Source organism: Dermacentor andersoni, chromosome 10, assembly GCF_023375885.2.
Source record: "Dermacentor andersoni chromosome 10, qqDerAnde1_hic_scaffold, whole genome shotgun sequence".
Classification (NCBI taxonomy): Eukaryota; Metazoa; Arthropoda; class Arachnida; order Ixodida; family Ixodidae; genus Dermacentor; species Dermacentor andersoni.
Window position 1 is genome coordinate 131,701,846 of NC_092823.1, and position 572,581 is coordinate 132,274,426.

General features: G+C 44.3%; 13 protein-coding genes, 1 long non-coding RNA gene and 1 pseudogene across 35 annotated transcripts in view; 9 read left to right on the forward strand and 6 right to left on the reverse strand.

Moving 5' to 3' along the window:
* Positions 1–18,741: 18,741 nt before the first annotated feature.
* LOC126545075 (uncharacterized) lies at positions 18,742–134,728 on the forward strand. The gene is made up of 3 exons (XM_050192765.3): positions 18,742–19,589; positions 128,354–128,514; positions 132,549–134,728. Exons 1-3 carry the CDS (start codon positions 19,145–19,147, stop codon positions 133,014–133,016), a joined length of 1,074 nt encoding a protein of 357 aa, XP_050048722.1. The 5' UTR covers positions 18,742–19,144; the 3' UTR covers positions 133,017–134,728.
* Positions 134,729–174,899: 40,171 nt separating this feature from the next.
* LOC126545073 (uncharacterized) lies at positions 174,900–211,791 on the reverse strand. Of its 2 annotated transcripts, XM_050192760.3 has the most exons (10): positions 211,607–211,791; positions 208,898–208,979; positions 205,922–206,050; positions 204,206–204,266; positions 204,048–204,110; positions 201,034–201,079; positions 196,698–196,788; positions 196,531–196,603; positions 181,796–181,968; positions 174,900–180,366 (listed from the first exon to the last, which is right to left on the reverse strand). In XM_050192760.3, exons 1-10 carry the CDS (start codon positions 211,750–211,752, stop codon positions 178,237–178,239), a joined length of 2,994 nt encoding a protein of 997 aa, XP_050048717.1. In that variant the 5' UTR covers positions 211,753–211,791; the 3' UTR covers positions 174,900–178,236. The 2 variants fall into 2 exon arrangements, with proteins under 2 accessions (XP_050048717.1, XP_054934180.1); XM_055078205.2 differs by lacking the exons at positions 201,034–201,079; positions 204,048–204,110; positions 204,206–204,266; ... (1 more) ...; positions 208,898–208,979; positions 211,607–211,791 and adding an exon at positions 200,859–201,006.
* A 5,124-nt stretch (positions 211,792–216,915) lies between these two features.
* Positions 216,916–232,329, reverse strand: Rpt2 (26S proteasome regulatory subunit Rpt2). 3 transcript variants are annotated; one of them, XM_050192762.1, is made up of 10 exons: positions 232,303–232,329; positions 231,150–231,215; positions 227,134–227,230; positions 225,275–225,414; positions 223,801–223,929; positions 221,781–221,942; positions 220,895–221,089; positions 218,446–218,546; positions 217,571–217,877; positions 216,916–217,114 (listed from the first exon to the last, which is right to left on the reverse strand). In XM_050192762.1, exons 1-10 carry the CDS (start codon positions 232,312–232,314, stop codon positions 216,980–216,982), a joined length of 1,344 nt encoding a protein of 447 aa, XP_050048719.1. In that variant the 5' UTR covers positions 232,315–232,329; the 3' UTR covers positions 216,916–216,979. The 3 variants fall into 3 exon arrangements, with proteins under 3 accessions (XP_050048719.1, XP_050048720.1, XP_050048721.1); XM_050192763.3 differs by lacking the exon at positions 232,303–232,329 and adding an exon at positions 231,612–231,634; XM_050192764.2 differs by lacking the exon at positions 232,303–232,329 and adding an exon at positions 231,572–231,590.
* A 134-nt stretch (positions 232,330–232,463) lies between these two features.
* Positions 232,464–242,948, forward strand: LOC126545077 (mitochondrial glutamate carrier 1-like). The gene is made up of 8 exons (XM_050192768.3): positions 232,464–232,595; positions 234,986–235,120; positions 235,201–235,256; positions 236,140–236,233; positions 236,882–236,997; positions 237,801–238,137; positions 238,576–238,713; positions 240,758–242,948. The coding sequence occupies exons 1-8, from the start codon at positions 232,567–232,569 to the stop codon at positions 240,771–240,773; spliced, it is 921 nt and encodes a 306-aa protein (XP_050048725.1). The 5' UTR covers positions 232,464–232,566; the 3' UTR covers positions 240,774–242,948.
* Positions 242,949–245,592: 2,644 nt separating this feature from the next.
* Positions 245,593–246,443, reverse strand: LOC126545079 (LYR motif-containing protein 1-like). The gene is made up of 3 exons (XM_050192770.3): positions 246,175–246,443; positions 246,048–246,108; positions 245,593–245,862 (listed from the first exon to the last, which is right to left on the reverse strand). Exons 1-3 carry the CDS (start codon positions 246,331–246,333, stop codon positions 245,696–245,698), a joined length of 387 nt encoding a protein of 128 aa, XP_050048727.1. The 5' UTR covers positions 246,334–246,443; the 3' UTR covers positions 245,593–245,695.
* Positions 246,444–246,598: 155 nt separating this feature from the next.
* Positions 246,599–249,928, forward strand: Pex12 (peroxisomal biogenesis factor 12). The gene has a single exon (XM_050192766.3). The coding sequence runs from the start codon at positions 246,685–246,687 to the stop codon at positions 247,690–247,692; it is 1,008 nt and encodes a 335-aa protein (XP_050048723.2). The 5' UTR covers positions 246,599–246,684; the 3' UTR covers positions 247,693–249,928.
* A 118-nt stretch (positions 249,929–250,046) lies between these two features.
* LOC126545080 (RNA polymerase II-associated protein 1) lies at positions 250,047–288,994 on the reverse strand. 2 transcript variants are annotated; one of them, XM_050192771.3, is made up of 28 exons: positions 288,412–288,994; positions 286,708–286,785; positions 285,243–285,471; positions 283,976–284,134; positions 283,372–283,488; positions 282,550–282,674; positions 281,429–281,539; positions 280,922–281,023; positions 279,973–280,137; positions 279,243–279,368; positions 278,378–278,512; positions 276,353–276,422; positions 275,309–275,415; positions 273,822–273,877; positions 273,466–273,567; positions 270,790–271,015; positions 270,436–270,578; positions 269,259–269,469; positions 268,750–268,905; positions 267,423–267,553; positions 266,939–267,121; positions 264,340–264,438; positions 259,777–259,907; positions 258,348–258,489; positions 256,074–256,239; positions 253,354–253,438; positions 250,873–251,006; positions 250,047–250,314 (listed from the first exon to the last, which is right to left on the reverse strand). In XM_050192771.3, the coding sequence occupies exons 1-28, from the start codon at positions 288,703–288,705 to the stop codon at positions 250,213–250,215; spliced, it is 3,885 nt and encodes a 1,294-aa protein (XP_050048728.2). In that variant the 5' UTR covers positions 288,706–288,994; the 3' UTR covers positions 250,047–250,212. The 2 variants fall into 2 exon arrangements, with proteins under 2 accessions (XP_050048728.2, XP_050048729.1); XM_050192772.3 differs by having other exon boundaries at positions 283,372–283,515.
* A 224-nt stretch (positions 288,995–289,218) lies between these two features.
* On the forward strand, positions 289,219–296,009 carry LOC126545082 (uncharacterized). Of its 2 annotated transcripts, none has more exons than XM_050192778.2 (3): positions 289,219–289,435; positions 291,653–291,816; positions 294,530–296,009. In XM_050192778.2, the coding sequence occupies exons 1-3, from the start codon at positions 289,368–289,370 to the stop codon at positions 294,949–294,951; spliced, it is 654 nt and encodes a 217-aa protein (XP_050048735.1). In that variant the 5' UTR covers positions 289,219–289,367; the 3' UTR covers positions 294,952–296,009. The 2 variants fall into 2 exon arrangements, with proteins under 2 accessions (XP_050048735.1, XP_054934183.1); XM_055078208.1 differs by having other exon boundaries at positions 289,219–289,414.
* Positions 296,010–296,781: 772 nt separating this feature from the next.
* On the forward strand, positions 296,782–330,794 carry ArfGAP3 (ADP-ribosylation factor GTPase activating protein 3). Of its 2 annotated transcripts, XM_050192777.2 has the most exons (10): positions 296,782–296,893; positions 301,924–302,115; positions 305,477–305,608; positions 308,328–308,603; positions 310,658–310,843; positions 312,792–313,108; positions 315,358–315,478; positions 322,434–322,652; positions 330,473–330,493; positions 330,602–330,794. In XM_050192777.2, exons 1-9 carry the CDS (start codon positions 296,819–296,821, stop codon positions 330,479–330,481), a joined length of 1,527 nt encoding a protein of 508 aa, XP_050048734.1. In that variant the 5' UTR covers positions 296,782–296,818; the 3' UTR covers positions 330,482–330,493; positions 330,602–330,794. The 2 variants fall into 2 exon arrangements, with proteins under 2 accessions (XP_050048734.1, XP_050048732.1); XM_050192775.2 differs by lacking the exon at positions 330,473–330,493.
* A 1,135-nt stretch (positions 330,795–331,929) lies between these two features.
* On the forward strand, positions 331,930–375,403 carry whd (carnitine O-palmitoyltransferase whd). Of its 6 annotated transcripts, XR_011890682.1 has the most exons (13): positions 331,930–332,562; positions 334,975–335,434; positions 349,803–350,032; positions 350,997–351,284; positions 356,197–356,526; positions 359,080–359,289; positions 360,475–360,559; positions 362,730–362,893; positions 365,491–365,679; positions 366,432–366,573; positions 366,663–366,800; positions 368,779–368,815; positions 368,909–368,949. XR_011890682.1 is itself a non-coding variant. In XM_055078207.2 (11 exons), exons 1-11 carry the CDS (start codon positions 332,270–332,272, stop codon positions 374,846–374,848), a joined length of 2,622 nt encoding a protein of 873 aa, XP_054934182.2. In that variant the 5' UTR covers positions 331,939–332,269; the 3' UTR covers positions 374,849–375,403. The 6 variants fall into 6 exon arrangements, 4 of the variants coding, with proteins under 4 accessions (XP_054934182.2, XP_050048738.1, XP_050048737.1 ...); XR_011890681.1 differs by having other exon boundaries at positions 366,432–366,800; XM_055078207.2 differs by lacking the exons at positions 366,432–366,573; positions 366,663–366,800; positions 368,779–368,815 and adding an exon at positions 374,783–375,403 and having other exon boundaries at positions 331,939–332,562; positions 368,909–369,215.
* A 325-nt stretch (positions 375,404–375,728) lies between these two features.
* On the forward strand, positions 375,729–485,189 carry mv (lysosomal-trafficking regulator mauve). 4 transcript variants are annotated; one of them, XM_055078203.2, is made up of 54 exons: positions 375,729–376,195; positions 376,765–376,874; positions 379,353–379,432; positions 379,932–380,085; positions 380,677–380,761; positions 381,770–383,868; positions 389,910–390,068; positions 391,291–391,456; positions 392,203–392,363; positions 393,009–393,093; positions 396,199–396,308; positions 396,830–396,955; positions 397,038–397,200; positions 398,019–398,284; positions 399,008–399,197; positions 403,475–403,671; positions 404,687–404,784; positions 405,835–405,973; positions 411,670–411,858; positions 412,426–412,692; positions 413,231–413,459; positions 414,864–415,001; positions 416,730–417,104; positions 418,704–418,846; positions 420,780–420,946; positions 422,654–422,783; positions 425,070–425,179; positions 426,745–426,822; positions 427,490–427,587; positions 428,244–428,336; positions 429,795–430,025; positions 431,131–431,225; positions 437,926–438,045; positions 441,170–441,301; positions 443,333–443,580; positions 444,459–444,656; positions 446,963–447,102; positions 450,269–450,374; positions 450,451–450,512; positions 450,606–450,652; positions 451,229–451,381; positions 453,461–453,705; positions 454,892–455,103; positions 455,664–455,804; positions 458,026–458,243; positions 459,086–459,269; positions 467,469–467,663; positions 470,580–470,719; positions 473,127–473,225; positions 475,004–475,137; positions 477,382–477,482; positions 479,634–479,790; positions 481,359–481,430; positions 484,984–485,189. In XM_055078203.2, the coding sequence occupies exons 2-54, from the start codon at positions 376,788–376,790 to the stop codon at positions 485,096–485,098; spliced, it is 9,927 nt and encodes a 3,308-aa protein (XP_054934178.1). In that variant the 5' UTR covers positions 375,729–376,195; positions 376,765–376,787; the 3' UTR covers positions 485,099–485,189. The 4 variants fall into 4 exon arrangements, with proteins under 4 accessions (XP_054934178.1, XP_054934177.1, XP_050048739.1 ...); XM_055078202.2 differs by lacking the exon at positions 375,729–376,195 and having other exon boundaries at positions 376,365–376,874; XM_050192782.3 differs by lacking the exon at positions 375,729–376,195 and having other exon boundaries at positions 376,365–376,874; positions 437,926–437,994.
* Positions 485,190–489,452: 4,263 nt separating this feature from the next.
* LOC126545085 (venom metalloproteinase BumaMPs1-like) lies at positions 489,453–527,610 on the reverse strand. Of its 3 annotated transcripts, XM_055078212.2 has the most exons (14): positions 527,484–527,607; positions 522,223–522,398; positions 522,055–522,147; positions 520,949–521,072; positions 520,850–520,873; positions 519,792–519,931; positions 502,553–502,630; positions 502,364–502,488; positions 502,151–502,200; positions 501,386–501,494; positions 499,409–499,585; positions 498,679–498,823; positions 498,473–498,580; positions 494,157–494,716 (listed from the first exon to the last, which is right to left on the reverse strand). In XM_055078212.2, exons 1-14 carry the CDS (start codon positions 527,545–527,547, stop codon positions 494,639–494,641), a joined length of 1,491 nt encoding a protein of 496 aa, XP_054934187.1. In that variant the 5' UTR covers positions 527,548–527,607; the 3' UTR covers positions 494,157–494,638. The 3 variants fall into 3 exon arrangements, with proteins under 3 accessions (XP_054934186.1, XP_054934187.1, XP_054934185.1); XM_055078211.1 differs by lacking the exons at positions 494,157–494,716; positions 501,386–501,494 and adding an exon at positions 489,453–489,541 and having other exon boundaries at positions 502,151–502,488; positions 527,484–527,608; XM_055078210.1 differs by lacking the exon at positions 501,386–501,494 and having other exon boundaries at positions 502,151–502,488; positions 527,484–527,610.
* LOC126545086 (uncharacterized) lies at positions 505,148–508,307 on the reverse strand. Of its 5 annotated transcripts, none has more exons than XR_008615146.1 (6): positions 507,494–507,508; positions 507,293–507,357; positions 507,131–507,222; positions 506,899–507,057; positions 506,182–506,341; positions 505,148–505,362 (listed from the first exon to the last, which is right to left on the reverse strand). It is a non-coding gene; the product is annotated as an uncharacterized lncRNA (long non-coding RNA). The 5 variants fall into 5 exon arrangements; XR_008615145.1 differs by having other exon boundaries at positions 506,899–507,004; positions 507,286–507,357; XR_008615144.1 differs by having other exon boundaries at positions 507,286–507,357.
* Positions 527,144–527,322, forward strand: LOC126546493 (U2 spliceosomal RNA; annotated as a pseudogene).
* Positions 527,611–568,470: 40,860 nt separating the features above from the next.
* The window catches only part of LOC126545088 (uncharacterized), a 4,485-nt gene continuing 374 nt past the window's right edge, over positions 568,471–572,581 (forward strand). The window contains exons 1-3 of one of the 2 annotated variants that reach the window (XM_050192789.3): positions 568,471–569,949; positions 571,843–571,911; positions 572,027–572,116. In XM_050192789.3, coding sequence (XP_050048746.1) covers positions 568,993–569,949; positions 571,843–571,911; positions 572,027–572,116 — 1,116 coding nt within the window. In that variant the 5' untranslated portion in view covers positions 568,471–568,992. The remainder of the gene's footprint in view (positions 569,950–571,842; positions 571,912–572,026; positions 572,117–572,581) is intronic. The other variant, XM_055061147.2, reaches the window with a different exon arrangement.

Here is a 572,581-nt window from a genome sequence, read left to right on the forward strand (position 1 = left end):
ATTGGCGGGTAGCGCTAACAGCTTCTCTGTAAAACGAGGTATTGAAGATCAATATTAACTGCAACAGTCTACCGAATTCTGCTTTTTCAAGAAGTCAACAATAATATCAGAGTCGGGTACTAGAAATAGATGTGCGTTGCATAACTCAAAGAGGTGCTTATGTAAGAAGTTTGAAACAGCTCGCTGCCACGTACCTCGATCCGTAACACTATAGCATGGAAAGGCGTGCTTTCTTCATGCGTCTTAATGGTAAAAAAAAAAGTTCAAGTCAATATTTTGTTAACTTTTTTGACAGCAGACCTTCACAATTGAGGTGATTCAACAGGCTAAAAACCACATCTTTTACATCCCCCCAGCTGACGTTTCACACGTTTATAACAGTTCTTTCCTTTCCTGCCAACGTGCTCTTTTTCTGAAAACATGCTTTCAGGCATGACAATCAAATAGCCTTCTTTTCTTTTCTGAAATCACAGTGCACAGCTGATTATCAGGGAGGACGTTCACCGCAGATACAAGTGTTCTCGATTTAACTAGAACGTCTGCGCGGCGTTGTCCCTTTCAGAAGACAACAGCTGTCCTGATTCTCTTTCTATTTGTATAACGGGTGTTTCTCTTTATAGAACCAAAATTTTGAAAAAGTGCCTGTGCAGATAGTACATTTCTAACCATGGATCTCAATTACTCGACCGAGAACTGATGACCACCTCTTCGAGTAATTTAGATCAAGGGTTAGAAGTGTGCTGTCGCAGGCAATTACTAAAAATTTTGGACTTTCTAAAGAAACACCGTGTATAGTGTTTATTGCATCCATGAAATAATAAGAAAGAACATATAGAACTTTGTGTGCTTACATCACATTACTTGCGGAATAACTCAGCTCGCTGTTAAAATTCCATCATCATTTTCTATTTTTCCAGAGTTTACAGCGGCAACATTACCTCCTCCTGCCGACCAAGTGCTCTCCAGGGCTGTCACCAGTTTGATAACTGCGCCTTTTTTCTACTTTGTTTTAGACGGTGGTAGGCAGTGTCACCCGTAGTTGGGGTTTCAAAAGGCATTCGCACGACATTTTCAAGTTTGCATCATTTTTTTGCGTTAAGTAAATTTCCTCAACCTCGAAACCCTATAGCAGGGCCACAAGCAACTCGACCACCAGGAGAGGCCAAAGTCGACTTCACTGGGAGCTACACTGGCCGCATTAGATTTAGCGGGAAACGTTGCATCTTTTGCTTGACAAAAGGCACTTCATTTGGTGTTATCCAATGGAAACATACTGGGAAAGCGGATGTTGGATCCAATAACGGACGCTGCGCCACGCAAAAAAAATGTAGTCTTGGCGTTAGTAACGTGATGAATACCTTCGGTTTTCATGCGCCTTTCTTATCTGCTTCCAACAAGTGATCCTAGCTATGCATCCACACACATTTTATTGCTTTAACCACTCTCACGCTGCGAACGCAGTTCATGTTGTGCATTATGTTCCGTGACAAAATTGACGTTCTTTTTTTTTTGTAATCCTATGGCCATGCTCCGAATGCAGCACCAACACATCATAGAAGCCTAAGCTCGACCACGCGCCGCTGAATATCTGCTCGCGGGCCTTATGTTGCGCAGCCCGGCCAAAGAAGAAATTCTGAAAAGGTTCAGAGCTCACCTAAGCAACTTACTATAATGTTTCTGCAATCCAGGCCCCTATTCACAAACCCTCTTGTTCAAGTATACTCTTCGCCATTGGTCGCCCGACTTCGCTAACGATGTGTCTAGCACCATGATCACCTAGAATTTTCTTTTCCGAACAATGACAGCGTAAGAGGGTTCAGTGAATACGGAGCCAGTTTCGGTTTCGCTTTCCAGGATGTGTGTGTGTCACGATGTAATGACAAAGAAGGTAGCCAAGTGGCACCATAACATTATAATATGGCGTTTTGCACACTTGCTCTGGCTCGCTCGGTCGCCTGATATGTGTTACTATATTCGTTGCGCGACCCTGTAAGGAAGCACAGCAGGCGATCGAGCGAACCATGCAGAGGGAGTGCCGAAACATTACGATGTTCTGCTCACAGGTGACTCACTTGTGCGTCGTGACGTCATACGTACACCTCCTACGAAACGCAACACAAGCTGGTCTCGTATTCATAAACACGTCGTATATGGTAGAAGTGCTCGCCAGAGAAAATCCTAGCTTGACTCGGGACTCGTGCAAACTACTGACTAACGGGATTTTGCATATATGTATTTCGTCTTCGTGCCGCGATCATATTTTCTCATCATTTTTATTTTCCGCTCTTTTTTCCCTCTTTTACCTGTGAAGAGTAACAGGCCATGACCATACCTACTCAGGCCAATCTCTCTGCCTTTCCATTATAAAGTGTCTATTCTCTTTGAAGTGCGGTGGCTCAGTGGCTACAGTGCGTTGTGCCACACGAAGTCGCGGTTTGCATTCTGGTGAGGACGGGATGCAAAAATGCTCATAATACCGTGCTCTGGATGCACGTTAAAGAAACCCAGTTGGTCAGAGTTAATCCGGAGTCCGCTACTGCGGCGTCCATCATAAGCCACTGTGTAATTTCGGGACGTTAAACCACGAACTAATTCATTCTTTGAAGTATACCTTATTGTATACATTCTACCTTCTGATTGGCTGCATACAACTTCACACGTACGAAAGTATACCTTGAACATCGACGTATTGTCAAAAGGAAGCCATATTGAAGCACAAAAAATGTCGGCTACAATTTAGCAGAATGCAAGAAAGCATTTCTGATGGACAACTTCCACAGCAGTGCATGGTTTTAGCGAGATGGCTCAGTGAGCCGCGCTTGGGTGCGGGAAGCTGTCCCGCAGCAATCGATGCCGTCGTCGCCGGCGCTAGATGGTGCTGTGAGCGCGAGCCCCCACTGGTGGGCTGCTCCGGGGCTCGGCTTAGAGCTTGGCTCGCGGCTCGGCTCTGGCGCCTTGTAAACTGGACCCGGGCGCTCCGCCGTCGCCGCCGCTCAGAGGAAGTCCTCGAGCCGGGAACGATCCGATTAGCTTCGATTCTGAGCCGTTCGCGCGCTCTCCGCTGCAGACGAAACAACTGGAGAACACATTGCATCAGAAGATGGGGTCTTCGATCTAGTGGAGCTCGTCTGCAGCCTTCTGCTTCACTTGAAAGGGAGTTTCGCTATCGATTCTGAAAACTGGCCGGCAGACTCACGCGCTGGCGACTGACTGCGTGCCGCTTGAGTATATAGGCGACCCGGTTCGATGTGTGAGACGCCGCTGATTGTTTGACTGAATTTTGCTGTGCTATAAAGTGGCTCGAAGTGACTCGTCTTCTTTCTTTCGTCTGTTCGATAACTTCAATACGAGAATGCGCCTGCCAAACGAGCGCCACAAGGTTACATTACATAGTGAGCTTCAGCCAAAATCCTTTTTCACATGAGAAGTATACACAGTAATACGGCTATCTTCGGCTTTAACATGCTCTGTTTCGCCGTATGGAAAGATTAATTGTGCGTTTAGGTGTCATTTCCGCGTGGTAATGCTGCATATAGCAGAAGCGCCTTATTTTTCCATGCTAAAGTCATTCGCTATATGGTCATATTTTCTGTTGCGTACCACCTTTGCTTTTATGTTGAGTCACATGTCTTCTTTCGTCGTATTTTGCGGTTTAGCATAGCGAGAACAGTGGCGTTCTTATCGTTCTTATAAAGCATTGAATTGATTGTGCACATGTGCAAGCGGGACAGTGCATATGTTGCACTGTCATGTTCATTTAAAACATGTCGATGTATGCCTATGTTGCAGGCGGAGAAACGCACCGGCGGAGAAGCGAAGGGTATAGTCATCCGTTTTCGTGTTTTAGATAGTGTACGTTAACAGCTTCAATGAACACGGGCCATGATAAAAAAAAAATGTTATCTCACCCCGTCTCTCTCTCTCTCTCTCTCTGCGTGCGTGCGTGTGTTTGCGCTGTATATTTCTGTCCAGTTTAGGTTAGAGTTATACCCACAGATGTGAGGGACTCCCGGGACGCTTGCTGGTGCTGCGAAGAAACAAAACAAGGTATGCAGCATTTGACAAGGCAGCATTGCGATAACTTGGACGCCTGCGTCAGCGTAAAAAAAAAAATAAGTAAGAAACAACAAAACAAACTGCCCACTCATCGTGCGTGGAACCCAAGAGGAAGAAAGATTAAGAGGGAGGGACATAGCTGCGACGCTGATTAGCATATAACTGCTAAATGATAACAAACTGTTCCAATCATGTCGGCAGTCGGTCGCTGTAACTTGGCCAGGGACTGAACCCCCTCTCCCCTTTCCCTCACCAAAGTGCCTGACTAATGACGGCAGTCGGGGGAACGTTCGCTAATTGCTAATGAGCTAAGCCTAACGGGTGCTCATTTGCATCAGCGCGACATTAACGACGCCGAGGAAGCGTCCCGTACCCGGCGCATGAGCGCGCGCTAATGCGTCGGCAGCAAGCGAAGTGCGCTTTGCCTGCCTTCCGAGCGAATGTGCGGGTAAGCGCACCTCGCAGAGCTGCTCCCGGTGCGACGATTAGCCGGCTCGTTACAACGCCGGTGGCAGTGCAGTGATCATATACGGCGACGATCACTGCGGGCTCGCGCGTTCAAGGCTATTCAATCTGCAGCATGTAGTTCAGTTGCTGCCCGTAGGTGCAGACGTGTTAAATATTACCCCACTACTAAATAAGACTGGTTTAAAACGACACTATCGGCAAATATTCAGTCAATGTGGTAGATATTAACGCTCCGAGGTGTCCGAAGCGTCGCTTTTATGCCACGAACTGGAAATATCTGGGTGAATAGAAATGGAGGGGGGCGGGGGGGGGGGGACTGAAACTTAAATGGCAGAAACTACCGGGGCCACGGATGACAGGTTACCCCCGTCGCCCAAGAAAGTATATAAAATCAGTGTGTTATCTCTGTATTAACCTGTGGGGCGAAAATAACAGAATGACATAGAACTTGACAGGAAGTTAAGGGTCGCGCACTGAGCGATGAAATGAAGGAACAAAGACGTAACGTGTAGAGAGACACGAATACCATCGCATATATAGAATAAAAGAACAGGTGTGAGTGGATGATATAACTAAGGTGTGGAATATGGCAGGCCTTGTAAAGCGCAGAGCAGATGAGCGACTTCCTCTTCGAACAACATAAAGAAGGACAGGGGAAGGAAAATACCGTCCCTTGCCGCAGGGCTTTAGTTTCAGTAATGGGTTTATGAAATCTGCAGACACAGTATGGCGCTGGTGTCAGCTTATGCAAGATAGGAGTTACTATAGTTCGCTGGGAGTTGCCTTCGCCCCGCAGTTGACGTAAATAGAGTCATATTTATAGTCTATATAGAGTTATATATAGAGTTGAAAACATATCCTTTCGGACCACGGCATTTGTGAATATAGTTGTTCGAGACACGGCAGTTACGAGAACAAGGTTTCGACGCAGTGCTTCAGAATTCAGAGCACAGTGGCTTGAAGAACAATACTTCGAAGCGTGGCAGTTCTAAGTGTAACCGTTCGACGAACAGCAGTTCCAAAAACAGTTTCAACAGTGACTTGGACGCGACACAGCGCTTTGGAGCATATTGTTTGTGGCAGGAAAGTTAGGAGCATAAATAGTGGCTGGTTCACGGCAGCTAAGAGAACCGGCCTTCTGAGAATGACAGCTCCGAGTACATGTTTGTTCGAAATATAGTGGTACTGAGCATGGCACGCCTCTTCGGAACATATCGTTCGGGACATGAGAGTTTGGAGCACGTGGCTGGGAACATAGTGACTCAGAGCATGGCATAGCCTGCCTTTCGCATAGCATATATCATAGCATAGCTTTTCGAGAGGGTTTGAGACAGTGATTCGGAGCATGGCACACCTCTGCGGAGCATATCGTTTGAGGCACGAGAGTTCGAAATCGGAGCGCAGTAGTCGGCAGCACAGTAGTTCGAGGCATACCGGGTGTTCCAGCCAACACATTCATATTTTTTTTAACTGCCTGTAAAAGGTTGCACAATTCTAGTCCAGGAGCTAGTCAACTCGAAGAGGCGGATATCACTTGCACAAAAAATTGAAATACATAATTGACTAATTAACGCAAATTCATTAGTGAAGTTCTTAACTTAAGTTACCTTACGGCTCATATTGGGATTTACAAATTTTAGCCGGGGATTTCGCAAAGCGGATCCACTTGGAACGAATACTCAGGATGACGTCAGTTTTGAGATATTAATTCCCGAGCTCTGCGGAGAAATGCGTTGACGTTCCAGTTGGTTTTATGCTTCAATGCATAAAATTACGTTTTCTTAAGAAAGTAAGCGAAACGACAGTGCATTCTTACTGCAAGTTTGACGGCGTATATCTCGTAAATGATGTCATTTACACAATTATTTTCTAGTGGCCTTGGAGTCTCACCTGCTAGAATTTGTCAATTGCAATATGTACCATAAGGTAATAAGTGAGAAACTTCATTAGTGAACTATTGTTAAATAGTCGATAATATATTTCAATTTCTTGTGCAAGTAATGTTCGCCTCTTCTGTTAGACCATGCTAATGGACTAGAATTGCGCTATCTGCCACAGGCAACTTTAAAAATTTTTTGAAATTATTTGCTGAAACATCCTGTATATATTGTCGTTCGAGGCATGGAAGTTCGAAGAAGACGGGGTCGAAACAGCGGTTTAGAGCATGGCACAGCTTTTAGGACCATAGCCTTTGGGGCATAACAGTATTGAAGCTATAGTCGTTGATCATAGTGGCTAAGTGGAAACATGGCAGTTATGAACACAGAAACCATAGGAGCATAAATCTCTTCCAAGGATAAGGATCCGTAGTTTGGCAGTTCGGGGCATTGGGATTCTGGAAATAGCAGTTCGAACATAGTGTTTCAGAACATAGTAGCACTTTAATTCATCAGCATTACGACAGCGCGGTGAAATACTGAAGAACCAAAGATTACTTATAAGCATGTGCTTAAACTCGTGACAGAGAACTCGTACACATCGCCTTGTTACTTTTGCTGATGAATGAGAATGCTGAGAACTACGCAGATGGAAAATACACGGATAGAAAGAAACATGAAAAATAGCGTGTCTTCGTTGTTCTTTTTTTCCTAAAGTTGGCCCAATGGCATAAACTATTAAATATATAAATGTAGGCCGATTTCGGCGATTTACATCAATAGTGCTCGATGGTTGGTCCCATAGAGCCGAGAATCATAGTCCAGTGATCTCGTGGGATGAAGGCCCACTGTTTGCAGGTAGCCCGTCGGATCTGGTTTAGACCATGGCATGTCCACAACAGGTGTTTGATTGTAGCAGTGGACGCTCGAGCTGAGCAATATAGAAAGGTATCCACAGTTGATCCATGGAGGTGTTGTGGCAAGGCATGAGTGACCGATGGGGTGAGGGCAGCCCCCACACGGAGTCTCCGCAACGCCACCTCCTCCTGGCGGGCAAGGCTGCCTGGGAGGTTCGAAGCACACGGTGGAATTGAATATCGTGAGGTGCGGCGGAGAAAATCACCCTGGGGGTCACTTTGGAAAAGTGTTTCCAAAGTTGGTGGCAGCCCACAGCGGGTAGCAGTTTCAGCTTGTATGCGAGCAGAAATAGTGTCCCGTGGAATCCACTGTATCCGAAGCTGACCGGGAATCTGTGTAGCCATGCGGACGTGTATTTCGTCTGCGAAAGGGTGAGACATTGTATACCTTTCGAATTTCCTTTATGGCCGAGGTGGAGTCTGTGCGTGTTATTATGTTTGATGTCAGCAACACGGAAGTAGCTGCCACGAAACTTGTTGCGTCTCGTAGGACCAAGAGTTCAGCACTGACCGATGAGACGGTACACATAATTGGCACTTATGGTTGGGTTCCCTGGCGCCACGGCGGATGTAACCACTTGTTCGTCCGTGCAGCTCGCATCGGTATAGGCCACCAGTGAGCCTCTCGGGAGTACGGCATCTGCTTCTTCCGTCTGGCGCCGGAAGGTAGCCGATGGAAAAACTCTTCGTCCGCCTCCGAAATCCTGTCTTTATTCTTGCGAGTACGGCTATTGTATCGTATACATTTTAGGCGAATTGTATTAACCGTACCCGCTTATTAAAGTGCGTGCCTGTTGACTCCAATTTAATTATGTTTGAATAGTAAATTTATTGAACCGAATCGAAGTTGAATATTGGAATGCCGATTACCTTACTTCTTATGCTAAGAGAAACACGGAGAGCAAAGACAATAAAAATACGATGTATTTCCTTCAATACGCGCAGGGCTGTTGAAAAGATCAATTTAACTGGGCTACTTGTAAATGAGTAAACAATAGAATTATACGATAGCTTTTGGTTGCCTTAAATAGAGCACACAATACGCCAGTGGGCCCTGTGCATGGTGGCGTTTCTGTGCTAGACAGGCTCTGAAAGGGACTACTCGGACTATAGTAATTGTTGAAAAATAAATTTGTTCTCTCTCTCCAACAAACGTGCTAGCCTTGTTTTCTGACCATAATCGAATGTACGAGGAAATTGGCTATCATACTCTTTAATAGAACACTTCGATTACAAGTCGCAAAATCTGATTCGTATTAGAAGTTTCGAATATTTGCGCGCTCCTATACTCAAATTACAGCACGAAATAAAACAAAGTACGAAAAGAATCAACGTGCCCAAGTTGAGGCAGCACTTGACACAGCGTCATCACCCAACCTACCGCGCCGAGTAACGACCAGCTGACGTCACTCGCCTTTAATTGGGCTCTTTTATTTTTCTTCCTTTATCGACGCGGCGATAAAAGAGTATATATCTTCGCCCACGTCCCTTTCCTAATCGCGTCAGAAGGCTCGGCGATCTGTGTGTTCAAGAGTGCCAACCGCAACAATCAGCCGACGAGACCCGGCGCGGTGATGGTCGTTTGTTGCGCGTTCACTCTCCTCGCTTCCATTCTCGCGTTCTTGCTTTTCTTCGCTCCCTCGCCCATTTGCCTCTTCCATCTCTTTCTCTCCGCTCCGCATGCCGTAACCGTTAATCGCCGCCATCTTGGAAGCGAGGCGGGTATTATCGTTCGGCCGCGACTGAAAGGACGAAGCTCCGCCCTCCCTCAGCGCCCCACCCGCTCTGTAGTGACGTCACGTGCAAGCCCCGCCCTACCTTTTTTTCTCTCTCTCACTCTGGAGGAGAACGGATTCCGGTCGATGACGCCACGCAGGCCACACGTCTCCGGCGTGCCCGCTACCCACCTACTACGCACTCACCCAACTCCCTCTCCGCAATACCGGCCTCGCTGGCATCGCTCTTCCGAGCACTCCGCGGCGGCGGATCCAGCCGGGCTGGTGGAAAAGGAGCGTCCTCCGCGAAAGCAGCGCCGTCCTTTCTCCGTCGTCATCACCGCATTCCGAGGTCGTTTTCCGAGGCTATTTATGTGGACGTGATGCCGCGCTAAGCAGAACGAATTCGCCGAAGTGGAGGTAAAAAAGAAAACGGGCCGACTTTTACTGCGGGCCATCCGCTGTCTCCGCATCGGATTCCTCCTGTGCCTTAGCTCTTCCCTCCCCCCCTATTCCCGGCTCTCGTGCCATCTTACGCTTATTGTTTCGGCATGGGCGCTGTTCTGTATCGGAGCGCAAGCGTGCTTTTAATGACGTCGACAGCAGTCGAAATGAATGCACCCGCTCTCTCGTTATCTCTCCGCCTCGGCTGCCGTTCTCTCTCTCCCTCCTTTTGCCATTTCTCCGCGACGTGCAGCTTTTTCTTTTGACCTCGGTGATTTATCGGTGGGTGAAGGAGACGGGGGAAGGAAAGCGCCGAGGATTCGTATACTGTACACTGGCGAGGAGGTACGGCAGCGACGCGCTCTTGAATCTTGTTGATCGTTTCTGGGCGCATACAATATATCAGCATCTAACGCAGAGCGAGGAACAGTGAGGCGCTTTCTCTCGGTGAGACGCGAAATTGCGTCGTTTTCCCGAAATCGATATTTTCGTTGCACTCGCGGTGCGTTCGCTCATCGCAATTTCCGTTATTGCGCGCTTAGTCTCTAATGCGGGCAAAACGTTTTTTCAGCTCTTCCTGCGTTTCTTCCGAGGGAAAATGATCGCGCCGAAATGCCGCAAAGTGATATTAGTCGTTATGAACAAAATAAAACAATTAAAGAATGGAGGGTGAATATCGAGTCATTGTTTTCTTAGCTTTCTTTCAGCGGGAATGCCGCGAAGAGACGACATGGGTATTCGGCTGAAGTATAAATTTAATAGATGACAAACGCGTTGAATTATACATATTCTAAAATTGTGTGCTTCATAATTGAATAATATTTGAAGTTTAGATTATTTATGATTTCATTATATGTATTTACGAACGTATATTATTTTAGATTTAACAACATTTAGCTCCTGTATAACTGTTGGCACAAATGTAATTTGCTGCATATGGCGACTTTATTATTTCCTAACCAATCCATAAAGATAACATTGGTGCGACCGCGAAATATTTTCTTGCAAGTCAACAGACAGACAATAAGGTTCCTTTTCTTTTTTTTTCTTTTTTTTAGATGTAGAAACATCTAGAGGTAGGCTACGTCAGAGCCGGCTACACAAAAATTCCTAAATTTGTTACTCAAGAAGCAATAAAAGAAACGAAACTAAGGTTTCGTGTATGCAGCGGGAGCAGACGGAGACATCCGAAAATCACTGATGTCATAGATCCCGTGACCGCGAGGTCAAAGAATGAAAGATTTCCTCGCCAGGGCCGTTTACCTGACCACAGTTAGGTTGAGCTTCGCCACCATTCTTAATGTGAATCTCAGCACTACCTTTCGTCATATGGAACCTATACGAACGATACCAATTGGTACTGTGGCTTGTTTCTGCACTGGATTGGGCTTTTGCTGCAGAACAGAATCAGAATTTATTATTAGTGGTTATAATGCTTGAATCAGCACTAAAACCGCGCCAGAGAACACAAGGGACCAGACAAAGAAGAAGGACACATGCCCAGCGCCCTGTGTACGTGTCGTTCTTCGTCTATAGTCCTTTGTGCTCTCTGGCACTGTTTTACTACGCATATGAGCCAACTAGTCCTAAAATACGTCTTGAATCAGTGTAAATTTATGTTGAATTTAAGTGTAAATGTTACTTTATATATATATATAAATGCTACATATCTTCATTTCGCGAAAACAGATTCCGGCCCACAAGTTCTCCTTTTTCCCGAAAACAATAACTGTCTGGAATTCACTAACTGAAGAGCTTTTCACGTGTGGAAACTTTAAAAAGGCCAACAACTATATATTTTAACCTCTAATAGAGAGTTTTTGGCATTTTCATTGTGAGCCTTTTGGAGGTACCATATCTGTATATATATTTGGAAGTGTTTTATATGCATGCATCGTAACATATATGTACAATGCTGTTTGTACAATGTATTGTATTCCTTCTCTGAATTTGCCCTTCCAGCTTGGACCAAAAATGTCTGCAGTATCATGTAACTAAAAATATTTTCTTATTGTACAACGAGAGAACTAGTTATTTCGGTGGAATGGGGTCTGTTTCCCAAGAACCACTAAATTTAGGAAGAGCACTAGATCCTATGCCTTCTCCTAGAAAGCAATGGCAAGCTTTGAAATTTCTTTTTATATTCCTTGAAGACATCGGCTTAAGTGACAAGTTCTGGCATGACAAGATCCAACACGCCAAGCTCTAACACCCATCATTTTTGTCTCACCAGGAAATAATGTGATCACACTTTTCTTGTTTTTTTTTTCCTTTCTTTTTGCCCTCATCCTGCTAGAATCTTTTTGTCCCGGATCCCCTTCCATATATATAGTAGCATGTAGCGCTTACTTATACGCCGGCAGGATTCTTCGTATTTCAATAAAAGCTTTCCCTCTCTCTCTCTCTCACTTAATCTTCCTCAGCCTTACTCACTCCTTTCTAACGTTTATTAATGAAGACACTCTAGAATACTCAACTTCGGAATAGCTTATCTTATAATAGCATAGTTAACTACAAAATTTGACGCAATCAATTTGACCTGTAATATCATGTATATACGGAAAAGCCCTTCGGTATAGTGTTCACGTTAACATATAGCGTCAGACCTTAATGAAGACGCATCAGATCATTGTTAACGTGACATGTTGAAAATTACATTGATTTGTAAGTGTATGTTTCTTCGTCACAAAAATTAGTTTTTACTGTCTACAGAAAGTCCGGTGTTTCTCTGTTAAGTTGATATCTGTTGTCGACTTACGGTCGTACGCATTTTTGCAAACAGTCCACTCAGAAGCGGAAATCTATAAGCTTCAAGAGTAACGCACTCCTTTTCGGTGGTGGTCTAGGTCCTAGAGCGTGCGGGCGTACGCCGAGGATCTCAAAGTTGCGGTCGGCCAGGAAACGTCAGATGAAATTGGGAAGCCGTTTTTTCCGGATACGCCTCTCGGAGGGCCTCAATGACAACTTGGCGAGACACCGTGCCAACGGCTTGTCTTAAATCAATGTCGTGATGGTCCGAGTGGTTCGACATCTTGCGCAGGTTGATGGCGCCCCCTTCACAGTTTACGCCGATGACCTAACAATTAATATGGGTAGACGCGAAAGTCCACCGCCCCACCTATCGACCGATCGCAAGCTCCAGGAAGAAATAACGTGGTTCGAGCGGACTCGCGTTCCCACTGCAATGCAGCTGTCCACTGCCTTCCCGTGTGTTCGTATAAATAAGCCATACCATGTGTCCCAGCTAACGTCAGCCAAACTGTTCAAAGACATGAACAGGGACAAATACACGATGCAAGATATGGTAATACATTATAAGGCATACGGCGTTCGGTCGTCAGAAGTCTGTGGACCGAATTCTGTTCTTTTTAAAATCGTATGTTGCGCCATATTTTTTTAATATATTTTTTTTAATTAGCTCGGCTGGTTAGCTGGGACACCCTATATAGAAAATTTTTAGGGCTTTTTTGGGCCTGCCAGTTTACATATATATTTTAAGGGTTTCGACGTCCGCGACTGTCATTAAAGCGAAAAAAAAATACGAGTGGGCAATGCCATCGCAGCATTACCGTAAACTTATCCAGGCTTCCATAAACCGATAAAGAATGTTCGAGCGCTGTTCCACAAACGGTCGGAGTGAGACTACTGGGGCTGAATTCACAAAGCTTTTCATGTGTAAGGGAATCTTATTTGCCATTGGCTGGCCGCCTCCGCCATTGATAAGTCCAGCATCAGGATTGGCTGAAATTCTGCCTTATAACCCAACAATTATAGCGTTAAAGCTTTTTTCGAAAACGTGCCTTGTTACTCAGGCAGTGGCATAAAATGTACCTTGAACTGTGCACTTTTCGCACTTTTTCTTGCAAGAGAAGCCACCTTGTGGCACGCTAGATACGCAATTGTCGTTGATATCATCATCATTATCATCATCATGTCCAACTACAACATTCCCTCTAAACAGCCCAAGCATCTGCTGTGGCAGCCTTAATGTCGCTTCGCCATGGAAGTCCTGTTAGACGACGCATTGCTTTCGTATTTGCCCACTGCGTGTGTTGCCCTTTAGAAAGTTTTTTTTTTTTTTTTGCTTCTTTCCCGGGCTTTGGCGTTCGCCGCCGTTTCCTCGCCGGATATTTTGTGGGTATATCGACAACATGGGCAACTGGGTACGTGTTGGATGTTGTCTGATCTATAGTAGACAACTTGGGTCACTGAGTATGTACGATTGGGTATGGGCTCGAACATACCTAAGTGTCCATTATTGGTCAGTCCCCTCTAATGGGTGTGCCATTTTGGCATAAGAAATATGAAGCCTTAAATGGGCTTAGGTATGCATCGTATATGCTTCTCTGTACCACGCATCTGTCATCAACAATCTTTCCTCGAAAAGCGTCGCCTTCTTCATCGGGACACAGACAGCTGCAAGAGCTACAGGCGACGACGAAGCTGCACTCCTGTCATCCAATATGTTGTTGGTACCTCGCTAACTCAAACAAGCTTCACCTCATTTAGATTCCCACATCGAGTTGGATCTGCGTGTCGTTCCTTCTTTTTTTTTTTTTTTTTTTCGTAATGTCAGTGCTTCCTATTTACTTGGCGCAACATCTGCGCAGTTTTGTATGCTTCATTTTTTTTCCTAGAATACAGATATTGGGAGTTCGCAAAACGCACCCTTTGATTTTCTTCGCGACATGTGAAAGGGGCCTAAGGGATGTGTAGACATCCCTGCCATGAAATTAATTCGTAACTTCCGCAATAAAAGTTTAATTATTACGAGTGAAATACATAAGACGCCTGGGAAGCTAAGAAGAATAAAAAGCGTCTGATTGCCTGCCCTACACACAGCTAAATGGTAGGTGTGTGCGAATAGTGATTATTGAGACCGAATTGAATACTGCCAGAAGCAAATCAAATCGAATCGAATATCGATTACTTTTCGAATAGTTTTCTAATAATGAATAGCCGCTATCACAACTAATATAAAGCGATGCTCACAACCTAGTGTTCTTAAACTTAGCAAGTTTCTATCATTGCACAGTACGTTATAAAGCGTTTTTCTATTAAAAGCACAAACGGCTTAGGAGCAAACAAGTATTTCAATAACCTTTCAAGAATTTTTTTTCCAAGGGCAGGCCTCTTCAGAGAGTGCGAATGATCGCTCTACAGCCTGGAAAGTATGGCTACATCAGTGGCGTAGCCTGATCCACTACGCAAGTTTTCATGTTCTATGTATATATACTGTGCCTGCGTGTACCGTAATGTACCGTACTTTCGCTCTGTTCTTATGTTTACTTGTGCGCAGTTGATGTCTTGAAATATTCGAAAATTATTTGAAAAGTATTCGCATTTACGAATACTGACTATTCGATTCATTATACTAATGTTTCGAATATTCGCACACCCCTAGTAAATGGAAATAGATTATAGAAAGATGGGAGACATGTACGACGGGAAGGTAAGGTGAGGTGTTCTGGTGTGTTCCCATGTAAAGCGCAGATTGCCAAGGTACTTGCAATATTTAAAAAAGGAGATAAGACACAAATGCGTAATTATATATCAATTTCAACATTACCCATATTTTCGAAAGGATTAGAGAAAATTATTGCCTATCGTATAACAGTGTTTACTAAAAAAAAAGAGATCGAATTCTAGTTGCCAGTATGCTTTCCGAAAACATTTATCTGCCGAAATTGCCCTTCTTGAACAAAAATAATTCATTCTCAATAACCTGGAAGAACGTTTTCTTAAATCCTAGGAGTACCTATAAATTACAGTAAGGCATTTGACAGCATAAAACATGCTCTACTGTTGCAAAATTAACTTATTACGGTATGCGGGGCATAGCTTTCGACCTAATCGCATCGTACTTGAAACACAGGAAACAGCAAGTGCAACTTGACGCTGTAACCCATGTCAGGCCAGTCAAGGTTGGCGTTCCACAAGGAAGTACCTTGGGGCCCCTTCTGTTTGATTTTTACGTAAATTACTTAATGTCGATCCTAACACAAAATATGTTATGTATGCTGACGACACAACTTTACTATTTAAATCAAAGGATGCACATAGCCTCATAACGACAGCAAACCTCGTTCTAAGGAAAGTCGATGAATGGTCTGTTGAAAACGGTCTTGAAATTAATCCTAAAAAAGTAAAGCAGTGTTGTTTCAAGCTAAAAATAAGAAAGCTACAGCAGAAACAGATTTACTTATAGGGGGCTGCGGAACTGAAATCATAAAAACAATAAAAACGCTAGGTGTCATCTACGATGAGAATATGACGTGGAACGCCCATTACAACTTCCTGGCTGGAAAACTTTCCCAAGTTGTAGGCGCAGTGTACTGCCTTAAGTATCTTCCACGCAAAATAAATATACGAATTTACAATGCTTTGCTCTCAAGTCATTTAAATTACTGCTGTCTGGTATGGGGTACGGCCTCCAAAACTAATATACACTGTCTCTCTATCTTGCAAAGAAAAATAATACGCTTGATATGCAATAAGCCTTAAATGCCCCTACTCAGCCAGTGTTCAGAAGGCTTAATTTACTTACAGAAGGTTTAATTTACTTAGAATTCAAAATCTCTTTCAGAACCGTTTGGCACTGACGTATCGCAAGGAACTCAATCACGTGGTTAACGGTATCCAAGATACAGCTCGTCTACATAAACATGTTGCATCCTATGACACAAGGGCACCTGAACAATGGAGCATTCCGCATTCAAGAACGAATTATGGTAAGCAAATGCTTCGACATATACTTCCAACTTTACTAAACAACTTCGCCTTACAAAAAAAAAAAATTGTTGTTCTCTCATCATTGAGTTTTCTAAACTACTCCCCGTCAGACTAATTTTTGTTATGGTTTATTGCGTTTGTGCATATGCTCTACTGTATATGACCTATTTCTTTTTCCTTTTTCTGAGTATGTACTGTACTGTACAGAGCACTATGTTCACGTTTCTTTCTTTTCTTTCTTTTCTAAAAATTGTTTTAGCCTAATCTATCATGCTAATGTTTAAATTTAATATTTTCCTTGTGCACACAGACTACTTGTTTTTGTAATTATCAAAATGTAATGCTTCCCGATTGTATACATATATTTCTGTAAGTTGACGCGCATACCCACCTGTGTAACCACATGTGGGCGCCCGCTGGCTCCTGTTGCCTTTCACGGGTCTTGGGGCTCTTCATGTTGCCTGCGCGCAACTTTTTGCCCACAACCCCGCCATAGAATTCGTCTTATGGGAAATGAAGTCATTCATAACGCGGACAAATGCGCCGACTTCGCCATGCCATTTGTTTTAAAAAGTAAGAAAAGTGCTTATTTTGCCTTGTGTGTCAGGAATGAGATTGATGTCCGAACAACGTCTCGACGGACAGTGGGTAATTGTCTTGTTGCCCCACTGTATAATTGGAAAGTAATTGTCCCTACATATTCACATATCTTACGGACTATGGTTTATTCACCACTGCGAACATTAAAATTATTTTACAAACAATGTAAAAAAAAGCAATCAAGGTCTTCACCAGTTTGAGCCATAATTCCGAGGGCGCATTGGCTAATAACGTCAGCACTTCGCTAATAATTTTAAATGATCTACCTCACGTCACCATTAATTATTAGCCAAATAAATCCAAACATTGAATTATGAACTGTATAAATAATTTACGTATGAATCTCAGTAATATGTTAACATGGTACTGTGCTAAGCAATCAAAAACTTTACTATTAGCGTGTCAATAATTTTTTATGTACGTGTGCTAAATTTCTGCCTTTTTTTGCCTCGGATATATATATATATCGTTACCCACCTGCGGCAAGTTGTTTTTCATCCACTTTCATTTCCAATAATTTCTCGCTTCTTTATTTCGTTTTTTAAGCACAAGTAATTTCCTCTATGTTGTCTTTGGTGTCAGTGTCTGTTGGCTTTTTATGATATATATATATATATATACGCTCTGAATTCTTTCTTAGCAGCCGCTGACAACGCATGCGACATTCTGTGAGCCATTCCAACAAGTTTTGAATTAGTGCTTTGTTAAATACAACTCCTACGTTCCGACAACACCTGAAATATGGAAACATGGATGTTTCGTGAAAATTAGTCCACCCATTCTTCTGCATGCGTACAGTGAGTTACCTAAGCATATCTTTATCATAGCTTGGGACGGAATGCAAAGACGCTCGTGCGTGATTTCGGTGTATATTTAAAACGTCAGACATGTGATCCGACTGCACTTGGCTCCACCCTTTACAGCGGTTATTAACAGAACCCACTATCCTGTGTATAGGATACCATATATTGGGCTGCAACGCTAAAAAGTGTCTGATTTTATTTATAGTACGATCTCCGCGGGAACTATTTACTTACCACCTTGCCTTTTATCACACTAGGCAAACACGTGTACTGTTCGTCTGATTTGAGGCAAAGTGGGGCTAACTATATGTCTTACAAGTACACCGTCTTGGCATGCCTTGCTGATGCGGTGATTGGACTCGCATGCGTTATACTTCAAAGAGACGATAAGTTCAAAATTGCCCTCACATGATCCTACGCTAAAGAAAGATCCAACCCTGTATTGAATACGGGAAAAAAATATAGTAACTGTACTTGCCACGAGTAACAGCCTTATTTTCATGAGTAACTGTGGCACCGCAGACATTTTCACTCTCTGCTGACCAGATCTCGGATATTAACACGCTATCACGCCTCTTTCCATTCACTGCATCCTCCGCTAAACTACGGTGTAAACCGGATCACGCGCGGCCAGCATAGGGAAAGGGATTAGCTGAGCCAGCCATCTGCCGACCACACATTTGCCGCAATCGCGTGGTTCGCCCTGCACGTAATACGCGGAACTGTGCCGGCAGCAGCAATACCGCAATGCGAGTCCAATTGGGAGCACTCGTCGCGCCAAATCCTCCCAACAGTGTCAGCAGTGGCAGTGCCAGGGTGCCGGCCGCAATCGAATCGCCGAACAGAGCTGCCTGCCTGCGCCGGAGTAAGCCGCGGGCGAGTGAGAGGGTCGGTGGAGTTGCGAGGGAAAGCGAGCGCCCCGCGCCGGACGAAAAAAAAGAAAGAGCGAAGAGCGCGCGCGATTTCCCCTTCGCCTCTGCGCCCGAACCCCGCCTTCCGAAACCCAGCGCCGCTCTCCAACAGCGCCATCCGCAACGCATTAGGCCTAGCGGTTAGGCCTAGCGCCGCCCCCTTCCGCCGCTACACGCGCTCACCCGGCTTCTGCTGCTTCCGCGGCCAGCGTCGGCGCTATCGCGGAATCGGCCCGTTCGTCCTTCCCCGCCCGAAGCGGCGTCTTCCCCCGTTCTCCCTTCCTCCGGCGCCGTTCGCGGCAGCGAAACGCGGGTCGAGACCGCGTCGAAATCTCTCCGCGCGCTTGCAACTGTAGTTTAAGCAGTGTAGCGAGTGCAGTTGCCGTGTAACCCTTCGGTAGATAGAGAGTGAGGGATTGCATACATCGCACCCAAGAACCGAAAGCGGAGGACGTCATCCACAGACCCCGACGACAGGCATCGGGCCCGTCGAACGGCCGTCGCGGGGGCGTCTGCTCGGGGACGCAGACCGGCGAACTTGTGTGCATTGTAGAAGAACCCGCGCATTGCAACTGTGCCCGTATAAGCGCAGAGGATTCTTAGATCAGAAACGGCAGCAACATGGCAGACACGACCGTGGCTGCTGCGGCAGCGGCCGCGGCCGCAGCGTCGACTGCCAAGTCCTTCTGCATCGAAGCCCTGCTCGCGCGAGACTCGGGCCGAGCGACTCCGGCGTCCAAGTCGCCCGGCAGTTGCTCCGAAGGAGACGCCGCTAGCCCGCCGCCGCCCAACGTTCCGGCCTCGGTGGCGGCCGTGGTTGCCTCGCAGGCTGCCGGAAGACTCTTCGGAGCTTTTCCGGGCTACCATCCCGCGCTTCAGGGGGGACATCCGCTGTACGGACTGCAGGCCGCCGGTGGGGGTCTGCCCGCCGGTGCCCTGCCCGGACTGTTACCCGGAAGTGCGTTTCACCCGACATTGGCAGAACACGGCATCAAGTCACATGTGTCCTTAGACTGGTTGGCCAGGACTGCGGGCTTTTACCAGCGACCGGGTGATGTCATGTCAGGTCAGTTTCGGTGTTCCTTCTGCTCACACTTTTTTTCGGAAGCTTAGACGACCGCACGTTCTTTTCCGCAAACCGTTCGAATTAAGTGACACCGAAAGCCACAGTCATAAGCCTGATGATATTCCGCGGGTAAATAGCAGAACACTGACAACGTTATTTTATCTACGTCTGGTATACAAAACTTACAGCAGGCTTATAAAAGGAGCTTGAATATTCATCCAAAACTGGATTGCGCCTGGAATTACGACTTTCAGGACGCGTCCCATTCAAGATTTAAACATTTCCCGCCATAGATATGTATATATACCAATAGTACAGCTTGTTTCATGGGGTATCTACTTAATCGCGAGTATTCAAAATTTGCGCAATACCCTTGTGTATATTTATATAACCACATCCAGCTGAAACCAACATGTTCAACGGCTTTTCCACGGTTAAGACGCTTTATAGAATGCGCTTCAAGTGCGATGTGCACCTGGCTCCAAACTTGTCACTGTACACGCTACCTCTATATTTCACGCGAGCTAACTTTGCAGAGTTCAGCATGCACTCTGAAGAAGCACCGCTGTGCATGAATGGTTAGGCTTTGAGAAGAAACTGTGAATGTATTGAACACGAACTACCCAATACTTCAGATATACGTTGAGATGTGCAGTCGCGATCAACTATATAGACTGAAACAACAGCTGCCTTGACAAAAAAGAAAGCAGTTTGTTTAACAGCCTATAGACATACTGCCTAATATCAATCACTGCAATGGACGCGTTTTGCATTCGAACTATGCATGCAGTGCTTGTACCAATTGCATGCTGCGTAGCCGTGCCACAAGAAATGTATATATATAGGATATTCAGCTTCTGTCGCCTTCCACGAGCTTTTGTTCGTAATAAATATCCTTGAGCCCGTTTTGTAAGGCAATATCTTGGAAATCTCACATATCAGTCATGCTTGTTATGCGCAAGTATATCCTTCGAACCCAAAAGAAAAACAAGCCAGCGGGCTATACGATACTTATTCCGCCATGTAATTGTACGTAGCTCAAAGGGCCAAAAGACGAGGCAGGCGCCAGAAAGGGCACGAAATATGCGCATCGAAATATAAGCGCTGAAAAGAGCATGAAAAACACTGATCATGTCGACACATCTCCAATCTTTTTCTTGTCTACATATTTTTTTTTTGTCTCCTTAAATTACATGTGCAATGCATTACGACGAAACACTTCGTTTCATAAGCCCAGACCATCCAAAATTGGTCGATTTACGCACATAGAAAAGCAACATTTACTAATCACAATAGCATCTATACATCGACAGTGCATGGTTTACACAGTCCATACACTTTTAGTCAATACCAGTTTTAAAGAAACGCATATAACGCGGGAAGTTGATCAAAATTTCGACGCTTATAAATGACTCACTCCAAGCGGCCTATTGCGTCTGCGGCCTATTTTATGCGCCCCGCATTTAAGCAGCACCATTTGTTGCAGAAAAGAGCCGCTTGGAAAATGTTACGCATAAAGCCGAATCTTTATACGGTATTTTAGATCAAAACTGTGTGGCTTTCACGAAGTTCCATACACATAGCTCAGAGCTACATCATAGGAAATTGGTAACACTCAACATACAAACACACATTACGCAAACATGTACACACTGGGAATCGAACCCCTGTGCACCACGTGACAACCTAACACTGTAACCACTACACCACATCGCTACGCTGGCACGTAGGATCCGCATAGCTATTTGTGCACACATCATTTGTGCTTCCGAGCCTGCCGTTTTATGTCGATTGGTCACCGTCGGCGATCGTGTGTGGTATACATATTTCGTGTAACTGTTGTCGCAGCTTATGTGATTGGTGACAATAAAGTTGTATTTAAGTAAGTAGCAGTATACGACTCCCGCTTTCAACAACTGTCATGTGCGGCGGAAAGGCTAAAAGGGGTAACATAACCGAGCATGGGAAATGCGCGAAAACAAACTGCATTAACAGCATCAGTTTTTTCTTACCACCTGAAGTATCTTTAGCAGAATGTCCACTTCATCTGTGTGCACAATCTGAAAGCTTGCTGTATGTTCATGCAGGCATGTTCATGCAGAGTTAGACACAGAACATATTTTTCAAAGGAGAATGACTTATTTACAATACAATAAAGTATGCAGCATAGTTTGACTGTACGTTCTTAACACAGAATGTGGACTTATATGCCAAGCTCTGACAGCAAAAAGTAAAAGACAAACTACAACAGGGAAGACAAAAGCAGATAAGCAGTGTTCATGCCTACGCCTTTTAAAATGTAAAACAAGCATAACGCATGAACTTTCATGGACTTCATTCGGTTGTGACCAACAAAAGTTGGGCCTCTCAGTTCATTGCTTTCCCGTTCATTAAAAAAAAGTTGTTTCAAACCAAAATTATTTAAAATAGCAGACAAGTACAATATAAGGAATTGAACACACATACGTCCCAAACTTAGTGTAAGGTAACATTTTCTATAGATAGGTTATATAATGAGAAACTTAGACAGCAAAGTGCTCGCAGCTAATGAAAATATAGCTATCTATGACTAGCTTGAAAAAAGAAAGAATGAAAGTACTCCAAGAAAATGTACGTATTTCAATTGAACTCTTGTGGGAGCCAAGCAATATAAAATTTTTTATAGTCCTGCAGAGCACACTCCGGATACATGTCGCAGTGTTTGGGCAAATGCAGGGAGATGCAAGTGAAGTTCTTTATGTATGCATTGCCAATAAGACAAAAAAGAAGCCTTTTCAAATTTGTATTTCACATTGACATAATTGCTTCGTCATCACAAACACGTCAGATATCCTTCGTATTTGTTCAGCATCATTTGTCCTGTTGACTCCTGGACCTCTAGTCGATCGTCATGCGTGGAAGGAAAAAGAAATCCCACTCAATGTTAGGCAATTCCAGAAACTATTTCACCTTGGCCCCGTTAGGTCTATGTTTTGTTCACTAGTTGTCCGAGGCCAATATAGTAGTGATCTTGAACTAAACAGGTCTCTATGTTAACCGTAAACTTCTGAGGCTGTGAGACAACGATCCGAGATCTCTTATGTGACTGCCCTCATTGTGGTGTGGCTAGAAAACCAAACTCGACTGCACTTATTTGCACCTTGTTGGGGGAGAGAACCGGGGCCGATACTGTGCTCAACACCCTTGCGTTGCCTTGGTACTTAACATGCGGGCTGTTGTGCGCTGCATCGCATTGATGTGCGCACATTCTTTTTTTTTAATTTTAACTATCGGCTCTCCTGTTTCCTTTCATTCCCTTTATACCCTTTCATCAGCACCGAGTAGTTCGCTTGTTAAAAAAAATTATGAGGTTTTACGTGCCAAAACTACTTTCTGATTATGAGGCACGCCGGAGGACTCCGAAAATTTCGACCACACACCTGGGGATCTTAACGTGCACCTAAATCTAAGTACACGGGGGTTTTCGCATTTCGCCCCCATCGAAATGCGACCTCGTGCTCAGCAGCCCAACACCATAGCCACTGAGCAACCACGGCGGGTTCAGTAATTCGCTTGTATTTATGCTGGCTAACCTGCCTATCTTCCTATCTTTCTTCCTCCTTCCTCCAAGGGCATGTGTCCGCATTATAAAACTAATCAGATGCGAAAGCTGCGAAGACGACAACGGACAATCTAGTCAAACGCAACATGGCCAACATGTGCCTGCTGAACGTTTTGAAGTCCTGCCCGCATCAAGCTGCGGAGTTTTCTTAAGCGGATTAAACGACTAATAGAGACAGGCTACCCACAACTTGTGCCAGTTTCCATAGCAGAAAAAATCCTGAAGAAGTTGTGAACTCGCGAACTGGCCCAGGAGCCACCTCGCGAAAAAGAAAAGGTAGCCGTCATACCTTACATGCACTGCATGTCGCATAATTTGAAAAATTATTGCCGAGCGAGCTAATGTAAAGGTGGCGTTTTCTACCCCGTGCAAGTTTTCAAGGATATGCAGAATGACGAACCCTTTTTCTGCAAGGCACCGGCCTGTGTCACAAATCACAAAAAGAAGTACATCGATAGTCAGGGAGGAGTCGTTTATGAAATTCCTTTGTCATGTGGTAGAAAGTACGTGGGACAAACCGAGGAATGCATGAATGATAGTTCAATGCAACATCAAAACAATGTTAGAAATGGGAAAGAGGGCCACCTGGCAGTTCATTGTAGAGATTGAAAATGTTAAGCCGAATTTTCATGCCTGCTAGGAGCCGCGATAAATGGGTTGCATTAGTAATTGAGGCCAAAAGGATCATTGAGACAGGTGATAGGTGCATGAGTGTTGCATCAATCTTATTATCGCAAAAAGAACTACTTTACCTGAACGTGAATGTGCACAGATGAACTGTGACAGAGCTCCTTGTACAAAATAATGGCGTTTATTTTTCCTGATTGAACATTGTTGGAAGTAAATAAGGCCCTTGGTGTGTGTGCTTATCTTTTCGTTTGTCATCTTTGCGCCTTTCATATCAGATACTGCCCAACCAACGCGCCCACTTTTCCATCTTAACATTATAAAAATTGGTGGCGATGATTTACTACAGAAAGCAGAGCATTCTGTTTCACACACTTCACATGTTCGTAACTCATAAGAGTTTATGAGCATGCGAATGTGTCCGACCTTTCAAGTTACAGCACTCTGAAATTTCACTGCCATTATTAGCACCAAAGTCCATCCCTACTTAATCTGAATACAATGAGTACATGCATAGTGTAAGCAAAGTATTCAAGCCATGGCAGTAGACGAATACACATAATGCTCTGAGCAAGCAATTAAAGTGAGCAAAAGTGCAATCAGTTGCGTTCTCCATGCATATTCTGCACAAACACATTTCACATATACTTGTCCTCTTCAAAGTCAACTCAATGTGCTTGGGCTGATGCTTTATTTCACAGTCATATTTTTTCACACTTGCAGGTAATAACGAATGGTCCCACATTGTCAGCTGGCGCTCAGCGGCACTCATTTATGCCCCTTACACTTACTTACGTTCACTTACGCACTTACGTTCATTTACAGTCCCCTAAACTCAGTGGCTTCCCACTCTTGTAAAAACAGCGGAAATGAGCGAAAGGACTCTTCAATGTGTGACTTACTGTAATGATAGTGCAGAGCGTGCAAGTGCTTAAATGTCATCCACGTGTGAGCAATATTGTATGTCTGTTTCTACGCCCCACCCCACTTTTGTGCTGGCAAAATATCAGCTTTTTCATTGTTTGCTTTATTATAAGCGTATGATCTTTGCACACTGCAATGAACAGCCATTCTGGGCCTGATTGTCGCTTACCGTTGCTGTGGTCCACCATATAGTTGCACTGGAGAGCAGGGTGTTCTGCTTTCTTGGGTGACGTTGTTATTTCTGTCCACCTTTCCTGCTGTAATCCTGTATAGAAAAAAAATAAGTTAAGTGAGAATAAAAAGAAATTGCGGAAATTTGTTAATATGAGAAACAAAAGCTCTAAGGAAAGGTCTTATTAAGGCCTAATTTGGGACTAGTGGGTAGCTCACACCCGAAAATCAACACTACATAGCAATCACTAGACATAAGCGTAAGTTCCAACGTATGTCTTTTTTATTATTTCATAGTTTTTTAGCAATGCAGCGCTGCTTTCTGACATTATGAAAGGACGAAAGCACAGAAATTCAGATTTCTCAGTCTGCAATAAAACTTGAAACTGCTAGCTCGACTTGAGATATCTCGGCGTTAAAATTTTGCCAGTGGCATAGTAACGCTCTCTTAACGTTTCTACGCGCTTTTTGGCGCCAAATTTGCAGTGCTGCACGTAAACGTTGCGTTTGCTCATTGGCCGCATACAGCCGTGAGCAGCGGGTCGGCCGCGTTTTGTCACGCATGATCTCGCTTGAAAGAAAGCTTATATGCGGTGGCCTGGGATGAACCGAGAACGTAGCGCCTATAGGGAAGACGCTATGCAGGACTTGATGAAGAGTGTACACACAAAATGTTTACACGTGTGCAGAATAACCTTAACAATGCGTATATCACTTGTTCCCAATCAGCATGCATTTTATTCTGTAAGCGTGTTAAATTATAGAACGATCTCTATAGGCAATAATTAGAGCAAGCTTATCCAATAGACCAGTCACGGCGGGTATTTGTATTGTGTTCGGGCTTCTTATTGGATGCATCAGATTTGCCAACACTAAGATGAATAAATTGCCGTGTCAGTTTCTAGATTTTGTACCTCCTTGTTAATACATATTTACAAAATTCTTGAAGTGATAATAATCATCATCATCAGCAGCAGCAGCAGCATCATCATATTTATGTCCACTGCAGGACGAAGGCCTCTCCCTGCGATCTCCAATTACCCCTGTCCTGCGCCAAGCAATTCCAACTAGCACCCGCAAATTTCCTAATTTCGTCGCACCACCTAGTCTTCTGCCGTCCTCTGCTGCGCTTCCCTTCTCTTGGTACCCCTTCTGTCACCCTAATGGTACAACGATCATCTAATCTGCGCATTACATGACCTGCCCACTGCCATTTTTTTTCTCTTAATGTATATTAGAATAACGTCTATATCCGTTTGCTCTCTGATCCAAACCGCTCTCTTTCGGTCTTTTAAAGTTACGTCCAGCATTATTCATTCCATCGCCCTTCGCGCGGTCCTTAACTTAAGCTTCTTTGTCAGTCTCCAAGTCTCTGCGCTGTATGTCAGCACCGGTAAAATGCACTGATTGTATACATTGCTCTTCAATTATAACGGTAAGCTCCCAGTCAGGAGCTCACGATGTCTGCCGTATGCGATCCAACCCATTTTTATTCTTCTGTGAATTTCCTTCTCATGGTCAGGGTTCCCTGTGATTAGTTGACCTAGGTAAACGTACTCCTTCACAGACTCTAGAGGCTGACTTGCGATCTTGAACTCTTGTTCCCTTGCCCGGTTATTTATCATTATCTTTGTCTTCTGCATATTAATCTTCAGCCCCACTCTCACACTCTCCCTGTTAAGGTTCTCAATCATTTGTTGTAACTCGTGTAGAAATTGTTGCCAAAGCCTGCACTTACGAATTAAGAAGCTATTAAGCTCCCTAACAAGTAATTATGTTCAAATGTTTAGCTTAATAGCATTTTTTTAGGTAGTGTGTGCAGACTGTGCAGAGAAGTGTTGGGATAGGCACAGTGCTGCCAATGTGGTTATCCCAAGTCATACAAAGAATGTGGTGAACAACTCTCTTTCTAATTATGTGCATTAGACGCACCATTTCTACGCACGGTGATCCAAAATATACCTCAAGTAACCATTTTTATGTAGAAAGCAGATTAGCAATAACAGTTCGCTTCTGACAGTGAGATATGTATCAGAAAGAGATGCTCACTAAGCCGTCATTGGAAGTGAATGTCTCCTTTTAAGTGCGTACGGCTAATACACTTCTCACAGCTATAAATTATAGCCGCTAACAATTTAGATACGCGCGTGCTTCTATATGCTCCAACGCAGGCACGCACCGAAGATTTTTTTTCGGTTTTGGGGGGAGGGGGGCAACCCGAAGCAACTTTTCTATGCAAATAAAGGGGGGGGGGGGGCGGGGGTATCTTTACTAGTATAAATGGGAATAACGCCCGCCATTCGCCCTTTTTCATTTTTTTTTTTTTTCATCAGCCTAGTTACGCCCACTGCAGGGCAAAGGCCTCTCCCATACTTCTCCAACTGCCCCGGTCATGTACTAATTGTGGCCATGTTGTCCCTGCAAACGTCTTAATGTCATCTGCCCACCTAACTTTCTGCCGCCCCCTGCTACGCTTCCCTTCTCTTGGAATCCAGTCCGTAGCTCTTAGTGACCATCGGTTATCTTCCCTCCTCATTACATGTCCGGCCCATGCCCATTTCTTTTTCTTGATTTCAACTAAGATGTCGTTTACCCGCGTTTGTTGCCTCACCCAATCTGCTCTTTTCTTATCCCTTAACGTTACACCCATCATTCTTCTTTCCATAGCTCGTTGCGTCGTTCTCAATTTCAGCAGAACCCTTTTCGTAAGCCTCCAGGTTTCTGCCCCATATGTGAGTACTGGTAACACACAGCTGTTGTACACTTTCCTTTTGAGGGATAGTGGCAACCTACTGTTCATGATTTGAGAATGCCTGCCAAACGCACCCCAACCCATTCTTATTCTTCTGGTTATTTCAGTCTCATGATCCGGATCCGTGGTCACTACCTGCCCTAAGTAGATGTATTCCCTTGCCACTTCCAGTGTTTCGCTACCTATCGTAAACTGCTGTTCTCTTCCGAGACTGTTAAACAGTACTTTTGTTTTCTGCAGATTAATTTTCAGACCCACCCTTCTGCTTTGTCTCTCCAGGTCAGTGAGCATGCATTGCAATTGGTCTCCTGAGTTACTAAGCAAGGCAATATCATCAGCAAATCGCAAGTTGCTAAGGTATTCTCCATCAACTTTTATCCCCAATTCTTCCCACTCCAGGCCTCTGAATACCTCCTGTAAACATGCTGTGAATAGCATTGGAGATATCGTATCTCCCTGTCTGACGCCTTTCTTTATAGGGATTTTGTTGCTTTCTTTGTGAAGGACTACGGTGGCTGTAGAGCCGCTATAGATATCTTCCAGTATTTTTACATATGGCTCATCTACACCCTGATTCCGTAATGCCTCCATGACTGCTGAGGTTTCGACTGAATCAAACGCTTTCTCGTAATCAATGAAAGCTATATATAAGGGTTGGTTATATTCTGCACATTTCTCTATCACTTGATTGATAGTGTGAATATGGTCTATTGTTGAGTAGCCTTTACGGAATCCTGCCTGGTCCTTTGGTTGACAGAAGTCTAAGGTGTTCCTGATTCTATTTGCGATTACCTTAGTAAATACTTTGTAGGCAACGGACAGTAAGCTGATCGGTCTATAATTTTTCAAGTCTTTGGCGTCCCCTTTCTTATGGATTAGGATTATGTTAGCGTTCTTCCAAGATTCCGGTACGCTCGAGGTTATGAGGCATTGCGTATACAGGGTGGCCAGTTTCTCTAGAACAATCTGACCACCATCCTTCAACAAATCTGCTGTTACCTGATCCTCCCCAGCTGCCTTCCCCCTTTGCATAGCTCCTAAGGCTTTCTTTACTTCTTCTGGCGTTACCTGTGGGATTTCGAATTCCTCTAGGCTATTCTCTCTTCCACTATCGTCGTGGGTGCCACTGGTACTGTACAAATCTCTATAGAACTCCTCAGCCACTTGAACTATCTCGTCCATATTAGTAACGATATTGCCGGCTTTGTCTCTTAACGCACACATCTGATTCTTGCCTATTCCTAGTTTCTTCTTCACTGTTTTTAGGCTTCCTCCTTTCCTGAGAGCCTGTTCAATTCTATCCATATTATAGTTCCTGATGTCCGCTGTCTTACGCTTGTTGATTAACTTAGAAAGTTCTGCCAGTTCTATTCTAGCTGTAGGATTAGAGGCTTTCATATATTGGCGTTTCTTGATCAGATCTTTCGTCTCCTGCGATAGCTTACTGGTTTCCTGTCTAACGGCGTTACCACCGACTTCTATTGCGCACTCCTTGATGATGCCCATGAGATTGTCGTTCATTGCTTCAACACTAAGGTCCTCTTCCTGAGTTAAAGCCGAATACCTGTTCTGTAGTTTGATCCGGAATTCCTCTAGTTTCCCTCTTACCGCTAACTCATTGATTGGCTTCTTGTGTACCAGTTTCTTTCGTTCCCTCCTCAAGTCTAGGCTAATTCGAGTTCTTACCATCCTGTGGTCACTGCAGCGTACCTTGCTGAGCACGTCTACATCTTGAATGATGCCAGGGTTCGCGCAGAGTATGAAGTCGATTTCATTTCTAGTCTCACCATTCGGGCTCCTCCACGTCCACTTTCGGCTAACCCGCTTGCGGAAAAAGGTATTCATTATACGCATATTATTCTGTTCTGCAAACTCTACTAATAATTCTCCTCTGCTATTCCTAGAGCCTATGCCATATTCCCCCACTGACTTGTCTCCAGCCTGCTTCTTGCCTACCCTGGCATTGAAGTCGCCCATCAGTATAGTGTATTTTGTTTTGACTTTACCCATCGCCGATTCTACGTCTTCATAAAAGCTTTCGACTTCCTGGTCATCATGACTAGATGTAGGAGCGTACACCTGTACAACTTTCATTTTGCACCTCTTATTAAGTTTCACAACAAGACATGCCACCCTCTCGTTAATGCTATAGAATTCCTGTATGTTACCAGCTATTTCCTTATTAATCAGGAATCCGACTCCTAGTTCTCGTCTCTCCGCTAAGCCCCGGTAACACAGTACATGCCCGCTTTTTAGCACTGTATATGCTTCTTTTGTCCTCCTAACCTCACTGAGCCCTATTATATCCCATTTACTACCCTCTAATTCCTCCAATAACACTGCTAGACTCGCCTCACTAGATAGCGTTCTAACGTTAAACGTTGCCAGGTTCAGATTCCAATGGCGGCCTGTCCGGAGCCAGGTATTCTTAGCACCCTCTGCAGCGTCACAGATCTGACCGCCGCCGTGGTCAGTTGCTTCGCGGCTGCTGGGGACTGAGGGCCGGGGTTCGATTGTTGTATTCATATAGGAGGTTGTGGCCAAGTACTGCACCAGGGTGGCCAATCCTGCTCTGGTGAGAGAGTGCGTTACCGGTTCTGGTCACCGGGATCAGGCCGCACTCCAGGCCTGTTTGTGCAATTTTCTCAACACACGGTTTTTTTTTGTATTTTCCGGTGGAGAATAGCGCGGCACCGGGATTTGAATCACGGTCCTCTTGCACTGGAGACGGATACTCTACCGTCCCCGTAGGAGTTAAATTAAAAATTAAGTTATGGGGTTTTACGTGACAAAACCACTTTCTGATTATGCACGCCGTAGTGGAGGACTCCGAAAATTTCGACCACCTGGGGTTCTTTAACGTGCACTTAATTCTAAGTACACGGGTGTTTTCGCATTTCGCCCCCATCGAAATGCGGCCGCCGTGGTCGGGGTCCGATCCCGCGACCTCGTGCTCAGCAGTCTAACACCATAACCACTGAGCAACCACGGCGGGTCCCGCAGGAGTTGTACGCCTCATTTAACCTACAGTGGTGCCCTACTTGGTCAGTCAAGGTGGACAAATCTGAGCTCGGTTATACCGCATGGATGGCACTCGGCTAGAGAACCTGGTATTTATGACCTGCACATGTGAGGCCATACATATTTGAAGATATATATCTATTTTTTTTTTTTTTAGGAGGGTTCCCGTACAGTGATAAAATAAAGGAAAAGACATTAAAAGAAAGAAAAAAAAAAGAAAGAAAAAGGGGCGGAAAAAAAAAAAAAAGGAACATAACAGGTGATTTGAACTCGTGACCCTTCGATGTTGCCCGGAAAGATAGCTCAGTCGGTTGGTTCGTCAGGCCCCAGGCTAGTTTCAAGCGCCACAGCTCCTCCTCCGAGCCTCACACTTACGTGGAAAGAGACTCATGTTGTCCGCGATAGTCGGTTTTTGCTGATTCCGAGTAGTTGGAAGGCATACTTTCTAGGAAAAATGGCCGTTTAAGGAGAAGAGCGAACTCGAGCGGCTTTAGAGGCTAGGAAAACTGCCTTAAAATATTTAGACTTGAGGGAAAGCTTCGTTAACAAACTATAACACGGCAATCAGCACTCGAATACGACGAGAGAAATTACTGAGACGTGGAAAATTCCCTTGAAAAAAATCTGGTTTGCTAGACAAATGCTCGTATGTATTGAACTTCTTAAAAGATGAGGGGTGAAATATGCGCTCACCGAGAGGGCATCTTCAGCACGAGACATCCACAAGGCACCTTACAGAGATGTGGAGAGCTTCGCGGCCGGAACGAAGCATCCCTTCTCCGCCGGCCAAGAGGGGGAAACGTGCTTTCCGATCGCTCAAGGTTGCGCGGACAACGCATAGCTCTAGCGTCTAGGAAAAGCTTAACCAGGTGCGATGGCGGCACGCATAGCGTGGGAAGCTAGCCGCCAGAATAACTATACCAAGGACTGCTGCTGATGAGGGCGAAGTACCTTCGTGTAATTATAATAACCCTAATAAGACTACTTTCGAAAAAAAAAAAAAAAAGAAAAAAAAAAAAAAAGGAAACGGCACAGAGGGCTATACTACGAGAGCTATGACTGATAGTTTTCTATATATATATATATATATATATATATATATATATATATATATATATATATATATATATATATATATATATATATATATATATATATTCATCTCATCTATGGGATCGCATTCGCGCGCTGTTTCTGGTAGAGAAACGGAATGCGATATAAGCGTGCGTAGCCATGATACGCACACGACAAACTGCCTTAAAATATTTAGACTTGAGGGAAAGCTTCGTTAGCAAACGATAGCACGGCAATCAGCACTCGAATATAATTTTAACCCTAATACTAATTGTAAATATTCATCTCATCTATGGGATCTGATGCGCGCGCTGTTGCTTTGTTTCTGCGTGTAGTAGTTGAGAGAGCCAGTTTAAGGGCGGAGAAGAAGAAAGAAGAGAAAAGCAAAAACTGCAGCGCCGTGGTTTTAAAGCGCACCCGTGGTAGAGAAACGGAATGCGATATAAGCGTGCGTAGCCACGATACGCACACGACAAACTGCCTTAATATATTTAGACTTGAGGGAAAGCTTCGTTAGCAAACGATAGCACGGCAATCAGCACTCGAATATAATTTTAACCCTAATACTAATTGTAAATATTCATCTCATCTATGGGATCTGATGCGCGCGCTGTTGCTTTGTCTCTGCGTGTAGTAGTTGAGAGAGCCAGTTTAAGGGCCGAGTAGTTGGAAGGCATACTTTCTAGGAAAAATGGCCGTTTAAGGAGAAGAGCGAACTCGAGCGGCTTTAGAGGCTAGGAAAACTGCCTTAAAATATTTAGACTTGAGGGAAAGCTTCGTTAACAAACTATAACACGGCAATCAGCACTCGAATACGACGAGAGAAATTACTGAGACGTGGAAAATTCCCTTGAAAAAAATCTGGTTTGCTAGACAAATGCTCGTATGTATTGAACTTCTTAAAAGATGAGGGGTGAAATATGCGCTCACCGAGAGGGCATCTTCAGCACGAGACATCCACAAGGCACCTTACAGAGATGTGGAGAGCTTCGCGGCCGGAACGAAGCATCCCTTCTCCGCCGGCCAAGAGGGGGAAACGTGCTTTCCGATCGCTCAAGGTTGCGCGGACAACGCATAGCTCTAGCGTCTAGGAAAAGCTTAACCAGGTGCGATGGCGGCACGCATAGCGTGGGAAGCTAGCCGCCAGAATAACTATACCAAGGACTGCTGCTGATGAGGGCGAAGTACCTTCGTGTAATTATAATAACCCTAATAAGACTACTTTCGAAAAAAAAAAAAAAAAAAAAGAAAAAAAAAAAAAAAAAAGGAAACGGCACAGAGGGCTATACTACGAGAGCTATGACTGATAGTTTTCTATATATATATATATATATATATATATATATATATATATATATATATATATATATATATATATATATATATATATATATATATATATTCATCTCATCTATGGGATCGCATTCGCGCGCTGTTTCTGGTAGAGAAACGGAATGCGATATAAGCGTGCGTAGCCATGATACGCACACGACAAACTGCCTTAAAATATTTAGACTTGAGGGAAAGCTTCGTTAGCAAACGATAGCACGGCAATCAGCACTCGAATATAATTTTAACCCTAATACTAATTGTAAATATTCATCTCATCTGTGGGATCTGATGCGCGCGCTGTTGCTTTGTTTCTGCGTGTAGTAGTTGAGAGAGCCAGTTTAAGGGCGGAGAAGAAGAAAGAAGAGAAAAGCAAAAACTGCAGCGCCGTGGTTTTAAAGCGCACCCGTGGTAGAGAAACGGAATGCGATATAAGCGTGCGTAGCCACGATACGCACACGACAAACTGCCTTAATATATTTAGACTTGAGGGAAAGCTTCGTTAGCAAACGATAGCACGGCAATCAGCACTCGAATATAATTTTAACCCTAATACTAATTGTAAATATTCATCTCATCTATGGGATCTGATGCGCGCGCTGTTGCTTTGTCTCTGCGTGTAGTAGTTGAGAGAGCCAGTTTAAGGGCCGAGTAGTTGGAAGGCATACTTTCTAGGAAAAATGGCCGTTTAAGGAGAAGAGCGAACTCGAGCGGCTTTAGAGGCTAGGAAAACTGCCTTAAAATATTTAGACTTGAGGGAAAGCTTCGTTAACAAACTATAACACGGCAATCAGCACTCGAATACGACGAGAGAAATTACTGAGACGTGGAAAATTCCCTTGAAAAAAATCTGGTTTGCTAGACAAATGCTCGTATGTATTGAACTTCTTAAAAGATGAGGGGTGAAATATGCGCTCACCGAGAGGGCATCTTCAGCACGAGACATCCACAAGGCACCTTACAGAGATGTGGAGAGCTTCGCGGCCGGAACGAAGCATCCCTTCTCCGCCGGCCAAGAGGGGGAAACGTGCTTTCCGATCGCTCAAGGTTGCGCGGACAACGCATAGCTCTAGCGTCTAGGAAAAGCTTAACCAGGTGCGATGGCGGCACGCATAGCGTGGGAAGCTAGCCGCCAGAATAACTATACCAAGGACTGCTGCTGATGAGGGCGAAGTACCTTCGTGTAATTATAATAACCCTAATAAGACTACTTTCGAAAAAAAAAAAAAAAAAGAAAAAAAAAAAAAAAAAAAAAAAAAAAAAAGGAAACGGCACAGAGGGCTATACTACGAGAGCTATGACTGATAGTTTTCTATATATATATATATATATATATATATATATATATATATATATATATATATATATATATATATATATATATATATATATTCATCTCATCTATGGGATCGCATTCGCGCGCTGTTTCTGGTAGAGAAACGGAATGCGATATAAGCGTGCGTAGCCATGATACGCACACGACAAACTGCCTTAAAATATTTAGACTTGAGGGAAAGCTTCGTTAGCAAACGATAGCACGGCAATCAGCACTCGAATATAATTTTAACCCTAATACTAATTGTAAATATTCATCTCATCTATGGGATCTGATGCGCGCGCTGTTGCTTTGTTTCTGCGTGTAGTAGTTGAGAGAGCCAGTTTAAGGGCGGAGAAGAAGAAAGAAGAGAAAAGCAAAAACTGCAGCGCCGTGGTTTTAAAGCGCACCCGTGGTAGAGAAACGGAATGCGATATAAGCGTGCGTAGCCACGATACGCACACGACAAACTGCCTTAATATATTTAGACTTGAGGGAAAGCTTCGTTAGCAAACGATAGCACGGCAATCAGCACTCGAATATAATTTTAACCCTAATACTAATTGTAAATATTCATCTCATCTATGGGATCTGATGCGCGCGCTGTTGCTTTGTCTCTGCGTGTAGTAGTTGAGAGAGCCAGTTTAAGGGCCGAGTAGTTGGAAGGCATACTTTCTAGGAAAAATGGCCGTTTAAGGAGAAGAGCGAACTCGAGCGGCTTTAGAGGCTAGGAAAACTGCCTTAAAATATTTAGACTTGAGGGAAAGCTTCGTTAACAAACTATAACACGGCAATCAGCACTCGAATACGACGAGAGAAATTACTGAGACGTGGAAAATTCCCTTGAAAAAAATCTGGTTTGCTAGACAAATGCTCGTATGTATTGAACTTCTTAAAAGATGAGGGGTGAAATATGCGCTCACCGAGAGGGCATCTTCAGCACGAGACATCCACAAGGCACCTTACAGAGATGTGGAGAGCTTCGCGGCCGGAACGAAGCATCCCTTCTCCGCCGGCCAAGAGGGGGAAACGTGCTTTCCGATCGCTCAAGGTTGCGCGGACAACGCATAGCTCTAGCGTCTAGGAAAAGCTTAACCAGGTGCGATGGCGGCACGCATAGCGTGGGAAGCTAGCCGCCAGAATAACTATACCAAGGACTGCTGCTGATGAGGGCGAAGTACCTTCGTGTAATTATAATAACCCTAATAAGACTACTTTCGAAAAAAAAAAAAAAGAAAAAAAAAAAAAAAAGGAAACGGCACAGAGGGCTATACTACGAGAGCTATGACTGATAGTTTTCTATATATATATATATATATATATATATATATATATATATATATATATATATATATATATATATATATATATATATATTCATCTCATCTATGGGATCGCATTCGCGCGCTGTTTCTGGTAGAGAAACGGAATGCGATATAAGCGTGCGTAGCCATGATACGCACACGACAAACTGCCTTAAAATATTTAGACTTGAGGGAAAGCTTCGTTAGCAAACGATAGCACGGCAATCAGCACTCGAATATAATTTTAACCCTAATACTAATTGTAAATATTCATCTCATCTATGGGATCTGATGCGCGCGCTGTTGCTTTGTTTCTGCGTGTAGTAGTTGAGAGAGCCAGTTTAAGGGCGGAGAAGAAGAAAGAAGAGAAAAGCAAAAACTGCAGCGCCGTGGTTTTAAAGCGCACCCGTGGTAGAGAAACGGAATGCGATATAAGCGTGCGTAGCCACGATACGCACACGACAAACTGCCTTAATATATTTAGACTTGAGGGAAAGCTTCGTTAGCAAACGATAGCACGGCAATCAGCACTCGAATATAATTTTAACCCTAATACTAATTGTAAATATTCATCTCATCTATGGGATCTGATGCGCGCGCTGTTGCTTTGTCTCTGCGTGTAGTAGTTGAGAGAGCCAGTTTAAGGGCCGAGTAGTTGGAAGGCATACTTTCTAGGAAAAATGGCCGTTTAAGGAGAAGAGCGAACTCGAGCGGCTTTAGAGGCTAGGAAAACTGCCTTAAAATATTTAGACTTGAGGGAAAGCTTCGTTAACAAACTATAACACGGCAATCAGCACTCGAATACGACGAGAGAAATTACTGAGACGTGGAAAATTCCCTTGAAAAAAATCTGGTTTGCTAGACAAATGCTCGTATGTATTGAACTTCTTAAAAGATGAGGGGTGAAATATGCGCTCACCGAGAGGGCATCTTCAGCACGAGACATCCACAAGGCACCTTACAGAGATGTGGAGAGCTTCGCGGCCGGAACGAAGCATCCCTTCTCCGCCGGCCAAGAGGGGGAAACGTGCTTTCCGATCGCTCAAGGTTGCGCGGACAACGCATAGCTCTAGCGTCTAGGAAAAGCTTAACCAGGTGCGATGGCGGCACGCATAGCGTGGGAAGCTAGCCGCCAGAATAACTATACCAAGGACTGCTGCTGATGAGGGCGAAGTACCTTCGTGTAATTATAATAACCCTAATAAGACTACTTTCGAAAAAAAAAAAAAAAAGAAAAAAAAAAAAAAAGGAAACGGCACAGAGGGCTATACTACGAGAGCTATGACTGATAGTTTTCTATATATATATATATATATATATATATATATATATATATATATATATATATATATATATATATATATATATATATATATATATATATATATATATATATATTCATCTCATCTATGGGATCGCATTCGCGCGCTGTTTCTGGTAGAGAAACGGAATGCGATATAAGCGTGCGTAGCCATGATACGCACACGACAAACTGCCTTAAAATATTTAGACTTGAGGGAAAGCTTCGTTAGCAAACGATAGCACGGCAATCAGCACTCGAATATAATTTTAACCCTAATACTAATTGTAAATATTCATCTCATCTATGGGATCTGATGCGCGCGCTGTTGCTTTGTTTCTGCGTGTAGTAGTTGAGAGAGCCAGTTTAAGGGCGGAGAAGAAGAAAGAAGAGAAAAGCAAAAACTGCAGCGCCGTGGTTTTAAAGCGCACCCGTGGTAGAGAAACGGAATGCGATATAAGCGTGCGTAGCCACGATACGCACACGACAAACTGCCTTAATATATTTAGACTTGAGGGAAAGCTTCGTTAGCAAACGATAGCACGGCAATCAGCACTCGAATATAATTTTAACCCTAATACTAATTGTAAATATTCATCTCATCTATGGGATCTGATGCGCGCGCTGTTGCTTTGTCTCTGCGTGTAGTAGTTGAGAGAGCCAGTTTAAGGGCCGAGTAGTTGGAAGGCATACTTTCTAGGAAAAATGGCCGTTTAAGGAGAAGAGCGAACTCGAGCGGCTTTAGAGGCTAGGAAAACTGCCTTAAAATATTTAGACTTGAGGGAAAGCTTCGTTAACAAACTATAACACGGCAATCAGCACTCGAATACGACGAGAGAAATTACTGAGACGTGGAAAATTCCCTTGAAAAAAATCTGGTTTGCTAGACAAATGCTCGTATGTATTGAACTTCTTAAAAGATGAGGGGTGAAATATGCGCTCACCGAGAGGGCATCTTCAGCACGAGACATCCACAAGGCACCTTACAGAGATGTGGAGAGCTTCGCGGCCGGAACGAAGCATCCCTTCTCCGCCGGCCAAGAGGGGGAAACGTGCTTTCCGATCGCTCAAGGTTGCGCGGACAACGCATAGCTCTAGCGTCTAGGAAAAGCTTAACCAGGTGCGATGGCGGCACGCATAGCGTGGGAAGCTAGCCGCCAGAATAACTATACCAAGGACTGCTGCTGATGAGGGCGAAGTACCTTCGTGTAATTATAATAACCCTAATAAGACTACTTTCGAAAAAAAAAAAAAAAAAAAAGAAAAAAAAAAAAAAAAAAAAAAAAGGAAACGGCACAGAGGGCTATACTACGAGAGCTATGACTGATAGTTTTCTATATATATATATATATATATATATATATATATATATATATATATATATATATATATATATATATATATATATATATATATATATTCATCTCATCTATGGGATCGCATTCGCGCGCTGTTTCTGGTAGAGAAACGGAATGCGATATAAGCGTGCGTAGCCATGATACGCACACGACAAACTGCCTTAAAATATTTAGACTTGAGGGAAAGCTTCGTTAGCAAACGATAGCACGGCAATCAGCACTCGAATATAATTTTAACCCTAATACTAATTGTAAATATTCATCTCATCTGTGGGATCTGATGCGCGCGCTGTTGCTTTGTTTCTGCGTGTAGTAGTTGAGAGAGCCAGTTTAAGGGCGGAGAAGAAGAAAGAAGAGAAAAGCAAAAACTGCAGCGCCGTGGTTTTAAAGCGCACCCGTGGTAGAGAAACGGAATGCGATATAAGCGTGCGTAGCCACGATACGCACACGACAAACTGCCTTAATATATTTAGACTTGAGGGAAAGCTTCGTTAGCAAACGATAGCACGGCAATCAGCACTCGAATATAATTTTAACCCTAATACTAATTGTAAATATTCATCTCATCTATGGGATCTGATGCGCGCGCTGTTGCTTTGTCTCTGCGTGTAGTAGTTGAGAGAGCCAGTTTAAGGGCCGAGTAGTTGGAAGGCATACTTTCTAGGAAAAATGGCCGTTTAAGGAGAAGAGCGAACTCGAGCGGCTTTAGAGGCTAGGAAAACTGCCTTAAAATATTTAGACTTGAGGGAAAGCTTCGTTAACAAACTATAACACGGCAATCAGCACTCGAATACGACGAGAGAAATTACTGAGACGTGGAAAATTCCCTTGAAAAAAATCTGGTTTGCTAGACAAATGCTCGTATGTATTGAACTTCTTAAAAGATGAGGGGTGAAATATGCGCTCACCGAGAGGGCATCTTCAGCACGAGACATCCACAAGGCACCTTACAGAGATGTGGAGAGCTTCGCGGCCGGAACGAAGCATCCCTTCTCCGCCGGCCAAGAGGGGGAAACGTGCTTTCCGATCGCTCAAGGTTGCGCGGACAACGCATAGCTCTAGCGTCTAGGAAAAGCTTAACCAGGTGCGATGGCGGCACGCATAGCGTGGGAAGCTAGCCGCCAGAATAACTATACCAAGGACTGCTGCTGATGAGGGCGAAGTACCTTCGTGTAATTATAATAACCCTAATAAGACTACTTTCGAAAAAAAAAAAAAAAAGAAAAAAAAAAAAAAAAAAAAAAAAAAAAAAGGAAACGGCACAGAGGGCTATACTACGAGAGCTATGACTGATAGTTTTCTATATATATATATATATATATATATATATATATATATATATATATATATATATATATATATATATATATATATATATATATTCATCTCATCTATGGGATCGCATTCGCGCGCTGTTTCTGGTAGAGAAACGATGCGATATAAGCGTGCGTAGCCATGATACGCACACGACAAACTGCCTTAAAATATTTAGACTTGAGGGAAAGCTTCGTTAGCAAACGATAGCACGGCAATCAGCACTCGAATATAATTTTAACCCTAATACTAATTGTAAATATTCATCTCATCTATGGGATCTGATGCGCGCGCTGTTGCTTTGTTTCTGCGTGTAGTAGTTGAGAGAGCCAGTTTAAGGGCGGAGAAGAAGAAAGAAGAGAAAAGCAAAAACTGCAGCGCCGTGGTTTTAAAGCGCACCCGTGGTAGAGAAACGGAATGCGATATAAGCGTGCGTAGCCACGATACGCACACGACAAACTGCCTTAATATATTTAGACTTGAGGGAAAGCTTCGTTAGCAAACGATAGCACGGCAATCAGCACTCGAATATAATTTTAACCCTAATACTAATTGTAAATATTCATCTCATCTATGGGATCTGATGCGCGCGCTGTTGCTTTGTCTCTGCGTGTAGTAGTTGAGAGAGCCAGTTTAAGGGCCGAGTAGTTGGAAGGCATACTTTCTAGGAAAAATGGCCGTTTAAGGAGAAGAGCGAACTCGAGCGGCTTTAGAGGCTAGGAAAACTGCCTTAAAATATTTAGACTTGAGGGAAAGCTTCGTTAACAAACTATAACACGGCAATCAGCACTCGAATACGACGAGAGAAATTACTGAGACGTGGAAAATTCCCTTGAAAAAAATCTGGTTTGCTAGACAAATGCTCGTATGTATTGAACTTCTTAAAAGATGAGGGGTGAAATATGCGCTCACCGAGAGGGCATCTTCAGCACGAGACATCCACAAGGCACCTTACAGAGATGTGGAGAGCTTCGCGGCCGGAACGAAGCATCCCTTCTCCGCCGGCCAAGAGGGGGAAACGTGCTTTCCGATCGCTCAAGGTTGCGCGGACAACGCATAGCTCTAGCGTCTAGGAAAAGCTTAACCAGGTGCGATGGCGGCACGCATAGCGTGGGAAGCTAGCCGCCAGAATAACTATACCAAGGACTGCTGCTGATGAGGGCGAAGTACCTTCGTGTAATTATAATAACCCTAATAAGACTACTTTCGAAAAAAAAAAAAAAGAAAAAAAAAAAAAAAGGAAACGGCACAGAGGGCTATACTACGAGAGCTATGACTGATAGTTTTCTATATATATATATATATATATATATATATATATATATATATATATATATATATATATATATATATATATATATATATATATTCATCTCATCTATGGGATCGCATTCGCGCGCTGTTTCTGGTAGAGAAACGGAATGCGATATAAGCGTGCGTAGCCATGATACGCACACGACAAACTGCCTTAAAATATTTAGACTTGAGGGAAAGCTTCGTTAGCAAACGATAGCACGGCAATCAGCACTCGAATATAATTTTAACCCTAATACTAATTGTAAATATTCATCTCATCTATGGGATCTGATGCGCGCGCTGTTGCTTTGTTTCTGCGTGTAGTAGTTGAGAGAGCCAGTTTAAGGGCGGAGAAGAAGAAAGAAGAGAAAAGCAAAAACTGCAGCGCCGTGGTTTTAAAGCGCACCCGTGGTAGAGAAACGGAATGCGATATAAGCGTGCGTAGCCACGATACGCACACGACAAACTGCCTTAATATATTTAGACTTGAGGGAAAGCTTCGTTAGCAAACGATAGCACGGCAATCAGCACTCGAATATAATTTTAACCCTAATACTAATTGTAAATATTCATCTCATCTATGGGATCTGATGCGCGCGCTGTTGCTTTGTCTCTGCGTGTAGTAGTTGAGAGAGCCAGTTTAAGGGCCGAGTAGTTGGAAGGCATACTTTCTAGGAAAAATGGCCGTTTAAGGAGAAGAGCGAACTCGAGCGGCTTTAGAGGCTAGGAAAACTGCCTTAAAATATTTAGACTTGAGGGAAAGCTTCGTTAACAAACTATAACACGGCAATCAGCACTCGAATACGACGAGAGAAATTACTGAGACGTGGAAAATTCCCTTGAAAAAAATCTGGTTTGCTAGACAAATGCTCGTATGTATTGAACTTCTTAAAAGATGAGGGGTGAAATATGCGCTCACCGAGAGGGCATCTTCAGCACGAGACATCCACAAGGCACCTTACAGAGATGTGGAGAGCTTCGCGGCCGGAACGAAGCATCCCTTCTCCGCCGGCCAAGAGGGGGAAACGTGCTTTCCGATCGCTCAAGGTTGCGCGGACAACGCATAGCTCTAGCGTCTAGGAAAAGCTTAACCAGGTGCGATGGCGGCACGCATAGCGTGGGAAGCTAGCCGCCAGAATAACTATACCAAGGACTGCTGCTGATGAGGGCGAAGTACCTTCGTGTAATTATAATAACCCTAATAAGACTACTTTCGAAAAAAAAAGAAAAAGAAAAAAAAAAAAAAAGGAAACGGCACAGAGGGCTATACTACGAGAGCTATGACTGATAGTTTTCTATATATATATATATATATATATATATATATATATATATATATATATATATATATATATATATATATATATATATATATATATATATTCATCTCATCTATGGGATCGCATTCGCGCGCTGTTTCTGGTAGAGAAACGGAATGCGATATAAGCGTGCGTAGCCATGATACGCACACGACAAACTGCCTTAAAATATTTAGACTTGAGGGAAAGCTTCGTTAGCAAACGATAGCACGGCAATCAGCACTCGAATATAATTTTAACCCTAATACTAATTGTAAATATTCATCTCATCTATGGGATCTGATGCGCGCGCTGTTGCTTTGTTTCTGCGTGTAGTAGTTGAGAGAGCCAGTTTAAGGGCGGAGAAGAAGAAAGAAGAGAAAAGCAAAAACTGCAGCGCCGTGGTTTTAAAGCGCACCCGTGGTAGAGAAACGGAATGCGATATAAGCGTGCGTAGCCACGATACGCACACGACAAACTGCCTTAATATATTTAGACTTGAGGGAAAGCTTCGTTAGCAAACGATAGCACGGCAATCAGCACTCGAATATAATTTTAACCCTAATACTAATTGTAAATATTCATCTCATCTATGGGATCTGATGCGCGCGCTGTTGCTTTGTCTCTGCGTGTAGTAGTTGAGAGAGCCAGTTTAAGGGCCGAGTAGTTGGAAGGCATACTTTCTAGGAAAAATGGCCGTTTAAGGAGAAGAGCGAACTCGAGCGGCTTTAGAGGCTAGGAAAACTGCCTTAAAATATTTAGACTTGAGGGAAAGCTTCGTTAACAAACTATAACACGGCAATCAGCACTCGAATACGACGAGAGAAATTACTGAGACGTGGAAAATTCCCTTGAAAAAAATCTGGTTTGCTAGACAAATGCTCGTATGTATTGAACTTCTTAAAAGATGAGGGGTGAAATATGCGCTCACCGAGAGGGCATCTTCAGCACGAGACATCCACAAGGCACCTTACAGAGATGTGGAGAGCTTCGCGGCCGGAACGAAGCATCCCTTCTCCGCCGGCCAAGAGGGGGAAACGTGCTTTCCGATCGCTCAAGGTTGCGCGGACAACGCATAGCTCTAGCGTCTAGGAAAAGCTTAACCAGGTGCGATGGCGGCACGCATAGCGTGGGAAGCTAGCCGCCAGAATAACTATACCAAGGACTGCTGCTGATGAGGGCGAAGTACCTCGTGTAATTATAATAACCCTAATAAGACTACTTTCGAAAAAAAAAAAAAAAAAAAGAAAAAAAGAAAAAAAAAAAAAAAAAAGGGAAACGGCACAGAGGGCTATACTACGAGAGCTGATGACTGATAGTTTTTCTATATATATATATATACTATATATATATATATATATATATATATATATATATATATATATATATATATTATATATATATATATATATTCATCTCATCTATGGGATCGCATTCGCGCGCCTGTTTCTGGTAGAGAAACGGAATGCGATATAAGCGTGCGTAGCCATGATACGCACACGACAAACTGCCTTAAAATATTTAGACTTGAGGGAAAGCTTCGTTAGCAAACGATAGCACGGCAATCAGCACTCGAATATAATTTTAACCCTAATACTAATTGTAAATATTCATCTCATCTATGGGATCTTGATGCGCGCGCTGTTGCTTTGTTTCTGCGTGTAGTAGTTGAGAGAGCCAGTTTAAGGGCGGAGAAGAAGAAAGAAGAGAAAAGCAAAAAACTGCAGCGCCGTGGTTTTAAAGCGCACCCGTGGTAGAGAAACGGAATGCGATATAAGCGTGCGTAGCCACGATACGCACACGACAAACTGCCTTAATATATTTAGACTTGAGGGAAAGCTTCGTTAGCAAACGATAGCACGGCAATCAGCACTCGAATATAATTTTAACCCCTAATACTAATTGTAAATATTCATCTCATCTATGGGATCTGATGCGCGCGCTGTTGCTTTGTCTCTGCGTCGTGTAGTAGTTGAGAGAGCCAGTTTAAGGGCCGAGTAGTTGGAAGGCATACTTTCTAGGAAAAATGGCCCGTTTAAGGAGAAGAGCGAACTCGAGCGGCTTTAGAGGCTAGGAAAACTGCCTTAAAATATTTAGACTTGAGGGAAAGCTTCGTTAACAAACTATAACACGGCAATCAGCACCTCGAATACGACGAGAGAAAATACTGAGACGTGGAAAATTCCCTTGAAAAAATCTGGTTTGCTAGACAAATGCTCGTATGTATTGAACTTCTTAAAAGATGAGGGGTGAAATATGCGCTCACCGAGAGGGCATCTTCAGCACGAGACATCCACAAGGCACCTTACAGAGATGTGGAGAGCTTCGCGGCCGGAACGAAGCATCCCTTCTCCGCCGGCCAAGAGGGGGAAACGTGGCTTTCCGATCGCTCAAGGTTGCGCGGACAACGCATAGCTCTAGCGTCTAGGAAAAGCTTAACCAGGTGCGATGGCGGCACGCATAGCGTGGGAAGCTAGCCGCCAGAATAACTATACCAAGGACTGCTGCTGATGAGGGCGAAGTACCTTCGTGTAATTAATAATAACCCTAATAAGACTACTTTCGAAAAAAAAAAAAAAGAAAAAAAAAAAAAAAAAAAAAAAAAAAAAAAGGAAACGGCACAGAGGGCTATACTACGAGAGCTATGACTGATAGTTTTCTATATATATATATATATATATATATATATATATATATATATATATATATATATATATATATATATATCATATATATATATATTCATCTCATCTATGGGATCGCATTCGCGCGCTGTTTCTGGTAGAGAAACGGAATGCGATATAAGCGTGCGTAGCCATGATACGCACACGACAAACTGCCTTAAAATATTTAGACTTGAGGGAAAGCTTCGTTAGCAAACGATAGCACGGCAATCAGCACTCGAATATAATTTTAACCCTAATACTAATTGTAAATATTCATCTCATCTATGGGATCTGATGCGCGCGCTGTTGCTTTGTTTCTGCGTGTAGTAGTTGAGAGAGCCATCTGTCTCGCGTGTGTAAGCAAAAACTGCAGCGCCGTGGTTTTAAAGCGCACCCGTGGTAGAGAAACGGAATGCGATATAAGCGTGCGTAGCCACGATACGCACACGACAAACTGCCTTAATATATTTAGACTTGAGGGAAAGCTTCGTTAGCAAACGATAGCACGGCAATCAGCACTCGAATATAATTTTAACCCTAATACTAATTGTAAATATTCATCTCATCTATGGGATCTGATGCGCGCGCTGTTGCTTTGTCTCTGCGTGTAGTAGTTGAGAGAGCCAGTTTAAGGGCCGAGTAGTTGGAAGGCATACTTTCTAGGAAAAATGGCCGTTCAAGGAGAAGAGCGAACTCGAGCGGCTTTAGAGGCTAGGAAAACTGCCTTAAAATATTTAGACTTGAGGGAAAGCTTCGTTAACAAACTATAACACGGCAATCAGCACTCGAATACGACGAGAGAAATTACTGAGACGTGGAAAATTCCCTTGAAAAAAATCTGGTTTGCTAGACAAATGCTCGTATGTATTGAACTTCTTAAAAGATGAGGGGTGAAATATGCGCTCACCGAGAGGGCATCTTCAGCACGAGACATCCACAAGGCACCTTACAGAGATGTGGAGAGCTTCGCGGCCGGAACGAAGCATCCCTTCTCCGCCGGCCAAGAGGGGGAAACGTGCTTTCCGATCGCTCAAGGTTGCGCGGACAACGCATAGCTCTAGCGTCTAGGAAAAGCTTAACCAGGTGCGATGGCGGCACGCATAGCGTGGGAAGCTAGCCGCCAGAATAACTATACCAAGGACTGCTGCTGATGAGGGCGAAGTACCTTCGTGTAATTATAATAACCCTAATAAGACTACTTTCGAAAAAAAAAAAAAAAAAAAGAAAAAAAAAAAAAAGGAAACGGCACAGAGGGCTATACTACGAGAGCTATGACTGATAGTTTTCTATATATATATATATATATATATATATATATATATATATATATATATATATATATATATATATATATATATATATATATATATTCATCTCATCTATGGGATCGCATTCGCGCGCTGTTTCTGGTAGAGAAACGGAATGCGATATAAGCGTGCGTAGCCATGATACGCACACGACAAACTGCCTTAAAATATTTAGACTTGAGGGAAAGCTTCGTTAGCAAACGATAGCACGGCAATCAGCACTCGAATATAATTTTAACCCTAATACTAATTGTAAATATTCATCTCATCTATGGGATCTGATGCGCGCGCTGTTGCTTTGTTTCTGCGTGTAGTAGTTGAGAGAGCCAGTTTAAGGGCGGAGAAGAAGAAAGAAGAGAAAAGCAAAAACTGCAGCGCCGTGGTTTTAAAGCGCACCCGTGGTAGAGAAACGGAATGCGATATAAGCGTGCGTAGCCACGATACGCACACGACAAACTGCCTTAATATATTTAGACTTGAGGGAAAGCTTCGTTAGCAAACGATAGCACGGCAATCAGCACTCGAATATAATTTTAACCCTAATACTAATTGTAAATATTCATCTCATCTATGGGATCTGATGCGCGCGCTGTTGCTTTGTCTCTGCGTGTAGTAGTTGAGAGAGCCAGTTTAAGGGCCGAGTAGTTGGAAGGCATACTTTCTAGGAAAAATGGCCGTTCAAGGAGAAGAGCGAACTCGAGCGGCTTTAGAGGCTAGGAAAACTGCCTTAAAATATTTAGACTTGAGGGAAAGCTTCGTTAACAAACTATAACACGGCAATCAGCACTCGAATACGACGAGAGAAATTACTGAGACGTGGAAAATTCCCTTGAAAAAAATCTGGTTTGCTAGACAAATGCTCGTATGTATTGAACTTCTTAAAAGATGAGGGGTGAAATATGCGCTCACCGAGAGGGCATCTTCAGCACGAGACATCCACAAGGCACCTTACAGAGATGTGGAGAGCTTCGCGGCCGGAACGAAGCATCCCTTCTCCGCCGGCCAAGAGGGGGAAACGTGCTTTCCGATCGCTCAAGGTTGCGCGGACAACGCATAGCTCTAGCGTCTAGGAAAAGCTTAACCAGGTGCGATGGCGGCACGCATAGCGTGGGAAGCTAGCCGCCAGAATAACTATACCAAGGACTGCTGCTGATGAGGGCGAAGTACCTTCGTGTAATTATAATAACCCTAATAAGACTACTTTCGAAAAAAAAAAAAAAAGAAAAAAAAAAAAAAAAGGAAACGGCACAGAGGGCTATACTACGAGAGCTATGACTGATAGTTTTCTATATATATATATATATATATATATATATTCATCTCATCTATGGGATCGCATTCGCGCGCTGTTTCTGGTAGAGAAACGGAATGCGATATAAGCGTGCGTAGCCATGATACGCACACGACAAACTGCCTTAAAATATTTAGACTTGAGGGAAAGCTTCGTTAGCAAACGATAGCACGGCAATCAGCACTCGAATATAATTTTAACCCTAATACTAATTGTAAATATTCATCTCATCTATGGGATCTGATGCGCGCGCTGTTGCTTTGTTTCTGCGTGTAGTAGTTGAGAGAGCCAGTTTAAGGGCGGAGAAGAAGAAAGAAGAGAAAAGCAAAAACTGCAGCGCCGTGGTTTTAAAGCGCACCCGTGGTAGAGAAACGGAATGCGATATAAGCGTGCGTAGCCACGATACGCACACGACAAACTGCCTTAATATATTTAGACTTGAGGGAAAGCTTCGTTAGCAAACGATAGCACGGCAATCAGCACTCGAATATAATTTTAACCCTAATACTAATTGTAAATATTCATCTCATCTATGGGATCTGATGCGCGCGCTGTTGCTTTGTCTCTGCGTGTAGTAGTTGAGAGAGCCAGTTTAAGGGCCGAGTAGTTGGAAGGCATACTTTCTAGGAAAAATGGCCGTTCAAGGAGAAGAGCGAACTCGAGCGGCTTTAGAGGCTAGGAAAACTGCCTTAAAATATTTAGACTTGAGGGAAAGCTTCGTTAACAAACTATAACACGGCAATCAGCACTCGAATACGACGAGAGAAATTACTGAGACGTGGAAAATTCCCTTGAAAAAAATCTGGTTTGCTAGACAAATGCTCGTATGTATTGAACTTCTTAAAAGATGAGGGGTGAAATATGCGCTCACCGAGAGGGCATCTTCAGCACGAGACATCCACAAGGCACCTTACAGAGATGTGGAGAGCTTCGCGGCCGGAACGAAGCATCCCTTCTCCGCCGGCCAAGAGGGGGAAACGTGCTTTCCGATCGCTCAAGGTTGCGCGGACAACGCATAGCTCTAGCGTCTAGGAAAAGCTTAACCAGGTGCGATGGCGGCACGCATAGCGTGGGAAGCTAGCCGCCAGAATAACTATACCAAGGACTGCTGCTGATGAGGGCGAAGTACCTTCGTGTAATTATAATAACCCTAATAAGACTACTTTCGAAAAAAAAAAAAAAAAAAGAAAAAAAAAAAAAGGAAACGGCACAGAGGGCTATACTACGAGAGCTATGACTGATAGTTTTCTATATATATATATATATATATATATATATATATATATATATTCATCTCATCTATGGGATCGCATTCGCGCGCTGTTTCTGGTAGAGAAACGGAATGCGATATAAGCGTGCGTAGCCATGATACGCACACGACAAACTGCCTTAAAATATTTAGACTTGAGGGAAAGCTTCGTTAGCAAACGATAGCACGGCAATCAGCACTCGAATATAATTTTAACCCTAATACTAATTGTAAATATTCATCTCATCTATGGGATCTGATGCGCGCGCTGTTGCTTTGTTTCTGCGTGTAGTAGTTGAGAGAGCCAGTTTAAGGGCGGAGAAGAAGAAAGAAGAGAAAAGCAAAAACTGCAGCGCCGTGGTTTTAGTTTTTGCTTTTCTCTTCTTTCTTCTTCTCCGCCCTTAACTCGTAAACCCGCAAAAGAGAAATGAAATAAGGTGTATCTCACAGGCACGCCGGTGAGATACACCTCTCCTTTACTTTGCAAACAAGGAACCACATCAAATGGACTCGCGCAGGAAAGAAGCGCCGGACGAACACTGCCAAGAACAAGTAAACAAACCAAAATGTAAAATGAAGATGTATAGTTGAGTTTTTCTGAATCATCTCTGAAAGAATTGCAGAGAAATATATATTTGCGAAACAATCACAGTTCTTTTGGATGCATCGTTTACTGCTCTACCAACTTAAGTGTCAAAAAGGACTCGTGTTGTTATTTGGGAAGTTGCGTAACGATGCGTGGCCGCCAGTCCCTTACAACCGCGTAGAGCGCTGGACGATGCGGTTCTATATAGACGTACTGCGCCCACCGCGGAAGGTTAGGAAAACGCCCACACAAGCACAGCAGATAAGTGTCTACGTTAGGCGACTCGACTGGTAACTGTTGAAGCGTCACTCAAAACACACGGAATCACTGTCCATATCTGGTGGCGTTTTCTCTACTTCCTTTTTAAATAAAAAAGGTGTAGATCCATAAATATTTTCACAAGCAACGGTTAAATTTGCCAATTATCGCTTTTCCTTCCTGTTTGACTGTTGCCTCGGCTCTCTCCCTTAGTAGATCGCTTAATTTCTCAACTGCCTGTGACTCTTGTTTCCAGTTGCCAATTTTGCACCAAAAGAGCTGGACAATTAGGGAAAAGCCAGACGAGGTAACGGGTGACAGTCACATGCCTTGTGGGTGGAACGTTTATTGCAGGATCTGATGATGGACGCTGTTTCGCAATATTTTATTTTCCACCTTATCTGACCCATGTCGCGGATATATGGTTCTGAGAATCTGCCAGCATCGCGGCGGGCCGTCGCTCGAAAAAGTAATGAAGCGAAAGGAAAAATTAACGCAATCCGCGTTTTCTCCGGCCTCAACTCGTTCTACGAGCATACAAACCAGCTGACTACGAACTGAATCCCTTTCCTGGTCCCTGGTCCATTCTAAACAAAGAAGGTTTAACTAACGAAGCAAGAACGATGTGCATGACCATTGCAGTTGATTGTGACAACTAAACACATCCTGAGTTAAACGAGCGGGCACCGAATCGAGGAGAAAACTCGCCTTCACACCCCATGAGATGCCGATAACTGCAGTCATCCAAGAGGAGTGAAAAAGGCAGCGAAATGGTGACCGCCAAATAGTTGTCAAGTATCAAGGTTGATTCGGTGGCGCTTTAGTAATTTGTAAGGAGTGGTAGCATGGGCGGGGGGGTGGGGGGTGGCATGATATTAATTTCGGGGGGGGGGGGTGCCCCCCTTCCCCTGGGTACGTGTCTTCTCCGACGTTGCACCCCGGTGTGGTCAACGTCACTTTATTATATGGCCGCTTCTGCCGATTGGAAAACAAACTAGCATCATCAGCACGAAAGTGAAAAGCTATGCCCCTGCAAACGATATCGTTTACGTACATAATAAACAGCAGTGGGCCCCAAAATACTTCCTAATGGCGCGCCAAAAGTGATAAAACGAATCGCTATCGTGATTTCTTAATTACCGCGAGAATGACTATATGACATTTTGAGCGCTAAGCCTGCGCTTCATCGTCGTCATCTGCTTATGCTTGTCATCGTCCCTTTCCGCTTTGTTCTCCGGGAATGCTACTTCGGGCATTGTTAAGTTCCGCCATATTGTTCAATTAGCCATCTTGTCATTTTTGATTGGCGCGCAGAGCTGGCTGCTACGTCCCCGCTGAATGGTTCGAAATGCCGCCATTACATAATTTCACAATATGGCGGAATTTGACGATGCCCACAATACGCACCCCGGGTCTCTCGCGGCGGCTGTGGAATAAGAGCATCACATCAACCGACCTCTTACGTACAAATGTCCCCTTTAATGTGCCCCGAGTGCCATAAAAACCGAGTTCAAATAGTAATATATTGTCTTCTCTGGTCAAATGTATTTCAGCTTTTCGAAACCTATATATCTATTTGCGTTCACCGCCGCCAAGTACAAGCTTTTTATAGACAGTAGAAGCCCTGTCTTAGGAAAGAAGACTTCCCATTTAAACTTCATGACACGGAGTATGCATATCTGGTATTGATGACCGAAGAGACATAAAGTCAGCGTATGCAGTTTTGTTTTTCGGTGACCTAAAGAAAGTACGGAATGAATTTAATTCCGACGATAAACTCAGTCTTTTTTTATTAGTAGTAAAAGTAACGTATGCGGTGTGTGTGCATGTGGTGTGTCTTCCTTTTTCTTCGTGCAGTATCTTCCTTGCGCTCTAAGTTTTCTAATAATGCAATACCAACTACCCACCTTTCTATCCTACTACACTTTGTTGGGCTTCGACGAAGTTCTGTTAATATACTGAAGCCGCCATAATGGAGCTCAGAGAGCCCTTCAATGGCGCACACATAACAATTCCCGTATTTCTGACATTGTCAGTGTGCTATTCATTGAGATTCGGTACTGAACAGCGTGAACGAGCGCGCAGAAGAGGTCCGCCTTGTCCACTATATTCGTATGCGTGAAACGTATACAGAGAAATATGCCGTTTGGCCATTCAAAAGCATTTATCGGTTTCGTGCAGCTTACTCATGCCTTTTTCATATCTCTAGGACGTTTATTGTTATTGACAACATTGGTCAACACTTGACAGAAGAACACTTCTTTTTCTCCATTTGCCGTGGTGGAAGTACACACCTTCGAGAGCAGAAACTGACATTGAAACAGTGCAGTGAGCTGTAGAAAATCAGTGTTGGTGCTGACGGTGATACCATACATATACATCATGTTTGAAGGCGTGAAGGACCCCATCGAGCTCAACCTTTATCCAGGGGTAATTTCAAGATTCCTTGTAAAGACTGTGACCCAACCTACGTCGGTGAATCGGGTAATTTTAGTTAGCGAAAGAAGCAGCACCAGTACGGCGTAGCAAACGCAAACACGTACGGCATCGAATGCGCTGGCCGAGCATCACGAGAAGACAGATCGCATCATCAACTGGGACACAGCAGCTATCACCGCAAGGGGAAAAAGTCCTTATCTACACGCTTACTGCTTGAATCATTCAACATCCTGACAACACGACACGCGATCAACAGGACAGGGAGGCAATCTACCAGATAACTACCCACGCTCATTGCGCCATCTTCCCAATAAATAAACAACGACTGTGCATGTTCGTTGTTATTGCGAACAAGGAGCCCATAGGGGCCTCGAAACGTCAACCTTTGTTTCTCTTTATTTTTTTTTGGTATTGGCGCGTGTTTATTTCTGCTTTAGTATACGTATCCCCCTCGTCGGATGGTATTCCGTCGAACTCTCGACTATACATAGTAAAACAGAGTCGTGAAAATGACCCTGACCTTCGTAACTTTTTCCTGGCATTTTCAGTTTTTTGAACATTTTTGAGCACATTCGTGCGAACACTACATGGTAGGCTAGCAGGTGACCAGTAGCTTATTTTCTACTGTGCATGTTTTTTTCGTATGATAGCTGGGGTACGAAATTTAAGGTTATTCTTAATGTAACATGTTCCAAGTAACCAGCATGTCATTTATAGATGCTCTTTCCCCCCAGCCAGTGTCGGGATGCTGTCGCAAATGTCAATACATTTTTACTGAAGAAAAAGAATGCAAATGTTCACCGAAACGTAACTGTCATTGCGAGAATTTAACTCGGAGCTTGCTCAAATTGAAGTTGTCAAGCAACAGATCATTTGTTTACATGGTGGGTTCACCAAAGCTCTGTGTGCATAAGTTTGCAATAATAGATTGTTTCCGACACGTTACCAAGTTGGCCGTACAAAGCAGCAAATACACACAGCATCGTGCAATTTACGCCCAGGGCACAAAAGATAAAGGACACATAATAAAAAATAAACCTTGAACAATTAGGTTAGTCTCCTGATTTCCCTTTTTTTTTAGTACGCGTCGCACTGTTATCATGATTTTTATATATTAATAAACTGCTCAATGCTAATGCTGAATTAACAAATTGTGAATGCTGATACATTCACAAGAACTTGCATTTTTCCTCGTAATGCTCCCATTGCAAACATTTCTGAAACTGCATTCGCGTTTCATGCAAGTAGTCTGCAACATTGACTTTTTTTGTAGTCTACATTTGTACATAAAATATGAACATTTTAAGTTTTATTTTGTGTTATCAGCAATGCACTTTATAGCGCACTGGCAATTGTGTAAGCGTACCCGACGTGGTGGCGTAGTCAGAAGTCAGAAGTGGTTTTATTTAGGCATTAAACGAATTACATGCATTTAATTACATGCCCTTGGTGTGGCGTATGCTAAGCCTTAGGTGGCGGCATCAAATCCCTGCCGCGGCGGCCACATTTCCATGTGGGCGAAATGTGAAATCACCCTTGTACCGTGCATTAGGTGCACGTTAAAGAACCTCAGGGGGACAAGATTACTCGGGAGTCCCTTACAACGGCGAGCCTAATGATCATGCCGTTGTTTTGGGTGCGTAATACCCCGGATTTCAGTATTAAATGTGTAAGCTTACCACCGTGAGGAAAGACAGGTAGATTAACCAGTGTAAGTATACCGGCTGGTTACCCTGTGCTGGGTAAAGTAGCAAAGAGAATGAGAGGTGATAGAACAAACGAATAAAAAAAAAAAGAGATGAGCTTCTAAGAATGGCCGATAGGCTCTCGTCAACTTTTTGCGTCGGTTTAGAATTGCGGCTGTAATGTAATTGCAAATTCTTTTTCTCCCGCCAGCCCATGTTTTGCAGAAAACTGAGACCTTTTAATAATTTCAAAATGTAACCGACTGAGTGCGTTATAAACCAAAGAACTAATATCAACTTCAGACTTTAGAAAAAATATTTTCTGTTCAATAACTATAGTGGTATCGCTTACCGCAATTATTACGTTTTTATTAATTCAAAAGCCATAGGCCACAAACTGCACGGGATAATTCACCTGTGTATGCATGGCTATGGGTGTGAATGTTTGCGCTCGTTCTCCAGACAGCGTTCCAACTAATGTCGAAAGCACTCTTTCAAGGAGTCACTGAGCTGAATGCGTTGGTGTCCTTGCAACCTTGACGCGATTGGAACGTGCCATTATATTCACTTTGCACGACATCAAAGGTGTCATTTTTTGTTAGTGCCTTATTATTTCTGCTGTCGCAACGAAAATCAGTGTGCTTTTTGGAAAATGTGATTCTCAAGAACAGATTTAATTGCATCAGGCCGAATGTATGTGGCTCCAGTTGCTTTGACTCGAAATTGTTCAGTATGCTCAGTACGCTGATTTCTTGGTCTACAAAGAAAATATTCTTCGAATGAAAACCTACAATGTCACGGTTTAGTCCTAATATATATACGTTTGCCATATCTCATGATATGTTGAATTTTAGCGAACGACTAAACGAACATGGGATCATTCGCTTCATTTAGCGATGCTTTGAAAGTCTTTGAATTCAGAGTTGCTAGCCGGTTTACATTTAACAAGTACCGTCATTGTTATTTTGCCCACCGTGTTCTATACAGTTGCTGGCCTTCCCTTTCTGGAATCTAAACCTACCCATGAAAAACTAAACTAATTATTTAAATTATATACCACCAAGTAACAATGGACCTCACTAATTATTTATTAATTATATCTAATCAGTATTGTCTTCACCGCTGTATTTTGTTCATTCCTTTTCTGATTGTACGGAATGTCTGCTTCCAAGAATAGCTTTTTTTCTTTCCTATAGATATTTCACAATGGGAACTGGTGCCATATGCTGCGGGTAGGGCACCCGATGTAGAAATTTTCCTGTAGATAATGTCACCCATTTGATATTTTCTGACTCTTCACCGTGACCATAATTCCCTCACTGTAACATATGTGTAAGCTAAGTTTCTTTTTTCTGTTATTATGCGATATTTTCACTTCTGCATGAATATTGAGTTCATTGTAACAGCTTTATGCCATCCACCCCCGTAATCGCACAACATAGGGCTGACAGTATTAGTGGACAAATGAATGAATGAAGTGCACTTGCATGGTTACTCTCTGTTTACTGCATATGAATGACGTTCGTAATAATAATATTCGGTATTATAAAGCAGAGCGAGAGGTTCCTCTGGAATAATTGGTGCCAAGCTTTCCGTTTCGTGCTTCTTACTGACGGACATGTTTTGATGTTAAACAGACGTGTAACGTTATTGTTTAGGTTAGAAAATATGCTTTAGTTGTAGAGCATGACCTGTATCCCCAACGTTCTTGCCTAAGTCTTCTCCATGCCCGGTTTTGTAAAGCCTGCCAGGCACTCATGATAGCTATTGGCGGGACGAATAAATGTTTGCTGCAGTAACATAGGGTTTCAATGATGATGCACGAAGCGAAGTTTCGCCAAGAGAAACCTAGTTGTCAGTATGTGTGTGTGTGCGTGTGTGTTTTATTTTAGACCGTACATATTTTCCATTCACTCATGTTTTTGTTTGCCGGTGATTTATGCTGAAGATTATAATCTATAGAGCTTAATACAGGTAGATTTATCTCCAAGATATGTAATTTACATCATGACTGTTTCATCTAATCACCGGTTTTTCTGCAGCGACCACATTCAGCTGAGCCCTCAAAATATCAACAAAACGACCCTAAAGACTAGAATAAATGAAAATTTAGTAAGTCTCAGGGAGAAACGAAGCCTCAACGTCATTTTCGAAGGTCACGTTTTAGAACGCCGGTAACCTGCTGCCAACATAGACTCACGGCTAGTTTGTTTTTCTTTTTTTTTTTTACATGCATGCACATTATAACATGGCATGGCGCTATGTATTTATTTAAAATTTTTCACGCCAATAGGCATATTGAAATACATATGCAGGTTAAATTTACGGTACTTTTTCTTACGCATGCGTATTTTATTGTTACGTGGCAGTCGGGCTAGGCATTTCCGCTACGCTGAACTTTATGCCTGAAACTTCTTCCTTAAACGGGAAAAACTTAACAGAAAGCCAATGTAACGTTTGTGATATGCTGGAGTGAATATTCGGTTAGAAATAGTCCTGAAATCATTTTATGAATTACATACTAAAGTAATTTATTCTTTACTCATGTAACATTTCATTATCTTTGCCATGAATGTACTTTCTATGGTTTGAAATAAAGGCTATCGAGTCGTTCTAATGTTCCTTAATATGGAGTGTTGCTTGAGCTTTGTGGGATAAACATAGTAAGCAAACGGCACGTCACTATGCCTCCCGCCACTTACTGTGTCGTTGGCGCGTGAAACAATTAAACACCCTATCTTCAGTTCGGACGAAATTCCAGTCATGCCATGCGAATCAGAATGCGAAATCATATCGCTGCAAACGGCTTAGTTCAATAGGGCTCTAGCTTGGCATCCCGGCGGAGACAGGTCAGTGCATCGTGCCGCATTTTTTTTTTTTTTTTTTTGTTCAGACGCTGCTACTTTTTATCCGCCAGACCAGTTAACTTTCCTCCTCAATTTATCTGGGCAATTCGCCTATAGTGACGCATGCTCACTCTCAAGCGCCCGTCTAGTCCGGTTGTCTTCGAACAGCGCATTAGCGCCTTGGTGGCCTTGTGCATACTATGGTCTGCGGCCAGGGTCCTGGGAACTTTCCTTCCGAGAACGGTGAGTGAACTTTCATCTGCGAATGCGCGCACAATTACTCTCCTCCTTGTTCTCTCCTTGCTCCTTCTTACCTTTCTGTCTCCCTTTCCCCTTCCCCGCGTGTAGGGTAGCCAACCGAGCGAGACCTTGGTTAACCTGCCTGCCTTTCTATCTTATCTCTCGCTCTCATCTCTTGCCTATAATGTCTCCTTCTGTATATCTTGGTTAGCATGTGTGTGTTATAACTGCTCTGCATGGTTGTAGCGTGTACGGACGCCCAAAAAGGCCAGACAGGTGTTTTTCGATTAAGTTATGGGATTTTACGTGCCACGATCTGATGATGAGGGAGGCCGTAGCGGCCGACTCTGGTTTAATTTCGGTCACCTGGGGTCCTTTAACGTGCACCCAAATCTAATCACACGGGTGCGTTTGCATTCCGCCGCCATCGAAATGTGGCCGCCGTGGCCGGGATTTGAGCGCGCGACCTCGTGCTTAGCAGCACGACACCAAAGCCACTAAGCAACCACGGCGGGTTGTTTTTCGATTCGTCCAGCGGTTTTCGCTTCTAACTGGGCACACCGCACGAGTTTCACGTTATTGGCTGCGTCATGCATACGCATTCGGAGTGCTTCAAGTGTATATGGCAATTATCTAAGAGATCGCTACGTAAGCTACGAAGAAGTGTTGACAGCAAACAGGAAATTCCGGTGCCTCGATTGCCGCCAAGCTAAGTGAGAGATAAGCGCTTCTGCTGGGAAAGGTGCTTTCTTGCATTGGGTGTGTTTATAAAACTCGCTTCGGAGCCGCGCCGAGGCTTCTATTTAAGGTGATGTAGATGATACACAGCAAAGGCGCGCTTCCATTAGAGCGCCTGCTATCAGCTTCCAACATCCGTTCATCAAAGTACAGCGATAGGCGTCGTAAGTGCCTGGAAAGTGTCACTTAAAAAGAATCGAAGATTGACGTTGAGCGAAAAAGGTAACATATACCAAAGGTGCACGATACGACTGTGAAGAGCATTCCGGTGTTGTCCGTACTAAATAGTATTGCCATGGGAATGATAACGTAATCACGTTGGGATAGAACCGCGGCAAAGCGTGCCTATAGTGTAAGGTACAGTACAGGTACAGGTACAGGCTGGTGTCAACGTGAGATTATTCTTGCCCGGATGCAATGCAGCAAATGCAGAGAAAAATGAACATGAACGTGCCACATGTTTATGCGGGTTTGTTTTTCTTCTCTCTAGCGTCCAACTCCCTCCTAAAATTTTGGAGAATAAAATAGGATTCTGATTTGCCTAACTTTAAAAGGAATGGTGACACATATTTTCAAAGTTGCAGAGACGGTATACCATGCATTCGCTTCTTGCACGTAAAATAGTCCCACTTAGCAAATGCAAAGGTTGGGAAACACTTATCAGCTATTTTATTTGATAATAAAGTTGCGTCATGTATACGTATTCGTGACGTCATGACACTGAGGAATATTTGCTAACGTAATGGGGCAATAAGTTTGTAGGTATAGTGGTGTTGCTCAAAAAAGAAATAATGCTGATCTAACGCACACGATGGAATCTACGTGAACCGAATGTTTGGTGAAGCGGTAAGTGAAATGCTAAATGCTGTACAATTAAATGCGACGCGTACAAACGTATTTGTTCTCAACGGGTGCAATGTATGTGCTTGTGCATTTCTTTGTTCACGGGCTATGTAGAAATGTAAAAGCCATTTCAGGGGAATGCACATTGCGAGCCATCGAGGCAGTGATGTCAGGAAAACGAAGGCGTGCTGTATGACGCTATTGTCGAAGGAAGAATGGTGAGAAGAGCTTTGTATTAGGGGTGCAGTCAGGCCTCATGTATACATACATTTAACGTATTCTGCGCCCCCTGCATTGTAGTGGCACGTACCCAGTAGCGCATACTCCCCCCCCCCCCCCCCCCCCCCAGTGGTACATTCGCAATAATCTAAGGACGTTGTGCTAGCTGAAGTATAAGAAATTCAATAAAATCCAGGACGCCGTTGAATATCATGCGCTATTCCACTAAGATATCTGTGTGCTTTATGGATACTTTTAGGCTGACGTGATATGTTCAGCTGTTACGTCTTGTATTATTGTTTTATTCCGCAAGACAGAGGTACGTTCCCTGGTGCTACTTCGTCGGTGAACATTCAGTGCTATCTAATATAAACCGGGCGCGTACACAGGAAGGACACGCGGGTGAAATAGAGAAAGAAAACTTTGCTCTAAAAGCCTTCTGTATAGCCTTAATAGGCAGACGTGGGCATATACAACGCTGAACCATGCACTGCACCATCACTTATACCGGCTGTCCCAGTGAACTTGGACCACGATTTAAAGAAAACCAAGAGCTGTACAGAAATCATACCGACTGCATAGTAGCGGCAACCGTGTGTACTTACAGCCAGTACTTCTTTCATCACGAAGTATTAATTAATTGCTTTTAGTTTGTGAACTTCTTAATTATTGTTTGAATGACAAATATGTCAATTACCAACTGTAGGGCACCTTAAATAACCACTGAATCAAGCATTTATTTCGGGCTGAAGTGTGCCTGGTTGTCTTCCAAGAAAAAACAAAAGCCCGCGAAATACGAAATACATCGTTAGGTTGGATAGTTGGGCGTGTTGGTTAACCATGATCTGAAGTGAAGGCGCTAAAGTGACGGAGGCCAAAGAAGAAACACACATACACACAGGGCGCACTTCCAACAATGTTTAATCAGGAAAAAACGCCACTGATTTATACTAGGAGCGCAATCACAGTTTCTCAGGGCGCATTCGCGTTCAGGTACAGCAGTTCTTTGCGTGACAGTGATATGGATGCAACACTTACGCAGTTATCAGCTGCTTCAATGATTCTTTTGGCCTCAATTATTGATCTAACCCATTTGTCACGGCTTCTGGCAACCACAGCGCAGGCGTGGAAGTCTGGCTTACATTTGCAATTTCTACAATGAATTGCCAGATGGCCCTCCCTCCCATTGTTCACTTTCTTATTGTGTTGCCTCAGCCTGTCATTCAGGCACTGCTCTGTTTGGCCCACGTACTTTTTACCACAATCTAAAGGAATCTCATAAACAACTCCTGCCTGACAATCTACGTATTTGTTATCGTGTTTAGTAGCACAAGCCGGTGCCTTGCGGGAATAAGGGTTGGTCATTCTACAGAGCTTAGAGAGCTTGCACGGGGCAGAAAACACGACATTTACGTTGGCTCGCTTTGCAATCTTTTTCACATTATGCGACATGCGGTGTATGTAGGGTATGACAGCAACTTTTTCTTTTTCACGGGGTGGCTCCTGGTCCGGTTGGCGGATTCGCGACTTCTTCAGGATTGTTTCCACTACGGACACTAAAACAGGTTGCGGGTAGCCTGCCTCTTCCAGGCGGTCAATCTGCTTAAGAAAACTCGCCGCAGCTCGATGTGGACAGGACTTCTTAAAAACATTCAGCAGGCACATGTTAGCAATGCTGCGTTTAACTAGCTTAGAGTGAGAGGAACTAAAAGGCAGCAGAGGTTTAGTAGCCCGAGGTTCATACTGCCAACAGACGTGGTTACTTGCTAAAAATAATCTAAGATCTAAAAACCTGATGGAGGAATCTACCGAAAGTTCGTGAGTCACTTCAATGGGGGATAAAGTCTGCCTGAAGGTTGTCAATGTTTGACTAACGACCAAGTCGGCGTCACTGCAATTTTTATCTACCAAAATTAGGAAGTCGTCAACAAATCTAAAAACTTTGACTACGCTACTACCCTCGAGACTGCTAGAAATGGTTCTGCCAGCACGAGCTAAAGATAAGTCACTCAGGATCGGAGTGGCGTTTCAAGTGGCATGGACGTTCTTCTACGGGACCAGTGTGACCCCGGTCGTCCCGCAATTAATCGTCTGGCGTCTTATTTGAAGACGAACGCCTACTGCATACTCTCGTCGGACAAAGAAGGCGGCTTTGCCATCTTTCCACGAGAGACTTACAAGGTGAAGGCGTTGGAAGCCTTAAATTCTGTTTTTCATTGTCACCACAACGTATCGCTCAATAAGTTGAAATGTGAAGCGAAGGAGCTGTGCGAAAAAAATGAACCTGTCAAAATTAGCTAGGGACATTAGGAATAGCAAAGTGAGCACTCTTGAGGTCTTCTTCAGCGCCAAGACCAATAAAGATAACTGCCCTCTAAGGGTAATTGTGTCGGAGCGCAATACGTGGCAGAAATGTTTAGCTGCGTTTCTGTTAGAAAGGCTGAAGCTTCTAACAGTAGACGACCCTTACCTGGTAAAGGACTCTGCACAAGTAGTCGAGTACTTGTCAAGACAGACAAAAGCAGAATTAGCCGCCTTTTCTGTAGATCTGAAAGATCTATATTATAGCATGCCAAAAGCAGAATTGCTTCAGTGCGTCCAGGAAGGCATCGATAGTTTCGGCTCCCGGGCTTTTCAGAACGAAGCTGGTAATCCGGAAGACAAATTCTTAGCTATTCTAGAACATTACCTGGCTTCCACCTATATTGAATGGGACAGTCGTTTGTACCTGCAAAAGAGCGGCGTCTGCATAGGGTCGTGTTTAGCTCCGATCCTGAGTGACTTATTTTTAGCTCGTGCTGGCAGAACCATTTCTAGCAGTCTCGAGGGTAGTAGCGTAGTCAAAGTTTTTAGATTTGTTGACGACTTCCTAATTTTGGTAGGTAAAAATTGCAGTGACGCCGACTTGGTCGTTAGTCAAACATTGACAACCTTCAGGCAGACTTTATCCCCCATTGAAGTGACTCACGAACTTTCGGTAGATTCCTCCATCAGGTTTTTAGATCTTAGATTGTTTTTAGCAAGTAACCACCTCTGTTGGCAGTATGAACCTCGGGCTACTAAACCTCTGCTGCCTTTTAGTTCCTCTCACTCTAAGCTAGTTAAACGCAGCATTGCTAACATGTGCCTGCTGAATGTTTTTAAGAAGTCCTGTTCACATCGAGCTGCGGCGAGTTTTCTTAAGCAGATTGACCGCCTTGAAGAGGCAGGCTACCCGCAACCTGTTTTAGTGTCCGTAGCGGAAACAATCCTGAAGAAGTCGCGAATCCGCCAACCGGACCAGGAGCCACCCCGTGAAAAAGAAAAAGTTGCTGTCATACCCTACATACACCGCATGTCGCATAACTTGAAAAAGATTGCAAAGCGAGCCAACGTAAATGTCGTGTTTTCTGCCCCGTGCAAGCTCTCTAAGCTCTGTAGAATGACCAACCCTTATTCCCGCAAGGCACCGGCTTGTGCTACTAAACACGATAACAAATACGTAGATTGTCAGGCAGGAGTTGTTTATGAGATTCCTTTAGATTGTGGTAAAAAGTACGTGGGCCAAACAGAGCAGTGCCTGAATGACAGGCTGAGGCAACACAATAAGAAAGTGAACAATGGGAGGGAGGGCCATCTGGCAATTCATTGTAGAAATTGCAAATGTAAGCCAGACTTCCACGCCTGCGCTGTGGTTGCCAGAAGCCGTGACAAATGGGTTAGATCAATAATTGAGGCCAAAAGAATCATTGAAGCAGCTGATAACTGCGTAAGTGTTGCATCCATATCACTGTCACGCAAAGAACTGCTGTACCTGAACGCGAATGCGCCCTGAGAAACTGTGATTGCGCTCCTAGTATAAATCAGTGGCGTTTTTTCCTGATTAAACATTGTTGGAAGTGCGCCCTGTGTGTATGTGTGTTTCTTCTTTGTCCTCCGCATTTTAGCGCCTTCACTTCAGATCACGAAATACATGCTCGCTCGCGCGCCGCTACTGAAGCACTGTAGCGCCTCCAAGCAACCTTTGAAAGATATACGGCTGCATTCATTTATCGCTGCATCGTACAATGCTTCGTCATGCAGGATGGCTCGAGAGGTTTTGCGACCTAACTAGCGAGGTGCGATAAGCGTTAGCGTCTGCGGACGCAAGAATGTTGCGCTCGATCGTGAAGCATTCGGGATAGCTTTAACCTTCGCGTATCGTGAAACAGAGCTACAAAAGAAATTCAACCAATGTTTAAAAAGAAACAGTGTGCAACAGAGCACCAGAACAGAAAAAGACAACTCTCGGAACAACATAAAAGTGCTACTCAGGAGCTTATTTCAATAAAAAGTAAACCAAAAGCAGGCAAGGCGTCTCAGCCGCCCACAAAGAAACATCCAAAGGTGCAACTGGTTTAGCCATTTACCCTTTCTGTCCCTTAAACTCGGGAAAAGAGGCAAAATAAAGCAGTTTTTTACCTATTTCTACCTTTGACCCAAGCTATTTTTTATGTAAGGATGGGGTGACATCATGAACGTGCGTCAAACAGCCGCGTTTTACGCAAGTTATGAGCGGTTATTTTCCACTGTCACTTATAGCACGTGCTCAAACAGGTCACCGTCTGAAGCAATACAGTACTTTCTTCTATTGAACACTTGTGCTGTTGCAGCTTTGACCAACGACGTTGGGATCTCGACGCAGACTCTGCTCATTTTTGCCTTTAGGGTGTCCGGTGTGGTAGTTTCGCTGCTATACACGCGATATTTCACGCAGCCGCAAAAGAAGTCCAGCGGTGTCATGCCCGGCGACCTTGCAGGCCAGGGTACAGGTCCGTGCCTACCAATCCACTGTCCAGGAAAATGCTTGTCGAGCCATGCTCGAGACTGACTAGTACGCGCAGAAGCACCATCATATTGAAACCAGATGTTCCGAAGGTGTGCAAGTGGAACGTAGGAATGAATGAATGAATGAATGAATGAATGAATGAATGAATGAATGAATGAATGAATGAATGAATGAATGAAAAACTTTATTTTCACAAAGGAGGTATACCGACGACGGTGTAGCTCTCAGTCCAGGGCCCCTGTGGCCTTTGTCATCTTGCTAGCTCTGTCGATCAGCTTGAGCTGTTCTTCAGGCTTCGAGCAGGACAGCGCAGCCTCCCACTGCTCCGGTGTACGGACGTCGTTCACGGGGTCCTGGAGGATGTCGTTGACGTTACGTTGCGTTGTCAGTGTGTTGTCAAAAAAGATGGGTCCGGTGATGTTCCCATCAAAAATGCCGCACCACACATTAAACGACCACTGGTATTAGTGTCTTGTTTGTGCCAGCCATGGCGGGTATTCCTATCGCTCCAGTAGTGCGCGTTGTGAAGATTAACTTGTGCGTTTCTCGAGAAATTAGCGTCATCCGTCCAAAGCACGCGAGTGAGAAAGTCTGGTTCTTCACATTTTGTGAAAATCCAATTGACAAAGTCAAGTCTGTTTTCACAATCTCGGTCTTGTCTTCAAGTTTTTAGTTGTCTCCCTACAAAACACGAGAGTAACGACATTCCTCTCTTTTTAAGAAATACGTATGCAGAGGGTTTTCAACAAGGTAGCAATTTCAAGGGAACAGTGCGACATCGTATTAGGGTGTATACTACTCGTTTGTGGAACACAAAACATGCTCTGTCTCATGTGATCGTGTCGAAGTTGTTTTTCAAGCGAATCTTGTATAGGCTCAAAGATTTCGGTGGCGATATGGTCACGCCAAAACCCAGTTGCTGCCAGAGCAGCGCAGCTGCGGAAAAGGGCGGTTTGATGACTTGGCAGCCACGCCGGCGCCGGAGCGTGAGTCAATAGCTAAGATGCCAGCTGCATAGGCACGCGCTCACGCCTTGCGCGCAACCAATCAGAGCCGTTTCGCTTCCATCGGTGAGGGAAAAGGTTTCGCGCGCGCTTCGTTTCCGTTCAGTTCAGTCTCGAAAAGCGGACGGGGTAGCCACGCGTTGTGCGTTCCCCCGAGGAACGGGCAGCGTTCGACGAGCGGCGGCGAGAACTCGCCCGTGCAAAGGCTCGCTGTAAGCGCACCGATCCAGACGTTAGAGCTGCCCGAGTCCAGGCAATCCGACAGCAAATAGAAGATCTCGAGCTGAGGGAGTGGGTGGCCGAAGCAATCTGGCACCGTTACCAGTGGGTTACATAACCGTGACGGAGGTCAGGTGCACGCAAGACAAGCTTCGCTTACGCCCATTTTTGGTAGGGTAAGGTTTGGTATTTATTTCTCTCTTTCTTGTTTCTTTCTTTGTCCCGCTCGTTTTACACCAACCTGCAAATTAGTTCAAGTGCTGAGTATCAATCTTATTCGTATATAGGAACTTGTTGCTGTACAACGCTATGATAGTTACTTCAATACCTTTCATGCTTTATCTTCCCGCTTAACACTCGATAATCTATAACGGCACGCCGGCATCTCAGCTTCGTATTATGACACTTATACGATATGGTGAAGGGAGCAAGATAACTTAATGAGAAGTGGAGAGGTTACGTGAGTCAAACGCGTGGTATTCCATTCCAGATGAATAAAAATAATAAACACAAGTTTAGAACGAGGAAAATAATAAGAAAGACAAATAAAGAAACTGAAAATACCCCATAACCCAGCAGTTACTCAGAATTGTTTTCTATTAGGCTGCCGAACGTGTAGTCACTAGTGATTAAATCCCGACATTTTTTTACAAACGCAGATCAGTAACCTCAATGCTTGCAGCAAGCGTATTCCAAAATTAGCGACAATTCCTCTTTGCTAAACATTCCCGGAAACGGTGCATTGCGCGATGAAGAAGTGCTTATTAGAAAACTTAGCGTGCAAGAAAGACACTGAACGTAGAAAAGGCCCGGGCTGTCTCCAGGCTGGCCAAAGACGAAGAACAATATAGGTGTGTTGCGAAATGCGTTGTCATACTCTCAAATGAAACTCGGAGCAATAAGTGTAAATTGTGTATTGGCCCTTTGGAGAAATTTAGTTCCGAAAACAAACTCGGAATTCTCACTTCTGATAAAGAAGGTTTTTTGTTGCTATTAATGGGGGTGCCTTCACTGAAAAAGCCATGGAAGTTCTGGGGAGGAATTTTAAGCCAGTTTCGGTGAAAAGCAAGGAGGTAAAAACGAGAGCGAAGCTTTTGTTAAATGGCTTCACTTAGAAAAGCTTGGCTCGAACGTTGAGAAAGCGAAAGGTGTAGAGCTAGACATATATTTCGCTATTAAAACGCACAAACCAGAAATGCCGTTTAGGGTAATTGTATTGGCAAAGGACACCTAGTTGGCAGTTAGCCGTGTCAAAGTATCTCCAGAAGCACCTTTCTGCGTTAATTATAACAGACCCTTTTCATGCCAACAACTGTGGCGTTATAGCGGAGTACTTTAGCAGCAATGACCTTGCTGGCTTCACGCACAAGTTGTTAAACAGCATTGAAAATTTTATTGAATGCAACTATGAACTTGCCTTTAGGAATAGATGTGGTATTTCGGTTGATACATTTTTAGAAGTTTTGACCTTTTACTTAAAATCTGTCTTTGTGATTTGGCTCGGCAAACTGTATATGCAGAAATCAGGCGTTTATATAGGTTCCTGCGTGGCGCCGATATTAAGTTCTATATTTCCTTGCGAAGTAGATAGGGCTGTAAACACCCGCCATGGTTGCTCAGTGGCTATATATGGTGTTGGGCTGCTGAGCACGAGGTCGCGGGATCGAATTCCGGCCACGGCGGCCGCATTTCTATGGGGAGATTTAGGTGCACGTTGAAGATCCCCAGGTGGTCGAAATTTCCGGAGTCCTCCACTACGGCGTGCCTCATAATCATAAAGTGGTTTTGGCACGTAAAACGTCATAATTTAATTTTTAGGGCTGTAAACGCCAAGCTTCAGTGGAGTATATCAATATTCAGATATGTGGACGATTATACGATTTTTGTTCACAAATTACGGCGCGTCGCGGAAAAAAAATTAAGATATGGGGTTTTACGTGCCAAAACCACGATCTGATTCTGAGGCACACCAGAGTGGGGGACTCGGGAGATTTGGACCTCCTGGGGTTTTTTAACGTGCACCCAAACCTAAGCACACGAACATTTCGCCCTCATCGAAATGCGGCCGCCGTGGCCAAGATTCGATCAGGCGGCCTCGTGCTTAGCAGCCCAACACCGTAGCCACTGAGCAACCCCGGCGACTGCGTCACAGAAGTCGAGACATTATTGACTGCTTTGAAGATGAAGGGTTGGGTCTAAAATTCACTTCTGATCTGCCGTGCATTGGTAGTTTACTGTTCCTTGACGTGTGCATGAATTTCGTGGCGGATCATGTTTGCTGGCAATACAACCCACGATCTGCAAGACCGGTTTTAGATTTCGCGCCAGGGCGCTCAAAAATTGAAAAACACTAAATTGTTTTTCGTGCCTACACGCGGCCTTGAAAAAAAAATAAGAACTTGCGTGCACAAGCTGAGCACGAGTTTCCGAATGCAAGTGGAACACCTTAAGGCCACTGGCCTTCTATGCACACACCTCATCACATCAGTTTGAGAAAAACTCGTGCGCATTGCAAAGCAAGAAATATGTGGGCGTCGTCCGTCTGTGCAAAATGAAGGAAATTGGCAGTTATTCCCTGTAGTATACATGGCACAAAAAATGTGTCAAAGCGGTATGGCGTTCGGATGGTATTTTATGCACCGCACAAGCTTAGCCGCATTTGTTCCACTGTGCACAGAAGAGCACAGGCCACATAATTGGGTAATAGCAAATGCAGCCAGAAGCATGTTAAGCGTTTTCTCGACTGTGTTTCAAGAGTAGTTCGAAAACACGGTCATTTTGTTCCGTCACCCCGACCAAACCACACGAGAAATCTCGGAAGCCTGTCATATCACCCAGAAAGCCGCAGTGTGTGTAAGCTAACAATCGTTATTACTGCATGACAGAGAATTCAGTTTTATCAATCGATGTTGAACACGTGCCTTGGATGTATGCTTGCTGTTTACCTCGTCTTGACATGCGCGATGCGTCCGTTTTATTGCGATAGCAATTATATGGACACTTCAGGTGCATTTTGCCGTTGCCGTGATGTTCCGTATAAATTTAGCCCAAGGGCGATAACACCGTCGCCATGCGTCGTACACTGCATGTGCGAGTGAAAGTGCGCAATGGAAGCCCGACGATCGCGGCTCACTCTGGCGCGCGCTAAAGAAGAGCAAACGCGCCGTCTTCCGTCGCGCGAAAGGCCGTGGGGGGATGGGTGGGGAGGCAGCGTTGTGCTCCGGCATCAACTGCGCATTTGGCGACCGGGCGCTAGGGGGACTGACGATCGCGGTGAAACTGCGACCTTTTTTTTTTAAATATGTATATGTTTCCATACGGGTACTAAAAATTTGTTGTGTGGCAATGGACGTGGTTGCGTTTCTGTCGTACGTGCAGTCTTTCTTGCGCTGTAAGACTTCTAATAATGCATTACCAACTAGCCCACCTATCCATCCTATTGCAAGAAGGAGTGCTTGCCTCAGCTGCGGTTGTCTGTTTCTTGTCTTGTTTTTATTTTTCTTGTTTAATATATTTGTCTTCCGTTCGAAAACACACTATTCCAATCTTATCGCGCCCACAAGCTCTGACTGATTTATAATTGGCTCGTGTCTTTCAGCACGCATATGATCTGTAATTGTCCGCTCGACTATAACTATATAAAACAAGTCTCCACCCGAATGCGAGCACGGCTTCATACCCTTTGCATACTGTCGCGAACTCTCACAGTGCTCGCGACAACTCATTTAGTTCTCGCTTATCACTTCAACGACCGCACTGTTTGCCGAGTCGAGATACACCGAGCGACTCTATTGTTTCCCGTACCAATCACGTAGACAAATTTGTTCACACGCTCGCCAACAATGAGATGGTCTGGCATCGCACATTTGCAGATGAACATAAGAGTGTCAGCTCACCGAACACTCTAGTGCACAAAGAGCGGTCGATTACGACAAAATGTGCATTCTGCACATCAGCTTATACATGAGTTGCCACATCGGTGCAACCACTCGCGCACGGATACGCTATGTATCTGTGTGAAACAAAAAAAGAATAGGAGGACACTAATTAAGCTTCGTCTTCATGAGTGGAACGCGATAGCATTCCAAGAACCTTGGTTGCTTTCCACGCTTGCCGGCAACTGCAACTTATGTAACCGTAATGTTCGCTATGTAACCGTAATGTTCTGCTACATAAAAGTGTTTTTCCGAGCGTGAAAGAAGCCCGCGAGTACACGCAAAGTGCCTCGAGCGGCCGGTCGCTGCATATATTTGCGGGCTTCTTTCACGCTTAGAAAAACAATTTTATGTACAGCACGTATCGAGCAACAGAAAGCTGTATCGAAAGTTTTTCATGTCGCTCTACAATTTTCTCATTGACACTTCTCCCTTGATTGAACTATTTCAAAGGCTGCGTAATTAATTAAGACTAATTATCTAATGAGACAGTATGAAAAGATAATCTGAGTATCTCCAAGCGGCCGCGAACAACACTACCTTGATTCTGTCCAGCTACGTGGTAGGTGCATATTTTTAATGTTTGGCTCAAGTTACGTGGGAAACCCTGTATGTCGATCCCCTGTGCCGCCAGATGCCACAGAAGCAATTTGAGAGGAAGGCACCGAAGCCCGACCCTAAAATTTTAATAAAGACATGTTTTCTAATTCTGCCCATTCAATACCCTGTTTAGTCTCAATGACGACGATAATTCATTCACATCCCTTTTGAAACAGTGCGGCGGCAAATAGTCACCCAGCCCTGTTCAAGCTAATAAGGTAATCTATACACGTTTCTCAGTATTGAATTTTGCCTTTTCTCTTTTCCTTAAAACCTGTATATTTAGCTTGTGCAGTTGCGTGTGCCTGTAACGTATGCGGTCTTATCAATGTCTTCTCTGATTTTTTTCCACCAATATTCTAAACGTCTCTTGCGCCTCTCCAACTGCTGTCCAGTTAGTCCCTCCACTTTGAGTTCCAGCGTTTCTGGAAGGTGGACGTTCCTCACGGGTCTCGCTGGGTGAACACCTTCGCATTCCATTAGGACGTGCCGAGTGGTCTCCGAATCTTTGCTGGAGTTTACACATGCCTCATCTCGTTGCGAATATGCGCTCCACTATGTTTCTTGTACTTTGGCAACCAGCTCTGACCTCAAATAGCAAGGCACTTCGCTTTTTGTTATCGTACACATTTTCCCTTCTAATTTATTTCTTGCCTTTCCTGTAAATCGCCATGGTGCTCTTTTCTTCCGCCATTTACATGCAATCTGCTGTCTCTGTTTATCTCGCTTTTTTTTTCTGGAAGGTAAATGGCAGCGACAACCCTCGACAAAAGTAGTCACTAAGCTTCATAATCATCCACAGCAATTCTTGAGAAGTGTGGCGTCTGTATCACTCGAGGGGTGACGCTGAGCTCGACTGGCTGTGGAGGAAGAGCTTCGAGCCGATGATCCTTTGAGAATGCGGGGGGGGCGTTGCGTGATAGTGCATATGATTCGGCAGAACACTGCCACGAGCGCTTCGTGGTGCAGTACACGTGTGCGCAAAACTGATACAGTGTATACACGTGTTGCGCAACAAAAAAAAAAGATTGCAGCAGAGATGTTTCTTTGCAAAGGAGGCAGCGATGATCGTGAGAGGACACAAAAAGAGTGTAAAGGGTGCACGACAGACGACGGCGATATCGAGTGCGTGGGAGCGAAGTACGGAGAGTGGGAAGAGGGGGGGGGGGGTTGTCCAGCTTGAATGAGACTTCATAGCCGCGCGCCTTATCGTTAATAGGCGCCCGGAACACACGCATTATCGCCTCCAGTACGCTCGCCTTTCAGGTTGCCCCGCATAGAATGAACTCCTCTTGCAACGCGCGCACAGACGGTCCGTTTGAGCAGGCGCCGAGTTGACATTACGCGGTCAGCGCAACGACATACGCCTCTCTTGTGAGCGCCAGTTTATCGCAAGCTCGTCGCGGACGGCTTATCCGGCGCCGGCCACTCAGCCTCGCGGGTCGTGCACGAAGGCGCGGACGTGCCGGGAAGCACGGCGGCGACCTGTGGGACTAAATTAGGCCAGAAGAATCCGCTTGAATCCTTCTTGCACTGTGCGGAGTTTGTGCAGCACAATGGACCCGGAGACAGGAGAGGAACACAGAAACGACATGGCTGCCATGGGTGTTTTTTCAAGCTGCACTTGCAGCTTTTCTTCCCTGTCTCCCCCAATCTGTTGGAAATAAAGATATATTCAATATTCAATATTTCACTTCCCCATCCCCCTCTTCACGTGCAGCGTTGCAAGCTGAACAGTCTAGTTAACATGCCTGGCATTGTTCACGCAATTATCTCTCTATCTATTTAGCGTCTGGCTTTTCGTCTGCTTTTCTGTATAGACATTCGACAGTCTGGTTAACCTCCCTGCCTTCCTCTCATTTGCATCTCTCTCTCTCTGCAAAGAGCCCTTCCTGAAGATTATGCACAACAATCGAGCTACGGAAATTGGCTTGTGAACAGTTTTTATGTATAGACGTTGCTTATATGTCCTATGACTTATCATCATCAGCCTATTTCGTGTCCACTGCCCGGCCGTAATCATCGTCGTCATCATCTCCTATAAGAATATTATCAACACAGAGGCCCTGGAGAAGAAAATTAAGCCTCATCCTCGAAACGCTGGCTCTAGGCTGAGACATCGCTTTTTCGACGACTCTTGATCACCTTGAACAGTCGCCTAATAACAAATCAGAAATGCTTGCTTTCACCAGTATGTTGTTATCATGACTGATTATAGTGCTTTACTCATAATAACTGGTTTGAAAATTTAAACGATGACCAAGCTCTCGGCAGCTTCCCAAGGAAACCAGGCCTGTATAAAATAGGGTGCAACTGACGATCTTGAGTATACTGAAGCAACGTGGATGTCTGGGGAAGTACCGTCTGATTGCCCTTTTGCTTACCTTCTTACTGCGACAAATGATAAAAGCTCGTAACTCTTTTTGCTGTGCCCGCCCATTCCTTTCATTACGCTTTCAACGTCAGGCCCATCGCGTCAGCTTCAGCATTACGCTAACTTTGCATACCGAAGAAAACGCTAAACCTTGCGCACTTCACATAAAATTCGAGTTCACGCATCCCTGCGGTAATTTGCACTTGGGAGTTGGGGCGCCGCTAACCAGTTTCCTTTGTTTTTCTTTATTAACTGTGCTCTCACGCAGATTTCCCGCTCGGCAATTTACGCGAGGCTTCGGGCCCCGGACAGACTCTGTGGTGGCGTCTGGCGTGTATTTTGGAGGCCGCAACGATTTACGCCACACAGTAGCGAGCGAGGACATCGTTCTGTAGAATAGAAAAGAAGTTGTTTTTGATAAGATGGAGGCGCGTCCGCTGTGATAACCTGCTGTTGTCGCAGTAAATAGGTTCAGGGCCGGAGAAATCAATGTTATCCACCGATTTCTCTATTTCTCTTGCTCAAAACGAGAGAGAAAGAAGGCTTGAAATGTAGAGCCACCGGGTACATGCACTCAGCTTGTTGGAAGTTAGCACATGTATTTGTCGTTCGTTCATTCTAAGTTTTTCTACTTTTGTTGGGCGCTAAACTAAGACCTTACTGGGGCATACAGTGATACGATGCATTCCACCTCTTATTTTACTATTCGCGTTCCTCAAAAATAAGTCCAATGATTGCCACTTGAAGTACAGCTATCTTTGTTTATGTGAAATGCAGCCCACCACGTTAGAACATGCATGTCCCATATCACGTATTCGCTTATTCACAGCGATGCCGGCTAAGAACAGCCGCATGCACCGACGAAGACAGGAGCTCCTGTTCATGTGTGCTCGTAAAGATGAGGCCACGGACATAGAGGGGCCATGTAAGCAGCATCGCACTCGAACGTGTTGTGAAAGAAAAACAAGCCCCTTTTCGCAGCTATCTGTGCGAAGGCGCGCACTCGAAGTGCATCGAGCCGCATGTCACATCAAACTGTCACCTGTGGTAATAGCAACAAGCATCGCCTCGAAGTCGCTCATATTTCCAAACATAGCATGAAGATGCGCCCAGCATTTTAATGTTCATGAATTTTCGCCCGGATTTTCCACAAACCTTTTCTCAATATTTGTGGCGGAACTTACTTAATGACTGACACGCGATTAAATCTTTTTGTTCTTTTCAGATTGGTAATAATCATTTTCTAATCTTTTCACACTAATGTGATCTTCCACGTGAAGCTAATCACCATTTGATATACTCAAATAAATCTGGTTCCACAACCTAATGCGCAACATGAATCTTGTAAACACCATTAAATCTCGCACACTGCTACACTTGTATTTGTTCTGAAATAGCTTAGCTCACAGCTACTTAGTTTACCTGCCTTCATAAATTGCCAATATTGCCAACACGAGGCAGAAACAGAAGGACGGGACACCGCTGCCTGTCAACTGTGTTAAAGCAAAGCTCTCTTTGCCTACTTTTCCGGGTTTCGTGTAGGTGGCTGCCTGGCTGCTGTGTGCTATAGGGTCGATCACTATTTCGGCGGATATATTTGTATATGTAATGTTAGAGTTATACGAAATTATCAGTGAAGTGCCAGGCTTATGCAATCTTTGTAAGTTATCCGCGTATGAAAATAATAATTTTAATGTTCGTTATATTACCTTCCTACACAAAACCTAAACGTATAATGTCAGCTCTCGTGCTTCGCGAAAGCACACCAACCTGTTAATGAAATGGAGAATTAAGTTTAACAGATTATTTCATTTACTTTATTTTCTTTGCTTTAGCGACGCGGTACGTGCCAGTGGGTGCATGGCCGTTCTTGGCCAATCCTCCAGGACTGGTATGGCGGTAGCTACGATTCCTGCATAAAACCTGAACACTTCATGTCCGCTCACATTTATGACTGAAGCACACCGATTTTACATGGGATAGTTAAGTATATTTCACCGATTCTTTGATTTTGTTGTTTTTCTATTTAGCCATTTGGTATGTGTCACTGGGCGTAGCCGTTCTTGTCCAATCCTCCAAAACGGCCATGGCCCACTCTGACACAAGAGGCACAGAATCCGTAAGTGTTGCTTGGTACATGCCGTACTTTTCTGTGCATACACCTGTCATCGCTATTCTTCCCTCGACAAGCATCATCACTTCGTCGTTGTCGAACATTTCTGCGTAAACGTGCCACGTTGTGCATCCGCCTGAATTGAAGTTTGCGTTTCGGCATAGGCTTTGAGCGATGCAGTGCGTAGGCATAAACATTGCAAAACAGTAAAGTGACATTTGTGTTCGATAAACAAAAACATTCCATGATATTATTCGTTACATAGTATGAAAGTAAACACATTTTTACGCATCGTATTTAGTTGCGAAGCATTTAACAGCTTTACTAAAGCTTCGCTTCATATATATTTTCCACCATGTGCGTTGGATCTGCATACTTTTTCTTCTTTATTCGCAGTGAAGCGTGTGCACTCAGGGCCAAGAGTTTATGGGCCTAGCATGACGCTAAAGCACCAGAACTTCGTCGAATTTACCGCGCACATTCACAAACCGAGTGATTCACTAGGATCCCCCAGCGACAGCATTTAGTTGTGGCTCTACTCCGTTTAAAGCTGCATACATTGGCCATGACGAAATTCAGCGTTTTTCCTGTGGTCGCATTTCACACACTTCTGTTCCCGAATGTACATATTACAAAAAAAAAGGGGGGGGGGGGGGGGGTGCGGGAGTGTCTTAGGAGTGAGTCAGCACATTTCTTGCTAGTCAGGGGCGATAGTGCTGGCCAGCATCTTTTGCACGTTGCACGAACCTTTTTTTTTCTTTCTTTGCTGCTCAAAAACACAAACTATGTGTGGACTCGCATCTCTGTCTCTTGTTCCGTAATGTTGTTGACAGTTTACCATGGATCCGTATAAAATGGCTCACATTTACATGCTTTTCACTTGCCTTTCTTCTGAAATGATATATTAGTTGTTGTTCATGAACAGCTTATAGGGCCATCAGGAAGGCATTAGGTAAGGGACGACCGCGGTTACATGAACACAAAGCAAGCGTTATTCAAAACAACAAAAAAGGGCATCAGCGCAACAAAAGCACGTCAGAACAGTCAATACGAAAATTGAAATGAAGTGAAATCTAAAAACACGAGAAATTTGGAGGACACTTAAGCTTGGCCTTTAAGTATGTAACGCAATAGCATTCAAAGATCCCCGACTGCTTCTCACGTTTCCCTGCAGCTGCAGCTTATGCAACCGTAATGTTTACCGGGGAAACAATGGCGGCGAACGATATGCACAAAGGCGAGCTTTTTGGTAGAAACGCGGTCCCTTGCGTGCATCGATCCCGGAGATAGTGCACACCTGCGCCAAAAAATTACATCATTTTCAGGTTTTAGATATTGTTTCTCACTTTTATTATTTCACTCAGAGAAGATTTACCATAAAATGCATGCGCTGTCGGCGTTTTGTTTCGTGACATTTGCTTCTGGGCTGTGATTCTCAAAATTCCGAGGAATAGCTTTGTCAAGAATGTAAGACAAGGTGTGAGCAACTTTAGCGATAGAATGGCGTGGCAATATAACTCGCATATAGCGCATGCCGTATAGCAAGACATGGCATAAACATATACCTAAATATATACGGCAATTTTAGCTCACAGGACGCCAACGCCGGCTACGAGGCCGACACCGGATTTCAAGCAGTGTCGGCTTAACGCTTTCGCGTTAAAATATGCGCGGAAAGATGCGTGTAAATATTACGCGATCATTGTATAACAGGGCAAGCGTATACACGCAAAAGCGAAGGAAGACATATCACCTGGTAAGTCACCAATCTGGTGATTGTTGAAATTATTGATAACGCTGTTTTCTTGCTTCGTATTTCTAAGCGCACGTTTCGGGAAATGTCAGAAGCGGGCCGCCATTGCGGCGATAATCGCTTGCCCTCCGGACGACTGTCGTCTGCTCCGTGCGTGACGCACCCGCCGTGCGTTCGTGCTTGCGCGCATGGAGTCGACCACTTAGCGCTTGTAATTGCACAGGCTCCCCGAGCACAGAGATTGCGTCTCTCGGAACAGTCTTCGAGTGTATACACTCTCCACTGGCCACAGTTGTCGACAAGGTGCCAAAGATAGCACGCGGCTTCGCGGTGTTTGCAGAAAGTGTCCTCTTCTCCATCCCACGACCCCACCGGGGAATTTGTACTATACTCTTTGTGTATAGGCTGCGCACTTGTCGGGTATGCAGCGCTCGAAAACACTTCCGCCGTGGTGAGGAACGAAGAATAGACTTTATGGGGAACCTAGAATGTAGCAGTGTTGCAGTGAAAAAATAAGAAAAGAAAGTTGTTGCTGCGGTATCCGAGCCGCGTATAGAGCTGGCCATGCCCAAAGTAGCCTAATATACCGCCCAATAGCAAGCGCGTCGACTGACAACCGCAATACCTTGTCCGACTGCGTCTGCTCAAACATGGCAGCATGCGGTTTTTTTTTTACTACTTCAACATATGACATATCTACACGTGGTTATGACGACATGATACGTCATTGGAACCGAAACCAGAACTAGGTATACTACACAACAGTCGTCTTTATAAAAAAAATTTAATGGTCTCGTTTGCCACAAAGCCGTCTTTTCCCTGAGAAGTTATTCCAATACTAAAAAAAGTACGCGGCGAGAATAGTCACAAATATTAAAACAGAGATATAGTTATGTGGCGATGCACACAGACAGCGATGAGAAGATTTCATATGAGAGGATAAAGAGGAAACAAGGTTATTAATGAAACAATAAACAGATGCAATCACGTAGAACATTTACATTGGCACAGTCGACAGGATCGCTTTGCGAAACAGTCCGAAATGCCAGCTGCAGTGACAGAAGTATTGAGTAGCTATCAAGGTACACTTTGCCCTCTTAACAGCAGCACAGAGATCAAAGAGGTCTATACGGGTTCTATAATATTGGGCAGAAAAGGGCCCGAATCAAAAGCTTCATTCGCCAGTTCAATATGTCGTGATCAATACAGCTAAGGAGCAACGACTGTTGAAGATCTTGTATTATTGAGGACCGAGTGGTAGAGTCGAAGTGGTACACGTGAGAAATCTTCTGTCATGTTGAGAAAGCAAACGCAATGACAGCCGGTCTGGAAAGTGTGAAGATATGCATTGCCAGTGATGGGCAGATTACAGGAAAGAAGATAAGGAGAAAGTTATAGTAATAATTCAACATCAAACCGATTCAGTTACGTCGTCTAACAAGAATTATTACAAGTGTGTCTAAACTTTGGCATATGGTTAGTTCAGCGATGTTTGGTGATGTCGCTGGCGTATTTTGCACGGGAGTCTGTCTCTTCAAAGATTTACTACTGGTTCTCTAGTCCGGAGAATAATTATTTTATTGTATAATTTGCATTCTAAAGTTAGGCATCCTGTCGCAGAAATATTGCGCGGCTTCAGTTCTGTTCGCCTACGGACTGTCGGTCTGCCGGTACAATTGCGTGACGTCACGCTTCTAAACATGCAAGAATCCTGCTATGAGGATGATGATAACCAAGCTCGGATAAGCCATATATCAGACGTTTTCCTGTTCTTAATTACTATACTGGGCCTAATAAACGTAGTTGCACTTTAATCTCCACCTCTCCTCTCGATGCATTAAATGCATTGATAGATATGTAGATCGTATAGATAGCGTCCCTTTTGAGACAGGGTCATGCATAGTGCCGCAATTAAAACTCGTTCTGTTTTTCCACTGCCTCTTTCCTTGATCCTTGAGAGCGCCAGTTCACACTTCATGGTAACAAGGCACATTAATCCTTGAAAACTTCTGGTTAACAACTTAAATGAGAACAATGCCTAATGCTTGATTCACTTTGTATTTTCCATTCATTTGTACCGCAAATCTTCTAGCCGCTTTTTACTATCGTCCACCGTCGATCCATATACGCTTCCCCCATTTTGGCAAACAATTTCGTCCACATTTAACTCCGGTTGGATAATCTGACGTACCAAATATCTTCAACGGTTTCTATGCTGCTTCCACACGCTATGGATAAATCGTGCCATCTGGAGTGTGAGGCGTACCGCCACTGTTCGACTGCAGTAAACATTGCACTTTTATGACGCTGATTTGATTCCTGCGATGAGAAGTCGCTTGAGAAACGCTCCTCTACTCTAATAAGTTCGACCTCTCGAGTTACGTAACAAAGACCGTTCGATTCGCATTCGAAATACCGAACGTTCGGATACGCGTGACTCGGGTGTTAACTGTACTTCAGCTACTTCTGTCACCTTTGGAGAGAACGTTGGCAAAAAAATTATCTACAACTTCATTCCTCCTCATATGTCTCGTAATATCGCTCAATGTACCCGATGCGCAACGCATCGGCCAAGCCCGTAATGAGCCTATTTACGTGCTCTTATACGCAGAGAATGTGCAAGCCTGTAAGTGGGAAAGGAAAATGTGCCATAAAAAAGTAGCAAAAGAGAAAAGTTCTTTCGCGAGAAAGAAGCGTATGAAGCGAGAAAAAGGCCCACCCCGAAAGTGATCGGCCAACGGGAGGAAATTACCACACACATCGGGAGGATAAAAACCTCTGAAGACCGAAGGGGCGAAGCGCACGAAAGTGAGAGTACGATAGACCGTGTTTTTCAGGCGCCGCCTTGCTCGCTCAGTCTGTCCATCTCTTCCACGAGCGCGAAAGAATGAAGATGAAAACAAAACAAGCAAGTCTCGTCGCCGCCAGGAAAGTCGTTCATCCATTTCACACTTTGTGCGCGCTTTGTTCCACGCTCCCGAGCTCGTCGCTCGCGTCTGCGATCACGTTTTCTCTATCCAGGGAGCAAGAAGGGAGAGAAAGGTGCAGCAGGGAAAGGAGGAAAAGCGTTTTGGGGATGAAACGCGGGACACGGGGAAACCGGGGGGAGGAGGAAGAGGAGGAGGCGACGACGAAGACTGGCGTTTCGACCTCCTCAGGAAAGTGTGGAGGGGGTGGGGGGCAGCGGGAAAAGCGTCTCGTCTCACCGCCAAACGCGCTACACTGGCGTCAATACATGGATCGTACAGGATCGATGGGAGGTCCCCTTTTTTCGCGATGGAAAACGTTCGTTTCCCTTCCCTTTTCCTTTTCTTTCCTCGAGGTTCCCTTGATCTTTGGATGTTTTTGCGCGTCTTCTATATCTTCCTCACCTCCGAGGCCGCGCTCCCGGTTCCCCTCGGAAGCTTCCCCCACCTCCCTTCCTGTCCTCCCGTCGCCATGGAAACGCCGCTCTTGCCAAGATGGTGACCGATCCCTCGTCGGTCCCTGCCGCCCTTTCGCTGCTGCCAATTCCGTCGTTCTCTCTCGTTTCCGGCGCCTGCTATACCCTAGATTAACTCGGGAAAAGAAGGAAATAAAGTGGGGAATCGGAAAGGAAAAACGAGCTAATAGAGCAAGTGCAGTAGGGTCACGAAGGCGGCAAGCAACATCAGCATCAGCAAACGGCGGAAAACCTATCCGGAATGGCTCCTTTCGCCTCACTTTTCTCTTTTTGAGAAAGAGAGAGGGAGGGAGAAAAGGGAACAAAAGGGAGTGCGAAACGTGACGTTAGAAATCGGGAAATATCGGGAAACGTCTATAAATAACAAGACAGATTAGGCGCGCCATCCGAGCTCGGCGGCGTCCAAAGGCAGAGGAAGAAGGGAGGGGGAAAGGTGAGGGCGAGAAAGCAGCTCGAACCGACGATTAGCAGATTGCACGAAGGGCCCGTTCCACGCGCCGAGAGAAAACGGTCGCGGTCGACGTTTGCAGGCTCCGCGGCACCGATCGAATTCAGGCCGAGCGAAAAGGCCGCACACTTTGTCGCTGTCGCCTCGCAGATTTCGCTTACGCGCGATACCAATTACTCAACCGGTACAACTCGATTACCGGCGGTCAAAGCTCACACCTAATGAAGCTACGCCGGAGCTTGGACGAAATCAGCACGTTCGCAGCGAACGGGCTGATCAATGTCTGACGCTTATGCGAGCGGCTTCTTGCGTTATCAAATCAATGCTTGATCGACGCTTACACGAATCAGGTGTTCTCTACATGATTTGCAGAATTTGCTAAGGAACTTGCGTAAAAAAGGAATATCTTATATCTCTTTGTTTGCCGTCGCACCCCGGGACCCAGCAACTCATTTTGGTACATTTCGTGATCTGTATAATATGCACAATCTTCTTTTAGGCGTTTCTTTCCTCTCTTGTTTGCTGCACCACAAGCAAGTGACTCAGTGCAATTGCTTTTGTTTATCGATGCACACGCGTTTGTTCGTGATATACCGGTTTGCATGCTGCCACGCATTTCTGAATTATGCTAGAATCTTGTTGCTTTCTTGCGCTTTGTTACGTTAGGGCATGTTTGTCTCATTTATTATATTTCTGAATTATCTCTTAATGGGCCCAGTGTGGTGACAATCAAACTGGCGGCGATGCATTTTAAAGCAGCAAAGCATTTAGTGGATGAAATTGTGCCCACTAAACGAAGATACAACTTAGTCGCGGTGATGGTACAAGCCACGCGGTCGTAAACCATCTATTGGGACTTCCGCGGTGGCTATGGTGTTCCACAGCGGAGCACGAGATCGCGAGTTCAATTTTCAGCCGTGGCGACCACATTGAAACTCTTGCGTGTCAAGTATTGGGTTGCGCGTGGGAAAAGCCCTTGACAATGAACGTTACTCCGGAGATCTCCTCTACGGCCTCTGCCACAGCCAACGTCTCGCTTTGGAACTATCTAAGCGCCATCACTCATAATGGTAACTGCCCTCTGGTGGACTGGCGTGCTAACATCCGGACCCTTTACGCACTTTGTGGCACCACGCCCCATGAAGCTCTTGATAGCGGTTAGCGCGCCGAGCTTCCAGTCACACCTGGGTCCAACGACGTCGGTTCGATTCCCCCTACCACCCCCTAAAAAGATATGGTTAGGGTCCTTCTTTTTCGGAGCCTATGCTTTCTAATTTGGGAAATTAAAATCGGGTGTTATTTTTGAAGATGAAATCCATGGAAAAATCGGGATTTTTGTTGTCTGGTAGCACAAAGTTGATAAATATCCTGGCAACCTTAACAAACGGTCAACACAGGATATATATCTTCTTTTGAACACGAACGCTTTATTTCAGTAAGTGAAATGACTGACACGAACTTATACTGAAAGGCTGTTCGTAAGTGATGTGACAAACTTATTTTTGCCAATTTTTGTTGGCAGGCGTTATTAGCACCATTTAAACAAACCATGTGGAGGCGCGCTTGGCGATACTCGCGTGATTATACTTCTCCACACTTTTTTTTAACAAAGGAAAAATATAACCGATAGTGTGAGCACGGGCATGCTTTGCCAGAGGTGTGATGCTTGCAATTACGAGCCCTTGTTCGCGTACACCATTCGCATTTTGATCATTTCTCTGCCCATCCTAGACCTGTGAAGGAGCATTGAACGTACCTCGGTCGGGAAAACGTTTTTTTTTTCAACATCAAAACTTCAACCAGGATGGCGTTCGAAATACAGAGTAACGTCAGCGCCGAGTTCGCTCGGTTGTGACCGGTATAGTGGGCGGTGGTGTCCTGCCAGTGGGCCAGCGCCTGAGTGCCGTTCTCGGGCTTCGTTCCAGCAGATGTTCTTTAAACTCATCCTTTAAAGAATGAACTTCGGGGCGAACTTCGAGGGAAACTTCGGGGAGAAGTCAAGTTCAAGCCGATTTTTGTAAAACTTATTCGGGGTGCAAAAAATCGAAGATTCACCTGAAAACGAAGTGCCCCAAGTAGTGAATTGCGGGCGTTCGATCCAACTTGTAATATTTGCCTTTTAAACGAATATAGTTTTTTTTTTCTGTTCCCCCTACTAAGCGCGGATGGCAGCCAGGCCAAGAAAACAGGGCTGATACCGAAGTAAATATAATCAAAGGTTGTGAAACAGTGAGCCGATTCTTACACCTGACCACGATATGTCTTCGCAAGGCTTTAAATGTGGCTTCAAACGTGGGCCGATCACGGAGGCATTGCAGCATCACAGCACTTACACACCTAATAGCATCAGTCAATAGAGCTCACCCGTAAGTGCCCCCAGCAATAGCATACTTCGGCAGGTCGACATGTAAGCTGTAGCTTGCCTTTGGTAATCACCCTCCGATGGTCCTTGCCCAATTTTTACTGCTCTTAAATAAAATGCAAAAACGTCCTTGCCCCGCGCATTTGTCAAAATGCGCGGTCAAAATTAATCCAAAGTCGCCCACTAAGGCTTGCCTCATAATCAAATCGTGGTTCTGGCACGTAAAACCCCAGAAATCAGTCTCTAATCTTAAATGAACGAGTTCTACAACTCTGTGGCAAAAAAAAAAGAAACGAAAAGATAAGAAAGCACAGCTCCTATCTTTCTAACTCCTTTTCTCCCGCACACCTGCACGGTTACATTCTTATCATTTTTTCAACAATAAAGATGCTTTCGTTTTCCACACCTCATCTCCTCCTACATATGCACAATCGTGTCACTTCTGTGGCAACCTACACGTGACGGCTGAGCGCCCCCGAAACCGAACTTCGTAACCCGTGAGGCAAACCACCGAAAAGATTGCGTCGCGAGGCGTATAACTGGCCTCAAATAGCCGCACGTGGCTTTCCAGATTGCCGCAATGTACACAAGGCACTAAACGCGAGACGGTGAGTAACCTGTTCGCGACAATTGTTCCTCGCCGTTAGTTAACCGCCAGCACAATAGGGGCGTCGCCGTGGTGAAACCTCAAAGCAAGGGTCATCTTTGCGTCAATTGAATTGTACGAGGAGAGAGGGCGTGTCCGGGAGAGCGGAGCAGACGGGCGATCCGGACCACCGCGTCGCGCTTAATGCTACAAAACGAGATTAGCGCGAATCTGTTAACTCTGTCCCCGCTGCGATCGCGCTTGTGTGTATTTATACACACATACATCAACCCCTGCGGACATGTGGGGGATGCGCTGTCCTCACTTAGTGGATAGACGCTATATCGGCAAGGGCGGCACAGCCGGGGACTGGGATTAGCTCACGGCGAGCGCACAAGGGATCCGCGGGAGCGCCACGGGGTTTCCCCGGGAACAATCCTCTCGATGGCGGGAAGGAAGAGAGAGAAAAAAAAGGCCTGGCCAATTAGTCGAATCGAAAAGCGTCAGTGGGGTCGGCGTGTCGAGGGAGACCCCCGCTACGCGACGCCAGCGGCAAAAGGCGAACGACAGCTCGCGGCAACTACTGAAAGTTAAGCGAGTGCCACGCCACCGTGCGGTGGGTAAACGCTGAAACGCGCTGCCGCTTGGACTTAGCCACCTCCCCACCCCCCCTCCCTTAGGAAGATGGAGCCGAGGTGGTGGAGGGGCAGGGTTTGCGAGCGGGACGTGTGGTGTGGGTTACTGAGCAGGGTCTGGGGCGCGCCTAATGAATTTGCGGCGGGTTTTTACTCCCTGTAGTCACCGCCGCTCGACCCTTTCCTTCGGCCCTCTTTCCTAGTCGCGTCCACTTACTCTCCCTCTCCAACCCTGCGTCCCTCGTCTGTGGCCCTCGCTTACACTTTGGAATTCATGAACGAAGAGTGGCGCCCAACGTGGGGGTGGTAAAGGGCGCCCCCTCGCAGCAGGGGTATAGTTAGCAGCGCCCACTCCTCCGCCAGGAGAGGGTGCCCCGGGTGTCTGGCAGCGTCCCCTATCCCCTCGACCGCATTCACCCTTCGCTGTTAGCCGCTTATTTAACTATTTAATAGGAAAAGAGAAGCTGGGCGGGCCTACCTATAGACCACCGTTGCTCACGCTCTGGCACTCTCTCGCCACGCGGTGACGGCGCGGCGGGTGCCGTGACGAAACCTCGCTTCGGGTTTATGGCACAGGTAGGGGAAAACAGCAGAAGTGCTCAGTCCGCGTGCGCCTCTTTTCCCCCCTCCCTGCTCCCCACCCACCCAAAATTTCATCGACCTGACAGATGGGCCATGTAAACGGGCCCGTTATGCCGAGCGTGATTGCCGACACGCGACTCGAGCGAGCTCTTTTATGCTTCTGTCATCGCTCGGCGTTTACGAGCGCGGTGCTGGAGCTTGTGGTGAAGCATAGACGGGAGAGTAGAGAGGGGGGGGGTGGGGGAGATGAGCGCTGAAGCCTTGGTCGAGGGTGCGTGCGGACGTCTGTCGGTACGGTATTTAGGCCAGCTTCGTTCGAGTGAGTAAAAAAAAAAAAAAGGTCGCCGCGAACAGGCGGCTAATGATGCGCTTGGGTGCGTACTGTTCACACCTGCGCGTGGCCCACAGGAATGAGATGAACGCGGCCCGCAGTAAACTGCGGAGTGGCGAATGACGGTGATCACGGGTGTGTCCCCCAATTCGTTCCAGAAGGCGAAGCTGTCTAACCTGGCTACTTTCCTAATTTCCGAAACAAGGACGTGCCTCGGCATTGTTCGCCCTCCGCGGCCCGATTGGTGCCTCCGGGAAAAACTGAATGATTATTGTGAACAATCTTGGTTTAAAAAAAAAACCTATTGCCTTTTCTGTCACATCATCGTGAGTCCTGGAGGTAAAACGTGCTTACGTGCGACCCCGACGATAGCGGTGATTGGTGGCAGTCTAACCAGCGATGATTAATTTCACGAAGCATTAATTCCGAAGTTGTGCAAGTTCTAGCCTCTCACTTTAAAAGATATGTGAGTACGCTACTTGAGGGGCAGCTGACTAAATTAAGACCTGCCTTTAATTAAGATTTGCCTGCGCAGCTGACTAACCCAACAACGGCCAACGGGGTCACGCGTTAATCTAGGTTACCACAGCCATAAATACCAGAGGAAGCGGACCAACTCCAGTCAAGAGAGGACGCCATCAACGTCGCACCCCCACACGTATGACCTCTTATTACCACCCTATACAAGGCGACGGCGCAAATGCAGAACAGCGAACCAAGAAACGGGTGACGAGGACAAGCAGGTCAAGCGCTGACTGCCAACTGGTAAGGTTTGAAAGTATAGAAGCTCAACTTTTTTGGCGGAGACAGTGCTTGTCCTTGTCTGCTTTCCGCGGTTTATGTCCTCGTTAGAAATCAGCGTCTCGTTGTCGCGATGGTGAAGAAGACATGTTCAAAGGCGAGAGTTAACAAGGCAACTCGTTATTGGTCGGGCATATCCACACACAGAAAAAAAGAAAGTACCACTCGGAGCGCAACGATAGCGGCGAGCACAATCGTCGGAACCTAATTTACAAGTCGAGTGTGTCGGCTATTTACACATCCACTCACTGCACATTCCAGCGTGATCGCTGGCGCTCGTGTACGTTTCAGGATGGACGCCACTGTTCGCATCGCGCACGTAATCTGATTAGGGAATATTATTTCACTATAGTATCCACGAAAACATTCGACAAAGTTCAGATACGTGTATGCGCGTCTTGTCCAGAACGATAACTCTAACAGTTGTTAGCCGGTGAAAAACAATAACCGAAAAATATAAACAGTGTACGCCATCAACACCTTGAGTATTGCATAATTAACTAGCCTAATCCTTAACCTTACTAAATGGTGCGATTTATTGCGAAAGGCACATCTACACTGTAAAATATTTTACACCCTCAAGAGTGAATAAGAGTGTAGCTCTATAACTCACACGCTTGCTGGGTGTAAGGGTTTGAGTTGTAGACTGAATTCCACCCTTATTTCCTTTTAAGGGTATAAATTATTTTACATTGTATAACTTGCAACACCTCCCCCCCCCCCCACCCCCCAAAAGAAAAGCCGAACAAGAGAACGCACAGTTCGCTCTACCCTTCCAAATATTTCTCTCGAAGGACTGGTAGTCGACCATGCGCGCATTCACTCTCTTTTCCCTATGCGTTGTACAGTGATTTCCAGCAGCCATCACCACACACGCTTGCCGCACTTACCAAGACTGATCGCTTGCTCACAGATGCGCTGTCATCCGGCGTCACTTGCGCAGCCTCGATAATTTTTTTGTGCGGTCATCACAACGCTTGCCTCTGACTTGTGAGCTCGAAATGGGGGTTGCACCAACAGGTACGACAGTGTTGTGACAGGAAGCTCTCTTTATCACCGCGCACACCATCGATAAACAGTGGGGTGATCTCACATGCATAATTATCGACGCTGCGCAGATCACACGGGATGGTAACTTGTGTGTCAGCAAGCTATCGGTCGCGCTTTTTGAAAAGGAATTAAGGTTCTTGGGAAGCACGGGCATGCGTGCGGAGGGGCTGGTAACGATGAGTGAATTTTGGTTTATATTGTTCGACTTCGCTTACTGAAAAAAATTGGCGCTGCTATAAACGACACCATGGAACTTTGCTGTCGGTGCTTGTCATATTTGCTTGTTTCTTTCTCTAGTACTTTGCTCTTGCAATGTTATCCTCGTACAAAGGAAAATTACCAACTCGACCAATCCCGTCATGCTTATCCCTTATCACCACCCCAACATTCTGTATATGGGTCTCGGATAGAAGGCCGTAATCGAATAAATGTTTCTCTCGCTCTCTCACTTCGATTCGACGATCGCAACCGGAATGACATTCAATGAAGGCAAACATCACAGCGTATCTGACCTAGCTATCCCGCCCACTTTTTTTCTGGTTTAGTTGTTAATACCTGTTAGATCTGAGCACGAGGTCGCGGGATCGAATCCCGGCCACGGCGGTCGCATTCCGATGGGACGAAATGCGAAAACACCCGTGTACTTAGATTTAGGTGCACGTTAAAGAACTCCAGGTGGTCGAAATTTCCGGAGTCCCCCACTACGGCGTGCCTCATAATCAGAAAGTGGTTTTGGCACGTAAAACCCCATAATTTAATTTCTTTTTACCTGTTAGATATATATTGTAGTTGAAGTCGAACTACTGTAAAACAGAAGAACGCTGGCCTAAAGGAAGGCTGCGTCCAACTTGACCTCACCGTATCCGCCTGCACGCAGTTAGCGCATACGTCATGCCCGCCTCCTCTCCGTTCCTTTCAAGTGATCGAGTCGACGCCACACGCGGGCGAGTGAATCGCGGCGAAATCGCTTACGCGCATGCAGCGTTGCTCAAGCCCTTTTCTGGCTTTCGAAAGCAAGACAAGCGCGGCCCAAGACGCCGCGTCGAAAGTGGAGCGTCTCGAACAGCAGCAGCAACAAGAACAGCGAAAGACGCGTGCATTCCTCTGTGAGGGCGCATCTCGCATCACGGCCGTATTACGCATGCATGTATTCGCGCTTGGGTTTCGCGCGGTTTCGGGAACAGAGAATGAAAGAAGGAAAACAGGGAGAGTGAAGGCTAACCGACACTCGTCCCATGCGACGAAGGCTGCCCTAGGGAGAGCCCCAGAGAAGGAAGACAACTGGGTGGAAGGAAGGCGGGAGAAAGAGTGGCCGTTCATCTCGCAGGCGAAGCTCGGTCCAAAGGCGTTACTTTCGTCTCGCCGGCTTCTTTTGTTTTTGAGTTATGTGTCTCGGTAGGCTGAGTTGTTTTCCCGCATCCAGAACGATGCGCAACGGAGAATGCGAGGCGCGTTTGCCTTCCCGCTCGTCTCGGCGGCGGCATTCTTGTCGCCGCAGCCGACGCTTGTTGATTCGTCCTCTGGGGCGCGTCGAGGAAAGCTTTTCCCGTGATTCCCTGACTTTACCGTTTTCCCGTGACTCGCGGCGCACGGGGCCCGCGTTGTATACAGGAGCTGTCCGTCTGTTGCGAGTCGAATGGGACGCGCAGACGGGGTGGCGTATATCTCGCCGAGCGAGACAAGCTCGAAAGAGGCACGGAGGCACGGAAAGAATGAAACAATAAAAAAGAGCCAACGTCAAAACATTGCTGATGGTCTTTAGCATTGCCATTTGTTGGGCGTGTTGGTAAACTGACTTGGAAAGCACAGTTAGCGGCAGCGAACAAGGAAAGAAGGGAGACGACACCACAATGCGCATTGTGGTGTCGTCTCCCTTGTGTCCCTGTTCGCTGGCGCTAAATATGCTTTCCGAAGGTTTTGAACGAAAAAAAAGACACGCAGATCTAAATGACGCAAAGCTTGTTTTGAGTTAAGGAGGTCGCAGCAGTAGCGGATGGCACGTGTTGGGCCTCGTCGCCTGCAGCTATTAGAGGTCTGTGCTTGTCGAGAAAAGAGCGTTGATGAAAGGTGCGTGCGCAGAGAGCCACGGCACTTACCTAAATACAGTGAAAGGGACCCTGTAACAGGGGCCCTTTCAGCACGGTGAATAAATCGTGCCAGATGCGAGATAATGCTTCTGCCTACACCTGTTCCAAATATTGCTCAATTCCATGCAGTGGGGATCACACAATGCCTCTGTAAAGATCGGCCAAGCTTACCTGCGGTTCCGTAAAGGTTCTGCCGTGTGTCCCACGTAACTTGATGCAAAGTTTGAAAGATATGCAAATGGGGGGGCGGGGGGGGGGGGTCTCGTAGCTGGGCAGAACCAATTAAGGTCAGGTTGTTTGCACTCACTTTGAGATTCTGGTATAACTTTCTGCATTCCGTCTAATTGCATAATTAGTCTTAATCAATTAATCAGCTTCTCAAATATTGTATTTAAATGAAAAGTGTCGATGAGAAAATTGTACGGCGACACGAAAAACACCCGATGCAGCTTTCTGTTGCGCAATACGTGCTAGATAAAATTGTTTTTCCAGGCCATGAGAGAAGCCCGCGAATACACGCAAAGTGCCTCGAGCCAGTCGCGGGCAATTTTTCGTGTATCGGCGGGCGTCTTTCATGCCTGGAAAAACACTTTTCTGTAGTACGTATTGAGCAACAGAAAGCTGTTTCGGGAGTATTTCATGTCGCTCTACACTTTTCTCATTGGCACTTTTCATCGAATTATGATATTTGAGAAACTGATTAATTATTTAAGACGAATTATGTAATTATGCGGAATGTAAAAAATAATCTGAGTATCTCCATATAACGGCAAACAACCTTACCGTGGCTCTGTCCAGCTACGTGGCATTTGCATATTTTTAATGTTTGACTCAAGTTACGTGGGACACCCCATATAGTACAGGGACGTGCATATTTCGCTTAAAATGAAAATGTTAGAAAAACAGATTTTGCGCTTACCGCTGCATTCTTCTTGCTCACGTTTCGCAGAAAGATCGCATTCTGAAGTTTACGTGGTTCAGTGTAACACTTGGCGCAGTTAATTGCCTGGTTTTTTCAGAAAAAAAATCAAAGTTGCCTTCGTTTATGAGGATGCAAGCTGCTGCCACAACGGCGCAAGCATAAATTTCTGTCGCCGCCTTTCGGCAGCTGCAGAAAGTAGCCGCGCAGGGAGGGTTGCTGAGACAAGCGGGTAGTCGAGGACGGCAGAAAATTAGGTGGGGTGATGAAATTCGGAAATTTGCAGGCGCAACTTGGAATTAGCTAGCGCAAGACAGGGGTAATTTGAGATCGCTCGGAGAGGTCTTCGTTTTGCAGTGGACATAAAAGTAGTAAAGGTGGACATAAAAGGATAATATTAAACACTTTAACTTTCATATTAAATGTTTTGACGTGTTCAATTCATTGCGAATAAGATGACATGACTCGGTAGCAAAGGAACACCTGTTGAAGTGTGTCACCCGGGCCAAGCTGCTTAATAAGAGGGCCACGAGATACGACGATGAGACAAACGGCATTTTCGTCTTGCGCACGCTGGCGAATTTTTCGGTTATTGTTGATTAGCTTAACAGCGAAAATTAATTGCCTAAATTTATAATTACTTGCATAATTGCATAATCTCATAGGTCAAATTGTGCATCGCATTCGAGAACATTATATTCCACATAGTCGAGGTTTCGACGAAAATTCGTCTGGTCAGGCATTGAAATGATAAAGGTTAGCAGTCACTGACCAAGTCCAGCGAAAAGAAAGACGTTTCGGAACTCTCCTACTGACTACTCGTTTCTGACTACTCGTCTTGTCCGCCTCATTGTGAACAAGGAACCCGTACGGGTTCCGAAACGTCTTTCTTTTCGTTTGACTTGGTCAGTGACTGCTAACCTTTTTCACTTCAATGCCTGACCAGACCAGACGAATTTTCGTCGAAACCTTGACTACGTATAATACTACAGGAGTGCTTACGGACAAGACGTAGTTACTAAAATACGGAGCTATGTCTCACTGGTGTCAGGACTACTCGTCTTATCCGCCTCATTGGGAACACGGAACTCGCACGGGTTCCCAAATGTCTTTCTTTTCATTTGGCTTGTCAGTGACTGCTAACCTTTTTCACATCACATTCCACAGCTCCGGCTCGCTAGATTTTTCCAATTTATTTTCCCGGCGTTTCAAAGTTGCATCGCACAAGGCGAAAGAGAGTGAGAAGTAAAAGCGAACCCACGCGTTTCTCGTGCGTGGTAATAGCGCTTTCAAAAAGGGGTTTTAAAATATCAACGCTACTCAATGGCTGACTGCGAAAAAAACCACTGTCCATTAAACACACTGGTGGCCAAATTGTGGACTATAGTAGGATAAATAAGTGACGCAAAGAACCACTTATTGCTCTGCTACATGTAGAGGCATCCACAAGAAGTTCCAACGCACAAACTAAATTGCACAATATCTCTGTATGCACTCTGCACAAGAAAAGCACACACAGCCACAAGTTATCACAAATAGGTCAATTACCTACCACAGCAGGAACTGTCTGAGGTTTAGCTCAATGAGAAAAAAAAGAAACATATCGCACTGAGAGGCCGAAAACACTACAATTTCAAATTACAAAACAGCGAATTGCCGTTTAAATCTAGCTAGAAAATAGGCACGACACAAACAAAAGAAAGGTAATTGTACTGCAGCAGGCAGAAGTTGGCCGAGGAAATCACATCAGCAAACTGCAATAAAATACCCGCAGTGCAATTTAACACAACGAAATGTGGAGAGTACAAGGTATGGAAAATTACTGTTCAAAAAAGGTTAGAGCGTTTCGGTTTTTTGCCCTCTGTTCTTTTCTAATATTTAGATGATCATTCCTTTGTTTGCACAAGTTGTTCAGCATTAGGTTTGCTGCACAGTTTGCAACCAGTGCGACAAGGAGCTCGTAGGCGTGCCAAATTTCACATGTATCTATGTCCTCAAGCCTCGGCAGAAAGTCTAAAGTCAGTTCCCGAACGACACTCCTTTGGTTAGGCCCATGGAGAAACTGTGTGCAGGCACTTTTTGTCACAAGCTTTGTAACTACAACCTCCGTGTACATGACTACTGTAATCACAAGGGCAGAAGGAAATTTGAGGCCACCTCGGTCAAGTTGTGCGAATGGGTGTCTTCATCCATTTCGGTCTCATTTCCTGTAACAACCAAGTGCTCTCGGCAGCTTTCACACTTTATAAATTTCCTTGTAGCATGCGCACGTTACCCACCAACATGACCAATAACTGGCATTTGTGCTCTGAGCGTGACAAGTTCATCGTTGCTAACATGAACACTAAAGGAGGTGGCTACACTTTGACACTGTTTATTTCTTCGATGCCTCTGAGGTCATCAGTGCTCATCCTTGGGAGGGCATTTTGAAGGCGATTCCTGCCTTCTGTTTCACAGAGTTGTCGAACAGATATGTGGTACTCCCCACCAGCCATCTGCCAGTACTGTCCAAAACGACTCTCGAGAGGATCCGTTTGGACTTTCCCTAATAGGACGTACTTGAAGTGAAGCTCACTTGTGCAGTACTTTACCAATTCCAACAAGGATTGAGCAGAGAGCCTTAGGGCACTCAATGTCTCCTTGGTAAGGACTCCAGTGTCGCGCCCATAAAATTCCCAGACGTCTAGCCATGTAATGAAAGCACTTAGAAAAGCTGCTTTTGGGTCCCCTGTATGGTATGACATGGGTTCTTCGTAAACATTACGATGATGGAAGCCTTTATTCGGTGTTTTTATGTTGACACTACTCCACCAGAGAAGAATGATTTTGATGAACTCTGCTGTTGCTGGCGCATGCTGAAAATTGGCTTCACCACTGCGAGCTGACAGGGCTGTCGCTACGTGCGGATTAAAAATCTGCAGTACCAGCTTAACATTCTACCGTTCCAAGTTGCTTGCATTAAGTGCTTTTGACGTCAAGCCATACCCAGACTTTAGAAGCAGAGATGAGTCCTCTTTATGCAAATCTCTCAAATGCCTAAATGAGGCAGTCATTTTGAATTCAGAACGAACATCATTGCTTAAAAGCTCGAAGCGAAGGTAGAAAAAGCAAGTGCCTGCATTTTTCTGGTTCAGCCAATTATTTCTTATGCACTTAAAGAGATGCACAGCATCTACCACGTAAAATAGCGGTCTATCTGGGTCTGCCGGATGTGGGTAAACAACACGAAGAATCGGCTTTGGCAGAAACATCTTCATTGCCTTCCTGTTTAGTGAGTTACTGTCACAGACAACAGATATGATCCTGCACCCAATCTCTTCTAAGCGTAAGGTTACCTTCTTCAGTATGGCATAAAGCTGGTCGCCCTGTGTGGTTTTTACCGGAAGAATGTGTGCTACCTCCTTGAATGAGCCCAGCAGACTTTGAACCATAACTACGTGTACTGATGTGGTTGCCTCGTTGGAATTCACCGCAGCACCACATATGCTCCCACCCTTGTAATAAAAACAAGGCTTGTTATGTATTTTGTCAAGCTTCAACGTCACGGTGTGTTCATGTGGCTGCAGATCTTTAAATCTCTGGGAAGCGTACTGAAGGAAAGTTTCATCGCAAGAAGAAATTTCTGGGCGCATTTGAACAGATGAGCACACTTTCCTGATAGTGCTAGGATGGGGCAAGGTTAGTGTACTTGTTCTTCTCAAAAACTTATAGGCATGCGGCGATGTTGTGTGGGAAATGCAATCAAACACCATTACCTTTGTGCTGTACTGAATACGCTCTGCAGAAAGCAGTAGTAGCTGTTGATTTATAAACTTTACAGCCCCTTTGTTGTCCTCATTAGTGCTTCCTTCCAATATGTCCAGAAGGGAATGTATTGTAAGCGACAGGTGGCGAGAACTACAGTGCTCCTCAGACAGCATGCACAGGTTGTCCAAAATTTCCAACAAGAAGCTTACTTTGCGAACTGAGTCCGATTCAACAGCGTTACCAAGGTTCTTGATCGCGGAGCCTTGATAGCAGGCAGACACTTGAAGGTTTTCGAACACCGTCAATGACGCCTTCAACCAAGCTTCACGATCGTCGGTGATGTTCAAAAACATCGTGCACTTTTCTTTATGGATCACAGTCCACCTCACCGACACTGACGCCACTTGCAAGCGCGCCTTGAGTTCCTCGAGGAGCTAAAAATGGCCTCTCTCCTGCTCCGCTTCATGTGAAGCCAGTGACTCTTTGATAGCACGGGTTAGTTGGGAAGCTTCTAGTCGGCTCCTCTTGGCATCAGGTCCTTCCCTCGTGCTGTTATCTGGTGCTGAAAGGTACGAAGGACAGCCGGAAAAAACTGTACGCACAGATCCACAGCGCAACCGCGGTACTGGCAGTGCAACTGTAAGAACGTTTCCTGTTCTTGGATCCGTGTATGAAGTCGTGCTCTCGATGCATGAAGCGTGGAAATGATCCGCGCAAACCTGCAGCAACGTACAAACGTCTCGTAAACGCCTAAGAAGCCACTTATTAAGATAGCCTAATGCTCTCCCCTTTGTGTGAGCGCGTTTACAGCCCATGTGGGCACAATAAGTCTATCTGGGCTTCGGAAATATCACAGTAAAAGTGCTTAACAAGTTCGAGCAACTAGGAGCACACAACAGGATCATCTAGAATTCTTACTTTAGTGTGCGAAGTGGGCGCGAAGTCCCTTCTAGGAATGGTGCGCAGCCACTTCTTGAAAGTGTCGTCGTCTTTAGGCAAAGAAAACGCTTGTATCCTCTTCCCCGTATCGTAGTTGCCAGTGCACCCCGGCACATAACACTTATTTGGCATTTTAGCACCCACTGCACATCGCGCACGGAAACAACATTGCTGAAAAACAACAAAGGGAAACGATAAACGCCGCTCCAACCAACCGGTCCGCGCGCTTCCAGGAGCAAGAATGAACGAGGCTAAATTCATGTCGCTGACGCTGCGGCTTCTGGAAATGTCAGCCTGCCGGATATGACGTCAACATTTTGGGCGCAGGCCTGAAAGCTGTTCAGGGGGTAATGAACCATGAGGCGGAAAGTGGAGGCAGAGGGTATGGCGAAAGCGTGAGAAGAAAAACGTATTGCCGCGCAAGACGTGTCCTGCAACCATCGCTACGAGAGGCGACAGGGTACCGCGCGTTGTATGTTCACTTCTTTCTCTTTCTTCGGTCCCCGTTTTTCACCGGCTAACAAATGTTAAACGTTATCCCTCGACGCACGGCACGCCTGCATTTATCAGAAGTTTCTCGAGTGCTATCAATAGTTCTATCCGTTGGCTGTTGTCACCCAAGCTTCTTGTAATCTGATTGTACGCGCGACGCGAATATGTAGTACTCTCTGGAAGCTACGCGGGCGCCAGCGATTACACTGGAACCTTCGACGAGTCATGTACAAAAGCCGACGCGCTTGACCCGCACATAAGATTTTCGACGATCACCGAAAATGCTAGCCGTTATCGTTGTGCTTGAGTGTTACTTGTAACGCTGGGCACAGGTTCGCCCGTGAATTATTTGATTATTATTATTGCTTTGGTTTACTCGTATTGGTTATCGCCGCCCTAAACCGGTGCGCAATGTTCAGCAGACAGGGTGACGCGGATTAAGAACTATTTATTTACTTATTTATTTATTTATTTATTTATTTATACATACGGCAGCGCAATAAGCGCCATAGCAGGAGTGGGTTAACAGAGGGAAATTATACACCGCAAGATGCGATACAACATTGAGGGTGATGTGCTAAGACCATCCATTTTGATGGTTGATACAAACCTTTTGATCAGCATGAGCGAACAGACCCAGGTAAGGAATTCCAGTCTTCTTTGGGACAAGGGAAAATGTTGAATTTAAACGTAATAGTGTGTGCAAAGTAGGACATCATGTTTAAGTTGTGGTGTCGTCTTGTCGATGACTTCGGCGCGACGAGACGATAGTTGTTTTTTGGAAAATCTAACCGAAGAGGTGACGGTGCTGTGCAAAAAAATCTAATGATGCTATGCGGCGGCGTGAATAGAGCGAAGTTAAATTCAAGGAACGAAGTGCTGAAGAGGGTGAAAAGTCACGATCATAACACTCACATATAAATCTTGCAGCATTTTTCTGAATTGCTTCTAGCCTGGTAATCTCACACTGCTTATAAGGGTTCCAAACGACATATGCGTAGCCAACAACAGGACGGATTAGTGATTTATATAATAGTAGCCTAGTATTTTTTTGGAGAGTCGGATAGTGTAACACGTAGGTAACCTAATTTATTAGTGCTTACAAATGTAATCAACGTGAATAATGTTGAGGATTGGGCGAGCTGGCATTCTAGAACTGGTGCAGCGCAACATGCAAAGGAAGAAACAAGCCGAGCCGGCCAGATAAAGACACAGAGCGCTGTTCCTTTATCTAGCTGGCTCGGCTTGTTTCTTCCTTTGTATGTTGCGCTGTACCAGTTCTACAACGTGATTAGACCATAACATGTCATGCGTAAAAATGACACCGAGATACTTATACTGAAGATACCCTAGACACAGCGCGGTTATTGAAGGAATAATGAAAAAGAGAGAGAATATTTTTTACGGAAGGACATAAGCACGGTTTTATCAAAGTTAATGTTCATTTGACAGGTGTTACAACAAGTGAAAATCCAAGTAATTGACTCCTGGAGGTGGTAATTATCATTAAAACAGTTAATTACTTTATATAAAACACAATCGACAGCCTGAAGACGAATGTTAGAGGAGATGTTAACAGGCATATCATTTATGTAGATTAAGACGAGCAGTGGCCGAAGGACGAAGCCTTGGGGCACTCCATATCTCACATCAACAGCAGTAGAGTCGGTCGAGCTGTAAGATACAAACTGGGACCGAAGTGAAAGAAAGTTTGAAATCCAGTTAACTAGTTGAGGATTATTTAGTACAGCGTTAAGTATAGCAAGGAGTTTAGAATGCAATACTGTGTCAAATGCTTTAGAGAAGTCTATAAAGATGGCGTCAACTTTGGCCTCAATTAAGGATGGCCTCCAGTTTTTTCTCGACGATTTCGTCCTGGCATTTGCCGAACGATCTGTTAACGACAACTGGTGCATGTTTAAAGAAAAACTGCATGATTTAATCGAACTGCACGTCCCTCGTAAAATAATCACGACTAATCGTAGGTCCCCATGGTTCACTTGTTCCTTAAAACGCCTCGGGAACAGAAAAAGGCGGTTATATGTCAGGGCTCGGTCGTCCGGAAGATCGGAGCATTGGTCAGCTCTAAGAGCCGCAGTTGGCACTTATAAAAAATCGTTAAAAGATGCTAAACAACATTTCTTTAATGTCACACTGCCATCATTTCTTTTAACTGATACTAAAAAATTCTGGAACGTTGTTAATGGGTCAGATCAGCCATCAATCTCTCTCGTGGATTCTCAATCAAATCCCATCCCTAACAGTGATAGTGCTAATGTACTTAACGAGACTTTTGCTAATGCATTTTCTGTCCCTTTTAGCACATCACCACCGGACTATACTCCCGATATCATATTTCCTATGGATCCCATTCGTTTTGACTTTGAAGGCATTATAAGTATCATAGATCGTTTAAAGTTATCCTCTTCATGTGGTCCCGATAATATCAGCACTAGAGAGAAAATAATGCAGAGAAAGGCAGGGAGGTTAACCAGAGGTAGTTCCGGTTGGCTACCCTGCGCAGGGGGAAGGGTTAAGAGGGATAAAAAAAGAAACAGAGTGGAAGGGGGAGATAGAAAGAAAGGGAGACAAGCACGAACAAAGCGCGTACACTACAGAACGGTAGGGGGCGGCATTCTTAGAGTCTGTCGTGAAGCCCCGTAGACCGCAAGAACGTTAATAGCGCGAGTAAGGCCTTCAACGCGGATGTTCTTTCGGAGCATTGGCCTAAAGCTTTTAGTTCTGAAAGTGGACGATTGTCCAGCTGGTCCAGTACCCTGCACATCACTTGTCTCTCAGCACTGTATCGCGGGCAGACACAGATAATGTGTGCGAGCGTCTCGTCGATGTTACTTGTGTCGCACGTGGGGCTGTTGGCCATTCCTATGAGGAAAGCATAGGCGTTTGTAAAGGCAACGCCTAGCCACAGACGGTAAAGCATGGTCTGTTCACGTCGTGGTAATCCAGGCGGGAGGTGCATCCGTATGTCCGGAGACAACGAACGCAACCGACACATGGTGAAAACATTTGAGTCCCACAGGGGCAAAGTGCACTCACGGGACATCAATCGCAGCCCAGCCGCAGCGTCTGTTCGCGAAAGCGGAATGAAGACTCGTTGACCACTTTCATGTGCCGATCGGGCGGCTTCGTCTGCTTGGTCATTTCCGCTGATGTTACAATGTCCTGGAAGCCACTGAAAGATTATGTTGTGTCCCTTATCATAGCTTTGATGATATATGTGCCGAATTTCTGAGGCCAGTTGTTCATTGGGTCCGTGGCGCATTGGGCTTCGTATGCACTGAAGGGCTGCTTTGGAGTCACTGAAGACTGTCCATTGTTGCGGTGGTTTCTGCTTAATGAAATCAAGTGCAGCACGGAGCGCCGCGAGTTCTGCACCCGTCGATGTGGTCACACATGAAGTTCTTAATTTGATTTTCTCAGATTGTGCCGGGATGATGACTGCAGCAGCAGCGCTGTTGAGTTTTACTGAGCCATCTGTGTATACATGTTTCCGGAATCTGTGCACGTTGTGAATGTGCTCCAAAGTTGCTTGCTTCAAAGCTTGCAATGGCGCTCCAGCTTTCTTTCTGACTCCTGGAATTGTCAGTTGCACTTGCGGCCGGTGCAGACACCACAATGGATCTGGCAATCGTGAAGCGGGCGTAAATTCTGATGGCAAGTACGACTGATGTCTTACAATAGTTTTAGCAAAACTTGAAAGTGGCCTTTTTGCTGGCAAGCAAGCAAGATGGTGTGAGGGAATCCGAGTCAGGTGTCGGATGTGCGCTCTCAGGATATCTGTATCAATGTAGACTGTCAAAGGCGCGTCTCTGGCTATGGCCACTGTCGCAATCGATGACGTTGTTTTGGGAAGACCGAGACAAGTCCTGAGTGCTTGGGCTTGCACGCTCTGGAGTTTGCGAATATTCGTAGTACAAGTATTACCTATTACAGGTAAGCTGTACCGCAGGAAGCCCAAAAACAGTGCTTGATATAGTTGCAACATTGACGGTACTGTTGCGCCCCAGGACTTCCCGCCGAGAAACGCAAGAAGGTCCACAATGGCGGCCAAACGCTTTGTCATGTACGAGATGTGAGGGCTCCAAGACAAGTCTCTATCAATGATGACGCCAAGAAATCGGTGCGTTCGTCTGTATCGTATGATTTGGTCATTAATCCGCAAAGCATACGGGGACATCGATTTACGAGTAAAAGCAACGACTGCACATTTCTCAGCAGAAAGCTTCAGGCCTTGTCTTCTTAGGTATCTTGACACAGCCGTTGAGGCTTTCTGAAGTCGTGCGCGGACTTGTACACGTGTCACGCCTGAAGCCCATATGCAAATGTCGTCTGCATATAAGGAGAGCTGTACAGTTTGCGGTAACGAATCAGCGAGACCAACGAGCACCAGGTTGAAAAGGGTAGGGCTGAGTACTCCGCCTTGCGGTACACCACGACTGGTATAGCTAGATGGCGTTGGTCCGTCTTCAGTCAACATAAAGAAAGATCTTCCATGCAAATAATTGCATATCCAGCGAAAGGTGCGTCCACCAATCCCTACAGCTTCTAAGGCGTCCAGAATTGCCTGATGATCTACATTGTCGTACGCACCTTTAACATCAAGGAATAGGGCCGCAGTGATTCGTTTCAGATGTTTCTGGTGTTGTACGTATGTTACCAGGTCGATAACGCTATCTATTGACGAGCGGCCACGTCGAAAACCAGCCATTACCTCTGGATAGACGTTGTAGAATTCTAAGTACCATTCTAGCCGTGCAAGTATCATTCTTTCCATTACCTTGCCGACACAGCTGGCCAGTGCTATTGGACGGTAAGATGACAATTCCAACGGGGATTTGCCAGCCTTGAGGAGTGGAACAAGCCGGCTGGATTTCCACGTTGTAGGGACCAAGCCGTCACGCCATGATGCGTTGTATAGGCCAAGAAGGGCATCTCTGGCCTCTTGACCAAGGTTTACAAGCGCAGAGTATGTGATGCCATCTTGTCCTGGTGACGAAGATCGCCTGCAACCAGCAAGTGCGGCCTCCATTTCTTCGATGGAGAAAGCAGCGTCCATACGAGGATCCCGGGAGCAAGGGGGCACAATGGGAATAGGTGCGCAAGGTGAATACGTGAGCGCCGGACCCGCGATCCTTGCGCAGTAATCTTCGGCTACCTCGACTTCTCGACGTCCTTGATGTAGGGCTAGACACTTAAATGGACGACGCTGTTGAGGAGCTGTTCGAAGACCACGGATTGTTCTCCAGACAACCGACAGAGGTTTACGTGGGTCGAGAGACTCACAAAACGACTTCCAGCGTTGATTGTGCAGTACAGCAAGGCGACGCTGAATTTTCTTTTGAATGCGTCTGGCCTCTCTAAGGTCGTAGAGTGATTTAGTGCGTCGGTACCGTCGCTCCGCTCGCCGGCGGATTGCACGGAGGCTCTGTATTTCCGAATCAAAATCTGTGTATTTCTCTAATGGCCGAAATGAGCGCATAGCATCCTGCATAGCCTTGGCGATCTCAAATTCTAGTGTGGACGAAATGCCTTCGTGGCATGCGTCTTCCATAAGGGATTTAAACACGGGCCAATCTATTGTTTGTTTAAAATTTGATGGAACGGATTTGGTGAGGCCTTTTATCTTCAGGTAGGTAGGAATGTGGTCGCTTCCGTGGGTTTCTATATCTGCGAACCAATGGACGCAGCGAGTGAGGCATCGCGAAACAAATGCTAAGTCTAAACAACTACTGTATGTCCGGCCGCGCAGAAACGTGGGACTGCCATCATTTAGACAACAAAGTTCATGGTCGCAAGCAAAGGACACGAGGTTTCTTCCTTTCGAATTTATCTTGTTGCTTCCCCAAAGTGAATGATGCGCGTTGAAGTCCCCAACAACAATCCATGGACCAGGTGTCGCATCTATAATGTCACTCAGTCTCTGCCTATCAAAACGACTTGATGGAGAAAGGTAAGCGCCCACTAAAGTAAACGCAAGGTTTTGTTGTTTCACGGTCAAACACACATACTGATTAGTGTCATGTGGCCGCACTGGATGAACAACATAAGTCAATTCACACCGTATGTAGATGGTCACTTTGCTAATGTCAGTACAAGTCGATGACACATGAGGTTCATAGCCTGAGATCCGGACGGGTGTCTGTAGCTTCGGTTCACAGACGACAACAATGGGGAATCGATTGGTGAAAACGTAATGGCGAAAATCACTGCGGGATTTCAGGCCACGGGCATTCCATTGCATAATAGATGCTTCCTTGACTTGTCTGAAGAACGGCTGACGCGGTAGAGCCATTGTGCTTGCTACTCGAGGCTCGCAAGAACCGGATCCAGCCCGTCCAGCACTTGTAGTGCACCTCGAGCAGATGGCGTCTGCATGTCGTTTAACAACATGCGAATGACATTCATTAGAGATCTTATTATGGCGATTACTTGCTTGTCTTGACCTCGCACTTGATCTGTGCCCTCATTGGTTCGTCGGTAGTCCACCGTCGACCTTTGTTGGGCTGGAGGACTTAATGTCGGAAGTGCAGGCCAGTCGTTTGCGGTAGAGGTATTCACTGCGTCATCAGACACCGTGTTGTTAGTGTGGGTGAGCGCCTTGGGAGCACCAGCCTCAGGAAGTATCGGCTGTCTTGCGACGGTATCAGTATTTCTAGTAGACGAAGATCGTCTACGGTGACGGCGGACACTACGCCGTCGTACTTTGGCGGCGGCCGCTCTGTGAGTTGAGTTGTCTCTCACCATTTGTTTGAGGACTTTCCGCTCTGTCTTTTGTCTCGGGCAGTCTTTCGACGATGCTTCATGGGGACCGGAGCAATTGGCACATTTGAAGTGAGTCGCACGGCAAGCATCTGCACTGTGCTGCTCAGAACATCTCGCGCACACGGTCGAATTTTTGCATATGCCGCTGACATGCCCGATCTTCAAACAATTACGACACTGAAGTGGTCTTGGAACGAACGGTCGCACTGGATGACGAAAAAATCCAACTTTCACGTGGGACGGCAAGCTACCTCCCTTGAAAGTTATCCTCACACAGCGTGAATCTCCTAGGCGACGGATTTCAATAATAGGAACATCGGCTGTGGCGGGTTTGACCAAAATAGGCAGATCGTTGTCGTCGATTGACTCATCGACATCATAAATCACACCTGATATAGTATTGCTGTCCTGTGGTATTATGGTGCGAACATTTATCTTGCCCAGCATTCTCACTGTACTCAAGATATCCAATGCTGCTCTGTTCTTGACATCAACCGCGAGAATGTTCTTACGGGTGTTAACTCTCATATCCATGATCTCATTTGGAACAACAGCCTCTAGTGTTACAGATACGGCTTGCCTGTTTAGCCGATTCAGGTTGTCGGTCGGCGTCACGGGTAAGAAGAGGATGGTATGAGCCGTGTCATGGGCCTTTGCGGCCGCCGTCGTCCTTGTTGAAGACGAGGAGGCAGTGACGATTCTCCTCTTTCCTTTTTGCCTCACAACTGTCAAGTAGTCGCCGTCATCCGACAGATCTTCTTCTGAAGCAGAGTAGTACAGCAGGGTGTCCTCGCTGCCTGTGTCGCTCATCAGGTGATTGCGCTTCCTCGGAGCGCTCGACGCTGTGACGTCGGTCTCCTCCGGACGTCTAGCTGACTCCGCTTCCATCGCCGAAGGTCTCGGAAGCGGCGCCTCCCGAAAACACGCAAAAATACTCGCAAAATGAGAACAGTAGAAAACGGGGTTCCACACAAGAGCCACTTCTTCGTCTAAAGTATATTCTTCCATCATACTATCGAAAATATTTGAGCAATCCCTTCAAACTTGTGACCTCCCAGACGACTGGAAATTGGCTAAGGTAGTTCCACTCCATAAATCAGGCGACAAGCACCTATCACTCAACTATCGGCCACTATCACTAACCAGCATTCCTTGCAAGATAATGGAACATGTAATCTTGTCATCCCTAGCAAGCTTTCTTGAGTCATCATCCTTTTTTACTCATGCGCAGCATGGATTTAGAAAACACTTTTCTTGTGAAACACAGCTAATAAATTTTACAAATGATGTTAACTTCATACTTGATCGTGGCAGTGAGGTTGACTGCATCTATTTAGATTTTTCCAAAGCATTCGACAAAGTCTCTCACAGCTTGCTTCTTCACAAACTAAGTAAACTTAACATCGACCAAAATGTACTACGATGGATTGAATGCTTTTTGTCTAACAGGTTCCAGTACGTGCACGCTAACGGCATTAACTCATCACCGGTATCTGTGACCTCAGGCGTCCCACAAGGTTCTGTTATCGGTCCCTTGCTCTTTCTGGTATATATTAATGACTTGCCTAACAACGTAACATCCACAGTGCGACTTTTTGCGGATGACTGTGGTTTACCGGGAAATAAAAAATACTAATGACACTGTACTACTCCAGGAAGACTTAGCTACTATATCTAACTGGTGTTCACAATGGAAGATGACACTTAACGATACTAAATGCAAAGTAATGCGTTTTTCGCGTCGCGTCAATCCGTGCCCCGCTTCCTACACTATTTCTTCTTCCCTGCTAACACCGGTAACATCTTACAAATACCTCGGTGTCATTATAACGTCAAACCTAGCTTGGAAGGCACATATCATTTCTATCATCGCGTCCGCTAACCGCATGCTTGGATATCTGAAACGGAATTTTTCCTTAGCCCCGACACCTGTTAAACTTCTTCTGTACAAATCGCTTGTCCGCTCCAAATTAGAATATGCTAACTCAGTATGGGACCCTTTCACTAACTCTCTTATCGACGCCCTCGAAGCCGTACAGAACAGAGCAGCCCGTTTCATCTTTCGTAACTATGATCGTTTGTCCAGCGTCACAGAAATGAAAAACACATTGTCACTAACCCCTCTCTGAACGCGCAGAAAAATATCACGCCTGTGTCTGTTTTTTTAAAATTTAGCACATGAATTCCACCCTTAAAGATACATTACTCACGCCGCCAACATATGTTTCATCCCGCTTAGATCATCCATGCAAAGTTGGTGTTTCACAGTGCCGTACAACATCCTGCAGGAATTCTTTCATTCCAAAAACATCGTTGGACTGGAATCAGCTGCCATGGGATATTGCACTTTCGAAAGATTTTGATGAATTTAAGAAGAAATTATCAACATATTATTGCTTGCCATAGCTTTGGTTCCATTTGCATTTTTCTCGTTATCATGCGCATCCTTCTATATTTTCCCCCCAGATTTGCTGTGTTCATGTTTGTGCTAATGGTGGCGTTTTGCAATTTTCGACTTTTCTGTGCGTGACTTAGCGTTTCTTGGTAATTGTATAATTTTGAACTCACTTCATGTTCCGGGTTGTGAATTATGTATTTGTTCCGGTATATATATATATGTTTTATATATATGCGTTGTCTCCTTTTGTACAAATTTATTGAAATGTGTGTACCACTCCCCTCAATAATGCCCTGTGGGCCATGAGGGTATCTGAAATAAATAAATAAATAAATAAATAAACTTGGTTGCCAACATCAAGGTTAAGGAAAACGTCATGCGTAAACGCAACTAACTGGGTTGTCGTACTAAAGCCGCGCCTAAACCCATGCTGTAAGGTAGATAGCAGATTAAGTGATTCCAGAAAAAAATGAATGAGTTATATGTTCTAAGATTTTACACGACTGTGATGTTATTGAAATTGGTGGGTACTTCGGCAAAGACTGCTTACTGCTGGATTTATAAAGAGGAAGCACTTTAGCTAGCTTTCATGAGGAAAATACAGTGGCAGATGATGATTTGTTGAATATGACCATCAGATACCTTGATGACCACAAGGGATAGCGAATCAAGAATGTACTGTGTATCAAGTCCGGATCGGTGCATTTCTTGGTATCCAAGTTTAATATGAGGTTAATAATGCCTTTATTCTTTATTTCAATGTCACTCATTGCTTCAGAACAAACTATATTGGTGACAGAAGGAATGAAGTTGTTATCGGGTAGATATACTGACTGAAAATACTTGTTGAAAGCATCCTATATTACTGACGGATGACTGATGACGTCATTATAAATTTTGAATAAAGTGGGTGAAGCATCGTGGGGTAAAAAAGAGGACCAAAGTTTACGAGGATTAGTTCTTAACAGAACAGGCAGTTGAACGCGAAAAAAAATAAATCTGAACCCATATGCAGCTTTAAATTAAGTTCATTTTTTGCCTTGTGAAACCTGTCCAGGGTTACGGAATTGTCGATTAGTTTAGAGCGCCTAAGCGTACGGACACGACGAGATAAATGCAAGATGTCGCGAGTCATCCAGGGAAGGTTAGCATTACTTTCTTAGCTTTAACGGGCACAAATCGTTGGATACTTGACTTGACATGATCCTCAAGATGTTAAATTTAATAAGGCAATTTATATCCTGACTGTCTGACAGAGAGCAAAACGTATCGAGCTCATCACCTAAGAGATCAGTAATGGAATTGTCGCCCGCACGAGTGAAGTCACAAAAACTAGTAAACGTATAGGGTGATTTAGAGGTTGGACAAGAGAGCGATAACAAAACACCTTTATGATCTCAGTCCGTCAATTACTTCGCAAGAGAAGTCATTTTTCGCTAGATCAGCGCTTAAGAAAACCAAGTCTAGGATGGAATTTAACCTAGTAGCGCTAGAAGCAACTTGAGTGACCCCAAAGGACAAGGAAATATGTACTCATTCATTACATGTTGCTACGTCACGACCTGTTGTATTTAGTGATGGCCAGTGGATGCCAGGGGCGTTGAAATCACCCATGCAGATAAATCGTGATGAATCAATATTAGTCAGGGACATAAAATTTGCAATAGCATGAAGGACATCATGGGAAGAACCGTGCGGACGAGACATAACGGTAATTACAATACACTGATTATTCAGGAAAATTTTACACGACCCGAATTCTATATCCGGGGGCGAGGGCAAAATTGATAAACGAAGATCCGAATGGCTAAGCAGAGCGACGCCGCCGCCAGTGCCATGGATCCTCTCTAGGCACACGGCAACAAAATCGGGTGAAGTAAACTCGGAGTCATACATATTACTATGTAGCCAGGACTCGGTGATACCTATAACATGAAATGAATAAAACAGAAATTAGAGACAGTAAGTCTGAAAGCTTTTTTAACAATACTGCGAGTGTTAATGTTCTGAACGACGAGGCTATCGAGATGACCAGAACGATGTCAGATAGTAGATGAGCTGGGCAAAGTAATGGTTGATTAGGTACGTTTACTAATGTTTTGTGCTGTCAACCCGGTTATAACAAACTTTGTCAATGAACGCATGATAACCAATCGATAACCAGTCGTATTGGTTATCGCCGCCCTAAACCGGTGTGCAATGATCCAGCAGACAGCGTGACGCGGATCAAGGACTCTTATTGATATTAAGAGTTCATCTTAACTTTATCAGTGAATCTTTTGATTGGTCACTGAACTAGTTGGCGGGAATCCAGAGGCGTCATCTTGTAGCGATGTATTTTTCGACGTTGTTATTTTTCGTGCTTTTCTTGCTTGATGGTGATAATCTTTTGGCATCCTGGCATCCCCTTCAAAACGGGTCAGCGAGAAATAGTCACATAGACTGCTTGAGCTAACCAAGTATAGCATTTTGTCTATGTATCCTTAATCTTCCTCTCTTCCTCAAGACTTCTCTATCTGTCTTGTATGGGTATACCTATGCCTGTAACGGATCCGGTCGTATAAATCTCTTTCCTGCTTTCTTTTTTTGTTTTCCACCAATACTCTAAACGTATCTTGCTCATCTCGACTGCTGATCGGTTGAAGCTTCAGTCCACTTTAAATCGAAGCCTTCTGGAAGGTGCATTTTACCTTTCGGTCTCACTGGGGGAATCCTTTCGCATGCCATTAGAATGTGCTGAGCTATCTCCGGATTTTCGCTGCAGCATACACATGCCTCATCTTGTTGCGAATATTTTCCCTGGCATGTTTTTATCCTTAAGCAACCAGATCGAGCCTCAGATAGCAAGACACTTCCTTTCGTATTATCGTACAGAGTTTCGCTGCACATTTCTTTCTTCGCATTGTTGTAAATCTCCGTGGTCGTTTTTGTTTCCATTATTTGCATACAACTCACTATGTCTGTTTTTCTCACTTTCAGTTACCTTGTATTTGGTTGCCAACTTTATTTACCTATTCCCTCATTCTTTGTCCACGCTTTTCAGGTACAGACACTTGTGCACTTTAGCCGCCCATTTACTTCCATCCATGTTCCTAAGTATTTCTTCAAAACTAATACTGCTCTGCGCTTCTCTGAACTCAAGGAGGCCCAGCTCATGCCTCCCTGCATTGCCTCTTATGTGGTTTTATCCTGGCGCCCCAAGGCCAACCGGCCTTCCGAACTTTGATTAACTGCCAAGCCTGAGACGATGTCTGGTTTTAAGCACAGAATGACATTTGCGAACGTTATCGCTGGGGACATTACTCCTTTCCAAATTCCATGCAACATCACATATTTAATGTAGCTCCAAAGGGCTCTATGTAGGTTCCCATTTGTTTTCAATTTATCTTGGTGGATGCTTGAGTAGGTGTTTCGTTCGTTTACGTATTCGTCGAGGTACTTACATTGCTTGACCATGGGCCTGACTTGCTGTTGAACTGATACCACGTAATTGAATTACCTAGCTCTTCATTAAAGATCATAAATCCCGATTTCTGTATCCTAAACAGGCCCAGATTTGTCGCGGCATTGCCACACATATTCGTAAGTCTCTGTAAATCTCTTGCATTGCCTTCTATAGTAGCACTATGTCGTTCGCATAACATCAGCCTAGGGACCTCCTGTTGCACTCTGCCTATTACGAATGTGCGATATAGATAAAAGCCTAATTCATTGTTTTCCAGTCGTCTTTCGGTGCCCTTAACATAAAGCGCGAACAATTACAAAGACAGAGGGAATCCTTCCTTGTTTCGGTCTTCAGTGAATTTCCACAGTTTCGTCCCGCTCACCACTTGGTCAGTAATCAGAGCGACGCTCCGCCCGCGTTATCACTTAAACCAGCGGGCCGTAAACGGTGCATGATAAGAGTAGCATCGAATCGAGCGGAAGGCATCGCTACAAAATTGTGGTCCACTTATCCCTATAGAGCCAAACGCACACGGCCCTGAAAACGACCGGCGGAAGCCTTGTTTTTCGTACGCATTCAAACAGTCGCGACCTTCGCCTTTGCCGAGGCCGCCCGAAACGGACCCGACTTGTACTCGGCTGCCGTAAATTCTCGCGAGTCTGAACCCCGGCCACGTCGGCGCCGTCGAGGGCGGCCGTATTTGTTCTCGCTGACAGTTTCGAGTACCTGTTCCTGGGAGAAATGGTGCGCCTTCCGCCGCGAGAGGGCAGAGCCGGCGCGCCCTTTTCCCATGCAGCGCCGAAGCTGATTAGACTCGCCGACGATTACAACGAGTGCGTGGCTTCCGTCGACAAGTGAAAGCGCGGGAACGCTAATGGAATATTCACGTTACGGCGGAGTACACCTTCCCTATAGGGGAAGTCCATCTGTTCAATTTTTGTAGCACACGGGGTTAAGTGGCACTAAGTAGTTGTCACAATGCTCTCAGTCTCGTTCCACTTAACGTCCAGTTATAAGCTGAGCGTTTTTTGCAAATATCTTCCACCCAAACAGGACGACGTTCCACATAAAAGAATACGAGTGACGGCGTCCGCATATTTGAACTTTTTTTCTTACTTTTTTTTAAAGTTCACCACAACAGTGATAACAATAACTGAAACTATGCTTCAGTGAAATATCCATTGTTTTCTGGAACAGTTTTCCACGTAGCTGTGCCTATTATCTTGAACATTATTCGGCGCACTGGTAACTGTGCGTAAACTACGTAAACTACGTTTGAATATGTGGGGCATCGTCCCACATATTCAGCAGCCAGCCGACATGAACCACATGAAGGAGCGGATCGATATGAAGCACATGAGAGGATAAAAAATCGAAATAATCTTGCTAATGGTTTCCGTACGCAGTACAGCGAATCCATATGTTTTGGCATTTTTCTTACGGAGACTATATGGAACCTACGCCGTGTCGATGTCAGCTATGTAATAATCGACATCATTGGCTGGCTCAAAACACACTGGTAATACTAAAACCATCAACGAAGCTATAAGGAAGTCGACGACCTTTTATCAAATCCTGTTCAAGTACATTGGTTCTTTTAAAAGAGGAGTAACGTTTTGCTTCACTCATGTGCTTGATCTCTAATACTTGCTGCAGCTTTAACGATAGCAAACCAGTTCCAACACTGGTAATAAAGTACAATTGAACGCCTCTACAACGAAGTGACCTGTATATCGAAGTATTTTGCAGGTCCCAAGCGCTTCGTGATGTCAAAATATACTTCTTGAGGCGCGTACAATCAAAAAGGCGCTCACATAATACTTGATAAAGATTCAAGTGTCATCGCATTGCTGTCAGGTCGGAGAGGAGCGCAACCTGCTATCGCACAGGCCAACCTGTTATCGCACTGGCCATCGCGAGGGACCGCTTTTCCCGTGGCACAGCTCAATTCACGACGCGCCAATATACGAGCGCTATCTCGGGTCAAACAGCGACTCTCTCGGAATAGCCATGCAGCAGGTTCCGTTAGGCCGCAAACGAGTGTGTCAACCGCGAGTACTCTATTTTCTCGGCGACACGCCGAGCTCACACGAGCTCACATAAGCCGTACAGGATGGTGTGGGAGAAAAAGCGTAGCCCGGATCTGAGCGCCAGATGGGAGCTCGGGCTCAGAGTGGCTTAAATAGAGCAGCGACCGGCTGTCGCTGCCGCGGGAGGGCCGAGATAATCTCCGGGGTTAGGGCATATATACGAGCAGCGCCGGCGCGCAGTGTGTTAACCTGTCAAAGCTCGTATCGGCTGCGGGGAGATAGCGCTCTCCCGTCAAAAGGCTCTCTCTCTCTCTCTCTCTCTCTCTTTATCCAAGGTTGAACTCCTGCAGGTCGAAACAGATCCGTCTCGAACGAAGCGCCGCCTTATATCGAATAGCGAACCAAAGATTGTTGTATATTTACTCTCTAAAACAAACAAAAAAACACGAAGAAGACAATCGGGCCAGGCATAACAAGTTAACGCCGTCATTTTCGCACAGCAGGCACAAGCGAAGGCGATTACTTGGTTTAAAATGCACTGTATCGATTCAAATGAGAACTTGGAACGTATACCTGTTGTCGTTTAACTGAAAATTCGTTTTGGTCACTGCTATTCAGCTAGCGCTCTAAATAGGATGCTTTGACTGTGGTTTGTTTTCTTTTCTTCTTTTTCTTAAACAAAGCTTTCTTTGCCTGCCTTCATAAGTATACGTGGCTCTGTGCACACAGACCTCCTAATGAAATAGCGCATGATACTCAATGGCTCCTTTGTTTTACTTTATTTTAATATTCCTTCATATGGTCATTTGGCATCTACCAATGGGCATGTACCACTGCGGCACAATATGTATACAATAATAGCATGGAATGTATATGTATCCTTAAATGTAGTTAGCTATGGTGTCGTACTTCTCTGTGTGTGCACCTGTCATCACCATTCTTCCCTCGACAGACATCGTACAATGGTTTTGTCCTCACGACATCCATGCGTAGACGTTGTTGATAACAGCAAAGAAATAGCTCGTGCAAAAGAAAGGACAACGAAGTAGGGCGACTGAGCGCGCGTGGTGCGGCAGTTCTTCGTATTCTTGCGAGGATAAACGGCAGCGTAAGACGCGCTGTTCTCGGCTCTTCGGGAGTGTTGTCCTTCACTGTATAGTTGAGGCATGGTCAACCGGACAACGATGTCCTCGGACTTTACAGACGTCCCACATTGTGCATTGACCTGATTTGGTGTTTGCCTTTCGGCATAGCTTGTGAATGGTGTAGCGCGTAAATACACATTGCGTGACATCAAAGTTTGCGACCTGCGCGGTGCATGTACGCGTACATTCCGAGCGATTATACGTTGCTTATGATGAAAATATACGCAATTGTTCGCATCGCAGTTGTATTTAATTAACCGTTTCTATAAAGCTTCGCTGCACACAGATTCAACATATACGCTGGGTCTGAAAAAAAAAGTTTATCTTAAAAAAGTTTATCTTAAAAAAGTTTATCTTCCTTGCGTCTTTTGCAACTGATTGCAAAACAGTTTTTGCAACAGATTCACAAGCAGAATGCATCTCTCAATGGCCAGTTGCATGTTTGGGCCGCGAAGTGCTTGAGTTTTTCATGCTTCCTGCAGTGTACTACAAGAACCCTCTTAAGTTGATGTACATAAATGATCCAGGCTGCTTGCAACGAATCCTCATAATCCCACATAAGAATGCCAGTGTTCGGTGTACGTGGAGCCAAAAAGTGGCGCCGACGATGTTTAACACCTGCCCACCCGCCACCTTTAAGAACAGTACTGTACCCCCAGTGTCGAAACAGTGCAGCGCGTGCTTTTTGTGTATTGGCGCTTAATGCACGAGAAAATTCATGCCGAGGCGTTTTCAGTGTCAACAGACATAACATCCCATTTGAATGATACATAACACTGGCACGTGGAGCAACCGCTGCTAATGTCAAGCAGAAGGAAGTTTTTGTTAAGGTTTTGTTTGGCGTAACCAATAGCCCCTGTATTTCATTCGACCAATGGGAGCTTCTTAGCCTTGGTACTACAGCTATAAGCCAAATCAGACATTAAATATGGTGTTTCCGACATGAAAGGTTGCCTAAAGCCCTGTCATTGCGTCATCGTATGTGCAATGACCTGGCATAACACCACGTGGAGGCCACTTACAGTACATACATTTAGAGAGCAGGCATGTTATAATTTCGTTTCATGTATGTCCATTTCAAGCAATGTTCCTAGATTTCTTTTTTTACAGGAAATCCATCTTTACCGCTTTTCTTTCTTTCTCTCGTTCCCAAAGTAGCACGTGACGAAAAAAACCTTGCGTTCTATTTGTGTCAGCTGTTTGCTGGCGATGACTTACAATAGAGTTCAATCCCAAAAAACGAAACCCACGTATCCTGCAGTCTTATAGCATATAGCCTATATGTCGATGTCGGCCCACTAAACGCTTCATGCATTAACCGTGCCTTTCTTATCTCTCCACTTGATCATTTAAGGACAATTCACCTCCACTTGACGCATACATTTGGACGGCTTTGTAGGGACGTGTGTTATCACCTGTACTATGTCATCTACAATGACTATATGTGGTCAGCACAACGCAATGAAGCTTATGTGGCTTCGTAAACACTGTGCAAAGAAATCCGGTACAGGCGACGAGGCTGGCATCATGAATGCAACACATACTTCTTCGCGCCTGCTTTCCTGTAAATTCCACGTCTGGAAGAAGCCTGACAGCTTTTCATGGCCCTTACGTTTAAGGGCGCAGAGAAAATGCCTACTCGTGGCAAATGATTGCTATACGCAGTCACAAACCCCACAGGTGATAATTAACTTCTTGTGCCGTCCAAGCGCAACAACAATTATCCCTATAGTAACATTATTTTACGCAAGTGGCGCAGATCCCTAGCCTTAGCCTCGCGTGTGTGACGGAGCCACAACCTTTGCAGAACCCCTTTGAGAACTCGATAACTGCAGCTCGTATCAAACCTTTACGAGGCTTTGCTTTGAGGAAGGCATTAAAACAAGAAACTCCAAATGTTTGAAAAGCACAAATAACCAAGAGTGATGCGTCAGCCACCGGTGCCAACGTTTTCACAGCAGTAAGGTTAATTCTCTTCAAGTGGCCGCGACCAAGACAACTTTCCCTTGCCGAAACATTTACAAACTAATAAAGTTAATCCGTTGTGTTATATTTTATACGCTAGTCACTCCAAGTCTTCGTTGAAGGTTATCATGGAACATGACGCTGCAACTCGTAGCATTCCCCGTGTCCTATAATACGAAACCAATATTCTTGGCTAAACGCTGATTGTTTAGCGAGAAATTTGTTTCACTTTTTATTGGCCGGCGGCACAAATAAATTTTAAGTACAGCACAGACCAAACTGGCAGCATCCGAGAAACTACGTAGAGCCGCAGCCCCTTAGTGCCTCGCGGATGGGCCACCAGAAGGCGCAACCGCGGACGCGACCGTCGCGTCGCGGGGCGACATCTGTGTTTGCGGAGCGGCCCCGCTTCGTTAGCACTGACTGCGCCCTCTGGTGCGAAAAATCTGCACGCGTCGCGCGCTCGCGCATCGATGAAGCGTTTTATTCGCGCGGTCGGGGCAGACGGCGCGATGAATGGCGGCCAGCAGGGTAGGGGAGCAGACGGGACGAGGGAAACACGGCGGGGCTGCTTTAATTGGTGCCGAGTGGAGAGCTAATGGGATGAAATCACCGGGACGCCGTCGTCCTTCCCTAGCACCCTACGTCATGCCCTCCCACGCGACCCCCGGTGGCAGGCCTGTCGCAAATCGACCCGTATGCCTCAGTGCGGCTTCGGCACACATACTGTAATGTTGAGCTGCAAGCCCATGGTGCGTAGACTAACTGCGTCGTAAAACGCGCGAATGCTGCAGTTTTGGTATGGTTCGTTACGTCAATGTTGGACCTTCGGATCGGGCCTGACACGTAGTACAGGATGCGCGACAGGATACAGAATGCGTGAGGAAATGGTGGAAGCATTTGCGGCCATTAGCAAGAAGTTTGCGTTTGTGGACGTTGCTGCGCGTGCGTTAAGTTAATCTGGGGCGAATGTTTTCTCTCTCAATGACTTTTTACGCAATCAACACGCCGTTGTAACAAAGCGAGACCGCCCAGTTGGCCTTTTTTTCATCATTCATCATGACACTGCTGCACGTCTTCAATTAGAGGGACATAATGCCAGCTGTGAGATGTAGCCCTTGTTATATTCAACAGTATGAAGGTTAGTCTAGTGTTCCAATTCATGTGACATATCTTTTGAGTTCGGGGTCTGCTGATGTCGCATGTGGAAAATTAACCTAGCGCGCGTTACGATATAATATTTTTTATTTATTTATTTTACTTCGGACAACAATACATGGTGTCCGCGGGGAGAGGCTAAAGGAGACTAAGATTCTCCTGACGAGGCCTGACAATAGCATTCGAATAGCAATCGAATATGAATTCGAATTCGGAATGGATGAATTCACGATGTATGACATCCACAATGAATCAACCCACACCTCTTATCTGCGATCATGAATGTCAGCATATTAATTCAAAATATCGCGCTGTGATCAGCTTCATTTTTATAACACTAAAATCAATCGTTTAGTTCTAAGTACGAATGTAAACTGCATAGCTGAATCTGCCTGGAATATTCTGTGAGAAAGAGAGAGAGAAACGAAAAGGGAAAGGTAGGGAGGTTAACCAAGGACGTGACCGATTAGCTACTTTACATTTGGGGAGGGGATAGGGAAAGAATAAATACAAAGGGGAGAGAAACAAAATAATAATGAGTCAGTCATTCAGAGTCAGTTGCAGAAGAATGTCCACTGTCACAACCGCTCACACAGCCCAATAGCATTGAAGTGCAGAAGGACTTTTGTGGCCTTTCGCATGCAAGAATGCAAAGGTCATGGTTCCAGGGTATTTTCCTCCGAGAGCGCTCTATTATCTAAGAGGCTGAGTTTAGCTTGTAGAGTACGTCGTTGAACGTCGAAGAATGGGCAGGGACACAGAAGGTGCTCTAGAGTCTCATCGCATCCGCACAAATTGCACGTCGCACTGTTGGTCATTCCTATTAGGAATGGATATGCATTTGTAAATGCGACGTCCAAACACACGCGGCACAGTAGAGTTGTTTCGCGATGGGAAAGTCCAGGTGGCAGGCGAAGTCGCAAGTTAGGGTCAAGAGAGTGCAAGCATGAGTTGGTGAAACCCCGTGAATTCCATCGTAGAAGTGTGATGTGGCGAGCAAGTGACTGAAGTTGATGTGCAGCATCCGATCTTGAAAATGGTATAGTCACCCACTGACATTCTTGTTGAGCCGAGCCAGCAGCTTCGCCTGCACTGTCGTTGCCGACAATTCCGCAGTGGCTCGGCAACAATTGAAGTACAATGTCGTGTCCTTTCTCCAGCGCGTGGTGATGAACGTGCCTTGTTAGTACACTATAGCTGCTCGTGCAACCTACGACGTAGGGCAAACTGCAGAGTTCGTAGGGCTGCTTTCGAATAGCATAAGTTAGCCCAACAATTTCGTGGCTGCTTGAGCACGTAATTGAGTGAAACTTGAAGAGCCGCAAGTTCTGCTGTTGTCGACGAGGTATTGTGAGAGCACTTAAATTGCAAAGAGACGGCGTCCGATGGAACAACCACTGCTCCGGTAGAGCTGTTGGAATTGGCGGAACCGTCCGTGTAAATGTGTATGCGGTCAAGACTCGTGTAGGAGAAGCAGGGGCAACTCCTTCAGGGCTAGCGGTGATAAGTTTTCTTTCTTAACAGTCCCAGGAACTGAGAGGCACACGTGAATCAGTCGGAGACACCACAATGCCGATGTTGGGTGTTTTTCAGGCTTGAAGCGAGTTAGAATCGAGTCATGGTTTCTCGTCACAATACCACAAAATGTACCCTGTGGTCTTGGCCCTCGCAAACCGGCTAAATAAATTGGTGGGATGGTGGCCGTGAAATGTGTCAAATGTGCGCGCTTGCGTCTAGACGGCGATATGAGCGGTGATCGGGTTTTCCAGCTATGAATTTCACCGGTTCACCTCGCTTTGCAGTGCACATGTTGCATCTCCATTCGTTATTTCAATTTCATTTCACTTTGCTTCAGAAAGCTTATCTCACAAGCTAGTAGCCATTGTTAAACACCGCGCGCCGTATTGTTGTGTTCACATACTAGCGATGGGATCATTGCGTTTATTTTATTTTTATGTAAACTTAACTTTGTCAAGAATATCAATAAAAAGAATATGGTCTATATATACTATCAAACGCATTTAATTTTCGCACGTCGTAAGTTGTTTCACTGATTGATGGCTCAGTTATAGTTCACTCAACACATGACTAATTTCCAGGGTTTTCATCGCATCTATGCTATAAGCTGTTGCTATATCTGTTCGGTGCCAGTACTGACCAACAATAAAAGCGTAGCGTTTTTTTTATCAGTCGGCTCCAGGATGCTTCTGCAACAAGAGACAAAGATGAAAAAATAACTCACGCGGATATGCAACAAAGATTTGCAAATTTCTTGCTTTATAGAGCGCATTGTTTAGTGACGCGGAGAAAGCAACAGTAAAAAGAAATAAAAGATGAGTCGATGATACTATATTCTATGGACACAAGCGAGACACTGCAGTTTCGCGAAAGTGCATTCTGTGCCGAAAAGAAAGCGATCCGCGAAAAGAGGCGAGAAATGCGGGACAGGAAAGCCCGTGCCTGGCAGCCGAAATCTACGCCAAGCTCCCGAGCGACCCATAAGTTCGCGGCGGAACGGCGAGGAGGCGTTCGCGTCCTGTTTTTGTCGTCCTCGTCGTCGTTCCTGTTTTTGCGTTTGTTCTTCCCCGTACCGCGTTCTCGTCCTATTTACATTTCTTTCTCTGCGTTTTGTTACCGGTACTTCGCGCATTCGCACTACTTCGATGACCTCTCCCGCTGCAGAGGCAGGAAAGGCATACAGGACCGACGACTTGCCTGTGCCTACCTATAGCAGAGCCTGACACTTAGCAGGTTTCCTGTAGGCAACAGCCGAGGCTTTACTGCATTCGGAGAATAGGGTATAGGCGCGTATAGATAGCCAGCCCGACGTGGTAGTGATGCGCGCATTCTCTCGTCCAAAAGCAAGCCGATCTTTACGAACCGAACAAACGCTATGAAGTTGTGAGAGCCATGCTTCGCCCCACGTTCCAACATTTTTCCTCGCCGCCGCCGAATGCACTACGCAATCTCAAAGCACGAATACTTCGGACGACGTCATTCGGCTTTTCGTTGCTTTCGAACGACACAGCTCGAGGTATGGTGCGTGTAGCTGCCTCTGTGGCGCTCGCCATACGGAGCCTTTACTGGAAATAATAAAACATGTAATTTTATTCTTGTTTTTTAAGGGAATATGGAGGAGGGGGAGAAGAAAGAAAATGGGGAAGCCGTATTGGGGACTAGAGAGGAGCGGGAAGCGATTTATGTGCAGAAACAGGAACAGGAGAGATGAGGGTGAGGAAAAAATGCTCGGCGAGTTCTCCCCCGAGCTTCCCGCGGGACTTCCAATCATCCGTTGTTTGCTCAAGCACCTTTGGTTGTATTTACCGCGCTCGCCAAAGGGTGCCTTTCTTTTTCTTCTGAATTCGGCGCCGCCCTTCCTTTCCACCACCACTCACTCCCTTCCCTGCGTCCCTATTTCTCTCTCTCCATCCGTCCTTATATTTTGCCATTCTGCTTCGGTGTATTAAAGCCATCAATGTTATTCTTCCTGCGCGTGCGCAGCACGGGCCAACTTTCTTCCGGCCTTGCGTCGCTTTGCCAAGGGCCTTCTACCGTTTCGTATACCGCTTGGCTCTGGTGACGTCGTTCCTTGCGCCTTCTCTCGCCCTTCCAGCTTCCTTTTATTTTCCTCCCTTCTTTCTTTACTTCAGCTTGTGCGCTTGACGTGTTATTCGCGAGAGTTTACGATTTTCCAGGTCCCTCTCTGGAGTCCAATATTACAGACAGAGAGAAACCGGCGTTGCCCTATAGCTGTGTCTGCGTATGTGTTGTTCCACGGTTGTATATACGCTGTATATATGTTCGTCTGTCTGTCGGTCGTATGATGTCCCTCATACCCTCTTTTCCCTTTTGTCCCCTTTTTCGTTCGAGGGTCTGGACGGGGCCGCAATCATTACCTAATGCGATTTCCTCGACCCGTTTCCTTTCGGCGTCGTTCGCGTCTCACTGGAACCTGGTTCTTGTACTCTTTCTTCCTTGCCTATGCTTGTCTTGTTGATGTACCACCTACTCCCCCAACCAACTTTCTCCTTCCACTAAGTTATTTCTCTCTCAAACGGAAGCGCACTGAGGTGCGCTTGCGTGCAACCAAAAGGAAAGAAGGAAGGTACACAAGCAGAAAGAAATTTCCCAGCGAACAACGTTATACGGTGCTTCACACGCACACACAGAGACCCCATTGTTTGCACTTTCGCTTTGCATCCAATCGCTCGCACTGCTCGCGGAGAAGGCGCAGGTATATGGCTTGGAACGGTGGCCCTGTCTGCTTCGGTTCCTCATTCTTATTCCCGGGAGGGGAAACCAAGCTCGACGCTGTTGATTCGACTTCGCGACGGGAAAGATTGGAAACACTGGTGCTCCTATTTTTGCCGTGTATTTCTAACTTTCTTCACAGGTTTTACTTCTATTCGAGTCCGTAGGCTTTTAACCGTTTTTCAGCTCGACCGGTGCATGTTCAGTTCGTGCGGGAACTGTAACGGTGACGACAATGTTTAAGTATGCATTCGGATGTCAGAGCTGAACAATCCGCCATGGAGGGTTTGGGAAAACTATTGAAGTGACGCATTTTGTGGCGCCGCTGGTAGTTCACTGGAACACCGCGATGACGAGGCGATATTTGCGTTTTCAATTTAGTCCTTGGAAATCAGTCTCCGAAGAAATTATTCTGCGCCAATAGTTTCGTGACTCTCGCGTCACGGGGTGGCACGGGAAGCTTTACTCAGTTTGCTGCTATTTGTTTTAAAGGCACCTCGGCTGGATGCCTTTTAAATCTTTTAGCAATTGCGAGAAACACTCGAGAGAGATCGATCAGGCTGAATCAACTCTCTGAACTGTGCAGAAAATTTGAATTTATCAGACCTCGACATATCCAACGTTGATCACAGACAACATCCCCACCGGTAACACTATTTGTCAAGCCTTCGGGACAGGACTCTGTAAATTATCGACGCGCTGAGGCTAAATTTCAAAGCCTTTATCAGATGACTGACGTCCAACTTGCAAGGGCCTTTACTTTTCTAAATTCCCAAAATTTCTCAAAGCGGTGTTATTAAAAGATCCTGCTAAAGAATATTAGCCCTCAAAGAAAAAAAATTTGGAGGACGCTTAAGTTCCGCCTTTAAGCGTGGAACGTGGTATCATTCAAAGATCCCTGGCTGCTTCTCACGCTTCACGGCAACTGGAGCGCATGTAACCGTATAGTGTTAACCAGACAACGCTGGCCGCGAACGCTATGCATGAAGGCGGGCTTTGTTAGAATTACTGTATATGCTACCACAGGTAGCAGAGTTGCGCGTCTGTTTTATCACGCCGCTAGTGCCTCCATTGGCAGAGCGTCATCACGTGGTAGTCAAGCAACCATGCATTGCGGAGAAGCAGATGCTCGGGCCAATTTTTGTATTTCCCGACGCCGCCGCTGCAGCGAACTGGATTGACACAAGTTATCGCCAGTCAAATTCAAAGCGAATCCGGCCGACCTTGGCGTTCGCTGTTCGCGTGCGGGCTAGCTGTGGAGAGCTAGCTATATAGCTAGGTCAATGTAGCTATATCAATCCTGCGAGAGAAAAACTTTCACTACACTCCCACAGAAGGTTACTTTTGGTATCCCTGCAGTGAAAAGGCACATAATGAAGTGGTACTTGCAGGTGTGGCTGATATCCAGTGTCGCTGATATCCAGTGCCTGCTAGTAGGTGGGTACGCTTCTACAGCAAGTCTAATGGGTTACCAGTGTCGAAATACTAATGGTTGGTCATTGATTCACCAGTAATGTTTTAGACTGCCTACACGTTGAGAGCTTTGGCACATAAGCAGGTATTCCTAATGCAAAACCGAGTACCCATTATCCAGTGTTCAGTGCAGCGCCGGATTATGGGCCCAGTGCCGCGCGCTGGATGTGGGCAGGCGCGGCGTACTCGGAGGCACTGGGTACTGGTGCGAAAAATAACTATAGCGCGTTAAATACGCGGTGCCTGGACACCGTATATATTTTGTTGGAATACAAAAAGCAACAGAGAGCGATTTGGTGCAATAAAAAAAGAAAAAGAAACAAAGCTCCGACCAGGATTCGATCGTCGGACCTACAGATCCCAAGCCCGGTACTTTACCACTGCGCCACGCCAGAAGGAGAACATGAGTGGATAATATGCCATGTCAAGGATCGAGAAACAGTTTTAGTTTCACAGAGATGTCTCGCTCAGTCATGGTAGATGCGCTATCACCCTGCATATAAAACTCACGCCTGTACCACAAAGAAAATTGTGCTGTCCGTATTCAGTAGCATGCTCGGAAGTGCCACAACATCGATTTTCACTTGCGACTGGCATTTTAAGTTTGAAAAAAGTCCTAAATGAACCGCCGACCCGGGACGCTGTATGGGCTGTTACTACTGATTTGGATAGCTGTTTCTTGTTCTTCACGCGAAGAATATGCAACGTTTTCTTAGTTCAGTGATGCCTTTCAGTCGACACGTCTGTCTAGTCATATATCTTCGTCAGAGAAGCGCAGGCTAGTGCCGGGAGCCTTCCGCGACAGCACATCTATACCTGTGTTTATGACGCTTCACATCGGCGCTTATCGCTACTTGTGCTGGCACTGTAAACATGAAAAAATGGTTTATTTAAGAACACCGATGCGAAAGCTGAAATATAGAGTGATTTATCCGTGTTACACTTCTTGATTCCTGAGCCTAGGCGCGCCGAGAGCGTGCAGCGGACTCGGCGGATACGCTAGGCCTAAGCTTCGGTGGGGACCGATCTCGGCGCCTTTTTCTTGACGATCTTATGCAGTCAGCTGTTTCGATGCGCTTTGTTTGCGATTAGGCGGACAAGCAGTCCAAAAGCGATGCAAAACCACCAACTGTCGATCGACGATACGGTAGGCATGCCGCCTGCAAAAACGGAGTGCGGCTTCGCCGCATAGATTTGGTTGCTTCCCAGGCAAGATGGCGGACCTACGCGCAACTCTGCTACCTGTGGTAGCATATACAGTAACTCTAGGCTTTGTGGTAGAAGCGCGGCATCTTGCGGGGGCCGCGATGCGGCGGAGGCGAGCGCCAGCTGGAGGTACTGCAAGGAACCGGTCGCGCCGCTCTATGGTTCCCAAGACACCCGCGCGCCGGCGCGCGCAAATGGCGGACGCCGCGACCGGTCTGTGAATTGTATAAACGCTGGAAAAGGGATTTCTTTGGGCTTTCGCGTAACAGAATTATGTTTTCTCGTGTAGTCAAATTACAATCCGAGAGCTACCATGTCACTAGGTTGTGTGTAAAGTCGCAGTTTACGATTTTTCCGCGTCTTTAGCTTGAGATATTCAATTAATTTAGTAAATTCCTTGCGTCACATGGAGGGCCTGGGTATGTGTTGTTCGAAAATCTTAATGATGTCCGGCGCCAGAGCCGAATTTCCTGCGACACGGGCTCCTTATCGCTATCACGTTAAAATCTGATACCTTGTCCAATGCCCGTCATTTTAGACAGCGATAACTTAACATTATTCACATTACACTGCACAGCGCCTTCGAATATGCGCCTTCAGCGACAATGATGACAGTAACGGTGACAACAATGACTACGAGGTTGGTAAAGGTGATGCTAATGAGCGCTACGACGACAGCATGATGTCACGTGACAACATGGAATGTGACTTTGCACACTGGTGAGGTACAGTTGCAACGAAAAAAAAAAAAATCCCAAGTCACTTGTGAACGGAGCGGCACGTAGGTGCATTACGCGACGCTTCTGTGCAGGAAAGTATGAATGCATAGTAGCAAATAGCGACTGCTGAGCCATTCCAATTTTGTTGGCTGGCAGATTGAAGTCTCTCTTGAAATATTCATTCTGAACGCCTCCTTTTTCTCAAGCACCGGCTATGTATTCTGGCTACTCTAAAGTGGCAATTCCGTTTTAAATTCAGTGTGAGCAGCATGTAAGTGAGTTTAGGACACTGAACAACCAAGCTGATTAGCGATAAGCGCATAAGTCATAACACCCTCGTTGTTGACCCTCCTCATGTTGTAAGCTACGTATTTGCCATACATGGTTTGCTTGCGTACCTTATACTGGACAGATAACGACAGTGTACTAAGTTAAAGCGTGGTTCAATTGAAATACAGCTAATTGGAACAACGTTCCAATGACCCTGAATTTTTTACCACGACCACTCTATTCTATGTTCGTATATGGCGAGCCGCAAAAAAAAACAATATTTTCCAGTTGCAACAATCTATCGGAGTGCCGTCGAGTGTGATAAGGTGCGAAAACCGGGTACACTTCCTAGCATCAAGTAGTATAAGGAAATGTATTATCTGTGAACCTTAGCTAGTGGCGTACAGTCTATACGGCCTATACATATACATATATAGGCATTTATATACGGGATGGTTCTACGCAGACTTCTATATTTGGAAATAGCCGTTTTGAAATAAAATGACTGTTCCCTCGGAGACATGCATTTAGTGGTGGTGACCATGGGGCGTCGGGTGATAATTGGTAATTAGTAACTAATTAACAAAAATCTAATAACCAGCATTTAAACGTTTAGTACCAGCAGGCTCATTGTAATTGGGAAATTAAGCGAGCTCTCCCCCCGCACCAGCCATATCAACTTTTGGGCATGGAAAATTGTGATTACCCGCGGAGCTGTGGCACGACGAAATTCGAATATGAGAGCACGCGAAAGCGAAACTGGGCAGCTGCAGCGAGCGCAAAGCCGCGCCCCTCGAGGCGACGTTCTGCTTACATCACCCAGCAGCAGCCAGCCAGCGGACAGCCTCCCATTTCGTCGCCCCTCGATGATGCGCGAGACGAGGCCAACGAGAAAACAAGTCAGCGCAGAGTCATATACTTCATAACGTAAGCATGACGTTCGCTGTCCTCCCCGTTCAGACCAGAGTGCGTGTGCACACAACAGCTCGGCAGGGACGCTGGTGGGCTCATAGCACGTTTGCGCACAACGTTCATGCCAGCATGCAGCGGAAGGCGTAAGGCGATCATGGCTCCGCCACTGAGCCGATTGAGCGTACGCTGCAGCGTCGTTGTTTCTGCACTCGAACGCACTCCGCGTCTCTGGAGACCATTTAACCCACCGCGCTTAGGCCACGCATGCGCCGTCAATAGCGGGACATCACGGCAGCGGCGCCGATGGCGTGAATGCGCTTCGAGCTTCCGTATAATTTAAAATAAATATCCATTGCGCCACACATTGTGGGAATCGGTGCACGCGGAGCTTTCATGCGCCTGCAGCAAGGCGAAATGGCGCGCGACAAGAGACGCGCTGGCGATCTCAGTGACGAATGCGTCCCTGAGCCAACCTGGTGGACCTTGCAGAGAAAGCGGAACTTTTATTCAGCATTAATAGGCGTTGAATAACGTGACACGGCTTGCTTGATCTTGTGTAGACACACACGCGTCATATAGCGCCGCAGTATATACACAATGAGAGATGCGCAGTGAATTTTTGCGGCGAACACTTCCCGTGACTTCTACTTTCATCGTGAGCTAGAATACCCGCGTGCTCACTCTTGATGTGTTTACCAAGCTTTGGGAAGGAACCGTAATTTTTTGTGACTGTCTGACCGTTTTCAGGGCCAATCCCGATGATCCAATCTAATACAGCTGTAAAAGCCGCGCGCGCGGTACCGCCGTGAGGTGGTATGCTTTGAAAAAGTTGCGTTATAATTTTTTTCTAGGTCACAAAATAGATTGCACGGTTCACAATGACAGGGATTGTGAAATGAGCCAATCGGAGTGTGCGCCCCTTTCAAGAAGGCGTATACCGGTATTCCGCACTTCGTTGGGCCAGTATATATAGGAACAATGTGCTAAGCCTAAAACGATTGCACCTAACAAGGAGAAAAACATTACCGATAAGTGATTTTACTAATTATTACTAATGCGTTACTAATGTTACGCCAATTAATATGCGTTGCATATTAATTGCAACGCATATGTTTTTCCCAACGACGTGCACTGTCTGATGATATTGAGCATTAAGTCTAATCTTGCGTCTTTTAGCTGCTTGGTTAAAGATGTTAGTTTACGAAGCGCATGCTCTGAAAGGATGTATTGCCTAAGAGAGCAGCTTTGGAGATATTGTAGCATTCAGTGACGCCAACACTGAGGCATTGCTGATTTTTCTGAACACTCGTGATTTGGCGTCATGTGTGGCAGTAGATTTTTAAAAAACATCTGCAGAGCAGTTTACCAAGACATAGTCCTACACCTCTGGCCGTATTTCGTCATTATACATTTCGATTCGTACTATTTTGTCTTTTATTGTTGGCTGGGAGGACGTCGTCATCACCGAGATCAGCCACTTGACGACACAATAGATATGAAAAGAAATCGAGATTGGTGTCTTTACAAAACGCAGTCTCTGCCGTTGGGCAGACGTATAACTCGTAGCTATACACAAGGAAGTGAAAGTATGGCGACAGATACCCTTACTGGTTTTGTATCTTGTCGAATACTGTTGTTAACGGTAATCTTGTGTATATTTTATCCTGCCTGAATAAAGATTCAAAGCTAATTTTAGGCCAAAGCCCCTATCGAGAAGCAAATTAAGAATGTGAGCAGACTAGAAGACAATTCGTAGCTGCTCAGAAAAGTTCAGACAGTTTTGTGCAGAGTGCCGCTAAAAGTATTTTGTCGTGAAATTACTGCAATAATGTTGACGGTTTTATTATTATTAAGAACACATAGATCAAGGCGATAAATATTCAGGAGGAGGCCCTAAATTAAAAACTGTGAGAAGGTGTCCTATCAGAATAGGATAAAGCGAATTTTCAATAAGCACAGGTATGAACTGATGTTACAAAATACAACTGTAAAGTACATAGCCAAACGCATCAATTATAACACTTATTTGAAGAAGCTGATAATTATACTTATTCAAGCAATGAATGCACGTAAGTTCTCAAAAGTGATCTACACCTGCTTAATGGCAACATATTCAAATGGGCATCTAGATTGTCCCAGGTGGAGATGGCACTAAAACAGGCGGTTTGTTTTCCACTTTTGGCAGGATCGAGAAAGTTATTTGAACAAACAAGCCTTCTTGTATATTAAGTTTTGAAAATGTATGTAGTAAATATTAGGTATTGGAAAAGCATCAACGTAAACTTGAATGTGGAGCCTTTGAACAGTAGGAACACCAAAGTAAACTTATATATGCAAACGACCGGTCTCCGCAGCGGATAACTCACTGCTCGAAAAGAAAGTAACAGAACTCTTGTACGGGGTTTTCAGCACTCTGACGATGACGTATCAGAAGATTTGGCAAATTCTCAGTGTATGTCAGTTCTTATCGCCGGCTTTGACGTGACAGGGTGACTGCAAAACAATAAGACATGCAACTGCTCGGAAAATTGCGTGTGTGTTTCCTTCTTCCTGCGTTGTCGTTTGCGCGGTTACATAATGCATTCCAATATCGACCACCAACTATCCAGCCTCTCCTTGTTAAACGTGCTGGTAAACAGCAGCCATTTGAAGCACATGTGCAGTAAAGCGTCAATAGAAAGTTGGACATGTTTCAGTTCACTCGTAGTGTCTTCTGCATTATGAGATGAGTTGAGAGCTAGAAATTATTAGCCCGCGCTTTGAGCTTTGCAACTTTTGTCCTCGTTTATCGCGCTGTAGTTGCGTCATTACCACCGTGGTCATTACTAAGCGCGGCATTAAGAGCGGACTGTCGACTCGGAAAAAATAACCATAAATATGTAAAGCTAGGTATTTTTCAGGCGATTTTCAGGTATTCCAATAAGCCTTGTTCTGGAAGATGTTTTCAACCTAATATTTTTGTCGGGGAAGTTTCCTCGAGGAATGCAGGCAGCCAATGTATCTGTTATCTTTGAAAACGGGGATAGAAATGACATGACTAACTACAGGCCAATATCTATTATCGCTTTTTTTTTTTCAAGGGTCTCGAAAAAAATTGCTCATTCAAAAGTGAATGTTTTTATAGCAAGGCATAAAATCATGACAAATTCACAATTAGGCTTCACGAAAATCGTTTCAGAGAAAGAACTCCAGCAAGAGGAATTAATCTTGAATGGTTTCGAAAATAACCTTTACGTTCTCGGAGTATTCGTTGACTATTCCAATGAATTTGGTTGTATTAACCGTGACACCCTCATCGGCAAACATTAAAATTACGGTTCCAGAGCAAACCGTTTTTCACCTTTTACATCGCTATTGAGAGTACCGTCTAAGCAGGAAGTTGTAGCAATGAACCTTAAATCAGGCTTAAGATATGAAGCTTTAGCTCGGGGCTCCTGTCTAAATACATGAAAAGGAGAAATCGTTTTCCTCGGCAACCACCGCGCGAAATTTGATGAGGTTTGTTTTATTTCAAAGAAAAAGCTAAAATCTAGAGTCTGTTAGTAGCGAATTTTCAATTGAGGCCGTCAATATGGCAATAAGAATTCTTCAACGGCGCACATTTTCAGAAAACGAGAGTATCATTTCCACAACTCTGTAACTCAGCGATGTGAAAAATGGTAACACAGTTCTGTCAATTGCATCTAACGGTCCATGTTTTTTAATAGTCCATATAAAGGTTGATGTATTATGCATGGTTCTCAAATATATATATATATATATATATATATAAAATCCCTCAGCTACTCCACAAAACCGCCATCAATGCGGCCGGGCTTGAGAATATACCATAACAATTCCCTGTCTACGTTATCGTAGGCTCCTTTAATATCCAGAAATGCTATCCACAAATGTCTGTTCTCAGCTACTGAAACCTCTATGCACTGAGTTACTACAAACATATTTTCCTCTAAGCGTCTGCCTGGTCTGAACCGATTCTGTAATTGGCCCAGTGCATATTTTTTTTCCACCCACTTCGACAGTTCTAATGTTATGGCTTGCGTTGCTATTCTACATATCACGGATGTTACCGTAACTGGCCCGTACAAGCTCGTCTTATCCTTATCACCTTTGTAGATGAGGTTCGCTTTGCTGTCACGCCATCCAGCCGGAATTTTCTTCGTTCTAATCACTGGCTCTGTGGCATTAGTCAGTTGTTCCTTGCTCTTTGGACCGAGCTTTTGATTAACTGTATTGAGATTTCATCGGTTCCTGCGGACGTGTTATTAAGGGCATTTTCTTCTGGTTTCTCTTTCAGCAAAAGTTTTTTATGCTACGCATTTATTTCTCAGGCTTCTACATTGTTGCTGTTCCGTCTACGCTTCGCTGCGCGCCAACGGCGTTTGCTTGAGCATGCACGTGACGCTGCCGTGGCGGGCTGCAAATAAAAAAACTCGAAGAGCAAAACAACGGAAAGCAAATTGACCTAAAACAATGAATCAGCAACTATATACAACAGTTTGCTTGTTTGTAAAGAATAAAACGTTTTTTTTTTCGTTCAATGCAGCTTCGCACAGTTGCGGTAAGAAAACGTCGAACTATCTCCATGTGTGAACGCAGCCACTGCAAAAAAGTCTCTCTAGCCTCCACGGCGTTGCGCTTGATGTCTGAAACGGTAGAGACGTTTGGGCTCTTGCGTCACTTGCCGATTTCTCGCATTCTTCCCTCGTGGCAGATCGCGCTTTGTGGTGCTGTGTTAGACTGAGCTACCTTCGGGATCAGCCCACATTCTTCAGCACTTTTTTGTAGAAGCTAGAGTTACGCAGAAGCTGTGTGGCATTGTGACACCTTCACAACTGGCCCAGGTCAAAAATGTTTTAACCTTCCATCACCGGAGGGAAAAGGCCATCGTCGTTTTAACATAGACCACATGGCATAGACATAGATACGTACGGTTGCATAACATGCAGTCACTGGTTTCTTTCTCGTGGGCGCTCGTCCGGCACCCATGTAGAACCCAATAATCGGCATGTCGTAAACACATCGTCGAGCAGTGAGAGTAGAAATCATGCCGTCGTCCTCACCATCGTCTTGCTGCTGTCGTCAAGCACACGCTTGCGTTAGACACATCTAACGCTTGCGTCAGATACATCAAAGCTCGCCTAACGCTAACACGTTGGTCCACCTTGTAACGTTGTGCGTAACTACAAGCGATGCAGGGTAGCCAGCTACCTGCGAAATGCTTCGCATCCGATTGATCATCACAATTTGTGGAATCTGTGTTATTTGCACGAGGTCGTGGGATCAAATCCCGGCCACGACGGCCGCCTTTAGGCAGGGGCGAAATGCAAGAACGCCCGTGTACCGTGCATTGGGGGCGCGTAAAAGAACCCCGTATGGTCAAAATGATTCGGAGTCCCCTACTACGGCGTTCCTCAAAATCAAATCGCTGTTTTGGCACGTAACACACCGGAACTTTCCTTTTTAATCTGTGTTATTTTTCACAACGAACATGGCTAGTTTTCAGTTAATAGTTGGTGTTTATGTTGTCCTCTTCGTGCCTTCTGGAGTCCATGTTCTTACGCCTGCCTCTTTCAGTAGCACAAATTCTTGATCGCAAAGGCACATTTCTCGGCACCACGCAAGTTCTTTTTGGTAAGATTCCTTGCGCGGATGTTACAGCTGCACCTCTCTTGTATCCCAGAGCGTAAAGAAAGCTGACACGACGCGTCTTAGTCGTCATCTGCATCCGCAGTCCAAACGTACTTATTTGCACGTACAGAACGCTTCGCAGCATCACCGCGCGCTTGAGAACATCAGCCAGGCTGTCCACGTCTTCGTCGCCGCATTCGCACGGCCGCTTCGGGGAAGTGCGCCATCGCAACGTCCACCGCTCTTCCACTCGCCGGCGCCGAGAGTGGGCGGTGATGAAATTTTCCCAGCGACGAAAACGACGGCAAACGGAAAACTGCGGTGCCGCGTCAAATTTTCCTGACGCTTCGGGTTCTGCGATTCGCTCTGGACAGGGGACCATTTGCTGCTGACCGCGGCGATACGTGACAATAATACGGCGGCGGCGAGCGTCGCTCGAGGAACTCGGAGTGTGTCCAAGCACGGTGCACGCAGACCAAGCACAAATGCTTGATACGAGGCGACGAGTGGAGAACGTAGTTACTTCGAACGAAAGCGCGAGTCTTTCCGTCGCAAGCAAGCGTACCGGGGGCTTTATTTAGTTCGTTCCGGCTTCAGAGATGGGATGGAATGCGAAATAAGCGCGCAGTCACTGTACTGGCACGGCCGCTGGATAGTACTGGCTATTCGCAAGTTGACCCACGGAGAGCCCTGTTCCGTCGTTGCTCTCCGAATTGAGTGGGCCACGATGTAAGACTTCGCCCTATAGGACTGCACTTACATGTTTCGCTAGAATAGCAGCTTGGGCTTGTTGATTGTACATCCTGGTGTTAACAGCGCAAAATGTAGACGAAACATAAGACGAGAAGACACGAGACGTCTTCTCGTCTCGTGTCCCGTCTACGTTTTGTGCTGTTAGCACCAGGACTTACAAGTTTGTAGGTGTTGAGCCTAGTATATAGACTAATGCACTTGAGCAGCGCTTACAGTGTGGTTCAGTTCAGCTTGCTGATTCATCAATTGGTGCGTACTGTGGCGTTATACCGAAAAAAAGAGGTGTACGCACTCTTGCAAACAAGCTCTAATGTGAAGCTCTCTAATACGCACTCCTTTTACGCGCAGGCCAGCCGCAGGCGGCACTGTTGGGCAAGACGCGGCGTCCGCGGACGGCGTTCACTAGCCAGCAGCTGCTGGAGCTGGAGAACCAGTTTCGCATGAACAAGTACCTTTCCAGGCCCAAGAGGTTCGAGGTGGCCACAAACCTCATGCTCACTGAGACACAGGTAAGCATAACAAAACAGGCCTTCAACTGCGCCAGTCGGTATACTATCGTCGGTTGGACGGTATCTATTTGGTTATAGTTAGACATTATTTAGACAAACATTAGACCTTAGACAGAAGAATAAGAATGGGCTGGGGGGCGCTTGGCAGGAATTCTCAGATCATGAACAGCAGGTTGCCATTATCCCTCAAGAGAAAAGTGTATAACAGCTCTGTCTTACCAGTACTCACCTACGGGGCAGAAACCTGGAGGCTTACGAAAAGGGTTCTGCTTAAATTGAAGACGACGCAACGAGCTATGGAAAGAAGATAGATGGGTGTAACGTTAAGGGATAAGAAGAGAGCAGATTGCGTGAGGGAACAAACGCGAGTTAATGACATCTTAGTTGAAATCAAGAAAAAGAAATGGGCATGGGCATGTAATGAGGAGGGAAGATAACCGGTGGTCATTAAGAGTTACGGACTGGATTCCAAGAGAATGGAAGCGTAGCAGGGGGTGGCAGAAAGTTAGGTGGACAGATGAGACTAAGAAGTTTGCAGGGACAACATGGCCACAATTAGCACATGACCGGGGTAGTTGGAGAAGTATGGGAGAGGCCTTTGCCCTGCAGTGGGCGTAGCCAGGCTGATGATGATGATGGTGAGACATAATTCGGCTCACTCCACTTGCTTCTGTACGCGAGAGACAAAGATGAAAAACTGTGCAAATGTCAGCTGTTTATTGTTCGCAAGCGCACGTCCGTCGTACTGTATAAGAGAAGAAATGGTCACAATGTAAAAGAAGAAGGTGCGCAACAAAAATAAGAGGAAGTCATGGCACTCAGCTTTCGGAATCACAAGTACCACTTTACGTGTAGAAGAGGAACGCAAATTAGCACAGGTGCACTGAGAAGTGTAGACAAGACCAGATGAGGCGAGACACTTGTCTTTTCTATATTTGTCTGGGTACGTGTGTTTGTTTGGGGCCCTCTTCTAATGGAAATGATTTGCCAACTAGCCCAACAAGAACAACTCTTATGGCTTTAGGGCTATGGTATACTCCAAGTCATAGTACATAGCATCCAAGCCATAATATTGTAATAATGTAGTTTTCGCCAAATGCTTTAGCTCGAGGCTAACTCCGATGCCGCCCATTCAAATGCATATAAAACGCAGAAACATTGTTATGCGGAAACCGCTGGATCGATTTTAATTCAATTTGTTGCCTTGAGAGATAAAGTTAGATTCTAGGGACTGAACAAGTCAGAATCGTGAATTATGCCGGACTTTATTACGGAAATCCCACAAAAGTGGTAAGTTCAAAAAAATGGAAGCACGAAGTTAATCCGTAACTCTGCACCAAAAACAGATATCGTAGATATGTAACTCTATCGGTTAGAGCATTTAAAGCAGACAAAGTTTATAAATGAATACACTGTTTTCGTGAACTTCTTATATGTTTATGAGGGTTTTGCAAAAGTCCTATGCACAAACTAGGGATATAGTTCAGAGTAGTGTATAATATATCAGTTTTGTCCGCTTTACATGTATGTTTATTAGGTGTATTTGAAGTAGTAACTTAGCGCTATAAAAACACGGAAACAAGAAAGGCGGACAAGGACAGGCGCTACTCACAACTGTTTAATGGAAAGAAGGATAGTACATACATATCCTCTTGTCACGCATGCGCATACCAAGCAAAAGAGAAACAGGTACATGCACATCAAAGGCGGTTGCGCAAGAAGTTAAATTCGGCATCTAGTAATGTGATAGAAGGCTCACTTACACACCTATCTCTATTCTTCTTGATAAAGAAGGCCTCAAAAGCGAGCCTGGAAGAGGCGTTGCCGCTCCTGCCCAGAATAGTAGTCGCAGAAAATCGAGCGTCACAACCACACGCGCTAACATGAGCCACCAAATGTGCGCCCTTATCCTCTTTTTTCTTTAGTTTTTGCGCATGTTCCTTTAAACGGTCATTCACACAACGCTCGGTTTGTCCAATGTAGAGCTGCCCACAAGGGTGCAAGGGAATTGCATAAACAACCCCTCTGGAGCACTCAACAAAGGGCTTCTTATGCCTCGTGCGGCAGCCCCGCCTGCTCTCAGAGCGGTTACCATGACGGTTAGCAACCTTTTTAAGGTTGCGTGACACCTTGTGTAGGTAGGGAATAACCTCTGGTCTTATCTTCGGTCGTTTGACCTCTGCTCTCGCCCTTCGTGCTCCAAGCTTTACTTTTTGCAGAAGAGTCTCTACTATAGCGTTGACGACTGTCAAAGGGAAACCAGCTGCCAAAAGGCGTTCAACTTGCTTCGTAAATCTAGACCGCATTTGGTGTGCGCACGATTTCCGCAAAGCCGATTCCAAGCAAAGCCTGCCAACTGCTCGCTTCAACACCTTAGAGTGTGCGGAATCGTACGGCAGCATTGCTTCATGGCTCGCGATTGATAGGTCCAGCAGACGTGGCCAGCTTCAAAAGACAGTTTTAAATCTAGCAACTGCAGGCCTGTGTCGTCAGGAAGTTGATGGGCAAAAATGAGCCCTTGGCCTTGGTTGTTAAAAGCTTCTAAAATAAAAGCAGCGGATGTAAATTTACCCTCATTACTTAAAAGCACTAAAAGATCATCAGCACATCTAAATAAGTTTAAAACCTGCTCCCATTAAAAACCTCCTGGCGACACAGGCCTGCAGTTACTAGATTTAAAACTGCGTGTGTGCGTGCATGTGTGCGCGTGCGTGCGTGCGTGCGTGCGCGCGCGCGTGTGTGCGCGTGTGTTAAAGAATATTCAAGAATTTTTCTCAAACGTCGAGGACCTAAATAAGAATGTGCTTCTTACAGTCGCTAGGATCTAAATTGCACATTTAAATGTAACAGACTTAAGAGAGAGCTTAAGCTCGAATGCTCCTATCTAAATACATGTAAAAGAAGAATTCGTTTTTCTCGGCAACCACTCCACCAAACTTAACGAGGTTTGTTGCATTTAAAAGAAAAACTTAAAATTTAGTGACTGTTGGTTTCGAACTTCTATTTCTGTTGTCAATTTTTATAAAAAAACTGGCAAAAATTGAAAATTTTCAGAAAACGAAACTATCTAGCTTACAACACTCTAACTCAGCAAGGAAAAATGATATCACAATTCTGTGAATTGCATCTGATAGTACATCTAAAGCGAACAAAACTGATATGTCACACATGATTCTCAAAAATGTAATAATGCACAACTACAGCTTCTGCAGAACCCTTGTACGCAACGTAACAAATTCATGTAAGATGTAAATTAACATATTGAATTTGTCCGCTTTTAACGGTCTAATTGATGCCGTTTACAGAACCACGATGTCTATTCTTTATGCAGAGCTATTAATGTGTAAAGTTCGTGCTTCTATATCTTTTTCGAACTTTCGAATTTTCGAAAATTCTTTTAACAAGGTTCACTCCCAAAATCGAAATGCCGCTTCCAACAGTCACTAGAATTAAATTTTCTCTCTCAAATGCAACAAATTTCATTAAAATCGGTCCAGGGGTTATCTCATGAAATCGTTTTCTGCATTTTACATGTATTCGAATAGGCCGCCTCGGAGTGGGGCGCGAGCTAAAGCTTCCTCTTAATCAAAATCGGTGCAGGGTTTCCGCATGTCCGCAAGGCCCGACTGTCCGGCGGGCGCCGTTTGTTCTGGCGCGCAAGTCAATTTCTATTTTGCAGTTTTGTTCATACGGCGGCGCGCACATTTAGAACTAACATACGGAGCTTTCAAACGCACGCTTAAGCCCTGAGCATGTGTGTAAAAAGGATTTCTAGCGATAATGCATCTCGCAGTGAAGAAAATATCGGAGATAAAGTTTTAAAGGCGCAAATGAAAGTGGAGGTGAGTGGTGGGAGAGAGCGACTGTAAAGAGCTAAGCTGGCACTTCACGTAGGTACATGTAGTTGGCTGCTCGGAATCCACGGCGAGATACACATGTCGGCGTTACTCTCTATTTTTCCTCGGCGGACCAAATTTCGCTTTTGGACGTCCGAGTCGGTCAGTGCTCATTTGGAGCCGTTTCCTCCATTTCAGGTGAAAATCTGGTTCCAGAACCGGCGCATGAAATGGAAGCGCAGCAAGAAGGCGCAGCAGGAGGCCAAGGCGCGAGCTGCCGACAAAGGAGGCGACCAGTGTCGGCAGAGCCCGGCACCGTCCACGGGCAGTGCCACTTCCCAGCCGCCCCCGTCGCAACAGGCGCAGCAGCAGCAGCAAGCGCCGCACCGACACCCGCAGCCTCCACAGCACCGACTACCCCTGAACAGCGGCGTCGAGTACCCGGACTCGCCGGTGGCGCGAGACCTCCATCTGAGACTCCAGCAGCCGCACCAGCATCACCATCAGCAGGACAGTGAGAGTGTGTCGTCGCGCGGGGCCAACAGCGACGCCGAGCCGGACGTGGCTTTGTCACCGGGACTGGCGGACTCCAATATGGCGCTGTCGCTGTGTTCCCAGCCCACGGGGCGTAGCACAGACCTCATCTACCGACCTTACGTGGTGTGACGCTAGGCCTCCCGCGGCGAGGAACGTGGAGCGCATCGCCGTTAAGCATGACACGCAAAGGCCCACGGGCTACGAACGATGGCATCGCGATCTCGCAGGGCGCCGCCATGTTTGAAAACACAGGTGGCGCCACCTATCGCAAATGGGACGAGACTTTGGTTATGGGCTACGACGCAACGAGATACATTGTAGTGCACATGTAACTCTAAATTGCTGAGTCTATTAAGTCAATGAATGTTCGCCCAAGCGCATTGTCCACGACAACTGCCTGCGAAGTGTCACGAAACGCCGTAAGGCGTTGCTGACCGAAAAATTTCCAGCGCTTGAGTGAGGTGGAGTCCCTGGAGTCACTCCAGCCGTTTAACGTGGTTGCAATATTTGTCTGGTCAATACAGTGTACCAAACGCCGCTCAGTCGGTAAGACGTTCTCACCGTCATGCTCGCGCACAATTATACGCTATTTTACTAGTCGTGCGCCCTGCGTCGGCTGCTCCGGCCAGCCGAGGTTAATGCCATATTTGTGTTCTTCCACCATGCTGAATGCTGCCTCGATTCTAGTCGTCCCTACTTTCCCGGATTCGTCAAACACAGCAGTGGCATACAATTTTTCAGATTACACCGTAGTCGGTCTGCAAAAGTGCACGAGTCCGCACTGTCGCGAGGCGTTCAGGTCCGGAACTACTTTTCAACCAGTATAGGGATATAAGGCAATCTCTCCAAATTCATTCGCCTTACACTGAACAATAGATATCACGCGAGGGTTACGTAAAGAAGAAAGACAGCTGTATAACTTGCTCTTCCGACTCTACCATTAGCTCGTTCGCGCTCAGATATTGCATAGAAATATGAAATCGCCGTGCGGTTTGTTTGTTACCTTAATTGCTGGGGTGCATTATTTTCGTGCTTAATCAAAAATATGTGAGAAGTGTTTGTCTTCTGTGGAGATATCAGACAAAGGAGACATAGATATATAAATGTTTGCAGCAGCTAGACGTTGGCGCCATCTGTTAGTTCACTCTTATCGCAAAACACAGTGCGATCTGTTTCCCATATGAAATATGGCGCTATGTTCTCTACGGTGAAGTGAACGCTTTTTTCCGGTCTAGAATGTGGCAAAGACTACGCGTATTTCAAAATTACCTTGCAGCTAACGAGAAACTACTGAACATAAATCTAGTGCAGTCGACTCCCGTTAATTCAACCTTTGTGGGACGGCCGCATTGGGTTGAATTATCCGAAAGGTTGAATTATCAAACGATTATAAAATAAACGAATTTATATCTTATTTATAGCTTCAAGTGGTCTGTCCGTGTCCGCGGACTAGTTGAATGTAGTATTACAGTAACAATCCCTGTCGTCGTCGGTCAGGAGCCCACAGACGTCAGCACTGTTGGCGGTGCTGACAGAATCCCCAAATGAGACATCATGCAGGGCGCCCCGCAAGTCATCATTGTTGCAGGACTGGTTGCTGCCGTCGCCTTCGTCACCTAGGGAAGCAGTAGCGCCGTCTGCGGAAATTCTTGCGTTTTCTAGCTTTTAATGGCAGCTACCGCGCATGGTGGGGCGTCGGGGGATGGGATCGCATTAACCGGAGCGGCTTACTTTCGCGTTCGAACTAAACGAGTTTTTCTTCCAAAGCAATGGATGCTTTTATTTTTGGGCACTTTTTCAGTGCGTTCGAATTAGGTGACAAGTCGAACTACTCACGGTCCCGTGACTGTATTGAACTGCACCCCAAAATGCAACCTCTGCGCAAAATTTGGGAGCGAACGAGCACGCAGTTTAGCCGGATGAACCAGTTTTTCCTGCGTCCCTTACCCACACAAACGCCCTTACTATGGAAAAGTGCGCAACTTGGCGTTTGGAATCATTTCCAGTGCGCCTACCTCCATAACTTTTTGGGGAAGTAGTGGCGTTACAGCAGAACTACACTCCGGTAGCTTTGTTCTGGTACACGTAAGAAGCGGCAGAACGATATTATGTGGTTAACAGTGACGGGAGTGCGCAAAAATTTGCTTCGCATGAAGGTGATCATGGCGATGACGCACGATATTAGCGGGGAAAAATGCAAGGGTGTACAGGCCCAACCTAACCATGGTAACTGGGTGATCGCAGCTCGAGGATTCCGTCTGCTAACTTCAGCAAGGAACTCGAGGAATGGCCTTTAACTTTCGCCCAGTATTTCACGTGTGTGTGGTTTGTAAGGGACTGCCTGAGCAGGAACCTAAATTTTATCGGTCAGAGCAGTAGCAAAGAAGCAAGCAGGCCCTGCGAATTTCAAACAGGGTTTGCTGTGTCATTCACGAGTCACAGTGGAGTCGTTGAGTCGCTGTACGACAGCAGTTTTCCACCGACGTTCAAGTCAGTGATGGCCTTTCTGGACTGACGCTTGCGCGTGCATGCAATGGCCTCGATCGTCGCCGAAGTCGCTTCCCGTTCCTCGTGAGGCGGGGCGAACGCCCATTTCGATGAGCGTGACACGTCGATCGAACGTAGCGTAGTAGGATGTTATTTATTCAGTTCTCATTTTCATGCATTTTCTTTTTATCTCGTAAGTTCATTCTGCATTCTGCCGGTGCTGTTGTGAAGTTCTTGTGACGATTTGCTGTGAGGCGAGGCAGATTTCGATTGCTTTCGCACCGGGAGTTGAAATGCATGATACAAGTACCGTTAGGAGGTAATCGCTTTGTTTAGATATACACGGACTGCGTCTTAGTACGACTGAGCAATAAGTAACGTGCTTCGATTGCCCACGATTGAACGAACGTAAACGGACAACCGATAGTTATTGGGAAAATAAGTTATAATTATTAGGAAAGCAGCTGCATTCTGCGTCGCAGGTCATGCTGTAAAATTAAGATAGTGCAAGGTCTGCATGACTGCTGTCATTTCTGCATGGAGTACAAATTTAGTTTCTGAACTGTCGTCGCATGAAACAATTTATGTGCAATTTTGTGCGGTGACATATGACATCCGTTGAAGTGTCACAGGGACAGTGTCATCGCGTATTGACAAAGTTTACAGAAGTAGGTACAGGCAGTTTGTGTGAAAAATTTAAAGATGATTAATTGCACTGAAGTATATATGATATTCTCGTGCTTCTGTCGCGTAGACAGTAAGAAAAGTCGCATTTTGGCAAAAAAACAAAACAGATTGAGTGATATTTATTTACAGAGAGGCAGAGATGTCGGCCTAAGAAGAAGCAAAGGCATCTTTCATTTGATACTGATATCAAATGAAAGATGCTCTGTTCTCTTTGTTTGTTTGTTTGTTTGTTTGTTTGTTTGTTTGTTTGTTTGTTTGTTTGTTTGTTTGTTTGTTTGTTTGTTTGTTTGTTTGTTTGTATGTTTGTTTTGCTGAAATTTGACTTTTTTTTCTAATCTACGCCACAGAAGCACGTGAATATAAATTCCATATCAGCGCAATTTTACGTTCGTATTCTAACCATTGTATACCTTATTCGGTGGCTTGAAACATATTGAATGGTGATCTTATGAACAAACAGTACGCGGTGGCTGACGCAAATAATGTACTGAGCGATAAAAAGTTTGTTTCTGCTGTCACCTCCGGTGCAATATTCGTCATGCAGTGCTGATGATGTCACGACGCGAACTGCCAACTTCGGTTTCGAAAGCCCTTTCATATGCGAATGTTGCGAGTGATGTCGTTGATTCGGTTTCAACGCGCACTTAAAAACAGAAAAAAAAAGATCGAACACTGTGTGGAATACCCGATCTCTAATGTCGCCCTTTACAGGCTTTGCTTTCAGTGAATGTGCTCGGAGTCATTCTTTCTGAGAAACAAAAAAAGAAAAACACTCTCAGTTTCATTTAGTACTTCATATTGTACATAACCTGTTCATTAAAAATTCTTCTATAGGGATGTTTGCGTTTTTGTTTCTTTTATACTTTTACAGTATAGGCTACTGTAGAGAGCTTCTAATTGAGCAGGTACAGACCGCAAGGTAAGTGTACCAGCACGTGCCAACAGCTCTACGCAGTCTACACCTGTCGTGGGTATTCTATCCAGCGGCGGGATGCTTCGCCTACTTATCGTACTTCAAATGGTAGGCATTGTTAAGAGGAAGCTTTAGCTCGGCGCCAACCGTTTCTCTATTCAAATACACGTAAAACGCCGAAATGTTTTTATTACACAACCGATGAACCGATTTGAAGAAAATTTGTTGCAATTGTGAGAGAAAGTTAAATTTTAGTGACTGTAAAAGCATAACCTTAATTTAAGACCTGTAATTTTTTACAAAAAAAGTTCCTAAAACTGATAAGCCTAAAAAAATTGAAGCACGAAGTTTACAAGTCCGTAACTCTGCACCAAAAGCAGATGTCGCAGCTCAACGCCTGATTCACCTCCGCCGCGGGTAGGCCCGGTATTGCACTACCGTCGGGCTGACGCGCGGAGGAGGTGAATCACTTTGCTTTTCGTTTGGGAGTTTTGACTGTCGTCAGCTGTCGCTGCCATTCCATTTTCACAGAGTGGAATGGTTGTCAATTTTATCGCTCCTTTTGGATGGCTGCAGTTATCGGCATTTCCTGGGGTGTGAAGGCTAGTTTTCTCATCGATTCGGTGCCCGCACGATTAAATCGAGATGCATTCAGTTATCACCATCTATTCAACAATCACGCGCATCGCTGTTGCTTTGTTAGTTCAACCTTCTTCGTTCAGACCGATCCAGGGACCAGGAAAGGGATTCAGCTCGTAGTCAGCTGGTCTGTATGATCGTGGAACCAGTTGCTGCCGGAGAAAACGCCAGTTGCATTTAACTTTTCCTTTTGCTTCATTATTTCCTCGAGTGACGGCTCGCCGCGACGCTGGCAGATCCTCGGAAGGATATGCCCGCGATATGGGTTAGATAAGGTGAAAAGTAAAATAATCCGAAACAGCGTCCACCATCAGACTATGAAATAACCGTTAAAACTGTAAGCAATATGATTGTCACCTGTTACCTCGTCTGGCTTTTCACGAATTGTACAGCACTTGTGCAAAATCGGCAACTGGAAAGAAGTGTTGCAAGGAGTTGAGAAATTAAGCGCTATGCTAAGGGAGAGAGCCCAGGCAACAGCCGAAGAGGAAGGAAAAGTGAAAATTAACAAATTTAACTAACCGTTGTTTGTGAAAATATTTATGAATCAAAATCTCTTTATTTAAAAAGGAACTCGAGAAAACGCCGCCAAAAGTGGAAAATAATTCCGTGTGTTTTGAATCACGCTTCTACAATTATCAGTCGAGCCATCTGACGTAGCCACTTCTCTGATGTGCTAATGTGAGTGTTTTTCTAACCTTCCGCGGTGGGCGCAGTACGTCTAGAACCGGAGCGTCCTGCGCTCAACGTGGTTGTACGGGACTGGTGACCACGCATCGTTACGCAACTTCCCGAATAGGAACACGAGTCGGTTTTGGCACTTAAATTGGAAGAGCCGTAAACGAGGGATCCAAAAGAACTATGAGTGTTCCGCAATCATATATATTTCTCTATAATTCTTCCAAGGCTAATTCAAAAAACGCTACTAGAAATCTTAATTTTATATTTTCGCTTGTTTACTTGTTCTTGGCAGCGTTCTTCCTGCGCTTCTGTCATGCGCATCTCCATTTGATGTGGTTCCTTGTTTTCCAAGTAAAGGAGAGGTGTGTCTCACAGGAGTGCCTGTGAAGTACACCTTATTACAATTCTCTTTTGCGGGTTTACGCGTCTTTATGGCGAATGGTGGGCATTATTCACATTTGTACTCATTTGTACTTCCCCTCATTTGCATAGAAAGAGTTACCTAGGGTTGCCCCCCTCTCCCGAAAAAAAATCCTGGGTACGTGCCTGAGTGCAGTAATACAGTGTTATGGTAATACAACACAGTGAATACAATTGGTAGTACAGAAACATGAATGAAATGCTCCTGTTTATACAATGTTACCTAAAACTGCCATGAAGTGCTGATGGTCAACAATAGTAGCGGTTGAGGCGGGTAGGCGATTCCACTCAGATGTACGCCGAAGGAATGAATGAGACATGACATTGGTTTGGCATAATGAAATTCCAACTTTGTTATTGTGATCTAACCTTGATGAAATGTATTGAGGAGGGGAGATAAGTTCATCGCGAAGGGAAGGGTGATGAAATATCTTATGAAAAAGTGAAAGTCCAAGGTCTTTACGGCGAGAGGCTAAAGATGGCTTAATTTCATTACAGAAGTGCTGGCAGTTCGGTTATAATTAGAAAAAATGGAACGAGCAGAGTTATTTTCTGCCATTTCTAATGAGTGAATTAGGTTTTTCTGAAAGGGAACCCAAACTTCTGTGGCGTACTCAAGCTTTGAGCGGACTAGTGACTTGTACAGCATTAACTTTAGGGAAGACGGTGCCTTAGTGAAATGGCGTTTTAGGTATCCCAGCATGTGGTTAGCGTTTTAATTACGAACGTAGCGTGCATGGACCAAGAGAGGTTGCTAGTGATATGGGTACCAATATGGGTATTTGTAGGATGAAACAGGGTCTAAGGGGATATTATTAACATAGTAAGAAGGAAGCTGGTTAGAAGTTCTGGACAGGCGCATAAATTTACATTTTTTGATATTTAATTCCATTGACCATGAATGGCACCAAGTAGAAATAACGTTAAGGTCGGATTGAAGAGAAGATATATCAGTGTCGCATATTATCTCCCTGAAGATTACACAATCATCGGCGAATAAACGGATGTTAGAGGAAACACAAGAGGGTAGATCATTTATGTAAATTAAGAAAAGGAGGGGACCAAGTACCGACCCTTGAGGTACGCCGGACTGTACTCTGCTTGGCTGTGAGTTTGAGTCATTAGCAAAGACAAACTGTGAACGGTTAGAAAGAATGCAGTCGAGCCATGCAAGCAGTCTGGGATCAATGTTAATTCGATGCAGCTCACCCATTAGAAGATTATGGCACACTTTGTCACACTTTCGAAAAGACTAAAAATATACAGTCGGCAGTTGAAGAGTGGTTAAGGATGATGTTTAGCTTATGCGTAAATGAAACTAGTTTCGTTTCACATGAATATGTCTTGCGGAAGCCATGTTGCGATGGTGAAAAGAATGAATTAGTTTCAAGAAAGCTAGCAAGATTAGAGGCAAGTATATGTCCTAACATCTTACATGGAATGGAAGTGAGCGGGATAGGGCGGTAGTTATATGGAGAATGCTTGTCACCCGACTTATGGAGTGGGATCACCTTCCCGACCTTCCATTCAGCAGGCAAAAAACCCTTGTCTAGCGACTGTTGGAATATCGTTGCCAGAAAAATGGAAGAGTAAGGGCTAGTGCTTTTCAAAAATTTCGCGTTTATTAAATCGTGTCCTGGAGCCGAAGACGGTTTTAAAGATGAGATAATTGATATGACGCCTGCTGGTTCAATGGTTATGGGAAACATTGCTTGGTAATCGTAGTCGTGTGTGGATGGAAGAGTAATGTCTGTAGTTGATGAAAAGTTGTGCATGAAAATATCATTAAGTGCGGACGCACATTCATTAGTTGCAATAACATTTCCAGAGCTGTCAATCAAGGTTATGATGTCATCCGCCTTGGGGTTAATGACGCACCAGAATTTCTTGGTGTTGGTTTTAAGCATTGATGGCAAGGTATTGCCAAGAAAGTGATTCTTGGCTTGTTTAAGTGCGGCTACGTACTCATCTGCCGCCAGTTTGTATTTGGTCCACTGGTTTATGCAAGGTGAACGTTTGGCTGATTTGTGCAGACGTTTCTTTTTATTAAACAGGCACTTGAGATGGATGTTATACCATGGGGTGTTTTAATTACATGCAAGGGTGCGCAGTGGGATGTATTTGTTTGTTCGTTCAAAAATTTTTGCAGCAAACATATTCCAGTTGGTCTGAACGCTACGGCTGTCGAAGTTGTTTAAAACACGCCTCAAAAAGCAGATAAATCGGCGTTGATGGCATTTCCTTTCGAACATTACTGGGCTCGATTCGAGCTTATGAACCCTTATTGGTTGGTATCAATGTTATCGCAATCGATACGACCCTTATCAATCTTTATATGTCATTATCCGACCCTTATCGGTTCTTATCTGTCCTTATCAACCGTTTCGGACTTGATCGGATCCTTATTGGTGCTTATTACCCTTATTCCAATCGCTCCGGCCATTATAAGACCTCATCGCTCTTTAGCACCTTATCAATCCGCGTCGAACCATTATCAACCGTGATAAGACCCATATGACCCTTCTTCATTCTTTATCAACCCATTGACTGCTTATCTGTGCGTGGTGCGTGACGTTAAGCGCATAAGACGTCAGATATCGGTGACATTTCGGTCGGTGAAGGAACGCTCCAACGGAAGGTGCATCCCGCGATCACCGAAACGCATCGAGGATGTGTCGTGTCTGGCATTAACTTTTCGCATAACTCGGAATTTTTCTGATGTCTAGAATGCTGCAAGTCGGCTCTACATATGGTCCTAGAGGGTTTTTATTCCACCATCACCAAATCTTTCAACAAAGCCTTCTTAGAAACACTTCTCCTTTAACATTCGTTTTGTACCGCCGGTACAACACATTCATATGGTTCATATATATTCACCTTGTGCAAGCATGGGTGTTTAGCCCAGCGCCAGAAGCTGACAGAAACTGTACCCCTCTCTCAATATCGCAGTAGTAACCCACACTGGTCATCGGAAGTTTCAGTAGTACAACGTAAGGTTAACAACTGGCAGGGGTGGCAGTTGTGCATATTTATTCGAGCTTGCAATGTGTTCCTAGTAGCTCGGCTTATGTATGTCGTGGAGGTATTACACTGCTCGCGGCTTAGGTTGCAAGCTTTCTATCGTGTGTTTGCTACCTATGTATGGAGCTCACGTGTTGAGGCCATGTGGCGTGATAACCTTCTTTTTTCTCTTGAGAGTGGGGGGTCTTGGCCTAGTTCACATTTTTGTTAGGCAACTTGTCTCCCGGTTATTCTTCTTACGTGATTAAACAGTCCATTTCTAAGAGAGATGTTACAACTTCGATTAGCCAATTACCTTCCAGAAATAGTTGCGTCATCATCTGTCATAGATGCACCACCTTGGGGCTTCTTGAAGGAGGTCTTGAAGGCTTTGACTTTCTTAAAGGGACTGACAACCAATTTTCGCGGTACCGATTTCTTTTCATTCAATGAAAAGCTTACCGGTCAGCGCGCCTAATCATGAAGTGCTAACGCGTAAAACGCCATGGAACATTTTTTATCAGAATTTTTCTATCGGCAGTGAGGATGTAGTCGTTCACTGGAAGCAGGCTGAAAATGGTGATAAGTGAGCGTGACAGCGATTATACACTGCGATTATACGTCAGCGTTAGTGGGAGGCAGACGACAATTAGTGCGGTCGTGACTATGAGAAAGTGTTATTTTGTTTATCAAGCCAATGTTCGTGCTATTCATATTTTCCGAAATGTTAAAGTATTTTTGCGATAATACCTAAGTGTTTGCGTGGTTGCCTGTCCAAGTTCTTTGCATGGTATTTAACCAGTCAAAACGAAACCAATCGGATCGAAAACAAAACAACGCTTTTTCACGTGATACGCAGTTGGAGTTGGAGTTTATTTCACCACAGTGTTTCAATGTTTACATATTCATACATGAGGCAAAGGTACAATGTGTGGTGGGGAATGTGGTTCAACGTGTGGTGGAATGAGTTCAACGTGTTGCCGTAACCATGCGTGCGCTTTTCATTTCCGAAGCACACAATAAAGCGCAAGTGACTAATCATATAGCAACATCAATTTAAGCAATAATTATGCGGTATTTATTAACAGCCGACTTACGCAGAGTAATCTCATAGGATACATCCGAAGTACCAAGATTTCACCACCAGGTCTCGCCACTTACTGGTTTTTGAGACTTTATTTGCCAATTAAAAATATCATTCCTATTTAAATCGCAAACAGCGTGCTCGATTCTATCAATATAAATCACGGTCATTTCATTTTCAGCAACGTCTCACAACACATTCTGGCCAATGGTCAGTCCCTTTAAGGCTCGCCTTAGTATGGATTACATGCACTGCCTCCCGTAAAGAAATTTCTGCTGCACTAGACACATTGTTTTCTGTTGCCCATTATCGTGTGCCTTATTTGGAATGTTCTTACCTAGATGTACTTAAGCGTGTCCGTCAAATGATCATGCCTCTTGGGAGCAAAAGTTTTTTTTTTTTTTTCAAGTTACATTGGGCAACCCTTCCTGTCAAAACCTGGTTATTAAAAGGGGGCTGCTTTGTGCCGTGGTCGACAAAGTGCCGCTTGTGTCCACGTGCTGAATGATTTATCACTTTTTTGTAGACTGTAGGGATGGCGCATTCTTCTGGGACATTTTCCAAAGAACACTTCAAAAATATTTGGATATCACACCGTACACAATTCATTTCCTACCTTTTAAAGATCCCTTTGACCCACCATATGACGTGTTCACGGTACTTGGCCTACGTAGCCTTTGGCGCAGTAGAATGTGTGACAGGCACGCTGAACCACCGCGAAGCAACCGGTCGTTTTTTTTTTCGTTTTTTTTTTTTTTTTTGGAATCTGCTGCCCTACGTTCGTAGTGTGTACGCTGCACAAGAAACAGCGCCAGACTGGATGCATTTATTGGACGCTGCACGTGCTTGCCCGACTTTCTAATTTTTCAGTTACCTCAAATTTCTGCAGCACTTTGTTTTTCTTCTTTTGCTGAAGATTCTGCTCACATGTAATAAAGAAAAAAAATCGGTGTTTAGCCCAGTGGGTAAGACACTCGCCCTCTGAGCGTGGGGTCGTATGTTCGAAACTCGCCATCACCAAAGGTTCTCTTTTCGATTTTATTTTGATTTACGGTATACATTAAGTTCTTTATAGCGATTCGTCTTACGTGACCCACGGACGGACGGACGGGTTTCCCCTATGAGTAGACATAGAAATGCTTACGCATTTAAAGGTTTCTTGCGGTGGGGAAAGAACGGGGACAGGTCATCGCTAATAGTTAGAAATAAAATAACGTTGACCGCATCGCCTGTCTTTTTTAAAAAAAACATCGGATTTTATTGACGCGTTTTAACCGGCCTTCGATTAACGCACGTTCCAACAAGCGCGTTGGATCTGCCATCCATTATCTAAATAAAGGTGAACTCGAGTTCGCGGTCAGACTCTGTAAGGTTCAAGGCACCCGCCGCGGTAGTCCAGTGGATATATGGCGTTGCGCTGCAGAGCTCGAGGTCGGGGGCTCGATCCCCGTCGCGGCGGCCGCATTTCGATGGCCTGCGAAATGCAAAAACGCTCGTACATTTGGATTTAGGTGCACGTTAAAGAGCCCCAGCTGGTCAAAATTAATCCAGAGTACGCACTACGGCGTCCCTCATAATCATATCGTGGTTACTGCTAGTAAAACTCGATAATTTAATCGTAAGGTGAACGATTCAGGCCTTACAAAAGCAGTTTGAAGCCACCTGTTCTACAACGGTCCTGACTTAAGATTCGGTCGAACAGGTTTCGTATACACGCACTAAGTAACAAAATGCTAATCGTATTCAGAGTCACACTTAACTATTCAAGTGAATTAAATTGTTTACCCTTGTGCAGGTTACCAGAAGTAAGCATCAGAAAGCCTGCGCGTGTATTCTTCGCTCTGAGCGTTCTGCTATAAGGTCAGTCGTGCCTGAAGACTTTTGCATTTCCATGACACAACGCAGCAATTCTAAGAGACGACTGGTATAAATCGTACGCACTGTAAACAAAAATCGTGCAAACTATGCAAGGAAGAGGTCGCAAATCGCGACCCCGTTTTTACGACCTCCTTCGGAAAGGAAACGATCAGCGTCCGCAAAATCTGCGATGAACAGACCAATAGAGTGAGAGAAGGAAAGGGGGGGGGGAAGATGAAGGACAGGGCAAATAAAAAAGATGCTCGCTCGTGACGTCACTCTCGGGCGAAGTGCACAATACGCCGTCACCCTGCCAGCGTCGTCCTCTGCTCGCCGTGGAGGCAAGGCCGGCAGACATCGGCCATTAGGCTGATTGCCCGTCTTCCCTCCTCTCGCGCTCCGCAACAAATTGCCGCTGAGCATAAAATTACGCGACCCATTTGCTTCCTCGGCAGCGCCCGCAAGAGGGCGCCCCGCTCCGCGAGCCCGTGCACAGTGCACACTACATACACGCGCGGCGGCTATACGCTTTCAGCAAACACCAGTGAGCCGACCAACTCCGTCGTCTGCGGACTTTTCTTTCCGTTCTTCCTTTCTTTCTTTCTTTCTTTCTTTCTTTCTTTCTTTTCAACCTCGCGAAAATAAAGCATCGCTCCCGCAGCGCTCATTTGCCGCATAGACGAGCAAAGGGCGAAAATGTTTACTTTATTACTAAGTGTCAAGGCGCATACACATGAGTCACGCAGCACTTTGAAACGGGAGGCGACCTTCGAACGTTTCGCCGCACTTCTCATTCATTCAGTGCTGGCGAGGCATTTCTTGCCAATGTGGCCTCATCTGGTATAACCCGCCGTGGTTGCTCCGTGGGTATGGTGTTGGGCTGCAGAGCACGAGGTCGCGGGATCGAATCCCGACCACGGCGGCAGCATTTCGATGGGGGCGAAATGCGAAAGCACCCGTATACTTAGATTTAGGTGCACGTTAAAGAACCCCAGGTGGTCGAAATTTCCGGAGTCCCCCACTACGGCGAGCCTCATAATCATAAAGTAGTTTTGGCACGTAAAACCCCATAATTTTTAATCTGGTATAGTTCTGAAAGCATACAGCTTGGTTTGTAACTCGGAGAGAAAAACAGATTTTGCACGCGTTCGCGGCGCCAGTGTGGGCAGATAATCACGGAAGCCTCGACAAGTCCGGTATGGCTCAGCACAGGACCACATATATTTACAACAAATCGGCGTATATACATGTATGACCGTCTGGTACTTCCGGTACAGATGTGCTGATCACTGGCTCTGTTCTTTGCGGAATTGCGCAGTGAAACAACACTGACCGCTACTTAAATGTCCTTACTGCTACATATATGCGCCTTCAAGCGTATCATTCTGATACGTCGCACACCTAGATGATGATACGTCACAGCTGGCATGCCATGGCATGCGCCGTGGCAGCGGCGCAAGCGTTATCATCCTTTGGTTGTGCTCAAATAGCGCCGGCATCCGAGTGTCCTGTGACACAGCACCGGGCAGTTCGCCCGCCGCGGCTAAGTTGATGGCTAAATGAAGCCGTATTGTTTCCGCTCCACCGTTGCGCTGTCCTTCCGTCCGACATATAGACTGGCGGCGAAGATGGGATGCTGTCAGCGAGGAGCAGGCTTCTGCCTGACAGCAACGGAATTCACGTACTGACGGATTACGCATGGACAGTCGAGAAGCAGCCGGCTGGGACAGTATGGCGAAGGCGACCACGAGTCTGCAGCTGGAGCAAGTAGAACATTTCGAAAATTCTACCGCGTGCTCAGCAGCCTAACACCATAGCCACTGAGCAACCACGGCGGGTAGCCGATAATGTTCCGCAGGAACAGAAGGTAGAGGCGTTTGGCACCATATTGGTTCCACAGACGTATTCGCTACTCAAGTCGCTTGCCGCTCTAGCAGAGCCGTCCTCGAAGTCACTGGAAACCTTGTGCAAACTGATTCGTAGAGATTTTTCCCTGAACGACCAGTCATAGGCGAGCGAGCGAAGTTTCATCGCCGAGGGCAGAAGGAACATGAAACGATACCACAGTATACGTGGCGGAGCTACGGCCGTTGGCGCAAACATGCGAGTTTTGTGCATTTCTGACGAGTCGCTTCGAGACAGATTTGTCTGCGGTATCCTCAGTGTCTGCGGTATACTTGTTTTCGGAAGACAAGAATCTAACGTTTCAACGAGCCATTGACCGCGCAACAGCATTGAAAGCTGCGCTCGCTAACGCTAGCTGTTCATTCGAAGCCTGAAAGCGAGTTCAGGGTGCATCAGTTGCCTACCAGGGGAACAACGAAATGCTTCCGCTGTAACTCTGCTCACACTGCCAATGCGTTAGTAAGATCTTGATGAGGGCTAGTTGGTTCATGCTTAGAACTGGGGTTAAACAGCGCGAAAAAGACGAGGACACAAGGAAACAAATACCACAGACAAGCGCTGACTGCCAACTGGAAATTTATTTGAAATTCACCGGACATTTATACCTTTTTCAGCATAGGCATGCGCGCATCAGTCGCAAAAACATCTGCAAATCAATAACATTGTAATCTTTCTTCCAAAAAATGTGATTTCTTTTCCCGACAAGGCAAGAGAGGGAGTGCTCGTTTCACTGAGTGCAGGCGCAACGTTATCTATCAGATACCGCTCAGCTATGGAAAATCTTATATAGGTCAAACGGGACAGTACTTCAATGAAAGAGCTCGTCAGCACAGCAGTAACCTAAAAAATGGCTATAGGAATCATTTAGCCGGACACTGTAACAAGTGTCACTGCACCCCCATATTTGAAAAGACGCAATTCATAGGGAAATGAAAGGGTAAGAGGGAAAGGGAAATAGTAGAAGCATTTCACATTAGAAAGGAAGGACATAAATGTGTAAGCACTCCCTCTCTTGCCTTGTCGGGAAAAGAAACCACATTTTTGGAAGAAAGATTATAATGTTGTTGATTTGCAGATGTTTTTGCGACTGATGTGCGCATGCATGCCTATGCTGAAAAAGGTATAAATGTCCGGTGAATTTCAAGTAAACTTCCAGTTGGCAGTCAGCGCTTGTCTGTGGTATTTGTTTCCTTGTGTCCTCGTCTTTTTCGCCCTGTTTAACCCCAGTTCTATGCCAATGCGTGTTCGCACGTCAATGCGACTTTTTTTTTTCTGCAGCAAGAAAGGGCACATTCAGAAAGCCACCCGCCGTGGTTTCTCAGTGGCTATGGTGTTGGGCTGCTGAGCACGAGGTCGCGGGATCAAATCCCACGGCGGCCGCATTTCGATGGGTGCGAAAAGACCCGTGTACTTAAATGTAGGTGCACGTTAAAGAACCCCAGGTGCTCAAAATTTCCGGAGTCCTTCACTACGGCATGCAGCGAACAGTGCAGAACGTTCGGTTGTTACAACCGTCCGAACCACCCCTGCAAAGTGTTGCAGCCGAAGAGGTAGACACAGGAGACCCTCATCACGCTCGGCTTAATCATCGAGGGTGTTGCCTTGCAAATGGAGCTTGATACGGGATCCGCCATTTCGGTAATGTCACTGGATCAGTTCCGCTCACTTTTTCCAACAATACATCTGAAGGAAACTAAGTTGAAGCTCAGGACTTATAAGAGCGAACCCGTGAAGCCATGCGGTATTCCTTTTCTTAGAGTTCAGCACAGCGACCAGTGCCAGCGCTTGCCGCTGTACGTGCTTCCTCCAAGTGGCCCAGCGCTGTTCGGGCACAACTGGCTTCAGCAAGTGCGCATCGACTAGAGGAAAGTTTGCGGCCTGCAACAGCTACAGTGTGAGCCCATCACTCAGCGTTGAACGACTGCCCAAGCTAAAATTCTTGCTTGACCACCACAAGGACCTCAGGGACGAGCTAGGCACCATTCGAGGTGAGAAGGCAACTCTTGTTTTCAAAGATGGTAAGACGCTAAAGTGTTTCGAAGCTCGAAGCGTTCCGTTTTCTTTAAGAAAGTGCTGTTGGGCAAGAGTTGTCTATATAGAGAACAAACGGGCATATTGACACAGGTAACGAGTAGCGAGTACGCCACTTCGGTGGTGCCAGTTTTGAAGCGAGACGGGTCAGTAAGAGTATGCGGCAATTACAAGCTGACACTGAACTCCATACTAGACGTAGAACGCTACCCGTTACCCAAACCCGAAGTGCTGTTTGTTGCCCTCGCTGGTGGACAGCAATTTTCTAAAATTGATCTTAACAGGGCGTACCATGTAGAAATGGATCAAGAGTCAAAACAGTGCCTTACGCTTAACACTCACAACGGCCTTTGCGCCGTGAATCGTTTGTCCTTTGGAATTGCTTCGGCACCCGCAATATTAAAAAAAATAATGAATAATGCCTTGAAGGTCCCCAACTTCGTGTTTTGCTACATTGATGATATCCTATTTACGGGTCGCTCAAAGGTACATCACTTGCAGAACCTTGACGCAGATCTAAAAAGGCTTTCAGAACGTGGAATCCGCGTCAATTCATCGAAGTGCGAATTCTTTCGTGACGAGCTGACTTATTTGGGCCATGTAATCAACAAACACTGCATCCACCCAACGGGTGAAAAACTGGCCGCGGTAACCAGAAGTGTTTCCAATGCGGACAACCACCACTGAAGCAACCATTTCATCTCACCATCTCGGCGTACCAGGAATCGGGAAAAAGTCTGAGCTGTCATCGCCTGTGCTGAAACAACTGTCTCTGCTTCTTCTGCACGAGAGGTACGCGGACAGTGCACATATTTATACTGATGGTTCCACAAACATCCAGTGTTCGTCTTGTGCTGTGGTCGTCCCAGAAAGAGGTATTACCATCAGCTTTAGGACTGACCACCCAACGACATCTACATCTGCGGAACTAGCTGCTCTTCGCGCTGTGCTTTGTTTCGTCAATCGGGAACCACCTCGACAATGGTCAATTTTCAGTGACTCAAAGGCAGCCCTACAATCTGTGCTATCAGCTTTGCGTCGCGGGCCATTCGAGCAGCTAGTGCTCGATATTAGATGCCTACTCCATACATCACATGAGAAAGGACATCACGTGACGTATCAGTGGCTGCCAAGTCACTGCGGCGTCATAGGAAATGAAGACGCCGATAAAGCCGCTCGGACAGCTCTTGAAGACACACAGGAAGAGGCCATACCACTTTCACGGTCCGACGCAGCCAGCAGACTTCAAGTGCTTGCACGGGAGATCACGCTCTCTCTATGGTGCACACCAAGCAGCCGGACCAACCGGAGCAATCGTCAACACGACCTGCCCTCCTTGATGCATCTCTGTATGCCAACTGGTGGACTCCACCGAAGTGAGGCCACCCTGTTTTATCGCTTATGGCTAGGGGTGGCCTTCACAAAATCTTACTCGTTTCGCATTGGAATGGCCGACAACGCTCTCTGCAATGCCTGTCTTTGCGAGGAGACGCTGGAACACATTCTGTGCGACTGTCCTGAATATAATGTTCAGAGACAGTCCATGGCGTCCGTTCTAGCGCACCTTGACAATAGACCATTGTCAGTTGCAACCATTTTCACATATCGCCGACAGAAGACATCGCAGCTGAAGGCGACGAAGGGACTACTTCGGTTTATGAAAGAGACGGGCTTGGACAAGCGGCTGTGACAGTGATGTTACGTACCGGGCAAGAGTGACGGACTGTAACCAACGTTGTGCGTGCCGTGTTATGTGCTCTCTATCTCTTCTCCCCATCTTTCATCCCCCCCATCCCGCTCCCATGTGTGGGGTAGCAAACCGGTTAGGCTAAACTGTTTAACCTCCCTGTCTTCCTTCTCCACTTTTTCCTTCTTTCCTTCATGCCTACCTGAACTGTTTTTCAGATTCGGATTCCCCGAGACTTTGGTGTCGGACAACGGCACTCGGCTCGCTTCTGCAGATTTTCAGAGTACCTGCAGTGAGTGGGAACCAGACACGTGCGAACACCTCTATATCACCCCATCGGCAACGGTCTGACAGAACGTTTCGTCCAGACGCTGAAGGGCGCACATCGGAAGTCCAGCCGACCCACATCATGCACCGTCAAAGCTCGCAGACCTCCTCCTGTCGTACCGCAACACTACGGAAGCGACTCTTTTGCTGTTGGGGAGGCGCCTCAGGACTAGGCTGGACCTCGTCAGGCCCTCCGTTGACGAGTGGGTCGTCAGCAAACAGTTTCAGGACACCAGTCGCCACAGGCGCCGTGCGAGTACGTTCAGCGAAGGAGACCATGTCCGTGCCCGCAAGGTTCGCCGTGAAATAAGGTGGTTAAGCACTATCGTTCTCGCTCGCACCGGTCCAGTGCCGTGTCGTGTTAGCGTCGTGACCCCTCGAAGTGTGTGTGAATCGGCGCGTCGCCGTAACCGCATCATACGTGCTCCGGACTCTGACGACACGGTTATCACAACCGACTTCGACGATGAGGATCAGGTCACAGCTGGCGCTAGCAGCATCACCGAGCCTGTCGAACAGCCGTCGACAACCAGGAAAGTCGCTGAACAAGGTCACCGTTACCCACTACGGCAGCGCCGACTTCCCGACTGCTACGGCGCGCGATCGTACTACGAGACAGACAATAAACAAGTGTGGGGGAGATACTTCGCGCACCTAGGCGATGAGGCATCACAGCCAGCCTTTTGCCGTGGCAATAGCGCAAGCGTTATCACCCTTTGGTTGTGCTTAAAAAGCGCCAGCATACAAACTGGCGCGGGCTTTCATTCCAGGAACATAGAGCCGGACGGTTCTCCCGCCGCTGTTAAGTTGATGGCTAAAGCCGTGTTGATATCGCTCCACGGTTGCGCTGCCCTTTCGTCGGACATAACACATTCGCTAAATAATATGAATAGATTTCAAGAAGCGTCCGACTGTTTGCTTACATTGACAATAATCGTCGGTTCCTGCACGTATTTTTTTTTTTAGCCAGTCATCAGCTATTTCACCTTACTTTTTTATCAAATTTCGCTATTTTTACGTAACCAATAACTCCCCTTGCAGGGTGTATAGTATACCACGTAAGTCAGGATTTGTAGTACTGTTTTAGCACACAATAAATCCGATTGTTTATCGACGCAGCAGTCAGAAATGAACAGAGAGAGCTTTTCCTCGTCGCTTTCTGGTAGCTGCGATTATATATACAAGCAGGATGCGGTACATCAAGCGCGCTCCCACACCGCCAACTATAGTTGAAGAAATGCGAGTTGCAATGGATATGATTATTAGCTATAGTGTTTCTCGGATAGGGTAGCCGGCAAATTAATGCTAGTATCTCAGGCTCTCAGCTTTACTCAATCTAACTGCTAACAATCTATTTCGATGATGAGGATGAAAAGGAAGGAAGGAAAGGTAGGGAGGTCAACCAGACGCACGTCCAGTTTGCAACAATGTATTTTCTTTTCCATCAATACCAATCAGCTCATCGAAGTCAAAGGGTTACAGGTATGCATCCATCCGCAATACACAGCACGGAACAGGCCTGAGAACACGTAGTATTGTTGCAATACAAAATGATAAAGTTTTCCTAGATCCTCCTCTGCCCCGTCACCCTCCCTTTCTCCACGCCGTCGCGTCCACTTTGGAAGTTGCCAAAACAGTTGTCGCAGCAAAACGCTTTACATCACAAGATGTCGCCACCAGCATTGCTGCTCTCAGATATTTTTTTTTGTGCACGTCTACTTATCATACTTATGGTGGTAATATATGGTGTACGTCTATTTGATACTACGTTTTCGCTACGTTAAAACACTCTTATGGCCGCTATTATTACTGAGGAAACGTACGGCTCAGAAAAGTTGTATTAATGCACGCGTTTTCCTTCCCCCTTTGTTTCAGGGTGTTTCCACCGGAAAGTCATCGCAAGGGTCTGTGCGGATTCAAGCACTTCAACCGTCGCCCACAGTATGCCGTCCAAATTAGCTTCTCGGCAGCGCGGCACGCGTTGGCGGTGAATGCACGCGTGCTTACGAGGTCCGGGACGCGAGTGCACACACACACGCGCGCGCACACTTTGCTCCCTGAAAACGAGACGGGAGCGGGGTAAATTAAGCCTAATTGGGGCGACAGTTTCGGCGCCTCCGAAACAACTCGGCCGCCCAGGCACGCTCCGTGCTCTAGCCCGAGAACGCGCCGCGTTGTGGGGGCGGAGGGGGGGAGGAGGGCAAGGTACCGTGAGGGAGGGAGGGAGGGCGCGCGAAGCGGCGGGAAAGCGTGCTAGGCCTAATGAAGTCACCGCAGTGGCGCGCGTCTGCACACTCACGGCGCGTCGTCGAGCACGCCGCTAGGCGGATGTGGAGTGAAGCCACCGCTGCCGCCGCGAGCGAGCTCGCCGATGGGGGCTAATTAGGCTAACGCGTCGGTTTGGCCGAGGCTCCTGAAAAAAAATAATGGAAGAGAGACTCTATAGTGCGCGCAACGCCTGCTCGCGATGCCGGCAACGAGCCGCTTGCTCGATCTCCTCCCTCTTCGCGTCTCGCTTTCGTCGAGCGTTCCTTTGTGGGCAGTCTGCGTATGTTGGGCCTAAAGGATCGAGGCCTGGAACTCGTGACGAACATTTTAAAAGGGTCAAAGCCACCATTCAGTTCACTCTGTTATTAAAACGGACGAAAAGAGTAACTGACCCCAATTTTTGTTATCCCCTCCCCCCTTTTCTTTTTTAGCGAGGCTTTCTTGAACTCTTCCCGTTATATTCATTTAGCGCCCACAGGATCTACCAAGTCGTGAGGAGGAACGTAATGACAAGAGTAGTTCTTGCTTTACCATACGCCCGTTTGAAAGCTTGCAGCTTGTATAGGAGAAGCTTCAGCCCGAAAGCCTGCTATAGGCTCACCCATGCTAGAAAGTGATTCTGTGTGTTACCGAATGCTTACTGTATAATTGTATACAGTAATAATACACAATATCGAGTCAACGTTAGGATGTGTCCAACTATGTGTCTTTCGTCGTCGTCGTGCTGTTCTTTCGCAATCAACGTACACCGACTCACTCAGTTGTCTCTACTTCTGATAACCATAAAATTTTAAGAAAAGAAGAATAGGGCCGAAACTTTCTTACGTGGAATTATCGTGGTACGAACCATTGTATAGTGGCTCCTTATTTGCGTGTCTGCGAGCTAAACGTTCTTGCTTCTCTTCTTCCGTTCCAGCCCGGACGTGCCATGGAGCCATGAAGCGAGCCGAAGAGGCCGCCTTCACGCATCGCCTATCGCGGTCATCTGGCCTTCCTCAAGGGTGTCCACCAACTAGCTCCCCGCGCTGACGAAAAAAGTTCTCTCTCGCTCTCTCTCTATCTCTCTATCTCTCCGTTAGATTAGGGTAGCGCTGCCTATCCCTGGCTCTTCTGGCGCGTGACGTAGAAGCAAAGCTCACTTTCTTTGGTCGAGGCGTGTTTGCAGTCCGAAAGCAGGAGCAGCTGTGGCGCCAGGCGTCCAATCACTACACCCATGAACCTCCGCGACAGCAGGTGTGCGCTAGTGTAGCGGTAGAGCTGTGCCTCTACCGCGTGATGGGGGGCAGAAAGCTTCGGACTTTGTTACGGTTGACGTAGCCTTCGTGACCAGAGGATCCAGGACCTCCGAATTATCGTATGGTCCCGCGACTCACTTTAAATGAACTCTCATTCATAGATAATGCACATGAGCTATTCTCAAGCTCTTAGAGTGACTGACAGCCAATTTTAGTGGTGCCCATTATTTTACTGCGATGGAAACCTTAGCGGTCAGAGTATCTAATCAAGATGTGATATCATAAGAAGCCAACAAGCAAATATACCAAGGAAAGAATAGAGGAAATTCCACGTACTTATTTGAATTCCATAAATGTAATGTTCCATAATGAAAATGAAAGTGGATGAAAACACAACTGGCCGCAGGTGGCGTACGAAGCACCCACAAAGCGCTGGTTCGACGAATACATCACTCTCCGTGCATGTGATGACGTCGGTTAACGTGACGAATAAACAGATATGCGCAGATTGGCTTTTCCGAAAAAAAACAACCATTTCACTCTGTGAAGATGGAATGGCAGCGAAAGCTGACGAGAGTCAAAGCTCTCAAACGTGCTTTCGCTGCCATTCCATCGTCACAGAGTGGAATAGTTGTCATTTGTTCGTTCAGCATCGCGGGAAAGTTATTCGTCGGTGGTCGTTTCGCGCCGGCACCGTTTACATTCTCATTGCTGTTCCCTCCGGCGCTCCTCGTACACATGTTGCTCTTCGGGTGTACTAACTACACGTCTCCGCCCCATCGATAACGCAACTGTTCTTAGCGCCGATACCTCTCCTGCTCATCTAATGCAATAACCTTGACGTCACGCTATTTTTCACGGCGATCGTTGTAATCTGTCGGGCATTTTGACATCTGCGCTGCTACACTGCATCCGTACGTGATCACACACAAAGCAAACAATGCAACCCATCGCGTATGGGTTTGCAAGAAATCGCCAAGTCCGTTTCTGTTGCCAGACGCCGAATAAACTACGGAAGGTTATTCACATACAGCTTTCGCTGTAAAAAAAAAGGTAAGTGCTCTCCCACAGGATTGCCCCTTCAAAGATCATTTTACCACCTTTCACAAAATTACGTCGGATTACAGACGCAGCAGGAGGAAATTCCCTCCCCCAACCTGAAATTGAACAGCGCTCAGGCCGTTACTTTCAGGCTTTCACAAGCGAGATCCTACCTCACCCCCAGAGCGCTTAGTTAGATAGACCCCAACTTCCCGCAGTCGTGCTCCAAATGCGGTCACGCATGCTGCTCCTTCGACCACATGCTCTGGCTGTGCCCGCACAACGCGGGCTCCGACCTTCAATACAAGTCCAAGTGGGACGCCTTGCTGAAGAGCTCGGATTTCACGAACCAACTACAGGCCGTCCAGAGGGCCCGCGACGTCGCGGAGCTACCACCTCACTGTCCCGTCGTGGGCGGAGCCACAAACTTAATCGGGGAGCCTTCGGTTCGCCCCGATTAAGTTCCTCAGGACACGCTGATAAAGTTCTTGTCACTGTCACTGCCTTCAGTTTGCCCGCATGATGGAGTTTGTCATAAATGCCGGCTCGCCGTAGCTCTTGCTACATTTCGTACATAATAAATAGCAGCCTTTATTGTGTTTCTTAAATCTTTTTTATAACATCATTGGATATCTTTGTTGCTTCCCGCCCTTTTCCTTTCTATATTTCCGCTCCTTTGAATAAACAACCCGCCGTGGTTGCTCAGTGGCTACGGTGTTGGGCTGCTGAGCACGAGGTCGCGGGATCGAATCCCGGCCATGGCGGCCGCATTTCGATGGGGGCGAAATACGAAAACACCCGTGTGCTTAGATTTAGGTGCACGTTAAAGAACCCCAGCTGGTCGAAATTTCCGGAGTCCCCCACTACGGCGTGCCTCATAATCATAAAGTGGTTTTGGCACATGAAACCCCATAAGTTAAATTTTGAATAAACAACCAGTTGATAGCGCCCGAGCTGTCATCTTCCATAAGTCCCGTTTAAATGCATAATTTGTGTTAGCGAAACCGCATACATTGTTTTTTCTTCATTACCATGTTTTATTTAATTTCTTGCCTCTGAATGCCGCGAAAATTTATTGAACTCGATGATGGTTTTCAGTTTCCTGTGCACCGCAGCGCACGTTGCAACTACGCACTACCTGGCGGTAATGCTGCTCACTACGGTTTTGGTGGCTCAGTTGCCTTTGGCACGAATTTCGTTTGAAAATGGGGATCAAAATTTCAAGAACAGACTGAAACGTGCTTCTCTAGTGGGAACCATTATCTGCGTTATACGAAGGCACGCTGCGGCATGCATGTTCCTCTCTCACCCCGGTTCAGGCTTGTTCGATAAAAAAAAAAGAAAATCAATAAATAGGAGAGCTGGAACAAGACGGAAGACCAAACGCATTCGATGGAATTACATTTAACAAAGCTATGTTGAAAACGCTATCCTGCCAATGTTTTTTTTTTTTTTTCGAGGATCATCCTTCAACAGTGAGGATCACTATCCATACGAAATTAATAATGCACTGCCTGTCGCTGTCAGAGCTTCCAACTTTTAGTCTGCAGAATTTTCTCACGAGAGAAAAAAAAGCAATAAACTGTTCCTACAAGTGAAGTCTTTGCAGAACCTCGGGAGCAGGTTGAAGGCTTCTGCATGCGTGGGACTCGATCCTAGGGCTTCCGATTTCCTTATACTGTTCCCGCAGTGCAAACGTATTCAGACAGACAGACAAGAAACTTTATTTGGTCCTAAGGAACTACGTTGTCGTAGTCGCGGGCCGCACCCGCGAAGGGGGCGGGAGACCGTGATCTTCCGCCCTGTCGCAGGCCCTCTGGACAACCCAAAGCTGGACTTGAAGGTCATCGCTCTTGACGGCTTCATCCCAGTCTTCTTGCCTGTTGAAAGGCTAGTGGCACAACGCAGAAAATTTCCACAGCATGTAATTCAAGGTGGACCGTTCCTCGCCGCAGTAGGGGCAGCGGGGATCCCACCCGGAGTGTAGTGGCTCAGCCTTGAGCGAGACAGAAAGGAGCCCATCTGCAGCATTCTCGGCCCCGAGGCCTGGGGTCTGCCTAGCTTCGGGTGAGGACCCGGAAACTGCCTGCGTCCCAGCTGGTAGGGAGCAGTGATCTGAAAGTAAGCAGCGGGTCCGTGGTTCGGTCGATACCCTGCGAAGCCGGGCCCCTCGGACCGGCACAGTTGACGAGACCTCGCGCCTTGTCGTGGGCCAGCTCATTGCGGTTGATCGAGCCGGGGAAGACGTTCCGGCCCATGTGAGCCGCGAACCAAGCGATGACGTGACGGGCCGTGCCTCACTTGCGGGTCTCCAGCCCCGCAACAAAGAATGTATTCAGAGAAGACAAAAAAACAGGCGATCTCCCAACACGCACGTATCCGCAATTTAAGGCCTGGTTGCATGACCAACACGAAATCAATCAATCAATGACAACATAAAAACCTATAAAACTACGACTTAGTTCCTAGGTAAATCTCGTCTCCATGATTGGCAGATCAGACCATCCAGACTCAAATTTACCTGAAAAAAGAAACGACAACACGAAGACTGTATTTTCTCCAAAATATGAAAGAACGGTAAGGCCAAGGAAATATCGCCTGTGCCAGGTAAAATCAGTTCTCCGGAACGTACTGCTTGTTCATACATATCACTCCCCACGCATCCGCTAACGCCGAATCACGCGATAAATAAACGATTGGGCCAAGATTAATTTTCTCGTAAAAATGGAAAAAAACAGTAAGCCTATAGCCCATGAAAATAATCATTCTCGCGAGGAAAATTAGGTTGCCTCGAAAGCGCTCGTTCTGCGCACATATCACTCCCCACGCATCCGCTAACGCCGAATCACGCAATAAATAAACGATTGGGCCAAGAATAATTTTCTCGTAAAAATTGAAAGAACAGTAAGCCTATAGCCCATGAAAATAATCACTTTCGCGAGGAAAATTAGGTTGCCTCGAAAGCGCTCGTTCTGCGCACATATCACTCCCCACGCATCCGCTAACGCCGAATCACGCAATAAATAAACTATTGGGCCAAGAATAATTTTCTCGTAAAAATTGAAAGAACAGTAAGCCTATAGCCCATGAAAATAATCATTTTCGCGAGGAAAATTAAGTTGCCTCGAAAGCGCTCATTCTGCGCACATATCACTCCCCACGAATCCGCTAACGCCGAATCACGCAATAAATAAACTATTGGGCCAAGAATAATTTTCTCGTAAAAATTGAAAGAACAGTAAGCCTATAGCCCATGAAAATAATCATTTTCGCGAGGAAAATTAGGTTGCCTCGAAAGCGCTCGTTCTGCGCACATATCACTCCCCACGAATCCGCTAACGCCGAATCACGCAATAAATAAACGATTGGGCCAAGATTAATTTTCTCGTAAAAATGGAAAAAACAGTAAGACTATAGCTCATGAAAATAATCATTTTCTCGAGGAAAATTAAGTTGCCTCGAAAGCGCTCGTTCTGCGCACATATCACTTCCCACGCATCCGCTAACGCCGAATCACGCAATAAATAAACGATTGGGCCAAGAATAATTTTCTCGTAAAAATTGAAAGAACAGTAAGCCTATAGCCCATGAAAATAATCATTTTCTCGAGGAAAATTAAGTTGCCTCGAAAGCGCTCGTTCTGCGCACATATCACTCCCCACGCATCCGCTAACGCCGAATCACGCAATAAATAAACGATTGGGCCAAGAATAATTTTCTCGTAAAAATTGAAAGAACAGTAAGCCTATAGCCCATGAAAATAATCATTCTCGCGAGGAAAATTAGGTTGCCTCGAAAGCGCTCGTTCTGCGCACATATCACTCCCCACGCATCCGCTAACGCCGAATCACGCAATAAATAAACGATTGGGCCAAGAATAATTTTCTCGTAAAAATTGAAAGAACAGTAAGCCTATAGCCCATGAAAATAATCACTTTCGCGAGGAAAATTAGGTTGCCTCGAAAGCGCTCGTTCTGCGCACATATCACTCCCCACGCATCCGCTAACGCCGAATCACGCAATAAATAAACTATTGGGCCAAGAATAATTTTCTCGTAAAAATTGAAAGAACAGTAAGCCTATAGCCCATGAAAATAATCATTTTCGCGAGGAAAATTAAGTTGCCTCGAAAGCGCTCATTCTGCGCACATATCACTCCCCACGAATCCGCTAACGCCGAATCACGCAATAAATAAACTATTGGGCCAAGAATAATTTTCTCGTAAAAATTGAAAGAACAGTAAGCCTATAGCCCATGAAAATAATCATTTTCGCGAGGAAAATTAGGTTGCCTCGAAAGCGCTCGTTCTGCGCACATATCACTCCCCACGAATCCGCTAACGCCGAATCACGCAATAAATAAACGATTGGGCCAAGATTAATTTTCTCGTAAAAATGGAAAAAACAGTAAGACTATAGCTCATGAAAATAATCATTTTCTCGAGGAAAATTAAGTTGCCTCGAAAGCGCTCGTTCTGCGCACATATCACTTCCCACGCATCCGCTAACGCCGAATCACGCAATAAATAAACGATTGGGCCAAGAATAATTTTCTCGTAAAAATTGAAAGAACAGTAAGCCTATAGCCCATGAAAATAATCATTTTCTCGAGGAAAATTAAGTTGCCTCGAAAGCGCTCGTTCTGCGCACATATCACTCCCCACGCATCCGCTAACGCCGAATCACGCAATAAATAAACGATTGGGCCAAGATTAATTTTCTCGTAAAAATTGAAAAAACAGTAAGCCCATGAAAATAATCATTTTCGCGAGGAAAATTAAGTTGCCTCGAAAGCGCTCGTTCTGCGCATATATCACTCCCCACGTATCCGCTAACGCCGAATCACGCAATAAATGAACGATTGGGCCAAGAATAATTTTCTCGAAAAAATTGAAAAAACTATACCCCATGAAAATAATCATTTTCGCGAGGAAAATTAAGTTGCCTCGAAAGCGCTCGTTCTGCGCACATATCACTCCCCACGTATCCGCTAACGCCGAATCACGCAATAAATAAACGATTGGGCCAAGAATAATTTTCTCGAAAAAATTGAAAGAACAGTAAGCCTATAGCCCATGAAAATAATCATTTTCGCGAGGAAAATTAAGTTGCCTCGAAAGCGCTCGTTCTGCGCATATATCACTCCCCACGCATCCGCTAACGCCGAATCACGCAATAAATAAACGATTGGGCCAAGAATAATTTTCTCGAAAAATTGAAAAAACAGTAAGCCTAACCCCATGAAAATAATCATTTTCGCGAGGAAAATTAAGTTGCCTCGAAAGCGCTCGTTCTGCGCATATATCACTCCCCACGCATCCGCTAACGCCGAATCACGCAATAAATAAACGATTGGGCCAAGAATAATTTTCTCGTAAAAATTGAAAAAACAATAAGCCTATACCCCATGAAAATAATCATTTTCGCGAGGAAAATTAAGTTGCCTCGAAAGCGCACGTTCTGCGCATATATCACTCCCCACGCATCCGCTAACGCCGAATCACGCAATAAATAAACGATTGGGCCAAGAATAATTTTCTCGAAAAATTGAAAAAACAGTAAGCCTATAGCCCATGAAAATAATCATTTTCGCGAGGAAAATTAAGTTGCCTCGAAATAGCTCGTTCTGCGCGCATATCACTCCCCACGCATCCGCTAACGCCGAATCACGCAATAAATAAACGATTGGGCCAAGAATAATTCTCTCGTAAAAATTGAAAAAACAATAAGCCTATACCCCATGAAAATAATCATTTTCGCGAGGAAAATTAAGTTGCCTCGAAAGCGCTCGTTCTGCGCACATATCACTCCCCACGTATCCGCTAACGCCGAATCACGCAATAAATAAACGATTGGGCCAAGAATAATTTTCTCGAAAAAATTGAAAAAACAGTTAGCCCATGAAAATAATCATTTTCGCGAGGAAAATTAAGTTGCCTCGAAAGCGCTCGTTCTGCGCACATATCACTCCCCACGTATCCGCTAACGCCGAATCACGCAATAAATAAACGATTGGGCCAAGAATAATTTTCTCGAAAAAATTGAAAAAACAATAAGCCTATACCCCATGAAAATAATCATTTTCGCGAGGAAAATTAAGTTGCCTCGAAAGCGCACGTTCTGCGCATATATCACTCCCCACGCATCCGCTAACGCCGAATCACGCAATAAATAAACGATTGGGCCAAGAATAATTTTCTCGAAAAATTGAAAAAACAGTAAGCCCATGAAAATAATCATTTTCACGAGGAAAATTAAGTTGCCTCGAAAGCGCTCGTTCTGCGCACATATCACTCCCCACGCATCCGCTAACGCCGAATCACGCAATAAATAAACGATTGGGCCAAGAATAATTTTCTCGAAAAAATTGAAAAAACAGTAAGCCAGCCCATGAAAATAATCATTTTCGCGAGGAAAATTAAGTTGCCTCGAAAGCGCTCGTTCTGCGCACATATCACTCCCCACGTATCCGCTAACGCCGAATCACGCAATAAATAAACGATTGGGCCAAGAATAATTTTCTCGAAAAGATTGAAAAAACAATAAGCCTATATAGCCCATGAAAATAATCATTTTCGCGAGGAAAATTAAGTTGCCTCGAAAGCGCTCGTTCTGCGCATATATCACTCCCCACGCATCCGCTAACGCCGAATCACGCAATAAATAAACGATTGGGCCAAGAATAATTTTCTCGTAAAAATTGAAAAAACAATAAGCCTATTATACCCCATGAAAATAATCATTTTCGCGAGGAAAATTAAGTTGCCTCGAAAGCGCACGTTCTGCGCATATATCACTCCCCACGCATCCGCTAACGCCGAATCACGCAATAAATAAACGATTGGGCCAAGAATAATTTTCTCGAAAAATTGAAAAAACAGTAAGCCTATAGCCCATGAAAATAATCATTTTCGCGAGGAAAATTAAGTTGCCTCGAAAGCGCTCCTTCTGCGCACATATCACTCCCCACGTATCCGCTAACGCCGAATCACGCAATAAATAAACGATTGGGCCAAGAATAATTTTCTCGAAAAAATTGAAAAAACTATACCCCATGAAAATAATCATTTTCGCGAGGAAAATTAAGTTGCCTCGAAAGCGCACGTTCTGCGCATATATCACTCCCCACGCATCCGCTAACGCCGAATCACGCAATAAATAAACGATTGGGCCAAGAATAATTTTCTCGAAAAAATTGAAAAAACAGTAAGCCTATACCCCATGAAAATAATCATTTTCGCGAGGAAAATTAAGTTGCCTCGAAAGCGCTCGTTCTGCGCACATATCACTCCCCACGTATCCGCTAACGCCGAATCACGCAATAAATAAACGATTGGGCCAAGAATAATTTTCTCGAAAAAATTGAAAAAACAGTAAGCCTATAGCCCATGAAAATAATCATTTTCGCGAGGAAAATTAAGTTGCCTCGAAAGCGCTCGTTCTGCGCACATATCACTCCCCACGTATCCGCTAACGCCGAATCAGGCAATAAATAAACGATTGGGCCAAGAATAATTTTCTCGAAAAGATTGAAAAAACAATAAGCCTATATAGCCCATGAAAATAATCATTTTCGCGAGGAAAATTAAGTTGCCTCGAAAGCGCTCGTTCTGCGCATATATCACTCCCCACGCATCCGCTAACGCCGAATCACGCAATAAATAAACGATTGGGCCAAGAATAATTTTCTCGTAAAAATTGAAAAAACAGTAAGCCTATATAGCCCATGAAAATAATCATTTTCGCGAGGAAAATTAAGTTGCCTCGAAAGCGCTCTTTCTGCGCACATATCACTCCCCACGTATCCGCTAACGCCGAATCACGCAATAAATAAACGATTGGGCCAAGAATAATTTTCTCGAAAAAATTGAAAAAACAGTAAGCCTATAGCCCATGAAAATAATCATTTTCGCGAGGAAAATTAAGTTGCCTCGAAAGCGCTCGTTCTGCGCACATATCACTCCCCACGCATCCGCTAACGCCGAATCACGCAATAAATAAACGATTGGGCCAAGAATAATTTTCTCGTAAAAATTGAAAAAACAGTAAGCCTATAGCCCATGAAAATAATCATTTTCGCGAGGAAAATTAAGTTGCCTCGAAAGCGCTCGTTCTGCGCACATATCACTCCCCACGCATCCGCTAACGCCGAATCACGCAATAAATAAACGATTGGGCCAAGAATAATTTTCTCGAAAAAATTGAAAAAACAGTAAGCCCATGAAAATAATCATTTTCGCGAGGAAAATTAAGTTGCCTCGAAAGCGCTCGTTCTGCGCACATATCGCTCCCCACGCATCCGCTAACGCCGAATGACGCAATAAATAAACGATTGGGCCAAGAATAATTTTCCCGAAAAAATTAAAGAAACAGTAAGCCTATAGCCCATGAAAATAATCATTTTCGCGAGGAAAATTAAGTTGCCTCGAAAGCGCTCGTTCTGCGCATATATCCCTCCCCACGCATCCGCTAACGCCGAATCACGCAATAAATAAACGATTGGGCCAAGAATAATTTTCCCGAAAAAATTGAAAAAACAGTAAGCCTATAGCCCATGAAAATAATCATTCTCGCGAGGAAAATTAAGTTGCCTCGAAAGCGTTCGTTCTGCTCGTGTATCACTCCCCACGCATCCGCTAACGCCGAATCACGCAATAAATAAAGGATTGGGCCAAGAATAATTTTCTCGAAAAAATTGAAAAAACAGTAAGCCTATAGCCCATGAAAATAATCATTTTCGCGAGGAAAATTAAGTTGCCTCGAAAGCGTTCGTTCTGCGCATATAACACTGCGCCGAATCACTCCCCACGGATGCGGTAACGACGAATCACGCGATAAGTAAACGACTAGGCTGAGAATAGATTCTCGAAAAAATTGAAAACACAGTAATCCTGTAGCCCATGAAAATATTCATTTCGGCGAGGAAATATAAGTTGCCTCGAAAGCGTTCGTTCTTTTGATATATCACGCGTGCGCTAACGCCGATTAACGCGATAAATAAACGGCCAGCTGGCTATGCACAGATTAATTTTTTTTTGAATAAATGAAAAAACTGTAAGGCTAGCCCAAAGAAATATCGTCTCATCCAGGTAAAATAAGTTCTCTGGATCGTACTCGTTGTTCGGATAAATAACACCCCACGCATGCGCTGATGCCGATTTATGCGAAATATGAACGAATAGGCATAGATTTTCTCGAAAAAGAATGGAAGCCGGTAAGCTTATGACTACTCTAGGGTTCTCTAGAATAAAGTGCTAGTCGTTCGCTTAGATCACTCACCACTAGGGTGGATGGTCCCTCCACAAGCTCGTCTGGGTCGACAGCCAATTTTTTTGTTTCCTCGCCTTCCCATCCATTTTGCGAGCGCGTCGACCCGCGCTAACCGCTTATCGCCGGCCTCGTTAACGCGTCTGTTTGCCCAGAGGGGTCGCCACATGCCTCCAGCTCGCAGCCTGACTAGCCTCCCCAATACGGAGCGCCACCTGGTATAATTCGTCGCAATCTCGTTAGCGCTAACTGGATTGGCCCAGCGCGATAGAATCGGCGAGGGTGGGTGAACTCCCAATTGCCACCTCCTCTTTTTTGTTTGTGCTTCCCCGAGCACTTAATTCGGTGCAGCGCTTTCGATGCCATGGCGGCGTCTTACCATCGGGAGCCAAATTGATTGTTTCAAATAAATTTAAATTTCATGTTTGTTTTTTCTATTAAAGCGGTAGCAACGGCCTGAAGAAAAATTATGGGTCACTGCTACCGTGCGCAATTATACAGGAAGGCATGTTTAGTAAAATCACTCATTGCAACCACTGTGACTACAAGACATACTTTTTGCCTACCAGAAAACCTAGAGCATCGCAGGACCCGTCCTGCACGATACTAGAAAAGACGCGAAACGGGTGAACGTTCTTGTTGTTACTCGTAAGAAGGAAGAGAGGAATGGCCTCTTGCTTCACCATTGTCTCACCTGTTTGTACAAACCTTAACCTGAAGTGTCCCGGGCCAAAGAAAGGTGACAGAGGGCGAAGTGAGAGAGAGAGAGCCATTTTCGACAACGAAAAGTAAATACACATGGGTCAATTTACGTTAATAACGTAAATTGACCCGGGTGTATTTACTTTTTCTTAAGAAAATAATAAAACAGAAAGAAACTTCGAAGCTGTACGCCAATCCGAGCAACTCATATATCAAGGACAACGAAGCATTGTAATGGAGTTCTCACACATTTTATATGTAAAAACAGTGCCCCTTGGCATGCGTAGGAGGCCAATATCTCGACGCCATCCTCACAGATCCCCCTGGAAGGCCGATTGGACGTGCGAAGATGAGTTGCGGCCCTGTAGATTAGAAGCAAGCGGTATCCCCAGTGTTTCACCCTGGAAGGCCCGCGAACGTCGAAGCCAATGATGATCATACGCTCACGGGACGCTGATCCCGCATGAACAGGAACGCTGGGCTGCTTGTAATTGACTACACTGCACATACTGCAACTTACACATTTAAGCCGGTGAGATCGCGAAGCGTATCCGCTTATGATTGATTTTCAGGATGACAGCAGTTTCGAGATATTCATTGCCAAAGAGTGCGATGACATACATGGGCGTTCCGGTTAACTCCTTTGTGTGCTCGAATGCTTAACAGAGCGTCTTCTTTCAAAAATTTTGTGGAATAACAGTGCATTTTTACCGCTAGTATGTGGCGCACATCTTGAAACTCACGCCTTCCTCAACATTCATTCTAAGTGGATATGCCATGCAACCTCGCCGACCACAACTCATAAATTGCAATATGTGCCGTGAAGTAATTATTTATGAAGTTCATTAGTGCGTTTTCGTCAATTAAATTATGATACGTTCCCATAGGTGCGGACTACGGGGGAGCTCCGAGACCCGAGCCTCCTCCGGAATCACCCGAAGAGGGCAGAGACCCCCCCCCCCCTTCACACACGCACCTAAAATGTCATTACAAGAGTTTTGTCATCCACATCAAACGGTGTTTCTTTTACTCGCCTCGACCTTCTCACTTAAAATTTTATTGTGGCTAATAGCTTACTGCATCATTGTTGGCGCGGACGTGCACGGCTTTTAATTCATACTTTCGCTTTATTTCTGCAAATCCTGACTATAGGAAGACAAACGCATTAGAAGCACTAGCGGCGGCTGCCTCATCCGTATTTTCTCACTTCAACATTGTTTTCAGTCTCCACTGTAAACGCCATGCACATATGCAATATTTTATATATACGCACAGGACAAAATTTATTATATTTTTGAAAAAGAGGGATACAGCCAATTAAAGAATATTGCTAAAAGTATGGATAGTGTATGTCTAGAGAATGATTATGATGATGTATGTTCACCTCGCTTCAAATTCCTTTGCGTGCTTTTATGACCCTGAAAAAAAGACTGCAGACTTTAGTGACCCCGTCGGCAGTGTTTTATCAACGACGTGTGAATTCACGTGAATGATATGTGTCTCAATACTGCTTTTCTTTCCAGTAAGTAATGCTAACGACTCATAAAAAAAACTCTTCTAATGATTTACAACATTTATTACGCATAAACATAGCTTCTTGCATGCAGAAGTCATGAATATATACAGGTGTCCCAATTAACTATCATGCACCAAGATAAAAAAAACAGCAATGCTTTACTCGAAGAAAACCCAGTGCACATGGTTTCCAGTACAGTGGAGTAGCTGCCAGTAAATTTTTGGTTACTGAGAGTTAATTATGTAATTATAATTATCTAACTCGAGGCGTACTATCCTAATTATCAAAGTGTCAATGAGGCACTTGTAGGCACAGCCAAGGGACATCTAACTTGCGGTATTTTCAACGACTTATTAATTACTTAGTAACTTTTACGACTGATAAATAAACCCCAGCGAAATATGAAAAATATCACGTGACTGCGCTCCCACTCGCATTATTAAGCACCACCCTCGAACAAGCTCCCTCTGAGTTAGCCAGAACGAAATAAAGAAAATAAAGAAAAACATCGTGATCAAGCCAGTTCCTTATCTGCCGCGCCCCGGCTGAAGTAACACGTCGCGTTTGGTGTTATTTGGAAACACGCTGTGATAGCTGTTGTCTCAGCGTAGATAAAGTTCACGGATGTTTCTTCTCGCTTTTTTTTTTTTTTTGCCACAAAACCTATGACCACAAAAGCGAATTGACAAGGTCAGTATAACGCTATAAAGGTGCGTTTTGTCTTGTCTCAGTCGCCACTTCTTTCTCTAATGGGCAGAAGGAAAATATGATCCTTGCCTTGGGAGCTGCAAATGAAAACAAGAGGAAGGCCGCAAATATATATATATATATCAGTCATGGAAATGTGGCGTTAAACCAAACGCATCGACGATCAACACAAAATACGAAAACCTTAGATAAACCGGCAGCTTCCAGAAACAGCGCCGAACGACTCCTTCTTTGAGTCCTACCCTACGCACGGATGTTCTAGCAATTATGGCCTCAAGCCCTCATGCTAGCGTGCGGGACGTGGCCGCCCAGGTACCCATTTCCAAGTAACCAGCTTGGAGGATTCTAAATGACGGCCTTTCACCCGTACCCTTAACCAGCACTAATGCTTGGAAGATAGGGACCTGCAGAATCGTCTATATTTCTCAAATTGGGCCCTCACAAAACCCGGTGAGTCACCTGACTTCTTTAGCAACATCAGGTGCACAGATTAAGCCAATTTTTACCGAAACGGCCAGGTAAGTTTGCTTAATGCACACTATTGGAGTGACTCCAACCCGCACTGGGTAAGAACACTCGGCACCAGTACCAGTGGTCGTTCAATGTGGGATTCGGAATTTACGCCGGTGCTATGATCGGTCCAATCTTCTTAGATCTCACACTGACTGGACAGCGTACGTGGACGAAATCCTTGAAGGAGTGGTGGACGATCTTCTCAGCGAAGTCCCGTTGTCACATCCCCCACTTCTGTGGCATGAGCAAGATGGGTTGCCAGCACACAACAGTACCCGAGCACGAAACTGGTTTGATGCGACTTTTCATGAGCTATAGATTGGAACGCACAGGTCTGTAAATTGGCAGGCTATGTCACCTGACCGATCACCTGACCGAAAGATCGTGTTTACATGGTCGAGACGCACATCTCGATCATGTAAGGCAAAGAGCTCAACGCAAAGGTAACGGATGTCTGCCGTAGAATTCCAGCGTCCGTGACCAAAAATTTAGTGCCCTTCCACTCTGTAAAGAAGGATGTCCAGCGAAGCTGTGTGTGTGGGCCGCTTAATGGCGAACTGCCCCTCCGCCGCGGGTCGGCCCGGTATTGCACTATTTTCGGGATCGGTCCCCGTATGGGGAGTGCTTAAAGCCTGCTTCACCGCCGAGGCAGGTCGGCCCGGTAGTGCACTATTGTCACGTAGTAGTGACGGTCAAGAAAGCACTAGAAATATCCAATGAGCGTTGGTGTACGCAGCTACACGGACAGTCCTGAACCAATCCGTCACGACAAATCGAAGAGCGCCCACTACGAGCTACATTTGGAGGACATACGGGGTGACGGACGTGAACGTTTAAGATAGTGGCCGTAGTGGGCTGCGACGTCTGTAACCAGCTGAATGAGGCATCAGGCAGCAGCAGCAGCAGCCGCCATGTTGCGCAAGCAGCGGCGGCGGGAGAGACGGCCGTCGGCACCGGCACCGATTCTGACCGCATGCTCGTATATAAGCTCCCGCTGGCGCTCGGGATGAGCCGATCCCATCTTTCGAAACGGCGCGCCGCACAGGAACACTTGCCCATCGCCTCGCCTCCTCGCGCCCTGCGCGGCTTCTCATTGGTCGCCTCCTCCTCCTTCGCCGTTGCTTCTTCGGGATGCAGCACCTTCCTAGGTCTGCACATCTTATCGCTGGATCGGACACTGATCCCGCCGACGCGCGCCGCGTCTCTCAACTAGGAGTGCACGTGCACTTCAGAGCATAGGTCATCGCTAGGCGCTGCTAAGGTCCCTCTATTGAGGGACTTTATGCTGCACTAGAGTTACTGTATATACAGTACAGTGCATATACAGTAACTCTATGCTGCACTAAAGCCCCTTGATAATTTGAAAGTAGCGACACTCTCCTCCTCACGGCGCTTTCCTCCTCGATTCTCCTCGCCCGCCGGCTGCGCACGGCGCGCTTTTCCTCCTGAGCTCCCGCGGACGGGCCGCAGGATTCCATGGAGGCGTGTTATTTTGGGCCAGTTGCGCGCCCCAGTGGGGTTGAAAATTTTGATAAATGCTAATAACAGCATCGATAATGCTGGAGGCAACGTTTATGAGGAGGTTGGTTTTTTCTTAAAGCCGTATGAACGGGGTATACCGATGTAAAGGGAGCTTTGAGGCGAGTTCTATACTCCAGACAATTTTTCTGCCACATGATCAGATGCTTTACTTCGTGCGTCTGATTTAGTATTGCTTGTGGCACATCCCTTTGTGTGTGGCTTATTAAGCGAAAGCCTTAGACCTCTGTTTTAAGGTCCCGTTGAGAGCTACAGAAAATATCAGGTGACCGGAGGAAGGCGGGAAGCGAACTAAAGCATGTGCAGCCGCGTTAAGAGATGATTAATGATTAGCAAAGTAATGATTGATTAGTGATTGGATAAAGATGAATTCGGGTGTATTACGGAGGATTCAGGTAGATTAAAGTCAATGAAGGTGCATTAGGGTGGATTAAGGTGCATAAAGGACTAGGTTGGATTAAGGTTGATGAAGGTGAATTAGAGTGGGTGAAGGTGCATTGAGGTGCATTAAGGACGATTATAGTGGATTAGGGTGGATTAAAGTGCATGAAGAAGGATAAGGGTGGATTAAGGAGGATTAAGGTACATTAAGGAGGATTATGGTGGGCTAGGGTGAAATAAAGTGAATGAAGGGGGATTAGGGTGGACTAAGGTAGATAAATGTGGATTCGGGAGGATTAAGATGAATTAAGGACGATTATCGTGGATTAGGGCGCATTAAACTGAATGAGGGAGCATTAGGGTTGATTAAGGAGGATTACAGTGCATTAAAGAGGGTTATAGTAGATTAAGGTCGATGGATCTGGATTAGGGTGCGTTACGGAGTACTCTCGTGGATTATGGATTATGAAGGAAAGAGTATTAAGGTCGATGAATGTGGATTCGGTGGATTAGTGTGCATTAGGAGGATTATGGTAGACTAATCTGTCTTAATAGTCAATGAACCCTAATTCACCTTAGTCCACCCTAATCCACCTTAATGCTCCTTCATCCACCCTAATACTCCCAATCCACCTTAATACAACCTAATCAACCTACATCGCCCCTAATGCAGCTTAGCCTATCCTATACGGTCTTAATCCTCCTTTATCAACCCTAATCGATCATAATCCGCCTTAATCCTCCTTCACCCACCTTAATCCTTATTCATGCACGTTAATCCAACTTAATCCTGCTTAATAGTCCCAATCTACCTTAACACACCCTAATCCACGTCTATTAAACCTAATCCAGCTCCATGGCCCCTAATACACCTTAATCTACCCTAATCGGTCTTAATCCTCCTTTATCAACCCTAATTCACCTTAATCCACATTAATCGACCTTAATCTCCCTTTATCCACCTTAATCCTCCCTAATCCTCGTTCATTCATCCTAATCGGTCTTAATACTCTTTCATCAACCCTTCACCCTAATCCACCATAATCCGCCTTAATCCTCCTCCACCCACCTTAATATTTGTTCATGCATCTTAATCCTTCTAAATGCACTCTAATCCACCCTAATTTTGTTTAATACACTCTTATCAACCTTAATCCTCCCTAATCCACCTTATGTCAATCACTAATGATTCAGTAATTAACTTGGGTAATCATTCTCTTATACAGGGGTGGACATGCTTTGGTCACCTCTGGCCTTCCTTGGGTCACGTGATACTTCCAGTTTACAACGCAACCTTGAAACACAGAGATCTAAAGGCTTTCGCCTTAAAACTTAAAAAAAAGCTCGATGTTGACTAGCTAACGCTCATCATCTACAATACCACGGATATAATTGCCCCTAATTTTTTCAGGGCGCCAAGAAGAATCTATAATGCTGCACTTCCGACTGAATAACAACAGTGAGCGACTTGCGAGGTGATGGAGCCGCCCCAGAATATTAAGCATAGTGAGGACAACCGCAACAAAAACGCTGGTGAGCAGGCCGGACGAATGAAAAAAAATGCAGCATTACGGGATGCTTTGCTACTAGCTATAAGAAAGACGCCTCAGCTCGCAAACAACGCTGTTCTTTGTCGGAACGAAGTTCTTTCGGCCAATGTCATGCAGCCACTGCTTCCAGCGCAAGCCGTCACGCTTTCCTTGTGGTATCATAAAAATGGCATAACCATCTTCAGACTTCTTGCTGCAGTTATATGCACAACAGCCCGGCATAGCGCTAGCGCATAGAGCAGGAAAGACAGCGTACAACGTTCGCTACGCCGAGCTAAAGCGCCGAGCCAGCCGCGCTCAGGAGGAAAATGGCGCGAACGAAAAAGAAAAACACAAGCAAAACTCAAGATCCGCGCGTTTCCAAGGGCAACGGCAGGGAGACCAATCGTCGTGCAGAAAAATGGGGGCAGAACTGGTTGCCGCGGGGGGAACGCTCAAGGGGCGAGGAGGAGGCGAGGAGGTCGCGCGGCGGCGGCAGAGTTCAAAGAGTGTCGCTACTTTAAAATTATCAAGGGACTTTATGCTGCACTAGGGTGCCTCGATGTCCTCCTCGCCCGCCGGAGCGGCGGGCGAGGACATCGAGGCACCCTATGCTGCACTAGCACCCCGCGCCCTCTGTCGGCTATAGGCGGAAAGACTGGCCCTTCCCTGTGCCCTTGATTACAGCGGAGTCGCGCTTGGATCCCCTCCCCACATTATCGTTTTCGGCGCTTTGGAGCTGTGGCGGTCGACCGGGGCTCTCCCCTCTTTCCATTTATGCTTCCCTAACCAACGCTAACGCTTCCCTCTGGGAATTTAGGCGGCACCACACGTTCTATGCTCTTTTTTTTTCCTTCACCGTTAATTTAAGCTTGCTCTCTCTCGGGTTTTGCCGCTGTTTTCGTTCGCGAAATCGTAGGGTGCTCTGCTTATTGGCGTGCTTGCGTTGGGCGTTAGCGCAACGCCCCGCGTCCCGCATTCCCCTTTTTCCAGGCCCCGCTACTTCCCTTTTCTTTGTCTTTGTAAAGAAGAGGGTGCTTGCGCACTCGCCTACGTTCTATTCTATGCGCACGCTCTCTCGTGTTCCGCTTTTAATTCAAACCCTTCGAAAGGAGTGGGAAGCCGCGCTTCCATTGTCCAATAACGCACAAACTCCGGAAGGTAGACACAGGCACCGGAGCGTTGCAAACTACATACACAGAGTTCGCGCTCGACGCATAAATTGCTCCGTGTAACGCGCGCATTAAAAGGAGACACAAAAAAAATATATGGTGAGCCGTATTAAACTACGCTTGTATATTACCAAAAACGGCACTCTTACCGAGAGAGGACGCTCGGTAGGCCTGAAAGGTCGCAAAAACGAAATATGGCTGGCGACACCGCTTTGAAGTTCCCGCCACATCTCGCAGTGACGTCACAGACCTTCACAGCATCTCCACGGGCCTCCCTCCTTGCTTATCGGCAACGATGGACTACGTTGCATTCGAAAGGAGCGAAAGATTTACCTTGGCAGGTTTGAAGCACTATTACTGCTCTGCGACAGCCCAAATGTGGCAAAATACGTCGAAGTCAGTGTTACGTCACACTGACGTAGCAGTGCTGGCGTTGTGGCACATATAAAAAAAAAGAACATGGATCTTTGGGGCCGTACTACGCGACTCCTTTCACGATTTCTTCCGAGTTTCCCCATTCGCGCCTGCGCTGCACGTACGCAGCACGTAGAGGGGCCCATTTCAGCCATGACGGCGTCCAAGCCAGTGAAGCAAAAAAAAAAAGGATCACAAAAAGAATCCTTACACAATAAGGCACTGGGCCTCCATTCTTCTGGCAAACAATCAATCCCTTTCTGCAGAATGAAATAGGTAGGGTACAGTATGAACTGATTTAGTGTTTCCTTCTGAGCTCTCCCATTAGTCAAAGACCTAAGAATGCAGCGACAAATACACAACTGTCCAACTCAAAACAGAGTCTGTATAGATGTGCCAGCCAATTACGTTCACTCATTTTCGTGATGTCACGGTACAGGCGAACTCCTTTCAGTATCGCCGATTTTCAGGAAGTTTTGTAATGCAGAGGTATAGGGGGTCAGGTACAATGCAGTTTTTAGTGTGGAGCTCATAATGCATTACTGGGTTGTCCCCCCCCCCCCCATCCCCCAAGCACAGTCACAACACACCGAATAATCAGGAATGTGAGGCTAACTGCAGGACAAATACTTCTGCCAAGGACCTTTATTTGCTCCTCCAGAGCCAACCAAACCCGCAAATTCATTATGATCCCCAACTCAATGCCACTCATTACCGACTCTCCATTCCCTTGGCATATTCTAATAACTCTGCAAAGTTTGGGACCAGGATAGTTGTTGACACATGATGCTATCTTTAAGACTCACAAACAAGGCACAACAGTGGGCTGGGCTTGGTGGGCATTGTTCACTGAAGGTGCAGCATAGTTTTGAATGCAGTACCAACAGTGGAAAGTAGATGGCTGCACGGACACGGCAGCAACTGATTGCCGACAGCTTCGCTAAAACAAGGCCTGGTCAAAAACACTTGAAATAGATTCACCAGACCTTGTAACACCAGACACATTCCACACCTTACGTAAAAGGTGTATATCTCCTTTAAGGTAGCACAGAAAAGTGTTGCAATCCTTTCACAAACCAAAGTACAGTATAGCAAAGACCATAATTAATTTGCCTGTACAACAAATTAATTTAGGCATCCCCAACGGTTGGTTTGCTGCTTTACAACAAATGCATGTTGTGGTGTCACCCATCCCCTGCTCCGCAACCATGCTATAGTGCACACGGGGAGCTAGAGCACTGCGCAAGCCCCATTTCCCGGCCCAGGCCTACCTTATGAAGCCCGAGCCCAGGCCAGCCCCGCCCCGGGCTTGTGTTACTAAGCCCGGACCCGGGCGTCCATTACTAAGCTTAGCCATGGCCCGCATGTGCATGACCAGGCCCGGCCTGGAAGTAAACAAAAATATCTTTTCTTACTTCCACTATCACTTGCACCGTATGTGTCAGCCTCACCTTCTCGAGGTCCAATCAGCTGGAGTGTATAAGCAATAAAAAACCAAAATCTGTTTTTCCCATGGGAGCATCAGTGATCTGGCCCATTGCCTGTACTGTTATTTTTCCACTGGCGCACATGCATTTACCTTGATTGTACGATTTGGTCCTATGAGGTCATTTAGCTTGCGATTATGTATATATATAAACAAGAGAATTCATAAGCGCACAGCATAAAATAAATGCACAAGTAAAAAGAACCGACTGTGGTTGCTCAGTGGCTATAGTGTTGGGCTACTGAGCACGAGGTTGCGGGATTGAATCCCGGCCACGGCAGCCGCATTACGATGGGGGCGAAAACACCCCCGTATGGATTTAGGTGCACGTTAAAGAACCGCAGGTGGTCGAAATTTCAGGAGTCCTGCACTACGGCGTGCCTCATAATCAGAAAGTGGTTTTGGCACGTAAAACCCCATAATTAAACAAAAGAAATTGGAAAAGAGATACCCCTTGCATTAGTGCTAAAATAATATAATAGTGTTGAGTGGCAATATTGCCATCACAAAAGCAGCAACAGGATAATGGTTTGAAGAGAGGTTTATTGTATTATTTTTCTTGACGCAAAAACAAAGTTCGTTCTTGTGGAAAAGAAAAAAATTTGAACTTCATCTGTTTTCCTCTTTTCTGCGGTAGGGTATACTAGGAGCCAGCTCTTTGCACATGTCACTTCAGCTTGGCACAGATAGACTTCAACCTTGCAATGCATAATGTTAGCATGTGCTCAAAAGCCTGACTTAAGTCCTTTAGAGCCGGCCCAAGCCCAGCCCAGGTCCATGGCTTTAAGCACGAGCCCAGTCTGAGCCCGCCGAAAAACACTTTGGACGGCCCGGGCCCATGCAGTGCTCTATGACGAGCACCAGACGATGCAACAACATGCATAGGAGGTTCCAGACTCCGCAGCAGCTGCGGCAGACACCCCTACCAACAAATAAAGAGCCCCAGCAGCCAAGTGGCTGATTAAAACAGACGTTTGGGCGAGTTGGCAAGATATATTTGAAACAGAACAGCGCAGTTTTCACGGGGACAAGCAGGGAGAAACGACACGGACGAGCGCTGACGTGCAAGTCAGCGCTCGTCCTTGTCGTTTCTCCCTGCTTGTCCCCGTGAAAACCGTGCTGTACCGTTTCAAACAAGTGGCTGAATTCATTGTTAAATAAAGGTTCACTTTTACTTAACATGTTTAGCCTGTCCCATTCCCAGATGTACTCGCATGAAGTGACCTTTATAATGGAAGAGTTTTGTAGGTCCAAAACACTTTTTTAAAAGCATTTGAATTTTTTTTAAAGGGGGAACGCTCCTCGAAACAACTTTTTTTATTACTTGTGCTAGAGGTTTCAAAATGCAGCCAATTATAGAGTTTTCTGTGCAGATTTCAAATATGTAGTTATTGTTTGTGTAGCTGTTATAGTTTTGCAGTTATGTGATGCACAAAGGTAAAATATAGTAATCTTTCTGGGCACTATTTTGTGCAATTAATTCCCACAAAAAGCATCGCGCTGTAGCTTTAGCTTTTTGTAGATCGCAAAGTGCTGATATTGAGCCAAACAGCATGTACAATTACTGGAACTAGGCAAAAAAACAAGGATATTTGAACTAATTTTTTTTTCTCAATTCCCTGAAATATAACCTTGTACTTCACGATTACTGCCGAGAGATACTGCAATTTCAAGTAGGTACCAGCACTGTATATATCTTCAAGAGTATGCACGCCAAATTTCGTTAGTATAAGAGACAATTATAAGTGTACGAAGTTGTTTTCATAGGATTGCGAAAAAAATGTGTTGAAGTGTCCTAATTTTTTCTCATAGTTCCAGTAATTTTGCACACTGTTTGGATAGATATCGGCACTTTGTAGTCTACAAAGAGCTACATAAGCTAAAGCATAAAGTTTTTTGCGAAAGTTATTACACAATAAAGTGCCTGCAAAATCACTATATTTTGCCCTTCTGTAGGACATAACTCAAGAACTATAGCAGCTACGCAACTAATGACATATTTGAAATCTGCTTGAAAGGTTGTATAAGTGAGTGGATTTTCAAATCTCTAGTACAAATATTAAAATGATTTTTCGAGGAGCATCTCCCCTTAAGAAACGCTCGTTATGCTTATGATGTGAAAAACAGTTAATCAAACTGCAACGTGCACTGAATGACCACTCTTTTAAACAGAATCGAATTTCTTGACGGTCATTGGTTAATTTGTGCAAGCTGCGGAATAGATCCCTTACAGTAGTAAATTCAATCCCCCTCTAGCTCCCAATTTTGCGACACCCGTACAAAACTCAGCACCAGCCATAAGGACACGCACTGGATGTTTGCAACACTTCCACAGTTTTTAGCTCCTGTCAGTTTTGCTACATGAGTTGTACACTACAAACTGTACTATATGTCAGGAAAGCTACGAGGTCAAATCCCACCCAACTTGAATAAGTAATCTGTTCCATATTTTCTGGGTTTCTTTTTTTGTTGCTGACATTTATTATGTACTGACACCCCTCACATAATACTCATATTTGGAGCACTGTGAAAACATGAAAAGTCAACTGACGGCCAGCATGCTTGATGGCACTTGCATAGTTTTTCATTACACAGGCCCACACAAGCCTAGAACCACACTGTCAACAGGTTGAAAGTGTTGGCTGCAGCAGTCAGCTCTTTGTGCAATCTGGTCACAAAGTACTTTGGCCTGGGAACTTCTGTTGCAGACTGTACTTGACAGACTACTTAATATCACAAAGCACTGTAATTGTCAATCAAGTTAATCTTTATTTACAAAGCAGGGGCAAAACAGGGGGTCCTGCCAGCCGCAGTAACTTCTGAACACAACTGGCTGAAGAAGCAACCAGCTTCAAAAAAGAAAGGAAAAGAAAAGAAACAGAAAACTAAGCCACACAAGCCATGTCAGGAGTGGGCACACACACGTACATACACAAGAAAAAAATTAAGTTCAGATGACTTCTATTGCAACACACAGCTGAATGTATCATAACAGCAACCACAACACTGCATGTTTCAACTTTTATATACAGGCATTACACTATGTACAACTCACACTGAGCAAACTTCGACAGTTTTCCTTTTTTTTCCACTTTTTTTCCCTTTTGCTTCTTGAATTCAAAGGAAACAGCTTTGACGGTGCCTAACCTGAGAGTCACAATGCACTCTACACCGCTCTTCCTCCCCCATTATCCCAGACATGCCGTGCAGTGTGGCCTACACCGCTACTGCACACAAATCCCTCCCCATTGCTAAGCACAACTCTCCTACTAGAGTTTCCACTCTGCTACTATGTACACGGCCGCACAGGTTTTGCGGTAACAAGGAAGCCACCAGCGTTCGACGCAGGTGGCATACACCATCTCACACGTGGGCGGCATCATGGAAGGGAAGAAAAGAAGAACTAACGCCACAGCACAACGGCACGGTGCTCCAAATCACCAAACACTCAATCGACGCACACGAAAAATCCAGGCTTCTCTCTCACACATACACACACCACTCACAAAGCAGTAACAACTCTAAAGAGGTCAATATTTTGTCTGGGACAACGGCACTGCTTTACACATGAAGAATGTACCACAGTACACACATTCTCACAGCACGACCTGAGCAGTTATGCTCACGTGATCCTGGAAAGCAGAGAACCGAGCCCGTCAACTGTGTGTTCCTGAATAAGTTAGGGAAAACCGGAGGCACAGCCACTTCTGGGAAACAGTCATCCTCACAAGGGAAGGGGGGCCTCCAGTGGTGTGGCATGCACACATTTGTATAAAATCCTAGCCTAGAAAGTCGTGTTTCCCGCTCACTCTGAAGGTGGTGGCGGGGGTGGGAGCGGCGGCTCTTTCGGCAATGGCGGGTCAACAGGGGGCGGCGGGGGTGGTATGCCAAAGTACTGGGGAACCTGGTATGCACCTGGCGCCATGTGCATAGGGGGCGGAGGCGCTGGCACGTAGCCGTATGGCCCCTGAAAATAAATCGGTGGAGGTGGGGCCGAGAACTGAGGCGCAGGAACGTAGCCTTGATGAAACTGTGGTGGCACATGATTGGCACTGCCAGTAGAGGGTGCCACGGGTGGCACTGGGTAGCTTGGTCCGGGCGGTGGCGGTGGGGGGGGGTGGCGCAGGCACAGAGGACACCCTTCTCGACTTGGGTGAGCGGGCACGGTGTTCCCCGTCATCGGACCGCCGGTCCCTCTTCCGGCCGCTGTTCAACCGCTCCTTGCTGATCTTGAGCTTGAGGCCCGTGCTCGGAGGGGGAGGCGGGGGAGTGTGGGGCCCCTTGCCGGACTCTGCTCCGTCGGCTGGAGGAGGAGGCGGGGGTGGTGTTGGTGTGGGCGGAACAATTTTGAGCTTAGGGATCTTGATCTTCAGGGCCTCCCGCGGCGGGCTTCCTGTCAGTCCGCTGCCTGACTGCTGAAGCTTCTCCTTGCTAATGGTGATCTTCAGCCCACCGCCAGCACTTGGCTGCGATGACCTGCTGCCATTTTCTTCCCTCGACGCCTCCCGGCGCTCTTTCTCCCGCCTCTCAGACTTTTCCTTCCGCGAACTTTCAGACTTTGAGCTACTAGAAGACTTGCGTTCATGTTTGCTAAGACCATTGCGTTCCACTTTTCTTTCTGAATCAGCCACAGGCGTGCCATCTGCAGTTTGATTCGTAGCAGCTTGCGCATCGACAGCATTGCTTGCTGTGTGGTGAGCGCTTGCGTCAGGCACTCTGTCACCACCGTGAGACTTTCCTTCCGAAGACTTGTCTCCTCCGCCATGTTTGCCCGGAGACGAGTGCTTGTTTTTCGAACGCTCAGACGAGCTGTGTTTGTGCTTGTGCTTTTCTCTGCGTTCCTTTCGTTCAGCCCTCTCTTTTTCCTTGTCCTTTACTGGGGGTGCAACAACTTCAGGCTTGACTTCTGGCTTCTCAACAACAGGTGCTGGCAGTGGAGCAGCAATTGGTGCCGGTGGTGGCAAAAGCGGTGGCTGTGCAGCTGGAGGCGGTATTGGGGGCGTAGAAGGCCGCGACTTCTGAGGAGGGAGTGGCGGGGTCGCCGGGAGCGACTTTGCCGGCGGCGGGGGTGACGGGGGCCGTGCCTTCGGCGGTGGTAGTGGGGGAGTGCGGGGCTCCGCTTTTGCGGGCAGCACCCCAGCAGGTGGGGGAGCCACTGTTTTCAGTGGGCCATTACTCTCCTCGACCTGCACTGCTGGGGGCGGTGGCATCACTGGTGGTGCCAGCTGCGTCACTGTCATGAGTACATCCTGCGAGTTGCTCCTGTCGTCAGCATCAAACTGCAATGGCGAAATGGCAGGCATCATGTCTGGCCCATCAAGGCCAAAGGAGAAGCTGTCGATGGACGAGTCACCACCATCGCCACCAAAGTGAGAGGCAAAGTTAAAGTTGAATCCACTTGTGTCCTCGAAGGCATGCTCCTGCTTGACGTGTGCGGCTGGTGGCTCTGGCTTGCCACCGTCGGCAGCGGAAGCTGACAGCCGTGGTGCTGCAGAGGCACCAGCGTCAAAGGTCGGCTCGGAGTGGGGCTGGTGATGCCTGCTTTGCGAATGTGACGAGGGAGCCTGATGAGGAGGGTGAGACGCAGCTCCGTGATGCGACTCTGACCGGTCGGTTGGAGGAGGCTGAGGCTTTTGCTGACCCTTCTGGCGATAGCGCTTGTCTCGGTACGCATCCAGTGAAAGTGGCTGAGAACCGTGACTGCTAGACCCTTCCTGGGCCTTTCGCTTGCCAGGAGAAAGCAGGTGCTCGGCACCCTGGTTGCCAGCCTGCGGTTGCACAAGCCCTGGCGACCGCTGCGATGATCCGTGATGTGGCGGAACCTTGGCGTTCCGATGCATGGTTGGGTCTGAGGGTGGCTTCCGGCTGCTGCTGTGGCTACTGGACGTAGACTGCCTTTCACTGCTAGCAGGAGCCTCACTTGCAGTGGACTGCTCGTGACTAGCAGAGGCTGCGGTCCGCTCGTCTCTCTTCTGCTGCGCATGGGCCTCCTGTGAAGTTGCATCAAGTAGGTTTGATCACGTGCACAGAAATGCACCCAAAGGGCCTTTATTTTTGTTGGCCCTTAATTTAGACAAATTCTGTGAGTGGGAAATGCGGCAAATGTTAAAGGCACAGGAAGATTTCAGTTTGGAAATGTGGACACTATGCTGAAAACTGAATCCAGTGAAACCTTGATATAACAAATCTCGATTTAAAGAAATTGGCAATGTAACAAGCTATTTTCATTTCTCAACTTTAGTTGCATTTGAAACCGTGTATTTTCGTTTATGATTTAATGAAGTATAATTTTGTGACACGGTAATGATTTAACACAGTTTTCAGCCATTTTAAGTATATGCTAGGAGTATGGCTATTAATCTAGCAAAAAGGCATAAAAATGTCGGCCAAGGCAGAAGTTATTTGCGAGCGTCCCCCACATTAAAAGCTTGAGTGGCAAAAACGCTGTCCAAGCGCACACGCCAGGATGCGGCATGCACGAAACACCGCTGCACCATTTGTCGCATTGGTAAACAACTTGGAGGCTGCACGGCATGCAGCAGCTCAGATACATGAGAGCAGATGATTCATTCAGCGCAAGGGAGAGGGTGAACGCGCGGTAACGCGATCAAACGTTCGCTGAGGAGTAAGGCAGATAGACACATATTTCCTCTTCTACCCTTGCTGTGGCTGCGCATGATTGTCCATACACAGGCCGTGTGTGCCATATAGTGGAGGTAATCTGCAACAAGTGCAAAGGGAGAGTCGAGATGGTTGGTGCCCTGATGTGCACTGCGTTCCCGTGCATTAAGTGTTGGTGGTCGCATAATCTTAAGTTTGACAGACAAGGTGCAAAGCATTCACTCACGTTGTTGAGAGCTGTTATGTTTGCCTGCGCATGCGTGACACTGATAAAACTACAAACCTTACTTCATGCAGTTGTCTCTTCGCTATTGCCATCAATGTTCCGCATCTTTTGTGACACTGTGACATTTTCATTTTTTTTCACAGGATGAATATTCGTAATCTGTTTGCACTTTTGTGTTGAACCTGGGGCCATCTGATGACGGCTACAGACACTAAACATGGTCAGCCATGGAGCCCAAATTTACGGTGCTGCACAACATAACACACGCAAATCTCAGACGCCTTGAGTTAAGTCGCTGAGTTAAGCTACCAATTGTTAACGCAATGAGGACCAAGTCGAAGCCTTGATACTGCTACTTCCTTTAAGAAACATCACTTTAAAGCAGTGCCATGTTCACTGTACTTGTTCATTTGCCTGTCCTGTTGATAGCGCACTTTTGCAAGTTCCACATTTATCACCATAAAACAGAAGATGCATAACTACGTCAGACAGCACTGTCCCACATGCCTTTTGGTTCTGCACCGCTACAGAAAGTTGTCAGCAATCACCGAGAAATTTGGTTATGCACATACCTTCCGGGAGGATGAAGATGATGAAGCAGTCCCACTGGCGCTCGGTGTTGTAGCAACTGGTGTCGGTGCCCCCGTAGCACTTGATCCGCTGCTCCCAGCTCCGATGCTCATGATCTTGCGCTTTAGCCGGCTTGGGCACTTGTCCAGGATGGCCAGGAACTCGGACGTCAGCTCTGAGGAATTAAAATGTGCGCCGAGAGAATTCAAGACGAGCACGGGCAAAGCAGGTTACTGCAAACTCCACTCTACAGACCCCACTGCAAGTGTCTCCCGAGTTTTACTCACAGTCATCAGTAGTCTATTTGATGTCCACTGCAGGAGCCTTTTCCAGCATTTGCAATAACCCATTTTGTATCAGCAGAAACAATGCTATGCCCGCAAATTTCCTAATTTTATCAGCACCTAGTGCTCTTCTGTCCCTTACTGTATTACCTGTTTGCTCTCTAACCCACACCTTTGTTCAGCTGCTCACCGCACTGCCCTTAGCTTCTATGTTAATCTCCAAGTTCCTCACGGCACCATCCATTCTCTCACAGCGCCATCCTCTCTAAGGAGGGAGAGAGCAACGCTTAACATGCAGAAAGCCCCAGCTGTTTTTCTTTCTCTCACATTCACTATGCTCTCATCACTCACTTTCCTCCCCTCTCTTCACGTCGCTCAAACACCACCTGGGCAATCATTTTAGGAGACAGTTTTGCTTTCCCTAGATTTCACCTGGCACTGGAAATATCTCCACTGGACATATGGCGCTGTGCCAAGCTTGCTCTCTTTGCACAATGCCAAGAGCACTGCTGGCCGTATACTTTTACCCATACAGAGCCTAGTCTCATGGAAGTGAAGCTATCTCCTAATATGATCACCCAAGAATACTACCCCAGCATGTATGGAATGCACGAAATCATGTGCGAAGATCGAACCAATTAGCCACCGGAAGGCACACAGATCACATCAGATACACATGTTGTATGCAGTTCAGAGCTTTCCGTATAAACGCAAGGACATAACTTCTCATGCGTCTGCTGTTAGATTCCCAGTTTCACACGAGCCATCGTATGAGACATCACATGCGAGAAGGCACTGTCTCATGCAGACACTGCTGGCTGCCACCTCGGAAGAGAATGCTGGCATAGATGCTGCTGTGCCTGCACCTATGTTCACAGATGTGCAACGTAGCATCAAGATTAGGAGACTCGTCTGTGCAGGCAATGCCGTAAGTGACCTCCTTGCAGACATTGCTGCGCTTGAAAGCTTTTGCTGTGTGGCTCGAAGAAAGTCTTTAAAAAACTGACCAAAGAATGTTTTGGCATGCTGGCGGATGCAGATTGCGGTATGCTCAATTTCTCCCATTAAGCATGACTGGCACCTGCACTATAGTATTCTTTTCACATTTACTTTTCTTAGGGTTCTGGTTTTTCAGTCCTGCAGAGTATTAACCTATACTTTTAACTGAAGCTCCCTGCAATTGTCACACAAAATAATGTATTATAAGCATACCATACATACTCGCATAATAAAGGCACTTCCGTTTATCACACACAAAAAAATAGGGGTGCATATATTAGTGGGGTAAATTTTATGGCAACTTTTTCAAAGCATTCAAAATTTAAATGTAAGATGGTAATGACTTGAAAAATGTGTTAAGACAACTTACCTTTGCAGTATAAATGCATGTATACTATTGCGAACCATGACACCTATTTAACAGCACTTCACTCCGCATTAGAATCCCCAGACCCGTCGTCTGGGTCACTAGCTGCTTCATCCACATCGAAGTTCTACAACAGCTCGTCTTCGCTGCCGCTTCCAGCCGTCTGCTATATTGCAAGCATCATGTTGAGGCGCTGCTTTTCAGCACCTGTTGTTCTGACACGCACACAGTGTGCTCCTCTTTCTTCATCAGTCCTGCTCATTGGCATGCTGAAGCTTACATCGGTATCTGATCAGTGCTTCTGTTTTGTGAGCAAATAAAACTCTCTGTCCTGGAGCAGGCGTATCACAAGTCTGGGAAAAAGGATGTTCTTGTAGCAACAAGGCAGTCACTCACAAAATGATGTTTGTCTTCTCAAGCACAGTCCACTGCACCTTAACTCGCTTTAAAATCTGTGGAGGCAATGCCATGCTTTTTCACCATGGCTCGTACATGCATCTTGATAATTTCATCCAATATCGCACAGCCTTCTTTTCACAGTTTCCCAACATATTTGAGGACTTTCCATACTAGAAAATTTTCCAATCTTTAGCCCTTGGAAGCTGCAACACGTTTGATTCATAATGAGCAGCTTGTAGTGCACACGGACTTCAGCAACACTGAACTGCCTTCGGCAGCACGATTCCAGTGCTCCAGTGCATACTGTTTGGCCTTTAAGGGGGCACATGGGTCTAGAAAACCGAAAATCACAAAACTTTTGGAACCTTGTTTCTTGTTTTGGCATCTATAATGCCTTTCTACACTATATCAAAACAATTTACCAATAATGCACCCCAAGTGTCCGAAAAGAATTATTTTGTCAGTGCAAACGGGAAGAAAGGTACCCAAAATCATGCAGAAGTTCCACCTTTCAGTTTCCCACATCCTCACCGACAATGGCCACATAGGAAAAACGTAAATGCAAAACAATCAGGGGCCACTCTGACGAAGCTCGCGATGGACGTGGCCCTCCTATTGGCTCAGGGTGTCGGCACACTGAGAAGTGCCTTCCGATTGGCTATTGCTATGGCGACTAGTGACCTGACATAGCCAGTGCAGCAGGCCTACTAGTGGGCATACTTAAAAAGTGCTGATCCACCATTTCTTTGTTGATCGAATTGCAAACCTAAGTGGCAAATCGAACCTCTCTAATAAAAGAAAGAATTTTTGAAACCAGACACGAGTCTATGGAAAGAGAAGCGCAAGCCATCTCTGCTTCTCACGGCAAGAAAGATGCGGTGGTTATCACAAGCTTCAGGCAAGCCGATGATAAGATCACGCAGGAGATAAGTGACTGCCTTGTGCGATCTCGTACTGCATTGGCAATAACACCATGGTGAAGCTAGCCACTGTCCTTTGTCCTAGCTTGCACATTTACTCTGGAGACCGCAGATGATGTGCCGATACCTATTCCTGCACCTGTCTTGCATACACAGGTTCGTGCTGGTGCATTCCAGATCCTGTTACAAGCCTATTTGTGCCCCTAATGTCAAAATCGGCGGAGGCGTTTTTCTGCTCTTATTATTTCCTGGTTTTGAAGCTTGAAATTTTTTCTTTTTTCTCAAATATACAGTGTAGACTGCTTATAACGTAAGTCGCGGGAGTTGTAAAAATCTGCGCTATAAGCAGTACCACGTTATAACCACAGCATGCTTTTTTCTGCTTTTGCCTATGCCAAACGAACCACCCACCTTTCAAACACAATTTATTATTATTATATATATAATATATATATACATTATTATTTAAGCACAGAAACCAAGTTTTCTTGACAAGTGCAGCATCAACGGAAGAACGCTGTTATTTTCGTCTGGAGATCTTTTTTAACAGCGCTTCGAACAATTGCGTCCTCTACAAGGCTTAAGCACTGAAGCACTTTCTCACTCAAACTGTTCTTCACGCAGTACATCTTCACTTTGCTGAGGTATTCCAAAGCATCTTTGCACGGGACGTCTGACGTCGGATCGGCATCTGACTCAACTTCAGTTGCAAGCTCCGCGCTACCGCGCACCACTGCAACGATCGCATCATCTATCCAACATATTCTTGGAAGGTGTCAGTAGCAGAAACAAACTTGCTTTCGACAAGGCCGGACCACACATTGTCGGTGTTGACCGCCTCGTCGACAACACTGTCACCTCTGCATTGCGCACGAAGCCTGCTTTGTTGAAGCACTTGCTTATTGTAGTGGCTTTAGCTGCCACCACGAAGCGGCAACCATATCAATCGCGCCCCTTAAATTCACTTTAAGAGGCTGCTGCTGCTGCATGCCCAGCAAAACTCTTTCGCAGATGCGTTTTTTTGTAAAATGCCTTTACGGTTGCGATGACACCCTGGGAGAGGCTGACATTTGCAGTCGTGTTGGCAGGCAGAAACTTTAAGGGGGGACACGGCTCTTTGCGGCGAAAAAATCGCGAAAAAAATCGATTTTTCGAAAACGAAATTTTCGATATCTACAGCTAATATTCCTTTAATTCACCAAGTTTCGAATCTCGGGGAAGAGTATTTCGTCCGCAATATCAATTTATAGCATCACTGTGAGCTGAATTCCGCGCAAAAACAGCCCTTTTTATCGCGGCGCGTAGCTCTTTTTCTACGCGCGCGATCGCAGCCATCTTGGTCTCGTTGGAAAGAGGAGCCTTCCTTCTTTAATTTCCCGCCAAAAGTGACTCCGTCGGTACGCCAGTGACGCTGAAATCCGGGGAGAAAAAAAAAGCCCGAACGCGCGATCCGATTCGTTGACTAGCGCACGTGACCAAAAACGCGTGCTGTGGTTGGCTGCGCGAGGTTCCCATCGTCTGCTCCACTCCGCAGGCGACGCGACTGCGCGTCTCGTAGGTTTGTTGGCACATGCCCAACGATGTTCGATCCACCGGGAAAGTTCGCCACGAGGCACAAGTTCGGCAAAAAGAAGAAGCGATCAGCTTATAACTTTCAAAAGCGCTCCATTCCTTCTGAAAGCATCGAGAGTAGCTCGCCGCCAACTGCAAATGATGCCGAAGTAGGCCTAGCCAGCTCACAAATGAGTGAAATCGTTACGGACAGCGGCTGCGTTCGGCGTGACACTGCAATGTTGCAGCGTGCGGATTTGTTGCAGAGGGAGATGAATGCTCAAAAAAACTTCGAGTTCTTGCATCAACGCCAGCAACAAAGCGGGTGTTGGATTTGCTCACTCGCGCCGACGGCGTTGCAGCCGCGCCAGTCGACGCCGAGGCAGGCTTCGCTTTCCTCAGTGGACTCCGTGAACGGACTGATGTCAAGTGCAAGGTGTGCGGCGGCAGCATCGCAGTAGGCAAAAGCGAACGGTAATCTGGCTTCGCCATAAAGATCGTTATCACGTGCGCGTGTTGCGGCGATATCGCGTCGGCATGGAGCTCGACCCGCGTGAACAACCTTGCCGCGCGCGATGCAAGCCACCGGGAATCGGCGAACGGCGCTAAACGATGTTTTTGCCGCATTTGGGTGGCCGTGGTCAGAGCGACTACATTCCTGGTGGCTTTTAGCCACTTTCACTGCAAAATAATGCAAAATTATTTCTGTACTTTTGATTAAAAGTGAATGTATTCCTTTTTTCTCGTTTTCTCAAAACACCGACTTTTCACTTGTACACAATGTAGGGTCAGATTTTGGAATTTATGCTTTAAAAATTTTCAGTTCTGCTTTAGATCAGACAGTATGGTAGCCACAATTCTAACAGTAAAGATTGAATTGCTATAAAATTACTAATATTTGATATATCAAAATAGTATTCCTACCATTATGTTCCTTATGTTTTCTAGTACCCAGGCATGTGCCAATACGAATTTCGTAGCGCATTTTTTTCCCCTATTGTTTCTCCAAATTATGAACAATGAATTTCATTTATCTTCAGAACTAAATGGCCTATTAATAATTATATATTTGAAATCAGCACAAAAGTCTTAACAAGAATGGAAAGTTTCATGAATATTGATGGAAAACATCATGAACATTATTTGAATTACAGTGTCCCCCCTTAAAGAAGCGAAAGTTTCATTCATGCCTGGTTGGACCCCTGTATCATCCTTGATCAATTTAGTATTCAAGCATTTGCCGTAATCACCATGAACATGTCCTGAAATGTTTTTTCTCGTTTTCTCAAAACGACATTTTTGATGGTAGTGTAGTTTTGGAGTGACGATATCTCTGGTGCTACTCATCTTATTGCAATAATTCTTTTTTCGTCATAAAGGTGGACAAATTGGGAGTGCAGTAGGCCTAAAATGTGAACAAATATCATTACAGAAATTTTGAAAAAGTAATAATTTCTCCAGGGTTTCACTAATGCCTTCTGCTTACAAAAGTTTGACATGCTGTAACTTCGGCATAAATCAATTTAGAACATTCATTCTTGTAGCACTGCAACCTCTGATCATTCAACATCATTTTGATGTGCCAGTCTCCTTCATTAACAGCCAGCATTGTAGAGAGAACTTGCCTCCAAATTAGTCCATACAAAAAAACATGAATTGCTTATATTTTGAAAAGTACTGGTTGCATGGGAAAACCGATTGAATATTTGAAATCAGCATGTCAAAATACATAAGTGATGCAAGTTTTATCAAATTGTGGCCACAAATAAAAAATGAAAATTTAAGTGGGGTGTCCCCCCTTAACTTGACTGCAGTCAACTGTGGCTTGATGTTGTAGGCTGTGCAATTGTCAAGAATGAGCACGACCTGTCGCTTCTCTGCCACCATGTCTTCGTCGAATTTGCAAAGCCAGCTTGTGAACAAGTCTTGTGTCATCCTCGCCTTTTTGTTGGATTTGTATGTCACTGGCAGGCACTCTCGCTTTTTAAAGCAACGTGGACTTGCTGATTTTCCAACGACAAACAGGTGGCGCTTGTTGCTTCCATCTACGTTAGCGCAGAACAACACAGTTATGCGCTCTTTTGAGGCCTTGAGGCCAGAGCAGGCTTCACCTCTCAGTGCAAGAGTGCGGCTGGGCAGAAGGTTATAAAATATGCCAGCTTCGTCGGCATTGTATATGTCTCTGTCCGTATATGTGGACAGCATGATTTCCAAATTTAAGCGAAGCCAGAATTCAATGGACTCGTCGTTGACATCACCGCTTTAACCGCACACCACTTTGCAGCTGATGTCATGGCGATCCTTGAATCGCTGGATCCATCCATTAACCCTTTGAAGGTTTTTGCCGTATATGTACGGCGCTGGTTTTCTGTCCCTCAAGGTCTTTGCCGTACGGGTACGGTTTCAACGCTCCGTTTGAAATTTCATGCCACGATGACGCTGCGTGCTCGCTGGGAGGTGCTGCCACCTCTTAGGACTTACAAGAAGCATTTGAAATTTGTGCTACCTTCCTGCGGAGATAAACAGAAATGATATCTAACTTCAGCACATCGCGCAGACTGCGGCAACACTCCTTTTGTGCTCGCAGTTTCGCCGCGTGATCGCAATGGAGGCACGCGAAACATGATTTTTCTCTTCGTCGGCACTCACTTGGAGGGGCGGCAGAAGTTGATTTCTACCTTTATTGGCGCTGCTCTTAGCTTGTTTATCACCGCCGTTCGCGAGGCATTCTCACTCTCAGCAGCAACGCACTTTCGCGGTGTCGGTTCCACCGCGTGATCTCAACGTAGGCGCGCGAAATGCGATTTTTCTCTTTGTCGGCACTCTCTTGCAGGGGTGGTGGAAGTTGATTTCTATCTTGATTGGTGCTGCTCTTAGCTTGTTTATCACCGCCACTCACGAGGTATCCTCAGACCTCTGCCCAAGGCAGCCGCACACAGAGATGTCGTGTGTGCCAACACAACTTGTCGCACCAAGAGGAGAACAGACACGCGATTTAGGCGTGCAGACTGCGATAAGGCGCTGTGCGTAGACCCATGTTTCAAGGAGTACCACACTCTGAAATACTATTGAACATTTTACAGTTCTGAGTGATGCCGACACCAAAATACTGTGCCTAATTTTTTTTTACTATTTATTCCCGACTTTATACATGTTGTACATTCAAGATCTGCAATAAAGTGATTTGACCAAAGCTTTTTTCAAAATAATTCAACCCTCAAAGGGTTAAGTGGGTTGAAGTCGTCGTGGCCTAAAAGAGCACCGAGAGACTTGGCTTTTCGTTGGAGCATGGGGCTACTCACTGGTATGCTCTGAGCCCTAACTTCACGGAACCATCTGAAGAGCGCTGCTTCCATGTCTTCGTACTTCGTACGTATTCTCTTCCGTGACAGGGAAGACGAATCTTGCTGCAGTTGCTGCCGCAATTTGTCCTTGTTATTGTATATGGTTTACACACGGTTGTGCCGGAAACGTCGTATTTGGCCGCCACCGACGCCTTCTTCAGCCCACTTTCTATGTCCATCATAACGCATTCCTTCATCTCCAGTGATAAGGCATGCCTCTTTAACCTGCTTGAAGACACCGCCGACACCATGGTGACAAAAGCCCGACAACAAACGTGCACAGAGGACAACTACAACACGACGAGATCATGACGTGCACACACCAAATGCAACAAAGTGACTGAAAAAAAAAAAGGAGTACACTGTCGCCGCTAACGTTTCTACCCCGCACTCTGCGCAACACACACCCTGATTCGACGCTGCTATAGTGACGAAAGCACTCGCCCTGCTTCCTCTAAAGTCTCCCGGCCTTCTCCTTTTTGTTCCGCTGTTCACTGCTGGTCTCCACGCGCGCGCCCATGCTCCCGCTTCGCCGCGTTTGCACGCACGGCGACCCTGAGGGCCGGGCTCAACGCCTCTGAGAAAAGGCAGTGCTCTGTGCGCAGATTTCATGGTCGCGCACTTAAAGGAACCGCGCGATAACCGGTATTCTGGTTCGCACGCCTACGCAATAAACGGTCCACCTATACATTGAGTTCTATGGCAGATCTGTACCCGCTTAAACAGTAGTTTCGTTTTAAAAGTAGTAAAGTCAAATCCCCGACTCAGCGGCCATTTAACATAGTGTGTTGTGTATCCGCATAAACCGTACCAGCTTATTGCGTACGCATCGGTTAAAACGTAGCGTTTCAACTTTTCGTCGCGCAAACACGGCGGTGCGCCGTCTCCATCGGGCGGCCCGGCAGAACAAGAAGCCTCAGAGATCAGAACAACGGCCTCCAAGCGCCCCGCACGTTTGCGCGTGAGGCCACATCAAGATCAACATCATTTCGACGCCGTGCCAGAGAGCGTTATGGCGTCGTGCAAGCGAGGACTCGCGTCGTTCCGAAGCTCGGATAAAAAAGATGCCGGGTGCTCAGCATAGAAGAAAAATTAGACATCGTCCGTCCTATCGAACGTGACACGAAGAAGTCTGTGCTGGCACGCAAGAGGGATCTGCTGTTGACTCCAGTGTGTGGCATTTGGAATGCGAAGAAGTTGCTCGGCAGCGCTGCTGCGACCGTGAAGACATGTCGGCTACGAGGTTCGACTTTTTGCCATCGTTGCCTGTGTTGTTGCCGAAGTGTCGACTAGCGACAGCGATGAGGAGGACACGGAAAGCGACAGCACGGGCGATTCAGGCCCGACAGTGGCATAAGCTGCACGTTACGTCAGCCTCCTGAATGCAATCATCACGACGAGAACAGGGGCACGATAACGTAACTCTATTCCGAATTAAAAGTATTCCAAACTCAGGCACCTGGCAATGAAAAAGGCACCCCCGGGACTTCTGCAGCACTACTGCGCACGTGCACGGAGAATACGTAACGCCAACGAGGGATCTGCCATGCGAATGTTTGCCGAGAAGAGGGGGATGGCTGAAAAGCTAGCACGCAGCTTCAGTAAGTTGGAGGCCGCTGCCGTCGTCGTGCTAGGCCGCCGCGGCATCAAACGAAAATAACACTTTAGTCGCGCGAAGTGAATAAATACTGGATGTTTTTTTCCCTTTTCATCGTACTCTCTCCGAGTTCCGTTTTCGACAGGTAAGGTGGTGATCTCATGCTATTCGGTTAAACAGTACTACCGTTTAGTACGTACTTTTTCCGAGCTCCGGCCAACTACGGTTTAATGAGGTTTCACTGTATATCGGTGGTCAAAAAACCCACGCTATAACTAGTCCTGCGCTAAAAGCAGTTACGTTACAAGTGGTCTGCACTATATATATTTTTTTAAGTCTCATGTTCGGACTGGCACTGTGTCCCTTCTACTCATTCAATTCTCATCATTCTTGTTTTGTCTGAATGCTGGCGAGTCAGAGTGCATAAATAAAAACTATGATATAGTGTCTTAGGACACTGGTATATTTTGAGATCCTGTAGAAATCACCAAGAATTCACATTTTTAAAGCTGCAACATTAAAATTTCTTAACTTCGTCTAAAGTACAGATACACACATCAGTATGCTAAGTGCATCTATGGAACATACTTGCTTACTTTTAGGTGTGTTGTTGCAGTACATTCTTTGTAAGTCACATCCTAAATTTTTAACACAAGAATTGTAACTTCTTTTAATGACTTAGAAAAAAAGACTAATTGCATATTTGTAATCAGCACACAAAATGGGATGAGTCCAGCATGTTTCATATGTCTAGACCGAATAAAAAAATTTTTGCTCCTGTGGCCATGTCCCCCCATATCTAGTGCTGTTTATTTTTCTTATAATGCATATTTTAGCCTCCATCCAATACTCAAGCCTTGATATCTCAGCACCAAAAACAGACTGTACTAAATTTTGTTTGCATAACAGAACCTAATGTGTACTCTATGAAGTATAGCAAGCAGAATTTTTTGTTTTCATTTCAGAAATTAAATATTTTGCAACATTTTCTGCCACATGGTTGCAATACATTGTGGTCAACCGACTGTAACATATCTACTGATGATCAGATCAAAAAAGTGCTTGCTATACTTCATCCCTTAAACTTTATACGATCTAACCATGCCTTCAAATAATTTTTTATCATACCATTTATTTTTCATTGTGGCCTTAAACTGTCGAAGTGAAGTGTTAATTATCTTAGGAACTAATTGACTTACAGCAACACTATTTACACATTTGAGATCAGCACAAAAATCTTAGTAGGACTGTAACATGTAATTAATATTGAACATCATTTCAACAGCAGTGTCCCCCCTCCACCTCCTATCAACTTAAACCAGCCTTACAATTATGGCCCATCACACAGACAGGGACCAAAGATAGGTATAAAAGCAAGTAACAAACACAAATTCGACCTGACCACTATGATGACCTTGTTGACAGAGCAAGAGCGCTAGTTGTCCCTTCACTTGGACTCTCCCATGTACAGCACCTGGCCTCGCATTGCACTATCTCTAATTAAGAGTAAACTTGCTGTTGCAGAGAGCAGTTGTGCGTCTCTTGCTCTTTCAAGTCTGCAAGGTGCCTTTATGCAGACACTGGTGGCAAGCATGCAGAAAGAACAGGCTGAGAATTATCTGAACCAATAGCACAAACACACTGCTCCTCTCCTCATTCCTGCTCATTGGCATTTGATCAGCAATTCAGTTTTGTGCACAGATTAAGTGCGCTTGCTCTAAACATATGTGCAAGAGTAAAAGATTCTAGTCTCAACCAAAAACTACAGCACAGCCATCCGATCGTGGGAGTGCGCAGGACCAAGGCTGGAGGGCAATTACTATGAGGGGAAAAACAATAAAATTTAGTGGTGATTTTAGCAGCAAATGCGAGAGAAATCTATTAGCATTACATCACACCTTACTGAGGTTCCGGATCCACGATTTGAACCGCGTTCACCACATTGCAAAGTGTTGTTGAGGAGCCCGCTCAACACATGTCCTGCCTATTCGAGGAGCACAGGGCAGTCAACGCATGCACTTTGTCCACATTGCAGATCGCTTTCAAGATACCAAGGCCGTGCCGTAAGCTGCAGCCGCCGGAGTAAAACCTCCTCTCCCTCGCCTCCTCACGGCACTTGCGCCCCACCTTCCTCCCTCGTGGGCGTGATTATTGAGCCGCGATCGTTGGCTTAGCATAGAAGAAAAATAGGACATCATGCTATCAAATGCAGCACAAAGAAGTCGGTGCAGGCACGTGAAAGGCATCTACAGTTGACTACGCTGTGCGGCATTTGGGATGCGAACGAGAAGTTGCTCAGCAGTGCTGCTGCAACTGAAAAAAGGTGTCTGCTACGAGGCTCGACCTTTCGAGGTTAGACTTTTCGCTATTGTTGCCTCTTTTATTGTTGAAGTGTAACCTAACGACAGGGATGAGTACGACACAGAAAGCGACAGCACGGTCGATTCAGGTCCAACAGTGGCAGAAACTGCACATTAAGTCAGCCTCGTGCAGTGAGTCTGAGGCCACTGTCATCGCTGCTAGGCCGCCACGGCATCAAACGAAACTAATACTTTTGTCGCGCGAGGTGAATAAATACTGCCTGTCTTTTGCCCTTTCGTCGCACTCTCTCTCAATTCTGTTTTTGATAGGTAAATTTGCAAAATCGTTTGGAAAGTTAATTAGTGGAAAGTTTGGAAGATCGATGTAAGGTTCAAGGATACGACAATTATGTGGGGATAATTTACTGCGAGAATGTACAAAATGCTAAAACAAAAGACGCAGTCTCATCCGAAAGGCTAAGCATTGATTGCGATAGCAAATTAGTAGACAGCTATACAAAGTAAGGAAAGCTGTCTTACCGCCCGTATAGACTTGGAAATATTTGCTAACTAAATTAACAAGCATGCTGTCAGTGGGCACAGGCGAACATGAACACATCACACTCAATGACCGCGGACACTCGCTGTCAAAACACTGGTGTGAGGAAGCACGGTAGTGCGCAAAGTGATCTTTGTACTGTCTATCACTTGAACGCCGAGTGAGCGACGAGTACACTGCACGCACAAAGGCATGAGCCACCTGCAGATCGCTTTCAAGACAAGGTGCGCGCGACTGCACAAAGTACGCAGTTGGTGCCGGAGTATAACGCCACCCCCCTGCCCCCGCTTCCCTCCCTACGCGCGTGAGATTGAGCCGCAATCGTTGGTTCCTCATGCATGCGGTCACAAAAGGTGCAGTTGCTTTCGGAGAACAACACACCCCTCCCTCTTTCCCATCCCTCCATGGCCTTTCGCACGATGGAACACAGTACGTTTCCTGTCACCATGAGCGTGCCATATTGAGCCGCGATCGTCGGCTCTCCTCACGTGCTTTCGGGAAGGCACTCGGCTGTCATACGCTATCATCAGTGGCCGAAACAAGCAGACAGTATCTGCTGCTGCAATTATTGGGGGTGCGATGATTACTCAAGGAAAAAAGAAACTCTTATTTTTGATGGGCAATGTGAGGGGTGGAGCATTATGCCAGTGTGAGAATTACGCGAGTAGATATGGTAATGCCTCTTGCAGGCATTATCAACTGCAACACTCAGTTCAGCTTTTGGATGAGAAATAGAAGCTTTTGATCACAGAACCTTATGTGCAGTGCGACATTAGAGCTTGCGTCCAAGGACAGCTTCGTCTTTCAACGGCATCTTTCTTTAACAGCGTGGTTGCGGTGAACCAGATTGCAGCGCGCCAAACTTAACGGTTATGAGTCAGCGACGAACACTGCTGTAGCAATCAAAGCTAGGATGTATCCTGAAGTTTACTTACTTATTTATTTATTTACAATACTGCCAGTCTTATTGCAAGACCACAACAGGGGCAATACAGTGCAGTAGCATACAAATATACATATTCTTCACGGGCAGCAACATAAAATTGAATACAAGTAAAAAGATAAATTGTTCGTCGGGAAGATATATAAGAATACGTCGTTGACAATGGCAGGCCCAACTTCACAAGCAGACAACTTCGCATGCATGACAAGTTGTAAAAGTGATTTTCTTTATCAAGTTATCTTTATCTTTATCATATTTCTTGTATACATGTTTTGTTTCACGAAAACACTATTGTCTCGCGACTATCCAGTTGATTTCAGTATGTATGTATGATACATGTTGCTGCGTACGGCCTGCGTGCCAAATTGCTGTGGGAGCAGAAGCCTTCGTCAGGCCACATGGCCTTTAGCTTCTGCTTCCTTATTGTTGTAAACAGGAGAAATAAATTCAAATTCAATTAAAAAAAAAAAAAACACAACTGATACATCGCTACTGTGCATTCATGAAACGCTCTATCTGTGACGAAAATGAAGATAATGAATGAGTACTAGTAATATCATGACCCAGACAATTCGATTCGCTATAGTAAGAGGAAAAAAAAGAATTCTTGAACGTGTTATTATGGCATACATACTCTGTTAGTGTCCATGAGTGTTTGTGCCGCGATGGTCGTGATTGTGAGTAGGTTACATATTTTTGCAGATCAATTTTACAGTGATTCTGTAATAATTGATACAAAAATTTTAGGCGTGCCTGCTTTGCTCTTAATGATGGTCTCGTAAGGCTAGATGAACCTGAAAGCTATGTTGGGGAGTCGGTGCACTTTTATTTATTATGAATAATCCGTAGTGCTTTACATTGAAGATCCTCGAGTTTTGTGAGTTGAGTTACTGATTGGGAGAACCAAACTGTGTTCGCGTATTCTAAGATTGGCCTTAGGAATGTTTTGTAGGCGAGGAGTTTAGTAGATACTGGTGTGGATCGTAAGCATCTCCTGATGAAGAAAAGTTTTCGTAAAGCAGCAGATGTGAGGTTAGTAATACGAGAGTCCCACCTCAGGTCAGAAGACAGTGTGATACCTAGATATTTATGCTGTCTAACTTTTGTTAAAGGTAAGTTGTTTACAGAACAGGAAAAGCATGATGGGTGTTTTTTTCTTTTTACGCTCATACAATTACGCCCAACAGATTCTTTCGTGACAGCTGTCGCACACTGTGGCAAGCGCATCAGTTTTTCAAAGCAGGTACAAATTTATTTACCTTTTATTCACGTATGAGGTCGAACCTTTAATATACAGGCACTCACTCATGGGAAAAAAAGGCAAAGTGCAGCCCTAACACGAGAATACACACTGTGTGTAGGAAACTCTGTGGGCTTTCAGGTATGCCAGGTTACAGCAAACACCTTAACCAACCAACCAGGCTGCTGCGGGCGGGGGCCACCAGCACCGACAGGCTGGGGCAAGAAGACTGACCTTCAAGCAGCTCCGCGGTGCAGCTCTGCTCGACGTACCAGAACCAGTCCTTGTTCTCGCTGGACTTGGGTATCTGCAAAGGGCCACACAAGCTCCGCAAAAATGTCCAGAACCGAGACTGGAGGTCCCTGGGCAATCACTGGGAAGCGTGCAGCAAAGCCACTCACTTCCCAGTTGGACCACTTGCAGGCCAGGTGGATGCACAGGCAGGCCACCACTCGAGGCTTGTACTGCAGGCACATCATCGTCAGGTGCAGGCTGAGCAGGAAAGACACACAGCACGTCAGCTCTCACCACAGAGGTGGGACAAAAAATATGTCGCGCATGCATCCCAAGCTCTTAGCTGTTGTCCAGACTGACACCTTTGAAGAGAATTCATACTGAATGCTGCTTAACTAAGAGCTCCAGGTGTACACTACTCCCGACTAAATTGCTCATTCGTTTGTGCTCAGATTAATCTGTACAATACTCAATACAGTCTGTACAATCCAGCTGGGTATGATCCACTGTTAAAGATAACACTCAAATTAGTGTTACGGGATCGATTACAGTTGTCTAGAATGCCTCAGAACCTTATCATGGCGCAACGCAGCACCAACTATCTGAGCAGCTTAGCTTACAGGACCCAAATGCAAAACATGTTTTTTTGTCCACTACTGTATGTCTGCCTAACATGTCGCATGAAGTACTTTATTATTAGATTATACACATAAATCTAAAAGAAGTGCTCAAACGAGGCAATTCCTGAAGCAATTTCAATGAAATTTGGTGCATATAAAAGGAAGAGTGAAAGCAGACCTTTCCTTTAGGTCCTTGTTTAAGTTTTGCAAAAATTTTTTATTTTGAAAAAAAATTTCAGCCTGATGTTAACTGTTACACAGCAATAACAGATATCACAACTACCTAACATACGAGGGGCTACCTAAACATAACCAGAACTCTTTTTTAAAAGACTGTGTGGTGCAGCGCAAAGCAAGACAAGAAAAACGAGGACAAACGCTTTTTCTGTGTCCCTTGTCCCGCTTCATGCACACAGACTCATGGAAAGCCAACTAACCCAAACCATCTACCTTATTCTTCTTTAAAAGCTATGTATCTATTTATTTTTTTACAAAACGACCTTATCACCTTCAAAGTACTCTCCATTACAATTAATACATATGTCCAATCTGCGATTCCATTCTTCGAAACTTTTTTTCAACTTTTCTGTTTTGACGGCTGATAGCTCCTTCCCCATTTTTTCCTTCACCTCTTCTACGTCATGAAATCGCAATCCTTCCATGTTCTTCATTTGAGGAAACAAACAAAAAAGTCGCATGGAGCGAGGTCAGGCGAGTAAGCGGCGTTGGGCAAGGGATTTATGCTATTTTTTGCCAAACACTGCCACATTGAGATGACTGCGTGAGCTGGTGCATTGTGGTGGTGGAAAACCCAGTCCTCGGACTTCCACAAATCAGGACTTAAGTGTCACATACTGTTACACAATGTCTTCCGTACTTCTAAATAAAAGGACTGATTAACAACACCGACCTTGTAAGCAGTGTTTAACACCTCAACAGTCTGGGCGGCATTTTTCCCGAGCAAGAAACAATGTTTCATAGCCGCAGCACGCTGTTCACTTAAATCGGCCATCACAAAAAATGAGGAGTGCGCGAAACTCATTTCAGAAAAAGAATCCCTCTACCCGGAGAAAACCTGCCGGGGAGAAGCCACTGCATGCGATGAACTCAACGAGTGGCGCAACGCTTGCCTAGCAGGACATTAGCTCCACCCAGCGGAGCACTATTCCAGTTTCTTTTCGGTGCCCCCTGGTACATAGCATTCATAAACATCCAACGCACACAAAATTGATATATTTCTAGAGTACAAGGTCTTATGTGTAAACGGCAGGTGTCAGAGCCAGGCACTCTCTTATCAGCCACCTGGGCAAACTAGTCTGTTATCAAGTTGCACTACAGCAGTGCTATACCGACCAATCTGATAACATCAAATTCCTAAAAACACTCATGGGCATGACAAAGGGAGTGGAGTGGAGTGAGGGCGAAAGGGAAGGAAGCTGCATGCATATTATTTTATTTTTATCCTTTGCCATGGGCACTTATGGTATATACTATATGCACCTTTATTTATGTTTTATGTTTACATGCAACACATAAGGAGCAGCAAGCTAGGCAGAACGGAGACTTAGAAGCGATACAGTTTTCTTTCAACGTCAATTGTGCACTCAAGCGCTTAAAAATGTGTGCTACTTTAATTTCATGCGTGCTCTTCTGAATGCCTGCCATTGCCATTTTGCTGCCACTGTACGGGTGGCATGGCTTAGTCAAGCAAATGTTTGCCTTTAGCCGTGTCACATAAGACAACCTGTATATTGTCTTAAATAAATAAATCAGTAAGAAAGAACGAACAAAAGAAAGAAACTGTCTGTCTTTAGGCGACATTTTGAGCCACTTAATTTTTTTTTCCGGTGGCATTTTTAGTGACGTTTTGAGTCTTTGCTTTTGCCAATTTAGCTTGCTTATGGAAATTGAATAAATTTGCCAGGAGCATGTAGCCCTCTGGGGTCTTGCATTGCCACAACATGCCAGCACCACCACAATTTCTTTATTGTATGCATTTGTTTTCTTCAATCGTGCTCGCCCCATCTTTCAATGCCTTAAAAAACATTTTCGAAAAGCTTGACATATTTGTAAAGTCGTAGCACAAGCCCAAATTCGGGAGAGTTAGCAGCTATGGTGGTGGCGCTGTTCTTTTGTTATTTTTTTGCAATGCTGTCGATAATCAGTTAAGTTATCGATCAGTAACGAGTCTTCCTAAATTTCATTTTACCTCTTTGTAAATCACTTCAGCAATACATTAGAAAGTGTGTTTCAGCTTACTTGGGATCTACAGCATTTTAAACGACAATAGAAGTAAACAATAGAACAATAATAATAATAATAATAAACAATAGAAGTAAACTCCGTGGGTAAAAATATGTGCCGAGAAATATAGAAATTTGCAGCATTTCCCTATTTTTACATTCACAAAACAAGTGTGAGAGCTCGTATATTAGCAAACAGCGTAAAGTATTTCAAGTGCGCTATTGGCACTTGCACACACAAAGTTTTTATACATATATATCTACCTCCTCATTGCAAGCAGCAATTTTATGTATGTTCTGGACGCATGTACCAGTGCAAACACAGTGGCATCGGGATTTATGGTGGGTTGGTGGGGGGGGATATGTTGTAGTGCTTAGACAGTGACTGTCTCTGAAGAAAGCATGTCCAAACAATGCCACAGCGGGTAGGTAAGTTCAGCTCAACTACACCTAATTTGGCAGGGATCAAAAGATAGCGATAATGAGTGTATCGGATGCACACGTCTGTCTTTAGCAACTTACTGTAAACACAATAGGCTGCAGCTTCAAGGTTATCCCATCCGAGAACCGCAATAGTAAACGAGCTTAACAGCAGCAGTTACTCCCGCCTCAATCCTGGTTATGTACACTTGTGGACAACTCTCTGCATTACCAAGGAAAAGCTATGGAGGCAAAGTGCATGTGTTACTGATACGGCTAAAACAAATTTTATTTTTAGCATCCCTTTATTACAACACTTATAAGAAAATAAGGCAAAAAAATACACCACTCAATGTTAGTCCAAATTAATTCTTTTCTGTGTCTTGGTTAATGCCAAACCGTAACAAGTAGCAAGCTGTGCCAACTCAGCATCTACTCTGAAAAATAGAAAGCACTGCCAAACTCTGCCGTACTACTTGGTGCAGTAACACGTGCATAGAAGCTCTGCTTATGCAGCAGCTTTCCCTTCACCAGCTGAGTAAGCTGTCCACAAGTGTAGCACCTTTCCAATGCCACTGACAAAGGTATGCATTTCATCCAAGGCTGGTGCACAAGTGAATGCCACATATTAACCCACAATCAAGAACGATTTCCCACAAACTAAGAGGAAACTCTAGCGCTGCAACCGTTCAGCTACGACAAGAATGATGGGCCATGCATTAATTTATGTAACCTTGTAGCGTCAGACATTCTTTTAGCGTCATTTACTACACTTTATCTTTCCAAATTTCCAAGAAATCAAGGCAATAATCATCTGAGCACATGCACAATCATTGCAAACTGATGCAATTAAAATGTTGTACTTTACTAGGAAATGACCCAATTGAAAAGTCACAAAGCCACCAGGAGGACGCAGCTTAAGCAAATCCGCGTACACTGCCAACCATTCTCGTACTGGCTAGGTTGCCAAGCTTGCTGCTCCCGTAGACACTAGCACCAGAATTTACTACAGAAATCTCTACATTGAAAAATAACCATTTCTCACCGGCTTAGAAATGGTAAGCTCAACTATGAGACCATTTTGCGACGTGAACTTTTATACAGCGCATGGCAAGACACCACTTGTTTGGGCCTCAGGCATCCATCAGCTAAAGGTCATGCACCTTCTGCACCATGTGTCAATGCAAAACGATACATGCAGACACAGACCAATGGTATACCTGTTTGTAGCCATGAAATAGGAGGTCTGGGCCAAGTCTTTGCTAGCTGCAGAACGCCGCAGCAGGGGAAAAAAAATTAAGAAAATGAGACAGTGTACACCCGACGCACACCGCCTTAACTACAGACGGAGCCACCAAGCTCTATAAGTTAAAACTGGGCAGTACAACAGATCCATAGTTTACAACGAGTCAGGCAACACAATATTATCCAGGATCTCTGGCAGCTTTTGTGGAAAAAAATTCAAGGGCTTTCAAGGCAATGACAAAGCACTTTTAAGGATTAAAGATAAGCTTGAAAATATATCACCATCTTAAACAATGACCAATTATTCTTTTTTTTTTAATTTTACGTACATGCTTATTAAGCCTTTTTAGCATAAACTATATTCAGCCATAAAAAAACAAGATGGCTCACTACCAGAAGCTGATTGGATTGCATTGGCTAGAGTCATGGCTTGCACAAACCTCATTGTCAGATCATCAAAACCCACTAATGTTTGCCCAAAAGTTCAAAGATTTTTAAGCACTGTGTAAAGAAGTTTCCAGCCCTTGAATATGGCAGTTTCAGATTCAAAGCCTTCAGGGGTTTCAAGTACCACGAAGAACCTTGAACATGTTGCACATTCATGGTCGTCCACAATAAGTGGCTAGCCACAAGATTCCAGCAATTCACTTTGTACACGTGCAACAATGTCTTCTTTTGCCTTTAACTTCAGTGAGCATTAGGTAATTTTGAGTGAATCAGTAGCCCGTATGTCATGACCAGGAGAAAGCAAGCTAGGCTTTATACTTTCTATACCAAAATAATTTGGGCTGGATGCCTCATAAGATTAAACAATTTGTTCACTTAGTAGTGCACAGCACTTGAGAGCTGCACGCCGACAGCAGAGTTCAAATACATAAGTTTTCCTTCCCTCACATTTTAACAAAATTCTAACCCATATAACATGGTGCATAGGTCAGAATCTGGCCCATGCACAATGAAGGTATTTCTGTATGACATGATTGATCACAGCGCACTTTATCAAGACAGTCATTTCTTTCCCGACAGAACCGTTTTAATATTCCTTTAAGTGACTGCTAACTATAACAGAGATGGTTTGAAGGCACAAATTACATAAGCAAGAATGGAGTGTTGTCTGCTAGTAAGTGGAAAGGCCAGGAGAAACAAACGTTGCATCGGGCGCAGGCACGCCAAGCAGGTCGGGAAGAGAGGAAACCTTCCTTTCGCGGGTGGCACATGGGAATCGCAGCCGCTATCAGCGCTACCGGGTGTGTCACGTGAAACCCCTTCGACATCGCCCGGGTCTCTTTGGTCACCAACAAGCGGTGAGTGTAGAAGTCTCTGCTGCCACTTCCGTTTTCCCGCACGTGGTTAGCCAAACGTGTTTTTGCAGTGGCAATCATCGCAGCCGTTCATATACCCAGATGGTAAGTCGGAAGCCCTTATTTACCTAGCGTTTATTCCCTTCGAGGGAACCCTCAGTGATGTCAACTATATAGCTAGCTGGCCTGCTCGAAGTGTTAGTTGCAATCGTATTAAATGCTTTCCGAGTGTGCACGTGGTTGTTGTCTATTGTTTCCTCGAGCTTGTACCAGACCGTGGTTGATGGGCAAGCAGGCGCCAACCGCAGGGCTCGGTGTGCTGAGGTTTAGCGCCGTTGGCAAACCCCCCCTTATGCTGACCACTTGCACACGAAGAAGTTGAAAATGAAGTGGATGGTTGACAGAGCATACCAGAGGAAACTCTTCAAGAACAGTGATCTCATACTTAATGCAGGTCATACCTGCCTTTGAGAAATGTAAATGTACAAGAACGCACCCTCAGATGCCACCATGGTGCACTAACATGCAAAGAACTTGCATAGGCGGAGCACATCAACGCATCTCCGTTAGCAATACACAACAGGCAATGTGTTCAGGAGAAAAATACAAAGTGCTGGCAAAGATTTGGCTAAGAGCACAATGATAACAGCAATGAGTATCAAGTAATGCAACCCCCGGCCCTTGCCAGCTCAAACAGCGGACATGTGAGATACCCTTCGAAATAATCTATTAGAAGTCATGAGTTGGACCACAAATCTGCCATGAAAGTAATGGAGGCACAAGGTCCAAGGTAAGTCAAAGAAATGAGTAAGATGCAGAGAAATCTGCAACATGTAGCAGAATTGAACCAGCCAATCATGCTTTGAGGTGCTCAAGGCTTAGAAAAATTAGCATCAAGCCGCATACTAGGGCACACAAACAGTAACAGTGGAAGTAAATAATGTGATCTAGAATGTAACACGTAAGAGATCATAATAGCACCATGCATACTTTCTTTGTAACACTGCATAATTATATGACACCTGAGGTGCAAGCTCTGCACTGTTATCACACTGCACTCAATCACACTGCAGCATAGCTCTGATATTAGTTACTTTTGTTTACCGCATAGGAAATGTTAAGCTACTCACACTCATTTGTTTTGACAAAAAGAACAGAAATACAATCCCAAAACAAAGGTTTCACGATTCAACTTGTGCACATAAAGCAAGCAATAAGAAGCATGCAGCTAGTTATTAGCTAGCTAGATGCCTACAGGGCAAATCAAATGAGTAATGAAATGAAAAATATTACAGAGATTGATCCCTAGGCGTAAATCCAGTTCCAAATATCAGTTCCAAAGGTTAACAATCTTTGTTACCCCAATGACACCGCAACCTTAATGAGCAAGAATTAGATTGCACTTAGCCTCACAATGGACTACACAATGCTTTAGCACTGTGGATGTATAGGACTGATTCAAACATGTAAACATGAGCCTCTACAGTTTTCTTTAAGGTGGTACAAAAGAGTAATGTTTCTAGCATGGTATGGCTGATTGCAGCACTACAGTACGTCGCTGCAAGCAGTTCTTCTCTCGCCATGTTACGGTACTTGTACTGCCAGCTGTGAAATATATCTCTTTGCAATCATGACAGTAGCTAAACAAAACACTCATTGAAGCTTAAAAGTCCAATAACAGTACTCACCCCTGACTAGCTGACAGAAGTTCACAACATGGGTGTGTGGGTGTTCAATCCCAATATCAAATCCTGAAACGATCATCAATGACAGGATAAGCTCATTAGTCAACAAGCACAGCTGCTGCTTAGTGATAACAGCATAGGCGCAGCTTCCGCAACCTCACCTAATGTTTGGAGCATCATGTTCTCATTCAGGACAAGCTCCAATGCCTGTTCTTGATAAGCCTGCAATGAACGAGTCCAAAAAATAAAAATAAATGCAGGGCAGTTCATCGGTTAGGGCCCGAAAATTCTGAAATTACAACTGAGCCTCCTAAAGGGGCCTTGAAGCACTTTTTGAACATAGTAAGAAAATGTTGTCGATCTGTCATAGAGGCTCCTGTGAACATGTGAGCCTAATATTACTGAAATGGATGCAGCAGCAAATTTACAATGTCAAGTCAACAGCAAAAAATCAGTTGCCCTCAATTCCACAATGCTGTCGCGCAGCAGCATCGAAAGCAGCTGTACGCATCAATGCTATTGGCCGAATTCTTGATCCAAACAGTATTCCCAGCAATACATAAATGCTAATCTTGAGTTAAATAAATGAAAAATATATTAAGATAGAAAAATCATATCATTACAATGTGCATAGCTGCGTCAGCTGCACATGGCCCCCGAAATCGCAGTGTAGTGCAGCGTAGTGTAGTCTACCGCGGCAGCCACGAGTGCTGGGACGAGCCCTTTTGCCACCATGAGACTCAACTTTTGGCCGAAGCCTTGCCCTCTTGGCTTCTCCACTGTGTAGGTAGCTTCCAGCATGCTGGCAGAGCCGAGAGGAGGAAGAATGCCAGCCATCGGTGCAATAACTTCACTTATAGTTGAAGGATTCGAAAAAATTATGTGGCACGAGATTTGTGAGACAACATTCTTTAATAGTGAGGCTGTTTTACGATTAGTTGGAAAAGTGTTCTAGGTACCCTCTACAAATTAGGTGTGTAAACTTCAGTATTTTACGAGCCCTTGTCATTTGTGAGCCGACTGCTCCTCTTCAAGCATGAGCACACTGCAGTGCATTGTGAAGTAGTCCTGGATTAATTCAGTGGGAAAGCATTCATGGTACACTCAGAGGCAGCTCTCTCTCCTTCCATCAGGCAAAGCTACTTGTGGCACACGAAAGCCCAATACTTTTCCTTGACACCAACAGGGTCGTACATTTCACTTTGCGCCCCAAGAGCTTTATTTCGAGATTACAAAACATGAAATTTGCATTGTAATTGTTCAAACATTGTGGGAAGCATGGGGGGGACAATTCTATCTAACTTGGCACAACTTTAAACAGAAAAACTACTGATAAGTGTCAGGCCACCCTAAATAGTTTGCTATAATACTTTTTTTCTACAAACTGGTGTCGGTTTCCCTAGCTTATGTAGCTTCATGCCAGTGTAAGGTCAATGACAATTTTCCCTTTCATGAACCTTGCGAGCTACCACAGAAATGATTTGCCATATTCAGTATCTCTGTGCTTCGAATTGCCTATTAATTCAGCCCCGCTCTGGAACCTGCTAGCCTCCTGGCTAGCTCAGATGTTACAGCGACCATCTCAGAAATGCATTGGTCCCACACTCTATATCTGGACCAGGACAAGTTTTCTGTGAATTGCGAAGCTTTCTTTCTGAGAAAACTATATGGGTTTCCTTTGTAGCTTTCATGCTACAGTCAGGTGGATGACAATTTCCCTTTCATGTGCACTGCCTTCAATATTTTGTGCTCTTATGTCATAAAGGCCAATTGCAGATCGCACTGGGAGGGACATGGTAGACAACAGTGCAGCAAAACTTGTCGCCATGTGACTTCGTAAAGAGAGCTAATCCACGGGGGTGTCAAGTCCAACTTACCTCGCTGGCGGGGTTGAGCGGGGGAGCGTCCCGGTGCAAGCACATGTGGGCCACCTTGATGACGTGCTCCAGCTTGCGCGGCTGTTCTTCTACTTTGGCAGCCAGGAACAGAGCACAGGCTGCTATAGACTGCACGCAAGAAGCATGCAATGCTCAAGGCAGTGCAGACAGCCAAGTTTTTCTAGCTGAAATTTTCATCGCCTGAACAATGCACACGAGCTGCAGCAGTGGGTGTCAAGTGCACCAACATGTCAATTTAATATTTAACATTTTCAATTGCACTGTTTGCAACTTTATTAACCACCAGTGAGAATCAGTTATATGATGCAACTTCACGAGCTTGTGCCATCACCCAAGTCACAGTGGCTAAAGATACCGCAACCGCTAGCTGCTCAACTACCAAAACAAACTGTTAGCAGCATAAAGCCTTGAATGAGCACATTAAATAATCTCGCTTAGAGCGGTTATCAATAGCGCATGTCCCAAGACAGTGTCCTAGTAGCCCACACCCAAGTTGGTGCTGGACACTGGCTGGCGCTGCATTATGCATGGTACAGTGCAAACAGGGCAAGCAAGACAGGTATAACAAAGCCATGTCAGTACTAACCACTATGACACAGTGCTACAAATGTAGCACTGTGTCTACTGTCTTCTTTGTTGTCTTCTTGCATGCCTTGTTCGCGCTACATTGCACACACAAAACAAGGAAAAAATGTTGTCAAAACAAGAAATATGCTAGATTGACAGTTTCTGGAGACCAAGACACACGCAAGGTCAACGTAAACGCAAGTACCCTGTCTTATTCTCGTCTGTCAAGACCCACAACATTGGCTTAGCAGAAACTACAGCATCAGCAATCAAGAAAAAGGCTGCAGGCTCAAATTTCTGGTTGCAGCGGTCACACTGTAATGGTGGTGTGATGCGGAAATCCATATGTGCCATCAAAACTGACTGCAAGCCCTCCACAACACCATTACCAAGAGAAAAGGTGCAATTTTGCAACAAATTTTCTTAGTAGTGCCTGTCCTTCATGCATAAAACATTAAACCCAAGTATTAATTTCTACAGTGGTGTCCCTCTTAGCGAGCACGATATTTCAAGCTGTTAACACCACTGAGTGGTGCATAATAAGCCAATAGTGTGAGATCTGGAAGCATAAATGTGCAAGCTATAATAACATAATAATGACATGTGCCAAAACTGAATAAATGGGCCCAGAGGGCTGTTGCACCAGAGGGCTTTAGATTAATTTCAACACCTTGGGGTGCACCACAAACTAGGCGTGCAAGCATTTTTGATTCTGTCCCCATGAGATTACTGCCATCGGCAATCGAAGTGCAACAACACTTTGTTCAGCAGGTAAAGTGCACGTAATATGAAGGATTATTTGCACAGTAGCGCAAAAGCCCACGGACGGCAAAAGAAACAGACAGGATACAGCATTATTTCTTTTTCTTTCGCCACCCGTAAGCTCCTTCATGCTCGTGTGCTTCTGTGCTACTGTGTAAATAATGCCATACCAACTAGCCCACCAGTCAGTCCTTTGGAATATGAAGCATGCCACATGTGCAAGTTCAAACACAATAACATAGCACGAAGGAACTGATGGTTGGTAATGTATTTGGATTCAGAGCTGGGCAAGTTGGTATGTATTCAGTTTGAACGTGCTCTCCCAGGAAATGTGGTTGCTTGTGCGGCATTCTTTTCTATTTCCTGCAAGCACTGCGCAAACATCAGGGTTTTGTAGTGCTTGCAAACTCTTGACGATATATTTTAGGCATTACATGTGCCGTGCAGCTGCAAGCAATGAGATTCGTATTTTGCGCACAAGGCCACAGAAACGGAACATTGCATGCGAGTGTACAGCACAGATATGATTCTTACACCTGTATATAGGAGGGTAGTGCACATCACACTAAGCAGCATGTTTGCTTGCATGGGCAGTCTCATGTACAGAAAGCACTGTCGTGACACAGTCCACAAAGCACTCGCGTGCAGCACACACGATATCATGAATGCAGTGTTGAAACTTTCCACTCCCACCTTTTACTAACACAAGGGTACATAAAGCAAGATCTTCATACTAAGACTATGAGAGGCTGGCTTTACTGTCTGCATGCGCCCCCCCCCAGTGCAAGAACTTAAGCCAGCATGGGAATAATGTCCAGCACAAGCTTGCCCCTGCTCACTTTGAACGTGTTTCCAACTTTTTATGTTATTAACTTTAAAGCTATTTTTTCAGCTATTTTGTAACACGTGAATTACATTCAATCGTCTTCTAAATACTTCTATTCGACTACTCTCAGAATGCTGCAGAAAAAAAAAAGGAAAGTGGAGAATGTCACAAACTCCTTCAATCTGCAAATATAACTGTCCAAGTGTTGTCTAAACTTAGTGACACATACAATCTGAACCATCACGGCTAGTTTAGCGTGGAAAATTATGCAATTTAACAAACCTTCTGCAAATTTTAAACATGTCCCTGCTGTAAACGTACATTTGAGGCAGTCTCACAAGACAACTGAACTTCGATTAACTACAAGCTGCAATGTGCCTCAAAGAAGTCAACTACAATCTCAAAGAAGCGGTGAATGCTGAGCCAGAACTGGAACAGCATAACGATTCTATTTCAATTTCTTTTTGTGCTTCGTTGATAGCTAGACCAGCACTCCACCTATTAGTTATCACCTAGATTGCACAGTCATTAGTGACTGCTGCTAAGGAAGGAATGGAATCAAGCAAAAGGAATTATGTTATGCCGGGTGAGCTCTCCTTCTAGGAATCTTATTGTGCAACTGCAGATAGTACAAGGGAACTGTTATATTACGTTGGCACAGACCTCCCCATAGTAATTTTATCGTGAACCTGTGCATAATACAAACACTTATTGCTTGAGCTCATTTAAAACAGCAGTGGGTGGTGCAACAATTTGAGCACAAAAACAGCAATTCGTTCAACAAGAAAGATAGCACTTACATTTCTGTGGAACTTGGTGAACGAGTGGTAGTAGTAGAATCGATGCATGTAGACAATGGCAGTGTTGATACAGAGCTGGGTGCTGTTGCAGCTAGTCAAGGAGCATTGCAATGCACACAAAACAAAAGAAACGCTACCCCACTTGCAATGCATAGTGCGTAAATGCTTTATGTGCGAATGCAAGCAAAAAGCTAACACAAGAGCGTACACAAGCATAGACTGCCTCGGTTTGTTTTAAAATACTCAAAGATGTTATTGTGGAAGCATGCAAGTGTCGGTGAACACCACTGAACGATTACTCACAAAGCAGTTTGATATCTTAATGAAGTACAGGCAGTAGATTGGTGCTAACACTAAGAAGAAATATAAAGCACAGATTGATGGTTAACAGCAGATTGATGAGCTTCAGGAACTGTTTTTGACTGCTATTTTTGTCAAGATGGCTTGAATATGAGCTGGTAAAACTAAAGTATACTCTCCTTGAATTTGCCTTGTCAGCTACACTGAAGATGTCAAATTACCTTCAGAAATTGTCTCATTTCAGAGAAGAAGTTGGCAGTTACTAGTCTGAGGTATTCTCTTGGGTTGAGTCTGCAGTTTCTTTAGAACATACTGTAATTATTCAATACAAACAATTAACTAGCATCAAGCAGGTGGTGTCAAAATCCACATGAAGGAAAGCTGGTACTGAAACCTAAAAGTGACAGGACCGTTGTCTCCCCTTCGAACTATATCCTACATATGTTCTGCCTCACCAAGCCTCCAACCAAAAGAAAGCCAACCTTTCTGTCATTCCAAAGATATAACTCATTCAGCTTTATGTTGTTATCCTCTTTTGTGTTCTGACAAAGTAAACTAGCAGTTAGGTCAGTGTTATGACAAGGAGATGCCAGGTAAGCAAGAATGGGCATAAAAATTAGACAAACAGATACACTAAATTGAAGTTAACCAACAACAGTCCCATAGTATCACAGAATTTGACTTGTCTGCTCTGAACAAGTGCTAGTTAATACTTATGAAATAAAGAATTATGATTGCAATAAAAGGTGAAAGCAACCTGATTTTGCACATGAAAATCACATTAAATAAAGAACGCCATGAAATCCACATCAAATTGTCACTCTTAGTGCCACATCAAAGATTTTTAATCTGTGTGTAATACGAATTTGGAAAGGTTATTCAATATGAACTGACTTAGCAGTGATTCTCTTGATGCCCCTATGTTAATGTTTCTAGGTTACAGAGGCATCTTATCATCTTATCAGCATCTTATCGCATGAAATAGTGGAAATTGAAGGTAGCTGTGTTGCAATATGTTATACGCCGCTAACATTGAACAGGTGGCTGGAATATCCAGACTCATACATTTACAGTGCAAAAATCAAGAAAGTGGAATTGATTGATTTTATTGTTTACAAAAACGACACATAACCTAACGCAGCACTACGTGATGTCAGCGCTCATGATGGTTGTAAAAGCAAGGGAAATGAAAGTGCTATTTGTGAATGAACACCGCGGAGTGATCACGGTGTGAACTTGTTAAAATATATAACGTGGCAGCCTACAAAAGGCGGGGTAAACAAAACAAAAAAGAAAGAAAACGACAGCAAGGAAACGTAACGCCTCATTCACGCTGCAAACGACTAGGAAATGCCTCGCTAACCCTTGACCTGTATTCGGCGGCTTTCTCTCGCGAATGTTGCGACCCGCTCATGCGAGCACGAGACCACGAAAACACCGAAACTGCCGAGAGACGAAGGAAGATAATAAACGTCTTTATAATTTGCAACTCTTTTTCTCTCTCCGTTTTCGTGTCAATCGCTTAACGTAGCCATCAGCCACGAGCAACAGCGGCAATCCGAATGAATGGAGCGCCCGCGAACATTTAGAGAAAGCCAGGGCGCTTTGAATTCCAGCTATCGTGCGACGCATCCAAACGGCATAGTGACCTAAACCGCACAAAGGTACGCGAGACGTGCGTCATCGCACGTTGCAGTGCCATGCGGCGAAAACAAGAGAAAGAAAAATGGAAGATCGAGAAGCAATCGCCCCACAGCACAAGCGGAGCAGCGTGCAATCTACGCGTTTACTAACACAGCTCACGCGACGCGGGTAATCCCCGCGTTACAAACGCGCCATTTTCATTTTTACGCGTTTTTCCTTCGCGCGATCGCGACGAGACTGAGTGAAGTTGCCCAGACGCGACGCTACAAAACAACAAAAAATGACTCCCGGAGTGCAATGGCTCACGTGCTTGGAGGGTGAGCTGCGTAGTAGGTTCAAGCCGACTCGGAAGCCAAGCTGAAGAAGCGCACACATGGACGGTGGACGGCACACATTGCACAACACAGCCAAGCGCACATTCCGCGACCGCAGTCGCGTCGAAGAAACGGCCCATCGGTCGCGAAAAACAGCGAACACGACGGGGGAAAAGACGAAGAAACAGCGTCCTTATCTGGCGCCGCGGCCGCTTGGAGACCTTGGGAGCTTCGAGAAGAGGTCGAACAGCACGCGTAGACGGCCGCTAAGTGCGGCCACTCGTCGACACTTGCCTCGGCAGAACACACCAACGCCCGGGGCACGAGATATCGTCGAAAAAGACGCCGATTTCGCGTCGAAACGGGCGTACGACGCGATTCAAAAGCCAGCACATGCGCTAAGCCTAACCATGTAAGCTGCGCACAACGGCCTTGTCGACCACAAGGATACACTTGCAGGCGTTGTCCCATGTCCTGGATCAAATTGGCAGCTTGCTGTCGGTACGAGAGCTCCTTGTCCGCGTCCAGACCACATTTTCGGCTTGGGGTGCAGGCCAATTGTTCTTTGGTAAAATACCATCTTTCTCCTGCCGCCATTGACCCTGCATCGACCACGAACTCGTTGTCAAAACCCGCATGAACGAAGTTCAATAATCTCTTTTAAGCAAAGCATCAATAACGTTAAAAAACGTGTAATTATTTATTATGCTATATTTTGATGTAAGAATAGGCGTATCATGAAGTATGTGAATAAGTTGGTAAAGTTTACTTTCATGAGCCACACCGAGGTGGCATCTCCAGAGAAATTAACATGTAGCGCGAAACTCGAAACGCCCTACGTGAGGACGAAACGCCGATCAAAAAATTTCCGTGTCAATGGGCAGAATTTCAAGATTTGGATCTGAAGTGAAGCGAGTAAGTGGAAATAAACGATAAAAGTGTGGCAAGAAGTTTAAACATTTTTTGCTAAGAAAGCTAGTGAGTATGAATAAAAATGATCGAGTGCCGTAGAGGAAGGAGGCAACTTCCAGACAACAATGCGCTACCGGCTTTCTTTTATGCCTTCCTCAACAGCAGTGAATTAACGCAGATTGGTTTCTTTTATAATAGCGCTGTAAATTTCTACTTAGAAGTTAGGCGTGCGCCCAAATCAACACCGGACTACTTTCTTAAGCGTACGATTACGCTTGCCTCGTCACACCTTCATTGCGAGAGCGGCAAGGGGATCGGGGCATGGTTTTTGTGGTCAGGGGAGAGTGGAGACGAGATGGCCAATAGGGTGCCCATGTTCGTTTAGCGCTATCATAAGTATTATTATGAAGCTATGTACATACCTAAGGGATTGCATGTACAGATAACGAGCACTCTGACAAAAGAAAAGTACTAAGTTCAAAGAATGGGCAAGCACCTGCTCTCCATTTTGCCTTTATTTTCTGCAAAGCCGCAACGTTTCAAAGCTTCGTATCGAATCAACTCATTCCTTATGCGATATTTTTGACATTGTCCATGCAAAACTGCGGAGAAGTGTATCTCGAAGCACTGTTTATCAAGGGTGCGACCTCAGTTGTCCGAAATAAAACAAATTTGGGTGCGGAACTTAACGCGGGAAATACTAGAAAAGGTAACGCACATCTGACTACCCGGTCCGCCCGCGAACGATGCTTGGCTGCACCATTTTCCTTGAAAACAACACAGATGGGATCGAACAAAGAGCCCCGACATATGGCAGGTACACAGTACGTAAACTACGTTGCCTGCGAAGCCTAATTCCGGACGCCATTAGAGTCAAATGATATCAACTATCATAACAAAAATTGTGGCATATTTTCTGACAGGAAGTCGGTGGGAAAGCTAGCTGTAGAAAAGCACAAATGTGCAAAATGGCTACAAGAGCCGGTGAGAAAAAAAAAAAAAAAAAAACTGCGCGCGCACAAAGGACTTTACGAACACACGGTCTTTGTGTCGACTTAGCGGGGTAGTGAAGTTTTGCTACTGCTGCGGTCAAACTCCTCCAGGTTAAAAACGGTAATCAGCACGAATCGGAAGACAAGGGAGTCAACGTGCGTGCGAAAATTTTGCGGCATGATAGGTATAAAGAGCGAGGAATAAGGTCAGCCTCCCATTATCCATAATGAGAAGCTATACTTACCTTTATACGGATGTCAAATCCAAAAAGAAAAAAAAAATGTGCTAAAAGGCTACAAGAGCCGGTGAGAAAAAGAACTGCGCGCACAAAGGATTTTACGTACACACGGTCTTTGTGTCGACTTAGCGGGGTAGTGAAGTTTTGCTACTGCTGCGGTCAAACTCCTCCAGGTTAAAAACGGTAATCAGCACGAATCGCAAGACAAAGGAGTCAACGTGCGTGCGAAAATTTTGCGGCATGATAGGTATAAAGAGCGAAGAATAAGGTCAGCCTCCCATTATCCATAATGAGAAGCTATACTTACCTTTATACGGATGTCAACTCCAAAAAGAAAAAAAAAGGTGGCTGGTACAGGTGAGGAAGAATGCGTATGCACGACGATTGAAACGCGCACCAAGGAACGTATAACAGCAAAAGATGGACACAGCCACAGATGCACACGACGGTGATATCTCACTGACTGCTGTCGGAGTCGTCAGGTACACCAATATATATAGCTGCACTCGGGTGCATTATCACAATGGCTGGCGATGGACTCGCTCCAACGTCAAATATTAGTGCGACGAACAAAAAAATACAACAGAATTGACCAATCCATCTATTTTAACTGTGAATTTTTTTATCAATAAATTTTATTTCAGAGTGCTCCACTTTTATTGTCTTTCTTTTTAATTTTATTGTCTTTCCCTTTTATGCACAGCGTGGAGAGAGAACAAGGTACACGAGCGTAGGTAGCTCTCTTCCGGTGTGTAGTAGGTGACCCTCGTAAACTATGCATTTCAAGCCTCGATTCGGCTGATTAACGAAGCGCGTGCCGATTCTATGAGCAAAAGCTCCGGGAATGTCTGAACAGAGCAAGATTTAGGGAGAGTCAAAGCGCACGTGTATCTAAAACGTGTGTAATTAATTAGTTAATTACATGAGTTGTGGTGCGAGCGGACAGAGATACCTATCGTCACTGCGTAGCATTCGGTGGAGAGAGGACAGCGGTGTATTTCCTAGCCGTACGTCTGTGTCAGTAAACGCCTTCGTTATGTTGCTGAGATTGTATAAGGCAACGGATATATAGTCACAAGACGTTGTGACTCACGTAGCCGTTATTTGAACAGACCAGAAAACGGCGGCCATTAGGGCAGTGGTATTACCTTCATTTTCTGATCGTGTTGATTGCCCATTGTGGTGGCGACAGCGCGGCCAAGAACCGAGCTGTAGACAAACAAGCTCCCCAAACAAACAAACAATTAGGAAGACAAATGCTTGGACCTCTTACTATCGTTTTCGCCGACGATCGAGGGAGCAGACACCGGAGATGCTGCGATCGCAACACGCAAGCTCGATCAGTTGGGCTCGCTCATTCGAAAAGGCTTCACTTCGCCTCACGACGACGGTCTAAATACATAGTACCGCCTTAAAGTATTTTTTTACATGAAAAAAAAATAAAGAAAAACTCGAGTTGGAAGAAACCAACGGAGGACTTCGTACAGAATGACGCTCAAAACATCTCCTGGGTATTAGGGTTAACTACACTATGGGCACACCACAGACATTTCCAAGTTTTCCTGTACCGTGGTAAACGCGGAATGCGCCTCTCACAAGTGCATTCCCAGAGTTTTACAGAACTACTGCCTCGCCTCGAGATAAAAAAAAAAAAAAATGCATGCAGCGACGCGGGGCACGAGCGCGTTACCAGGTTCGTGCCGAATACGAATACTTTAGTTGAGGCCTGAGAACAAATGCTAGCGGGCGCAGATAGGCATATGGCACCCGAGATTTAGCATTTCATCAATTCTCAGCGCAGCTATCTCTCCTTGGCGTTATCTTCTGCATATTCGTACACTCAACACTGACAGTAATTCAAGGAGAGGCGGCAAAGCGATGGAACTGACGGCGATACGGCCAAACGGGCACGATGAAAACGATGATATGGCGGCTTCGCGAAAAAGCGCCGTATGGTAGCGCCGTCAAACGAGCTGTTGTAGCTGCGCAGGGTCCCTATATCTAGGGACATTCCAACTGCAGCGTTTGTGCAACTCTATGGTTTGTGCCGAAAGTTCGGTGATAGCACTAGCCGCGTTGTTGCGTATGAAAGGCTTATGAGGGTTGCAATAGGGTTTGCTGGTAAAGCATCTTAAATTTCAACGGCCTCACTTCCAATTATCACTCGCATGGCACTATATACGACTGTTGTAATGCCTGCCCAAAGCAAAACGTTCGCGGCAGCCACAGAGTATGAACTCCGAGATCGTCATTTGCCGTACCGACAGACCGCGACAGCTTGTGCTGCCGCGAACACGAATACGTCACAGGTGACGCCAGCATAGCGTCCAAATGAAAACAATAAAGGCTAACTGCAGTCTAAAAGGCTGCTAGCACCAAAAGAAGTAAACCTTGCTATAAACCCTTTTAGATTTTACTTTAAGGTTTAATTTGGTGCCTTGCAAGTTATGGGGCTTATTTGATGCTAATCGTAACAGTTCTTTCATCAGAAATGAGAACTATACGACAACAGTGACAATTAATAGTTGCCACAGCCGATATTTGGGACCAAGCAGTTGCTGTGTGATTTTTCTCAGTGTAAGCATTCTACATTCAATGTCTACTCTCCACGAATGACCTGCTGTAACACAATCGCGGAATAAATTCCTTTATCGCAGACCATGGTTAGTTTCTCAGCTGTGCCAGTTAGCTTACCTGGCTAATCGGCTAACTGGTGAGGCTATTGAGTATTTTACATAGAAAACACCCCCATCAACAGAGCAAAGTACCTAACCATTTCGTAGAGGATGTACAGGTATAGCAGTCAAACGCTTGCACAGTCTCTTGAAAGTAGTTTGCACCATTAACATACAGCAAGCAGCAGCTCGCCTAATGGGTGTTGCAGCATTGGCTCTTGCGGGAAACACATGCAGGTGTTACAGTAACTTGTGTGTGTGTGTTTGTTTTCCATCTTTTTGCACCATTCTTATAACCAGGCGGGCTCACATGGCTGGCACCTATGCAACAGGGATGCAACAATTGTTGGGGTGTATTACGAGAACGATTGCTTTGATAATCATTACTGCTTTTGTACGACACAGCTGCCAACCACAGTTCTTTGCTCATGATGTTGGCCAATTCGTTGCCACCACGAACGCTCAAGATGATATCTTCCGAGGGCTGGATTCAGACATAGGCTAGCATTAACTCATTATGGCATGTTCACACGCGAGGCTTACACAGCGAACCCCACTTAGCCTTATCCTCTTTTCTACATATGCCTCAAGACATCTCCTAAACATATTCCTACCTGATCTGCGACAGCACCCTTAGAAGTACATTTTGATCTGCTTTCTTTGACAGGGTTTATTTGAGCTATAGAAACACTGTCAGGAAAGCAGTTGTTGCCTCGACGGAGACGAGTCTACTTGTCAAAATCCTGGTTCTAGCGACATTCCTTATTTGACAGCATCGTCAATCACTTCAAGTTTCCACCTTTCTGCAATCCTTCGCTTCTTAATGCAGCGATGCTTTACTCGTAGTTCATCATGTGACCCACTTTTCATGTGGCCGTATCTGCTGGTGTCTTGGAGTTTACATTCGCATTTCATGCAAAAGAAAATGCACAGACCAATGTCTGCAGGTAAGCAAGGTAAACACTTTTATTAGCCTCCACAGAGGACTCTGGAGAAGCTGACAAGGTCATAGGTAGAGACCCTCTGGGCTTCCTTCCTTCTTTCGGTACAGGACGTTCTCTTTGGACTTTCGAAAGTCCTCGCTGGTCACCTTCATGCGTCTCTCACGTAGCGCCATGAGTCCGGCTTCGGTACAGATGGCCTGCGTTGCAAAATTCATTTGATAAGAGTATTAGACATGTCCAGACATCATGGGAATGAAGTGAACCCAAGCCATGGCACTTCATTTACGGACTGCTCCAACAGCCAGATCAATTATGATATGTACCCATTCAAGGTAGTCGGTACAGAATATCTTGAGATGGTGGAGGAGCCCAAACTTGTGGTGCACATGCAGTTGAAGAAAAATTTGTCCCAGTCCGTGAAGTGAACCCAGAACCAACATCTTTCCCGGGTGGTCACTCTACCATTTCAGCTAACCACGAGGCTAGAAGATCACAGTACGATGGTGATTTAGTGAATTATTCTTACTGGATTTGAAGTCATGAAGTCAAACAAAGCACCCTTTCTGGAATGCACAAAAATGTCTACAACACTAAACAATAATGCATCATTCATTAGGGTTTGCAAAGCAGCGTTTACCTAGGTTCCTACTGACCTTAATGTCTGCGCCCGACAGGTCATCCTTAGCGGCAACCAGGTCGTCGCAGTTTACATCACCAGCCAGCGTCATGCGCGCCGTGTGGATCTGAAAGATGCGTCGCCGCGTCCGCTCATCGGGAAGTGGGAACTCGATCTTGCGGTCGATGCGGCCGGGCCGGATCAGTGCTGGGTCGAGGGTCTCGATGCGATTAGTTGCCATGACCACCTTGACGTCGCCACGCGAGTCGAAGCCATCCAACTGGTTCAGTAGCTCCAGCATGGTACGCTGGATCTCCCTCTCCCCGCCAGAGTTGGAGTCATACCTGGCCAATGAAAAGAACGAGCAAGAGAAGCCAAGTTCGCTGGTGACACCTTCACATAATTATACCTTAAAATTTTAACAGGCACCTAACTGAGATTTTCAGAACAGTAAAGTCATTTGCCTTGTTGAAACTTTTTGTAGCCACATTTAACATGGCGAGCTGTAACACTGGAGCTCATTGTTATAGGTCTGCCATCTACAACGAAACCACTAAAAGGTTAGTTTGCTTCTAGTTACAGTCATCAAGCTGAGATAACAAGAGAAGTTTAATTTCACAGCACTCTGCTGTTCACATTACTGTATATACTGAAAAGAATGGCAAACATCAACGATACAATAATCAGTTACCAGTATGATTTGACATATACTTATTAGTTGGACTTGCAAACAGTGCTGCTCAACAGAAATTGGTGGTATATTTCATTGCATTTTCACCCAAGATCAGAAAGCTCACACATTTTTGCTTTAGGCAGATGAACTAATAACTGAACCACCAGCTAAAATCAAGCTTCTGAGCTTTCACGGTGAAGAACCATATAAAGAGGAAGAGAAAAGAAAAATATGCACACCGTTTTGTTCCTACAGCGTCGATCTCATCGATGAACACAATGGATGGTGCATGCTCTTCAGCAACCCGGAACAGCTCTCTAACAAGTTTGGGGCCATCTCCCTGCACACGACCAAAACAGTTCCAACCCATAACTTGCTGCAAACATGCAGTAAACACAGAACAGCTGCAAGTTGATTCTATGGAGTAGGTAGCAATTCTGTGGTTTTGTGGTTAAATAATAAAGCAGCTCCGAAGAATTGGCTACGCATATTCCAAACTTGTTGCAGGCTTATTGCACTCACCTAAACCTTTTTATTTGCAGTAAAAGTACTGTATTTACTCAAATCTAACGTGCACTTTTATTCCGATAAAATGGGTCTAAAAATTGCGTGTGCGCTAGAATTGAGTATGACCCTAAATCTGCATTGCCACATCGCCATCGGCATTTCAAAATGGCCACTTTGTGCACGTTTTGAGCCTAGCTGCCGTAGCTTCCTCCATGTGGTGTAGTATGTGTGCTTAGGCAATGCTTTCTTTGGCTTAGGTTAGTGCGCTGTCCATCTTCCCGTTATCTGCGTTTGCTCTATCAGCATGGAAGTGACGACTGCAAAGACATGCAGAGTTCATCACGATGCTGCAATTAAAGGACAGTGATCACGTGTGCGAAGGTGGACGGAAATTGGGCCGCATCAGGGGCATTTGGAGTATCCGAAAGTTGCTTGCGGGTCTGGAACAAACAGGAGAGGCATTCTACACCGGTGGCTGCTATGTACGGTGTGGCCGCGCGGCCAATAAACAGTTTTAGTATAGCGTACGCTAAAAAATAGCAGGTATAGCGGGTGTATGCAACCCAAGCGAGTTAACATTTTTGCGTGGTTTGCGGAGTTTGCGTGAAACATGGCGGCGGTCCCAGCTGCCTGCTTCGAATTGAATTTGGCGTTGCTTTTGTAAAATGCACTTCGTTCGTAGCAAATGAATGTGTAAACGGCTTTCGCTTAGTCTCAGGCCGCTTCGACGACAGAGTATTACGTATAACCTTGTGGCATTTTCGCGATCGCTTCTAATTTCGAATGAGTCGAAGCCTAAAGAAAGAAACATTCGAGATGGCAGCACCACCTATCGCTACAGTCGGGAAATAGCCGCAACGACGGAATATGGCCTCTGAGATCCGAAGATCTCACCGGCCAACTAAAACTGTAAAAAACGTGTGCTGCTTAGCATAGGCTGCACTACAGTGTATAGCGTACGCTATAAGCTGCATACGCTAAACTAAAACTGTCTAATATCTTGAAAGCGATCTGCGATGGAGACAGAGTCTATGCATCTAGGCACACCGAGCTGTGCTCTTGTTGCTTAGTTCGATTTGAAGTGAGAGGCCACATAAAGGTCAATTCCCTTGCTCCTACTACCACACTTCGTCACTCCAGCGTTTTGATAAATCTGTGGTTATTGAATGAGACATGTTCATGTTTGTTTGTGACACGTGACACCATGCTTGTTAATTCGTTAGAAAGTGAATATTTAAAAGTTTATATAGCCGACAAAAATACTATCTTTACTTTTCGTATAGCTGCCTACTAATTTCCAATCGTAATCGATGCTTCGCCTTTCGAGCGAAACTGCGACTTTTTCTATTTTTTGCAACTGTAGTGCAATGGGAGTAAATATTTTTTTTTTCAAATGAGAGGAAGTTGTATTTCTGTATGAAAGAATGAGGAGCACAGTACTGTAAAGGACCTTTCTTTTTTTAGGTCACGCAAACGGGTGTGCGTTACAATCGAGGGCACATTAGAATCAAGTAAATACAGTAGTCTGTTAATTTCAATATTTCAATCAGTTTCATAGAGAATCTGTTCTTTTCTTCATGGAGTCACGGATAGCTTCTTCTGACTCCAAGATTGCAGAGAGTGGCGACATCCTTTTGCTTCTCACCGATTGCGACTGTTTGCCAGATACCAGCCTTAAGCGATAGGGCCTTGCATTGACATTTAGAACCGATGCTGTCAATCCTTAGCATCAACAACAAAAACACGACATTCTGACCACGACAGGCACTGACACAAGTCACACATGAAATACAGAACTACAAAGACTATGCTTGCGTAGAATACGCCAATATGTATGCCCCTTAGGGCATTCACTGCTTCACATCACACTCACTAAATCATGGCCTCCGCTATCAGGCACCACAATCTTGAAGGCCATGGCTGGCTACTCAGTAAACTGTTTTGCCGGTTGCTTTTTGCAGCACAAGATGAAAGGTGGATTCGCAAACAACCTCATGTAACTGAATCATCTGACCAATGGGGCTCACAGTGAACTTACGTTACCTTGAAATCGTAGATAAGCACACTTTGTTATATCGAAGTTAAAATACATTTACACAAGTTAAATACATGAAACCGAGTACTTTCACTTGCTTTCAGTTACTTTGCATGCCTGGCTCATGAAGAATCTTGGCACAGTACCAAGTATTTCTGGATCAGCTCGGAGCCGACGACACGCAGGAAGGTGGCTGAGGTCTGGTTGGCGACTGCCTTGGCAAGCAGCGTCTTGCCCGTGCCCGGAGGTCCATACAGGATGACTCCCTTTGGGGGTCGAATGCCCATCTCCTCGTAGTACTCGGGGTGTGTCAAGGGAAGCTCAACGCTTTCCTTGATTTCCTGCATAACAAATTGTTATAAGTGCTGTGACCCAGCCTTTTTAGTTCACTAATGAAAAGCAGCAATGACGAGCTCGAAGATTGTGTAGGGATTTTGCAAAAGTCACGTCAACCCTCTTTCCCTTGTGCAGAGTGCCAGTTGGATGTCCTTCTGGTTAACTTCCCTGCTTTTCCTTTGCTCTCTTACAATGTCTAGGTTCTCTTTAAACCAATACCAATCCAAAAGAACCTAAATCAAAGCAGACATCTTGTGTGCCTAAAGAAACACTAAGGGCAATGTTAAATTTAGCAAGAATGATTACACTTTCTTCTGCAACCCGGCCTAACTTAGTTCCTCCAGCCTGTCATCTGCATCAATGATTATATTTGCATAAGTGAGTTCAGCCTGTAAAAATGATGGCAACATGAAAAAGTCACAATTTTTCTCATTTTGCTATTCGTTTTACTGTGCTGATTTTAAGTATGCATGCATTAAAACCAGCCCAATTTTCTAACTTACTTTGTAAGCAAGTTGCATCGCAAGCATATCCTTGCTAATGAAAACTCTTCAGGTATCTTCTGATGGGGCAAACAGTAGCAGGTTCATTTCTCTTTTCCTGCATAAATTTGGGAGGACTCCACCGTTTCTCGTACTGCCAAGCCTGGCATAATCTTTCTAAGATACCAACGTGCTCAAGCCTGCGCCCTATTACCTGAATTTGCTGGTCAAGCCCTCCAATGTCGGCGTACGTTTCTTGGGGCGCCTTTTCGAGCTTCATGACGGCCACCATGGGGTCTGCGTCGTCCGAGAGCACACCGACCACCGCGTGGACCTTGTGGTTCAGCAGCACCGAACATCCGGGCTCCAGCTGGTCCTGCAAACATCATTGAGGAACATGCACTATTCTCACAGAATGAAACACATCAATACAGGGCTAACTAGTAAGCATACTTTCATTTCCACCATCTCCAGCTTGTGTTAGATCAGTACCGTTTTGGCTCTTATGCTTAGATCAGACTTCATGCCACCATTAGCGACCATTTGCGCAGTGGTGCAACATCGCACTATCGAGAAATTGCGCTTATTGGGCGTTCTACTAGAACATTTCTCAATCAGGTTTGATTCAGCTACTAGTTGGTCAGGATTTGTAATTAACAAGGAAGCGCAAAGACAAACAAAGGTAAGTAAGAAGATTTAGTAAAGGGGCTTCACAATACCAATACTATACACACAGGCTACGAGAGATGGTGCAGCAGAGGGCTCTGAATAAATTTCAAGCACTTGATGTAGTTTGAACATTCATGAGCACTACATGAGCATTCTTGCAATCTGCTCCCATTGAAATGAAGTCCCTGCAGCAGGGCACAGAAACTGCAACCTCAGGTGTGACAACAGAATGTTTCCCAGAGGCACTCTCTGGTCGTTTTATGACTGCCCACTACCTGCATTGCAGCCGAGAACCCCTCTTCACGCAGCACATCTTCTTTGAGCAATCCTCAAGTGGCATTTCGTATGGCTATCTTTCATGCTCAAAGTGTTTAACTGCAAACTTAATAAACGATTTTCCAAGAGGACGCACGTTGATACCCCTTGTAACTTGAGCATGAGACCGAATATGATTGTTGGGCAGACACATCACAGCTGCAGATTGGGAACCACCACTTGCAGATGGAGGGAGGGCCCATTTTGGCAATGAAGTTCGCCCCCTGGCAGCATGAGGTTGCAACATTTCAATTTCTCCTACCTCCTCTAATAATAGACCAACATAAAAATATAGTTAAACCTCGATACAATGAACGTCAATTGCACTCACACTTGGGCAGATTGCAGAATTCTCTCTTTTGTTATTTTCACAAGTGTGAGTGACGATGTAGTCACGTGTTTGGGTTCTTGCTTGAAATAGCCTGTGCTCTGATGATCAAGAATAAACAGTTGGCAGTCTGCACTCGTGGTGTTTTGGATATTCCTTCTGCTTGTCCTAATTTCTTTGCACAGTTTTAACCTTACACATAATTTGGTCGAACCCACTTTAACAATATTTAAGTGCCAAGAAAATACCACTATTATAAAAGGTAACTGAGCATTAAAACTGGGTTGCATCAAAAAAAACACACACACACACACACACACACACACACACACAGAGGGGACAAACATTCAGACATTTTTATTAGACAGAAAAAAGTACAATTGAATCTACTGATACCATTACTGGTTAATACTTGCATGTAATAATGAGCAGCTATGGTAAAATAAACCACTTACTAAAATGTTGCCGTGTCGCATTATTGCCTGTTATAATTAAATCTTGCCACTGGGTGTCTGCGCGATAAACCAAAGTTAAATCCAGGAAAAGATTAAAAAAAAAAATGCCAGCCACTTTGCCACACTAGCCTTCATGCTCCCCTGCCCCTATGGCATCTGCGAGAGGGTGGAAGGGAGATCTGCGAGAGGGTGGAAGGGAGACAGAAGAGACCAGCGCGAGGTCGGCAATGCGACAAAGGTGTGCCATGTGGGGTGCGCGGCAGGTCGTTATCATTCACAAGTTCAACAGTCGACTGGATGTCCAGTTGCAAAGAGCATGCATGAAACAATGGACGCAACCTAATTTTTTTCAACCGAACAGACTCCATACAAATCTTTATCTTAATTTGCTCAAAAGTCAGGAAAATTCAATACTTGTATTCGATTTGACTAGAAAATCTGCCTATTTGAGCACCCTTAATACTCACTTTGTCGACGAAGGACAGCATGCTGACGTAGTGCTCGCTGCCCACGGATGTTGAGACAATGGCGTGGCTGTCGTCGATAATCTCTTCTAGGGTACCGACTGACATCGGGCTGCCCCTGAGGTCATCCACCTGCAAATGACACAACCAGGACTAGCAGTGAGCACACACAGGGAAACGCGAGAGTACATCATTCACAAAATAATCCGGCAAAGGTGCGTCACAACCACAAGCACAATAACAGTGTGACACACTGCCCAGTCCAATTCCTTTACGAAGGAAAGCACTTGTGCGTCAAATTTAATGGGGGCCATGACACCAAATTTACAGGCTTGAGCTATGCACTAGACCACATGCATCCCACAGCAGGCGGGTGAAATTTGAGCACATTTCGTGTGGTATAAAATGTGTATTGTTATCTTATTTTCGCAATCGAGCTGTACAGCAGTCTGGCCACACTCGACGAGTAAAGAAGTGCAATCTACGAGGTCAATGTGCGCAGTATATGCGCGGCTTCATTTTTGCAGGTGACCTCTGGTTTGTGCAGTTTTATCACGTGACAACATTCTGGCTGCACTATTGGGTGCCAGAATGTATGGAGCAAAGAGTCTGGCAGAGTGCGCACCTGGTTTCGGGATGTTTGAGAGCAGCTGACACAGCAGTCGCCCCACACTTCTTGATGTGAAGCAAGCCTGTGGCAAAATGACAGTCACTTCCGCTCACTGGGGCTTAGTGTAAGCGATTTCAAATTGAAATTTTTCATTAGAATGCATACTGATAGCCCAGCTTTTCTTTTTTTAAGTGTATAAAAATACTGGACCTTCAACTCTCAGTTGCAATGATAAACTGAGAATGGTTCGACAACCGTGTCATGGCCCCATTAAAAAACATCAACACAAAGAAAAAAAGAGGAAGAAAAATATGAACATGTCTTTTTAGTGCTGCCGTAACTTTACCATCCTCACTGTCCTTCTGCTACTAACGCAGTCACAGATGACTATCACATGGGATATCTCAGTGCTTTACTGCAATGTGTCTGTCCTCCATAAGAGTGTTACGACTTCAGTATTCCCTAGTGGCGTGATCGGAGATTGCTGCATGAAATGCGCATTCAGGGGCGGTATTCTGTAAGAGTCCACCTAGTGGACTGTCCATTTCGGCCACTGCTGATTGGATGCAGCTGTATGAGCGAGGAGGAGAGGAGCGGCTCCAGCCAATCTGCCCCGGCCGAAATGGACAGTCCACTAGGTGGACTCCTACAGAATACCACCCCAGTTTTGCCTCATGCGACTGGCCTAGGCAGCGCCGAGTCGTCAGCCGCACCCAGCAGCTGACTAGGCCAGTCGCATGAGGCAAAACTTTTCAAAGCATTTCAAACAACAATCTCTGAATGTAACCCAGCTAACAGTAGCCCAACTTATTAGAAAAAAGAAAACTGCATAAGAAGGGGACACAGCAATGAGTAGTGTGTCTCTACCTTGGAGCGCTCTTCCTCATGCTTCTCCTCCTGCGGCTTGAGGCGTTCCTGGTTGCGCAGGAACTCTTCCTCCATCAGGAGGTAGTCCTTGATGCGCTCCTGCTTCAGCAACTTCAGCCGGCATCGCGTGTGAGGTGTCACTGCACAATTACAAGGCCCCCACATACCATGACTCTCCGCAAGGACTGGCTAAAAGCATGAAATGAGTGCGGATGCCAGTCAAAAATTAAATTCTGGTGTTTTACTTGCCAAAACAACAACAACCTGATTATGGGGCGAACCAAAGTGGGGGACGGGAGGGAGAGGTACAAATTAATTTTGACTCCATGGGGTTCTTTAACATGCACCCTGAGCACGGTACACGGGCATTTTTGCATTCCGCCACCCATTGAAAATGCAGCCACTGTAGCAGGGATCAAATGCATGACCTCGAGCTCACCAGTGCAGTGCCATAGCCACTGGGCTAAAGCGGTGGGTGTTGGTAATATAGGTTGGTGGGTGTTCTCCAGCTCTAGCTCTGGGTGTGTTAGCCAGTGCCACTTGTGGCCATGGCAGTAGATGTGGAACATCCCCTCAACCACAGGCATTACGTACTGCGTGAACCGAGGAGCAGATGAGTGGGCGGTAAATCCTCATATGCTACCTCATGGCATCAAAGCCAAACAACAGAGAATGTCACTGGAAGACGGTACCCTCAAGTGATGAGCACTGCTCACACAAGGGATTTACCAGGCTGGAGCACCGACAAAGACAAGTACCTATGTTGAAACTAGGGTTGCTACCGGACTGGCCTTCCACTAGCACAACCATTTTCCTATTGAGGTGCCGGCTACCGATCCCACCCAAACACCGCCATGCCATTAGCCGGTTTTACAGTTGTCGTTAAATAAGCACAATAAAAGCAACATCACAAACGCTCTGTCATGCTTTCATGCATAGCACACGACTGAATTGTCGCAACCAAATTGCTTCCCAATTCAAAAGAAATTTCTTCAGTTTCATAAAGCATAGGGTATTTTGTTGTCATCTTGATTTCTACGTATTGATATGTTGTTCGTCGGCTATTAATATGCCTGAGACTAAATTATATGCAACAAGGACATCATGAATATTTTGAAAGTGTAACAAATTTTCAATAGATTTCAATGATGCGAAGTCACTCAATTTTGTTTTAGTTTTGTTTGTATTTAGTGATAAAGAATCGTTTACAACATACAAGCACTCCCCACGTCCTCCCACGGCTTGTTTAATTTTTTTTCTTTTTGGCGAAAGTGGTAACTCTAGTGTAAACAATGGTTCCAGCTTGGGATATATCTTTTTAAATCGTCCACAGTATTCGTACAGAACATTTAACTCCAAGCTAAGGAGGATTTCAAGGTTCACGAAGGCCAACATTTAAACAATGTTGAAACACACTTTATTCATAGCCATTAATTAATATGTATTCAAATGTCCACCTTCTCAGCTGCAATGTGTTACAGCTAAGCAGCCACTGAGCTGGACCTCAGCTTTCAAGAAGTTCAAGGAGTGCATTTATTTTCAAGGAGCTTTAATGGCCTTTTAATGTCATTTTCTAAACTTCAAGGTTTTCCCAAGGATTTCAAGGAGGTGTACGAGCCCTGCACTTAGGGCATCAAGGCCACATGATGTTAGAGACGACATGCTACTGTGGCCATCACTTGGGTGTTCCTTTCTTATTATGGGCCGCTGCTGCATGTGGCCATCACATGGGTGTTCCTTTCTTTTATCATGGGCCGCTGCTGCATGACATTCTGCATATGGCCCAAGCTATCAATCTGCCAGATGCATAGTTTTTGGGTCATGACTACAAATTTTCATAAGGCAATACTGAAACTCACCGAGTGGAAGCTTGCTTGCAGCCTCGGGTCCCCTGGTGCGCTTCTTACGCTTGCCCACACGGCTCGGAATCGGTGGCTCGTGTTTGCGCTTCTTGTCCTGTAGCCACACCAATGACAAGCCCAAACGACATCATTCTAAAGCGAAAGCATTAAGACTCCTATGTTTCAATATCTCGGTGTGAGGTACAGAAAATATTACATGACCCAAGGAAGGGCAGAAGTGAACCAAAGCATGCCTAGCCGTGTATTATAGATGATTAATGATTAGCAAACTTGATTAATGATTTATTAGTGATTGAATTAAGGTGAATGAAGGCCAATCATAGTGGATTAAGGTCGATTGAGCTGGATTAGGTTGGATTATGGGGGATTAGGGTATATTATTTCATTTATTATTGCCTTGAAGGCCCGAAGGCATTACATAAGGTGAAAAACAGTAGGCTTTACAAGGCTTTCACCTTCGTGTCTCTTAGGCAATAGCTAAGGACACCTGGGAATTTTTATTAATTTATCTATAAATACTGCAGACTCACTTGAGTCCAACCAGGAGTGAACACACAGAAAATGCAAATATAAATGAACAAAGGAACACAAAACACTGGAAAACACAATTACATAGCTAAACAATCAAACAATTACAGCTGAGCGGTTAGCCTTTAGTTGGTAGGGATTTTTCTTGTCCACAAGCAAGCAATAAACTGAACAGAAAAAAAGTGCGTATCTCCTTTAGAATCAGGCATACAACACAAAGCTCAGTATTCATTTCAATCAAGAAAAGCACAAAACAAGCGTCAAAACCACATGATGGATGATAAGGCACCTGTGAACAATGCGAGGCATGTTCCTTCTCTCCGCGTGTGTTTCCCGGTAAAGTTTACGGTTGCATAAGCTGTTCCGGTGGGAAAGGGGAAACAGCAGCATACGGATCAGTGAGTGACATCGCCAAACTTTATATATAAAAGGGAGACCTGCCTAGCAACTCATTCAGTTCATTGCAAGACCACTATGGGTAGACCACACAAAGACTCCCATAGAGCAGCGTGAATATGATGAGCGTCGAAGAGTGCAAAATCGTAACGCTCAACAGCGGTGTCGTGCTAAGGCTAGGCAGAACAACAAAACATTTCATATCCCTATCGATGGCATTTTGAGTGGTTTTCTAACAGCTTCGCTGGCCATCCACTTTCGCATGACCGGGATGGCGAGTCATTTTTTTTTCATAAGTACGCCCACATTTGTACTTTCAATAATGCTCTGAGACAATTAACATCTCTATATATCATTCACGGCACATAGCTCCTGTATTCTTCTTCCATGGTTTTGACAAGTGTTTCTGTGAGTAATGAGACACAGGTAAAGATTTGTTGACTTAGTCGTCGTACATTAAATACAAAGCTTTAGTCTCCGTTGAGTGCATCCTGACTGCAGCAATTCAAGATGAAGAGCACTGAGCATCTGTGACACACTATCCATTCATGGCATTATGCTCCCTATTGATGGTACTAGTTGACAAGACGTTACAAGTAGTGCTAAAAAATTGAAACGTGAGTAATTTCAAAACTATTCCGATGTGCTGCTTTGTTTCCAGATTCACCTGCATTAATAACAGCGGCTTAACTTGACTCCAAAACATACACACAGGTCTACTTCCTGTTTAGGAACCAGCTACAGAGCAATTACATGTTGCACTTCCATATATTTACGCATAAAAGACATTCATTGCTGTTTGCATATCAGTTTTTGAGCACTGTACTTACAGTACGAGCAGACGAAGGACAGAGGTAAGAAAATAAGTTGTAATGCAGTACTGACTAACAAATGCAACTTTAAGCCCAAATCCCATGAGAGCGATTTTCTGTGCGATTGACAAACAGGCCGTCGTGTGGACAGATCGCTCGTTCTTGTTGCTTGGTTTTGGATAGCTAGAATTCGTCACTCGTTGATCGGAAGTGCTATGAGCGACTAGCCAACAGCATGAAGCCGTAACAGGATGTACAACAGTGATACTACAGGTTGTTGCAGGAAACGAGCAAATCACCAAATTTTGATATGTGCAAGGATAAGAAATTATGCAGATCCCACACACTGTGGTAATCGATATAAACGAAGCTTTCTGTGCTGGATTCTTTGATTGACGATAATTAGTGGTGATGTTGATGGCTAAAGCTTAATTTCTTCCACGTTTAGACTAACATGAGAGTGGTGACGTTACCTTGCGGGCACCACTGCTGTTTGTCTGCATAGTGCACAGAACACACAGGGATAGGTGTTTGCTTGAGGTGTCGTGCGCCATATTTCATAACCTCTGAGAGGGTTGAGCATAGTCATCGCCTCACATGAAGCATCACATTGTGGTAGAAGTATTAAACTTGAATTGTACTTGCTGAAAGAACTCAATAAACTTGCTGTACATGCCAAAACCACAATCGCATTGTGAGGCACGCTGCAGTGGCTGACTATGGATTAACGCTGACACCATGATATTCTTTAACGTGCCGCAAAATCTAAGTGCACATGCGTTTTCTATTTCCCCTCTGTTGAAATGCGGCTGCCGTGGTTAGGATCAAATCCACGGCCTCTAGCAATGCCATAGCTGCAAAGCTACCGCGATGGGCACAGAAGTGTTGATATGACGGTTGATCGCTTCTGTAGTGTCGTATATGCATGCTGCATGCTGGTGTATATGCATATGTGCATGCTGTTTATTTTTTAGATTCGACGCGGTGGGGTGAGAACGAGTTTCTAGCGTGGCCTTTCCCCTCTGACTCGCTCCCGTCATTATAAGCATGCTCTGACCCCCCCCCCCCCCCCCCCCCGACCTGTGTGCCCGACAGCAGCAGCAGTCGGCAAAGAAAGCTTTAAAGATCTGCAGCAAGACTTTGAGAAATACTTTATGCTGCTGTCTACAGCAAAATAAATGAACTTAATTTATTCGAGCATGCGGCACGCCAGTTTCAGCGTACATTGCTGCCCTCAAACTGGCAACACCAGGGAGACATCGCTCAAGTTGCCGCTCGCGTTGGGTTCGACTTGTAGGCGACGAGCGAATGTGACAGCCATCTCCCTTGCATCGCTTGTTGTCGTTGTGCGCAAGTTTGCTTGCATGGGATTTATACTTTATTCTGATGCCCGCCAGGCTAAACACAGAAGGCAAAGTGAAATAATCAGAAGGAAACAACCAACAAAGTCAAAATTAATGGAAGCATGTGTGACAAAACGCAGAGATGTGCAAAAGGAGCAGATAGTTGTTTTTAGAAACTTTTCTTATCATCAGCTTTGCATCGGCCACACAAGAAAAAGGTTTTATCGGGGAGGGAAACAGATGAAGCTATCGCCATGCTTTGGAGTCACGTGGGCCTCTAATATTTATCTTGTAAACTGATTGTGCTGCTTTGATAAACCAGTAGTATTTGGCAATTCAGAAACACAACTGTGTTGCTTGCAATGAAATGCCAGGTAGCCAGATGGTGACTTGCATTCATTTTTTACAATGTGGCACTCGATATAGTTCACTCGAGCGCCAATAAAGTCGCCAGCCAGACGTCTCTACTTTCTTCCTGCGCTTCCCTTTCGGGCAGAATAACGACCTATAAAACGCGGTCGACAACATACATCCAATATTGGAGCTTATCGTCCCGGCGACATGTTTAATCAAATGCTGCAACACTTTGTGAATAAGAACTTTCTTCGGCTAAAACATAAGCACATACGCTCACACGTATGCCTTAAGCGCCGCGCTGCAGAGAAAGGAAGTTTTGTGGCTCGTGCTTCATTGTGGCTTCCGTCTTTTCTCAATTATTCTCACTGAAACCGAACAGGAACGACCAGATATTGATTTATTTGCATCGACGCGCACCAATTCGCGTTCAAGACATAAGTGTGTAAGAGCTACGGCATCGAAACACGTATTAAGAGTGGTTAACACCCACGCTTTCACAAATCCGAACGTCATACCGCTTTGCCAACTTCGCACTGCTATGCACACTTGTCATGCGCACATGTAAACAGCACAGTACCTTATCATCCTTCTTGTCCCCGCCGGATCCACCTCCACCGCTGCCGCCTTGAGATTGATTCTGACCCTGTCAATGACCAAAAGAACATTGTGAGCACATCTACGGCGTCGCACAGTGAGCACCTCGTTGAAGGTAGTACACAGTCCGCGAACAAAGTAACGAAACAGACCAGCAAAGAACTCTGAGCTTCTGCATAGGTTCATACAAACTGAAATCCTATTATGAATCTTTAAACGTCGATATAGTTTGATAATGACTTCTGTTTAGTCATTCTACAACGCCGCGGACACCTAAGGCAAGCTTAGCAACCAATCGCCTATACTTTATTTATGCCCCCGATATAACCAGCACATGTAACGCAGGTTACACTTAAGGATTTGCACCGTTATCTTAAACACATAATACGCTATCTTGAAATGTACCATTTCTATGACATTAAGAAAGTCGCGATGACTTGCTCACCATTTCGGCGACGGTAGACTGATGTCAATGACAATCGCCAGTTTATCGCCGGTAGTCCTTGAATTTAAAACAGCGCAGTCTCCATTAACGCAGGTATTAAACAGTATTTAAAGCAGCAGCGTTTAAATTTATATTAGTTGGACAACATATTACTATGAGCTAATGTTGTTTTTATCGTTTTGCCGTTTGTTAGTTTCAGTTCTTGTTTTAAGCCACTAGTTGGTTGTGTTGTCACTTGATAAAATTTTGTATTAATAAGCTAAGACCATGATATAATCTTACTTGTACATCCTAGCCTCCAGCTATTGATCATGGAGAATAAGCATACGTGTTGCGACGACCAAAGGAGCAGCAAAGTGCACAGTAGCGCAGCAAAGTACGACGTCGTTCTCGCTACCTAAGTGCGCTTACAACCAACTTGATCATGGTCGGGACTTTACACTCCCTCAAAGCTTCGTAATGTCAGCACTGTGTCGCGTCTCCTTCGTTTATGAGGCTGCGAACAATTTCAGCCTCGACTTTGAGTTAAAGTTTGTCAAGTATGTAGTTTGGCTCCGAAGCGGACTAACAGACTGAAGAAAGCGTTCCTCAAGCAGCCTCAACACGTCATGGCTGGACTTTTAAAACGAATGCCGAAATTCCGACCATATGGCACAACGCCTTAGCTAGCAAGCTGGTTGAGAATCTTCACCTTTCTTCGCATCTCGCATAACGGGCACAGTGACGATCACAGGCGGCAATTGCATGCGGACGTGGGTGGCTAAACCGACGTCTACTATTGTCTACCGCACCGTACGCAAACCGGCAATCCAATCCGATCCATTATGCCAATCAGCCGTTTTTCTAGTTCTTCTGTTCTTCGTCGGCCGTCACTTTGGTCACTTCGCCCAGCGCCTGCGGTATCGGCGCTTGACTAGGCAGCGAGAGGCCGCTCCGAAAAACTCGAGCCAGGACCATGGCTACGCAAACCAAGAGCCGATTTCCGTGAGTCAAGCTCACCGCGCGTGCGTAAGCGTTACGCGCGCGCGCGCTGTGTGCGTTGAAGCGCCGCGCTCGAGCAAGTTTCGGTGCATCGGCACGCAGCCAGGGATTCCATTAACCAGCTGCTTACGTTGGCAATGGCCCGGTTATTGACGCGCTTTTCGCTAGCCTCGCTTCATTCTGTACGGAACGCTCTTTCGCGCCGCGACAGTTCATTCGCGTGCGGCAGACCGGGATGTCACGACCTTCGCTGCCTATCAATGGAGTGGGCATTTTACAACGCCGGGCTGATAACCGGCGGCGCGCCGAGGTTGCGGAAAGGAGAAAGTTGGGGTCTGCTGTCTGCGCTCATCCACTTTCAGCCCCCAATCGTCAGAAACCGATGGATGGCCCGTGCTGTGCGCCCACGTTCTCGCTGCAAATATGTGATGAGATAGTTCCTGCTGACCTCTTGTCTACGCATTGCGCAATCGCGCGCCGAATAACCTTGAATAAAATTTATCGTAACCATTAGCTGACCTTGGCGCATGTTGAGCAAGGGAAACGTGATCTGCAAGCAAACGTGTTGTTTTGTAGAGGTGGTGAGTGACACCTTAATCGCTGTCAAAGGTTTGTCGAACTCTCGTTGGTCTACGAAACGCAGTAGTGAAGTTGCGGTCGCCGATCTTGTCGGACATTAATTGGCGTTTTGACCCTGATGGCCGGTAGTGACTCTTGCTAGAAGCTGCAGTGATACAAGTGATTGCTCATACCATTAACAGCACGAGTGGGGCCGTCAGTAATTTGCACACTTATTCCTGCACGTCTTACGCGCTTGAATTCAAGCAGTCTGTCCGATCCACCACTGTCAAGTGGTGTCAATAGCAGGCTTGGAAGGTCAATTAATGCACTACCAAGCTTTCATTAAGCTTTCATTGATTACGAGAAAGCGTTTGATTCTGTCGAAACCTCAGCAGTCATGGAGGCATTACGGAATCAGGGTGTAGATGAGCCGTATGTAAATATACTGAAAGATATCTATAGCGGCTCCACAGCCACCGTAGTCCTCCATAAAGCAAGCAACAAAATCCCTATAAAGAAAGGCGTCAGGCAGGGAGATACGATCTCTCCAATGTTATTCACAGCGTGTTTACAGGAGGTATTCAGAGACCTGGATTGGGAAGAATTGGGGATAAAAGTTAATGGAGAATACCTTAGTAACTTGCGATTCGCTGATGATATTGCCTTGCTTAGTAACTCAGGGGACCAATTTCAATGCATGCTCACTGACCTGGAGAGGCAAAGCAGAAGAGAGGGTCTAAAAATTAATCTGCAGAAAACTAAAGTAATGTTTAACAGTCTCGGAAGAGAACAGCAGTTTACAATAGGCAGTGAGGCACTGGAAGTCGTAAGGGAATACATCTACTTAGGGCAGGTAGTGATGGCGGATCCGGATCATGAGACGGAAATAATCAGAAGAATAAGAATGGGCTGGGGTGCGTTTGGCAGGCATTCTCAGATCATGAACAGCAGGTTGCCATTATCCCTCAAGAGGAAAGTATATAATAGCTGTGTCTTACCAGTACTCACCTATGGGGCAGAAACCTGGAGGCTTACGAAAAGGGTTCTACTTAAATTGAGGACGACGCAACGAGCTATGGAAAGAAGAATGATAGGTGTAACGTTAAGGGATAAGAAAAGAGCAGATTGGGTGAGAGAACAAACGCGAGTTAATGACATCTTAGTTGAAATCAAGAAAAAGAAATGGGCATGGGCAGGACATGTAATGAGGAGGGAAGATAACCGATGGTCATTAAGGGTTACGGACTGGATCCCAAGGGAAGGGAAGCGTAGCAGGGGGCTGCAGAAAGTTAGGTGGGCGGATGAGATTAAGAAGTTTGCAGGGAAGGCATGGCCACAATTAGTACATGACCGGGGTTGTTGGAGAAGTATGGGAGAGGCCTTTGCCCTGCAGTGGGCGTAACCAGGCTGATGATGATGATGAAACCAGTGGCATGTGACAGACACCATACAAGCACCTAAGTGGGATTAATATTTTTGTGGCAAGCTAGTATGGTAGCATACTGTTTCTGGATGATGTGGCTCTTTCAAAACATTCAAATCGAAGAACTTGAAAACTTGCATAAGTTTTTCTCAAGAAAAGGGGGGGGGGGTGCATGCATCAGCCGTGCTTCTATTGCATTATCGGATAAGAAGTACTATTATTTTCTTAGCAGATGGCTGTCACTCTTCACGATATTAAGGTGCACCTGTATTTTCATGCTTCCACATTAGTGATTATGAGTTCCTTTGATTTCTGTACTATTATTTTCTGTGTGGCAATCTTTTATGCACACATTTTCAGTGTGAGTGGTTGTCTTCATCCTTGTATATCGGTGCTTTTGCTTTCGCAGACTCTTACCAAAAATAGTAAATGGTGGCATTGCGGGCATCATCGGTGTCACATGCGTCTTCCCCATTGACTTGGTCAAGACAAGACTTCAAAACCAACAGATCGGGCCAAATGGAGAACGCATGTACCGCTCCATGTGGGTACTGCTGGGCTGCCGCATGTTAGCCGCAGTGTTAAACTGTCTCAGATGTACAAGCATGTTTCCTTGTCCCGTAGGCTCGACTGCTTTCGGAAATCCTATGCAGCAGAAGGCTTTTTTGGCATGTACAGAGGTGAGAGCATGACGTTGCAGAAATTTTTTTGCAATGCAGTGTACTGGGAACATTTTCATTTTGTAAAACGCTGTGTGCGATAGTTTGTTAATGGCATAGCTCTGCGCTTCCTAAATTTTACTATACTGGGGACCTGACAGAATAAAACAATAGGTTGCTCCACACCTGGACTTCTGCCCCCTTTTAAAAACTTTTGTGATTCTACAAGCCTCTTTACATTGTAGCATAAAGAGTGTATAAACAAATATGTTAGACTCAACTTTTGTTTTAGTGTTGATCATCCTATCCTCCCACTGACCAAGTTGTTTGTTTATTCAGACATAGTGGTGGCTATGGTGCTCTGCTGAAGTCGCGGGTTCAACTCTCGGCCATGCCAGATGCGTTCCAACAGAAGCAGAATGCAAAGATACTCGTGTCCCATGTTTTTAGTACGCATTAAACAACCTCGAGTGGTCTGTATCGCTCTGCAGCTCTCCACTGTGGCAACCCCCATAACCGACTGCGCAGTTTCAGAATGTTAAACCCCACATTTTAATTTTAACCTTCTTCATTCAGAGGGCAAAGTTCTTACACCGGGACTGTTTTACATAGCAGAAATTCAGATCTTATGTCCACATTGTAGAGTTTGCAACCTGTCAGCAAGGCACATTGCACTAGTGCACCCCTTTTTCATATGAAAATGGAAATTTTAGTGATTGACTGGCTGCTAAAATGCCTGGGTTTGAGGGCGCGTTTGTGTGCCTGCTGCTTTGTGAGCTGTGCCTAGATGCTCGTGGGTATGCAGTGCTTTGAATGTGAAGATACAGGTGAATTATATTTTTTCATCATGTGCACTCAGTGCAAATGCACCCTTTGTAGTATGTTTGTTTCATTGTCCTTCTAGGTTCAGCAGTGAACATCGTGTTGATTACGCCGGAGAAAGCCATCAAGCTTGCTGCTAATGACTGGTTTCGCCATACTCTTTCATCTTCAAGTGGGTACGTGCAGATGCATTTTCCTATCTGTCGAGCAGTCAGTACACTTGAACGTCAATATAATGAACGTTGAACAATATAACGAACATTTTAGTAAATCTAAAATGTTTTGTGACAATACCTGCTTGTAATGAATATCAGAAGGATGGAAAATCGGATGAGTTAGTGTAGATTCACCCTTGTGGTATCCCCTCCTTTTTTCTCAGTCCTTGTCTAGTTGTGCTGTTGCAGCCATGAATATCCGAAATAGCTGAGCTGTTTTTGCGCTGGATGTGACTTCGTTATAACAAGGTTTTACTGTAGTTGTGCTGCGCACCCTCGCATGCCTAACATTGTGTTTACAGCTAATTTAATGGTTAATACATTTGTGCACAAATGCACATGGTACCTGCTGAAGTGGCTAGGTAGCTGTGTGGCATTCCACTTCTGAGCAAATGATCACAGGTTTCATTTCTGGCTGCAGTGGTCATGTTCAAGTTGGGTAAAACACATCTCTCCACTACAGCATGCCTCATAATCAGATTGTGGTTTTGGCACGTAATGCCCCAGAATTTAATTTCTTAGCACTCTAGAAACTACGTCCCCAAGAATGATCCAGGTACAAATGTTTGCTTTTGCACCAACAATCTAATTACATCTCATTTCTTGCAGTAAACTGAGCTTAACACAAGAGATGCTTGCTGGCGGAGGGGCAGGATTTTGCCAAATCATTGTCACCACACCGATGGAGCTGCTTAAGATTCAACTACAGGACGCTGGCCGCACAGGTTTGTTCATAGTCATTTGTGAATTGCTTGGTTTTACACACACACATGGAAAAAATAAAAACGTTTGTAGAAAAAAAACTGTGTGACCTGTGGAAACATTTATTTAACTGCAGATCTTGGCGATTTTCACATCTTACATTATCTTGTTATTGATCTCTCAATGTACCACTCTGCCTGTCTGCAATATGCTACTCTGAAAATGAAATGCAGTTGACATTGGCTAACTAGCAATAGACATAGGTGCGAGTTACTGGCATAGGAAACTTTACATGAAGGTATGACGCTGGCATTACAGTGTATAATTAATGGCTGTATGTTGGACTTGGTAGTGCTTTGAGCAGAACAGAAACAAGGAACAGTGTGCTGTTTATAGCACTGTTAGTGCAATGTTAAGTGAAATACATACCCAGCAAGCCTTGAAAGGTGTCTGCTGTGAATGTGTTTGACCTAAAATAAGAAGGGAAGCTTTATATTCCCATCACATGAACATAGTCGGGTGAGCTCAAGTCAGTTCTGATTGAGCACTGTTACACGCCATTGTCAAGCAAACTTGACTTCGAACTTGATACCCTCAGTCATGCTTCATCTTTTGATTATGCTCGAAAGATTTTATGCAAATAGACTTAAAATGAGGATCAAAATGGCATTTTTGACAGGGGTATTAGAAGGGCACAGATTGATTCTACACTCGGTACCACTTGAATTATGATTAGAAAGTAGTTTCCTTTGCAGACGTTCTTGGCTCTCTATTCATGGCTGTCAAATGGCAAAGGATGACGGGACGTGCTGGTTTCTCTCCCCAGGTGGCGATGCCAGCAAGCGCCTGTCGGCACGAGCAGTGGCTACGCAGCTTGTTCGTGAGCGAGGCCTGGTTGGCCTCTACCGTGGGACGGGGGCCACTATGCTGCGTGATGTCACCTTCTCGATCATCTACTTCCCGCTCTTTGCGCACTTAAACTCCCTAGGGCCCAGTAGATCCGACGGCACATCGGTTTTCTGGGCATCATTCCTTGCGGGCTGCGGAGCCGGCTCGGCAGCCGCCTTCCTCGTTAACCCCTGTGATGTCATCAAGACACGCCTCCAACTGCTCAGCCGTGCACCAGGGGAGGCCTCTTATACAGGCATTCCCAACGCATTTGTGTGAGTACTTTTGGTCTTGCCATTGCAGCAGTAGCAGTTACTGGTTTCCAATGAATTAGTTTATTTATAGGCATAACAAAATAAATAATGGGTTAGTAATGGGCACCTAATTGGGTGAGGGAACAAATGCGAGTTAATGACATCTTAGCTGAAATCAAGAAAAAGAAATGGGCACGGGCAGGAAATGTAATGAGGAGGGAAGATAACCGGTGGTCATTAAGGGTTACGGACTGGATTCCAAGGGAAGGGAAGCGTAGCAGGGGGCGGCAGAAAGTTAGGTGGGCGGATGAGATTAAGAAGTTTGCAGGGACGACATGGCCACAATTAGTACATGACCGGGGTAGTTGGAGAAGTATGGGAGAGGCCTTTGCCCTGCAGTGGGCGTAACCAGGCTGCTGCTGATGATGATGAATGGGCACCCGTTGTCTGTCCTTGCAGTCGCATTCTTCGAGAGGAAGGGGTGCGTGCCTTCTTCAAGGGAGCCGGATGCCGTGTCATTGTGATTGCACCCCTGTTTGGTATCGCTCAGACCGTTTACTTCCTGGGCGTGGCTGAATACTTGCTTGGCATGCAGAGGTGAGTTACGTATTGACATGCATACATAATCTTTTTCGGTGGCTGTCGACACTATGACGTGAGAGTGTATCAGTGATGCTGTGGTTCTGCTCTGTAGTCCACTTTCATCACTGCTCGTTGCTTTCAACCACACCTGCCAACACCCTCAAATTTTTCACCAGGTTTACAAATTTTGGCTCGTTCTATGACATTACAAATGTTAAGTGAAGTTTCATGAAAAATGCATTGTTTGCAAAATATATTTAAAGGGTTGAAAGATGGCCGTGCACATCCTAGAAAAAAAACTGCATACAAGAAAGAAATTGGGGTGATACCTGTGCCGTCTTCTTCCTGCGGCAGCACAGCGTGCTCTATACTAGGGGGCGGCACTTGCTCTGTGCAAGTTCATTCTGGCAAGTTCCTGAAGCAGTTGAAATGGGGGCAGTAGTGCAGTTGCTCAAAAATTACTGTGATCTAGAAAAGACTGCGTTGCTTGTCAGTTGATGTTTCAAGCTTGGTGCTACTTCTGTGCCAAGTCTAGAAAGAAAAAAAATAATCCTCAATGAAGTGCGTATATACCTCACAAAATATGTGTAAGTACCCTCCCCCTGAACAAGTTCTTGCATAGCATGGGGCGACCATGACGCACCGATTTGTCTTTGAGTGTGAAAGCTGATTAAAAAAAAAACAAGTTATAGTTTATATGCTAAGATAGTGGCAAGAAATTTGTGTTAGGCATTTTTGGCACTACCCAGAATTGCATGTGTCGCAGGATGAACTATCGAAGCAGTTAGTTTAGGCGTGGGCCACCAACCCATTTTCAACTCTCGAACGACTCCGATTGTTGCGAGATTGTTCCATAAATATCAAATGCACAATGGGCTGTACAGAAGATGACATTTTATGGCCCATAGATAACAATAAAGTGCTTACAGAGTGATGATGATGGAAAATAAGTGTGAATAAATTTTCGTTGTGGTAAGGTAAAACTGCTTGTTTCGGATTTTTGTGATTGCTAGAATTGGAGGCCTGCTACATTTTTCTTGTAAAAAGAAACTTGTGCACAATAACTTTCTTTGTTAGGAGCTCTGTCATATTTACATTAGCTTTTCTACTATGAACCTATAGAATCTGAGTTCACATTAGGTTTTTGAACATTGAAGCTATAAAAAAAGTGAGCGTGCGTTAGGTTTATGGAATATTACAATTGGGCAAATTTTACTGCCAAACGAATCAGCATTACAATAAAGCATTTTTTCTGCTGCTTCTTGAATTCAACTTTTCAGTCAAAGTTAAATAAACAAAAGTCTACCGTGCCTCTGAAGCTCTTCTTGCATGGTTCCTAGATTAGCTGCCCAACCTGACCTCTTTGTCACTATACACACCTCACAAGCAATGACGGTGCTTTTTTATTGTGTGTGCTTCGATTCCTGGTTCTCCCAAGTCATACTAGCAGCTTGTTATAGAAATTATAGTGTGGCCTTTTCACAGCCATGATGAGTAGGTTTAAAACTCATATCATTGTTTTATTTATGCTCAAAGCCTACAATACAAGGAGAGGGGCTACCGTATCTACTCTATTGCATCGGAAAAAAAAAAGAATAAGATCAATTATTACACATACATACATTGTTTTACCTATGCTGATTTTTCCCACGTTCTAATACAATGTTTTTAAGGCTTGAAGTTTGTTTCAATCAAGGCAACACTGAAACACAGGACAGAAAGCTGTGGCCAGATGTGGCCCTTGCACAGTTAAACCATCCACATCACCATCATGACAGAAAGACACATGATACAGGTGCTGTGTCTGTCAAACAGTGCTCATGTCATCTGCCTGCCCATTTCATTCAATATATGAGCTGACTGCAGTGTACTGAAGAATGTTAATGGAACATTAAGATGTGTTTGTCATTGGAGCTTTGAAACAAAAGATGCTTTATCACGTTTTTGAAGTTGTGCGATGGCAGCTCACTGGCCTCAGTAAGAGATGTTTATAAGAGACCAGTACTTGGTGCATGAAAGCAGTAAAAGCAAAACATCTCTCGCCCTTTTTTTTTTTCAGAGCTAAGACAGCCTAGTCCACGTCTTGAAACTGTTGCTGCCAGAAACCCTGACACGGAAAACCACAAGGGCTTTCGAATCAAAATTTCTGTTTGGGCCTATGCCTCCTGCACAGCAGTTTGTTCTAGTTACAATCGCACAAGGTGCAATCCCAAGCAGTTTGTGTGACACGCATTGACTGTAAACAACTCCCGAGTCATCACTTCCCCTGCCTGCCCAAAAGGTGCTGAAAAAGGAGGTTTCAAACGAGTTTAAAACTGAGAAAAGAAAGGAATGCCATGACTGAGGAGGAAACTGGGCGATTCCCACGTTTTCACGCAGCACTTGCACAGCTGTCGATTTACTTGTTCTCATTGAAACCACTCTTGGATTAGGAAGGAACAGCGCCAACTAAGATGATTACGAGAGGGAGAACGACACAGGTCAAGCGCCAACTCTTGGAGCTGTGGAAGTGCTGCTGCATAGGTCTGCTGTATTGACAGTTTATGTTTCAAGTGATTAATTGTGAATGGATGATGACTCAAATTGTTGCCATAGTTTTGAAATGTACAGCCATGTTCTGTATGCACTCTTGTTAGTGAATAGTACTGAAATCAATACTGTCTACTATCCATGGCAAGGCATATCTAAGTGTCATCTCAGTATTCTGAGCGATTGTATTGAGCTCCTGACCTGAATGCTATGCACCAGAGATGTGGGCAAAGGTATATATTTTTCGAGTTCTCAAGAGTTTTCAAACCTCGCACACCTGTGAAAGCTTGTGACACAAGAGTAATGGTAATTTCTATAAATTGTTGCCAGAACGGATAGATGGCAGCTTTATACTGTCAAGATCGTCCTCTGTGAAAAACAGTGGTCATTGTTCAGAAACATGACCTCTCACTAACTATACAAAGAATAGCGAGCTGTTGTGGACTTTTCGTAGCCGTTTTCTAAGCCAGCCATTGCCTGCCTTCTTGTCATGAAGTTTTTGTGGACCTGACACGAGAACTCGCTATACGATTATGTTTCACAGCTTTTACCTTTCGTCGACTTCTCTTCGTCTGCTAGATGCTGTGCACTTGTAATGCAAAGGTTGGAACGTTGCTGTGAGTGCTGCAGTGTTTTCGCTAACCTGTCTGTGAGGGAATTTTCAGTGGTCAAAAAAACAAAACAGAGTTTGATGAGCGAATTTTGTCATTTGCCATCCAATTGGTAGCTGAGTGTTTTCTACACGTGGTCTAACAAGGATACACAGCAAGCATTGAGAAAATGGTGAAATGTGCTCATACTCATGGGGTCAAAAGTCTATAGGACATGTAGGACCTGGGGAAAAAAAAGTGGAACCTTTGCAAATCTTGGGCACATTGCTCAGAATTAAGTCGCATTCTGCAGTAGTTTGTGTGACCAGCAAAGCTGTTCATTGATTTTAATGCTGCACATTTGAACTGAGCAGAAATTGAGCATTTTTGCAGAACTTGCAGTGCCCCACAAACTTCTGACACCGGCTGAGCATTGTAGTCAACAAACCAGATAATGCAGTGAAATGTTTTGAAAGCAATTCACATAATCGAAGTGCCATACAATAATTTTTTTTCTACTTCAAAATGAGCATGGCCATGTCATTTAGTTAAGAAAGCAGAGCCAAATGTAGTGTTTTGTAACTAAGCATTCTTGAACTGCTTACTGCTCTGCTGGAAAAATAAGCCTGCATAATACTATGCCTGCTTACACGCACCACTTAAAGAAAGATGTGTTGTAGACCCATTTTCCTAATTTTTTTGGTTCAGGCCCGAATGTAAAGCGACCACAGTGCTTTTGCATCGACGTGGTTGCCGTATATTTTTTGTAGCTCTTTATATACATATATATATATATACACACAAGTGGTGGATATGGGGAGCTCTTTTGGATGAATAAAGAAATGACAGCCCTATTGCTTCTCATTTGCAACATATAGTGCTCTATTACGTAGGTGAAAAACAAAACTTTTCTGTTGCAGGTTTACTCTTGTTAAGCTGTAGAAACAAACCCATACGACCTTGTCCTCCTCCCCTCTTTATGTACATAGTAACAAATGTAGGGAGTGGTCGGTGGGGAATGTTTTGCTCCAACTCCGGTCCTGCTATTTAGTACTCGCCCTGTCGCATTTGCAAATTGTGTATAGAAAAGCTGTAACAGTGAAATCGAAATAAAGAAAAGTATTCCTGTTATTGCACTTGCCATCGCTGGTTCTTCCGAGAGCTGTACACAGCCGAGTGTTGCTGTAAGTAGTAAAGCCTTATTCCTGCACTTTAGCAAGGAAGGACTGTGTTCACAGTCATCAGCCTGCCATTTAGAATCCACTGTAGGGCGATGCCCTATCTCGGGGGTCTCTTAATTACACCTATCTTGCTTCGGGCAAACCCAGCCTATGACTGTCAATTTTACAATCTCCATCCAGTCAGCTCCAATTTGAATTCCACATCAGTCAGTTTGAACAGACTGGAAAGTCCTGGGGAGGAACCAAACATTGGAGGCTATGGAAGGAAAGATTATTTAGTTTGAATGCGAAAACATGCCGCTTCAGTTAACTCAACCCCTACCGGCACCCCCTCATGCATGCAGCGCTTGCTAAAAGTTTGAAAACACAAATTTAACAGATTTATCTCCGCTTTTGGCTCTGCAACTCTTTGCATTTTTCTTGCATACTAGAATATGTCTTTCTAAATTCTAGCTAACTCAACTCTCTGCCTTAACTACTGCTATCCTAGGTGTGAGGTTGTTTGTTTTATATATTAGTGGCCAACACTTCTCCTGCCTGTGAAGCTAGCCGTTTGCACGCTTCTTTAGTGTCATGCCCCCATATTAAGCAGTCTCCATTTATTCAGCATGGCGAGTGGCAACCACAGAGTGTTGTCCATCAAAGTCAGTAATGAGGTTCCACAGGATATTAAACAAGAGGTTCACGGCACGAAGAAAAGCATGTTAGCGGCGCTCATACCGAACTGAGAGAAAACAATAAATTTGGGGTTTATCGCGCCACCATTTGTTAATTCAACCAAAACTTGCGGTCTCACAATGCTCCAATTAACAGGAGTTGACTGTAGTAATCTATCTTTACCAATAAAAAATGAACTAGACCTGAGCAAACGCTGTCGAAATCCGCGACTTGGCAGCAAAGTAGTGCAGGGACATCAAGGCAGTGTTGCTGCCAGCTTCTCGTTCTTGCATATCTCCTGCCTTGCTATGCCTTCCCTCACTGTAAGAACAGCTTTCTTGGTGTTGTGGAAATGCAACTTAATATCACAGCTCAAATTGGCATTGCTCTGTAGTGTCCCTGTAACATTACACCTATAATATTCCTGTGCATCAGTCACTGTGCAGTCTCCAATTTCAAGTTTATTTGTTGGTTAGAACGACAGAAAACTGAATTTGTAAGTGCTCTTGGTTTGATAGGTTAGGCATTTCTGTTGTAACGTTGCTGCTGTTCTTTCTGTTCCTCTTCTATGCCTAACCTTTTAAATCGTGAATTTCTTTGTTGGCCTTCATACTTCAGTCTCATTGTAGCGATTATGGGAAGTTTGCAGTTACTTGCTGCACCTCAACACAGTCGAAGGCCTGCCGAGTTTTCGCATATGAGAACACCTCAGCTTCCATTCAGGCTTCCTTGTGTTAAGCCTCCAAAACTTGGTTTGATACAGTGATTACCTACTTTTGCTTTCAAAGATATCTGAAAGCTGCCATTTGTGACTTTGAAGTTACTGCCAAATATGCTTCAAGTTTTTATTCTCCTGCAATAAACCCAACAAGCACTTCACAGTATCTATTGCGGCACTGTTATGCATTGCCAATTTATTTACCCACGGCAGTAGCCCAGTGTGCTGCTGAGCTTGTGGTCATGGGTTCGATGCCTGCCTTGGTGGCCATATTGCAATGGGGTAAAATTTTTACGTTTAATTGTACGTTAAAGAAACCAAAGGTGGTCAACATTAATTTGGAGTTGTGCACTACAGTGTGCCTCATAATCATATCGTGGTTTTGGCACATAATACCCCAAAATTTAAGTTTTAACCAATTTGTTTGATGTTTACTCTTTGGGACCTGCATTCGGAATTTGAGCAATCTTGCAGGCTGATGCAATGTTTACGTGAGTCTACTCAATACACTGATGCTTCCAATGTCTATATATATATTTAGGCCTACCACAGCTGGCTTACTTTAATCAGATTCCATGACATTCTGTAGAGGTGAGTATGACAATCTGTTAGCTTTATTGCATTCACACGTGGTCCGCCAGGTAGTTTGTACCAGTTTATATGCACTGTGTCACAGTCACTCAGTACAATATTATTTTGAAAGATTTCATAAATGCAGTTGAAAAGCAGGCCAATTCTGTTTGCTTTGGAACCTTTAGGAGTGCAATTCACTTTTTGAATGTAAGCTGGTTTGGGAGCACAGACTAGAATGCATAACGAATAGTGACTTGAGCATTCCCCGGATGCCTAGCTGGAGTCAAGAAAACATGCTTTAAGTTATTACTATAAGCAACAACTGCCCCCCAGTAATGGTACACTATGTTTGCCAACTTTCACTAACATTTCTTGTAAAGAAAAGTGTTTATTGATGCAGCTATGTGACAAGGACAAGATTTCTTTTAGATGTGTGCTAGCTGCAATTAGTAATGAAATGTTCGCAAGTTAGAAAGCATAGCAAAGAAAAAATTCGCAGACGAGATGTATACAGCGGTGCCTTTCAATGTTTGCCTACGCTTCAAGTTTGCGTCGCGAGTTAATCACTCTGGGTTGGTACATTCATTCGTTCGCCAACGTGTGCTAGGAACGTAGATTGCAATAATTCAGTCACCCAAAACCTCGATCTCCTTTTGAGCTGCACGCTCAAATTCGTCTAATAAATTACAATAAAGAGCAATGACTTCTTGAAAAGCTTGCCACCTACGCAACCCGAGCGCACGACAGAGTTACTTCTTGTCGGGCGGACTGCTGTCGGAATCAATGGACCGGATGTAGATAGGTCTCGACGCTTTCCACAGTTTCTGTTGGGCCTTGAGATGTTTTGCGTGGCTTGGTGACAACGCACTCTGCGCCAGATTCACGGGTCTGGGGTAGGGGTTGTGGTAGTGGAGCGCTGAAAGCACAACGTAAACTCTTCAGAACAAGCACGGGAAGCAAACACAACACGTACACCCGTATATATGTGCATGAGCTGCCGCAGTGAGCTATAAAAGACGTCTATTCAGTCCTGTCACGAAATACTGCGAGATATCTCTCGTTGCAGCAAAAGTAAGAGGCCGTTGACGCCCTGTAGCTTACCCAAGTCCAACCTTGACTGTCCTTCTCTCAAGCACTCCTTGATCGTCTGAGTATCTTGTATCTAGCAAGCGAGGAAAAGAAAGTGGCATTAAACTAACAGAAATCACACGATCCCTCTTCAACTAACATTTTTATTCCTTTTAAAGATATCCTTGGTTTCGGAGATTATGTAGAACTGCTCCTCCTGGGTTCTCTCAGGAGTTTCCGCGGCCCATGTCCTTCCAGTTCGCAACAGCTGCTTGTAAAGCCGCAAAACGTCGCGGCGGAGCATGGTGGTCGAAAACATTTAAAGGAAGCTTTCCAATTCTGAGATGTCAACACTCAAAATTGCTTGACGCTTTACGATCACAAGCATCCGAGCTGCCGCATTTGCCACCATGTGGGAACCAGCCAAGAAGCCATGCAAGAGGCCAAAATTTTGACTGGTTTCGTCTCGTAAGTTCTTCAACTCACAAGATCGCTTTAAAATAAAGTTTAGATGAACTTTTCTTTTGTTGAAAATATAAAGTTTGTACGTACTCAGTAGCTTAATAATAAAAAATAATAACTGTTGCATTGATAAAGATAGGAATTCGAGCTAAAAAAATGCGACGGCGACGGGAAATCGCAGGTAAATCAACTGAAGCCATGACTAACCATGACTGAAGCCAGGAAAACAAATATGGCGGAGTACGGAGCTCATTTGGCTACTAATTTGGCTCAAAAACCGTCGATATTCGAAGTCCTCGCTCAGGAAAACCTCGCCCGAGCACTTAGGAACGCGCTGAGGCACCTAATCTCCTATTTTGCTGACCTGCGTAGCGGAAAGCGGCCTCGCAGATCGTGGCTTAAAGCTCACCGCGACGAACTGGTGACGCTCGCAGACCTCTCTGTCCAGCTTTACCACCTTGCTCGCTACGCGAGCTCCTTTTCCGAGCACTTCTACGGCCTTCGACGGGTAGCTAGCACGACAGGCGACGCTGCACTGAAACGGAGTCACGTTATAAAGTCCTTGGCGTCCCTCGTCCTGCTTCCGTACGTGCGCGCAAAGCTAGACGCACTCGTCTTCGATGAGGAGCCTCGGGGAGAGAGCGCAGGCTGGATAGGCAAGCTACGTCGAGTCTACCCGGCGATCTCGCTAGCTTGCGAAGCAGCCTCGCTGTCTTTCGCGCTGTTTTACGCGGTCGGCAAGTCGTCCGTGCATTCGCCCACGCTCTCGCTGTCATCGGTGCACCTGGAAGTGGCTCCGACCGTACCGGTGTCGCCAGACCCCAACGCGGGTAGGGCAGTGCGCGTGTTGCGCGGAGTCGCCGACGCCTTTTCCGCCTCCCTAGCGACGGCGGCTTTCCTGTTGCACTTCGTAGACTGGTGGAATTCGCAAAGGAAAGGCAGCCTGGTGGCAGAACCGCCAGTGCCCGCGCCGCCGCTCTCCGACGAGCGGTCGGAACCGAGCGACGGTGCGGCGGCGCCGCAGTCTCTACTGCGGCGCGGTTACTGCCCGCTATGCCTGAAGGAAATCGCGGCCCGCGCCGCCGTGCTGACCACGAGCGGCTACGTGTTCTGCTACGACTGCATCAGGACGCACCTGTCGAGCGGACGCACTGCGTGCCCCGTCACGGGCTACCCGTCGTCGCACGAAAACGTTGTGCTTCTGGTCGGCCAGTAAGCGGAGCACAAGCCCGAAGGACCGGACGTCTGTGAAGTAACGTGAGAGTAGTCTTTTCGGACGTGCGTGGTTGTGACATTCGACCTCCTGCTGAGGCAATCACGGCTGCGCCAAGCCGAAACTGCCCGCAACACTGTTTCGAGGAGCGCCCGGGCCAGTTCTAGTGTCTATAAACGGCTAGGAGTGTGTAATGCTGCATTTTAGACTTGCGAAGTTAAGCATGACACCTGAATGCAGGTTTGACGTCGACAACATGGCTCGAGGACATTGCAGATGCCTTCCAGTGTCTAGATTCTGCGCGTAGTCGGCGCCGTCATTTGAGCCCGGTGTGCAAAGCCTGCACTGCCCGAGCCAACATTGCTGGAAGTTGCATGTTCATCGAAGTGATGTTGCTAAGTGTGGATGCGTCGTCACACAAGCGCGCCCTGCAACTGCGTGTGCCTGCATGTTGAATACTCTCATCACTGTATCGTTGTTAGTTAATTGCGAACTATAACACTTACGTCTTTTGTTTTTTTCTGTGTACTGTGTTGCCCCCGCCTAGTGCAGTGTTTTGAGGCACACATTACCATTATGCTACTTCCTTTTAACGTCTTTTCAGCCTTGTAAGAAAAGCAGTCATGCGATTGCTAACAGAGATGTGATCCACATTGGTGGCTATGGCATTTTGCTGTCGAATATGTAGCAGTCTGATTCCCACTTGTGGCAGATAACAAAAATGCCTGTACACCTCAATTTCGGCACACACTTCAAAGCCACAAGTGATCATAATAAACCCAGAACCCTCAGCTGGAGCTCTGCGATGCTAAGCCTCATTAAAGTAGATGTGGAAGTGGCGTGTTTACAGACACAAGTCAAGTACAGTCTACCCTCATTACAACAAACCTGCGTACAACAGACTTTTGGATATAATGGACCATATTTCAACCTTAGTTTGGTATACATATTTTATTAATGCAATGAAGTTCGCTTTTAACGGACTGTGCTACAACGGACTTTCGGCTGTAATGGACGAAATTAGTGGCAAGTGGCAATTTTTGTCAAAATCGAGTGTATAAAATGGGCTTTTGCCGTGTCGACACGAGCTGACAATTGACTTGCGAGGGTCACCCGACGATCGCGGCTCGATATCGTGCGCGAGGGAGGGAGAAAAACAGGGCAGAAGCGCGCTGACTTTCGTGCGCGAACCGCGGGTGGATGGCAAGGGTGATGGGGGGGGGGGGGGTTTCTCCTTCCAGGGCTGCTGTTACCGGCACGGCCATGCGGGCATCGTATCTTGAAAACGATCTGCGATGAGGACAAAGTGCGCCCAGTGCTGGTAGCTTTGCATGCGCTGTGCTTTAGACGTTTAGTTCGCATTGAAGCGAGAGAAAGCACAAAGGTCAATTCGCTCGCTGTCGCTGTTGTTTTGACAGCTACATTCCGCGGTCACTGAGCGAGATGTGTTCATGTTTACCTGTGCGTGTGACATGATGCTTGTTAATTTAGTTAGTAAGCTAATGTTTACAACTTCATACGGCCGATAAAACTACTATAGTTACTTTGCGTAGCTGTCTACTAATTTGCTGTTGTAATTGATGCTTCGCCTTTGGGGCGAAACTGCGACTTTTTTTCCTTGTTAGTTTTTTTACTTTGGACGTTCGTCACTCACTTTTTTTAGTAACGTTGTTACACATTGCGACCAAAGCTTCGGAAGTGAGGCGTTTTGGATATTACGAACTTCAAGACAGAATGGACAATTTTTTTCGGATTATCAAGGTTCGTTGTAACGAGAGTCGATCGTAACAAGTTTGCGATAGCAACATTGCCTCGTCAGCAATGACATTAGCGCAGAACATCAATTTCTTAATTACCAACATTATTGATAGGCAGACCTCATTTGAATAACTGATTAGTTAGTTTTGTTGATTGAGTCATAATACCTGGGAAAATAATAAAACAACGCGTTTTTCATTGTCAGAACTTACTGTTGTGTCCAGAAACTGTTACGTCAAAATTGACATTTTATAAACGGCAGCCTTTGGAAATCAAGCAATTTCCGCACACATTCTTGTTGGTACATTATATTCTCAGAGAATGCCATTAGCAAACATTAGCGTGTTGGGATATGATGTAGGTTACTTCAAGGCTTAAGAGATGACTTGAGACAAGCATGTGAAGGATCGTATGAGGGCAAGCATGGCTATTTGGCCTTATGACTAATTTACTGGTTTTAATAAATTTATTTTAGATATCAGTCATCCACCTCTGCACTCGGATTACGGTGTGTAGCGTACACTAGGATGTGACAAACATTGAACATATTTCATGCAATGTCTGCACTTGAGTTGCATAAAGATCCAAGAGTACGAACATTTTGTAAACAGTGTGTTTCGATTCAACACTGAATCAGTTAATAGCTGTGTATTTGTCATCAAGGTATATGCCTGCGGCATAAGTTCCAGTGCAGACATGATCCTGGTTCACAGGTCGCTGAATCGCAGGGATGAGCTGGCCGCAGCTTGTAGGTGAATTTGTTTCTCATTGTAGCGACAGGGTTGCAAGCTTGTATGATGACGCTGTGATTTTATCTTGGGACACTGCCTTTTCACATGTCCATTGCAGTATGCGCTTTGCGGCTTCCTACAAGAAAGTGTCACAAGTTGTCAGAAACAATGAACAGATGGCAATGGTACAACTGTAGGATTAAAAGAACATACGCATAAAAAGCTGCAAATGTCTCGAGAGGTTTTCGATGGTTGCGCATGACGTTCTTTCGCCACTTCTGGCGCTTGCATCAATAAACTCTAATCATCATCATAATTTCTCAAATTGGCAGTTTGGCTTAGGATACAAGTTATCCCATTAACTTCTGGTAGAATTTATTTGCTTTTCTTTCGTAATAGACAATTATCATACTAGTGCAAAATAAATCACCCTATAAGTTTAGGCATCCCATTTGTCTTTTGATGACCATATTTCAGACAAAAACTAAACATACATTAGTGAGTGTAAAGTCAGCTCGCTTTAGAACACCCGCCTTCCATCAGCAACATTATGCTGTATCGTCGTTAACAGATCTGTGTCTGTAAATTTCCGATCCTGATGATCCAATAGAATTGCTGATGATATGTATACATGGCGTTCTGCGGTAAAGATGTAAAAAGTGAAATACTTCGTTGCATCGAGGTTTAGCTGTACCTTCTTCCGATGACGCGAGAGAACTTGAAGCAAATGGACTTTGAAAGGGCTTGAACCAGTGCTGTGCACAAACCGTGCCACACTCTCCTCCGCTATTGTGTGTAACAGCGGGCTTCTGGTGCAATCCAACCTTCCTGCAGAGTCACAACCTTGGCATTAGTATCCAAATACTCTCGAAGAACTTCTGCCCAACTAAGGTAACATGGCTTTATGCTGTCACATGGCAGTGACAACAGGCAGTACACAAAGAATATGAAGGGCAACTGTTTACTGTGGGAAAACACTGGGAAGGCGGGAGACGGAAATTCAAGGCAATGAGCAAAACGAGAGCAAGGTAAAAGCAGGAGCCAAACGTGTCAACAAATGGACTTGTCTTTTTCGTGGCAAAAAGACAAGTCTATTGGTCGAAACGTTGGCTCCTGCTTTTACCCTGTTCTCGTTTTGCTCATAACTGTTTATTGTGTCTTTCAAATTGTCTCAACATCTTAAGCTGTTTTCCAACTGTTTTGTGTCTGCTAAATAAGATACAACTTAGCTATTTTGATAACAGCTAGCATGGCAAAATCATGAGGCTCACATTTGGTCATTACGTACAGAGTGCCAACACACATTTCATGTCAACAGGCAATTACTAAAACAATTCTTAGATATATTACAAGTAGTGGTGTGTGTATACCAAATATACATAGTAGATTTTGAATCGAATAAAGACAAAAGAAAGCCAAAAAAGTTTTCACAAAATTCAATGCTTACAAGTTTTGGGCAAAAAATACTATGCTGCACATGTTCGGGAGGCTCCCAGCATTGCATAACAAAATGTACCAAGCTATCAATAACATAGGCACATAGAAATCAAGATGTACATTACGGTCTACTCTTACTAAAGGGAACACCAAATTAGTATGTAAGCACTGATCACAGCTCAGTTTTAGCACATATATGAAGGTAGGCAACATATGTTTTTATCAATAGAATTGCTGTTGAATAGAATCAAGTGGTTTTTTTTCCCCTCTGAAACTAATGAATTGGTGACGTTCTGTTGTACTGAATACCAATGAGGTTTTCAGTTTAATAGTGGACCTGTGTTCTGTGGCAATCCTTTATTTATTGTACAGAAAGTTTTGCCACATATGAAATATTCTGAAAAAAGCAGGATCACAGTAGCGCAATGCTTGCTCCCACCCTTTCTTCATCTGCCGTGTATGCCAAACGCTCGTTTTGTGACGGGTTGCTCGAAGGCAAAAAAATGAAAGATAGAGAAAAGAAGATTGAATGTGTGCCCATAAACAATGTTGGGAACGAGAGGCCGCCATATGGTGTGTTGCAAAGACGGCGGCCGTGGACAACTTTGTTGCCATCTCGTGCACTTGCTTTCGTTTGTGAAGCAGTTTGTTGGCTTTGCGAGTGTCGCACGACCACTGCAAATAGATCTGCGTCAATTCAGCACCAAATGGTAACTTTAGTCGGTGACGCCGATTAGACCTATAGGCAGCCTAGGCGGTGTGGCCGTGACGAAAAATCAGTAAAAGCCACTGCGGAATGGTCGCGGCTAGTATGTTCATAAAGGTGGCTCATCATGCGATCGGTCCAGAGGTCATGCGTGCGGGATAGATTGATGGCTGTTGAAGTGGCGTGTAGTTTGCCACCACATATCCAACCCGATCTGTGTGCCTACTGGTGACTAGCAAGCCTGGCTTTTGCACATGCTTTCCCACTAATTTAGGAAACATGTGCTGCTTTTGTTGCTGTTACTTCTGTCCATGTCACATTATCATTTCGATTGGTCCAGACGAATCTTGTACTGACAGAGGCGGCCCTGGCTGGCGCAGTGCTGTTCTGCGAATTGCGGCATTCACGCACTGTGATTGCGATCCCCGCCTTAGACAGATGTCAGGAAGCGCTTGCAGTGAAAAAGTGTGCTACTCGGAGCTGCTTTAAAACTGAAAACGATGCGGAGCATAAGGCATGTCTGTGCGGCGCATGAGACATGTGGCTCTTCGCGGGTGTCTACCCTGAATATTTGAAAAATCTGATAGTAGACATTCTATTTGCGATTCAAGTTATTTGAATGTTCACTATTCGATTTGGTGATATTCAATATGTATTTGCACAAGCCTAATTACAAGCATTGTGGCTATCTTACAGTATAACACAAGGGAGTCATCTTTTCAGAAGTCACTTAAACAGCCTACATGTGAAAAGATTCTAGTGCATCCAGCATGTCAGCAGCAACACAATGCCAACACCATGGTGAGAGTGAAACGTCAAGAGTAGATGCAGAGCAATGAACAAAATGGCTACACTGAGAAGTTTTGGAGCATGACAACATAAGGTTTTCTGCCCAAGATGATGAGGGTGAATTAACACAATGTATAATCAGCCGTGCGTACACTTTCACATTTCAGGTACAAGCCACATGACAGCAAAAAGCTTGCCGGCATTACCAATGCTTTCAGTGATACGGCAGTATGCAGCTCTCACCTGATAGTAAGTGTTTCAGGTAGGTCTCAAGCACAACTGCATTTTCCTCGGGAGGTTCCAGGAAACGACAAAGAGGCACTACAGACTGCAAAAAACAGAGAGGGCAGAGAAAGAGTTGCATGGATGCTGTGTAATAAGACAGCTATAAAACAATGCTAAATGTGTAAAGGCAAGCATTAAAGGCCAACTGCAACAAAATTTCACTCCAGCTAAATTAGTTATAAATGAGAGTATTACATACTAAATTTAAATAAAATTAAACTCTGGAATACTCACTAGCTGAAACCACAATATGATTATGAGGCACGTTGCAGTGGGGGACTCCAGATTAATTTTGACTACCTGGGGTTTTTTAACGTGCATCCATCGTACCTTGGTGTTTTTTGCATTCTGCCCCCATCGAAATACAGCCGCTGTGGTGATATATACTACATACTATTTAAGTAATCTAGGCAAAGCTGCAGGGCTGTTAATTGCTTAATTTTCTTATTAACAGCCTTTAATAAACAGCGCCTACACCCCATCTCACAAGTTGTTTGCAGCACTTCCAAAGGTACGAAACATACAAAGGTAACATTCTTGCGCAAGGGAACATAGTTCTGGGCAGAACCGTCTGATTATTGGTGGGATTAGAGAGTTTATTTTAATGCGAAAGCATTATATGCCCCATTACACAAAAAATCTGGTGATGGTGGCATGACTGAGCGATGGTATTAAAAATGGCCGACAGCACAACGAGTAAAAACACAACAAAAATGCTCGAATTGAAGTCAAATTTCTCGGGGAGGTTCCTGTAAACAAAGGAAATTAATGGCTGTGAAAAGAAAATTTCGTACAGTTCGGTCTGGGTGGGAATTAAACCTGGGCCTCTGAGGTGCGAGACTTGCACGCTTCCCCGATGCCATGGTGGCTCCACGATTGTGGCGGACGAAAGGTGCGACTAGTGCAAGCGTCATTGCACACGTCACGTCACTGCCATCTGGCTGACTAAAGGTGTGGCCTAGTGCATGAGTTACTGGGCACGTGATGGCGCAGCCAACAGGGAGGTGGTGCCATGCCATGAGGGTATAAAATGAGTTTATGAAGTTCTGAGGTCTACAAGTGGTACAATGCTTTTGCATTCCCACACGTAAGCAGTCTTAAGTGACCCTGCTGAATTTTTTTTTCTTGGTATATGATGCATTACAAGTTAGAACCCTCGCATGTACACATTGTATAGTGCAAATTGCTATGGTGGTGAGCAGACGACACGGTGCAGATGAGCACATATCAAAGGGTATTTGACCTTCCTACTGGCTAAGGAGTCCTGCAGCTTCCACAGTTCTGAGAACGACCTACGACATGGAGTATAATAAGACGTGCATAGCTGGTGGTTACTGGATATTATACAAAGCCTAGCAACGGGCTCCAAGATATTCAGTGTGCTTTGGGTGTCGTCTAATCTCAGAGGCCATTTCCAGGAGCTGCACAGGTTCTCAATATTCAAAGCATTGTATTGTTTTCCAGCAGGTGGTAAGAATGGCATTTTTCAGTTGGTATCAAAAACATTGTTAGCCTTTTTTGACACATCCACTCTTATTTCGAAAGTAAAAATTTACATGGAGGCTCCTTTATATCTGCACTATTTGAAACTGATTTTTAAGTGGTCTAAAATTCTTTTTGACCTTTAAGTCAAGGTAATGCGATACGGAAGTATTCTGAGATGTGCAAAGTATTTGAGCAAGAGCTTTCGCAAACTAGATGATGATGTAAGTATACAACAAGATCGGTGGGATAATGTGGTACCAGCTTCCATAACACATAAGTTCTTGTTTAATAAGTCGTAAGACGTGGTCAGTCACTTATTAATAGAAAGTTAATTACATCGCATTTGGACAAGCAAATGCAGGTGGCCATATCTACTGAATTTCTTGATAGAAGAATGCTCTGATGCTACTTCGTCACACTGCTTTGATGGCACTACTTGCGGGAGTCTGGCAACCTCTTTTTGCATACCTCATACTCAAAGCAGTCAGCAGCGCCCTGCAAAACGTGACCTCTGAGATAGCTAACGCAGCATAGGCTCTCACAAGGATGGTTCACTGAAAGCGACTTGATTGCAGAAAAATCATGTGGCACGATTTTCTCATGATCACTCGGCATAGCACAAATGTTCTGAGGTTTCTGAAAAGGATTTCTTTCATCTAACAGCGTAGACTGTTTCAGTACCTTCCCTTTGTGTACCTTTACATCAAGTTTCATCACCATAGTTAGCATAATATATGTCCACTACAGGATGAACACCTATCAGCAATATCTAATTATCCCTGCTTTGTGTCAGCTGACCCTCACCTTATGCCTGCAAACATTCTAATTTCATCACACCACTTAATTCTCTACTGTCCTCGACTTCACTTCCTTCCCCTTGGCATCCATTCCGTAACTCTAATAGACCACCGGTTCTCTGCTCCATGGCATTACATGGCCTGACCAACTCTATTTCTTCTTCTTAATGTCAACAGGAATATTGGCTACCCCCACTTGCTTTCTAATCCACACAGCTGTCTTCCAATCTCTAAACCTCACACCTATAATTTTTCGTTACATTAAATTCTCCTTAAGCTTCTTTGTCAACTTTGAAGTTTCGGCCCTATGTGTTAGTACAAGTAAGATGCCAGTCATGACTTGGGAGTGCCTAAAGCATAAAGTCACGATAAGTCTGTGCAATGATGGTCTCGTGCCTGATCTGGTCTTAGGCGAGTCATGGCCAGTGCCTCCGGGTTCTCGGCAAAGAGGAGTTTGCGGAAGTGAGGGTCACAGGCGCCCTGGAGGGGCACAAGAAGCCACGAGGCGAAGACACCATCTCCGTAGGACTCGCCAACGTACTCCTCTAGAAGTTGAAGATAGCTGCACAGAATGACATGAACTGCGTGCTGTGTGTCATCGCAATTGAAAAACATTCGCTGTACAATTCAGTGAGCACGAGCACAGCCAGGGTTGGAATGCAAGGATTCAACAGTTATAGAAATAGTGTTGCATAAGAAATGGTTCATGACAACACTCTAAAGACACGTCTTGTTTCATTGTCTAAACATGCAGAATATCTTAAAATTTTCAGACCCATCACAGAGTGCCAGGTATTGCTCTAATTGTAGAGTTAAAGCTCGATATAACCAAGTCAGTAAAATTGGCATTTTAGTTTGTTGTGTCAAAATTTCATTATGTTGGACCTTCTAAGCAAATAAGTACAGTTGCTGACAGATTTTTCATGCACGGTAGGGGCTGTAAAATTTTCCAAATTACTGCACAATTGGAAAAAACAAATTTCTATAAGAAAAAAGACTATTTTGTTGAATTGGCGACCAAAGATAAGGTTTCATGCCATGTTGCCAATGACTTTACATTGGCAGTGCGAAGAGAAGCCTGTAAAGCTTGTGCATCCACTTCATCACCGTATCTGACAGCGTTGCCCATAGTGGGATGACGCTATCAGCTATCTTGGCTTGCCCAGTCTTTGCATCCGCCACGGATTACTTCCAGAATAGGGTCGTGGGCCGCGTATGTGCTCAGGACCCCCCCCTTGCATACACAGAAGGACAGAGTGCGTTATGCCACCATCCTTCTAGGCACTATCATACTTCTCACACACTATCCCTCAGGCCCACAGCATATGACACATGGAGCATGACAGGATCTTATCACATTTAGATTTTATACAGAAAATGATGCGAAGAGGGTTTTGCATTCAGTACTAGAACCACTACTCAAGCTTATCACTGTTATTACTACACGAGGCAGAGATAATTGGCCACAAAAAAAAAAAAAAAAAAAAAAAAAAAAAAAAAAAACATACTGGGTGCTGACGGCAACACCTACTTGGAAAACATAACTATGCACTGTGTAGAATGCGTCGATACGAATGTGTGATACGCTGTGCTGACACCGCGCTCACCAGTTATGACCTCTAACATCAGGCAGCGCGCACTGAGAGATTTCAGAGGCCATGTCCTGTTGAATTCACTGCTACCGGCGAAGACAGTGCTCCGCTTTGGCGACTTCGCTCTGTTCAAGAGGTCCATTCGCAAGTAACTGCATGTAATTCAACCATTTGACCATCTGTGTCCGCAGAAGTTTCCATTTCCATTTATTGCCTTCATATTCCTTTGTGGCAGCAGTGAGATGTTTTATTGAAATCGCTTATAAACACATTTCATTATACTGAGGTTCAATATATACATTATGTTCTATGGATCAGAAGTTCGTTATATTGAGGTTTAAATGTTTCAGAATGGCGATTCGGGTGGGTTAGTCCAAGTTTATAGCATGACTGCAGCGCAAGGTACCGAAGTGTGGAAAGACAAATGTGAGGTTAGCGAAAAGGAGAACACAGGCACCCGTGTTTGTTCATTCCACCAACCTCATGTTTGTCTTTTCGCACTTCGGTGCACTGCACTACAATCATGCATGAATTTAATTATACTGTTGCGATACAACAGGTGCTCAAGAGGCCGGCCAGCAAGGAAGACAAAGAGGTGCATCTTGGCTCTTCGTATGACCTGGCTTCCATCCAGCAGGCCTGCTCTTGTAGATACACTGTGTGTAGCCTCTCAGTGTTTCTCCACACATAACATTTTAGTGGATGTGCATAACTAGTATGGCAACCAAAATGAACTAGCTTTGTGGGTCAGAGTGGTTGTACTCTATATATGCAATGCTCCAGAAAATATGAACAAACTAAACAAGGTTTCCTAAATAGTGATGTTTATCAAACACTCGTCACAAGTCTACACTGTTGCCACTGTGAGCGCTACGAATGCCTCTATGCAGCAAAAGCATTCTTTCGTAGTCTGCTTCTACCGATGCACACATCATGGCATACATGCTGTAGCCAGTACTCAACAAGAATCTTCAACAAAGGTGTCTTTTACAGAAGCGTAAGGTGAATTGCATTTCAAGTGTAGATATATGGCTTTTTCTTGAATTCTTTCAGTGACACGTGAATGAAAGAGGCTCACAAATCTGAGAATGATGGCAGGCCGGGCCATTCCTTGAGATCCAGGTGTCGCTGCGTGCGGCAAAGCAGCGTCGTTTGCTCAAGTAGACGGAGCAGCAGCAACATGGTACTCTGCACCTCCATGTCCAAAAACAGCTCAGGACCTGCAGGAATCAGCACAGATCTTAGTGCCATGGTCATTTAACAGGGTCACTAATGACATAGTGACAAAGACAATAAGCTGTCTGCATAATATAACGAGCATGAGAAAACAGATGACGAACGACAATGAGAGGCAACAGGACAAATGATCCTACCACCGGCTGGTAGCATATGCTGTCCTGTGCCCCCTCTTCTTTGTTCCTCATATGCTCTGTAGCCGTTCATGGAACATCACCCTTAACTATCTTAATGCAAAGCACACTCCTGCTTACATGAGATTACGAAAAAAACTAGCCAGTACTGACAGAGTTAACACCATAGCTACTTTTCCTGGAATCTGTAATTGTTGTCACTTTACACAGCAAACTTCATCACAAAGGTGAAGTAGATTTAGCGACAGTATCACGAGAGTTGTGCAAGGTTAATAATCTGATGTAGTTGCTACAAAACATCTATGCAAAGGTGAGTCTGTTTTAATTTGTTCCTGGGCACTAGACATGAACACACTGGTCAAAGTCACTGTCATAACAGCAAAACATTATCACAGATATGTTATCTTATAGTACCTGAACTGAGTTTAATTTTAATAGGTGCGAGATCTTGAAAAGATGGTGTTGGGCGGCTAAGAACTAGGTCGCAGGATCGAATCCCGGCCACAATGGCTGCACTTTGATGGGGGCAAAATGCGAAAACACCCGTGTTTTAGGTGCACGTTAAAGAACCCCAGGTGGTCCAAATTTCCGGAGTCCTCCACTACAGCGTGCCTCATAATCAGATCGTGGTTTTGGCATGTAAAACACTATAATTTCATTTCTTAAAAGGGAGTAGGACTGTCTTACACTAATCAGCTCTAGAAATTTCTGAGTAACTTCTTAAGAGAGTAAATAGGATACAAGTTCAAGTTATGCAAAACTGCTGTTACATGAATCTGATCACTGCAGTATCTATTCATGGTAAATAAAACATTTCATTGTAACTAGAAGTTATTGCAGACTAGAATCTAGAAAGCATCTCCAATGTGTGTAGCAAGGCGGCAACACTTCGCAATATCACACTGATTTTTTCACACAGCTGATTCGCGCAAAAATAAAAATGATCAAAGTGTATCACTTTATTCCTGGTGCTTCATGAACACTTAATGATGTTCAGAACTACAAATGCTTTGACTGTGCAATGATGAAGCGAATCGTCAAGAGATTACACACACTTTCTGTTCTTTTAGCTAATTTTCCGGCTGAGCTTATGAGGCCACGGCCTCTTAAACTGCACATTACCAAAAGAGCCTTTACCAGCCAAAAACACTGATGCTAGGCGGGTGAAATGAACAAGCCGCGGGAATGCTTGCATGAACCGATGCCTTGTGCACAGCAGATGGCAGATCCAGCGCAGGCAAGAGAGGACGTGACCATGATCGTAGTTTCTGTAATGACAACATAACATACAATAGGTTAGTTGTGTGTGTTTCTTTTTATTTCAAAAGTTTGCCCAAAGGCATAAACTACTAAATATACAAATGTAGGCCGGTCTCAGCGATATACGTCAGTAGTGCTCAATGGACGGTCTCATAGAGCCAAGAATCATCGTCTGGTGGTCTCGCGGGATGAAGGCCCACTGTTTGCAGGTAATGCCATTGTATCCGGTTTAGGCCAGAGCATGTCCACAACCAATGTTTGATTGTAGCCACGGATGCTTGAGTTCGGCAATATGGGCAAGTATCGACAAATTGTCCACGAAGGTGTTGTGGCCAGGCATTTGTGACCGATGGGGTGAGTGTTGCCCCCACACGGAGTCTCCACAACACCACCTCCTCCTAGCGGATAAGGCCACCTGGGAGGTTTGAACCACACAGTGGAAAATTAAATCTCAAGGGGTGCGGCGGAGAATCTCCTTGCGGTGGAGGAAATCACCCTTGAGGTCACTTGGGAAAGGCGATTCCAGAGTTGGTGGCAGCTCACTGTGGGTAGCGGCGTCAGCTTGTATGTGAGTAGCAATAGTGCTCCCCGTGGTATACACTGTATCCGAAGCTGACCGGGCATCTGTGCAGTAATGCGGTGTATTTCGTCTGTGAAAGGGTGCGCACTGTATACCTTCCGAATCACCTTTATGGCCGAGGTGGGGTCAGTGCGTATTATTATGTTTGATGTCAGCAACACGGAAGCAGCTGTCGCCCAGTTCGTTGTGTCTTGTAGAGCCAAAAGTTCAGCACAGACTAATGGGACTGAAGTTGTCAGACAGTACACATAATTGGCACTTATGGATGGGTGCCCTGCCACCACAGTGGATGTAACCACTTTTTTGCCCATGCAGCTCGCGGAACACCCATGCAGCTCGCAAGTGAACTTGTTGGAAGTGCAGCACCTGCTTCTTCTATGTGGCACCGGAAGGTAGCCAATGGACAAGGGACTGGGTTTCAGAGACGGCCGGTGGGTTTGTTGTCTGTGAGTTGCTGGTGACCCCAGGGTGGAAAGGTGTCTAGCGAAGATGGTGAGATAGAAACCTGACTGCCCATGTATGCAACCAAGTCAGCAGCAGGTTACAGAAAGGATGGTTTGAGATCCCTTGCTTGGCAACGTTGATAAATCAACTCGTCAATGGTGTTTAGTTGCGTCTCTTCCTGAAGTGTCAGGATTGGCGTGCATCATGGAAACCAAGCGATGACGTGCATTCCTTCCTTGTTGATGCATTCTAGACGGGTCCCATCTCTAACTGTGAGGTGCTGGAATTGAGCTGAATAGATAAGACGAGGCTGCAGCACTGTTCGAACAAGTAAACGGCCAGTCTTGGTGTGGGCACCTCTAGCCTTGGAGCAGATGCATTGTATCAGATGAAGTACCTGGTGTGCTTGCTGCTTAATTTTGTGGATCCAAGCTTTTACTGAGCCATTTGCAATGATGATGACGCATAGTACGCGGAGCTGACGTCAGAGCATATTCAGATTGGTGCAGGTGGATAGGCGTGTTCAGAAGCCGTCGACGGCCCCAGCAGTTTGCAACTGACAGTGTCTTCTTTGTTGGAAGTGTCAGTCCTATGGATTTACATCACTCTTCAGCTGTGTTGAATGCTTCCTGTAAAGTGGATTCCTGTCATTGCAGGTCGTTGTGAACACTCTATATGATAATATTATCAGCGTATATAATGTAGTACATGTCCGAAATCGCTGCCATAGCCCACCCGAGGGTTAGCATTGCCAGGTTCAAGAGCAACGATGCAAGCACTGACTCCTGTGGCACTCCTCGCTTTGTGTTGAAGCTGCTGGTTGCATGTCCCGCCACACGTATGGCAAACGTCTGCTGAGTTAAAGGGCCCCTCACCAGGTCTGGCCATTTTGTGCTGACAAGCGCAGAGCGTACAACGCATGATAATGATCGTGTCTGCAAAGTACTACATCGCTACGTGCCACGAAAAGATCTGAAATTTCAAACCGAACACCATTTTTCCTTCTTCTCGTGGCCACTGTGCTCCAAGCCGAATGATGATGTACTTGTGTCCCTGCACCTACACACTCGTGTCCGCAGTGTGACGTCACTCGTGGTGACACGCGACTTTGAGTATTATTCAAGGCACCATCTGTTATTTGTGAGATCTGTTGCTTGAATTGACGAATTGAAGTTTAGAGAAATAATAAAACACAAACGGAATATCTGTGTGTTTTCTGTTTTACTTTGCGCCGAAGCAAGAGAGATGTATTTCCGTATCGTCTGCTTGTTCCCACAGTCGTACAGTCACATGTGCAGGTACCAAAGCTATGTCATTTTCTACCGTGTTCCAGCGCGTGATCATGCTCTGCAATCTGCTTGTTCTGCCTCAGTATTCGTGTAGCAGTGAATTATATCGCTAGTCATGTGTCCTTGTGCACAGTGCACAAAATGGTGCGCTGCGCGGAACAAGGCAATGAAAACAGCTTGCATGCAACGCTGTCAGCGGAAAAGCGCAGCGCCACAAGAAGAAGGAAAAGAAAAAGGTGAGGAGAAAAAAAAATGAAGGCAGGGCCCGTAACGTGTGCATCACGCGATCCTTGAGGTCCTGTATGGGAGAACGCAGGGAAAGAATTTCGCTTGTGGAGGCTAGACAGGGTGTGTGGAGAGAGTCTCTCGCTATGCAGTGGAGCTTGCCTCCTGAAATTGCGGGTTAGTGATCTTCTTGGGTGAAGGAAACCGGTCAATAAACCCACACATGCTACCTGGAGGCATCAATGTTGCTGGATTCGAGACCCTCGTTATGTAATAAACGACATGAAAGGGGGTTAACCGAGGGGCACGATATTAGTCATATCATAAGAAGTTAACAAACACTGACACCAAGGACAACATAAAGAAAATTCCTTGTGCTTAATAAATGAAATAAAGAAATGATAAATTAATGGAAATGAAAGTAGATGAAAAAAACTTGCCGCAGGTGGGGAACGATCCCACAACCCTCGCATTACGTGTGCGATGCTCTGGTGTCAGTGTTTGTTGGCTTCTTAAGATACGACTAATAAATATCGAGCCCCTCGGTTAACCCCCTTTCTTGAATCGATTGAGTGCTTCCAAAGCCCCTGAGGAAGTCCTCGGTGCTTTCGTTTTTATTTTGCACAAGCAGATTTATATTTAACAAGTGGGCTTATGTCAGCCATCATGTCGATATGATGGCTTGAAAGATCATGCCATAACTTTGCTGCCACTTTTCCCAAAGTGGTAAAATGTTCAACTTATACAAAGCCCTGCCTAAAATTTGCTGTTTGAAAACACACTGAAAATGCAGGTACACAAGAAAAATGTTGAAAATTGTTATACTACTTAAGTGCAGATAGAAGTTATCCGCATATGGGTTCAATGTACATATAGTACTTCTGCCATAAAAGTGTAACAGGAACACACAGAACTAAACCAATACATTACCTTATTTACTCAATTGTAAAGAGAGTTTTTTGTCAAAATTTTTATTGCTTGAAGCCGACCCTTGCATTATATTTGAATAACGTCGAAATAAAATCTCCCCTCGAGTTATATTTGAGTAAATATGCTAATTTTGTGTTCTGTCAAATATTTAGAGCTATGCCTTTTAGCTTCATGCATTATTCATTCGTTATGCATTATTAATAAATAATGTATAGCGTGCTGACTAGTAGTTTACTGCTAAAATGTTAGAAGTACTGAATTTTTTGTATTTTATTTTATATTAATGGTTCCACTGCACTGCTTGACTCTGGGACTTGCTTATGTACACTCATAGGTAACAAATACAAAACGCACTAACCAAGAGCACTCAGTGTAGTAGACGCCACTGAGGCGCATCCATTCTGCCACGAATGAGCACAGGTGTGCATCCATTGAGGTACAGATGACATAATTACTGATGCAACCAATCAAAATTGGTACTGTCTCTTACATATACCTTTTTCCTCTCCATATGTCCTCTTCCCCTTCACAGGCAAATTACCACAGCATCACACCCATTACGTTGAGAAACACAGAAAGTTGGCCTAGTTGGTATAAGTCAATTTCCGGTATAACGGCATCACAGAAAATACAAGAGACGAAAAAAGTAGACACACCATGGCTTTTGTCCTTGATGGCTTGTCACATTCACAAAGAAAAAGACAATCGCATCAGTCATCCATCAATTATACTGCACGAGAAAGGCTTCCCGTTTCCGAATGGATAACATCACTTCATACAACCACATATTTTATTATGCATTTTGTCTATTTTAACTTAAAGCTTGAGTTGAAAGTTTGCGCTTGTGTTCACCAAGCTTACTTTTCCTGCCTCTAGAATTTCTTGTGGTGCCATTAAACCAGAAATCAAAACCCATCCCGTAGTGCAAAGAAAGCTTTGCTTTATTTAAAATATTCAACTTCAGCCACCCACCTTGTCATTTCCTCCAGAGCACAGAGCTGATGCAATGGCAGGTAGATCCAGTCATACGGAAACAGGGGCTTCGTTCTCAACGTCAGTGACACCGATGCGCTGTAAAAGAGATAAATACACAGAGAGGTCTGAGCCCATTTGCTTGTGTACTGACTATGTGTACTGACTTGTGTAGTGACTATGCCTACATGCATACAAAGTAATGAAATGAATTGTAAAGCTGGCCCATTTAAGAATATTCTCTTTCTCAATGTCATTTGTGACAGCAAAAGGTTAAAACACTGCTGGTTGCGATGTTGGTGAAATGTTGCAATTTCATACGATACATATTTTGTAGGTATAGTTGCAGGCTATATAAACCCTCGTATGGTGCATTTCAAGGCATAGCAAATACCACGCTAAATAAATGCTGTGTACTTATGATGAATCAAATTTTGAGTAATATTAAATTCTGGTTAAGTCTTTCGTTACCGCGAGAAAATGGTAGTTTTTTGTAAGTCTGAGAGAAAAAATTATTTACCACTACAAATAATATTCAAGCACACATCGCAGCATAGCGTGTTGTGCATAATGAAAGGCTCTTTCCAAAAACATATGTTGCCAAACAAAAAATTTATTATGTAAAACAAAAATTCAAGAAAGCACCATTTTTGCTGCCAGTTGATAAAAACAATTAAAGAAAGACATATCTACAAGAAAATTAATATCGAAGAAAATCCAGAATATACATTTCAAAGGTAAATAACCCAGGACTAGTGTCGGAAAAAATCAATGCTCAGTACATCACTGTTCTTTGGATACAAAAAAAGAAACTATGACCAGTTCATCGCTCATGCTGTACGGTGAAGCAATTCCTGGATATTGTGAAGCATAGGTGAACTCCACACTTTCCCAACAAAACGTCTGGCTTTTGATAAATTTTGCGGTCCTCGTAACATATTTTGCAGTTCCACCTCTTCGGCATCTTCCAAGGATGGTCCGATGAGAACTCCAAGTAATGTACTTCACCAGTTCGTCTACAGTCATGCACCTCTTCCAGGACCGATCGCACTCAGCGTAGCTGGGCAACTAAAAGATTATGCATCCATGCATATCTGTTTGCATTTTTGCAGATTGTCTTTATCACCTCTGTAGAGAAGAAGAGATGGAAGAAATCCTGCACCATTGTGAACTGTCTTGCGCTGATCCATAGTGCTGGGCCGAGATGTGCTATGGGCGGCCTTCTTGGCGTGAACGGAAGTTTCTTTGCTGCCAATGGCAGCACATCATAACCAAGCAAAGCATGCACCCTGAAGATAATCAGTAGAACTCTCAGGTCATGCAAAAAGATAGACAGATAAGTGCGCACAAGGAAAGAGACTGCTCAAGGCTGTGAAGAAAACTCGCCGGTGAACAGCTGCAGATGTCTCATGCTGACTCAAAACATTGTCACTGTCAGAGCTTCAATCTGATTTGCTGTCATCTTCTGAATCATAACTTGAGTCCTCATCACTAAACTGAAGTGCGGGTGCAGCATAGTTTCGAGCATGACCCTTTCCTCGCAACGCAGCTATTTGGGATGACGCCATGGGAGCGACTTTTGATAACTGCGCAGTGACACCGGCAGCACCCCTTGCCGTAATTTTACGAGAGAAGCAAAACCGAAACTCTTGGGAACTAGTTGAAAATGCCAGGTCCACATGTTGTACATGTGGCGGACCTTTAGAAATACACTTTGGTGGAATAAAGTGACTTGGACTCCAAACCAAAGCTCACTAGTGGTCAGCTGGCGTAATTTTCGGTAAATTATCACTGCTCAGCACTGTTGGATGGTAAAGCCGGTGATGCAATTTAATTCTTGACTTGCTGGGAATCATTTGATTACAAGATTTTGATGCTAGTGCAGTGTAATTGTGGGTGGCATGCTTTTTTCTCAAGCGCAGCAGAAGGTGACAGCCATGCCTGTTTTCGCAACAACATACGCACATCAGTTCACAAGAAGGTCCGTCAAAAATCACATCGCCGGAGCGCGAAAATTTAAACTGATTCTGAAAGTTCAGTGCCTGTACTAACTACTGGATGGCCTTAAGTGGATAAGAAACAGCTCCAAGATGTCAAAATCGGTGATCTAAAGCATTGATCACCGATTATCGATTTGAATGGGTGTGGTAACAAATGAGTTTTGAAGCTAACCTTGCTACTTTTGGTTAGCTCAATGAGTCTTTCTTTTTTTTATATACAGTTTGAGGTAGCTAATTTAAACAAGGCATTCCTTTAAGTCAAACGTTTTGGCTTTCCAGGGCTAGGCAATCGGGTCAAAAACGATTGGTGAGGGGTCATTTACCAAGTGTAAATAGTTCACGCCTACCCACATTTGGCATTCACGTTGCTGTGTATGTTGATGAGCAAAACTAAAAGATGGCAACCATGGACCTAGTCAAGTTTACAGAGAACACATTGCAAATCTGATTACATATTACTGCATAGTTCTGTTTCTAACTCACACTTTTTCATATTCGGATAATCCAAACAAAAAGATGTGGTCCCCAGGGGTCTGAATTAACACAAGAGAACTGTAAAAGCAGGCTGGCTTGCCAAGTCCTGCGAAATGGGTACCAACCTTTCATTGAGCTGTCTTAGGCTAGCTTCAAGTGTCTTCAAATAGGCACCCTTGATATCTGACAGCACTGCATTGTCCAGTTTGGCACTGGCAATTACGGGCATGGAACACCCTGTGATACTTTCCACCCGAGTTATCGGAACATTCTCCATTGACAGTGTTCTGTAGTGGCTGGACTGTGACCTAGAACAAGATAAAAGATGCGCACAAAATCACTGACAGCCCAAAAGCAGTGCCTTCATTCAAATGCTTCATGATTGTGCCTTTGTGCTCCAAATCATAGCTTTCGAGCAACACGGTAATTGAAAGTTTGCACCCGCTGTGACGTCACAGAAACAAGTGAACATAACTGGTAGGCACATGTATACAAGTCCTCTTTCATGTTGCACAGCAGTTTGTTTGCCATTGCTTTCTTAGGTTCTTATTGCCTACAGATGGGTCTAGCACTCTTTAATCTAATCCAGAGAAGGGTCAGGATTCTCACCAGGCAAAGTTTGGGGCAAAAGCAATTTCCTCAAGAACTTTGATATACTGGTGTTGAAAGCCTGGGGCACATGTGGACAGAAGGGCCAGCGAAACTTCATGGTAGAGCGCGGTGTCATTCTCGGCTAAAGTCTGAAAGAAACGGAAAGACAGTTCACTGTACTCTTAGAACGAAAAGTAGACGAAAAGTTACGCCTGACCAAGTTCAACGAGTGCTCAACAAGATAGTGATGGAGTTTAATGTCCTAAAGCAACGTGAAGGCTTTGAGAGATGCAGTTATAAGGGGCTCTTGGTTGACTGTGAACACTCAACAGTTTATTAAGGTGCACCCAAAAGCAATATTTAATGCGCACAAGTAATTATGAAAACAACCCTAATCAGAATCCAGAGGCCAGGGTCAGGAACTGAACCTGTGATCTTTTTCTCAGAAGTAGAATGCCACAGCCATTGAGTTGTCACAGTGGGTGCCTGACAAATATAGAAAATTAGAAGCCCTAGCTTGCATAAGCCAAGTTGTAGCACTTTTAAATCCAGGGATTAGCATGACATGTCTGTTAAGATTCGTAAGATTGTGTTTTGAGGCACTCGGAACTCAAAACCATATCTTATTTACTTGAAATTCCACAAGCCGACACTGCACCAGTCAGAAGGCTTCATGTTTTTTCAGGTGCTGTCGCTCTGATATTCAAGTATGAGGTTGACAATCTGATGCAATAGCTTTCATACAGTTTCTTGCACTTGAAAATGCTGTAGTAGTTGGTGTGGTATTGTTTGTGCCCCTGAGCGGGCTTGAATGCGAAACCCACAAACCAAGAACGTGCTGGGTCACAGCACCAAATGCAAAACAGCTAAATCGAAATAACTATGAGCCAAGACCTCACTGGCACACTTCCCTTGCACCTTGCACAACATATCGCATTGTCACATTGTAGTGACAATCAAAAATAAAACTGCCAACAGCACTAGTTAAAAATTGGAGCACAACCTGATTACAGAAGATTTTTTTGCTATAGGCTCGGTGGCAGTATTGGGAAACATACTGGTTTAAAGAAGGCACGTAAAAAATTATGTCAAATTAAGCTGACGCCCATTCAGGCAATTAAGGCGACAGCTTTCCCTATCTAGGTACATACTACATGCTGCAGACTATTCATGGCAAATTAGAGTAATTAGCAACAGAGCTGATCAAAAACATAAACATCTTTTCTGTTCTATTCTGTTCTATGCCACTATTGGTACAGTTGCTGGCTCTATATGTGGCTTTGCAGCCAGTGACACACAGCCACACCCATGTACATGACTGGCAGCCATTCAATGTTCAACCCACCTCAGACATTGCAAGTAGCTGCAGCTCAAACACAAGGTTGAACTCTGGGCGGCAAAGCCATCGCTGACAGCAGTGCTGAGTCCAGTGCTTAGCGTGAGAACAGAGTTGGTCCAGGTAGGTCTTCATGCCAGCATTACAAAGAAGGCTGGTCTTCGCCTGGGAAGGGGGAAAAAAAATGAGAAGGGTGAATGCACAAAATCAAAATGTGCAATACATGCACTTTACACTTGCGCACTGCCTACTTAAAAAAGAAAAAAATTACTGACACTATTAATGCTCAAAAGTATAGACTCAGTACGGGCAATATCAAATGGAAGAAGTTCACATAAATGAGTTGTCTCTATAACAAGTTGTAAGGCTCTAAACCAACATATAGAGCCAGGGAAAAAGAAAGGTGGAAAGCAAAATGCAATTTGCAAGCACCATAAGCAATTGCAGAAGCTACAAGCAGAACATGGTCGCCACATCTTCGACATCATTTATTTCTAGCGTGAATGAACTCTTCTTACCGCAGAGAGCTCTCCATGCTTGCCAACTTCAGACTTGGTCGCCATTGTGCGAAGCAGCCTGGCCATAGCAGCCAGGAGTTCAAAGGAAGCCATGTCCCAACCCTTGCAGGGGACAGGCTCCTCGGATGCAACACATGGAAGGCACTCGCTGGAGCTCGAATCTGACTGCACTTTATTTCTTTCACTTTCGGCCAGGAGTGAAGAGCAGGTGCTGCAAGACAGCACATGTCATAGATTGCAGCAATGTGCTTTGCAACTTTGTGATGCAACACTGTGTTGGAGCTTATACATTAGCAAGAGTGCTGTTCCGTGCTCTTTAATTTGAGCAACATGTTTGTAATTTACTGAGTTTTTCGTAAATAGGAATGCCAGATGCACATGACGCTTCCTGATAAACCGATGGCTTATCTCAAACTTTGCCCAGAGGTACCATTTTGCATTAAGTTTAGCTTAACACCCTGGAAACAGAGTATTAAACAGGTGTGTCATCTGCAGCTATTCCACTAAAGAAGTTTTGATTCCACTGCAATGGAACTATGGTATCATCTGTCATGGTTATGGCAAAACATGACCTCCGAGCGTCACCCAATCCCAGAGGCTATGGACGAAACTAGTGTCCACTGTAGCTATGAGACGTCACCACCATTCTGTTGCAGTGGAATCAACATGTTTTGAGTGGTGCCACCTTAGGTGACACTCACTTGGATTTACTGTAGACAAAACAGGTAAGTAGTGCCTGAAAATGTGGTATTACACTAAACTTCATGCAAAATGATCCATCCATGGGAAAATTTTAATCATATAGCGGTTTAGCACGTACACCTGGCATTTCTATTTATGTAACACTCAGGAGACATGATAGCCTGTGTTTGTATTTATTTATTTTATATGCGAAATGAAGTATAAATCTGCACATTTTATTCTTTTGTGGCATGGCCGGTTACGAAGAGCAGAGAACTTCATCGAGCATACTGAGGACCTTTTTGTCCACGTCACTTATGGCTTGGGTAGAGCAAAAAGGCACAGCCTGTCAAAAGTTCCCAGGTCATAGCATGGCGTTACTAGTTGTACTAACAGAGTATTACTATTTAGTTGTTTTCTGGTTTCCCGGCCCTACCAATGCCATCAGGGAAGGAGACAGTCACACAGGGAAAGAAGTCAAGTGAGTGAGGCATACCTGAGCTGCAACGTAACAAGTGGGGCAAGCTGCGACTTGAGAACCAGCTGCATGGCATTCACTACACTGGTGTCGGGCACTTCGCCCAGTTCGCACATGGAGGACAGGCAGTGCAGCGTAGCAGCCACAATATACACTCCTGTCTGCATGGAAAAAAAAAAAAAATCATAGAAGTGTAGCCCAGTCTGTAACAAACCTACACTCCTAAGGAGGTGCTGACCAAAACTTAACACAACTAATGGTGTTCAGACTTCAAGCTTCCACTATTGACACTTTCGTGGACACATACCAGCCCCCAGGCACAAAGCCTACAGACCTTAAGTTGGTGCAATGTGTCCTAATGCCAAGGCATACCTGGATCGAGTGAAGTTCGGTTGCCCTAGAGAGAAGAGTCAGCCATCGCTTGGAAACAATGTTCAGCGCGACACTCAGTCCTGCCAAGGATGACCTCGCAGCATCTGTGGGTAACATGGCCAGGCAGTGGAGTAGGTGGGTGCCGTACTCGAGGTCAAAGGGCACTCCATCCAAGTCGAGCGCTGAGAATAGCTGCAGCCTCCTCGCCATCACAGAATACAGATCCCTGAGAAGGAAGGTGTTGGCAATACTAATCAATAATTCAATTTTGCATGATAGTAGCTGATATTCGTTGCTGCACATTTATTCGGCCAAGGAATGGTCTGCAACAGCTATCTCCAAAAGCAGCACTTCATCATCGTCATAAGCTAATTTATGTTCATTGCAAGACGAAGGCCTCTCCCAGTGTTTTCCAATGGATGACTTAATGAAGTGGCGCGCACTCTCAAGCGGCCATCAGTAAGGCATTATGGGAATCTTGAGGGGAGGTGCTCCGTTGTCTGCTTCACTTGCTTCCACACAAGTAAGATGTGCCTTGTCTAACTAGAGTCAATCCTTTCTTCTACCATCTCAGTTAACCATCACACACCAGGTTACATAGCACAACAAAGATAAGCGCAACCCAAGTGGTCACAAAATGCCATGCGGGTACCACAGCCATCCACGCAGTTGGTGTCCCGTGTACACCTGCACTGCGGCAACCGCTTTTTGCCTGCTGGGTAAGTGCAACAAAGCCTGTAAGACGTGATCTGCTTTCGCTAAATGCACAAGATGCACAACTGCAACACACTGGTGAGAAGGCAGTGGTACCATCAGAACATGAAGTTGTATGTTCCCTACTACTCTGTTGCATTTCAGCTGTCCGTATGCGTGGAGACTTTCCTGCAGCAATAACATTTAAAGCGATTCGTTGCGTAAAGTTTCTCGAGGAGCTCTCAGTCGTGTGTGTTATGGACTACAATATGCCTCAAGGCAGGTTAAATACTGAAAGTGTTTTTTTGAACGGATATCCATGAATGTGTCTTTCGACATGTCTTGACAAGTTGACAGGGACCACCAACGGATTGTAAAAAATTTGCCTGCCACTGGTGCTTACTTCCAAGTGCGTGCTGGAAAATATGTCTTGGTGTATACCGACAACAGGTACCGCGACTGTGCTTTTATATTTAACAGCATAATGCTCTTGGTGCCACAAGTGATGCTTACTTTTCTAAAGTCAGCCATTTCCCGTTTCACAAAACACTGCGCAACCCCTATTGACTGCAGTAGCCTTCTGACAAAGTTTACAAGCCTTACACACGTTCGCAGGCAGAAAACTTCTCAGAAATTTCTCGCAAGTCGAAGGCTGCGTTGGCAAGTGCAGCCAAAGAGCCTCCGAAAAAAAAAAAGCATCAGCTGCTGAGCCCACACATTTCCGTGCATAGATCCAGCGTGCGCAGACAGCGTGAGAAATTTCGTGCGCATCTAAGTGCAAGAGGCGTGAGCTTGAACCGGCTCGCATCGCCCTGCCCATCCACAGGGACCAATCTGAGCACACAGTTTTCAGAACATTTTGATGGCGAGCTCAATGTGTGACTGCGGTATCTAGCAACACAGTGCATGGCCTCCAAGCCAAAACTGACCCTCAAAGTTCACATAATGCTCTTGGTGCCACAAGTGATGCTTACTTTTCTAAAGTCAGCCATTTCCCTTGCCATTGTGTCAGCTGACCACATTCCTACCCCTTCAAATTTCCTAATTTCATCACACTACCTAATTTCTGCCGTCCTTGACTGCATTTTACTTCACTTGATGCCCATTTTGTCACTTTAATAGACCACAGATTATCTGTTCAACGCATTACATGACCTGTCCGAGTAAAAAAAACTTTAAATTAAATTCTAAGGTTTTACATGCCAAAACCATGATCTGATTATGAGGCATACCATAGTGGGGGACTCCAGATTAATTCTGACCAGCTGGGGTTCTTTAACGTGCACCCAATGCACTAAACAGGTGATCTTGCATTTCACCCCCGTCAAAATTCTGCCACCGCTGCCGGAATTTGATCCCGCGACCTTGTGCTTAGCAGTGCAACACCATAGCCGCTAAGCCACCGCAGGGGGTGACCTGCCCAACTTAATTTCTACCTCTTAAGCTCAACTTGAATATGAGAAACTCCCGTTTGCTCTGTAGTCCACGCCCTTGTCTTCCCGTCTCTTAAATATGAGGGGTAAAAACTTGGGCATGTTGGTAGCTCATGTTTGAAATAAGAACAGCACGAGAAACAGGGACAAACAAAGAAAGAAACACAGAGCGCTTTTTTCCAACAACTTGTTGGAAGTCAACGCTGTGTGCGTCTTTCTTTGTGTTTCCCTGTTTCTCGCACTGCTTTTACTTTAAACGTCTCTTAACGTTACACCTATAATTTTTTGTTTCATCACTTCTTGGGCAGTCCTTAGCTTCTTCTCAAGCTTAAGTCCTACTTAGATTAGAGGGAATATGGTAACACTGAAATAGATTAACAGACTTCTGTTTAGGGATATTGAAATGAGTCTAAGAACATAAATGGGGAGCTAGGGAAAGAAAAAGTATTCTGCCGCATGTGCTGCTAAACAGAAAGAAAGAAAGAAAGTAAGAAAGAAAAAGAAATGAAAAAGAAAAAGAAAAGGTGAGAGATGTGGTACCAGTGCTCACAGGCACAATTCTCCACCCAGACCGTATGTCAGAAGAATGCGCCACGTCCGAAGTGCTTCTAGGGCCAACTGCAGGCAATCTGTGGTCGGCAACTGGCTTGAGCTGCACATGTGAAAAAAAAAAGGGGGGGGGGGGGGAGGGGAATGTATCAGTTTGAACCAAGAAAAGTTGAGCTGTGGGCTTCAAAGCACATGAAGGCTTTGCCTACAGTGGCTGCAAATTCCTAGTGCTGTGAGGAGCTAAAGTACTTTGCATATTGCCGAGTGCAATGAATGCCAGCTATACTAAAGTTAAACAAACCACAAACTAACGGCAAGAAGCTAGCTTTACTATCAATGGCAGCAAAAGACACCCACCTTGGCTCCAAGGCTAAGTAGGCAGTCAAGCACAGCTCAAGCCGGTGCCTCTGTATCTGTGAATGAATGGGGAAAGAAACAGGAGGTGTTCATACAACACTCATCGAATGTGCATTTGTGACTAGGCTACATTCAGCCACCTCACCCACTGTTTGATTCCATATCTGCACTCTGCTCTCAGACTAAACATGAACATAAAAGAATTAAAGCATTAGAACATCAGTAAAGCTAGCCCTGATGACAGGCTGCTGAAAGCAAAACAGGTGAGTGGCTCTGATGTGCACAATACAAAAATTCTAGCCATGCTTGCTACATGTGTGCAGGTGTTTTTCAAGAAAGATCAAGAAACATTCAAGAAATTTAGCAATAAGGTCGGAACGAGGGTTAGTGTGAATTACAGCAGCGCTGAGCGTGCTGCCATGAAGTCAGATCTCAAGGCAAGGTTCTTCGTCATTCAAATTTTTGTTATCTCCAAAGGAACCCCACCCTCTCCCTAGCCCTGTGTGTTGAAGCTCCCTTCTCCTTTTCTTTATGGGCTGCCATTCTGCATTTAGCAGTAGGTGAATAGCGCCCCCGCCGCCAGCAAACCCATATGTCACCCCTTCTCGCGGCACTCCCTTGGTCCGCGCAAAGCGCTTGGCGATACGGCTGAGAGCCAAATCATCGTTGAAATTTTCGGCTCGGTCGTGTCTGTTCTGTCGCCATTGCCCATGCGAGGGCTGCAGCGTCTAGAGTGTCATCCTCTGTCACTTGAATGCTAGCTGCAAAGTGATCCGATTCATATCAGATGTCACGTGACTGATTCATCCACAATTACGTTCGTTGTGTGAATACAGCTTTATCAGCACCGCCAAAGAGGGAAGGGACAGCCGCTGGCAGAAGATGCGACGTGGACGAGTCGTGCATCCGCAAATGGAGACTATCTTTGCAAAGATTTGAGCGTTGTTGTATGCTGTTATTTTGGCAAATTATGTGCACTTTGTTTTTTCCCAGGCTGTTGTAATTGGGGGTGCAGGTTATAAATAAGAAGTGGCAGGTTATGTGCCAAAATATATGGTACGACAGGAAATCTTTTACCAGGAGTTAGCAGTTGTATGAACATCAGTACTCTCTATAAGTTGCTCTACTAACTTAAGCTGTTTACCAAGAAGGGCTGCAAGAATAACAAATAACATGTTGCAGACTTTGTACCAAGGCACCAACAAATGTACCAAAGTACCAAAATATTGAGAAGATAGCCTAGGCATCTTTTATAAATTGTGCTCGGTAGAGTTCCCAACACACACACACATAAATGGGAGGGGGGGGGGGGCTGCCGTAATCAGTATTACAGTTCCGCCTGCTCAGATGCAAAGCGCACACAGTTAAGATGTCGCAAATTTCCATCATCTAGCTCTGAACAAAACTGAAAACTAAAATTAAATGTGCATTACATTACACTGCAGGCCATGCTATCAATATTGCATTGGAAGAATGCAAAACCTCACCAGCACATCAGCCAATTCCTTTCCAGCTGCGGCAATAGTTCGAACCAACTCAAGAGCTGGCCACATTGGGTTGCCATAAGCTTCTGCCATCTTGCCCTTGATGACAGCTGTAAGAGAATGAGAAATTTGAGGCATGAATGTTATCACAGAATGTGTGGAAACTAAAGCAAAGCTCAGACTACAGCCATAACAGACACAATTGCCTGTTATTTGGATCTGTTAAATATCTGTTCATGTATCTCCAATCTGAGCCAACGGGAACACGAAAATTGCAGATATGATTCTCACATCCCCATTTGGCTGAGATGGGAGGTGACATCATGCACTCAATACACAAGTTGTGAAATTGATATCTGCAGTTTGAACTGAGCCTAACGGTATATCATAGCAGTCATAAGCTAAGAAGCAACATCCAAGAGGTAAGCATAAATTATCTTGACAATATCCAGTATTTCAGGTATTAAATGACAGTTGCAAGCCTGAGCGTTCGGTAAATATGTCTGTGTGTCATTATCTCCACTAGTAAAAAAAAAGTGTTGAATGAGTAAAAAGCTTACAAAGTAATCTGTAAACAAATTGCTTTTTATAACCTATTGTGTTTTCAAATTTTCTAATGATTTCACAATAAACTCAGGAACATTACTCGAAACTGTACAGTCTATTGCACAACATGAAATTCTGTGCTGCTGCCAAGTAAAGTAAAAGCTAACACTGGTCTCCTTATACAAACTAACCTAATCTCCTTATATGAAGTAATGAAAAATGTGCCTAAAAAAAGAAAGGGAAATACTAGCTAAAAAAAATGGATTGATTGACTTAAACCAGAGAAAGCTGGTTTTTCCAAAGTTATCATCAATGCCTTTAAAGCACTACAGTACAACTTCTTGAAAACTAAGAATATAGATACACATTGTTTGTATGTAGAGGACTCACTACTGTGTCAATTTAACATGACCTGATATATCCCACACACCATGTTTCAACATGTATCATTTTACTTTCAGTTAAAACATTTATATGCGGCCCAAAGCCAGCAGAACTTGCCAGGAGAGCTCCAATGAGCGGGCAGGAACTCTTCAAAAATGAGGTTCATCAAGCGGGGCTGGTTTAGCACCTGCAAAAAAATAAATAAAAAAGAAGCACATGCTTTTGGGAATTAGAAGTAGAGTTAGTTTGTTCGCCTTGATTGTCACCTGCTTCTCTGTCATAGGAATGCTAGCTGCGAAGGCATTCGGTCCATGCCATATGTCACGTGACTGATTCATCCACATTTGCATCCATCACGTGAACCCCAGCTTAACACCAACCTGAACCGTAGAAAATCTATTTATACATTATGTGAAACAAAATTATTACTATTATTAGCAGCTGCACTTAGAAATTGCTCCTGCCAAGGTCAATATTCTAAAAACTTCTACATTCATTATGTCAATCTACACAGACAGACTCTCATAACTAAATTGAAACGTCAACAGCAGCTTGAAAAAGGAGCTTGTCTTAACTTCTTTTCTAGAAACCTCTGAAACGAAAAAAAAAAAAAAATAAAGAGAGCAGCAGCATATTACAGGCATCAAATAGGTATTTGTTTCCAATTGAGAATTGTACATTAATGCCAAAGATTAGGGAAAAGGTGACACTATATTAATATATCGTTGACTTCCGTTAATTTGAATTCAGCTAATTTGATCTTTCGGTTAATTCAATCCCAACGCAAAGGTTCTGGCCAGCGCACACACATTTCTATGGGCCCAAATTTCATTATTTCAATCCTAAAATTGACCTTTGCTGAATAATTAGAACTTACCCAGTCTGCACGCACACAGCTGACTCCTATAGTGAGCCATTTAGTGGCAGCGTCTGTACCGGCAGAGCTTAGGGGACAGTGAATGCATTGAACGCGTGCCATCTCCCATCGAAAACGCCTATTTTTGGCCTGCCCTAGGTAGATTTTCAAGCAATAAAAGTAGCTTACAATGTCTGATTATGGTATTTACTAGATTCTCACATGTGCCCTTTTTTTTTCAGGATAGTCGAGCCGAAAACTGCCTGCACGGCGTTTGTATGCTTTACTGTATAACACAGATGTATTCCGGCGAAGCGGACTTTAAAAACCTTGTGGCAAAGCTGACTTTAGGAAACCAGTGGCCATTGTGCAACACGCTTTTCTTGCTAAAGAATCCAGTGTGCATATTTGTACTTTATTTAGGAGCTTTAATGTCATTTGTACGTTAGTTCCCTGCTCTGGGCACATAGAAAGTGGGCGCACGTTTGATTTAGGGGTATGTTAGAATCGGGCAAATACTGGGGAATGAATCAGTGGTGTGTTTTCGAGTTTTTTCTCCACCTTGTATAATTTGGCCCGCTGGATAATTTGAACAGTTTCGTCAGTTTTGTCAGGGTCGAATAAACAGAAGCCAACTGTATAATGTCATTAGGGTGCACACTGATGTACCGCAATTGTACATTTAAATACCTTAAATTTATTTATGTGAAAGAAACAAATGTATAGGTGAAGTGTTACTATGTCACAACTCTTGACAGTGGAACAAGATGTACATTTGGGCGAGTTGGTACACCTTCATAGTGAAATAGGGCAGCATGATAAACAAGCGCGAACAAGAATACATCATAAGTGCATACTCATAACTAGATCATTACTAAAAAGATAACATATTAAAAGCAAGCAGTACTAACTGCGCAGGCATGAAATATGTACAAAAGAGCCAGCTAAATTCAGCATGAGCGATGAGGCCTTGTGGTTAAATTTTGGCACCTGCACTTCCTGTCATTAACTTCTTCATTGCTCTCATTTTGGTTCTTTTTGCTCACTTTCACCTGTGCAAAGTGGTCTTTTCTGCATTTTTCACATTGCTGCAGTTAGTACTGCTTGATTTTAAAATATGCAATTTGGTTTTTGTCGAATAAACAATTGATGACGAGACAGTGCTTGTGGTGTCCATTCTTCCGTTCCTTTGTTGGTTGCACTACAATTACATCATCTAGACAGCATACTGTCGCTAGTGCTAGTAAAAGGCACGGGAGAAGCATCAGCAATTACAGGGTAATCACCTTTGCTGCGGCTTCTGTGGAGTGCCGCGCCAACCTGGCCATGACAAGCAACGCAGATGCCACAGCGCTGGCTCCTGGCCGAAACGTCTTCAGGATGTAATGCAGTCGCTGCAGTAAGTCCATGCGCAGAAGTGCCTGACGACAAAAACAAAGAGTACCCCCCATATCAGTGTTCAGGCACTGATTTGCACAATTTTGCAGTGCTTTTAACAGTGCTTTTTTACTAGGACATGTCTTACCTCCAAGTTTGATAATCAGCGTATTCTCTTGCATATGACCCACATTACAGGGTCAAGAAAAAAACTGTATGCAAATTCAGTGCACAACTGGCATGTATGTGAAATGAAGCTTTTGTGAAGTGGTTACTTAAACAGTACAAATCTGTTCAGCTTCTCAATTGCATTCTGCAGCATGACTGTTACATGACCACCTAGCGAGACCCCGAGACCGATGCGACTGCAGATCACAGTGTCTCTGTGACTGGCCCAATTTCTATTACACCACCTCCAGGATCAGCCCAGTTTACTATTGCATTACCTCCAGGATTGGCCCAATAAACTCTTGAAATGTGAACACCTGAGTTAATCAAAGCATCTGACATCCAAAACTCAGCATACACGTATAAGCACTGCCTCCCAATCGCTATATATATCTGCAAAGGAACTGACTTTCTTGGATGATCATGTATGCACATTGACTTTGACGTGACATCACGCCTCAGTCGACATGTGGAAGAGGTTCATATAAAAACGTGTTTGCCTCTCAAAATAAACATCTGGGAGTTAGTGCTATGAGTTGTCGTTCTTGCATCTTTACTTGTCTTTTTAGGCCTGCTTAGGATACTAGTAAAACATGCCTACTTCACCTGCACGAGGTCAATCTGTGACAAGTCTACATCTGAGATTTCACTTGCGCTTCCAAGTTCAGTGGGAGGCCTCAGGAAAAAGGTGCGATGACCATGCCGCCACAGGAATGCCCGGCCGAACAATGCCTGCATAGAAGGAATCACATGTGGCAGCAATAACATGCAGGGCATCATCACCCAAACTAGCATCAGCCAAAAACCACACAAGCATAGCGTGATCAAAGAGCCTATGTGGGCTCTGTAGTGAATTTTCATACCTTCTGACAGGTGATTACCTTTGCCTTTTCTTTTCTATCATGGCACTCATCAACCACCTAGATTTGAATTATTAAAGGAGGCAATTGTAAACAAACCAGCCTCTACCACTAATTAGTTTCCTTGTTAAATTTCAATCTAAAATAACATCTGATGGTGGCTGACCTTCAGCAAGTCTAGACACAAATGTAGGCTTTTCAAGAGAAACAAGCAATGCACATTTTCTTGCTTTAAAAATAAAAAAAAAGGAAAATGAAGAAGCAATTAAAGAAAGAACAGGATGTCTACGTATTTCTTTTGATGAATACTTTTCTTGAGTACCAAGAGATGGCACCACTGTTCGATTGTTTGATTAAGAGCAAAGTCCATTGTATTCAAGTTTATTAACACAATTTTTCACTGCACTGGCTCCTTTTTCATCTTTGTCAACCTGCCAAAGCACGTCAAAGTGCAACATCAGCCCAGCTGGACACACCTGCTCTGGCTGGGAGACGAGCAGTGCTTGGAGAACCGCCAATGCTGCGTCCACTGTCGCTCGGTCATCGAGTGCAGATCGTACAAGCGGTGCCAGTCCAGATTGGAGGAGCTGCATCAGCAAGTCGCCCCCTTCCAATCTCCCCGTGTAGTGACCGAGCCAGTACTAGGAAGAGAAATCCGAGCATGCTGTTTTCATCATATGCAAGAAACTGCGCTATTTTGGTCATGCAGTATGATGAACACTGAGCACAAATAAGAGGATATACAGTAATGAAATTATGATGGAGCCCATTAATGAGCTGACTGGTGAGAATGCTAATATTCTGATAGTGTTTCGCTTTGCAGAACTGCAAAGAGCCCACCTCTGGAAGACATAAGAGAAAGTTCCTCTGGCTCAATAACGATGGTGCTATACAACGAAAATTGGTTCCAGAAATAAAGATCCCCATGACAGTTGAAGAAAATGAACATAAGTGCACTTGCACAAGTTCAAAAAGGCATGTTACTTCCAGTCAGTGTAAAGCTGGTGAAATGTACTTCCTCTGACTAGTTTTGCCAGTTTAAGTATAGGTAAGAATAACATAAAAGAAGAATGCTGCTGTTGAAAGAATAAATTATTGATCACATGCATTTATATTGCTATGCAACTCACAGAAAAACAAAGAAAAACAAAAGGTAATAAAATGCCACAATGGCAAATAGTACACATTGCATGATGGTTGAGGTTTTTGAAAACAAGAAAGACTGCTTCCTATTTAGGTAAGGGTGCTAACGGTAGGCTTATGCAGGATTTGCGCTTCTGCTTTACTGGCCTGTTGTTAGCTTACAAGCTTGAGCTACTATTTCAGAACACACTGACTTGTTACACGCACTAACTGCACATTCAATGAAAGCTTCTATAGTTTATTTTTAATAAAGAAAGAAGAAAAGCAATGCAAGATGTTCACCTTGGTGAGGATGCGCTCCAGCAATTGCAGAGCCAGCAGTCGTTGTGAGCGCACCTGGCTTCGCAGAAAGCGCAAGATTTCTGCAGTGCTGTAGCCAGCCATCTGAAGATTCAGAAAGACTGTTACTGTTCGCATACAGTACTGATTGTTAAGTTTTTAAATGAACACTTTATGTTGCATGTTAAATTTATGTCAAAGGTTTCAAAATGTGAGCATCTTTATATCGTAATTTCTCAATGAGTACCCCCCCCCTTTCCCCCTGCCCCTTATATATTACCCTGCAAAGAGCTCTTAGGGAAGAAAAATAAATAACTAAGAAGACCACCATGAATGTCTGATATGTGACTTGCCACCATAATAAAGCACTCAAAGCAAGTCATTGCCATCAACTTGTGAGTGCAGACCAGTGATATCACCCAGGTGCAACATACAAGTGGTCTCTCTCGAGAGGGACCTTCTATCATTTCCTCTGATCTGTCTTGTGACATTTTACACGATGGGCCTGACCTCAGGGTCATCGCCATGGTGATGCAAGCCCCTGTGAACAGGCACTTCTTGGTTCGGTGGCACCAGCTCCCCCTCGAAGTCAAACCGTCCAATGCACGGTACTGCTGCATCCTGTACAAGACCGGGTGCAAGCAGAATGAAGGATATTTAAAAAGTAGTATTATCAGCAAAATATTAACAGTAATTAACTGTGCAAAATATGGCATAATTACAAGATGGAAGGTGTCAGAGATCTGAACCAATTTAGCACTGAACAAGCAAAGTAACACATTTGTGAGGCCAGAGTGTGCCACTTGCACTCGTGACCAAGTCATAGCACATTGGACAATGTAAGCGCAAACTATGCCCCAATAACCTGATTTAACATAACCTCACATCCACAAGTTTATGTTGTGTTACATGAAATAGTTATTTCGTAGGAAGCATGAGAGATCAAGAAACAACTACACTGTGAGACGCACGGCACGGGACTTCTATGACAGCACTTGTATTTGTACAGCTTCCAGAGTGTTGCCTGATAAGGTTGAAATGGGGTATACTTTCCAGCATAATTTTCTAGTGCACTAAGAGAACATGTTGCCATGTACAATACTGCATATCAGTTGTGCTTGATCCATGCTTCCAGCCTAGAAGATAATAAGCAACTACAGGAGCCCAAACAATTGCAACTTGCTGCTGCACCCATTACAAGGTTACTGGGCAAAGCTCTGATAAACGATCTTGACGGGCTCTTTTAATATTTCACAGTGTCATTTTGAGCTTTCCTTCTGCTCCCTACCCATGGACATGAGGATGGATGAATATTATAAGCATGACCGTCGAAGTGTGGTATCCACTGCCACCAAGCTTATTTTTACCCTATTGCTGAACAGCAGCTGTGAGACTGCCCAAGTGTCGTCTGCTTCCTTGCAGTAGTGCGCAAAGACAACAGACAAGCTAGACAATGAAATTTATGCTGGCACGTTCAGTACGGGTTCTGACCTATCGACTTGCTTTGCACATCTCACATGCTTAGCCATGACACAAATACACAAAATCAGTCAAGAACACACGTCCAAGGGAAAAGTATGAGGCAGGTGTAACTACAGGGAAAAAAAAAAAAAACCTGATCACCACGGCACCTGAGGATCTGGAGCCTTGACTGGTGGGAGCATGGTCATCCACTGCAGCTTGTCCTTTTCGACTTCATCCATGTGAATCCACTTCTTGGCTGCTTCTGTTGGCTTTATTGGCAGCTCGTCTTCATCTGCAGGGTGAGACAAATTAAAACATGGATAATTAAAAATCAGATGACACAGTTTTCTGAGCTCTGCTATATAACCAAAGATGGGTGCATTTCTGGTGCAGTACATGTGTAATGGCCAAACAAGACAGCTGAGATTGCGCTTCAACCAGAATATTCAGGTGGCCATTCAGGGAATTGGTGGCCACTGCACACACCTGCAAGACTTCCATGAGGAAAAGGAAGACAATGAAGAAATCGTAACGAAATACTAGTAGAGAATGTGCTCTTTGGAGACATGAAAACTGAATGCACAAGTCAAACTGTCCTTACTGTATTAGATTGACTCTGCACTTCCTTCAATTGAGTGACTGAATGATTTGTTGACTGATCTCAGAGCCCTAAAGCTACATCTTTGCTTTGAGGGCACTGTAGTCAAGAAAGGTGCAGTCAAGCAGGCTATGAAATGCATAGGACACACAGTGGTCTAATAGAGCCCCAGAATGGGTGTTAAAGAAATGGAAACACAGTCGGGAGAGATGGACAGTTAGCAGATCAGGAAATTCGTAGGCATGTGATAGTGTCGGCTGACTCAAGACAAGCGTAACAAGAGGTCACTGGGAGAGGCCATTCATTGGCAGCAGGTTTAAAATAGGCTGATCATGATGACTGTGATGATGACATTGCAGATCAGTACTGGTTAACACTGTCCAGAGCTCACCTAAGGCTGGCGCTTGGGCATCAACAGTGGATCCAGTAGGCATATCAATCTTGTGTTCAGCACTAGCTGTCATGTTTGGCTTAGAGAAATCCGGTTTTGTACATTCCGCTTTGAAATCTGAAGGAAATAATGCAGTACGAGAGCCTGTGGAAGCAAAATGAAAGCAAGCTTATAGCTGACGTAATGTGTAATGAAAAGTCACTGGAACAAACTTGCACAACCAAGCATGGAATTAAAAGCATGTCCAATGTGGGTGGGCACTACTGACTTCAAGCAACACTTTATCACATGACATAACACTTAATGCCGTGTCCAGTGAAAATTTAGTCTGTGCACAACTGCATACTTCAACACAAGCAAACACCTGAGGCTTTTAATGCTTCACTAAAAGCATCACTTAAAGTAAACAATTACTTAGCCTACAGTAAGTCAAGCAAAATACACTTATGAAACCAGTTATTCCCAATCCACCAACGAATTTCAAGAATGCCCAGTAATTTAACTGTTTTCTTTACAGTGAAGAGCAAGCCTTATCGTCTTTTGTATGAAAAATAGCTAGGTGCCAAACAATTGAAGATTGAATCAAATGATAGTTAAACTGTACCTGGTTTCTGTGGCTTTGTACTTGGTGAGGCATCATTACGTGTCCCATCTTTTGAGACTTGGATGCAATTGGCAGAAGCCTGCTCAGCATGGCCCCTTCTTGAGCTGTCCAAGTCCACGGGCTTCCGTCGAGATTGCAGGAATGCCACTGTTGAGGGGTCTAAGAGACAGTGAAACATTCAAGTTATCAAACCTACTCCTCTTGCTAAAGCGCATATATGTTACATTATTGAAGAGAAAGAAGTGATATGCATATAGATATCTAGACTGTAATGCACCACATTTTTACTACACAAAATGCAATGTGTAGAAGCAGCTTCAGTAATGTTGTTTTCTCTGGTCATCACAGAAACCTTGTAACTTTTTAAATGTCAAATTTATTCAAGAAAATGCATTAACATTTTCCCCATCTTTATTGTATAAGTTTTCTTATGTGCATATTTACACTAATTAGACCTTTGTTTGAATTTGGCAATGTTTAAATTCGATCTCTTCAAATAATGCACTTGAAGAAGTGGAATCCAGCTACCATCTGCAATAGACAGCTTAAAAGAAATTGTTCAGGATGTTTGTTAAATGCTGCCCGGATGAGCTACAGTGTGTTCAGCACAGTGTACAATGTGAAATAATAAAGGGTGCAGCAACTGTGCCATCAGTTTCACTGTAAGCAAAGGATAGACTCCTCAGTAAGTGATACATATACATCAATTTTCAGACACAGGCAGCCTGGGCAATTACAATGAGCTCCAGTGACGAGCAATTTTATTTTCGACAAGGTGAATACTTGAAGATCTTCTTGCCAAAAGTTACTATTATATGTTCAAAGTTTCACAAGCACAGAAGAGGCAGAGAGATAAGACATTCGTCTGCTCTTCATGCCCCCCCCCTCCCCCACTCCCAATTGGACACTTTTCAACAATACGAGTCATAGTGTCGTTCTGCCTACAAGCATGCAGCCTTTCTACAACAATAGATTCTCTTTGAAACTGTTAGGGTGGCCTTCCCACAAACCTAGATGCCTAGAATATGGAGGCAACACTCATCATAAAGCGACAATTAAGTGTTAAAAGCATAATGCTAACTGCATGCCAAGTAATTTCCTGTAGTCTATGTACAAAACAAATCACACAAGAAGCACTCTCGTAACTCCGGTTGCCAATATGCAGTCCGCCATGTTTTGTGCTTGGTGCATTGCATGAAAGCTACCTTGCTGTTTATGAAAAGGGTTTATCGCAGTGTCATGAATGGGGCAGAGGACAAAGGCATACCCAGCCGAGAAAGTAGCTCTTGTCGTGCTTTCATTTTCTCTTCATGTGACATGGAAGCTAGACGTCCGAGGTTTTCAAAGTGCACGGCTTCGTAATCGTCCTTTGACAGGGCCGAGCGGCATGTTGACACTGAAGGTGGCAAGTTTGGCACATCATGCTGTTGACTTGTCGGGCTCTGCTTCTTCAACCTTGATGCAAAGAGGCTCTTGCGACCTTGCAATGCGACACCCTGCATTAAACATTGATGCAACAAACTATGCCATAAATGCCCAGAATGAAGGAATCACGCTGTATCTCTATGAAATACCAATCACCACAGTTAAAAATGGCCCTAACAGTAGATTCAGTGGTGTAAACAGGGAAGCGTCACGTCTGTGAGCCAAAAAGATTTTCTGAGAGGGCTACACAGATTCATGCAGTATTTTTTGTCTGTGCATCAGTAACCGGTCCTTAACTAGCTCTCTGGATGATGCTTGCCCATATATATATTGCTTCCATTTCTTCTCGTTCACACATGCAGATATGTGTGTGTGTGTGTGAACAAGAAGAAATGGAAACGAGGGGCCCAATTTTTAATAAGAAGCCAACAAACAAGGGCACCAAGAACAACATTAGGGAACTTAGTTGTACTTACTAATTGAATTAAAGAAATGATAAATTAATGGAAATGAAAATGGGTGAAGACAACTCGCTGTAGGTGGGGAACGATCCCACGTCTTTGCATTACGTGTGATGTTCTTACCAATTGAGCTATCGCAGTGCCGTTTTCCTATAAACTTTTTGGGGTATTTATGCTTTACTACTAGCACTAACTGTGAGAACGTTAGCCAACGCCACCACTCACAAACCTTGGTGGGGGATTTGGAACACCCTTTCTGCTGCAGGCATCACAGGTAAGTGATCCTGTTGTGTGAAGGCAATTGGTCAATAAACCCACAGGCTACCTGAAGGCATCAGTGTTGCCAGTTTCAAGACCCTCATTATGCAATGAATGAGAAGAAATGGAACCAATAGGCCCAAGTTTTATTAATCATATCATAAGAAGCCAAGAAACAATACCAAAGACAACATAGGGGAAAGTAGTTGTACTTACTAATTGAATTAAAGAAATGACAAATTAATGGAAATGAAAATGGATGAAAAAACAACTGGCCGCACGTGGGGAACGATCCCCCCCCCACCCACACACAAACAGAGAGAGAGAGAGAGAGAGAGAGAGAGAGAGAGAGAGAGAGACCAAGAGTACTTGTATCTGGGCAAGTCGGTGTGTTATTGGCAGGAGTGTTTCCACTGAATAGAATTAAACTGAGTAAATAACAGCAAGGATTTCCATAAAGCTAAGTTTTTGAGAGGAGAATAATGAGGAAGGGTAAAAATATGAAGAAATGAGGTACCGTAAATACAAAACTGCTATTACTTTGAATGTAAACACATCTGAAATAAAAAGAGAATAAGGTTTGCTTACCGAAACTCTCGTAGGTTCAGGAAATGGTGCTATTGTGGCCGATGGTGGCTTTATGAAATCTTTGTTAACACTGTGTTCCTGTATAAGCACAAAAACATCCATTCGTATTCTTATTAGCTTGGCTTGTGGGATCAATACACATACTAAATGACCAACCAAATGAAACTTAGCTTCAACATATTTTCATGTGGCCCTGCCCATTGTCAGCACAACCATTACACATAGTGCAATAATCAGTCAGTTATCATAGGCTAATGCCAAATCAACTCTTTATGGTAACCACATTGAACATGTTTTGTTCTGAGTGCTCAGCAACACAGGCACTATTATAAAGGCAAAAGGCTGGGCTAATTGCTTGTGGTTGAGTCTAAACACTGTTCTAGTGAAGAAAATGGGACAAGCGAATAATAAAAAAGAGAAAGAAAGAAACAAAGAAAAAGAAAACAATTTATGCAGTTTAATGTCCACACACAGGCTACGAAAGATGTAGTGGGATCGCTCCAGATTAATTTAGGACAAGCAAAGAGAGAACTACAGGACACATGCTAGGCTTTCAATGGCAGTTTATTTATATATTTTTTAGTGTGGTAAACACATAAAAGGAAGGAGAAGGCAAATAAGTACAAAGAAGCCACTTAGGAGAAATGAGGAATGAGACAACAAAAGGGCTTCAACGCCTGCTGGCGTTGCCAGTGTGTGGCGTTAAGACAAGGAAAGACTAAATGGTGGCATTTCTTTATGAAGACTCATAACGGCAAAAGTGTAAGCGGCTGCCAAGGGCAGCACCAGTTGACGGGGACGGTTGAATTGAATTGTGGGGGTTTAACGTCCTGAAACTGCACAATAGGTGTGAGGGTCACCATATCAAAGGGCTCTCATTAATTTTGACATCCTAGGGCTTTTTAATGTACCCATGACATAGATGAATGAGCCGTGGTTGGCAGGGGGCTTGAATCTATGAGAGGAGTAAACGGAGGGGGGGGGGGGGGGTGAGTTATTGCAGCAGGAGCAGCAATGTCTGAAAACGTCAAGACATCGAAGTGTGCCTGGAAAGCTAAAGGGCAGGGCTGTCTGCACGTACAAAGATGCAGGTTCAAGGGCAGAACCGATGATCTGAACTAGGGCTCGTTGTGTGGCAGGAATGAAATTACTGGGGTATTACAGCTCCATTTCAGATAATGAAACCGATAAGGAATTGACGCACTTATTGTGTTCCATGTGAATATAGCACGTGTTGAAGATGACTGTTTTAATGTGAAAAAAAGAAAATACATGTAACAACACGAAGTTACATATTGTGATACACCTCAATCATCAAGGGGTGGTAAACGTTTTCGTGTTTCTTCTATTTGCGCTGTCGCTCTAAATTATTCATGCCATGAAACAGATCCACTGCATGCCAGTCATGTTAATGATTATGAGGATGATTAAAAACGAAACTATGCGCGAAGTGTGGGTCATTGAAGGACGAGCACAAAGCTATCGTTTGTCATGTACTATGGTGGACTGTGCCGAACCAAGCACTCATAAGTAAATACAAGAAGCAAGATATACCAAATGTTCTTTTTAAATTGGCACTTTCGCAGAAATTACGCGTTAAGGTGAACACGAAAGAAATTAACACATCTAACGCGACATGTGTTACGGCCAACACATTAGTAAGCGCGATGGTTTTACATGCGCGTATACGAGATGATCTCTTACAACGACATCGCACAGCACGGACTCCACTTCCACATGGTCCACCTTAGTTGAGTTATCGCCGGCTGCCCCAGTGGCATTTGCCCCAGCAGCTAGTGGCGGCTTTCGGTTATAAACACCGGTGGTTTCGTTTGGTTCGGCGACGGACGCCCTGGCTTTCGACTCGCAGTTCGTCCGTTCTGTTCGTACCAGCTGCACCGATGGTTTTTCGCCACTTTTCAGAAACTCTTCTTGCATCTGCATCAGTTCTTCGTCGGTCTCGCCCCGTTTGGGACGGCGAACTGAGAGGGCATCCATCCTCTGGAGGCTGAGCGCGAACAGAATGCCACAACTTTCAAGACTTTCACAACACAAAGTACCGTACAGAGTGCAGCATAAACATTCTTTCCTTGCTTAACAGAGTGAGAAGTGCACCTCCGCTCATGACAGGAAGAATAATGCTCGTTCATAAAATTCGGAAAAATCTAACTGCTGTTTCAAACCCCTGACCATGCGCCACACGTGTATTTACGCTTTACGCGCGTTAAGAACCCCACTTTATGAAAAGAACCCCTGTCTACTGTTATTTACCGCGTTTCAAAAGTACCATTGGTAAATATTGATCACGTGACCCAACATTTGTTAAAAAAGGCTTGTAAGCATTTTTTGTCAGCCCACATGCTGACGTTAATAAAAACAAGATTCTCTACAAACAGCTGTTCGTTGGGGTAATTTTTCTGCTTTAGCTACGGATTGTAATACTTGGCTCAAATTGTATTCGCTAACTTTTCTGCAGCCTGCCTCAAGTGGTGCGATTCAGACTCGCGTAGGCCGGCTCGTAGGCAGCCAAGACAAGACAGCGGGAAACTCGTTTCGCTTGTTACGCCGCTTTTGTGCTAAAATCATAGAATAAAGCTAAAATTGTGTTGTTAAATCAGCCGCTTCGTCTTAACTCGGGTCTTTTGTGTCCTTATGAAGCTATGAACCTCGTTAAGTTCAAAGACGTGCTTAACGGCGAAATAGGAAGGTACGTCAAGATCGTTGGATGGTAAGTACTACTTGAGACGAGCAGATCTTGTCGGTACATGTCGCGGTTTCGAAAGATGTCCAGATGTTTATGTCAGCTACGTACCTATACATGCATCTGCCAAGCTGCTTGCACTTGGTTTTCAGAATTCACCTTGGGTGTCCCGGAATATTACAGATTGTCCCAGTTGTCCACGTTTTCTATGATGTTCCCAGTGATTTAGTAGGTGCGCGCTTGATTATACTCACTTTGCCGTTCTACTGCTGGCGATATTTTAACCTTGGCAGGAAGCACTAGTGGTTTCCGCTGCCTATGTGCCTACGGCGTCCATATGTCGCCTTGAAGAAGACAAGTCCACTTGTCGAAACGTTGGCTCCTGCTTTCACCTTGTTCTCGTTTTGCTCATCGACTTGAATTTCCATCTCCCGCCTTCCCCGTGTTTTCTACGGCGTCGTAATCACTTGTGCTGTGAACGGTCTTTAACTCCTTCAATATTGCAAGAACTGTGAAAGTATCACGTTTGCTTCTTGTGCATCATTTGTCATGCGACGCCTGCCACAGTGGCTCGTGATGGAGATGCGTCCGCTTCCAGATAGCCTCTGTATAGTGTTTAATTTTCATGCCACTCATTTCCATTCGTCTACGAAATGTCAGAGGTTCGCCGTAAGTCCACCCGATCGTTGCACCTTGGCACGCAATGCTTTATGTCTCGTGTGTACTGTAGTGCATGCTGCACCGAGTTCTACTGTACCAGGGTGTGAAGTAATGGAAGAGCCATCCATGCGGGTGGCTTTCAAGACCCGCAATGTTAATAAAACTTGTTTTGTGGCTATTTGGTGCACGCTTCATACACCGAAAAGGCTGCAAAACAACAAGAAAAAGACGGGCGAGAGGAAAGGGCGTCAATGCAGTGTTGCATACACCGAGCCCTGCTCAGTATATAAAATGCGAGAAACAAAAGTAGCATTTGTTTGGGTTCTTTACGGACCTCTTAGCCCCTCCTTCCAAGTATGATATGCGCTTGACATCCTTAACATATGTGGGCACACTTGTGCCGCTTAGAGAACCATTGATATGTATGGATTTATACTGAGTTCAACTGCGAGGCAGGAAACAGCACAGTATGGCATAGAGGTGCAGCTAGATATCTAAGATTCTGTAGCAGGAAAGTTGAACTGTTCTGCTAAAGAAACACAATTCAAGTCGCTCACAAGGCAACCTGACATTGAGTGGGTGCGTTAGTCAAGAACAGCGAGTGGCAATTACAACTTTCATGTAAAATTTAACGTTCTTTTATAATATATGCCTTGCAGCAAATCCCCCGGCAACTTGTGCTTTTATCTTTTGTCTCTGTAGAAGTGAAGCTTTTGTTCTTCAGCTGACTTTAAGAACATCTTTAAAGAGAAAAAACACAGGTTGAGCGAGCAGTCGCTTCAGATATTCTTGAAAATTTATTTCTATGGTAGAGAATAAAGCAGCATGTGTTTTGATGCCAAGAGCATGATAAACATTTTGATTCCAATCAAAATGGATTGAACATATCTCGGTACTCCATGCACTGTCCCAGAATGTGGCCTGATTTTCGGTGTTTTGTTTCCAGATTTTATTAATGTACCAGTGCAGGTTTTCCCAATTCTAGATATGAGCAACTTTGTCACACAGCGATCTTAATTATTTCTTTATGATCGCTATTGATGTTCTTGTAGCACTTAGGAGGAGCTATTGCATTGTACTAAATATCTGTCGTATGCTTTCATCAACAGTGAAATTGTTAAAATTAAATTAAATTATGGGGTTTTACGTGCCAAAACCACTATCTGATTATGAGGCAGTCCTCCGGAGATTTGTACCACCTGGGGTTCTTTAACGTGCACCTAAATCTAAGTACACCGGTGTTTTTGCATTTCGCACCCATCGAAATGCGGCCGCTGTGGCCAGGATTCGATAATGCGAGCTCGTGCTTAGCAGCCCAACACCATGGCCACTAAAACTGTGGTGGGTAAATGGTGAAATTGTACTTGACTTGGGCATGTCATAAGTCCTAATTATGTCTGCAGCCTCATGCAAGAAGTTCAGCATTGAGCTAAGCATCTGTGACTAGGCAGTGAAAATATCAGTTGACTGTTATATTCATTCTTTCGTGAAATAATAATAATGAACTGAAGGTGTGTGAGAGCCTTAGTGCAGTCTATACCTGAGTGGCTACTTATATAGTCTTTTTATCTACACATTTTGCAGTGTCGTGGAATTTGATGACCACCAATTTGTGGCTGTTGTTGAAGATGCCAGGCGGAACAAACTTCCAGTTCGCCTGCTGCCCACGGAGTTGTGCCTGGACATTCATAGGTTTCAGATGTTCATCTTCAATGGCATCGTTGCACGGAGATATGAGAACGAAGACGGTAAGGAGCCTTCTGCTGTGTGAAGAAATGGCACCAAATTGAGAACTGCATCTATCCTGCTGATATCATTTCCTTCTGCCCTTATTCCGTTCAATGTCACAACAAAATTGAGAAGTGCTTGTGCTGTAGGACAGTGTCACAACTTGTTGTTTCGCTTTCTGATCAATAGAGCCCCAGAACTATTTAATAAACAATATCAAGTTCCCCTCGTCCTTTCTGTTTTCCTAGCAATACCTTTATTTTCCCATTCCTTGAATAAAATATTCAGGTAGAACTGCTTCTGACCCACTATGGTGGCGTAGTGGCTACGGCATCGTACTGCTAATCCTGAGGTTGTGGTATCAAATCCTGCCCACGGCAGCCACATTTTGTTGGAGGCAAAATGCAAAAGTGCCTTTGTGATGTGCATTAGGTGCACATTAAAGACCCCCAGGTGGTCGAAATTAATCCATAGTCCCCCATTGCAGTGTGCCTCATGGTCATATTGTGGTTTTGCCATATATAACCCCAGAATGTAATTTTTTAGAACTGCTTCTGAATGGCCAATGTTTCTTTTTAGAATATTCTTTTAGTTATTGTTCTAATTGGTAACTACACTGGAAGCATAGTGTGCAAAGGACGATCCACAAAGACTAGACAGGACAAGCGCTATCCTGGCTGTCCTGTCTAGTCACGTAGCGTCTAGTCTAGTAACGCTTGTCCCGTCTAGTCTTTGTGGATCGTCCTTTGCGCGCTATGCTTCCAGTGTAACTATGTTTCACCAACCAGCCCAAGCCTATACTCATCTGAAGACTAATTGATAAGACATCAATTAGGCAGTTGTAAAGAATCATAAGACACATCAGAAGGAGATGTTCCCAGCAAGGTAAGGTACACATCTTTACTTTTTCCAGCAAGTAGAGGAAGCCCACGAAATATGAAAAGCTTCAGGTGGATGCGCACGGGATATCAGCACCATCAGACAGTCTCAGTGGGAAAGCAAGCTATTCATCTGTTACTGGGCCTAGTGATGGCGATAACAGCACGCATGTTTTTTCCATGACGGCCGAACAGCTCTTGGAAATCGTTACGTGTCAAGATCAAGGAAATGCACTGCCCTGAATGGTGAGCCTGAGATGAACTTGCTTTTCCTTTGAGACGGTTTGATGACACTTCTATTCTGTGTCCATGGGTGCGCATTCGCATGGTATTTTTTGTATCTCATGGGCTTTCACTATTTGCCAGAAAAAGTAAACATGCAATGTGTACTTTGCTGGAAAGACCTCCTTTTGACATCTCTTATGATTCTCTGCAACTGCCTAATTGACATCTTGACAATTGAAACATCAGTTAGTCAGATAATTACTTTTAGTTAAATAATAAACTATGTCAGGGATGAAAATATTACTGGCCGTTTCTTAGCAACACTCTAAACCAACAGTCTAAACAACAAGAACCCAGCCTTATTCATGTATAATGATCCATGATTTTTTTTAAACTTGGTGTATGATACACACTGTTTAGCATGGGGGTAGGCAAAACTAATGGGTTGCACGCCCATTGGCATGCACTGTGGATAGCGATTCAGCTAGCAGGCATTAGTGTATGAAAGGTGCAATAAATGCTCTTTTGATTGTTTGCACTACTGTGTTGTCGTTCCTTTGTCCCAAGAGCACATGTGAGATCCCCACAACAGATAGAATGACTATGCATGCGTCTCAACCAAGTGTGTCTTGATTCTAAACCTTTAATCGAATTTTCTTTGTTAATGTGCTGTGGGCACAACCACTCATCATCAATAGGAACACATTATTTAATGGTATGCAGTGAATAATTTATAGTAAAGCACCTTGCACCAGGGTTTCGGCTTGTAAAGCTGCTAAACATTGTGTAATGTACGGAAGTGTGACAACAAAAAATGTATGCGTAAATGCTGCATGCTCAGAATTTGATATTGTATTGTGTGAAGGATGTGAGAATGCACACACCATGGTTTGTGTTTAGCAGCAGGTATATGCTATCAGCATGCCACTCTTTGTTAGGACTGTGCTGAACTGTATACAGTTTGAAAGAATGTAAGTTTGGGCATGTTGGTATTCCATTTTAGCTTTTATATCGTTCTCAACTGTCCGTGTCATGAGAAGCCAACAAACAAAGATGCCAAAGAAAACATAGGGGAAATTACTTGCACTTACTGACTGAATTAAATAAATGATAAATTAATGGCAATGAAAGTGGATGAAAAAACAACTTGCCGCAGGTGGGGAACAATCCCACGTCTTCACATTACACGACTTTTGTGCACTAAAATCTAAAATTTATACAGCCGTCACAGTTATTTTAAGGACTTTACCAGGGTTCCACCTGTGCATACCTATGTGTTCTAGAAATTAAAAAAATAATAGGGATTTATTTGTTGGTTAATTCTTTATTACTTGGTTGATAAGTGTTTAAGCAACATCAAATGTGTCAAAGTGCCTGTTATGTACACAATGTGATATGACACTAGAGCCCTGCTCTCAGTAAATCAACACCACACAGCTGAAAGTGGTTTAAAACGGGAAATACTCTGAGCTGTTGCTGAAATTGAGCACTGTTCTCAGTCATTAGAAGTGACATTATCAGTCATTTCGAACAGAATAAAATAAATCTGAAGCCTTTGCAAGCACCATAACCATGTTAAACAAGCACATGGAATGCTAACTTCTAATTACTCTATTCCTGTCTTTTGCAGAGCGCTGTCTACAAGTTCTGAACTTTACGCAAGTTGATTATGGATTGAACATGAAAGAATTCGAGGACGTACAAAGGCTCAGGGGAGAGGTGTTGGAAGAGTGTATTGCCGTGAACTCCAAGGTTGCAAATGAAGTGCTATTGGATCTTAGTGACAAAGTGGAATTTATGGTTGAGGACTGGGATGAGTGCCTTGAAGTGGTTGTCAACCACACTGACCGAGACAGGCAGTTCCCCATGGACGAGAACAGTGTGTCCTTGGAGGAGTTTGTCTTTGGAAGCTGCGACGACCATCGTCTGAAGTGCTTGAGGCCTCTGCCGTTCATCTATGAGGATCTGGTAAAACAAGTGTTCCAGGCAGTTGGGGAAGAGCGGTATATATCACTGGTTATCAAGCGGTTCCTTGACAGGCTTGTGGGCTGATGGCAGAAGCACGTGTAAACTTGAATATGTTTCTCTTTTGAGCATTGTGCTAGTGGCAACCCCACATAAGTGATTCAGCGTATTCATTTTGATGTTTTTTGACAAGTCTGTAATGCCATGTCTTTCAAATTTGCCATCTGTCGTCCCTTTACACAATTTGGGAACACAAGATGGTAAGTTTGTGTCTATAATAACTTAATATATAGTGTTTATAATATGTATAGAATCTAGAAGGGAGGATGGGCCAAGTGCTCTTTTTCTTGTGTTTAATATCATAAACAAATTTGGTACTCTATGTTCCAGTTTGCTATACAGGTCCATTAGTCTTAAGTGGTGTGGGCCCCAAAGTGAGAGTGCAAGTAAAAGACCACGTTGAAATCACATAATGTGGCAAATGGGAAAATGATAAGAATCTTTGCTGCTAGCCCCTAACATGTTCATGCTTAATTTGTTTGTGATAGTATTATTACCACATCTACTTATTTTTCATGTGAACCTGAACATCTTACCAGCAAATGTTGCTCAGTGGTAACCGTTTGCAAATAACAAAAACAGTACAAGCATTCAGTATTTACGCACAAGAACAACATGTACATGTACTGTGTACTTGTTGGCTATTGCCATTTTCACTGTTATAAGCAAGAACTGCATTGCTGCAATTGTGTTGCAAAGTAAATAGGCACGTGGCCACATTTTACCTTTTTTGATAATGCATGTCAATGGAGGACCTTTCTGATGTATACATTAATCTACTTAAATATACTTCTCTGCTATTCTCAAGCTGGAATCTTGAATTATAAAATGTCCGTATAATACGTAACATGTAACCAGCTGAATCGTGAGCATCCAATTTTATATCCTTCCATTTTTTATATTGTATTTATCTGAATGCCAGCTCATTTCCATATGTGCATTATTTACTCACTTTTCAGTGTCATTGTAAAAATACTTTCATTACATTGAATTATACATACATCTGTGCAATAAATGTAACAAGTTGAAACAACATTGTCAGCATTTAGCATAATAAAATATACATAAGTTTTGACATACATAAATTGTTTAGTGTAAATACCCCAGTGACAACAATGACGTCCTATGGATATCCTATAGACATCCTCTGCCAGGACATGAATATCCTAGGGATGACCCTCACACGATCGTTTGGCTGGATAACTCTGGAAGAAATGGCTAACTCTGCCTCCCGAAAATAAACGTTATTCGAAGAGAGCATCTCGCGTGCTAGCGGTGCTCGCTAAAATAATAGAGAAGAAAAAAAGGTGAGCATGTTTTCTTTACAGCAGTTTTCAGCAGGCCACGCGCGCATGCAGATTGCGCGGTTTCGCACGCGCATGCATGCAGCCTGCGCAACGTGCGCACGCGTTACTTTTCTCAGTTTTTTTTTTCTTTCATGATGGTTTAGCAGCGCCTTGACTGCTTGTGCGAGCTGGCGCAACAGCTGTGACGCACAATAAGAAAAAGTTCCGCTGTGTTTTTTTTCCATTGATCGAATGCGCACTGCAGAAAGACGGCGATTAACTGACTCGCGCGATGGGGAGGGGAGGGGGGGGGGGGGTTCTAGCGGATTCGATTGATACATTAGCGGCGTTAAATGACATGAATCTCGAAGGGAAATAACGCTCGTTACTTGCGGGGTTGAGAAAATCGAGGTTTTGCTCAAAACGGGTTCGGCTGGTCGTACGATCGCTCCGCTTTCGCAAGGTTGCGCAAGCGATATGACAAGCGACCGCGCGAGCAAGCGAGTATGCGCATAAAGAACCAACAAGCAAAACAACGCGCCTGCACTCCCGCTGAAACCGGCGCTCTCCGGTCTACCCTGTCTGGCCACCACAAGCAGTCGGCCAACATGGCAGATCAGGCACCGAGTAAATCTGATATAACGACGATTTTTAAACGACTCCGGTCAATACCAGCGAACAAGGTGAGTCGAATAAAGTAAAGACGCGCAATGGGCGGATTCGAGGTCCCACAAATATCACTTGCTGTTCGAGCCGCCGTCTTTGCTGGCGCCTTGTGACGTCTCTGGCGCGGTCTGTGCTCTCTTGAGTGTCATCGTTTTCGCTTGGGCTCGGAAAGAACACGTCGCACAGCGACCGCCGCGACTATCCTACGCGTCGCTTTGAGTGTCCTATTCTCGAGACCGCTGTGTTTGGTCTTACGAAAGGCTCGACGCTTAACCCGTTGTCGTTATTCTCAACGGTAGCGTCGGTGGCGTCCGGTTACCATATGCTTATCCGGCTAAGATTGAATGTGTCGCGTAGATCTGTGTCATCTGGCGCTGCGCGTCAGCAGTCGGCTTTCGTGTACTTGTGTGCAGCCGTTTAACGCCGGCGTTTCTGTGCTATCAGAGAGCGCCGCGTTAATATTTCTAGCCGCTTTTCCGTGTCAAATTCCAGGCGTAACCTTGGGCGGGTACTTTCTGTTCGCCGGAAAACCCTCCGGGACACTTTAAACTCGTTCTTCTATCGAGCACTAGATTTCCATACTATTTTGGTGTTTGCGGTAAACTGCTATCACTGTCTGCCAGGTTGATGTTTTGAACTTCGCCACCGCCGTTCAAACATGCGTCGAACATGGAGCTGTAATCTGTATCAAGGTGATTAATAAGAAAAGGTGGGGGGGGGGGGGGGGGGGGGTATCATAATTCACTGGTCATAGACCAAACTGTCGGCACATATTTGTAATTGGTCTGTCTTGAAAAAATGGTCACACTGTACGATATGATGTGCCTTAACCATGGCAATATTCAATCGCTTTTCACTGGTTGAGTAAAAATGAAGCGGCAAGCACAATTACTGTCTGCAACTGATTCACTACACATTGTTGCAAACTTGGACGTACTTATCTGCGACAGAAAGCGGTGAAATATTTTACATTTAGAAGACTGGCTAACTAGGCAAGGTGATACTGGGCCATAATTAACACCAGCGCAATAAACAGGATGGTAGAAAGATGCAGAACTGACAGGAACAAGGCACTGTTTAAGCAGACAAACACCTTGCTTGCATATTTCTTCGTCCCTGTTTTTATTGGGCTGGTGTCATGACATAATGAAAGATGGTTGTATGCTTAATGACACAGAATCGGTGAGGAAAGATAGAGGTATATAATCCAAAATCAAATTGCTTGTAAGCTTATGCAATGGTTTATTCTTGGAGCCGGTTTCCCTGCTCTGAATAAAAAGCTAGGCACAACCATCACAGCTTATACCAGTGACACACAGTCACTATTGATTGCAGTAAGGCTCGATACAGATATGATTCCTTGATCACAATGGACAATGATAGCTGCTACACTGTTAAATGATTCAGATCGAGTTTGTGCGAGCTCAAAAGCACCAGTTGTCGTTAGTGGTTCCAAAGCACATATCAAAATATGCAATAAAATTGTAATATAAACTCCTTTTCTTGAACAAAATATCAACTTCTTTGACATTGTGGTTAAGGCTATTATCATATGCTGATCGTCTGCAACTTTCAAAACTGCAAGGCCAACAATTGGGATTGAGAGGCTTGATTGTAAATGTCTGGATCTGGGCAGCTTTCTTGTATGCGTTATAAAAGCAGACATTCGGTTTTGCCTCATGCAATTGGCCTAGGCTGCGATATCGGCGCAGCCTGGACAATCGTGTGAAGTGAAACTGAACGTCGGCTTTTCGAACATGTACAAGATAGTGGGCCTGGTTCGAGCAAGTTCATGGTTGAAAGTGGCCGTACCGTGTAGCAGCACTTGATCCGGATTGAGCTCAATTCGAGTTGGGCCCGATTGTGACTGAAAGTGACTTTGTAACTCTGGTACTAAACAGCTTCAAGGCCGTGCCGGCTACTAGTCAACTACCATCCATCTCTGCTGCTATGCTGGCATAAGGCGAAATGGTGTGGAAGGACGCACCTCTAGCGGTCTACTCTTGCAAGCACTTTCAATCCCATCTGAGTTGATGCAGATTGAATTCAATGCAGATAAAGTGCTACTTAGCATTCATTTTCAAGCACATTCAATCAATTTAACTTGCTGATCGTAGTCGGGCTTCTTTGAGCGGGCTCAACTAATTAAACACAGGTTTAGGTCAGTTAGCATTGGCAGTTTATTACAATAGCAGTGTTAAAATATGGATGCATTAGCATGCTCAGATGCTTGTACGGGTCAGCCGGATTTGACACTCTTGCTGTATTCACTGAACTCTGTGCTAGCTGTGATTGCATGCTGATACCAAAGACGATACAGTCAGATGGCAGGTTTAATGGATTAAAGCAGACATACCAAATTTATCAGGCAAAGTGGAAGAAATTATTACTTTCCTCTGATCTGTAATGATAGTAGCAAGTCATTTAGATAAAGGTATATGGAAAGCCCTCCCATGGCCAAGGTTGCTCATCAATCATGTACTTGCACATTATGGTTGGCCAGCTGTATGCTCAGGTTATCACGTGGCTTAACGTTAATCAGTGTTAAATACAGGCCAACCCCAATGTCATGAATTCAGTATTTATTCAAAAATATATCTGCCATGATTGAATTAAATACAGTATGTAATTATAGCAGCAGAGGAAACTAGGAGAAAGATAAACATGCATTTTCTGCTGAGAAGAAGGGTTTCATAGATTGCAATGTAACGAAAATATATAAAGAATAACTTCAAGTCTTGTGAATGCTTTTTCTTCAGTGCAGATGTAGGGAGCGCTGAAATGCACAGATTGGTACAATACTCAGGACTATCTCCTTGATAATTTCGACATGTTAAATTAATTGACGGTGGTTAACGGATTTACTCACGAACATCTGCAACTTATCTATAATTAAAAATTGCAGGTTTGTCCTTAGTGCCGTTATTACATCATGATCTTGACAAAATAGATTTGTTTTGCATGTGTAGTGTGACACGAATTTAGACATAGACTTGGATGAACACAATAGAACAGGAGAGGCTCACATATGTAAAACTGTCAGCTGCAAAGAAAGAAAGCGACAAAAATGACAGGTGAGTGATGGTTGTAGAGCTGATGCAAGTCATTCTTCTGCTTGGGATATGCACTCTAGCAGCACATTACAGCAGGAATTCTAATTGTACCAAATAACCCTTGCTGAAACTTTGAAGAGTTTACACACAGCAAGGCAAGCAATCAGAAAAAGGGATTACAAGATAGCAGTTGGCTGGCAGGCTTTAGTTGGTGTCAGATCAGTTCTCTGCAAAAAATGAGCGTTGTAAAAAATGAAAGAAACATGCACACCTTTACTGTAAGTGCAAACCCTTATAGGTGCTTTCAATAGAGAGCTTGTAAATACTGTACTTCAGTCCTTAATCATCATCACCATTAGCCATGGAGGAAGGAAAGCATAGGAGAGGCCCCGGCTAGCACGGACGTATTGGAGAAAGTGTGGCAGAAGCCACTTGCTGTGTTTCTCGAAGCATCACTGGGACTGGTACCCCAAACGTCAACGTTGCCATGGCAACCATGCTCCTGAAGCTCTCGCTGCTGCTCTGGGCCTCTGAAAGTGAGTTAGGTTTTTTTCGGCACGCGCCTTTCTCGCAGCAGATTCTGTTCATGAGACACCCTGACTTTGGAGCGTGGTGTGTAAGCTTCTGTGAGTCAGCAACAGACACACTCAAGTAATCGTGGCGTGGGTTTTCATCGTCGTCTTCAACGTGCCGCGGAAAAGCACAGGAGCGCGTCTGCTTCACTAAAACTGTTACAGAAGTTTTGTAGGCTCTGTTCTGACTCGCGTCAGCAGCACACATTACCAGCGGCTTGTAGCATTCAAAGTTCCCGCCTATCTGCTCTGGCGAGCTGCTTAGAGGTGCAACAAGAGATGGCACACCAACATGGCTGCATTTCCGGCTTCAAAAACGTTACATCAAGGCCTCTCCTATTTTGTTTCTTTCCTCCATATCATTAGCTGATTTTAGCATATCATAGTCATAATGGCTGCTACACCACAAGGATCCCAGTTTGTACTATCACACAGTTTAAGCTGATTCAAGGGCAAATGGGATTTCTGATTACTTCGTTCCTGAGTCAGCCGAGCCCATCCAATGTTTGCAAACTGAAGGGGGATGGCTCACAATTACGAAAAAAAGACTTTTTGGTCAAAGTGATCGATTGATTGACGAGTGTTAGTCAGACAGGTAAATGAAGGGTTGTCTTGGCAACCCACCTAATGTATGCTGTAGTCATAGGTGAAATAGTAAGTGTATCTTTCCTCACAGTGTGATACACTGTATGCTGTTTGCCCTACAGACAGGGGTAGGCAAGGATGCGAATAGGGACTGTTGGTCTTTTTCTGGTATGATGCACTTGCAGCAGTTGTGTGGGCAAATGTGTGTCAGCATGCAAAGAATTATGGCATTTACAGAACATATTTTTAGCACTCTAAACTGCTAACAAGCATTATATTGTCATGTTGTGACTGAAGAATAAGAGACTGGCCAAGGGGTGAGTTAAGAAGTTAACTGTTTACAGGTGAGTTTGTGCACAGGAAGACAAGTAACCCTCAAAGCGTAACGATAGCAATAAGCACAATTGTCAGTAATTGAAATCTGATCTATGGGTGAAGTGTGCTGGCTATTTATACATGACTCATCATGCATTCCAGCACAATCACTGGTGCTCATGTTCATTCAAAAATGTACGTCAATATTCGCTTTGCACATGCAATTTCATTGCACAAAATTATTTTGGTGTAGAATTGGCGACAGCATTGTTCCGATACGTGTAGGCATGTCTTGCGCTAAGCGAGAAATTTGTAACAGTGGTAGGGCGGTAAAAAACAATCCCTGGGAAAAGCCAGACATGTCAATGTTTGCCTTGGGCAAACAAAATCTGCAACTGAATTCAAATTTGGTGCAAATGGAAAGGGGCGAGGTGGAGGCCTGTTAGGACTTCTGTGCAGCCAAAGTTTAAGATACCTAGATTTATTACGTACAGAGGCTTCCATTGCCTGTCTGCTGTGCAGGTGTGCTTTGATTGCGGTGCCAAGAACCCAACGTGGGCTAGTGTCACCTATGGCGTGTTCATCTGCATGGACTGCTCGGCAGTGCATCGTTCCTTGGGGGTGCACTTGTCCTTTGTGCGATCCACCCAGCTTGACACCAACTGGACCTGGCTGCAGCTGCGCGCCATGCAAGTGGGTGGCAATGCCAATGCGGTGAGTTGCCTCCTGTTGCTCTCGGCTATGTGGGCCTCTATGTGTGGCTCGTCTTGGTCTATCTTTTCTTTTTGTGGTGGCACTGGGCCTCTTCGATTTTCGGAGTTCTGGCAGCCAGCTAGTTCCGGTCCTGATAGGAAGTCATGTGGGCTGGGATACCAAGACAACATGAACCTGCTCGAAGTTCGCAAAATTGAATGCCGGGACAGCTGGCCGAATGTAAACATGCTACCAGCATAGCAGCGCCCGGCAAGGTTGACGTGTGCTCGGCATAGTCGGCCCATTTATGCGTCGCCAGCTTGAAAATATATAGTTGCACTAAGGGATACAATCACTTTTGCCCGATTTCACACGACTCGGCATAGGACATGCACTGGGCCAACCTCAACTTGTGCAGCGCAGCAGATGGCCTCCGATGGGTCCGGTGACAAGACGCAAAATTGTGCCTAAGTGATTGTATCCTTGAAAGCCATAGCCTGAGGATCCCTGCTCGCAGCGATCATGTCACCCACCGACGACATTGATGAGTTGACGTTGTGTCATCACTTCACAAGACATGAAAAAGCAGGATATCGGGTACGTCTTATACGCATAAAATTTTGTGCCGACCTGCTTGGGCTTCGATTTCAGAAAGTTTGTTGTGGCTGATGGTGCTCCTCATTTTGACCCTAAGGAGCTGGGGATGCAGCTGGCGTGTGAAAATGCATGCTGCCTGTGACCAGCGAAAAGTGTCATATGAAAAACAACATTGGTCGCGATCATGAGAGCAATTAACCAATGTACATAGTCTAATGTACGTGTGCCTATTACTCAACCAGTGCATTCTTACATCAACGGCCTGCAGTTCGGACACATATCGGTTTCGAGCTGCCACCCAAGCATATGACGAAGAGACAGAGCAAACACAGGCTAGCTGCAACGCCTTCGCTAACTGCAGAAAAAGGAGATATTTCTGCATACATACGCGAGATATGTGAAAAGGAACACCACCAGAGAAAGATGAACTGAAAACATACTGCAATATGTGTGAATGAGCGTCTACAACTTGCGTGAAACACGATGCAGATAACATGCACGCATGAAGTGCGACGCGCTGATCATCGCCGCGAAGAGGCCTTGGGGACACACACATACACACACAAAGATTCAAACGGTTCACCGCTGCTCGTATCACACCGCTTCGCAATGCGGAACGGTGCGTTAGCACCTAAGGAAATCTGAAGGTCACCGTAAAGTAAGTAAGGAAAGTAAAGTAGAAAGTAAGGAAATCTGAAGATGGGAGCGTAGACAGCTGGCTGGGCGAGGTAAATTTAAGTCCTCAAGCGCCCGTGTTGCAATCCGTGAAGTCCCCACAAAGATGGTGGCAAGTGCCCATCGCCTCTTTTAGTCGTCCGCTAGCCAGAGAACTTCCAGAGAGCAGCCAGACCAAAATTGTTCTGGCAGGTTCTGGCAGCCCACTGGTAGCCAGAACTGTCCAGCCCGAGCAAACCGAACGCCCGGTGGAAGTGTGTGGCGCGGTGGGCGGAGCAACCCGAGAAAAACGAAAACGCTCTGGCTGGCTCTGGCAGCCCGTGAGTAGCCAGAAGTGGAAAATCGAAGAAGCCCACTGTGGGGTTCTCACCCATGCTCTTTGGACAAAGGAACGGCAACACGGTAGTGCAAGGGCATTTATTGTGCCTTTTATACACAAATGCTTGCTAGCTGAATTGCTATCCGCAAAACATCCCAATGGGCGCGCGACAAATCGAGGAAGCCTGACTGACCGCGACCAGACAGTGAGCAAATATGTTCATCCCACGCTTGACGCCAATGCCTGGTCGTTTGCGCGTACGGTCACGCAAACTGGTGCATTCAAACGAGGCCTTGCTAGACGGTCTCGCAGAAGCATGGATCAGCACACGCGCGGAACGTCTGCGCCGCTTGTCGATCCCAAGCCAAAGAGGAAGAGCCTACTCCCTGTTGTGCCCGACTAACCCCGCCATTAGGTTGCGCTAGCAGCGCAACACTCGCGCATCTCGTACTCTCTCGTACTACCCTGCAAGCAGACCGACTGCCGCCATAAAGCCACGCGGCAAAGCCAGATTACAGGAGACGGGAGCTATGTGGGAAAGCAACATATCAGGGTATGCGTGAGAGTCGCGCATCCCACAGCACTAACTACCTCGCTTTAACCACCAACCTAACTAAGTTTACTGCAGGTTAAAAGCCTGTCCCAGAGATCTTGATCACACCTGTGCTATTAGCCAAACCCACACTACCTACAAATTTCTAAATGTCATGACCCCATTTAGTTCCCTACTGTCCTCGATGGCGTTTTCCTTTCATTGCCACACATACTGTTGCTGTAACATGCCACTGGTTGTCCCTGAGTAGCCCTTTTAAGGCATCTTCACCTGCCTGCTCTAGTGTTGCATGTTGCCAGGTTGTTTGTTCCTAATGATAGCCTTTCCATAAATTCATAGCACTTTCCGTTATGCAACAGCTCTGACTGTCGCCTTAGTTAGGTGCGCCATTGCTGACAACAAAAGGTTCAATGGTTCATGCCACTTGACCAGGAGCAGCTGCTGCGGCGAATCCAACACTGTCTTGGCTCGGTGCTCATTTGCTCGGAGGTGGGCATTTGCTCCATGCCCTGTCGCAGGTGGACGATCTGAATTTGCTAAAGGTATACAGATCCTTCAGGCGTGATTTTCTCTTAACATAAGTCTTTTCTTAGCACGAAACAAGCGCTGCAATGTTTTGTGGAATGGTATTTTGACAGCCCACATTGACATAATATTTGTCTTTATTGTGCCTTTCATTGTGAGATTAGACTGCTGCACGGTTGGAAATTGTACAGGTTTTCTGGTGTTCTTTTACGTCGCTCTGGTTGCCTTCAGTTTAAGAGTGTTCTCCATTCAGTAGCACACAGGACACGTCACTGTCCAGCCAGAGAATCCTTGCATGCATCAGCATCGGTAACAACAAGCATGGGCCTATGAAGGTTTAACCCCTTGTTCTCAAGCCCAAGTTTGCACCATACCTTCAAAGATTGGTTCTATGCGTCCAGCCAGGAAACCATCCCGTGGCTTTGCTCACCAGAAACACACTTCTCAACTCATTTCAGCTTGGTTAGTTGACATTCAGCACTTTAATTGAATGTAATATTAATTTATTGATTTTATATGTGTCTTTGTAATATATACTTCTACCCTGTCATCCACTTAAGGTTGCCTATGTGTTTGCTGTATTCAGAAGTGTGGTCTTTGTGAAATTCCTTTTAGTTCCACGCTGATATTCACAGTTTTCCTTATGTCCCGGCTACATTGCTCACATTGTGCATGTGTATCAGCCACTGACTCTCACTTGGTCATGTGCGCAGGTGTCATTCTTCCAGCAACACAGCTGTACCAGCTCAGATGCGCAGCAGAAGTACAACAGCCGTGCTGCACAACTGTACCGAGAAAAGCTCCACCAGCAGGCTGCCACGGCGATGCGCATCTACGGGACCAATGTGTGTACTGCTGTTTCTCACTGTGCTTAATTAAAGGGGCACTAAACGGCAGTAGTAATTTGGATGGTTAAACTGCAGTTCTGAAATACCAAAAGAAAGGTCAATCTTGAGGCAATTGTAGGGCTGGCAGGCCGAAAAAAATGGCAAAAATGAAAACATCTGGCAGATTTACTTCGGAAGTTTTTGCATTGTCTCCTTGCGAGTTTGTCTTTGACAGTATCGTCTTGTGACTAGTTAAGTGTCTATAAGGAAGAGCTGCAATACAGCATCCTTGGTTGAAAGGGCTCCTGGATGGCCCGGCAGCGACTACGTACTAAAGATTGGTCTAATAAATAAATACCAGTTATGGGAACGGTGTTTAGTTCTCTTATATATGTATGTTGGTGCCACTGTGCAGCCTTGGGGCCCCCAGAGCCCCCACTACGGCATATAATCATGTTGTAGTTTTGGCATCTAAAATCCCAGAATTTAATTTAAGTTTTAGTTAAAAATATGTGCTACAATCAGAGCAGTCTTGTGTAGATTGTGCTGATAACAGTGCCTTGTTACATCATGCAAATTGGAGGTAGTGTCAATCAATCAATCAATCAATCAATCAATCAATCAATCAATCAATCAATCAATGTTATTATTATTAGACATTATTACAATTACAAAGAAAATGTAATACAGAAGGAGGTCCCAAAGTAAAAACTGTCAGGGGGACCTCCTGTTATAACATGTATTAAAATATAGAATATAGGATTAGCAACGAAGGTAAGAACAGCGTGAAAATACAATCAACATATTAGAAGTAATTAATGAAACATCTGGTAGTTGAAGATCACACAGAAATGATCAAGAATAATTATATATTGAAATACACGTGAAAGTACGAACATTAGAGTAATTGAATAGGAGTATATAATGATTACGTAACAGTGCGCAAACCGACAGTGCAACAAAACTAATTTACAAACGGCTAATAATCTCTGAACATAAAACGAGAAAAACAATAAAGCATGGCTACATAGTAATGAATGTATACACATGCACACAAACACATACATACATACATACATACATACACATATATGCATGTACATATATACATACACATATATATGCACGCACATATATACATACACATTGTGGGAGATATGGGGTTCTCCTCCGTACTCTTGGGACAAAGGAACGACAACACCGTAATGCAAACAATCACAAGGGCATTTATTGCACCTTTCATAGATCAATGCCTGCTAGCCGAGTTGCTATCCGCAAAACATGCCGATGGGCGCGCGACAAATCTAGAAGTCCGACTCACCGAGCGACCGGATAGTGAGCGAATATGTTCGCCCCATGCTGGATCCCAACGCCTGGTCGTTCGCGTGTACGGTCACGCGAATGGTGGCACGTTCGAAGGCGGCCACGCGAGACAGTCTCGCAGAAGCATGGTCGCAGCGCGCGCGGAATGTCCACGCTGTTCGCCGACCCGCCGGGAAAGAGGAAGCGCCTTGTCTTCCGGCGCCCAAGTGACCTCGCCTGTCGGCGGCGTTAGCAGCTGCGCAACACTAGCGCCATCTCTCGCACTGCGCTTCAACCACTCCGACCGCCGCGGGCGCCAGGCCACGCGGCGGGCGAAGCCGCCCTGCAGGAGACGCGCTATGCGGGAAAAACATCAGGGGACGCGCGAGAGTCGCGCATCCCCACAACATATGGCAGGCTGCTTTGCTGCTGTGCCCTTCTCACCTCTTTTCCTGCTATGGCGTTTTTTGGCAAGACGATCACGGTGGGGTGGCAATGACAGCCCCACGCGTGTGTCCATGATATCAAGTGGCCGCAACCTTCGATTTTTGTTACTTGTTGAGGGTGCCTTATTAACAGCTTCCAGCTGCAGTACATTTGATGGGTGTTTTGAATTGGTTGCAATAAAAGATACAATTCATGGTTTGTTTCCCATTTGAGCAATTGAAGCTTCATACCATCGTTATGGAGTCAGCAGCTGTGTAAAACAAGAAAGAACGACAATTTTGTGTCTGTACTTTGTTAAAGAACCAGCAACTCTAACTAGCTAGTTTTGACCATTCTCATTGCAAGAATGGCCGAAATAGTTTGAAATCTATAATGCCACACTGACATGCTGGCTCTGTGGTTTAGTTGCAATAGGCAAGAAATGTTCGGTCTTCATTTTCCTAACTAGTGATCAATCCTCCACCCAAGAAATGCAATAGTTTGTGTCATTTGTGCACTTGGGGTCTGTACAACATACCTTAGGCAGTGGCAAGCATGTGAAACGTACAAAACTCTACAGGCATTGCATGTGCGTCCTGAGTGTCTTTCATGCGTCGCCTATGTTTGATGACATTTGAAATTATTATGACCTGCTTCGTCCATTCATATTGTTTATCATTTTTGTGCAATATCACTTGATTTCAATTCATATATAGCATACAGTGGAATCTCGATAAACGGAAATAGCTTAAACAGAACTGCCTCTTAAACGGAACGCCATCCTCACGGTTGGTTGGTTTTGTATTCATGCAATTGTATTGCGCTTTGTCTATCAGTGAATGGAACTCCTGATAAACAGAACCAATTTCCCTGGTCCCTTGAGGTTCCGTTTAAAGAGAGTCCACTGTATGTACATACAGTTCACAACACTGGTAGTGTTGTGCTTTTTGGAGTCAGCCAAGTCAGCGTTTGTGTGAATGAACAGACAAACAAACATTACTTGTTGCAGCCTCTGATGGATCACCATGAGAATGCACCAGAAAGCCCCGACTCCAAGGAGGAGCATGACTTCTTCCGAGAGCACGAGGAAGCCTTGGCGGCCCAGGCAAGCAGTGCCCAACAGCAGGTGTGCGAGCCGGGCGCCTTGTTCCAGCCACCACCAACTGAACCCATCCAGGTGACTCCATCCCTGGCTGGCTCGGCCCTCGTTGGCTCTTCAACGCCCTCATCTTCTTCGGCCCGGAAGCCCCAGCGGAAGCCAGGAAAGGGCCTTGGAGCACAGAAGGTATTTTTTGGGGGTGTAAAGATGGTATCTCGTTTAACTGCCTCCTTTAGCTTCAGCGTGTCTATGGTGAAGACGTAGAGCAGGAAATTATTTTTAGCAGTAGTATTTATTGTATGAGCAAAGGGAAGGCGAGGGAGATCCTGAACTTCATAACTGTCTCATTCTATAATGAACAGATGTCCGGCATGAGGTGAAACAGCATTACATTCATCGTAAGGTGAACTGTGCTGTCCTCATTTCTTACCAAGTCTGAACTTTGTTTTGCTAGTTGAAATCAACACCTAAGCTTTACCGCACCCAAGAATGGGAGGCAGAGAGCGAAATGGATAAGTAGAAGGTATGAGGTAAACACGTGTACCTTAATGTGCATATACTTTAGTGCCTTTTCTGTTTTCTTTCTAGTCCTCGTCTTGTCTTACGCTACCATACTCATAACAAACATAAGATAATAGCACCTAAGCACAAGCATGTAATATTAAAATAAAGGAGCACATGCACATGCATCCACACACAGAGAGAATGCCACCTGACAAGCTCAGATAATGTGGCTGCAAATTACTGACCATCGGCACTTGAAGGAAAGGCCGATCACTGGCTCCTCCATAAGCAGGTGACCATAATTCCATGGGAAAAAGGCATGGACAAAGGCTAGAAAGGAAGTGAAACTTGCTTACCAGCATGACTGGTATTTAGAGCATTGGGTTTATAGAGACTTCTAGTCCTTGCACTCAAGAAACAAGTGATCTGGAATGGACTGCTTTTATGCGAGTGCTACTGAGGCTTTATTTTTGTGCAATAACAGGTTGCTGTGCTTGATGAAATGCACTACCGGATGGCAGACATTTGCTATGTTAGCTTCAGCCTGACTTAATTATATTTACATGAGATGCAACACAAAAAAAGTGGAGGACGCTTAAGCTTTGCCTTTATATGTGGAATGCGGTAGCATTCGGAGAGATTCCTGACTGCTTCTCCCTCTTCCCGGCAACTGCAGCTTATGTAACCGTAATGTTTAGCGGCAAACGCTGGCGGCACGAAAGCAAGCTTTCTGGTAGAAAATCAGGCTCTTGCGTGGGCCGATCTCAGAGGTTGTGCACAGTCACGCCAAAAAATTTTAATATTTCAATCTGAGAAGATTTACCATATAAAGCATGCGCTGTTGGTGTTCTCTTTCATGACATTTGTTTGTGGGCTGTCGGGCTCAAAATTCCAAGGAATAACTTCGTCAAGAATTTAAGACAAGGTATGAGCAACTTTAGGGATAGAGTGATGTGGGAATATAACCCGCATATACCGCATGTCATTTGACAAGGTGTGGCGTATACATATACCTAAATATATACAGGAATTTTCTCTCACGGGGACGCCGGCACCAGGCTGACATTGGATTTTCTGCGACAAGGGCCCTTAATACTATTGCTTTAAAATATAACTTAATTCTGATGGGTAAGAAACACTGTTATTTAGGATTGTGGGGGAAGTTGTAAAAGCATGCTTTTGAAGCTATTGTACTGCTGCCTTTTGTGCGGGTGAACTTTGTTTTAAAGTTGATTTTCAGGCTGCTGTACTGGCATTTCTTTTTTTCTGTCCATGCTGTCATACTGTCCAGCAGATTTCGCTTGTTCTGTGCATGTTTGAAGGAGGGGGTCGTAGTGTTCCTTTGGCTGGCCTGATGTTTGCTTATTTTCTATAACTGCTGCTAAAAATGATGGCCATAATGTCACTTTCAGCACCTGCAATCACTTCTGGTGCTTGCAGTATGCAAAAGCGTGGCCGTTGAGATTAGTGCCCGTTACTCTGCAGGAGCCGTCACTGGAAGGTGCAATGTGGGCAACGCCTGCAGACTTATTTATTGTGGGGAGAGAGCATTTGTTTGCTGAACTGTTGTGTGTGAGTACACAGTGCACATGCTGTTTCTGCAGTGCTTTAGAACGGGGCCTCATGTGACTGAACAGTGATCAAGAGGGCATTATGTCAATGTCCAAGCAGCCTTGTTGAAAAGGTCTGTTTCTGCCAATGGGTAAATTTAAGCTCTGTATGCTATGCATGTGCAGGTCAGCGCCAACTTTCAGGACATTGAGCGTGAAGCACAGAAGGCAGATGAGATGCGTGCGGCCAGTGCGAGCCAAGCCAGTGCCAATCAGGCAGCTTCGAGTGTGGATGCAGAGGAGGCTGCAAGACAGCTTGCCTCGATGCGGCTGGCTTACAGAGACCTGGACAAGGACATACGCAACAAGCAGGTGAGTGTTAATGGTCCATAAGTAGTGCATTGCCACACAGTAAAACCTTGTTAATTCGACCCCTATTAATTCGAAAAATCAGATAATTCGGACTCGTCCCCTGGTCCTGGCAGGCATATGCATTGTTTAATGCAATCAAACTATCTTTAATTCAAGCGTATTTGGCCGCAAATTGGTTCATTCGGACAACTCTCAGAGTTCAGTGTGCATGGAGCGCCACAAATGTGCAACACAAAAGAGCGAAAATGGTGCTAGCGGTGGAGTCTGCATCGCCTCAGTCATCAGTGGAAATTGTATGTAAATGCCAGCAGCCGGAATGCTTCATTCCTATTTGGGCCTTTAAAGCCCTTATTCTTGCATTTACCGCCACACACACAACACCACGTTGGCCGCGTGCCTTCATAACTGTGTAGTCGCCATCCATGGTGGTGTTGATAGTGAGAGCGGTTTCGTCTGCAGCGGTTGCGGCAAATGGTACTTTTGTTTTGACTCAGTGTGCGCATCAACCACATGCCTTCAAGACTATGTAGTTGCCATGTGTGACAATGTCGATAGTGAATGCGGTTTCGTCCATAGTTGTTGCAGCAAACGGTAGTTTTGTTTTGACTCAATGCATGCGTCGGCCGTGTGCCTTCAGAACCGCAAGATCGCAGTCCATATTGTGTTGATAGCGGCGGCGGTTTCGTTCGCAGTGGTTGCAGAAGACAGTAGTTTCGGTTTGACTCAGTGCAGTGCTGTTGAGGATGAAGAGCACCAGCTACATTGCAATAAACGGACTATCTGTTGGCGACCAGCTCACTGGTGAAAAATAATCGGGATGAGCTTGCAGTAGTGAAAAGCGTATCTTAGACGGAAGACGCGCATCGTGGCCACGCAACGAAAGAAGGGGTGAGGTCTTCACTGCTGCGACTGCTAATCAGTCACGAGGTGACAAGAAATGCAGCTTCCGCACCGCTTTTGAGAAAAATATAATATTTGCTGATTCATTCAATAAATAAAAGCTTGTTGACAAAGTATGCATTTGTTTGTTTTCTTGATACCGTCAATCATTCGACATCCGGTTCTGACATTTATTTTAGTGCCGTGAAATCCGAACTAACGAGGTTTTACAGTGCTTGCATGAAGGTGTAAGGCGACGTACATGATTTTTTTCGGGAGGAGGACTTACCAATCTGGATTGTGAGTGTAGGGAAATTTTTTTTCCCCCTCTTTCACTCTTCAGTATGTGGGTTAGCTCAACCACCAGACACCTGAGCTGTGCAGTAAAGCCATCTTCTCAATGTTGTAGGGTGACTGGCATCAACCTATTCACCAAAGTGCGCTAAATTAGCTTCTTTTGATATTGTTTTGCGCACAAACTTGGGACAAAATGGACGGAAGTTGAGACACACACAAGCGCTTCTATGTGTCTCAAGTTTCCGCTCTAAGCACTAGAAAAAAGATGCCTTACCAACAAGGCCAAAACTCAACATAAATTAGCAGTGGTGACATTGAAAGCGATGTTGGAATACTCAATAAAATGTTTAGATGCATACATCCCTTTTGATTAAAGAAACCACAAAACTGGAAAAAGATGACCACTGGCAATAGATGATGGAATGAAAAAAATATTAACATAAAGCGCGAAGAACACAACACTATACAAAGAAATCAGATGGGTAGATCATATTTTAGCTGAGGTTAAAAGGTAGAAGTGAAATTAGGCAGGTTATGTAAAGTCTAGAGCAGATAATCGGTGGTCTGTTACAATAACAAAATTCCGGTTCCAAGGGAAGAGGAAAGCAGTCGAAAACGGCTGAGGAATAGGCGGTGGAACGAAATCGCAGTCATAGTAGGAAATGAGCTAATTCAACATATAAGTAATTGGAAGTGTTGGTGGATGCCTTCATCTTGCAGTGGATGTAAGTTAGCTGACGATGTGATACTGATTGTGATCCCCTTCAACCAGGTCGATCCTCGCAAGGCACAGCAGATGGAGCGACTAGGCATGGGCCTGGGCGGTAGCGGCCGTGCCGCAGTATCGCACTCGGCACTCGCAGACATGCGCACCATCGCACAAGAGACGCCTCAGACCGCTGGCGGAGACCGATCAAGCCACGATTTTCTGAGTGGCACAGGCTTCTTCTCTTCGGGTGGCTCGCGAGGTGGTGGCTACGGCAGCAGCGCTGGTGACAGCCTGTTCGATGACGGGCCATCCTCACGGCCAGTCCCGTCGTCACTTTCCTCCTGGGACACTGTCACCACTTCTCCAGACAGAGACGAAAGGTGAGCCTTGCAAATTGACAGTGGACAATTTAAAATGTTGTTTTTTAAGCAAATGGGAACACACGTGCAGGCAGAGTCAGAAGTGTATAGGGTGCAGGATTTTAGAAGAAGCAGAATATTTCCTGAACATAGGCATGCAGCCTGAATTTTAAATGTTCTATGTGTACGTGTGTACATTACTAGCTTAGTATTGTACTGTTTGAATGGCTGTAAGCTAAAACTGGGCTGACATTTGAATTTTTCGCACTACATGCATGTCATAAACTTTTGAAACGACCTGTGCAAGAAAAAAGCATTATCTTCACTGCACATGCTCCATGAGCTGTTGGGTTTCTGCAGCTTACATGTGCTTTGTTAAGCACCACGCGCCAGCTCGCAAGCAATGCGCGCGCATTAACCTACATTATTTGGCAAGCTTTAACATGCACACTGTTTAAGAAATTGCACTGTCGAACATGGCGTCACTAATGGCTCGTGCTTCAATGCGAATTGTCCCAACGGCCGTGCTCTCACCATCGTTATTCATCGGCAAATGGCGAATTAGGCTTTCGCTTCCTCTTAGCTCACCTGAATTGCAAGTCATGAGCATCTGGAGTACCCCATTTCTGATTCGTTTATGTGATTATGCGATTCATAAACCTGATGAGCCATATTGCTATGGAAATGCCAGGAGGTGCATTAATGGATTGCCTTAGATTTGACAAGTTTGGTACAAAGCACCATATTACAACCTGTGTGCTAGTGTTTTATTTATGTTTGTGTTCATGGTTGTTAAAGTAAGTCTTCAAGAGATGTTTGCGCTGTAAGGTCCCCCAGAGTGCTTGCATTTCTTGCATTTAACATGTGTAAGTTACTGTATGCAATTCTAGAACTGCCTAGAGATGAGTGCAGATGCCTTTATTATACACAAGCTTTTGTGAACACGTTGCCCAACAACCAACTTGCAGTGGATACAGTAAAACCTTGTAACTACGATAACCACATTAACTTTTCAAAAATACCCTGCTGACTGCTTATAGTTTCAATGTAAAAAAAACTTCAGTATTATGAATTTCAGAATACTAAACTTTTCAGAATGACAATCATTATTCAGTTTCCGTGTCATGTTAACACCTTAGTACTATGAATTAATGTTACGAAATCATGGGATTCTTAGATTTCTGTGTATCCTTCGCAGCAGCCAGAACAGTAGGCTAGCAGACGACAAGACGAAAAAGCGGACACTGCGGCGCATGGGTTCAGAAAACGTGAGATGGCCCCAAAGGAGAAAAACACAGGACGGGACCTTTTTTTTTTTTTTCGATTACGGTAGTGACCACACTTCAGGTTTTACAAGTGCATGCTCCGCCCAGACTACCCAGACAAAAAGAAACATTGCGCCTAGGAGGCAACATGGAGCTTCCTTTATTGGTGCTTTTCTTGGTGTCAGTGTGTCTTATGTGTATGCCACTCTTACTATACACGGTGCTTCAGTGGTACATGGTGGCAAAATCTATGGACAATAGCAACAGCACAGGACCATAACTTTTGGGACACAGTTTAGTCATTCTCTGCTGTTCTCTGCATGTCTGTTTGTTTTTCTCAATTGTGATAAATGCGTAGCTACTAACTCCCAAATTTTTCAATAATGTTTATGAATTTGGGCTTGAAGTTCTATAAAAAATAAATTGTCCCCAAAAAAGTTTTGCTCGTTAGTCTACAACCATACACTCAGAAGCCTTCTGATTGTGAAAGGGCATCAAAGTAGTACCTGCTTTAAGAAAGTTTATTCAGAGAAGCTTGTGAAGCAGGCGAAGTTTTCAACAGCAGCTTTGCTGGAAAACTGTATGATGCTTATCGTATTGTGCTGCCTTCTCTCCCCCCCCCCCATCCCCTCAGTGTTACCTGCTGCGGTGGCATTGTGTATATGGTGTTGCACTGTAAGCACGAGGTCACGGGATCATATCCCAGCCACGGCGGCTGCACTTCGATGGGGGCACAATGCAAAAATGACCATCTCCCGTGTATTGGGGGCACATTAAAGGTCCCCTGGTGGTCAAAAGTAATCCGGAGTTCCTCACTATGGCGTTCCTCATAATGAAATCGTGGTTTTGGCATGTAAAACCCCAGAATTCAATTCAATTCCCCCCTAGTGTTGTGTCCGCGAGAGTTGCAGAAATTTTAAAGTTCATAGGTTGGGCAGTATCCATATATGCTTCTTAATCACAGTACCCTGTTATTGAATGTGACCTCGCTGTTGACCCCGACAGTTCTGGCCGCAGTCGGCATGTGGTTCAACAAGGACCGGCAACCGATGAAGCCCGCAAGAAGTTTGGAAATGCCAAGGCAATCTCATCTGACCAGTTCTTTCATGGCTCTGCAGACTCTGATGTAAGTTCCTGTTCTATTGTGATGTGCTTCATTTTTTGCTAGGCCTATCTGTTTGCTTTTTGTTTCTGTCATGGTATGCTGAGTGGGACAAAGGGCTTTTTATTACGGCACCCATAGAATTTCCTACCAAAATTACCTGAGGGAAATGTAGCACTGCAGTTACTCAGCCATCGTGGGAATGATCAAGGAGGTTGGAGTGATAGATCATGTGCATGGATTTGTCTACAGTTTGCCTTGGCTTCAGTAAGAAAGCAAACTGCAGCTTCCTTTATCATTCTTTGTGGTTCGTGTGTGTCACATGCCAGTTGCACAATTTCTTACAGCAGTGGAGTGTTTAACGTTGACAACTGCTGCATTCCATCATCTTTTCAGTATGCGTGTCACTAGGTTTGGAGCAGTGCACTCATTATGGATGACTGTTTTAGATATGTTGTAGAGCTCATGTATTTTGTAATTTTCTGAAAACAATATGATGGTGGCAATACAATAGAATATTAGGGATACAATTCCGCCTGATGCGAATTTTGGGATGATACGAATTTTCCAGAAGTCCTGGCCCGAGTTCATTACCTTACAATGTGCTAAGTTTCGAATTTGGCGAACTGCCTTTCGTGCCATGGTGGATGGTACGGACAATTGAGCCACCGCACGACTTGTGAGGATACCCCGGTGCACCGATAGTGCCAGACCAGCTGTTTTCAGGCTGGTAGAGCAATCATGCCGATGCACCCGTCACATTACTGTTACCAGGGTAACTTACATCACTTTGCCTTGACTCCACTGACGTCTGTTTCCGCCGCCCCTTCAAAAAAAAAAAAAGAGAGAGAGAGAGAACAAAGAAAAAAGAAAAAGGACAAAATCTTTTGGTTTGCGCAGCATCATGCAACTTGTTGGCCATTTTCAAACACATTGCGACTTTATCTGGAGCCAGCAATCACACGTGACCTGATCTTGCCTTGCCAGCAAGATCAGCGGCATTCCCTTCCATGAGAAGCCTTATCTCAGTATTCCACATCCATGCCACGCGTTCCATTGTCTTCTGCACCCGATGACAATTCGAAACTTTTCTACCTTTGCACCCATTGGATCGCACAATACAAAGTAGCTTTGCCGCTGCAAAGAAAACAGAGTCCTTGATCTTGCACAAATCATGTACTTATCACCATCAAGCAGCAGCTAGCATGCAGCAATGAAAGAAACACGAGATAACCAGGCAGACCTTGAAATGTTGCCCCAGAACAGGCAAAGTGTGCAGCTCGCTGCAGTAAAAATGTGCGCGAGACAACCGTGCCAGTGATTAAATTCGCAACTGCCGTAACGTATTGTGAAGCCAGTTTTCCCTTTTCCTGCTCCCTTTTGTTACATTTATCTCTGCATGGAGAATTATACAGTACTGCGGCTATCTGAACCTCTTATGTTAAAGACAATACCAAGATGGGTGGGCCCGTGCTGGGTCACGGAAAAGCTGCGCTCGCATGATTGGCGGTGCAATAGCACATCCTGAAGCCAGATTTGCTTCCCGTTTTTGAAGACAACATACTAAAAAAGTGCAGTTTTCTCAAATTCTGCAGCATATTTTGCCATGAGATAAAAGAAGGTCTTAGAATTTCAGAAGACGACATTTAAGAAATATGAAATTTTTAGCGATATTGAGTGGGAATTTCGCCGTGTCCACCTTAATTTCCTTATTTCCTTTTTTACGTTTTTGGGTGATACAAATTTCAGGTGGTATGAATTTTTTGCGCCATTCATATTTAATATAATTCAGATTCTACTGTATACGGTTAATCATTGCCGTACAGCAAATTTGACAGAACAATACAGTTGGACCTTGATATAGTAAGCATGGATATAATGAAGTAAATCTAGAATGTTTCTCGCTGGTGTCAGCATGTAACGAATATATGCTTATAATGAATATAGGATATATAACTAATGAATTTTTTGTGTGAGATGCAGTCCTGTTATAGAGAGGTTCAAAGATATCGGGTGAAATCGAGCAGGTTGTTTGACGTTTGAAGCCAAAGGGGTGAAGTTTACAGAAATCCGTGTACTATGCACCATTCGCATGCTGGATGAAGTGCTACACTGGCAGAAGCTAGATGCTAGCACCAGATTGTCTGCTAGTGATTTCAGTATGACACTCCATGATGGCAGGGGCTTAGGTGAATTGAAGGCCTTATACCTAGTGCATCATAAGTGATTGTCTTTTATGTCTTGTAACGCACACTGCATAAAATCACCTGAGGGAAGGCTTTACTTCCTTTTTGCCTGCAAGAACTTGCAGTGTGCTTGTCAAAAAAAAATTTCATTCTGCCACTGCTAATAGTAGGACTGAAGCACGGAGGATAACGAAAAAAAGCTTTCAAAGGAGCTAAGAACCAGGCTATCGAATGTTTGAATGGAAAATGACTGGCATATCAATAAAGAGATTGCATGACTAAACAGAAAACACACGTGGATATTATTGCATTTTAGAAGGTTATTGTGAAGAACTTGAGTTATATCGAGTATATGCCATGGTGGCTTAACAGCTATGGCATTGTACTGCTAAGCACCAGGTCGTGGTTTATGTGAGGATTCTCGGTCGCACTGGCTGCATTTTGATGGAGGCAAAAAGAAAACACATATGTACTGTGCATTGGGTGCACATTAAAGCTCCCCTAGTGGTCGAAATCAATCTGGAGTCCTGCATAACGGTATGCCTCATAATGAGATCAGGTCATGGTTTTGACACGTAAAGCTGCAAAATTTATTTCATTTTTAAGTTGAGTTGGGCAGGTCATGTATTGTGTAGAAAGGACAAAATGTTGGTTGATTAGAGCAACAGAATGGATGCCAAGAGGAGCGAAACAAAGTTGAGGACAGTAGAGAATTGGGTGGTGTTATTAGATTAGCTTAGAGTGATGCAGTCACTAGATGGGTTTGGCTGATGCAGGACAGGGCAGTTGGAGATTGATTAATCAATCAGTCAGTCAATTGATCAATCAATCAATCACTTTTTATTTTTGCCTTTCAGTTTCAGTTTAGAGCATAGAGCATACATAGAGCATACAATAACATACGTGGCAGGATAAAAAAAGCTTCTTTATCGTAGCGTGATCGAGTTCCTGCCACCAGTACAGCAGTATTCATGCAGGAAATCACACATCGCTTCTAAAATTTCGATGTTCAGAGTTACCCAACACATCTATACATCTAATATTTCTGTAATGTGGAGGACACACATTAAGCAAAACATGATAGTTGGGATCACTATACTGACTAAACACAAAATAAATATATGTCTATAAAAAATTGGCTCGTAGTAGAATTCGGAGAAAGAAAAAATTAGGTTAGGTTAGGTTACAGTGCAATCATATTTACACATAGAAGAGTTAAGTTTCAATACGATCCTGTAAAAAAGCTGTAATAAAAGAAGCATCATAAAAATGATAAACTGATCTCTTGAAAAGGCCTTTGTCGCACAGTGGACATAAATCAGTGTTGTGCTGCTGCTACTGATGATGACAAAACATCTCAATTACTATTATAACCCTGCGTATGCTTCTACGCTGCACTGTGTCATACCACTGTACAAGCTGAGCTATCCTGAGCCAATTTACATCTTTGCAAACCTTAATCACATTAAAGACAACAAGGTGAACGGTGATTTTATCTGTGTTAGTAAATTACCATTCTAAAATAACAAGAGCACCACTCTTGTTATGGGAGGAGGCTTGGTACAACAAGACGCAAAGACGAATGACACTGCCACTTTGGAGTTGCCCCTAGTGGTGTGCAAATACCGAATAGTATATTTCTAATCGAATATCAAATGAAATCGAGGAAAAAAAAATCTGAATTTCTAACATTGGAAAATTTAAAAGGACCCTGAAACGATTTTGATGATTTTATACAAACGTACTGAGTCATTAGAGTAGGTCCTTCTGATCATTAATTGATGCATCTAAGTACTCCGTGTAAAGCGTGTAATTTATTATAAGGTTATAAAAATCTACGTCACTGCTGATCACAGCACACCAGATCACAACTGAATTTTCAGCTGCCCCTAACCATTTGACGTATATTGCCCTAATGACACTAGCAGGGCGAGCTATTCGATTGGCTGTCCAGTGTGCGTCATCGATAATTTTTTCAACTTTATTGTGAACAAATGTTGTTCATGGTAGTTGGAATGTTAGTTAATTTGTTTCTACAAGATGAAAGTAACAGAAAGAGAATGGACAAGAAAAATTTCTCACTACACTTGAGCACTTCCGTCACAAAGCATGTGTCGTTGGCTTGTGTTACAACATGCTGTGTGTTGAGAGCTCTACGATCAGCGTTGATCTCAATCTTTATTTTCGCAAGCACCATGGCTTGCCCTTGTTAGGTTGTGGGCCGCAAACGTAGCAACTGGCAGTATGTCAAGTTGCGACATCACGTCCCTCTGCAAGGCAGCAGATGAGTGGAGTGGCTGCAGCGCATCTAACTGTCACTGTCCAATAAGCACCAGGATTTGCACGTTTTCGGCCGTCACTTTACGCCAGAGGATTACAGTACTGCCATAATAGTGTTTCGCGTGTCCGCTGTTCGGGTAAACGAAAGTGGACTGGGCCTGGCCATTTGACCGTGCCGTTTTACGGTATGAGCAGAGGTGCAAGCGTGAATGGTCTGCATGGTACAGCCACCTGGTGGCAAGAGCTCAACCAAGCACAGTAGCTGTAATGAAGTCTATTCTAGTTTGCTGCTGGTTTAAATTTTCTTTAGAAGTGTAATTGTGAACACATTGTTTTTGCAAATGTATAAAATGTTTTATACTTGGTTAGAGCGATATTAGCTCTTTGTTTGGCTGGTTAAGCTCTGCACCACCAGGTGGCTGGACCGTACAGACCGATCAGGCAACTCATGTACGTCTACCATAGCATCTATGCTAAAGCTCCTTCATCAGCTTGAGTTTCCTCTGCCCACCTGTCGAAACGCCCATTTCGCCTGTGATTACCGGAATACCAGACACGCTCGGCGCGGAGCTGTAATGCTTACAATGCTTAGCTGCTCGGTGCTTCGATAGCTCTTGCTTAGGGTCGATTGCCAAGCTGCTGGTGGAGAGGTTGGAGAGGTTTTGTGCGCTTGCTCCTAGAGAACCAGAAATAAACGACACTATGTGCCATCATGACGTAGAGCCAGTGAAGGCGGAGCTTAACCCCGATCGCTCGGCGAACAAGTTGAGAAGAAAATGCATGGCTATGGAGGAGGGTAACTTGTAATCGTCCATAGCTATCTTAATATGAGATGCTTCACACAAATTGTGGTGCGAATGATTAACTGTGGCTATACCCTAAGCATCTATAAAATTTGTCTGAACCGTTTCAGGGGCCCTTTTTAACACAAACTTTTATAGTTCCATATTTTGCGCAAAAAACACGGTGCTACACATGCTCAGGAGGCTCAGGACACATGCTCAGGACACATGCCCCCCCCCCTCCTGTTAAATTTTTTTCTTTTTTTTTACGTACGCATCCATCTGCCGTCTGTGTAAATGTGTCTGAAGTCGTCGGGGGTTAGCGTGCTGTCCTATATTTTCGAGCCTGCCATGTAAATAGAAAGCTAGTCTTATGATAGGTTGCTCAAAGCTACAGAAAGAGACCATTGTGTGCTTACGAAAGGCATTTGAAATGAGAGGTCACTGTGCAGAATTTTAAAGATGGTGGCCATGAACAGTGGTCATTTCAGGCACCCGCTTTCGTTGGCAAGGTGGTTTGTTGGCTTTCTGAGGCATCATGTCACTACTGTGAATAGATCTACGTTGATTCGGTACGAAACCATAACTTTACTTGCCGACACCCAACAACACGTCTCCAATTAGGCCTAATGGGCTATTGGCCATAAAGGAAACTCGCTGCTGGCCGACCAATTCCAAGAAATCTTGCCGAGCCCCAACATCCCAATTACGAGAAAATACTTCAAAATCAGTAATGTCACATTGACGTACCGGCACTGATGTTCTGGCAAAAAATAATAATAAAAAAACTTCGACCTTCATTATCCTTTTGAATAATCAAACTATTACAGAGAAATCAACAAAAATAGTTTTGTCATAATACTTTATCAGTCTAAACTGACTTAGCATTTCTCTTCAATGTCCCTTAAACCCTCTGAGGGTCGAATTTTTTTCCCAAAGACTATGCCCATGTGGTCACTTTTTTTTATTGCAGTTTCCTGTAGTAGGAAATGATTGAAAACTCATGAATGCAGCAAAAATTTATTGCAGGCAATAATTTGTCGCATAAACACTTTGCTCGCACCAACATTAGACACACAAATACACCCTACACAGTAAGAGATAAAAAAAATATCTAGTGAAATTTATGGCTATCAACTTGTTGCCCCAAAAACACATTTTATTAGAAGAAAAAATGAGTCGGAAGGAGAAACGCTTGAGCAGTTGCTGTGAGAAGGGGCACCTTGTGCGGCCATACCGAAATAACAACTGCACGCACCCCAGTGCAAGCGAACTGCAACCGAACGAAGAGCCGTACCCGAAGGCAAAGAAAAAGAAAACTGATTAGCATCTGTGAACTTTGGCCGCAATGGGATACGGGAAATGCGATAGTGGCGGCCGTAAGAACAGTTGCACCTCCTTCATGCATGCCTTGGAGGTAGCAGACGACGCACTCGCGAGCACATTGTCGAGCATGTGAAGGTAAACAAGTCGAGTTGTGCGCACCGGTAGGCAGAAACACAATTTCAAATGACTTTGGGCAAATATATATAGAGATGGCAGCACCTTTCAACAACCAGTAGTGTTGAATATGCGCGAAATATCAAACATAAAATCGGTGCCATATATGTTCGGCAAAAACCCTCACAGGGTTAAGGTATATTCACAAAGCATCGCCATGAGCTACGATGTTTATGCATTGACGCGCTGAGAGCTTTTTCTTTCCTTCGTCCTTGTTCCCTGCATTTGTAGTTTGAGAAGAGGGCCCAGCTGGCACGCTTCGAAGGCTCATCTTCCATCTCTAGCGCCGACTACTTCGGTGGTGGACCAGGTTCGAGCAACATGTCACACTCAAGCAGCAGTCTGTCGGGACCGAACCTGTATGAGATTCGAGAAGGAGTCCGAGACGGAGTCACTAAGGTGGCTTCAAGACTTTCCTCGCTTGCAAATGGTGTCATGAGCTCTCTGCAGGTGAGTATGCTGCAAAATGGCAGCTCTAGGTGTGCTCTCTTCGCATGCTTCGCAAAGGCATTACTGTTATTAACCCCAAATATAATACGCACAAAGTTTTACAGCAAAGCTGTTAAAGGGAGTTCCACAGCTGTTTCAGTGTGGCTGTGAGGGCCAGTGTGCTACAAGATGGTCGGTACCAAATGTTAATGAAAGAACAGCCAGAGTCCTGAATGTTTGCTTTGGAACATATTTACCATTGATTATAAAGTAAGAAGCTGCCTTGCATATACAGTTGAAACCACTTATAATGATATTCAAGTGCCATGAAAATTCCATTGTTATAACCAATATTTCTTATAACCGGGTTGCATGAAAAAAAAAAATCAGAATGGGGGATGGCATACCTATTCCTAGAAAACTATAATTGCGGGGAGGTCAGTTCTCCCCATCATCTTCCTCCATCCGGCTTCTGATTGTGTTGACTCGTTTAACTGTTTAACCCTGCTTCCTGCGCGCTGTGATCACATGTTAACAAGCCGCGGCTGTCGGCGTTCAAGAATGGCAGTGCTGTTGACAACTGCAAACAGGGGTCACAGGCAGCAAGTGACATAAGAGCTCCTCCGACACATCGCTTTGGTGGCCCCAAAAGGTGCCTTCTAAATGATATGGAGAGGTGCCTTGGCAGCATTTCAGCTTGAGAAATCCAGAAGAAACGCCATTACGTAATCGCCACAAGCATCTCGCCACGTACTTCCCACTGGCTTGCACGAGAAAACCACATGTCCGTCAGCCTTGGCTGCTTTACGCGAAGCTTCCCGACATCATTCTCCAAGGCATCCAGTTGCTCCACATAGTGAAGCGAAAGGTCCCTCGCGAAAACAAGCCCATGAGGTACTGAATCATCTACAGGACCGCCTGCGGGGACAATGTTGAGGCAGCCTGCCATACTGTGTCAGCGCTGCCTTCGTGGCCGTCACTGTCACTATCCGCTGCAAGCACGTTCACAACGATCGCTTCATTGGTTACAAGTGCTTCATTTCCCTATCTATAGCAGTGCACTTCCTTTTCATCGGCAACATTGTGCATTGCCGATGATCAGCGGTTGGATCAACCATGTTCTGTTTCAGCAGCGAGTTCAACGAGGCTGATGAACTACGTGGCTAAGAACGACTTCGACGCAACCAACAAAGACAAACATGAGCGAATTAATCCATTAGCATAATTGCACAGAATGAGGGCCCTGCAAGCAATCTGGGAGCAGCCCCAGCAGCGTTGAGGCAGTCCATTTGTGTTTTGAAGGGTGGCGCGGTGCAGAGCTATGGATGCAGCCCATTTGTGTTTGGAAGGGTGGAAGGGCAACAGGGGAGGTGCATGCGAGGCTGGCGGGCATCTCTCGTGGAGAGAAGTGCGCGGTGGCAGTTGGGATGGCGGGCGATCATGCAGCGGCTCGCATTTCACTTTTTGTTTTTTTTTCTTTCAAGGATTTCGTATTACCTTTCGGCACGGACACCCAGCAGCTGGACTTCGTTATAACCGATAATGCAGCATGGGGACATTATAGTAGGTGGGTTATTTCCGCATAGAAAACATACAAAAGTTGACAGTGCAGCAGTTTTCATTGTTACAACTGATATATTGTTAAAACCGGTATCATTATAAGTGGGTTCGACTGTATATCACTCAAATAGACAACAACTTACTTGCTGATTTTCTTCAGTTAGTTATCCGCTCATAAGTTTAGTTTTCACGTTGCATTTTACTGGCTCCTGGTTGAAGATCAACTAGGAGTTTTCATGGCAGCAGCAGGGAAAGGTGAATGCGTAGTGGTGCAACGCAGCCTGCGTGCTGCGTTCAAGTGAGGCTGTGAGCCAGCAAACAGACCCACTAGTACTTCTGAAGGGTGTGAGCACTTGCATTTACAGCTTTGCTGTCTTTCATGTATCAGTTGTCAGGTTGGCATGTGTCTGTGAAATAATCTTTTCTGTTGGTTTGCAGTTCAAAAATAATGTGCACCGAAATAAGACGCAGAGTAAATTTTTAAAGAATTAGAAAAGCATGGCTCTCCAATTTTTCAATCGGAAGAAGATGAAACCTACAGAATCTTTTACAGAATGGAAATTTTTCAAACCTGATTTCTGTAGTTGCTGTCGGATGGCTCTTCAATAGTCTATGGCCCAACCACAACATGTTCTTCTCCGTAGGCTCCTTTATATTTGATATTTGACGTTCCTCGAATAACTTGCAACAGTTTCCAAAGAAACAGAGGGTTATGCATCACATAAGCACCTGGCCAGTTTTTACTGCGACACATGCAAGTCTCCTGAATGCCAAAAATATGTGACTTGACTCAGGTGCTGCTGGCTTAGCATGTAAAGTAGCTAATCTCTCAAATGAGCTTTTGTAATGAACATGGCATGTCATGGCATGTCATCATCGCCAGCCTAACTGTTTTCTGCTGCCATTTTGTCGCGACACTGGCGATGACTCTTGCTCTCGCTATAGAAGTGTGGTTCCAGTTTTGCATCCAATCGTCCTTCAGTGGACAATCTGCCGAGTTCATTTGTGTGTTTGTCATGTCGTTGGTGTCATCGTTTTGTCTGAGTGTCGTGCATCCGGCATTTGTTCCTTTACTTGCTAAATGGTTAGACGGTCTTCGGCAACCTCGTTGTCTGATGTTAAAAATTTTTGCTGCTCAGAATCATCAAGCAGCCTCATATGGCACCCTTGATATGAGTGCCAATGAAAGCAGTGATGAAGGAGTGCTGGACAGTGACAGTTATAAATAAACCTGCAATCACTTGGCTTTCAGAGCAAGGTCAATTTTGGTTGCCAGGGGTTGGAGATTAGGTGCATGCATTGACCCTACTTTCGTTTATGCAGTGACACCATAACGATGGCTGAAATATAGACTGACCAGGTAGCATGCAAGTATGTGTACGTGCAGCAATGCGTTTGATGAAATTATTAACATTATTCTTTTTTTTTTGCCCACTTTTACAATAAAGCCACTTATTTTCTGGCAAATCCGTTACTTTTGACTTCCAATTATTCACACCTTTAGGCAGTCCTCACCGAGTCTGTAATATTGGTCAGCGACAGTATAGCACAGTTTCAAGCAATGTTTGCCATTGCTTATGCAACGTCGCTCCTGTGCTTTCGATAATGTCTATTGTCGCACAGGTGAACAACCAAGTGGCCACATATTTTGAAACGTCTGATGCAGAGTCATGTAAATATCGTGAAATTGATAGTAGTATCTCTAAAAGTGATTGCTCGAGTATACTGCAGGGTGTCTACCAACTGGGAAAACCGGGAATTCTTAGGGATTTTGAATACTCTGTAAGTACTCTGGAAAAACTGAGGGAATCTGCTTCTATCAGGGAAAACTAGCTGTCATTTTATTGAAGGGGAATGAAAGTTGCCCTAATGCTGGATCGAATAAAAGAGAGGAATCGTAACGAATTGTCTTTGACGCTGTGTTGTCGGCTGTAGGAGTTGCCAGCGTACAGTAAACGACCGATTTTCCAGACGCCCAATTCTTGGGACATGCCCGAAAATGCGGACGGCTTCGCGGCACCACCACGTACCCCACAGAGTCAATGTATAAGAATGTCTGAAACTTCGCATGCAAGAACCCTTCGCTGTCCAATTTTTCGGACATTTTGCCATGACCACAGGTCTTAAATGGCATTAATAAAAGCCAACAACGCCCTTTTGATTATCTCATCGCCTCGAACTGGCACTTTCGCAGGCAGATCCGCTGGTAGCCGTAGTCACTACCGCGGCAACGCGAGGCCTAGCTGCTTCGACTTTGGTATTAAGGTTGTTGCCATTTGATGCTGTGTTTTTTTATTGAAAGAATTCGCCGCTGTAAGCAATGGCACCGACTCCGCCTCTGTAATCCTTGCGATTGGCTTTGAAGCTTTAGAAAGCACAATGCGTTGCATAATGCTGGTTCCTGAAAGGCAGCTTCGCTTCAGCACAGCAATGTTACATGGTGAAACATATGTGAATTGTTGCGGTGAAGCTTAACAAGCGTGGGAAGAGGCAATTGTCACGGGGCACAGTACATATTCCCTAATTATGCATGCATGCACCCGCCGTCTTCTGTCACAGTACGAGCACTGATGTGCCTAATAAGTGTATTGGCAGGCCTTCAGAGCTTTTTCGGACGTGCCTGCGGCGCTTTGAGCCTTTAATGCCAGTAAAAGACATGCATTCAATTTTTTCGGACATTTTCACGGCCCCTTAAGGAGTCCGAAAAATCGGGCTTTGGCTGTAGAACTGACCAAGAGGATACTTCACATGGTCCATGGGGTGAACGCGGGGCGGAATCAGGACGAGAACACAAAGAACCGACGCATTGAGGAATGAATGGAAAAGGAGCTGGACCACCGCTTCTTTGAAGGAGCTTGAGCTTAAAAAACAGTGTTGGATGACACCGAGATGCAGGTGCCCCTCATCCAAACCAAAATAAACTCTTTAAAGCAGTGAAACGCAACACTGAGGCATTGTGCCCGGGCTGAGAGTATGTCAGTACAGTTGATGTTGACATTCCAGCTGCTGACAGAATCCCACTTGTGCCAAAGTTCGCGCCTAATACCAATGGGCTTGCATTCAGTTGATAGGAATAGCTTGTTTTCGAAAATATTTGCTTCTGTGTGCATCTCTTTTGATTTGTATTTGGAAATGTTCAACTCGATTTGCAATGGGCTTTACCATTTTTTATTTTGAAAATATTTTATTTGCTGTGCATATTACTAAACCCTCCCTTCAGTTTCCTATATTGAATAAGATAAACACTACTCCTTACTATTCAAACTGGCTTAATTCATTCTTTTATTTTATTTTTAGCATGCTCACTTGAGTGACAGCATCGGGCGACATGGTGGCAGCCCATCTTGACATAAAACAAAGTTCTGTGTCTCTTGGGGAATTTTGCAAAGGCACTCAGGGAAAACCTGGAGAACTCAGGAAATTTTAAAAATGTCAACTTGGTAGAACCCTGTACTGCCTTGTGTGCTTGGTATCTGTACTCAGTGAAGTACAAATGGTGACAACGATGCACTGCTTTCATTATGGAAGCACATTTAAAAAATGTTTCCTTTCTGTGGAGGTAAATTCTGCATTTCTATTTTACTCATGAGGTGCATGTTACATTCAGGTTCACTTTTATTTGCTTACTTTAAGCCCGCAAAAATTGGATGCACATTAGATATGGTGGTGTGTTAGAATTGTGTAAATTAACATGAAAGGAAGGACAGCATGCTGGCCAGTGAAATTGAAGACTACAGCCTACGATAGTGGTAGCTGTGGTGATGACTGTCCCTAGCTACATTTTCTTGAGTAATGCTGTCTTTTCAGCACCTTGTCCCTTTCCATGGATATAAGCACAGTACTAAATTATAAAAATTTACGTTTCTTAAATAAATATTAACTTCCCGTAAGCTTTCCTTGGCATCATTGTGTTGTCTTTGTGTGGTAATAAAGAGCACATCCTAATTGTACCAATATTATTGACTTCATTATTATTTTCTTTTGTGTGTGGTATGTATTGGCTTGGTATTGTTCTGAACACAACATGAAGTTTCAATTGCAAAGTAGGCATAATAAAGGTGACAGTAATGTCGGTATTGATTCTGCTGTGTTGAAACTTTTTCAGAGAGGCAGGCATTGGGTGAAAAACACAAAAAAATGTGACATTTTTTTAGTATAACGATGTGGTATGATGCTAAGCTCAGTCAAAGGTGTAATTAAATTCTGAGACAGCATAAACCATGTGGACATTTGAGTTACACTCTCAGCTCTAACCAAAAAATTTGAAATAAGTATTTTTTTATTTTACCAGTGAGTAAGCTGGGCAGAAAGGCTTGTGGGGAATGTTAATGAGACTGCACTTAAATATTGCACTAATGGCAATTTGGTCATTACTACGTATGTGCAGTAAATATTAGGCTTTGACTGCTGTATTTTACAGTTTCTCTTTGAACCTTTATCTACCCTTGATGCCCTCTTTTTCAAAACTACTTTGTCATTCACACTAACAAATATTCTTCTTAACAAGGCACTATAGCAGACAAGGAATGAGAAAGGGTCTTAGTTCACAGAGGTCCTTGTGGTAGGTCCTACCTAACCTGGTTATCTGGTTATGTGGGCAAGCATGTTAGTGGCTGCACATTGTAGCATGAAGAAACACAGGAATATGCAGTTGTCATAATCCAGGGATGGCTTGAAAGGACATGGAGATCTCTGAGTGTGGTCCAGGTGTAATCAATAGGGTTTAAGAACTTTGCACTAGCAGCATTGCCAGCGGGAGATTGTATAATGTTACGTGAAGAAGAGTATGGAGGATGTCGAATTGATAGGCATCTTCTAGTGGGATCCATAACGTTTCCTACAATGATTACTTGGTAGGGGTTACTCTGGCACTACGGATTTTTTTCCCTAATTTGCAAGTGTGCTTCTTTGCACTGAGAGTTTTCCCAACTAATGGCCCTACCAGTCATTGTTCAAATGCAGATGAAGTTTCACGTGCTGGGGCTTGTCTCCTGTGCGTGGTTTCATTATATATTTATTTACTTACAGTATCAGTTGCCGGTTGCATCTGTTGAGGCTAAGGCAGCTGGTATCTAATAGAGGAACAAAACAGAAAGTCATACAGTGGGAGACAAAAAAAAAATCTAAAGAACAATAAGCAATCATTTGTAAAATATAAACCAATCGTAAACAACTATATCCAATGAATTGGTTGTAAGAAGAAAATGAATATAAAGTAAATAAGTGCATGAATTCTGAACCAAGTGCGAGAGAGCTATGTCTATATTTTCCATGTCCTTACACTAGCAGACGGTGCTTGTATGCACTGTTTGTAAAAATGACTATGCCACCATTCCAGTTGGGTAGACTGCTTTACAGGAAAGCTAGCTCCGCAATTGTGAAACAGGTCTATAGCTGTTTATGGAAGCTGCAAGTGTGGCGATTTACGTTTTATCTTTGTGCATCATTTAGAGAAGTATGATTGCTTGAAAATTTAAGAAGATACAGGGCAGTAAATAATGTCACAAGAGCCTTTGAAGCCACAAGCATATAGATTAGACAAATCCATGTACTATCCGTAATTCGCAGTGTAGCACAACATGATGATGATGATGATGACTTATTGGCATCTCTTTTGAAACGGGGTGGGGACAAATAGTCACCAAGCCTGCATAAGTTACTCAGGTATGCTATAAATGTTTTTAATTCCAGCATTTTTGTATGTTTTTCTTACCTTTTTTTTTCCCTCAAAACTTCTCTGTATGCCTTGTCGCTACCTATGCCAGTAATGGATCCGGTCATATCAGTCTTTTCCATGCTTTTTTTCCCACCAGTACTCCAAAGCTCTCTTGCTTATCTCGACTGCTGACTGTTTGATGCTTCCGTCCACTTTAAATCTAAGCAAAAATTGCAGCACCAGCGCTCCTCCAGTGAGCTTTGTAGAAAACTCTATGACCGGAGCATTTGTCTGCATCAAACGGTGAATTTTTCTCTCTAGCTCATTTCTCGCTTTGTGGGTGCGGTGTCTTGAGAACAGTATTGATGTGCAGTACCGATACCTTAATTTATCTAAGTTTGTTCATCTTGACAGCATTCTTATAACAGCAATAAAGGTTAGAATGAAAAGAACACATACACCCGTGCTGTCATATTTGTTCTTTTCGTACTCGTCTTTAGTGCTGATATATGAACACTGTTAGGTGCAGTGTTCCATGTCATTGCACTTGTTTGCTTTCCAAAACCACCAATTACTAACAAGCCTGCCTTATTTCTCTCACTTTTTCTCTGCGCTTCACTAACAGAGAAAGTGAACCGTGCTCACGGTAAGGAGAGCCTTCCTTGAACTTGCTTCAAATGGGAAGGGTTGAGCATGGGGCACTGTGTCTTGGATTGCGCGTATTGCTGAAGTCCTTGCTCCCGTTTCATTTCAGGATCGTTACGGCTATTGAAAAAGAGGCCTTTGGGACTGTTTCATCTTCTTTTCTTTTTTTTTTTTCTGATGAAGTTTGAAGATGGTTCTGCAGTGGTCATCATGCCACTTCCCGTTGGTGCGTCTCTTGGGGCTGTCCACAGCGAAGGCCGTTATTGAAAGTGCAAATAAACATGCCGTTTGTAGGTTTGTAACTATGTGGCTGTCATTCTTTTAGACCTAGACAAAAAATAAATTTATGTATTTACTCAATTGTAGCGCACCCACAATTGTAGCACGCACCCAGTTTTTCATGGCTGGAAATGCAATACCCTGAATTCTAACTAGCATCCCAATTTTTATAGTTCAGAATTATATGCAGAATCTAGTACCGTTTCTTGCTCATGGTTCGTACCCTTGGACTTTCATGGTAAAAGAGTGAAGTAGCATCTTGTCTTCGCTCTGCAAAAACAAAAATCTGAAATTGCTGTAGGTGCAATTAGGACAACAGTTATAGGTAGTATCCAGAAATAAAACTTCTTTTGCTTGCAGGTGCTCTCCACACATGAAGCATGGCAAAGCGTGGCTTTCCAGATTAAAAAGGGGGAATTGGGTGCCACTTGTAGGCACTTTTGGTTTCGTAGTCTATTGTAATGCGCATGTACTGTATTAATGAATATTTCCAAAAGAAAAAAAGTGCACATTATAATCAAGTAAATATGGCACGTGGGAGACCCAGGAATGATAAGCGAAACTTGTGGAGATGCTATAAAATAGCTTCAGCTGAAAGCAAAACTGCGCATAAGTCTGGTTGCCAAGATCTAGTGTCAAATTTTGCAATGAATAGCTTGCCATTGCAGCATTTGCTGAAGAAATCTTATGTAAAGTGTGATGTTGAAGGTACTTGTCATCCAAGATATGTAGGTCTCTTGTACACGGCACATGCTTTGAGCCATCACTGCTTGAACTTGGAGCCCAAATGTTAGCTTTGCTTGCAGTTGTAGTTCACGATAAACCATGCTGCAAAGGGCACATCTGTGTGCGACTTGTCCCGGAGAAGAAAAGGAGCAAAAAAATAGAACGTGTGCACTTGTCTAGGGCTGAAGACGTCATTTATATAGATTAGATAGCAAGGGTCCGGGATGTGCACTGAGCTCAGACACATCTTTTGTGTTCTTATCCGGGAAGTTCCGGGTCAGATAGGGGACTTAAGGATACGTAGTGCGGGTCTTATCACGGCAGCGGCGTTGTATCGATATGCAGAACTGGCACTTCTAAAGCACCTCTCAATCAAGTCCTCGAGGTGTTGACAGCTAGTTCACTGCAAGCAACTGAAAGGGAAGACTGTGAAAACCTTTTATTGTGTGCACTGCACATACAATGTTAATGTGTGCATTTAGTCTATGCGGATTAGAACAATTACTATAATTGGATACGCAAAAAAAAAATTCCTGTCCCGGTTTAAAGTTCCCGCCCATACATTGCCTGAATGGTTGCGGGCAGTAGGAAGAGCTCTCTTATGTTAGCTAATTCAGCTATGAACGAAGCGCAAATGATGATCGTGAAATGTAAAAGCTATCAATCCAGCGCAGCAAGCCAGTCCCGCTGTGACAGTCGTCGCATATGTCACTGGTGTTGTGGCGCCCCATAGCGTCGTCGGCGTCGACGCTGGCGGGCGAGCGAGCGACGCATGTGCGCTTATTTCCGGGTGCCGCTGTGTTTGTTTTGTGCCGTCGTCGCGGCTGTAGCCGACCTCTCTAGCGTGCGTTGGCGGAGCGTTGCATGTGGCGCAGCGGCGTGCTCGGACAGCTGCGCATCCCGCGCCCAGGCTCCTTCAAATCAGCGGGCGCGGTGGTGGTCCAGTGTCGACCGGCGTCTTGACGACGTTCCAATAGAGGCACGCGCTTCTACACCCCCTCCGCACGCAGCTGCGACTCCGGTAGGTTGGGCTGCGCCGCAGAGCTTCTCTCGAGAATCACGTTGGCATGTTGGCCTCGGCGTTCTTCGCGCCTCAGCCCCGTCTCCTTTCCCAGCGAAGCGTTTAGTTTCTTCACCGCGGCCAAAGTTCGTTTCGAAGAAACGGACGCGTTGTCGTCAGCCAAACAGATCAATTACCGGCGGCGATCGAGCTCGTCTCCGAATAAGCGCCGCGCATTCGTGCCGTCAGCCTGGCCGAACGCGCACGCCTAAATAACAACCTGCGAGACGGCGCGGGCTGTAGTGGAAGCTCTCATCAAAACGACCGTCACCTCTACGTTGCATTGTTGCCGTCCCCTCTTGTGCGTCTCTGCACCTTAACTTGCCCCCCACGAGTCGAGGGCCAGCGCGTAGGACGTTTAACGACGTAAGCAGTGGACGTAAGCACGACCGCTCCACTATCGCGGGCGCAAACGTCGGGAGAGGGGAGTAGGTCGCCCGCTCGCCCTCGGCCCTCCTTTTTTTTTCCGCCCTTCTTTTATTTATTTGGTCTGCGCGAGGAAAACCCGTCGGTGGGTTCCCTCCTCCGCGTGCGCGCTGCAAGGCCACAGCCACACATTGCCTTTTTACTTCTCTGCTGGTCGCGTACCCTTGGCGTGCGTCGCCGCTACAACCAGCCTCCCTAGTACCTGTCGAGCGATCGCTTCCTGCCGCTTCGGGGAGCCAAAGGTGCGTTGGGTCGTCACTCCTCCGTCTCTCTTCCTTTCGTTATTTTCGTTAACGGCCCGTTTTCTTCTATTATCCACTTTGTCGGCGCACATCGGATGCCAAAATAGGTGTCAATGTTCCGAAGTTCCACCACCTCGCAATCGAGGCTGGAGTAGAAGCTCAACCGAGCTTTGGCAGGCCGCGTGCTCAGCTAGTATATGAGGAAAGAAGTATGTAATGAGGTATAACTGCCGGGCGGCGGGTCGAATATTAATGGTGAGAACGCCAAAGGTTTCCTGCTCCCTTGTCTTTTCGGTTCGCTGGACACATTCCCATGGAACAGTCAGTCGGCGGCGCTTCGCGAGCCACGGGGAGGTTGCGCGGTGACGTCGTGCTCTGACGCTGGTTGCTGCACCATCTCACTCTTTCCCATGGGCGCGAAGCTGAAAGCTTTCGTATTTCGAGCTGTGTTGATTTGCTGGAGAAGCAACGGAACACGTGCCCTGTGGGACTTTGAGTGTGCGGTGCGCGAGTTTCTGGAAGTGCCCCTTGATTTATTGTATCTGCTGTGCTTATGCACATGGTTACGTGCTGTTTTGGTTTCGTTATGTAGCGCCTCAGCATATCTTTTTCACTGTAATATCAACGGCGTAGTATGGTACCCCTGTTCAGGTATTGTGTACATGTATTCTCGCTCACACTCATATATATATATATATATATAAAGTTAATTGTGTTATGCATCATCCTTGCATGTTTGCAGCATTTCATTTCTAATAAACTGTGTTGCCCAAGGAGCAAAAGCCTGCCATGCTTATAGTTGAGTTTAAGTTTGTTTTTGTTCCTGCTCAGAAATTACCTTTCATTCATTCATATATGCCTTTATTCATGGATTACAGTGTTTGACCACAAATGTGAATTAAAGCTTAGTTAAAATTATGTGCTACCGGCCAGTGGAAATTTGGAGAGGAAATAGGTTTGAATATGGTAACACTGTTAAGATTTTATTGGTAAGGACATTATTCTTGCAGTTTGCTTTGTGCACTGCAGGATCATACCGCAGCATGCTGGTTTATTCAGTGCCGGATAATTATATCTCGATTCACAAGTTCGCTAGGGTCATGAAAAAATTAAGCTGGACCCCATCTCTATATATGCCTTGTGAGTGTGCCATTAACCATGTTCGTGTATAGTCTTCGCTAAAACTACGCTGGCCAATATATGTGCCACAAACCTCCAAAAAATGATGTGCTCTATTACTCACACAAAACTTAACTTTGACTCACCAGGTGCACATCAACCACAGAAAATGTTTTTCAGACTGCTATGGTCACATATGGTATGTCATGCACCATGGCTAAAGCTGTGCCAATGAAGTAATCCCTCAGCCAATCAGTACACTTAATTGCATTCTGTGATAATTCTGTAAAGCCTACATGCATGCAGAAATCAATTGGACTCTGGCACCTTTGAATTTTATAGAGCTTTACTCGGTCCTCTGGCATACACTTTTGCGAATGGGTCAACTTTGATCAGGCTGTTGGCAAAGTTTGCACATACGAGTTAAGTTTTTTGTGATACAAGTAACATAGCGCAGTAAAGACAAGTCGAGACAGGACAAGCGCTAAGACGGGTAGCGCTTGGCCTGCCTGGACTCGACCTTACTGCGCTATGTTACTTGTATCACGATGAATAACCAACATGCCCAAAGGTATTCCCTTTTCTAGTTCAGTTCTAAGCCCACCTTCTGTGCACACTGCTCCATTCCAGGAGGAGGTCCACAGCCGCCATGGCAGAGGCACATCAAGCTGTGGCCTTCAGCTTCACAGTCACCCACGAAGGTGTCAACATCAACTATGACCGTGAAGTGCTGTTGCTCGTATGGCAGAGTGGCTTGCGCTCGTGGAAGAAACGTGTGGCTCGCTTCCTGACCAACCTCTACAATGGTGTATACCCGTCTTCCTACCGGAGCCTGTACCTCTTGCTCTCCATCGTGACGGGCTTCTCTCTGCTCGAACGTGATGGTGGGCTCACACTGCGGCTGGCGTCGGTCATATCCAGCCAGAAGACAGCGGCTGGTGCGTCGACAGCCCTTCTTCCACGGTTGGCAGCCAGTGGAGTGACCAGCTTGGTGCTCTGGGTTCTCTGGAGCCTTGCACAGAGATATGCCCTCAAAGGACTTTTCTTGTACAAGGGATGGATGTATGAAAGCAGAGGCAGTGGTAGCAAGGTATGTTGTGGCTTTCTATTCCTAATGTGTCCCACCACGATAGCTTAGTTGTCATGGCATTACACTACTGGACTGAAGGTATTGGGTTCAATCCTGGCCACAGCGGCTGCATTTCTATAGGAGCAGAATGCAAATACACTTTGCATACTTAGATACAAATGCACATTAAAGAACCTTAGGTGCAAAATTAATCTGCAGTGCCCCGTTACAGTGTGCCTAATAATCAGATCACAGTTTCGGCACTTAGAACCCCTGAATTTAATATTTCATTTTTTAAATTTCTAATGTGTATAGACCAGCTACAGAGTGTGACATCATAAGGAGAATAGGGCAACACTGTCACCACATACCCTCAATTGGGGGGTAGGAGATCATATACAGACTCAATTTTGCTCTAAAGGCAAGGTTTAATACAAGTGGCATAGTTTTAAACAGTTACCTGAACAGATTATTGTTCGAAATGGCTCTTCTTGCCTTCGCTATACCTGTTTGTTTACCGACATACAGTTCTTATATAGACAGTATTGAAAAAGACCTCTAAGCACCAACATTTTGTACTCTCAACACAGTTTTCTAGCAGTACTGCATAAAACGTGATATTAGGTCAAGTTAGCAGTTAACAAAGAGGTCATACATATGCATTTGGGGTTTGCCTATTGCACTATTTTCATGTCAGTGAAACTAGCTGTTCACAATTCTTCATAATAAAAGCACAGTGTCCTCAATATTTCGATCATATAAACTGGTGCATGTTACCATTGAAGATGAAAAAAGTGTAAAATCTGAAAAGTTTGGAGTTAAATTGTCTTCATTGATGCCTAGTGTTGCACTGCAACAGGTGATAGTGTTCCGGCGCAAAATCAGGGCCATGCGAGGGCTGCGATGGACAATTTCAGTCTGTGCTTTACTGTGGCATGAAATGACTGCGGTGACTTTTTCTACAGCTATGTCATTCCCATTTTTTTCTGCTGCCATCTGGTTTCATAGCAAACAAAACGTTTGTCATCCTTTGGAACAGCTGCTGATACTGCTTATGCATAGCGTAGCACCAGACCACATGTGGGCACTGAAGCTGGCTTGCTGAAAAGTATTCCCTGAATGCTTTGCTAGCATATTCTGAGGCTCTCATTAGCTGCACTTGCTCTTCAAGCCAAAATGAACAAGTGACCTTTTTCACATGAATATGATTGACTGATTGTGAAAGGCCATGCATTGCTGAGCTAATTGGTACATGGTGGTGATGGAAAGCAGCCTGCATAGACAGAAAGAGAAAAAAAAAAAGGTCAGGCGTGTGACAAATTTGTTTTTGCAGCACACTTCAGTGCACTGTATAGACTTGGGAATTATCTGTACCTTTTTTTTTTTTTTCTTGCTTTTACATAAGTAAAAAGGTGAACTGTTTTTTGTGCTTTCAAGTTGTTTAAAAGAAGTTAATGTCTTTTTGTTTAGAATGGAACCTACAAGTGCTGGTTGAAACAAATTGTTAAGGATGTTTGGGACAGTTGAAATCGACACCTGTTAAATACAGACTGTACTGACATACAACCATGGCTCAAAATGGCAAAGCTGTGTTCATTGCTGCCCATAGAGAGATGGTGTTTTTTACCTCCTAAAATTAACTTTGCAATTAGGAGTAGAATTTGTGCAACTCACACATTGGTAAAGCCTACAAAAATAATGTCCAATTCCAGGTGATCATTTTTTCTGTCGAAAATTAATGTTTAATATATTGCTCCTTTATCATCAGTCAAAACGGATTTCTGAGAACAGAGCACGAATTTTTTTATTTTATTGGGTTTTGTTACATTGGCAAATGATGACTCAATCAATGCCTCAACTATAATATATATTGGTATTGGAGTGAAATTAATTGTTCCAAATGAAGTACATCTGAAAGACACCTAGGTTGTTTGGAAAGTTACACAACATTAAATGCATTAGTTGCAAAAACAGTGAAGATAGAGAACCCTCCACATTACTGCACCTGAATGTTATCAGCAATGATTTAGACATCTACATTCTCATATTTTCTTTGAACATATTTCTGGCATAATAACCAATCTTGTAGCCTTGGTTAGGCGCCTTAAATTACTGTGGGACTAACATATTAAAACAATTGTGACTAAATAAACTGTTTGTGGTTCTCAAGCATTATTCTATTGCAACTTGTAATGTGTTGAGTACAATAAGCAGCCACAAAAGGAGATACCAGGCTAGGACAACAGAGTGCTCTGTTATCCTTGTCTCTGGTGCGTCCTTTTATTTGTTAGTTGTGCTCCACACATTACAAGGCTAAGAAACACACATTAACCTAATTTCTCGCTAAAATATTTGTGGTGCGGATGGTTGCAGTACCTGAAGAAGAGACATATTTTCAAGCTTTTCATGTGAAGCTTGTGTGTGGCTACAATGAAAGCCCATACGGTAGTTCTCATCTTGCCTTGTTCCATGGCCGAAACCACCACGATCTTCTCTCATGAGCCTTTGGATGCAATGATTGTGACCTTGGCTCCTTCTCAGACCTTGTTCTAAACTCTGCTTCTTTTCTGCCACTCCACATATCCTGTCAAACTCATTGCAGAAAAAAAGGTAATTATAGTTAAAACCTTTCTGAGAAAGTAGCTCTGAGGCTACAACAGCAAAGCCATACTGATTTCACAGATTCTTGAAATCGGTCGTAACTTTGTTCTTGTATGGAGTTTTATACTTGCAAACATAGAACAGGTTTTTTGTCTCTGCAAAGAAGTAAAAATGACAAAATTATCTGTTGCCTTGAAAAGAAGTGGAGTATTACGCCCTGTGATGAAACTCTGAGACGATGTAACGTCACTTCAAGGTAACTAAATTTTTCAAGCTGCAGATTTGTGGCAGATGTCTCATATTGGCACCACCAATGAACACTGCTAAAGAAATAAGTGTCAGGATAGAAATATTCTGTTCACTTTACACCTTGGGTTCTCTACATATACATGGCGTTGTGCAGTTTGTATTGCATCCGCACCGTGTCATTCCTGACAACATGTGTGACGCGATTGTGTGTACAACTCTCATTTTCCATCGGGCCTGGAAAGCAGCTGGCTGCAGGTTACACAACGAGTGCAAATCTATGCACATGTCTTAACCAGGCTTACAAAAGGTTGCCGGTCTTGCCAGTAGGCTGCCAGTGCTAGATTTAGTAATCCTGCTTCTTGTAACTTTCCACAGACCAGTAAGCAGTGGTGGCTTTGCCTGTTGACTTAGCAGGCTTAGTGCCACTTCTGTCCTCTGCTCAGATACATGTAAAACACAGAAGTGTTCTCATTAGGCAAGCACTGAACAGATTTGAATGAGATTTGTTGCATTGAAATTCAATGCATTAAAGGTTTCAGATTTAGACACTCAAATTTTTTTACCAGAGTTGCTGAAAACACTGTAAAAAACTACTCTATAACAAAAAAGAAGAATTGAAGTGCTTAGTTTAGAACTCAGCATTAAAGGTAGCTAGCACGGTGCTGTGAGTTGCACTTCTAAGAGCACCTGAAGTGTACAAATGTAGTTTATTATTTTACTGGCATCAGATGTTTACTTTGCTAATGCTAGTCCTGAAAAAGATCATGATAATTTTTTTTTTTGGATGTATAATAAAGCATTGTGCTGTGTATCAACTTTGTCCACTTAGAAACCATTTAACCGTTTAATAGATGCAGTTTACATAATTTTGGCATCTGTTTTTATTGTGTGGTTATATAGCTGTATACCTGATGATTTAATTTTATAATTTCTAGTTTTTATCATTTCTGCTAAAGAAAAGCAATGAAAAACTCAAAAATCAACTGTGCTAAACAGTCACTATAGCGTAGCTTCTTAAGTGATGGAAGTTTAATTCGAGTTGATCTAGCAGTTGCCCAGTGAGATCATTTCTGCATGTTATGTTTGTTGTATATATATGAAAATATGTTATGTATGGAGAAGGAAAGGTAACCCTTCCTCTTTATACCTTGCTTCTTCTTTGGCAAATATGTTAAGCTATATATTAAAGACTACCTTGGATGAACACATCACTTCTCATACTGCTGATCCCCCAAAAAACATTCATCACTTTGTGCATGAAATGAGATTTGGATGCATGAGTATTAATGAACATTATTTATTGCTGTTAACTTGACTGGTAAAATCCGGTTACTGTTCTTAATCTGTCAAACAAAGTTTAGCAATTTATCAGAAGTGAAAGAAGTAAAGTTTTGGAAGCTATGCAGGAACAAAATGGGTAATGCAAGCTTTGTTTTCGGATTCAAGGTGGAAGCCTACATGACAACGTGTGATTTTACTTTACTTGTCTGTAATGTGGTGTTTCTTGCAGTCTAGTCATGCTGCAGCTTTATCTTTTATACTACAATCAGATATGTTTTCCTTGCAAGGGCCCTCTTACATGTTTCTACTGCACACAAATCCTTTAGCAGCTTTTTCTTTTCTTTTTCCACAACTTCTTATTTTTGTTCAACAACCATTTATTTAGCATTTTTGGAAAGCTAGCCATACAGCGGCCATTCATTATTGGAAACTTTGTTTGCAACCACACTCTGAAGATGTTTAGAGGCTATTCATGCAGTTCTATTAATTACAATGAGTGCTACTGCATTTAAAACTGATCCTAATTGTCTGCAAAAGTTGGCTCTCCTTTTTTCACTGGTCTGTACGAGCACGGTACCTAATTATGTCAAAATAAATATTTCTGCTGTAAATGTATGTGTCTGTGCATGACTATTTGATATTCAATACTTATTATATTTATATTCTGTTTGTATTAAAAAAAGTTCATATTTGCCCACCTGTAATAAAAATGCAATTCAACTGTTAAAAAGTACTAGCCATCAAAAAATCCGGGAAAAAAATGCACTGGTCGCTAAATAACTTATGATTATGCTTGAAGGGTAAAGCATCACAAAAAAAAAATGTATAATAAAATGTTGGTACCTATAAATCTCTTGCTTCTTGATATTTTCTTTGTACTGACTTATTTAGACATTTTGCTCTTGCTCTGTATTCTCTCTAATCGAGCTGCAAATAACTGGGAAGTGAAATGTTTTGCCTAATATTTTTCTTTCATGACAATTACATTGCTTGCTTTTCTCCTTTTCTAAGACATGAAAAGTGAGACTTTTTTTGTTTGGAAATCATCGGGCGGCTGTTAGAAATTAGCTCGAAGAGGAGAACCTGTTATAAAAGTTTTAGCGGAACTTGCCTTAGAAGAAACACACTGTAACAGTGTGTTATTGGTCATAATTTTTGTTTGTAGAATACATTTTGTTCTTCCTATCTGGCATTTTTCAGCAGTATCAAAAGTTGTGCCATACAACTTTTTTATTGCACTTTATATTTTTTTCTTCAGCATCACTTTCTTTTGCCAATATATTTGTATACACAAGTGTAATGTATGAATTTTATAATGCCTGATAAAATTTATTGAACTCTAATTGTAAACATTAACATATACAGTTAGAGCTTATCTGTTTCATTCAAGTTTGATCAGATGTGTAATATAGAAGCCTCATACATTTTCACCTGGCATAGCTAATGCATGTTGGTTCTCCAGGTAGGTCAACTGCAAAGGCCCTTTTCTTTAGAACATCTTTTTTATGAGCTTCACTGAGGGGTGGGGGGGGATTATTGAACGTTCCCATTGAGAGTACATTGGTGTTCATCTATTATAAAGTCTGAGCAGGTGGAAAAGGGTAGGGCATTTATTGCAGTGAACCAAAAAAAATGTGGGTTGGGGGGTCATTAAGATAGTTGCGAGTTCTCTCTTGTTTCTGTGATCGTCGGATACTATCTTCTTATACGTCTAAGAACACCAGAAGTGCCTGGTGCATTCATCAAGCGAGTAAGAAAGCCATATCGGGGTGTATTTTGTGTTTGGTATTCCGGTGTGCTTATGGTAAAAAAAAAGTACAGGAAATAAACTTTTTGAAGTTTACCTTTCACTTTTATGATGAGAACCTCGTGCCTGTAGTGTTACTTAAGAAGAAAAGAAATGCTTGGGATATGAAGCGAAAAGAAAAAAAGCAAGATCTTGCAGCAACCTCGAGAGTTCTTTCGCTCTCTTTATCTCGTGATAACAGGACGTTATGTATTGACGCCCGAGGCATTATGACGCACTCCGCTGGCTTCCAGAGCGGGCGAAAGTAACCTTGGCAGGGGTTGCAGTGGGGGTGCTATCAAGGTCACCATATCTTGAGCGAACCTTGCAATGGCCATGTGATGGCGAAAATCTCTCTTGCGCAGCTCCTTTTGTTTGTTCACATCCGAGCTGCAGACGGCACGTTTTTCACCCCCCTCCCCAACTATTTTTTTTCTTCCAAGTTCTAGACGGATGCACTGGCTATTTCCAGGCACATGTACGCCAAAGCAGCGGCCTGTTGCAATTATATAGAGGAGGGGCTGGAAAATGGGGCTCTGGGGGGGGGGGGAAGGGACATCTTTGCTGCATGAAGAGCGACTTTGCTGTCTGAAAAGCCCTCCTGCTGCACACATTTCCTCTTTCCTCAGGAGAATGCAATAAGGAGGGGGAAGAAGCGAAAGTCTAGAGTCGTCCTCTTCATTGCCGACTCCAGGAAGTGCCATACTTTCCTACTGCCGAGCATAATTATACCTGGATGTTTCTTTTTTTTTCCTTCGAGTGTCGGGCACCTTTCTTCTTTTTCTTTTTTTTGGTCCTCTGCCAGAGCTGGAGAATGTACTGGCACATGACAGCTGCACGCTCTCTCCCTCTCTTGTGTTTGAAAACAATGGCTTATCGAGTTCATCTTGTGTACGTTCATTGTTTGGCCGGATGTCACTTTGCTAGGAGGAGCCAAGTGTCTCCACTGCCCTGTGTGGGTTTGCATAGAAAAGAACAGCTGTTTTTGGAGCCTTGGCTGTGTGTCGTTTGGGTGTGTCGTTTAAGAAGGCAGCTGGGTTGCTGGGTATTGACAAGTGAATGGGCTAAGAGAGGCGGCTAAAAAACCACTTTTGTGTAAGTTTGGATTGAATGGAAAGCTCCTTGGGTATATGTTGAAAGAAAAGGGGTGAGGGGGGGGGGGGGGGGGGCAGGGAGTGTTAATGCTTGCCTTAATGGCTGGCAGAATAATTCAGAAGTTGCTATTTATTCACTTCATCTATTTCTTTGTGGATGGACATCCCTTCTTTATTTTTTTTTGTATTGAAGGTATCATTGGTCATTATTAAATGAATTTTACCTTTTCTTGTTGCCTGGTCATTATTAAAATCAATTTTACCTTCTCGTATTATTTATGATATGGCTGAATGCTAATGTTCTGGTGGTTTAAGGACATGAGTCTGCTTTGTATCGTAAAATGGAAGTGGGCATCTGTCAAGTTTTCATTTTAGGAGTAGTACTTGACATGTGCCGATTTGTATATGCATGAAGCAAAGGCGCTCACTCATGTGTTGATTAATGCTATTATGATTACTAGGCTATCAGGTGTAATTGCTAAAAAGAATTTTACTTTAGTCTGACGAAAAATAGCGGGAAAAATTTCACCGCCAATTACGATACTCCCTAATGCGAAATTTGAACGCAGCTCTATACGCGTTTTCATTTCGCAATATATTGGCTGGCGTGGACAATCTGTCTTGTGCAGCACATTACAAACGGAGAAAAGTGTGGCATGTCTGCCTCGCTAATCAGGAGATCGCGAGAGGCAGCGCGTGGGTGACGCATGAGTGCGATTCACAGCAGCTCCTGCAGACAGACCTCCACTCATGTAGCGCTTTGTTTCCATAGAGACGACGCGCGCTACTCTGGCGCCATATCGTAGCCATCGTCGCCATTGTTGCCGCACAGCCTGTCTTGCACAGCACTACGCTTTTCTTCTCACACTTTCGTTCCACCAACGACGAGAGTGGGCCTTCATCGCAGGGAAGTCGTGTCACCAGTGTCAGCGGCAACAACACCCAAGGGAGCGTCACATCAAGCCTTACTCGTAGCTGCTCGCAATCGCCCCTTGCAGAAGCAGTGATCCCCATCATACATGCTAGTACCGCAGACTGACCTCAGCAGCAGACGCTGCAGACAAGTGTAGCCTTCGCCACCTCTCAGCACCCTGGCCTCCCTTTGGAAGCTCAGATGAGATCACCCATGCGGCTGCGAGTGCCGTGGCCGCCGGCAACTCAGTGCATTATCAGGCCATCTCCTCTCCACACCTCCTCCGCTTTCTGCCTCATGGTTTTACTGCACCCTCCTCCTGCGCTGCACTTTCCTCCTCCTCTCATTGCCATGGCCTTTCTTTCATCTACCGCTGCGCTCCGTGTTCGCTTTCATTCTTCTCAACGCTCGGTTGCGCTGCTGCCACTGCCACTCGCCACAGGAATGGGCTATAAAGAGCTGCACTCTAAAAACAAGGGACGGAAAAGAAACGCCTATCGTGTTCCTTTCTCATCCCTTCTTTTTTACATCGGTATGGAATATCAACTTGCCCAGCATTCTGTACTTCTAAGTTACTCTAGTCGTGTTCAAGGGCTAATGTTCTATTTCATGATGAAAGGAAGAGTTTCTTGATAGATGGAACCTTGCTTTAGTGTACTTTTTAAAAGAAAGCATTGATTTGTTATTCCTGAAAAAAAAATTTTTTTTTCCCTTAACCTTTCTTTATTTGTATTGGTGTGTGAGTGATACACTTGAGATAGCACTTTACATTGGGTAGCTTCCAAGTCCAGCATTTTCTTTCAGCACTGTTGCTTGTTCAACCCACTTTATCAGGGAATGTAAAAAGAAATTCTGTGTAACCTGCTAATGAGTTGCAAATGAGTGAAATCCGCAAAGTGGAGGAATGTTTATGAAAGGAAAAATTGTCATCCACCATAACATAGCACGAAGTTACAAAGGAAACCCGCTCTTTCATAAACCTTCCTCTACTTGCGGAATTCTTCAGAACTGATTGGCCTTATTCAGGGGTACCTGTGGTTTGAGTTGTCTAATTATTTGTTGGGGCGGTGCAATCTCCTAGCCTCCTGGTTAGCTCAGGTGGTAGAGTGACATCTTTGAAAGGTGTTGGTCCCAGGTTCGTATCTCAAACCAGGACAAACTTTTGCTCAACTGTGAAGCTTTCTTTCTGCGGAACCTGTTTGGGTTTCCTTTGTTACTTCATGCTACATTTGGAGCAATCGCACTTTTCCCTTCTGTTGTACCTAGTGGGAACAAAGTTTGCAACTCATTCACGATGAATGTGACTTCCGCATTTGATTCATCAAGCAGCAGCTCTCCTTTGTTGTCTTATCTACATTCCACTTCTTATCTACATTCCACTCCTTATCTTGCATACCACTTCTTGTGTTGCATGGCTCATGCCTGCACTTCATCCTTTGCTGTCTGCATCATAAGACTATGTGTAAGCATGCTTGCCTCCTCATTCAGTGAGGTGTCTTCTTTGCACTTTTAACTTTCTCATTTATTGCAGCATATTCACACATGGACTTTGTTGAGAGGCGACTTTCACAATGGTCTGTAGTGTTGATTGCTTCAATCTGATCCTGATAATGCTGAGAGAAACAATGCTTTCCGCTCCACCATGTGTTTCATGTGACAAGACATTCACTTTGAGTCAGATAACTAGGAGATTGCCACTTCACTAATATTCACTGGTTGGGAAATATGCTCTTGCTGTTGCCTTTTTGAGAGGAACTAGCAATGCAGCTCAGCTCAGACTATATCTGAGGATGTGCCGAATTCCAAAATTGTACCAATGGAAAAAAAAATTATGCTGAACTTTATAGCTGTGTTCTTCCTGATTTTTATTTAAGTCAAATTGTGCTGGTACCTTCTATAAACAGAGCATATAAACCTCATGTATGAGGCAGTATTAGCAGCAACACAGGCTGTTCTGAATGATGGATTTAATGCCACAGGCGTGTACAATTTTTCAAAAATGAAATATGATCAAATGACAGCAGGTCACCACTTGCACTGCCTGTGCATTTTAGCAGCTGTTGGCATCACTGACGTGTTTCATATGTCACTGCTAACTGCTGTTGATGTAGCATGCAACTATACCGGGTGCTTTTATTCTAATGTTAATAGAATTATAAAAAGATTTTGGCTTCTAGCGCGAAGTGAAACACGGACACAGAAAGGAGCAGACAGGACGAGCGACTCCAACTCGCCCAACTGTCTATCCTTTTGCAGAATTATAAAAGAACTTGCCTGTGGCACATAGCACAAATCTACTTACTGAGCTGAATTACTCGAAGCCGACATTATTTAAACTGAAAGTAACACTGCATCATTGAATAATTAACAATATTTGACTACCTAATCAACTTTTAAGTAATTACTTTAGTGCACACATCGTTTCAATATATCATTCCAATCCTTCTCTGCACAAGTCATGAATTGAAGCCAGTGATTTATAAGGGAAACCCACTTGGGACAAATTTTCAAATGAACACTAGTTTTAATATAAGCGCTGTCAAACTTGCTGTAAAAATCCATTGTTCAACTTACTTTTTCTAAAACACCTTTTTATGCATTGAAGCTCAAAAATTGCTCGAACACTAATACATTTTGTCGCAACCTTTTGGAATGCTTATCTCAAAACTGCCGTCATCCTCAGAATGCATTTCAAGTTGATATGACTTGAAGTCACTGGCTACAATAAGTAAATTGGGATGTGTGCTGTAAATTAAATTAATTAAAGTAAGTTAATTTAATGATTTAGTTAATTATCAAACATTTGTGAGTTATTCAAGTATTCATTTTTGTTTGCTGAAAGAAAAAAAAACGTCTCATATACTGTTTGTGTGCTCATACTCCACTGCATGGCCATATATAGGAACTACTTCATTAAGGCAGCTTTTCATTCTGGTTTTGGACATAATCACCATCAGCCTATTTTACGCACACTTTGTTGGGCGAAGGCATCTTTCAGAGATCTCCAATTACCCTATGCCACGTAATAGGTGATTCCAATTTGTGCCTGTAAGTTTCCCCATTTCATCAAACCACCTAACTCTCTACTGTCCTAGACTGCGTTTCCTTTCTCTTGGCACCCTTTCTGCAACTCTAATAGACCACCAGATATCTGCACTATGCATTACATGCTCTGCCCAGCTTCATTTCTTCTTGTAATGTCAACTAGAACATCAGCTTCCTCTGCTTGCTCTGTTAACTTACATTGCTGTCTTCTTGTCTCTTAATGTTATGCCTATCAGTTTTCATTCCATTGCTTGTTGCGTGGAATGTAATGATTGTATGCTTTTCAAGGTGTATGTCAGTGCCTGAAGCCCTACATTGCAGGTGTGATGTGCAACTTACCTAGGTGGCACCTGCTGATGATGCTATCCAAAAACTTGGAAATCGCGCATGTTCATTGACAGTACGCCCTGTATGAAAGGAGTGACATGTGTGAATATCTGCTCATAACTGATCGAAAAATGGGGTCAGAATTGGTATCTGCCTATGAATTATGAATAGGACCCAGAAAGGTACTTTCAAGTATGCATGACAGTGCTGTACAGTGCAGGTACTGTTTTGCCTAGAAAAGTATGTTTGCTTGTTCCTTTCAACAGAATAAATATCGATACTCTATTCACTTGCATAGTGATCACACTTATTTTTTATCTAAAAAGCTGATACAAACTTGGGGCTGTGTTCATTGCATGCGGTAACATTTTTGGGGAAAAATTTTATGTACTGAGAACGAAATCGAACAACTTGCAGGTCGGAATTCTTAATACAGCTACTATAGACATTACTAAAGAAATAATTTAAACAAGGCTTTTCTTTGTAATAAATTTACACCTTTGCATTTTGTTGGCAACTCAGCCATTTGCTGGTTCAATGTTTTGACTGGTAACGTGAAGATTGTTAGACCTACTTATCTTTGTCCCTTAACAGGACTGACGATTGGCCAGAATGTGTTGCGAGACGTTGATGGAAAACCATGATTTATAGTGATAAAACCTAGCACACTATTTGTGATTTAAGTAAGAATTATAATTTTAATTGGCAAAGAAAGTCTCAAAAACCATTAGATGGCTAGGCCTGGCAGAGAAATCTTGATACTTCAGATGCATTTGAATGAGATTACTGTAAGTCGGTTGTTATTAAGTACAGCATAATTATTTCTTAACATTGCAGTTAGTATATTATTAGACAGTTGCGCTTTATTCTATGCTTTGGATATCAAAAGTGCACACATGGCTATGGCAACACACTGATTTGCGTATCACGTGTGAAAGCGTGGTTTCGTTTTTGATCCAATTACCAAAGCGGTTGGACAGGAAACCACGAGAATGCATAGCTGTTATCACAGAAATACTTTAGTACTTCGAAAAACATCAACTGCAGGAACATCAACTTGATAAACAAAATACTTTCTCACACCTATGGCCGCACTTGTCATCTACCTCCCAAAAATGCCGGCGTAAAATCACCATCGCGCTCACCTATCACTCTTACCAGCACGCTTCCTGTGAATGGCTACATACTCACTGCAGATTAAAAAAATTCTAATACAAAATGTTCCACAATGTTTTCCACGTTACAACTTCATGATTACACACTCTGACTGGTAAGCTTTCCATTGCACTAAAAAAAATGGTTACCATGAAAATTGGTTGTCAGTCCTTTTAAACACCAGACACTCAAAACACACAGGCAGCCATTCCTTGTAGACAGTTCTTGCTAAACGAAAGCATTTCAAAGGAGCTAACAGCTTTTTTTTCATGCACAATATAAGATAGGAATTGACTTTCAGAAGTGATTTGGGAGTACACTAATTTAATTCTCTTGAAGTGCTTGTGCTTTGCTAAACAGTTAAGATGATCTGCTGTATGCTCCATGTTTTTTTCTTCTTTCTTTCCTTCTTCTTTTTTTTTTTGCTGTCTAATTTTTTGTTATAGTGTTTTACTAAGTTTTTTATAACTCTTTTTTCCCCAGGTACTATCAGTGTATAATATACCCCCCCACCCCCCCCATGCATGGGCCGAATAGGCCTACAGTAGTATCAAATAAATTAATTATAAATAAAAATGGCACAAATTGCACCTAGCTTTTTTTTTTTTCGATTTCTCTCTGTCTTGTTTCAGTCACTTACTTTACTCGCACTTATTTGGAGTCTGAATCTCTACTGCCATTGCTATAAGCTTCCATGTCAGAGGCTAATGTCAAGCCTCAATGCATTATCACAGTCCTACAGCATTAAATCTTTGGTCACACCCAGCATGTTCACTACCCTTGTCTTTTTGAAACTCTTGACGACCACTTCATTGGAGATCACACTCCTAAGATCCAGGCACAAAGTACCTCTAACAAGGGCCTTCTTGATTTTGCCGGTCGGCATCAAATCATTCTACCATGTGGCCGTCAATTTTGCATAAACCTTCAGATTTTGTTCTTGAACAGCTTATTCAAGGACATGTCAAGAGGCTGTAGCAGTGACAGCAACACTGATGCATAGCTTCTGCATTTTTGTGCAATCTTTCCACAAGGTGACCACAAAAGATGTTCACCACAAGGAGCAAAGGATGCAGAATCGCTTCTGATCACCATCCCAAAACAGGCTTGCTCCAAATAACCATGAGGTCCACTGTTATCAATCCCTTCTCCTGTGCTTGGGCATGAATACCATGAAATAAGTTTCCCTTTGTAAGAGTTTTCCTTTTCAACATCGCAAAAACTTCTATCATTAGTGACAGCATCTCTGTGCACCATTGCTTTTACACACTTGATGTCTTGATTATGTCACACCTGGCACCCTTCTTCCTGACTGTTACACTTCAAGGCATGCCAAAGTTCAGTGGAGGTTGGTCAGCGTTTGTAATTTGCCACAAGAGGAACCATTTTTCCTCGGGGACAAAGCGCTGAAGTCTGTCACTCTATCTTCATAGGTGGACATGAACTTCTGGCATGGCGTCCACTGTTGTAATAGCCTATTCCATTGTAATTCCCATTCCATTGTGTTATCCATCCATTGCTTGTGTAGATGTCTTTTACCAGAATTCCTTGCCTCCACACAATTGTTTGCGCCTAGTTCTGTATCATCTTGTGTTATGGTGCATCCTTTAATATGGAGATCTGTTATGTACTTGAGGACCACCACCTCAAGTTCCTGCCAGCATTGTCGTTGCGGTGTTTCAGTACATACTCATTAGCCTTAAGTTTGAAGGCAGCTGTGTAACTAGCATACTGCTCCATGGTGAAGCAACTCCATTCATTCATCCGTCCACCAAGACAGACAAATTTGGAAGAAAGTGTAGACAAAACATTAAAGTTTGGAGTGTGATCATTAGTTGAGAAAAACAAAATTTATGACAGAAGTGGGGGCGTGATCATTGTGCGAGCAATTATCGTAGTTGGCCAAAACACCCATCTTGCATTCTTTTTTATTTAAAGGTGTCCTTGCCAACACAGCTTTGGTTCTGCGCTGTCAAGTTGCTCAAGGGCCAGGATCCACTGTTGTTCAGCTACCAGTCGACACTGCCCAAGCTACCACTGCCATCGCTAGATGACACCATGCAGCGTTACCTTAAGTCTGTGCGGCCTCTGCTCGATGATGCAAACTACAAGCGTATGGAAGCACTGGCAGCTGAGTTCCGCAGTGGGATTGCTGTCAAGTTGCAGCGGTAAGGTCTATGTGAGTCTTGGCTTGGTTTTAAGGGCAACGAGTGGCAGCATCTCAGCTGGGAATCAAGTTTTTGCTTTGCGCAGTGTGAGAATTTTTGGATATGCTAATTCAGACGAAGTACTACTTCTGCCTCTTAGCTGGTTGCTTCCCCTTAGTATTGCTAGCTTTACTTTCTTCAAGTGTGCAACTTTAGTAAAGTTGCACACTTGAAGAAAGTGTCACTGTTCTGATGGCCATTGTTTGCCCTCTCATATTTGTGACTATTTTCATAACAGGCTTTTTGTAAATTGTTTAGCTAGCTTTCTTATAGTACAGTGTTGAAACGTAGGAGGGCTAGTATTTCATTCAACAAATTTATGCTGCTTGTGCTTTGGAAGATGTCTCTTTTGTTCTCTTGTTCACCGTACTTGCAGCTATTATAAATACTGGTACTTAAACTTGAATACTTGAACAATGGCCATTTCAAAGCTATACAAGTTATGCATGTTGGTTAGCAAAACTGCATTGCAGAGAAGCTCACTGAATGGTTAAGAAAGTGTCCGCTTCACCCTTGCCAAGAATTTCCAAACTCTGCTATTCCTGGCAACCTAGATGGTTCCATCTACACTTCTTTTGGGGGGTTTGGAAAGCCATGCAGTTAGGTGCTCACACATAAACAACGCCTTCCCTGCTCGTGTTTATCCTTTTGTTCACCACGGGGACAATTCAATCACTCTTCTGACTCATAAAAACTTAATTTTCATTTGTATTTCTTTGAAATAAACATGTTAGCCTTTGATTGAATGTACATAGATTCTTACTGAGGAGCAGTGTATCCGTACTTTCAGCATCTTGTGTGTAAAATGTAGGTAGGTTCTTCAGCCATTCTAGTCAGGTTTCTCAGTGTCAGAAGTTTCGGGAACCCCTTGTATAATGTTGCTGTCCTTTCACCAACCTCACTGTCCGTCTGCTGCGGTGTCCAGGTACTTGTTGCTGAAGTCCTGGTGGGCGGCCAACTACGTGTCGGACTGGTGGGAAGAGTATGTGTACTTACGAGGCCGCAGTCCCATAATGGTCAACTCCAACTTCTATGCCATTGATGCCATCATGGTGAAGATGAGCTCCAACCAGGCTGCTCGGGCAGCCAACTTGGTGTATGCCTCGCTGCTCTTTCGCCGCGGTATTGACACCCAGCAGATGAGTCCCATCATGGTCCAGGGCATCGTACCTCTCTGCTCCCGGCAGTATGAGCGACAGTTCAACACGACTCGGTGAGAAGGCCTTCTTGAAATAATTTTCTGAAGTAACGCTTAAAGGGGCACTAGTCAGTTTTGACTGGTAAAGTATCTTTCAAAACTCTATTTTCGTTAATTTCGCTGTAACAGGTTGGTTATCAGAGGGAAAAATGAAGGTCAAAAGTTCCTTTGTTCTTTTTACTTGGGCCTAAGCTGCAAGGTGATGTCATGGATTGCAGCGTTCGTTCATTTTTTTTTTATGTTTCACCATTGTGGCTCTGTCGATGTCCTTGAAACTTGCCAAGGTTAGTCTTAGTCTCTTTTAGAAGACTGTGTGTTCCATCTTTGCTTGTTAAGGAAAATTAAGGCCTGAGCAATCGCAGTCAAAATCAATGACTTCACGGAAAGCTAGTGCTGGAACTTGTACGTCTCATCGCCACCCATTTTTTGTTTTTGGGTATTCCCTGGCTTACCAATCCTCTTTGGGTGATTTACTAATACAGCTCAAATAACCTTTCTCTTTAGTGGCTCTTTAAGTGCCAAACAAGGTTGGTGACAGCCTGAATTCATGTGAACAGGTGATAGTGCAGAAGAAATGTGCTGTGCATAGTGAGACAAAGTATTCTCGTGCTTCCTGCCATACTAGCAACAGCTTGATGTCACATGGTTAGCGTGTGCCCATCCTAAATTATAGGCTGAAGTTGTATTTAAAGCCAGATATGAAGTTGTAGAGATGGAGTTTAGTTGCAGCCAGTCTCAGCAGTGTTAGGATGTAGAAAATGTCTTATGTTGTGAACTCAACGAGAACAAGGTAAAAGCGGAAGCCAACGTTTCGACAAGTGGACTTGCCTTGAAAAAGACAAGTCTACTTGTCGCAACGTTGGCTCCTGCTTTTACCTTGTTCTCGTTTTGCTCGTTGCCTTGAATTTCCATCGCCCGCCTTCCCCGTGTTTAGCCATGAACTTGGAGCACACACAACTCTGAAGTGACCATGCTGCTTGGTACGAACTTATTTATTTATTTATTTATTTATTTACAATACTGTCAGTCTCTACTGATACCATAGCAGGTGGGCACTATATATATGTACAGATACCAAAAATGTGTAACATATGTAACAACAACTTGCACTTTGCTCATAGGCAATTTACACTACATAATATGTACACCAAATATAAGTGCATGCTAATTTTCATAATAGAATAAAAATAGCATTTTAAACATTCTATGCTGCGTACACGACTACATACACAAGGTACAGGTACATGCTGGTTTGCATCATCAAATAATAGCACTAGCAATTTTAACATGCTAGGAGATCTTTTTCAATTTTTAATTCAAACTCAGACAGTGACTCAGTACTAGTGGTGAGAGGCACTAACATATTCCATTCACAGATGGCAACTGGAAAAAAGGAAACTTTAAACATATCATTGTTACATTTATACTTTACTAAAGTGTGGGTATGTTTGTGCCTAGTAGGTCGTGTTTGTGAATCAGAAATATAATTTGAAATGTTGATTTTGAAATAATTATGCAGGAGTTGGTAAAGAAATTTTAAATGTGCCTGTTTCGTTTGTGCTTCTAATGTAAGGAGCCCAGAAATAGCTAGAAGGTTAGTAGGAGAGTCTTCACATTTAAATTTGTTATGGATGAATCGAATGGCCTTCCTTTGTACTGTTTCTATTTTTTTATGTTGGTCTGGGTCAGGAAACCATGCAGTGTTTCTGTATTCGAGGATAGGCCTAACAAATGTTTTGTACATTAGTTTTGTTGACAAGGGTGCCGTATAAGGTGATCTGTGAAGAAAAAAAAAAACGGCCGTGGCTTAGCTTGATTAAGCCTGGTGATTGCGAAGCAATAGTGTGTTATTCTCGGATCAGCTGGCAGTATGGCTGGTGGTAGTCTTGGGTTATGCTAGTGTTACGGCTTACAGTGAATCATCTAAGCACCAGCACGTCCAGGTGCATCTCGGACTTGAGCACGCCGTTGGCGAGCGCCCGTATCGAGCTGAAGGACGAGAGGTCCAAGTAGCGCATGACGACGTTCTCGATGCTCGACACCCACCGAACGTCGGCGGCTGCGAGGAGGCCGCTGCTGATGTCGCGACACGCGAGGATGATTCGGGCGCCGCGCCGCGCCCCTGGTGAGAGGAGCGGGAGTTAGGCCGCCCTTGGTGGCTACCGCCTCGCCTCGTGACGGCGTGAGAGGGGGCCCCATTTTTAAACAGCTGGTGTGACATCACTCTAGGTCACGTGGTGTGACGTCACGCAGCGAGGTCACGCTAAAGGTCAATGGTGCCTACCACCGCCTCGCCACGGAACGGGCTGAAGTGCAACCTAAAGTAGTATTGCTTCGCAATAAAATAATTTTTGCATAGCAGATGGAGTAATGTGGTCAATGTGCTCATACCACCTTAAGTCTGATGTTATTGGTAAGCCTAGATATTTATGTTTCTGTACTTTAGTCAAAGCTGTGGCATTCATGGTGTAGCAAAAGTCTGAAGGTTCTTTTTTCCTCGTTATCGTCATACATGCTGATTTTTTTACATTGATTGTCATGTGCCAGTCTGAGCACTATTCTGTAATAGCACTAAGGGATTTGCTAAGGGAGTAGTGATCTTGATCGTTTTTAATTTCTCTATAATTGATAATCATTTGCAAATAACTTCATTTTACAGTATATATTAGTAGTTATATCATTAATACACACGCGAAATAACAAGGGCCTGAGCACGGAACCCTGGGGCACTCCTGATGTAGCTGGTACTATATCTGGTGCGATATACTCGAAAATAACAAACTGAGATCTATTAAAGAAAAACCCACGAACCCAAGCAACAATTTCTGTCTCCGATAATGTTTTTTAGTTATTAGCTTGGTGTGACAAACACAGTGAAATGCTTTCAAAAAATCAAGTAGGATTATGCCCATTTGGCTGTGATCTTTAATAAATAGTGCGAGATCGTGGATGACTTCGGTTAACTGCATTATGGTCGATAGACCCCTGCGAAAGCTGTGCTGGTTAGGGGACAGAATGCCTTTATTTAAAAAAAGAAGAGGTAACTGTTTTAAAATTGTATGTTCAAGTAGTTTGCATGCCGTGCTCGTTAACGATACTGGTCTGAAATTTGACTCCATGGATTTATCACCCAATTTGTAGATCGGAATAATTTTAGCTATTTTCCAATACTTGAGTAGTTTTGGTGTCGAGAGGGATTTACGGAAAATAAGGTCGAGGTATCTGCTGCGCCACTGTGCATACTTTTTAAGAAATTGGTTGGGTATATGGTCCGGACCACATGCTCTTTTAGTGTCTAGGGCAAGAAGAAGGTTAAGAACACCAGCGTCTGTGATAACGAGTGGGTCAATAGTGGAAACATTCCGTCGAACTAAGCCTGGCATGACGTGAATATCTTTTGTGAAGATCGAATGAAAGAATTGGTTATATCTATTGGCTTTATCGGATTTTTCACTTAACGAGAGCTGAATTGCCAGTGTGTTTTTTCGGCGAAAGTGGTTCCAGAATCTATGCGAGTTGTTTTTTAGGAAGCTGGGGAGTACAGTGTTAAAGTAGTGGCATTTCGTTTCTTTGGATTCTCTTTGATGCCACTGTGATTGGTGCTGTTCTTGTTTCTATAAAGTGTTGGACCTGAATCAGTGAGAGTGGGTACAAAACAGTAGACTGTGCAAAATGTAGAATGTGTTTCTGCTGTAGCTGTTACATGACACATATCCTCCTGTTTTTGGCCTGATCTATAATGCAGCAATATTTACCGGCAATGCCACCAGTAAACTTTATCATGCAGCACACGCTTGCATTAATGCCTAACTTCAAGAACAGCAGGTAGACAGTAGCAGGAGCAGGATCTGTGGTATCACAAATTGTGCAGCATAATATTAGGATACAAATTAGATAGAACTATGCCTGGCTTGACAAAGCATACCAGACCGGTTAGCTCAGTCATACTGCACTTATCATTGGCACATTGACTTTGCAGGTGCTGTTAAGAAGGGCTAAACAACATTAAATAAGACCCCATTATGGCAACATTTTCTTGTTGTTTCAATGTGTCGGGAAATGTTTGTCTCATCATTGAACAATGAATAAGAGTGCTGTTGGGCATAACCTGGTTATGTTCATGCCCGGTCATAGAAAGTTGCAGAATTAATGAAATGCATTGTGATAACCTGGACATTCTTCAGATCCCCCTTAATTGTAACAGCAGTTACAAGCAAGAGCAAAGAATGAGCTTACTGGTTTCTTGCAGTCAAAACAAGACATGCCAGTGATAGCTAAAGGAATGTCATGCAACACATGGCACCATTTAGATGACCTGGTAGGTTATCAGTAAATAATTATTGGGGGATAATTTGTAGATAAGTGCATAGATGAGTGACTGATATGTGCCTTAAACTTTTTATAGATGAAAAAGGCCTAACTTTTGTCAGTTCCTGTTTGTCACTTTTCTCTGTGTCTGTGCTATGATGTGATTCAACTAATTTCTGTAGCCCATCCACTCCCTCATCTGTCTTTCATAAATATGTCCATATGAATAAAACAGACAATAAAGCCAGAGGAAGCTCATTGGGGGAACTTGGTATGTTTCATTGAAGTTTCAGTTACACATAACGAACAATTTTTCCTAAGCTTGACATATTTACGGTGCTCAAACAAGGGAAACACACTACATGAAGAAAACAGGAGGGATGCTGACCTGTCAGCGCCTGTCCTGCCTACACATTGTACATTTTCATTTTTTCATTGTTGTAAATATTTCAAGCTACTCACACCAACTAGCCCAGCTTTCTGCCTTATTCGCTATGCTTTCTCTCGCTTTATTGTCCATTTTATTCATATGGCTGTAATTAACAAAAAATTCAAGTCCCCCAGAATTCCCGTGTTCTTCACACACACTCATGAAAATGAAGCACTTGCGATTGCCCAGAGTCCCAGGCGTGGAGACGGACCGACTGGTCCACTACCAGGACTCGCAGCATGTGGCGGTTTACCACCGAGGCCGCTTCTTCAAGCTCTCTGTATACCACAAGCACCGCCTGCTGCAGCCCTGTGACCTTCAGCGGCAGATCCAGCGCATCCTGGACTACACGGGTGAGCCGCAGCCGGGGGAGGCTCACTTGGGAGCCCTGACGGCCGGCGAGCGGAGCCAGTGGGCGCACCTCCGCGAGACCCACTTCCGCAAGGGCCTCAACCGCATCTCGCTCGACGCCATCGAGAAGGCCGCATTCGTGCTCGTGCTTGATGAGGATGAGTACCGGTGCGTACTTGGAAAGGGCTTCTGTACACCCCTTTGCCGTTCGTGAATCTTGTTAACCGCTGCACTTCCCAACTCCTTTTGGGAAGATGTGCACAAATTTTTATATTTAAAAATTTTTGTTGCGCTATGTTTTTTTTTTTGCATAATTTTCCGATTAGAAAAATGCATTTATGCATGGTGTATCATTTTATATTCACCCCTAGTGTTAAAGAGGTCTTGCAACACCTTTTCTTGAAAGCTGAGTATGTTTTGGAGTGATTACAATGCTTTTCAATCATTATATTCCCCCAAAAAAATATCGAATTTAGGGAGATGTAATAAAAACGGAGATATAAAGAACGCAATGTTTACTGTCCCCATTCCCACTCATCTCATCGGTTCCTTTGACTTAAGGCAGTGTTGGTAACAGTGTCCTAACTATTACTTTTCTTTTTTCTTTCCACTGTGTACTAATGTTGACCTTTAAGGTCAGCTTGTAATGAATGCGCCATTGAGCAACAAAGATGTGATCCCATTTGCTGGAATATTAAAGGGATGTAGATGCCTGTGCAAGTTTCTGCTTGTGAATAACTCATGGCCAGGAACAATTGCCCAGTGGCTGGCATCTATGGGATGTCGTACTGGCTATGGGGGCAAGTGAGTTGGGGCCTTGAAAGCTTCAGGAGAGAGTGAGCAATCTAGTATGCGAGATTGTGGGCTCCCTTCTACATGCAGTAGAATGATATTTGGCTTGCATGTTCACAATAGCATTGTCTGCACATCACTGACTTTTTCTTACCATGTTCAGAAAGTGTTGCGGTGCCCCTATAAAAAAAGCTAGTTCTGAAAAAGAAGCTTTACATTGAAACATAGGTAATAACCACCATTATTTGGATACATTGTGACAAATGTATATCACGAAACAAGTGCCAATGGCCAAGTTTGGCTGCATTTGCTGAAATGGGCTGACAGGTGTGGTTTGTTTCTGGTGAACCAGAAATGAAACTTTGGTTAGTAGGACCAAAGTTTGGTAAGGTCCCTGGTAAGTAGGACTTGCCTTTGGTGATACTGGTGCAGAGCAATTGTATGACTGCAGCACATACCTGGAGGTTAAGGTAATAGCTGGTACAGAACATAAGGCAACTACTGGATAGCCAAGCTGTGGCTTCTTGGTGGTACCTTCAGCATGACATGCATTCTGTACCACTGAAGCTGTGTAGCATTGTGGAAACTAGACTGAAAATCTCTAGGGAGGTCGTGAGTACAGTGCTGCGCTGTGGCCATGTTCTCAGTTGCTTCATTTTTGGTGGTGTACGTTAATTGGCAAAGCACTGCCACGACGCCCGATGCCTCTGTGAGGTGGGCTGCTGGGTGTTATATTAACCGCCATGGTTGCTTAGTGGCTATGGTGTTGCGCTGCTAAGCACGAGGTCACGGGATTGGACCCGGCCTTGGTGGCCGCATTTCGATGGGGGCAAAATGTGAAAACACCCAGTACTTAGATTTAGATGCACATTAAAGAACCCCAGGTGGTTCAAACTTCCGGAGTCCCCCACTACGCATGCCTCATAATCAGATCATGGTTCTTGCACATAAAACACCATAATTTATTTAATTTTTTTATTGGGTGTTATGTAATGCAAGAGTAAATGTATCTTTAAGAGTGATTGAAGGAATGCATGCTCGGAATTAATCTGTAGTACGTTTTTCAAAAGCAACAAGGAACAGTAGGCTAGAATGAATAGAATTTATTGACAGGAAAGACAGAGAGGTTGACCTGAGTTAGTGCGCTCTAGTCTGCTACTCTGCACTGGGGAAGAGGGGAGGGGAGTGAAAGTACTGGGATGGGCGATGATGATAAGAGAAGTGATGAGAGCTTACGTATATGAGACAGTTGCCTTGCTAGAGCCGCTTGTCGAGCTTGGTGTCCTGCAGAAACTTCAGCAACACTTTAGAACAGTAGGCTAGAGTTTTCATAAGATGCACCAGTTGAACAAAGGCTGACCATAAGGTTGAGGCACTGGTCTAACAAGTGATGGTTACTTGGAGAGAAGTCATACAGCAAAGAAACTGCGCATGCACTATAGTTATGACAGGACATTATCACATGTGTACACACACTTGGTGCATCAATGCATGTTCTTAAAACAATGCACGGAGAACTTGCTCAGTCCTTCGCTTTGCTGCAGCAAACTGCAGGATGTGAAACAAGACGTTCAAGTGCCTTGGTCAGTGCCCTGACCAGTGCATGCTTTGAGCGGCAGTGGAAGTATGATAAGGAAAAGGAATGCACATTCACAGTAACTGTGCTCTAGAAACCTGCATTGCCAACAATGCAATAGCTATGGTGCTGTAGGGCAATTAACTTTTGAAAGCAAACAGATTCATCAATCTGACCATTCATTGGCAATTCCAACTCTGTAGTCCACACTGGTGCTTGAAAACGATGGCAGATTTGCGAGGCTTCTTTTTAACGTGTGTAGTTGTCCTGCTCTGATGAAACATGGCTCACATGCCCACATTCATACTAAGGTAAGGTATGTGATCGATCAGGCACGTTTTTCTGCATCCCAGGTATGATCCAAGCAACCCAAATGAGTTGAACCACTACGCACGTGCCTTGCTCCATGGCCGCGGGTACGACCGGTGGTTCGACAAGTCCTTCAACCTCGTAGTGGGCAGAAATGGCCGGGTGGGCTTCAATGCGGAGCACTCCTGGGCTGACGCTCCCATCATGGGTCACTATTGGGAGTTCGTGCTTGCCCAGGACTTCTTCATCCTCAAGTGAGTTTTGCTGTGAGGTGCTGCACCATAAATTGCTTTAAGATTCTGTATAAATAATGTAGAAATAGTAAGGTTTCAAATGCTCTTGCTAACGGACACAACACAGAGTGGTGGAAACATTCAAAAAGGGCATTTCTTGCTCATTTTATATAACAATGGCAACTACCCAATATAAATACAATAAATAATGCCTCGATAAAACACACTGAAAAATCAAGGAGGTTTAACTTACCAAGGTTACCATGCAAATGCTTGTCATGCTGTACTCCTATTGATACGGAAGTCATTTGTGGGTGCAGTCTCATGAAAGGAAGTGTGTCCAAGCAATCCAAGCGTGCCAGTGCCAAAGCATCTCATGGGGCAGTCCTGCTAAGCATACTGGCGAGTGTGTGTTCGGCTTGCGTGTGCTGTGGTTTCACAGCTGAACAGAAGGACGGAAGCTCCTCTCGCGCCCGAGTTACCCACATCGTCAGGTAGTGCTCGCATCGGAATACTTGTGCCATCTCTCTTTGTGGCTGTGTAACTGTGGCATCGACTCCCACCGTTGCATGTGTGTCAGGCTGGGAAGCTGAATGTCATGAAACACCAATTTGTGTGGCGAAGACAAACATTAGAGGATGCAAGAAAGTCGTGCATCCCCACAACATGTCACCTTGTCTGCTCACATGTGTAAACAGCTGTTATGGAATCATGCAGCTGACACATACACAAACACTTTTTAAAGGCCAATTGTAATGAAATTTCACTTTGGCTAAAGTGGTTATAAATGAATTGTATATACTATTGAGGAAATCCTGACGAAGCTGCAGGGCAGTAATTGTGTAAGTTTCTTATTAACAGACTTTAAAATATCATCTAAGCATATGATGCATGCACCTAGTGGTTAGTTTAGCAGTTATGAAGAAAATCCTGAACCATGGTGAGATTTTTTGCCTGTCGCGTGCACCACCTGATTTCAGAGGTCACGATGAGAAGCTGCGCTGGTTCACAATGTCGTGGATTCTGTGAAGTTTCCTGTGAGTGTTAATTGGGGCGTTATTTCCTGTTTCAGTATCAAAACCACCGATTTTCACAAGCTTCTTGCGATACATTCACTCGTAATTCAAATGGAAAATTTTGCACGCAGGATGCTCTTTATGTACGTCCAAAGTTTCATTGCTCTAGCAGTCTATACTGTATTTGCAGATATGATGAAAGCGGAAACACCAGGGGCCATTCTAGCCTGGAGTTGCCTACTCCCATACGGCTACGGTGGGACTTGTCTCAAGATGTGAGTACAGGTTTTCGAAAGATCACTCTGCTTGTGATCCTCCTTGACACAAGTCTGTGTCATGCATTTCCACAGAGTCAGCAAAACGCACACAGAAAGCCTTTGTGCAAAATCTGAAGAATTAGGTAAAAGCTGTAATGTCTTTTGGTGAGGCATTTTGCATTGTCTTGTACCCAAGGGTCATGCATGCTGTAAGCCTCTTCTTTTTTTTTTTTTTTTTTTTAATGCATGTGAAATATTGCAGCAAACTCATATAGTATCAGCAGCTAAACCAAGAGCCTTCACTCTTTGATTTTCCTGATTTTGGCTCATTGCATAGCAAGAGTCTCAACTCTGACAGCCTTAAATCCTTGACATAGCATATGTGGGTTTATTCGCCAGACGGCCAATAATTGTATTGGAATAAGATCATGTGCTACATGATGCCTGCAGTTGGAAGGATGTTCTACATCCAGTGCCATGGTTGCAAGTGGTGCTGGATAACTCGCCCAAGGCTAGGTTCAGCACACGAATGCAAATACGTAATTAAGAAAGTGTACAAAGGAACAGCTGTCGCCATAGCTAATTTGGTAGAGCATTTCATAGATGTGTCATACAGAGCTTTCACTGGCAGCAAAGTTGTTTTTTGTTTCACTTCTTGTATTAAAAACTTTATTAAGAATGTGAAGATTATTACAAGTACAGGTAAACCTCGATATACTAAACTTGTAAAGGCGTTTATTAGTCACCGGTGTTTGGGACCAACTGTTAGAGCAGGGCACGGACTTCCAGCATGAGCAACGCTTCTCGAGCAAGAGCGCTGAAGAGAACAACCCACTAGAAAGTGCTGGAGAGGACAACCCACTATACCGTTCCAATCCTCCTCTACAAACTTCAATATAACGAAACTCTCGATATACCAAAGTACTATTTAACTTTTCTTAACCTCTTGTCCATAAAACACCATGTATTTAGAACCTCAATATAATGAAGTGTGCTTGTATGCGATTTCAGTATAGCAAAATTTCACTGCCGCCGCAAACTAATACCCAGACAATAAGCAAAAACTTCCGCGGACGCAGATGGTCAAAGGATTAAATTACAAGCAGATGTTCGCAAACGTACCTTTCAAATCGCATGCCTAATGACAAGAACAATTTCCGAAGTGGAGCCGAATTATGTTCCATATAAAGTTTAACTGCGATAAGATCCTATTGTGCCCCGCGCGCTGTGTGCTTTAGTTGCGAGTGAAGGCTTGCAAGTGGGAGACAAGAAAGATGATGGCTTCACAAGTGTCCCCTTCCTGTGCAAGCAAAGGGAAAGAGGGGAGGGGAGCGAGCTCGCTGTAACACGATCAAGCGTGCGAGAGGGTGCAGAGTGGGGGACAAGTTGGTGCACGTCTCGGTTTCTGGCACACGTATTGGCCGTGGCTGCGCATGACTGTAAGCGCGGCTGAGCGCATACGCACCAGCGCACCCTGTTTTGGAGGTAATCTGCCGCGTGTGCAAAGAGTGGGCGTGCTGAGACAGCGTGGCATCATGGAAGGTATCTTCCCGCGTGTTTATTATTGGAGGTTGCGCCATCTCGAGTTTCAGTGACCCATTGGAGCGACAGGTAGATGAAGCATTCGCTCTCTGCTTCCGGCACTTTTCGTGATAGCGTCATCCCAGTGCGGGCGACACTATCATCCGTTTGTGCAGATTGTGCGGGAAAGCGTGGCTGGCTTTGCTTAATTCATACTGCCAATGTGAAGATATCGTCAATGTGGCATGAAGCTGTATCGTTCATTGCCGACTCCCAAGTTCATCAGAAGGACTTGTTTTCTTATTCAAATTTGCTTTTTTCGATTGTCTGATAATTCTGGAAATTCTGCGGCCCCTTTCCATGTAAGGAAAATGGATGGGCGACTGTACTTATTTGCATAAAAGGTCGAGTTTCAATACAATGAAATTTCGATATAACAAAGCAACTTGCCGATTTTACCGACTTTGTATATCGTGGTTTAACTGTATAACCCTCATTTACATCTCCGCATTTAAATTAGAATACCATTTAATTTTTTTGGCTGTTTGCTTGAATGGTTTTTAAGATACTGGTTATAGATCTGCAGAATTCTGTTTTCATTGTTTCTGCCTAGCTTCCTACTTTATCAGGGTCACAGCAGCACTGCCTTTCCTTTGCATCCCTGCAGCTGATTGAGAGAATAGAGGAGAGTGTGCTATGTGCACAAACGTTGCTCGAAGATGTCGACCTCCACCTGCTGACGCATCCTGCCTACGGGAAGGGCTTCATGAAGAAGTGTCGATGTAGTCCCGATGCCTACCTCCAGATGGCGTTGCAGCTCGCCTACTACAGGTAACACTTTGGCCATGTTTAACCATTTCCCTGCCAGGGACAAGTCATGCAAAATCTAGCAAAAGTGAATCTATCCCCAAAAGGGATGGTCCGAGAGTGCAACTCCTGCAGCCAATGATTCAATAGAAATGTGACAGGAAGTTTGTGCGTGCGTGTCATATGAAGATTGAAACAGTGCATTAAGAGTTTGCAGCTCTAATTTGGACACATGCTCTGGAGGAAATGGTATGATGTGAGGTAAACATTTACTGCGAGTTAGGGCCACTACTTTACTTTGTATGCTGTTTAACAGCTGTGGACACAAGTTTGTCGATCCTACGTGTTCTTGCAATGTGTTGTCAAGGGTGCAGTAGCAAGAAGTAGTGTCTCATTGTCATGTCCCTATTAAAGTACCCATTCAGTTTTTTTGAGCAGGCTAGCAAAAGGCTTGAAATGCCTAGAAAATAAAATTCTGGCTGCATCACTGTGTGCTGTAACAATTGACAGCAGGCAGCAGTGTCATTTCAAATGCCGCAAACCTCCAGAATTAAAGGTAATGTATTTTGTTTTCCTGTCGCTTGGAATTGCTTGCTTGAATTGCTTCCAAGGGTAGCAATTTTTGTTTCTCCATTTTTGTCACAAGTAGTTACCTTGCGTGCATCACTGCTGTTTGTCTTCGTAGTACACAGAACACACAGGGGGAAGTGTTTGCTTGCGACGTTGTTGTGTGCCATACTTCATAACCTCTGAGAGGATTGAGCATATCCATTGCCTCACATGGCACATTGCGTCATAGCAGAAGTGTTAAACATTAATTGAATTATGGGGCTGTCCGTGCCAAAACCACAGTCGGGTTATGAGGCATGTCATAGTGGTGGACTCCAGATTAATTTTGACAAGATTTTACTTAGGATTTTTACTTAAGAGATTACTTTAACGTGACCCTAAATCTAAGTGCACAAGTGTTTTTTATTTCGTCCCCGTTGAAATGTGGCTGCCACAATCCGAATCAAAGCTGCGATCTCGAGCAATGTCATAGCTGCAAAGCTAGCATGGCAGGCACAGAAGTGTTGATTTGACGTATGACTGCTTCCGTAGTGTCTCCTGGACTCTGCAGTGCACTTAAATGTGGCTCTGCTTCTGCATGCCCTGCATAAGTTGTCCGCATGACAAATTTGCATGGTGTATATTTTTCAGAAATGGCAGAAACGTACCATACCTTGAACTTAAATTTATCCTGTTTGCCCGCAACTGCTGTCAAGTCTGTAGTAGTAGCGTTTCCTTGCCTTCTCACGTCACCTTTTCCCTATCCCCCTCCCCCCATGTATGGGAACTGTGAGCGAAGAGTGGCAAGGCTGTTATTCACTTGTTTTGCGACCATCGGTTCTACCCATTCTCTGCCTCCTCTCCCCACCTCCTCTCTACCATTCTATCTAGCTTCCCTCTGGACGTGTACGCTAGTAGAAAGGTAAGCGCTGCAATTTCTGCAATGCTTTTGGGGGGGGGGGGTCACAAATAATTGCAGCTGTCAAAAGGCTAATGTGGCGATGCCCAGGGAGCTCCAGAGGGCATTGTGCACATTCAACGCAGCGGGTTCCAAACGAGTTTCTTGCATCACCTTTCCTCTCTGGCGCGCTGCTGTCATGTATACGCACCCTCTGAACCCCCCTTTCCACGTGGTGTGCCATACGGCAGCATCAGTAGTAGCAGTACCAGTAGCAGTTGGAAAGTCGAAGGAAGACACAAAGAAAGCTTCGCTTTAAATACTCCCAAACCCACCGCCTAGTCATTTAGCAGTATTTGCCCTATTCTAGCATGCCCTTGAATCAAATGTGCATGCACTTTCTCTGTGTAGAAAGTACAAAACTAACGTTGTAGTCACATTAAAGCTCCTAAACAAAACAGAAATCTGACGCGCACCCGATTTTTTTGTAAGAAAAATTTACAAGGGTCTAATATGTGCTTCACATTGACGACAGTTTTTTTTTATTTGGCTTCACTGCAATACATCTGTGTGTGGCAAAGCATACGAACGATTGCACTGCGCTGGCAATCTTCGGCCAAATGCCCCTGAAAAAAGAGAAAAATGAAAAGATTTGTATTAGTATGCTGAGTACCGTAATCAGACATTGTGAGTTACGGTTATTGCTTAAAAGACCCTCTATGGCAGGACAAAAACAGGCATTTCCGACAGGATTTTTTTATGTGTGTTTAACACATTCGCTGTCCCTTGAGCTCCTCCGGGACAGACGCTGCCACTAAACGGGTCACCGTTGGCGTCAGCAGAGTGGTCAGGCGTATGCTTGCTTACTGGTCCAGTTCAATTTATTCGGTGAAGGCAAATTTTAGGGTAGAAATAATAAATGTTTTGGCCCATAGAAATGCATGGGTGCCTACTGGGACCTTTGGCAGGGATCGAATTAACCAGAGTCGAATTAATGGAAGTCTACTATACTACCGAGAAACGGAAGGACATGCCGGACAAGAATGATGGAGTCTAGCGCACACACGCTTTTCACTTTGTAATTCTTGTCTGGTGTGTCCATTTATTTTTAATGACTTGTGAATTGTCTTCATTGCTTGTGAAATGAGAAGTCATTCTGTCATGTCTTATGCAGAGATGCTGGGCGCTTCAGCTTAACGTACGAGGCGTCAATGACGCGGCTGTTCCGGGAGGGCCGAACGGAGACTGTGCGGCCGGTGACGTGCGAGTCTCGAGCATGGGTGCTCGCCATGCAGGACCCGACAGCCACACTGCAGGAGAAACGGGAGAAGCTCGGCATTGCCTGCAAGCAGCACCAAAAAGGGTGCGGACCTGTCTTGCTTGGGTCACCTGAATACAATTTACTGCTGAAGTGCTGTTTTTGGGACCCTTGATGCATTGATCACACTGAAGTTGTTCGTGTGCTGTGTTTCCAGCTTAAAATAAATGACTGCTTTTCTTGAGCCCAGCAGTATTTTTGGGCTGGCACTTTTGATTGGGCTAGAAAAAAAAAGAAAACGAGGAAAGGGACAGAGGCAGGTGGTGTCTTTCACCCGGTTCCTGGTTTCCAAAAGCAGTGTGTGTATACACTTCATTCCATAATCGCCAAGTTACTTGAATGCGATGCAATTCTGAACTTTAGTAAAGAAGGAAAAAAAAAATAGAGCAGTCTAAAGGCATAATAATCATAATGGTCAGAGAGTGAACTTTAATGAAAAGTATGGCTCAGTGGCCTAAGCAGGGTGGCGGGTCAATGGTGGGAATCATAAAAAAATATCAAGAACAAAAAACAAACGAAACACTAGGCGTTCATAACCTGCCGGCCAAGCTGGCCTTGCACACAAACTCCCATAAAGAGCAAATAGTTCGCCGGGCATCGACCTGATGGGGTGGCGGGGTCCATGCTTCCAGTGAAGCAATGACGGGCCCTTTGTGTTTGTCTCTTACTATTGTGAGACCGTGGCATGCCCACAGTAGGTGCCTGACTGTCAGATGAGCACCAATGTCACACGTACTGCATGTCACTGGGGGCGACATCACGTTGGGCTCCGTCTCATCCTCCTCCTTGTTGTCCAGGCATTGTCTCTGATGACCTCGCGTCTTCCTTGACGCGGCATGCGCGCACCACTTAGCCAGGATGTCTTCTGTGAGTGCTGCGCCCGTCCTGGCTTTGTGCACTAGAACTTCCATGCCATGAGGAAGCCCCCTTGGGCAAAGGGTGAGCATTGTGTGGTACCTTCGCCTTCAGCTCCCGTTTTGCTTGCAGTTTGAGTCGCTCATGCCCCTCCTCTGGGTCCACGTGTACAGGAATGAGAGGGACTGGGCCCAGGGGAGACGAACGGGAAAAAAACTCGCTCGCTGCACTGTGGGTCGCACTTTTGCCGATGCTGCCCAAGTGCCCGGAACCCAGTCCACTTGTACGCCCATGCCATAATCCCGATGAAGGTATATGCATGCGACCTTAATATCATGTGCCCATGTGCCGACTCTAGGCGTCTGCATGAGAGCCTTTAGGGCATCCAAGGAGTTGGTGAATATTGTGAAATCTTTGCTTCTGTGGTCTTCTGTGCTTTTTTCCGCCTTGCCCATCAGCCTCTCTATGGCAAGTAGGATGGCCTGCAGTTCAAGCGACTTAATGGTAGCTTCTTGCTGGTGTTGGTGGATCCGACGACTGCCAGTGCCGCTTATGAGCATTTTCTTTCAAGTCGGCCCGTTCTGCGAGTTTTGCTCTATGGTCACTGTGGTGCTCTTTCGTTTGCCGGTGAGTGACAGGTTTCGTGACTCGAACCTGCACGTCGTCCCAAGGAGCGACAGCAGGAAGCGCTTCCACCTTGTGCGACGAATATAGTCTAAGAGCTGCTTTCCAGAGCACGTGTAACGGCGACGGCGGTCATGACCCTCCTTGCATTCTAAGATAATGTCCCTGAGTGGAGGAAGTCCCACGTACCAATGTAGGTCTTTCACTCGCACATGGCGAGGAAGGCCAGTGATCACTCGAAGACACTCCCGGTGCATCCTTTTGAACTTGTTGTATTGTGCTTTGGTGAGGTCAAAGCATACCACACCATAACAAGCCCTCGATGTAAGCACTGCCAATGTCAAAGTGTGAGCTGTATTGGTGCCAGCTCCTCCATGCCTCTCTGATATGCATTTCACGAGGTTTCACATCAGCTCCAGTTGTTTGAGCCAGGTACCCACCCCTCCATCCTCGTGAATTTTAATGCCGAGTATCTTCACGTGGCGTTCTGGAGCTCTTTTAAGTTTCTTGCCAGTTAGGTACAGCTTGACTTTTTCCTTTTCTTGCGCTGTGCCACCAGGTGGGATGTACTTCGTTTTCTCCGGAAACGGCTGCATGCCTGTTTCTTTCAAATAATCTGTCAATGTGTCGAGCGTATTCTGCATTGCCTTAGTGGCTATTTCTGTTGTCCTGAGAGGGCCACCATGTTCTGTCCACAATGTCACGTCGTCTGCATATATGGTGAATCGGATGCTGTGAACCTGTCGGAGACACACAGCCAGTCCTCGCTTGACTAGATTAAGCAGTGTAGGCGATAAAAATCACGCCCTGGGGAACGCCCACATTGTTTGTGAATGTCTTTGGATATGTGTTGCCACTATGTATCTGAGATGTTCGATGCTCCAGGAAGGATTTAACAAACTTAACAATTCATAACCCAGTGCGTGCTTCTTCAAGCACCGAGAATAGAGCTTCGTGTGTGACACAGTCAAATGCCTTCCATAGGGCTGCGTGGTCAAAATATGATGACTCTTTGAGAGCTACAGAAAGTTTACTGACAGAACTGCCCTTTGTATAGCCATGGTTCGCATTAGCCCTCTATCCTGGCTGCAGCAGCTGCATTTTGATGGGACAGAAAGCAAAAATGGCCATGTCCCGTGCATTGGGGGCTCATTAAAGATCTCCTGGTGGTCAAAATTAATCCAGAGTCTGCCATTATGGTGGCATGCCTCATAATCAAATCATTGTTTTGACATGTAAAACCCCAGAATTCGCATTAGCCTTCTAGTTATTTGTATGCATCAGCATTGCTTTATCTTCAAAGAGCGGAACTCAGCCATACCATGTTCAATGTGAAAGGTTATAACGTTTTTGTATGCACATTAAGGAATCTGCTTATTTGTTGGTTTTGGTTGTCCTAATAGCTCTCACATTGTCTTCAAACAGTACCTTGGTGGCAAGAACGGATAGAGTTGGCCTTGATGAAAACTTACAGGGGAAGCATAGGCCAGTTCACATCGCAGCACATTACATACCGGCAGTGCATGTTCTACAGCATGTCCTTGTCGAAAGAGCAGCTGTGGCATGTCAGGTGTAAATTTATCAACAACTATCAGAACCACCAAAATGCACCAAAGAAATTTATCCTGAATTTTTTTCCCCTTCCTACTTTCTACCTTCAAACAGCACAGCATAGGAGCCTGTATGTTGTCATCTAACTGAAGTAAGATACCATGAGTTCATTTATTTACTGAAGCTGTAATGTTTGTGCCACATATGAGCACCTTTTAAAAGTGTGATCAATGCCTGGTTGCAGGTACCAAGATGCTATGTGTGGCAAGGGCATTGACCGGCACCTGTTCTGCCTTTATGTGGTCTCCAAGTACCTGGAGGTTGACTCGCTGTTCCTTCGCGAGGTGCTCAGTGAGCCCTGGCGCCTGTCGACCAGCCAGACGCCTTACAACCAGACGAGCTTACTCGACCTAAGCAAGTTCCCCGACTTCATCTCAGCCGGCGGCGGTTTTGGCCCTGTTGCTGACGATGGCTATGGTGTCTCGTACCTAATTGCGGGAGAAGACCACCTCTTTTTCCATGTGTCCAGCAAGCGCTCCTCGCCAGAGACTGTAAGCATTGCACTGGGCGTACACGGGATCTTAATCCCCAAAGACCATGCTGTCTCTGTCTGGCTGCACAGGGGCTACACTGGGGTTGCGCTAGGGTGCACTGGTTAAATAGATTGACAGAAGCTGTGGGATAGTTAAGCTGTGAAGCCCATGGGCACTGAATGCCTTTAGACTAATGGTATAAAGTTGTGCTGAAAGTTATGTATACAGTGAAACATCACTATAACGAATTATCAGATCATCATCATCATCATCATCAGCCTGATTACGCCCACTGCAGGGCAAAGGCCTCTCCCATACTCCTCCAACTACCCCGGTCATGTACTAATTGTGGCCATGTTGATCCTCCAAACTTCCTAATCTCATCTGCCCACCTAACTTTCTGTCGCCCCCTGCTACGCTTCCCTTCCCTCGGAATCCAGTCGGTAACCCTTAATGACCATCGGTTATCTTCCCTCCTCATTACATGTCCTGCCCATGCCCATTTCTTTTTCTTGATTTCAACTAAGATGTCATTAACGCGCGTTTGTTCCCTCACCCAATCTGCTCTTTTCTTATCCCTTAACGTTACACCTATCATTCTTCTTTTCATAGCTCGTTGCGTCGTCCTCAATTTAAGTAGAACCCTTTTCGTAAGCCTCCAGGTTTCTGCCCCGTACGTGAGTACTGGTAAGACACAGCTGTTATACACTTTTCTCTTGAGGGATAATGGCAACCTGCTGTTCATGATCTGCGAATGCCTGCCAAACGCACCCCAGCCCATTCTTATTCTTCTGATTATTTCACTCTCATGATCGGGATCAGCAGTCACTAACTGTCCTAAGTAGATGTATTCTCTTACCACTTCCAGTGCCTCGCTACCTATCGTAAACTGCTGTTCCCTTCCAAGACTGTTAAACATTACTTTAGTTTTCTGCAGATTCATTTTTAGTCCCACCCTTCTGCTCTGCCTCTCCAGATCAGTGAGCATGCATTGCAGTTGGTCCCCTGAGTTACTAAGCAAAGCAATATCATCAGCGAAGCGCAAGTTACTAAGGTATTCTCCATTTACTCTTATCCCCAATTCTTCCCAATCCAGGTCTCTGAATACCTCCTGTAAACACGCTGTGAATAGCATTGGAGAGATCGTATCTCCCTGCCTGACGCCTTTCTTTATTGGGATTTTGTTGCTTTCTTTATGGAGGAGTACAGTGGCTGTGGAACCGCTATAGATATCTTTCAGTATTTTTACATACGGCTCGTCTACACCCTGATTCCGCAATGCCTCCATGACTGCTGAGGTTTCGACTGAATCAAACGCTTTCTCGTAATCAATGAAAGCTATATATAAATTATCAGATATGAGGCAGTAAATCTAAAACATTTCCCACCTTTATCAGTATGTGACAAATATATGGGGATAACTAATAAAGGGCGTAACAAAGGTATTTTTTGGTTGGGTGCAGCTTCATTTAACATGGGCTGACCTTGTGACAGTCTTTCTGGACAGAAAAGACAAAACACGTTACAGACAAAGTGTTTTCTTGTAATACAATTCTCTCACAGTTACTGCTTATAAGCCGCTCCCAAAGTTTCTAATCCCGCAACCTTACAGTGTGCGAGAGACAAGTAGAACAGGGCTTGAATAAGGTGTCTTAAGCGGGCAAACAAAAACGAGTTCAAAGTTAACCCCCTCAAAAGTTCTGTTCTCTTCACAAGGAAGAAAGGGTCGTTGCAGATCCCACTATCGAAATGTATGGGCAATAAATATCTGTGAACAAAGACCACAAGTTTTTAGGCATTGTACTTGATGCTAAACTTCCTTTTATTCCACACATAAAATATCTCAAGGCGAAATGCCTAAAAGCAATGAACCTACTGAAAATTTTCTCACACAGTCATCTTCCTGTATCAAACAGCATCTTCCTGTCACATGCAGTGACGGGAAGTGTTTAATGAACCCTTACAAAAGCCTAATTTGATCACCATTGGATTATGGTGCTGTGGTATATTACTCTGCCGCTCCGAGCGCGCTAGAGATGCTAGATCCCATCCACCATCTATGTATCCACCTGGCCACTGACGCTTTCAGAACAAGCCTTATTGAAAGTTTGTATTTAGAATCAAATGAGTGGTCACTCCATCTGCAGAGAACATACAACAGCTTCACATATTTTCTCAAAGTGTACTCTAATCATAAACATCCGTGTTCTAAAACCGTTAACGATTTGACATGTGCTACACTTTTTCATAATTGACTCCCTGTGAGACAGCCTTTGTCACTGCATATGAGGGAACTTAGAAAAAAAAAATGCTGTGCTTGCAGACGGTTAAACCAAGTTTGTTGAGCAATAGCACGGTTTTTCTTGCTTTGGGAAAGCGACACAGACGCTGCTAGGCACCGTCAGCAACTACCGCATCTACAATTCGAAAGCACAGTGCATACGAAGCTACCAGCACTCTGTGCACTCTGTGCACTTTGTACACATCGGAGATCACTTTGAAGATGAGGGCCACTCTACCGCACACTTTGTCCACATCGCAGATCACTTTCAAGATATGGGCGCCCACACAGCATACGCAGCAGCCACTGGTGGTGGCAGGCTAAGTCGTAGTTTGACTTTTGCAGAGCTTGAAGGTCAGATTTACAAAACCAGGCATTTCTTGGGTTTGTACCTGGAGTAGTAGAGAGCTTTAAAATGGATGTCCCACAACTGGGACATCTCCTAATGCCTCCAGCTAAGCTGTTACTGCCTTGGGAGTGGCGGGTGATAGAATCTGATACTATATCTTTTGTAGAAGTTACAAAGCATGCTCCAGAGCTTGAAATCCGAATGCATTCCCTTGAACTTCAATCGAAGTACACTTGCTCTGAATTCTACACTGGCTGGCATATCTTACCTGGCTGTTGGCCCTTCCTCCTCTGAATCTGATGTATTGAACACCTAAGCAAGTATTTTTACTGCAGAAGTCTATGCAGTATTGTCTGCGGTGAAACATATAAAGAAATTAAAACTAGAAAAGGCAGTAATGTTCACAGGCTCGCTAAGCATTGCCTTTACAAAAGCACAGACATCTTGTTATTGAGCTTCACTCACTCTTCTGCAACATTTATTCATCTCATAGACATGTGATAATATGCTGGATTCCTGGGCATAGAGGAATTGAGGGTAATGTGCTTGCCAATGAAATTGCCACATTAATAGCATCACAAGGTATTATTATTACCACTGCTGCCCTACCACAGATCTGAAGCCCTCCCTACAAAAGAAACTGCAAAGCCAGTGGCAACGCTTGTGGGATGCTGAAACGAACCGTAACCTTCACGTGATTAAGCCACAGTTAAGTTGCTGGCCCTTTGCAATGAAAATACGGCGAAATGATATCCTAATCTGTTGACTCAGGATAGGACACACGTATGGTATTCACAATTTCCTGCTTACTGGTGATGAGCCACCAACCTATGGTAGATGTGAGAGGTTGGCAGTCCTCCATGTCCTCCTGGAGTGTTGGGAAGCAGAAGCTGAGAGAAAAACACTTTTCTCTAGCATATCGCCAGCACATTCCTCTCCATCCTGTAATGTGACTTGGTGCAGAATCATTTTTTTACACCAAAGCAGTTCTAGGATTTCTGAATGATGTTGTTTTGCATGTTGTTAGTCCAAGAAATTCATAGCACATCCTCTCACCAGAGGATGCTGCTGCGATATGTGTTTTGTATAGCACATGCCTCCAAATCTTTGTGTCTCAAGGGTTCTGTTAAGGCAGTAGTGCTCCTCTGACATAGTAGATCATATCATTCTTCCACAAGGTCTCTTTTATGCTAATACACTTCATTAATCACTGCCACTATCTTATTACAAAGACATTTCATGCACTTCACAGCGACTATTTTTCAAGGCCTCTTTACAGCCACGTCACATCTAACTCTCGTAATTCATTGCTACATTTCGAACTCATTTACCACCAGCCTGGTACCCTTTGGCCATACTTGCCCCTCGCACCCTAAAATACCACATATCGTCATTGTTATAAACCGCTTGTGTAGGTTTGCTAACTTCCTCTCATGCTATGTGGGGGCAGGAGAGAGAGAGAGAGAGAGAGAGAGAGAGAGAGAGAGAGAGAGAGAGAGAGAGAGAGAAATGAAAGGCATGGAGTTGGTGCTATGGGGCTTGCTCCAATGTAACAGGTGGAATCACATCACAGTGACTCTGAACATGTATGGCACCCAGATTGCTGGTGTGTTGCTTGATAATAAGAGCCATTTAATGGACAGCAAAGCTATCATTGTTGAATCTGTGTTGCTGTCACAGAGAGCCATGATACTGACTGTTTTTTGTTGAATTCAAAGCACCACATTCGCTGCTACTGTTTTTCCAGATCATTATGTAGCATATCAGAACACTGTGTCAATGTCTTGACATGGGTGCAACCAAGCATGTTACATGGTGCAGGTTGTTTCACAAAAAATGTGTGCGTGACTAATATCTAGGCTGTGCATATAATTACTGTGTTCTCTCTATTGTGTGCATGGAGATGTATCATGGGTTTGACAGCTTCTTTGATGCATCTGATAACTTGTCACTTAAACGAGCAGTCAAAACACTACATTGCGTGAATTGAAGCTGACAGTCAGTGCTTGGTCTGTACCCATTGCTAGCATTGAAGACTTCTTTGTTTGAATTTTATGTTTCCTTTGAATGGGGCAGTGGGGAGGGGGTTTCCTGTACCACTGTGCATCATGATGTTGGTGCAGGATTTGTGATTGTAAAGAGAAACAGCCATGATTTCTTCTGTATGTAACAAGCAGGGTGGTTTTCACTTATTCAACATGTCACCTCAACTGTACTCCCTGTATGCAATGTGTGAGAGCTCACTGTCCACACATATATCTATTCAGGCTGATGCTGCCATTGCAGTTGCAGTTTATGCAGCAACATGGGGCACAACTTTTTTTGTGCTGTATGAAATGCTGCCCATTTCTAACTATTTGGTTCCAGCTCCGTGAAGTGAGTACATGACACAGCTCTCCAATTCATTGCACATGCCACAGCGCATGAAGGAGCAGCATAAACATGTGGGAAATAACTGAGTAGTTCTGAAGTGCATTCCGGTGTCGTCAGCACCTAGGCTCTGTGACCTGGGTATGAGGCAAATTTCCGATTGAGATCAGCGTCTTTTCTTTGGATTCCAAACTGCTCTGATTAGATTCTCTGTGACTTTCCACTGGACTTCAAGTGAGTTCAGTTGAATTGTGGTTTCCATCTTCAACAGTGGGAGACTCACGACATCGGGCAAAGAAGCATATTTCTTCACAAATACCTGAGAAGTATCATAGCAGCGGGGGTTGTCTGTGACGTAGGCAGCTGCCACTGTGTATTTTACAAGGTGCCTTTGCCTGCAGTGAGTAAGAAGAATAAAAGGGGTACCAAAACCTCTTTTCTTTTTTTTGACAGTCACAATTACAGCGAGATGAAGCCACCAGACAATGAAGGCACATAAGCATATATACTGTGCCAAGAAAGGTTTTGGAAGAGGCTGCCCCCCCCGAGTTTTACACTGGTGTCTTCGTTTTGCTTACGTTGCAGGACTCACTCCGGTTTGCCAACCACATCGAGCAGTCACTCAAGGACATGAAAGCCCTTTTTGACTGAAGGCGTGTACACACTGCACAGGAGCCAGCCAAGCCCAGTGGGGAGGGCCGTGTTCATCTCCGAGTGTGGCCTACAACCCTATTTTCCCTCCAGCCCTATCAATGCAACTGCGGCAGACGCTTGTTAGTCCGCAGCAACCCTTTTTAACTCGCGAGTTTTACTAAAAAAAAAGTTGCCTGCAAGTGGCATAACAACAGACTGATGGCCAAGCTACTGTGAGCCAAGAGAGTTTTAAGATGTGCACTTGCAATGTGCAGCTGGTTGTGAGGAGTGTGCGATGTGAGAGAGTGCAGTGAATAGGCATGTGTGGATCTCACTGCCAACAAGTTTTATTTTCGCCTCCCACCCGTCTTCAAAGAGATGCCTCCCAGCGAGCAGTTGCAATGAACTGGGGTGGGAGGGCACAAGTCTTGCAACATCTGGGGTAGAGAGCAGCAGTATATTGTTGGTGTGTTGTGGCACACGTGTGCTTTCAGAGCAGTGTTTTTATTTACATGTGGGGACTATGTTTTGTTGTAAGACCATGGGGTACAAAATAAAGCAATGCAGAGCTAACGTGTGTCAAGATTCTTTGCATGCTGCATCCGCCATGTGTGGAGCGCATAGAAGTTCTTTTTTTTTTCTGCTGCCTCACGTGTGCTTTACATTGTAGCTAGATTTCATGATTTCTGCATACTCTGTAGCTAAGGCATTGTGAGAAAAATGGACAGCCACGGTAAGTGTTCATCAAATGCAGATGTCAAATACATCGCATTATAGTATCTAAAATTCTGAAACGCACGCATGGCTTGAAGGTTCAGACGAGGCTGAACAGATCGAACGTGCATTGAAATCCAGAAGCACATGATCTCTTTACTACGTGCAAACCACAGATGCAAGCCCTGCAAACCCTCAGCGGGAAAACTAAGACATGGCGCTAGGCTCGCCATTTTGTTCCATAGGTTGTCCGTTCTCTGGCGCAGTCTGTGGTTCTTGTTTTCAGTGTTGGCTTAGCTTTAAATTTGGAACAGCTGGCCTTATTTCCCTGGGCTGTCTCCGCAGCGGTTCATTTCGGCTCGTTTTCCCGTGTCTTCCGTCGGCTGCGCATTTACTGGAGCCGTCAAACTGCAACGCTCAAATATTGGCCTGCAAAAGTTGAGTATTAGGTCACGTGGCTGTTGTCGACTGCTTGTCGGACCCCCACCTCCCTCCAGCCACTCTAGTTGTTCTTAGCGCCAAAATCTGTGCATCGTGACGGCGCGGGAACAAGGTGTGATTAGTTCGACCCCTGAAGTAGGGACGCTCAGCCATTGCCGTGGTTGCCACTGTCCCTGTGATACCCGAGCGCAAATAAGATACTCAAAGCGGGTAAGTGGAGTTAAGTTACGTAATTACCATCATGATAGTGCACGCCCACTCTTATCGTTGTGGGCGCTTTATCGCACGCTTGGTTATCTAGTTTCTTCGACGACGCGCGGAGGACACTGCTCGCGTCATATCGGGAGGCTTCGATCTACACTCGAAACGGGCGCCGTGGGCGCCGGAGGATAAACCAACGTCGCGTGCCTGCTGCTTGAAAGCCGGCCGGAAGTTGTTGCTGTGGTTGCGATGCGCAGCTAGGGTCTTGAGAACCGGTAGTTTCTGTTCTGCTGTTTTCCGTTGGTGCGCTCTTGACATGTCAACAGAACGATCACGTTGTGGAAGGCCGAACTAGTGTAATCTGCGCGTTAAACTCACGGGACTATGCGTCACCGAGCCGCGGGCGATAAGGTTTAATCCTGCACGCGTTTGAGTGCCCGAGTAATACCGTGCCCGCACGTGCGCAACGTCGTGATATGCGCGATTTCATGCGTGAAAACGGATCGACCACCTGTGGAGTGATGCTGCCAGACGCGCGTTTGTTCTCCCTCGTATTGTGAGTGCTGCTCTTTGCGCAGTGGCATGTCCAGAAACGAGGACGATGAGCCAAATGCAGGAGAGGAAAGTGAGCCGGGAATTGAAAGAGGCGTGGCACAGATTCATCGCCGCGCCGAGCCGGAGTCGAGAGGTAAAGGCATCCAGTGCTAATTGCATTTGTTATGCAGCCCGCAGTCTCGCTTGCATGCTCGCTACGCTGCGTGATTGTTGTGCGGGTGGAAAGCCGCTGAAAACAACACATCGGTCTCATGGGATTAGACTTATGCATGCATTGCTTGCAGTTTTATATGCCCAGTCGCTCCTTGGGAGTTCAGAAAGCTTCGCTACTTTTGCAAACGCAATTACAAATTGATTACAGCACACGCAGTTGATCGTAGCGTTATATAATAACTCACGTGATTGCAGCCATATTCACTAGCTGTCAGTTTCAGGTTCCCCATTCACAGCTGTAAAGCGAGGACTGTCGATCATCATTCTCGCAATCGGGCTGAAAGAAAAAAAAAAAAGAAACTATATTTTACAGCACATATATTTACCTCGCAAAATACCGCTGGCAGGACGTGAATATTAAAAAGTTCTGCTTCTATATTGATTGCAGGTATGAGTCATCCTTTCGGTGGTTCACTCGCTGCTTCTACTTCTGATAGTGTTTTGCACTATGCATTGCACTATAATAATATGCAATCGCTGTACTTCTCACATGAACACATTGAGTGCATAAAGTGCAAAACTACTAATGCCAATATTATTTGCTCTTTTGTATGCAAATTTATTCAATATATTTACATTGTAGTGTGAATGCATATACTTACATTGCTATGTAACTGTGTTTCACAGGACAGCCCTTCCAAACCAAATAGTGTGCTTAAGCATATGCAAAATGCCACGGGAATTGTGGTGCCACGTGACATATGTACGACATATAACATTTCAGTCTTTAATGTGTGCACAGTACTAGCAAAAACTCTTCTCTTAATTGTATACGTAGCACACCCTAATCAGTTTGGTTCCTTTAAGAAATACACGTACAATGTGCGAGAAAATGTTGGGCCATTACCTGAACCTAGACCCACGTTCATATAGTACAAGCAAGAAACATTGAACTCATGGAGCATAAGAGATATGGCAAAGAATTTTCTCATAACGTACAACAAGAATGCTTGAACTGCCAAATGTGCAGCCCGTTTAATATAGTGTAACAAAAGGACATTGTGCAAAAGTATGTGAAATAATTATGGACATGTGAATAGAATAAACACAGCCTTCCATGACATCATTATGAGGCCACCATGTTAATTGCTGTATAGATATGGCAAATAATTTTTTCATAGAGTACAACAAGAATGCTTGAACTGCCAAAAATGCAGCCCGTTTAGTATAGTGTAACAAAAGGACAGTGTGCAAAAGTATGTGAAATAATTATGGACATGTGAATAGAATAAACACTGCCTTCCATGACATCATTATGAGGCCTCATGTTAATTGCTGTTGTGAATGGTTGTACCAACTTGCTTTTCATACGTACTCACACTGTAATGCAGATGTATCATCAGCACCAATGCAACAACTTTGTTAGACATCACCTTTGGAAAATAAGTTGCACACAGAATATACACCCATTCAACCTAATTAAGTCTTGCATATAGGTGTACCCATTGAAATAGTTTGTTCATCCTAATTGACCTCTGTGACAGTGATTTCACTGCATGATCATAGATCTTTTACATGAATGCAAAGGTCACTGCTTGACGTGCCTATATGACAGCCTGAGAACCCTCCAATATATGTGCAACTGAACCATTCACTTTACCACCCACATCGTTACAACTGCATCTCCGTTCCTTGACTATACCTCTCACTCCCACTTCATTCTGGCACTTGAAAAAATACATAGTCTGTATGCAATACTTCCAAGACATGCTTTGTTCCCTGTACAGCAAAAGCACCTCCACCATGATGACATACCCCGTTGAGATAAAAAATCACATGCAGTGTACAATCTTCTTGAGTCATTTTCTACAGTTTACCTGCACTGTGTTATGAGATGTGCTGTCCTTCCAGTGCCACTTTTTATGCTGAGAAAAGGTGCAGCAGTTGCAAGTTACTGCTGCACCGAATTTTTGCATCAACTTCTTCACCAAGGAGGCCATGGAACGAATTTCTACTGTGCAAATGAGAGGCTGACCTCAGTGTTCTACAAATATTTTTAACGGTTTTAAATGTTGTAACATAACTGTCAGCCCTGCACTCACAAGTGCATCAGCTGAGTGAAACGGGTTGAAAACATTATCAAAACTTGAAATCAATTACTGTATCTCTTTTTGATTTCAGGAGCTTTATTGCATATTGCCACCTAGTGTTTGTGGGAAAAGCACGCATAGAAGACGAAAGAGTAGATGATCGGACTGAATAGTTCTGAGTTAAACGAAACCAGCTTGTCATCTTGTTTCCCTTATCGTCGAACCGTGTGACAATTTGTTTAGTTGAAGACTGAAGTAGGCGCAAAGATGTGATAATTTTTTTTTTGAAAGTTAGTGACACATGCAATATTTGTCTGTCACGTGATCTTTATCTTGCTTGTCTGTCATTCTCATTGTATACTTTACAGTTGCAGAGTCAATTGCTTGACACTTTCCTGGTGAAGCTAATTGTCGAGTACCGGGATGTGCCAAGCTCTGTGCAACTCACGTAAGCCATTTCATTATTGTTGCAACGTGTGTTATCTTGCATATGTTTGTCATATATATTTCTTAGATCTAATATTGGTGAAAATATCTGATAGTTTGTCCTATCCGTGTTCATTATTTTGACTGTATAATTTAATGGATCAGTTAATCTGTCAATCAATCAATTTGATGTACAGCTTTCTTTTAACCCGCACTACAGTACATTGAAAACGGGAATAGCTGATATTCTAGTTCACACTAAGAGGGTAAAAATTGAGCTGGGCAGGCTGTGTAATGTGTAGAACAGATAACTGATGGTCTGTTAGCTACAGAACTGAGGACGGTAGAGAATTAAGTGGTGTTATGAAGTGAGAAAATTTTCAGGCATAACATGGGGTCAGCTGGCACATGATAGGGATGATTGGAGATCACTTGGAGAGGTCTTTGTCCTGTAGCAGACATAAATAGGCTGACGATGACAGTGTTGACGACGATGACAGGACATACTGTTTCTCCCTCAGGGAGTGGGTCACTGCAGGCAATGTACTGGCTCACCAACTCATGCTTGAAGTGCACGAAGCCTGCAGCGGTGATGACCCCGCACCATGCCGTGAATTCCTGCTCGCTGGGCGTGGCTGGAAGCTTCTGTGGGCCCTGGTTCGCATTGGCTCCCAGGTAATGACAGTAATCAGTGACACACCTTCAGTGCCTCATTGCTCATGGAACATGGAACCGACAGCTTCGTGGCTCAGGGCAGCACAATGGACAAAGAAAACGAGACAGCAAACACGGTGCTGAACTAGCGACTGCAAGTTTATTGTGAAAAAGAAAAATATATATATACACTGAGTGCCTTCACAGAATTCTTAGCCAAATAATCAAGAGCAAAAAATGTCAGAACATGCTTGTGAGGTTTCAGTTATGCTCTTTGGACAAGGTAGTGGCAACGCAATAGTGGAAGCAAAAAAAAAAAAAAAAGGGGGGGGGGGGCATTTATTGCACTTTTTGCATACCAATGCCAGCTAGCCGAAACGCAACGATGAAAGCTGACAATAGGCGCTGATGAATCAGCTATATATAGTTGACAACACTGTCTTCTTTCATTGTTTGTCATCTTGCTTTCTTTGTCTTCAACCCTTGCGCTGCCCCCAACCATGAATCTCAACCAACTTGCCCAATTCTCTGCTCTTCATGACAGCTTCACTTGCTGCAACTGTAGGTCTGGCTTCGTGGTGGCATCGTCTCTCTTCTTTTTTTTCTCTGCAGTCCCTGCCCTGCTGCAAGGAATTATCCAGGGTTGCAATATCCCTCTTGTCATTCTTCTCCAAGTTGGAAGAGCCATGGTCTCAAGGTACTGTGCAGCCATTGGGTTTTTGACACAGTCAAGTTTCATTATAATGAAGTCAGGTCTAATATGAAAATACCTTCTTTATTTTCAATATTTGTCATAAGCTTAGGTGCTGATAACAATGAAAAAATAAATTCAGAAATATTAAATTTACTTTGTAACATCTCATTATTCATTATATCTATGTTTCTTATATTGAGGTTCGCCTGTATTGCTGTCATGGTCGACGTCCTGTTTGTAATGGTTGACTGAGCTGATGTAAAGGTCAGACCAATTTTTATTGCCCTGATGTCCCCTGCCTCTTCATCCAGGAAAAAATAAGTTCTAGAAAAAAAAAATCTTGTGGCATTTTAAATCTGTGCTGAATTTAAGCACCCTCTTCCTCTTAGCTGGCATTACGAACATGAAATAAGCGAAATTAGGGGTAGGGGTGCTTCTAAAGCTAAATGTATGGTGTTTATGTGATCATTCTTGATCACCCAAATCAACTGCCATTGCCTTGCTTAGCCAGCGTCGCAATGTTGCTTTTTTGCTTATTGATAATTCTATGCTCAAGTGGTACATGTTTTATAGTACAGGCAGTGTAGCTGTGTTACTGTTTTGTTGGACCATTCTGCTTCTTTTCTTTATTTAGTAAAAATTGTCACCACAATTACGGCAGCATCCTTTAATGGTTGATAATGCTGTAGCTTAGTGTTCGTCCTCATGTGTGAAACTTTGCCTTGGGTGTCAGTTATTCCCAGTGATACAAAATTGAAAATATTTTATAATTTAAAGAATATTTTTATGATCTAAGAGCCTAATTAGTTCCTATGCTTTAAGCTTTTCTAGTTCATGTGATGTACTTATTTCTGCCATTCTTTATTACCCACCCTTCATGTAAAGTCCAGATAAAGGACTGTTGAGGCATTAGCAAATGAATGAATGAATGAATGAAAAAAAAAGGCAGAGTGTAGATTGGCGGGTTGTTGTATCGTTGGTCATAAGTGCTTACACTTCTTTTCCCTGAAGGAACCTTCGAATGGGAATTTGAAGAGAAGGAGCTTATGGCTTGCTCTGTCACCACGACAAGTCCCGCCAAGGCCAGCCTGAAACATCGCCGATGTCGGCAGAAGCCCCGCTTGGACTCTTCGTCAGACAGTTCCGACTCAACAGACTCGGACCATATGGAAGTGCCTTCACCTCTGCTGCGAACATCTACAGCCCTGTTTCTATCGAACAAAGATCCATTGGAATCTGCCAGTGAGGGATGGGAGGACCGTCTGTACTTGCGTCGGAGCGCACCGCTTGAAGACACGCTCACCGACGAGGAGGCTAAGATTGTTGGTGCGCGTGTTGCTCCATCATTTCTGCTGAACTGTCTCGTCACTCTTTTGACCCAGTCTTGTCGGGGGGCAGTTCACAAGGGCGATCGCTGGCAAGCCATTGCAACTTCCATATCGGGCCTCTGTCTCCCCGGTGCACTGGAGCTCTTCAACAGTCTTTCCTATTCGCCTCCAGCTGGCTCACAGCTGAAGCAGCTGCTTGGGCAGCCCACTTCCAAATCTCTTCAACAAAAGGTCCTGCGCCTCATCGTCACCGCAACATCACAGCTTCTTCGCGCTGGCTGTGGCTACTCGCATCAGTCCATTCGCAAGTACCGTGTCCTCCTGACTCTTCTTGACACCTGCCAGCCTGCGTTGGATGCTGGGGACTCACAGTCTGTGGTGGAAAGCATGTGTGCCGCACTGCTATTCATCCGCGATGCGGTTCGTGCTTTTCCTTTCTCGGAGGGCAGCTTGAACTGGATTGTGGAAGCCGTGCACAGGCTCTGCACTCACAACAGCCTGCAGGTCACTCTGTGCGCCTCCGATCGTTCATCCTGCACCATCATCGGAGAGCTCCTTGCTGACATCATCTTGTCGCTGAAGCGTGCTAAGAGTGCGCGAAGACAGGGCGTTGCATTTCATCATCACGACATGCTTCTGGGGACGCAGCTCAGGCATAGCATGTCTGAACCTTTGTCAGGATGTTGCATTGCGTCCCTGTGCATCGTCCTTCTCAATGCACCGTTCCTGTCTACGCAAGCCTTGTTGCGCTGTGGCGTCTGCTGCTGCATGGCGCTCGACGAAGTCTTTGTGCCACTGCTTCGGGACTTTGGCTCGCAGTCCGCAGAAGACAAACACCAGATCTTACAGCTGCTCCAAAAGTACCTCTGCGCGCAGATGGGCCTCTTCTCACAAGCATGCTTCAGCTGTCGGGAACGCCAGGACAGGGGAGAAAACATGTGCATGGCATATTCCTCGCTGCTCAGTCACGGGGACACGGAAACACAGACCCTGGTTGGCCGGCATTTGCTCGCCATGATGGAAGCGGCGCGGCCACCATTTCGTGACCTGATCTGCACCCAAGTGGCCTTGCCTTGTTTCCTAGAGTTTGACTTTGCAAATGCAACCAGTGCAGAACCAGAACTGAACCCACTGTGGTTCTCGGTGTCCGCTTTTTCGCTTTTAGGGGCTGACGCTTCCATGGCATTTCCTGCCAAAAGTGTGCAGATGAAACGTTTGTACAAACTGCTCTCGCCTTCGGTTGCCCCTATTTACAGGCATGCTGCTTTGGTTCTGATAGAAACCCTCATTCTTGCCTACGTGAACAGCATCAAGACAGATGAAGAAGGGGCAGAAGAGAGTGGCAGTACTGAAAATAGCCTGATGCAGTCTACCAGTGACACGGAGTCCAATGCGCTGTCAACCTTCACGCAGTTTCTGGCTGCCGAGACGAAGGAATTTATGCGTAAGGTGAGGCCTCTTCTGACGATGCAGTCCATGGAGTCCCTGAGCGAGTCTGCCACTGAGGAGGCCTTGGACGTGGACTCGACCTCCACCCAGGAGGCGGAACTGTCGACACTAGCTGAGCTCTGGCTTTCCTGTCGCCGTGTGGCACAGTGCAGTGCCGTGCGATCTCATCTGAGGATAGGCAACTGCTGCGCAGAGGCGTATCGGTTCCTGCTCTGGCTCACCGATGAGACGGTGCGACCTGATCCATGCTGCCGGAAAGTGTTTCCAGCACTTGAGACTATGCTCGCATTGCTTCTTCAGTTGTGTCCAGTGCGACTGTGGTACCAGTCCGAGGTTAGTTGTGCATTGATACTTCCTTTGTTTAAAATACTTTTGTGCGATTGTTCCTCTGATTGCGGACCTGTGCTTTCTTCCACTGGCCTGTTGCATTGATTGTACTGGTTCATGGCATTAGTTTGAGCATATTACACTTTGAGGCATTCTTTTTTTGCATGTGTACATTATAGCTTTTCTGAATAGTGCAAGGATGCAGGAGTGTTGCTAATGCAGGCCTAACCCTCTTTATTTTTCTAATGGGCCTTTGAAATCTCTCAGATACCTGAGATGGCATAGTCTTGCATCTTTAATCCTGATCTCACCACAAAATGGCTTCAGAGTGCATGAAGGTGGACGAGTTGGTTTGAGATTAACATTCTAAACGTCGCACATATGACATAACAGTAGCACCACTTGAGATGGTAGCCAAAATGCCCTTATTCTGGCATTTTAATTATTGCATTCTAAAGACAGTGCATATGACAGGCCAGCAAGAATGAAGGCAGACAAAATGGCACGTTTGTTGTCTCCCTTACCTTTTTCAGTTCTCCTGTTAGTTGTGCTGTCGTTAGAATAAAGAGTGGCTTTGCACCTAAAGGAGATGCAGTCTGCTGGCAAGTGCGCTTCTATCTTACCTTGAACTGCTAACTCATGCCCATTATGCTGTATTCTAAGTTTGATCTGTCATCTTCCCGAATGTTGTACTCCTTTTTCTTTTCTCTTAACCTGCTGCTCCATTTACACTGCTTGCATATTTTACCATTCATGGTATTGTATGCATGTGCAGTCACTTTGCAGCTAGTCTCAAGGGCCCCAATTGTGGGGTCTCACACATGCTTTTGGGACGAAGGAATGGCAAACAGTAATGCAAACAGTCGCAAGGGATTTTATTGCACCTTTCATACACTAATGCCTGCTAGCTGAATTACTACCCATAAGAACATGCCGATGGGCGTGCGACAAATCGAGGACGTCAGACTCATCGCGACCGGATAGTGAGCAAATATGTTTGCCCTCATGCTGGACACGAACGCATAATTGTTTGCGTGTACGGTTACACGAATGGTGGCACGTTCGAATGATCGTGTTCGTCTGTTCCAGTGTCCTGCTCCTAAGGCTTTTGCAGGACGGTCCCGTGAACAGTGGGCAATTGCACGAAAAGTCCATGCAGCTTAGCGACCCCAAGCCAAAGAGGACTGGCCTACCCCTTTTTGCGCCCTAGTAACCCCTCCGTTAGGTTGCATTAGCAGGGCAACGCTCGTGCCATCTCTCGCAATATGCTGCAACTACATTGACTGCCGCTGGCACTTAGCTACACGGAGAAGCGTGATTACAGGAGATGCGAGAGCCATGTGGGGAAAACAACAACAGGGGAAGCGTGAGAGTCGAGCGTCCTCACACAATGTATTTGGCACGTGCTCAGTGAGTGGTGGAATGGAAAATAATAGGAACGGCATTGAGATCTGGGCAGGCATCAGCGTAGACTAGAGATCACACATCACTAGATGACATTTTGGTTGAGATTAAGAGAATAAATGGAGCTGGTTAGGTCACATAGATTAGGTAACTGGTGCTGTACTTAAGAGATTTGATGCTGTCGGAATGGAAACACACTCGAAGGAAGCAAAGTGATTGAAGAAACAAGGGCACTATGAAGTTTGTGGGCATAAGCTGGGTAAATTAAGAGCTCTCAGAGAGGCCTGAGGATAGGCAACTGTATCAAGGCAACTGCATTATAATTGGGATAATAATGATGTTCTTTGAACAGGGCTAGCATATATTGAGGTATGAGGCTGTCTGGGAGTTTGGAACATAGTATATTGGAAAATTTAATAAATGTCAAATTTCGAACTAGTCTATAACCTGTCTAGACTTATGCTGTTTTCATCTCTTTCGAGGTGTGTTTGTTTTTGATTTCCCTTACCGAATTTTTCACTTTTCTTCTGGATCTGTGTCATAGGCTTTGTAAGTTCTTGTTATCTGCATGTCACAGTGTCTTGAAAATGTCTTATTCTCTTCGTCCATACTTAACAGCTTATCACCTAACTAGGCTGCCATCTTCACCTCACCTCATCATAGCATCCTCTCTCTCTCTCTATCATCGATACAGCAGTGTAAGTTGTGTGTGATGCATGCATCTATCACTTCACTAGCTGTGGAGACTTGTACTCGCTATTGCTAATTCTGTGCTATGCAAAGGAAGCCAAGAGCATTCTAAGGCAAGGTAACTTCCATTCACTAAGTGTAAGTAGTTCTAAGAATGTTCTGGACTGCTGTCAGCATGGGTAAATTAACACAGCCGCTTCCCAACTGTATTGATGAATACACTTTATCACAGATCATTTTTAGTCAAAGTGATTGTATACTGGTGTATTCTAAGTTGTTCAGCAGTCACATTGCTCAAAACTGAAAAAAATGTTTGCATTCTGGTTCAGGATGACAACACTTGTGAATGCAAACTAATATCGCATATAATCCCAGTTGTGTGCAGAGCTACATCAGCAAACGGTCTGCTCCCATCATGTTGAAATAGTTTGGTTTTGAGGATTGCAATTTCAAGGTGTGTTTCAGCTCATATAGGTGCTAATGCCAAAACAGGCCATGTAAGGCAGCTGTATGGTACACTGGTTAGGTGGGCTCAGTTCTCTTTTGGACTGTTGTAGGGTTGCCAACTGTCACGAATTTAACGGGACTGTCCCGAATGTTTAGTGAATGTAGCGGTTCCTAACTTGACCCAGCCAGGATGGCCAAATGTCCTGCCTTTTCCTTTGTTTTTCTACCATGTAACAACATATAGACCAGATTTTTTTTTCTAATGCTTGAAAACTCGTTTGCAGATTCTTCTTTTTTTATGTGTTCTGTTCCATTGTCATAAGCATAAAGGTGGTATTGTTTCTGTAGGGGTTCTAGTTCCATTGTAGGCTTTAACTGTTCACAGTACTTCCTTTCGAATTAGTAGCCATGTTATTCAGGTAACCATACTGTGCCATTCTTGCTGTAAATCGCAGCATGGTAGGAATGAAAAGAATTGTTAAACATTGTTGCACCTCCAGACTGCCGGCTTCTGGCACTGGCGGGGAAGGTTGTCACCAGGAAGTGCAGGAAGTGTACTATTTGTGTTTCTGTCAGTGCCAGTCACTCTAACTGCCATCATTCTGTGAGGTTTCCATCACATTTTCTCGTGCCTACAGCCACAGATAATCTGCTGCCAAAAATAGAAGACTATCTTCGTAAGAAATGCACCCATAATACTTTATGACTGTATCCATCTCACTGAAACTGCATCAGCTTGCCTGAACTTCCAGCTCTTCTGTGTATATAGTCAACTGCAATACTTTATGGACCATGGGATCTGGGCAGTTTGTGACTGTAGCCAGTTAAACTACCCAGAACTATGTTGTTTGCATATGCCAGCACAGCCTGGAAACGCAAATAGTACCAGGCTGCATTCTGAGCCTGCAGAGATATACAACTTTTTTTTCAAATCCCATGGTTTTTAAAGTTTTGTGGTTTATGGTACTTAATTCTCGCATGCTTACTTCTCTTTCCGATATAAAGAGTAATTGCAGTACAGGGCATGAAGCTGAATACCCTTGTTAAGAATTTTGCACATTTAATGGCAAATTAAATAACAGGTTAATTGCTGGTAATTCTTGCCGAAGAGTACACGTAAGGGAGGATGCTACACTTGAAAGCCAATTATTTTATTTATGAATAGATATTAACCAAATTTGCACACATAGTGTATTTTGATGTGCTGGTTCCAGAAATGTAATTATTTCTCTCCTAGGAGAGCCAGTTCCTGGTATACCTTAGAAACTGGGTTCTCTTGTATGGAGAAGAATTAGGCATCAAGGAAAAAAAAAACACAATGGTTAGGATATAGAAATAATCTAGAATGTCTAAGGTGTGTGCTAGGTATAAACCAATGTCTGAGACCAATTTGAACTAAAGTTAGAGCCCACCAAAGCTGCCTTAAAGAAATGCCATCTTGACATGTGAAACATGACTCATTAAAAAAAAAAACCTGAAAGAAGTATTACACTAAATTTGGACTTACCACACACTCCATGAATTTATTTTTTAGGTAAAAAATTATTATTATGATAGCTAAAATAGAACAGGAGTTATTGTCTCTCCAAAATTGCAAGTTTGTCAAAATTGTTGTTTTGATAAATCAAGGAAAAACATTCCAAAGCATCTTTATTGGTACAAAATGTTTAAAATCTCATGGAAGTGAAGGATTTCAAAAGCACAAAAATGACAGAACTTAAAATACGGTTTTGGGGGTTTTGGGGCATATTTCCGGCTTTTAACTACAGTGTTCTCGGAATATAACCACTGTAAATTCTTTACCAGGCACACCAGGCGAACTGTCAGCAAACTGTCAGTTTTCGCTCATGTTTGCTTGAGGTGCCCTTAAAATGTGTGAAAGGCATGCAAGAGATAGGAGATCTGGTACTGTTATCTGAAGAGGCCCTTGGAAGCTGTAGAAGCAGTGTGTAATCTTGAGACAGACACAGATAGGCAAGGTTTTTAAAGAAAAATAATTCTGCTGTTAACTGGCATGTATGCTTAGGCAGAGAGAATGAGCAAAGAACAGAGGCATATGGTAAGTACTATCTAGGTCTGTTATATGTCACTAGTTATCTATATCTGTTGTTTTGTAGGACCAGCTGTTTTCTTATTTGTCAAGGTTATGCTTTCTAATCTTGTTCTTTTTTTTGCCTGAGCCATATTATTGATTGATTGCTTTCAGGGGTAATATTTTTTAACATTGGGCATGGTGGCTCACTGGATATATAGAATTATTTAGCAAGATGCATTTGGTTGATGCACATGTGACATTAAAGTGAAACTGATACTCTAAAGGGCGTCATTTCTTTTGTCATATCTGCTTCCACTGGCTTTGCCAATCATATAGTACACTGAAAGTGATAGCCATGGTAAGCCTGCTGTGATGACTCAGTGGCTTGGGCATTCTGATAAACATGAGGTCATGGGTTTGATTACCAGCTGTAGTGGCAGCATTCCGATAAGGTGGAATGAAAAAAAAAAAAGCGCTCAACTATCATGTTCTTCAGCTCTTTGGTGCACCTTAAAGAACCCCAGATGGTTAAAAAACCACTGAGCTTTCTACTGTGATGCTTATCATAGACTGTGGGCTTCTTTGGAACCTTAAACCCCACAATTTTGATTTAACCTCTGGTGAAAGTGACACCAAAGTGATTAATCTAGAGTACAGCCTTTGATGTTGTTGGCCTGGTACTATGTTTCTTTACCTTGGGCATAATTTGTGAATTTGCTCACCTGCTTGTTACTTCGCCTTCCTTTAGCTTTGTGTTCTCAAATCAAGGGACCTCATTTTGAATGTCTCATCTCCACTTCCTTTGTGTATTGCTCCAGTACTGTTTGTCACAGCATGCTCTGGCTTCTTCAACACTGACTTCATTGTGTGAAGCTTTTCTACAGAGCATACCATCGTCAGCCGGGGCATTCTGCAAACTTACTCATTTGAAGAATGTGTTTATTATGATGTTAGCTGTATATTCAGATTTCTAGGGAAGATCATTCCCTCATCATTCCCAGAACATCATGTGTTCTCGGGAAAGCATGATCATTCACGCACACATGGCACGTAGAACCCCATAATTTTTTTTTTTGAACATTCATGCAACAGGAGGGAGATCATTTTATGATGGGTAACATTACCACCTGAGTAACAAATAAATCCTATCTAGTTGACATTGCTAAATATATGCTTCTGTTCATGGTTAGCACAGCTTGTCCAAAGAAATAAGTGAATATGGCTTTAGCATTAAGGGCACAACCATAAGTGCTGTGGGCGAAGTCTGTCGGAATTCTGACTGACTGTCTGACTTTGCGGCCAACTGGGGGGGTGGCTCTGGTGTCACTCATTTGACTGGCTGCTTCGCTCAGCTCATCAGCTCTGCTCTTCTAAAAAACACGATGTGGCTTTCGGAAGTTGGTCCTGTGCTAACAGTGAAGCCTGTCAGAGTGAAATCTTGGGATGCTGCTTTTCCAACATTCTTTTGCAGTGTCTCCAGCGCAAGGAGATGGTACGAGAGCTGCGCAACCGCCTGCACGGTTGTCCCAGCGTGAACCGCACAGCGGCCGAGTGGCGCTGCCTTCTTGATGCTCTGCTGAGCAACCTTGTGCACTGGACACGAGTGCCCACTCTTTCGAGCCGCCCGAAGGTGAGTCTGTGAATATTGCACTACTCATTGCTTTATTGCATTGTCCCTGTCTGCCCCTATTGCCGACGCACTGAGCCAGAGACGGCCATTTGAGTAGCTTAGTAACTGGGCTGCTGAGCAAGTCATTAGCTTGATTCCCAGCCTCTGTGGTTGCGTTTGAATTGGGTGGATTGCAAAGACATTTGTTGTAGATTCCATTACGTATTAAGGAACTCTAAATGATCAAAGGTAACTTCAAGCCCTCCTACAATGGCATTCTTTAAAGCCCAGGGAGTACTTGGATGTTAAGTTCAATCAGTCCATAAATAAATCGGCTCTCATCTAAACTTTTGCACTTGAGAAGCAATAGCTGCACATGCTCTCTGCCAAGGTTATGCAGTTAGGGTTGAGAGCTTGCATACCTACATCACCTTCTCAGTGCCATGTTTCACATCATTCATTTGCCAAGTCTGCAGAGCATATCACTGAGGGTCAGAATTAAGTTAGCTTTTCCTTTACTTGAATGTGTTATGCATGTCGTGAGAGATTACACCAAAACTCTAACTTACCTTGCTGATAAGATCAGCTTAGCTTGTTTAAAGATGTGTCCTGCAGGGAGCTGCTGTCAGGCTCAACTCCGGGCTTTATTTCTAGTGATACAAAAAAAAAAAAGGTAGTCTGAGGGGCTTGATTTCTTTAATAGCTACAGTTTTATGAAGAAAAGTGATATTGAAATGGTAGGATGGCTGCGCAATCTTAATTGGTAAAGCACTGAACAAGTAATGCAGATTTAAGTTTGGCCTCCACCTGTGGCATGTTGCCATTTCATTCATTTTCCTTCCCTTTTTCTTTCTTATGTCTGCATTTCGTGTAAAACATAAGTCGATTTTCCTGTACTTTCTCGTTTTTTTATTGCCCCTTTTCTTCATACAGTTGTTTCTAGTGATAGTTATGAGGTGTTGCACTATGGCGGAAGTTCAAGAGGATGCAGTCACTTCTTGCGTTGGTGGGAGCATGTATTTCAAACCACTTTTGCATTTGTTGACTATAATTGCAGGTTGGCATGAGAGGTTGCATGCAGGGTGGTATTGGTGTGCTTGTAGTCACTTGACAGTGTTTGTGGTGAAACTGGCATTTGGTGATGGATTGTTCATCGTTTCGTTAACATAAAGTTTCATTTTCTTGTGCCACCACCAGTGCAGTGAGCTTTCAGACCTAAAAATGAGTCATTCTTGCTCCCAAGGTGGACAGCAGCCTAGTCTCACGTGCAGCCCTACTTCGAAAGGAGCCCAACTCGGCTTCCCTTGTGCCGGCAGTGGACGATGAGCTTGGCTATGAAGCTGACTCTGAATCAAGTCCCGATGACTATGCAGCTTCAGAAGGGATGCTGTCTGTTTCACGAGAAGGTGGTGAGCATAAGAAGCATGCAAATATGTGCTCAGTGTGTTGTGCTGACATTTATTACGTGTTTGTATGCTTATTTATATACTTATTTATTTTTAGATACTGCAACCCTTTAGCAACGTTAGCGGAGGAGTGGCTTCATAGCAAAACTGAACATGTAAGAAAGCAGTGCTGTTCAAGGCACAAATAAAGAAAGACAAATAAACGAACTGTCATAAAAAATAAACAAGCAAGAAAAGTATGTAGTTCAATGTGCAAATGAAAGAGAACGTTCTAAGACATTTGAAAATTTTTGTATAGGTAATGACTGAATGTTGCCAGGTATTAAATTGCATAGTGCTATGGTAAGGAGAAAATAAAGCTGTAATTAGAAAAGTCAGCCCGAGAATGAAAGGCAGATATGTTTAGGTCATGAGTGTTTTTGATGGATGATAATTTAATATTTGTTAAGTAGTTGTTTCGGAAGTCTTACCAGGATGAGTCGAAGAGAGAGTGCAGAAGTTTGAGGCACATTAGCGTCACACGGTTTAGAAAGACGAGCGACACCAAGGATTGCTAGATGAGAAGATGGTGAAAAGTGCCTATTGTAATGTCGGTAAGTGAAGTTAATGGGCTTTTTCTAAATTGATTATATTCTGTTAACAAACTTGTAAAGACTCCAAACGCTGGCACCATACCTAGGGATTGGTCTTACAAGGGTTTTGTATGTTAGGAATTTTGTTTGTTAGTAATGTTGCAGATGCCTGTACAGGGGACATGTCGGTGATGTGCTACGAAGAAGTGTGCTCCCTCGTGCTGGACCTGGTGTGCCGTCTCTGCCCGACCCGTGCAGAAGTGGCGTTGCATGCCATCCAAAGGCTGACCACCCTCTGCTCCCAACATCCAATGCTCCTGACGCTCTTTGTCAAGCAGGTACATTTTGCTCCTGAAATTTTGTGTGATATGCTGTGTAAAGTATAGCTTTCACATCAAGTTAGGTGTGTGCAAATGTTAAAAATTTCAAAAGGCAAATCAGACGTCCTGTTCGGTTTGGTTATCAGATCAGTTAGCTGCTGCTTGATTGGGCTTTAAATGAATAGTGATGCTTGATACCTGTATAATATTTTTTCAAATCTTCCACACACGTGTGGGGATGACTGACAAGTGAATTTCAAACAAATAGGTGTTATCTCTCTTCTGAATTCTTTAGCCAAAAGCATAAAGCCAGCCAGTGTAAATATCAAACTGTTCAAATGTCTTCCATCGTATTTCAAGCTAGCCAGGAATTATTCAAAAAAGAAAATTCAATTCGTTAGTCATCATTGTTTGCATTTGAGTCAGTGCTGTCAATCTTCAGTTTATATTTGATTCAGCTTCAAAAGCAATTTTTTTGTGTTTGAAGGGTAACATGTAAACCTATGCTGGACAAAAGAATGACACAGAACAGGACACTGCGCTTAGTTTAGTCATTACTTCATTCATCCTGTGCAGATTCTCACGCTTTGTTTTCATGATGAGTGCATAAGAATGTGGACAAAGTTTCACTTCTTTTGCATTGTTAATGGGTGTTTTCTCTAGGGCGCTGTGGGGAAGCTCTGCCATGGCCTTGGCTGCCTTCTGCACCTGCCTGACCAGCCTGACCTGGTGGAGCATCATACCCTAGGTAGCATTTTATAGCATATTGTTATTTTGTTGCAACATGAAGTGCGTATTGTAAACGTTGGAGGTTTATGGGGCACAGTACCTATGAAGAAGCTTGTGGTTGCCAGTTCTTCAAGTAGTGCTGGTGACAAAAATGGAAAAGAACCTTCATGTGTGCAGGCATTATGGCCACATGTAAACACTAAGAAACTTATAAATCCACAAAGTTGGCTTAGCTGGAATTTTCTTGGTAGAAAAAAACAACAAATGAGCACAAAATTTAAACGGTGGCAAACTGGGAAGCTGGGAGGAATGCTCCTGTCTAAAGTGGGTTTGACTTGTGTGGGTTTGTGCCTAGGATATGATCTGGCTAGGAGCTTAACGAATGTCTTAAGTATGCCCTTTTGATGTAATTGTTGGGGCTTGGTTTATGTTAAGTAATAGAAGCACTGAGGCTTCAGCCCTTCAGATGAGTGTGGAGATTGAATATGACGGAAGATAGTCCTAGAGTGCAAATAATTGTGAGCTATCTGTTATGTATGATTGACTCTGGGAACATTGGCACGTGCTGAGACCTTGGGGTTCTTTTAATGCAAATAGCATTCTCTGTGAACTTCCCCCAGAATGCAGTCTGTATGCACATATGTGTGTACATATGTATGCGCCTAACCTCTTTCACTTCAACTTGGGTCACTGGGTAGAACATGGTCAAATGGCTATAGCATCAGGCTGATGCGCTGAGGGAACCACACTCAAAACAAACCGTCAGACCAACTCGTGTCCCTGGATATGTGTCACTGGGTGTGCGCTGTTTTTCAGAATAATCATATAAAACATATTGACGCATGTACTTGTTTATCTTTATCGGGCGACCACGTTTCACCGCCCAACAAAGGTTATCGCAGAGCGAAGGATGCGCCCGCACGTATCGGAAGTTTCTGGAATGTCGTCGATGGTTCCATTCGCAGTCTGTCACTGAACCTTGTGTAATCTGATTACGGGTATGCGTGACGCGAATAGTGTAGAACTTTGTGGTAGATACGCGGGTCCCAGCGATTACTCTGGAACATCCGACCACTGATGTATAAAAGCCGACACGCTTGACCCGCTGATGAGATTTTCGCCGATCGCCGACTGTGTTTGCCGCTATCGTTGTGCTTTAAATGTAGCCTGTATTTGTGGGCACAGGTTCGCCCAATAAAAGTTAGTTTTGTCTTTCATAGTATTCCTACTGTGTTCTTTAACGTCACTACCACGTGACAATATCATCAACAATTACGCGTCCATCATAACAATAGATTGGTAACCGCATTAAAGTCGCCAATCATCTCTGAAACATGGATGTGCGGCCAATTTCTTTGTTCACGCTTTCCTCACCTCATTAAACCTTTAATGCCATGATAAATTCAAAAAAAGAAAAAGAAAATTAGAAGTGTGTAATTTTTTTAGACCTGCATATCGTCGACCATTTCTTTTTTCGAAAAAAATATGATATCAGGAACGCCTATTGCATTTTTATTGGTATTGCTGAAAAAAAAAAAAAAAGACATAGCTGGAGTCATTCTGTACTATTTATTTGTCAAAATTACAAGAAACTGAACATGCTATACACATGTGCAAAAATTGTGAATAGTTCACGACTAATTAACTCGTCATTGGCACCAGAGGATGCTCGTTGTGATGACGAGTTCTCTTGTCACTGGCAGTTGAGGGGTTCATTCTTTGTTCGTAAATGCAGACATTGAATGCAGAAAATGCCATTGCCTCAAAGGAGCACATTGTGCAAGGGCAGATCCAACGAATGTCAAGGGATCTTCACTGGACATTCATTTTGTCAGCATGCAATTTTTCTCGCACCAAGGCCAAGGGATGTGTCAAATACCAAGACCAACTCGTGTAACAGTGCATGCTTAAAAGGGGAGGGGGGCTGGAAATACCCAGGAATCCACTGTAGACATTGTGTGTTTTTTGTTATGTTTGAGCTTGTTTCCCTCGTTAAAGTGTACTGAGGGGCAGGAATACAATGGTGTGAATTAGAGAGCAAGCAGGGGTATTCAATATTTTAGTTGACATTAAGAGAAATAAATGAAGCTGGGCAGGCCATGGAATAGCATAGAGCAGATAACCAGTGGACCATTTAGAGTTACAGAATGGGTGCCAAGGGAAGGGAAGTGCAGTCAAAGATGGTAGAGAACTAGGCAGTCTGGTGAAGTGAGGAAATTTTCAGGCATATGTTGGGTTCAGCTGGTGCAAGACAGGAGGTAATATTGGAGATTGTAGTCCTGCAATCCCGCAGTTGACATAAAAAAATGTGCGCAGCTTGCACTAGTGGTGCAAGGCTGGAGTCAACAGCGGAGCTTTGTTTGTAGGTTTTGCGAGGTTATGCCAGGTTTTGGTAAGTTGTTGGTAGGCTTGGCTAAGCCATTTCTAGGTTTTGCAACGTTATGGTAGGCTTGGCTGAGTTTCTAGGTTTTGAGAGGTTATGCTAGGTTTTGCTAAGTTGTTGTCTCGGCGGGCTTGACGCTGGAAGTTTTTGAGCAGTCTTAGGCTGGAATCGCTTTCTTGGCAATGTCGAGCATTTAGGCGCTGACTCTCGCATTCCCTGAACTGAAACTCGGGAACCTCGACTCTTCTCAGCCACAGCTTCGGCGCGGTGTTCCGGATCAGCTCGAAGGCGACGCATCGCTTCTCACTTGGCAGTACAGCACTCTTCCTGGTAAGCCGCTTCTTCTTTGGGCGTCCGGACTTTCTTCGGTCTTCCCATGGCAGCAGCACGTACGCACTGAGTAGAGGAGGCGAGAGGTGTGTCGCCGTGCCAGCTGTTTGAAGCTTTTACTTGCCTATGACATCACAACTCCGCCCTACGCGCGTGGGATGCGAGAAGGTTACGTGGCTCGGTGCTCTTGCAGATGGTTGCTAGGCAATGCCAGGTGGCACACAGCTGGGCTGAGTTTTCTGGTAATGCACCACGACGGAACTAAAAGTTTAAACAGCTCCGCTGTTAAAAGCTGCTGCAGCAGCTGCTGCTGCTGCTGCTGCTGATGATGATGATGATGAATTACCCTTGTGCAGTTAGCAGTGGGTTACTCAGTAATAATGCTGACCAGAACTATGCCATGTTGTGCAGAGCTGCAGGAGAGCCTGGTGTCCTTGTTGGTGCTCTTCTGTCGGCGCAGCCTCAGTGCCCAGGACCTCGTGGCTTACATGGGTCTGCTCAAAGGAACTCAATCAGCTTTTGTGAGTGTGCATTCCTTTGTGGGAGCAGTCTTGAAAAATGTAGAGGGCTCCCAAAGAATGTTCTAGGGAACCCAAAGGTTTTGTGTGCAGCATCTTTTAGATTCCATTAGCTCCTAAATCTATGCATTTGCAACTCTTCTGCTCCCAATTGTCTTTCACCATGGTAGCTGTTGCATTTGACGGAACAGTGAATGTAGTGCTTCTGCCTGCCAGAGCATACAGTCTTCCTCAAAAGCTTTGAAACCACTTTGTGAGTGACAGGGTCTGCTTTTGGGCACTGTTGTAGGTATCCTATAAAATGCCTGGCATGCTTAAGCTTAGGGAAGTCTGGAGCACTGTCCCTGTAAGTCTCTGGATGTTTGGAAACATATCATCGGGCTCCAGTGTGTGGCCTGATGACATGTTGAGCAGTGCATGCAGTAGCTTAGAAACCTTTTGAGTCTATACACCTGTAAACAGCTGCTTGTAACATTCGGAAGTTGTCTAAATAATTGATGATCATTCTATGTGCTACCATCCAGGGCCCCATACTGAAAGGCCTTCTGGCCCTTGCCAGCTGTGGAGACCGTGGGCCGCAGTGCTGGCTGCAGTTCCCGCCACTGGCAGCAGATGACGATGAGGTCACGCTCTTGCCCACACCACAGCAGGTGCCCGACAGCTCAGCTCGCATTTTATGTTTCTAGCTTTTCACTTTGCAGAAGGAATTTCTCATCCGTTTTGCATCTGCAGAATGAAGAAGAAAGAGGCAGGCAGTTGGCCGATCTTCCTCATGGAGGGGCATCTAACCAGGCTGTGTTGGTGCTGCCACTGGAAGATCATGGCGGCTGGTGTCCTCGCCAAGAAGGCTTCTCTCTGGCCTTCTGGCTTGCCCTACGCTGGAGCTCGGTCCTCGGTCAGCATTTGGAGTCTTTGATATAAGTGCACAGTTTACAGTACAAGTAAGCATAGCTGTTGCTGGACCTCTGAGGCAGTTTGCAAAATATGACCGTCTACCTTTTCTTCCATCTGACTCTAGTGAATTTGGTGGACACTGCGATATGAAAAACAGCAGTCTGCTGGCATTGCAAAAAAAAAAAAATGACATACTCAGCAGCAGGTACTCTTTAAAGGGAACTCTGGTTAGCTGAATTCTCTGATTAGGTGAACATTTCAAATGTCATATTGTTTAAATTGAATAGATTCTGTGCTCGTTAGTTATGTTGAACTTCTTGTAGGAACAGATAAATTCAAGATCTCATGTCCTTGCTGAATTGTAATATGGTAGTGTCTACATACGTTCTTAATGCTACGATTCTAGCAAGGATGCCAGTATCTAAGATAGCATAGCACAACGAGCTTCCTAAAGGATGATCACAGGTGCAGCGTTGAGTGGTAGAACCTGATGCATTAAAAATAGATCTGATGGCCTGTGAGTGACCAATACCTTGCCTGGAACTTTGGAAGGACTTACTGCATGTAGGACAGATGACCAGCAGCCTCTTGAATTAATTAGATAGCAAAGATGGCAAATTAAATAGCAAAGGAAACAATTTGTGGGTGGTTATCGTGATGAGATGAGCAAATTTGCCGGTACAGGTTAGATGCAGCTGACGTGACACACTGACAATGTGAGAATGTTATAAGAGGACGGACATGTTCTGGCAGTGAAACGTAATGTGGCTGGTGACTAGATGAGACAGGTCATTGATGGCATTGCCTTTTCTTTCTCAGGCCACGAAGGCAGCTCCCGACTGCACCTGGTTTCCCTGGGCTGCGGCCCATTCCTGTGCGAGCTATGGGCTGAGGACGTGGAGAAGGGCACAGTGTCCTTGTGGCTGACGCAGGATGGCACCAGTGTGGCAGAGAGTGCCGCCTGCAACGCCGCATCCCAGTGCAGCTTTGAGAGGGTGCTGGCGGGCCATGGTTGGCACCACTTGGCTCTCACCTACCACGAGCACATGTCGCAAAGCACCAGTGAAACAGGCTGTTATGCTTTGGTTAGTACTTCAATGCATTGTAAGAGTCTGTAATCAAAAGGTGACAATTTCATGTGACACTGCCTGTTCTGACTGTGTATGTGGTGAGTAACTCTTCTGCTGCCTTGGGCTCCCTTGTACTCACGTGAACTTGCAGGATTACTTGTAGTGTGATTTCCTTGCAGAAGCTTCAGTGTCCTTCTCATGATACAGTAGAACTTGGTTGTTGATTGCTGTAATAGTTCTGTAATGGACACAACATTACAGGATGGTACCAAGAGCTGCTGTTATCAGCTTCGTCTCCACTGCTTACCTGCTGTGATAGCCCAGTAGCTATGGCATTGGGGTGCTGAGTTCTCGAGGTCATGGGTTAGACCCCAGCCATGGCAGCTGCGTTTTGATGAAGGCAAAATGCAGAAGCACTTGTGTACTTGACTTTAGGTGCACATTGAAGAAGCCCAGGTGGGCAAAATTTATCCAGGAGTCCCCTAATACGGTGTGCCTTATAATAAAATCATGATTATGGCACACACACACAAAAAAAGTATATTTCAGCATTTTGCAAACAGTTGTTTGTACACATAAAACTGAAGCTCACCATTGCCTTACTTGCAGAAAAAGAATGCAGGTCACCCGGTGTTCATGTGCTACTAGTTGCACCACTACTGAAGTGTCTAGGCCTATGCTGCCTATGTCCGATATGCTTCGTCATATTGTTACTATTGTGCTTTAAATTTGGTGCAGGTGACATTAACAGTCGACGGTCGTCACAGTCGTTCCTGGCATCTGCCCCTGGAAGGACAGGGTGGTGACAGTTGCTTGCACCAGCCAGGACCAATGCTTCTGATTGGCCAAAGTGCAGGCACCGGCACGTCGGTGGCTCTGGTCGGTGGTGGTGTGTCGTGGAGCCTTGGAAACCTGCTCCTCTTCCGAGGTGTGTTGCTCTTGCCTCTTACTGGCCTAGCTTCAAAGGGAAGATAAAACAAATGCTGACAGGACATTTTCGACTTGCCATATTTTGTATTAAAATAAGATCGAAACTCGCTAAACAGAAAAAATGCTGGTAAGTGCCAGAGTGCCCTAATAAATTTACAATAGCAGAAGCGTACGTTTAGGGCTGGTTGGTTAGTGACTTAAGCAGAAACAGCGCAAAGGAAAACGATGTAAGACAGTGACAGACAATGACGCTAACAACTAAATGTTTATTCTTTCAAGCAGCACATACAGTTAAGCATCATATAATGAACTGCAATATAACAAAACTCTCGATATAATGAAATACTTCTTATAACTGCTTGTCCATAGTACACCATGTATTTTTAACGTTTTTTTTAATATAACAAAGTATGTTTATACATGATTTAGTATAAAAAAATTTAGTTGCTGCGGCAAAGGAGAATACTGAGGCAATAAATGGAAGCTGCTGTGGTCACGGGTGGTCAGATGGTTGAATTACAAGTGGCTGTTGGCTGATGCGCCTTTTGTATTGCGCCACACGACAGAGACCGGTTGCTCAAGCATAGCAGCGAGACACTCTTGCACCCTGTTCCTAAAGGTCTATGTGGGATACGATCCTGTGGCACCTCGCGTGTTGTGGGTGCGACGGTGACCCGAAAAGAATGGTGGTTTGATGCAAACCGTCATCTCATGCGAATGGATGGGTGGGTGAGTGCACTGTAGCGTGATTCAAATGTGTGGTAAGGTGACAAGGGGCCGAGGCACGTGAGCACGAGCAGCTGAGTGCGTACACAGTCCGGAGACTTGATGTTGAAGGCAGCTTGCAGTGGGTGCAAGACCTAGGCGAGTTGAAGATGGCTGTGGCTTCTTGTTTATTGTCTTCCCATGTGTTTAGCACTGGAGGTTGTGTAATTTCGTATGTCAAAGATGCGTTAAAGCGAGAGGCAGTTCGCTCCTCTCTGTCTGCACTCTTCGTTATACCATCGTCCCACTGCGAGTGACAGTACCAGTCGCAGTGGCGGAGTAGACGCAAAAGCTTTGCAGGCTTCTCTTCGTGTTGCTGATGTGAAGATATCATCGACAGGGCATGAAGCCCTATGTTTGGTTGCAGAGCCTTATATTAACGAAAAATGTTTTTCTCATTGATATTTGTTTTTTCCAATTACCCCATAATTGGGAAAATTTCATGGTCCCTTCTGTGTGATAAAAATCTGTTGGCGACTGTACTTATATTGCATAAAAATTTTTATTTCAATGTAACAAAATTTTGATACGTGTAAATTGCTCATTTTACCTACTTTGTTATATTGATGCTTAACTGTGTAGGATCTTCTGTCTTTTTGTTTTTCTTGCAAAGTGGTGCGCCATATGTGCTGCTTTTATTATGAAAGCTCATTCTTTAAAAAATTCCCTTCGTGAATGTAAATTCTGGACGTCTCGCATTTTTCTGATTGCGAAAAGGGGGGGCGGGCATGGTACATATTTTTCTTCTGTAAATTGGGGGCATGTTACGTTCGGGTGCACATTTATTTAAACCTGTGGCAATTGGGGGCAAGTTCCTATAGGGAAAATACCAATAAGTGTTCCACGACCTTCCTGCTTGCTAATGGCATCCTCAGCAAACTGCACTGGTGGGCACTGGTGTGCCCTGATCCATGGTTTCTTCCTTGCACCAGAGTGCCCCAGTGCGCACCTGTGTGGTTTGTTGAGGATGATTTAAGTGACATCCCTTTACATGTTAGAAGTGTGTACTAGTAGTTTTTGCAACATTGAAGATATGTGTCATTACTCCTTTAGCGTAATTAGATAGCTAGATTGTGTTTATAAATTACTAAATAGACTCACTTTCACTGACAGTAGAAGTGTGTGCCATGAAGTGATAGAAAAGTGAAAGACTGGGAGCAACGCTACTTTGAAATTTCTGCATTAGCTTCCCACAGTGTCAAAATTGCTGCCATGCCATCTCCTTGCTGGTCATTTGTTTATTTGTATCTGTTGTGCTGCACTCAAAATTGAGAAGAAACCAGCTTGTAAGGTTTTGTAGACTTTTCCTGCACAAGGGAGCCTAAAATACACATATATACAGTCGACTCTTGTTACAACGGACCCTGATAATCTGACAAAAAAGGTCCGTTTTATCCGAAGTCTGTAATATCCAAGGCGCCTCACTTCTGAAACTTTCATCGCAATGTCCAACAACATTACTGCAAAGATTGATTGACGAACGTCTGAAGTAAAAAACAAAGAAAGAAAAAACAAACAAAAAGTTTCGTCTGAAAGGTGAAGCATTGATTATGACAGCAAATTAAGCAAGATAAGCATGGCAGCAGCAGCAGCGAGTGAATTGACCTTCATGCTGTCTCTCGTTTCAACGCTAACTAAATGTCGAAAGCACAGTGCATAGGAAGCTACCAGCACTGGGTGCACTTTGCCCACATTGCAGATCGCTTTCAAGGTATGGTGCCCACGCGACCGCACCATTAACAGCAGCCATCGGAGTAGAACCCCACTTCTCTTTTGCTCATCTCCCCGCCGCACCTCGTGCACGAAAGACTCCGCGCTTCCGCCCCGCTTTCCTCCCTCCCTTGCGCACAAGATATTCAGCCACAATCGTCGGCTGACGCTCGCAAGTCGGTAGCCAGCCTGTGTCGACACAGCAAAAGTCCGTTTTATGTGCCCGATTTCAAAAAAAATTACCGCTAATTTCATCAGCTGTAGCGGATAATCCATTGTAGCGTGGTCCGTTAAAAGCAAACTTTGTTGCATTAATAAAGTAGGTAGAACAAACTAAGGCTGAAATATGGTTTGTTATATCCAAAAGTCTGTTGTATGTCTGTCTGTTGTAATGAGCGTAGACTGTATATCGAAATCCACGGCCCTACACTGACATCATTGGCACCGTGGTTTAGGTGTGAAATTCAAAGAAGGATGTTTGGTTTTAATTATCTGGTAATGACCCGTCTATTTTTCTCAAACAAACAGAGATATAAGGAGAACATACCTGCCTAGCCTGTTATAGTTGAATCTCGTCGCATCTGACATGAAAATTAAAATAAATTCGGAGGTTTGATGTGCCAAAACCACTATTTAATTATGAGGCACTGACATGAAAATACCTTCCCTATATATAGTCTCTATTACAATCATAAGTTCTGATATAAGCAACAACAACAAAAAAAAGAACACTGACAATTACAATACTCCCTAATGTGCAATTTGAGTATGGCTCTATACGTGTTTTCATTTTGCAATATATCGGCTGGCACGGAAAATCTGCCTTGTGTAGCACATTGCAAACGGAGCGAAGTGTGGCGTGACTGCCTCACTAATCTGAAGATTGCAAGAGGCAGTGCGTGGGTGACCAATGGGCTCCATTCACAGCAGCCGCCGCAGACAGACCTCCTCTCATGCAGCGCTTTGTTTCCGTATGTGTTATTGGTGGTGCCATTGGTGAACAGACAGTGCACGCTACTCTGGCGCCATCTCATAGCCATCATCGCCGCAGAGACAGTCCTATGCGGTACTGCATTTTTCTTCCCATGCTTTCACTATACCCTTCTCCTTTGCTTTTCTCTGCTGCACTCTGCGTTTGCTATTTCATCCTTCGCTGTGCTCGTTATGAGGGATGCCAACACTTGCCGCAGGAATGGGCATGTAAGAGCTGCACTCTAAAATTAATTCATGACGGGGTCTGTGTGAAAGAAACACAAATGTAATGTACCCAACAGGCAAGCAAAAGCTCTGTCAATTTGATGGTTTGTTCGTGGCTTACTAAACCAATATGCAGTATGTAAACAACGCTGAATTACCAATGCACTTTGCATCATGATTAGTACACAAATATGCGATTGTTGCATTCACATGGCATTGATGCATTGGCTTGCCGGGTGCAGGCCAGCCAAGTCAAGCCGTTGGCCAAAGTGTGCATGCATGTCCAAAACGTATCATTTCAAGTTACTCTCTCTGACTGTTTGGCAGCTTTACTACCAGAGTGCATACTTTGTGCTCCGAGCGAACAAATGATCGCTTTGTTCTAACTGATATTGTCTCTTATCTACGACTTTCATTCTCGTCATCGCAGTAGAATGGTAATTAAGATAATGATCAACAAAATTTTATAGTTACTTCATTACGTCCGTGTTCATTATAATCAAGGTCTGACAATAGCAGTTCTCTTCATTGTCCCTGGCCTTTTTCATGTGTGGTGGCACTTTTTTGAAAAACTCCACTGGAATTTGTGCATTGTTGCTGCAGGCTCTTGCCTTGGATCAGCTGAGTGCCTAGCTCTCTACTCAAGAGGCGCTGATGCTGTTGTGCCCACCTCCTGCATCCTGAGTGAAGATGAAGAGTCGGCTAGAATCGACATCAGCCCCAGACTGGTGCGCAAGGGTTTCCTCAAGAAGAAGTGGCCGGGGCCCAGCCAGTTTCGTGAAGTGCTGGCTGCACTGGAGGTTCGTGACCATGGACTTATGTGGCTTTCCCTTGGCCCTTCTTACAAAATAATGTTGTAGAATTTGGTTGTGATTTGTAAGTGGTGTGTCCTATCGGTCGTAACAAATATTGTAGCCAATGATTTGGCTAAGTTTAGATTGCTTCTCGGAAAGTAAGTCATTGGACATGGCTTCTCATGCTCTGTCCAAATGCATCTTCTGGGATAGGAGAAGTATTCATTCATTTTATTTTATTCAATACTGCCGGCCGCCTTTTGGTAGCCAAAGCAGGAGTGGGTACATGATGTTTACATGTTAATGGTCCATCAAGAAAACAACAACAGTAACAACTACAACAGAGAACCACATAGGCACACCGTAATGTTACTGTGAAGCAACTCAGGAACAAACAAAACAAGATGCAAACGCGTTACAGTCAAATTCAAAAATAAAGCATCAAAATATACGAGTGAAAAACCGAGCACACAAAACATATTGGCTAGAAGTGATTGTGAAAAAAATGCATCAGGTGATGATAAGGTAGTCACATTGTAAGGTAACTTGTTCCAGTTGGCTATCATTCTTGGAAAGAAGGACAGCTTGTATGCGTTGGTTCTGCACTGAGGCATTATAATTGTTTTATCATGTTTATGCCGAGTCTGTCATGTTCCGTTGTACTGCATGTAAGTATGGAATTCTATTTTGGTATGATTATTAATGATTGCAAATAACATATTCAAACAATGCATTTTTTGATGAGATTCCAAGGTGGGAAACTGGAGCGGCTGAGAAGATCAGATATCGATACCTGTCTTACGCAGGCGTGGTGTATTAATCGTTGTTGAATCACTGTGAATCGCTATGAATGCTGTTATGCTGTCTGTCTACAGTAAAAAAACTGTACTCATTTCTTGTCCTGCAATTCTTCTGCATGTAGCTTGCTTATTGCTCAATCGCTATTACTTTTTTCGTCTGGCTTCCATTTGCTTTGAAATTATTGACAGGAAATGCCTACTTTCCTTCCTCTGTTTATTAGGATGAGATCATGGCGTGGTTTTCACCTCAAAGAAGTGACTCCTTTGTCAGTTATCCACACAGCTCACAGGCCTTTTCATCATTCCTGGCGGCATCCAAGTAAGTGTAAACCAGTAGTAAGCACCTTCTTCCAATGGTACATTGTGACTTTTGTTGCATGAGCTGCTTACAATGAATTAAACTAGATCAATAGGATAGTATGTAAGTGGCCGACAAGTGCTTTCTTGGAAGTTCACAATATTGGCTGTGTCATGCAAAATGTGCTGGTTCCTGTTGAATTACTGTTGCTAGGGGATACTTTGTTTGGTCAGTCTTTAATTAAGAGCATGTGCTTAGGAGAAATGCTGCATAGATGTACAGGGTACTTCCTTTTGCCATGGAACAGTGTGCAGGCATGTTTCTGTGACCGAGACTGTCATGGCAGCCAGAGCAAGGTGTTCCCCTTTACCCCCCGTATTCGGAAATGCAACTTAAGTTGAAGCCCATGCTTGACATGACCCTAAGTGACGCCTATCGTGAACGCGCCGAAGGAAACACAGTGAGCGTCTTTGGGCACGTTAACGCCAGGCGTCATCTAAATCAAGTCAAGCGTGGGCTTTGACTTAAGTTGCATTTCTGAATACGGGGGTAAGTGTTAGCACAAGTTGATCTCTCCCTAAATGTCGGCCATGGCAGCGCATCTGAAGCTAGTGTGATTCCTCATAAATGTAGTTTTCAAGAGTGTGGAAGTTACACCTTTTGCTCTGCAAAATTCACTTTCAGTGTTAACCACTGTGTAATTTTAGAGGTGAAATGGTGCATACCAGTAAAATTGTGGGCTATAGTGAGGTGAGCTATATATGGGAATATGCAGTACATAGATGTTGGATCTTGAGGACACCTTAACTTCAATATATTTTGTCGGGATTCTTTTAACTCAACTGTTGACATCACTCTTGCTTCATTGGGAAAAATGTTAGAAGTGGCTGATCCCAGGATCTTGCCAATACTTACGCTATTGCTGTTTATTTGTTACGGGCAGGACCATCTATAGTTGTCAGTAAAGGCAGCAGATGTCAGAGGAAATTTGACTAGCGATGAAATAAACTTTATTGCTTGTATGTAGCCACTATTTTGGTTACTATAATTATCATCTGTATTGGTTGTCAGGAAGCGCAAGCGAAGTGGAATTCCTCAGTCCAAGGCCGCACATCGGCTCTCGCCTGTCCAGCTGCAGTGGCAAAGGCAGCTCCATCATGCAGCGGCCAGCCTTGGAGGCCCCGGTCTGTTTCTGTTCCTTCTGGCTAGGGTATGCAATAACTGTCCAACAAGGCAGTTTCTCTCTTATTGTTTTCATTGCAACACCTAATGAAATCAAATCAAATTTCTATTTTCGACACCAAATGTAGGGGAACGCAGCCAAAAAGCACAATCAGCTTGATGAATGACTTTGCCCCGGAAACATAGCAAGTGGGGAATACAAATACAGTCGACTTCTGTTAATTCGACCCTGATGGGAACGATAAAATTGATCTAATTATCCGGCGGGTTGAATTAAACAAGATGCAGAAAAAGAAATTCACGCAGAAATTCCTCTGGAAGTTGTCTATGTATGCATAAGTATTGTGCCACTTGCTCATCTCCGCACAGCGCGGTGTCAGTATCAGTGTTATGAAACTTTGTCTGACCAGTATAAACCCTTATCAACCCTTATCGGTCGTTACCAACCTTATAGGACTAGATTCAACCAGTACCAACCTGTATCGGTTATCAACCTTATCAGACTCGATCCGAGCCTTATCAACCATTATCTGACTTTATGAACATTATCGGACATAATCCAACCCTCATGAACTCTCTTATTGGTCCTCATCAACCTTAATGGATTTGATCTGACCCTTAATGGTACTTACTAACCTTGTCAGAATTGCTTTGACCATTATAAGCCCTTATCCCTCTTTAGCACCCTATCGATCCACATCGAACCATTATAAGCTGTGATGAAACCCATATAACCCCTCATCACTCCTTATCAAGTCATTGACTGCTTATCTGTTTGGGTTGCATGACGTGAAGCACATAAGCCCTCAGACATCGCTGGCATTTTGGCCTCTGAAGGAATGCCCCAACAGAAGGCACATCCTGTAACCACCAAAACTGCATCAGGGATGTGGCATGTTTGGCATAAATTTTTGCAAAATCGGAATTTTTCTGATGTCTACAATGCTCTAAGTTGACTCTACATGTAGTGCTAGAGATGGCTTTTATTCCTCTATCACCAAATATTTCAACAAAGCCTTCATAGAATTAACACAGCAAGCTGGGCGAGTTTGTAACTGAACATGTTCCTAGGGATGGGCAACACAAACCGGACGGAAGGACAACGAAAGTAGACGATACGAGCGCAGACAGATAACTGGTTCATTTTTTCAAACAAGTGATTAAATATACACAAAATGGGATCATATAATGCATACAAGTGGTGAAAGGGTGTCAGCCCATCTTGTTATCCACAAACTTGGTTTCTTTATCATGCAGAGAAAGCCTGGCTGATGCATGCACCTGAGTTAACCCTTTCGCTGTCGGACCTTTCTGGCCGTGACGCACCCCCAGTGTCGGCTTAGTTTCAGGGAACGAGCATAACAGGGAATGAACATAGCCATTTATTTTTGATTATGATTGGTATACAAATAACATAGGCAATATAATATGCACATTTCAGTGTTCTGCAGCTGTTGTTAGTAATCATCATCATCATCATCAGCCTTACTATAAAATCCGTTCAACATCCGAATCTGACGATGCGGAACCCTCTTCCTCGCATGCGACTCTGTCCGAAACCGAATCCGAGCTTGGCTCGTATTCTGAATCGGAATTCAGCCACCGCTCCAATGAGCAGACGAAGGTCCCGCGCGCCAAACCATCCGAAAGTAACTGCGCGCAGGGAGGATGCGCTTTCAGTCGCCCGCACAAACGGAGAGAAATGGGACGTTGCGTGATCAAGAAGACAGAGGGAGATGGAAAAAGGCTAAACAAAGTTCGAAGGGCTTTACGTTTACTGCTGCAAGTCGGAAGCGAGGGTGCGGCGAGAGAGCGAAAGCAGCAATCGAGTCACCGTTTTTGGAGAGGCAACGGCACGTGCGCCTGAACTTGATGCGCCGTAGCAGGCACACCAACAGAAGAAAAATAAAAACCTTCAAACCAGCGGAGATTGCAGAACAACCCTTGAACCCATAACCACACGCGCGCGACGCATAATCCTGCGAACGCGGAGCCACCGCGCCACTCAGCAAAGAGAAAGTGGGGAGTGGCAGTCGCACCGTACTCTTCACTACATGGACTAACACCGGTCGGGGCGAATATACGAACTTGTAGAAAGAGTCAACCGATGGCGTGGCCAATCCAGGAGCGCCAGCTTTGCGTTCAGGCGCGAAATTTTGAACGCACGATAGAGAACGTACCGGTACGTCAGTGACACTGTGGGGGGGAAGCGCGATGACGTACCGGTACGTCCGTGACAGCGAAAGGGTTAACATGCATAAAGTAAGCTCCTACAATCTTGTAGTTGATTTGGTTTACATTTTTATACAGTATCTCAGTTTTTATAAACAAAGGTTTGCAAAGGCAAATTCTATGATGCACGGCCAAGTTTGAGTCAGTTGAATTCGTGATAGAGGCTTGGCTCTTCCTGAAGTGAATGTTAAAGGGCCCCTCACCAGGCCCTATAGCAAATTTTGGTTATATGCTGGAAGCTGTTACATGTCCTCTAGGGAGCATTCTGCCAAAAAAAAATTTGGATCAGCTCACTAACAACCGAGAATAAATATTTCAATGCCATGAACCCATAATTTCAGAAGGCGAGCTCCACTGTAAAGTTAGACACTCTCTCCATTTGCTCCGTCTAGCCTCCGCAAGTGAAATTCCTTCCCTACGTTGTACGTCATGGGCCCAGCCTTCATTTTTTTCCTCCTTGCTTTTTTTTTGTTGGCGATGCTGCACACTTTTGCTGACGGCGTCACGCGTGAGCTGTTGTGATTGTCTCGTTTCACTCGGTGCACGATTTTGCGTGCTGTGCACAAGGACACATGACTATCGGTATAATTCAGTGCTACACAAGTACCGAGGCTGACACAAGCGGATCACGGACCATGATATGGACCATGATCACGGAGCATGAACTCGGTAGAAAATGTCTTAGTTTCGGTACCAGCGCACGTGACTGCACGACCGTGGGAACAAGAAAATGAAGTGGAAGTACATCTCTCTTGCTTCGGTGAGAAGTAAAAAAAAAAAAAAAAAAACGCAGACATTCCGTTTATGTGTTTCGTTTATTCTCTAAACTTCAATTCGTCAATTCAAGCAACAGATCACGCAAATAACAGATGCTGCCTTGAATAATTCTCGAAGAATGTGTCTCGATGATTGACATCGCACTGCGCACACGAGTACATAACCGTCCAGCTTGGGGCGCGGTTGCCGCAAGGGAAAAGGAAAATGGCATTTGGATTGAAATTTTAGACCTTTCCCGTGGCGCGTAGCGATGTAATACATTGCAAACATGATCGTTAGCACACTTTGTATGCTCTGCGCTTGTCAGCTCAAATGGCCAGACCTGGTGAGAGGCCCTTTCAGCCAATGTCCTGTCTGCCCTAAGTACTTCATGCTGCACAGAAGTGGAATGACATACGCAGCTCTCATTGAGCATGCCATGAACCGCCCCGTGTGCTTAATACGGCAAATGGCCTTGGGACGCCTGCTTAGGTCTGTTATTAACAAAAGGGCATATCTTGTTTAACAAATTCTTAGTGGAAAAGACGACTTGAACATGATATTTCATGGCTACCTTTCTTTTAGACCGTGCCCCATCTGAGTCGTCTTTTCCTCTCAATGAGTTGGTAAGTAGTCAATGAGTTGATAAGGAATGATGAGGAGTTATATGGGTCTCGTCGCGGTTGATAATGGTCCCACACAAATAGATAAGGTGCTAAGGAACAATAAGGGTTTATAATGATTCGAGCAATTCTGATAGGTTTTATAACTGATAAGGGTTGGACCAAGTCCAATAAGATTGATAAGGACTGATAAGAGTTTATAAGGGTTGAATCATGTACGATAAGGTTGATAAGAACAGATAAGGGTTAATAAGGGTCGGATTGATTGCGATAAGGTTGATAACAACTGATAAGGCTTGATAAAGGGCCAAGTCCAGTCCGATAAGGTTGATAATGGCTGATAAGGGCTGATAAGTGTTTGTACTGGTCCGAACAAGTTTGATAAGATTTATAACAGTGGGCTGCACAGAGATGAGCAAGTGGTACAATACTTATGCACACTTAGGCAACTCCAGTGGAGTTCCTGGGTGAGTTTTTTTTTTTTGGTATTGAGGAGTGGCACATATCCAGTGACCCAACTTGACGTCAGAGAGGTTCATTGAAGAGCGACACATGTCCAGTTGCGCATAGCTAGTGATGAAGTTGGCGTAAGACACCTTCATTGGAAGAGTGGCGCATACCTTGTGACACATACCCAGTGACCCAAGTTGTGAAACAGTTTTATTGAAGAGCGGCATTTACCTTGTGGCGCATACCTTGTGGCGCATACCTTGTGGCGCATACCTTGGGGCACATACGCTGTGGCACATACCCTCTAGAATATACCCAGTGACCCAAGTTGGTGTTAAAGATGTTCATTGAAAAGCCGCACGTACCCAGTATAGCACATACCCAGTGACCCAAATTGACATCAGAAAGGTTCCTTAAAGTGCGCCGCATGCCTAGTTTTCCATACCCAGTGGTCCAAATTGGGGTGAAAAAAATTCACCGACGATTACGATACTCACTAATGCAAATTTTGAGCATAGCTGTTAGGTGTTTTGAATTCGCGATATACTGTGGCAAAGAATTTGATTCTGAACGACAGGGTCTTCTTGGCGGCAGCGCTGAACGTCTGCTCGGACAGCTAGCTTAGCAGCTGCAGCAGACGAACCACTTCCTTTGGTTGCGTTGCTCATTGTTCAGAAAAAACTGGCTGGCACTATCTTGTATTACAATTATATTGTCACGTGGTAGTGATAGTGAAGAACAACGCAGTGTCGAAACTGTGTGTTACAAATTTAACTCTTTATTTAGCGGACTTGTATCCAGCAAAACAAGTAAGCGCAACGATAGTGGCGAACAGAGTCGTTGATAGTCGGGAATCTGATCTGCAGGTCAAGCGTGTCGGCTTTTATACATGACTCGTCGAAGGTTCTAGTGTAATCGCTGGTGCCCACGTGGCTTCCAAAAAGTACTAAACAATTCACGTCGCGCATACAATCATATTACAGCAATCACAAACCATGACAATTGAAACAAGCGCAAACAATACCAAACCAAACAAACTAAACAAGTGCGAGCGAGAGCTGATGTGAGCAGACAGTAGTATGAAATGAGCGGTCTGGCGGGCCTGCACGACACCAGTTTCCCACGTGCACGTCACTGAAGGGGCCGCTCTCATTGGTCTCTGCCATTTGTGCACTGCGTCTTTCATCTCGCACTCCACATTTGCTCTTTCGTCTTTCGCTGTGCTCATTCGTTCGGTTATGCTGCCGCTGCTGCCGCTGCTGCCGCCACCACTCGCCACAGGAACAGATGCCTAAGAGCTGCGTTCTAAGAAGTTCATTGAAGAGTGGCTTATACCCATTAACAAAAGTTGGTGTGAAATGGGTTAACTCATGAGTGGCACATGGCCAATGTCACACACGTGTGACCCTAGTTGGCCCAGTTATTGCTTTCAAACCGATTTTCTCGTCATGGCAGCCCGATGCTCTAACCATCAGACCATGGACAACCCAGTAACTCAAGTTGGCAGGAAAACGGTTAGTGGTTGACAGACAGACAGACAGCCTCCGGAAAGTGTGTGAAGTACCCTAAGAATGCTAATCGCATAAATCTTATGGCACATAGTGGGTGGAAACATCAGGAATGTCTGGCACCCGAAGGGTTCACTTCTTGCATCTCTTCACAGGTAGTGGAGTGCACAACAGAAGACGGCCCCCAGGCAGCTGCTCTGGAGTTGGCCCTGGGCATGCTAGGGCAGCCCAGTGCAACCTGGGGCACCCCAAGAATCCTTGTAGGTGCAAATGAGGCGCTCAATCTTCTAGGGCAACTGGTTGAGAATCACCGATGGGCGGCTGACTCACCGCGCTGTCTCCTGGTGAGCTTTGCCTCTAAGTCACTTGCGTGTTAAGTGCGATAACAACCAGCGTTATTGTCGTCCCTCTCAGCTTAATTGAGTCGGCCGTAAGACTGCAGAATATACAAATAGGCATGTTGATAATTAATTCATACTTATTTCAGCAGCAGAAACAGAAGTATTAGGATTGATGAGACAAGGATGAAGCATGATAACAAGAGTTAATTGCCATAGAGTCTTGCAGGTCTCTTGCAGTGCTGTTTAGTTATGCTAAGTCCCGTGATAAAGGCACACATGCAGTAATGACATTGCCCCATTTGATTAGCTGCCAATATGACTCAAGTTGCAGCTTGAGCTTATGTGTCTTTGCTGGTTTCTGGTCATTTTAACTGCCTCAAAGTCAGGATAGTGCCGTAGACCTGTTAGGTCAGTTCAACAATACTAAATTACAATACTGTACTTCTGGGTGTTGGAACCAAGTCGGTATCAGAATGAAAGGGGCACAAACTGGCAATTGTCAAAGAATGTGTTGCGTGTGTGCGCAAAAATCGTGATTGTCGATTAATGTATTTTGCATGCATGACGCAGGTGGCGGTGAACGCGTGCAGCAGCCGTCCCTTGCTGCAGTGGGATGGGGAAGGCAGCGCGGAAGCAGTACGACACCCAACGGGTCAGGAGCCATTGCTCGTGTGGCCCCAGCTGGCTGGCACGCTCCTCGAGCACTGGCGGCCGGGGCCTGGCCGACAACGTCTGCTGGGTGCCATGTGGGCGCTGCTGCGCGAGCGTCATCCGCACCGTGACCACAACCTGGCACAGGCGGCGCCCCTGCTGGGTTCCCTGCTCATTGCACTCAGGGTGAGGAAGTGAGGCTGCAGAATTGACACCTGGGGTTTCTTCATTGGCCTGTTTCAGAGATGTTGCTTTGACTGTGTGTTGATTGGCTTGGATTAGAAAATTACAGAAGGTAATGTTATAAGGGAGAGGAAAACAGCAGTGTGGATTAGAGAGCAAACAGGTCTAGCTGATATTCTGGTTTGTTATTAACAAGAAGAGGAGTTGCGCAGGTCATGTATTGCATAGAACAGTTAATTGGTGGCCTATTAGTGTTACAGAATGGTGCCAAGGGAACTGACTGTGCTCTTTATTCTCTGATGTTCTCAACTGCATTTGTTAAGGTCGACAGAGGATCGTGGGGGTATGATAAGATTAAGAAATCTGCAGGCATAAAAACGGAATTGGCCAATGCAAGATAGAGGTAGAAGATTGATGGGAGAAGCCTTCGTCCTGTAGTGGGCATAAATTAGGCTTATACTAATGATTAAAATGTTTCTACGATGGTGATCGATTCTCATAAAATTCCCATTGAACATTGTCATGTGGTCTTCCCCTGCAGCGCCTGCTTGTGGATGAGAGTCAGGGCAGCCTGGGCCCTCCCGGCACTCTGCCGCTGGTACTCAAGCTCTTAGGCGCTCTGGTACCAGCAGCTGGGGAATTGGCACAGCGGCTCAGTGCCTGCCTCGACCTGTTGCTGCTGCTTCACCGTGCTGCCAATGCTCATGTGGCTCAGGGACGCTCGTCCTTCTACTCCTTGCCTCCGCGAGACTGTGCTCCAACCGCTGCAGGTCAGGCATGTGCCAAGTAAAAGTCATAGTAACAGTGGACCTCCGTTAATTCGGTTCTTGTTGTGCACGCCATGGTGTGCCTCATCAGCACTTGCATCTCGCCAATGAGCAGGGGTCTGCCTGTTATATTCCTGGTAGCTGCAGCTGCATTTCGTTATGGCTCTGTGGCCAAGATCTGTGATCTGAAATCTGTACACCTGCAGTGCTCTTATCAGTTAACAGCACTAGTACAGGTACCAGCTAACCACCAGTACTGTCGGTAAAAGTTTGAGCTTACACTACAAACAAACCGATGACTATTTTAGGGCTATATTGTTCAGAGTTTGATGGAATACTGTAGGGTCAGGTAAAATCATCCTTAGGAAAACAGTAGATCACTGACCATAGACTAAACAAAATGATGTTTCGAAATCCATATAGATCCCTTTTCACGATCATATATGGGATCCATACAAATTGAAACGTTGTGTTGCTGCTGTGGTCAGCCAGCTGCTTCTTTCCTAACTATTTTTGGGCTGTGCACATCTTAAGAAGGAGCGTGAATCATAGTTGGCACACAGTGTCATTAGACTTTGGTTGCAGGCTCATGTGGTGCAGCTACCAGTGCAAAGAGCCCATTAGTGCTGTGTCATCAGTAAGTGGCAGTTCTCTGAGCTTGAACCAGTGCATATAAGAAACCACGACTCACGTCCTTCACAATATGAATACAGCCTATATGGGCAGTCTGACTTTTGCACCCCTGGCTCATGTCCCTACTAATAATTCTGTTAGTTACTATCAGCAGATGGCACAGACGGCACTATTGCCCCTGCACTTGCATGTTGCTGTCAACAGATCTGAGCTCTCTACCTGCGGCGACAGGTTTCTTTTGCAAAACCCGCGTATTATCTTCTTGTGTCAGTGAACGTGGGCAGGTAAAATGCTTGCGACGTCGTTACCTTCTCCATTCCTGTGCAGCTTGCCTTTCTGATCAGTTCTTTACTGCTTGCCTATTTTTAACATTCCAAGGCATGGTGGAATGTGCACAGAGTACCTGTCATTGTATGGCCTGCCTCGAGGCTTGGCACTCCTGGTAGCGCTCTGCATGACCAACTTTAGAAACATGAGTTACGTTATTACTCTCTTAATACATGTTAGATGAAAAAGGTTCTTTAAATTTGGCTAACTGACAGTTCGCAAATAGAATGACAAGCCGAGTCATCAACGCAAATGAAGTTGTAGAACAGGCAGTTGTCCTGAATAAAAATTAAAAACATCTACGACAACAATGCTGGAAGGTAACATTGAACATTATACTCATTGTAATTGGTTTTACTACCTGTTTGAGCATAGATTTGTTTTTAGTATGGTGTATAGCCTGGCAATCTCTATACTGCCATTAATGCTTGACGCAACGTAGTGCAGGTTTTTCTATCGTGGAGACCAGTCGCACAGCTCCATCGTCGCTTGCATCGAGTCCACTATCAGGAAGCTTTGGCCATCTTCTTGGGATGGTCTCACGGTCAGCACCTAATCAGGGAATCAGGAAAGTCAAAGAACCTGGTAAGACTTACGCTAATTGGCTCCTAAATTATTAGAACATTGATTTCTCTTCCAGCGCTGGTGTCAGGGTATAGTGTTTCCTCTTGAACAACAGAATTGGCATTCAAGAGGTAATTCAAGTCATATGCTAGATAATAAGAAATAATGGTCACAGTTTCAGGTCAGAAGAAATGTGCTCTAATGTATATGCACTTGTTCTTATTTGATGCATGTGAATGTCTCTGTAGTGAGTTGTTGCTAACTTAGTGAATGCAGCAGCAGATATAGTTACCCATTATTTCACATTTGTGATGGGAAATGAAACATTAGCACTTAGATTTTTCTTAATTTGTTCGTGTCTTGCATGAAGAACTCTCATTGTCTTGGCTGTTTGCATGAACATAGTTTTTTATAATGTAGTGCTCAGAAAGAGGGCTCTAACTTTTCTCTACGATGCCTATTACACACCATGTGGTACTGACTGCATTAGAGGTACGTACAATAGAACCTCGATGTAACGAGCGTGGATATAATTAATTATCAGATCGTACAAACTATATCTAAAATTTGGTTGGTCATACTTTATTTCAATATGTATTCTGCTGTTATAATGAAACCAGAAACGTGGAATTCAACAGGTATTAGTTATACTGAAGCAAGTTTTTACCTGCCATGGTATCCTAGTGGCTAAGGCATTGCACTGCTGAACTTGAGCTCACGGGTTCAATTCAGGCCTTGGTACCTTCATTTAGATGGGGGTGAAATGCAAAAATCCTCATGTGTACATTGATTTAGGCACACGTTAAAGAACTACAGGTGGTCAGAATTAATCTGGATTCCCTAAATTCAGCATGCTTCATAATCATATTATAGTTTTGGCTTATAAAACCCCGGAATTTAATTTAATGAAACTAGGTTTTGTTTGCACATAGCTCAAAATATGCATCCTGGTAGCAGAAATGTCATATACAGCCACCAAACAACATTTTTATGCCTGATATAATGAAGGTTGCATATAATGAATGTATCGATTGTAATGTACATTGGTTGTAATGAAGGTATTTTCATGTCAGATGTGACTTCGGCATAACAGTTCTTGTCTATGGAGGTAACACAACCAAATCTGAACTCTTAGAGGGCCAAAAATTTGTTTGAATTAAGCAAAGTTCAAAATAAAGGAAGCTGTTGAATGGAGGACTTAGGTGCAGAGCAGCATTAGGTAGTGCATGCTCATTGAGCTAACATGTGAGTGACCAGTTCCGGAAGTTTGGCTTCACTTCTTTGCAGAATTTTTATTCCTGTGAAGCTGCACCTCAAGGCAAGATTCGCGTCTAATCCACACCTCAGCTTTACTGTCACATGTTTTGAATTTCGGTACGTCAGAAGACTGTACTTGCAACGGAGACAAGAGCGGGAGCTGGCTGCACTGCCAGGTTGGAGGTGCCACTGCGCTAGTTTGTGCTGCTGAGAGCACGATTGGCAGCACGGTATGTTCGAATTAACGACAACAAACGCTTAAGCATTTCAACTACTGGACATCTTCGCAGATGGAAATACACATAATTTTGACAGGACCACAGTGTCAGTTCGGATAAACCGGAAGTTCGAATTAAGTAGGTTTATATATATATATATATATATATATATATATATATATATATAACAAAGAAGTATTTCATGCATGTGCCTACTACTTTTTGGTAGGAATGTCTTTTTTTTTTTCTTTCCTTGTTTTCCTCTTGCGTTCAGATGCTCCGAAGGTTGTCAAGGTTCGTCCCAATGCCGTGCCAGCCGAGCTGTACAACAACCTCGACGGCAACAGCTTGGTCGACGCGAACTTGGCATCTCTTCACGGAGAGCCGCCTCAGCCATGCCCGGCCCTGGTCAAGCCAGGACCAAAGCCAACGGCCACTGAAGCATTGAGCTTATTGCTCTCCGGAGAGATCGAAGCCAGTGGCCAAAGCCACGACAGGACTGATGAGCAGCCGAGGGTTAGCTGCCCATTTGAGAGCAGCATTCGGCATCCCATGACGTCATCGCCTGTGCCCTTGTCGCCCAACCCGTGGGTGGAGGTGGAAGAAGAGCAGGTGGAAGTTGAGGACGACATGACCGGGCTTGTGCTTGGTAATCTAATCAGATAAAAGTATTGTCATGAGAATGGCCTTAAAGGGATGCTAAAGAGAAACTCTAAACCAGTTTAAGCTAATAAGTATTTCCAAAACTCAAATATTTGTTAATTTCGTGGTAAGAGGTTGATTACTAGGAAAAAAAAAAAAAGAAGAGAAGCCAGACTCACTTTTTCAATCTTGTGAGCCCCAGTACGTCAGTGTGATGTCGTGGCTTTCAGAGTATTTTCTTGCATTTTGGCCATTGTAGTGGCAATATAAGTTATTGAGACTTGTTAAGTTTAATCTTTGGTATCTCTGGAATACGTTCTGGCCCATCTTTACTGATAAAAAAAGAATTTAACTAGACCTGAGCAGATGCCATCAGAATGAACTACTCCCTGGCTTGCTGGGGTAAGAACTTCAAGGTGGGGTCGCCACTTGCCTTTTGTTTCTATGCTTTTTCCGTCTTACCAAGCCTCCTCTGACAATAAAAGTGGCTTTTTGTTGGCATTGTAGAAGTGAAATTTACTAATTCAGCTCAGCCTATTGGGTCTCTCTAGAGACCCTTTAAGCTTGATTGCCAACTTGCTGGTGTTGCGCATTCTACTAAGCACGTTTGACAATGTAGACAAGCAGAAATGTTACAAATGCTTCTCCTCAAACAAAAAATTGGCCAATTAGCAATTTCAAATAGGAATTTTTATTCCTTTGTGGAACTTTTGTTCACAATTGTGCTAGCTTCATTAGAATGTTCCTATGGTAAGTTTCAGCATGTGACAAAGCAAATTTTGCGTACCTACTGTTCAAGTTTTCTGGTCTGGTAGGAGTACTAAGGTTGTTTTTGACAATCAGCAACTTGTTGTTCAGTCTTGCATATAAGTTGAGTTTGGTGAGCACAACCTTCCTATGGAGCCAGCTTCATTGCAAACAAAAATTGTTCGAGTCCGAAAGTTTGAATGGCTTCTTTTGACTTGGTCACTGAGCCTTGCCACCTTTTTCTTGCACATGCATTTTCTTGATTCAGATTCATTTAGTTCAACTCTTGATTAAATGCCTCTCCTGTGTAGTCACCTAGCTTGCAATTGAATTTTATGTGAAGCTTGCAAGCGATAGTGAACTTTATCTAGTGCTACCTGGCACTATGTACAAATAACTTTCTTTACAGCCATGCCAATGAACACCAAATCTCAGGTTTAGCAGGGAAGTTTGTTTGTACCTTTGTTACTGATGCAAAGCTATCAGAGAGAAAAGTTGTGCGTAGTTATAAATTCGCCAATTATACCCAAGTGAAAGACCATAGGTTAGCTTGTGTCAACTTTTTTTATTTACTCACAGGCTCGATGAACTTCACCCATTCTGTTGTATGATAGTTTTGTTTTTGTGCAGAGCTCTTGAAATATGCGTTTAATTTGCATTCAGGGGACTTGTGTTGCTAGCTCTGTTCAATTGAACTGCAATATACTTAGCTATTACACAAATTAAAAAGTGCTCATGGCTAAATTGGATGTTTTTTTCTTCTTTTTTGTCTTGCAGCTGCGGCTTGTGTTCGTAACTTGCAGTCATACTAAGAGTCATGAATATTTGTGCTGTTTGTTCTTTAAAACATGAAATGCAGGCCTCCTGAAGTTGCTGCAGGATATCTTGGCGGCCACTCCAGAAAATGTGGTTCGTGAGAAACTTGAACCGGTTGTTCAACTGGAGGCACTACTAATCTTGGCTCATAACGAGAACGCATTGGTTCGCAACCAGGTTCTGTGTGTAAGTATGACTTCTTGTACATCATGTGGTTGCACCGTCCCTACACTTTTCAGTCTACACGCATTTTCTTTCGTGGCTGATGCAAGATCCAAGGTAGAATATCAATGAGATCTTTTTGGCTTGTTATCGTATCAAAGATAACTAACTATAACACTAACCGTTAGAGAAAACTGCTAACACTTCTAATGAAACACTCGTTATTTTGGTGTCAAATGCAAAAACTGCACGTTTCTGCTACTACGCATTAGCTAAGCATGTCATGTGTTTAAACCTGTTTTACTTGTACAGTGTGGTCCACTCTTACCAAAGGGAACACAGGATTAGTATTCAAGCCAACAGGATTTTCATATTTCGTCAATTTTACTGGGAGTGAGTGCTTGATATTGTCACGAAAAGACAATGGAAGATGTACCCGGTGTTGGCGAGACAGACAGTTGTACAAGACAAGAAAACTCAAGCCGGCGTCCTCAGCCTCCTCTTCTTCTTGTTCAGCGCCCACCTCTTGCCGAGCACGCATTCCAGTCACTTCTTTCTCAGCGCTGGCTCGTGACACCTAGCAACAATATGATGCATTTCTCAGAGGCATATTGATAAACTACCAGGAAAAATCAGAAAGTCCTTGCCCCTATTTTATATTAGCCAAAATAAGGTACATACAGGTAATTACAAATATGTGTACTGTTCTATGTACCTTACACTATTTTTCCACATAGTCCCGACACCGGTTCAGACATTTGTCCCATTGCAGCACTAAATTTGAGATGCCCCTGTCATCAGTCAGCGACGCACCCGGCCAGCCTGAATGCCCATGCAAGTCTTCACAGCCTTTAGCAAACTCACAACCCCACCATCTCATGCTTCTCAAAGCGAGACACCTTTTCCCATACGTGGGCTGCATTTTTCTGTGGATTTCGATGGGCGTTCGTCCCTTGCTCCATAGAAAACGAATCACACTTCGTTGCTTGTATTCCGCGGGCATGTGAAGCACAACCACCGTCTTCAACAAACTGACAGCAACGTCGTGCCGCGGAGCTAACGGCAGATAAGGCAAGGCGGGTCCGAGAAAGGTCCACTGCTTGGAATGGATATGTTGACTTCGCATTTACAGCTGTAATTTGACTGCGCATTGTGCTTGCGGCATGCCCTATATTCAAGGCGATCTGGGGGGGGGGGGGGGGGGGGGAGGCTGAGTCGATGGTGGCTCATGCCTTTGTGTGTGTTGCGTTCTTGCCGCTCAGTTTATCTTGAAGTGAATGTTTGCAAGTTTATACGGCCGATAAAACTACTATCCTTACTTCATGTAGCTGTCTACACATTTGCTATTGCAATCAGTAGTTCGCATTTCGGGCAAAACTGACCTTTTTAGAGGTGGTTGCGGAACAAAAGAAATTGCTTATAATTTTACCCTGCATAATGAACGCACCCCCTAACTTTGTGTATATTTTTCAGGAAAAAAAGTGCGTTCATTATGCAAGCAAATACAGTAGCTATCCGTCTTCCTTCAGTGAAATATCCTTTAATGTGTAAAGTGGTTTTCCGGTGTGACATCTTCCTGTACTGTACATGTAAGAGGAATGTGTTTCATGAAGCTTCTGCTTAATAAGGTCAGCCATGCAGATGATGGCACAAGAGATATAAAAGCAGGACAGGTGCACTCCTGCTCATCTGTCTATTGCCTTGTGCCTTGTTGTCTGTGCTTCTCACCATGTTGACCAAAAACCAACTGCTTAGCTCAAAACTCTTAGCTTAGAGCTTAGAACTCTTATCTATCTTATAGACTTTTGTGCTTGCTGTTGGAGTTGGGGCTGTCATGAGAAGAACAGAGAGACCTGTGTGAGAACAAAAAAATGGAGAGACCTGTTTGCCGCATTATTGACTTGTAGTTCAAGTGTGATGAGGGAAGCCGAGATGCTAGTTGCTTCCCTTGTCATAGGTGCTGGAGGTGTACCTGAGCAAGGTCTCTGGGGAGGTGGAGGCTCGCTTCCTCAAGGCGCGAGGCTTTCAGCTGCTCGGTCTACAGCTGGCCCAGTACCCAGCCACCGCAGCCTTGGTCCAGTCGTGCTGCCGTATCTTGCTGGGCCGACCCCTATATCTGGCCAGGTGAGCACACACTTGCAGACCTGACCTGTCACCCTTCTGCCCTGCCTGTCGCTTAAGTTGTCCTTGCCGAAATTTAGTCCTGAACTTACCATATTTATGCTAATCAAAGCCGGCATCGATTCTATGCCGAAACTTGAAACTTCGAACGTCAGAAAAAAGAAATCTTTCTTCAAATCTAAGCCAAACGAAAAAAGGCACTGGTCTGCGAAAAGAACATGCGAGATTGTTGAGATGTTGCACTTTTAGAATGCTTGCATTATCAGACGAGCAAGAATTTCACCCCATGCCATCGTGACCCAGTTCCACTACCTGACTAAGTGAAGTAGACATTCTGAAAGCATGTCGAAGTAGACAAGCATGGGAACTTGTTCTGTGAGATGCCTCAAACATTTGCGACCTTCGTCACATGTGGCCGTATGATCTCTATTGTTACAGACATTGCTGCTTCTCTTTGTGCCTTTTTACACATTGTGGCACTGACCTTTATGCAGTCAGTAAAGTCCGATGGTTTCTGCCAAGCCTCATCCTTAAATTTAAACCGACCTCCGACTTTAACCCTTTCAGGGTAGATTTTTTTTTTCGCCATATGCTTTGACCACCCAGGGTCGCCCAATGGAAAAATCGACCGCCGAGGGTAGATTTTTTTTTTATTGCACATTGAAATTCTTCAAAGGGACCTATTTAAAAAAAAAAAAAAAAACTGCCGTAATCTTTCTAGGGTGACCGTAATGTGAGAAAAAAAATATTTTGCGTCGGTATATATGTACTGTTTATTCGTGAATAACAATAATAAAGAAAGGAAATAAGCTTATGAGAATTCAAAATTCGATGCATTGTTATACACATAGCTCAAGGCTTAGAAAGTGCACACACGAGAATATTTTGCAGGTCTCCAATGTTCCTACTCTTACACTAATATTTACGTCCATAGCGTAATCGAACTGCGTAGGTGAGTGCACTCAAGGAAGCTGTGTAGTTGTGTGCCTGTCAAAAAAGCAAAACTTGCGACACACTTCTGCTAATCTTCATCTTATCGCTAATCAGAGTCAGTTAGTTTTTGCGAGTCTAAAAAAATAAATAAATAAAATAAAATAAAGAAGGAAACACATGCACGGTGGCATCCTTTGTATGCGCACCCCTGTGAGCAATCAACGAGTGAGTAACAGGCAGTCGCCCTTTTAGTGATTAGTAACGATATAGCCATCAGTTTTGCAACCTCAAGAAGCCGAAACCGCCCGTGGAACAAAACCCAAACTAACCGATGCCCGCCCGCGCATGCGCCAATGCGCGAGCAGTAGTATATAGACATGCTGGAGCAAACAAACTAGCTCTAAAACAAACCATGCAACGAGAACCGAGAGAGGGAGGCGCGAGAAAGAAATTCCCTGTATCCCCACATATCGGCATCACATGCCAGAAAAGAAAAAGTTAGGAAATTGGCACGCTTTTTAAACGTACAGACGCCACCATTTTGTACTTGTACACCATTTTGTACTTGTGTGCGGTGACATATATTTACGTCATTGACCCTGAAAGGGTTAATACATTATGTTTTTACGGAGAGTGTTGGCCTACATTTGAGTAAATACGGCATCTTGGGGTGACATTGCACAATGTATTTTTAGCAGTATGACACATTGTGACACAGCAGTGCAGTGGGTACACCTTGTTTACACCTGGCTTTTGTCTTGGTTGTCACCTGTGCAGAAAGATACCACATGGCAGTGTGCCGGACCAGGCCTCGAACCGGGCGTCTGTCACCCTCCTGCTGTCGCTTCTGCCCCGAACGGTGCATGATCCCGTCCTGTGCTGCGGGACGCTTTCGCTGCTGCAACAGGTGCGTCACCAACACCTTTGTTTAGGGCTGCACCCCAGCACGCTGGTCAAGCGCTCCTTCCGAGTCCTCCTTTGTGAATTTCGAGCAGAAGAAATATCAAAATTTCCGTTAGGCCGTCTGGCTCCTCGGCACTCTGGTCTCTATACATTCTACATTCCTATTGCCATGTGGCCACATCAATTCTTGCACACCTGTTCCTAACAGACCCAGTTACTTCCACGTTTAACCCTTTGAGGGTTTTTGCTATTCATGTACGGTGCAGATCTTAGGTTTGATCTTTCGAGCGCAGGCAACACCGCTAGGTGTTGAGAGATGCTGCCATCTCTATGGAGCCACATGAACTCAGCTTTCAATAGTTTCCTACTCCTGGAAACTGCAGTTTAGAAATTTACCATGGGTGCACACTCCTTGTGAGAAAAGTTCTACCCTCGAAGGGTTAACAAGAGTCCACCGTTCTATTGCCCACTAAACGAGACATACGGAACATAGATTATTACGTGAAATGCTGAGATGGAGGAGTCACTGTAAGAAATTTAGTGGGTGATAATGTCATCCAACCTGGAAATACTATTATAGAGTCAATAATGTCTCCAGCCAAAATCCTGGCATTTATAACACCCAACGTTTTGAAGCCAACACAGCTTGTTCCTCAGAGGTTAAGCAGTAGATGGCAAGCAGCAGAGCTTTATAGAAGACCTTAATGACACAAGCAAGGAGTTTCATTTATGCCAAAATTCCACCTAATCGAAGCTTGTTGTAAACAACGTCAAATCACATCCGGCACGAAAATGCCTTATACCCGATTTGTTTAATAATATACGCATTATGTGCTAGTATTAGCGAGACACATTTCAAGATTAGTTTGTTAATCCAGTAATTTCCTATACAGTAGAAGCCTACGGATACATTCCTTGCTGTTGCATCTTCCCTGCTCGTATGTTGCGTTTTCGGGGTCTCAACCTTAATTTCGTTGACTCTCATGTGTTATCTTCCCCCTTTGATTCGTCGCCATTCTGTAAAGCATGTCATGATATCTTTGTCCAATTCGCCAAGCTGGGTAACTAATGAAGATTGCTTAATGAATCTTCTAAATAGTAACTCTAGTGAAAAATATTCAATACAACAATTGTAGCGCTTGTTCACAAACATCGGGTTATTTCATCTATGCTAACTGCCTTCTCTAATGTTTTTCCTGCCTTTAAAGTGCGTGAAATATAAAAAAATATTGCGTGATTGCCGGCTAATGCGTTGCATGTTTAGTGCCCTGAAATGTAAGTTGAATGAGTTGGCAAAGGCTGTTCCGCGCATAGAGATTGATTGAACAGGCTGTCGGTAACTGTGATGGACGTTAAATGACAAAAGGGGACGTTAAATGACAAAAAATTCTTAATAGAAAAGGCTGCCGCCACATGCGAATGCGATATGGGACCAGAGGCAGCATGGTTTTTATCTGTCTTTCATCACACTATTACCTAGCCTTCCTCTCTCCATCGTGTTTCTTCATTGGTCCGAAAAGAAAAGAAAAAATGCATGCGCTGCGTCAAATGCTGGTTCTGGTCCCATATCGCATTCGCATGTGGCGAACGCTTTTTTGTTGAAGAATTTTCTTAAAACGGTATGCCCCTTTTGTCATTTAATGTCCATCACAGTATCTGACAGCCTGTTCAATCGATCTCTGTGCGGTGAGCAGCCTTTGCTAATTCATTCAACATGTATTAGAGGGAACTAAAAACACTCGGGCAACAGTCATGTGATATTTTAAATTTTCACACACTTCAAACAAAGGCTGGAAAAAAATTAAGCAAGGCAGTTAGCATAGATAAAATAATTTGATGTTTCTGAACAAGCGCTACAACTTTTGTATTGATGATTCTTGCTAGCTTTACTATTAAAAACATTAATTAAGCAATCTTTGTTTATTACCCAGCTTGGTGGATTGGAAAATATATCATGACATGCTTCATATGGCTCAGAACAGTACTGCGCCAATTTGACACGCATAGCGCCTATGTTTGCTTTTTTTTAAATACTTGGCCCAAGTTATCTGAAACACCCTGTATACTACTAGAGCTTGAATAGGGATGCGTAAACAATAAACCTATTACAAACAGACAGTAATGACAACAGCAATGACAACAGATGGAAAACGGAATTGGACACAGATGATTGTGTGCTTGTTATCCAACTGATCAGAGCGCTCTTGGTTTCTTTGTATGTGTGTGTATGTGTATTAAATCTTGCTGTGATAGTACTCGAGCTTTCTTTATGTTCACATCGGTGTTTCAGCTATGTGACAACATAGAAGGGGCAGCACGTCTCCTTTATTCCAATGGACTGGGTGAATCACTGGCGTCGATGATCGTGGCTGCGCCAAGACAGCTCCTCCTCAGCCGAAGGTAGTAAGCAGTGAATCCCAAGTGGAACTTGAAGCTTGTACTGGTTGATAGAGATTACCAAAATAAATAAATAATAATGCAGAAAATGAGCGAGCTGTTCATAGTTCCTTATATTTACATAGAAAGTTAGCGCTGCCACGCTATTGTGTGCATGGGAATGCTGGGATGTGGTGGCTTCAGATTGTGTTTTCTCTTTGACACCAATACGTTGTCAAGGGATACTTAGCTAGCTGCATTACACCTGTAACAATGGCTCACTTTTTACTAAAACAGCATGAAACACTGGTTTTTGTTATTGTGTAAAACTTTTTCTTTATTTAACCATGAAAGCCTGTGCTGGACTGTGCAATTTTTTCATATGTGAACAGTACCGGCAGCCACTAAAGTTGGAGGAAAATGGACAAGGTCAGCGCTCATAACATGTCTGTTTCAGTCATCTGTTTTTGTTTTCTTTACTTACTAGCGGTAAATGTGAGTAAACAATACCGAAAATTTGAACGGGCAAAAGACGACTTTATAGGATCAGGTCAATTTTAAGAAAGATTTATTTTTGTGGAAATGAGTACATTTGAAGCCAAGCCATGTTTAGGACATGCCTCGCATGCCCATGTCTCAGCTTTCCCTTAATGACACAGTGCCCATTAAGAAACTCGCATAGACGAAGGTGCCAAATTTCTCTCTTCGCAATATTGTAAGAAACTATAGAATTAAGAGAAAGGTAAAAACTAAATATGGAAAAATGAGCATAGAAGATTACACAGGAGATTTCTTATATGTTTTAATATATTTTTCTCTCTTTGTAAAGTTTGGTGACATTTTGTGACAACATATATATTCAGTGGTGAAAAAAAATTTTAAAGTCCCTAGCCATTATTATGGTTTGGTGTGGCATTTAGCATAACGGCACATATAGCATTCAGCTTTGAAACACAAGTTCATGAGTTCAACTTCTGTCTGGCAAAGCTGCATTCTGATAACTGTGACCTGCAAAATGCATCCACATTCCACTGTGTTAGTACACAATAATAAACCCTGGGCTGGCAAAATTATTCCAGAGACCTTTGCTACGAATTATATCTGAGGTGTAGCTTTTGGTATGTTAGGCCCCATTTGTGAAACTGTGCTATAAATTGTAAAGCATTGCAGAAGCTTAGCTTTGTTTTGTCCAGATATTGTCTACCTTTTCTTTTCTGATGTGTGAATATTATTTTGTTATGATGTAACATTCACAGTAGTTTGTCCTCAGCTTACTACTTTTATCAGTGTCTTGCATGAGCTCAGTTGCTCAGTGGCTGTTGCTAATAAAGGTAGGCAGGTCGTCCCTTATGGACCCTTATTGATGGCTGAAGGTTAGAATTTTCGACAGCTTTTGCAAACGATGAATGTGGCATTGTTCTAATTAATGAAATATTTGCTGCATTGAGAGCTGAATTTCTTGCCCCTTTAAAGCAGGTGACATATCCCCACGGGACACTGTAGTTAATGTTCTTGCTACTTTGGGGGTTATCTAGTAATTGTAGAAATTGTACGCCATGGAATCCTTATGTTTCGCAAATGTTTGGCAGTTCAAGTACGGGACATGGAGAAGGCTTTGTGGACTTAGTGCTGGCTGTCATCAGAAGTGCCTCTCTTGCAACAGCGAGGTAAGCATGGTTCATTGTCAGAAATGAAAAATAGTTTTATTGTTAGCTTAATATTATTTTGCAGATTGTGATTAAGTAAGCATGACCAGTTGTGTATAAACTTTAGATTGCTTGTGGCAAATGTGTTTTTTTCTCGTATCAAGCATGAAACTCTTGTATCAGTACCATATCCGAAGGTTTTCATAAAAGCTTATTGCAGCAACCACATTGGGCATCACATTACTGTATAATTTATGTTTCTGTGAACTACTTGCCACCAACTTTATTGACTTTACTTTAATCGTATACTGTAGTGACTGTGCTTTCGTGATGTAGAGAAGGAGTGTAGAGCTGCAAAGCTATTCTGAATCTCTATCTGGCAATTCAAGATGGACTAAAAGGGAAGTTAGCATGCATTTTGTTTCCTTTGTGGCCTACAAAGGAAATGGGTGTAGTGTGAAATCAAGCGGTATCCGATTACTTCAAAGTCATGCTACTTGCAGCTGGTGTAGCATGAAGTCATGCTGCTCTCAAGTTGGATGCCAGCTTTTCTGTTCAGGAAAGGATTTCTCATTTATGGCGTCTAAAATTATGTTACTATTTGTGCATTCCTAATGTCAGAAAGAATTGGGCACTCTTGCAGCTTCTCCACTGATAACGTTCTGTTTTTCTTTTTGCTTTTTGACAGGCTTGCGATGGAACAAAGCGGCAAGATCTCGATGGAGTGCTTCCATTCACTGTGCAGCCTCTTCGCACGGCTGTCTGAAGCACACAACACACACTGTGGTGAGTGCCCTGTTTTTCATAAAGGGACTTCAAAAGAGAACAATAAGTTGCACTGTAATAGTAAATTATGCTTCTAACTACAAAAAAAAGTCAGTCGATTACGATACTCCCTAATGAAAAATTCGAGTGCAACTTTATATGTGATTTCATTTGCGATATGAAGTTCAGTGTTCGATGGAAGCCCGTCTGGTTGGGATGGAACATGGTGAAAAGGTAGACAAAAACCCGGGGCACTATGCCTGTGAACAAGGCTCCTTTGTGGGAGTCGAAACGTCTTCTTTTCTTTTAAATTTTACGTTGGTCGGCGCAGTGCTCCGGGTTTTTGTCTACCTTTTCACCATTTCACAGTATATTGAGGTAAAGGATTTGTGACAGACATGGTGTCCCTTCTTTCTAATTATCTGGTCACGTTTACTGACATCATTATGCTCAACCAACTTGTCCAATTGGCTGTCCTGTACTGACCATAAATTGCACTCAATTAGTTGTTGTGCACATTGAAGAATGCTGAACAGCTTAAACCTCTAATTTTCGCAGTGTTACTTTTGAGCATTAGTTTACATCACGAATGCTAACAAGAAGAATAATGCCTTTTGAATGTTCATCTACTGCTTATTGTATTCAGGGGCTAACACCAACGTGTTTCTGCTTTGCAGGCGAGGCTTGCAAAGCTGTGCCCTTATTCAGGGAGTGCCAAGCAAAGTTGTATCTGTCGGTCCTGGAACATATTGAGAGTTTCTGCACTGACGGTGAGTTTGATTACATCCACTGGAAATGCTTTGTGCTGGCCACAGTAGCTCTGGTGTTATGCTGCTGTGCACGAGGTTGCGAGTTCAGCTTCCGGCCACAGTGGCTGCGTTTTGATAGGGTTGCAGTGCAAGAACATTCATTTACCATGCTTTCGGTGCACGTATAAGGACCCCAGGTGGCCAAAAGTTAATCCTGAAACTTCAGATATGGTGTCCCTCATGACCCACTGTGCGTTTTCAAGACTTCAACCCCGCAGTTTAATTTTGGCAGTGCTCTGCCTAATCCAATAGAAAAAAAGGAAATGCTGAGCTAGTTGGTGTCTATTTGAGGATTGAGGCGTGGCAACTAGCTATTTAAAAAAAAATGCAGTGTTGCAGTTCTTGTTCTGGTATGGCGTATTTATCATTAGTCACAGTGCTTCAATCTCAATGAAAGGCAAGCTTTGTTGTGAGCTTTTTATAGCATAGTTCAATTACTGTCTGTAACTCTCCTTATTAAGCGATTGTGTTTCAGTAATCAAAATAAGGCACCATGTATGTATAGACGAGTGTATTACATGTATGCATGGAAGTGATAGTAAGTGATCCAGATGCAGAAGTTATGCTCATTTCTAGTTGTGGGTAGTAGTCAGCTCTTAGTTCCTGTTTTGTTTGTTTGCATCAGCTAAAGAAAGGCTTTAGCAGTCCACTAGCATTTCTGATCTGCCATTGAAATGTTTGTCTATTTTTGCTTTGCTTTAATTTCACTACACCATCGCTATTTTAGTGTGGTCAGTATTAATAGCAAATATTTTCCATTTGTTAAATATTACAGCTATCACATTTTTTAAAATATCACAGTTTTTCACTGTGTTTCTTTTGCAGCCAAGAGTCATTGTAGAAAGACATTCACAAGGCACTGTATTTTACAACTTCTGTAAAACACTTAGTGGCAAAACGTGTGTTCTGAGTACTTTCACATAAATGGGTCACTTATATAGAGAACTGTTATACAAGCTGTGATAAGATCTGTGTTTCAGCATTTTTGCCAGCTTTATGTATGTGGTGTATCTGTTGTTATTTGGTGTCTCGCTGGAAGACCCGTAGACATGGGCTTTGTACATACAAGGTTTCTCCGAAAAGTAATGCCAGTGATTATATTGTGAAGTGACTATATGTCGCAGTGTGCTAGGACCATTTGGGATTGGTGGAGGGGGAAGTTAGCTTACGCACACACGGTCGCTTTGTCATCTGCCACCATCTGGAGTGTTAGGACAGGCCTTTCTATGAAACTCTTTTCTTTTCGGACATAACTATGTATATGTTTGTGTTAGTGTGTTAAATCACTGGTTTATCTTGCACTACATATTGTTCAGTTCTAGATTGTTCAAAGTTTCACAATTAAAATAATATAGTGCAGTCCTGATAGGTTTGACTTTAACTGTGTGTAGATCACCAAACGGGGAAATATCTTTACAGAAAAAAGAAGCCAGTCATCACCATCGCTTCTGGAGGCGTTTGCTTCCCTTCCAACGCCAATCATGGCAGATGTGGCACCATTGTCACCGGACATCCATCACGGTGGACGGCATCTGAACTACTCTGATACGAACGGACCATCACGCGAATTCGTTACTCCTTCCACATCGTCCCTGTCACGAGAGCTGGGGGCCTGGTTCGCCCTTGCCTGCGACTTTGTCATATATCAAGGTGCACAGATCTTTTTTCTAAATAATAGAAATAGCTATCAGAGACAAATATTTGGAAAATATTTGACAAATTGCCAGACAAATATGTGTTTAGCTCATTCTTCAGTAGTGCTGATTGAAACTAGGTTTCGTGTGGCAAATATGTGAAGTTAAGACTATGATTCCAGTAAATGTTATAGCACCAAAAGCATTCAGCACATTGCAGCTCACATTTGGTATACCTACTGTGAGGCAGGTCTTGTCATCTTAGGTAAGCTTTATAATTTTGCAAAAAGTCAACACACATGAAAAAGTGTTGCTGAATTCAGTTGCAGTTGCCATCAACAACTTAGAAATGTCACATAAGCCACTGGTGATCAATACTTATGGGAGCCACTGATTGGAATTGATGCATGGCTTGCAGACTGTCATGCCTTAATGGATTTAATTATGATTGAATTATGCTACTACATGTGCACACTGCTTCACAGGAAGCTAGGTTTTGAATTCATGCACTTTTGCACTCTGTAAGTGTAGAGTTCGTGCTCTGTGATGGGTGGGACCAACTCATTCAGCCGACAGAACCATGCAGCCTCTTTAATGTCACATTGTGTACAAGAAAAGAACACAAAGTGGGCAACTGCCAATCTGCAACAAGCCTAAGTAGGACATAACTTCTTCAAACAGCTTGTTCAGCGCAATCAGAGCAATCAGAACAAACAAAGAAGCACACTCAGACACTACTTACTCTCAACTGAATATTTATTACACAAAGCACAAATGCTAAGAAAATGTGCATGCGCGACAAGAAAAGAAAAAGACAAAACAAAACACAAAAGGCAAAGCATGTTGTTTAACACTCGTGTGTGCTTATGAAGAATTCAATCTCTTCGTCACTTAATGAGATACTAGGCTGACTGATACACTGCGCACTGTTTCGGATAGTGTTACATGCTTCTAAGAGGATTGTTTTGTTCATGTCAGTTGTGCATGTGTCAGGTTATCGTGTTGCTAAGTACTGGCTCGCATTGATGCTTTGTGCACTGCGCTACCAGGTTTGAGAATTGGTCCTTCCAGTTTGAGAATAGGACATAATAGTAAGCAATGCATATTTGGTGTTGTTCCAGAGCTGTCTTGTGAGAGACCACCTACAGAGCTTTCACTGGTTGCCACACTGTTGAGAAATGCAGTTGCCGGTACAGCCTTAAGTCACCTCAGCAAAGTGAGTAGGGAGATTTCTGGTCTGTGCGCATTTCGTTCTTGTTCTAGTGTATCATTCTTAGTGCACTTGCATTTTCATTGCTTTAGAAGCAATCTGAAATGTAACCTACAGCCATTCAATTGTTTCCCTTTTTTTTAGGGGGTAGTAAGGCTATTGAATAATCCTAGTACTTAGCTGTGCATCAACCTGAAGGATGTTTATAAATAAAATGCTGCAAACTCTTGACATTAAAAATTATATTCGCAAAACAAGGAAACCTGTAGGTACTTTAGGGCTTTGTCACGAGTAGAAGCAATTTTTGTAGGTGTCTTGCAGCTAAAAAAGAAATAAAAATAAAATGCCCAAATGAGCCTAATGCTGTTTCCATATTTTATTTTATTCAGTATTTATTTATTTATTTGTAAAATACCTTACAAGGCCCCTACATGGGGATTGAGTAAGGGGGGCATACAATCAGTAACATACAATCTATTAACAACAATAACAAATGAAATCAGCAGCCAAGTGCACAGCCTAAAGGTCAGAGAAACATATTAGCTACATAAAGCTGCATATGATTACAATAAAAAGGAACAATATAAGTTTGTAACAAACGTATTACAGTGCAAGAAAAAGGTAGAAAAAAAAAAATAACACAGAACAGTGAGTGTAATATTAATGGTTAACATGGGTTAAGCGAGTTCAGTGAGTGCTTGAATTTTTCACGGTCAGTTTCCGCAACTATGTTGTCGAGGAGGTTGTTCCAGAGCCGAATGGCACGTGGAATTGCAGACGAGCTAAATGCTTCTGTTTTACCATAGATGCGCGTGAAGCTATGATGGTTGTATAATCTGTGCGATGTGTGCGATGACGTTTCTAGGTGTAAGGAACTTTTGCTAGTGTGGTGGGCGTATTTATGAAATAATGACAAAAGGGCTATGTCGCGACGATTACTTAGCAGCTGAAGTGAAAGGTGAATCTTTATTTGAGTTACGCTAGAACGGTAGTCATAATTTCGGGAAATGAAATGTGCGGCTCTATTTTGGATTGATTCCAGCATGGTAATTAGGTAATTTTTGGTGGGGAGACCAGACTGGAGCGGCGAACTCAAGTCGAGGGCGAACAAATGTCTGAAAGGCCAGTTTGAAAGGCCAGAATGAATCAGTGGCTTAAAAAAGATCTGGCTAGGATTATAGCTCTCAAGTAAAATGCAGAAGCATTAGAAACTGATCAACTCATTAGATAGACAGTATATTAGATTAACATGCAAAAGCACAATTACACGAGTAAAGAGAGAGATTGTAGAACACAGATAGTTAACAACTTAATTTCGCCCGGTAATTAATCAGGTGTAATAGGAATGTGTCGTGAGAACCTTTTGTTAATGTTAGTGTTATAAGCTGAAAAAAAAATTAATTTATTCATTAATTCAAACTTGTTGAGTGTTAAAAAATAAAGTATGATCAACTTCTGTTAATTTGACCCTGACTTGACCAACGAAATTGATTGAATTAAAATTGACACCGAAAAAAAAAAATCTAAAACATACTGTTGATTCATTTGGCTGATTCATTTGGTCATACTGCCCTATTCTACCTCGCCCCCAAATCAAATGCGCACTCACTTTCTATGTGTCCAAAGTAGAAAACTAGCGTAGAAATTAGTCCCAGGGTGTCTGCTGACTGGGAAAACCAGGAATTCTCAGGGATTTTTAATAGTCTAGAAATACTCAGGGAAAACTCTAGGAATTTGTGCCTCTATCAGGGAAAATCAGCTGTAATTTTATTGAAAGAGAACGAAAGTCGCACTAATGCTGGCTCGAGTAACAGAAAGGAATCATAACGAATCGTCTTTGACGCTGTGTCGTAGGCTGGAGGAGTTGCCAGTGTACAGTCAACGACTGATTTTCCGGGCGCCCGATTTTTGGGACATGCCCGATAATTCGGACGGCTTCGTGGAACCACCACGTACCCCATAAAGTCAGTGCGTAAGAATGTCCGAATTCTGGGCATGCTCATAAGCAAAACGGGAAACAACCACACGACTATAGCTAAGCTAGACACGCACGCGAACCAAGTGGTAAGCATCATTAGAAGAATCTCGACCAGAGGCAGAGGGCTAAAGTTGAAGAACAAGTTAAGGCTAGTCCAGGCCTTCATCTTGAGTCGTATCTGTTACTCAACCCCATTCCTTACCATCAAAAAAGTAGAAAGAAACAAGTTAGACGTCATAATAAGGAAATGCACGAAACGGGCACTGGGACTACCAATCTCGACCTCAACTGAAGCACTAGAGGGAATGGGAGTGCATAACACATGGCAGGAGTTAGCGGAAGCGACGAGAACGGCACAACTCGAACGCCTGAGTCTAACCGAGACAGGACAGCAGATTCTAAACTGGGTAGGGCTACAAGCGAACAGAGGAACGCAATACCAGACGTTCCACATTGAGTCGAAAATTAGGAAAGCCCTCACGGTCGCACCGATACCTAAGAACATGCACCCTGTTAAGAATGGCCATCTGCGGTGCAAGATTGCCACCCACTTACGACCATAGGCGGCAACATCCCGGTGCTGCTAAGGACGGCGAGCTGCAGTGCAAGATTGCCACCCACTTACGACTATGACGGCAACGTACCGGGAGCGTCGCCGCCAACTTCTAGCCACAGCGTGACTAAATCGACTTTGTGACGGGACGAGTTCAGCGGGCCAACTATTGTTCCCAAACTCCCCAACGCGCTACCCGGAACGGCTCCGAGTTCAACGGGGCCCTCTGATGTCGGTTCCGGACCTTTGAACGTGTGTGCTTTTGTGTGCGTAGACCGTCCTGCGGGAGGCGGCTGGTTTGTGATGACTAAACGAACGTTCGCCGCCTTGTATCGCGGGAGGACCGAGTGTTTAAAAACTGCTGTTGTGCGGATGCTCGACACACTTTTCTTAAGCAGTCATGTTGGACTGACATTCTCTCTCAAGCAGTCATGTTAGACTGATGTACTTTCTCAAACAGTCATGTTAGACTGATTTAATTACTGTAAATAAACCCATATTCCTCGTTCTCGATGAGAAGCAGTTCTTCCCTTCATCAACGTCCTCAGCATGGATAAGTTGGACGACGGCATGGGCCAGCTACCTTCTAATTCATGCCGGACTCCAATCTTGACAACGGATCACGAGTGACGGGATTGAGCTCCCAATCCTGACAACCCACAACACGATCAGGAAATACGGCAGCACAGAGCCAAACACTTGGCAACAAAGCTAAGCAGAATGCCACCCGAGACGGTTGCCTTCACAGACGCCGCCCTTGGCGGAGATGGAAGCTTCGTCTCAGTGGTAGTCGACGGGTCCGGAGCAGAGCAGGGCGCGATATATACAAGCGGAGTAGACGCCTCGGCAGTGGAGGAAGCAGCCATCGCCCTAGCGTGCGTTAGTATGGACGTGAGGGTGATCGTTAGCAACAGCAAATCGGCAGTAAGGAATTTCTGCAAAGGCAAAATACCAGACTACGCGTACAGCATAATATCGAAAGGTAACATAGACAGAGGGATCACCATAACCTGGGTCCCCGATCACTCCAACATACCAGGAAACGAAGCCGCCAACGCCCTCGCCCGAGCGCTCATTATCCGGGGGGCCGGCAGCCTCAACCTAACTTTAAGGTCGAGACGCTCGCGACCTACCACGAGGTCACAGAGCACTACAGATTAGGACGTCGGAAATATCCACTCCCGGATAGGTCCCTCACGTCCGCAGAGGCAGTCACCTGGCGCTGCCTGCAAGCCAAGAACCACATGTCTCCCAGATGGAGATACCTCACGCAAACGGGAAATCCGGAAGACCAATTCTGCAGATTCTGCGATAAAATAGGAACCCTAAGACATATCCTATGGGAGTGCAGCTATTCCCCAGGATATAATTTATTCAAGGACGAAGAAGCATGGGAGACCGCGCTTCATAGTGAAGACCCGGCGGCACAGGCCAACATTGTCCGTCTGGCAGCCGAAGCGGCAAACCGCTTCGTCTACCAACACTTGCCCCTTAGGGTGACATCGGGCTCCCTGGACGCCTACGAGCGTTACCGGAGCTCCGGTGTCACCCATTATGGACAATAAAAGTTTTCTCACTCACTCAAAAATGTCTGAAATTTCGGACGCAAGAACCCTTTGCCATCTGATTTTCCGGACTTTTTGGCAGGTCTGAAACTGCATTAATCAACACCACCACTTCCATCATTTTGATTATCTGGCCGCCTCGAACCGGCGCTCTCGCATGCAGATCCGCTGGCAGCTGTAGCCCCCACCGCGGCAGCACTAGATCTAGCTGTTTCGACGTTCGCTATTAAGTTTCTTGCCGTTCAGTTCCGTGTTTTATATTGGAATAATTCGCCGCTGTCTGCAATGACACCGACTCCGCCTTTGTAATCCTCATGATGGATTTCGAAGCTTTGAAAGCGCGCCGATGATGCCGTTTTCGAAGTCAGCTTCGCCTCAACATAGCAGTGTTACGCGGGAAACATGTGCGAAGTATTGCGGTGAAACTTAAGTGTGGGGAGGGGCAATTGTAACGGTACACAATGTGTATTCCTTAATTATCCACGCGTGCATCTGCTGTATCCTGTCACAGTACGAGCACCGATATGCCTAATAAGCGTACTGGCAGACCTTCAGCACTCAGTGTGAAATGTATGCTCTGCGCTTGTCACCTGAAATTGGCCAGACCTGGTGGGGCCCTTTAACAGCAGTAAAAGACATGCATTCATTTTTTCGGACGTTTTCGTGGCCCTAGGGAGTCTGAAAATCAGACGTTCATTGTACAACTGACAAAGAGAGCGCTTTAAATGGTCCATAGGGCGAACATGCAGCGGAAGGAGGACAACAGAAAGGACCGACGCATTGAGGAATGAACAGGAAAGGAAGTGTGCCGCCGCTTCTTTGAGGGAGCTTGAGCTCAAAAAACAAGGTGTTCGCTGACGCCGAGATGCAGGTGTCCCTCATTCAAACCAAAATAAACTCTTTAAAGCAGGGAAACGCAACACTGAGGCATTGTGCAGGGTCTGAGAGTATGTCAGGACAGTTGAGGTTGACTTTCCAGCTGCTGACAGAATCTCACTTGTGCCATAGTTCGGGCCTAATACCAATGGGCTTGCTATCAGTTGATAGAAATAGCTCGTTTTCGAAAATATTTGCTTGCGTGTGCATCTCTTTTGATTTGTATTTGTTCGAGTTGATTTGAAATTGGCTTTACCATTTTCTATATTGAAAATATTTTATTCGCTGTGTGTATTACTAAACCATCCAGTTATCCTATTTTGAATAAAATAAACACTACTCCTTACTATTAAAACTGGGTAAACTATTAAACTTTGTCACAAGTGAGACTCCTGAAAGAGAGTCTCACTTGTGAAAAAGTTCGGGCCTCATACCAATGAGCTTGCTATCAGTTGACAGAAATAGCTCATATTCGACAATATTTGCTTTTGTATGCATTTCTTTGTATACATATTTGAAGATGTTCGACTCGATTTGCAATGCGCTTTACCATTTTTTTCGAAGATATGTTATTTGCTGTGCATTTCATTAACCCCTGCCTTCTGTTTTTTTTTAAATATAGTAAACACTACTCCTGACTATTTAAACTGATTAAGTTTTTTTAACATGCTTACTAGAGAGTGACAGCATCAGGCGACACGGTGTCAGCCTGTCTTGACGTAAAACAAAGTTCTGTGTCACTCAGGAAATTTTGCAGAGGCACTCAGGGAAAACCTGGAAAACTCAGGGAATTTGGAAATGTCAACTTGGTAGACACACTGGTGACACTAAACCTCCTAAACGAAGTAGAAATATAACACACACCCGATTTGTTTGCGAGAAAATTCGTTGCACAATGCTTGTTTTCTAAAGCTAGCTGCGCCGCATGGTTATAAAGTCAGCTTCGCCGCAATACATTGCGGTTATGCGGCAAAGCACGTAAACGTTGCAAGGGCGGTTTTGGTTTAATGTCCGATTACACCACGCAGGCAGTTTTTGGATCAGTTTTCCTTTAGAAAAAAAGGTGTGCGTTAAAATCAGGTAAATACTGTGATCAAACGATTGTGAGCTATGATTATCGCTTAAGAATCTTCCTAGGGTGGCCCGTAAATAGGCATTTTTAATGAGAGATGACGTGTGCTCAACACATTCCCTGTCTCCTAAGCTCCGCCGAGACAGACGCTTCCACTAAAGGGGTCGTTATCGGTGTCACCAGAGGGATTAGGTACATGCCTGCTGCCTGGTCTGTTCGGTCTGGCTGCCTGGTCAAGTTCGGATGATCCGGCCAAGGCCAATTTTAGGAGTTAAATAAAGAAGGTTTGGGCCCATAGATATGCGTGGGCATTGGTCAGGACCCTCGGCCGAGATCTAATTAATTGAAAAATAGAACTAACCGGAGTTGAATTAATGGAAATCTACTGTGTAAATTTAAAATTCATAAGCTGTATTTATTCTGGCATAGGCAGGGCCCATGTCAGTATCTTCAGTGCCTTATAGTAAGGCAAGTGAAAGTCTCATGTAGGCCGGTGATACTTGCTGATGGTCACAACATAATTCTTCCCTTCACGTATATGTAAGATGCATGCATGAAATTGAGTTTTTTCACTGTCTGTTTTTATTGTGTGCCTCTGATGTTTTGTGGAGACTGCAGGTGTAGTTGTTCTACAAACAGGTGATGTTGATTCGTACTTTCAGAAATCAAAACGCAAGCTTTCGTCTCGCGAAAGGGTGCTGTCTTCTCTGAAGCACGTGTTTCAGCCTCAGGTGGGTTTTCTACATCCTTCGAATCTCGGATCCTCAATGAAAGCACTGCAGGTATTTTGTTACTGTGATCAACAATTTATTTTGAGGTACATAATGGGATCAAGCGCATGTTGATGTTGCTTCTAAAGTTTCATACTCGTTGCTGGATTTGCTTCATTTCACAGATGTGTGTCAAGGATGAGCTTGCATTATTAAAGTGACAGCTTTCTTTGGCTCTTCCCCTACGTGGCGGTTCACGTGTTTTGAGTCATTTATGAGAGGCGAGCTAGCTTGAGCCGTTAGGCATGTGCTTGCTGCTGCCATGCTGAGCAGACAACTTCGGCACTGGTATAGGCACATTCTTGGCCAACCTTCGCAATGAATATGCCAAAGTGACACAAGGGGTGTAATGTTGAAGCGGTACCACCCCATTCACAACAGACACCTTTGCGTCGAGCACGGCCAAATGAGGAGTAGCCTTTGCAACAAAGTTGCAGCCAGGATATTGCGAATAGCGGAGGCTGCTGTGGTGTTTCAACTGGCGTGCTGTGATTATCGCAAGGTATACCATGTCGTGGTGTCATTTGGCATTGTAGTTGGTAGTGGGATTGCCCCTTTGTGCATCTTTTGATGTGCCCATCAGGCCTTGTCATTAAGGGATGGCATGAGAAGGAAATTTGCAGAAGAATAAAAATGGGTTGAATCGCATATGGCAGACATCGTGAGCTCGTGACTGGGAGCTTACTGTTATCATTGAAAAGGAAAGTATACAATCAGTGCATTTTACCGGTGCTGACATACAGCGCAGAGACTTGGAGACTGACAAAGAAGCCTGAGAACAAGTTAAGGACCGCGCGAAGGCCGATGGAATGAAGAATGCTGGACATAACTTTAAAAGACCGAAAGAGAGCGGTTTGGATAAGAGAGGAAACGTGTATAGACGTTATTCTAATATACATTAAGAGAAAAAAATGGCACTGGGCAGGTCATGTAATGCGCAGATTAGATAATCGTTGTACCATTAGGGTGACAGAAGGGGTACCAAGAGAAGGGAAGCGCAGTAGAGGACGGCAGAAGGCTAGATGGTGCGACAAAGTTAGGAAATTCGCGGGTTCTAGTTGGAATCGGTTGGCGCAGGATAGGGGTAATTAGAGATTGCAGGGAGAGGTCTTCGTCCTGCAGTGGACATAAATAGGGTGATGATGATGATGGTGGTGGTGGTGGTGGGGATGGGGGGGATATGCAGCAGGTTACACAAGAAAGCTATCAGTGAGTTTGACAACCATGGTTGCTGCCACAATGTTTTTGAAATTATTACTGTTATATTGTGTTAGCATGCACATGGTTGCGTGTGACAATAATGTTTCAGTTGAAATCAACTTACTTAAATTCCAGCCTTGTTTGAAGAACTTTCAGTGAGCACTAATTTTTTTAATCTTTCTGTGTTGTCACCTTGAAAATTAACAGGTCATAGTGCTGATTTGATGCACCATGAATGCGATAGAAATATGAAAATCCGAGGGTATGTGGTTATATAGTGAGCATTTTTTTTTTATCACTGTGCTTGCTTGAACAGCTGGTGAACTCCATCCATGGTGCTTCTACAGCAGACTTAAACAATGTTTGTTTAGTTAGTTGTTAAGGCATATTGTTGACTCTGCGCCTTTACACTAAAAAATTGTACCCCTGCAGAGCAAAGCCTGCTGCTCGTGTTCTTTACACAGCAATGAACGGCACTGTACACCTTTGCTTCGCTGAGAGCAATGCAGAAAAGCCTTGCTGATACGATCCTAGTTCATGTCATTTTCTGGTTCATATGATCGGAGCATTGAAAATATAATTTCCAGGTCTGATGCTTCTCACATATTTTTGTTCCTTACTTTCTCCTAAAGACATGTCACTGATGTTTTATGACATTCGTCATCATTTTAGACTACAGCTCCTTTCAGTGATGTGCATTACATATTGCTTTCCTGTGAACTGCTCTCCACAACCTTAACTCTTTTCATACCGCACCCATTGGGCATCGTTAGCCTGCTAATGAAGGTTTGAAACACCACTTTCAAGACCTTCTGCACTGCTCACGGACACACTGCACTATCAGATGTGGAGAACTATTTTTTTGTTTTCTTAGCAGCAAATTTTGTTTTTCCGCCTGGCGGCAATTTTTTAATGCGCTCTGAAGTTTTCATGATCATCGAAGTAGAAAGTAAAAATGGCTGTCGGCTATCTTTGGTTTGAAGTGCTGCTTTTGAGACTTTCTGTGCTGCTTATGGACACTCTGCGCCATTGGATTTGAAGGAGGGGAACTATATTTTTGTTTTCTAAGCAGTTAGATATTTTCCCGCCAGGTGGTAATTTTTGAATGCACTCCAAAGTTTCACAATCATCAAAGTAGAAAACAAAAAATGTCCACCTCCGTGATCCACGCGCGCGCTTCCAAAGATTGCAGATCTCACGATTCTGCAGCGTTTGTGACTGATTTTATCGATGGATCAAGCAGCAGCTAGTCTGAGGATGCTGCCTTTTTGTTGCACTTTGACTCTGAGAGCGATGACGACGACACAAACCAGCCCGGAACATTGGCGGCTGCAGTCCGGCAAGCACAACTATAGTGTTTGCACTTAAATTTTTGTAGTGGAATACCTTGTTCAATGAAAAATTTAGAATTTTTTTGGAGATAGTGCCATTTAGACAGCAATACATTTTGTATATCTCATAAATTTTGTTGCATATTTTTCTTAGTAGATACAAGCATGTCTGTATAAACTTTTTTCAGTTTTATCCCACAATCTTGATTCTGGCAATTTATATCTTTTTTATGACATGTATCTCGCTGATAAAACTTTTATGCGTGAAAAGTGCATTCATTATGCTTTTTGTTTATGTATTACATAAAATATTAAGTGTCGTAGTTCCTTCAGAAAAAAGACTTGGCTTAACATACAAAAAACACCTACTTTCACTATGTTAAGTATTTCTCAACGAAAACCCACTTAACAAATGAGGGAAACAAGTTCACAGGAAATGTTGTAATGCTTGTTGCTTTGTGACAAGCATGCATTGTCAGGTGTGCTAATTTTTACAATAAAAGAAGTGTAGACTCAAAGAGCCATATTTTGTTCACTTCTATTCGGTAGTTCTTCACATTAGGTATTCATAATAAATGCTGGTTTTTCTGCATCTCCCATAACAGCTGTCGAGGCTTTGTGTCAACCTTCTCGCCCCTGGCCAACATGCTGCTTTGCGCATCCACGTGGTAGAGGTGCTCATGTCTTGCGAGCAGCACAGGCAAGCCCTCAAGACGACTTTGGGATCATCGAGTGATGTACGCAAGTTCTCAGCCTCCTTGGCAAAGTCTTTCCAGGATCAGCTTGTGTGACAAATTTCGATAACTATAGAGTTAAGACACAGTACTCCTAGGATGGATATCTGAGCTGATTAGTAGTTCATTATGGAGGAATACAGTGATCGTATGATGAATCATGACGAAAGACTATCATTGGTGGCTCGTTTGCGAGTCAGTGCATTCTAGTTCTTTCATGTTAGCACTGACACCTTTGATGTAGAAGTCTTGGGAGAGACATGTTAGCTTTGTTCACGATTTATACTAGTACAGTGGTTAGTGCCAACCAAAATATTTTAGAAGAATGGACATTTGGGCAAGTTGGTACTAGTTGAACATATTCAAGAGGAAGCACAAGACGACTAAGACTAAGACTTCTTTTTGTCTCAGTCATCTTCCGCTGCCCCTTCAAGATGCTCAAAATATTTTTCCTGGCTTTTCAGTGTCACCTTTGATTTTTTTTTCCTGTGCATCTTGCTGACTGGGCCAGTGTGGTACTCATGTGTACACAAAATAAAATTGGATGCCAATAGTAGATGCATACACAAGACACACTGGATACTAACAAAGTACGGCAGGCTAATGTCATCTGGCAGTGGCATATCCTGAATATAATGCTACTCATAAGCTTAGTATCAGTCCATAGAAGTGCCATCATGTAGCACTGTAACAGAAGCGTTTTCCCCACTGCTGTGTGCGGTGATGTCAAGTTAGTGAACTTGTGAAATGTGGAACACATGTATGACCACTTCGATTCTTAAAAATGAGCCGTGATACTGTGCATTAACCGTAGCAGTTAGAAAACACCCCTTGCTGGGATTCTCGTGATACTGACGCAGCATAGCTCTCTCAAAACCGTCTGTATGCCATCTGTGTGAGAATGAGAGAAAATTGAAGGTAACACCTTGTCAGCGCAACTATGTCTATGTCACCATGCCCATGTGTCCTGTATGCACACATACTCCATTGGAAGCTGCCGTATTTACTCGCATGATGATCGTACCCCTGAATTTTGTCGTCAAAATTTGATTGTTTTTCTTTCCCGTGTAATGATCGCACCCCGAACTTGTCGCAGCAATATGTCGTGTGCCAAGTCTAGCTAATGATGATCGTGCTTACCATCTGTCGAATGCTGTCAAATGCTACGTGACCGACTCATGAAGAGATACCAAGCGGTCTGCATGCACCAAACATTCTTAAGCAGATGCCCCATTTCATTCCTTTCATCACTTTCCGCACTTCCATGAAAAAAAAAAGCTACAACCAAACTTGCCTTGGCTTTATTACTTGTAGGCTTCATAATAGTTTTGCCCAACAACAACAACAAACTAGGTGCCTTCTGATTCTTCTCGTCTGCACTCGTGGGCATGCAACAAATCGCGAGCGGCAACGATGGTGGCCACGTTTACACTGATACGTTAGAAGTGTACCCTATTCACACGCTGACGCTTGTAACACAGCTAAGGTAGTCACCCACCCTTAGCGGAAACATGCCGTATTAGGATAGTAGTGAAGACAAATGGCCGCATTTCCGCAGCACGCTTGCCATGTGTTTCTATGTCACTGGCAGCTATGCGCACGCATCTCTGTTTCTGTCCCCTCAAACTGGACATGGCTACGTTGTCGAAAACTTGCGGATATTAACGATGCTATTCATTACTGACATGGAAGAAACTGTTTCAATGCGCATAATGTACTCGCAAGTAGAACAAAAATTGCTTTCGGCACATTCGGCTTGCTCCGCCGGCTGCCATTTGTCTTTTGGTGTCCTGCACTGTTACAGCGGCAGCCGCCTGCTTGTTGACCTGTTGTCATCCCGCAGCAAACACAGGATGAAAAAAAAAAAAAGTCTTTTCGCGAGAAATTTAAACCACATAATGATCGCACCCCTGAATTTGCGTCAGTTTTTTTTAGCAAAAAAGTGCGATCATTATGCAAGTAAATACGGCATTCAAGCTTTTGCTAGCTCAATGTGTAAGGCTTCACTCACCTTAGCTCATTCACGTGTTTCAGGTTCGCCTGCAAGTGAGGACCTTTGTGCAAGAGTTGCTGAGTGGATCGGCAGCCCGTTGTGATGCCAGTATAGGCAGCACAGTCGTGTCATTGGTGGCCGTATTGGCTCAGGAGCTGCCCAGCGTCATGCCGAGAAATCCCAGGCAGGAGGTTCATGCCAACGAGGAGCAGATCAAAGAACGCTGGTTGAACCAGTGGACGGCCCAGCGGGAAACTTGGCTTTCACAGACTGCTCTCGGTCCAGACTGGTAAAGGAAATGGGTCTTACTCTGAATGTCTTTGACAGAGACCTAATTTGATGGGTAACTGCATCATAGGGTCTGGCAAGGTCTATACATGGATGTATTACTAGCCTATGGCTACAAGTACCAATAGTGATGCATATGCCTGCAAATATCCGTGAAGTTCAATAAATAAAATGTGTTGTACAAGAAGCTTCAAATGCCTTGGAGCTTGTAGAAGACAAGGTGGGGCTTTCAAAATTTAATGTTCTCATTTGAGTCAGCTTGGAGCTTGTTTTCCTACATTTAGAAAATATCGTCTTAGAACATTCCTGAAGTTGAAAGCGCAACAGGCATACTGACTGGCAGCCAAAGCTTGACACAAAGAAATGTGTACACAGGCTATAATGCACGCTGTAGACACTGCAATATCCTGGCATAAATGACAAAAGAATCTTGAGATGACTTGGCAACATTAGAGCTGGTCCTATCTGATCTACTGCACACAAAACGCACTAAGGGAAAGGAATAGATGGGTGAAGGCACAGGGGTCACATTTAAGAGCTTGCCTGAGAAAATAATGCATTCATCTAGTTATATTGTTTCATGTTAGTTTGTATGACTCACTCAACTGCTTATCCCGGTTTCACACATTAAAATGCAGGAACGCAGCATAGCTCATTTAATGCAAGGATTACATGGAGGAAGATTATCCATGGAGTTGTTAGGTGGTATAGTTTCTTCTAAACGGTGTCACCTCACTGGCTATTGCCTTTATCTATGATTATCTTGATTTTAGTGAGCATGAGCAATATTGTGCTTAAGCCAGTAACATGAACAAAGCAACAGTTGTTGCTTTGTATCTGAGAATGTGTGTTCAACGTGTATCGTTTTTTGTCTTGCAGCAAGAATGGCCGGCTGCGGAAGCTCGAGGCCAAGGCGTCACAGGTGGTTGCCGAAGGAGCCAAGGTGACTCGGTCAGTTGCAGAGCTGCTGCATGCACTTCGCAAGGAGGTTCTACATGAAGCTAAGGCGAGGTCGGGGCGAGACTTGGTGCTCAAGCAGACGTGGTCTCGCCTGGCTGCTCAGCTCACACATGAAAGGTGCATGCATGTTCAAGCTTGTGCATACTGGCACGAGCCTTTGTCCATTTTTATTCGTTGTACTGTAGAACAGCATGAAGGAGAAGAAAAGGGGTTAACCGAGGGGCCCGATTTTTATTAATCATGTCATAAGAAGCCAACAAACAAAGACACCAAGGACAACATAGGGGAAATTACTTGTACTTACTAATTGAATTAAAGAAATGATAAATTAATGGCAATTAAAATGGATGAAAAGCAGCTTGCCGCAGGTGTTGAACGATCCCACGCATAATGCATCGCATCGCACGCGTAATGCAAAGACTTGGGATCGTTCCCCAACTGCGGCAAGTTGTTTTTTCTCTTTTAAGTAAAAGTAATTTTCTCTATGTTGTCCTTGGTGTCTTTGTTTGTTGGCTTCTTATGTAGAACAGTATGGTAGATATATACAGAAGAACTACTCAGTATAACTTTACAGCAGAACTGTACAGTAGAACTATACAGCACAACTGTTCAGCAGATCTTTACAGTATAACTACCCAGCAAATCTGTACAGTGGTTATGTACAGTAGAACTAAGAAATGCACAGTTGACATGTGCACTTGAACTGTGCAGTAGATCAGTACAGCTGTACTACACAGTAAAGCTATTCATCAGAATTGTACAGCAGAAATTTACAATACAGTAAAACCTTGTTAATTCGGATTTCACGGGAAAAAAATGTCCAAATTAACCAAATGTCGAATGATCGAGGGTATCAAGAAAACAATAAACAAATGCTTGCTTTGTCAACACACTTTTATTCACTGAGTGAATGAGCCAATCCTCTTTCTATTTTGCACTAAAGCAGTGTGGACGCTGCGGTTCTCGTCATCTCGTGGCTCATTAGCGCTTGCAGTGGTGAAGGCCTCACAACTTCCTTCACAGCGCGGCCATGGTGCGCGTCTTCATCTTAGACAGGTTTTTTACTACTGCGCACACATCCTGATTATTTTTTTTTACCATTGAGCTGGTCGCCATTCATCGCAATGTAGCCAGTGCTCTTCATCCTCAAAAGCTTGTCAAAATGAAAGTACTGTTTGCCGCAACCGCTGCGGATGAAACATCAATCGTTGTTGATGTGATCATGGACGGCGACTTTGCAGTTCTGTAGGCACATTGCCGATGCACGCACTGAATCAAAACACAAGTACCATTTGCTGAAAATGCAGACGAAACTGCGGTTGCTATCGATGTGATCATGGATGGCAGCTATGCAGTTACGAAGGCATGCGGCCAACATTGTGTTATGCACGGCGGTAAATGCAGGAATAAAGGCTTTAGAGGCACAAATAGGCATGAAGTGTTCTGGCATTGTTGCCATTCACGTACGATTTCCACTAATGACAATGGCGATGTGGACTCTGCCACTTTGTTTCAGTGGGCGTTAATGCCATTTTTGCTCTCTTGCGTCTCACATTTGCGATGCTCCGGCACATGCCGACCTCCAAGAGCTGGCTGAATTAACCGATGTGCGGTCAAATACGGTCAAATTAACGAGAGCTTCATTGCAATAAATAATGCTTATGCCTCCTGGGGCCAAAGGAAGAGTCCGAATTATCCAATTTTCCAAATTAACGAGGGTCGAATTAATGAGCTTTTACTTTATAACTGTACAATACAACTGTATACTATAACTAACAGCATAATAATTAATTACAACTGTAAAATATAACTACAGTATAACCTTATAGCAGAACTGTGCAATATAACTATAGTGTGACTTTACAGTGTAAGAGTAAAAATGCTACTGGGCCCACAGAGACATGGAAGGACAAACAATATAGCATTTCTTCTGTCATTTGCTAGTGATGATCCCACTTGTGCCACTTGCAATTATGAACCGACGAGCACAAGAGGTAGTGTGTTAGAACTACACCCTAGACAAATCATGCTATTGGAAATTCACCAGCTTTCAGGATGCTTGGCTTAGCTTTCCGTAAATTCAGTACATGTCTGTCAAGCTGAACTTCTAGTAAGCCAAGAGGATTTGCAAGGTCCTTTCAGGTAGCTTTCTATATCTGCATGAATATGATATGACATTTAAATATAGTTTGAAGAGACCTTCTTTGAGGACAGGAAAAATAATTACATTTATAATGGGACACAACGCTGCATGTGCTGCTATTAGCTGAGGTGAAAGAAAGAAGAAACAAAGCTGCACGAAGAGTGCAAAGCTTGGCTAGTTGGCACTAGTTGAGACTGAAAATTCTACTAGCATGAAAGACAGACCAGTGAAAAACGCTGCGTTGGGCTAACAGCACATGATTAACCTCTGATGTGCACAGGGCACCATGGCACCTGCCTGAGAGCTTCCCAACCGCCTGGGAGCTGGACCCAACAGAAGGACCATCGCGAATTCGTCGACGCCTCCGGCGAGCCTTCTTGGCCGTTGACCCCAAGTTCATAATACCTCAGCACCGGAAAAGTCAGTCTTAACTTCACCTTTTAACCTGTGTAGGATTTGCATAAATAATTAGCTGGATTTCCTCAATTAATGTGCATTGTTATGTGTAATTTCTGGCTTACTTGAAGGGGCCCTGAACCACTTTTTATGCAACTGTAGAAAGACATTTGAAATGAAAATAGGCTATTTCAGAAATACTTTGCTGCAAAAAGTACTTCAATGTGTTCAGCAGAAGCGGAGTTATTGGCAATCAAACACGGCCTCTGCTGTGCCTCCGTCTCTTCAATGCCTTGCACTGTGAAGGCTATGGCATAGTGGGGCATGCCCACAATGCTCCGCCTTCTGATTATCACTGTGGCATGCAGTTCAAATTTCATTTTGAATGTTAACGTAGGCGCTATGACTTCTGATTTTGGCACCTACGATGCGCTACCAATAGCTACTGGCCGCCACTACCAATAACAGTCGCGTATGGGAATCCACTTTATTATGAAATAAAGCGTAAGCCCTGCCTCCTTAAGAGAGTAAGGAGGCAGGCTTCTGTTGAAAAGAGAGCGTTTGAAAGAAAGGTGACTTCGCGATCTGCTTGCGAGCTCCACACTCCGCATAAGACAGCAAAATTCGGCTAAGATGTTCACAGCAGCATATGCAACCCACAAACTACGTTATTTCACCAAGCCCAAGAGGTGGTTCAGGGCCCCTTTAAGCAGCAGAGCCAAAGCTACAAGGCATGCGAGTACAGATTCTTGCGCAGCAAGATAGAGTGCTATAGTTCGGAACCCGTTGCTTGACTAAATGGCCTTGACAAGTGGTCTCGTCGGCAGGTGTTTACTTGGAAGCTTTTCTGGAAGTCACAGCTGCGATATATTGTGTGATTTTGCTTTACTTTTACGTAAAATATTTGTTAAGGCTCTGTGATATGCTGAAAATAGAGTTCTCCACTTGTTCGAGAGAAAACATGCAAAGAACAAAAGAGATCAATGCAACGCTGCCATTTAGACATTAATTTGCATTTAAAAAGCAGAAATAATTAATTGCTTTGACACTGGCTAAATTCATATGCGAGGGAGCTACAGCACCGCAGTAACTTCCGCCTGGGTAGTGATTCGTCCTTCGTGGAAATGGCATCCACAGACTCGCCTGTGCGGTATCGTTCTAAGTTGCTATCTTACATGAGAGGAACGAAGCAACTGGGGTTGAACATGCTTGGAACAGTACACAAGTAGTGTGGCAAAGGTGCAAGCATGAACTCTGCAATGAAGAGAATGGCTGCACTTACGAATCAGCGAGTGCACCCTGTACAAGTGGATGTTACAAGAGGGACCGAGAGGTCGCACCACCATCCCATGCAATGTCACACACTGGCCAAGCATTTCTTCTGAATCCTCCGCTTCCTCCATCTTCGCAAACCTCCTTCTCGTCTGCATCTTTTAAATATTAAAGGGCTCTGGCATTTCGAATATGCATGACATATCGGAGCAAATTTTACCGCTGCTATCACAACAGCTGATCTCGCTGCGATTCCCGCAGTGTTCATAGATGGTGCCACCAGCTGACGGCAAGGCACAGAAGGACAACTTTAATATGTGTTCGCTCCCCTGATTGGTCGAGCATGCCCGTAGCTTCCACAGTGCTGGGAGGAACTGCTGAAATAGAGTACAGGCTTCAATTTACTTGAAAGGCTGCCTTGTAATGGTGCCGTAGTGGTAGTTGACATTGCTTTCTGCTTTTATTTCGAGCTCATTTCCTGAGTCCTTTTATTCCTTTTATGATTTCTTTTTCTCTAGAACTCATTCTGGCAACATCTGCCATGGTGGATCAGTGGCCATGGCGTGATGTTGTTGGTAGAGGGCCCGATTCCCTGTTGCTCATGTACTTAGGTTTAAGTGCACGGAACCTCAAGTAGTCAAAGTTAATACAGAATAATTCACTTTGGTGTCCACGTAATTCACTGCGCAACTTTAGGAAGTTAAACCCCACAATTTAATCTAATTTGTTTTGGGAGCTTCTCTTTTAGGTTAACATAAATACGCTGCATTAATGACATTTGCTGTACTGATAATTGTGGTTACATGAACTGTTTATGCCTTGACTTGCAAAAAATATGGCACTGTAAATTGGCTGTTGTGTTGAATTGAGGGTCTAACTCGCGCTTCTCAGCTGCTGAAGCAACTTCAATTAAATTTGTTACCTTTAAAAGAAATGTTCAGATTCTAATGAATTGGGAGGAGATACCTGTATTTAGGCCATAAATATTAGTTTTCTTTAAAAGGTTATGGCATTCAAAAAGTTTTAATGAAATCACAGATTCAAATTTAGAAGCTCTAACACTGCAACAAAAGCAGATATTATAATTCTGGAAACTGCAAAACACACTGATAGACGGTGTAAAGCAGACGAAACCAGCACATTAACTTAGCTTACACAAAGTTGTTGCTTTGACTACGAGAGCTTCACAAATCTTCTGTATTAACAAGAGGACTTCTTGGTCATGTTGGTGCTTAGATTTCCTAGCAGATATTTCCTAGCAGGAAATTCTGTATTGACCTTTTAATAAAATTCTGAAGTCCAATGCAATAACTCAATTTCATCTGCTTTGGACACTCTGTTAGATACAGTTTCATAATTGTGACATCTCCTTTCTGTTGGAGAATTGGAAAGCTACGAAACTAGGGACCTCAATACTTTTACCATATTATATTTCTGCCAATTTTTCTGAAGTTGAATATAAAATTTTTGGCAAGTTGGTCTAAGTTAATTGCGTGAGTGCAGTGCAAAGCGCCAAAATGCATCAAGACGGCAAGTTGGGCCAGCGCCGTGTCATCGTTTTATTCCTTCTTTTGTCCCTGTCTTGTGTTGCGTTGTAATGAACCTTACTATGAAGTGCCAAAGTACTGCAAAAAGTGTAGGTGCTATTCACACATCTATCTCCTCACACTTCGGTGCTTTGCTCTGTTTTCTGAAAATGTTGAGGACTTAAATCAAGAAATTGCTTTCGAAATTCTTATAAGTTGCCTTTTTTTTATCCCCAAATTGATTCAGCAGTTGTCTAATTAGAGCATTTTCTGCCTTTCCCATGTATTTGAAAGGCAAGGATAGGAATTCAAGTTTTCTCTTAAATTTAACCACTACATTGGCCTGATAGACGTTCAGTGTTGACAGGTCGTGCTTGATCATTGTTGTTCAGGCCAGAAGGCGACGTTGCCACCTCTGCACTTTCTCTACGACACGGACACCTCGCGCATGGAGTCTGCCGCCTTCTTGCACCATCTGTACATCAATGAAAGGATCACGTGAGTCTGACTCATATTAAAAACTTACGTGTTTAGCTTCTTCCCTTCTGCTCCCTCACCGACAAATTTCTCGCAGCCACACTTGCAAATGCATCAAGATCTGCCCCTCGTCAGACATGCCCGGAGAAGTACTGCTTGGTAAGCCATCAGAAATTCTGTTCCCCATGTTATCAGTACTGTAGTGAAATTGTTGTAGTAGGGAGAGTTTTCTTCATATCTACTGCAACGCAGGTGAAACCAGTCTCCAGTTCGTGCCTGACCAACTCGGAAAATACAAGGTGAGTTTCAAGGAACTGGTTGAGAGAGAGAGAGAGAGAGAGAGAATAAACATCTTTATTGTCCGACGAGCCTGTCCACCGATGAGCTTGTTTGCCTTATGAGCAATAACTAAGGGAACTGGTTCACTTAATTATTGCTCATAAGTCTTGCTCATATATATTGCTCACATCTTGTATTTGATATAGTGCGCTGTGTGGTCTGATCAACTGGAATATTATTAATAACTGTACTTTACTTTTACTAGCAGAATGGCAATTATTATTATTGAGATGATTGGGTTGAATTCAGTATCTACTTCAACCTGCATTGAGTGTATGGTACACATGATATGAGAAACCTTACTTGCAGCAGATATGTTTTCAGGTAGTCAGCAATCTGTCATAACAGGCCAGTGAACCTGATTGGTTAAATCAAACTAAACTGAGTGTTGCCATTGAGCTTGCGGAAAAAAGTTTATGTTGCATTGTTTGCAAATTATTAAACATGCATGTATGGCATGTTTTTCTTTTCCTTTTTTTTCTTTCTTTCATTTTTTTTTTTTTTTACTGCTGATTGCTGTTTTACTTATGCTTCAGGGATCCTTGGGCGAAGTTGACGCCAGGCACGAGGTGTGGCCTTACAAGGACGTTCAGGAAGTTCTCTTGCGAAGGTTTCGACTCCGTGACAACGCGCTTGAACTTTTCCTCCGCAATGGAGTCACTGCATTGCTAGCCTTTCACACAACACAGGTAACTTTTACAGAGTGTATCATGTTTACTTTGCACCCTGCGTAGTTTAACAGTTTTACAACTCTTCAGTGAAGTTTCTTGTCTGTCATCACGATAGGCATAACATCAAAGAAATTGGAAGGTGGCAGTATGTATTAGAGGGCAAACATGAGTGGGTGATATTACAATCTAAGTTGGTATCAGATATATGTTCATTCAGATAGGAGTGGCTCCTTCTGGGGAATGAGGGGGAAGGGAACACACTCGGCCGCTGGCATTGAGCCACGGTCACAAGGCTAGCTAGGCTCTGTGTACGAGGGCACAGTCAAGTGTGAACCACTAGTTGCGTTGTGAGCTGCTTGTTCAATTCAGCTCTCGTGGTGCTTTTTTGTGGCCGCATCAACGTGTTTGGCTTGTATTACTGCTGTGTGCCAGACAGTCTCTTAGGTGTTGGTCGTTGGGCAACCTGGCATTTGGCATTAGTGAAATTCTTGAACACTTGTTTCTAAAGTAGAGAAACGAAGTTGGGCAGGTCACGCAGTGCATTGAGCAGGTAACTGTTTCATGCAACTGTTGGTGGTCTGTTGAAGTAACAAAGGTGTCGAGAGAAGGGAAATGCAGGTGACGACAACAGAGAATTAGGTGCTGTGACCAGATTAGGAAGTCTGCAGACTGACACGAAACAGAGAGAGTTAGAGATGGCTGGGAGAAGCCTTTGTCGTGTAGTTGGACGTTAATATTACTATTATTATTATTAATACAACAATGATGATGATGATCTTAGAAAAATAGAGCCGCACTGGAAACACTTTGACACAAGGAGCAGAGATGGAGCTGGATAGGACATAATAGGACAAGCCTGGATTGTTGAATTTTCTGCTGTGCTATAGCTGCAGGTATAGTTCATAACAATTCCTTATTTGAAGTAAAAGAACTAATCGCAGGATGTATCTTAGATTCCTAGGCCGGTTGTTGCTGCTCACTAAATGTGTCAAATGAAATGCATCAGACTAAATTTGTTGAATCGAACATACTTGCACTAAATGTGTCTGTTGTGAAAGCGTTGAAGCCGCGAGAAAAGGCACTGGTAGCAAGTTTGTGTGAAGTTCTGTGATATGCATGCATAATTTTTTTGCTTCCAGTATATAGTTCCTTGATCTATCAGTGATTGGTTACAGAATTCATCTGCACTACGTCTTAGCATTGTAAAGAAAATTGGGGTCAAGTCATCAAGCATTGTTAGCATTTTATTATGGCGTTTTGCATTATGTGTGGCAGTTTCATCTTCAGTTGCTAGCCCCTTCGATAAAGAAAAAAACGAAGCTTCATTTTCTGCTTTTTTTTTTAGTAATAAGTTAGTCACGATTTTTCTCATAGCATTGCATCCGCTTCCAAAGAGTTTCCAAAAGTGCAGCACTAATGAATTGGTATTTGATCTGATTGAGGCACCTAATTTGGTAGCATAGCACTAAAAGGGGCTGGTGTGGAGGTAGCATCTAAATAATTTTGTATTGTTGCTGCTGTTTTATGGACAAATTTAGTTTCATTGTGGAGGAAAGACTACTCTCATTACTACAGTTAGTGACCATTTAAGAAGGCAGTGGCAAACACATTGATGTCCAACTCGAAGAGAGTTCTCTCATTTCTGTAATATCACATTGGAGGAGGCTTCTTTCACCATTGGCATCTTCATGTTTTTCAGCGCGGAAGCACGGAGGGCTGCCACAGTGCAGTCTTGTGTAAGGAGCTTTTGCAGAATTCGATTGCCACCCAGTGTCAGTCAGGCTTGTAGGTATAATGTTTCGCTGTGGCATTTTTAAAGCCATAACATAAGTGTAGCCTAACATTTTGTTTTATTGTAATGCCACTGTGTTGCAGTTATATGTAGTTTTACAGACACAGTGGAGAAAAATACTGCAACCATCTTTCTTGCTTTAGAGGGCGCATCTGCAAACTGCATCAGCACGAGAGGCATGAAATAAGCATTGCCCACTGATTAATTACTGCTACTTATTCTAGCCTAAGTATGTTTAACTGAAATTTTGTGCAGCCCGACATAGACAGTTGCCTCTCTTTTTTTCCCCTCTCTTTCTTTGTCAGGATCGGAATGAATTTTGCCGCCAGCTGTGGCAGTGCCCTCACCTGGATCTGGAGCCATCAGAATCGCTGGAATCGCTCAGTCATCGATGGCAGGAGAGGTGCCTGGGCAACTTTGACTACCTTACGCAGCTGAACAAGCTGGCTGGCCGCTCATTCAATGACCTCATGCAGTACCCGGTGTTCCCATTTGTGCTTGCAAACTATGCTGATGACATACTGGACTTTCAGGATTCCGCCAGCTTTCGGTAGGTTCTACTTCCACTATTTCTGCCAATTGTGGCATTTTGTCAGAAGGACTTTAAACTTTTATTTTGTGGTATGTTTAAGTTGGAAATCATAAGGTGCGCTGTTTAGCAAGTCCACAACCTGAAAATGTCACAGGCACCCAGAGTGACATGGAAAACATTGCATGCTAGTGTGAATTGCTGTCTGAAATGACAACTGGCTTCTTGGTACAGTTGTAGGACAGCATAGTAGTACCTCCCTGAGCAAATTTAAATGCCCCACGAATTCTGTGATAAACCAGATTTTCCTTTTTCGCCTGTGAATGTTATTTGAAATTGAGAACTACTGTCCGGCATTACGAACTTCCCACTGCAGTCTCTTCAATTTGACTTTGTGTGTCTGAATTATAATTACATTCAGTTTGTATGGCGCCTGTGGTCTGCATACGTTTTTCTTGCAGGTGTAGTATATTGCTGCAAGCTTCATTCTGTGTGACATGATGCACTGGCACTTCATGACTTGCTTCCTTCTTTTTTTTCTTGGTCCTGTGCCTCAATAACAAACAGCATGTTTTAGTACTAATGGCTCTCAGTGAGTATTGTTACTCATGGTAGTTTGGTGTCACTTGCAGGGTCCAGTTTGAGAAATGCCAGCCCAGTACCTTAATATTTTTGTTTGAAAGCTGGATCACTTAATGTTTGTTTTGCTTACTTAAGGCAGCATAGTAGAACTGAAAGCTGAGCCGTTTTATGTATGCATTGATTTATAAACTTAGTTGTTAAGCAGAGTGCAATTCCCTCTCCTCCAACCCTGTAAACACACGCATATGCGCAAGCATGGGTGCACTGACAATTATGTGTATTGTTGTTCTTTTCCATGTTTGCATATGTTTTTATGTGCTATTTTCACTCATAAATTTGCAGTGTGTCCATGTGCAAAATAATTACAGCAGAATTCGCCATTGAATATAATACTTAAGCAAGGCTATAACTTCTGAAATGTGGTTAAGTGATCGTGTTACTTTGCAGTAATCACAGTTCCTGTCAAACAAGTAGTGCCTCATGCTAAACTTGTTACCGACTGCACTTATTAGGCAGGGACACCAGTCTAATGTTCTTGAAAGAGGACCATTGAGCAGTGACTTGGGAACTCTTATAAATCCTTATGCCAGTGTCTGTTATGCTTGGTGTCTTGTTACTTGCCCAGGTGCTTGGAGCGTCCCATGGCCGTGCAGGATCTAGCTCGCGAAGAGCACTACCGGCGCAACTTCCATGTGGAACGGGCAAGTGCTCCGTCAGAGCGGCTCCATCCGTGGCTGGGTCCATTTCACTACGGTTCGCACTATAGCAACAGCGGCACAGTGCTCCACTTCTTGGTCCGACTGCCACCTTTCACCCAGATGTTTCTTGCCTACCAAGGTACATGCTTGGGTTGCATTGCCAAGTTAGAGTAATGCTTATTTAGCCACCGAATTAGCTGCTAAAGTTTTATCTCCTTACAGTCATCCTTAATCCTCTCTATAATGTGAACATGCCCTGTTTATCATGGTGGACAAGAATGGCAGACGATTTGAGTTGGAGTATGTTCATGTTACAGTGAGGAAGTAATGGTGGTACAAATGCTGTTGTTCAATTGAAGGTTTATTGAAAGCCTGTCACAATTTTATACAGTGCTAAGTATATAAGATAAAGAAACAAGAAATAAAGAGGAAACAACTGAAATTGACAACAAATGTCAGAAAGGCAGAAGTGCTCTGAAAATTGTGTACGAGTTTTAACTGAGGAAGGTAAACTTTCCTTTTCTTAATTAAAACAGTAGCTAGTGGACAGTTTTCTTTGAGTGTCGCTTACAACCTGCTTCGCCCTCTTTTCACTTATTCACACACTGTAGGCAACTGTGTTGGTTCAGTGTATTGCAGGAGCCCAACGGTGTCAAACATTCAAACCACCTGGTCCTGTCTTGATTTTCTTTTGTGCAGACCAGCAGTTTGACCTTCCCGATCGCACGTTCCACAGCGTTCACACGACCTGGAGACTGGCAAGCAGCGAGTCCACAACCGACGTCAAGGAACTGATTCCCGAATTTTTCTTCCTGCCCGAGTTCCTTGTAAACATGCAGGGTGAGGTTGAAGAATGTTCTGGTCTTTATTTCCAATGGCATTAGATATGTACGATTGTCACTTACATTCTGCATATTTGTGAGATGGCGTCTTTCATCCAGATAACCACTGTATTCTGCCAATGTTCGCTGAAGCTTGCAGGCCAGCGAAGAAAGTTAAATGGAAGCTAGGGACTGCTCAACGAGCAGTAGAAGAAAAAATGATGAGTTTAATGTTGAGAGATAAAAAGACTGCGGCATTGGTAAGAGTTAGAATGCAGGTAGATGACATTCTAGCTGAGAAGACATGGAGTTAAACAGGCTATGTTACGCATGAAAAAGATGACCAGTGATCTTTCAGTCTTAGAGAGTAGATGCTAATTGGAGAAGAAAGCATGGTTGAGCGCATCAGAGTGTTAGATGGAGAGATGAGATTAGGAAATTTGGAAGCATCGGGCGGGTTTGGTTGACGCAGGACAGGAGTAATTCGAAATGTTTAGGAGAAATTTTTTTTATGCAGTGAACTTAAGATACATTAGAAATAATGGTGGCGGTTTAATTTACCTCAATGCATACTATGAGAACTTAATTCTCGTAATTTTTATTAATTCGCTGCAGTCTGTGAGTTATTCATCCTGTGGACAATAAACACTGTGTGCCACATTTGCTGGCATCATATATGCATCTATTTTGCAATATATAATGCTTTGGAATTATATTCAAATGGTGACTTTTACCACAGGTGTGAAATATTGACCTTGCAATTGAAACATCATGTACAGAACAGCTTCAGAGCCAACTTTACAATGTGAGTGAAAATTGCTGCTTTTTAAATGTTCAGAAAGAACTTGGAGGATGCTTTAGCTTCGCCTTTAAGAATGGAACGAAATAGCATTAGAAGATCCCTGACTGCTTCTCATTCCTCCCGGCAACTGCAGCCTATGTAACCGTAATGTTTACTGAGAAACGCTGGCAGTGAACGCCATGCACGAAGGCAAGCTGTCTGGTAGAAACGTGGCCTCTAGAGTGGGCTGATCCTGAAGGTAGTGCACAGCCATGCCAAAGAAACTACATAATTTTCAGGTGTCTGTTGCTGTTTCGCACTTTTAATATTTAAGTCTGAGAAGATTTAACATAAAAGACATGCGCTGTCGGTTATTTGTTTCATGACACTTGTTTGTGGGCTGTCATTCTCAAAATTCCAAGGAATAACTTTGTCAAATGTGTAAGACTAGGTATGAGCAATTTTAGTGATAGAATGGTATGGTAGTATAACCTGCATATACCGCATGTCATATAGCAAGGCGTGGCATATACATATACCTAAATATATATGGAGATTTTCACTCATGGACAACTCCACCGATGCAGACACCGAATTTTGTGCGACATGGGACCCTTAATGCTATCGCGTTAATAAGCACGAAACATTGCACTCTGTTTTCCTCTTAAATGGAATCTACTGAACTACAGTGAAACCTCGTTAAACCGTAGTTGGCTGGTGTTCGGAAAAAGTGCGTACTAAACGGTAGTACTGCTTAACCAAAATAGCATGAGATCGCCTACTTACCTGTCAAAAACGGAACTCAGAGAGAGTGCGATGAAAGGGCAAAAACGTGCAGTATTTATTCACTTCGCGTGACAAAAGTGTTATTTTCATTTGATGCTGCAGCGGCCTAGCAGCAACGACTACGGTGTGTGGCATTCCAAATGCCACACACCGTAGTCAACGGTAGATCCATGTCATGTGCCAGTGCAGACTTCTTTGGGTCACATTTCATAGCACAAACAATGTCCAATTTTTCTTCTATGCTGAGCACCCGGCGTTTTTTGTTCGAGCTTCGGCGTGACGAGAGTCCTAGCTTGCACGACTCCACAACACTCTCTGGCATGGCACTGTAATGATGTTGATGTTGATGTGGCTTCATGCGCAAACGCGCAGGGCACTTGGAGGCCGTTGTTCTGACCTCTGAGGCTTGATGTTCTGCCGGGCCACCTGATGGGGACAACGCACTGTCATGATTGCGCAACGAAAAGTGGAAGCACTACTTGTTAACCGATACGTACGCAATAAGCTGGTACGGTTTATGCAGATACAAAACACAGTATGTTCAATGGCCACTGAGTCGGGGATTTGACTTTACTACTTTTCAAATGAAACTACTGTTTAAGCGGGCATGGTTTAACGAGGTTTTACTTTACATGTACTGGATATGCAAGATTGCTGTAATGCTGTGATGCAGGTTTTGACTATGGCAAGCGGCAGACAGGTGAATCCGTCTCCGACGTGCTGTTGCCTCCTTGGTGCCGCGGGGACCCACGCCTCTTCATCCTGATCCACCGGCAAGCCCTGGAGTCGGATTATGTGACAGAGCACTTAGGCCACTGGATTGACCTGGTCTTTGGCTATAAGCAGACGGGAAAGGCTGCAGAGGAGGCCATCAATGTCTTCCATCCTGCTGTGAGCCATCACTTGTGTTTGCTTTTATGGTTCTTCTTTCTGCACGTGATGACTTCCAGGGCACCACTCAAGGACTCGTGGCCTCACTGTGTGGATCTTAAGTTTAATGCTGTAAACAGTTTGAGTAGGTGACACAAACACATTCACTTTTTTGTGCGCCCATACCGAAAAGCACAGTTGGCCCTTTACTAACAATTTCTCGCTTCATTTTACATCTTTCACTAAGTTATGTTGTAGCTCAACATCTACACTGATGAATTTCTGTTGTTATAAGTACAGTCTCTTAAAAGTACTCTTAAAGGAAACACCTAGTTCATACTACGTCATCATGACACAAACACTTCTACTCTATTAGGAGAAAGAAGAAATGGCTGACAGAATGCATTACGCTGACATCTTTGCATTTAAATGTACTATTTTGTATGCCTTTACGCCATAATTCAACTGTAGTTGGTAGCTAAACACTGAATGGGTGTTCCCTTGAACAGTGGGCCTACTGTACACCTGCTTTGCTTTGTTAGAGTTCATCACCTGGTGTAAGTAACCAAATGCAATGAGAAATAAATGTAACTTTTTTGTTGCTTAACTAAAACTTACCTTCTCACTACTTCATATTGTTACTCCAAAGCAGTGCTAAAAAAGTAAGTTCAGATTACCAACTTTTGCAGTACTTTACTGCCAGGCATCTTTCAGACCTTTTGCGCTGTTCATTTTCTGGTGAAGCACTTGTTGTTGTTATTTGCAGAAAGACCAGAGTAATCTTATAAGAATTGCAGCAGAAGTTTCCTATCACAAGTTAAATCTTCTGTGTTGCATTTTTCCTGTTGTCCGTCCCAATGCAGACATACTATGGTGTTGATGTGAGCTCGGTCGCCAATGACACGGTGTCACAGATGGCATTGGAGACCATGATCCGCACCTACGGTCAGATGCCCAAGCAGCTGTTCAGTAGCCCGCACCCACTGGTCACGCTAAGCCTGGCTGGTAACCAGGGCAGTGCTGCAAGCTCTTCTTCGGCCCAGGCAAGTATGCATAATTGCACACAATGAAGCTGTTGCTGTGGAAAACTTCGGGGAAGAAGCTTGTGGGATAAGCCTCGCTTCATGGAAGGAAGCTGCTATCATCTCACGCTACTTGTGTCTTTTCTCATTGAGTGTTGCACCCAAACCTCTGTGAACTTGTTCATCACGTGTGTGCTTGATTGGTGCAATGAAGCAGTTGTCCATTTAGAAGAACAAGTGACGATTAGTAATGAGGAAGTGTAAGGCTAGTTGGATTTACATATTTAACTGCAACAGCATGGAGGCAGGCATAGGTGGTAGGCATGCACATCACACCCAACAGAGAACATGCAGTGCTGACTATCAGGTGGTTTATTCTTGATATGAATGCATAGTGGTTAACTTCTTTATATCAGGGAGTATGTGCTAGAATCTATCAGATACTATTATGTGGGAATGAAATTCAAGGAAAAAAGAGGAGGAATAATAATTAATAAAAAAAAAAAACACTGAGGGGGTGTTTTTCATGAATACTTTGTTTAGCGCAAAACGACAGAGACAAGAAAGACGACAGGACAAGGCGCTACTCTCAACTGACATCATTTTATTGCGTCACTCCTTTATAGACCGCTCAAACCAGAGGAACATGCGCAGTGAGCACCATGCGGTGGAGCCACCAACATCCGATCCCAAGAGCGCACTCATGCGACAGAATCCAAAAAACCAAATTCAGCGCTGTACAAGGTTAAGGAAGGCACACTAATGCACTGTGACCCCAATGACTGAATGAAAAAAGCTTCCGATAACTCTCGGGCGGTGGCGTCACGGCTCTTTTTCAAAATCGTGGTATCACGAAACATGGGTTTGCACTTGCATGTTTTACAATGCTGAGCCAAATGGGAACCTGTGCCTGTTGGTATGGATCGCTCATGTTCTCTTAAGGCGCTCGTTAACACAGCGGCCTGACTGCCCTACATACACTTTGCCACATGACAAGGGAATCTTATAAACCACACCGACTCTGCAATCTACAAACTTCACGTGGTTCTTTTCACAATCAGGTTTTTTACTTGTTTTAGAAATACGGCTGCACAACATTGATAGTTTCTGAGGAGCGGAAAACACTACCGGAATTTGATATCTAGTGGCGACATTCTTTAGATTGTGAGCCACTCTGTGGCAATACGGCACAACTTCAGGCCTCTTCTTTTGTATGATGCGGTTACTTTTGTGCCGCTTCCCTTTCAGTTTCTGAAGCAATACCTCCGAGACTGACGTCACCACCACACTTGGGTAACCAGCAGCCTGCAGCCTATTTAACTGAGCAATGAAACTCATTTTCGCAGAGTGATGACAAGATTTCATTAAGGAAGATTCTAAACACATCAAAGCAATGGCGCGTTTCACAGTCTTTGAGTGCGCAGACGCGTAAGGTAAAAGTTCCTTACGTGCACGTGGCGAATACATCCAACAGGCGTGGCCTGTTTGTAAGGAAAGCTGCAAATCTAAAAACTGGAGTTTTCCGTCCCTAGATAGCTCATGTGTGAAAGTTAATCCTTTGCCATTGTCATTGAACAGAGTTAAAATATCAGCTACCGTCACGGAGCAGTCATTGTTAGTCTGTTTCATCACAACAAGAAAATCGTCAACATATCTAAAAATTTGAACTGAGTCATTGTTTAAGGCACTCTTAAGAGCGCGGTCGACAAACGATAAAAAGATATTACAAAGAGCAGGCGCCACACATGAACCAATACACACACCATTTTTCTGGATAAAAAGGTTGTTTTCGAACCGGATAAAAGTTGCACTTAAATAAAATTCAAGAAGGGACATGAAACTTTCCGAAGACAACCCGGTCACATTGCGGAAATCTACCTCGCCACTTTCTTCGATGCACGTCATCACACTGCGAAATAGCTCATCATGCGGTATTGAATAGTAAAGATCTTCGACGTCAACAGAAAAAATGTCAGCTACTGAATGGTTGTCTTCCAGAAAGGAAACAACATCGAAAGAATCCTTTATGGCATAAGGATCGTCAATAGTTAAATGCTTCAATTGTTTTTGCAAAAAGCGGCTAACCAAAACCTGCCAACAGTTGTTTTCACTGACTATTGTACGGAAAGGCACATCCTGTTTGTGCGTTTTTGCAGTGAAAAAAACCTCTAGAGCAAGTACCTTACATTGTTTTACATTTTGCACAATCCTGGTGAGGCCCATATTTTCCAACAAAGAAATGGCTTTGCGTTTTACCTTCTGAGCTTTCTCATTTGCCAGAATGAAGTTCTTGTTGACAGCCTCAATGGCTTTTTTGTTGAAGACAGCAGACGGAGCTATCACAAAACCGCCCTCTTTGTCACTGAGTAACAGCCGAAGTTCATTGTCTCTAAAGAAAGATACTGTCCTTTTGATCACAGCTGTCGAAGGTGGTGCTCTCCCGGTGACGGTCCTACGAAGGCAGTCCACCCCATCGAGGAGGCACCGCTCCTGGTCCTCTAGTTCTGCTTTCCTTGCGATACGCCTGTTCAAAGCCAGTAGCTCATGTGCAGGAATTCTTGGTTCCGTGCTATACTTCGGCCCATTCTTTAACAATGCAGCAACTTCGTCAGGAAGCCTGGCGTCACCGAGTACCTGGAAACCAGCGGTGACAGGTTGCGTTTGTTCCTTTCTGCGCGGGAGTCTGGACCGGAGGAGTAGCAGCAGCTGTGTCCACCAGAATTCTGTAGTCTGAGTTGATAGACGTCTGTAGAGACGAAACTTCTTCTCAGCCACAACAGGCGCATCGCGCGAGTAGCAGACAGCTCTCAACCAGTCGTACAGAAGGCGTACCTGCCGCCAAATTTCAGAACGAAGAATCCGACACATTCGCCGCACGTGACCGACGGAAGGTCTGACGTTCCCGAAGAGACTCGCCACGTCTTGAGGAACAGCTTGTATGGCGATCATGTGATTCAATCACATATGCTAAGTTTTAGGGCTGTAGTGCATTTAACACTCAGTTAAACCCTGATTAAATAGTAAATGCGAACATTTTTTTGAAGTGAGAGCCATGAAACTGAAGCTTTCTTACTTTTGCCATATCAAGCATGCTGCTGGCTGAAGGGAAAAAAAGTAATGCTGGTTAAACTCAAAAGCAAAAGAAAAGGAGGCCGACACTGCACAAGATGAATGGATTACATTCTCCCAGCAATGGGCAGGCATCCTAGCAAGCTTAGGAAAGTTGTGCTTGATAGATTAGAAGTATCTGAACGTGAGCTCGTTGGTATGAATTCATTGAAGAAAACAGCACTAAAAACACGGACTAGAAAGGAACAAGACAGTACAAGTGCTGACTTCCAACAATTGGTTTTATTGTGCGTGCAAGATATATACTTTCAAAAGGAAGTGGGGAGTAGGGGGGGAAGGGCAAGAGGGGGAGAATGAAACTTTCAGTTGCACATGGGTCTGATGATAAAAACGATCGAATACATCATGAGTAGTCCTGGAGAAATCTAAAAGTCCTGCATACAATCTAAAGAATGAGAACGGGAGTAATCTGGTTTTTCGCTGCACCCATTGCGGGCGTGCCCTGATTCTTCAAAACACCAAGGTTCTGTGCAGGTATCGAGACAATTGCGCCCGTGAAATTTTTGAAAACTTTTCAGTGATGTCAGTGCCCCTTCACTCGTCCTCACCGACAAGGAGTACGGATTCCTCCAGGACTGATCATGATGTATTCGATTGTTTTTATCGTCAGACCCATGTGCGACTGGAAGTTTCATTTTCTCCCTCTTTCCTTTCCCCTATACTCCTCTTCCTTTTCAAGGTATATATTTGGCACGTACAATAAAACCAATTGTTGGCAGTTAGTGCTTGTCCTGTCATCTTCCTTTCCAGTCTGTGTTTATAACACTTTTACGGATGCTTGATAGGTCTAGCTGAAAGTCAATTATAGACGGGGCTGTCACCAAGAGTAGAATGCAACTCGATGATACCTAACACCACCGCCACCCTGACTGAATATTGCAATTTCAAGAAGCTTAGTTTAGTAGGTGTTCTACTCTGTGTTTCCTTGTATTCTGGAAGGAAGGCACAGTTGACGTCAAAAGTTTATGGACTGCAGAATCTGATAAAAAAGCTGAATATTTCAACAGACTGGGCAATGCAGCCTGATACAGTAGACTTCCACTAGTTTGACCCTGACAGGATTGAAGATACTGATTGAATTATCCAGTAGGTCGAATTAAAGATGCAGAAAAAAAAAAGAAAATGCCAGAACAAACTACGGATTCATTTGGCAGTATTTGCCAGATTTAAACACTCCCTAAATCAAGTGCGTGCCTGCTTTCTATGTGTCTAAAGTAGAAAACTAACGCAGCAATGACATTAAAGCTCCCAAACAAAGTAGAAATATAATATGTACCTGATTTTCTAGCAAGAAAAATGGACAAGGGTCTGATGTGTGTTGCACAATGGCAGCCGGTTTCATGAAGTTGGAACAATAGCGCAAACTTGAGACAGGGACAGAGGAGGCAAGACAACTCAAGCACTATGCGTCTTGCCTCCTCTGTTCCTGTCTCAAGTTTGTGCTATTGGTCCGACATGATGTTCCAACAAGCCCAAGCTGCTGTGTGTTGCACAATGGTCACTGGTTTCATGTAGTTAGCTTCACCTCATAAGTTTAAAATCAGCTTTGCCACAATACATTGTTGTTATGCGCTAAAGCATACAAATGCCACGAAGGCGGTTTTGGATTTTGGTATCCCATTGCACCGCACAGGAGATTCTCGACTCAATTTTCTTGAAGAAGAAAACCGCATGTTAGAATCAGATAAATATCGTAATCAGACATTATGAGGTATAGTTATTGCTTTAAAGTGTGTGGGGATGCGTGACTCTCACGCCTCCCCTGAGATCTAGTTTTCCCGCATAGCTCGTCCTTGTCTCGTCCTTGTCTGTCTTCCTTGTGTCTGTGGTTTTTTTGCGCTAAACTACTACTTCAAAAAAGCTCGTCTCCTGCAGGGAGGCTTCGCCCGCCGCGTGGCCTAGCGCCCGCGGCGGTCGGAGTGGTTGAAGCGCAGTGCGAGAGATGGCGCTAGTGTTGCGCTGCGGCGGGGTTACTTAGGCGCGGAAAAGAAAGGCTCAGGGGTGCTTTCCCGGCGGGTCGGCGGGCGCGGATGTCTGCGCGGGCGCCGTCCGATGCTTCTGCGAGACTGTCTCGCATGGCCGCCTTCGAACGTGCCACCATTCGCGTGACTGTACACGCGAACGACCAGGCGTTGGGATCCAGCATGGGGCGGACATATTCGCTCGCTTTGCGGTCGCGGTAGGTCGGACCTTCTAGATTTGTCGCGTGCCCATCGGCATGTATTGTGGATAGCAACTCGGCTAGCAGGCATTGATCTATAGAAGGTGCAATAAATGCCCTTGTGATTGTTTGCACTACTGTGTTGTCGTTCCTTTGTCCCAAGAGTACGGAGGAGAACCCCCTATATCTCCCGCATCTGGCTGCCCAACGTGGACCTCTTGGGGCATCGGACGATAATTTTAAGTGTTGCTTCGTTCGAGACATTTGTTTGAACCGAAGCGTAGGCCTAGCGTGGATTTTGATCGCTAGCGTCGGCGGCGTGCTTTCTTGAGCGAGGCGGCGGTGGCTGTAGTGTGTTTGAACATGTCAACATGCTAAGCCTTTTCGCAAGTGTTTTTTTAATGACATTCGTCGGTACGAGAGCCACGTGGTCTGCATCCTGGGAGAGTGAGGCTGAGCGCCCGCGGAGCAGTGGCAAGCCTGAAGCGAGTGAGTACGGAAGCCTCGTGGGTGGTCCGAATTTCTTATGTAAATAGCTTCTCCTATCTCTTTGACTCTGATGAAGTCGCGGCTCTTGGAGCCGGGTGGCCGCGGGCCACGGGTGCCACTACGGGCTGACTGGTATTGCGGCCTGGCACCGGGCGCTCCGACACCGTCTGGGACGGTGGGCGCCGTCAACTCGGATGCTGTGTGCACCGAGCGGAGTAGGACCACCTAACAGAGCTGACGTCTCCTCGCGGCTGCCTGTTTTGCGCCCATTTTGGGTGTTGTTTTTGGATGCCGGTTGTTGTCAGAGTAGCGACGCTTTAGGCCTAAGGCTTTACGAAGCTGCCTGTCGCACGTGGAGGGACACAACCTGGTGGACCGTGGCGTTGAGGTGTTGCAATTTGCTTCCCTCATTCTATTTAGCCTCGCACGAATTGAAATTACTCGTTCGACTCAAGGAAGCGAGCTTCGTTCACGTGAACTTGGCAACTGAGTAGCCACCCGATCTTTTGCTAGCCGAGTTGAACATCGTACCACGTGGGCGATGCGCATGCAGAATTCCTCTCCCTTGCACTACTTTAGTGTTTGCCGAGTGTGTTAAGTGTACGCAGCATGAATGGAGTCACCCCGGGCTTGCTTTCACCTGCACATCGTCTGCGCTGCTGCTCCGGACTACGATCGAGCCATCCCGGGCGATGGTGATGCTGTGGCCGGTTCGGCGCAGCGACTTCGGCGGCCTCCTGCATCCAGCTCACAACCCTCGGCGGCGGACAAAAGAGCCGGCGGTCACCGACAGCTACGGCGGCTCTTGCCAGCAGGGCGCGTCGGCGCGAGCGACGCTTGCTCGTACCGACTACTGCGTCGTCGTTTCCGGAGTCCTGGCCTGGAATCGTGCCGTCGAGTCTGCAAGGCTGCTGCTGTGACCGGCGGACGCCAGCGGTGTACCCAAGGACAGTCGGCTCGCATGTTATGGACAGCGTGTGAACATTTCCCCGGCACGGCCACTGTTGCATGTACCACCTTGTTCGCGAAGCACGTGTTGATGTTAGACTGTGTGAAATGTTTCGCCGGAATATGTAGTGATTTAAGGTTGGGGGGATGTGGGGATGCGTGACTCTCACGCCTCCCCTGAGATCTAGTTTTCCCGCATAGCTCGTCTCCTGCAGGGAGGCTTCGCCCGCGGCGGTCGGAGTGGTTGAAGCGCAGTGCGAGAGATGGCGCTAGTGTTGCGCTGCGGCGGGGTTACTTAGGCTCGGGAAAGAAAGGCTCAGGGGTGCTTTCCCGGCGGGTCGGCGGGCGCGGACGTCTGCGCGGGCGCCGTCCGATGCTTCTGCGAGACTGTCTCGCGTGGCCGCCTTCGAACGTGCCACCATTCGTGTGACTGTACACACGAACGACCAGGCGTTGGGATCCAGCATGGGGCGAACATATTTGCTCGCGTTGCGGTCGCAGTAAGTCGGACCTTCTAGATTTGTCGCGCGCCCATCGGCATGTTTTGTGGATAGCAACTCGGCTAGCAGGCATTGATCTATGAAAGGTGCAATAAATGCCCTTGTGATTGTTTGCACTACTGTGTTGTCGTTCCTTTGTCCCAAGAGTACGGAGGAGAACCCCCTATATCTCCCACAAGTGTTCCTAGGGCAGGTCAAAAATAAGTGCTTCCAGCCGGAGGTGACGTACGTTCAATGCATTCACTGTCTCATAAGCTCAGTTGAGACAGACGCTGCCACTAAATGGGTCGTTATTAGTGTCATCATAGGGGTCAGGCACATACATTCTGACTTGTCCAGTTCGAATAATCCGAGGAAGGTCAATTTTAGGACTGAAATAATGAAAGTTTGGGCCCATAGAAATGCATGGGCGGTAGCCGGGACTTTTGACCAGGACCTTCAACTGGGATTGAATTATCAGAAAAATTGAATTAACCGAAGTCACATTAATAGGTCTACTGTATTCATATTGGTGCCTGTACAAGCACACCCGAACAAAATGTGGGTTTTTTCTGGCTATGGTACAAACTGCGCAGAATTATTTCTTAAAATCTCACAATCCGTAATGTTTTGATGCCTGCTGTATACTGTGCATGAGTACGAAAGGAAACACTTCACTTATGTTAAAATAATGCATGCTGCAGACATCTACCATAAAATCCCGAGAGAGCCCACCTAAAATCAAGAAAAAATTGAGGTGGGCTAACTTTCAATGTGGTGGGTAACTTTCAGGTGGGTAACATCCAGTTTTTTAAGACAAGAGCTTAGTCAGGGATGGGTTATCTTTCGGGAGTGGGGCATCTCTTGGTATCTTATGATAGGTTGGAACTTCGCTTCTACTGCTTGCAACATAGCTTTCGTTTGAATAATCCCTCTCTCGGAACTTTTCTGATTTATTGTTTCCTCTCATAATGGCACATGGCACACATCACTCTTCCTCGGCTCTGTTGACAGGCAGCCATGGCCGAGGTGCGAGGGCTGCGTTGGGGCAGCTACGTTGGGAGCCCCAGCAAGCCGGCTGCGCGGCTGGTGCTGTGGCGTAGTACCCACAAGGATCAGAGCCCTGTCAGCCACCTGGTGTCACTTCGCACAAACGACGTCTGGGGCCTGCCCGCACACTCCTGCCTGCTCCTCACTTACAGCCACTCTTCCGGTAGGTTGGACATAGCTGGAAGACAATCCTGGCTTTGAGCAAAAGTGTTTACTTTACTGAGCACCATGGAGCTTCTTGCAGTAGAGCGTGTCCTCATTGCATTAGCTAACAATGGCTTCCTTATGGTGCTGGTCCTTATTACGCTCTGACTTGGTTTTAGCGATGTGGAGGCCTCTCAACTGCGGATCTAGAGAAAGCATGGCCGAGCTGACAGCTGCTCCCAGAGTAGTTGGAAGAGTAATGTGATCGGAGTTCTGTCGACCTTCGTTGCACTCCAAGCTCAAAGATGAGAATGCCTTCGAATGCTCTGAACTGTAATGCAGTGCTCTGTATGAACCAGATGAATGTGCTCCGAGTGCTCAGTTTCAACCAGCCAAATCTACACTGCACTGTGAGAGTGCTTGAAAGTGACCAGTCGTTGGAAACAGGTCATGGCCACCATGCTGTAAACATCTCCTGCTACCAACATGGAAATGATGGTGTTGAAGGGCTCTTGCATACATGGGAATGTTGTGAAATGGAAGCTTTGGATTGGCATCTTTCCGGGACAGTTGGTATGCTTTGAAAACATGGCTGGCAATAACTGTTCTGTCTGTCACGCAGCTTTAGTGCCTATTAAGGCTGTGCTCTTTTGCTATATTATTATGACCATATTGCTCTCGGGCCATTCAAAATTAAAATAGAAAAGTTTGTTAAAATTCTAGGTGTCATTTTCGCAGAAAACATGTCTTGGAATGAACATGTGAAAACTTTATTACCAAAATTAAGTAGAGCTGCCGGTGTATTAAGCCAGAGCCGTCACACTTTTCCAGTCAGCATTAAAAAGATGTTATATTTTTCACTCTTTAACTCTCACTTGCATTACTGCATGCTAATATGGGGAAACACGACAGCATCAAACTTGCAGAAACTCTTCCTTATTAAGAAAAAAGCACTTAGATCATTAGAAAATTCCTCGTTCTTAGAACACACAGAACCACTCTTTCACAAACATAAAATTCTAAAAATCCACAATATATACAAATACAAATTATTAAGAACCTATAAAAACTCCACATTAGGTAGGGCAAAATTATTCGAAGAAGTATCAAATCTCAGGAAAAGTACAATTTCCTACCCTTTCCGATATCAACCGCCATACTACGTTCCTTTCTCGCGCACCCATTATGGGAAAGACAAACTTGACTACACTCTAGCAACTACACTAAATTAGCTAGACCAGAAAAGTGTGGATGTTCTGGCCCTTACTAACAAAACCTTATTTGACCTGTTTGTTTGACTCTATTAAAACTGCTTATGCTTCTAATTGTTCATTGAAATATGTATGCTGTGTAATTGTAATTGCCATTTTTGATGGAAGTGTCTTATCGTTTCTTTATTTGCTGGTGGTTACATAACTGAATCCTTATACCAAATCGTCGTGTCACTGCTGCTGTACGGGGGACTAGAGCTTAGTCAAACTCCAGAGATGCAGCTTTTTTCTCGTGCCTCCTATTTTCGCAGTAGCAATGTACTGTCTGCGGCGAAAATAAAACTTGATTGATTGATTGACTGATGTAACAATTCTTCATTAAAACACAACTCGTGCCAGAATGAATGCTTATATTAAATGTAAACTGTAGAAATGGTGGGTTGTGAAGGTAGGGAAAAAGATGAGAAGGTCGGCGCCCAGTGTGCATCAGTTTCAATCGTACATCATCAGTACAGTTATCAGTATTTGATTCCAAGAAAGCTTCATTTCTGCAATCGTGATTGTGTTCAAATTCGTAGTTTTCATAGCTCAAGTTCTTTTGCCACTTTGCTTGTACTATTTTTTGTGAACCAGTATAAAATCCTGTGCATACCACAGTAAACTTTAGTTGGAAGTTGGAACTCGTGCTTTCTTTTGTCTTTTGTTGTCCCGTTTCCTGCAGCATGCCATTACATCTTTGCAACAAGAGCGGAATGCCAACCAGCCCAGTCATGTTTTAGGCTAAGCCATGTTGAAGACAGCCCATACTTTCCATATCTTGGCATTTCCATTTGCCCTTTGCTCTCAAAGAAGCTGCCACCACATTTCCTCTAGGTAGTACAGTCGAAAACTGATGGGGCCACAGTAACATGAAAAAACAAACAAATTTCAGCTATAAAATCAGTGTCATTGTTTTTATAATGCCAACATGGCATAAAATTTGTTTGCAGGATTTTTCTCTATATTGTGCTTCATTAAAGTAATATCTGCTTGAAGTTTCGTGATGGCTGAGGTCATGGGGGTGCATTTCATGTTCGCCTCTTGCACAGCCTGATGTGCTTCATGTTTTGTCACAAAGAGCAGATAATATTGTGCATGTGACCTTAGCACCGTGACGCTGTCAGTTTAGGCTATGTTTCACAAATTCAGTTCGGCGCTTTAGCCCACACATGTTAGCGCATGCCATGGCGTGTAGAAAGTGCATGTGCAGATTGACTGGATGCTTGGCTGATCGCTTGCACAACCACACTGTGGGTTTTGTGTGCCCAAGCTCACACACAGCCACCAGTCCAGCTGAGCACATGATCTCACACCCATCTCTGGTGTAGTCTGTAGTGCAGAACATGCTAAGGGCAAATGGATCAGCTCCACAACAAATGTGAGGGGATAGCCAACAACTTGAATGGCAACAACTTTGTTCACGGCTGCCATGTTTACCACATTGTGTGTGAGGATCAGTAAAAAATAAACTCAGCGACACATCATGTGGTGGCCGAAATTTTGGTAGCTATTATATATTATGTTGGTTTCATGGAGTAGGTGGTAGCACGTGGGGAAAGCCGAATAATCAAGCAGGTCTGAAAAATCGGGCATCCAAAAAATCGGTTGGTGATTTCATTATAGGAAACTAAACTTAAACATAGATTGGTTCATTGAACAATTGTGCTCTCTTCCCATTGCTTCAGGAGGCTCAAAGGCTGCTTTACAGACGTACATCCAGAGCACAGCGCTTGTGTCATGGCAGCATGCAGATGGCTTTGTTCGGCTCAAGCTGCAGAAGGATGAGCCAGCCCAACCGTTGCTTTCGCCATGCCCCGGTGACATGGTAGGTGCATGCACGTGCTCATGAACACTGTGCTGTTACCATGCATTCTTGGCTATACCACCTTCCATCATTTAACACATTCCTATCTGCACCTATATCCATCGATAGCCTATTATTGATGGTTTCAACTTCAAATTTTGTAGTGCACGGGGCGCTTTTTGGACAGCTAGTGTCATCCAGCGCATAAACGAGGAACTATTTTTCTAGTTTCGCTTTCATGTTTCTTTTTTTTTTTCACAGCGGGGGTATTTTCAAATACAAGCGCTCGTAGCTTCTGACATGGTGTCAATGTCGCGCGCAAATGCCCTTCGAAAATGGCGAATTTTGACAGATTCTGATGAATCTGCATCAGAATTTTTGGATGGTGGTAGCAGCACAGACTGTGAAGATGATTTTGATTCGTCAGACTTCAGCACAGGCAGTGAAACTGCGTCAAATAGCCCCGGAACGTCAACAGGTATCTGCCGGCAGGTTTCAGTTTTCTACTCTGAACCATTTCGTCGTTGCTGTGCTCAGATCTAAAGATATCTGGTGTGTTCTAAGGGTCACAGTTCTTATTTGCAGGATGTCATCATTGTTTGAGTAGGACTGCTTGCTGGTGGTGGCGCAAGGAGTATAGTTTTGCACAAGAAGGTGCTCCACATTGCTGTTCAAGGTTCGTTAGCGCCGCACGAGCACGATAGCCACCAGGGCTAACCTTTTCCTTTGTAAATAAAGAACTTCTATAGTTACAAAGCTTATATTTGCAGGAATGTTGTATCAAGCCTTTCTTTCGAAATGTATATTTCGAAATTTTTTTATGTTCTCTTGGTGTAGAGCAGCATCCATGTTTTTATGGAGTTTTCTCGTTTTTGTAACAGATCTTTTATTAAATAATTTTTTCAAATAATTGCTAATAAATGTTCGCTTGAATGTAATACCATTAGAAAGCACATTCCTTGTTCTACAAATTGATACCATACATTCTAATATCAATTATTCACTGTAGCAGTAAAAGTATTGTTTACCAGACTACCAGAAAACTACCTATTTTTTTTTTAAATCAATCAATCAATCAATATTTATTTTTTGACAAAACAATTACAAGATGGGTACAAGTACACATTTTCTCAGTTTCTCGCTGACAGTTTCTCGCTGACAGCAAAGTGTAAAGAAGTAAAGCCAACAGGACCTTTTTTATTATTGTAAACCTGGCTTTCCCATGAGGCACATTGCCAAGCTAATGGCAACGTAGCCCATTTTACAGTCATAGCGTATGAGCACAGTTTGCCTGTTTTATGAAAACGAAAACATATTAGTGGTTCTTGTGATGAAACCATGCGTAAGAGACAAGCCCCAGCATGTGCGGGGCGTTGTCTTCATGTGAACTGCAATTGGTGCTGCCATTATTTGGGAATCTTGAACTCGTCGTGGTTGCTTAGTGGCTATGGCGTCGGGCTGCTAAGCATGAGGTGACGGGATTGAATCCCGGCCACGGCGGCCGCATTTTGATGGGGGGTGAAATGCGAAAACACCTGTGTACTTAGACTTAGGTGCACGTTAAAGAACCCCAGGTGGTCCGAATTTCCAGAGTCCCCCACTTCGGTGTGCCTCATAATCAGATCATGGTTTTGGCATGTAAAACCCCACAATTTAATTTTTTTTTTTTAATTGGGCATGTTAACTGGAAAACTAAGTGGGAATAAACCACACAAAGACACCTAGAACAGACGAGGACAAGCAATTGTCCTCGTCCGTTCTATGTGTTCTTGTCTAATTTATTTGCGCTTAGTTTTCCAGTCAGCATGTCAGACCAACTAGTGCAACAGTTAGTCCTTCTGAATTTGGAAAAACATGCAATGCATAAACACACACTTGCGAATTAAGAAAAGGGCAGCCATATAGCCTAAACTGCTGACTTTTTCGTTTTCATGACGAGGTGAAAAGTACCTTTAGATTGGGTTACGTGCAGGGATCTGGAAAGGCGTGACTTGTCTCGAGGATGGAGACCCAACTTAGCAGGAACAGGCAAGCTTGTAGCTTGAGCATCACATCAAGCCAGGTGCAGGTGATAGCAAAACTGTAGGTCCCGTGTTATTTTTATATGTACTGTAGGAATGGATAAGCTGCATACTTCTTGGTGTCAGTTGACTTGGTAGTGAAAAACATGTAATTGACACACCATGTTATGTGCACATTGGTGCTGAGTGTGGACTTTATGGAAAGCTTAATCATTTGGGCAGTGTATATATGGGCGAAGGAAGAGCATGCTAGAGAAATGTGAGAAGCCTCCCATATCACGAGAAAGGAAGTTTTTTGCACAAGTACTCCGTTGGTTGTGTTTACAAATGCAGAATTAAAGATAACGTGCGTTTGGTTTTAGAGAATGTGCATTCTGACATTATGTGGACTAATTCTTTTGCCTCAGGTGTCGACATGTGCCACAGCCCCTGGTTGCCCACTTGTCTTCGTGGGATATGCTTCAGGTCTTCTGACTGCGCATGAAATCAAGCTTGCAAACTCAAAGGTATGAAGACTGTGGCTCAGTGGCTGACATGCCGTGATGGCTGCATTTTGATTCGGGCAGAATCTACCCTGTGTTGCTTTAGGAAAATCAATCAATCAATCAATCAATCAATCAATCAATCAATCAATCAATCAATCAATCAATCAATCAATCAATCAATCAGTCAATTAATCAATAATGGAGAATGTTGAGCAAAGTGGTGTAGTTTACCTCTTTGTGCCAATGTTGAGCTGTACTCGTGCTAGTTGTCTGTAGGTAAGAAGTATTGCCAAAGATGAGCCATACTTGTCCAGACCACACCTTCTGCTCTGATTGACGGAAGGACTCACAGTTGGGCCAGTTGGTCTGACATGTTGACAGGAAAACTTAGCATGAATAGATTACACAACGACACATGGAACGGACGAGGACAAGTGCTTGTGCTCATCTGTTCCATGTGTCTTCGTCTAAATTATTCGAGCTTAGTTTTTTAGTCAGTTTGCTTGATGGAGATGAGCAGTGCATTTCACTTTTGGCACGTCAACACATTCATTGCTGCTTTCTACTCCTTGTGTTCCTTTCTACTCATAGGCCCATTAGCTTACTTTCAGTATTGTATAAATTGTTCATCAAAATAATTTCCAATAGAATAAGGGCAACACTTGACTTCAGTCAACCAAGAGAACATGCTGGCTTCAGGAAGGGATACTCTACAATGGATTGCATTCATGTCATCAGCCAGGTAATGGGGAAAATCCGCATAGTACAATCAACCTCTCTATATGGCTTTCATAGATTACGAAAGACATTTGATTCACGAGAGATACCAGCAGTCATAGAGGCATTACGTAATCAAGGAGTGTAGGGGGCATACGTGAATACTTGGCAAATATCTACTAAGATTCCACAGCTACCTTGGTTCTCCACAAGAAAAGCAGAAAGATACCTATACAGAAAGGGGTCAGGCAAGGAGACGCAATCTCCAATGCTATTCACTGCACGCTTGGTAGAAGTATTCAAGCTATTAAACTGGGTAGGCTTAGGAGTGAGGATCAATGGCAAATATCTCGGCACCTTTGGTTTGTGGATAACATTGTTTCGTTATTATTTTAGGTGAATAGAAGGAATAAACCACATGTGTTAATATATTTTTTGTATCTGGATGTAATGTGCATTAGTATGCTGGAATAAAAATAAAGGCAATGAATTTTGTACACCTTCTTTACAACAGGACTTGCGGATTAAATGGTGTTTTTCTGAAAAGTTACTTCTTGACTTGGCAACACGTAAACTAATTATTTGAACTGGTCAATCACTTTATACTGTCAGCTCCTTTCTCCTTTCCTGCACTTTCTATTTTTCTTTTGCTGGTGCTTATTTTCACAATTTTTCCAATAAGTATTAGGACTTTGGCTTTCTCACAAAGTTAATACACCTGGTTGTCAAGCTCATCAAATTTTGAAAGGTAATATTGGGGATAATAAAAAAAAGTGAAGTTAGTTTTTTGAGCAGGGTTAAAAATGCAGTGTGGAGGATTTTCTATACGGGCAACTAGTACGTGCAAAAAATCTGCATTGTGTTTTTGTTATTACTGTAAATTAATGGCTGCTTGATAGCTAATATTTATGTCACGTGGTCAACCATCATCAGGACCAGTAGCATCGCTTTTTAGATTGTACAGAATATGCAAGCACGCATTCTCTTGAAACCAACATGGTTGACTTTTGTACTCACTGGACATCGTTACACTAATGCAACAGGGAAAAACGTGTGTACGTGTACTTCATTGCCCTTTACAGGTGGAGCACCCTTCTCGGCCCACTTGTTTGCTAGGTCACACAGATGCGGTCACGAGGGTTGAAGTTTGTACAGCCTTTGGGTTGGTGGTCACAACCAGTCGCGATGGATCCTGCATTGCCTGGGATCTCAACAGGTGGAGATTCTAGCTTGCCTGGCTTTACAAGCTGACTGTTAACGCAGTTAGCCTGGGCTAGTTGGTAGCACAAGACTTTTTATTCTTGATTTATCTTATCAGCCTGATAGAAATGGGACATAAAGAGGAGGCGTAAACGTTGCAAATGCTACTCACTGCAACTGAAATTAACTTAAGCTAAGTTTATACATGCAACTATCATAATACGTACAGCATTATTACTGCACGTGTGTGCCACTCATTCTCCGACCGACATACTCCATTTGTTTCTTTGCGATACCACCAGACACCCAGCGTTTGCGATGTCAACGTCTGTTTGTGTCCTGATTCTATCGTTCCGGCGACATAAATCAAGAATCTCGAAACCAACTAGCCAATTTATCAGCACTACTAACATTTATTGGATACCTGTAGCATATTTAAGATAGAAGAGAACAGGATATGAGGAACTCATTGAACTTGGAAAATGTATGGCTCGATAGATGAGACAAGACTTTAAAGGAGTGCCGTAGCCATGTGGGTCCCACGTACATGAATACAGTTAAACCTCAAATAAGGAACTTCAGTATAACGAAATTAACAGTGTAACGAAGTAGTTAGCATTATATAACTTCTTGTGCATAAAACACCATGTATTTAGAACTTCAATATAACAAAGTGTGTTTGTACGAAATTTCAATATAATGACGTTTCACTAGTGCAGTGAAGGAATACCGAGACAATAAATGGAAAATTCCGCTGACGCATGTGGTCAAATGGTTGAATTACAAGCGGCTGCTTGCGAACGCACTCTCAAATTCCGCACCGCATGACCAAGAGTGATATTCGGAGCAGAGCAGCATCATGTTGTGTATAAAGTCCCAGTGCAATAAGATCCTGCCGCGCCCACCTCACTGTCTCTGACTGTATGCTTAGGGTGGAAGTGAAAGAATGCAAGGGTGAGCCGAGAAAGATGGTTGCTTGATGTATGTTGTCTTTCCCCACTTGAGCAAGGGAAAAGGGACGAGGGGAATGCAATCAAGCGCGCGTGAATGGCTGGGGCACTAGTTGCCGTGCATCTTCCTTTCTAGCATGGCCAGCCATGCTTTTTGTTGTAGCGCAAGCTGAACAAGGACAACAGAAAGGCACATCTGACACGCACAGCCCTAAAGAGCCTGTTGAACGAGAAATGAAGTCGATGAGGGTAGCTATAGGGGCTTGTTGGTACGGCATATCTTATTTTGTTGTAGCGCAAGCTGAACAAGGGCAACAGAAAGGCACATCTGGCACACACAGCTGTTGTCCTTGTTCAGCTTCTGTTGTCCTTGTTCAGCTAGCACTACAACAAAATAAGATATGCCGTACTGACAAGCCCCTCTAGCTACCCTCATCGGTTTGCATGGCTGTCAGCGAGCGCATACGCAGGCCGCACACCCAGTTTTTGAGGTAATCTGCTACATGTGCAAATAGTGGGTGTGCTGAGATGACCTAGTATCATGTGCGCTGTCTTCTTGCATGTTTAGTACTGGAGGTTGCATAATCTCGAGTTTTGTAGACGCATTGGAGTGAGAGGCAGACGAAAAATATGCTCCTCGATGCCAGTGCTTTTCATGATAGCATCGTCCCATTGTGGGTGACACTATCAGTCGTGGGGATGCAGTGGATACGAAAGTATGGCTGGCTTCGCTTCCTGCCGTCGACGTGAAGATGTTGTTAGCATGGCATGAAAGCGTATCTTTTGTCGTCGACTCTCAAAAACAAATTTCTTTTTTCTCATTCGAATTTCCTTTTTTTGTGGTCACCTGATAACTTGGAAAATATTGCGACCCTTTCCATGTAAGGAAACTTATAACATAACATAACACTTAAACATAACTTAAACATTACAAAATTTCGATTTAATGAAGCAAATTGCCGATTTTACCGACTTCACTATATCGAGGTTTAATTGTACATAGATATAAGTGCACAAGGAACTCAAAAGCTAAGGAACTCAAAAGCTAAGCTAATGAGAAATCAACAGTTAGAGAATCTAACCTCCGAGTCATGCAGGAAACTGGATGTTCCATATATGCAGCCACTGCACTGCATAAGTGGCAATGCAGTGTGTGTCCTTCCAGTGACTATTATATCTTTCACAAAGTACCGAGTAGGCCAGCAAAAATCCTTTTAGCATTGGATGCATTTATGAGGTTAAGTACCACAAGAAGTTTTGCGAGTTTATCTTGAGGTTCTATTAATAACTATCATTCACTTTTGTTGCAGGCTCGAGTATGTTCGCACATTGATTGCCGGGAGCTCACCCATTGTACTGGCTTGCATTAGCAGCACTCTTGGAGATGTTGCCACTGTAGAGACCACTGAAGGTAGGCAGAAATCATCATTTTTATGTGTCTGCATTGCAAACTATTTGCGCCTTTTGAGTCAGGCCTTATGTGAATGCAGTGGAATCTGTTTTGTGTAAACCGTAATCCATTCTGTGATCAAATGCTTAGTCGTTTTGTCTCCCCCTAGAGATGATGCATCTTTTCGCAGTGTAGCAATAGTTGTGCTACAGTTAATTCTCATAGCACAGTGCATACCATTGCTGGCAGGTCTTGTGAAAAGAAGGCAAGAACCACTAGGAAGACTTTGGTCGTGATTGAATTGTTTACTTGCGCCATGTTTTCACACGCAAATGTTGGTAAGACATGACGCCAGCAACCAAGAATGTCACAAGTCCATAGTTTTTTGTGGAAAGTGTTGATTCTGTAATGTATTAAGATGAAGAGTCCCACTAAATGGTCGAAAGCTTCACAGTTCATGAAAGAAGAGACCAGAACAGAAAGTGCTTGCTGATTTCTGTTCTTTCCCATGAAAGTGTCCAGCATGTGGAAACCAACTAATTTCAGTACTCTCTATGTGTGGACATGAACAAGAATGTACTGGCAACAGCCGAGTCTGCCTTGGCTAGTGGTATTATTATTTTTTAAAGATCCGTTAAATTATTTCAAAATTTTTTTTGTGTTTTAGAGGGCTGATGAGTGATTCAATGTGTTTAAAGTGTTTGTGCCAGTCTTTTTCATTTGTTGAAATCATAGTAAAATGAGTAGGTTAACCCCCACATTCATAAATTGCCCTTGGCTCAAACTTCTTTGACTTCACTTGTGGAGGACAGGGCTGCCCCTCGACCAAAAAAGGACACTGTGTTTTAATAATGCTCTTCAGTAGTTCTTATGACCAAGATTTACAATGCACCTTCACAGTAGTGTGTTTGAGCAGACATTGGAAGCTCTTGGTTACAATGTTATTTTGGAAATCAATGAGGAGTGTCAATGAAGCATGGTGACTACTTCATTAAAAAATAAATGCTGCCATCCACTTTCTGGAGTTGTGGTGAAAGTGTCAAGTTTAATGTTCTGAATGCATGGGGATTAGTCACTTTGCAGTGGTATTGGTTACTCCTTTTTGCATGGCAATGCGGGAGCGTTAAAAGTACTACACTCTAACGCCCAATTTTTTGGACTCCCTAGAGACCATGAAAACCATGAAAACGTGTGAAAAATCAGGCTGGCTGGAAACATGAATGCATGCCTTTAACTGCCCCTCAAGGGCTCAAATCACCGCAGCCACATCCAAAAGGCCTGCCTATTAGTACACCTATTAGTTATTAGACATCTAGGTGCTTGTACTGTGACAGGAGATGGCGAGACACATTTTAGGAACACTTATGTCCCATAACAGTGGCCCCTTTGCACTCCTCGTATGCTTCACCGCAGTACATTGTGTATGATTGACCGCAAAACACTGCTGTATTGGGGCGATGCTGACTTTAGAGCACCAGCATAATGCAATGCTTTAGACCCTTGAGGTGCTTTCTCCACTTTGACGCCATTGACGAGGATAATTAAGGTGGAGTCGGTGCCATTGCCCATAGCGGTGAATCCTTTAAATGAAAAACATGGCCTCTAAGAGCAGGAAGCTTAATAGTGAACGTCGAAGCTGATAGGCCTAACGACACCACATATGACTATGGCTGCCAGCAGATTGGAGTGCAAAAGTGCTGGTTCAAGACTGTGAGTAATCAAAACGGCAGCAATGGTGGCTTCAACTAATGCTGTTTTGGACCTGCAGTCACGGCAAGAAGTCTGGAAATTTGGATGCCGGAGGTTTTCACTATCTGAAATTTCAGACTTCCTAATACATTGGTTCTCTGAGGTATGTGGTGGTGCTGTGAAAGCGTCCAGATTATCAGGCTTGTCCGAAAAAAACGCTCATCTGAAAAATCTGTAATTGGCTATATAAGAAAGGGCTCCAACTTGTTAAGTAAAGCAAGCATAAGGAACATTGAAGCACAGTAAGTAGGCACAGGCGAAGTTAGGGGACATACAGATGTGTCCTCTGTTATCCTTTCAAACATTTTTTTTAATTGTCTTACGAGCATGGACAACTTATACACTTGTCCTGAAAATTCTTATCTGCTTCTGGCAAGCTTATGAGATGCCTCTTTCACTTTCCTTGATTTCGATATTTTTCAGGCTCTGCTGGCAGTTGTCTTCGAGTTCATACCATCAATGGTGCCCGCGTGGGACAGCTGAGCACAGACGTGGCCATTGGAGCCGTCTGCTACTCTGCTGCTCCCGAGGGCACCTCCATCAATGTGCTCGCTGCTGGCTGTGAGGACGGGTGCATTCGGTAGGTTGGCCAGTGGTAGATTACAGCCTTCTGAATTTTTAACTGGAACGGCCGCTTTCTTGTACGAATTGCTGGTTACTGTTTCAAACTTTGAATCCAACATACATTTGCTGGTTTTGCAGTTCTCCCTGGCCAAATAGTTGACTACGTCCATAGAACATTTATTTGCTAGCGAGAACGAATTTGAAAATAAACTGAAGTGAGTGGATTGAACGTCTGACCTCTTGGAACACCAGCCTTTGTGCGACAGAGAAGGGGAACTGAGAGGCCCAATTTTTGGTAGTCACAGCCTTATGAAGCGAGGGGAAGCACTTATTGATCAGTTTTGACAGTTCCGCGAATTCTATCTTATCTCTTGAGTTGGACACTTTCATTCTTTGTGATTTCTTTATTAGGTCCTTTGTTACTTAGGAGAGCTTGCCTACTGATAGCATAGGTGAAGTTATTTGTGGTTTTGACTGATGTATAGAAATGATAAGATAAAGGGAAATGAAAGTTGATGAAAAAACAACTTGCCGATGGTAAGCACAACAGTGACCTCTTACTTTCGTTGTGGCCTAAATTAATATCTAACGTGCTGCATATAGCAATCGGAAAGAATGTAACATTCGAATATTACAAAAAAGGAAACTGGCACAATTGCTAGCATGGGCCATGCTCCAGAAACAATTTGTTTTGGATGTGCTTGATTGCCAGTGCCCACTGCTGAAGCATGGTGGGGGCTTCACGGCAGTGCCGATACATTGCCGTGCAGACGCACTCAAAGGCACAGTTCACATATATCCCAAGCCTCCACTTTGCACTTGAATTTTTGTTGTCAGTTGTGTTCGCAGAAATATTGTAATGCATTATACAGGGTGTCCCATTTAACTTTAGCCAGAGTTTAAAAATATGGAAGTGCCATGTAGCTGGACAGAACAAAGGTAATGTTGTTTGCCATCGCTTGGAGATACTCAAACTATTTTTTTCCTTCTGCCAAATTAGATAATTAGTCTTAATTAATTGAGCAACTCGTCAAATATTATAATTTGAGAAATGAGAAAATTGTAGAGCGACGTGAAAAACTCGCCAATACAGCTTTCTGTTGCTCAATATGTGCTACATAAAAGTGTTTTTCCGAGTGTGGAAGAAGCCTGCGAATACATGCAGGGTGTCTCAAGTGGCCAGGTGTGCAGCAATTTTGTGGGCACTTGCGGACTTCTTTCATGCAAGGAAAAACTTTTTTATGTAGCATGTATTGAGCAACAGAAAGCTGTATTGGGAGTTCTTCATGTCACTCTACAATTTTCTCGCTGACACTTCATCTAATTATAACATTTGACAAGTTGCTTAATTAATTAAGACTAATTATCTAATTTGGCAGAATGAAAAAAGTCGAGCTGCTCAAGTGCACTGGTGATTGCAGTGAGTTGCCAGGACTTAATAGTTGCTGCTCCATGCTTGATACCGTGTCTGCCAGTGCCTACCAGTGCAGCTAGTATACAGTTTTATTGCAGTCATTGTTGCATTGTTGTTGCATTTGTTATGGCTTTTGTTGCATTGTTGCCTTGTGTGCCCAATCTCTGCAGGCTATGGAGCTCATGGGACCTGAGTCCCGTGCAAGAAATTCACTCTGAAAAATGCATATCTCCCATTATCAGGTAAGCAACTTTTGGTGTTGGCCACATTGTCAAAGGTGCTGCCAAAGAAAATCCTTCACAGTTGTACGCCAATCTGAGCAACTGATACGTCAAGATAGTGAAGCTGTACAAGCAAGTTCTAAGTGCTACAGGTCTCAGTGATGATTCATTGCCAACAACCTAGTCATACTCGTACGGCCACTGACTCACTGAGGTTGCTTTATCGCTAGGGCATTGTGCCGCTAAGCACAAGGTCACAGGATCAGGTCCCGGCAATCGCGGCCGTATTTCGAGAGGGGTGAAATGCAAGAAATGCCTGTGTGCCGTGCATTGGGTGCACATTATAGAACCCTAGGGGGTCAAAGTTATTCTGGAGTCCTACATCGCACCATACCTCATAATCAGATTGTGGTTTTGGCACGTAAAACACCAGAATTAATCATACAGCCACTTTGGGGCACCCACACAGTCAAGTTTCCACCGCTGCAACCATATAGCGCTTGTCTTTCCTTTCCTTTCGCCTGTCACTGTCTTCTTTTTTTCAGAGTTCTTGTGCTAAAAAGCAACATGTTAAACCATACAAACTCCTAGCCGACCTGCAGCTTGGAAGCCAGTAAAACGTGACATAAGAAAATAATGGCATATTACTGGCTAAAAAATGCTGCAGAGAAGTTGTTGTCTATTTGAGTAAGGGAAATGCAAGGCAACTCATTTTATAATCATTGATAATGATCTCAAAGAAAGATTTTGGGACTCTAACGTAGGTTGCCTTGCTGGCTGATACCAAGCATGCTTCTCTGCACAAAAAAGGCTGCGAAACTCTCCTTGATAGTTTCGCTGTAATATGCCATAGCCCAAGTAAGCAAAGAAAAATGATGAAATGATAAACAAATTTTACTGCTTTAAGTGGTGCACTCAGGCTCTAAGTTTTGCCAAATTCACAGCAGAAAGATTATTGCTTACATCAGACGCTGCATGGTACACTATAAGGTTAAAATGGCTGTGACTTTCTGCAGAGAATGAGGTTGCGGGTTTGATATATGGCCGCAACAGCTACGTTATGATGGTGCTGTAATGAAAAGAATTTTTGTTTGTTGATTGAGTTGCACATTAGAACCTCGGTTGGTGGAAATTATTCGGGAGAGCTCCAGTACATACGTCGTATAGCTCAGGTGTTGCTTTGGAATATCCAGTCCCATCAAACAGCTGAAATGTGGTAGTGTTTGCACTGTAACATCACAAGTATTCATAATCTGAGCTTATGTTGATTATGTGCTGAGAAAAAGAAATCCTGACTATAGTGAAACATGTTAAAAAGTATATTGATGGTACTGATATTGTGTGGGGCACCGATGTACCCGAAAATAGTTTGCATAAAAGTGGGTTGTGGTATACTTGAAGTGACACTAAAAAGCAGCACAAGATAGGCTTGAACTGGTAGTACAGTGCCGAATTTCATTAAAATATAGTGACATCAGATGGGAAAATACCTTCATTATATCCGATATACGTTATAAGCATACCCTATTATATTGGTGGAAGGAATGCACAAATTTTAGATTTACTTAATTGCATCTGATAATTCATTATAACCATCTTCCTTATATCAAGGTTTGACTGTATATTCTTTAAAGACTATATTTTTATTTATTTGTTGCTGTTGAGAAAAATAAGGGAAAATTTCTCTTTTGAATTTCACGTTAGAGCTGCAGCGGCAGTACGTCATTGTGACAGCATGGAATTATAAATATTTTTCTCATGTTTGGGTAGCTTTTGGTCAGAGATGTTCCTAAACTTGACAGCTTAAGTCTCTTGACGCATTTAGAATGCGATGTTGTCTTTCTTTGTCAGACATTTAGCTAGTTCCAAACTCTCATTGTCCATCTCATCAAAATGTGACTTATGGAATACCTCTGTTTTTGTGTCCCTTTGTTCATGCTCTTGTAGATACGATGAACAGAGCTCAATTTGCATCGCTAGTGGTTCAACAAAATTTGTGATGTCACAGAAAGCTAGTGCAAGAACTTCAACGTGGTTTTGTCTCTTGTCTTTCGTTTTGAGTCTTTTAAGGGTTATAAAGCCTCTCCTCATGACAGTATTGATGTTGTTGGTACTCTAGAAGTGTAATTTACCCAATCCAGTTTAACCTAATATAAACTTCCATGAACTCGACTGCTGTAAATTTGATTTTTTAGTCGATTCAATCGATACCAACGATCATGGCTAGTGCTCGTACATGTCTATGGGCTCAAAGTTCTGTTATTTCGATCCTGAAATTGGCTCTCATTGGATAGTTCAAACTTGACTAGCCAGTGTGCACATACCTGACTCACAACGGTGACCTCAGTGGCTGCAGCTTCTGCCTTGGCAGTGCTAGGCGGCAACGAATGCATCAAAGACACATTATTTCCCACCGAAAACGCCAATTTCTGGCCTGCCTTTGGCAAATTTTGAAGCGAAAATGGCAGATCTCAATGAATGATTCCTGTATTTACTCAGTCCAAAAATTTCCTGCTGATACGAAACCGAAAGGGCATTCACAGCGTTGGCAACCGCTTACCCATACCATGATGACTGAGTAAGTTTCCATGTAGGATGGCAAGGACAATGCGCCACTTAGAGGTTTTCATTACGAGAGTTGTGTCATGTGTTTTCAGTGCTCCAAAGATGCGCATGCATTGCAGGAGGAACTGGCGAAGTGCTTAGTGTAGTCATGGGCCATCATCTCGTTTGCAATTGTAGCAGAGTGGTTTGAGAATTGCAGAACATCAAATGCGGTGGACCACATGGAAGACACTATGTTGTGGTCCATAGACAGCAATAAACTGCTGTCTGAAAGTGACGATGCTGGGCATAAAAATGTTTAAGTTTATATTCTGTGACGGTAAGCTTGACAAATTTTACGTTATTTCTTACCATCAGGATTGTAAGCATATGCTACATTTGTTTATCTATAAAATCGGTTACACATTAAATTCAGGGGGCATGTCAGGATTAGGTAAATACTGCTAAATGAAGCTGCATTGTGTTTGTGCTATTTTCTTGCATCTTTTACTTTGGCCCACCAGATAATTCAATCTATTCTATCGTTTCTTTCAATGTCGAATTAACTGAAGTTGACTGTGTTCATATTTAGTGTTCCTTTATTAATGGAGAGTTTAAGGCCATGTACGTATTAGCATTTACGAAATACTGGGTTATCAGAAACGTAGGCTTAGCATCTGCGTTGGTGATGCCATCTTATGGCATAACGTTTGACCAGAGAACACGAAGCTATTATAATGACCAACCATACACTTTAATGCTGTTGTAAAGCATCAACAGCAATTTAATCATTAACATACAGGGCTTCTCTAATAATTTTCTTAGATGAAAACCCGCACAACACAAGAAGGCTTTAACATCTTTGACAAAGTTTCACAAGATATCACTACCAGCGCAGCTCACTCTGTTCACATCTCCAGTGCTCCGGTATTCTGGTAAAAGGTAGTGCGTACACAAATAAACTAAAAGTTTCTAACGTGTGTCTGCCTCCTGGTGCATGCCAGTACTGACTTTTCCCCTTTTTGTGCAGCCTTGCCTACTCCCAGGACCAGCAGCACTTGTATGCCGTCAACAATCACGGTGAAGTGTTTGCCTGGGAGGCGCAAGACGGCAGCCGTGTGCCACGCTTCCACGTGTTGCTGTGAGCAACATGAAACCTAGTCTGCATCGTCGCACAGTTGCACTAATTTTATTACAGATAAAAAATAAATATGTTAATGTTGTGTAATAACCAGACAGTGCCTCAAGCATGCTACGAACAGTTTGGTTTTGGAACCAGTGGGCTGGTGCTGCAGGGTTGTTTGCACTGTAAGAAGGGTAGCTGCTTTGCTCACTGTTCCTGAGTCTTTTACGAAACAAAAGAGACGGTCACGACTTGGCATTTGATGTTGCATACAATGTGGCATACGAACAGCTGCATCCAACAAGCCTCTAATGGATTCCATCAAGTTCCAAGAGTCGAGTAGCTTTCATATACGTGTTACACATTGTATCGTATGCTGTGTTGCATCATGGGGGGCACGAAACACTTATCTGTAAAATCAAACCAATACACTGTACAAGTAGTCGTGCCAACAAGGCAACCAACAAAATTTTAATGTGTTGCTACAGTCAGGTGGATGTTACTTTCTCTCTTGCATGAACGTTTCTTCACCTTGCAGGTTTCTACTCACTGTGGTTGCTAAGTGGCTTTGGGGTTTCACTGCTAAGCACAAGGTTGCAAGATCAGATCTTGGCCGTTGCGGCCGCATTTCGACGGGGGATGAAATGTAAAAATGCCAGTGTACTATGCATTAATTTGGTGCAAGTTAAAGAACCCCCAGTTGTTCAAAATTCTTTGTGTCATTTGCTGGTTAGGATGGTTTTGCCATGCTCCAGACAACAAAAGTTTTAGAGCACAGGATAAAAAGATAAATCGTCGCTGATAATGTACCTTCTGCAAAGGTGTAAACGTCCCTGAAAGGGGTTGGACAAACTTTGTACATGCATAGGGTACAGCTGCAGTAAAGCATTCATGCCACAATTGAAGTGAAGTGTCTCATATTAAGAGCGCTGCGGATAATTACAAGTTGCCCTCTTCCCTAGCCATGCCTTTTCTTAACTCATTTGCCAAGCGACTGGGGCTAAGCTCCGCCTTCACTGGCTCTTCGTCATGATGTGATGTTGTGTCGTCTACTTTCGGTGTCTTGGCACCAGTGCACGAAACCTTTTTAACCTCTCCACTAGCCTGGCTCTTGATTCTTAGTGAGAGCTATCCAAGCAGTGTGCTTTGCAAGCATTTCGTCACAGCACCGAGCATGTCTGGTACAATGGTAAACACAGTCTAGCTGGGTGTTTTGACGGATAGGTGGAGGCATAAACTAAAGCCCCTTTACTGCCACCACTATGATGAAGTGGCGTTAGCCTAAACATGAGCGGCCTGAGTGGCCTGCACAGTGCAGCCACCTGGTGGTGCAGAGCTTAACCAGCCAAACACTGAGCTACTCAGCTACTATTGCTATAACTAAGTGTAAAACAATTTGAAAATTTAAAAAGACATGTTCACAATCACACTGCCACTGAAAATTCACACCAGCAGCAAAGCAGAATACACTTGGCTACTGCTATATTAGCTTTCTGTTCGTCTGTTTGAGCTTTGTGCCACCAGGTGGCGGCACCCTGCAGACTGTTCACTTTTGTGCCTCCGCCCATCTGGCAAAGTGTCCAGTCCACTTGCGTTTATCGAAATGCCGGACATACTAAACCTCTCTATTGTGGTAATCGTATGACACCTGATTTGCTGCAGCCACTCCACTCGCCTGTTTCCTTGCTAAGGGACATCATGGCTGAACTTGACATGTTGCCAATCACTAAATTTGCACTCCATAATGCAACAAGGGCAATTCATGGTCCGTGCCAAAAGAAACCTAGAGACCAACATTGACTGCGCAGCCTGCGTAAAAACGGAGCATTTGTAACACAAGCAGACGACCCTTGCCATGTGCCGGCGTTGCATGAGTGTAGCGATAAATTGTCATTGTGTATTCTCTTTCTGTTACTTCAACATCGCATATTACAAAGAACATTTGCTCACCATAAAGTTGGAAAAATTACCGACGACACAACTTCGGTATCCAATTGGATAGCTCGCCCAACTGACGTCATGTGCGCCAGCTGCATAGATTGTAATGGGGTGGCTTAAAACTCGGGGGAGCGGCACCACTCCGATCGATAGCAATGCACATTTTTAAAACCTTATAAGAATTGCACGCTTTACACAGAGCACCTGAATGTGTCACCTAATGATCAGAAGGACCTATCCTAACGACTCGGTACGTTTGTACAAAATCGTTTCAGGGTCCTTTTAACAGAATAGCTCATGGAAGCTATTCATTCACCATCGTTGCCTTTGACAGCCTTTTCACTTTGCTGCAACTTAACTTTGACTTCGTCCTCCTTTCCTTGATTCCACGCATTAGCAGTAGGCAGAATTTGACACTCTTGAATATAGCACCCCAGGGGATGCCTCACTCAGAAAAGTGTGATGTGCCTCACTTTCGTCTCCTCTCTAAGAGAAATTTGTTTATGGCATTGCGCTTCAGAGCATGACGTTGCAAGTTTGGCCTAGGCCACAGCGACCACATTTCGATGGGGGCGGAATGCAATATCACTCCTGTACTGCGCATTGGATGCGTGCTAAAGAACCCCAGGTGGTGAAAATTGATCTGAAGTCCCCCCTTATGGCTTGCCTCACAATCAGATTGTGGTCTTGGCACGTAAAATCCTAGAATTTAAAATAGTCTTGTTAGAGGAGTCTTGACAGGACATTCTCGAATTGTCACTTTTCTTTGTTAGTGGAAGCTGAACCACACTAAACCCTAAAAAGTAAAATAAAAATAATATAAAATAAAATATATGAGCGTCAAAGCACACTGAGTAATTCACTGTGATACTTATTTCTGTGAACCGATTGGTACCCATGAGGTGATAGGTCATGACCTCAATTATCACTGGCTTTCCCTCTCCTTTGGTTATGTCAGCTGCCACAAACAAGGACATCAAGAAGACACGTGTGCAGTAATCTTGTTTATATATTATGTACAACATCACTTTACTTAGCCTTGTTGCTGTGTGACCTCAAAGAATTGAATCTTGAGCTGTTACTTTTAGTGTTGCCATCACCTGCATGAGATTCAAGTGACTCGGCACCAGACACGTAGAAACAGACGGCCGAAAGAGTACCCGGCACTGTGCGAAGATAGTGAGCTTGCCACAACCCCCAGATACCCGGTGTGCCGAATCGTGAAACCTCGCAAAAGTGATCATTTCCCCATGCCTAGAATTCCTACTCAGCGAGGCCGCCAACGAAGATGACAACATGCCAAATCGCGGGGAGGAATTCAAAGAAAGCTTCCTTTCATTTATTTGCTGGTTTATTTATTTATAATACCTCAAGGTCCCCGTCATTGAGGGACATTGCGTGAGAGGCGAGTGCAGTCGAAGCAAGAACAATAATGATAAACACAGCAACACATACATACACCCGGCCGCAAAATATTACGGACCATGAAATTTTAGAAAAAGCTGAATATCTCCGCAACCTCACAACGCAGTCTGGTATGTGCAATTCGGGCATCGGCTAGAATATGTTAAGAACATTTTCGTATAATGTTCTACTGGATACTGCTACAGGCTTCTTGGAAATTTAACGTTTTGTGCGATTCCGTGGTCCGTAAACTTTTGTGGCCGAGTGTACATTCCTATGATTTATTGCTGATACACCTGATTTCTTTGATGATAGGTTTGAAGCCAGCAGGGTTGGTGATTGTAGCAGTATGGCTGCGAAGGTAATTACAGTCACACGCAGTAAGCATAGAAAGGAATGTTGGAGCATTATAATGTTATATTATCTATTAATGATATAATATACTATGGACGCGTAGATGGATGACAGCATTCGGGTTGGTGGTGCAGTATACATGATGGACGAATTTGATGAGATCGTTGTTAGGCGGTAGTGAATTTAAAAAAATAGAAAGAAAGAGAAGAACTTCTAATAAAGATTTAGTCGAGACGTTCTGCGACAACCAGCACGGGCAGGTAGATCAAATCCGCATGTTTTGGTCCAGTGGGATGCTCGGCACTCGTCCTGTCTTTGTATGTCCATAAGCAAAGAAAGCAAGCTTTCTTTGCTTTATGGAGAGAAGAGATAAGTACAGCGCCATAACTGACTCTCAGACGCGGGCCCTCCTGGTTTGGATAAACATAAGAATTGCATGGCATTATACGTTGCATAGGATGAAAGTAAACAAAATTGTATGCATTAACATTATACCTCACTAAGGCTTCACTTCACATTGATTCCAACGGGTGCATGGGATCCTCGTATTTGTTCTGGCTGTTGTTCATTGTTTTGCCTACTGAACAGAATTTTCAGCAAGACAGTGTTATTGATGAATAAGAAAAGTGATCCAAGAAGCCAAAGTGAAGTGTGGGAGAACTGAAGGACTCATTCACTAATTCTGAATAGAACATTTTATTGTGAAAAGTGAGAGTATTGAATGAATGGTGTTCCTTCATATTCAAAGACATACACCTTTCTCGCACCACTGCAAAGAAAAAGAGAAAATAAAATGGACATTGTAGAGCCTAAATCAGCTTAAACTGCTGCCAGCTTGTACATATTGACACGTGTACTTATATTTATCGGGCGACCACGTTTCGCCGCCTAACAAATCTTATCGCACAGCGCGGGACGCGCTTGCATGTATCCGACGTTTCTGGAAAGTTATCGACGCTTCTATCCGCGTGTCTGTTGTCGCCGAACCTTGTGTTATCAGATTTCATCGCGTGACACGAATGGTGTAGAACTTTGTGGAAGACACGCGGGTCCCATCAGTTAATCTGGAACATTCGACGACTGATCTATAAAAGCCGACGCGCTTGACCCGCTAATCAGATTTCCGACGATCGCCGACTGTGTTCGCCGCTTTCGTTGTGCTCTAAGTGTAGCCTGTTTTGTGGGCACAAGTTCGCCCAATAAAAGTTAGTTTTCTCGTTCACAGTATTGCTACTGTGTTGTTCAGCGTCACCACCACGTGACAATATTGCCGTGACGATTATGCAAGGGTTGATTTACGCGATGACGCAAGATATGCTTGCATCTAGGCAAAATTAATTATTTAATGTTCCGTCAGTGAAGTAAAAAATGCGTTTGATAAACTGTAGTGGTCAACTAAAATATTAAATCTTAAGAATTGAGGGAACACTTCAGCGACAGAATTGCAAGCTTCCAGAGTTTTCTGACCTGACCGTATCCAATAACTCAATTTGACATATTTAGTGTATTCTTTGGGTGTATAAATAGTAGATTGCCTTTAATCTACTAAATGACCCATGAATGCACAATGTTCAAGGAATTATTCAGGCTTTTATGACTATTTCTAATGTACCAAAACTTGGATCAGCAAGTAAAAACAGTGAAAGAACAAAGAATAAAATGTTCATAATGAGAAAATTATGTTTTGTAAAACGACATGCTATAGTAGAATATTTTTATATTTCATATAGAAGGATTGACATTTGGGCGAGTTGGTACTGGTTGACCATCTTGAAGGGGCAGCGAAATATGACCAATACAGAAGGCAGGAACTGTCCTGTGTGTTCCTGCCTTCTGTATTCGCCATATTGCGCTGCCCCTTCAAGATGCTTATATTTCGTGCGTCATGAATCGCAAACAAAATAGCAGAAACATTTCGAGCTCAGTGTTGCGCGCATGCTTCAGTTTCGTACTCGGCCTTAAAGGCCAGAAAGTATCTGTGAGCATTGAAGGAGTGAAACAAAGAAAGTAGCAGTTCTTGCCCAAAAGATGAAGCACCGATTGTGATAGAAAATTAGTAGACAGCTATATGAAGTAATGATAATATCTTTATCAGCCATATATAGACTCGTATACATTCTCTTCCTGACTAAATTAACAAGCACAGTGTCATGCACGCACAGGCAAACAAGCACATTTCACTCACTGAGCGCGGACGCTTGCTGTCAAAACACTGGCGTTGTAAGGGCGGCAGCAGCAGTGAGTGACTTGCCCTTTGTGCTGTCGTTTGCTTCAATGCGAAGTAAATTACAAGAACACAGTGTATTCGAAGCTATCAATCCTTCAGTGCACCTAGACTCTGTACTCGTCGCAGATCGCTTTTCAGCTAGCGCCTACACTCAGCCACCGCCAGATTAACCCCCCCCCTCCCCCCGGTGCCTTTCGAGATTGAGTCACCATCCTCAGCTCACCCTTGCATGCTTTCACTTGCACCTACAGCATACAGTGCGTGGCCACGCTGTTATCACACTTGGACTGTATAGGATAACATCAAGGCGACGACGACGGTGGAAATGCGTCTGGAGCGTCCATACCTTGCTATTGCAATAAAACAACTAGCAGAGCCCTGACACCACTATCTGCTAAATGTCTTCGAACCGTTGCTTCCAAATCACTTGCTCTCACTCAAAGTGAGAGTGTGTGCCTCCCGCTTACGTTGTATCACACAGGGATGTACCAGCGCCTTTCGTGGTCTTTGCTATTCGTCCATTGTATGAAAACAGTTACCGTATTTACTCAATTGCAATGGCGTTTTTTTAATGATTTCAGTTGCTTGAACTCAACCCTTGCATTACATTTGAATAACGCCAGAATTTACGATGTTAAAACAAATATTCTAAATTCCGTGGTTTTTAACGTTACACTGCCAACCTGCGTCTTTACGTCTTGATTTTATCCATAGACAAGTCGATGGAAGTCAAAACATTGTTGGAATAATCGATGCCATTTTTGCTGCGCTTGTGATTGGTGTTACGGTTATGGTGCTGCATTACCGTGTGCCTTTTCGCGCTTTGACTACGTTCATTCACAATGTTATGGCGACGCAGAGCGTTCGGTGTGATGGCTGCTTCGAGGGATGAGCAATTTTATTTTGATCGCCAAGGAGCTGGGAAACCCTGCCACGGCTCGACCGTCTGACCGGCTTGACGTCAGTGTGTGTACGATTCTCGGATGGTGGCACCAATGGGAGGCCTTTTGTTGTAAATGTGGGGCTGGTTGGAAGGGCCTCGTAGCGTTTTGTGTGGTCTTTTAAGAAATACTTAATCTCAAACGAGCTTGATGGCATGGATGACTTGATTCTCGAGTGATGACTTTCGGAAATAGTTTCGCTTTCGTGAGACTTGGCTCGTTTCGGCATTGAACCCCTCGAAGTATATGGCTGACAGTGTTCTTGGCACTGATAACGAGCTTGGCATAGCACCAGAAACTGTTGTCAGGGGTCCTTTTGGTGCCGAGTCACGCAGAATTTTGCAAAAGTGAAACTATCTCCCTAAGTGATCGTCCGGGAATACCGCCCAAGGAAAGATCCATCTCCTCGGTCGACGATAAGTGAACTCGTTTCCGAATTGATTCCTTGAATAAGGTACCATTTCTCTTTTTATTCATGTCCCGTTGCACGCGCGGTTTTATCCTTTTTTATTTTGCGCATTGAAAAGTCGACCCTCGTGTTACAATCACAGTTGCATTACATTCAAGTAAGTACGGTAGGCCTAAACAACACGTGACTCCTGGCACACTTTTCGCAGCCCATCTTGGTTTGTTTGAAGGTCTTCTCCGCTTTTTAGGACGCAACTCTTAGGCGCCCGTTCCTGCGGCAAGCGTCGGCTGTGCCCATGGCATCTTCGTATCAGAGCCCGGTTGGCTTCCAACCTGGCTCAGTCCTGGTCAGATTGTCTGTACTAGCCAATACAGTGAAACCTCGTTAAATGGTAGTTGGCCGGAGCTTGGAAAAAGTATGTACTAAATGGTAGTACTGCCTAACCGAAATAGCATGAGATTGCCCGCTTACCTGTCAAATACGGAACTCAGATAGAGTGTGATGATAGGGCAAAAACATGCAGTATTTATTCACTGCATGCGATAGAAGCCTGTCATTTTTGTTTGATGTCGTGGCGGCCTAGCAGTGATGACGGTGGCCTCAAGCTTACTGAATCTGTGAGTCGGCTTTTCAGCCAGCCCCCTCTTCTTGGCAAACACACGCATGGCAGATTCCTCGTTTGCATTGTATATTCTCTGTCCACGGGCACGGTAGGGCAGCAGAAGTTGTGGGGCGCCTTTTTTGTTGCGGGGTGCTGTTCTTGTCGCGATGACTGCATTAATGAGGCTGACATAAGGCGCAGTTTTTGCCACTGTCAAGCCCAAAGTGCATGTGCTGTCGCTTTCTGTGTCGTCCTCATCACTGTCGTTAGGTGACACTTCGGCAACAGACGCAACGATTACGAAAAGTTGAACCTCATGGCTGACATCGTCTTGCGGTCACAGCAGCTCTGCCGAGCAACTTCGCATTCCAACTGCCACACACCATAGTCGACAGTAGATCCATGTCGCATGCAATTGCCGACTTCTTTGTGCCACGTTTGATAGCACGAACGGTGCCCAATTTTTCTTCTATGATGAGCACCTGGTGTTTTTTATCCGAGCTTCGGCATGATGCAAGTCCTTGTTTGCACGACGCTGAAATGACATGGATGTGGATGTGGCTTCACGCGCAAATGCACAGGACACTTGGAGGCCGTTGTTCAGATCTCTGAGGCTTGTTCTGACAGGCAGTCCGATGGGGATGATGACGCACTGCCGTGACTGCGCGACGAAAAGTGGAAACCGATATGTACGCAATAAGCTGGTACGGTTTATGTGGATTATGTTCAATGGCAGCTGAGTCCGTGATTGGACTTTACTACTTTAAAACTAACGAGGTTTTACTGTATATCACGACATGAAAACATATACAGCTGCGCTCAAATTTCGCATTAGGGAGTATCGTAATCATAGGTGAATTTTTTTTCTGTGGAAGAAGGAAAAAGAGTGAAACTGAGTGGCATTTGACAGTCTTGAAATAGTGATGAAAAATGTAAACAAGGCTTATGGGAAATGGGCCCTTACCACAAGACAGTTGGGTGGTAAGTTCTAGCCACCGAGTGGGCAGATAGCATGAGATAGTGCAGAGCGGAGAGCGGGTGGCAAGCGCCGATAGGGATAAAGTCGTCACTAAATGCTTCCACGAACAGAGCAATGCCTTTAAGGGTCATCCAACCATGTAGGTCCGAATTCCCTAGAGTCCCGATTTAACGTAAAATAAACTGCACAAACTAAGGACCACAGAGAGAGCATGACACAAGGACAGGTGCAGCCTTGTAACTAACTTTTATTCTACCAAGTCCACATATAAGTACAACCCATAAATACACAACTACATGTGTGCGGCAAGACCTATAGCATCAAAAATAACTTAATTTCTGTTCAGGCAACATGCACTACGCTCTTCAATGAACCCCCTCTCACTTTTGTGCAGATAAACTGAGGTATCACTTACACACTCAAGTCCCTTCTTATATGGTATGCCTCGTGTATCTTCCTCGTTCCGCTATTACAGCACTGGCACAAAATCTTTACTTCTTTCAGGAGTGGCTTACACATGTGCACCGAGCATGGATGCGAAGAAGTATGTTCATGTATAGGAAGTAGAAATAGGTTGCAAGGGTGCAAAAAAAGCGTACCAATTCCTACGTACGTATAGATTGTAGTGTTGTGGTAGTCTATCGGAAAGCCCTTTCATGAGGCAAAGTTACATAGTCCAAACCGGAAAGTGTGTGAACTTATGCTTGCGTCAGCATGAATTGTCAAATGAGAATGACACAAATGGGACCTTCCTGTCCACGGCTCGGCCCTTCTGTGTAAGCCCTTCCTGAAAGAAGTAAAGGTTTTGCGTTGGTGTCACAATAGCTGAGTGAACGTCCTGCTAAATTCTGTATTTTCCTTCATGTGTGCTCTTAAGTTACTATTATTCATTTGATCTGACTTTACTGTTTTATTTTAACAGATAATTCTACATTATATAGCACTAAGTCCATAGATATTAAGCAATTTATGCATTATAATTTAGAATAATCCATCCATTTCTTGACCCATCTCCCATAGTGGATAGGAGCCACATACGTGATAGGAAGAAGAAAAAGAGGGAGATACGCGAGACGTACCATATAAGAAAGAAGGGACTTGATTGTGCATGGGACACAAGTGTTATCCCGCAACCTTGTGCTTAGCAGCACAACACCACAGCCGCTCCAGGCACCCCTAATTTTCTGCCACCAAGCCTCCAATTGCCTCTTACTAATCTCAATTGCGGACATGTTTACTTTCCGCCTGCTATCCCTGAACCCAAGGGCTTCTAGGAGGCCAGAGGAGCATAAACCGACATCTGGGTAGATATATTCACATAGTACTAAAACATGTTCCATTGTTTCCCTAGTTTTACCGCAGGAAGAATATGCTTTTTATTGCGAAAGCAATACTGCTCGCACTTTCGGCCCATCGGTGGTCGTAGCGCCTCCTTACACAGCTGCGCATCACGTGACCGTGTGACGTCACGCCAGACCGAGAGACTGGGCCCCAGCTCGCGGCATCGATGGTGGAGGCGAAGCCTTGCGCGCCACTGCTGCGGCGCTACCGAGAGAGGGCGCTCGCTGGTGTGACGTCACGCTAGGAGGACAAATGGGGCTACAGCTCGGCTCCTCGCAGTGGTCGGCGTGCTGCCTTGCGCTATGTCGGATGATGTATAGCCATAAGTTTAACAAAGGGCAACCATGTCCACACCATCAGCCGAACCAAGGCGCAGCCAAGGGTATTGCTTTCGCAATCTTCCAGGCTTAACCAAGCTAAGCCTTCAGCCAATTTTTTCTTTGTTGTTGTACCTCGCTTCATAACTACGCACTCTAAGGCATCCTTATCTCGCTTTGAAAAGTAAGGAGTTTCCCTCTGAGTTATCATAAATTGTTTCTTTCCTGATTTTGTTGTAGACTGCAGCTGTTAGATGCCCATTCCTATGGCGAGGGTCAGCGTCGACATCCTTTGTAACCGAGTGAACGAGCACAGTGAAGGATGAAAGAGCGAGCATGCGAAGAGCGTGAGAAGGAAAGCAGAAGAGAAGGGAACGTATGACAAAAGCGTGAGAAGAAAAGCATAGTGCCAAGAAAAACGGGCTCCGCAGCAACGATGGCTACGAGATGGCGCCAGAGTAACATGTGCCGTTTGTTCCCCGATGTCCCCACTGATATCATATATAGAAACAAAGTGCTGCACAAGCGGAGATCTGTCTGTGGCTGCTGCTGTGAATCACGCTCACGCATCACCCATGCACTGCCTCTCGCGATCTCCTGATTAGCGAGGCAGACGCGCACCTTGCTTTATTTGCTACGTACAGCACGGGACAGATTGTCTGTGCCAGTCAATATATCGCACACTCAAAACACATAGAGCTCTGCTCAAATTCCACATTAGGGGGCATAGTAATCATTGGTGAATTTTTTCCCTCTTAGGTAGTTACTCATAGCAGGGCCGCGATTTTGCAGTGATGGCTTTTCCGATGCTAATGCCTTTCGGCACGTTTCGCGTTCATGATTGGCCAAGAGACACTCTGTTCCGGGCGGAGTATCGAACGCGGCCACTCACAAATGCGAAAAGCGCCGAAACGCATTAGCATCGGGAAAAGACATCACTACAAAATCGCGGTCCAGGTTTTTTTTTTCATTGCCACCACCAATGAAATTGTCTCAGCCTCCCTGGCTTTGTGTTTGATGTTCTTCGTTGCTATGTTGCTTACTATACAGGTCGCATGCTTGCTGGTAAGCTTTCAGTTCTTTTCCTCCACTGTGAGTCAATGTTTTTCCTGTACAAATACCTGAATGCTCTCGAAACCCATTTACATTCTTTTGTATTCTTCATTCTTTCTTCAAAACTTGTCCAGGCCATATTTATTTATTTTATTAGCATAGTTCCAAGGCCCGAGGACATTACAGGAAGGAGTGGTAAGTAAGAAATGTTTGCACAGTAAACGAAAAAAAAAAAGATATAGTTGTAGTAAGTAAAGAAAACATGTTAGCAAAAGGCTTCATGAATGGCAGTCTTGAAGCTGTTGATGTCAGTGATGGTGGCAATGGAAGTGGGAAGATGGTTCCGTTCTTTGCGTCTTTGAATGAAATATTCACTGTAGGTGTTAGTGCAACAAGATAGCGCACCAACTTAGTAGTTATGGTCTGAATGCGACGACACCTAGACCATATCACCCTGCACAACTTCATTTGCAGTCTTCTTGTGAGGGCTCAATGTGAAGCGTCCCACTGACCTTTCATTGCCATTGAGCCCTAATGGCATACTTTTCTTTTTGAAAAAAAAAAAAAAAGACGACACACATGCACAAAGAATTCCCATCATCAAACTTTCTGAACCACGGCGAACTTTGTTTTTGTACACCTCTATTGTTTATGGTCTCCCTACTCTGCTACCAAACCTCCAATAGCCTCTTACTAATTGCTATTGCGGTCATGTTTACTTCCCCCCTGCTATTCTCGAACCCAAGGGCTGCAAGGAGGCCAAAGGAGCCTAAACCGACAGCTGGGTAGACATGTTCACATTCTAATAAAACATGTTCCATCATTTCCCTAGCAAGCACATGCTTCTTCCTTGGTGCACCTCGCTTTATAACTGCGTGTTCTAAGGCACACTGATCTCATTTCAAAAAGTAAGGAGCTTCCCTTTGAGTTATAATAAACTGTTTCTTACCTAATTTTGTTCTTTCCTTTTAGGTAGTTACTCATAGCAGGCTTCTTTTCTATTGCCACCACCCATGAGATTATCTCGGCCTCTCCAACTTTGCATTTGGCGTTCTTTGTTATAAACTGTTTCTTTCCTAATTTAATTCTTTCCTCTTTGGTAGTTATTGTCGCAGGCTTCTTTTCTATTGCCGCCACCCGTGAGATTGTCTCAGCTTCTCTGACTTTGCATTTGGCGTTCTTTGTTGCCATTTGCTTACTATACTGGTTGCACACTTGCTGATAAGCCTCCTAATTATTTTCCTCTACTGTCAGACAATGTTTTTCCTGTACAGCTATATACAAACTTCGCAGTCACCACTTGCCACAGTGGTCTATACTAAAACAATGTCCAACTGGCAAGTATTTATTGTGATATGCGCCACACCAAGACTAATGTAAAACCTGGTACATTAGTACAAATTTCTGCAGGAACAGTACAGCACTGGTGAGACTCATACAACAACATGTTGGACTAATGCGAATCTCTATTAGAATTTTTGATATGGCATGCTTTCCGAAGACTTGAGATTTCAGGACTATTTGAACCACGGCATTTATGTTTTATAGTACTGTTCTTTATTGCACAGTGGAAAAGATTTTTTTTACTTAATGCCAGGTGCATATGAGCTGCTTCTTCTGATTACATTTCTTTCTCTTGTTTACATTTATGTCTGTTTTTGTAACTTTGTGTGTTTGCAGTATGTGTGCACGTGGTATATGGGGAACTTAGGTGTATCTTAGTGTAGCCGGCAGTAATGTAGCCTACCTACCCATTTGTCTGCAGTTATCAAACTAAACATGACAACAAACGTTTGCAGAATAATAAAAGAAGTGCAGACAAAATGTATTACCATGCCCTGTTCACAACGCATTCCGTCCAAAGCGTCGTACTCAACTGTTATTGTGTAACTACCAGCAAGGTATTGGCATGACAGCTTGCAGTTCTTGTTGGCCATCAGCTGCTGGAAGAAATTGACTAATGAGTACATTGCGAGCGTTATTGAAGTATAGGCTGTTGTTTGGCACAGAAAATGCAGTAGAAGCAGCACTTGCTCACCGCAGTCGCTGGAGCTGTTCTTAACTTGGGTTGTTTCATAATACAGTATCTGTGTGGGCTAAGCCAGTGTCCCGGTAGAAATCCTCTCCTTGGTATGATTTGGGTTACTTGGAACGTCTCCTGAATGCATTCGTCCGACACTAACCTGCAATGAAGTCACCAGTATGCAGAAATGCTCATATTAGGCAACAAGTACACTGATTTGAATGAAAATGTTGCATTTGAAACAAAAATAAAGAAAGGCTATAGCAACAAACTTGCCGGTCTTTTCGGTGAGATAGACAGAAAATATCTTCATTGTATGAGTTGTGGTGTGAAGTATATTGCAGTGAAAACAATGCCAGCTCATCCAGGACCACTTGGGGACATTTAAAGTTTGATGATTTATTCTACTTATTTGAGATATTTTTTATTTTATTGAATTCCACCAGAATGTGGAAGTCACGCCTGGAAATCCAACCCTAGACCTTAATTGTACTAAGCTGAAGAATGCATTTACCAGAGAGCCGTCGCAGTGAGCAAACTTTATAGTAATGTAAGTGCAAGACGCAGGCACGCTTTAATTCCTGGGGCACCTGATGACAGGTGTGCTTTGCGCGAGAGCCACAATTTCATACTTCCTTGAAACAAGACATAAGTGTGATTGTCTGCGTGTCTCGCTAGCAAGAGTGTCCACTTCATTCGTCGAATCAAAAGGAAGTGAAGGAAGACGAAACGAACTAACACTTACCCCAAAAAAAGCTTGATCTGTGCTTGACAGCAGGGGGAAAACTGGTAATGCTTTTTGTCATTGTTTCTGCTGTAGCTCATTAGGTAGCCTAGGTAGGCAGCACACTCCGGCTTTATGGAACCCTCGTGTCCAGGTATTTCTCTTCTTGGGCCTTCACCATCGTGAACACAACCCAATCTGAAGCAAACAGGTAAAGCATTTATCGAATGCCCTCGACTGATCTTTCTTTTCTTCTGTGTATATTGAACCACACTATTTTCTAGCATGTTTGTTTTTTACAGCACTGTTCATTTGTTTACTTGTCTTTGTTCACTTATATTCGTTTATTTGTACCTCAAAGTGCATTTCTTTATATTGCATGTTTTTTTGCACTGAGTGTTTATTTGTACCATGTACCAATCCTGCGGCAGCCCTGCCAAAGGGCTGTAGTATGTAAAAATAAATAAATAAATAGATAAATAAATAAATAAATAAATAAATAAATAAATAAATAAATATTGACGATTAGGCAATGGCAAATGACTCCGAGCTTTTGGGCTATGCTCATATGGGCGTGCGTTCCCTTCACTGCTGTCACTTTAGGCACTGTAAAATTAAACCAACTGGTTTATAGATATAGGTGTTAACCATGTATGGTGTTCAATAAAGAAGAGACATATCTTGCATTATAACACTTTGCTTTTTCAAGGGCAGGAACTTGAATTAGAACGCTTGAATATCTCTTGCCACATCAAGTATACTTGCCTAATAATATGTGCAGTTACCCTAAAGCTGGATTTTTCCGTTCTAAGAACGACGAACTACCTTTTTCTTAAAGCCATGAACTGTACTAAAGGGAAGCTATCCCTCGGCAAATGGCGTACAGCCACCCTCCACTTACTACAGCACAAATAGCTGAGGGTACTTGGAAGCTTAGAGGTACATGGCAATAGCTCATAGGATATCTGGGACAAAGCTGTCATCGCTGCCCATGCCACATGGGCACAGAAAATGGCATGAACTTCCTAATGTCTTAAGATTTGATGTCATTTGCATGGTGCCACAAGGGTAATGTTTGAACAAGCAACTTCAGGGCCATTACAACCAGCACAAGCCATTCAGTAAATAAACCACGAGCCTGTAGAAACGTACATTTCACGCGAAGCCGCCATGCTACTTCAGCGAGCCTCAGGCTTGCACAAACTATACTCCGTTATATACATAGCAGTGAACGCTGTGGAGGCTACAGAGACTTCTTGCAGTGGCTTCGTTCGCACTGGGACATAGTTCGATGCTTTTTGAGCACAATTGTGTGCAACAGTTTTTATATAGGCTCAGTAATCGAATGAAACAAGTTTTAATCCCTAGAAATGAACACAAAGGCTGTGCGCGCCTAGTTGCCTTCCGTTCAGGAGTGATGGTGGAGCGTTCGGTTGAGTGGGACGAAAGACTGGGGTGGCGCATGCTTTGCAGTGAGGCACGCGACTACGAAAAATACTGTGGCAGTGCTGTGATCGATGTGGATTGGCCTGCATCAAGGTCTCGCCATTGCAAACTGCATGCGATACATCTCGGAAGGGTCATTCGTACTACTTCGCGCGCCGTTATATGGGTTCAGGCCGCTCAAAATGTGTTTATAATTGAATATGACATGTATTTATGCCTTAGGATACATGCTTTTCTTTCTCTATTTCATTTTTTTTAATGTCGCTCGGTGATTGCGCGTGCATTGTGGTCGCAGTGTCTGCTTTCATTCTACTATGTTATTGTACGGTTCCCTTTGGAGAACAAATGTTTTTTTTTTCTTGAAGCGGCATGTATCTCTAGTGTGTATTTTTGCGCATATAGTTTTCTATCAGTAGGTCTTGCGAAACGCAGACAGAAAAACATAAATGGCCGCTTCAAACAAATAAAACTTATCTGCCCCATACAGTTGAGAACTGGTGACATCACTTTTTTACTTTTGTTGTATCACTTCGATACAGAAGACGAACTTACGAGTGTGCCAGCTCGTGAGCCATAATATCCACGCCTGCGTATAGGCCTGGTTTGTCTTCCCCAAGAGCTACACCGTCAAGTGAACAGAGTCCTCCAACGTAGGCAAAACCTGGATGTTACCGAAGTTTGTTTTTACCGCATTGAGATATCAGCTAACAAAGCTTTACAGAATCATAAAACATATTTTAGAGCGCAGCTCTTACGCGCCCGTTCCTGTGTTGAGCGTCGGCGTGCCTTGTCCTTCCTTGGCGTAACCGAGCAAGCGCAGAGCGCAGTGGAAAATGAAAGACGGCGAAAAAGAGCGCGAGGAGGCTATAGTGAAAACACAAGGCGGAAAGCGGAGTATGGCGAAAGGGTGAGGAGAAAAGAAGACTGCGACAACGAAGAGAGCGCTAGTAGCAAAGCGGAAGAAGCCACCTTGAAGCACCACCAGATGGCGCTCACGTCCGCGCATCCGCGGCAGCGCCAGCTGTCCGGGGAAAAAGAAGAATCAGTAAGCCCACCTTCGCGCATGGCGTTCGCTGCAAGCGTTTCCCGGTAAAGATTGCGATTGCATAAGCTTCTGTTGCCGGGAAGTGGTAACTGTGTGGCCGTTCAATATATAGCGTCGCGGCTCAGCCAATCGGTGCGGTGATCGGTGCGATGTCTCAGTATATCGCGAAATGAAAACACGTATAGAGCTGCGCTCAAATTTAGCATTAGGGAGTATTGTAATTGTCGATTTTTTTTATCACGAGAACGATAATTGCTGGCCGCGCAACTTACCTCCCATGATAGGGCTCATCCTTCCCTTGTACATTCCAGTGATGTCGCGGCTTTAGCAAAAAAAAAAAAAAAGAAGAAAAACGAGAAAAAGATACATGTTGTTTTTGTGCCACAAGAAGTGTGAAGAAATACGAAATACCACTTCTCATGGGCTGTCGTGTGTATTTCGAGACCTTTTCAAGACGAAATAAATAAAATAAATAAATAACCCACCCTGTGATGAAATATCTGATATCAGCGTTATGCAGCCCCATCTTGTAACAGAACATCACCAGTCTCAGTAGGGTGGCCTGACCGTCCATGTAATGTCCGTCCATCATTACAAAATCGTCTTCAAGCTGGAACAAATCACGATACCCCTTTCGACTTGCAGCACTCAGGTGGTTGTTGTAACCTGCTCACCTCGCGTGAGAGACGGAGCATTCCGACGAGTGTAAATTTGATTTGGATTTTGCTCACTGATATGTATCTAAGGTTGACCTGCGTGAAAACAAAACTTTCAGAGGATTGCTTTGACGACAGCTTAAATTACACTGAAGGGGAATAATAAAGAACGTGCCATTAGCAAACTACCATTCGGTAAATGTCAATGAGGGCACTCTTACCGTGACTGCAGATTTGGCAAGTTAAAAGGTTCAGGAAAGGGAAAAAAAAAGGAAGCAGACAAGTTGCGATGCCAAATTGAAGTTAGCCGACCAGCTAGCTCCCCATGACGTCATGGTTTTTCGCAGTACCTTCTCTATTCTGGCTAATTGTTCATCGATCAATGAGGATATTACATTTTATTCTTATTCAAAACAAGTGAACGACTGTGTCAGGCAAGTCTTGCGATCTTTTCGTGCTGAAAAATAACCCAAATTAAAACAATGCATTGAAATTTATTACATCACACTGACGTACCGGTACTGTGGCTTCGGTCCAACAATACAAAAAGGAAGATTTGCCGTCATTTTCTCCTTTGGTAATTATTTGAAGAATGCCTTACCACTGTGAAATGATTTGGTTTCCCTTTATCGCCTTAGCAGTGTCGATACGAATGGATAATTACAGTTAAATGTAGTTCTACGTCATCGTAAAGGCTCGAAGCGAAGTAATTTGAAACAAGTTTTTCGTCAACATGAAATGGTGCCTCTCGCAGCAATAAAATATAGAACTGACGTAACAACCATTTTTTCACTATTCTATTCAACGATATGGGCACCCTGCAATGAAGTTTGCCTGTACATGTCGCGCCACTTCGCAGCGGCGGTGAGCGCCCGCGTGTAGGCCCTCGCCGTCATTTCACTGATTTCACCATTGTCCGTGGTGCGCTCAAGTCCGCCTGAAAGCCTGCTTTTCCAATATTCCAATGGATTCACCGCGGCCTCTTGGCAGCTCCTTCGTGAGAAGTGTGGACAAAAAGAACAAGCGCAGATACTGCTGCGTTAAGGATTGCCACAACAGCGAAGGGGATGTCGGCATCAAATTGTACCGCTTCCGTTCAAAACCGGGGGAAGCAACCCGGCGGCTGAAGTGGATCGTCGCGGTTCGTGTCAGTCTTGCGAATTTCTGTTAAGCTAAGACGTAAATGCAAACACAAGAAAAAAAAAAGATTAAGGCAAACCAGCAGTGGCATCCGTAAAAACAATAAAGCGTCAACTGCGTAAAAACGCGTGAACTGATTCCCGCGGTTGTAAATCAGTTTGCATAGTTGTTTAGCTCTTCTTGCTCCAAAACAAACGCGCAGGTGTTGTTACGTGTCAAATCTAGCTTCGTAAGCGCTCCCTGTTAGAGCTTTGTACGCACTGTGCTTCTTCCTGTGCCAAGATCAAAACGCGAATGCTGGAACTGAGTTCATTCGTGCCGATGTTTTCTCGCGCTTAAAACAACAGAACTAAGGTTGGAGTACACTGCAGCACACGTCGAGTATTCGAAAATTAGCAGTTCTCTCGCGCGCGCTGGCGCATATTTGTTCAGTCTTCACGTTGTTTAGTCTCAGCTGATTGCTCTCTATGATGCTTCAGCGGTAACGCCCTCTCACATTCGAGCCCGAACGACAATACCAGAATATGCTTGAGGCACTATGTCAACGGAAAAAAAAAACACTTACCTGCCAATTCGCCAAAACCTCTACGGTTGTGAGGTGCAAGGCACGCTCCAAGTAATGCTCCAAGCGACAAATGACCGTTGAAAGACGTCCAAGGCCGTATTTGCTCACTTAAGTGGTACAAAATAATAATTTGTAACTCACTTTGAGTTCGACGTCGTAAGCATGCTCTTTTTGTTGTGACAAATACTTCGCGACCTGCTGTGGTTGGTTAGTGGCTATGGTGTTGGGCTGCTAACCACTAGGTAGCGGGATCAAATCCCGGCCTCGGCGGCCGAATTTCTATGCGGTCGAAATACCAGCACACCCGTGTAATTAGGTTTAGATCCACGTTAAAGAACCCCAGGTGGCCCAAATTATTCCGGAGTCCCCCACCACGGCGTGCCTACTAATCAGATCGTGGTAGTCCCAAGCAACAAAAAGACCGCGGCAAAAAGTCGGCCCGACGTCTCCGGCCGACTGCAAAACGGTTGGCCCGACCTCGGCAACCGAGGGCGGCCCAGCTTTGGGGATTGACATTGGCCTAACGTCGGCCGATCGTCGGCAATCGATGTAGGCCCGACCACTGTGGCCGACTTGGCCGACGGCGTCCCATACGAGGGCCTACCAAGGCTTTAGGTACGTAGTCAGTCGGCCAGCCGTAGGGCCATTCTATTTGGCCAACGCAGCCGAGCGCATGCCACACGCGGGCCAGCCATGGCCCTGACGACAATAATGGTCGGCATTGCACCGGCCCGGTGCTGAAAGCCGACGTTGCTTTTGACGCCCCGAATAATCGTAGCTTTTGCATCATGCATTTACAACAGCATGCGCATCATGCATCATGCTTGTGTGGTGGCCGGCATAGAAGTAGCACACGAAAGCGAACGCTTTTTTGTACTTTTCATGCCACATAAGTGCCAGGCAAAAGATTCTGATACAGGTCTTTATTTCTTGTAATTGTATATGTACACCGACACGTTCACAAGTTTCAAACACTAGTTCATATTTGGTGGGCTTGAAGCAGGGTCACGGCGCCTTCTTTCATTCCGGCCTCCATCCCTGTCAGCTGCTCCAACCAACCGGCGTTTTGCGACTCCAGCCACTGATGCTAGTGAAGCGTCAGGGAACGTGCTCCTCACAGATGCTGCAAAAAAGCGGCACATATAAGAAAGCTGCCCCCGCTTTATAGTTCAGTTGGTGAGTCGCATTCCATTTGAAGAAGTGAAACAATCAAAAAGATCATAAGTCAGATATTCACGAAACATTAAAGAAACGACAACAAAGCAATATTAGGGACGTGCAAATCAGTATCGAAGCTGTCAGGAAGAGTGGCTGGACGACACAAATCGTGTAAGTACCGGATAGTTGGTAATTTATATGTCGTTAGCAATAGGGGGAACTGAACACGGAACCATAGCAAAACACGCATACACAGTGGCTACTGTGTCTATAGGTAGCGCGGCTATTTACACCACGATAGGTCTTGTTGCTTCCCGTGAGCACTGTATGAAACAGCCGAGTTGAAACGCTGAGACAAAGAACGCGCCGGAGCCCGGAGCGCGCCAAGCGGCACAAGGAGGTGAATAGGTAAATGTCTGGAGAAGCAAGAGGGGAAGCTTATGGCATGATACATATACTTGCTGACATGATGGCAACGATTATAGGTCTATGTTTTGCAGAAAACAGTTAGCATACATGGGTTAAAGCAGAAACAGCATATACAGCATATATTATATGGTGAAGCAAAACAAACTCCTCAAAAGCAGTGGCAAAATATGGACGCCGCAAGTAGAACTCACTTATTACGGCATTATTTTATTAAAGAAAATGCTAATACTGGACGCAGCAAGATGCAATAAGCAGCAGCTTGTTTGAATGAAGAAAAAAAAAAAACTAAGCATGCAGTTGGTACCGATGTTCGCAACGTGCACTAGAAAGCTGATTGTTATGCCATATTTCTTACTTATATTCGTGATGGCCATGAGCTTCACGAAGGCGTGCTTCCTCCCCTGCGACCCTTTCCAGCTGAACTGCAGTGCAGCTTCATTTGTAAGTATGCCCTGCAGAATAGTGCTCACGGCACGACCGGTGTCCGTTCCTCCGTATCTGGAAAAAAAGTTCACCTGCACGAACCAGCGCACGTAGAGTTAAACCAGACATCCAAATACGTGGTTATCGTGGTCTGTAAAAAATAATGGCCAGGATAAGAAACGCTCTCGTTTTAAATGTTTTAACCACATAAAACAAATATATCTAGAAACAACGTTCTATGACAGAATGGCATATGGCTGCGGTATTGTATGAATGACAAAATGAAAATAAACCAAATATTAAACATGAATACATAGTTTCTCTAAAAAGAAAACACAGCATGTCATTCACCATCTGTTCCATGCGGGAATCTGAAGCTAAATATTCCTCTAAGATACGCTTTAGAGCCGCCCAAGGAAACATGAGGACAGGAAGGATAGGTTTATCGACTTTGGTCGGAATATCAGTGAAAAAAAAAACCATCCAAGCAGCTCGATAAATGAATACAACACATAGTTGCACAAACAAAATAGCACGCAGACTGCCACGAGACAAATGTATAGGTATACATAACGTCGAGACCGCGGTGACAAAGTATTACACGTAAACTACGAAAATGCAACAAAAGAAAAATTGAGGAAGAACTTACATATGGGCTATCCGCAGGGTTTCACATACGTGTCTTCTTGTCTGATGTTCCTAGATCTACTCTAGTCCACATGCGGTGAAGCGCGCCACACACAATCCATTCTTACCTGCAATGCACCAGACGTATATCATACAGGTATTTACAGTTATGTTTTTTCATCTGTGGGAAGGAACGAAAGCAACTTCTAATTAATTATGACTTTTCCGCAATAATAACCAGACAAGCGTCTTACCCAATTTCTTCCCGAATGGTGATAACAGTTCCGAGCGTAGCAGGTCATTCGCACACTGTGCTTCAATTTAAGCAGTGTCGTTCCAGTGTTTCCTAGAGAAAAATTAACGAGAATACAAGACGAAAAAATAATATTAGAAATATATGCATACGTACGTCTCACATTTCCCTGTCCCAACTCTCGAACGCTTGATCCGTTCTAATGTAAAGCCTCTTTTTTTTTTTTTCCTGTCAGAAAAAATAAGCCCGAAAGACAAGGAGTTTATCATACGTTGCAAAACCATTTACACAATACAAAGCGACCTTTGTTCACTTGAAAAAGACAGTCATGCATTACACAACGTGAAATTAAAATGCCACTTACGAGTACGCATATCTTGAACGGCGAGATACGGCGGCTCCACTGCATGTAAAGGGCTTGCGCTGTTCTTGTACATGTCACTTTTGTGTAGCTTGCGTTTATATGCGCAGTCCATGATAACAGAAATGCACCAACTAGTCTACCATGAGACGCGGAACGAGCTGGCATCCAGAGCTAGCATTTGGCGGCAACTCACGCACCCGCGCCATTTGGCGGGAACTCGCCTGCGCCCCTGCAAGCAAGCGGCGTTGGCCTGACGAAGAAAAAATAGACAGCAAGGAAAGTCCCGTTTCGCTTTCTCGCCCCGTCCTCGCTGGTGGGAGCTGATGCTGACAGAGAGAATCGCCCGTCCCTGCTTTCCAAGAACCTCTTCATTCCTTCTGGGAGAGGGAGAGGCGACAGCCCAAGACGACCTCGGTTCCCCACACTTTTCCTTTTTTTTTTCGTTTTTCAGGCGCTTCCTGTGAGCGCGTTGCCGTTTCCTTTTGGTGTGTGTGCTGTGCACGTGCGTGCGTGCGTGTGTGTAATGAAAATCTGCGTTCTATATTTTGCAGGGATTGGTAGCGCTATACGAATATGTATATACCTTATGTGAACAATAATTTTGACTTCTTCAACGTGTCGAACAGTACTTTGGGTGCTATGTACGTTAGCATGTAGGTTCTGTTTTCTTGTTTGGGAGTATTGTACAAATACCGTATAATCTTGATTGGTTTCCTTTTGTACTTGCTCAGTATTGTATACCTGTTATTACCGGGTGCAATTGTCTTTGTTTTAAAAGTGTCGCTGTAAAGGCTCTGCCAAGCGAAAGGGGGCTGCGGCTTTGTCAATCAGTATCTGACAGCTTTTTCTGCGCCTCTGCTGTCTGTACCTTTACAAGGCAGAAATAAATAATTTGAATTTTAATAAGTATTTATCGTCAAAGCATCACGTCTATATGTGCACGAAGTTCGATAGATGCATGCATGCATACACAGTCAATACGCTTTCCAGAGAGCTTTGCACGAAAATGGTAGATATGCTTCACAGGAGACGGCGCTTGAAAAAACACTCATGATATACCATGAATTTATTAATTCTTAACTGCTTGATTGTTGAACGTCATTAGTTAATTGAGCGAAAATTGGAAGAATTTGATCTAACTCTAGTTCTTCCCAATCAAATCCACGTCGACAGCAGAAATGTTCTATTTTATGATTTACATTGATTGGCATGCAGCCTTAATTATTCTTAGACGAATCGACAATAGCTAGAAAAATTGCAGATTTTGACATCTCTTCACAATTCGCCTTCGTATAATCGCTTCTTTCACCCTCCCCAGTGAAAACATTCAACTGAAATGTTTCCTAGAACTGTACAGTCCACGAGTCGCCTGCGCTTAGTTCGTTTGACGATTTTTTCTGTGCTGCGACAGGGCCGTTTACAATTAACGCGCCGTTCGCGAACAATTTTGCTTGACTCTTTCTGCAGTTCAGATGACTATTACGAGAACTGTCTAATGCAATATCCACTTGATTAAATTTTGTTCCCCGTTAAATAGTTATTTTCTCGATAGTTTAACTACAAAAGAAGAAAGCAATAATGAACGACACAATAGTGTTGCAAACATATCCGTTTTTGAAGTATTGAAATCTTGTGCTTTTTGGTAAAGCAAATGTAATACTTACGCGATATGTCTTCTTCTTGCGACTTGCACACTGGTCTCCACGTACTCTTGCTATCATAATAGTGGTCGTTGCATGCGCACCCGCATATATGGCGAAAATAAATTTGATTCTGATTTCATTATTCACTCTAATTACTAGAGTTCTATCAGTCCAGAACAAAATACAGAACCATCCTTTAGCCGGAAGGTGATCTAACTGCCAGATGAACTGTCACTGACGTCTGTATATGATGGTTGCTGTTTTTCCCCGTGTGATGAACCGCCGTCATCGCTTTTGTATAGCTGGTATATATTCCGTCATTATATATATTCGTCCTTCAACATTTGTTACGCAAAAGCAACAACAACAAAAAATTGCTGCCTCTCACTTCTTCAAAGGACTGCGCAGCCTGTCGGAACGCACTGGCGCGTGTGAACGCATGGCCTGAAGGTTCAATTTCAAAGTGTTGTTCAATTGCTGCCTGAACCACTCGTGAAGACCTTTCGTGCCCCGTTACTTTATTATGCTAGCTTTTCTTGTGACCGATGACAAGACATAAAATTTTGCGGCCTCTGCAAGACTAAGCTGCATCAACACAGCTTCTTAAATATACGAATTGGCTCAGCGGCTGTCGGACAGTGTGCATGGTCCCTTGTGGCACGTCACTAAAGAACCAATTAAACGCTTAGCGTATATGCACAAAATGATGCGACCACTAATATAACATGAGAGGGGACTTTCGGTCTCACAAAAAAAAACGATATATATATATATATATATATATATATATATATATATATATATATATATATATATATATATATATATATATATATATATGCGCATGATGCGCATGCATCATGCATCATGCTTGTGCGCATGCGCACTTCGTGTAATATATATATATATATATTACACGAAGTGCGCATGCGCACAAGCATGATGCATGATGCATGCGCATCATGCATCATGCTTGTGTGGTGGCCGGCATAGAAGTACCACACGAAAGCGAACGCTTTTTTGTACTTTTCATGCCACATAAATGCCAGGCAAAAGATTCTGATACAGGTCTTTATTTCTTGTAATTGTATATGTACACCGACACGTTCACAAGTTTCAAACACTAGTTCATATTTGGTGGGCTTGAAGCAGGGTCACGGCGCCTTCTTGATACCTGATAATATTTTTTTTCACTGGCCTCTTTCTATAAGAAGGACGAACATTCTAGGCAGCGAAAAAAGTACGAGACATATTTCGTCCTGGGGTAAATCTTTTATTCATAATATTCATTCCCAGAAAATATGATACAATGAAACGTTGATGCTTAAAAGCAAAACTTAAAGTTAAAGCGTTTTCAGATGACTGAGAAAGCGTAAGTCTATACGAGTTTGGTTTAAATGCGCAACGCAGTAAACAAATCCTTTAATGTAGTTTGCACCCATGATATTTCTTTGCTTGTTCTTGGCTTTAAGTTGGTTGCGCTAAAATTGGCCATATGCCGCCGGATATGTTACATATTGCATACCATTAAGGCATATGCACATCACTAGTGCCTTTTCTAGGGATGTGTCATCGCTCATCTCAGCGTTTTCCTGCTGACGGCCGCATATGAGGAGCCTTGTTTCCCCCCAGACACTGCATGACCTTATAAGGTCGCTTAGCGCTATCTGAAAAAAAAAATTCTTTATACGCAAAGTATAATACTTTAGAGATGAAAATATGTTTCCTTTAGGCTAAATGTGTTTAAACTAGTACCTCTTGCTTTTTCACTGCTTTAACATTGATTGCACTTCCGAGATTTCTCCTACTGACTGCTCTTAAAATGTTGCGGTCCGGAAGTTTTTAGAATTTGGGGATATGGGAAAAATGGTCAAATCACCGCATTAATGAGAGCATGCATTGCAAGCCTGCTTCTGAAGCGACGAATGAAGGCTCAGAAAATTTCAGTATTTTTGATAAGATCAGAAGGAACATTTTCAATTTTGTTCATTTTTATCAATCCTACTTCCAAACATTTATTTGCTTTCAAATGGGACCTGAAAAACAAAATAACGATGTGCAAAACGCAATTAGGTGAGTCACATAGCTGCAACTGATATTATTCCATTATGCTCTTGATAAAAATAAAGTTTAAAAGTTCGAAGACAAGTGGCAACGCTTTTGATAGAAGCTTTCATTATAGAAGCAAAAATGAGCTATAAAAACGCAGTTACGCTTAATTCTAAACCCAATGGAGATGGAAATTCTGACAAGAATGGCATTCTACGTGAACTTATCACACGTGAAATTTCACTGTGGACATAGACATGTTTGTAGCTGGAAATCAAGAGCTGCAACGGGCAGAGTACATTCGTGTTCATCGAACACAGTCACACTTCCTCTTTTTAAAGCTAAAAATGTAAAATATGCAGAGCTACACAAGATAGATACCCTAATGCAGAGTGCAATTGAGGTTACAAATTAAGTAGCGCGTGTGGTTGCAACCTCGCATGCAGCGCTTCGGAGATGCAGGTTACTGTCAGTCGACAAATAGCTCACAAAATTATGAATTTTCACATTATAGGCCGCAGTATACTATGAGCGGCATACGCGGCAACTACACGGCATACACGGCACACCACATCGATGCGTCACTAACAGAGTTCTAAACCATGAGAAGAAGCACAGTGCAAAATGCAGTGACAACTCCAAGCTCGCCACCCTTGCCCGAGGCGAAATGGCAGCGGGCACAGAGAGAACGGTGAGTTGGCGAAGATAAATTAAAAACAATAGAAATGGTGTGAATTTGGTACTTCAGCGCAATTAGCTGAACAATTCAGAAAAATCCAACAGCCCGGTGTTAAAACTTGTTAAACAAGCACGATGATGACTGCTATCTATTTCGATCAACGCTACTGCTCGCTTTTCAATAAATTCACCATTACGGCAAATTTTGCACCACACATCATACAAGCACATACCGGAAATCATGACCAATTGGCAGTCAGCCGCTATTTAACAAAAGCGAACCATGAGTATTGTTCTTACCTGTATATTTAAATCGTCCATGAATAGCAGGTGAGGGACCGCTACATATATCCATTATCCATATGGCGCTGCAGCCGTCAGACCGCGGTGGATTCTCTCTCGTAAACTCTCGTAAACTCGGCACAGTGCACAATGTCTGCAGACACCACCGGCGTTGTACGCCATGAAGGTCTGTAGAAGTGAGCGTGGCGATACTATGGCGATACACACCAACTCTGACAATTAGACCGGAAGCTCTGCGCTGCAATGAACGAACGTCGCTCGTGGCAGTCCGCCGGAAAATCCACACGAAAAATGGCCGGGTGCAGTCTTCAAAACACCACGGTCTCCTTCAGCCCCCCCCCCCCCCCCCCCCCAAGAAAAGTTTCGCATTCACCGCAGGGCAGTGAGAAGACACACAGCGTTGTTTTCCCTCGCCCACGCTCCGCGCAGATCCCGTGATATAAAACGGATCCGCTATTCGGATTTTTTATATGGGTGATGGAAAGTTCCCACGCGAGCGCTCTGCGGGATGTTAAGCGTGTAATTTGCGTTTCTCACGCGTACGCGGCTCGCTCACGCTCGCACAAGACAGAACCATGGCAGGCAGTCTTGTCCTCACGCTTGCACAAAGGAATGTCACGCTTATTTTCGGTCACGGGTGCCTGAAACGTCATCCGCGCCTCACTTACATGCGCGTCACGCTAAAACTCACAGTTTAGCGTGAGATTAAGAGTGGATTTTTTTTTTTTTTTAGTGTATACTGAGGTGTTTGTGTTCTTTTACTCGAGGTATTTCCTGGCCCTGTATTGATACTGTCTGTTCACTGTTTTCATTGAGTACTGTTTACCATAAAAGCTGATTTCCTAACACTAAATTTCAAATGTTAAATTCTCACCTTCATGTGCACATATATTCTACAGGCGTTGCATAACACTCCGCTTGTTAGCTAGCAACACAATGTCGTCCGCATAAAACGAACCTGGAAGCTACTGCTCTACTATTTTAACCGCCTGTTTGTATGAGAGATAAAACCCAAAATTGCTTCCCTCTAGCGCCCTTTTCATACTTACCATGTACATCACAAACAGCAGTCCCTAGTTGATATCAACTTGCTTCTTGCTCCTCATCCCTCCCCATTCAACGCAAACTGTATTTTCTAGGTAGGTCTCTGTCAAAAGCTATATAAAGTCGTTGCCTATGCCTTCCAGAATATCCCACAAAATTTTGCGGTCTACGTTGTCATACGCTCCGGTAATATCTAAAAAAGCCACATAAAACAGTCTCCTCTCTTTGGATATTTCAATACACTGAATAATAACAAATAAGTTATCATCCAGACGCCTATTCTGAACCCGTTCTGAAGTTCTCCCATACCATTCTCTGCCCATGTTTGCACTTGTAATTTAATTACCTGTATTGCTAACATGTATATTGCCGATATAATGGTCAACGGTCTATATGGGTGAATTCAATTCTTTTCTCCGTTATCTTTATACATTAAATTCATTCTACTTTGTCTCCGGCTGTCTGGTATTCGCCTATCTTGTAAGCCTTTTTCTACTGCTTCCCACAGAGCTTCCTTACTTTTTGATCCTAGTTCGCTAATCAGCCTAACGGGAACCTCGCCTAACCCTATGGCTGTGCGCTTTAGAATTTTCTCTGGTTCTCGTTAACGCTCTTCTTCTTTAAAACTACTTCATCATTGCCTTGGAATGATTTGGTCGTTATTTTTCGGATGTAATTTAATGTCGCATCCCCTTCCATTTTTTTTTTATCTTAGTCTAGGACATGCTGTTGTGTTCCAGACTTTCTGCTTAATAAGTTTGTGTGTTTTCAAAATATTCTAGGCGCGGCCTTCTTTTTCTCACGTATTTCCGACAACCAACGTTCACTTTCACCTTTGAACTTTGCTTGAACCAGTATTATAACAATAGATTTTTTTTTCTTCCGGTATACTTCTAATTTTCTGTCTACTTCAACCTGTGGCAACTGCACTTTCTATGCCTGCTTATGTTCTCGTAATGCTTTCTGTCGTTCATCGATCGCTTCGGGTATCACGCTGTTCCACCAGCTTTTTTGACTTCCTTTTTGTTTTCCAACAAACGTGTTGCTTCTCCTTCCTAATTTCTCTCGTCATTACATTTAGAAGCTCATTGTATTCCCACTTTTTGCTTGGCCATTTGCCGTGTTCTTTCTCGACTCCCGCGGCTATATTTGTTATTTGTTAAGCGTTCAAATTTGGACTGGCCATTCTTCGCTCCGTGCTCTCCTTCACAACTACATATCCCATTTTCAAAATGGTGCGTTTATGGCCAGTCCTTGTGTTACTACAGTCTTACTCGCCAATGGCTCAACTTATCTCAACTGATCTGAACTTATCATAAATATCTTCCGTCATCAGACAGTAACCAATAGTCGATTGCCTATTTCCAACTTCCCATCTGATCTGACCATCAGATTTACGGCCCGTAATTACGATAACGAGGTTACGTTGCTCACAAAGGTCCAGCGATAACTTCCTGTTGTTGTCCGTATAAACGTCTAGATCCTGTATGTGGGCATTCATGTCACCTAACAGGGTAATTTCGGCATTATTTCCGAAAACGCCTAATATCAGCACTTAGGCATTCCGCTAAGCCTTGGTTCTTCTCTCTGCAATGTTTTCTCGTTCATAAATACGTTAAGCCCAGCCAAGTTTTATTTCCACTCATTGTGCCTGAAAACCAAAGATGCCCTTGACACTTTGAATATGCTTTTTCCCATTTGAACATTCCGGCCCCCCTCCCTTTCCTTTCGATTTAGTTCTGTTGCAACCTTCCCAAACATAATTCTCAATGACTGGTGCATCTTTTAAGTCTCTAAGGTGCGTTTTTTATAACCGCATACACCCCGATTTGTTCTCTATTTAACTGCTCCTCAATTTAAAAGCGCTTTTCCTTTCTTCTGGCGCCCTGCATGTTTATGCAGCCTATTGCATGGCGAGCTCGCTTTTTTTTTCCGCCTTTCTCTGTGGTACTAATCTGAGGTACCGCCACCTACCGGCCGTGGCCACTCAGACAGACCTCAAATGGCAGCTAGAAAAGGGCTTTGTCTTTCAGTTTCCGCGTAACAGAATTATGTTTTCCCGCATACTCGATTTGCAATCCGAAGTTATCATGCCTGAAGCTTGTGCTTAAGTTGTATTTTACGCATTTTCTGACAATTTACCCTCAAAGATTCATTTAGTTCCATAAGGCTCTTGCGCTTGGCGGGGGCCATGTATGCTGCACTTCCGTATACATGCGTGCACGCGTTACGTACGTCGCTTGTGGTGTTAGTGGTGGTTGGTTTCTGAGTAACGTCGTCTAACGTCGGCAATCGTTTCGTTGTACATCCACTTTCACAGGGTGCAATGGAGGAGGGCTTTTTTTTTTTTTTCTAAGAATACTGCAGGGAACCTGCTGAGAAATATGCGCACAAAGCCACAAACGTGCGAAACCCGCGCACAGCGTAGGCAGAATGTAGCTGTGATACCTTACGTTCACACACTATCCCACAATTTGGAAAAGGTGGCTCAGCGTTACGAGTGTTCGCTGCTCCCCATAAGCTGTAAAAGCTTTGTAGAATGACCGACCCGGAAGCAAGCCAGTAACGTGACTGCGGCATAAAGCACAGGCCGCCTTTTATTGAATACGCATAAGGGGTAGTCTATGAAATTCTTTTAAGGTGCGGAATAGTGTACATTGGCCATACTGGGAGATGTGTTAATGATAGGTTAAGGAAGCACGCAAACAATGTAAAAAAATCCGCGTGAAGGAAAAGATTTCGAAGGTTTTCTGGCAAGTCATTGTCTGACTTGCAGGGACTGTTCGCCCGACCTTGTAAACACTTTCGTTATTAAGAAGAGTAAAACTCGTGTTATACGGGAAATCGCAGAATCTGAACCGATTTCTAGAAGTGAACTTGAACTTTATTTCCATCATCGATGGAGGAGAGGAAAAGAAAGCTGTGTAAGCATGGGGATGTGTCAACATGGCATCCATCACGCTGTCAGACAAATAGTTGGCATATTTACGAATGCGCAGATGATTACACCGGGCTCGGACAGCATGTATATATCCGTGATTCATTCACAATAAATGTTTTTGGAAGTTCAGCACTCATCCTTGTCCTCTCGTCTCCATCCGTGTCTTCTTGCGCTACCGCCTTTTCAAATTCTTAGGATATATCACGCACTTTCCACTGTGTGTTTTTCGGGGCAAGGAGTAGTATACGCGCGCCGGCGCGTTTCGGCGGCAGGAAGCCCGCTCCTCTCCCCAGCCCCGCTGTAACATGATCGCCGCCTGCACGGCATGAATGGTCCCCGCCTGCTCTCGCGCGACGTGTTGGTGGGGAGAGTGAGGGGGCTGTGTTCGTCTTAACATTCGGGGTCGCGGAAACCAGGCGGTTCGCTTGCCGCCGAACTCACAACTTTCTTTACCAGTGATCCAACAAGAAGCTGAAAAAGAAAGAAAAAAAAGGCCAGAACAAGTTTCGTCCCCTCAGGCTCCGGAGAAAAGCATTCCGTCCGCAAGCAGCAGCGCGAGTTCGAAAAGAAAGGAGACTTCACAGTCTCGAGCAGCGCCGCGCCGTCCGTCACGAATCACCCGAAGAAGATAATAATTATGGGGTTTTAACGTGCCAAAACCACTTTCTGATTATGAGGCACGCCGTAGTGGAGGACTCCGGAAATTTCGACCACCTGGGGATCTTTAACGTGCACCTAAATCTAAGCACACGGGTGTTTTCGCATTTCGCCACCATCGAAATGCGGCCGCCATGGCCGGGGCACATGCTCAGTCTGAAGGATTAGACTGAATTGCGCGCAGCCAGTGGCACATAGCGAATGATAAATCATGAATCTGAACATAAAGCACTATTCCATTAAGAGGTCGGTGTGCTGTAGATATACATATGAGCCGAAATCATACGTGTTAGATTTTTTATGAAGGAACGTATTTTTTGTTGCACCGAAGAGAAACGCGCTTACTGCGAGGATACAGTTGTCTGTTATGTATGAGTGCCTAACAGAGCGCTTGCCAGCCCAACTGGAACACCGGAAAGCGGCGTGCCGAGTGTCAAATCGGCAGCCCGCACCATGAGGGAAAACCTTGCATTGCTATTTGAAAATCGCCCACGCGGAAACTATGCGAGAAAACCTGGGCGAGCGCGAAGTGCTGCTGCAGAAGCGTGCAACAGAGAAAGTCTTGCTGGGACGCACTCGTAAAAAGGGATCCTCGAGCCTTTGGCAAACCATTTCTTGAAAGAAGAAACAAAAATTTAGAGAATGGGTAGTGGGACTCGGTGCCGTAGCAGATGAATTGCGCCGTCGTAGCAGCCAAATCATTTCTACTAAAAGGAAGAAAAGATTGGCTGAGAAGATTTCGAGATTGTGTTGCTGTAGGTGCAACACCGAAGTTATACTATTGATGCATTTACGTTACACAGTCCCGTAGCAAAGCAGGAACAGAAAACCCCTGGCGCTCCCCAGTCATCTCCTGCAAAATGAAGACATCAGCACTTTTATTAGGGGAAGTTAATTCTTAGTATGTCGCATAACGTTTGCTTGGGCTATTTGGCTCATGGGAAACATCATGGCGTGAAAGACGAGGACACAGGGCTCATTCTGTTTCTAGTCCTCTTTTTTTCTTGCGCCACTGTTTTTTTGTTTCCAGCGGTTTCCACATAATATGCATTTTCCTAACCGTAGTTCTATTCTTGGTTCAATACAATTCGCGTTCGCCTTTTGGCAAATGCTCAGCGTGCGTTCAGTGTTATCACCTCGTCGCGCATGTTCTTCCGAAATTTTAAATTGTGAATTCATATCTGACCAATTCATTTTGAGTAAACAATATATCTGCGCCAGCTGTAGTAAATAGATGTTTAACTAGTTTTCTGACACTTTCCTTACGTCAAATATCCAAAAGAGGAGGATACGAATAGTCTTGCCGTGATAAATGAAATATAAAAAATTCACTGTGGAGCAAGGCCTGCATTAGTTTTTCTGTTTGGGAATGAAAGCATCACCGCTCGGTACTGCCTGCTGAGCGGAATTCAAGGACTCCTAGCTCCACAGTCTGTAATAATTCGCATAAGTTAACTTCAGGCTGAGCATACGTATGTTCTGGTGCACTTGTCGTTCACACGAGTGAAAGCGCTATTAGTTGATGCATAAAGGAGCTTGAGGGAGGCAAAGAAAGATGCCAAGCATCGTAAAACGCGTCTCTTTTTAGTGGTGGCTGAATGCAGTGGGTGGGGAAGGCGCTTCTGTGTTGCAGCTCTTGGCGCGGAGGCGGAGAGTCCGGGTGGAAGAGGGGGGTGACATTTCTGGAGAGGATACGCTTGTGGGAGGGAGTAGGAGGAAAACTAGCAGTGCAGCGAACGTGGCAGCGCGCCGAGGGCAGCGCTAACAGAGCGATGCGATGTCTGGTCGCACTAACCGCTTCAGCGCTCCGCCCCAGAGATTCGTCGGCGCTCTATGATGGCATCTCGGAGGCCATGTTTAAGGCGGTAGGTACAAGTTTAATTTAGTGACGTATGCTTTGTTAAACCCCAAATATTTCTAGAAGTTTAGTGTTTAAATTACAGTAAAAAAGAATTAGCGAAAATTCATAATATATACCACAGCCCACGTGAAATTCCGCATGTTTACAGAATTAATCCTTGCAAGCATCCCGAGAATTTCCCTTAAAGAAGCATGGCCGGTTAATTCACATATTTACGCGTACGACGAGTTTCATATTGCTTCAGAAAACGGTCCCACACACATATATCGCTGTTTCTGAACGCATTGCGCTATAATGCAGCTGTGTATATATGTAATAGTCACGAAAAGTATAAATTATGTAAGCATAACAATGTATTACCTTCACCTATAACAAATTTCCCTAGTGAGAATTTTATAAGTATAGACCGACAGACAGGAATTGATATAAAAATTAAATTATGCTACTCATCGGCCTCGGGCGTTGGTCCGACGCGTTGCCATCGTACCGAGCCGGCGACCAACTGGCGGGTCGGGAGTCAGTCTGACAGAGAGGTTGGCAAGACGCCCTCTGCCGACTGCCCGCCGGTAAAGGCGGCGGCCGTTGTCATACCGACCTCTCGCCAACCTTCGCTGGCCAATATAGTAGTCGTTTGACGATCATTTCCCGACGATCGGCCAAGCAGCGGCAGTTGGCCAAGGTTGCTTGGGGTGGCACCTAAAACACCATAATTTAATTTAAGCACCTCCCTGTGATGTCCGTGCTGCTTACTTCTTTGACACGATATACATGGTTGTAGTGGTATATTTGACGTCTTTTCTCAAGCGTTGGTGGTCAAAAATAGGCCTCTATGTTTTCGATTGCCTTAAAACCGCAATTTAGAACGTCCGACAGGTTTCGAGCAAGCGCCGCAAAAGCATGCCTCCGCAGCAGTGGCCGCCTCGGTGTTTCGCGTAATTGACACGGTGGCGCTGACGGCCGAGCCGATCGCTGCGCCGCCTGACCATTGCAGGGAGCCTATTGTGCTTTATGTTTGTGTCAGCCGCATTTTCGGGACACACGATGGAAAACAATATGCGAAATACATAGTTGGGGTAGACGCCAATGTTCTCAAACTTGACCTAACTATGAAAAAGAGCGTACTGAAGCTACAGTCACGGCCAAGTAGTTGATTGCATCGGCATCTTTGGGAAAGCGTTTTGAGAATAATACGTCGATTATGATGTAAATTTCCAAAACGGCGTAGTTGGAATATCGTTGAAAGCGTTTCGCCTTCGGGCTTCCTGCAGAAAAAGAATTGAAATGGTGTGTTTTATTTGCTTCCTTTTCTAATTGCTGATGGATGCTAAGAAAAGAAGAGACCTAATTTTTCTAAGAAATCCAGGCATGCAATAGATTTTTTAAAACACCTATTTGTGCATAAATACTTATGCATGCTCATTCTGATCTAAAGCCAGCAGTGCGGAAAAGCACAGCTTTACTCTCTTAGGTATAAATTATGAAGCGTTCCTTTAGGGCGAAATAAAGGTTTCTTTGTTTTTGTCAACAATTCTTTCTGCACTCTGGTATATAATGTACGAAAAGGAAAGTACCACCTTAATTTATTCGGGAAGTGGAATGATTTGACAAGCATGAATATATGGACTGAAGTCGAAATATTGTAAAGCTTAAGAGTCTGGCGGCAGCAGTTACTGAACAGACTTATTACTTACGGCCATAAAAGCAGCGATACACAGCAGGAACATAAAGCGATTTTTGGAACCGAATACACGGCTGACTCGGCTAATGATGACGCCCAACCGAATAATATTCAGATAGTTCTGAAAACGCTAAGCACAGTTATACGATAGTTTTCTGACTGTGGCCCGCCGTTTCTCGGTTCTGCGCGGAAAGTATACCGACATTCTTGAATTATGCCTGTCATTCATTTTCATTTTCAATGCACATTATTTTAAAAGAGCCTAAACTATTTCGAGCAGCAGTTTCTCGATTTGAAGACCTGGCCGATCCAAATCGCGGCTGTTAGAGGACCGAACCAAATAGCAGCGGGTTTGATTCCTCATTGGAAATGTTTAAAAAAAAATAACATTGCATCGCAACCACACATGGTACAGAATTGGAAAGAAATTTGTGCCAAAGCTTCTGACCACGTTCCACTTTTGCAACAGCACAAGCTTGTGGTGGACGAGACGTGTACTCACTTGTGATATTTACTGTTTCGGACACTGAAATGGCACACGCATATAGAATCTGTTAGAAAGTGCGTTCGTTGTCTGTCGGCAATAATATCACACACCGACCTTCAACGTCATCTCGGGCCACGATATTCCTCGCGTGAAATAAACGATGAGGCAGTACACCATTTAATGTTCGTTTCGAAAATGGCAGCGGTTCTATGCGTAGTGTGTCGCCTATCAATCCTGTCTGCAAAAAAAGCAACACAAAGATTTTATTTGTAGACGCGCTACCTGTAGAAGCGCTACTTTATTCGTGGCTGCTCTCTGATTTATATTCGTCATCAAAGGCCACGAAGTTACATCGCTCTTTAGGAAATAGTTTAATGTAGCAGACATGGTTTGTCAGTTGCAAAGACGAAAATGAAAAAAAAAAATCGGCTTCGTTAAATCTTTATCCCATTTGACTTTATAGTCCACCTTGGGAATGAGAAACAGTACAATAGTATAGATAACGTTATAATGTGCTATCAGTATGGCAGCAGGACAGCGTCCACACCTAGAAATTGCTGACCACCGTTCTGATTACTGATAGCATCGTGTTCACAACGAAAATGGCACTTGTGTCATTATTATTATTCAAGGAACTGACGGGTGTATGCCATGTTGGAACTCATATTGAGCGCGATTGTGCGTGCCGAAAGCAATGTCTTGCGTGTGGAAAAAAATATATTACTGAGCCAGATGGTTCACACTTCTTGAAAAGGCGCAAGAACATGTAAAAAAAATCCAAAGTGAACGACGACCGACGCTTTTTTTTTCCTGTCGTTTTTTACACGTTTTCGTGTCTTTTAAACCGAAAGAATGGAGATAACTATAGTTAAGGTAAAACGAAAAAGTTGCCTCGCGTGCTTTGACTTAGAGAGCCATATAGCATATACACAATCATTTTGTGAGTGAGAATTGTGCGACATCTATATTTGTCTTGTAATGAACCATTTCTTTGGCGAGGTCAAAAATGTTTCCTTGAAGTTTATTTTCTTTGCTCCCACGTAACACTAAGTATTTACATGTAGCAGACTTAACGGACAACTATAGATATAAGGTGCTTGATATGAGCGGTATAGCACAATTTAATCGGGTAATGTCTTGCGTATTTTTAAAGGGAAATGTTTCTTACACTTTGCACGTTTGCAGGATGTAAAGAAAAAAAAGTAACGCAATAAAATTACCATTTCAATGGTTCCTTCCACATCTTGCATAGAAATTGCCGCCATGGAAGCTCCGTCGTGATATATTGTTTTCCGAATTCTTGTTATATCAATCTGACAATAATATCAAAACGATGGATGTTTTCTTTGTCTAGCTTTTTCTGTGCGTTTTCTCTAACGCAAACTTACTTCTTTGTGTTGAAGATTTATATTTGTTGCGGTCGAAAGCACAAAAGTATTGGAAAAAACGTCAGTTGGTACAAGATTCAGGGTAATTTGGTCGTTGAGTTGAACAACTTTAGTTCCGTTATTAGATCTTGCTTCCAATAAAGTTGGATAGACAATTGATTGAGCATACATACGACCTGAAATCAAACGTGATCAGCTATTAGGATCGAATAAAAAATGTGTGCTGTTGCGGGCATATTGAAAGTCACCGTAGCTTCTTTGTTATTTGGACTCTTCGAATTTATTTTCAGTGGCGGTAAATGTTTAGCGGAAAGTTCAAGTGTGCAGATTATATCGTTTCCCTTCTGGTTTGTACGAAATGTGTACATACTGTAAGTCCATAGAGAGTTGTCATCTATGATATGGATGAATTTAGTTCAAGTCAGTGACACCAACATTTTTATGCTGATTTGTTAATTTCACACTGCATGTTTCGACATTTTTCTTTTTAACACACTGTCTGTGAGCCTTGGATGGCCTTGTTTATCAAGTTGTTTTTACTTGACATAACTCTTGAAATTTTTGGTATAGCCATAATCAGCAGGCGCGGTATTTAGCAAAATTTAATGTTACTCATCTGTGCTTCACCGAAACGTTCTGCATGCAGTCGCATAACGCCACATAGTTCTCATTAAAAATTTTATAAAGATGACGCGACATCAACGCGGAATACTTATTAATTCCCTAAGAACGGTACTGAAAGTGAAGAAAAAAAAGTTAAGCTCTACACGAAGATGTTTCTATAGTGTAGTAGCGCAAGGTCCACAAAAACACAGAACACGCTTAGTTGAAGCTTATACTATATATTCTATCTTACACCATAGTATTTCTTAGCCTGTTTATCGCAGATGATGTCCCATGCGACGTTTCGGATAAATTTTCAGGACAAATACTTGTTGCTTCATGATAACATGTCCATAAAGTATATGTCCATAGCATTGCCAACAAACAAACTATCATCCTCCTCACAAGAAAAGTGAACAAAGCAATATTTGATGGACAACTATATCATTAGAAATTTGTACTTCCGTAAGGTGAACACTGACGTAGTTGAAGAAAGTGATGATCTGCACTACGCTTACTCAAACTACATTTTCCGAGTTTCTTCATCTTGCTTTCTGAATAAACAGCTGTCCGATGACCACGATTTGTTTGTAAAAAGAAGGTTGCATCACTAAGCGAGCAGTTAGGAATAAACAAACCTTTAGAATATTTCAAGGAATGTTCCAATTTACAACATATATTATCAATGGTAGCATGCAATTCAACCGGTTTCTTTAAATACACCATTTATACAGTCATAGAGCTGATGCGTTAACTTATTTAGAGTAGGTAAGCGTTAAATGGAACTTGGAAGGCACTAAAATTTTGTTCCTTTTAACGAAACCAAATACTTCTCTTTATGCAAATATATTGAAATTTGAATATTTTATAACAGCGACGTGTGATTATTTGCATCATTGAATCAAATGCGTGGCATCCTCTGGCGTTTTGTGTAGCTTCTGATATTGTCTTAACCCTAGGGACTGTACACCGCCGAATAAGTGGTTGACATTTCCCATCACCGGTGTGGCAGATCCTAATAATCATTCATGGTGTCATTGAGGTTTCTTAACGGGAGTATCTACCATGGGTTGTGCAATAAACACTCGCACCATGAGCCTATCTTCACGTGGCATTGTCCACATTACAGTTGCACGTGGAATGCAGTTTAGTGACGGAAACCTTTAACATTCCTTTTCCACTTTAACATCGCGCAGTTGAAATCACCCAATCTTCTTCGGACTCTTTAGTTTTGATACACTACGATGGTTATATGTTCTCCAGTGAAATTTACAATAGAATACAAAATAAACTTCATACACTTAAGGAGCAAATGAAACGGCTGCCGCTGAAATTTACGCAGTACCAGTCCGTCAGAACATGCTTTCCTAGTAAGGATTACCTGACAATTTTCATAAAGTTTGAGCAACGCTGCATGGTCTAGCACTGCGCTTTGGCGTTGACACATCGCGCGCTCATGTGGAAGCCTGCTCCTGTAGCGCAGAAACTCGGTTTTCAACTAGGTTATGCCTTTTAGGTCATAGGTCAGCTTAGATCACAGCTTTTCTGGTCGCAGAGGTCCTCAGGAAGAGAGACAATGCAGCAATTGCTAACTGCCACTGTTCTTGGCCACACTACCATGACTACACCTCGAACAACGTGCATGCAGAGCCACATAAAATTCTTGGTCCACACACAAAATTCGTTTTGTCCAAAACTTCTCCCCACCGCGCTTAAACCTCAAATTACTCCTTTCAATCGCCAAATTAAGTTGCTATACTCTGTTGGCAAACTTAAACAAAAGACATATTACGGGTGCAGATATGCTTACGCTATGCAGATGGTCTTTGAGAACAGGTTTAAAATGAGATGACAGATTTTGTGGCGTAATGTTCATTGACAATTGAGTCGTTGAGATAACTTGAAATCATCTCCAGGTTCCCTAAAATATAAAATCTATTTCAAAGGGAATCTTTTTTGCTCTAGTTTCCCGGGTTTGGCGTGGCTGCCTGGCTGCTGGTTAGGCCGCTACTTAGGCAGATATATACATATACACACACACACACACACACACACACACACACACACACACACACACACACACACACACACACACACACACATATATATATATATATATATATATATATATATATATATATATATATATATATATATATATATATATATATATATAAAAGTTAAGAAAGTACCAGTGAAACTGCTTGTATAACCTTTGTTTGCTGACCAGAAATGCGCACTTCTGTTATGCGAAAAAATAACTTCCTTTATAAAACCTGAACACGTAATGTCGGCTCACAGGTGTCCCTAAAGTACACCGTTCTGTTATTAGAATGGTGAAATGTGTTTAACAGATTCTTTGATTTTGCCACTCAGTATGTGCCACTGGTTGGGTGCCCGTTCCTGGCCAATCTTCCAGAATGGATATGTCCCACTCTGACACAAGAGGTACAGAAATCCTAAGTGTTGCTTGATACGTGTCGTACTCTTCTGCGTATGCAACTGTCATCGCCATTCCTCCCTGGACAATCATCATACCTCATATGTCTCACACGGTGTATGCGCCTGATTTGGAGCAAACATTTTGGCGTAGCTTATGATCGATGCAGTGCATAAATCGAAAAATTGCACGACACTAAAGCTGTGACCTTTTTGGTGGTTGAACATGCACTATGCATGAAATTACAAGTTGCAAAGCATGAAAGTAAACAAAATCGTGTGCATCGCCGTTAGCTGTAGAGCATTTAATTAACCGCTTCACTAAGGTTTCGCTTCACAAAAATTCCAAGAAGGACGTTGGATCTGCATATTTGTTGTACTTTAAGTTTTACTCTTTTGATAAACGCGAATGCTATTTAAATAAGTCGACTAATTGTTTATTCATTTTGCTAATGTTCTAAATGGAGATAAAAAAATTACCGACGATTACGTTACTTCCTAATGCGAAATTTGAGCGCAGCAAATAAGCTGTTTCACCTTTTCGATAGATTGAGGCAAAGAAATCGAGCAACACATGTATGCGCTATCACAGAATTTTTTTTTCACACGTATTCCTTTAACAAAGACTCCACTAACAGTTCTTGACAGTCATGAAGGAAGCTTTGTGGTCGGAGAAATAGACTGATATATGTTCGACTTGGTACACCAATGCTTGATTCTCAAAGACGAGATCTATACAAGTGCCTCGCGAGGTTGTCACAGCCGTGGGACGCGTTACGAGCGAGAGGAACGGGATGTTCTCCCGCATAAGTGTAAGGAAATTGCTGTTTGTCTTTATGTCAAGCCGCCACCGATCTGGCTCTCTGATTGCCACCGCACAGGGCGAACGGCAGCGGCAATTTCGGCTCGGGCGGTGCACATATACAGATCCGCCGCCACCGATCTGGCTCTCTGATTGCCACCGCACAGGGGTTGCATTGGAGGAGGAGCGAAGAAAGGAATTAAGTTCGAGCCGGCGCTTTGACAACCGGAGACTCGCAGGAAGAGGGGGGAGGGGGGCGGCGTGTACACCCAGCGGCAAACGATGGGGGCAGAAGCGCGCGCAGCAAGCGGACAACACGATAAAGGGAGGAGGGAAGAGATAGCAGCGACTGACTGATGCCGCTGACGCCGATAGTGAGTCAACCCCAGCTGCGGAGTTGGTTTCAGGGACAACGCCGCCGATGCCGACACAAACAATATGATACCCTCGCTTCCGCAGCGCTAAGAACCAGGTCTAGCCGTGGGAAGGTGGTCACGTATTCGTCGACGTGCCGGGGCCTACGTGAAATAACCGGCGCGTCGGCAACTGAAGAGCACCCTATCCGCCACACAAGAACAGGGGGGGGGGACCCTTTCCTCCTCTTTCTGCATGGCGGCGACGGTGTTCTATGCAGTCACGTTATCTTGACTCTCTAGCGGCGTCAGCGGCATCCAGCGGTATCAGTCGGTCGCTGCTAGCGCTGGGGGGATGAAAGGGGGGCGGAGCTGGTTACGAGGCCGACGACAACGCCGACGACGACGCGAAACCCAGGAACGGACGCCAAAGAGCTGCGCTCTAAAAAACGAGCCATTCCACTCTGTGAAGGTGGATGACCAAGCGAAGCTGTTTAGCATACGACACGAAGGTCACACAGAATTTCGAACATTGCTACGGACTCATTTACCGTGATTTTTTTATATATATATTTGCGTGGATGACGGGACCACCGCTCCGAGGAGCCGGAGGAAACTAGACCCGCGTAACGTTTCGACATGTGCGCCACCACGGGAGAGCGGAAGGAAAGGAAATATGCAAGCGCTTGGAACGCCGACAAAGAGAGGGTGTACGAATGTAGGCACGGCCGACGCGGGTCAGAGTGTAATATCTGTTCTTATCAACTTAATATCTGATACAGGTTGTACTTGGACCCAAGATATTAAACTTATTTTTGCAATTTGGCGGAGTGCTTGAAGCTTGCTTCACCTCCTCCGCGGGTCTGCTGGTTTTTCACTACCTTCCGGATCGGCCCATGGTTTTTGGTTTACGGACATCGATCCGCCGGAAACTAGCCATATATAGCTTCGCTGTAATAACGGCCTACCTAAGCATCAACTCTGACAACAATTAACGCGGCAATGTTCCATTTCCAAACCTTATTCGCCTCAAAGAAAAATTAAAATAAGTAACCCTGGCTTACCTCTGGCCAATGTAGTCGTCAGCAACGCAAGATTGAAGAGTGCTTGTTTCCATTGCACTTTCATCGCAAATAAAATCGAGCTTAGCTCATAAATGTGTGCGTCGACACTTATAAAACCTGCAAGTTATCTCGTACAGGAGAGCATAAGCGGTGCAAAGACTACTACTCTTAGGTGTGAATGTGAGAGAACAGATGTCACGGCGAAAAAGCCAATCTCTCCGTTTAGTATGCCTATTACAAAGTGCAACGAAGGACTGGACACAACGATTGTTCTCTCACGTTGTGCGTGTGCTTGAGTTTTGCACATACTTGCGCCAGAATAAGCTCGAAACCTAACGTGTCGCTGAAGCGCATATGTCAACCTGCGTCACTGATCTTGTTGGTTGCGACGTCGTTTTTGAAGCTGTTTGTCTTTAAAAAAAGCGCTGCTCAAGAACGCCCATAACCTGAAAAGAGAAAACAGAAAAGCCCACACACCACAGACGAACACGACCAAACACGAGAAAATACCGCCCGATCTCGTTCTGTGACTAACACTTCTATAACACCCAATTTTAGAGTCCTGTTTGACTCTAAAAGTGGCATAAACTTCACTTTTTAACATGGAAAGAATTAATTTATTTATTATACTTACTTTCAAGGTCCGAAGGCACTACAGAATGGAGTGATACGTAACAAAGCAAAGTAATATGCAGACAATGGTATGAAGGAAAAAAAAAAACATTAAGCGATAGCTTGGTAGGCTGCTCTTTTGAATGAAGATGTATCTGCGATTTGAATGATGAAAACAGGACAGTGGTTCCAGTCGACACTTGTGCGGGGTAAAAAAGAATCGTGATACTTTTTTTTATTGAAATGAATATTAGGAGAGGTTGGCGCCTTTATGGTGGCACCGGCTACTCCTTGTCAATTGGCAAAGGAAACAAACTTGCGTAAAAAGGGAGAAAAGTGACACAAAATATGACACTCAGTAGAACACAGGATGAATAAAAAATATATAGTCTAACAGTACATGAATCGTAAAGTTTTGTGCATGAGTTCAGTACACGTACGCTTATATAAAGTCAGATATTTTGAACAGCCAAAACACACAACACATGTAATACACTGCAAGTACACAACAGAATTATACATATTGCGTAAAAGTTGCGATCATCACATAGATCCATTTTGAAACCAGAACAACATTTATGTTACTCATTTAGCGTATTAGGATCATCTGAAACTTAATATTTTCCCAAAATGCTCGTGTCCTCTAAAAACTTTTCCAGAGCAAGCAGTGCTCTTTTCTGAAGGCCCGCAGTGGGCCATGGGCCAAGTATCTTTTTTAGGGTGAGTGGTCTTCTGTCTAATATCAACAAATTTGCTTGCAGTACCCTTCTTTGTGGATCGTATTTCGTGCACTCGAGGAGAAGATGATGTACATCTTCGTCTGGATGGCCACAAGAACACAGCGGGCTAGAGACACGTTTTATACTGTACAAGAAGTGTCTCGTAAATGCAGTACCAAGACGCAGGCGGTGTACTAATGGTTCAAATTTTCTGTTGTCTCTTAGATTTTCTGGCATTGATAAGTTGATACATGGGTCTATAAAGTATAACTCCGAGTTCTTAGTTTTCTGATCAAACCAGGTAGTTTTCGTTCGGCAAAATGGGACGGCAACTTTATATCTGTGGCCAGAACGGGATGAAACGTAGAAAGGTGGGGTGATAAGTTGATTCCTGAGCGCGTGGTTAGAGTGATAAACCTTGTGGAATAGGCAAAGGCGAGCACATTTGCGGTGTAATGAAAGATCTGGCAGATTCTGTTCTTTTTTTTTCATACATGTTACACTGGAATGACGGGAATAGTTAGATAAAATAAAGCGAGCTGCTTGATTTCGAATCGCTTCAAGGTTTAGAATTAGTGATGCTTGATTGTTATCCTAAATGGCGTATTCTAGTTTGAGCGAACTAGGGTTTTGTAGAATGTCAATTTTACCACAGTATGAACGGTAGAAAAGTTATGACGAAGATATCCTAACATGCGATTAGCATTAGCAGTAATATATTTAGTATGCATATTTCATGACAGATCATTAGTTTGAAGGCCAAGATATTTGTGAGCGTTAACAGACATTAATAAAGTGTCATTCAGTACATATCTGCACTGATTGCCATTGATGGCCGTGCGTGATATGCGCGTCGATTTACACTTGCCAGCGTTAAGTTTCATGAGCCATTTATTAGACCAGAGTGATACACTGTAAATATCTCCATGCAGTTTGTATGAATCATCAGCGTTAGTGATCTTTCGGTATATTACACAATCGTCTGTAAACAGATTAATTGATGACGTTACACAGTTAGGGAGATCGATAATATAAATCAAGAAGAGTACAGGACACAAGACGAAGCCTTGTGGCACTCCGGATGTAACTGATGACAAAGCAGATGAATAGTTATTGCCTGTGACATACTGAGTTCGATTAGAAAGAAACTCCTTAATCCAAGACAACACATTTGGGTCAGTATTAAGCTGATTAAGTTTATGGATAAGAAGATTATAAAATACGGCGTCGAAAGCTTTGGCAAAATCTAAAAAAGTACAGTCAATTTCGAATCCTTGATCTAAGGCGGCGAACAAATCGTTAGTGAAACAAAGAAGTTGAGTATCGCATGAAAATGTTTTTCTAAAACCGTGTTGACATGGATGGAAGAACGAGTTGCTTTCCAGGAAATCGATGAGGTGATAATATATTACGTGTTCTAAGAGTTTGCGTGGAATGCTAGTTAATGAGATGGTTCGGTAGCCCTAAGGACAATTTGCGTTACTTGATGTATGGACTGGAACCACCCTCGCAATTTTCTGGTCTGTAGGAAGCGATGAGCACTGTAATGACTGAGTAAACAGCTTAGACAGAATAACAGATGAAAATAATGCCGTACATGTTAAAATTTTTGAATTAGTAAGCTCAGGACCTGCAGACGATGAAATCTTTTGATTATATATCAATGATTAATACCAACCCAATCAACTAATATGGGCGCATAAAGTTCGCAGGGTACACGTGCACTGCGAACTTAGACTTAAAATGTGCAAGAAGACAAAATAAAGGCTAAAAGAAAAAAAACAAACACGAGGACGTTAGTCATGTCGGATAAAAAGAGAAGCCAGGTTATAACAGCTTCGTATAGGCAAGAAGTTCAAGGTAATCATGTATAGCTTTGGTTTATACGACCTCAGGATAATTTCTAAATACACTATTTTCTCACTAATGTTCATTACGGCACTGTTTTAACAGTTAAAGCTAGCAACCGTGCGCTTATTCTTGCATCTAACGACAACTTACATTGATTATGAGGCCAACCCTGCGTAAATATAGAGACGCCTTTACAGGGTATGTGCTATACTGAAATAAACAAATTTCGCTGCCAAAAAAAAGCCCGCCGTGGTTGCTCTTTGGCTATGGTGTTGGGCTGCTGAGCACGAGGTCGCGGGATCGAATCCCTGCCGCGGCAGCCGCATTTCGATGAATGCGAAAACACTCGTGTACTTAGATTTAGGTGCACGTTAAAGAATCCCAGGTGGTCGAAATTTCCGGAGTCCTCCCCTACGGCGTACCTCATAATCAGAAAGTGGTTTTGGCACGTTAAACCCCATAATTCAATTTTTTTTCGTTGCCAGAAAAGACGCACCTCAGAACTAAATATTTTGCACGGGCTCCAAGTCGGCACTAGAGCTTCTGAGTAGCATTCACGCCAAGACATCGTATAGTTATAATATTGTCGTTTCAATTGCGGAATGCGTGCGATGCGCGGCATCTCGTGGAAATGATGTATTTCAGTGGGTGCCCAACTTTATTGGACTACCTGAGAGTGACCGGGCAGACGAAATGGCAAAACGGGCCCATGAACATTGTGAAATGTGCATTATTTTCTCTCTTCATCTGTGTCATAAGACACATTGTTTGAAAAGTGCTTACAAATTATGTTTTTTACAACCTCTCCTGCTTCGGCAGTGTATACATGCGCCCTCTTTCTTTCTAATATGAAATGCCTCCATTATTTCCTTGGCCAAAGCATTGCCACTCCTGACTAGAATTCGAATACGGAAAAGAATTCGCTTACAGGGACAGGATCTACAGTGCATATGTAAATGAAATGAATCTCTGTTAGCTACAGATCGCTCATGTTCCCGCGCCCGATCGTTGACGTATCGGCCGGTTTGTCCGATATAAACCTCTTCGCACTTAAGCGGTATCTCGTACACAACGCCAACGGCTCATGTGACGTATGGCGTGGTAGGCTTGTTTCCACAAGCGAGTTTCCTCGGAGCTCCCGAAATGCGCGGGCACAACCCAGCAGGTTTGCGAGACGTAGAAAACACAATAAGCACGTCGTAGCTTTTTGCCACATTCTGCAGGTTGTGCATCTACAGGGTCGCGCACAACCTGAAGAATATGGCATGACATGACTTGATGGACAGAGCGCTTGTGCGATCCTGGTCTGCTGTGTATTTAAGTAGGCGAAATCTTCACAATAAAATTTAGTTGCGAGTAGCACTTGTCTTGTGCGTCGGTGTCTTTCTTTTGTACCGTCCCGAAACTGTGCTCACCAGTATTCATTAAGTTTTGCTGGTAAATTGAGTGTGGTGGTTTGGTGAAGGTACTGTTTGCCATTTATTTAAAAAAAATCTGTTGAGAGTCAAAACGCAGCAAGTTTTTCTACTTTTGCTCATTTACCGTTTGGCTGAAATGTTCGCAACAAGCGTTCGCTGTAGATGTTCATAAATGCCGTGGAAAGCATCGTGAAGTGTACAGGATCTCGCCGTCTAGGGCCACCCACCTCGGTGAAATTCAAGCACTCAGAGAAACTTCAGTTGGCCGTACGTTAATTACGCTAGCCGTAAGTACGTTAGCCGTACGAAGACCTGTACGTTAATTTCCACATTAAGCGCCATACCTGCCACATTATTTTCTTCAAGTTAGAACGCTTGTGATGTGTCTCCGTTAACGGTGAAGGACTTAAGTAGATACTTAAGTAGATATCGTTTTAGGTGCAAAATGAAAAACGGACAAAGAATAGGCATGAACATGCGCCTTTCTAATGCTATTCTTTGTCCGTGTCTTGTTTCGCGCCTAAAACCATTTCTAGCCATGTACCAACTAGCCAGACAGCAGACGTTACTAAGCTCACTTAAGTAGCCTTAACCACTGAATATGCGTGTATACCTAAGCAGGAAATACAAGCCTACTCATACAAAAAGTGGGTAGCTTGGGGAACAAATTTTCTCTTGAAACTTCATTTCAGCCAGCTATATCTGCTTCCGCTCCCAAGAGGCAGAGATTTTCCTAGGCTAAAGGAGACGAGCATCTTCGGATTGTTGGCGATGGCTGGTTGCAGATTTCTCATCACTTTGAAACGTTACCAGAATTATGGCCTGTTAGTAATGCTGAAGTCAACACCGCATTTGTGCACCCCCTGCCTTTTCTTGACATAAATACTTTTCTATTCCTTTAATTTTAGATATTGCGCGGGATAGAACAATGTAATTCACGGAGGTTTAAAGTGCGAAGCTACGAAGAAGCACATAGACGTTTAGGAAAGAAAGCTTCGCAGCTGAAGAAAAGTTTGCCCTGGTTCGAGGATGGAATACGGGACCAATGCCTTTTCACGGCGTCGCCTTTCCATCTGAGCTAACTGGAGGGACAACAGATCGCAGTGCGAGACAGGATTACTTGAAATGCAAGAACAGTGACAAATAAGTTGTGGTAAACAGCTTGGTGGAGGAAGTGCGACAAAAAAAGAGTTTTTCTTTTCATGAAAGTTTCTGATCCTCGAATATTTACGCAACTTATTAGCTAGTTTTTTTATGTAATATACAAATTCAGTAGGCCTTGCTTTTGCATTAATAATGATTTTACCCCATAATCAGTTGATAAATTGGGCATTGGCATTGCCTATCCTCAAAACTTAAAAAAATAGAAATCAATTGCAGTATCGTTATTTTGTGCTTTACTTCTTTGCCTTGAGACCTGAGCAGACTGCAATAGATTGTTTACCGGTGCAATAGCGACAGCAAACGAAGTGCCCTTCTTAGGCAACCGTGATGTTTGAGGAATGTACAAGAGTGTCTCTGAGGTAGCTCTCCCTTGTCTGGGCCAAGACAACAGTGTATGTGATGACTGCTCCCGTGATCTGCAAAATAAATGCGCATGACTAGTTTAGTGAAAGGTGTACATGATATTGCATTGCCGAAGAATGAGTCACTATGCTAATTGCATAAATAAGCACGCACGTTAAATGCGCCGTGAGAATTGGTTCGAAAGAAGCTTTCTTTGCTGTTTTATTTTGTTTTATTTAGCGTTGTTTTAGCCAAAGTGTAGGTCTTGGGTGGCAAAGCTAAAGGCAGAGAGTAACCTGCGTGAAGAAGGGCTTGTCACAGTTACATTGCTCAACAGTGAATAGCCTACATTAGAAACGTACATGTATTAAATATGTACATAAATATATATTTTCTCAACAAGAACAAGACAGTGTAGGTCCAACGCAGTAACTTATGTAAGAAATATGAACAAAGATTTACAAGCACGAGATGAAACTGACTTAAAAAGAAATAATTATAGTAAAGCGAATATAATAATACAGGGAGTGACGTGAAATAACATAACCTATACGCATAGTGTCAATCATAAAACATAAAAAGAATGCAAATACATTTTCACAACATTTTTAAAGCAATTCAATGAGCTGAAATTTCGCGCAACAGTCCTCGTGCTTGGATGTGCATGTATGAAGGTTGAGATTAAATGTCGACAATATGTTAGTTGTTTCGTACCGTAGCTCGTTCTGCAGAAAGTAACTCTAAAATGGCCATGCCTGGAAATGCATGCGTGACACTTGCAACGCTAATCGTTTAGCAAACTTTTGCAAGTTGGACGCCGATTTCACAAGGACATATTTTGTTGGAGGTGAGCTTGTGCTGCTCCAACACCGAAGACACGTCCGACAGAAACCAGAGTATATGGAGGACAGTCCGCATGGAATCAAATTAGCCCGGCACTGCGTATCGTAGCCGGCCGGTTTCGCACCATCGTATACGACGAGCAAGCGCATTCCACGCCATTCTTCGCTCCCTGTCGATGCTGCCCTGCGCATCTCTGGGCTAAATGTTCACGGCGCTTCTCGGGCATCGTCACGGCCACTCCGTGTTGCACCATTCGGCGTTTACGAGCCAGCATGAACTCACGTCTCAAATCAAGTTTCGCTGCATGTCGAGGACATTCCTGCTCCGCTCGAAGGTTGTTCCGAGCCGTTCTTCTTGTGAGCCCGAAAATCGGTAAGCTTGAGAAAAAAAATACCCTTCTGTGAACGTGCTTTGGACAGTGAAGCTGTAAACGACAACTAGAGAGATTACCCACTGCGACATATCTTGAAATTATTCGCATGGCGACATTCACATGCACTTTACCTAATTATTAGCCCAAGACGTTTCAATGGCTTGCGACTTGGCTTACGCCGCTGCTTCGTGCAGCCACAAAGAGTGGACCAGAGAGAAAAGAAATGCAGTTAACTACGCTTTCGCCGCGCCTCGTATGTACGCTGCTCTTCAGGAGTCCTCGCTGCACGTGGCATTCCCATAGCACTCTGACAGCACAAATCAATTGCTAGGAGGGTTCTTAATATGCAAACGAAATTGTAGTTACGTCACTCCCTGCTTCGTGTGCTACAGTTGCCGCTTCCCAGCAACTGTAGCTTATGCAACAGTAATCTTTACCGGGAAACGCTCGCGGCGAACGCTATGAGCGAAGGCGAGCTTTCTGGTTCTTTATTGTCCGCTTCGCCGCACGGCCGGCGCCGCTGCTGCCACGGATGCGCGGAGGCTAGCGCCATCTGCTGGTGCTGCAAGGATTTGAACGGCGCACGCCTCCCGAGTTTTTGCCGACGCACGCGACAGACCATTTGAGAGGTAGAGCTGCACAGCTTCGCAGTAAGGAACAGCTGAAACACTAAGTTTGGAAATTCGTAACTCTGCACCAAAAACAGACATTGCAGCTCTGTAAATTGCAAATTCGATATATAGATTTACAGCTTACATGATATTATTACCGCGTTTAGAAGGGCTCTGCTAAAGTTCTACTCACAAATCAGTGGTATCTTTCAGATAAGTGTATAATATATCAGTTTTGTCAGGTTTGGACATGTATTATTAGGTGCAGTTTACAAAAGTGCGATATCGTTTTATACTGTCGACTGATGAAAATGAAACTGTTCAAACGAAAGTTGCATTTTTAAGGTATTGCAGTTTTTTTTACAATTGTTTAAGAACAGTCGATGGCCCAACTAAAAAAAAACGTACTTCTTACAGTCATTAGATTTAGATTTTATTTTAAAATCTAGCGGACCTTCTCAAATTTGGTGCAGTGGCTGCCGCGAAAGACATTTTTTCCTGGAGATGGTAAAGGACGAGCGACAAAATAAAGCCACATCAATACAGAATATTGGATTGTGTTAGGCAAATAATGTACATGTTGCAAATACTCGAATAACTATCGTTTCTGATAGCTTCATGGCTTTATAGCTTATGCTGAAAAGAAGTTTATATTGCATATCATTTGCTTGTCAAGTGCCAGCATGAAATTAAAGTAAGAATAAATAATAAAGCAAGGCTTTCTTCAAAACACGTTCTATCGAGTTTTGTCCGTCGTGATGTTACCAAGGTTACTCATTTGAGGCACTTTGTTGTATAGTACATCTGAAATGCTAAGTAAAGCTTGTCTGCAGATTTGGTTGATGTGTTATCTTGTTGATACTTGTTATACGGCATACTACATTTGACACGCGCGGAATTTATTCCATAGCGTGATAGCTTTACGGTAGAACCTCGGTACTTACTCCTGCAAATGTCGACAGGTCAACAGTAAAGAAACCGCAACCTGTGAACTTGAGGTCATCGTGCTTGATGGCATAGAGCAGCATACGGAGCTGAAAATAGTAGAGATACTACCACTATAATAACCATATATCAGCTTTGTTTTCTAGATTTTAGCACGTGAGATTTGTTCATCGCATTCAAATTTCAAACTCATTAAGATAATTAATGCTACTGTGAGTAGGCTTAAAACATTATTGCGATTAATGGACATGAATTTTTCAAATTATTTCTTATTTTAATTGGTTGCTTTGACCTTCTGGCATAACGTCCTAAAGATAAGCGAAATATCTATTTTAGAATTAGTGTTTCGCTTTTACCGCCAAGTCCCCGTGCATATATATCGACTTGAAGTAATTTTAAGCATTCGCGGTGGCAAACGAGCATGTTTATATTTCCCGGTAGCGCGCATTTCTTGCATGTTCTGCCCCCAAGCAGATATGTATAGAACGTTGAGTTGTACTAGGAAGTGTCCCCATTGTTTGGAAGGGGCCATTTATTTTTCTGGGGCGTCGTTACCACAACTCCGATATTCGTACGAATCAGTGGCAACTTTTGTGCATAACGTTTATATTTCAGAAATTGGCAGAAAAGACGGCGTGTCTAAGTTGGAGTGTAGCCTTATTTTCGTACAGTGAGGCTAGAAATGCTCCGCCGCTACGCGTTTAATAGGTCAACCCATTTTTGTCTGTTCTTTGTGATCACAACCAGTACTGGATTCCTTACCCCTTAAGATGACGAGTTATTTCAAGAGATGTTTTCAGGTACACACAAGCATTTTTGGAGCACGCTAAGCTAATTTTCTTGTGCGGTGAAGAGATTAACTTGGTCGATAAACTAACCGCGACAGAGTCACCAATAAGTTACGCGATCGCTAATCCACAAAATCCTCAACCCCTAAAAACTAAGCTTTTCATCGTAGGTTTCCAACTATGGTAAAAAACAATCTGAATCAGGTGGTTACAAGTGATATAACTTTTATTTATTTAGTCATACTGTTGGCCTGGAGGCCGTTACAGGGGTGGGGTACAGCACAGAAAATCAAAATAACATAACGTACATTACACACGATGCACGCAAATTATACATAAAACACTGTCTTTTTGAACATACATTCATAAAACACCGGGAAACTAGTAACAGCACAAATACAACAGCAATATGCAGAGACAATAAACACAATCTGTGTTAATCTAACATAATGTACATAATTTTGTTTAGGACATGGTTTGCCTCAGAATGTTTTCAAATTGTGTTACGGTATCACTTTGAATAATGGTTATTGGTAACCTGTTCCATTCATTTATTGTTCTGGGGAAGAAAGAAGTGGCGTATGCATTAATGTGCAATTGAGATATCCGGAAATTATGTTCATGTGTACCTGTTCAGGTTCTGCCTTGTTTTGGTGCTAAGTAGGGAGTAGTATTTATGTTAAAATGCCCTTTCCAAAGCAAAAAAAGAAACTTAAGTCTGGCTACATGGCGTCGTTCGGTTAAGGAGGGTAATTTAGCTAATTGCAACATTTCTGTGACAGAATCAGTTTGCGAGTAACGAGACAGAATAAATAGAGCAGCTCTTCGTTGGACTCTTTCACTCATGTTTATCAATCTTGTTTTATAAGGGTCCCATACAATACTGGCGTATTCCAGCGTCGGTCTTACCAGATATAGGTAGGCAGTTAACTTAGCATCTTTCGAAGCAAGCTTGAGCTTCCTATGCAAAAACCAGATTTTCATTTCTACTGTCGAACAAATGTTTTTAACGTGCTCCTTCCAACTCAGATTCTTGGAAATAGTTACGCCTAAATATTTAAGACTACGAACTGCGGCAAGTGTAAAAGAACCCAGGGTTGTGTGGAAACTCCCTATTTGTATAATAACGACATTGTAAAATTGTGACGCAGAACACATTAAGAATAATTAGAGGCATTTTAAAACGCATAGGAGCATTTCACAAAAATCAGAAGATGAATGTAAATGGCACGTACGGCAATGACAATATGCGAATACACTGGAACAATTCAAGAAGTACAAGTCGGAAAGAAATTTTAACATAATTGCGGAGGTTCTAAATTTTCGACTAAGAACGATGGTGGCCACTGACTACAACGTGCAATTTATGACACAGTACTATCAAAATGACACCAATCGAAAGGGATAGAAATTGCAATGTAGTAACACAGAAGCAGCTGATTAACAAAAATGCAAAAGGTGACAATCACGCTAATGAATAAGTTTGGAGTAGAATAGATACCGCAAAAATTCAGGAGTGTAAAATATTTGCACATTTGCAATTAAAATATGTACAAATAGGGAAGCATGTGACGACAGCAAAAGTCCGCACAGTGCACTACGTAGAATTTACTATATTTGAATGCATAGGAATGGTGTCCCGTTGCCAATACGTAAAACGGGGGCAAATGTAAGTGGCGGAAACGATGTTTTGGCTTTCTTATTTCATTGAATTGTGGCGGCAAGCCTGATGAGCCAAAACTCCCAGGTGTCCTTAGCCAGGGCTTAAGAGACGAGAAGGCGAAAGCTTTGTAAAGCCTACTGTAACTAACAATAATTCTCCTTAATCCACCCAAATCGACTTTAAATCACCATAATCCTCCTTATTGCAGCTTAATTCAATACCTGATCATTCATTAATTAACTCCACTAATGATTAATTATATCTTGTACACGGCTGGACATGCTTTTGTTCGCTTCTGGCCTTCCTTGGGTCACGTGATATTTTCTGTACCTCACAACACCACCTTGAAGCATAGAGATCTACGGCTTTCGCGCTAATAATAACCAGAAAATTCCGATAACCCGCCGTGGTTGCTCAGTGGCTATGATGTTGGGCTGCTGAGCACGTGGTCGTGGGATCGAATCCGGCGGCCGCATTTCGATGGGGGCGAAATGCGAAAACACCCGTGTACTTAGACTTAGGTGCTCGTTAAAGAAGCCCAGATGGTCGAAATTCCGGAGTTCTCGACTACGGCGTGCCTCATAATCAGAATATGGCTTGGCATGTAAAATCCCATAATATATATATTTTTTTAAATTCAGGTACTTGTCAGACAAATTATCCCTTTGTCTTACCATTTTTATTGTGGAGAAAGTTTGCTTACGATGTAGGTATTCCCAAAAACTGACTTGTAGCCGCGGGCCAATTGTTTTAAGTTTGCGTACTCTTCATAGATCAGTTATTTATAAGAATCGATAAGATTTTTTTGTACTTATACTTCAAGATGATGTTTGATTGCAGTTCAAGTACATTTAATTAAAAGGAACCTAGCAGTGCATGCACAGCGAAAATAAATGAATTTTGGAACATTTGTAGAATCAATCGCAAGCTTGTGCGTCCGGACCGCCAAGGATTCTTGTCGCAATTAGGGAAGGAAATCAGGCTGTATCTTGTGAGTTTGCACCTGCTTTAAGTAAACTGAAGTTTTACCCTTAATCATATTATATTCACGTAGAGATAATGTGTGATGCACGCCTCTCCTTGCAGGTGCACATTGAGTTTATTTATGTTCCTTGAGTAGATGCAAAAGGCCAATTTCTATAGCTACGCGTAAGTGGGCAAAATCGGCTCGGGGCGAACTTTTGTGAAAGGAAGTCCTATTTATTTCTTAAGGTTAAAGAAATGGAGACAGAACTTTTCCGAAACTCAGCCATAGAACTGCCGTGTGATACGTCACGTCTGCGGACTGAATGCAAAGTACACCTTATTAGCCCTGAGAGCTCCATTTGGCGCTCTGCATTAGTGCACTATGACTGTTCTAGAATACCCTAAAGATGGTTCAACCACGGCCTTAGTTTGATAGGCTTAGCGAAGTTAGCCCTCAGAACCACACAGCAGTAACGCGAAAAAGCTAGACAAAAATTCTGCGTGGCCCTGCTATTGCGAACACCAGAGACTAGCCCGCTGGGGGAAGGCCAGTAGTGTAGCGCCAAACCGCACACAAGATACACGAGCGCCGGCTGCTCACGGCGTGCGGGATTCGCGTGACCAACGCAGTAGTAGACGCCGCGGTTGTCTCCACTCTGTACGGAGCAGCGGGCGAGCAGGACATCGAGGCACCCATAGCAGCCGCCCGAAAAGAACGCCCCTCCTCCCTTGCCTGACACCTCTGCCTCGCGCGCCACAGGAGAGGGCATGCATCGGAGCCGCGTTCCTTGCTCGCGCGCGCGCCACTCCTTCGCTATGCTCCACCCACCCTCGCCGCGTCGATATGCTGCACGATGCTGTTTTTGTACTCTGCTTTCACTCTCTCTCAGCTCTCTCCACCATAGCTCGGCGAAGCTGCGGACGCAAAGAGAAACCCAGCGAGATTCTAACAGCTCCACTGTAAAAGTTTCTATCGACGCACATACCTGTACTAGTAGGTCGTCAGAGTAGTCCGCCGTTGGCACGCACTGCACAACGCTCCGAAGCTCGGTCACCTGAAAAGGCAGGCCAAGTCTATCGTCTTGTAAAACAATGACCGTGCTTGTTCCGAGCTGATTTATGTGCTCTGCAAGATGAAGTGCTTTCCCAAGAGTTACCCCGGTCTTGGGTCAGCTTACTGTCCCATGCGTGGAAGTTTCCTCAGGTAATCATACCGAGTAATACTCTGCCGCATATTCAATCACCGCGAAAAAACAACCGCAACAAGAACAGAAGCACAGGACGAGCGTTGCTACTGCTGCTGCTGCTGCTGCTGCTGATGAAGCTCTGTCATGGCTCGCATCCACTAAGGGGGATAGACCGATAATCGAGCGGCAGGACGAGCGCACTGCTGTTACTTCCTCTGCCGTCATCGTTTTCGCTTTGTTTCGCTTGGCACGCATTCTTTTACTCTAAGAGATTACCTGTTATCTGGCCTACGCATTGCACGACCTACTAATTTCAGCGCTCTTCTCGTGGCTGTTTGTATGCGTGGTGAAAATTTGCCTTGCGCTAAACCCAACTTAACAAAATTCCGGCAGAAGACATATCGCGTCGAATGTCGACGTTAGTGCCATTAGCATTGAAGCAGTGTCGCGATCCACCGTATTGCCGCTGCAGAAACGAGTTATGTATGACTCTTTGAGGTGTGTATGCAGCTGGATTTCTGTCTCGCGCTTCGCACTGAACACGCTGCGTCATCTAGTGACGCCGCCACAAAGTTCGTGGGCGGCGCATGCGTGTATACTCTGACAACATTGAGTATATATGACGCGAATTCGATTCTGCCCAGATCCAGAGAAGTTTTTAGCAATTCTATTGTCATTGTAAAGCAGCAAATACGCAGCAGCATCTACCATGTGACCCAAATTTGCTTCTAATAGGTTCATTGAAGGTCGTCACGTAGCCTGTGACACATACCAGTGAGCCAAGCTGGCGTAAACGACGTTCGCTGAAGAATGGTACATGCACAGTAACCCAATTTAGCTTCAAGAAGGTTCACTAAAGAGTTACAAATACTCAGTGATCTAAGCGACTCAAGTTTGTCTGACGTTTGGTTTCGAACCCAGTCCCCTCAGCACAGGAGCCCGATGCTGTGCTCATTTGACCATAGACTACCCAGTAACCCAAGTGGGCCGGAAAACGGTTAGATGGACAGGCTATCATATTGTCATCTGAAAGTGCGTGAAGTTCCCAATGAATCCTAAGCACATTAAAAAGAAACATGCAGCAAATAGCCCGACAACACCCCCTCCCCCCCTCCCCCCCAGTTCACCTATTTACCTTAATTTCTAGTGGGAGATAAACTTGGCCGTTTGCTCTTTAATTCTACAGTGGAGTTTTTTGTTTCCTAGAGCAACCTGAAATTCTGATTTCCACCTAATGTTCATTGCAGCCATGGTACAAATAAATAAAAGGTACATTCTGTATATTCATGTATCTAGGTTTGTGATGTATATTATTTACATAAATTTGATTTTAACCAGCTTTTGCAAATCAGCTGCCCGTGACGCCTTTGCTGCAGCTTTTTTCCTCTCTACCGTGAATTTATTATGTCGGCTCGTCGCGTGACTTGTGACGACCCGCAGCTCCTAATGCTTAAGGCCACCGTTTAGGTTTTGTTCGATGCGCAGTTTGGAGGAAGGGGCGAGGTGTTGGCTGCTTGGCTGCTTCGTGAACCATAGTAGAGAAGTTTTCTCGCTATTAGCTCGTGCAACGTTGTTTCATGCTAAGACACAGGTAATATACCCGTCGGAACGTGTGGGCATGCGTCATCCAAACATTGGTGTCGCTCCCGTTCCGTTTTCTTAAAGAAGAACACTAAACTTACCGCGTGCGTTTGCTCCTGTTTTCACGTCACGTTATTTTCGAAACTATTCGCTAATACAGAGGTTCGCTGCCGCCGTGACGTCACATAAATTAGCGGTATGTCTTAGAAGACTACAATAACGTTCGTGTTCACGCGTTAGTTGCACTGGCGCTTGGACACGAGCGCGCCTCACGCGGCAAATACTAGCCAGTGCTTGGTCCAACACCTGCTGATACGTTCCTTACTCTTTGTATTTAATAAAGAGTCGGCAGCCACAAACCGTTGTCCAGACGCAACAATTTGCAGAAATTATGAGCCGATGCTTCTACGCAAATACTCTTGGTCTGACAGCAGTGTATTTGCCGGTGCACAGTAAGGGAGCTACCAACTATTATGTTCCCTTTCCTACAGTTTACTTCCTCCATGGTGCTTTCAGTGGGCTAAACTGGCCAATGTTGTTGATGGTGATCACGACAGGTGCTACGTACGGCGTTCCTCATGCGGTGCACCTCAACTGGTGGCACCAAGATGCTGAACCAGTGGAGGGTAAAGAAGAAGAAGAAGAACAGCCTGACGCGGAACGGGAGCTCGTCCACGGTGGTGTAGTAGGCGGAGGCGCAGAGCAGAAACACGCTGTAGGCGTAGGCGTACAGCAGGCTCGGGCCCAGCATGGAACTGACCATGTCGGCTAAGTTCTTCACCAGGGACAGTTGGGCGCGCACGTGGTCCACCAGGAGCACCTTACTGCGTGACACATGTAATTGCGCGCTGGGCCGAGATGATTGCTTCACAGAATCCGCGTTATGACAAGACGCAGAGGTACAATGGCGCCGCGGTCCAATTCCCCGCGGGTAAAAAGAAATAAACTCAAATGGAGCGAATTTTCTCAGAAGGCAAGAATATTAGACGACGTTAAATTTTCAAAGGTGAACTCAGGTGCGTGGGCGAGATGACGGGGCATAAACTTAGGAAGTCCTTAGTAATTGCGGACAGAACAGCACCACGGCTTGGCATACATATTTCTCACTTTACCACTTTATTATAGAAAACCCTGTCGATAAAAAATGGGTAGGCTTTATAGGGGACGCAGCTGCAGCGGAGTACGTGACACGTCTTGTGCGTGCTGCGTAGTGGCACAAGGGTCCTACAGAATTGACGTAATCCAATAGACAAGTGACATCTATTCACGCATTACAATGCTTGCATGCTTAAGTTGTGTTAGAGCTAGTACGGGTCCTACGGCTCAATTTTACGATCGTGCTCACTCATTATTCGCACTGATCCGTTTGTTTTGCACGAGGAGTTTGGGCAGGGTAAAGAAACGACTTCCCTCGACTTTGTGACCTTGCAAACTGACAATCTGCATCAGAACACCGTTCGGACAAGCGAAACAAATAAGAAGAATCTGCAGCGAAGACGACGATTATGTCCACCACCTGAATGACCTTAAAGCAACCCTCGCAGAAAGAAACTGTCCACAAGTTGCTCTCGACAGAGCTTATGATGTCGTGTCAAGATTAGAGAGGCAGTCGGAATTTGCCAAAAAACAGCCTGAACGAGAATCTGACATACCACCAGCCTTTATAACAAAGTATTCTGATGTCTTCCCAAACCCAAAGGACATCCTACGAAGATATCACCCACTATTATCAAGTAGCTAACGTCTGAGAAAAGCGTTCCCGGATGTACCAAGGGTTTTCTATCTCCGTAACAGAAACTTGAAAGACATGTTAGGGCACTCAAAAGTCAGCCAACATCATTTGTCGCCCCAGGTGCAATACCTGCAGGCACATTGAAAGTGTCATTAAAATTAAAAGCACTGCAAACAGTTATACACATGAAGTCAAAACTAGATTTACTTGTACAAGTTCGGATGTCATTTATATGCTTGAATCTTCCTTCGGTAAGAAGCAGTATATCGTTGAAACGGGACAATCTATGAACGCCAGGTTATTCGAACATTGCGCGCATACAGCTAAAAAGCTTCCCAAAGCCGTCGGCGAGAATTTCAACCAACCAGGTGATAAATTTGATAAACTTAATCTCTACATCTTACAGTGAAATTTCCGTTCTGAAAGAGAAAGAAAATACAGAGACTCATACCTTATCCATAAAAAAGATATTGCAACCTATAGGCATAAACGTTTCAAAGGGAGCTTTAGAATCTGTTTCCTATGCTAAATTCCAAGATATAGACAACAACACTTAGCTATTTGCATTTGGTTGCTTAGTGTCTTTTCGCTCCCCTTCTTTTTTTCTTCATATGTTTATTTCATTTCAGTAATTGTTTTCCACGAGCACTGTTTTCTACCACTTCTTTTATGATCTCTTTCAGAGAGACGATAGCCCACTGACCTCCAGCAACAGCCTGTGCACACGGCCGTTGACACTCCGGCTGACACACGGCCGTGTCACCGTCCGTGTGCACAGAGCCCCTGCCGTTGTCAATTGTGTGTTGTCAATTGTGCGCTCTTGCCAATAACACACATTCGGTCGTTGCCTCGCCTATCCGCCTTACCCCCTCTCCCATTGAGAAGAATCCTACTTATATATACTGCGCCGAGGAAAGCATATGTAGCCTTGTCAAAACAAGTCCACTTGTCGAAACGTTGGCTCCCGCTTTTACCTTGTTCTCGTTCTGCTCCTAATCTCCTTCAGAGTGATGCGTTGTAAATGAAACAATTTGTAAGTAGTATAGCAGTTAGCAGGAAATTCTTACCTGCATGCGCATAAAAAATGTAATTGCTTGGAAATTTAGAATAACGAAGCGTAAAAGGTAACGTCATATGAACGTCCGAAGCCACATGCGTTACGATCAGAGAAATCCATGTATTGGCCTTCGCTCCAGTAGTAGCTAAGTAAATGTAGCGCCAGGGTTGCCTCTAGTAAATTTTGTAGCAGACTATTTGGTTTCTAGGATCGGAGTGCCGTAGCACAGCCTAGCAAGCCGTGAGAGCAGTTTTTTCAAAGGACCTATCATTTCGCGATGACAAAAGCCACACCTCTTCAATAGACGAGCTGCCGAAACGCTCAAGCGCACAAGCGGTGCCTTTCTGCTAAATAACGGACGATTTCGAGAAAATGTGCAACAAGATAATCCATCATAACTCGTCCAAACATAGCATTCTCCTAAGTACTTAAAGGGACACTAAAGGTTAATATTAAGTCAACGTGGACTGTTGAAATACCATCCCAGAAACCTTGAAACGCTTGTTTCATGCGAAGAGACTTATTTTAAGAGAAAATGCGTTCTGAAGCGTCCGCGTACCTCTAGCGCAGTTCAAATCGCCCGCCCCCCGATCGAGGAGTGGTGACGTTATGGTCTCGTCGTTGAGTAAAACGGCGCCCGCAGACGGCGCTACGGCTTTTCTGCGCAAAGCGTAAACGCGCGGCCAGAAACAGAGCCAAGACAGAGCCGACAGCAGCGCGAAAGCGGAACTATGGTGGCTAGCGGAAGGGAAAGCGCGCGACGATAAGCTGGTTCTTTATTTTATGACGCCAACTTTGACGCTCCTTGCAATGAACGACCCTGACAAGACACATTGACTCGCGATGCTGGGCTCGACTTCAGCGATTTAAGCACTGATGAACGTGACCTGCTGCTGAGGGTTCGCGCTGACGGCGTCGTTGCGTACTACTTCGACAGCAACTGTATGTCATGGCTGTACATATTCGCACATTTGTAGCTTTTACTTCGTGAAAACCAAATGGCGCACTCACCCGTCTTCGACCTGCAGTTGTTCTTGCCCTCCGGAGAATGCAGGCCAGACCGACGGAACAGCGCCACGGGAAAGCATTGCTTTGAAAGTCACTCCACACGACTTCAGTAAGTCGGCGTTGAACTCGTAATCCTTCGGACGAAAGTAACGCGATCACACTATGCGACTTTTCGGCTCTTTGCCAACGCGCTCTGGCAGAGGTACGGCACTTAACCACTTCGAACGGATAGGTTCACTCGTTGGCACACAGTGATAAGTAACGTTGGATTCGCCGCTGCAACTGCCCTTGGCCAAGTTCCGCGGACCGTTCGCGATCCCACGACATCACATGTACGTGGCATTATCGCTGCTTGTTCCAAATGCAAGTTTCGCGAGCCAGCGCAGCACGATCGCGATAACGAAACAACTGAAACTACAAAACGCGCGCGGCGCAGAGTCGAGCGAAAACGAAACCTTTCGACCACCCATACTACTGAAGGGTAACGTCAAAATGTTATTTTTTGCTTAGGATTGAACAGAAGTAGACAAGTAGCATTTTCCTCCGTCTTATAACCTAATGAAATTACCTTTTTAATAGGAGTAGTTGAGTAATAGTGGCATAAATTATGATGAGGAGTGATTTCGTCATCGGGCTAGTACCGGAATGTCGCTGGCGGGTCTCAAATCGTGTCATGCATTTACCTCAATTTCTCGGTTACTAAAGCTCTGTTCGCGATTATATTGACGCCTTAGACTTTCTAGAGCATTGCTTTATCACTTTAACGTGACTTCATAGTAACCTTTAGTGTCCCTTTAACTACTGTACATTTCAGTTACGAAAGGGTGTGGTACGTTGGAAAAGACCTTGTTATGTGGAACTGGGGTGCCACATGGATTTGACGTACAGATACCGTGCAGATCTAGATGGCACCACATCGCCTGGTTAGAACAAAAGATGATCTGGCTATGCAAGTGACTTGCACCTTTGTACTCGCATTTTGACCCTGTTACTTTGATCGATTCGCACTAGAAGTGAAAGTACTGGCTTTTGACGAAAATATTTTGTATGAGCAAGACCTTGCAGTGCACATGACGACCAGATCATTGCAAATGATGTCTTGATCTGCAAAAGAATGCTCATTTGAGTTGTTTGGTACAAGTTATAGCTAACTAGAGTAGGAGCATGTCCTACTGACCGCTAATAAAAGACGAAGACAGAAACAGAAGTCGCAGTTTCACCCGAAAAGTGAAGCATCGATTGCGATAGCAAATTAGTGGACAGCTATACGAAATAAGGATAGTAATTTAATTGGCCGCATAACCTTGCTGCCATAGGCAATTTAACTAAATTGACAATCATGGTGTCACGCACGCGCAAGCAAACATGAACACATCTCACTAGATGACCGCGGAAACTCGCTGTCAAACCGCTGGCTCGAGGAAGCGTGGCAGCAGCAGCGAGCGAAGTGACATTTGTCCTGTCTATCGCTTCATCGAAAAGTTTGCGCCGAGAACACACAGCCCGCAAAAACCTACGAGCCTCCGACGCACCTAAACTCTGCCCCCAACGCAGATCGCTCTCAAGATACGGCCGGGCGACCACGGGCACCCGCCGCATGCGGAGTTGAAGCCGGAGTAGAACGCGGCCCCCTTCTCTTCCCTCCCTCCGGTGCCTCGTGACGTTGGTTACCTCGCGCACGACGGGAGATGGCGCGCTTCCTGTTCGTTTACGTCTCTATCGTGCAGACGACATTGAGCCGCGATCGTGGCTCAGCTCGCATGCCTTTAGTCGGATGTACAGCGTTGGTGTTATCGCCCTTGGACTTTACACAGAACCTCACGGCAACGCCAATATCGGAAATGCGCTTGGAGTGGCTATATGATTGCTCTCGCAGAAAAAGAAATATACAGAACAGCGACACAGGCGGTAACTTTCAGCTGATTTATTCTCAGCAACACGTAGCAATACATAAAGGAATATGACATGCACCGAACGCCTTACTTGAATTTTTTGAAAGGCACGGGCCTGGACTGTAGGCTTTAAGTTGTCCAAACAGCTTACTATATGCTTTACATCTTTCCTCATGATCGTCACCCATAATGGGCCTTTTTCTTCCCTCTTTCTTTCCTTCTTCCCCTTCCCCCAGCGCAGAGTAGCTGGCTAGAGGAATGTGCCTCAGGCCGACCTCTCTGCATTTCGTATCATTAAACCTTTCGCTCTTTCTGCACAGAACGCTCCAACAAGTCCACTCATCAGCCTAGCGGGGCAACCACTTGTCAGAAAGCTATTTCAGATTGAAACAGCCTAATGGAGGTATCGCTAACACAGACTTGGGCTTTCTTTGTGCCTCTCAGTTCGCGTGCAGTCTGGTCCAGGCTTCTCCCCAGAATCCTTATCTCCTGGAAATGCGGTTTGCGGGCACAGTCTTTAAAGTGCGCAAGCAAGGTGTGCTAATTTCTCTTTACCTTTTGCACATGTTCCCTGGCTCGATCATTCAGGCACCGCTCGGTCTGCCTTATCTAAGACTTGGGAAAACACGGGGAAGGTGGGAGATGGAAATTCGAAACGATGACCAGAACGAGAACAAGATGAAACCGGGAGCCAATGTTTCGACAAGTGGACGTGTCTTCCTCAAGGAAAAAAGGCCATGGAAAGAAAAAGCTTTGAAAAATTCAGTGCACTTCAACCCTGTGAAGAAAGACGACCAGCGATGCTGTGAATGTGAGCCCTTTAATGACGAACTGCACCTCTACCGCAGGTCGGTATTGCACTATCTTCGGAATCGGCCCATGTATGGGGAGTGCTTAACGCCTGCTTCACCTCCGCCGTGGATCGGCCCGACATTGCATTATCTTCGGGATCAGCCCATGCATGAAAAATTGTTGGTCTATGTCCACGGTGAGATCCGGCAGAGCTTAGCCATAAACAGCTTCGATGTAAAAGACAATACCCCCTTTTCGAAACGTTGGCTCCCGCTTTTACCTTGTTTCCGTTTCTCATCGTCTACGTAAGACTTGCCACAAGTCAGGGGGACTTCATACACAACTCCTACATAGCATTCGACATATGGCTTGACATGCTTCTTGCCACAGCCTTGCCTTCTTTTAGGTTTACTGAACGTACGAGGGCAGAGCGGAGCCTGCTTAAAATGCGTTGAGAAGACAAGGGGGACGCCATATCTGCCTGTTACCTTTTTAGATTGTGGGTGACCCTGTGAACATAAGGTACCACTTGAAGTCTCACGGCTATAGCGGTCGTCGTCACCCTTGCTTTGCTCCTAGAACCTTTTAGTTTCTGCAGGAGGGTTTCCGCCACTGGCGTTATTATCGAGTCAGGGAGACTTGCCGTCTTAAGGCGGGAAATCTGATTGTCAAATGCAAGCCGCATCATTTGAGCGCACGACTAGCATAGCAACACCCAGTTTTACAATCTTTCACTGGGAGCAGTCATACGGCATCAAAGCCTTCTGTGTCCGAGGGAAATACTGCCAGCACGCATGACATTTACCAAAGGAAATGCTTAGGTATAAGAAACGCAGGGAATTCTCAACTTGAAGCTCGTGAGTAAAAGAAAGACGTTTACAGAGTTGTACAAAAATGATTAACATGCTATCACAAATTGTGAGAGTGCCTTGCCCATTAAAACAAGGAAAAAGTCATGCCTATATCCAAAACCCTTCAAAATGCTTAAAAGCACACGACCCTCAGACGCCTCATGAAGCGCCGTGCCTCTTGTAGCTAGAAAAATGTTGCACAAGAGCGGTAAAATGTACAACCCGATGCCTGTTGCACGTTTCTTCAGAAAGAGCTTTAAAAACTGATAAAAGTGCTGTAAAGATAAGCTTCTAACAGCACTAAAAAATCTTCCACTGAGATACAAGCCGCGTTCTGGAAGAAAATTATGCAATTTGCTACAATGCACATCCTGACCGCAACAAACAGATCGGTATGCGCAATGACGTAAAGAAAGGTATTATAGGTGAAGGAGGAAATAAAGATAGAAGGCAGGGAATGTTAACCAGAATTGCGTCTGGTTGGCTACTCTACTCTGGGGGACGGGGGAAAGAGGGGATAGAAATATGAGACAGAGAGAGGAAGGGGAAAAGGAGGGAAGGCCCGATGAGCACGCGCACGTACGCGGAGGGCCTGAGCGAGTCAAAGGCGTTCACATAGGCCAGTTGCCCTGAAGAAAGAAAAAGGTGCCTTCACAGCTTTGTGGGCCGACGAGCGATGGGGACGGTCTTACCGCAGCACCTGCACAGACAATCGCCGGTCGTCCAGTCATCGCAATGGGATAGATAATGGCTGTCTTTCCGACTAAAATCGATAACACTGCCACAATAAATGTTCGATGTGCTCTTCTACCCCGCAGACGACGCATGCAGCACTGTCGGTCAGTCCAATCAAAGTAGTGTACGACTTCGTGAAAGCCACTCCCAGCCACAGACGGTACAGAAACGACGCCTCACGTCGGTGAAGCCCGGGTGGAGGTCGGAGTTGGAGCGAAGTGTTCAGTTCGTGCAACCTTGTGCGCCTTATATTTGGAGTGTTTCGCTCTGCTAAAGACAGTTCGCGCGCCAGATAACCAAGCTGCCTTGCAGCGTCTGTCCTGGAGAGGAATGCGAACGCTCTGTTGTTCTTGATGTGAGGAAGTTCTTGTACATCTACAGAAAAGCCTGTACCTGTGGCCTGGTTGTCCCTGAGGAAGTCAGCAATACCGTCAGAGCTTTTAGTAAAAAAGGAGTACGTTATAACAGGTGATTTCAAACTCTTTTATAGGAAGCGGCTAACTTGAACCTGCAACATTCCACGCTCGCTAGCGATTGTCCTGAACAGATTACCAGGCTTGTGTGTCTTCGCAGTAAAGGAAACACCTAGCGCTGTGCCCGAAGTGCTACTGATTTTCCTAGCAAGTCTATCCAGATTAGAGGGTTTTCACATTCTTACAACCCTGTTATTTACCCTAACTTCAGAGTTTCTAATAGGTTGAAACTTCTTCAAGGCCTCGGAGGCTCTGACGCCAAAAATACCCTTCGGCAGCACTACAAATCACCACTCCTTGTCTGCTTATAAAATTACAAGCTCATTAGCCTTACAAAAGGTCAAAGTCCTATGCATGGCGGGTACAGTTCGATTAGAAGGCGGCCTAGAAACACTCTTGCTAAGACAGTCAACGTCCAACGGGCACCAGTCGTGCTAGTCCTGCGGAGCCTTCTTCGCCACTAGTCTGTTCAGAGCAGCCGGTTCATGGGTAGGAACTTGATGCTCGACGCTGTATTTTGGTCTTTTCCTCAAGCAAGGCGATCACATCTTCTGGGATGCTCGCATTGCCCAACACAAGCGGCTCACTTACTTTTTCCTGACCTATCGTCGTACCGTTGGATGCTCTAAGAAAATGACCATCCGTGTGTTTCCAGTAGTACTCTGTCGACCGATTAGAAGCACGACTAGCAGACTTCAGATCCGTTTCTTATGCCATTCTCTATTTCTGACAAAGAATGTGATGCGAAGCCAGTGATTGGAGCTGTTTAATTTGCCGCCGCAACTCGGCGCGAAGAATTTTTCGTACGCGTTTAATGTCGCTTAAGGGAATGCATAGGCGAATAGGCATGTCGCATAGGCATGCCGCATGCATGTCGCATAGGCGCTTAAGGCCATGCGTGCTGTTAGTATTTCCCTCGGGAACAGAAGGAGTTGGTGTCATATGACTCCTACCCGTCAAAGATTGTAAAACAGGGAGTTGCTGTGCTTTATTTAGAATCCAGCTCTCCGGAAGTCGTGCGCACATAGTAGAGATTGTATTTGATAAACAGATTTCCTGCCTTAGGACAGCAACGTTCCCTGACTCGATAATGACGCGAGTGGTGGAAACCCTCTTGCAGATGGTAAATGGTTCTAGGAGCAAAGCAATGGTGAGGACGACCACTATCGCCTTATAAGAGCTGAAGTGGTACCTGATGTTAAGTTGGTTACCCACAACCTGACGAATGTGGAAAGCACCCTTGTCTTTTCGGTGTATTTTAAGCAGGCGCGGCTCTGCCCTCGCGCTTCCAGTGAACCTAAAGGAAGGCAAGGTTGAGGCAAGAAGTATGTCAAGCTGTACGCGAAATGCTATGTAGGAGTTGTGCATAAAATCCCTCTGACGGGTGGCAAGTCTTAAAGAGTACAGACGGGGCGGCGTCGGAATGATCGAGCCAGGGAACATAAAGAAAAGATAAACAAAGATGGATTGGCGCACTTGCGTGCGCACTGCAAGGACAGCGCCTGCGTACCACGTCGCTAGGAGATAAGAATTCTGGGGAGAAGCCTGGACCAGACAGTGCACGAACTGACGGAGGCATACAATATAACAAAAGAAAAAGCGAGGACTGTGTTAGCGATACCCCCATTGGGCTGTTTCAATCGGAGATAGTATTTTTTTATAAGTAGTTGCTTCACTAGGCTGATGAGTGGACTTGTTGATGCGTTCTGCGCATGTCATATGTGTCTATATATTGCGACGTGTTGCCATGAATAAATCAGTCGAAAGTTACCGCCCGTGTCGTTTTGTGTTTTTTTCTCTTTGTCTTCGTGTTTTATTATGGGTCAATATGACATGCAGTTAACACCAACTAGGCCAAACTGAAGTTTTTCTGTGGAGTAGGAGCGCACGGGACATGGCAAACAAAAGGAGTGGGTGAAACAATTTTAGATCTCCGTCCGCTATTTCGGTTTGCCCTGTTTCACGCACTGTTACTCTATGCGGCTAACCCATTGATCGGTTCCATTAGCATTATTACTCAGAGTTGAAGGCGTTTTTTTCTTTTAATCGTCTCCCCTGAGGAAGGCCATAATGTCACGTGGTGGTGACGTTGAAGAACACAGTAGGAATACTGTGAAAGACAAAACTAACTTTTATTGGGCGAACCTGTGCCCACAAAACAGGCTACACTTATAGCACAACGATAGCGGCGAACACGGTCGGCGATCGTTGAAAATCTGATAACGGGTCAAGCGCGTCGGCTTTTATACATCAATCGTCGAATGTTCGAGACTAATTGTTGGGACCCGCGTGCCTTCCACAAAGTTCTACACCATTCGCGTCAGGCGATGAAATCAGATAACATAAGGTTCGGCGACAACAGACAGCGGATAGAAGCATCGATAACTTTCCGGAAACTTCGGATACATGGAGGCGCGTCCCGCACTGTGCGATAACATTTGTTAGGCGGCGAAACGTGGTCGCTCGATAAAGATAAGTACACGTGTCAATATGACATGTCAATAAACTGGTGCTGCGCTCTCTCTAAGCAGCCAGTGCTTTTCTGTGAGTTTGTCACGTGACTGGGAACTTTTGAACACCTGCTTTCCGGTACGCCGCGGGAGCGGAGACTCCGGTCTAAGTTCGTGCGTATGCAGTTCACGTAGAGGACGATCGACCTCGAGCAATACGTGAGCAGGACCCGAACGCTGAGGCCATGGCCGGCCACGAAGACGATGCCCACGCAGCCGTAGGTGACGAGGACTGCCATGGGGAACGGCTTCAGCTGGCGGCCTCTCTCCACTAGCACGAGAGCACCGAAGTCCGCGTAGAGGTCCAAGGCCATGTTCAGTGCGGTGTCGGCTAACTGCACAAGAGACAACTTATATCGGTTAAGAATGGCGTTCCAGCTGGATGGCGCTCAGGCAGGCACCATCACTGGAGCTCTGCCAAGAATGGCATTTCACTAAAGCATCCGCGCGATGCCATCATTGCAAAAGCTCTCTTCGGAAGCTTGCTTGTTTACAAGGCGCTGATTTATTGATTGTTTGAATGAGTAAAGAGCAAGGCGCAATAGACCAGAACAGAAGAATAACACAAATGACAGTACCGGCGCCAATGGCAAGCTGAGACGGCGATCAAGTTGACGCACAAGATGGCAGGAATGGTGCGAAAGCTTCTACGTTGAAAGGAAGGGCCAAATGTAGAAGAAATATGCTCAAGTAAAACTTTTGCTTGGGCTAGTTGGTTCATGCTTGAATGAGTAAAGGGCTAGGCGCAATACACCAGGACAGAAGAATAACACAAAGGACAGGACCGGTGCCACTGGCAAGCTGAGACGGCGATCCAGTTGACGCACAATATGGCAGGATCGGTGCGAAAGCTACGTTGAAAGAAATGGCCCAATGTAGAAGAAATATGCTCAAGTAAAGCTTTTGCTTGGGCTAGTTGGTTCATGCTTGAATGAGTAAAGGCCAAGGCGCAATACACCAGGACAGAAGAATAACGCAAAGGACAGGACCGGTGCCACTGGCAAGCTGAGACGCCGATCAGGTTGACGCACAAAATGGCAGGATCAGTGCGAAAGCTACGTTGAAAGGAAGGGCCCAATGTAGAAGAAATATGCTCAAGTAAAACTCTTGCTTGGGCTAGTTGGTTCATGCTTGAATGAGTAAAGGGCAATGCGCAATACACCAGGACAGAAGAATAACACAAAGGACAGGACCGGTGCCACTGGCAAGCTGAGATTGCGATCCAGTTGACGCACAAAATGGCAGGATCGGTGCGAAAGCTACGTTGAAAGAAAGGGCCCAATGTAGAAGAAATATGCTCAAGTAAAACTCTTGCTTGGGCTAGTTGGTTCATGCTTGAATGAGTAAAAGGGCAAGGCGCAATACACCAGGACAGAAGAATAACAAAAACGACAGGACCGGTGCCACTGGCAAGCTGAGACGGCGATCAAGTTGACGCACAAAATGGCAGGATCAGTGCGAAAGCTACGTTGAAAGGAAGGGCCCAATGTAGAAGAAATATGCTCAAGTAAAATTCTTGCTTGGGCTAGTTGGTTCATGCTTGAATGAGTAAAGGGCAAGGCGCAATACACCAGGACAGAAGAATAACACAAACGACAGGACCGGTGCCACTGGCAAGCTGAGACGGCGATCAAGTTGACGCACAAAATGGCAGGATCAGTGCGAGAGCTACGTTGAAAGGAAGGGCCCAATGTAGAAGAAATATGCTCAAGTATAACTTGCTTGGGTTAGTTGGTTCATGCTTGAATGAGTAAAGGGCAAGGCGCAATACACCAGGACAGAAGAATAACACAAACGACAGGACCGGTGCCACTGGCAAGCTGAGACGGCGATCAAGTTGACGCACAAAATGGCAGGATCAGTGCGAAAGCTACGTTGAAAGGAAGGGCCCAATGTAGAAGAAATATGCTCAAGTATAACTCTTGCTTGGCTTAGTTGGTTCATGCTTGAATGAGTAAAGGGCAAGGCGCAATACACCAGGACAGAAGAATAACACAAACGACAGGACCGGTGCCACTGGCAAGCTGAGACGGCGATCAAGTTGACGCACAAAATGGCAGGATCAGTGCGAAAGCTACGTTGAAAGGAAGGGCCCAATGTAGAAGAAATATGCCCAAGTATAACTCTTGCTTGGGTTAGTTGGTTCATGCTTGAATGAGTAAAGGGCAAGGCGCTATACACCAGGACAGAAGAATAACACAAACGACAGGACCGGTGCCACTGGCAAGCTGAGACGGCGATCAAGTTGACGCACAACATGGCAGGATCGGTGCGAAAGCTGCGTTAAAAGAAAGGGCCCAATGTAGAAGAAATATGTTCAACTAAAACTGTTGGTTGGGCTAGTTGGTTCATGCTCTTTACTCATTCAAGCATGAGACGGCGATCAAGTTGACGCACAACATGGCAGGATCGGAGCGAAAGCTACGTTGAAAGAAAGGGCCCAATGTAGAAGAAATATGTTCAACTAAAAGTGTTGATTGGGCTAGTTGGTTCATGCTCTTTACTCATTCAAGCATGAACCAACTCGCCCAAGCAAGAGGTTTACTTATTGATGGCGTTCGGCTTGAGATTGTGACCTTCCAGTGAGGTGGTTCTCATCATGTGTACGAGAAGTGAAACCAAACGGACATGTTAAAATGGTGTCATTTGTCATCTGCTAGCAGCGCAAGCTGACCACAATGAAAAGACAGCTAATTGCAGATGATAGAAAGGTGGCCTTCGACATACCATCTCATTACAGAGTCAAGGTGTTACAATTAGGGCAAGTGCTTTTTTGGGGGGAAAGCTGTTGTGCCGTTGGCCTCTTCGCCTCGCATCCCCGAGACAATAAGGGTAGGACCCCACTGTCTCTCTTTCCATCTTTTAAGCAGAGGGGGGGATGTGTGATTGTAGAGACTTTTCTCGAAGGCGCATTATGGTTTAGGACAACCTGAACGGTCATTAGAATAATCTTATCAGTGATTTCGCTCATCTGTGGGTCTGGCGAAGACGAATAGCATTTGAGAGGACATCTGGCGTATTAGTGCGTGCTCCATCTATAGCCCAGAAAATATGCGTGCGCCTACATTTTCTGAATAAGAGCGCTCCAACCTAACCTGCAAATATCCTTCAAAACATACTGTAAATATTAAAACAAACTCTGTGCTTTTCCTCCTGTATTGCTATACCTTAGACTTCATCAACAAGCCACCCTCGGCATGAAGAGACGGTCAACGACGCTGGCCCACGTAGCCTTCGTGCGACGCTCTGGTAGCGTAGGCCAGCTACCCCTTTCTTTTGTTGTGCTCCGACATTGTAGGCCAGCACTAGAAGTGCTGCGACTGGGGCTAGTTGTTTGCACATGTGCGTACATAAACATCGTGGTAAGAAAACTAAGTAGACCCCGACCTCCAACTTTAGTTGATGTGCTCATGCAAATTAAACAACACCAACAACACCAACGCCAACACCAACACCAACAACAACACCAACAACAACACCACCACCAACAACAACAACACCAACAACAACGACGACGACGACGACGACCTAGGCGGATAGCAAGATTGAGCAAGGGCTGCCATAAACTGGCTTTACGAACATGGGGAATCGAAAGAAGTTAAACTGAAACGAAAGTGAAACGTCATAATCTGCCTACGTGTTCATGCTATGCTCTAACAATTGCAAGAGTGTCTCCGTGCTTTCCATGTCCTACGAGGGCCTGTATTTGAATGGACAGTGGCTATCGTGAGACCGAAATGTTAGTGCATCAGGGCCTTTGGTGGGCCGTCTGAATGGCACGATAGTTGCTTGCACCACGGAAGGTTTACACTAGGTTTACACTACAATCTTTTTAGACCTTACCGCAGTCCCTAAGTAGCAGAATCATGTCAGCCAATTATTAAAGGGGTTTTGGGGAAATAATTACTATGGTATTGTATTCATGGCAGCGAAAAACTAAATTTGCACCGCCATCAAATTAACCTGCACGATAAAGCTACATTTCTAAGATATTTGTGCCCCTGATAAAACAAGCAATTTCTAGAATTTTTATGCAAATAAGCAATGCCGAGGAACGTATCGACATGAATGTGTGTGCCTGATAGGACGATGTGGGAGAAAGCCGTCGAGAACAGCGTCGCCACGTACGAGCAGTTTCAATGACTACTGTGTCTATTAGAGCCAGAGGATTGAGGCAAAGCCATAATCTTTACTAGCCAAGATTCATAACAGCGGTTTATGCAGGGGCGTACTACTTGGTACATTAGACAAAACGGCATCGCCTTGTTTTTTGATAAAATTCAAGACGCTCCCGCAAAGCAACACGAGCGCCCCCGTAACCCGGGTGGCATCGGTGGCGTCACCTGAAAGGCGATGATATTCCAGGCGGAGCGCACGGCCTCTCGCTGTCTGTACGTCGGCACGTGGACGTGCAGCTCGATGAGGCTGCACATGCGCAGTAGCTCGACGAGGTCGGGAGCGCGGAACAGGAGCAGCACGTTGTTCAGCGCCACCTCGAAGTTCAGCGTCAGCATGCAGGCGAACATGATGACCTCGTTCAAGCGCTCTGTGTCCCGAACGCGGTGTTTGTGCTGCTCGGCGTCCACCAATAGAACGATGCCCACAGCTGCACAAGTAAAAAAAAAAAAAAACACACACACACACACGCACACACAGATACCTATCGGGGCGGAAATGAAAAAATGAAAATAAATAATAATAAAAACGCAGCTCTAACACAGCGCACGCATTCACGGGCAATATCTCCGTAAGACGTAATTGAGAACAGTAGTGTTGGCCTCTCGTGGCAATATTGTCAATCGTATGACACGCTCGAAACGTTTATGGGCTCAAGGAGCATGTACAAAACAGCTTTCTGGATCATTATACCACTGCCATCATGTTTACGCCAGCACTTAAGGGGAAAACAGACCGTTACTGGAAAAAAATGTCCTGATCTCTCTGGTCAAATACAGCGTCAGAGTAAGTTACCAATAAAGGTCTGTTGCTTACGCGCACTTTTTAATATAAGAGTTACGTATAGTGAATGTCACTTCTCAGAGCATCATCCAAGGTACATGTTCATGCGTAAAAGTATTGTTGTGTATTTATGCATTTTAGAATTTAGACCAAATTAGTTGTGAGCGCACACCGTGAATGCTCTAGAAAAAGTTTGCGAGCTAGCATGCACGAACCACAGTAATGAAAAAAAGGCACCCGCGATGCGTTTTGTCGGGAACCATTTGATAATGACAGAAGAAAAAAAAAAAAACTATGTATAGCGTTGATACAGTCATAGGATTTCCCGGATACTAGAACTTAGGTCCGGTCCCATATAAAAAAGCCCATAAGCTCCATGTAATGCAATCTCCTTTGATAAGGCCGTCACACGGTGGCATTTGAGTGTGCTACAGTGAGCATTTATCTGGGAATACTATTAAGTGCGCCTACAAAAACATACCAACAACATTAAATGAAACGTCAGAGACGCATCTAGGTGTAAACTCGGTTACCATTTAATTAAAAATAACGTGTTAATTAGAAAAGGGCATAATTTTGTCGAAGGTGCCGCAGAAACACCTAGTTTCAGTCAGAAAAATTAAGGCTAAGATAAACTTCCAAATAATTTTATCTCCGAGTCAGAACCAGCACATAGTGTCTCTGTTATTAATATTTAACCATAAGTGCGCGTTATACATTCTATGGCCGCCACGTTCTTTTCCACTTGCCTCCCTATAAACTTTATACTGAAAGGGTTCTACTTTATGAATGGCTCGTAGAAAAGTTTAAAGCGCGTATACATTCGCACGACGCACTAGCAGCCATGAAAACAACTGAGGCACTGCAGGTTGACATGGGTTGGACCTCGCTTGAAGTCAGATAAGCGCAGCGCAAAATTTGTTTTGAAGATAGACTAAAGAACAAGGAATAAAATAAATGTGCGGCTACAGTGCGCAAGTATCCGTACCTGAAAAGCAAGGACAGAGAATGGAGGATGAGGTCAAGAAAGTTGGCAGCCATGTAAAGGGTAATTGAAAGTGAGAGAAACAAAGAACATTGAAATGGATGCAAAAAATGGAAACAAAAATGACCATGGAGATTTACAAGAATATGAAGAAAGAACTTAGAAGGGAAAATTTGTACGATATTTGAGGCTCGAGCTGGTTGGTTAAGGACCAAAGCATACCAGAGGAAATATTCGCAAGTAAATGAGGCATGCGTATGCTGCATCAAAAATTCGGAGACTGCTCCCCAGATCTTCATGGAGTGCGAATGGATTCTCAAACCGGTACACGTAGGTAACGTACACTTTCCAGAAGCGCTTGGATTTAAGGTGGTCGGAAGCATCAACTGGTCAGCAGTCGAGATAAGCAAGAGACGTTTAGAGTATCAGCGAAAAAAGAAGCACGGAAGAGATTTATACCACCAGATTCATTGCAGGCATAAGTAGTGGTGCAAGGTGGATAGAGAAGTTCTGAGGAGGAGAGAAAAGATTAAAGGGGTGTATACAAAAATGCTAGAACGAAAAGTGTGTATAGCATACGTGAGTAACTCAAGCAGGCTAGATGACTGTTTGTCACCGTCCCTCTTTAAAGGGGGTGCCAGTAAATCATCATCATCCGAGGCAGCGGTGGCACCGGCGGTGCGAGGAAAAGAAAAATAGAGAACCAGAAATATCGCCTTCGCGATTAGCGTTCGCCACAAGTGTTTACCGGTATAGATTATGGTTGCATGATCTGCAGTTGCCGAGAAGCGGCAACGGTAGCGTACGAAGCAGGGAATGATGTCATTACACTTTCATGTGTAAAAGAAGAACCCGCCTAACAACTGATTTCATTTGTCTTCTGATAGCGCTTTGGAAAGGCCACGCATAGTTAGGACTCCCGAAGAGCAGCGTGAACACGATGAACGGCAACGGGGACAGCAACGACCACATGCACAAAGACTTCGTGTTCAGGCTAGGCAGGACTCAGAGATTCTTGCCCAAAGCAAGCCGCGCACAGTTAGGACGCCTGAAGAGCAGCGCTAATACGATGAGCGACGAAACTAACAGCGACGTCAATATGCACAATGGCGTGGTGCTCATTCTCGTCCCGACCCAGCTCAAGGCTGCGTCACATTGTTCTATCGGATCAGGTGATACCACAGCTTCGCTAGCCAACCACCTTCACAGCGTGGATTGGAGACCATTTTTTTAACGGAGTGGTTTTACTTTGTAGGTATTGTGTTGTGGCGTTTTGCGTGTGCTATGTGTCTATCATGCACTCTGTGCATAGCATTCCATACATGATCGAATTCACACAAAATTGCTCGCTAAGCGTGCTGGTCAGCAAACCTCGCCATTTTTCATTGGCTTTTTTCTCTCTACTTTGCCGCTCAAAATTTTCACAGGGGTTGAGAAAAAAAAGCAATTAGACTACCCTGGTACGGTACGGACCACCCTGGCTCCTGGTAGCCTTATTAAAATTCTGCAGAACCCATCTCACCATACCCGCCGTGGTTGCTCAGTGGCTATGGTGTTGAGCTGCTGAGCACGAGGTCGCTGGATCAAATCACGGCCATGGCGGCCGCATATCGATGGGGGCGAAATGCGAAAACACCCGTCTACTTAGATTTAGGAGCACGTTAAAGAACCCCAGGCGGTCGAAATTTCCGGAGTCCCCCACTACGGCGTGCCTCATAACCAGAAAGTGGTTTTGGCACGTTAAACCTCATAATTTAATTTTAATTTAATCTCACCATGGACTGTTGACGGTAATGCGGTTAGCATTGAATCACATAGCGACACAGCGTATGAGGCGCGTACTGCCGCGGGACTCCTCTTTCATGCTTTTTTAAGAACACTCGGTGCCATCTTGCAGCGCCACCTCGAAGACTGCGCGTCGCCTCCGAAATGCATGGCGCGCAGGTGCGTGCGAAAGCCGAGAAACGCGTCGTGCGGCAGCAAGGTTCCTCTCTCGCGCTTCTTTCTGGAGACGTTGTGCCATCTAGTGGCGATGCCGAAAAGTACGCGCATGGCCTCCGAGAGGAGAAGCGCGGCGTGGCGCACTGGTGCCTGCGAACGCTGAGAATGGTTCTGGATTGTCGCACATTCAGTGGCTGATACTCAGTGACCCAAGTTGGCGAGACATTCATTGAAAAGCGGCACACATCCAGTGCATTTGTGGCGCAGCCTGCTAAAGCGTGGGGTTGATGTCCTTGAGGAAGCCTTGCGACGTGGGCTCAATTCCGCCCAGCATCGGAGAAATTTAAGGGACCTATTAAAGTGAAGCTTTCTTTGCCTCTTCCTTCGACTTTCCCACCACTACTGCTGCTGCTGCTGCTGATGTGGCTGCTATGGCTACTGCTGTCCGGCACACCGCTTCTGGGGGTGGTTCAGAGGGTGTGTATACATGGCAGGAGCGAGTCAGAGATGAAAGGCGACGGGAGAAACTCGTTTTAACCCCACCGCGTCTAATGTGCACGATGCCCTCTGGAGCTCCCTAGGCGATGCCCTGTGGAGCTCCCTAACATTTTGTGGAATATTCTGGAAGGGGAAGGCTTAGGCGACGATTGTCTACAGCTTTTGAGAGAGATTTACCTAGAAAATACCGTTTGCGTTGAATGGGAGGGATGAGGAGCGAGGATAAAGTTGATATCAACAAGGGACTGAGGCAGGGGGGCCCTTATCCCCACTGCTGTTTATGATGTACATTGTGAGGATGGAGAATGCGCTAGAAGGAAGTAATATCGGGTTTAATCTCTCATACAAACCGGCGGGTGCAGTAGTAGAGCAGTAGCTTCCAAGTTTATTTTATGCGGACGACACTGTGTTGCAAGCTCACAAGGAAAGTGATTTTCTACGTCTGGCTAATATCTGTGGACAGGAAGGCAACAATTTAGGTTTGAAATTTAGTGTTAGAAAATCAGGTGTTATGGTATTCAATGAAAACAGGGAACAGACAGTGGAGATACAGAGCCAAGAAATACCTCGGGTAACAGAATATGCATACCTTGGTATATGGATAAACGAAGGCAATAGATATGTGGAAATAAAGGAAAAAACCATAACAGTAAAGGGGAAGAGAAATGCAGCCATAATGAAGCACAGAGCGCTATGGGGATACAAAAGGTACGAGGTGCTCCGGGGTATCTGGAAAGGTGTAATGATTCGACGACTTACATTTGGAAATGCGGTTGTTTGCTTGAAATCTGGGGTACAATCAATACTCGATGGCAACCAAAAGTCAATTGGACGCCTCGCATTGTGCACTCACGGGAAGACTACAAATTTGAAGGAGTGCAGGGTGATATGGGACGGACAAGTTTTGAAGTGAGGTAAGCTTACAGTAAAATTGATTATGAAGAATGACTGAGGAATATTAAAGAAAGTAAATGGGTTGCGAGAGTGTTGAGGTATTTGTACAGAAAAAAAACGTTGATTCACAGGGGAGCAAAAGAGCTAGGAAGCTTACCAGCAAGTATGCGGCCTGTAGGGTGAGCAACGCAGCAACAAAGAACGTCAAGCGGAAAGACAGAGAAGCTGAAATAATCTCAGGGGTGGCGGTAATGGAAAAGAAACCTGCCATGAGTAAATACTTAAGAGGAAAACACAAAATTAGGCAAGAAACAATTTATGAAAACTCAAAGCGAAGCTCATTACTTTTCGAAGCGAGATCGGGATGCCTTAGAACACACACCTATAAAGCGAGATATAAGAAGGCAGAAGAAGCATGTGCTTGCTGCGGTAAAACTAGCGAAACAATGGAGCATGTTTTATTAGAATGCGAAGATATCTGTTCAGCGGTCGATTTAGGCACCACTGGACTCATTGAAGCCCTTGGGTTCAACGAGAGCAGGGGGAAAGTAAACATGTCAGCAATAGAGATTAGTAAGAGGCGATTGGAAGATTGGCGGAACAAAAGTAGAGAGACAACAAAAAACGGAGACGTACAAAAACAAAGTTCACAATAGGGGGGTCAGAAAACGTGGTTATGGGAATTCATCGTGCGTTTTTTATATTTTTATTTTTAACCTAGGTAGGACATTATGCAGTATAATAGTAAGACCTTGGCGGCGCAACCCACCATACCGTTCCAAGGGTGACGCTCATAACATCCGTCCAACCATCCGCAGCAAGCCGGGTTTGGAGAGGGGCGAAATAGAAAACTCACGTGCACTTACATTTCGGGACACGTTAGAGAACATCACAGTGCCAAAGGTAATCCTTAGCCCACCACCACTGCGTGCCTCGTAATCCGATTGTGGTTTTGGAACGTACAGCTCCATAATCCAATTCAAGTTTAATACTTCATCCAGGGTGGGATGAGCCATGTGAGGCAATGACAATGTTCAACCCTCTCAGAGGTTATGAAATATGGCGCACAACAATACCTCAAGCAAACACCTCTCCCTGTTTGTTCTGTGTACTACGCAGGCAAACAACAGTGGTGCACGCAAAGTGACGTTTAACATCAACTCACCACTCTCATGTTACACTAAACGTTAAAGAAGTTAAGTTCTAGCCGTCAATATCACCTCTAATTATGGACAATCAAAGCATCCAGCACGGAAACTTTCGCTTACATCAATTCCCACAGTGCGTAGGATCTGCATAATTTTCTTTGGTCATTGTAGAGCGACTCGCATCTACCGGCACATATCCAGCTACCCATGTTGCCATCAAAGTGCTTCATTGAAGACCCGCACCGACCGAGTTGCAATTGCCCCATGCTCCGAGTCGGGGTCAAAGAGTGGCATTGCAGAGCGGCACTTTCTCAGCCCTGCATCTACAGTAACACGTGTTGGCAGGAAAGAGGTTCGCTAAAGAGCGGCACATATGTACATGTTGTCACATACTCAGTGACTCAAGTGTGACCGCCGCTTGGTTCCCAACCCTGTTCCCTCAGCACAGACAGCCCGGTGCTGTAACCATTCGACCATGTATTACACAGAGACCCAGGCTGGCGGGAGAATGGTTGATACAACGTACACAATAGATAGATAGACATATAAATAGATAGCTCGGCCCCGGAAAGTCCATGAAGAACATTAAGGATGCTAACGCATTTAAAGAAAACCTCTGTATGAAAACCGTACACACTAAGCCATTTAACTATTTAACATATTTATGAGTGTATGTATGGCGCTTCTTTTGTATCACGGCTAACATGCTCAATTTGTGGATGGGGGAACGATAAATCCTCTTTTGTGGGGACCTCTTGTGACACATAAACATGATGGTAGTTGCAGCAGAACGCGCAAATAGGGCAGACATAAATTGTAATACCTATCGGTCTGAAACTCTTGCATTGTTCATGTCGAAGCGACTCCCCCCCCCCCCCCCCCCCCCGGTTGTATATAGAATAATTTATTTCTTTTATTTTTTATTTTCATGCTCTCAGGATCCGAGGGTATTAGAGAGAGGAGTGTTCTAAAAATAAATTGTTAATCGCAACTTTAAAGGCGGCAGGGTCTTCGATTGCAGCGATGGAGGCGGGAAGGTGGCTGCAGTCACTGCTTGTTTGTTGCAAAAGAAGAGGCATGGCAAGTGTTAGTGCCACATAAAGGAATTTTAACCTTGAGTTTATGATCGATCGGTGAGGACACGTAATCTGGAGGGAGGAAAAGCTCGTTTTTAAACTGTTTCAACTATGATTTCTCTCACCGCAGGTCCAGTTCGAGTTCTCTGCGATGTACAACAAAGTATTATGTGGGCTTAAACATAAGGGTGTTAGCCATGAGACAAATCGACACGACTAAGGTTCTAAAAACTGTTTTAGCGAATAACAGTCTTACTGAGCAGGTGGATCCATATGCAAAGTGGGTAGAGGAGGTACAGGCTCAACCTCCGGGCTCTCACGTCTTCGGAGCGGTCGCAGCTGATGTTCTCCAGGAAGCAGCATCCCATCAGGCGTTGCACGCGAGCGATAAGGCGAAAACCGGCGTAGAATGGGTGGCAGGCGGCCTGCAACAACGGCTCTTGCAGATGCGATTTGCTTCTGGGGACGACCGTAGAAGCCGTCACTGGAACTGGGCTCTTGTGTACCAGGGGAACCACCATTGGCTTGCACGACCACATTCCTGTAAGAAAACTTAGAGATGGGCTATTAGACGCATAGAGACAGAGACAGCGAATAAGATATTTAAATATTGGCTCGAGGTCATTTTCTGAATATGTGTAAGTGGAATGGTGATTCGGTTAATTACGGCCCACTTTCCAAGACTCACATGCGAAGCGCCATATTGAGTCAAGTCGACACTGGTGCTCTTTAAACATTTATCTCAAGTTTACTTTGGTCTCTTACTGTGGCCGTATGGCATATTCCGTCGCAGAGGTCGCGCTCGTTCCGCGGGTTTGAGTTATCGCTCCGAAATTAAAAGCATGTGACTGAACGAAATCCTAGCCACTATGCTGCCCGGAAAAGAAAGGGGGAACGGGTGATGCAGTCAAAGAACATCTTCAAGGCCGCTCTAATCATAGAGACCCTTCGTAAGATATTGCTCAAAAGGGATGTGAGATGGTAAAGCGACATCGTGCTACGCCTTTGTAATCAGAAGTACTCCAGCCACGATATCCCTTCGAAATTAAAATGGGGTTAAACGTAATGAAAGAACAGCTTATTACGGTGTCATTCACTCTGATGTGTGCTGTCCGCATCTGCCCTAAGCCTCGCTCTGTATGTCGTTCCATGTCATCGCGAGGCTTTGAGCATGCAAGAGATTGGCATTAAAGATATTGGTTGCATGCACTCCACAGGCACTCGGCAAACGTAATGACATGGTTTACCGTGCATGTATTGTGCTCCCGCATACGGCAAGCCAAAGTAATGTAGCCCTGCAATAAATGATTATGAGTAAGTACTGGCAGTATTCCAGAAAATGTAATATCCCTTCAAGGTTTCTCCGAAATCTAGTGTAAAGGCCTAATTTTTAGCTGAAAATAGGAAAATCTTCTAACGAATTCTACAGACAACAGGTTCACCTTGTTCAGGGCAGTATTTCAGAAACGGAGTTCACTTACTTGAACTCGTTTTAATAGGGCTACCTTGTTGCTAGCACAGAGTTACATGATTACTCAGACCGACAGCGCCTTGTCTGCTACTTGCGGATGGACTTTTGATTCACCGCGATAGGCTTGAAGACGTGCCTGCTCGCGCTTCAAAAATATGATTACGCATATTATGCCTTAAGCTAATACGAACGTTTGACTCATCACCTAGCCTCGTGTATAATGCACCTCACACATTTCCCGGCCTTACGTAACACGCCGTGGGCTGTTGTAAGATTGTTTCAAGGGCTTTTGGATTCACGACGACTGCGCCGTATTTCATAGAAGCGCTACTTCGCGACAGCACGCCCATCCCCTATTCATCTTGGTAGCAGAAGGTATCGAACACTGCACGCCTTGCGCAGCTTGCACGGCTAGGCCATCCGTCTTAAGTTAACAGCACCTGCATCGATGTTTCTTTGTGCATCTACGCCCCGGAGTTATTGTGACATGCAATATCGATTTCCTTTTCCCGCTTCTGCGAAAAAGCGCGTAAAAATACTTCGTTAAATTGTTGTCCTTTGGGTTTGGAAAAAGTGTGGCGGAGGAGCTGGTTGTCGTCATCACTCACAAGACCATGCGCACCGAAAGTGTCGAAAGTTTACGCAACGTCCCCAATTCCTCCTGTAGCTGAGTGACCGAGGAGTGGTTGCAGATTGTTTGCGTGCCCTTAACAGAAAAAAAAATTCGGAAAGGATGTCAGGCGACGAAAAATGCGGGCTGGTTGCACATTTCTTAGGCCAGCTCCCTGCACGAACCCGTGATGAATGTTGGTAGTGCGTCTTAGGAGATGAGAGGCCCGTGGAGTTCCGAGCTGCTGAACGCCCGGACACTACACATAATTGTTCTTTAGCGGGCCGTTCCGTCAGACTGTAGAAATCTGACTTCTCATTGGTCATGAATGCCGAAATGAGAAACGCCGTCATAACTACCATGCATCAACAAAACAAAGAAACAAACAACAACAATCGATTTGAATTGAATTCTGGGGTTTCACGTAAAAAAACCACGATTTGATTATGAGGCATGCCGTAGTGGGGACTCGACATTAATTCTGACTTCCAGGGGATCATTAACTTGCCACCAATGTGCGGGACACGGGCATTTTAGCATATAGCCCCTATCCAAATGGAGCCGAAGCAGTCGGGATTCGATTCCCCGACCTCGTGCTTAGCAGCGCAACACCATCGCTGCTAAGTCACTGCGGCGGGAATCAACACCAACAAGAAGAAGACAAGCTACGGTGCTTTCTTTTTATTTTCTCTGGCGCACACACAATGAAAGAAAATTTAATTTCTCTCAAGTTAGTTGGTGCTTCCGAGCAGCTGCGGAAATCAAAAAGCTAGAAAAGCATGTTTATTTGGCCTGTTCGCCGAAGGAAGAAGTGAAAAAACAAAAATACACATTTTGCATGCTCCCTGAGAATCGAGCCGAAATCCTCTGTGCTCGGAGACTGTTGGCGCATGAACGTGGCCGCTGCGAATGCTAGGTACATGAAAAAATAAAAGTCGAGTAAGGCTCGCTGTGCTCTAAGAAATAAGCAATGAAGCCTTTTGATGTTCGCATAGAGTCAGCAACATGAATAACAATGGTTTAACGATCGGATCACGCTCCCGGAGACCGGCATTCACTTCGAACATCCATTCATGTATATTGAATAGGCCTAAACAATACTGGAGCATTTATTCGAGGGCGTGTACAACACTTACAATGTATTGACAGCAATCGACAACACCGTGACAATAGCGACACGGACGCCGCGTACTTCCCGGTCCTCATTGGTCAAGCCAGCCCTACTGCGTCAATGAGCCGAAATGCTGCTGAATGCAACGATCCTACAAGTCATTGCTTGCGTGTCTGGGAGCCACAATTATGAGCGCCATCATAGCCGCACAATAGCGTTTGACATCGCTTAGCTCTCGACTGCATTCGCAGGTTCTTTCGCACGTTCTACACATTCACTATTGACGCGAGTGTTTCAAGCTTGCTTGCGCTGGATGAGCGTTGACGCTGTGCGAACAACACCGTACGAAGCCAAAGCGGTTTCTAGCTTCAGATATAGGCAGTGCTGGCAATCTCCACCTTTAGTCTTTATCGTATGTCTGACAGCGCTTTCGTTCAAGTATTCGCTGCTTTTCGGTGCTATAGCAGAACTATTTGTCGGACATCGGATTGACGACGTTTTGCACTGACGTGTGCTTTTAACTTCACAGATGGCCAAGTAAGTTGACGTTATCCCCGTTATTTTGATCAGGTTAGTTTCTATATCGATTTATTGGGCCTCAGTGACTTTTATATGCATCAATATACGTTTACGACCAGATGAACTTATCGGCATTATTCATTCTTACTTGCGGAGCACTCCCGAAAAAAGAAAAAAAAAAAGAATGGACAGCACATCGACCGCCGTTTGTTATGGTCTTCGCGTCATGATGTTCGTATCCAAGATAGCCGGTTGCCCCTTTGTCAACGGCGTCTGCGGAAGAAGGGAGTGCAAAAAGTCGAGGCTCTGTTGGCTGATTTCGGGACCATTCGGACTCGCCTACTCCGTCATCTGCATCGCTTTGTGTTCCTGCGTTGGGCTCGTCTACGTAGCGACCGTGCTTTGGCTTAATGGGCGCACCGACCAGATCACATTCATCACTCGCAGCGGTCTCTATTTCGTTGTATACGGTCAAGTCGTTCTCAACATTTGCAACCTGCTGCTCAGGAGGAAGCAGCTTGCCGACATAGTCGTGACGGCGACCAAGCTAGAACCAAGCCTCCGCCTGGACATGAAAAGCGTGCGTCGGCGTCTCCAGAAAGTCACCCTACTCTGCCTTCTTTACACGCTGATAGACGCCTTCAAGTATGTCGTGGGTCGCAGAGGTCAGATAAAGGTCGCCTTCTACCTGTTCCGAGGCTACGGCGACCACGTCAAGAGGCTGTTTGTACCGTGCTACATCGCCAGCTGCTTCCTCGTCTCGACTTGGTACAACATGGTCTTCTGGCAGATCGTGTACTTTTCGAGTCTCTTCCGCGAGTACTTCGCCGCCTTGAGCGATCGGCTCGAGTCTGAGATGGCGAACGAATCTCGTGCTGAATCGAAGGGTTTGTCGTCGGAGAGCGTGCGCCTGAACCTGGTCGAGCTGCAGAAACTGCTGCGCAAGGTCAACGCCTTCGTCGGTGTCCAGGCGCTGTGGTACTACTGCGGCAGCGTGTTCTTCCTCTGCGCCATGCTGTACTACAACACGGCCACCTCCAACGTCGGCGTCGCTGAGAATGCGTCCAACTGGTCGTACGTCGTTGTGATGGCCGCGGGCGTCGTCTTCTCGACGGCGGCCGCTAGCAGCATGACTCACGAGGTGAGGCCTGCAACTTCCGTGAGGCGAAGTTCTGAGTTTGAGGGAAAATCTTACGTCTATCACGCGCATTGCTATTAATTTCGATGCTGTGCTTTTGTATAAAGAAAAAGTGCAATAGATAGCCACATTTACGCCTGTAATGTTATGACTGTCTTCGTCAATCTTCCTGCGAGGCATGATAAGTGCAAGGCAGAAACGACGGTAAGATATAATTGTAGATGGCGCTTAAGGGCCTCTCACCACGTCTGGCCACATAGAGCTGACAGGCGCAGTGCTTACGATGCGCGCTGCCGATGGTGTCTGCTAAGAATTGCATCGCTACGCGCCGAGGAAAGGGCTGAAATTTCAAACTAAACGCCGTTTGACCTTCTCCTCGCAAGCGCCGTGCTTCAAGACGGGGCGGTGACGTAACACAGCAAGCGCGCCTACGTCAATGTATACGCCGCGACGTTGCTCATAGTGAGCCATGACACTTCGAGAACTCTAACGACTACTCCATACGCGTCAGTGCCTTAGGAAGGCTCCCCCTGGTATGTATGCACGTCGTGCATCATCGAGTTGCCTCCATTGCTACTAGCGGCATTGTGAGACGCCTGCATGGTAGTTGCCGGGGTGCTGTTCCTCCTGCGAGCAGTTGCCATGCGAGCTGAGTCGCGCCAATACGTCGCTCCCACGTAAAGTTAGAACACCGTCCGAGAAGTTCAAGCGCTACGTGAAAGCATGCTATCAGAGTCAGGGCTTTGCCCTTCATGCGAAGCTACCACCTGCAACTTGAGGATTATTGTGGATATTAGGATACTTCAAGGTTACATAAATGCATCAAATCATTGCACATGCAAACTTTGTCGAATTATAATAGCAGTAGCATTAAACGAACGTGGTCTAACCGGGCAAAGTTGACGTGACACAAATTTGTGGACTTGCAGTGCCGGGAGGTGTCTCTCCAGCATATACCCGGGCACAGTTTGCTACCTGTCCCCGCGTAACGCCATTATGCTGCAGGTACCGCGCTTATCATCAGTCATCTTAAAGTGCACAAAGATGATGAGATGTTACTAAATTAAGCGAGGACGTAGATGGTCCGGATGCAGTTTTGTTAAGTTAGTGAGAAAGTTGCTCAGTTTCTCGAGTTTTTAGTCACCTTAAGGACAACATTCCCTTTTTTGGTCTCTTTGGTGACACCAATAGCGAATACATTGTCTAAGTTAAATTGATCAAGGGACATTTGCAAAGCTGGATGCATCGCCTCCATTATTTTTCGAGAGCGATATATGCACCTACATTTATCGCTTCTTCTAAAGGCATAGTGAACAGTCTAGTAATGAGCCATGATGGCGCGTTATAGTTGCTATTTTAGTCGAAGCGTTATGTTGAGATAAAATGCTGTTTTAGAAAATCATCGTTTGATCTTTCCCCTGTTTAAAGACCGGCTGTTGGCGTTGCCACTGTAGGGTATAATTTAAAGCTGCAATTTAAAGAATCAATGTCTAGAAACGTATAAAACAAAAGAAAAACATAAAATATTTTTATTAGTATAATCATAATCATCTGAGCAAATTTCGATCAAAATTGATTGTTATGGATTTGAACCTGGCGATTTCGTCTAAAGAAAAGGAATCTTACGAGTACTGACCGGATATCAGTGCGCAGTAGGGAATATGGACTTAATAAAGGTTATGACGAGGAAGCGCAAATGAATTATTCACACTCGGTTCCACTGTCACCATATCTCTCTGACCTACATGGCTTAGGGTGCTCGAAGTAGTGCCGCCCTTGAATTGATGGTGCCTACAAACTTTCGTTTCTGGCCTCACATGCTTGTCATGAGCTATTAAGGGTGTATTACACTGTTGCACAGTTTTACTGGAGCTGAAAAGTTCTCATTTGTTGCAGGCTTCTCGCATCCACAGCATCATTCAAGCGTCAAAGTTTGAAACACTTTCAGACGCTGCAACGCATAGGGTACGTGCACGATGAAAGCGGCGCACTGCAGTTGCATAACGGCATTAAATATATTGTTGCTATTTCTTACTTGTAAGGGGATTTTTTTGTAATCGTAATTGTTCTATCTTTTCAGTTGCATATACTGATATTAACTGTAGAAGACCTTCAGGGCTCCTTGACTGGCTGCGGTATGTTCGTCATCAATCTGCCATTGATTGTAACGGTAAGTTGCTGGATTTTTGTATTCACCTGCTTCGAGTGTTCCAGAAACAATAGCATGCTATACTATGGGGTTAGTTGCGGAAATTAGTGTTATCTTGCTTTGAAGCATATATATGAAGTGCCAAATAAAGGTTACCTTCAGCCAGTTATTACGCTGTTTGTACGTAAACCAGAGTGCTAAATATGTGACTCGCGTTGGGAATGTTTTAACACAGCAAACTAGCGTATGATACTTGTGGTACGCCTCAAGAACTGTGGCTTTATGCGTAGCTCTATACAATTTTTTTCTATAGAAGGTGGCTACTTACAATGAGAGCCCGCTTCACAAATTTCATACGGTCTCAGGCAATCATTTAGCGGAAGTATTTATGTTTACGTAATCATGAAATCTTACCACGATAACCATCAGTGTACCTAGGAACGATTAAACAGAATCTGATAAGCTGAAATCTAACATGAGCCATCT

Excerpts from the sequence above, each read along its gene's own strand:
- LOC126545075 (XM_050192765.3), top strand. The coding sequence starts at position 19,145 with ATGGCAGACACGACCGTGGCTGCTGCGGCAGCGGCCGCGGCCGCAGCG. Across the intron at positions 19,590-128,353 it reads ACCGGGTGATGTCATGTCAG|GCCAGCCGCAGGCGGCACTG; the intron begins GTCAGTTTCGGT and ends TTTTACGCGCAG. Across the intron at positions 128,515-132,548 it reads TCATGCTCACTGAGACACAG|GTGAAAATCTGGTTCCAGAA; the intron begins GTAAGCATAACA and ends CCTCCATTTCAG.
- LOC126545073 (XM_050192760.3), bottom strand. The coding sequence starts at position 211,752 with ATGGCGGCAGGAGAAAGATGGTATTTTACCAAAGAACAATTGGCCTGC. Across the intron at positions 204,111-204,205 it reads CATGATGCTCCAAACATTAG|GATTTGATATTGGGATTGAA; the intron begins GTGAGGTTGCGG and ends TGATCGTTTCAG. Across the intron at positions 196,789-201,033 it reads TATTTCATGGCTACAAACAG|CCTGCACCTGACGATGATGT; the intron begins GTATACCATTGG and ends TTTCCTGCTCAG.
- Rpt2 (XM_050192762.1), bottom strand. Across the intron at positions 227,231-231,149 it reads GGGACAAGAAGGATGATAAG|GACAAGAAGCGCAAACACGA; the intron begins GTACTGTGCTGT and ends GTGTGGCTACAG. Across the intron at positions 223,930-225,274 it reads ATGAGGAAGAGCGCTCCAAG|GTGGATGACCTCAGGGGCAG; the intron begins GTAGAGACACAC and ends TGTCATTTGCAG.
- LOC126545077 (XM_050192768.3), top strand. The coding sequence starts at position 232,567 with ATGGCTACGCAAACCAAGAGCCGATTTCC. Across the intron at positions 232,596-234,985 it reads CAAACCAAGAGCCGATTTCC|ACTCTTACCAAAAATAGTAA; the intron begins GTGAGTCAAGCT and ends TTGCTTTCGCAG. Across the intron at positions 236,234-236,881 it reads ACTCTTTCATCTTCAAGTGG|TAAACTGAGCTTAACACAAG; the intron begins GTACGTGCAGAT and ends CATTTCTTGCAG.
- LOC126545079 (XM_050192770.3), bottom strand. The coding sequence starts at position 246,333 with ATGTTTTCGACCACCATGCTCCGCCGCGACGTTTTGCGGCTTTACAAG. Across the intron at positions 246,109-246,174 it reads TCTTTAAAAGGAATAAAAAT|ATACAAGATACTCAGACGAT; the intron begins GTTAGTTGAAGA and ends CTCGCTTGCTAG. Across the intron at positions 245,863-246,047 it reads ACAGTCAAGGTTGGACTTGG|CGCTCCACTACCACAACCCC; the intron begins GTAAGCTACAGG and ends TTGTGCTTTCAG.
- Pex12 (XM_050192766.3), top strand. The coding sequence starts at position 246,685 with ATGACTGAAGCCAGGAAAACAAATATGGCGGAGTACGGAGCTCATTTG.
- LOC126545080 (XM_050192772.3), bottom strand. The coding sequence starts at position 288,705 with ATGGATGCCCTCTCAGTTCGCCGTCCCAAACGGGGCGAGACCGACGAA. Across the intron at positions 285,472-286,707 it reads CTGAACCTACGAGAGTTTCG|GGTGTCGCATTGCAAGGTCG; the intron begins GTAAGCAAACCT and ends TGTTTAATGCAG. Across the intron at positions 275,416-276,352 it reads CGCTCATTGGAGCTCTCCTG|CTGTCATCAAGGGCAAGATG; the intron begins GCAAGTTCTGCT and ends ATTCTCTTACAG.
- LOC126545082 (XM_050192778.2), top strand. The coding sequence starts at position 289,368 with ATGAACCTCGTTAAGTTCAAAGACGTGCTTAACGGCGAAATAGGAAGG. Across the intron at positions 289,436-291,652 it reads TACGTCAAGATCGTTGGATG|TGTCGTGGAATTTGATGACC; the intron begins GTAAGTACTACT and ends CACATTTTGCAG. Across the intron at positions 291,817-294,529 it reads GAGATATGAGAACGAAGACG|AGCGCTGTCTACAAGTTCTG; the intron begins GTAAGGAGCCTT and ends TGTCTTTTGCAG.
- ArfGAP3 (XM_050192775.2), top strand. The coding sequence starts at position 296,819 with ATGGCAGATCAGGCACCGAGTAAATCTGATATAACGACGATTTTTAAA. Across the intron at positions 296,894-301,923 it reads GGTCAATACCAGCGAACAAG|GTGTGCTTTGATTGCGGTGC; the intron begins GTGAGTCGAATA and ends TCTGCTGTGCAG. Across the intron at positions 315,479-322,433 it reads ATGGCTCTGCAGACTCTGAT|TTTGAGAAGAGGGCCCAGCT; the intron begins GTAAGTTCCTGT and ends CTGCATTTGTAG.
- whd (XM_055078207.2), top strand. The coding sequence starts at position 332,270 with ATGTGCGCTTATTTCCGGGTGCCGCTGTGTTTGTTTTGTGCCGTCGTC. Across the intron at positions 350,033-350,996 it reads ATTGCTGTCAAGTTGCAGCG|GTACTTGTTGCTGAAGTCCT; the intron begins GTAAGGTCTATG and ends TGCGGTGTCCAG. Across the intron at positions 362,894-365,490 it reads TTGCAGCTCGCCTACTACAG|AGATGCTGGGCGCTTCAGCT; the intron begins GTAACACTTTGG and ends TGTCTTATGCAG.
- mv (XM_055078203.2), top strand. The coding sequence starts at position 376,788 with ATGAGCCAAATGCAGGAGAGGAAAGTGAGCCGGGAATTGAAAGAGGCG. Across the intron at positions 396,309-396,829 it reads AAGGAACTCAATCAGCTTTT|GGCCCCATACTGAAAGGCCT; the intron begins GTGAGTGTGCAT and ends GCTACCATCCAG. Across the intron at positions 453,706-454,891 it reads CAGGATTCCGCCAGCTTTCG|GTGCTTGGAGCGTCCCATGG; the intron begins GTAGGTTCTACT and ends TTACTTGCCCAG.
- LOC126545085 (XM_055078210.1), bottom strand. The coding sequence starts at position 527,547 with ATGAAAGTGCAATGGAAACAAGCACTCTTCAATCTTGCGTTGCTGACG. Across the intron at positions 520,874-520,948 it reads GGCCCGAGATGACGTTGAAG|TGTCCGAAACAGTAAATATC; the intron begins GTCGGTGTGTGA and ends GTGCCATTTCAG. Across the intron at positions 498,581-498,678 it reads GAACAGCTCCAGCGACTGCG|CTGATGGCCAACAAGAACTG; the intron begins GTGAGCAAGTGC and ends TTCTTCCAGCAG.